Source organism: Mustela nivalis, assembly GCF_964662115.1.
Source record: "Mustela nivalis genome assembly, chromosome: 8".
Classification (NCBI taxonomy): Eukaryota; Metazoa; Chordata; class Mammalia; order Carnivora; family Mustelidae; genus Mustela; species Mustela nivalis.
Genome location: NC_139027.1, coordinates 136,187,676 through 136,764,391, shown reverse-complemented (window position 1 = coordinate 136,764,391; position 576,716 = coordinate 136,187,676). Strand labels below are relative to the sequence as shown.

At 43.0% G+C, this 576,716-nt stretch overlaps 4 protein-coding genes and 2 long non-coding RNA genes across 23 annotated transcripts in view; 3 read left to right on the top strand and 3 right to left on the bottom strand.

The window, feature by feature from the left end:
• The first annotated feature begins 10,044 nt into the window (after positions 1-10,044).
• On the top strand, positions 10,045-14,786 carry LOC309872350. Its single transcript, XR_014315803.1, has 5 exons — positions 10,045-10,510; positions 11,328-11,568; positions 12,612-12,772; positions 14,415-14,491; positions 14,618-14,786. It is a non-coding gene; the product is annotated as an uncharacterized lncRNA (long non-coding RNA).
• A 91,730-nt stretch (positions 14,787-106,516) lies between these two features.
• DOK5 (docking protein 5) lies at positions 106,517-455,721 on the bottom strand. 3 transcript variants are annotated; one of them, XM_082745606.1, is made up of 9 exons: positions 455,514-455,721; positions 361,795-361,871; positions 189,990-190,097; positions 159,467-159,581; positions 159,262-159,381; positions 156,093-156,282; positions 140,756-140,891; positions 114,775-114,895; positions 106,517-107,282 (listed from the first exon to the last, which is right to left on the bottom strand). In XM_082745606.1, exons 1-9 carry the CDS (start codon positions 455,584-455,586, stop codon positions 107,218-107,220), a joined length of 1,005 nt encoding a protein of 334 aa, XP_082601732.1. In that variant the 5' UTR covers positions 455,587-455,721; the 3' UTR covers positions 106,517-107,217. The 3 variants fall into 3 exon arrangements, with proteins under 3 accessions (XP_082601732.1, XP_082601733.1, XP_082601734.1); XM_082745607.1 differs by lacking the exons at positions 361,795-361,871; positions 455,514-455,721 and adding an exon at positions 258,378-258,597; XM_082745608.1 differs by lacking the exons at positions 361,795-361,871; positions 455,514-455,721 and adding an exon at positions 257,698-258,316.
• An 11,673-nt stretch (positions 455,722-467,394) lies between these two features.
• PFDN4 (prefoldin subunit 4) lies at positions 467,395-478,865 on the bottom strand. 5 transcript variants are annotated; one of them, XM_082745609.1, is made up of 5 exons: positions 478,571-478,865; positions 472,611-472,718; positions 471,257-471,397; positions 467,990-468,116; positions 467,395-467,626 (listed from the first exon to the last, which is right to left on the bottom strand). In XM_082745609.1, the coding sequence occupies exons 1-5, from the start codon at positions 478,592-478,594 to the stop codon at positions 467,556-467,558; spliced, it is 471 nt and encodes a 156-aa protein (XP_082601735.1). In that variant the 5' UTR covers positions 478,595-478,865; the 3' UTR covers positions 467,395-467,555. The 5 variants fall into 5 exon arrangements, with proteins under 5 accessions (XP_082601735.1, XP_082601736.1, XP_082601739.1 ...); XM_082745610.1 differs by lacking the exon at positions 478,571-478,865 and adding an exon at positions 477,871-478,512; XM_082745613.1 differs by lacking the exon at positions 467,395-467,626 and having other exon boundaries at positions 467,720-468,116; positions 478,752-478,859.
• A 23,815-nt stretch (positions 478,866-502,680) lies between these two features.
• CYP24A1 (cytochrome P450 family 24 subfamily A member 1) overlaps positions 502,681-576,716 on the top strand; it is a 344,657-nt gene continuing 270,621 nt past the window's right edge. The window contains exons 1-12 of one of the 2 annotated variants that reach the window (XM_082745604.1): positions 502,681-503,444; positions 503,643-503,833; positions 505,017-505,110; positions 507,163-507,259; positions 509,467-509,558; positions 510,193-510,304; positions 511,781-511,926; positions 515,166-515,332; positions 516,554-516,632; positions 517,120-517,320; positions 517,417-517,536; positions 518,631-520,084. In XM_082745604.1, coding sequence (XP_082601730.1) covers positions 503,187-503,444; positions 503,643-503,833; positions 505,017-505,110; positions 507,163-507,259; positions 509,467-509,558; positions 510,193-510,304; positions 511,781-511,926; positions 515,166-515,332; positions 516,554-516,632; positions 517,120-517,320; positions 517,417-517,527 — 1,548 coding nt within the window. In that variant the 5' untranslated portion in view covers positions 502,681-503,186 and the 3' untranslated portion in view covers positions 517,528-517,536; positions 518,631-520,084. Of the gene's footprint in view, positions 503,445-503,642; positions 503,834-505,016; positions 505,111-507,162; positions 507,260-509,466; positions 509,559-510,192; positions 510,305-511,780; positions 511,927-515,165; positions 515,333-516,553; positions 516,633-517,119; positions 517,321-517,416; positions 517,537-518,630; positions 520,085-576,716 lie in introns of those variants that run through there. The other variant, XM_082745605.1, reaches the window with a different exon arrangement.
• Positions 507,266-547,267, bottom strand: LOC309872028. Of its 3 annotated transcripts, none has more exons than XR_014315621.1 (3): positions 547,005-547,267; positions 546,407-546,538; positions 507,266-508,187 (listed from the first exon to the last, which is right to left on the bottom strand). It is a non-coding gene; the product is annotated as an uncharacterized lncRNA (long non-coding RNA). The 3 variants fall into 3 exon arrangements; XR_014315622.1 differs by lacking the exon at positions 507,266-508,187 and adding an exon at positions 531,842-533,173; XR_014315623.1 differs by lacking the exon at positions 507,266-508,187 and adding an exon at positions 544,948-545,856.
• Positions 575,112-576,716, top strand: part of BCAS1 (brain enriched myelin associated protein 1) — a 93,415-nt gene continuing 91,810 nt past the window's right edge. For 8 of the 9 annotated variants that reach the window (XM_082743084.1, XM_082743083.1, XM_082743079.1 and 5 more), the window contains exon 1: positions 575,113-575,304. The gene's annotated coding sequence lies outside the window, so the exon portion shown is untranslated. Of the gene's footprint in view, positions 575,305-576,716 lie in introns of all 9 variants that reach the window. The other variant, XM_082743082.1, reaches the window with a different exon arrangement.

Genomic DNA, 576,716 nt, shown 5'->3' with positions numbered 1-576,716 from the left:
TTGGTCTGAGGTGGGATCTAAGCATTTGTATGTTTTTAAAGTTCCCCTCCGTGATTATCACCTACACCCTCAGTTAATATTACAGACACCAAATGAAATAAAAGGAATAAGGATGAGATTGAAATAAGGGCTGAAACAGGAGAAAATAGCCTTGCTGCTATCTCTCTGGAGGTTAGGAGAATGTTTTTGATATATTAACCATATACCTTCCCCTAGTATTTCTCTTTTCTCCTTCGTCCTTAATCTCTGTGCCGATTCACAGAAGGAATGCAAAGGCAGAAAAGGAGAATCAAAGGCGCCTCCACTGGATTCTCTCTTATTCAAGAAACTGGGGAGCAAAACTCATCCAAGTCTCTCCAGTAGAAAAATGTCCCAGTACAGACAGAAGGGTGAATATTGGAGGCTGAATAATTTAAGTATATCCATCTGTAGACATTTGAGAATAAAATTGTTCAAAGAAAAGAGCCAGGGACTACATTTTGGAAGACTGAAGACTGACCAGCTCCCCAAAACATGTGAAATGTCAAGGTTAGAAGTAGCCTGGGCCTATTTCTTAGGTCACGTCCCAGGAAGGCAGGTTGACTCCAGAGAATGTCCAGAGGAACAATACCATGTATCTCTAGAAAGGGGATTGTTAAGCAGCTGCCTGCAAGTATTTTATACAAACAGTACAGAGTAGAACAATGGAGAGGTTCCATCACCCGTGAGGTACTGAGAAGGCAGAGGCTCCCTGGCTCTAGAAGGAGCAAGGACATCTCCATGGTTACCTGCAGAGAAGGCTAATGGATAACTAGATCACCTGGGCAAGGGGCAGGACTCAGCAGAGATTAAGAACAAGATGATATCTGCCCCTTCTCCCAAGGCCTCAGTTTTTTGTTTTTGTTTTTTTGGTAGACGCTACACCCAGCACAGAGCTCAACACGGGGTTTGAACTCACAACCCTGAGATTGAGACCTGAGCTGAGATCAGGAGTCAGACACTTAACTGACTGAGCCACCCAAGCATCCCTGCCCTGGCATTCTCTAATCCAAATATTAGACACAATCCCAGAAGGATGTTTAGGAGTCTACAAATTGCCCTATTAGATTTCTGCTACCCAGACAAAATGAGGAATTTAACTAAAAATTAAATTTTAGGGAAAAAAGGATTTAGCTCTGCACCTCTGGACTGATATTGGTACCCACTGTACCTTAACTCCAATGAGCTCGTTGTCCTGCACTCACATCCTCTGATTCATTCATCACACCTCTCCAGCTTCAGTGTGTGTCTGCGTACAAAGGCCACCCTTGTGTTTCCCTTCAGAAAACCGCCCTTGCCTTCTGGAGCCCCTGTGCCCACTGAAACAGCGAGCCAGGACTAGTTTGTCTTCCCAAGGGCAGCCTTGAGCCAACAACAGACCGATGCATGAACATACAAGCCCAGCACCCTTGCCTGAGGCTAGCATGACCCTCAGAGGTGACTCCAGAGTCCCAAGCAGGGTCAGACAGAGTCTGCCCTTCATGGGATTTATTTTCTCCTCCTTTGCTGTCCTGTTTCCTGTACTTCCTTACCCATCTCTCTTGGGAGCACATTCCCCTTCCGCATGCCAACCTCTTTCTTCGTACAAGGCTTTTATTAACCCGATGGGCACCCGCCACTCTGCTTTCTTTGTTCTTCAATCCCTGCCTCACTCTTTATATTCTAGTGACTCCAAACTAGAGTTCCTGAAGGGGCAGCCCTACATGTCCACATTTCCGCGGTGCTGAGTACTCCACACAGAGTACCTCTCCCTCCCTTGTCTTCCCGGAGAACGCCTACATCCACCATTATGCAAAACCTTCTAAAAAAAAAACCTGTCATGAGACTTAAAACCATCAACCTCAATCAAAAGAAGAAATCCCTCATTTTACAAAGGTTTAATCCCTGCATCTCTATGCTTTATCTCTACCTTGTTCATAGTACTACCTGGCAGCTAGCGCACCGGATTTTACTGTGTCCACTTGCTTTTGCTACTGGATAGGAAACTGTTGACAAAAACTGTACTTGCCCCGCCCTGTCCTCAGTACATACCAAATAGCCAGTAACACTGGGATGTTAAATTTCTCTCTTCAAGAATGTTCTCCATCACCTCCCAACATCACAAAATCCTAAGAATTATCCATAAGTCCAACCCCTCACTGTGAATATTGTTTCCTAAAACATTCAAATATATACAAATGTTTCTTTTCTGCATGAGTTTACAATTCTAGAATTCATGTAATTTATAACACTCATTTCGCCATTTCCCCTGTGCTTTTCCATTCTGCCACCTAACGGTTTTGTAAGATCTAGGTTTATCCCTTCTCGGATGAGGTCAAGGACTATATCATATTCATCTTTGTTCTCTCTAAAATGCATCTGATAAGTATGTGTCAAATGAGTGAATGACTAAGACAAACAATGTAACTCTTGCTTTTCTGATATTTCATAAACTTCCAATGCAGACTTATGACTTAAACTTTTTTATGTCCCCAATAGGGAATATTGCCTTGTAGATGCTCAATAAATAGTTGTTGAATTGAAATATTAAGTGTTTTAACAGTCCATTTCTACCTGAGTTAATTCCAAACTACTTTATTTTACAGGAAGTGGGAATGTAAGTTATGGGGGTCTGTCTAGAATTTCAAAAAGCTCCAGTGAAAAACTGAAGATTAGAGATCACGGCTTTTGATTCATGACCAAGAATTTACTCCAAAAAGTCACTTGGTCTCTTTAAATTATATATAGTCAGCGCCTCATTATACCTTACAATATTAACCTAATGAATTATTCATGAACCTTGATTTACTCTCCATCACCGATTCCCAGCTGGTTATCATCTTGCCAACATCAAGGCCACTTCTGAAGAGTCTGCATACATACGGAAAGGGTAGGAAGCGTCTGAGCTCATGTCCTTAAAAAGTACAATATATTTAACACCTACTGTATGCTAGCATTGTGTTGGGTGGTTTACTTACATTAGCTCGTTTCAACCCCAGCAAGCTCCTGGGAACATTCTAGTATAATAATTAAGGTCTTTAGCTAAGTAGACTGCATAGTAATAGAAGAACAATGTCCGTCTTGTCCCCTTAATCCTTAGTGCCTGGGACACTGTCTTGGAGATAGCAAGTGCCCAGTAAATGCGCAGTGAATGAATGAACTTGCCTGAGGCTCTGAAGTTAGTAACACGGAAGCTGAGATGTAAACTGAGGTTCCTTTCCTCTTCCCATTACGCCACGCTGGGTCTTCTGTAGCTCTGCACCTGGGGCATGGTGATGCCAATTCCCTGGGAGCTTACTAGAATCACAAAAATCTCATCCCTTGCACCTTAAAACTACTGAATTAGAATCTGCATTTCACAAGAATTCCAGGTGACCCTTGGATCGCATGCTTGGTAGCTTGAGAGGCACTGCTGGAGGACATGTTTTATGGGATACATCAAAGATCTGTGATGATTCTCATCATTTATTGACATCTCACTCTTTTCCAACAGAAGTGGAGGTTAAGAACCAATTGCTAATAATCAAACACTGAAATAACAAAAATAGCCTGTTATGGGACACCTCCCCTGTGCCAGACTCTGTATCAGGGACCAAAGGTACACATATCAATAAGGACAGCTCCTGCCTTTAAGGAGCCCAGAGGTCATGGCGTCCTTACCTGGGATCTATGCATTCGCTTGAACCCTCCCCCAGCAACCTGCCCTGTCACCACATACATTGCATTTCGCATCGTGCGTGTGTGAGGAAACAGCTGTATGTTTTTTATTTGTAAAGGTTGGAAACTTTCATCAGGCTTACAAGGGTAACTAAAATTCATTTCATATCAAAAATAAAAATAAACAGCAGACCACTCATGCTAGCATAGAGGATAATCATTTTAAGAATTTCACTGGAGGAGCTCCTGGGAGGGGTACAGTCGGTTGAGTGTCTGACTCTTGGTTTCGACTGAGGATGTGATCTCAGGGTCGTGAGATCGAGCCCCACGAGGGGCTCTGTGCTCAGCGTGGAGTCTACCTGACATTCTCTCTCCCTCTTCCTCTGGCCCTCCTGCTTGTGCAGTCCCTCTCTCTCTCTCCCCCTAAAATAAATAAATAAATCTTTAAAAAATATTTCACTAGAGCTTAATATAATTATACATATAATATACACATCTACATATACATACCCACACACATGTGGCTAACACATACATATATTAGACATACATCCATAATGTACACATATGCATTTTATACACCTACATAAGGACCTTTGTGTGTTCTATTCTTATCCAGCCATTAGTCCTTACAAATAACAACACAGCGGCTATGACAGCTAATACTGTTTTGAGACTCTACTATGTGCCAAGCATGATTGTAGGCACTGTGTTAAGGGCAATGAGGAAGGCCTAAGAAATCAGGATTACTCCCATTTTACAAATTAGTCAGCTGAGGCTGTGGAGCTAAGCGCACCGCCCAAGGTCACACAGCCCGGAAGTGAACGTGCCTGGGTTCCAGTGCAGACAGTCTGGCCCCAGAGACCAGACTCCCAGCCGCCACCCGGCCACGGGAAGCAGGCGGAGTATCCTCAGTGGGCTTACCAGTGATGCTGCCCATGAAACCAGAGAAAGAAGCAGCAGAACAATCTAGAAGTGGCACCAGTCCAGCTGTCGGCCCAGCTTAGGTTCTGCAAATCTGTCAGTTCACCATGTCAGGCTCGTGAGCATAAATCAAAAGAGACTGCGTGTCTGTGCATCTGCCTCAGATGACCCCAATTACAGACACACATAGAGACACAGGCACGTACGTGCGCAGACACACACATGCACACGTACACACATTAGTGGTCTTAACTCAGGAATGGGAATCATTTCAGGGCCTGCTTCTGTTTCTCTGGCTAAACTTTCCTGCATATTCCATGGGAACCGGATCATTTGTTCTACAGCGGTTCTCAACCACACACATCTGAATTACTGGAGGGACTTGTTAATAATTCAAATACCTGAAACCCTCCCTAACCTCCTAAAAAAAAATGATCTGCAGGGTTGGGTGCATGCAACTATCGTTTTTAACAAGCTTGGGGAATACGTACTTTTAAAGTGAGCTCTTTAGGCATTTGTAATTCTCAGCTAAGTTTGGGAACAAATGCTCTTTACTGACCCTTAAAAGTGCCTTCCCGTTACCTGGCAGTCTTTATAACAGGCAGCTTCTAGGTCAGCAAACCTGAGCTCAGCCCTGAATTTCTACATCTCAGACCAGCTGCCGCTGCTGGTTGATGCACCACACTTGGAGTACAAGGTGAGGTATCAGTTGTCTTAAAATTTTATTATTTTTTTAAAGATTTTATTTATTTATTTGAGAGAGAGAGCATGTGCGGGGTAAGAGGCAGAGGGACTTCCTGCTGAGCAAGGAGCCTGACACAGGGCTCTGACCCTGGGACTCCCAGGAGCACGATCTGAGCCAAAGGCAGACGCTTAACTGATGGAGCCACCCAGACACCCCTGACTATTTATTTTCAAAATCCATGGTAGCACTCTGCAAAACTAGAAACAATGCACTTCCCCAGTTTGAGGACCTAAGCCACCACGCAGGATAGGAGCAACCTGGACTTTCAAGGAGCAAGTGGAGAATCTTTTGTTTAGTGTTTTACAGGAACCAAGTAGAAACAGGTTCTTCACCGCATGCCACTCCGTGTCTTTAATACCAAAGGTCCCTCAGTAGCTTGCCAGCATGGTTACTTGCTAGAACACAGAATGATCATCTACATGTTAACAAGATGTCATTAAAGAGTGATGACCCCTTTCAAAGAACAAGTAATCCTTGGCATGCTGTAAGGAGGTGATGGAAAACACGATATTTTATTCATCCTAAGGCTTCCTTAACAAATCTTCTTTAAGGTAGCTGGGACTCTAGCACCTATCTGAAGAGCTTTGCCACTAACTGGTTAAACCTAAAAGTTGTGAGGAGGTATTGGCAAGAGGCAGATTTCATGGGAAGTAAAGAAGCACCTCCTGACGGAGGCATGCAAGATGTCTTTTGCCAGCTTCACACCAGAGGCCCGAAATCGCATTGCTGGGGAGGCATGCTGACATAAGACGCTGTCCGCGCATTGTGAGGGGGTTAGAGAAGCAAGATGGAGGAAGGCCACCTATTTCCCCACACCTGGCGGCCCACATTTCCGGGAGGACCTAGCAGCCATGGTAAGAGATTAGGAACAGCGTAATGTCAGACATAAGAGCCATCATCATCATCATCCTCATCACCGTGCCAAGGAATTTATAAGTGACAAAAACCCACTCCAAATGGCTAAAGAGAAACAAAGAAAAAAAAAAAAGAAAAAAAAAGAATTTATCAACTTATGTAATTTTAAAATGCATAAATGGATTGAGGAGCCTTAATTACTGACATGTTGTTTTGCTTCCTCTCCTTCTGTTGTTCTATTTCTTTGTCCTCCTCCTTAGTGTAGGTATCTCTTGTAGGCAGAGCCTCTCCACCACCCAGAGGCTCATGGGAACATCGGCTCTCACCGGGCCATCTTGGACCATATGTTCATGCCTCAAGCAATCAGCTGGGCTGGGCGGATGGAAAGTGCCCATGGGCTTGGGTCACTTGACCAAATCATGACTTAGGTGGGAGTTGGAGGGGGGTTGGTTCTAAATCAAATAAATGACGAAAAGCCAACAGAAAAGACTGTTATCAGAAGAGAAAACATTATCTAGAACAGGCCAGAATTCCATTTGAGCCTTACAACACTGGGGGAGAGAGATGCAGATACAATGTAGATATGTTACATATACAAAGAGGGACATATTCCGTTTTTATAATGTGAAAACTGAAGCGTGGAGAGATGCATTAGCAGGCTTCCTTTGGTTTCAAGGGATGACTCTTCATTCAAAACAAGAGAGGGGAAGAAAAACCCAAAGTCAATAGGAGAGAAACACATGTTGGTTCATAGAATTGAAAAACTGAAAGTTCTGTCTCCTATCACAGCTGAGTCCGTGAGGCTCTGTCTTCCCTTCATTCATCCCAGTACCGGCATGATGTGTAGGCACTTGCTCCCCTAACGGTGGTGAAGTCCATGACAACAGTCTTGTCCTTCTAGCGAGACCAGAGAAAATACCAGTGGTTTTTAAAAAAATGTTAGCAGTTTTTCCTAGAATGACTCACATTTGTATAGTTTACATTGTATAACCTGCTTTACACCAGACACTGTGGACATGGGTGATACGGACCAGCCTGAGTCACGTTATTTTGTGGCAAAAAAACACAGGGATGTGTGCTCAGGAGCTTTCCCGAAGCCGAGTGCCATCAGGCAAGCAAGAGGCAGTTATAGAAAAAACATAGCACAGAAGAGTGTTTCTAAAGCACCAGAGAGGAGCGCCTCGGTGGCTCAGTCAGTTAAGTGTCTGCCTTTGACTCAGGTCATGATCCCGTCCTGGGATTGAGCCCTGAGTCAGGCTCCCCATTCAGTGGGGAGTCTGCTTCTCCCTCTGCCCCTCCTTGTCCTACTCTCTTGCCCACTCACTCTCTCTCACTGAAATAAATACAAATCTTTTAAATGAATGAATGAATGAATGAATGAATGAAATGCCTGATGTCTACTTCAAGAGATTAAGTCATTTATCCGAAGTCAAACCATAAGAAAGGACTTACCATCTTGCTGAAATGGACTAACAGGGACTAGAATGACTGACCCACCTACAACCAAAACGACAAAAATAAAACTAATAACGTGTATGAACCAATGGTTTACAAAACACTGGCGAGTTTTGCTCCCTGCTTCCCTTCAACATTTCTTTAAGTGAGTCATCGTCTCGGGGTCTGAAGGTTCATCAACCCACAAGTGCTAAAACTGTTAACACCTAAACATGTTCTTGGTGACCATGCAATCAAGCTTCAAGCGCTCTCTTTTGGACAAGCGTTGGCAAAACATTCTGCCCAGAATCGGACTCATGCTGAGTACAGAATGAAGTGACTGATTGGCAAAATATTGAAGATGGGGAGGGAGCAGGAGGGACTGGTGGAGCTCTGCTTTCAGAGTTAAGGTTCGGGAAAGGATATGTTCCTGGGACATAAATACTTCTAATGAGCGTGATAACACATAAAGAACAACCTACTCAAACACACGTTGCTTGTCAAAGAAAATGACAGAGCGGGACTCCGAGGATGGACTCATTGCTTTTGATGCAGCAAATTTTTAGCCTCCTAGAGACCCCTTATAATAGAGGTCACTTAATTAGCATCCCACTAGGTCCACTCCATTACAGGTGAATTTGACCCTTCTCTCCTCCAAATTATGGAGTGGAACAGCAGAAAAAAGTGTTGCTCTCAGGAAATGGCTTGCAAAAGGGGAAGAGTCTGGTTGCCTATATAACATGAATCTTTCCAGGCTTCACTGGCATTTAGAAGTAATTATGATCTCATGTAATTTCTTTAAAAAATGAAATAAAATAAAGTACAGTGCTAGGGTGCCTGGGTGGCTTAGTCTGTTGCATCTGCCTTCAGCTCAGGTCAGGATCCCAGGGTCTGGGCTCCGGCCGTGCATCGGGCTCCCTGTGAGCAGGGAGCTTGCTTCTCCCTCTCCTCCCTGGTCGTGCTCTTGCTCTCTCTCTCACATGCTCTCAAATAAATAAAATCTTAAAAAAAAAAAATAAAGCATAGTGCTTTCTATGTGCTAAAATTCCCATAGGTTCTTTATAAATGCTTAATCCTATGAAATACGTACTCCTATTATCCACATTTTTCAGATGAGGATACTGAGCTGTGAAGGAAAAGAGAGTGATTTCCAGCTGAATGGGAGAGCTCTTTATTTTCTGGGTGTCTGGGTGTGACTCATGGCCAAAATAAGCGTAGTGGGCTTTGCAAAGCACTATGTAAAGCCAGAAAGCCCAGTGGACACCCCTAGGGCCAGTTCCCTCCTTGATGCTCACTGATTCAATCAGTTTGGCTAAAAACTGGGAACTTTGCCTTGAGCTTTCCCAAAGCCAAGATTCCTCATGCAAATCTTGGCGGTCTCACCTGGACAGAGAGCAACCAGCTGTCCCCATAGGAATGAGGACCTGGGGAGCCCATGCCAGCATGATGTCTCCGGGACCCTTGATGCTTGGCTGGACTTTCTTTCTCCTGTTCCACCATATCACGCGCCTTTCAGTAAAAGCTTTAGGTGAGGTGCTCTGTGGAATCGGGCAAGCTCTTTCAAGCATCCAAACTTAGGAACCTCTGGTAGGAGGCACAGAAATTAGTAACTGGCCCAAGTTCTCAGGGCTGGTTCATGACTGAACTAGAACTTGAAATTAATCAATCTGACCCCATAATTGTAATGCTATGCTACTTGTCACTAACATCAGTACCTAAAATATAACAGTATGAGGACCTCTAGGGATGTTCCCCCGTCCTCTCTCAAGCAGCTACCAGTGTTTTGGTGAGACCCTAGGGGTATCTCCTATGGGTTTAGAGCCTGTCCTCCAAGGCTTTTCTAGATAAGACTCCTGGTTGATGTCCGTGAGGCAGAACTGTACAACACCTGGGATTTCTCAACCCCCTGGTATCCACGTCTTACAGCATCCCTGGGCTGAATGTGGACGATGGATTTTACTCTGTGGTGAGGTCACATGATATCCATGATCGATGGCACAGGTGGCACAGGTGGCTTCAAGATGGGGAGATGATCCACATGGGCCTGACGAGATCAGGCAAGTCCTGTCAAAGCAGGGCGTCTCTCCAGCTTGGGGGCGGGAGAATGCTCAGAGATGAAAGGGGACCCGAGGAAGGAAGGAAGAAAGAAAGAAAAGTGAAGAAAAGAAAGGAAAAGAAAAGAAAAATGAGACCTCAGTCTTATAGCTGCAAGGACCTGAATTCTGACAAGAACCCCTGGGAAACCTGGGTTCCAGATCAAAGCCAGCCTGGCTAATACCTTGATTTCAGCCTCAAGAGATCCCAAGCAGAGAACCCCACTTAGCTGGATCTCTGACCTACAGAACTGTGAGATCATAAAGGGGTGTTGTGTTAAGCTGCTAAATTTGTGGCCATTTATTATGCACCACAGGAAGAGGATATGGTCCCTGAGCCACAGTCACTTGAGGGAGGGGCCCAGCATGGTTACTTCAGAAAGCATCCTCCTGGACAACATCTCTGTGCTCCTGACGCTGCCCTGCTGCCCGCAGAGCCTTTGAGGGGACAGTCGAGGACATTTTCCTGCAGTGCTCCCTGGGGAAGTCTCTGGGCATCTCACAGAACAGGGGAGAAACTTCTCACACAAACCTTGGAGCACTTCTGCCCCCAGGACCTGAGCAATACTTCCTATGCCCCCAAAGCAGCAGCCTCCTGAGGAAAACAGCTCTGGCCACCTTAACTTCCAGCTGTCTTTCCACAGACCTCAGTCCCAAGCCTGACAGAAAGCCTGAGAGAACATCACCTCCTACTTCTGTTTCTCTCCTCTCCTACCCTGGCCGCAGCCTCAGGGCATCCGAGCCAGACACCCAGCTCCCAGATTTGTCGGGAACCGTGTGAGTAAGAGAACGTTCTGGATGGCAGGTTTGTGTCCTCCCAAATGCATACAGGGAAGCCCTAACCCCCAGTGTGATTGTACTTGGAGGTGGGTCTTTGGAAGTGATCAGCTTTAGATGAGGTCATGAAAGCGGGACCCTCTGATGGGATCAGTGCCCTCCTAAGAGGAGGAAGACATCACAGGCCTCTCTCCCTTGTGAGCACACAGCAAGAAGGTGGCCACCATCTATACCACAAGAAATGGGTTCTTCCCAGACACCCAGTGTGCGGGTGCTGTGGGAAACAGAGGCAGAAGAAAAATTATTAAATTTCCTTACCCTTAAAACAGGCAGAGTGACACTCTTCTAGGGACTCACCTACCCCCACCTTAAGGCTTTGCTAAGGGCAAAGGGCAATCCTAGTCTGACTGACCTCTACCCCCAGCCAGGATCCTGTAAGTCTACTTTTTAACAATTCCTTTGGAAACTTTATCTCTAAACCTCCGAGATAGTGTTGGCACTCATTCCCAAGCATATGGCCCACTGATAGACATCTAAAGGGTTTCACCAAAAGGTTTTATTACTGGTAATGAATGACCTTTTCCCCAGACAATAGCTAGCTCCTCAAGGTCCTAGAAACCTTGCTTCCAAAATCCCTTAGAGACTTACGCCATCCCTAACCCCCTCCCCAACTTACAAGTATATAATAGACCACCCCTCACATCCCCAGGGCAGCAGCTCTTCCTGCCTATGGGTCCTGTCCCCATGCTTTAATAAACCACCATTTTGCACCAAAGATGTCTCAAGAATTCTTTCTTGTTTATCGGCTCCGGACCTCACCCCACCGAACCTCACCTATGTTCTAGAACTTCACCACTGGGGCCTTGATCGTAGACTTCCAGCCTCCAGAACTGAGAGACGTATATTGCTGAGGTCACCCGGTCTGTGGCAGATCTGTTACAGCAGCCTGAACTGAATAACACTGAGAATCTCTTGGGGTTCCCCCCACCCCAAGGGCTGCAGAGAGTCTCTTAGTCTGCCTGAACATCACTGTTACCACCTCCGGGAGACCCTGCCTGGGACGGAAGCCAGCTTGAGAAAAGAAGAGTGAGTATGGGGCACAGGATGGGGTGGGGGGTTGGGGGTGGGTCCAGGATCTTGAACCTGGATCCCATCTTTTAGACAAGACTCAATGCATGCACTTTTTCCCCCTGCTCAACTCTCTTTGGTTGGGTTTTTGGCATTTACACTGAAAAAATTCTGAGGAATTGTGTGGCTCATTCCTGTAGAATTCCTGCGTCCTCCTCACACCACCTCTGCCTCCGTTTGCTCATCCCCAGCCTCCCTCAACTACCCTTATCCCACCTGACTTGCCAGAAGTCTGGTTCATGAATGTGCCTGTTTTCAGTCCCCGTTGAATGTTTGCTTTTCAGGCTGATGGAGCCTCTGCATTTTTTTATTCATTTCTTTTAATGCCCAGTGACCTTTCCTATGTAATCTCTCCATTATCCTGGACAAACACCAACGGGTAAAAGTTTCCCGATGCCCTTAATGAAACTTCATGAACTCCTTCTTCTTAGAAAACTGGAGCCAGCTACCACGATCAAATAGTTTATGATCCTTCCAGGCAAGGAGCTCAGGAGAAAGCAAGATGTAGAGGTACCTTAAACAAACAGTCGCCCGGGGCACTTGGTTTGGAAGATGAGACTGTCAAGGGAGAAATAGTGCACATAAAAGTAAAAAATGACTTCGGTGCCCGTGCAAGGGTGTTTGTGTTGCACTTACATGGGAGAATTGGAAAAGCTCTCCAGAAGCTTTAAATGGAGGAGAAATGTCATCCTGTCCAAGATGTCATCTCTGCAGACGGACTCCTTGAAGTAAACGAGAGGTCCTACACACTGGATACCCCTGAGAAAGTTGCTACGGATCTTTTTTATTATTAAAGGTTTATTTATTTATTTGGGAGAGAGGGGTAGAGGGAGAAGGAAGAGAGAGAATCTCAAGTAGACATGGTGGGGGGAGGGCTCAATCTCACGACCTTGTGATCATGACCTGAGCTGAAATCAAGAGTCAGACACTTAACTGATGGACCCATCCAGGTGTCCCAAGCTGCTGTGAACTGTAACATCATTATTTTATTCCCTCCACAGGGGCCACGTCAAACCTAGTCCTCCGATGCATGTTGCCGTTAGAAAATTCAAGATCAAGCATCATGATGACAATTCGCATTGCCCCATCCTCGTTTGTCACCACTTACTGGCCACTTGATCGGTGGCAGGCACTGGGCTACACATCTTACAAGATCTGCAAAGTGAGCAATATTAGTATCTCTCTTTGACAAGTTTCAGGTAGATTAGGGTACTTAACATCAGTTAGCTAATCTGTGTGTGAGTCATGCTTTAACCTAAGTCTCTGATTCCAAAATTCTTTTGGGGGAGGGGACCCATCCACCTGAAATGCATCATACTGCATGACTGCTATGATCCTAACTCACACCATCACCTTCTACACAGACCCATATGCACCCAACATAGGCACCCACATATGCGCACACTCACCTCCCTGCTCCAAGGGCTTCAGTTGTGTTATCCTAACCCCAGATGTTGTGTTCTAAGAAGGAGACCCCAGACACAGCCTGAAGCATAAGCAGTGATCCATTAGAGCCAATCATGGCAATTCCAATCCCCTTCCTGAATTTGCTTACTGAGTGGTCTATGATCCAACTCCGTCAAAGGAGACACAGTGAGAGTACACTGCCAGAGCTTCATGAAAATGTTTCTTAGCTCTTCAAAAAAAAGAAGAGATGCAAGGAAGAGAAAAGGCTCTTTTTTCTGCTTCTGAACAGTGATGTAAGTTCAGGGGCCACTGCAGCCATTGTGTGCTCCTAAGTGAAGTGAGATGGCATGCCAAGGATGACAAAACAGAAAGTTAAAAAAAGAAAAAATCTGGCCTCTTAATAGTATTACTGAAACTGCTATGATGCTAGATCCAACTTGAGATTTACGATCTGAAAAATAAATCCCTTTATTTATTGAACTGCTGAAACTTAGATCCAGTGAGTCCTGAAGTCAGACACTTTTGAAGACACTCCTAATATTTCACTGCCCACGTGTGAGAATTCCAGTAAATGAGAGGCCCATGATTCACAGTCTATGCCTCTTCTCCTCACTTTTGACTCCTCCCATCCTTTAGGTGGCAATGGTCTGTTACTCATTAAAATATTCTCCTTCCTACAAAAAGGAAAGAATGCAAGCCCTCGACCTCACACGATTATTTGATTATGTTGCATTAAGATGTAGCCCACCCAACTTGCTGGATGCCTTTACTCCCATGACAGCCTTGAGTGAGCAAGCGACCACGTCGGGGAACCCAAGCAACAAAGAGCTTTTAAGAAACCTCTCAATGCTCAGGGTCCCAGCACTCACCAACAAGAAACTGAAGCACCTTAAAGTCAGTCTTACAAAGGACCCGGCTAAGTCGTACAGAGACTCCTGACCCATAGAAACTTTGAGGAAAGGAATAGGGGTTATTTTAAACCACTACACCTGCAGCCACTCGTCATGTAGCAGTGGAAGCGACCTTCGATGATGTCATTCGCATGATGCTAAGGGGTAGGCACTTCCAGAAGCTTCCTTGTCTCACCCTGGTTCCCTCCTTGATGTAACATATTTTGGCAGGTAACAGAGTTCGGGAGGAAGATTTGACAGAACTGAGTCAGATCTTGCTTTATTCTGTTCAAACTAGCATTCCTGTTTTTCCCCTTTATGAGGTATTAAACACAGAAGGATTAAGAATATTTAGTGTTTTGTAGTGTTGACCTAATTATATTTTATTAAAAAAAAGACACAGCTTAAAAAAAAAATACTAGTCATCCCTGGGTTTTGTCTGTATCCATTTTTACAACTGCTCATCTACCCGACCTGAGAAAATACCTATTCTTTATTTCTTGCTAGATCCTGGTGAAAACCAGCATTCAAGGAAAGAATTTAACAGTGATCAGGACGCAAGCCAGAAGAGGCAGAATTTCCAGGTTTTGTGTGTTTTTTTTTTTAATATAAAAATTTCAGAAGATCTGCAGTCAGAGAAACTTGGGTTTAATTCTGGCTGCTCTATAATTCACAAGGTGTATGACTTGAAAAAATTATTTTTCTCCTAGCCTCCTGTCCCTCATCTGAGAAATGCAGAGACCAATAATAACTACCACATGCAAAGGCTTTCATGACCGACCGTCAGGAGAGTTCTCAGCTCGGTACTTGGCACAGCACCCGCAGTCAGTAAGTAATAGAAAACATTTAATAAATACCAATTGCATGTCAGATACCGAACCAAAACTTTACTTTCATGGATCAATTACACGTTTATCACAAACATGTAGTTGCATCAAACCCATTTTACATATGGTAATACTAATCCCTAGATGGACCAGGGAACTCACCCAGAGATCCGTAGATCCTCAGTGAATCAAAAGAGAGCGGTTTAATTTCAGGGCTGGCATCACCACGCTTCCCCTCTCCTCCCCAATGCCCACTCTTAATTACTGCTCTTTAGCAAAAATTTGATTTCCCTGTACTTTTTTTTTTTTTTTTTTTAGAACAGGCCTATCTGCTAACATGACATGCCCTGTATTATCAGGTAATGATACAAGAAAATGTGTCTCAGGTTGTCCTTTGAGAATTGCTTTGCTGTAAGTAACACGTCAGTCTCCTTAGCTTTTAGAAAAAATTCTTTTTCTTTCTTAAGGGAGAGACTGGGGCTTCGTTGTCCCTTTAGTCCTTGTGTATCTCATCTGATGGATGCTTCAGATGGAAGTTACAAAGTAGCCACATATAAACCCGTGAAGTCACTGGGCGTGCCCGTGCCCACTGAACTGTCGCCTTTCTTTACACAAACGCCTAATGCTGGGAGGGAGACCCCTTCCTCCTCCGTCACCCACTCCCACCCAGCACAGAGCAAGAAGAAGCAGCTTGGGGACTTCACCCCATCCTCTTTGCATCTGGATCAACAAGATTACTCCTGAATGAATGTTGAGGGACAACAAAAAAAATGCAAAACGCTGACGTCAGAAACCATGATTATGAATAGGAGTAGAGAGAGAGTCTGGTCCAGATAAATATATATTAGTCATGAGTTTCATATAGATCAGAAATATTTCCTTCTGCTGTTGCCCACCCGGGAGGAAAATTGATTCCGCGGCTCTGCCAAAGCGCCCTGTGTCTGTTCATCAGCCGCTGGCGATCTTCGCTGACACGGCACTGACTGTCTCCATCAGACATGCAACCACAGCCTTAGTGCCAGCAAGCATTTCCTGCCGTAGGAGGATGAGGGAAACAATCTACAGGTGTTACACTGGAGAATTTCGTTAAATTCTCTCTCCAACCTGCCCTCAAACCAATCCCGTAGTTTGCTAATTTCGTAAATCTAGATGTCGCTCATTAAAGGTAGGGCACTTAAGTATTAAATTCCACTGATCATACAGGATGGACTAGTTTAAAAAGAAGCTGGATTACCTTTTCACGGAACTCATATTCAGAATTTGCAATGCATATTTGCGCCTTCACGCCTCAGCATCTATGTCCTCCCCTTTTTGCCAGCCATCTGCGGATATTTTTTTATTAAAATTTATTATTTTTTTAATTAAATTTATTTATTTTCAGCATAACAGTATTCATTATTTTTTCACCACACCCAGTGCTCCATGCAATCTGTGCCCTCTATGATACCCACCACCTGGTACCCCGACCTCCCACCCCACCGCCACTTCAGCCTCTTTGGAGAACAGTGTGGAGATTCCTCAAGAAATTAAAAATAGAGCTTCCCTATAACCCTGCAATTGCACTCCTGGGTATTTACCCCAAAGATACAGATGTAGTGAAAAGAAGGGCCATCTGTATCCCAATGTTTATTGCAGCAATGGCCACGGTCACCAAACTATGGAAAGACCCAAGAAGCCCTTCAATGGACGAATGGATAAGGAAGATGTGGTCCATATACACTATAAAGTATTAGGCCTCCATCAGAAAGGATGAATACCCAACTTTTGTAGCAACATGGATGGGACTGGAAGAGATTATGCTGAGTGAAATAAGTCAAGCGAGAGAGTCAACTATCATATGGTCTCACTTATTTGTGGAGCACAAGAAATAGCATGGAGGACATGGGGAGTTGCAGAGGAGAGGGGAGGTGAAACATCTGCAGATTTTTAAGGGCATCTTCCTACTTTCCCTTCCCAGGATACATGATCAATCCTAGGACTAAACCAAGAGTCAGGCAACTTGTCCCGAGAACACTCAGATCTGGGTGTGTTATCTAAGCCTGATCAAGGAAAGTTCATGGAGGGGCTTTCTCTAGAAATGTGAGGGAGAAAGGGCTCATGTTTCTTCACTGGGACTGACTTTGGAAGGACTTGTCCTTCCAAGTCCTTGACTTGTCCTAGCAATGATGCTGCAAATACAAAAGAAATATTGTCTGGGAATGGAATCAAGAAAAGATGTGGAGTTGAGTGATGAAGAGAGAGAAGCAAGTTACTTCTGTCAGTGCAGCCCAACCTGAACTAGATCTTGCCCTGTTCTGTTCAACCGTATGAGCCAGTAAATTTAAGTTTTCTACTTAGGACAAATTGGAATGGATATCTGACACTTACCACTAAAGGAGAGCAAAAAGATACCATCTCTGGTCATTGTTAAATGAATATAGATCATTTCCTTGTCCATTTTCATTAAAGCAAATCAACAAAAGAGGCCCCATTGCACATCTGATAGGCACGGCTGGAAGCACTTTCCATCAGAGGCTCTAAGTTCTGACTGTTCCATCCATCTGGTTCATACAACCACAGAGTGTGAGCTAAGAGCTCAGTCTACACAGCCAGAGCAGCAGATTCCAATCCTGTTTCCCCATCCACCATGAAACCAGCAAGCCCTTTCACCACCCTGGGCTCTAGTCTCCTCATCGATAATAAAAGTATTTTCCTTCCATGGGTATAATAAGGCAAGAATGGGATAATTTATGAGAACCACAGGACAGTATCTGGCATGCTCTTAATGTAAATGAATGAAATGTCAGTCTTAAAATCTCATTCACCTGGGAGCTGTCACATCTATAATAAATGCTCTATATCAACCGACATGAATATATAGCAACCATGGATACCAGTTTTTAAATTTTTAAACATTTGCTTCCTTGTCTAAAATCACCTTTTCCCTGCTGGGTACCCACTGCCATTTTGCTCCCCATGGTCCGCCATCCCCTAAATACATTGAAAAAAAAAGCTCATAGAAATGGTTTCCCTGCTTCTTCCCATTCCATCCCAAACAAATTGAACTTAGAAAGGCACTTAAAAACTGATTCACAGGCATGAGGAAACAGTTGGTTATAATTAATGCATTGACCTTACTCTATATGTATAATCGCTCTGTTTAAAAATGAAGAACATGTCCTAGTACAGAAAAATAGGTCAACAATATTAGAGTCTGAGGGACCTGAAATAGGTTCATGGAGCGGTTACTACATGACGGAGGAAAATTATCTGGGTAGAAGAAGTAATTCAGCTTAATGGTGACCTTTTTAGGGCCTATTTGGATCCACGATCCCCAAAGAGACATTTCTAGTTAAGGGACTTAATTAGCATAGTCCTTCATTAATTCTTCTATATCACAACATCTATTAGCATCTACTTGTGTGACAAACACTCTGAGATGGGGGAGAGTTACAACAGCTCATAGTATATAATCTTTGTCGTGAAACTCTTCCCACTCTAGTGGGGAAGACAAACCCGAAATAATAGAAAAGCGACGTGATCATATTATTTCGATAACTATGTTCCCATTCTTTCCTAGGAGCTATATTAAATGCTGGTGATACAAAGATGAATTTTTCCCAAAATCGTACCCTCAGAGAACTCAGAGCCACATGCCTGAGCCATATGTAATGTAGTAATCCAATGCAGGGCACTGCTGTGGCACATGGGAGAAGGAAGCAATTAATGATGTCTCTGAAGAGGAGGTTGGCTAGAAGCACTGAATAAATTCTGGAACAGATTTTTTAATGGGAGGCTCTCTGGGGACAGGTGGGTAAGGAAGGTTTTGAACGTTCTTGGACTAAAAAGAAACCTAACCATGACCAGATCCCCAGTGCTTCGCATGGTACTTCGTAACGGAATCTCAGCCTTACATGAAGAACACAACTGTATCTCTTCTTGCCCCTGTGACTATAAATTTATTGGCTGAGAAGCCATCTTCAGATACCGTGGTGAAAAGACCCACTCCTGTGAGTGGATGTCAGCTTTCTGCTGAAGAAGGCACCCGGAAGACTTCCTCCAGGGACAAAGTATTGCCATGGGCAGAAAGTTGGATACAACCTAAGACCTCTGTTCCGCCTATGTTCCACAAACAAAATCAACGGTTTACCGCAAGACAGCCTCATGTGTTTGCAGAAAGGAGCTTGGCATCCTTATAACTCAATGAGCCAAAAAGGAACATCCCCAGAACATAAGCTCCATGAGAACAGGACTGGGTCTAATGTGGGTGTCCTCAGAGCCAAACCAAGTGACCGGCACAGACAAGGTGTTCAATAAGTAATCTCTGCACTGACACCTGATTTGAAATTCAAATGATTGATGATTTACAACCTATAATTTCCAGAATGCAGGGAGGAAATGATCGCTCAAATGCTGTGGTGGAAAGACAATTTGCTGTGAACTTTACAGAGAGCGTATTTGGCAATCTGCATCAAAAGCTTTGAACATGTGTCTCATCATCGTCGCCATCATCATCATCATATAAGCTCAATACCTCTTAGCGGGTAATGCCAGGCACGGTGCCAAGCACTTAATATGCACGTGTTCATTTAATTCTCCTCACAGCTTATGTGCTAGACATTCCTAGTAACTCCAGGCTCACATGCAAGGACGCATTCTTGGAAAGAGACATGGCACCGAGCTACCCAGCCAGCAAGTGACTGAACCAAAATTCAAACAGAGCCACTTCTAATGGGAGACCCAAGCATCTCACAGCTCTAGGACATGATCCCCAAACAGATAATGTAATGCATTTTTTATTGTGCATACCATTTTCACTAATTGTAGAGAATAATTCTGGGCTTCAAAACCCAAAGGGTAAGTTTTGCTTAACGTTCCTGCCATGTCATTTTGTGTCATGCTAAAATTATATTTCTTCAGTCTCTTGTTCACATTTCTTTGCAGAAATGTCATTTCTATTCAATAGTTTGGAGAATTTGGGGGACAACAAAACAGCTCAAAATTAAGCATCAGGTGCCACATCCATTCAAATCTATTGGTGCTCCATACTGCAGATACCTGCTGGCTGTCTCTCTTTTTGGGTCACCTTACCATTACATTTCTAGAATGAGCTTCTTCTACACCAAGTCACCCCTTTCATTTGTTTTTATATTCACATCTACAGACTCCACTTTGGGTAAACGGGCCATTCAGTGAACTGGCTTTCAGTAAAGTAGGCCATACTTCGTACTCTAGGGCCACCAGGGGAAAACATGCTGAATCCTTTCGTTATGCAGAACAACTGACCCCCTTCAACTCCTTCACTCAATCACTCCGTTTTAGGTTAGACTCTGGAATTGGTTAAATAATTCACAGTACAGTAATACAACAGAACAGTAGAGAGTAAAGAAAAAATTATATTGTACAAGAACAGTTAATAATCTGGTAAGACATTTAGAATACATTGAGTGGATAAATATATTAAGGTTACAAAAAGGAGAAAACATATTACACCCTTTCTAAGGAAAAATTTAAGTTGCATTTGTGTATACCTACATCACAGTTTTTAATAAAAGGTTTTTTTTTTTTTTTGCATTGTAGGATTATAGGCTCTAAAAAACTATACAAATGCAGACATAAATATGTAAATTGCATACACTGATGAAATCTGGAAGAAAATTCAAAATACTTATCTATATTGCCTAATTACTCTAGAACAAATATTACAGGATGTGGCTCCACAAAGGCAGGAATTTTTGTCAGTATCCCATTCTCTAGAGTGGTCCCTGAAATGTCATAGGCACTTAATATGTAATGTTTGAAGGCATAAATGTATATTATATCACTATATAATTTAAAAGGCTATTTTTCAATTAAATGATGCTGAAAAAATTAATCATCTGTCAAGTAAAAGAACTGGGTATCTACAATATAGCAGGTACCAAAAATAAACTGCAAAGAGGTATGAGGCTTGGGTATAAAATTTAAGTGTGTCATCCTATCTCCAATCTATTCCTCAAACAGTCCGACTGATCTTTCTACAACACAGTTTTGGTCATACCGCACTTCTGTTTAAAAACTTGGAAGGCTTTCCCCCTGCATTGGTATTAAAGCTTAAAATGTAAAAAATACTCGGCTCAGCCTCGAGGCCCTGCATGGTACTGTACCCATCCTCCACTCCACTTTATTGTTTTCTCTCTGCTGATCCCAATTGCAATGGGATTTTTCTCTCCTTCTCGAAGAGCTCTAGACTCTTAGCCTTAGGGACTTCCCACATGCTATTTCCCCTCCTCCTGAAATGCCTCCCAACAGAATTCTCATAATTAAACAATCACACCTCATCTTTCAAATGGAACTTTCTGGATATTTGCATGGTTTCAAAGCATCACCCCACAACATACACATTTATTAGAAAAGAAAAAATAGTAACCCTATAGTACAGGAGTTGGCAGATACCTCCTTTTTAAAATTAATTTATTTTTATTTAAATTCAATGAACAAATAAGATATTATTGGTTTCAGAGGTAGAGCCAGTGATTCATCAGCTTTATACAATATCCAGGGCTCATTATATCACATGCTCTCCATAATCAAGTGGACAAATCTTCCTGAGGCTATGGACTGGGGAAAAAAAAAAATTACTTCTATAGTACTCCTGCCACAAATGAGGAAACACCATCAACCCCAAACAAGGATATTTTCTGTACAGACACCACTCTTCAAAAACAGTGAGGTCCTGAAAAACAAATACTGAAGAACTCTTTCAGATTAAAGGAGACCAAACAAACTCAACAAAGAAATGCAGGGAAGAATTCTAGACTGAATCCCAGACCAAGAAAGGACATTAGTGGGACAACAGGAAGAATATGAAAAGGTATGTTACAGTATAGTCATTGTTAATTTCCTGGTTTGTAATTTGTATTCTGATTATATAGGAGAATATCCTTGTTGGTTTTGGGGGGGGGGGTTGTTTGTTTTGTTTTAGGAAATACACACTGAGGGGCACGAGGGTGACTCAGCCAGTTAAGCAGCTGCCTTTGGCTCAGCTCATGATCCCAAGGTCCAGGGATCAAGACCCACAACGGGCTCCCAGCTCAGCAGGGAGCCCGAGTCTCCCTCTCTCTCTGCCTGTTGCTCCCCCTGCTTGTGCTCTCTCTCTCAAATAAATAAAATTTTTAAAAAATACACCACTGAAATATTTATAAGTGGCATCATTCCTACAACTTAACTCTCAAATATTTGAGAAAACAGAATATATAAATAAATATATGTACATACACACACCCAGGGGTGGGTCCAGATTATAAGGCAAAGTAATAAAATGTGAACATTCGGGGAATCTAGGTGAAGGAGATTTGAAAATTCTTTATTCTATGTTTGCAGGATTTTTAATTAATACTTTTATTGTGAGGTAATTACAGATTTGCCTTGTAAGAAATAATCTGGAGAGATGTCTCACCCACTTCCTCCAGTTTCCTCTAGTGGTGACTTCTTGTAAAACCATCGCCCAGTATCCTAGCCAGGCTGTCACACTGATGGGCTGGCACAGATACAGAACTTTATCCGCACAATGCTGCTCACTGACCTTACCTAGCCACACCCCTTCCCACTCACCGGCACTCTCTGGCCCCCAGTGACCCTAATCTCTCCCCCATCTCTATAATGTGATCCTTCTAAGAATCTTAAAAAAAAAAAAAAAAAATGGAATCATACAGGCTGTATGCACTGGGGATTGGCTTTTCACACTCAGCAAAACTGCCTAGAGATTCACCCAGATTGTGGTTGTTATGAGTAGTTTATGACTTTTTATTCGAGATAAATGTCCAGAAATCTAATTGCTGGGTCAGAAGAGTCACACATTTATTTTTTTTAAGAAACTGCCACACTGTTTTCCGGAGAGGCTGTACCATTTTAAATTTTCCTCAGCAATGTGTGAGTAATCCAGATTCTCCTCATCCTTACCATTACCTGGGATTGTCATGATTGTTTTTCTAATTGTAGCCATTCTAGGAGACAGTAAATATATAGTAGTATCTCACTGTAGTTCTAACTTGCATATTCCTGAGAGCTAATTTGCATATCTCTTCATATGCTTACTTTCCATCTACCTGTCTTCTTTTTCCCTTTGTGGCTATTATAAACAATGCTGCTAAAAATATCTGTGTTCAAGTCCCTGCATGGGCACATTTTTTTAATTCTCTTAGTTATATACCCAAGGGCAGACTTATGGGGTCATACGGTCATCTTATTTTTAACATTTCAAGCAACTATGAAACTGTTTTCAACAGTGAACGGTACCGTTTTATATTCTCCACTGACACTGTATTAGAGTTTCAATGTCTTCAAATCCTTACCAAATCTTTGTATTTCTATCTTTTGATTTTAACTATTCTAATGAGTGTAAAGCAACATTTCACTGTGTTTTAATCTACATTTTCCTAATGGCCAATGAAGTTGAGCACATGCTAACTGGTCAGCAGCCATCTTCTTTGGCAAAATAGTCAAATCATTTGACCACCTTTCAAATGGGTCGCCTGTCTTCTTATTACTCAGTTATAAGAGTTCTTTGTATACTCTGGATACAAATCCCTTATTTATTTGATTTGCAAATCTTTTCTTCTAGTCTGTGGTTTGTTCTACTGTACTTTCTTGGTTTTTGTCTTTTGAAGGACAAACATGATAAATTTTTATGAAATTCACAGGTATTGTTCATTGATATATATAATTTATATATATGAGAAAATAACTACTTGGAAAAGATTAACTGAACTATAAACATGTATTGGTCATAGAGTTGGCTTAGGATCACAGAGATGAAGTACACACAACATACAGTTACAAGGGAAGCAGTCGTAAGTAGTATCCATATCAAAGCACCATTCTAAGCCTCATTATGAAATATGTGGCTTTACTATTTACACACAGATCCCTAAGTCTGTCATAGTATCATTGTCTTCCTAGTTAACAGAGGTTTCTCCCAGTTTAAATGTCAGTCTTCTTAAGTGAACCATAAGGTACGTCATTAATGAGGACTACAGGGCAGTACGAAGCCAGTGTAGTGAGGCGCGGATATTTTTGTTATAATTGAAGTACCACTCAGACATTCTTTTTTTTTTTTTTTTAAAGATTTTATTTATTTATTTGACAGAGAGAAATCACAAGTAGTCAGAGAGGCAGGCAGAGAGAGAGAGAGGGAAGCAGGCTCCCTGCTGAGCAGAGAGCCCGATGCGGGACTCGATCCCAGGACCCTGAGATCATGACCTGAGCCGAAGGCAGCGGCTTAACCCACTGAGCCACCCAGGCGCCCCCACTCAGACATTCTTATTAAAACCTGAACTTTTTCACACTATGCATCTTTACCATTCATTAGATCTTCCTTTTAAAAAAGGTTTGTATGAAATGAAAACAAAACATTTCTCGCATAAAATACATATATATGTGTGTGTGTGTGTGTGTGTGTATATATATATATATATATATATATATATATATATATATATGTTTCTGTGGTAGGAAAAACACCTACCACAAATGAAACCTAACCAATAAAAAAATATGCATTTCAAGCCCAATTTATGAACGTCTCTAGAAAAACAATGTTCTTTAGGTTTTTTTAAATGAGTAACAAACAGATATTTCACATACCTCACTTATTTTCAAAGAATATATATTTAAGAATATGAACACTAAAAATAATGGAAAGTGGATGTTCGAAAAATACATTTAGAAAATTAGCCTTTAAAATTGTTTTTCCTCAGTAGAATCATCTTGTATCATCAATGAAGAAACACTGCAGCCCATTTCTTCTCACTACTTTGGAAATAGAGAATGATGTTAGTTCCATGTAAGAGACATAAAAAGCCAATAGTTAGAAGAGAAATTGACTACCTGTGGATGGTTTTCTCTAGAAGAAGGACACTGTGTCCTAAAAATGAAAACTAGACTAGAATTCCACTAGGAAACTGTTCAAATGATCCTATCAATAATTTATACACTATGATGTTGAATGATTTTATTTTAACAAAGAACATTTAGTGTTGCGTGTTTAATAAGGAACAAGCGTATTTGGATACGTTATAAAATGTTATCCTACATTGCCTTGCTTTTTTTCTCCTCAAACAGTTATTAATAAATTATTACACTCAGTTAAACTGAACATCACTTTATAAAGTCCCAATTATCAGAATAATTATTCAGGGATAATCCCTGGATATTTGCTGACCTGGAGATTCAATATTTGTTCAGTGAAGCGAAGTGCTATTATCCTAGGGTATGTCTTTTAAATGTCTACATTTTGAGATGAGGTTGTTCCCCTGTCAAATATTATTGGCTATTTGATGAGCAAATCCCATAATTAGCATTAATCCTGACTGCCCCCTTCTCATTCTTGTGTTCAACAGACTTATAAAACACTATATACTTGAAAGTGCGCATGTTGCCAATGCTTGCAGAAGACTTACTAATGTAACATGTTAAGCACTATGTGTACATTCATATAGCAACCATATGAATGAAAATTAGGTACTTCATTGTAAGAGGAGGAATTTGAAGCATAAAGAGAATCAGTAGGGGGCGCCTGGGTGGCTCAGTGGGTTGGGCCGCTGCTTTTGATCTCAGGGCCATGATCTCAGGGTCGTGATCTCAGGGTCCTGGGATTGAGCCCCGCATCGGGCTCTCTGCTCAGCGGAGAGCCTGCTTCCTCCTCTCTCTCTGCCTGCCTCTCTGCCTACTTGTGATCATTCTCTGTCAAATAAATAAATAAAATCTTAAAAAAAAAAAAAATCAGTAGTTTTCTCAAGGGGTCATACCAAGTAAATGGTAAAGTAGACTTTTTGTTTTTAGAGCTCAAGTCTTAACAGCCATGCCATACTGTCTCCTTATTAAAAATTTATGCATTTTCCAAGCAAACACAAGTCTACAATCCTTTATCTGAAACCCAAGGGGCAGAATTTGATTCTGTGTTGAGAACTTTTCAGTTCTAGAAGGGGACTACAGTTACTTGGTAACCAATCACCTTACAATTTCTGCAGTCTAATGTATGAATGAGGGTTACTCGTGCCTTGAGGGTTACTCAACCTGGTTTAGATTATGTTTTATCACCACATGACTTTTGGCATGGTTCTACCAAAACCAAAAAGTCTGATGTTCAGAACCCTTTGTACTCCAGAATTACAAATAAGGGGTATGTGAGTCTGTTTTCTAAGGCAGAGCTGTTGCCAACTTGGTGTTACACCGAGTTCATCTAGAAGCTCGTGACAGGTTATGTGATCCCTTCTGCCTGTCCAAGTTGACTCTTCTGCAAACCACAGCCTTCTTTAGAGACACTGCCACCAGACACACTCAGATTCTGAGCTTCCACAGCCCACGACACTAATAACCCCAACTTCAAAGGGAACGTGAATTCAGGGGGCAGGTAGGGGGTGGGGAGAAACTCTCATTATCAAATGATTTTTTTTTAAGTAATAACTTCAAAACCTACTTTTTAAAAAACTTCACTTGGAAGGAAACTGCTTGCACTTTTACATATAAAGAATTAATCTCACCTAAATTCTAAAAGTACACCCATTAAAAAAAAAAAAAAAAGACAGGAACGTACACGAAATTGTTAGCAGGCTGCTATTAACAATGATTTCTCATGTTACATTTCTATATATTTCTTTTCAGTTTTCTATACACTTTTCCACTTAGTCAGTAAACATACTATCTGTGTTACTTGCTGCTCAGTGAACAAACACTGGGAGCTTGGATTACAACAAAAAGTTTCTGAATTCCTACTGCCCACAGCCCGGTTGAAAACCAAAAATGAATTTCATTAAGAAAACATTTGGGGGAGGGGGCGCCTGAGTGGCTCAGTGGGTTAAGCCTCTGCCTTCGGCTCAGGTCATGATCTCAGGGTCGTGGGATCAAGTCCCACATTGGGCTCTCTGCTCAGCAGGGAGCCTGCTTCCTCCTCACTCTCTGCCTGCCTCTCTGCCTACTTGTAATTTCTCTGTCAAATAAATACATTAAAAAGAAGAAGAAGAAAACATACAAGGAAAAATGCAAATAGCACTTTCAAATAGATACACTAAAATCTCACTGAATTAGTTAAATTAGGAGGGAAACAAAGACAAATATGAATTAATCTAAATTTATGCTTCTTAGAACTTAGAAAAATGTTGACAGTTTTAAAACTTTCAACAGCCTCTACTAATATTAATAAGGAAGTGGAATAAAGAAAGCTAAAATTTCAGGTGAAACTGAAAAGTTTTAGTACATTCCGGGAATATAAAAACTGTTGCATTGGAAAGTTTATTAAAATTTACTTTTAGTTATTTATCTTATTTCATTACTAATTTCCTTTAAAAACCGCATTTTAAAAATTGTACAATGTTACATTTTGCCTCATAAGGCGTGAAATGTGGCAATTTTCAAAAGAATGAACTGCAGATTTAAATGGAATGCAGTAGAAATCTTGTGATTTGCCACGTCATGGATGGAATCAGCAAGTATTATGCTGAGTGAAATAAGTCAGTCAGAGAAAGACTCATACTATATGATTTCACTCATATATGGAATTTAAGAAATAAATCAGACGAACATGGGGGAAGGGAAGGAAAAATAAAATAAGATGAAAACGGAGACTTAGACAAACCGTAAGAGTCTCTTAACTCTAGGAAACAAACAGTGTTGCTGGAGGGGAGGTAGGTGGGAGAAGGGGTAACTGGGTGATGAGCATTAAGGAGGGCACTTGATGGAATGTGCACTAGGTGTCATATGTAACTGACGAATCTCTTAATTCTACCCTGAAACTAACAACATGCTATTTGTTAAGTCATTTGACTTTAAATAAAAAATTTTTAAAAATATATGGAATGCCGTATCATCTGCAAAATGCCTAGTAAGTGATCAATACCCACTAAATAAACCAAAGTACAGCTACTATATACCACACACAGTTGACCCTTGGACAAGTGGGTTAGAGGCACCAACCCTCTACGCAGTCAAGAATCTGCATTTAACTTTTGATTGTCCCAAAACTTAGCTACAAATAGTCTACTGTTGACCGGAAGCTTTACTGATAACATAAACAGTAGATCAACACATATTTTGTATATTATACATATTATATACAGCATTCTTAAAGTAAACTAGAGAAAAAAACGTTATTAAGATAATCATAAGGAAGAGGAAATGCATTTACTGCATCGTATTGTGTTTATTGGAAAAAACATCTGCACATACCCATACAGTTCAAACCATGTGGTTCGAGGGTCCGCTGTGTAGTACGTACAGTCAGTGCAGATGGTGGGGCTGTAGTATATGTCCTAGAGCACGTAGCAGTCCTATGTAGCTACAGAACACTAACAACGGTGCGGCCAAAATGACGTCCTGAACAAACTCAGTAATAGTCCCTTGGCCTAACCTAAAATGCAGTTTCTCTGTTTATGGTTTTACAATACCTGATAGAAAAATTCAGTCAAAACTCCATCTTTTGATCTTAAACAAAACAAAACAAAACCAAAAAACCCAAATACTTAGAGTGACAGATCATTTTTGTTACAGAACTGACGATTCGTTTATCCATCTGTGGTCAACCGAACAATAGAAAAAATTATTTCAAACGATGAATTAACTGGCAAATGTGGATATTATTTCTTTTTTCCTGAGCAATTATTACATGCCAGGAACCGTTCTAATAATACTACAGAGGACTATTCCATTTAACCTACATGTCCCTATTGGAGAGCAGACACTATTATGAAGCCAATTTTATAGTCAAGGAAACTGACCTACGGAGAGCTTAAATCATTTGCCCAAATGCTACAACTAAAACATTGTGGAGCTGGGATTAGATTCTAAACAGAATTAATCCAAGTAAATTACTTATTTAATGTGTAAATCAGCTGAGAAGAGATGAAAACAGAAAACTAAGATGAGTTCAATGGAATCATTTAAGAGGACAGTCCAGACATTCTCACCACAACCCTAGAGATCAGATTTTCTTGCTTCCAAAAATCATCAGGCCCTGAGACAAATGGAACAGCCTAAAATTCCACCCCCCCCAAAATAAAACAAGGTAGATATAACGCCAGTTGATTAATTTGAGAGAAAAGTACAACTGTCAAAGGAATAATGAAGGCTTGGGTTGGCAAGATAAGAATATGTTTCCTTCGTTGCCACATAAAAATCAAGCTTCATGTAAAATCAAGTCATCACCAGAAGACATCTAAAGAATATGCCATGAAAACCTGCTCTCATATAGAACGGAATTACGCAAAGTCTGTTTGCTGAGTCCTTCACGATATTACATAGAAATTACAATAGTGCTCATGAAACAGTAACAAACAAGTATGGATCAAAAATGCTTTGGCATCAGCTAAGCTTCACTTGTAAATTCTGTAAGAACTGACCGAACTCCCACAGTATGCCAGAGACTGGGACCACCACAGTGAATAGGACAGATCAGTTAGATCTGATAAAGAGCTAACGTGGTGCCCGACAAAGACGTAAGGAATTCCTTCCACACCACAGACTGTTTAACACTCCTTTAATAACCATTTATGTATGGGGCACCTGGGTGGCTCAGTGGGTTAAGCCACTGCCTTCGGCTCAGGTCATGATCTTAGGATTCTGGGATCAAGTCCCACATCAGGCTCTCTGCTCAGCAGGAAGCCTGCTTCCTCCTCTCTCTCTCTGCCTGCCTCTCTGCCTACTTGTGTTCTCTGTCTGTCAAATAAATAAATAAAATCTTTTAAAAAAAATAACCATTTATGTAAAAGACACTGCCATGAAATGTTTTGCAAATATCAATTTGTTTATCACAATCATCCCAGAAGGTAGTGTTAAAGAAAAAATTATTCATGACACTTATTAAAAGGAGGCGGTGGACTTCTTTTTTCGGGGGAACTAGTGCACTGTGGTTTTGCAGCAGAGGAGAAAGATTAGGTTCAGTTTTGAATACAACAAGGGAAAATGGGGATTTATAGCCAGGGACCAGAGTGGGGAGGTGTAGTTGGCAGACGGAAAATTACTAAGGGGTTAGGGTAATTCTTGCTAAGTAACCTAACAGATAAAGGCAAGCCAGGGTAATAAGATACTGAGATATTACCTGGGAGGTGAAGAGTTTGGTCAGATAGCAATGGAGATCATGTACCAAGGGAGGTAGAGCCTGGCTAAACCAAGGGAGGTAGAGTCTGGCTAAACTGACTTAGCAGGATTTGGGCCAAGGGTAGAGACGTAAGCTCAAGGTCAGGCAGTGGGCTCAAAGGAGCTCTACTAAAATTTAGTCAAGGACAGAATCTCCTTGGGATTATTATAATCCCTGTTCTACAAATGAGAAAACCAAGGTAAAATGTGGTTCAGTAACTAGGTTACTATCGTACATCCAGTAGACAATGGAGCCAGGAAATCACTATCAATGCTGCTTTAAGAACAGAATTGTTTATTTCTTGGTTCCCTTCCCCACAACACACACACACACACACACACACACACACACACACACACACATCATCATCATCTTCATATAAATGCATGAAGCTAATTTTAATTCAGATTTCCTCTGCTAGGCAGTACATAGGATGGGAACTGCCAACATTTCTCACAAACTTTTACTCTATTTCCTCTGCTTGCTGACATTTTCTTTATTAAATAAAATAAATCAGGGACCTAATCTGAAATGAGTTGTCATGTTTTCTACCCTGTCCAACAATATGCCGATTTTCTACGTTAAGAAGGCTCTACTAGCTGTATACAAGGATCTTTCCCCTGAGTTTTTTCTACGTAGCAATCTACTCAAATCAAAGATTTGCCTCCCTGAAATTCCTCGTAGCAGGGGTTCTCATCTATAGCTCTCATCTATAACATTTAGGTGGGAATCTACTGCATGGAAAGCTGTAACATTCCTAAAAATGAAGGTACACCTGCCTGGCCCTTGCCTTGTAGCTTCTACCCTTCCCCTCTTCCTGCCTGGAATGCACATGTCATAGGCTTCTGCGGCAACTCTGAGGTCATGAGTGGAGGCCATGTGGTTGAGAAAAACAAAGCAGAGCTACATACCATGCCAGCATCATGGAGCTACCATTTCATCTCAGATTTCTTCTTTAGCCCACTTAACTACGTGAGAAACATAAATGTTCACTTGGTTCACACATTACAGTAGAGTTTATGTCTCACGTACCAGAAAATGAGCAGAAGTAATACACACACCAACTCTGAAAAGGAACTTATTGATGTGATTTTCTCATTCTTGGTGACCATCTCACTGTAACTATCTAGTGCTTACAGTAAAAATTACCAATCGAGGAAATGTCACTCAATAAGGTGAGATGCATATTTTAAGCAATACCATGGAAAAAAGAAAAAAAGACGTTACTCAGCAATTGCTTTCCCTCTTGATTCTATCTGTTGTTTCTAACACTCTTCCTTCTCCTGGTTACTGTAGCCTATGAGTGCTAGAAAAATAAAAGCTGCATTTTGAATTGAGGCCTCTGGTATTGACCAGTTATTTGGAACAATGGTGACCCTAGGAACATAAAAATGGAGGGTAAAGAATTCTGATATATCCACAGAATACAACGCAAATCACACACCCTCAATCTCAGATATGATCTGATCTGAATTCAAAGAACTTGAGCAGGTCCTTAAATTGACTCATTATGAAAAGGACTGTGAAATTTTCTTTTCTTTTTTTTTTTTTAAGATTTTTATTTATTTATTTGACAGACAGAGACAGAGATCACAAGTAGGCAGAGAGGCAGGCAGAGAGAGAGGGGAAGCAGGCCCCCTGCTGAGCAGAGAGCCCGATGTGGGGCTCGATCCCAGGACCCTAATCATGACCTGAGTCAAAGGCAGAGGCTTAACCCACTGAGCCACCCAGGTGCCCCTGGACTGTGAGGTTTTCAAAAGAGAACATGTTCAAGTACATTCTCACTTTTCTGAAAGCCCACTCATAACTTTTCAAGCACCTTTGCCTCAAAACCCGCCACTTCCAAAAATGCAGTCTTCATCTGTAAGTGGTTTTGTCGCAATGATTAAGGAAAGAAGATCAGAGAATCCAATGGTCCAGATTATTTCAGGAGAGAGGTGGCATGAAAAATGATCCCTGGCATATAATTTCACTTTTGAGAAACAGAAAAGCTAGAGGGATTAAAAAAAAACAAAAAATACAGACGCTAAGGTCTCTGAACTGCCTTGGAAAGAGAAAAACAGTTTAGATCGCTCTGCTGCCATAACAAGTAGCAAGGTTTATTGTTTTGTTTGCAGACTGAGGTCTGCAGAAAATAAATATCTGTAGCAGAGGGAATCTACAGATAATGAACATCCAGAAGTTCGACTACACCCTGAGGTATTTGGGGAATCGTCTTACTGACAGAGAAAAAAGGAGATAAAGTAGCAGAGAAGAAAATCTTAGCGGTGGAGAAACAAAGAAGAGGTTACAAGAGAGAGAGCCTTGGATGGGGAAGGCACAGAACCCCAGCCCCAGGCAGGGGCCACATCTGCACCGGGCTGATTAAAGAACAGGGTTCACTTGAGTTCTGCCGGCTGGCCTCTAGCATCTGGAATGCTAATCAGCCAGAGAAAGGTTACAGTCCCAGGGTTACAGTCCCACAGAGTCCACCGGGCACCTTAGATCATTCTCTTCCATCAGCCGCATCCCCCTGCAGGGAGCACAGGAAGACCATCACCCCAGGGGAGGTTCCATTCACGGACATTTTCAGAAAATGCTTCTAAGTGAATGGTACAGAAGCATTGGTGGTACCAGAAAACTCAAGTCGAAAAGAAAAGAAACTCAAGTCAGTCAAGTTCGTTTCTCTTCCCTTTTTATGAAGTATGTTTGCTCTACCAAATGATTTCTTTAGAAAATGATGTGTTAGAGGGATTTTTTTGTTGTTGTTTTTAATTCAGGTCTCAGGCCCCAGATGACTTCTAATGCCTTGGCAATTAACACGGAACATCTGGGTTATTTGATGTTCTGGAAAGCAAAATTTTAATATTCCTAAGGTGAGGCTGAGTCACTGCAAAATGGCAAAGCGTCTGATGAATCAAGTACCTATTCAAATTGTCTTTATTCACTCACATATGAGTTTATTGATACCACGAATGTCAGTCTTGTCCCTACGTCCAAAGCATTCTTCTAGGCGCTGATGCATTCAGACAAGTGTACTAGACACAGATTTTGCCTTCAGCATGTATATGACAGAAGGAGAAAACAAGCATATTTATAAGGACATGTGAAAAGTAGGTGAGGACTTCAAGGATATAAAATAATCTGGGAAACCAGTATGGGAACATTTTCAGCTATGAGATGAGGAAAAACTTCATAGACACAGTGTGTGAACTTGACCTTATGACTGTTTAGAATTTAGTTATGATGACCTAGGAGGGAGAGAGGGAACAGTCAGCTAAGGCATTATAACTGGAAAATGTCAAAAATTGTTGTTCATGGAGAAAGGTAAGCATATGTCTGGAGAGCAGCACTCATCAGAAAGTGAAATCACGTCCTAGGATTGTCCTTCCTATTATTCAGTAATAGCTGTACTGCCGATTACGAAGTTTGCCTATCAACTCACTTTCACTGATGTAATCATCTTTTTGTTAAATTGATTCATTTTCTTCCTTAACAACACTTTACATTGTACTTAAAAACATTACAAACAAGCAAAAAAAAATATATATCAAAAAATATCATTTGACACATATAGAACATGGATATAAATAAAATTTAACTGAAAATAAAGCAAAATTTCTCCAGGCCTTGTTGGTTGCTTGAGGTCTGTTGTCAACATTAAAAATAGAGATTACCGAGAGTCAGGGAGGGGTCAGTACATACTAGAACCAAACCAAGACTTTCTTTCTTTCTTTCTTTCTTTCTTTCTTTCTTTCTTTCTCTTTCTTTCTTTCTTTCTTTTAAGATTTTATTCATTTATTTGACAGACAGAGAGAGAGAGCACAAGCAGGGGAGCAGCAGAGGGAGAGGGAGAAGCAGGCTCCCCGCAGAGCAGGAAGCCTGATATGGGGCTGGCTCCTAGGACACCGGGATCATGACCCAAAGGCAGATGCCTAACCAACTGAGCCAGCCAGGTGCCCCCAAACCAGGAGTTTCTGCTTGACACAATGTAGAAGGAACCAGAAGAAAAGAAAACCAATGTCTCATCATTGAATGCTACTTAGCGTTCCATCTGAGTTCCATAAAAACATAGCTTGCCCAAAGAAGTAAGTGGCATACTTTGGGAAAATCAACCTACAGGAAGCCTTGGATTCAAAATACAGCTCTACAACAAAATAACAAACAATTCTATGTGTTAAACTTTGTTGTAAAGGTGTCTGTTTGTCTCTCTCCCCCCTCTCTCCTTCTCTCTCTCTGTACATGTGTATAAAATATATAATATAAAGATAGAATAATACATAGTATTATAAATATACCAATTATATATTATGTATGTCATATGAAAGAATATATAAATATTTATATATATATATATATATATATATAGAGAGAGAGAGAGAGAGAGAGTTGACCCTTGAACAACACAGGTTGGAACTGTACAGTTCCACTAACATGTGATTTTTTAAAAAAATACAATATAGTACTGTAACGTGTTTTCTCTTATGATTATCTTAATTTTATTTTTCTAGCTTTATTATAAGAATACAATATACAATACATTTAACATACAAAACAGGTGTTAATTGACTGTTTATGTTATCAGTAAGGCTTCCAGTTAAGTTTTGGGAAAGTCAAGTTATATATGAATTTTTGACAATGCGGGGGGAGGCAAGGAAAGGGGAGACTTAGCACCTTTAATCTCTGTGCCCTTCAAGGATCAACTGTATATATAAAAAAAGAAAGTGACAGAGACAGAGAGCGATGTCTAAATCTACATTTACATTTATATCCTTTAATGTCAATAAATGCATATATACGGATATAGTAGAAATAGTAGGTAGATCAATATATACATATAAAAAGAGAGAGATAGAGAGAGAGAGAGAGACAGGTAGAAGAGATTTCTGCCTATTTATCTGTCACAGAGATATAGAGAAAGAGACTAGAATATTATATTATATTATATTATATTATATATATATTATATTATATATTAGACCTGCATATAGTATTACAATCCTAAAAATAGAGTTAAGTGAAAGTTTGGGACCAAATCATGGAACATCAGACCTGACAGCACTAAAAGTCCATATTTCAGAAAAACAAAGGCACATCAAAAAATGAGTATGTCAATAAACAGGATTGGACGCAAAATGTTAACTCCAAACTTACAAAATTCTATTTTAAGTGCTAATCAATATTCATGTCTATATACACAAGCATATATAAATTTGTTTCAATTTCAGAAATTTTTGAAATAGGTTTCATTTATTTGTGTTATCACACATCTTCGATAATGCTCTACATCTTCCAGGCAAGAAGAGAACAATTCAATTAACCAGCTGCCATCTATAAACCTCATCAAGCAATAATTTTGTCCTTTTTGTGGGGGATGGTATTCCCCCAGAGATGTGACTGATCCCTTTTTGTTTGGTAAAATGACTAACTATTTGAGTATTCCTGCAAAAGTACATAAATGACTGTTGCTTACAGTCAAGACTCAATTATCCATATGCAAATAATTTCCGATGTGTTTGTTATCCCAGTCTGCCATTACCCTTCTGCCAAGAAGAGTTTTCTAGGCCAATTTTCCCCACTGCTGATTGGGATATACTTAGAAAATTCACAGTGGTTTCAGCATGAGCCTCAGCAAACCATAATTAGGTGAGTCTGCTAAAACAAAACACAGCCAAACTAAATAATGCATTCCAAGACCAAGTATTGACAACAGTAGATGCTGCAAACCTCGGAGCTGCCATGCATTGGCACAGACAAGTGAAAACTACATTTTATCTTCATTTTATACTTGAGTCTATGTGAAAATGGAGGAATAAAGTGCTTGATTCTCCCATCTGCCCTCTCACCCGAGGTACGCATTTAAAAAAGAGAGTTGAGAAAGCATTTGTATATCCAGAGGAAATGTCTCCGTCAGTGATGTTGAGAAACCCAATTTGTCATTCTTTCTTTATCCTCTAACTTGAGAAATCATACCATTCTGACTTCCCTTTCTCCTCACCTCTTTCCCAGGGGACATAAAAGAGAAGAGGCATCCCACTTGATGGTATAGGGTTACAGCTCACAAGTTAATCAGTAGAGGACTTGTCCCACTAACAATTCTGACTAAAGACAAACTGATAATGCCCTTAACTGGAAGAACACATTGTAGGCAACTGATCGCAATTTTCACTCTCCTGAGTATTGTCTGAGCATTCACTATGTGCCAGGTACTTTGCTAAGCATCGGTAAAACGAATTGTTACATAACACAACCGTGTAAGGTAGGAACTGTAGATATCCTTACTTGACAAGTGAGGAAACATAATCAAAAATATTAAGTCCCTTGTCCAAAGACACAGTGAGAAAGTAGCAGAGGCATGGCATGAACCCTGGGACGCCTGACTCCAGAGCCTTGCTTCCCCTGCCTTCTTTTCCATTTCCAGATCAACGACACGATAGCACAAAAGGATCCCAAGCCAGAAACCTTTCACTATGATCAGTTCAAGTTAAACTTAATAGTTTAACATGCTCAACTGTGACTGAAGCCTAGAGTCCTCACAAAGGAGAGACAAAGAAGCTGGAAAATATCTGGTGGCTGGAGGACAGTGAAATGAAGGCCAGAAGCCTAAAGGTCATGTCATCCCCCCCCTGCTGATCTCTGTGTTGGCTGTCTCAAGGCTGCTGCTTAATTTTGTTGTCTTTTCTAATCTATTTATTCAAAAAAGGTCATTTCAAACTCAATGTCTTCTTGATGGTGACATACTGATCTTTGTCAGAATTTCCAACCGGATTTACTAAAGCCTGAGAAGGTCAATGGCACTGAGTCACGGGTTCTGACCACCCTGCAGTGGGGACTCCTTGGCTCCCCTGCTCTTCCGTCTTTGCTAAATCCCTCATGTTAGCCTGAAGGACTCAAAGATTCAACACTACTTCCCATCGGATGCCTGCTATAATCAAGTTTTGATTAAGTACAATGCATTGGGCAAGGAGGAAATTATATTTTATATAAGAGGAATCTCGGGGATTAAATTTATTTTCAAAGAGGGCCAAAGTGTGGGCGAGGTGCTGTGTAACGAAAGGCCAGAGAGAGAAGTGTTCTGTTCATGTGAAGATTCCAAGGTCCGGGGTATCTCTTGTGCATACATGTAGGCCTTTTACATCTTCTTCTCATCACTGAAAACTGACTGTCCTTTGAGGAAGCCGATGCTCTGCCTCTCTGAGTCCAAGTGTTTGGGTAAATCTGGCCCGGCCCTGGCTGCTGAAGAAGGGTGGTGTGTGAAAAAGGTGAAGCACATGACCCAGCCCCAGCCAATCAGCATTGTCCATTCCATCAGTGATACTGATGGGTTCCAAGAGGGAGGTATGACCTAAACGGGACAAGTGAGACTTATTTTAGGACTTTTTCTGGAATTTAAAAAAAAATGGCAGCCAAGGAGGATGGTAGAGTGTAATCCTGGAGCAGATGGGTCGCCATCTTGCCACCACAAAGAAAGAGAGTGCCTGAGAGAGAAGACTCCTAGACACACACACATACGCACACACACACGTAGAAAAATTCCTATGGTGCTATTTGAGCCTATCGATCTATCTGAAGTTGTGTCTACTCCAGGACTCCTTAAGTCATGAGATAATGAATTTTCCTTTTTTTTTTCTTCCTGGACTAGGTGAAGGACGAATTCGGTTCACTTATAAGCAGAAAAGTTCTGATTAATAACTCTAAGACTAATTTTAGCTTTTATCTTTGTTAAGGCTACTTTTAAAATGAAGAGTTCTACTTTCCTCGCATAATAAATATAGATACCATAAGCTTTCCTTGCTAAGGTAGGGTCTTATGCAGAACATCAAATCTCAATCTTACAGGAGGAGGAGATTAGCTATAATAATTTTTGGCTCTGAAGCTACCCTGGAAATGTGGGATTATAAAATAAGCAGCTGATACTCATTTATTTTCTTTTTTCCTCTAAAAAATCAAAGGAAGTATTAAAAAACATTTGAATATACATCTATATGTAATTGACAAATGAACTTTCTGATTGGTAGAGACAGAGACAGTTTTATTAGTAGGTCTCAAAAACCTATCTTCTACTTGGGCCGAGCTAGCTTACACGTAACCTGATTGGTCACCTATGCAGCATGCTTCCTTCCATGCCTCAACTTCCTAAAAGTCAGAGTGGCAAGTGTCATATCTAGTTTGGTGAAAAAGAAACTGGAAGAAGACATAGCACCAGCCAATGACCTGAGGTCCTAGAAAAGGCTCTGTCATTAGTTTTCTCTCGTCCACCAAAGCAACCCTTGAAAGCCAAATGATGGGGAAAACAAACAAACAAACAAACAAACAAAAACAAAAAAAAAGAAACCAGCTGTCTGGGGTAATCATACAGCTGTTTGGTCCTACAAAGGTTACAGAGTCACAGGCTGTCTAAGCCTCAGTGGCCACAGGGACCATCTAGCTCAAACTCATTCCACTTTGGCGCCCTACATCCCATTTTTCATTCATCAGCAGAGATATCGCAAATGAAATGAAAGAATGCAATAGAATAGAATAGAACAATACAGCAAAATCTTGAGATACCCTACTGAAACACCCCCAACACTTCCCCACTGTGCTTGGACTGGCCCACATTCTGACTCACGCCCACCTGTTCTCTTCATCTGTCTAGACTCCCCTTCCTGCCTCAGTCTCTGATTTCTCTTTTTCTCACACGAGTTCCTTCCAGATTCAGGCCTGTTTACTTTACTCTCGAATCGCTCTCACCCAGACAATTCCAATTCTTCCCACAATCTCAGTTTGCAGTTAATTTATTTAGAAATTTTCTTGGGCATTACTAAATCATTAAAACTTCTCATTCAAGTGTTAATCAAACACATTATATATATTCTTGACATCTCCCATAATCTTTCATTATATAGTTAATGTAAACCTCTTTCAATGTTTGTTTGTCCGCTGGTCTTTGATCTATGAGGTCAGGGAATTTGTTTGCTTTACAACAAGCTGATGGTCCCGGCACAGAGCAGGTATTCAACACGTGTCTTCGAAGAATTAGTAAAATAAATGGAAATGTCTGTAGAAGTGAAATAACTTGCCCTTGGAGCCAAAAACCTTTTAGATGCTTCCACTTTATTTTTTTAAAGATTTTATTGATTTATTTAGCAGAGAGAGATCACAAATAGGCAGAGAGGCAGGCAGAGAGAGAGAGGAGGAAGCAGGCTCTCCGCCCAGCAGAGTGCCCGATAAGGGACTCGATCCCAGGACTCCGAAATCATGACCCGAGCCAAAGGCAGAGGCCCAAACCACTGAGCCACCCAGGCGCCCCAATGTTTCCACATTTTTGATCCATAGATTGTAACGACTCTAGCTTTTGTTCTTAGTGATCATGAGAGATGGGCATATATGTATAAGGCATGGATATTTATATGTACTCTCAGTTCTTTTCAATTTCCTGCTAATTATATTAATGTGCAACTGCTAGCTGCACCAATATCATGTTATGAAATAAAATATAAAGAAAACATAACTGAAAGTATCAGAATGTACCATATGTCATAAGGTAGGTGTTATTTCATACACTATTGTTTTATATAGAACAGACAGGCGTCTATTCTACATATAACCATGCACATATACATATACACACATGCAGATATACACATACATATGTGCACATCTATACACATATGCCTGGGTACAGTAAGTCACAGTGCAAAATGTGTCTCCCATCATGAATTTTCTTGAAAATCCATAAATGAGTCTTTCAAATGATATGTCCTTTTAGCTTCTAATTCTTTTTTTTTTTTTTAAGATTATTTGTTTATTTATTTGACAGAGAGAGAGATCACAAGTAGGCAGAGAGAGAGGGGGAAGCAGGCTCCCCGCCGAGCAGAGAGCCCGATGCGGGGCTCGATCCCAGGACCCCGAGATCACGACCCGAGCCGAAGGCAGAAGCCCCAACCCACTGAGCCACCCAGGTGCCCCTTAGCTTCTAATTCTTCAAAGCATTATTTTCTCTAGTCCATCACCACACTTAGTAACACAGTATTGGTATCTTGGGGTGCCTTGGTGGCTCAGTCAGTTGGGCATCTGACTTTGGCTCAGGTCAGGATCTCAGAGTGCTTGGATCAAGCCCCGTTTTGGATTCCCACTCAGTGGGGTGTCGGCTTCTCATCATTCCCTCTGCCCGCCCCCCCCCCCGGGGGGTGCGCTCTCTCGCTCTCTCTCAAATGAATAATTATATCTTTTTAAAAAAATGGGGATAAAAATACATTATATGTTTATAAAAATTTTCTTAAAAAAAGTCACCGTTGGTATCCTATCTTGTATTTTTTTGTCTTTTGTTACCCAGAATGGTAGAACAAACTTGGGATTCACAGCCAACTCATATTCTTGGAGAAAAAGCATGCATTCTCACTGTCTGTAAGTACCTTTCAATATTACGAAACTTCAGCAAAATCTATATTTCAAAGCACATGTTCCCAAATCAATTCAAAGTCTTACAAGCTCCAAGTTTTCTAAAAGAAGGTATATAGACGCACAGGCATGCAGGAACACGCGCGTGCGCACGCACACACACACACACACACACATACATACCTCTACGTGAATATTTCTTTTCCCTCAGTCCCTCAGGGAGTGGCTGCCCACAGAGAAACTAGTTCATAGCTCAACTGAAAATAACATGGACCCGTAAATCCAGGAAGCAAGTATTTCTCAGGTGAGGTTTGCGGGAGCTCAACAAGGAATTATAAATGAAAGAAGAACAAAATCTTGTGCCTGAAAATGGGTTGGGAATCTGACTGCTATTTCCAATGAGTCTTATGTCTCCATGGGCTTTAAGAGACAGGTTCTAGAATCTGTTGGAGATTAGCTAATCAATTTTAACTGGACCTTTAGTAGAGGCCAACATATGTGGAAAGGAAAGAAAATGAGCAGTGGCAAGAAGACATTTTCTAAGATCAAACTGCCTGAAGTTAAATTCTAACTCTGACACTTCCCACAGGGGAGATCTTTAGCAAAGTACTTGAGCTCACCTGGTCTCAGATCCTGTAAGAGGGACACTCCAAGCACCTTGCCAAAAGGACAAACCAGGGCATCCAGGGAAAATTATGAGCTCAGCAGCTGGCATGCAGAAAACGCTAGTGTGGATTCGCTACAATTGTTATTTCTATTCTATTTATGATGACCGTTATTAAGCCCGGTGCCATCTTCCCCGACTAAAAGACAGCTCCTCTCATTTGCCATCGTATCTGCATATTTCAAATTTAGGTGTCCGTTTCTTCAGGATGCTGGGAGACCTAAGATCCAATTTTACTTAATTCACCACCAGACGTGTTTTCTGAGGCTCTACTATACACAAGTCAACAGGCGAGGGTATTAGTGATACAGACATGAGAAGACACGATTGCCTGTTTTCTTAAAGAGTCTCCTTAAGACTGTTCTCTTCAAAAACTCCCGGGATGATGGGTGATGGTACCGACCACGTCCACACTTTCTTCTCTTTCAGAAAGACTGACTTGCAGTAAATACCACTGCAATGTATTACCCACACAACAACAGTGTAATAATATTGATCAGTTCAAAAAGTAAACAGCTGCATTTTGAGCAAAGCTTTACTCACCGCAAAATGAAACACACTCTGTTATCAAAGCTTATCTCAAAATCAGTAAAGCCAAATGAACAAATGAACATTTCTAAGTGCTTTCATCAGATTAAAAAAAAAAAAAAAACTTGATCTTTGAATTAAATTTTAATAAGAAACAGGACATCCGAAGGTGATTTTGCCCATTATTTGATTTCACAGAAATAATTCAAGGTTCATTTCTACAACTAATTAAATTTTTTTTCGAGTACTTATTTAAAACTAAAACTTACACAGTTATTTTTCAGTGAGTCTGACTAAGGGTTTCAATACCATGGGGTCAGTCCACAATGTTGAAAGAATGAAAGTAACTGAGGATAGTAGAAAGCCTGTAATTGAATACATCCTTTGCTTCTAGAAGGATCAGAAATCAATCTGTCTTCAGTAATTCTTTTATCAAATTGGAAAAGTCGAACCAGGAGGAAACGTGGTACGGTCTGCTCTGATGCAGAACACGATGCTCACGTTTCAAATACTTCCCCTCACTGCCCCGCCTGCCTGGGGTCTAACTGGGCTGGGTGTTCTGGAAAGAGAGAATGGGAAGGCCAACATGTTGGAAACCCCAGCCCTATCCCAGACTCAAGAACTATCATCCCACCTTACCAGTGACGCTGCTTGATAGATCAAAAGTGTTGCAAATAAAATGCGCAACATTTGAACCCACATTTTCACTTAAGATGATCCACTGCTGGGGCACCTGGGCGGCTCAGTCAGTCTAGCGTCTGCCTTCAGCTCAGTTGATGTCCTGGGACAGAGCCCTGCATTGGGCTCCTTGCTCAGCAGGGAGCCTGCCTCTACCTCTCCTTCTGCTCCTCACGCATGCTCTCTCTCTCTCTCTCTTACTTACTCTCGATCTCAAATAAAGAAACAAAATCTTAAAAAAAAAAAAAAAAAAAAAGGTGATCCACTATTTTTGCCTTACGATAGTTAGATTTTCTATATTCCTTAGCAAGGCTTGACCATTCTTGGGAGCAGCTGCAGGGCAAGGGGCTCAGGCCGACTTGAAAAGCCACCAGGATGCAGAAGTGTACGATCGTCCACACCAGGATTTCCCCCACGTGCAAAAGCTCCCAGCCAGAAGAGATGAAGAACCCCCCCCCCCCCATTTACAGCTAACCCCTCTCCCTCTGGTTCTCATCCTGGGTTCTCCACCCAAGCTTCTCCCAAATTTTTCCCAACGCCACTGGAGCCAGAATGCCCATTGCTCTCCGCAGCTACAATTTCCTGAATTTGCATGTGGCTTTTCTCCGGACCATCCAGGCATGAAGGGATGGGGGAAGGGCATCCCACAGCAGAGACAACGAGGAATGGGCCACACAGGCTGAGCTTAACCGGACCTTCCACCTGGCCAAAGCACTCTCTCGTCATCATGAGACCATAACGATTTCGCAATTTCTCCTTTTCCATTTTGCTGATTTTCCTCTCAGTGTTTACATTCTCTTTAATCCCCTGACTTTTATTTCAGTCAATTAATGGGTAAAAATCCTTAAGCATATTTAATCTCATAATTACAAAATCTCAGAATTTACAAAATCTCTTGCCAAAGAAGGGCTCTATTGAGAACCCGATGTGACGAGACCTGTTGTGAGGGAACCCATGTATTCAAACAACTACTTCTCACAGAACTCTCATGGGAAGCCACTACTATTCCTCTCATTGTATAGAACTGAATAAAGAGGCACAGAGAGGTTCAGTCACTCTCTCACGGTCACACAGCTAGTAAGCTCTGGTGCTGGCTGCAAACGTAAGTGGGTTTGCATGTAAAACCCACACCCTTAAGTGCAACACTTACATTCCCTATATTAAATTCCTTAATTCAAACACAGAGGAAAATTTCAAACAGCATTGTCCATCAAACAGTAGGGAATCACATGGAAGGTAAGCCCTGGTAGGGCATCAGACGACCAAACATCCAAATTCATGCCAGGTAATGTCCAGACAGGTGGATCCGAGGCTGCCCTAATCGCCCGCACTAATCACTGCCCCCACGTCCTTACTCCTCGGTGCGGAGAACATTTCCCATCCTCTCAATGGCTTATTGCCCATGGGCCCTGACAAGCCGGCAGGACCCCCTCTGACCTCACTGCCCCAGGATCACCAAGGACCGCTGTTAGGTCCTTTACAATCTCCACCCCAGAGATTTTGGAATCGGATTTAAAAGACTCAAGTGGGCTCTGAACTTGAAAAGCTGTACACTGGTAGGTTGGGATGGCTGAGCTACAGAGACAGAGAACAAATCACACCTACAGCAGCATCAGAAATAGATTCCATTTGAGGCTGGAAAGATAAAGACAATAACTTCAGTTTTGAACTTTATAGTTTCTGGTTCCAGTCTCTCAATCTGTGTATATTTCCTCCCCTGAGTTCTTCAGACATCCCGGTCCTCCCAACATAGTTACACACACACACACACACACATACACACCCCAATGTGTGCAAATATATATATATATATATATTTTTTTTTTTTCCTAAAACTTAATCAAGTTGCATTAGGTTTCTGTTACCTGGAACCAAAAATTACTGAGAACAAGAATCAAAGTTATTATAACAGAAATAGCAAGGAAGCTCGTTGCTCAGTGGGATCTACTCATCATAAATAAAATGCTATTATTTCTACACTAGCAATTCAGTCAATGAAGATAACACATAAAAAATCAAACACCCTAGGGGCGCCTGGGTGGCTCAGTGGGTTAAGCATCTGCCTTCGGCTCAGGTCATGACCTCGGGGTCCTGGGATCAAGCCCTGCATCGGGATCTTTGCTCAGTGGGGAGCCTATTTCCCCCCTCTCTCTGCCTGCCTCTCTGCCTACTTGTGATCTCTGTCAAATAAATAAATAAGATCTTTTTTAAAAATATCAAACACCCTATAATTTATTTTGGTACCTAAATTGGCCACATCTCTTAATGACCCACATTTCATAAAACAGACAAATTTTATGTTTTGCTTGAGCTGGTCACCTGGGGCAGAGGTCTCTGTGTAGCTTCAGAGTCACAGATGAGGACTAGGAAGTGACACTGGATCTAACAGATCATGTAAAGAGTCATAAAAGTCATAGGGTCAAGACCCAAGAAGTCAGCTATCTGAAATCAAGGATCCTTGATGGCCACAAGAGTCCTATGGCCCAATGCCCCGTGAGCCCCTGTGTGTATCTGGTCTCCAAGATGTGGCTCATAGGTCACAAAGGGCTATCTCAGGAGAGACGTGGTTTCCCCAGTGGAAAATGCAAGGTTCTCTTGGGAGCCTGTGCTGCCCCTTCAGTTATTAATGGTTCAGATCTTTGACTGCATACTTACTTCCAGATCAGATAAGGTGCTCATAAAAATGTGAAGTCACCAACCACAATGTGAAGGTAAGGACATAGTTCTCCGGCACCAGATGGATGAAAGATGGATCATGCCACACTTTCGGAGCTACAGAAACTTCCCCAACCTGCCTACCGACTCAGAGCATCAGGCTGATGGCAGGTCAATGAACAGAACCATCCCCCTCTCATGAGACTGCTGTAAAGAGTTAATGTGGGGAAGCTTTGGAAGTTCCTGGAGAAGCCCCCAGCAGAGTAAGTGCTCATAAATGTGAGTCATTGTCACCACCTGCCTTGTTAGGAAGCCCCCGGCACACACAATTCTTCTTGGAGCTCTTAGATGCAGGTAGTAAAGAGGGTCCCCCTCTTGCTGTTCATCGACGTGTACCCGCTGACCTGTATTGCTTATGGTTGACTGAACAGTTATAATCATGATTTTCTGTGATATAAACATTTAAGACCAAAGGCTTTCCTTTTTGAGCTCCATCCTATTTCTTACCCCCTCAAGTCCTAGATTCCTAGCCATCTGAGTCTCGTACTACTAAGAAATTCTGGAAGATGTGAAACTAAATGGGCTTTCTTGTGTCTCCTTTTGAAAATGCCTCTGGCCATCAAAGTTACTGATGGACCATTGTTGACTTCTTAAGTAAGTGTTATCTGATTAGAAAAACATGCTGACTTTATGGAGTGTAATGTCTGAGACCTGAAAGCAGAAAGTCGAAAACCACTTAGCTGTCTAAGAGACAATATTAATGCTTGGTTCAGGTTGCCCTTGGGACCTACGAAACTGACCTTAGGGCAGGAACTCCCAGAGCAGAGAAAAATACATAATTTTAGAGACTGTATCCTCCAAATGCTGTTGACCATGTTTAAACTTTACATTACAAAATAGCTTTCCCATTTCCCTGGGTCATTCATTCATGTCTTGTGGTTAATATTTGCATAGTTTCCACTGTTATTCTGAAAACCAGGTGTGAGGTCGTGTGGCAGGTACACAGTGACATTTTGCTGCTTTAATCTCCAGCACATTCCCTAATTAATGTGAAATGTTTGGTCTGGGAGAGAACATTTTCCAAAGGAAACCAGTGATGATCATTTCAGAGATCTATTCTGAAGCTCATTTGTTTTTATCTCTTTTGAATTAACTATTTGCTTTCTCTTCCCATCCTGTTTCAAAACATAATTTCTTTCTTGGGTTTGGCACAGTAGAATATGCATTCTCAATGTGAAAACTCCACTGTTGAGAGGCTACATAACTATGATTACCATCTCTATTCCTATACTCCAGTGTTCCTCGGCCTGCAGCTGTTTGATCACAGATGACCTTCTGCAAGGTGGGAACCTCAGCGGGGGAAAAGACAGACCAGTGGAAGCATTGTAGAGCTCCAGTGGAAGAATTCCGTACCTGAAAAGCAAATGACCCAGTGACTTAACTTATCCCATCTCTCATCCCCATTTCTACGTGGACATCAACAGGAAACAACTAAGTTCTCCTTCCATTCAGAGCAGCTTAGGTTTATGCAGAAAATGAACAAATGGAGAGCTACATCCAGGAACCGGAATAAGTTATGACCCTTACTAAGGTACATCTTGAAAAAAAATTTAGTAGGTTTGATGTCTTGTGGGATTAAACAGAGTAAATCCAACATGCCACTCAGAGGACTCCCTGAAGGTCAGAATTTAGGGTTGGTGACTAGCTCTATGGGAAACGGGAGCTAGAAGCTAGAACTCAAGCTTGCCTGGAAATGTTAAAGAGGAATCAAAATTTTACCTCAAACATGGAGAAAATGAAAAACAGGTACCAAACATGATCACCACTAGCTTTACTGGTCTTGCTATGGGACCTATGGGCTGAGACTTTTGGCTTTACCCATGGACCACTGATTATTTCATGGTCATTGTCAAGTGTCTGCAGTAGCAAGCCTACAGTCTTTTCTCCCCTTCATTACGAATGTCTCAGAAAAGAAAGTAAAGTGTCTGATCAAATCTTGAAAATACACCAATGATGAATCAACTGGCAAATCTGTGAGTGACATTCACTAGTAGGAGAATCCTTATCTATGAAATGCTTTCAGTAGAGCATACCTGGTCTGCTTGGGGCTGTTAGTGGTAAACAGATCCAGACTCTATGGAACTATGGGGCATGGTTTCCTAAAAAATGCTGAATGAGCTGTGTAGCTATCAGAGTATAAAGTGGAGATGTTTATGAAAGTTATGTACCTGCATACATTTCTTAGACACCTTGCATGTTAAATGTAGCTGGCGCGTGCCCAAATACAGCAAGAAAGGACCTGGGGAGCAATGTTGACAGTCCTTGGCTTCTCCTTGCTTCACCTACACTTCACGACCACTTGAATCCTCAAAGTAACCAAGAAAGCCTAACCAAGGAAGGCCTTAGTTTCTGTGTTCACTTAATTCAATCAATGACTCTATATGCAAGACAATAATGCAGTATTTAATAGTATAAATATCATTACTGCACTTTAATTAGTTATTTTACATTAAAAACTCAGAGTGAAATACAGATTCAAATTGTTATTAGAATTGAATATATACTAAAATACCATTTATTAGAAACTACACACGCACATCCACACTCTTATAAATACTTAGGAAATATCAAGCTAGTATAAGTAGTGGCTATTACAGATTAAAATCAAGTGCAGGAGATTTAAGAGTCTTCCTCTTCCTTTTTATGTTTTTCAAGTATAATCATGTATTATCAAAATAAAAATCTAATATAGACACATCTAAAGTAAAAGTATTTTATATGCAAAACTATGGCTTTGAAGAGCACACCATATTCACATATTAGAAAATGTAGCTCTAGGGGTGCCTGGGTGGCTCAGTCAGTTAAGGGTTCAACTCTTGATTTCAAGTAGGGTCATGACCTTGGGATCACGAGATCAAGCCCCTAGTCTGGCTCTCTTCTCAGCATGGAGTCTACTTGAGATTCTCTCTCTTCTTCTCCCTCTGCCCCTCCCCCTGCTTACTCACTCTCTGAATAAATAAATTAGTTTAAAAAAGGAAGAAAGAAAGGGAGAGAGAGAGAAAGAAAGAAGTGGTAGCTCCAGTCTTCTATGATTCTCATCATCCAATTTATTTTTGTTTTTTGCCTTGCATACCCTACAGTAGCAAGTCAATCCTGGGTTATACAGATAAACAGATCCAAATGCCAAACATTTTTCAATTTCCCTTCAAACTTTAGTCTTCAGCTGACTCATTCAAAAGCATAAGAATGAAGTAGTAATCATATTTGTTTCAAAGTTGAAAATTAAGAATATCTAATAAATGCCTGCTGTTGTAAAAATAAATCTAAAAGTGAGACAAGGAATCACAGCCCAGCAATTCCATTTTTACAGGTGTGCCCTGCAGAAGCTCTCACGCATGTGCCCAAGGAGATGTGCACCACCATACACACTGCGCCCATCTTCGTGTGAAAGAAAGACTGTAAACAACATATATATACATCAATTGAGAGAAGGATAAATTCATCGGGATATATTCTTACAACAGTATTACTGCACAATGATTAAATAAATGAAATAGGGATGATTTATCAGCCCGAATAAATCTCCAAAAAAAAGTTGAGTGAACAGGGGAAAAGAGCAGAGAATGTTGTGGAAAGATAGATTTAGCAAAATATTATTTTCCTTGCTTAAAAACAAAAATATGATACATTTTAAATATTGGCCTGTGGGCCATACATCTATGTTAAAATACTGAAATCAGAGATGGAGAAAATACACAGCAGCTTCAGAACAGCATTAACTGGAGGTGGGAAAAAGACTCAGGGACGGGAGTGATAGGAGTGAGGCAATTGCACCTGTAGTGTTTTGCTTCTTTAAAAAATTAACTTTTAAAAAGTTAATATTTATTATATCTGGGTAACACACAGGTGTTGATTATACTATTATCTGCATCTTTCTCCACCTTTGAGCTATTTCACATCTCAAATGATATAAAAATGATACTTTATATAATATATATATGTAAAATGTATCTCTAAGGATATGCATATGTTTATATATTATAAAACATTACTATGTTGCAAATGTTCATATATTTGTACATATACAATATAGGGATATTTACGAAAGATATTTTACATATAAAATATATAAAAATATATAATGCATTCAATAAATATACATAATTCAAAATTGGAAAATTACAGTGCTCACTTCAATAGCGATCTACTACAATTAGAGAAATACAGAGAAGATTAGCATGGACTCCTGAACAAAAGATGACACACAAATTCGAGAAGCATTCCAAATCTGTGAGTATACTTATCGGGATGAGCACTGAACGGTACAGAGAACTGCTGAATCACTATGTTATACACCTGAAACTAATATAGCATTGTATGTTAATTATCCTGGAGTTAAAAAAAAAATTAAAGAGAGAGAGAAAATGACAGAATATAGTACGTAACATAGGTCACAATCGAGTGAGAAACAACAGGAAACACTCCCAAAATTGATAAAAGAGCCTTCTGATAGATGTCATACCTTTCCTTGTTATCGTCTGTCCTTACAGCCAGTAGCTAATGATACATAAATATGGCGAGGGCCGAGCTGCAGGTTTTCCAAACTAATGATGCATTTACAGAAAAGTTCACATAGGTGAATGAGATGAGAGGTTAATTCCGAGCTCTGCCCAGCAGCAGCTGCAGGAACAAGGAAGACCTGACATTGATCTTGTGCTCCCTATGCACTAGCCTGTTCGAAGTGTCCTACCTATTTAAGGTCATCCACTCCTTACAAAGCTGCAGGAGTTAGGTATTATTACTGTGCCCACTTCCCAGATGAGGGAGTGTATCATAAAGAACACAAGCAATCTGCTATATCACACACCTAGAGAGCACCAAGGCAGCATCGGAACCAGGCACTCTGGCTCTACAGTCCAGATTCCTAGCTAACGAGTTCATGGAGTAGTGTCACTCACTTCCATCAGTGTTTTCAAACTATCTTATGCAAGTTTTAAAAATAAAATACAGGGAGTGCCTAGCTGGTTCAGTCAGAAAAGCAAAGCGACTCTTACATAGGTTTTATGTCACAGTCCCACCACAGGTATAGAAATTGCTTAAAAATAAAATCTTAAAAAATAAAATACAGCACGTTTTCACAGTACCCCTTTAAGCAGCCCTGAAGAACAGAATACCATGACAACTCAAGGCAGGAATCTTTGATATCGGGGAGCTGTAATCCTTGAGACCTTCTTGAACCCTGTTTTCTAGAACAGCAATTAGCACGGAGCACACCCTGCCCCCACCTCCACCCCTCCAACAACGACTTGTAGAGCATCGGGATGTATCTGTGCTTGAACCCGGCCTAGCCATGTTCCAGAAAGAAAAAGCTGGGGCGCACCGGGTGGCTTTAAGCCAAGGCACCCGCAGCTGGCTGACCGAGGCCAGCACCGCCCGCTAACTCGCAGGTGCTCACCAGGTCCTGGGCTCGCTCCCTCCAACCGCAGGACTGGGTCCTCCAGGTTCGGTTCCAGCCTCCTGCAGCAGCCCAGCCGCCCGAGCAGGCCCAGGGCAGCGGTCCGCAGCCCCTCCCAGACCTGCAGACCTGCTCCCTGGCGGGGAGAGCTGCGTCTAGAGCGGCCTGGGAGGTCATGGACCGGCCGTGACCTCCGCCGACCACCGGCGCCGGGCATTGGAGGCTCCTGGCCCCGCCCCGATCGTGGGGCGCGCGCCTGCGGGATTCCGCCCTTGCAGCTAATTTCAAGGTCGCGGCCTGGAACGAGCAGCGTGGTGTTGAGGCCCTCTGGACAGTGGGCATGGCTGGGCCCGGTGCAGGCCTCTCTAACCTTTCAGATGCTGGAGGGCAGCAGCGTGCAGCTGAGATCTCCTGGTCTCCGGCCCGAGACAAGAACTCTCCTGCGCGTTTCCTGGCGGCGCATCTGGAGCGGCTGCCTCTGCGTCCCCCTCGCCCTGCGGTGACCGGGTGCGCGGCTGGCTTCGGACTTCACCCCACTCCCGCTGTTGGAACCCACATTAGGCTATGCCGGGTGGAGCAGATCCCCCCGGGGTGGGGGGTGGCATGGATGGCCGGTACTCTCTTAATGGGTAAGCAGAGCTCTGGTGGCTCATCTTCTGAACACTGGCCATTGCGATGCTCTTTCCTCTTTTCCCAAGCTTGATCGTGGCCTCCTTGCCACGTGCCTCAGCTGTGTAAAAGAGGAGTTATCACAGCACGTTTTTTTCAGTGACATGATACATGGGGAGGTGTTCGGGTAGTGTAGCCTGGGTCCTATGCCTCGGCCAGGCTGTCCAGGCCGGTCCCAGTCCCTCCTGATCGCCCCAGCACAGTATCATAATGACTCTTTCTCTTTCAATAGTTGCATAATTTTGACCATGCGTTATTAGGGCATCGTATGCATCCCATGTTGTATATCAACCTCCAGTCCAGGTTGAGAGGGCTGGGTGTTAGAGTCCCATGGCTCAAATTCTGGCCATGACCTAGGAACCTGCCAGGTATTTCGTGCATAAGGACAGACATGTAAGTATAACAGATTTTCAACATGTGGGGCTCCTCTCTGTGACACCCACGAGTACTACAAATCACTGATACCAGTCCTCAAAGAGCAAGCATTTTCTACAGAGCAGAACCCAAACTGCATCTGTCTCATAGAATATATACGTTAGGACGTTTTATTTTCTTTTAACACCCTTGAACATTATTTGTCACCACCAAAAGATTGGTGACCTCGGTTTCTCTTGGTTGATTGGAAAAATTAGAAGCCATGCCTAGATTCTCCTGCTCTTCTGATAGATTACTTCTGGCTCTTCCTAAGGCACGGCTGACCTTTCTCCTAGCCCTGGGCTTCCACAGACCATACTTGTAAGAAATCAAAAGCAGAGGAGAAAATGTAACTTGACAGTCTCTCCGTGCAGAATGTCGAGAGGTACTCGGAGCTGCTCTTCAACCATTAAAGGCTTCAGGATTCCAAATGGCCAGATCTGTACAAGGCACTCTCATGCAGTACTTAGCTTGCCATGGTCCTTTGGGTCAAAGGAAGTTTCCAGAGAAAGATCAACAAAGTCAGTGCCTTCATGCCAAGATTCAAGAGACCAGAGCGAACATAACCATCTGTACTTTTTTATTGAACTGGGGGAAGTGGCAGAAGGAGAGACTGGCAGCTACATCTGTTCTCTAGGATTTATGAAGCTCGTGTACACATAGAGAGTCGTGAAGTTAATTTTTTTCTTGTGACTGACACATGCTATAATGATATCCTACACTTACTAGAACACAGTGGCAATGTTCACATACACCAGGAGTGAATTTCAAAGACCAGACAAATTTCTAAAGAGGGGGCAGATTAGACAACTCCTGGAAACAAGTATTCAGCAGCTAAAAGAGCTGCTAAAATAATTGAAATAGGGTATTTTTATATGTCTTGAAAGAAGTATTGAAAAAACTCTGCATTATTTATTTTTTAAATGGTGTATTTTTTATTGTGTCAGCTAAAAAAAATTTCCTTCATACTGCTGATAAAACAACTAGCACTACAGCAGAAATGATCCTTCACAGAATCAAAGATAGAAGGAACAGAGAAATCTGATTATGGTGTCTAGCTTTCAAATTCTCCCCTAAAGATTGCACTCTGTGCTACATTTGCACGATCTAAGTTCAAGTGAATAGAAAGCAAATAAGAAGAATTGCAAAAACTGGCTTTCAAACATTTGTTTTGACTTTGAGATATAGCCCTCCTCGGTGTTCATTCTCTAGGCCTTGAAGAATTCACGTTAATAATATCCTTTAGAGGGAAACCGAAGAGGATGACAAAATCTTCATATGGAAGTCAAGATGCTTCAAGAGGTGATGATTGCTGCACTGTTTGAGATATTAAATTTTTGAAAAAAAAATCACAAAACACCCAAAAAAGCAGTGGCTTAACCACTTGCTTATTTATCTCTTTTTGTATGTCCAGATTTTCTCTTCTTAAAATAAGGGTACCAGTCAGATTGGATTAGGACCCACCTCATTATCTCATTTTAACTTAATCCCCATATCACAGTCACATTCTGAGGTACTGGGGGTTAGGACTACAGCATCTGAGTTTAGGGCTGCAGGAGAGAGACACAATTCAACCCATAATGGATGAGTACAATAAAAGCACCAAGCGCATGTTGTTGGTCTCCCATTCTTCAGCAAAAGAATGGATTCTTATCTGGAGTCCACTTTCTCCCCTCTGGGTCTACCTGGATTGAAGAAACATCCAACACGAGCATCAGCACACCGTGTTCTCCAGGCCACAGTAGTGGGTTTAGGCATAAATCCAATCAGAGTGGATCTCGGGAATTCTGTAAGAATGAGTGGGGGCTTGCTGTTTCTGGGTAGACTTTAATCTGTGAGGGTGTACAGCGGTCAACTTGCCATCACTGAGGGAGCGCCTGGAGTCAGGTGATGGGTGGAATGGTACACCACACAGATATTGACCATAATTTCAGTACTGCTGAATGAACGGATGAGAGATCAAGAGCAAGTTCTACGGACATCGTGTGAATCCTGACTCTGGTCCCAGGCCTGGAAGCAACATGACCCTCAGCTTTTGAGCTTTGTTTTCTAAAGTGAATTTGAGTTTTTCTCTTGGAGCTGAAAAAGTGCTAACCAATCTAATAGGTACCCTACATTGTGGAGATATTAAACGTTGATGCTTGCACTGACACGCCCTTTCTTAGAAACAAGAGGAAAAAATTAATGACATGTTCATGTCATAGAACAAATTTAGGCATTAGAAATGCTGCTAAAGTTTGTTGACAAATCACCTGGAGTTCTTTGAAGCCATGCCAGACCCAAATCCCCGCCTCTCTAGTAAGTAGCAAGCATCTCACTTACCAGACTTGAATACATCTGTGTCTCATGATATTGAGACATTCTGAGGACCGTTATTGCTCATGCTCCTCAAAGGGTCAATGATTCCCTGATTCTCCGCTGAGTGTTTATAATAGGCTACAATTCTCTACAAAGCATAGTGTCATGTTATTCTCTCATCCAAGGTCAACATGTTGGGCAAAAGGCTTCAAACACATTGAAGCTACTATTCCAGCAACTTCAGAATCAAGGATGCCTGCCTTAAAAATGAATATGCAATATTGTACAGACATGTCTAGCCTGTTGCTTTGGAAACTCAATGAAGATAAATGTCATTGTTAGCAACTCAGTGTTGCACTCAGCTGGCAAGACAAGCCATCCTTGTATAAGCCAAGCCCTGAGCGTACATCATGGGAGGATGTTTACTTACGATGCACTTCTACCCAGCCAGAATGCTACCTTGGCATCACCCATCTCTAGGAGAAGGGTGTCCCAAAGCATCTGGCCTCTACAGACTTAAAAAATAAAATAAAAATGAAATCCTGGAGTCTCTGCATAATATATGTGTGTGTGAGAGAAAACACACCCATTAAACTGCAGCCTTTCAGAGCATGATGTCACAAGTCAGATCCTATTAAAGGAAGCAGAAGATGAATGTTTGCTCCAGGCAGCTGGAAGGAGTCAAAGAGAAAATACATTGTAAATCTTTCCAGTGCGTGCCTAAATTGTAAAAGACGATTTTTCAGCATCCCACAGACTTCTTCCAATGAATAACTTCTTCCCAAGGAAGAAATTCCTAACAGTCTGTAAATATAATATATGGATAGTCTGATTAGCAGAGGGTAACTTGTGTATGATAGAGTTCATTGCCCCAAATCAAAGCCTGACTGAATTTTGAGGAAGAAGAAGAGGATATCTGGGGAGGAACCAGAGAAGTATTAGAATCCACACGAGGTGAAATGAGGGTAGAGGAGGCAGTGACTTGATTCATACAGACACCCCAGCTGAACACATCATTTTCTTTAAGGGTGGGGATACACTTGTTGTAATTCCCCCAATCAGACTATGTGAACAGTTACCCATCTCTCCATTTCACTGGTCACCACTGTGAACTCAGAGCATTGCTTTTACTATCTGTAAATGATGTTGTTGGCATTTCATTTGGGAAAGCTTTAAGCATTAAAATTGAGAATGATATTGGGCCTACCCTCCAGCACAATTTTGTAGGCACACATGGAGACAAGGTATGCACCCTACACCACTAGTGTGTTGCCAAGGAGAAAAGGAGGTCCTCCAGTAGCCCAGTATTTGGAGGAGGAAAGCACTTTTTGGAATAGAACCAAGAACCAAAAGTCAAAGCTACTGTAGAATTTCAAACCATTGCTAAATGTCTCTCAGATATCATACACACAGACATCTGCACGCATCTGGGCAGACAGCCACAGCATATGTCTTTACTTCCATGAGTGCACCACTATGATATATGCCACAGAGTGGCTTAGGTGAATGCAAAGGGAAGGGAACACAAAAAGAATGGGGAGAAAAAGAAAAAAAATAAAATAAAAGAACAAAATAAGAAGGAAATATGTGGTGAACAGAAGTACTGAAAAATAGATACGGACAGAAAATGATAGCGTTGTCAATTGCTTTATTAAGCATTGTTTGACTTGCCTCCAGATTAGAGTCCCATACTCTACTGAGTTGAAATTAACAAATGACTGCCATATTGAATTGCAAAGGTGTTGGATATTGGACAGAAAATTAGTTTGAATATAGAGTGGGAATTTAATGTCCCAATTTGTCATTCTAAGAAAACAGAATTATCCTCACCCCTAGATCTATTGATTGACCTTAACATCTTTGGGGAGGAGGAGCTCTGTACTATTGATTTCCATAAAACATTGATTATAAATTTCTAGATATCCACCTTTACATTTTAGAATGACTGTTTCAAGATAAGATTCAGAGGGACTATTTTGCAAAATTACCAAAGCTTAACCTAGAAAGTCTTTTTTTTTTTTTAAAGATTTTATTTATTTATTTGACAGAGAGAGATCACAAGTAGGCAGAGAGGCAGGCAGAGAGAAAGAGAGAGGAGGAAGCAGGCTCCCTGCTGAGCAGAGAGCCCGATGCGGGACTCGATCCCAGGACCCTGAGATCATGACCTGAGCCGAAGGCAGCGGCTCAACCCACTGAGCCACCCAGGCGCCCTAACCTAGAAAGTCTTGAAGTATCTTTTTTTTAAAAATAATAATGTTAAAATATTGACAAACTATAAAGATTTACTATATACTATTTGATAAAAGAGGGGCATTTGGACAGATGTCAAAAAAACAAAAGAGCAATGAGAACAGATTTGGGAAATCATCCACAGACTCACATGGGAAGGAACTCTACAAATCACCTCACCTGGCATGACAGATAATCTTCCATTTCTATGTCAAATCTAACTCCAAGTTTTAAGAGGGATTCTGAGGCTAAATGGGAAAACAGCTGGTTTTCCTTTATTACCCCACTTCTGACAACAAATGTGTGGATTTTCTTACCCTGACCAATTTTTCAGTACCAGCTGAGTGTCCTACAATTCAATTCAAGTCCAACACTATCTGTCTGGAGTTACCATCAGATCTCACCAGTTAAGGGCTTAACGGCAAAAGATTGGCTCTATTTCAGATGTTCATCACAAGCTGGAGCCTCCCATACTTCTGACAAACTAGCTGTGGATTGGAATTTCCCAATGGATCCAATGGATCCCCATCTCAGGTTACTATAATGGTATACTATACGTACCAGTCATCATATAATACAGGAAATCCTAAAGATCACAGATGATCAGACAAAGAGGTATATAGGGCAAGGTCCAGAGGCTGCCCAGTTTGAGAGCTTCAGTTCCTGTGGAGTTGGGGTGCATCACCTTCCCAACACAAGGATGTGTTTACCAACCTGGAGTCTCTCTGAACTCTACACTTCAGGGATGTTCATGGAGGCATGACTGATTACTAACTCAATCTCTAGCCCTTCTTCCCTCTCTAGAGGATGGAGGGGGAGAGAGGCTGAAAGTTCCAAGCTTCTAATCACACTTACTCTTTTTGATGAACAGCTCCATCCTGAAGCTATCCAGGAGTCACCTAATTAAAGCAAAAGACAATCCTGTCACCCAGGAGATTACAATGGTTTTAGGAGCTCTGTGTCAGAAACCTTGGTCACAGACCAAATAACAAAACAAAAGACGCTCCTAACACCTCTATCACTGAGATTATAAGGATTTTAGGAAACAGTGTCAGCAACTGGGGACAGGAACCAGGGGGGGGGGGGAAATATATATATATGTATCCTTTTTTCCTTAGGATATTTCCTTATCCTTATTATATATGTATATATGTATCCTTATTTCACAGAGGCTCAAGAAGAAAGAATACAGTCAGGAATATAGACAAGGGACAGCTCCACCTCATTCCCAATTACACAGGTGTTTCTGTTAAAGAATCCAAAGCCCTTAAATAATTCGCATAACACTTCGAAGTGAATTGCTAGAGACTTACAAGAGCCTAAGTTTCATTATATTCTTACCATCATCAGTATAGCATTTGTTGCCAAGCTGTGTCACCTCCTACATTGATGGTCTGGTACATTTAATATAGAGTTAGATCAAAAATGTAGTCAACTCCACACTTAGCCTGCAGATGGCCCATGATGAGCAACCAAGTTATGAAAATTTAACCCAGCCAAGCCATCCAAAACATGACCTCACTAAACAAAATGGCCACCAAGAATGTTTCCGAGCTGTCGTCTTGATGAGGAAAATTCCTAAACTACAAATGAACTCAATTCTTCCTTTACTTTGTAGCTTCCTAAATTATAGTTCAAGGGACTAGAAAGAGAAAAGGAGACGTACCACACATCTTCAAGCAGAAGTGTCAACCCGTTGGCTAATAATGACTTTGTGATTAACCAAAACGTCCTCACCATTTTTTGAAAAATAACACACACACACATACAGATACCAAAGAGATAACAAAGGCAGCTGTGCTAAGAACTTGGCCATCTATACATGTTAATAAAGGAATTTGTTTTAACCTAATTGAACTTTTGCTTTTATGCCTGATCCATGTTGTCTTTTTGGTTTACATCTATCATTTTATAATCTGAGGTATTTTTCAGTGTGATTCCATTGGAAACCTTGCTGAACTTAGGTCATTTAAAAATTTGAGAAGCATGGTTTTAGAATCCAAGTAGACATTCAGGTAAGAAGGCAATCCTGGAATGCTGATCTGGCCTTTAAGCATCTAATTTAGCATGTGGTATCATAAGAGGTTAGAAGTTATTTCATATCGTCAACCCAGCATGGACTCATCGATTAATACACATTGACCATTGTTAAGATAATCACACCCTATGTAATTGGGCTATTATTTAGCTGATTGCTTCCTTCGGTCCAGTAGTATATGTCGAAAAAATTTTGCCAAATATTTCCTGCCATCTCAATATATCTGTATCTATGCCACTCATCTCTTTTGATAATTTGATTTACCTTTTTTTTTTTTAAGTTTGACATTTATTTTTGTTAACTCACACTAGGGAGTAATCGATTCTTAGTGCACCTGCTTGTTTAATAATGCATTCCAATATATCCCAGTGATCATTCTCAAACATTCTGGTCTATGGTTGCCAGAAGTGACAATTTACCACCTTTTAGAAAATTACTACATGTCTGTCTCCAAATTTGATCCTTCACTCAGCCAATACCATCTTTTATGGATAGCAGAGTGATTTCTTAGCCACGTGTCTGAGTTTCTCAGTATGTTATTATACTTAATAGTAAAGAATGGCATCTCACGTTGAAAGTGACTAAGTAATCTCTTCTTTGGTGGTGGGGTTGGGTGGGGTGCAGTCAGGAAATCATGGCCCACAGGCCAACTCTGGCCCAATACATATTCTTACAGTGCTCAACAACTAAACATTTTTAATAAAATAGTTCCACAACATTGAAAAAAATCAAGAGTAGAATGACATTGCATGACATGTGAAAATCACATGAAGTTCAAATTTCATTTTCCCTAAATTAAGTGCTACTGGAACACAGCCACACTTACTCGTTTATATATCATCTCGGCAGCCTTTGTGCTGTAGCCACAGAGTTAAGTAGGTGCCGAGATAAGGTGCCCCAAAATAAACTATTTAAAGATTCTAGGCCTTTCCAGAAAAACTTTGTCAACCCGTGACTTATTTTAATACTGTACTATGTCTTTAATCCGCCCCCTAATGTTTGACACTTTTAGACTGAAGTTCAGATTTCTTGGTAAAGAAGATGGAGACAAAATGAATGAATGGCTGTGCCATCATCTCATTTCCCACTATGCCCCAAGCAGATGTGCGGATTCCGATTTGTCTTCTTGCTTGACACATCCCTATGAAGCATTTTCTCCTTTAGATAATATTTCCACAAGGTTTAATGCATCACGACCCTTAGTCTTCCTAAAACTCTTTCTATAGACCTGTGACTAGTTCCCCCCACTGCTCATGTCCCTGAACACTTCAGACATGAACCTCCCCACATGCATTGGTTTCTTCACATGACCGGATAATCACATATTAACTCTAAATAACTAGCTATCTTCTTTTAGCAACGATATGTTTTAGAATCTCTTTTTGAGTGATTTTACAATTTCTACTCTTTATAATTCTGATTTTGTACAGGCACGTATGAGGACTGAACTTGCTTAACACCAGCCCTCCACTCTGTAATTCTTTGTCCATTCCAGACAGTGCTAAATGTTGAATGTGTTACTCATTTAGCCCCCAGCCCCAATGCAACCTTCTTACACTTCTGATTGAATAGGAGATTAACAGACCAGTCAGAGTCTGGAAGCCCTGGGTTAATCTCACAGTCTGAGAAGCAGATATCCCTTATTCAAAACTAGAATTTAGTCTTTTCCTTCTGTAAAGGAACTGATAGTATTTGTTGAAAGTTGCAAAGTTTTTGAATTACACATCTGGTTCTCGAAAGTTCTATGTCCTCAAGATATTAAAAAAAAAAAAATACAGGGAAAATGCCTGCTCAGGATTTGCTAAAGTAGAAATTTTAAAAACCAAGATGTATTTGTTAGAAATATAATCTTTATCTCCCAGTGTAAGAACACGAGAAAATGTATTCTGATAAGAGACTTCTTCCAGATTGCATATATATATTTTTTTCTGGTGAAGAAGAAAGAAGACATTTGAAGAGAAATTGATCTAGATTCTCGAGTATTCACTGGGAAAAGGAGTCACCTAGCTGCCCATCTGAGGGAAGTATCATCTGTCTTGTACAACATTCTGGGAAAAGAGTGATGAAGTTTCCTTCTTCCTTTTTAAAAATTTAACTATTATAAGTAGATACATGATACATTCACTAACAAGTATACAGAGCAAAAATTCATCTATTAGTTGAACATATGAAATTACTGTCATTTGACAATTTTTGATCATCACAAACCATAATTTCATGCTTAAACCTAATGTTTTAGAATGATCCAAGTAAGAAAGACAAACCTAAAATCATAATGAATGGAGCTTGAAGTGAAAAATCCTGATGACAACATATATACATTTTTTAAACCAAAGAATAAAAGCTCTGCTTGCTACCAGTTTCTTCATTTATTAGTATTTAACAAACCCCTATCAGTTCAATTATTCCATATAATAGTTTTAAAAAATTAAAAAGATTTACGTTTACTTGAAATATATATATATATTTTTTAAAAAGTGATAACAGGCCCTCAGGTAAGGATGTATGCTAATGAGGAGCACCGATCACCCACCAAGATCTCCATAGAAACAGCCCATGAAACAAAAGGCAGTTTCAGAATTGGAAATGAGGGTTTGTCATCCAGATTCCAATACCCAGAATCTCCAGGAATTTCTGTGAGAAACATGGAGTTTCTGCAGTTTTACAGAAGCTTCAGAAAACCATTCTTCTGTAAAAGAATATATTGCCTGGGATACCCGAGGAGAAGATTCTGGAAAAAAAAACCCCACTAACAAGAAGTCACAGGATGTGCACACTGACCTTCACAACTTAAATACATTTGCTGGATGGAAGATGGGGAGGAGCTAGTGGTAGAGGAAGAAAGAGAGTAGGTAGGAAGGGAGAAGGAGAAGGCAAGGAGTCGAGTGTTGGGTGGATCATAACATCCGAAGGAACTGAAATCAAGGAAGGAAGTAAAATAAGGTAAGATGTCTACATTGAACACTACAAAAGAGAAATCAAAGAAGAACTAGGCAAATGGGTAAATATGCTGCTATTATGGGAAGAATCACTCAATAGTATTACGACAACTTCAATCAAAATTCTGTTGGCTTTTAGTTTTGTGGTTTGTTTTTGTTTTTTTGGTTTTGGTTTTGGTTTTTTTGGTTCTCTGGGTTTTTTTTGTAAAACTTGAGCTGTCTAAAATTTATATAGAAACTCAAAAAACAGAATATCCAAAGAAGTCTTGAAAATTAACAAAGTTAGATGGGGCACCTGGGTGGCTCAGTGGGTTAAAGCCTCTGCCTTCGGCTCAGGTCATGATCCCAGGGTCCTGGGATCGAGCCCCGCATCAGGCTCTCTGCTCTGCAGCCAGCCTGCTTCCCCCCCTCTCTCTGTCTGCTTCTCTACCTACTTGTGATCTCTGTCTGTCAAATAAATAAATCTTTAAAAAAAAAAAAAAGAAAATTAATAAAGTTAGAGAACTTCTGTTACTTGACTTCAAAGCTTCCTGCAAATCTGGAGTACCCAAGACAGTGCCACACTCTCAAACTTGACTATGATTCACTTGGTCAGTGAGCTATCTACCCTTCCATTCATCATTTATTATAATGCATGCCTTGAATGCAAAGAAGTATACATGATCTAATTGTCAAAGAGTTCTCAGTTTAGTTGGTGCTTTAAGCATGGACAACATAATTAAAATATAAATATATACACACATATAGATAAATTTAAATACGTAGTATTGTTGGAATATAGAGGAAATAGTAGAAACGCCTTAGATTGTGTCTAGGAAACTGACAAGGCATGTCAAATATGGATAATGGAGAAGATTCTGGAACCTCTGGAAGACGAATTAGCATGGGCAGAATGACAGACCCCTGAGACGGCATATAGACACAAAGGACACAAGGCTAGTAGTAGGATGGAGCCAAAACGCAGAAGGCTGTTTAGGTACCAATGAAGCTTTACACAACAGAGAATCGTATTTAAGGTTTTTTTTTGTTTGTTTGCTTGTTTCCGTCTTAGAAGTGGGTGATATAATGCAATTGTACAGAGATAACCTGGTAGGATGAATCAGCAAATTTGCACAGAAGAGTTAGAGGCAGGGAAACAGTTACTCCATTTAATACATAAAAATATCTCCCAGATATCTTTTCTCACTTGAATACTGGCAAGACAACTGATAACCCCTTAGAACTTGGGAAGAATTTTATTTCTTTCAAATGTATTAATGTACATTGCCATCAGTAAGTGGAATATTGATTGATTGATTGATTGATTGATTATAAATTATTCTGTCACTGTGCAGCCATCAGAAGGCATTGCTGAAGCATATTCCCATGTGGGGGCTCACAACAAATTGTCAGTGTGTCAGCCTGCCATGGCAGCCACTTGCCCCCCAAGCTCCAGTGAAATCCGTGTGATCAACATGTGCTTACTCTACCATTGATGCTCAGGAAAGAAATACAATATGACTGTATTACAAGTTAATTCAATTAACATTTTTCATTTGCCTTCTGGACCCAGATTCCTGTTTTGCCATATGAAAGCTTACATAAATCAACAATGAAAAAACATCAAATGTGACTTGGATCTTGGACTTACAGACACCAGGGCAAGGAATTGTATCTCAGGAGCCACGTCAGTCCTGCTGGACCCCACCTTCGCAGGCTGTGAGACGGAGACAGAATGCGTGCTATCTCATGCAGCCGGTCTCCAATTATCTGCTCTAGTGGAAAGGATAATCACCTTTCGTGTTATATTGTAATTTGTATTTTTACATTCTGTCCCAGCTTTCCTGTGGGGAGCTCATGCTAAGGAAGGAACATCCTCATGAAGTAAGAAGAGAAGGAATTTTGAAGGCAACATTAAGAGATTTCCTCTACCACCATAAAGAGTATGTACTGTTGTGTCTGTTCCTCCTCATCCTCCTCTTCTGGCCATGTCCCCTCAATTTTTATGTTACGAACCACCTCACTTTACTCTATGTCCCTGCAGATGACTCAGTGCCAAAGTCAGAGGACTTCTATTCTACGTGTTTCCAACCCCAGCTGTGCTCATGGAACTCAGATACGATCAAAGTTCCTGTTAACATGTTGCATAACAAATCTCCCCCAAATAGAGTCGCTTAAGATAAAGAAAAGCATCCCTCTTTGTCCACGAATATGCTATCTAGATGGGGCTCAATAAGGACAGTTCATCTCTGCTCCAGTCGGCGTCAGCGGCAAGGCAGGGACTGGCATTATCTGACGTCTTACCCGTAAAAGACTGGTGCTTGCTGTCAGCTGGGACCTTAACTCTGTTGCCCAGAATTCCTGCACATAGCCTCTGCATGTGGCTTGGGATTCTTGCAACAGAGCAGTATTGCAAAGGTGAATATCTTTAATAAGAGACAAAGATTCAGGTGAAAGCATGCTCACCTTTTTTTTTTTTTCATTTTATTTTATTTCTTTTCAGTGTTCCAGAATTCATTGTTTATGCACCACACCCAGTGCTCCAAGCCTGCTCACTTTTTATGATCTAGCCTTTGACATCCTACAGCATTACTTTCACCATTTTCTTCACTGAGGCAATCACAAAAACTCACCCAGTTTCTAGAAAATGGATAGGCTACCTTTCAATAGGTCATGGAAAGGTTCTTGCAAGAGCCTACCAGAACAGATTATTGCTGTGGCCATTTGGGGAAAAATACCATCTGCCACAGCAGCAAGCTGCTGACCTTGGTTCAGGAATTCCACTCCAATAAGACTCAGTCCTGAGGCTTTTCATGGGACTATTATAAAATAGATGACCTTCTCGTATCTGAGATATGCAGAGAAGCTTGGAGGGAGGAAATGTGCATGCTGAATCAAACAAATCCAAAAAAAAACCAAAAATAAATAAATAAAGAAAAAACCAAGAAATCTAGAAAGACAGAGATTTAATAGCATGGTCCCCGGGGTCTATTCCTAAGCCTTTCAGTTTCACAAAGTAACATTCTCCTTTTATTTTCTCAATCTAGAAGGGTTCCCCCCCCACCACCACCCATCTGCTTCTAAAGCTTCTTGATTAATAAAACCATTGCTAGGTGAATAACTTCAAACGAGATAGTTAGCTTCATATTTCATTACTTTCCTGAAGGTGGAAGATACAAATCTCTATCACACAGTGTTTTTGAGGATATAATGGGACAATAAACATACATAATTTACTCATAGATAAGGGCCCTCACTTGAAGGTACAGCCATAAGAAGCATCTTACCTCTGTTCTATTCAGGGCACTTGGTCTGAAATACATAGAAATTCAAAAGGATATTATGATTAAGATGGCAACTCTTCCACATACCCATAAAACCTCAATTAATCAAGATGCCTCAAATGGAACCTAGACGTAAGACACATAGTGACTGGGAAACCAAGTGTGTTTCCTTCACTTGCCAGACCATCAGTTCTGTGAGTAGATACTGAATTTCATGCCCATATCACCAGAAACCAGACGGTATTTATTTTGGTATCAGTACTCACATGTAACTAGAATGGGTTAAGAATGGGCTAAACTTTCATGAAGTTATTTTAAAAAAAGATTTTTGAGGAGTATGCTAACGCACAAAAATCAAGATGGGTTTGGTTGGCAATGGACTCAAAACACAACTTCTAATGTAGCTGCTGAACTCTGTCAGTAGCTCGGTCTATGTTTCCATCACTGTCTTCTGTCCTCTCTACTTGTGGTCCTTTTCAAGGAATATTTCTGTCGTTCCCTGGTTGGATAGGTGCCATGACCCAGGCTCTGAAAAGGACTCTGGCAGAGCAACCGTGAAAGAAACAGGTTGACTAAAGTTTTACAAACTCATGGGTTGGCTGAACAGACTAAATCTGTTACTGGGGTGTGTTATGAACTCAACTGCTACCCAGGCCACCCACCCAGAGCTTGCAGTAAGAACTACAGTGTTCCAGACGTTACAAACTGGCTGTGGTCATTTGTGTCCACATCCCTTGACTCGTAACCTCCTCCATCTCCCAAGCCAGCAAGAGTGGATCCATCCCACCTCTGGCTTCCAATCGCTCTGAATTGTTTCTGTTCTCAGTCAGGAGAAAGCTCTAGGTTAAAGATCCATGTGTTCACCTTGGGCCCACTCTGATCATCCAAGATAACCTCCCTATTTTAAGATCAGCCTATTAAGGTTGCTCCCTATTTTAGCAAGTTAATTGTATCAGCAAACTCCCTTTTACCAGATAACATAAAGTTCCAGGTGCAAAACTGGGGATATCACAAGGGCCAAAATTCTGCCTACTACACCCACCCAACACACAAACAGGTGTGAACATAGGTCTTCACATGTCATGATAATTTCCAGATCATGGAATTGATGATAAACGTGGAAATGCATATAAAACCAGAAGGGGGTGGATCATCCATCTTCTAGAATAACTTCTTCTTTTTCTTTATTTTTTTTTTTTTGTTTTATTTATTTGACAGAGAGAGAGAGAGAGAGAGAGAGAGAGCAGGAAGACAAGCAGAGGGAGTGGGAGAGGGGGAAGCAGGCTTCCTGATAAGCAGGGAGCCCGACATGGGGCTTGATCACAAGATGCTGGGATCATGATCTGAGCCAAAGGCAGATGCTTAATGACTGAGCCACCCAAGTGCCTCTAGAATTACCTTTAAAAAAAAAATATATATATATATATGGGATCCAATTCCTGGTATGAAGGGAATGCAGGGGGATTGTGTTAGGGTGGGAAAGGTTTCATGGACGTGTGTGCAGTAATCACTCACTCCGAGGCAGGTAGATGGGTCCTGCAGAGCTAAATCATCCACCTGAATCAAGGAGATATATATATATATATATATTTCTAGAGATTTCCAAAAAGTTTGTGGACACTAGGCCCTTTTGTCTAGAGATATCCTTAAGAATAGAGTTGGCTTCTTCTCCTAACCCTAATTGCTATAGGCCTGGTATTATGGGAAGCTGAATAATGCCCCCTACAGATGTCCACGTCCCAATCCCCAGAACCTGTGAATGTTACCTTATGTGACAAAAGGGACTTTGCAGACGTAATTAAGTTAAGGTAGGGAGACTCTCCGGGATTATCCAGTGGGTCCAGTGGAGCGTCAGGGACAGTGAAACGCAACAGAAGCAGAGGTCAGAGATAGATTTAAAGATTCTGGGACGCTGGCTCTAGAGACCGAGGAAGTGGGCTTTGAGCCCAGGAAAGCAGGTGGCCTCTAGAAACTGCAAAAGGCAAGGAAACAGATTCTCCCCTAGGGCCTCCAGAAGGAACACAACCCTGCTGATATACTGATTTTCGAACTTCTGACTTCCCAAACTTAAGATAGTAAATCTGTGTTCAGTCACCTCCTCGGCGGTGATTCACTACCACGGCAATAGGAAACGAATGCATCTGGCCAGATGTTTGAGCTGTGTAAGCGCCTCAGCCTCTCACCCTCCATGTTGTCCTGTCATAATGGGGAGATCTTCCCTCTCAGGATAATGGGGAAAAGGAAGTTATTTCAAGGGTAGACATCAGACAAAACTCCCTTCCCAGACCTGACAGAGAGTCCTCGGTCACAAAGAGGTCCCCCACACTCTCCAGACTACAGTTCTCTTTCTTTGCAACTGCATTTTTAGGGAAGATACAAGGAAAGAGGGGACACAACAGTCTCCAGAATGTTGATGGACTCGATCCCTTTATTTTGTTATTCGACAACCCTAAACCAGTACCGACATGAATAAGCGAAGATAGGTTTGTGCAAATAAAGTCATGGGAAATCAACAGTTTATTACATGTAAGAGCACACTAATGCCACATAAAACCCACCCCCTTTGCACTAAATATCTGTGCAAAGTACACAGTGGGACGTGGCAGGCGGACACCAGGCAGCTTACTTGGGATCGTAATCGCCAAGTTAGGAAGCTGAAGCCAGAAAAAGAAACCATTTTGATGGCATAGATGCTGAAACATCTTCCTGGACCCTCTGGTCTGAAAAGTCTTTGCTGAATCCAGAAGACTCATTGAGATTTCATCACTTTTTGTCCCTGCCTCCAATTTACGGCCCCCTCATAGCAGAAGCATAAGTGACAAGCTCAGCACTTGCTGTCCCACTTTCGCATCCAGTGACAGCTGACAACCAAGAGCGGCAACTTTCTCACCACGAGGTTTATGTGCTCCCGATGGCTCCATTGTGGTTTAATGCGCACCCAGCTGAAATTACAAATAGAAATGTAGCCCAGGTTCTGGGAAATGACATTTTATTCTTTGGCTCTTCTCTCTGATAACTGTTTTTGTTATCCTATTAGCCAGATGCAGACAGACTCCGAAGTCATCTACACAATGCTTATATTCTTGTACCGTCTTTGTATGAAAACAGTTTTTGCTCCCTTTCCTTGTGAGAGGGGAAAAAAAGATTATATTAACGGTTTCAGACACCTCTGTGGCAAAAATGCAGAGAGACCACAATTAAACTTCAGCCGAGGATAATCATCGGGAAGTTGCAAATAAAAAGCAGCCCACGCCATCGTGGGTGAAGAACTGAGGTTGCCAATAATCTTCAGAAAGTTGCATTCTCCGTAACTGGAGCTAGACGGAAGCTGTGACTCAATCTTCCTCATCCGGGAGTGTTTCTTTTTTGCTTTGATTCTGGCTGTCTGGTTCACAGTTGTAGTGATAACAAAAGCCTTGCAATTTAAAAGCAATGAAATTCTCAGTTGATAGGGCCTGGGAAGCTATAACCGGCGAATCTGATTGTGTTACAAACAAGTTCACTCTCAGAAAAGGCAGCAGATGCTGCAGCTGCCCACCCACCAACCCAATCCCCACTGAACCGCACAGCTACGAAGATAATTAAACTGTAATTAAATGCTCTGTCCCCTTTTAAGCAATGGATCATGCGATTTAAGCACTCTTCCACTGGGATTGGACAGTCACGTGTCCTGGGGAAAAAAAAGACAACTTTGCATTGATTTTGCTTCACTGTGTAAACAAGTAAATGAAATAATCCATCTGAGAGGCAAATGCCAAGAAGTAACAGGCTTGGTCCACCCCAAACCCGGTCCAAGTGAAAAAGGCATTGCATCTGGTTGCTTAAGATCGCTGGCAAAAATACAGGCTAGAGGAGAACAGAGGAAATCATCCCCAGCCAGCGAAGGGTTGAGGTGGTTGACCTTGTGAAAGGAATCTCAGTTTCTCAAGAAATTGCTAGTAAAGGAAAGAATGTTTCAAAAGTAGAGACTTAGGACTATAATAACTTTCCCTCTGCCAATGCGCACGCGCGTGCACACACACACACACACACACACACACACACACACACACTCTTTCCCTTTGGTCCAGCCAAGATGGGAAGATGCTGTGATTCACCCAGAATCACACGGCCCCGTTATGGAAATCTACCTTCCCATTCCTGATCGCTGCACTCTGGCTCACACATTCATATATCCATGCCCATGACCCTGCTTCTTCCAGCTCCAAAATGTGGGTGTTTATTGAAAGACTGTATGGACAGATTTGTGTCATTACTCATGAAAGGATACAAAAACTGGCAGAGATTATTGCAAGCATATCTGTCAGGTTCTATTCTCAAGACTTGATATGCTCAGCTAATCCTCATAACAACCTTAACAAAGCAGGTTCTGCCTCTGATATTTACCTCCTCAAAGGAGCCTCCTCCAAATCTCCTTTCTAACATACTCGCATTATACTTGCCCTTCCCCACTTCCCACTAACTTGTACCGTGTCACACAGATGCTTGTTATTTCTTTATTGTCTCTGTCAATGACAGCCAAGTTCCTTAGATGTGGACTTGTATTCACGGAGTATCTGTTGAGCCTTCTAATGAATTATGATCTTTTGCTGAAAAATGTATAGTTCCAAAGGTAATAGAGATAAAATGAATCTAGGATTCCAATTAGAGTTCATCTGAATCTCCAACCAATGTTTTAATTATAAACCAGTCTTGTCTCCTTACACGTGGCCTGCCACTGCTCTACGTAGATATACTTTCTACTAAAGAGGGTCAGAAAATCATCAAAAAGCAAGATTTCAAAAGGCCAGAGATCCAAGTTCTATATTTAACTCATGGTCTTCTTAATCTCTCAGAGAGATAGATAGATAGATAGAAAGATCCATATTTAAAGAAATATAACTTCTTCAACTACATTAGTCCTGCCATCCCTTAGTTTCAACCTAGGCCATTTATTCCAGATACTAACAAGCAAGATGGTTCCGTAAAACGAACCATAATGTTGGTCAAGGAGGGGTTCCCTGATGTTTGTAATGACGCTGAAGGTACTGCTGCTGGTGGTAGTGTTGGCCCCATCTCATACCCATTCAGTCCACCCAGAGCCATTTATTAGGCACAAGGTAAGGAACATACATTTATTATCCCATGAAATTGTCACAAGTGCTAAATAAGGTGGGTTTTATAGTTATCACATTTTATAGAGAAAAAACTGAGGTTGAGAGGGGTTGCAGAACTGCCCCAAAGTCTCAAAGCCAATCGGTTGTAGAGCTTCAATCAAACCAAGCCTGTCTGTCACCTGACCTATCAAGCACTAGTCTGTGCTATAATCCATTTACTTGGGGCTCTGAAGCAAACACATCATTCTATATAAAATAAGCAAAACCGAACAATTAAAACTCTTATCGCCAAATGAGTGAGATAGATAAATTAGAAAAAAACCACCAAGGGCATTGGGAAACAGATAGGCTCATACACTGTTGGTAGAAAGGGGATCTCTAGCCCTTGTATTGTGTGATTTGACCACATCTTGTAATATTGAATTATACTTATCATTTAACCTAGCAAGCCTATGGAGGGCACACCCTATGTAACCCCCAGTGAGTCAAGGCCTTGTGTAATTTCCTCCTCTTTTGGTGCAGGTAGATCATATGGCATGCTTCTAATCAAATAGATCATAGAAAAAGTGATGGGATATCACATTCATGATTAGGTTATCTTAACAGACCAGAGGGAGAGAAATGTACCTGTTCCCCTTGAAGGAGCAAGCAGCCATGTCGTGAATTCTGTGTAGACAGGGCCACATGATAGGAGCTGTAGGCACCTCTAAGAGCTAAGAGGGGCCCTAGACCAACAGCCAAAATGAAAAGGAGACCTTGGTTCCACAGCCAGAAGAAAATGAATTCTGTTAACGGTCTGAGTGAGCTTGGAGGTGGATCTTGCCCCAGTCGAGTCTCCAGATGAGACTACATCCCAGATGATACTTTCCTAGTAGTCTTATGCGAGCCTGAGCAAAGGACTCACTTGACCCATACCCACCTTATAGAAACTGTGAGATAATAAATGCATATTGCTTCCAGTAGCTATATTTGTGGTAATTTATTATGTGGTAATAGAAAACTAGTACAAACCCAATCTGGAGATTCTAACTTATAGGAATGAAGTAGAAACACATAAGGATATATGTTCAAGGGTATTTGCAGCAGCATTATTTATAATTGGAAAGGTGGAAATAATCTGAATATGTATCATTAGTGGAATGGTAGGATAATTTGTTAATTTGTGGTCTTTTCATATTATGGATTATTACATAGATTAAAAAATCAATAGGTTACCAATTTCTATTGGTTTGGAGTAATGTCCGTGATGAGTTAGTTTTATGATTATTATTTTTTAAGATTTTTTTTTTATTTATTTGAGAGAGAGAGAGGGAGAACACAAGAGGATTGAGGGACAGAGGGAGAAGCAGTCTCCCTGCTGAGCAGAGAGCCCACTGTGGGGCTCATCCTGGGACTCCCGGATCATGACCTGAGCTAAAGACAGACGCTGAAATGACTGAGCCCCCCAGGAATCCCTGTGATGAGTTAGTTTTAAAAGAAGATTTGGAATAACATTAATAATATAAAAATTAAGAAAAAGTGAATATTCTTGTTTGTTTATATTGAATGTAGAGAAATATTTGAAAGGATACACTCTATGCTGTTAATATTGGGTATCTAGGTGGGATAAAGGGAAGCTAGTGGACAGGTAGGGGAGGCAGAATATGGAGGTATATTTCCTCTGTGTCACTCATTCATTATTATAACTGATACTAATTAAGCATCCATTACGAGCCTTGTTCTAGGCATGAAGGTAGCTTTAATCATCTTGTTATAGGAGGAGCCAGACAACAGAATAACAGTTGTTACAGAGAAAATAAAACAATGAGATGAGAATCAGACTGGGTGGTCTCACTTGTCTTACTGAATCCCTAGTATTCTCTGACAGAACTCTTTCAAGGTGCCTTATGATGCTAAGCTTCCAACAGGGATGCCATTCAGTTTTACGGTTTTATTTGTCTTCAGCCTTTAGAACACAATTTAGGGCTGCCAGAGTTTTACATATATACCCCAGAATTGAAGGCAAAATTTCATTCTAGTCAAATGTTGCTTGTCCATTATCAATACATTACTGCATCTTTGATGCTGGGTGGCAACCATCTGAAGGTGTTATTTTATGTCACCATTTATGATAAATATGCTTTATTTGTATAATTTTTAAGAGTAGTGTTTTTAGGAGCGCCTGGGTGGCTTATTCAGTTAAGCATCTGAGTCTTGATCTCAGCTCAGGTCTTGATCTCAAAGTCATGAGTTCAAGTCCCATGTTGAGCTCCAAGTTGGTCTTGGAGACTACATACATACACATACATACATATGTATATATGTACATACATACATACATATATACATTCATTCATAAATAATATATACATACATACAATAATATATACATACATACAAATGTTCCCAAAAAAGAGTACTGTTTTTAAACTAAGAAAAAGAAACCTACGGGAATGACAAGAAATGACAACCTTGAGAATGTTGAGCTAGAACTCTCCCTCGTCCGGCACTTGCCTGCCCTCCATCCCACATGCATTAAGTTTGGAGACCGAATGCCATGATGTCCCAATTTGTCAGCTCAGTAGATGGTCAAGCTGTTTCTCTTTTACTTTCTACCCCTTTTCCTACACTGGGAAGGGGACTCAGACTGCTGGGAATGTTTCCTCACAATTACCTTTCCTTCTTCCCTAAATTTGTCTCTCCCCGATTCACCCCAAGCATATGGGCAGATCACTCAAGGACACGGGGCCGTGACATGGTTCTGAGCTAAAGGTTCAGAGCCACAGAGGACTTCAGAGACCATCACAGGCAAAGGCAAGACCTCAACAACCAAAATTAAAAGTTGCCTGCATGGGCTTTGGATCCAGACATTGAGTATTCATACCTGAGTTGATCTACTGCTCTCGCGACCTTGGGTAAAGAATTCAGTACCACTTGGTGTGTCGCGGATTCAATTTGAATCAGCAGATATTCAGGAAACATGGTGCCGCCCCAGGAGATGCACTGAGGAAAAGCAAACAGGCTCTTGCGTGTGGAGCTTCATGGAATTTACAATCTAATAGATATAGTAGTAACTGCCTCCTAGCGAGGCTGAGAAAATTAAGTGAGGAATATTAATAGAGCCCTTAGAGCAGTCTGTGGCATGTAATAATAATGATAATACAATGATTATAATTATACCGTCGTTATAATAATAATAAAAGTGTTGTAACAATAATTATGGCTATTATTGCTGTTACGTTATTATTTAATAGTAATAATGTATATAATCACCACGTCGTAGGGTCAGCGTGAAGATGCAAACAATTTATGTAAAATACTTGGGAAAATACATCTAGAAATCATTCAATGAATTTTTATCTGTTATGATTATGGTTCTGTCAAGCGGCTTTGCCAAAGGCACGGAGTACTGGCAGAGCCGAGTTGAGAATTTCTACCCCATGCTCAGGCCGTTTTGCATACCTAACAGGCTGTCCTACAGTTAATTGATTTCCTGCCTGTCTCCTCCAGTCAAGCCTGAACCCTACATTTTCTCCAACTCAAACTACTCGTGCCAAGCCCCCAGTGGGATTCCCCACTCACCACCGTCTCAGCGGGAAAACAAACATGACCATTTTAGAGACCTTCTGGTACCTCTGGGGACCTTTTAGCATTCTTCGTTTATTCAACATTCACTTAATATTTTGTCAACCCCTACCCAGCACAATGTCCTTCCGGCAGAAGTAACTCCCGAGAGCTGTTCTTCATTCCTCTCCTTGTTTTCGTTACGACCCTTACCAAAGTTTGCAATGATTTTAATGTTTGTCTGTTTATGTGTCTCTGTCTGTCTCCTCAACAGGAATAGAGGGCTCACAGAGGGACGGAGATCGCGTGTTCACAGACGTCTCTTCAGCACGTGGCCTGCAGGAGGCATGTCGCATGACCGATATTCATGAAGCGGACAAACATGCCAGGTCCCTACCCTTGACAAGATCAAAAGCTGGCGGAAGACAAGAAAGACAAACTTATTTATTTGATTCCAGCTGTGATACGTTCTGGGAAAGAGTCTGGGGTCCTGGTTGCCTACTGCAGTCTGGGGGCCGGAGGTCAGGAAGAACGTCTCTGGGAAAGGACGGTTTAAGCTGAGTTTGGGTGGGGCAGCAGAGGGATTGTTCAGGAGAGGCTAAGAGACACAGGTTCTGAGACGTTCAGGCATGAGAATGAGCATGGCCGGGGCGACTGTTGGAGGGGGCGGATATTCATGCGGCTGCAACACAGACTTGACATAAGAGAGGAGCTCCAGGTGAGGCTGGAGAGGGCCTGGGGTGACAGCCACGAGAGGCCTTTTAAGGACTTGGTCATGTAAGCCACTTTGGAACACCACCCATGGCTGCAGTGTGGACAATGGGATTAGGTCAGGCAGCTGGGCAGGAGTCACTGTAAAGACGCATGAGGGAGCTGTCCTTAACTTTTAGATAGCCTTGGTCTCCTCCCCTAGCAGAAAGGGATGGGCTTTTGTATACTAGCCCCATAGAGAGCTGTTTGGCCCATGTCCTGTTCATTGCTAGTTCAGATCACATTAGGAAGAAATCAGAAATACGTCCACTATGCAAGTCAGATTTAGAAAACATTTTTTAAAAGATTTTATTTCTTAGAGAGAGAGAGCATAAGTGGGGTGAAGGACAGAGGGAGTCGTAGCAGAATCCCTGCTGGACAGGGAGCCCGATGCGGGACTTGATCCCCGGACTGTCCCAGGATCATGACCTGAGCCAAAGGCAGATGCTTAACCAACAGAGCCACCCAGGCCCCCTATAAAACATTTTTAAAAGATATTTATCTCAGAGAAATAGAGCAGGAGCAGGAGGGGACAGAGGGAGAAGGAGAGGGAATCCCAAGCAGACTAGTCCCTAAGCATGGAGCCCAGCATGGGCTGGACCTCACCATCCTAAGATCAGGACCTGAGCCAGATACTAACCTCACTGCACCATTCAGGTCCCTCTAGAAAACATCTGAAACCAGATGAATTCGACTACAGAACACAGGTTCATCATCCACTGGAAAGGCTCCTAGAATTTCCCCCACAGCTCAGATAACCCCACCCTCATCAGTGAGAAAGTTGGCTGAAGCCAACTTTCTGGAGATGGTCTATGAAGAGCAGGACAATGGCAGAGAGCCCAGGTTTACAGCCAAGCCTTAGAACTGTGACCAAAGATACCGGGCAGATCCTTGATTTGGACAAAGTACCCTCCACAGATGCTCACCCCAATACCAGACCAGATTATACCTGTTGTAGGAGAACCAAAACATCCATTTTCAGAAAGAGCTATTTTTTTTAAGAACTCTCCATTTAAAAAACATCACACACACACACACACACACACATGCATCCTATCTGAAACATCCTGTGGTCTCATCATGAATTATTTCTTTTATTGTCCTGCATTCTTCTAAAAATATACATAGCACTTCATTAGCACCAGAAGGCTCTCTCTTGAGTCATTTTGCATCGGTGGAGAAACAAGCTTTCTGTGTAATGAGAACACCAGCTTCTCCCTGTGCATTCTTATAGAGCCGTGCAGTGATCAAGGAGATCTTATAAATCATGTTCCCTTGCCCGTGTTTCATGTTCCTTCCCTGGCCTTTCCTGCCCTTTCTCAGGCATCCCCACCTCTAGCTACTGCTTAAGAAAAAGGAAGGTGTGGGTCATCACTCTCTGCTAAGTTGTCCCTGGGAAGGATAAGCAGCGGGGTCAGAACCTCAAAGCAGCTTCCACAATAACTTTCTTACTGCGAGGGTAAATGAGTTGTACCACAAATTGTACATATTTACATGTAATTTTATATACATGCATAGTCTCCTTTAGAAAAACAAGGAAAATGGATGTGCCTCTTAAAATGTTGACGTCTGATTAGATAACACCTCTGCTTAAAACCCTCCAGAAGTGGGGCACCTGGGTGGCTCAGTGGGTTAAGACGCTGCCTTCAGTTCAGGTCATGATCTCAGGGTCCTGGGATCAAGTCCTGCATCAGGCTCTCTGCTCAGCAGGGAGCCTGCTTCCTCCTCTCTCTCTCTCTGCCTGCCTCTCTGCCTACTTGTGATCTCTGTCTGTCAAATAAATAAATAAAATCTTAAAAAAAAAAAAAAAAACCTCCAGAAGTATCACATTTCATCCTGTCAAAAGACAGGGTCTGCAAAGCTTTTCACATCCTTTGTGATCCCCACCCTCGTGGCACCAACCTCCTTTGCTACCACTTTCTTCCTACTTCATCAGAGCCACGCTGGATTCCTTGCTATTCTTCCAAAACATTCCTTCCATTTCTACCCCAGGGCCTTTGCATGTGCTGTTCTCACTGCCTGAAATGTTCTTTCCCCAAAGCACTGCCTTGCTCCTCTCTCAGCTCCCCACCAAATACCACTTCTATCACACAGCTTTCCTGTCTCACTGCCCTTCATTCCCCCCCCCTTATTGTCACCGTCACCTGACACATTGTGTCTGTGCCATGCATTGCCTGCCTCTACCCCACTCTAACAGATTCTCCAGGATAGCAGAAAATTTGCTAAGCTCATCTTAGAGTCTCCATGCCCATAATAGTGTTGAGAGGCTCTGTGATGTTTGCTGAATAAATGAGGCTGGTCTGATCCCCCTGGACTAGACTGTACAGTCACAAAACTTAGAGCTGGAAGGGATTTGGGAACAGCAAGTCATCTATGCTGCCTGCCAGGAAGGCCAGACCACACCCACCCATCACACCCAGGCGAAACTATGCACCGAAAATCAAAGATCTGAGCAATGTCCCAGCCTGGAATGGGCAGCTCTAAGAGCCATCTGCTGGCAAAAGCCCTTTTAACACAGATTCTAGGGAAGGTTCTAGAGGCCACGTCCTTACCAAGCAGGTCAGTGAGAGTCTCAGAGCTGTGGCTTAATTTGGTGGTGCCCAGTGAGGAGGGGCATCTTCCTTTGTAATAAGAAATTCCTCCCTGGTTTTCAGGGTTGCTGTCTCTCTGGGCAGGTGGCTGAAACCTCTGGAAGCTAGGCCCACTAATAAAAAACCCACGGCCGGGCTCCTGGGTGGCTCAGTTGGTTGGACAACTGCTTTCAGCTCAGGTCATGATCCTGGAGTCCCGGGATCGAGTCCCGCATCGGGCTCCCAGTCCCGGGATCGAGTCCCGCATCGGGCTCCCAGCTCCATGGGGAGTCTGCTTTTCCCTCTAACCTTCTCCTTGCTCATGCTCTCTCTCACTGTCTCTCTCTCAAATAAATAAATAAAATCTTTAAGGCAAAAAAAAAAAAAAAACCCACGGCCTAGTGGTGCCTGAGTGGCTCAGGGGGTTAAGCCTTTGCCTTTGGCTCAGGTCATGGTCTCAGGGTCCTGGGATCGAGCCCTGCAAAGGGCTCTCTGCTTGGCAGGGAGCCTGTTTCCTCCTTTCTCTGCCTACATGTGATCTCTCTGTCCAATAAATAAATAAATAATATTAAAAACAAACAAACAAACCCACAGCCTAAAAATCAACTTCAGCCAGCTTACCCACAGACCAGATGGAGTCTTACACAGAAATTCCACTGCAAAATACAGTCTGCTGGCCATAGCTGAAGCTTGCAGGACAGACTGTGGCCAAGCGGAGGATGTCCCAGGCCCCTGGGACCCACCGGTGATGCGCAGTGGGGCCCCTTCAGGAGGACAGTAGCAGGCCGGCCCTGTGTGCCGCCGCTGGTGAGCCCAATGCTCAAAGCAGCTCTAGCCTGCGTCTCCTGCACCCCTGCCCATTTTTCTACCCCACGTCGCCCAGGGTGGGGCATGGTCCACCCCAAAGAGATACTCTTTTACGGAGAAAAGACCAGTCTTTGCTCTATTTTTCATGATGGGAAATGCAGGAGATTTGTAGGCAATCCTGCCCATGTTCAGCTTCCCATAAATGAGAGGGGGAGGAGGGGAAGTGTGCAGAGAGCCTGGTCGGCTGGCAGAGAGCCGAGGGAGAGGGAGGAAATTTGCCAAGAAAAAGGGAAGAAATGGTTTATTCCCATTAGAGGAAGAGAGGCAGATTGTGAATGGACAGGTGTATGAATGGACAGAACTGGACAGCAGAGAGGAGGGACCAGAAATGGGGGAGGGGCGATCTCAGCAGAATAAATAGATTGAATCTATTAACACACCTTGACCTCCAAGGAGAATTAGGAACATTTGCTGAGCACTTCATACCTGGCGGCCACCGACAAGCCCTTCACAGCATTGTGCCCCTCCCGGGCTTGTGCACCTGCTCCTACTGTCCTCACCATGATATGGACCATTTTGGCTCTTGCAGTGAGAGCTGACCATGAACTCCTAAGGACGTGTCCTGATTCAACACTGTCACTTGGGGGTTGAGGACATCTACATGGGGCCACTATCCATGGGGTCAAAGAAACAAATGAACAGTTTAAAGCCAGCCTGCTGGGTGTTCTCTCTCTCTCTCTCTCTCTCTCTCTCTCTCTCTCATTCTCCACCTTGCCCCCTCAGCTCTGGCATTTGCCCCTTGCTGACCATCGTGCAGAAACATCCATGTACTTCTGACTGGGTGCTTTTGTGCTGAGTTTCTGCAAATGGACAGGCTGGAAAAAAAAAAAAAATCTTTTAGAAATGGTTCCATATCCTATCACTCTGTAAATGTAGGTCCTTTTGGCAGCAGACCGACCTTCTGTGGGAATCCACAGGTCTTAGAACGTGGAATGGAAGCTGCGGCTTATTTTTGCTACCCTCATCCCAACAGTTCCCCACCCATCTATGTGTGCGTAGATCCTGTTCTATTTTGTTCTATTCTATTCCCGACTCCTGCAGCCATGCTTCTAGAGAGGATGCCTAAAATAATGCAGATGTTCCCCCTTCGACATGGTTTGCACAGCGATTGCTACAGAATAAATACCGTGGTCTTGGTGTGGCAAGGATCTAAGGAAAGTACCCTAAGATAAATAAAAAAGGAAAAGTGTGTAAGCTATTTTTACTTTATGAGCGATAAACCCTGGCTTAGGCAGGAATCTGAGGACCCCGCAGACGTCCTTAAACAAAAAGTTGCTCATGGCTTCTGGGGGGCCTTTTCCTTTTCCTTTCTTTTTTCTGAATGAGAACAACGCCACCTGCTGGGAAATGTGTAAATCGCCACCTGCAAGTTTGGAACCGACCCCGAGAAAACATAAACCCAAACCCAAACCGAAGCCCAACCCCAGAGGTCAACAGCCGACAGAAAGGAGGAACTGTAGATAATAGAAGGAGCCCAGATTTCAAATTGCTTGCTGACCTTTTAGAGTCTCTTATATACGACTTATTCTCAGGAGACCAAACATCTTCCAAACCCTTCTTTGTTCTTCTCCGACGCTTCGCTTCCCCGCCCACAGCCGCCTGCGCCGGGCAGCTCTCCTTGCTCCCCTTAACTCAGATTTTACCCAGAATTTAATGCCTGGTGCTCTGCCCACCACCTCAAAGAGTGCACAGACCACCCCGATGGTCCACGCTGGAGTTCTCCCAGCTCAGGCTTCCCCTCCCCATGGAGCTCAACCACCATAAGACGTACAAATCCGGGAGAACAGTCTCTCTCTGGGAACGCACCCGCGGAGCAGCACGGCACAGCTGATACGGGGCGCCCACTGGCTCAGGGACCCAGGCTCCCCTCCACCTGTCGTCCCGTCCCCTAAGACAGGACACCCCAGGGTACTGTCAGGTGGCTGGGCCAACTCCCACCACCATGCTGGCGTGATGGAGAAGCCTAAATTCCTGAGCACGTTTCCCGAAACACCGGTGAATGTCAGAGAAAGCAGATGGAAGAGGAAAGATCACGAGACTCCGCGATAACCCTTCCTACGTTAGGTACTCATGGTCTATTAAGTAAATTCTCACAAGAATCATTGTTACAATTCAAAGCATGCCCCCAGTTTGGACTTCTGTACTGTTGCTGCCTGGAATGTTCTTCGAGATTTCCTAGGACTCTCCTCCCCCTCCCATTCTCCATCAGTTTGCTTTTTTTTTTTTTTTTTCCTACAGAACCTAACCTGATACTTGGATTTGCTGATTGGCTTACCCTCTGCTCACATACAAGAGTATAAGCTCCATGAGGACAGGGAGGGCCCGCTCCTGCGCAGGCCTCCAATAAATACTGATGGATACATGAATCACGGATGTCATCATTTCACAGGGAGGAAGAAGAGGCAAAGAAAATTCCCGGTCCCATACACTTTGCATGGAGAACGGAACAACCCAGGCTCAGGCTCGCCCTGACGGTCCCGGTTTGCTGGGAGTCCAGCAAGAAGAGAAATAGCCTTCCGGAAATCACTCACTCACTCACTGACTCACTTACTGCCACTCACCGCCGGCAGGCTGCTGCCCACGGACCCTGCACAGGCGCTTGGCTTCTCAGTATGGGGTCCTCTGCTACCTCCCGCGTGGCTGGAGTAAAGATCAGTGTGTTAATTGCCACAGGGGGCACTAGAGAACCATGAGCTCCGCGTGTAAAGAAGACAAATGTGTTTACTTATGTATAAGCTCTCTTTCCAAAAAAGGACATTAGTGCTGTGTTGATTGCCTAAAAGTGAAGAGTTCACAGAGATTAATTTCTTTGACTTAAATATATTCTCCCTTAATGAGAGCCACCTCCCTGTCATCCGTCTCCAACAGGGACTTCCAGCCTTGCCACAATTTTCTATTCCCCCAATGTAGCCTAGAAACAGTAGAACCCAGACCTCAGAGGACAAGGAGAAGTGAAGCCGAAGGTATCTCAGAGATAACCAGCAGCCGCTTCTTAGTGTTTCAACAAAAGACCCCAGGACCTTTGGACAACCCAGGGGAGGCACGAGCTGTGGTAGTAGCAGAGAGAGAGAGAGATCTGCGTATCAATCCATCTGGATGGGGACCAGAGAGAAATTTAATTGAATCGGAAGGAAACTTAGAAATGCCATATTATCTAGCCTTCTCAAGCTTGCAGACCTAGTCCATCCTACCGTCCAGTCTGGCCAGGGAAGGAGGTTTCCATGTATCCGGCACCCAATCTAGCACCAGCCTCATTCCTCTGCCACGCCAGCAGAAAGCAGAGTGCCAAGAGCAGGGGTATCTGTACCTCCCTTGGGGGAAAGTACATCTTTCTGTTTGAGAGGCAGAGCTGTGAGCTGGGCTGACTGAAGGACAAATGTGTCAAGCAAACCCTCCTCTGGGGGACCAGAGTCACCTCCTTACAGATCTCCACTCCCATCCTTCTGTCCTAGAGTCTCCTCGCCACAAAACAAGGATCCTTTTAAAATGGGACCACTCTGCTTCCCTTCCAACACCCCCAATGGCTTCCCATCAAACCTGGGGAAAAATTATGTCCTTAGAGTGATGTAGTAGCCACCCTGGCCTTCCTGCCACAGGTCCTTTGCTCTCCCTGTTCCTTCTAAATTCCTTTAAAATTTCTTATGGCTCACTCCCTCACTTTATTCAAGTCTCAGGAAAATCTTTCTTGCCTTGTCTATTTAAAATAGGCCTTCTTTCCCATCCCTGACATACTCTCTGGCTGTCCTGCTTTACTTCGCCCATAGCAATAATCATCCCTGACATGTTAATTATCTATTCGAATGTTGTCTGCCCTCTTTCTTAGAATATGGCTCTTGGAGAACAGGGGTTTCGTTTTGTCTACTCTTGTTTCCCTAGAAAATGGCCTGACACAGAGAAGGCGCCCAATAAATCTATGTGATGAGGGAATCCACCCATCCAACCCTCCACCCACCCACCTGCCTTCTAGTACTCTGTTTCATCCATGGAATGTTCAAAGAGGTAGTGAGCTCACCATCACTGGAGACATCCAAATGATGTCTGAACTATTCTCAGCAGATTTTTGTAGCAGAGATTATGGTATTTGATATGCCAGAGCACTGAGAGGAGGTTTTATATCCTAAGATGCATGGACATCTGCAGGAATCACCTCAGGGAGTCTGAGATGTTGTAGGTCATCTCAGACTTCAAGATTTTATTTATTTATTTGACAGATGGAGATCACAAGTAGGCAGAGAAGCAGGTAGAGAGACAGAGGGGAAGGCAGGCTCCCCGCTGAGCAGAGAGCCCAATGCAGGGCTCGATCCCAGGACCCCAGGATCAGGACCTGAGCTGAAGGCAGAGGCTTTAACCCACTGAGCTACCCAGGTGCCCCCATCTCAGACTTTAATGTGCATGGCTCGATTTTTCCAAAGACAGAATTCTAGCCATGTTTGCTGACTGTTCATCAGACACTGTTGGAAATGCAAAAGATTCAGGAATGAGCCAGGCAGGCACGGTGGCCGTCCTCATGAAGGTTCAGGTCTAATGGAGTCAACAGATGACAAAGAGTCCAAAAAGGCACCTGGGGTCCCTAACGGAGGAGTTCAGCCATCCATGGCCAGAGCCCTAAAATCAGTCTTGGGAGTCAAGGAGGTGACTTTTGCGTGAAAATACAAGAAATGATTGGACTAGGTCAGATGAAGTTGGAAACCAAAGAGGTCTAGAACCTGTGACTTTGGAAGACCCCTTCCCAAACATGGCAGAGAAGCAGCCCCTGAATGGCCCCCGAATGGCCCCATCAGGTGCATGATACACTCTTTAGAGCTGACTCTCCTCACTCTGAAAGGCAGGAATAATCATTTTCCTGCCAAAGTCTCATAACAGTCAAGGCACCAAATAAGGCCTCCAAGGGCAGTGCCCGCAGAGACGCATCATTAGAGCTTAGAGACACAGAAGATGAATCTGTCCTTGTGAAAGCTAGGAAGGACATGAGGCTATAACAGGGACACCCGGGCTCCCAGTGCCTGGAGCAGGTGCAATATGATGGACCTCCAGAGCTCCACAGAAACAAAGGGAGACCATTCTTTGCTGTTCCGTGGGAGCGCAGGGGCTGATGTGTATAAAGTCTCCAGAGCCTGGGACAAGGAGGGCTTCCCATGTGCGTAGTGGACTCTCCAGCCCCCTGGAGGCAGAGAGGACCCCCTAGGAAGAGTAAGTTTCACGCGGACCCATCAGAGCCCGTGGGCCTGGAGCACCTGACCTGAACCGCTCAGGCTCCAGAACAGTCCAAGGTGGCGCTCACCAGCCCAGTGACTGTGGGAAATGGAAATTCTACGTCCCTCAAGTTTCTAACCGATCAAATGGAGATGAGCGTCACCTCCACCATCCAGGTGCAGAGAAGAAACCCGAGGTTTTGTGGGCACGAGAGCTGCTGCCAGTCCTTCCTCCTCCTCTTGAGCTCCGGCCTGAGCTCCTGAGTGCTGCCTCTCTGGGCTCCGTAGAAAACGGGTTTAACTGACGAGGGCTTATCTTACGCTGGAGTCCTTTACCTGCTCCAGCGCTGGAGGTGCCCAGAACCGAGCCAAACAACAGAAGCACACCCTTGTTCAGGAATTACCAGGAATTTCAGGATAAAGACAGCAGAGCATTAATCCAAGCATGGGGTCGTTCTAAGGGATGGCCCTATATCCGCAAAGCCAGACCTCGCTAGAACAGCAGGTCAGAATATTCCTGTTATTTTTTGTGCAACAACCACAATTTCTGCTACCACGGTCTCTTAACTGCTTAATTTGGGGTCAGACTCTATTTGGGGGCCTATGTTCTCATCCAGCTAACACGGAGGGGATGCGGACTACTAACCTCCCTATTCTACAAACAAGAAAACCAGGTTTCAAGGGTGTGTGTGCAGCTGGGGGAGAGATCACAGGCTTGGGATCCAGGTCCTTCCGTCTGTAACAGCAGCGAGGGTCATCATTTTAGGCTTAACTAAAGATGCCGACCCAGAAGGTAGTCATCAAGCACATCGGGCGTTCAGGCAGAAGCAGTCCCGGAAAGCGAGTCGGCCAAGGGTGCGGCGTAAGCGTGGTCTTCAGTGGGAAGAGAGTTTCCATGGGAGGAAGACACCCAGTGACAGGAGTCATCACCCAAAGGGGAACAGAGTTCTGCCTCCCACTGTATGATTATAGCTCCCTTGTGTCTGCTCCCAGGCCCGTGAACTAGTCTACTCAGGGGTCCCTTATACCCGGACCAGTGTTTCCTGATAACACAGCGAGCATGCTATCTTTATCAGGTTCCCCAGGGAACAGAGCTGGAAAGTTAGACAGAGGTCAGGTATGTCCCCTACAGAAGAAAAGCTGTGGTACCCTTTGTCCACAGATGTTCTCTACCACCACAAAGCAATTCCTGAATAGGTTAGGAATTCTCCCTTCTCCCAAGGCCATGGGAGAAAATTCCAGAAGGGACATTGCCTGGTTATCCTCTGCCTACTGTTTCCGAGTGGGGTATCCCAGGATTAATCTCTTTAGCCAAAAAGTTTTGTTTTGCCTGATGGCAGTATTTGTTCACAGGGAGGAGAAAGTCACAGCGAACAACAACAACAAAGAAGAAGAAAGTGTAAATTTGTTTTAGCTTTTTGTGAAAATGACCAGGGTAATGTATACCCTTGACTCAGGGGTACCACTTTCAGGATTCATAGCTGAAGGCGAACGTGCATGGGTGCCCTTGCAACACCACCGACGGCAGGAAAGATTTTTGGAAACAATTTAAGTGTTCATGTGTAGGCCAATAACAAATTCATGGAAAAATTCATATATTGAAATATGAAACCAATAAAAAGCAGGTGTTTGAAATTTCTTTCATGATCCAAAAACTCTGAGGCTATCATTCTGAATGAAAAAAGCAATTATGATAAGGTATAATTACAATTTTTGCAATAAGAATGGACTCTACATATATGCACAGAAATGACAAAGGAAACCCCAAAATGTTGAGAGTGGTCAGACACAGTCGACTAGTACACAGCTTGTCTTATTTTCTTGTCTCTTACCTACTTCTGTGGTTTCCACAATGTACTTGACTGAATGTTTATTTTTTGGTTTTTATTAAAGACTTTTATTTGTTTATTTGACAGAGATCACACAAATAGGCAGAGAGGCAGGCAGAGGGGGAGGGGGCAGCAGGCTACTTGCTGAGCAGAGAGCCCGATGCCGGACTCAGTCCTAGGACCCTGGGATCATGACCTGAGCCGAAGGCAGTGGCTTTAACCCACTGAGCCACCTAGGCGCCCCTTGACTGAATGTTTAAATAAAAAAAAAACAAAAAAAGAAGCTTATGTAAAGAGCAGCACAAACGAAAGAGTTTAATCATCCCAGGGAAGTGGAGCGGTAGGGTTTCAGCTCATAGGGAGTTCAGAGCAAACTGATGACTACTTAGCCTGCTCTTCCCTGGGCTTTCCACTGCTGAGTTCACGAACGTCGCTGTTGAAAGAACTTCTACATCCTCACAGACAGGAAGCACCCTGAACTATAGGGTCTGTCCTGGGCCCCACACACCTGACCTACAACAAGCTTTCCTCATGGAGACATGCAACAAAAAAGCAAGTAGCTGTATCAAGAGAGCCAAATGCACTTTGTGTTAACCAACTCCTTTGATAAAATTAAAGTCAGAAAAAATACTCCAGAAAAACAAACAAACAAGAATCCATATTTTTAAATTTTATGGTTTCCCGATTATAAAAGCGTTATTTATTCCCTGCAAGAATCAGACAATATAAATGGACGTTCATTTAAAAAAAAAAAAAAAAAAACAGCTCAAATGTATGCTGAACCCCTCAACCTGAATGTGAATCCTTCATGTGCAGGCTCTGGGTGTCCCCTCTGAGCTGTGTGTGTACACACGGACTCATTACACACACATGTGTGCCTTCGCTACTCACACACGTAGCGGTGGAAATATTTAATGTGTATAAATCCGCAGCTTATCACAGAAATGGTGTTATTCACGTGCACTGTTCTTTCTCACTCAGGAACATGTCATCCGTTCATCAACTATTTCCTGAGCACCTACTGTGTGCCCGCTACTTTCACAGGCGGGCAAAGCAAACAAAGCTCAGCGAACAAAGCAAAAATCCTTGCCCTCATAGAACTTAACGTCCAGGACAGGGTAGGGAAGGGGAGACAGCAGTAATGACAACATCCAGAAAAGGGGATGAAAGTCCACGACATGTGAGAAAGGGATTCACGGGAAGGACAACAAAGACCTGCTGAGTAGAGCCCTGGGGATCTGAGGTTCGGGAGGAGGTGGGCTGCAGCCTTTTTTAAAGAAAGCTACTGGGCTAGGACTTGGAAAAGGATTCGTTTGAGCGAAGATCTTGACAAAAGTAAGCAGATGAGAGGTGGGCAGGGCTGGCAGAGAGGGGCAGCCAAGCAGAGGGGACAGGCAGGGCAAAGGCCTGGACTGAGACGCAGCCGGAGGGTTCAGGAAGGTGGGAGACAGGGGGACCCAGGGCGAGAGGGGGCGGGGACGTCGGAGTGGCAGACTGTGCGGACTTGTTTAAGGCTCTCGTGAAGGACCTTGGCCTCTCTTCTCAACAGGGCGGGAATAAATATTGTGATTGATTGGGGATGGCGGCCGTAGATACAGAGATGGAGGCAGTGGCCCATCACCGACAATGAAGGTGGCATCCTTGGGCCCCGCATCGGAGATCCCTGTCAGCCCGCTAATTTATGGACGGGAAAGTTTGGGGCATGAGTTATGCAACACGGGCTTTATATTTCAAATCTGGGATGGGTCCGGTGGACGTTCCGAGATAAAACTGAAACATACCAGTGAAAAGTAGACTTGGTTTTTTACGCAGTGATGGGAAAGGTGTGCACACACGCACACAAGGACAAGAGGGAGAAGGTGACTCTGGACAGGAGACAGGGGCTGGAGATCGGTGGACCGACACAGGTGTTGTCCTAGCGAGTACAGATCCCTCGCTCGCTCGCTCGGGACGACAGGTCCACACCTTCCACAGCTGTCTCCTGCTCCGAGGTCTGGATCGAGTCAAGGACAAACAGAATGCTCTCTGGGCTTTCTTCCCCTCCGTCCTTGCCGTGCTGTGGGGAGAGCTGGCTGGTCCCTGCACCGTGACGCGCTCTCCCATCCACAACCCCTGCCAACAACGAGCTCACTTCTCTCCAGCAGTCCCTGGTCCTCGACATGCCTGCCTCTGGCTTCCGCCCTCGCTGCAGCCTTCCGAGAAGGCTCTTGCTCTCGACGCTGAGGCTGACCCACTTCAGAGCTTTGCTCAAAATCACCTTCTCATGACGACCCTCCGGGACCCCCCCGACTTGAAATCACAGCTCCCCACCCAGAGCGCCCCACGCCATCCCTGCCTGGCTCTCTCAGCAGCGCCCGTCTGTAGCTGCCAGCCCGCAAGGATGGCCTATTCCAACTTCCCTCGACTGGAAGATAAGGACCCCGAGGGCAGAGAATTTGCTCTTTTATTCACTGTGCCATCTCCATTGTCTAACGCTTGTAAGAGGCCCTGGCAGACACGTGCTGAACGGGTGGATGGCTAGAAAGGGTCCAGGCCCTGTACGGGTTTGCCTCTTTTGAGCCATCACAGCACCTGCTCTTCAGCAAAACATCCCCGAGTCCTGTCCAGTCGTCCCTTGAAATGGGGGAGAAGGGCCTCTCCCCAAGGCAATGAGACGGGCAGGCTTCCTGCGTGCCACTCTGGAGAGGGGACACTCGGGCACCAGACACCCGTTGTCGCTACCCTGCTGGGCTCTCTACCCACCCCGGCCAGACGGCGAAGTCTACCAAACTGTCTTCATTACCTCCTTTTCTTCTCTGTGCGTTTTACAACATTGTCCTTTTCTTCCATGGTCTCACCCACCTCTGAGGCTCCAAAAATCCTCTAGGGTGTCCCCTCTCTCCCCCATGACATCTACCTGCCCAGGGCGGAATGCCTGTTGAGGCTTCCACACCAGTCTTCTTTCTTCAGGCGTCACCTCCTCCAGGAAGCCCTCTAAGGCCACTCCAGTTAGGATTAGGTCCTCCTCCTCCTCTGGACTTCCAGGATACTCAGGACGCACCTCCATCAGAGCCCGATGACCACGCTGAACTTCTACTTCTTCCCTCTCAAGCTCTGCCCCGTGGTATTAAGCAATCTGAGAAAAGTCCCTTCAATATGTAATTCTTCATGTTCCCTACAACCTCCCATGATGCCTGCTACGTATCAGGGGCATTTGTCCATTTAGGGAATTAATAGATAAATGAATGTATGCATGTATGCATAGTGTTACGTTGGGCTTTTCTGATGAAGACAGTATGATCATTCAATAAAATGATTACTCCCTGCTTCCCTGGGTATGTTCAGCTTTAACCAAAACAGTGTGTTTTGAGATGAAACAAAAGACACAACAAGGAACATATCTGGGGGACCCCAGTATTCCTAACATCCCCAAATTATTTATTCCCATAATTTAATAATGTGTCGGATATGTCTGGAACTTCTAACTATCAGATGTCTTAAAGCGAGTGCCCTTTGCGCTGCTAGGCACAGCACAGACATCACCCTCCTGGATCAAATACGGGAAAGGAACATGCAGCCACCAGGATGGCCCATGAGGGTCCATCCCAGACCTCCCCACACAGCAGGACGGTGGGGAGGAAATCCGGCAATGACTGAGTTAACTCACTCCGCATCAACCAGGCTTCGGTGGAATTGCTCCTGCCGCAGGGTGGGATCCAGGGGCAAACCCTTCTCTCTGGCACTTCTTTGGGATTCCTGAACCCCAGGGGACAGAAGGATCTGGCAAGGGGCACATTTAGATAGCAGAGGAAGGTGATTTTCAGTCTCTGTCTCCTGCAGAAAAGCAGCCTGGCTCTTTCTTACAGAGAATCTGAGTAAGTTGCTACAAGGGAAATTTCCTCTCCCCTGGCCAGGTTTTCCTATCACAAGCAGGATCCGTCCTGTGTTTGCTTCAAATTCGCTTGGTGTGTTTTTCTGCATGCAATTGAAAAAATAAAGAAAACTCGTCTTTTGCATCAGATATTTGCATACAAATGGTATCTGGCACATTCATAACATACTACAGAATCTTCAAGGCGCACCAATGTGGCACAGTATAATCTTATAAGGGGGAAATACACAGTTTTCTAATAACCAGTTGCTTTCTTCGAAGACAGGTCTGTATAGGAGTTATTATAAGGCAAAAAGAAAAGAAAAAACCACACACAATAACAAAAATAAACCAGGTCTGAAATTCTGACAGCTTCTTCCAATGAAAGGGAGTTAAATGGGTCTTTGAATTACCAGCTTCTACACGGCGGTCTGATGGTCTTGCTTAGAGAATGAGTTTTACAAATGCTTCTATAGAATGACATTATTCGAGAAGCAATTCTGAGGCATCTTGCTCACGATTGTGAGAAGGAGTCCTGGGCCTTCTCTAAATTCAAGGCAAAGGCACCCCTGTTTTTCCAAAAGATACCACTTTCGAATTCCGACGGGTCACACAGCAAAAGAGAAGGAACTGTGCAGCGGGCTGGGAGCTCACAGCCACGCGGAAGGAAATTCAAAGCAACACTGAGTACCAGGGACTCGGCGTATCAACTCCCACGAGTCTCCAAAGATCACCGCCCGCACACAGTGCCGGTGCCTGCGGGCCTTCAGATCGCTGTGGAGTAAACATATCAATCAGTCATTCCATTTTATAAAGCCGGTGCCAGAAGAAACTTGCCTAAGGCTGCACTGGGCTCAAACCCAGTTCTGCTGAACACAGAAAAGCCTTTCCCGATGTCCCTGGCTTCCTCTGTTGAACAGAGGTGTGGTCCTGCAGCCACAGAAGGCAGACTTGGGAATGGAAAATGAACAAGAAGGGAGACCAAATCCTTCTTGAAATGAAGAGATACCCCAGGTCACACGATGACTTTCATAGGCCTATAAATACTTCTGCCTTCATGGGCCCCTTCTTCCTTAAAATGATATTAAATATTATATTATACAACTGAGTTTGTAAAAAAAAAAAAGACCAGTGTAAGCCAAGTTGGATTTTTCTTCTGATTTTAAAAGAGCAGAAAAATGAAATTGGACCATTTCCTTACACCACACACAAAAATAGACTCAAAATGGATGAAGGACCTCAATGTGCGAAAGGAATCCATCAAAATCCTTGAGGAGAACACGGGCAGCAACCTCTTCGACCTCTGCCGCAGTAACATCTTCCTAGGAACAACGCAAAAGGCAAGGGAAGCAAGGGAAAAAATGAACTATTGGGATTTCATCAAGATCAAAAGCTTTTGCACAGCAAAGGAAACAGTTAACAAAATCAAAAGACAACTGACAGAATGGGAGAAGATATTTGCAAACGACATATCAGATAAAGGACTAGTGTCCAGAATCTATAAAGAACTTAGCAAACTCAACACCCAAAGAACAAATCATCCAATCAAGAAATGGGCAGAGGACATGAACAGACATTTCTGCAAAGAAGACATCCAGATGGCCAACAGACACATGAAAAAGTGCTCCATATCACTCGGCATCAGGGAAATACAAATCAAAACCACAATGAGATATCACCTCACACCAGTCAGAATGGCTAAAATCAACAAGTCAGGAAATGACAGATGCTGGCGAGGAACCCTCCTACACTGTTGGTGGGAATGCAAGCTGGTGCAGCCACTCTGGAAAACAGCATGGAGGTTCCTCAAACTGTTGAAAATAGAACTGCCCTATGACACAGCAATTGCACTATTGGGTATTTACCCTAAAGATACAAATGTAGTGATCCAAAGGGGCACATGCACCCGAATGTTTATAGCAGCAATGTCCACAATAGCCAAACTATGGAAAGAACCTAGATGTCCATCAACAGATGAATGGATCAAGAAGATGTGGTATATATACACAATGGAATACTATGCAGCCATCAAAAGAAATGAAATCTTGCCATTTGCAACAGCATGGATGGAACTAGAGCGTATCATGCTTAGCTAAATAAGTCAAGCAGAGAAAGACAACTATCATATGATCTCCCTGATATGAGGAAGTGGTGATGCAACATGGAGGCTTAAGTGGGTAGGAGAAGAATAAATGAAAGAATCTGGAATTGGGAAGGAGACAAACCATAAGTGACTCTTAATCTCACAAAACAAACTGAGGGTTGCTGGGGGGAGGGGGTTTGGGAGAAGGGGGTGGGATTATGGACATTGGGGAGGGCATGTGCTTTGGTGAGTGCTGTGAAGTGTGTAAACCTGGTGATTCACAGACCTGTACCCCTGGGGATAAAAATATATGTTTATAAAAAATAAAAAATTTAAAAAAAAAAAGAGCATAAGAGACTTTTATGGGCCTTTAAAGGTATCATGGGTCCCAGGCACCCCAGTGTCTAACAGACGAGGGGACCCCGGTGGCCTCAAGTAAAGATGCCATCAACTAGGGAGCCCACACACAAAAAGGATCTGCTCAGACTACAGGCTTACAACGTTGTGATGCTCAAAAATTCTTACCAAGCACCATGGAAATAAATACCGGACAGCTCAATTATGATTATGTTTGGTTCCAGATACTAAAGACCCATCTAAGTGGCTTGCCCACATAGGAATTTTTCACATGAAATAATTCCAGGCAAGGGCACTGGCACAGCTGTTCATGGGGTGAGTAGGGGGGGCGTGCACAGAGGACTCATGCCCCTTCTACTTTCCTCTCTGGCATCCTTCCCACGTGTATTTGCTCCTCATGGAAGGAAAAGGACGTCACCTCCAGGCAGCCTGCCAGTATTCCAGGCAAGATCAAGAGGAAAGTGCCAAGGCCAAAGGATAAAAGGTTTAGCCTCCCAGAGCTTTGTTTTACTGGGGAACAAAGCCTTCTGCAGGCCAGAACTGGGTTCTAGGATACTCCAGAGCATCTGGAAAAGGACTTTCAAGTGGAATGGATGGGGGAGCAGAAAACTGGCTGAAGGCAAAGCATAAGGCGGCACCCTGCTACTCCCCCAACCCCCCAGCCCTGGGTGGGACATGTGTGACTCTCTTCCAGGAATCTCCCAACTATCTCCCTGTCAATGCCTGGTTAGGGGGCAAAACCACCTTAACTGGACAATGGCACAGACTCTGGTATCTTGTAGGTTCTCTTTACCATGTGGAAGTTCTTTTGAAACCTCCCTTTTTCGTTACTTCCTCAAACCCATAGTACATAATCAGCCTCCTGTCACAACCCAGGGGGCAGCAGCTCTTTCTGTCCACGCACGAGTCCTGTCCCCGTGCTTGAATAAACCGCCATTTTGCACCAAAGACGTCTCAAGAATCTTGCCCATTGGCTTCAAACCCTAATGTTGTCTTTCCTACAACAGAATCGTTGCTTCCCCCCACACGAACTCAAGTTCCTAAGGAAAAGGGGTCAGTCAGTAAGAGAGAAAAATGGAGCCCGAGCAGGGAGGTAGGCAGGCGCGCATGGTGTGGACTTCAACAGCCATAATTCCTGGAAAACAAAACTCTCTAGTCCCGAGGAATGACCAAATCTCTGAAAAGAACACTCAAGTTCAGGAAAGTTTGAGTGTAGCAGAGAACAGGGAGGGGTTTTAAGTTGCCACTAGAAGGAGAGAATCTGGGCCACTCCACCCCGTGTCAGCCGCTGGGCAAAAGGAGAAGATGACGTGATGTCCTGCCAGGTATTTGCTAACATGGCGGCCGTAACCAGGTCCCCAGGCTGTATGCATTTTTATAAATCCCTTATTTGGCAGTACAAGATGCTGGCAGCGTCTTTCTAGGCCAGTAAGAATAGGTGTTTCATTCCCATCTACCTGTCCACTGGGCTAAATCTCACTGGCCTGCTAATTTTTACCTCAAGTGCCATCCCATCAACAGGAACGTGGCTGGACACAGCCCAGCGGGCAGAAAACACCTCAGGGTGCTCTCCTGACCCAAGCTCCCCAAAACTCAGCTCCGTGGGGGCTCTCCCCCTGGATAGCAAGACACATGGAAGCCAGTACTGTTCTCGGTCATCAAAGCTCACCATCAGGGTCTGTGATGGGAACTAGGAACAGGACTTGACAGAATATTCTGTAGTTCTGCTAGGGCAGGATTAGGGCAAATGACTATCAGGTTTGCTTCCTTTCAGTGTTTCTCAGTGTCCCCAGGGGACACGCGGCAACAACTGGAGATATTTTTGGTGGTGGGGTGACACCACCGCCATCTGGCAGGTAGCGGTCAGGGACACTGCTAACCATCAAACGGGCACAGAACTGTCCCCCCACGATGAAGAATGATCCAGCCCCAAATATCCAGAGCGCCCACGCAGAGAAAACCTACTTTACTTGAATCCACACAAAGTCTTGTGACATAGGAGCCTGAACCTTACTTAGCAAGGCTGAGGGGCCTGTGAAGGAGTCAAGGGACCCAGAAGTGACAGAGCAGGGACTGGAATCTGGGTGTGAGGCCAAACCCGTGCTCTCAACTACCCAGTTTGGACGCCTTCCTGTCTTATCTGTGGGCAGAGTACACATCTGCTCTGCCCGCCCGGCCCCCTGCCTCCTTCAAGGGCTTGGCAAGTCATAAGGAGGATTTGTCCATTAGCAGCTCCATAATCTAGGAGCAGCCAGAAATAGGGCTTTTTAAAGTTCTATTTTCACTCCTATTCTTTTCCTTCTTCCGTCCTATCGACCGTCTAACCACATGCCCCGTGGTTCGTCTTAATCTCCCACCGTTTGAATTTTCACTTTTCCTTCAGCGGGTTGTGAAGACTTGATCTTGGCTTCTTGAAGCCTCACTGCCCTCATCTGTAGAAGGCAGATAGGCCTCCGTCCAGGCTCGTGGGGAGGATTAAACCAGATAATGCGTGAGCTCTGCGCCTGGCGCCGTTGTGAAGGCAAAGAACTCATTAGCTCTGCTTGCTCCAACCTCTGGCCAAAATCTGGCTCAGATGACAGGTGAAATGGAAGCATTTCCATGTATCAGAGAGCAGTTTAAGACTATTAGAGTAGGATTGGCCTTTTTTTTATACGATTTTTAATTTTTTTCCTATTTATTTATTTATTTATTTTTGAGACAGAGAGAGAGAGAAAGAGAGAACGAGCAGTGGAGAGGGAGAAAGGGAGAGAGAATTCCAACCAGACTCCCCACTGAGCCCAGTGTGGAGCCCACTGTGGGGCTGGATCTCACAACCCTGAGATCATGACCTCAGCCAGAATCAAGGGTCAGACGCTTAACCGACTGAGTCACCCAGGCTCCCCTGGATTGTTTTTTCCCTTTTGATTTAAATCTGTTGATTCTGGCCCACTGGGAGAAATGCAGCTTGTGTTAGGATACAGGACACACACACATACACACACACACACACACACACACACCCCTAAAACAAAAACGCTATATCCTTATCGTTACTAAATTGGAGTCATTCTGATATTTTCTATTTCAGGTTTTTTTTTGTTTTTTGTTTTTTTATGCTGGTTGTAACACATTACATTAATTTTACCCACAGGTTAAGAATACTATATATTCTGTCCAAAATCTATAAAGAACTTAGCAAACTCAACACCCAAAGAACAAATAATCCAATCAAGACATGGGCAGAAGACATGAACAGACATTTCTGCAAGGAAGACATCCAGATGGCCAACAGACACATGAAAAAGTGCTCCATATCACTCGGCATCAGGGAAATACAAATCAAAACCACAATGAGGTATCACCTCACACCAGTCAGAACGGCTAAAATAAACAAGTCAGGAAATGACAGATGCTGGCGAGGATGCGGAGAAAGAGGAACCCTCCTACACTGTTGGTGGGAATGCAAGCTGGTGCAGCCACTCTGGAAAACAGCATGGAGGTTCCTCAAAATGTTGAAAAAAGAGCTACCCTATGACCCAGCAATTGCACTACTGGGTATTTACCCTAAAGATACAAGCGTAGTGATCCGAAGGGGCACGTGCCCCCAAATGTTTATAGCAGCAATGTCTACAATAGCCAAACTATGGAAAGAACCTAGATGTCCATCATCAGATGAATGGATCAAGAAGATGTGGTATATATACACAATGGAATACTATGCGGCCGTCAAAAGAAATGAAATCTTGCCATATGCGACGACGTGGATGGAACTAGAGCGTATCATGCTTAGCGAAATAAGTCAATCAAAGAAAGACAACTATCATATGATCTCCCTGATAGGAGGAAGTGGAGATGCAACATGGGGAGTTAAGGGGGTAGGAGAAGAATCAATGAAACAAGATGGGATTGGGAGGGAGACAAACCATAAGTGACTCTTAGTCTCACAAAACAAACCGAGGGTTGCTGGGGGGAGGGGGGGTTGGGAGAAGGGGGGTGGGGTTATGGACATTGGGGAGGGTATGTGCTATGGTGAGAGCTGTGAAGTGTGTAAACCTGGCGATTCACAGACCTGTACCCCTGGGGATAAAAATATATTATATGTTTATAAAAAATTTAAAAAATTAAAAAAAGAATGTAAACAGATAAATCATAAGAAAGAAAATTAAAATGGCAATAAATATTTTTAAAAAGGTCAAAAAAAAGAATACTATATGTTGTATAATTCATTTATATGAAAGTTACAACAGACAAAACTACAGAGTGAGAAAGTGGATCCGTCATTTCCCAGGGCCACAGGGGAAGCTGACAGCAACGGGGCTGGAGAGAAATTCTGGGGTGATAGAATGTTCTAGATCTCAATTATGGTGGTATTTATAGGACAGTGTAAATTTGTGAAAATTCACCAAACTTTCAAATAAAAAGGGTGGGTGTTCTATTAACTAGAGTGCTATAAACACTGATTGTTACAATGTATTATGATCGTTTAATGCCACTGTTCTATTCTGCCGGGTTTGGAATTCCCTCACATCCGTAAGACATGTCCCAGGAATACTCATACTACCTAAGAAGACAAAAATCATGCACCCTTGTTGGCCATCCATCAAAACAGATACTAGGGCTTTCTTAGCTCACACAGTGATCACAGTCATACTCTGAGTTGGAAGTCGCTTCAGTCATTTTAGAAAGGAGAAAACCGAGGCATATACAGGTAACGTTACCTGACACAGTGGAAACCATGCATAGAAGCTAAGATTCAATCCTAGGGTCATCTGTGACCCAACAGTTCCTGTTCCGTCTTTGCCCAACACTTGTTATCTCCGCGTGATAGCGTTTTAGGTGGGGATTGGTTGCCAGAAAGACCAAGACATAATTATAAGACTTTCAGCCCCGCCCCTAACCTCCGGGGAAGGGAGAGATGGGAAATGGAGTTCAGTCACCAATGGCCAATAATCTCATCAATCATGCCTATGCAATGAGACCTACGTAGAAACTCCTGAACAACAGTATTTGCACAGGGGTTTGTGACCATCCTGTGGTTCCGGTAGGATGATGTGCTCCATATCCTTCCCTCACGCCTTGCCCGGTCCATCTCTTCTGTTAGGCTGCCCCTGAGTTTCATCATTTATAATAAACTGGTAATTATAGATAATGTAGTAGATAATGTGTCTTCTGAGTGCTATGTGTTGATCTAGCAAATTCCTGCCCCTGGGGGGGTGTCTTGGGAATCCCCCATACAGAGTCAGTGGGTCAGAAATGCAGGCAGCAAGCTGTCATGGGGACATTCTTGGGGGACTGAGCCTTCCACCTATGGGGTCTGCGTGAGCTCTGGGGATGCAGCTTCAGAACTGAAATTTAAGACCACCTGCTGGTGCCAGAACTGGTTACTGGTATGAAAAAAAAAAAAAAAACCCCACACATTTGATATCAGAAGTGTTGAGAGTGAAAACAAAGCAGATGTCTGATCTCACAGTCCATGGTTTAACCCTCGGGGACATGACCTCCCATACGGATGTGAGTCTTTATTTTCTATTTCCCTCTAAGCACTCCCAGAGTCATTTGGCTTCAATGACTATTTGTCATTCTTAAATGTTGGATCCAATCTGCTGCTGCCACTCGAAGAAATGGATCTTACGTGTTTTGACAGAAGTTAGATGTTACATATCAAAAAACACTCCAGCACCAAAGCAGGGTTCTATCAGTTTGATTTTCCATAAGAAGGTTGATGAATAACAACAAATATAAGTTTTTTTTATCCATGAATTTGAGGGACCTTCAAGCAAAGACCAAGGTCCTAGCATTTGTGGTCTTTCCAGAAATCTGTGGTTTCATCACACCAGCTAGTCGATTAATAACTTCTGGATGGAGGTATTTACTGAACTGTCATGCCTGTGACAAAATTTCCGGAGCTGCTATTGCTAAAGAAGATGAATTAAGGGATCAGAGCTTTAAAGTCTCGAGAATGGCTGGGGATGGGCGGGGGGTGGGGGGTGGGGGCGGGAGCAGAGAAGGATCAAAAATATTAAATAATTAGAACAAAAAGATTAGAAGAAGAAAGGTCTCCTTTTCCTACCCTGGGAATCATGGTGCCATTTCCTCATCCCTTTCAACTCTTGGTCTCTGTCCCCACTTGCAAGGTCATTTTAGTAATAGCTAATAACCATTGTTGATTCCAGTGCAAACCCAATTTAATGCGGGGGTTTCAGTGGAAGGTCTACTAGAGATTTTAGCTCACAGACATTTATTTTTCCTTCTACCGTTGGACCTGGGAGGCATTAATAAGCACAGATTCTCTTTTTATTGGCTTATATTAGTTTCCAATATTTAAAAGCTGGGAAATTTCACAAATCCAGAGTTCCAGCTTTGAAATGACCAAAGACACAAAAACAGAAACGCTGACGATTTAGCAATTCTTGGCCTCATGTTTCTGCATACCAACCCCTGGCTGGCCCCCTGAACCGGGGCTTCACTACCCCCCAAACCTGCTCCAGCCTCCCTGATTGGTGTTACTTGTCTGGCTCCCACAGGCATTTGGATTTGGCCTTCAGTTTAAATATGACCATTACTAATTATCTTAGTCAAAACAAAACGAAACACTAATGCTGTCTCTTACTGCCGACAGATTGTTTCGATGAAATAGTGACAAGCCCACTCGTAATTCTCACCGGCATCCTCTGGAAAGGCAGCCAACATCGTCCCATGACTCAGCAAAGAACACCAAGGCCAAGCAGAGCAATATAATTGCTCAGTGTACTAGAAACAATGCCTGTTCTAGAATTCTGACCCACCTAATTCAAGGCAATTCCTACTTACTGGTTGTGAGAATTTAAGTAATTCTCTGACCCCCTCCCCGCCCCAACCCTAACGCTCTGCATCTCAACTTCCTCTTCCTAAAATAACACCACTCATGTGTAAGTGAGGGTCAAACAAGATAGTTGATTAAAAACCTCTGGAAAAGAGCAATTTCTCATTCACTATTATTCCCTTTGTCTGTCTTCTACAACATGGAGGTCACGGTTTTTCATAAATAAGGCTAGAAGCATCTTTCATTCTAAACATAGTCTCTCATTTCATGCCATCTTGGAGGAGAGGCACTTGATTTGGGAAGAACTCCACACTTGAAGTATTTTTACGATTTTCAAAGAATTTGCACGCCTACAACTTCAGGGGGTCTTAACCTAACAGACAGGAGACTTGGTATTGCTGTTTTGTAGTTGGGGGATATGGGGTCAAGCGTCTGCATTTCAGCTCTCTCTGGAACTTTTCCAGTTTATACTCTTTTGTAGAAGCCTGCATGGCATTCTTAAAAATAACTTTCATTATTATCCTTACATCAGGGAGGGAAGAATCCAAGAATCCAGAGAGGTTAAGTGCATGGAACGGAGTAACACCACCACTCAGGAGCTGATGGGCTTGAAATTCTTTCCTCCCACCCGTCAGTTCCTAAAATGGGCTCCTCACAACCCCAATCCTAAAAGATGCTCCAGGGAAAAAGGCTCTCCTAAACCTCAGAAACTACCGTAGTCTCTACAGCAACTTATGTCTTAGCAAAGACAACAAAGAGGATGATACAGGTACCCATGTGTTTTAAGCCCCATATTTAATCCGTGCAACACCCTCATTGGAAACCTACATTCCAGAATGCATGAGGTGGGATCTGCAAAAAGAAAACAAAACAAAACAAAAATACTCATCAGATCCCTCACTCCAAAAGCGGCTTCTGCTGTCTTTAGATCTGGTTTTGCGCATTAGCGTAATGGATGTCAGAAGTGGTTTTCCTTTATTTATTTTTTTTTTAAGATTTTATTTATTTATCCGACAAACAGAGATCACAAGTAGGCAGAGAGGCAGGCAGAGGTGGGAGGAAGCAGGCCCCCCGCCCAGCAGAGAGCCCGATACAGGACTCGACCCCAGGACCCTGGGATCATGACCTGAGCCAAAGGCAGAGGCTTTAACCCACGGAGCCACCCAGGCGCCCCAGAAGTAGTTTTTCTAGCTGAATAAAGGGGCGTCCATGAATCCAGGGACTCTGGAAAGCTAGAGACATTCCGATCTCTTTCAGGAGGAGGCAGTAAGACTCCTGCAAACCTAAGAACCTTCACCTGGCAAAAGGGTGCCCTTGCAGGCTTAGGATTTCCGACAGGTCCGCCCTTTGAGTGACAGTCAGCAGACTCTCCCACCTCCCACCGGAGTCTCAGCTCAGTCTTGCTGCTGGAATATGGTCCCATCTGCCTCAATGAAATCTTGACCACAGTCAGCACATCCGAAGGCACAGGGAGCTCAGCCCTCGGTCGGCATCACTGTTTCTGTACTGTTCCTGTTAGCAGGTGTTTGAAGATTTGGTGCAACTCCATCGTGAATGGTATCTGATGGCCGCGTGTGAGAGCGAGCAGACCTGCCTTCGCTTGCTTTTGTCACTGAGAGCTGCTGATTCAGTACCAACAACAACCCAACTGGTGTAAAGTCCAGTTGCAACGAATATTCTGCCTCGTGTGGCCGACACTAGATCATTACACTGCATTTACCCAACGTCCGCCTTCAAGAAGTCCGCAAAGGAAAAAAACAAAAAAACAAAAAAAACTGGTTTGACTCTTCATTTACCAAAAATTCATTGAAGGCCAAAACCACACCCCCTCCCCAAAATCCCCCTCCAGGAACCTGAACTGGCATCTCCTGGAATGCCCTTGGGGAAACCCCGGTCTTGCCCCGTCTGACCCCTTCCCGATCAACTGCCATTTCCCCCAGGCAACGCAAGGACCAGAAGGAGGTACTGGACTTTTAGGACTTCAGAGCCCAGTTCTCCATTGTTCTCTGCTCTTTTCTTCCTTCTCCAAGTGTATATCACAGGATCATCAGAAACCCTATTGAAGCCTCTCTCGGACTGCCCTGTGATCTTATCTTCAAAGCTTCCAGCTAGGCCTTGGGCTCCCGATTTACAGGACAGCTGAAGGAAAGTAAATTTGGGGGCTGGCTACCTTTGATAACCCAATGCTTCTCTTTCTCTCTTTGTTATGAAGGTACAACTTTAAAAGGAATTCAGTGATGAGGAAAATAATTCTACAGTATTTAGCGCGGGGGGGGGGGGGGCAGTCACTGTGACTGGCTTGGGGCATTTGATCAAAATAGGAACTGTGTCCCGTGGCTTCAGTAGAGGTCAATTATCAAACGACTGCCCTGGAAGGTTAAAAAGGCAAACACCAGGGTCTGCGTGGGAGCCTCGCATGGAAGCTGGAAGCTGGGCATGGAGATGCCCAGAAAGACACCAGAGCATACTCTGCTGTCCTGCTCACCTCGTCCTTCCTTCAAGGAGCTCCTTCTGCACAGCACGGGCCACAAAGTCCATGGGACCAGCTATAAAATGAAAACGCAGAGCTCCTCGTGCAGAAAGTAGGACGGAGAGAAGTGCGGGTTAAGGAACTGAAATGTCAGCGCTCCTCCTGTCTCCCAAGCTCCCCCTCACGCGTCCCTGTGTTTCTCACTTGCTATTAACGCCATCGTTAGAACAATTAAAAGTCTAAGTTATTAGCATGAGTTTTACTGGTCACCCTTCTGTGGTGCAGTGTCCAACTTCTTTCCTTGCTAAAGCACTTCTGCTTTTTATCAGAGCAAGTACCCAAAACCCAGCTTCACAAAAATGTTATCCCAGAAGTGAATTTAGTGGGATCTAACATGGGCACGGGACAGCCTCTCGCAGGCAGGCGCTCCCACAGGGCCAGGAGAGGCGGAGGAGCACTCTCTCCTGCAAACACTCAGCTATACCCCCCCCCGGCACCTGTGCGAGTGCATCGCGGCACCCCAGGGCACCTTAGCACACAGTTTGAGAAACACAAGTGCAGAAGTAAAACGTGTCGAAACTGGAGTTTGACTGTGCTAGGGGCAAGTTGCTTCACGGCTCAGTGCATCATAAAATAGGGGGCAGGGGGTGTTTGCCTCACAGCGATGATGTAAGGATTATGTTCAGCACACCCGAGTTCCAGAAATGTCGGAGCTCCCCGGCACCGACTTCTCTGTAAGAGCAAGACCACTCAGCCGAGGCAGAACCCAGATCACGTACCCCGTGATTTAATGACATATCTGTTGGGGACTCACCTTCCATTTATTTACAAAATGAGTATTTACTGAGCACCCACGAAATTCACCGGGTATTTTGTCTGGTGCCAGGGGTACGAAGCTAAGCCTCATGGACATAGAACACCTGCTCTCAGGAAGCTTGAGGGGCATGGAAAAGGCCGACAACCCGACAGCCACAGGAAAATGTCATTTTGAACCACAATGTGTGCTCTGCACGAATCCTTCGTAAAGGCTTAGGACGGGACACTTCGTCCAGTCTGGGGGGGTCTCAGGAAGGAACTCTGACAACCTGGTGTTGGAGTGGCAGTCTGAAGGGTCCGTTTTGTAAGAGTGGAAGAAGGTAAGATTCTTCTAGGCCAGTGGAACTGCAGAAACAATGACCTCTGCCACGGGAGGGAGCGGGTCCTCCTGGGGGAGGGCGGAGGATTCCCGACCACAGAGAACATTCGTTTCACAGGTAATGCTGAAGGTGGGAGACACGTGCAGTAGCAGGGATCCCAGCCATCAGCGGGGGGACAGCAGGGGGACAGCAGGGCTCATATGGAGCAGGACCCACCAAGCCTTTCCTGCAGGGGGCATATGGCCCTGTCATAGCCACTCAGGTCTACAGGTGTTCCACCAAAGCAGCCATAGATGATACATAAACCAATAGGCATGGCCCTGTGCCAATAAAACTTTATTTACAAAGCAGGAAATAGGGGCGCCTGGTGGCTCAGTCAGTTAAGCGTCTGCCTTTGGCTCAGGTCATGATCCCAGGGTGGTGGGATGGAGCCCCGTGCCGGGCTCTCTGCTCAGCGGGAGTCGGCTTCTCCCTCTCCTCACCTCTGCTCGTGCCCTCTCGCAAATAAATAAATCTTAAAAAAGAAAAAAGGAATAAAAAAAGGCAGGGAGTAGGTCAACTTTGGCCAGTTTGCAGACCCTTTCTAAAGAGGGCTTCGCCGCGCACCGCATCGGTCGGGCCCAGGAAGGGTAACTACCTACGGAAAAGACGAATGATTGAAACTGGTTCTTTGCCTCTTGGGGTTTCCAGGGCAAACGAGCAGATAAACACAACACGTTAATACAGAGACACAAAGCGGAGCGGTCCGTCTGCCAAAACCCAGACCGAAAATACCGCTCCTGACCCACCTTCGGTCTCTGCGGTCCGCCGAGCAGCTCCCGCTCGCCAGCCCAGGGCAATGCAACCGCGCCAAAGGCCAAACGGAGACCGTGGCTCTTGCAGCCAGGCTGGGAGAAGCCTGGGGCACGAGGAGGCCCGGAGGCCGCTGGGCGCGTGGCTCAGTGCGCGTGGAGACCTGGGTCGTTAGCAGTAGCCACCGGACTCTGGCTCCTTCCTCCCCCTGCTGGTCTCGTGCAGCCTGCGCTTTGCTTTTCGCGAGTAGCTCTTGGCTGCGGTTTCCCGTGAAAGAGAACAGTTCAGGAGGACCTCGCGCGGCAGGCATCGTGGAGAAGCCAAGAAGGCCAAACCGAGTTTCCTTATTAGTTGTTATAGCAACAAAGAAAATACTCCCGAGGCCCTGCAAAGGCCACGTGGGAGCCCACTTCCAGAGCCGCGGCCCCAACATGCCTCTCCTTCGGTGGGCAGCCCCCACGCACAATCACTGTGGTACCTGGCTGCCTCAGTTTCCCCATCACCTGGCCTCCCAGCTCCTCCTGCTGACTTCCTGGCGATGTCCTGGTTAGGAACACCTTGCTGATCTAAGGTGTTCAGGGATGAGAACTCTCTAGTTCTCAGTGGCCAGATCTCAGGGATGAGAACTCTCCATTTCTATCTTCTCAAGGTTTAAGACGGGATTTTACACCACCTGTCCCGGAATTGCCTAGAGACACGGATTGAAAATGCAGAATCATGGGCTCCCTCCACCCCCATCCCAGATCCACGGAAGGAGTATCTTCTGGCAACACTTGAGAACTACAGGCTCAGAGAGGAGAACGTGGGCGGCTCCCTCCTATTCAGCACAACTGTAGGTAAATGGTTCTCACAGGGTCCTCCTGCCTGGGCGGAGCCGAATCCTCCCAGATTCTGCCCATGGGCTAACTCTGCAATCAGCCGACCGCTGGCTTTCATCAGAAGAGGGGCAGACTTGCCGCCAATGTTTAACCCAAAGAACTCAAAACCTCTTAAGTTTTGGGGTCTTTTAAATGATCTCAGTGATCATTTAAACTATGATCTGGAAAATGAGCGCTGAGCGAAGAGAGAAGGAAAGTAACCGAGTTAGCTTTGTAGTAGGAGCTCGACCGAAGTAGCAGAAAGAAGTTGTCCTGCCGGTAACTGTTGAATGTCTGTCCGTAGGCAGGTCGCAGATCTTGTTTGAACTTGTTCCCTCGTCTGTAGAAGGGTGAGGGAGTTAGGCTAAATGACTTCCTCGGGGTTCCTTCTGATTCTCTTAACTTCGAAAGGCAGGCCATCTTGATCCAGTGGTTTGTTATGCACTCGTGGTATTGATTTGTGAGAAGAGCATAGAGATGTTTACTTATATTGAGTCCAACTGGTATGTCCTCTTCGGAATATATGGACTTTTTTGGCAACTGATAACTTAAAGTCTCAGAATGGTAGACTTTTATGCATATGGTACTGAATATATAACAACCCTTCTGTTACTGAGTTTTATGTGTGATAATTTATCTGAGGTAAGCACAGGACACATTTTTAGTTTGTGGTTACAAACAAGTTAAAAAATACTCTTTAATTGTATTAAAATATCATTTAACGCTCAAGGTATTGAGCTGGGAGTCTTAATGGGAATCGGAGAAGGGATGTGGGTTTTTTTTGCTGGGACTGGAGAGAAGAAGATTGTGTTAACACAGGTGACCCCCCCCAGCAACACAAGGGAAAGGCACACTGACTCCTGATCAGTTGAAAACCTGAGAACAACTTCTCAGGTCGTGATAGCTTCCCCTTAACTTATAGAACAACTGGAACTCTCTCCAACAGCACAGCTGACTCACACACGTTCTGCATGTTGCATGTATTATGCATTATGGTCTTATAATAAGAAAACGGTAAGAAACGAGAAAATACATTTACGATATTGTATTTATGAAAAAAAAAATCCACATATAAGTGGACCCAAACAGTTCCTGGGAACTCCCACACAGAGCTTGGCACATTCAGGTATGATACTGAATCAGTACTTGGTAAATGCATGAATGACTTTCAGAAACCCAGGCAGTCTTACCCTAACAAGCATTTTAATAAACTACTACATGAATCGGACTCAAACTGAGTAAAGATCTTTTTTTTTTTCCCCTAAGATTTTATTTATTTATTTATTAGAGAGAGAGGGAGAAAGAGCAAGCACGTGTGCACAGGCAGGCAGAGGCTGAGAGAGAAGCAGGCTCCCCGCTGAGGAAGGAGCCCCAGGTGGGACTCGATCCCAGGACCCCGGGATCATGACTTGAGCCGAAGGCAGCGGCTTAACCCACTGAGCCACCCAGGCGTCCCTTGAGTAAAGATCTTTATAGCTGGCCCTGCCTGGAACAGGGACGCACAATACACTTTACTCACCAAGCCGCCCACCTCACCTCCCACCAAATGTTGTCCCACCAACAAAAATAAACGTTGCTTTTCTAGCAGAAACAACAACTACATCTAAGAATTCTGCAGCGTAACCTCCAGATTTAGCTCATTCCCAATGCCGGCACGAGGGCTTTCCAATACGGTTTGAATCGTGTACAAATCCACACGGCTTTGGAAACCACCCCCTTTTCTTATATTGCTTGGTCACCACGTGGGCTAGAGATTAGAAAAAGACAACCAAGAATCATTTCCCTTTACTGAGGGAAATAATAATAAGTCAATTATAATAAATAAATTTCCCTTTATTTAAGGCCCAAGATTATGGTGTTTAAATTTCTCATGGTTTTGGGTCCAAACCTGAAACTACTCAAAGGGAGTATATGAGGTTCTTACGATTTAGAGGAGGGGCTGGCAACCACAGGGTGGGCAGATCTGGCCGGCCACTCGTTTTTGTAAATAAAGTTTTATTGGCACACGGCCAAGCCTATCGGCTTAAGTACCGTCTATGACTGCTTGTGCAATACAGCAGAAACAGGGACCACAGGCCTAAAATATTTATATTCTCACCCTTTGGAGAAAAGTATCCTGCCCCCTAAGGCAGCACGTGGTAGGGCTTGATGTAACAGAGGCTCAGGAATCCGATGGCCTGGGTTCCAACGTGAGTCCGCCATTTCGTAGCCATTACGGTAATTAAACAAGGATGCGGTTGGGGCTAATGAGCCAGCGGCTCGACCAAGCAAGCCAAAACGTAAGCCGGAGTCGAGGCGTGGGCATCCTAGGAAACGAAACTCAAGCACAACCAGACACAAGACTTTTTCAAATAAAACACGCATTTAAACTAGAGTCGACCAGCTAATTTCCTTCCTTTGCTTCCTCATCTGCTCCGTGAGGACCTCTCCCCGGCTCCTGTCCCGGGACCTCTCCCCGGCTCCTGTCCCCGGAGCACCCCTCGCCGTCTTTGGTTTGCCCCACTCAGACAGTTTTTGCTCAAAGAAACTTGAGAACGTTAACGTGCCTCTTTTGACCTTTCAACAAAGCTAAGAGATCTTGGGCATACATATTCTTTAAATTTTTCAGGCTCCTTAAACCTCAGTTTTCCCATTTATAAAATGGAACCACGAATTAGACTTAACCTGGTGGACCCGCTGTGGGGATTAAGTAAGATCACACAGGGAAACCACTTAGAATAGCACTTGACAATAAATTAAAAAACCACTAGGAAACCGAGTAAAACTCTCTTTTTTTGGTTGATCGGTTTCAGTTTTTAAAAATCCTAAAGGAGGTTCTGCTGCATAGTTTACTACATTCAGTGACATTTCTTTACACGCTCATTAGGTTTAGACTTGCTTCAGCAACTCTGACTTCATTAAAATTATAATTATTTCTTTAATTCCATTCCCTTTATCTCCCTCTTCACGGTGAGCCCCCACGTCGGCAGCCAAGGCACCGGGAACCAGGGAGAACCTCTTATGAGACAGTTTGGAAGAGACAGAAAATAAAACAAGAGCCAGCTAGAGTTAGGACAATGACTAGAAGGACTAGTCAAAGGGGTGTGGCAAACCAGATTTTTAGAAGACGAACCTGAAGACACCTGGGAAAAGAAGGAAGAACTAACATAATGTGGAAGGTAGCTACCCAGAAGCCAGAGAACATAAAGGCATTCACTGTGTCATTTAAGTGTCCCTAATCTGCTAATGCTTAGCTGAATTTAACCCTTCCTCCCCCGGATTTTTGTCCACCTCCGGGATAAACCCCAACTACCTCGGATCCAACCGGGATTTTCACTAGACAGACTTGGATTTTTAGCAGGTCCATTGGGGTCTCATTGGTCAGTCTCCATCTTGAGATATTCCGCACGTTTGAGAAGGAGCACAAATGAAAATGAACCTTTTTATGGCTCCTGCGTGGTGCTGAGTAAAATTCACTTTTTCTCTAAAAATTACAGGATAGATTTTTCTGGGGAAAATGATAATTTTAGAGGACTTAGCTCAGTGTCTGGCACTGAGAAAGTACACAATCAATATTAACTTGCCTCCCCTTATGGGAAGAATTCTATCCCCAGGATAAGAGTTGATTCATCTCTCCATTCAATTATCACGTATTTTTCAAGCACAGGTCTAGAGCCTGGGAAATAGGGCTGCCAGCTTTAGCAAAGAAAAATACAGACCATCCCATCAAATTTCAATCTGAGATATACGGTGAACAATTTTTTAGTGTATTTCTATCCCATGCAATATCTGGGATGCACTTACACTAAGCACTTCGTCATTTATGTATCAAATTTAACCCAATGCCCTATATTGTATCAGGGAACACCACAGACAATAGGGTAGTGACCGAGACACCCACCATCCCTGCTTCCCACAAAACCACAGCCATTCTAGCCTCGGGACCTCCCAAGATTGAATTCCCACCTGGCAGTTCCTAGTGGGAAAGCCCAGGGCACAAACCGACTGCCTCTTCAGAGGCCCATGGCCACCGGAGACCCATTTAGCTGATGTCACTCTCTATTATAATTGCAACTTTATTTCCCTGTCATACTCCTCTGCACCTGATGTAACAGGACCTGCGTCTCCTCATCGCTCTATCCCGGATTCTATCTAGCAATGTGTCTGGAATGAAAAAAGATGCTCAGAACAGATCAGCTGAATGAGGAAGCAGGCAGATGCGAAAACAGTCACACGGACATACAGGGCAATGCCAGACGGGCTCCCGGCTCGCAAGGAAGATATCCACATGCCCTTAGAAACACCGAAGATAGAAGAGAAAACCAGAGCACCAGAATCCGGAGAACATGGGGGTAAAGAATGTTCATTTATTTGAAAGTGTTTTACGGAGGGACTCCAAACAAAACAAAGGCTTTTAAAAAAGGAAGAAAGGGGTTAGGAGGAAGATGGTGTGAGAGCAAAACTGTAACCCTGGAAAGAAGACTAAAGGGTCCTTGGAGGCTATTTCTTAACCTAATAGGTAAGAGTCAGTCAAAGCACTGATTTAACGAATTGGTAACATCATAAAAAATAATTTCTAGTAGTTAATCAGAACCATAATATTAACAACAGAGGAATACGGTATCAATGGATAACAAATAATGAAGAGCCATTTTATTATCAGTACCGACTGTCATACAATTGAAACACTCAGAAGGAAAAATCACAAGAATCCACAAAAGGACAGATTCAGAGAAGTGCAGGGGACACGGTATCTACAATAGAAAATCATTCTGTGGCATTGACTCCTTTCTGTCCAGCTGTAAAAGAGGGAACAAAAGTCGATATCTACAGAGCATGTTTCAATCACGCTAAGATTTTTTTTTTTTTTTAAAGAAAAAGACAAATATTGCATTGCAGTTTCCCAGGACCACCCAATTCGCCAGGAGTCCCAGCCTCTTCCCTTCATGGCTCCCCTCGCCGTCATCCTGTGGCCTCCCGGCGGATCTGCAGCGGCCAACACATCACAGGTGTGTCACACAACGATTCTCCGTGCTCCGCAGCATCCGTCAGTGCTCGGATCGGTAGGCAGGGAAAGTCTCTGTCCGATGAAGCTTCAGAGGGCTGGAGACATCTTTTCCAAAAAGAATTTAAAACCGGCAGTTATCTTTCAAGAAAGCACGCCGTCAGATTAGCTAGCAACAGGCTTCTACAGCACAGACATAAGTAACATGCAACACAGGATCACAGTGAGATGCAGGTAAGAGTCAGGAGACACAACGCGATTAACATGTCATTTGCACAGGGCGGGGTCTTTGCACTGAACCATGATCCGCCCGCTAGCCGCTACTTTCCTCCTTAATTTTTTCTCTTCATCAGCTCCCATGTGCAGGATATTGAAGGGGAAGGAGAAGGAATCATGGGACTGTGACAACTTTTGTCTGGCTAGAAAGAAGGCAACATTGTATTCATACTTAAGAAATTTTGTTGCAAGGACTCCCTGGAGCCCACACAGGCATTATTATTTCTGGCTTAGGCTCCAAGCCAAGACAATTGAAGACATGGGGAAGGGAACAGGGAGGGCCCAGAAGCAGGGGCCAGGCATTCTTTGTTTATAAAGGGCCAGATACTAGATATTTTAAATTTTGCAGACCATTCAGTCTCACTGCAACTCAAGTCCACTGCCCGCCCCCTGAGAGCAACCACAGGGGATGCAGGACGAAGGGGCATGGACGCTCCAGCAAAACTTGGTTCATGAACACAGTGGACTGCACTGGGCGCCCAGGCCCTGGCTGGTCCATCCCCGTGGACGGGGCGCTGGATTTTATACGAGGGGTTTGACTGCCACCTGCTGGCCGGCGGTTGCCACAAGCCCGGGAATCCGCGGGGGCGGCTCTGGGAATTCTCAGAAGGGGGCAGAGCAAAACCAGCGCAACTGAACACAGCACTTTTTTTTCTTTCTTTTTAAAAAAAGATTTCTTTTTTTTAAGTAAGTAAGTAAGTTAGGTATGTATGTATGTGTTGATTGATTGATTGATTGATCTGACACAGAGAGTGAGCCCAAGGAGAGGGCAGCAGCAGCCAGAAGGAGAGAGGGAAGCAGGCTCCCCACAGAGCAGGGAGAGCAACCCAACCCCGGACCCGGGGATCATGACCTGAAACGAAGGCAGACGCTTCCCCGACTGAGCCAGCCAGGGACCCCGAGGGCAGCATGTCTGGTAACCACACGTGTGGGTCAAACCCGCGTACTGCACAGATAGGGCTGTGCCACGGGAACAAGTTCAAGACACTGATGTTTTTAAACCGGGAACCAAGCAAAAAGCTTCATGGGGGCATATGGCTTAGTTTAACCTCCATTACCTTCTCACAAACAGCCCTGAGCTCCGCGAGACCTGTCAAGACCCTTTCTGACATAAGAAATCATGGACTTGGATATTTGCAAGCCTCAACACGGAACCACTGGGAAATTCTGGACCTCGTCAGACAGTCACTGGTGCGCAAGAGCAGAGATTATTAGTAGAGAAGCGTGAATAGTAAGATGTCCGAAATCACAAGAAATCATTTCTTCCAACCTCCTCACCAGTCTGAACACAGATCCTCGCCTGTTTCCACTACACACGCGCACCCACATGCTGTAACACTGAGAAACTGTATTAATGAATCTGAACGCTACAAGGGGTGCCTGGCGGGCTCAGTCGGTAGAACATCTGACTCTTGATCCTGGGTTCGTAGGTTTGAGTGGGCTCATGGGTTCGAGCCCCGTGTTGGCTGCAGGGATGACTTAATGAATTGGGGGACTGCAGGTAAATATCTCATACACCTTGATTACAGTTGGATAAAAATTCCTATGCGAAGGACACTGTGTACAAACATTATTGATGCAAAACCCAAGTCTTCGGTCAAGAACAAAGCCCTTTCTGAACCTTCATCCGTTGCCTCTTAGATTGTAAAAGTTTGTGAGAAAAGGGAATGATCGTAATCACTTGGGGTCACATCAGAAGGGAAGCACCGGCAACCTCGATCATCACGCTGGCCAAGGGACTGTTTCTGGCTTGGCGTCAGTGCTATTGTTAGCTTAAAGCCAGGAAATGGATTGAATGACCGGTCCCACATTTTTGAAGCTCACTAAGGGTCATGAGCTGGGACCAGCCTGTAGACCCCATCTGGGCCCAGACCTCTTCTCTGGCCTGCACAGGTCATAAAATGTTTAGAACTGAAGGTCAATCATTAAATAACTCCAAACTTCCATAAAGGTGCGGGTCTCCCTGTTCTCTTGTTCTGTCTCCTGCCCCAGGGCCCCTGGGATTCACCAGGCACCCGCCACACCCAGCCGCACCCTGGTTCTCTGTTTGCACGTCCCCCCTGACCCTGACAGACGGGAGGGTTTGAGACTTTTGTTTATCTGTTACTCTTTCACGTTTGCTCACATCTTAACCTCTTCTCTCTCCACCGATGCACACATCACGTATGTGACCGCGTTAGAATTAATATTGAAAAGCCAGCATGGATGTCTCTGAAGTAGCCACTCGCTTCTGGGAATCTACCATCGTTAAAATGAATATGCAAATTGCCTGAGCAGGAACCAGTCCTCTGGAGGGGTTGTTTTCCTTCTATGACTCATGCCTTTGAAACAGCCATGGTGGCGGAACTTCTTCTCATAGCTAAGAATATATGCTAAAGAAAGAAAGGAGTTTTAACACCAGTCCCTCACCCACTAGCTCTGTGATCTTGAGCAAGAACTTGACCTCCAAATGTTTCAGGTTCTGCCTTCATGGAGACGGAGAACACAGTCCTGCTCTTTCTGACTCAAAGTCTTGCCAGAAGAACCAGATACGGCAGCACGAGGAATGCCGGGGAGATGGTGCCACAAACCTATGATGCCAATCTTTGATTTCTTAAAATTATCTGAAGTCAAATCTGATAAATGATGCCTATTTGCTTCTTGTTTTTAAACAAGGGACGCTGTCTTCCAAGGCAATTCCAATAAAAGGATTCTGGAAATATTAAGCAATGGAGAACCTTTGGAGTAAGAGAAAGATTCCTAAGAGGATAACTTTGAGAAGGAAGTGACAGAGTTTAAGAAGGGCCCCCGGTGAGGCTGGATACACCTGCTGGCTCCTTCCTCCCCTCAGCAGGTCTTTAAGAAAGGCTATCTTCAGAAAAGATACTCATTCAATATGTCTTGTGTGCCTTGTAAGGCACAAATCTAATACTTTTCTAGTGGTGTGTCCATGTTTACTTAGATTAAAACAAGGAGAGAAAAAGGTTTCATATGCAAATAAATTTGCAGAGCTCTAGTTTAAACAAGATAAAACAGATTCTTTACGGCAGGACATCTCAAAACCTTGAAAACAGTGACGGGCATTCTCAATCTCCAAAAGGAGAATTGAACTTAACTTGGAGCATTTCCCCCAAAATCAATGGACCACACTACTGTTGGGGAAAGGGCCATATCTACTGGAATTAGTGCTCCACAGAACACACTTGGGAACCCACCACTCTGGGGTTATTTTGTGCGATGTACTCCTGAAAGAATCCTGTGAATACAGTGTCCAACTTGATAAATGCTTCTCCTTCCTGAGTCTCTTCTAGGATTCACGATAAACCCTTTTCACATGTTGATTTTGTAGGTGCTCAACCCTAGAAGCATTTTGATATGAAAACTGGAAATGGGGCAGGAGAGGCAGTGATGGTGGATTAAATATGTCTTCATATACCAGGCTGTGTGTCAAAGCCAGCACCTCTTCCCACCACCACCAGAAATAATAAATCCCAAACCGGGGCGCCTGGGTGGCTCAGTGGGTTAAGCCTCTGCCTTCAGCTCAGGTCATGATCTCAGGGTCCTGGGATCGAGTCCCGCATCAGGCTCTCTGCTCGGCGGGGAGCCTGCTTCCCCCTCTCTCTTTGTCTGTCTCTCTGCCTACTTGTGATCTCTGTCAAATAAATAAATAAAATCTTTAAAAAAATAATAATAATTCCAAAACCAACCAGCAGGTGGCTCTGTAGGACTAAATTTGGAGAGGAAATGCCCTGTTCTCTAACCAGATGAACTAGTGCCTCTGTGAGCGTCTATGGGCTTTCCAAGGTTAGCTTCCAGACCTGTCATCTAGAAAAGTCCTCCTGAAATAGCCCCAGGTGTAACAAGCTGGCCAGAGGAGCCACAACTCAAAAACATCATCAAAACAAGGTATCATGTGCAGCGTAACCTCAGTGTATAGCCCACACAGGCCATGATGTCACTCATTCTCTTGCAATTTCAGCTTTATTCATGGAGTGGGGGAAGGGAAGGGGGGGGGGGAGATGGGACAGACACATCGGCAGATGAACTTATCCTATTTGTCATGGAACCGACCACCTCTGATAAGAAGATTTTAGGTAGTCTGAGAACTTTTTTTCCTCCTTAAGGTAACAAATTACTGGTAAATTGAGTCCCACACGACACAGACCACAGAGTGGCCCTGTATCTCAATGAATACTGGTGACTCAAAAGTGATCCACAAGATAACACAAATGCAGACAGATCTAGGCAGAACATGCCGTGAAGAAATCTCTCCGTAAACACTGGTACGAATTAAATACCAAACGAAAACACATGCACTGACACAGGTAATGAAATTCATGCAGAAGCAAATAATCGGATGGAATGACTGGTCCCCAAACAGAAAGAAAATCCTAATAATAATTCTGAAGCGATTATCATGCCATTTTCAGGCACACAGATATTCTAAGATATTTGGGTGTTCCCCAAGTATTATCAGTATGCCAAACAGGGAAACTCTAAGAACTCAAACGCAAATTCATGTTCAGGGAGGATCTTAATATTTGACAAAGAGCAACCAAGAGAAGCTTTAGCCATCATCTTCAAAACCTAGGACACAATCCTCTTCAAAACCCTATAGATTATCAATACAAAGCTTGAGAGTCCAAGAGCTCTGCGGAAAATCTGTGGTATTCATTCTCATGATAATGGCCATTAATCTCACTAGAACCTAGGAAATCACTATCCTCAGATTATTTTTCTGGGACTACTATGACTGGGATCGCTTGAAAAATCTATACCAAGAAACTCGACCTGATTTTACGGTAATCTCATTACTTTTGAGTGATGGGCTGTAGGGATAATTCAAAATAAAAACAGTAAAGGGAATAAACCCACGTTTAATTTTGATGAGTTGTTTGATGGGTGACATGCTAGTTTCGATAAAAAGAAATAATGGGAACTTCTCCAAGGATGCAAATTTCTTTCTTTACTGTGATGCCGTGTATAGCTCTACCTTACTTTCAGAGACACAGTTATTCCTACTATTACTTTGGGATCAGCGGATTGCTAATCTTTGACGACCATCCTGGACTTGTGAGCTGTGCAGGTCCTTCCACATGTAATATGGGCTTTAATGCGTGCAGGTAAATTTGCAAATTTTGTTGTTTTTCTTGGAAAAAAAAAAGTATCTGTATGCTGGAAATAGAGCTGTTTCCTTTCCAGTAACCACAGGATGGATGTCAGAAGAGTCATACATACCCTGGGAACATACAGTCTAACAGTATCCACGACATCCTCTTTAAACCTAAACAGATGTTTTTTGAAACCCCGAAAGAGTTTGTAGAGTATTAGTACACACTGGGGTCCTGATAAGACCCTTAGGCTTCATCATTTCTGATAAACGTCTCCTCATTTTGGTGAAGGATAGTTATTAGATTAGTTAGGGAGAGGAAGGTGAGTACGCCGTTTACATGGCGTCTTCTACCTCCTAAGGATTCTTAAGCTCTGGGGTATTCACTAATAAATTCTAAAACTGCTGCATATCCTGGGTGTTCAGGTTACCCCACTCTTTGGTGCTTTTTTGCAAACACGCTGTTCTAGGGAAATCCCACCATGCATCACCTTTGATGCAAACCGACTTCGCGAATTACCACTCAGTATGTCAGGAATTAAGGTCACTTATCAATTTCCTCCCTGGGAAGCCTACATCACTTCGGTTCTCAACTTCGTTTTGCAAGCCTGACACGCACAATCTAGAAAGACCCACTTTCTTTGTAAAGATCGTCTCGGAAAGTGTAGAAAGTCAAGTTACAAAGCAGTTCAACAGCTTTGTGTGAATTCATGTTATGCTTTAAACTTCCTTTAAACTTTCGATAATTACTATTTATCTTATTGTATATCAGAAAACATAGCCAGGTGCTCTAAGAGTATAAAGGCAGTGGCATACAGATTTCTTTACAAAAATGAATCTATTTAAGGAGAGGAGACTGCATAAAATTGAAGTATAGCATAGGAGGTACACCTATGAGAAAAATGCCGATAATGTAATTCAAATATTGCAAAACTTTCTGAACATGCTGGGGAACAAGCGATCACCCGCCCTGTGCTCCCCTCCCTGCTAAGGGGCAGAGCTTAGAGTCACAAAGACTAGACTGTGAGGATCCTCAGTGCACATCCACTCAACAAAGACGCAGGGCATGGCCACGGCATCAAGGCACTGGGGGATGAAATCCGGAAGACGAAAGACCCATTCTCCTTGGCTTCACTGCTTCCTGGAAGAGGAGGCCACTGGCCACACCAAACAAGACGACGTGAGCCCTGGCAGAAGGACTCTACAGAGGGCGGCCAGCACTCTCGTCTTGGGACCACACGTAGTCAAGATCCCAGGCCAGCTGTAAGGGAGTCTGGGAGGGTTACCTTGCAGTCAGAAGGTAAGACCCGGAGATGACAAAGAGTGACCCAGGATTGGGGGAAAGAAAGAACGGGAAAAGCTCTCTGGGGGAGAAATGGCCATCAGGTAGGGTTGAAAAGGCTGAGTGACCAGGGAACAGGCAGAGCTCTTGATGGCGGAGGCCTCTGTTTCCTGTGGCCCTTCACTTGCTCTCAGACTCATTCGTTCGGCAGGTTTCTGCACACGAACTAGGTGCCATCCTCCGCACACCCTTCTAAGTCCTGGCATCTTGCAAAGTTCTCCAGCAGGGGTCCCCCACAGAGGCCTATTTATTTTTTTTTTTATAAGTTACACACGGACGAGCTATGCGTACATACTATAAACCATAAAAGCTGCACTTCAAAAGATAAGAAAATGTTTAAATTTTTTTTCTCCGTATTCCTGCTGTCTCCACCATGGGCTCTTCTGCACCCTGTTTCTGAGCCCACGCTTCTGGAAAGCAGGCCTCCTAGGGTTTGCTTAGAGTCCCCGCAGAACCAGAACCCGGGACCCCGCCCAATGCTTCCCTTTCCAACAGCACAGGTTCCTAAGCGTGGGCGTTCCCGAGAATCCCCTGGAGGGCTTGATGAACACACAGATGGCTGGGCCCCCACCCCACAGCTCCTGAACCTGGAACTTTCAGGATCCTGGAAGGGGCCCGTGCATTTGCCTTCTAGCATGTTCCCCAAAGATGCTGATGCCGTTGGTGCCAAGGGCACTAGCCTGGTTTCTCGCAGGGCGGACCCCTGCCCCTCCTGCCCACACCCTCCGCGGGTGTCTGCTCAAGGTGGTTTGCTCGGCCACTTCCTAAGATCGAGAAACTCTATGGAGAGGAGGGCCCCGGGATCTGCACTGTAAACAGTTTTCCCAGGTCACGGTGACGGAAGGAGGACGTGCCCCCGAGTGTGGCCTCTCCGCCCCGCCCCGCCCGCTTACCTTGCAGGCGGCAGAGCTGCCCCGCGCTGCGCTGCCGCGTGATGTGCTGCCAGTAGGCGCTGCGGGGCAAGGGCACCATGGTGCTCAGGGAGGCGGCCCGCTCGCTCATCTTCATCTGGAGCTGCATCGAGGGGGAGAAAGGAACATGTCAGCGACCCCCGGGGCTGGAAAAGGCTCGGCAGAGAACCGGAGCGCTGGGAGTCAGAACCCCGGAGCAGCTGGGGGGCCCATCAGCGGGCATCTGCCTCCTGGGGGGCTCAGCTACTTGCTTTTGCTCACTCGGCGGCATCCATTCCTCCCCCGGCTGGCAACAGTTTGTCCACTTTCCTCCAAAGAACCTCCCTCCCACCAGTTCAGTCAATTGAGTTACAGGAGGCTGACCTCACTACTGATTCTAGGCATGGTTTGGTGACCTAAGTCAGGCCACTAGACACAATCCTTGGGAACTTTTGTGGAAGAAAGAACCCACAGAGGTAAGCCAAGGGTTTCTGTCTGTTCCCTCCATTGCGCTCTCTCCCCCAGGTCGAGAACATTTCCCGGCGCGTGGCAGGTGCACAGCAAACGCACACTGCGTTGAATGAACGGGCTTCCTTGTGGGGTTGCTGGGGACAGGAGACGGGCCGGAGCCTGCCTTGGAACAACAAAGGGACAGCATTCCAGCCAATGCACTGACTCAGAGGAAGACAGCCAAGAAAAGGGGGCGACCTTGGATCCCACCTAAACCTGGAAACTAGCCCCGGACTTCTCAATTATGAGCCAATTATTTCTTTTCAGTTCAAGCGGATTTGAATTGGGTGTTCTGTCACTAGGAGCAGAACAAAGCACTGTCTGCTCTTCCAAGCGTCTGATCCTGGGTCCAGATATTCAGGGAGGAAAGGGGACGCTGGGGCTGTTGTCCCCAGGTCCTGGGGAGTCGTCAGTGGCCTGTCTGACACATTGGCGGAACTGACCCTACAAGGGAAGTTTCAGAGAGAAGATGGCCTCCGAGAATGGGCGGGAGTTGAGCAGAAGGATAGGTACGTGGGGACAGTACAGCAGGAAGAGCCAAGTGTCTCCTCTCCGCCCGCTCAGCATGCCATCATAGTTCAGTTTTATTACGCGTTAACAGAAGTGACTATCTGCAATGTTCGATTTCTCGAAGTTGTCTGAATATCAAATAACCCACCTCAGTCTTAAAAATGTGCCCAGAATTATACAGATCTGCAGAAGCTTATGCAGTGAGACATAGTCTGCAAGGCTCTAGAACTGGAGGCAGCTTGGGTCTCTGCCCCCTGAGACCAGGTTAATTGCACTGAGACCCTAGGACATACTTGGCCATGGAAAACCGGAGGAAGGTAGATTCACATCAGTGAAAAATGAAACATGTATGTATTGTATTATTAGGGAAACAGTGAGTTGCAGACCATTGTATCCAGTGGAATGCCACTTTAATTGCTCATATGAGAAGCAGTGACAATAAATGCCTGCCCACTTGGGCTGTATTAGAGTTCAGTACCTGCTCAGCACCTATCTAGCACAAACTAGATACAGGAAAAAATGAAGGATATGTAATTATTATTATGAATTACAAGGCCCATTTAAATATTTTTTACTTTTGGGGATGCCTGTGTGGCTCAGTGGGTTAAAACCTCTACCTTCGGCTCGGGCCATGATTCCAGGGTTCTGGGATCGAGCCCCACATCGGGCTCTCCGGTTAGCGGGGAGCCTGCTTCCTCCTCTCTCTCTCTCTGCCTACTTGGGATCTGTATCTGTCAAATAATAAATAAAATCTTTTAAAAATATGTTTTACTTTTTATTTTTTAAAAAATTTTATTTGACAAAGATCCCAAGTAGGCAGAGAGGCAGGCAGAGAGAGGGGGAAGCAGGCTTCCTGCTGAGCAGAGAGCCTGATGCGGGGCTCGATCCCAGGACCCTGAGACCATGACCTGAGCTGAAGGCAGAGGCTTCACCCCCGGAGTCATCCAGGTGCCCCTCATTTAAATATTTTTTAAAAGAAAACTCTCCATTCTCCACACCTCATCTCTATGGTAGATCCAGGCCTAATATCCATCCATTCATTCAGTGTAGCCAAAATAATAGGAGGCTTCATACCCCCTAGTGACCAAAACTCATTCTAGGTGATGAGATTGAACGTGGAAAAAGATTAGAACACCAAGTATTCCAAAGATCATTTAATTTACATGGTTGCGTTTACATACAATGGATTGAATTCTCGGTCCTATCTCAATAGGACAATTACCAAAAAGTGTCCCCCGGAAGAATCAGATAGCACTAGGTTTCATGGGGACATTTTTCTCCCTAAATATGTCTTATCAAATCAAAAGGGCAAAGAGCCAAGAACAAAGCTAACAGAAAAGTTCTGTGGTTCTTTCTCTATTTCTGTGCACGTGAATGTCTCAAAGCTTCAGAACAAAAAATGAAAACAAAGAAGCCGAAATCTATTTACCAGTGACTTCTGGTGACGTTAAACCTCCTTTACACGAAACACAGAAATAAACAAACAAATAAATAAAAAGAACTGGATTTCCAAGGTACTGGTTATTGGATTTTCTTCATAAAAACCGATTCTATTTAACATAATAAAAAAATCTAACCTAAAGAAAACATTCGGGAAATAGCCATCCCGTCAAATTATTCACTACAATACCATGAATATATTTCCGCAGACCAGCGTGATTTGACTGTATTTTTAGAAAGCTTATTTAGGAACAAGAATGCAATGACACCAACATCATGTTTCATGGAGAACATGACACAGCCTGGCTCTTTCTTCCTCAACTCTTTGGAAGATTACCATAGTTTATGGAAAAAAGGGGGCATTTTAATTGTCTCCAGAGAAAAATAATGAAAGAAAATCTTATTTAGCAATGCAATTCTTCAAGGGTGAGAGGTTGTCCAGTGAGATATCTGTCAGGGAAGTTTCCACGTCATTTTTTTTTTTTCAATAAAGATCTTTATTTATTTGACACACAGAGAGAGAGGTCACAAGTAGGCAGAGAGGCAGGCAGAGAGAGGGGGAAGCAGGCTCCCTGCTGAGCAGAGAGCCCGATGCAGGGCTCGATCCCAGGACCCCGAGATCACGACCCGAGCCGAAGGCAGAGGCCCAACCCACTGAGCCGCCCAGGCGCCCCCCACGTCATTCTTTCTTGCTGCAAGGCACCCCGAGCCTTACTCTCAGCCTCCAGAGTGGGGGACCTGAATGGACACTCATTGGCGCTGCCGGTGGAGAGAGAAAGCAATGTGTTCAGAGGCTTTAAAATTAGGTCATCTCGAGTACACAGAAAGAGAGGCTGACTCTTCCTCCTTTTTCCTTTTTAACCTTCCATGCTTGTACATAGTTGGCTGTCTTGTTCTGTTTATAAAAATCATAGTAATTTCACATGAATAAATGAGAAGTAAAGATGTCCCCAAACCATAAAATCTGAAGTACAGCTCTCTCTGCTGTAACGAGGCACGGACCTTCCCATCTGCAATTCTTTTGGGAAAATCAGTTTATGGGACGACCCCTCAAGATGTCTGCTGCTCTCTAACCAAAGGCATCGCTCCACAGAGAGACAGCTCGGAGGCTGGAGGGTTTGCAAGGGTTGTTAAAACACATATGCACACACGGAAACACGTTTGGTTAGAAACACTGTCTTCCTAAGTCCAGACTATGCAGACGGAGCCCAGGCTCTTCCCAAAGGGTGTGCACCCCTGACTGCATAGCCACGTGAACAAAGTTTGGTCCAGAGCTCCACAAGGTGGCCAAGCCCCTCTCCGGGTAGAGCCTATGGTCCCACTGTTCACCTCTTTCTTTCTTCCTTTCTTCCTTCCTTTCTTTCTCTCTCTCTTTCTCTTTTTTTTTTTTTTTTTAAGATTTTTATTCATTTATTTGAGAGAGAGGGAATGAGGGGCGGGGGAGCATGACAAGGGGAGGGTGAGAGGGAGAAGCAGACTCCCTGCTGAGCGCAGAGCCTGATGCAGGACTCGATCCCGGGACTCCAGGATCATGACCTGAGCCCAAGGCAGTCGCTTAAACAACTGAGCCACCCAGGCGCCCTCTGCTCTGCTCATTTCTTGACTTCTTAAACGGTAGCTTGAAGACCCTCTGTCTATGCCGTAGTTTACTGAGGGCTTTTCCCTCTCCCGCTAAAGGTTTTAATTCTACTCCTGCTATGCTGGGCTTCCCTTGCCCAGGAAGGGAACCAACGCACTTTCTTACACCAATGCACTCTGATATTAGGGTGAATCATTCTCCAATTTATCAAATGCATCTGAACTCAGTGTGAACACAGAAAGGATGTTTTAAGTAGAACTGTCTACCACATCTGCCTGGCTTGTTCCCACCTTTCCATTACACAGGTATCCTTGAACTCTCTATATAAAAATGATCCAAATCATCATTTTTGCATCCTGCGACTACTAGGAAAGTTTAATATAATCATGGAACACCAGACTATGGGATTAGCCAGCCCAGTCTCCTGCACTAACAAGCCAAAAAATTAGTACCCGAGTTCACCCAGCATGGTGGCAGCTGGCACCTGGTTCCCAGGACCTGAACTCCATCTCTCAGAACCCACTAGCAGGCACCTACTTGCTCTCCACCTTGAATTTATTGAAGTTCAAGGTTAAATTCCAATCGCCTCCTAAAACCATGGCTCCCAAGTGGGGAGCAGCCTTCACAGGTGCTCATGAACATTCTAAGTTGGATTTTTCCAGAGATTGGCCACCTGAGCCAATAAATGGAAAGTACATTTATTCAGCTTATTACCAAATACTTGTTGATTTTGAGGCATAGTCTGTAACCGCCAAGAGCTTTTGTCTAAGACAATCCAAGAAGGATGAAGCAGGGGTGGCTCAGTGGGTGAAGCCTCTGCCTTCGGCTCGGGTCGTGATCTCAGGGTCCTGGGATCGAGCCCCGCATCGGGTACCTGCTCGGCGGGGAGCTTACTCCCCCCACCCCCCCCACCTGTCTCTCTGCCTGCTTGTGATCTCTCTCTGTCAAATAAATGAATAAAATCTTTAAAAAAAAAAAAAGAAGAAGAAGAAGGACAAAGCAGAGGACATCTGGGGGGCCTGGGACGACAGGAAAAGGGCATTAAAATCTGAGCAGGGGGAGTGACAAGAGGACATGGAATCAGAGAGGAATTGCTAGAGGAGTTACCGGGCACACAGCCGAATCCCCAGCTGCTTCCCCCGGGGTCACAGGGGTTCCAGGAGCTTCACATCTTAGTCCATCTCCCAGATCACCTCCAGCACGCAGGAGGCTGCAGGATGTCTGACGTCAGACTAGGCGTCCTTCATTGCTCCTTCTAAATGTTAGACTCTTAAGATGCCTGCATGTGTGTGCACTCGCAGCTCTGGGGACAATATGCCCAGGGAGCCAGAACGGTGGTTGGCGCGAAGTCAAGGCTTGGAGACGCCAAAGCCAACATGGAGGCCCAGGATCATTGGAATGATCAGTGACTAAAAACCAGAATTTTAGAACCAGAAGGGAATTTTGGTATTTGTTTTGCTCACTGGTGTGTTCTCAGCTCTCAGAACGGTGGCTGTTCCGCACACTCTTGCCAAGTGAAAGACTGAATCCAATCCACGATGCGGGAGAGCGGGCTGGAACCAGCTTGCGAACGCCAAGTATTACATTTTCGGAGAGTTTGTGAGCTGGTTGTTAAATGCAGCCATCAATAAAAATTAAATCATGCAAACTTACAGTTACATAAATTGTGTATATAAAATACACAATTGTGTACATGGTACTCAAGTCACAACAGATGTATTACTCAAAACTCATTGCTTCCTGTTATTATTTTACTATCGTCCAAGCTCTGAGATTATCTGAGTCGGTCACATCTACTTGGCAGAGATGGATGTAAAAGAGCACGCCTCTCTAGATCACTTCCCAACTCTGCGTTTGCACACAGGCGCTTTTCTTCAGAGGGCCATTTCTTAAACATTTGCGAGCACGTGAGTAAATCCAACCCATAGTGTAAAAGAAGGGCCTGCGAGCCAAACACGGAGCACCAGACAGGCTGTGTGTGGTCTGTGTGCACCCAGCCCCCCACTTCTCACCTGGCTGACGCCTACCTTCCTTTCAGGAGTCAGATCAGGAACCCCTCAACATTTTCCTGACATCTCGTCTCTGTTAATGACATCTAGTGCTCCTACCAGGTATCTCTAGTTCCATTTTTAAAAAAATTTTTAAAGATTTTATTTATTAGAGAGAGAGAGAGCACACAAGCCTGGAGGAAGGACGAGGCAGAGGGACAAGCGGACTGCCCATGGAGCAGGGAGCCCCACTCAGGGCTCCATCCCAGCAGTCTGAGATCATGACCTGACCTGAACCAACCAAGCCGCCCAAGTGTCCCTCATGTCCCATTCTTATCCCATCATTTCATTGTTTTGCTGACAGCAGCTGGACACCCCCCTCTCCACGGCAGACCACAAACTCCTGGAAAACGGTGAGTATATATGTTCTCTCCATATCCCCAGCGCCTCACTAGGGCCTCCAAAAGCCTCACAAATACAGAATGGATGGAGGAATAAATGAATGAATGAACAAATGAACCCCACATTCGCCCAGGCAGCAGGGGACAGTTTTTAGAAATCACTCCTCATCAGCTCAGCCAATGAGAAGCACCATTAGCCCAAGGCTGAATTCCCGCAGAAGCTCTAAGTCCAGGTTAAACAAATGTGGCTTTCACTGGCTGGGGGGGCGTGGTCACGAGACTCTGCTTCCTCCTACTTTGCTACCCAAGGGATGAGCAGACGTGCAATCGCAAGACATGCCCCAGCCCCAGCAGCTGCGGAGTTCAACTCTCCGCACTTACTCCTTCTGTTAGCAGCGTTAGCTCAAGATCCCACCGGGGGACAAAGACGGGCTTCGTGAAAGTCAAACAAATGCCTTCTTGTACTTGAATGCTCGAATCTTCTCCCTAGACAGCAGGGACGCACCCAGGTCTCCTCCTCACCCAGGCTAAGTGAGTTCTGCCGCTGCCGGGTGGCCAGAAATACTCAACCAATCACTGGTTGTAACCGATAGGGTTTCGAAGGCACAAAAACATTATGCTGCTGGGAAGAGAGACCGACCACGGAGTCAGAGACTGTGTTCCAGTTTATGGTGCGCCACAAGAACCGTGGCATAGGGGACACACCCTCGTCTTGTCTGAGCCTCCAGGGGCCTTTTCTCATAGAACTTCTCTTTTCATGAGACAAAAAAAGGAAACATATAAAAAGTCATCAGACTGCAGTACAAAAGAATGAGGCCTTGCTACCTGCTACCCCACAGATGAACTTGAACAGGCGATACCAGGTGAACGAAGCCATTTGCAAAAGACCATTATGTTGCCAGAGTCCACTTATAGGAAATGTGCAGAACAGGCAAATCCAGAGAGAAAGGGAAGGCAAATGAGCGGCTGCCTATGGCTGGGCGGGTGACGGCTACGGGAGACAGGTTTCTTTTGGGGGCGATGAAAATATCTGGAGTTGATGGGGGTGACTGAAACAACTCTGTGAATATACCGAGACCCTTAAACTGTCCAGGTTAAGGGGTGTATTGTATGGTGTGCGGATGGTACCTCAGCAAGCTCTCCTGAGAAAAGTAAGATCAGATAGTGTGTGTCGTACAGACTATTAAAAAAACTCATGGTATAATAAACTAGTGGCTGGCGACTTCCAGTCAGTCCGTCCCAGGGGAACTGACATGGAAACTCGAGTGACACCTGGCCCTCGCGTGGTCGCCCACCACCATCATCATCATCAACAGCACCGACGGGTCCTTTTAAAGACCTCCCGTGGCTCACAGTGAGGGAAATGCTGCTCGCCCAGGCCCTTCTCTCCTCATGATGGGCAAAACATATCAAGCCTCTCGGGAGAGGAGAAAGTTCTAATGATGCTATTTACAGCTTCTCAGTGAGAAACACAAACAAGCAAACAAACCAACAACTGTCCTCCACACCACCAGCCACTTTCTGGGTTTGTGCATTCTTCCTTGGGTCTGGCTGACACTTGTGGCTTAGACACTTCTCTGATGAGAGGGAGACCCAGAGTACAGAGCAGTGGCGACTCTTGGCCGGAACACGCCACCACAGCGTCCTTCTCAGCCGCTTGACAGCAGAGCCCTGTGTTTGTCGAAACTGACCAGCACGGCAGGAGGAGGCTTTCTGCCGCGGCGGTGGCACATGGGTACCGCATGCGGTGTGTGTGTGACATCAGCCTGGCCCCGTTCAGACGCGGGCTCGCACCACCACAATGGCGGGTCAGCCCTTCTAGAACTCACTCCAACCACCTCAGGCTCTTAAACTTGCGCCCGGAGGCTCCTGACAGTACCGGGAGCCTGGGGTTTACCAAGAGCGACTTGGCATTTGCAAATCAGATGGGAAGTCTCCGTCCGCTCCACCTAGATCCTGAAGGGACGGAACCAGGACACGGTCTGCCAGTGGGATTCAGCCGTGAGTCAGGGCCGCCTCTCAGCCGGGATGTCTGCTCAACCCGACAGACTTCCAGAGCTCAGGCGGTTCTGACAGTATCCACGGTTTCAAGTATATATAAACCAACTTATTTTCTGTGGATATTTTAAGCACAAAGTGTGGGCAAAGTTGAGTCACAGGGACAATTCCAGAGAGAAATAGTAAAACCGTGTTCCGAAAAAAGGCAGCATCTCCGTGTCTCCCTCTTTGCACTCACCGGTCAGCCTTGCTAACAGCACCCTCCTGGTTCACTGACGTTCTCCCCTGGGCATCCTGAACGACGCCTTCCTTTTCTGCCTACTACTTCTCCAATGAAAAGAACATCTGAAAACATGCCTTACGTTTGCTCTCCAGACCATGGGTCAACGGTTCTCCAACCCCAGCAAGCAGGAGAATCACCCGGATGGTCCCATCCTCCAGGAATGTGCCTTTCTACCAAGTCTCCAGAGGGCTCTGATCTCAGGGGTCCAGGGACCATACTTTGAGAATCACTGCCCTGTGTCCTTAGGACCAATCACGATGGAGGGAAAAAGAAGTTCTCCACTGTGGTAAGAGCCCAAATTTGGCCAACAATCGGGATAAAGTCTGAAGCTGCCACTAATAATTGCAGGACTCCAGGCTAGTTATTTAGCTTCCTTTTATTCCTTCTACCACCTCGTCAGTAAAAAAGAAAAAAAAAGTTGCTTCTACTTCGCAGCTAATTTTAAGAACATCCATGGCTTATTGTGGGGTTCCATCCATTTAGCAATATTGTCATTAAGCCCCATATCAACCAAAATACTGTCTTTAGCAAGAGTTTCTGAAAAGGGTCTTATTAGGAGCATTCACATCTTTTTAAACCTGAATATTTGATACTGGACTCTTCCTGGGTCATGACAGGAGCTTGAAAAAAATATTCAGGCAACAACAATAAAAAAGCCACCCAGTTAAATCCCGAAAAACATAAATATGTTTAGAGAATATATCTAACCACCAGGTCCCAGTTAGTACTCAAGGCATTCAGTGAATAAGGATGAACACAGCTCGGTGTGGGCACATGGATAACTGGAGGAAAAGGAGAAAATCCAAAAGTCCCCCTAAAACCAAAGTCTCCCTCTCCCCCACCCTGGGGAGCATACAATCTCCAAGGCATCTCTGCCCATACATCTGGTAGCATTTTGCTCAGCACCCAAAAGGGGGTGGGAGGGAGGTCCACATCTCGTTTATGGTCCATTTCTTTAAAAGTTGAAATAAACTGTGTTCTTTCTTCCCTAGTAGTGATATATTTCGGTTACGTTCAGGGAACACACAAAAGTACATAAGGTAGATTTGAAATCAGCCCTATACACATCACCTAGGAAAAACAAAAGCAAAGAAAAAAAGAGAACTTTTAACATGTTAATAATTACCTTCTAGTCTTTTTGTTTAAACTGTGCATGCATAATGTGTATTTTTTAAATATTTATTTATTTATGAGAGAGAGAGAGAGAGAGAGAGAGATCACAAGTAGGCAGAGAGGCAGGTAAAGAGAGAGGAGGAAGCAGGCTCCCTGCGGAGCAGAGAGCCCGATGCAGGGCTTGATCCCAGGACCCTGAGATTATGACCTGAGCGGAAGGCAGAGGCTTTAACCCACTGAGCCACCCAGGCACCCCCGTAAACTGTATTAAACACAAGCTACATGAGTGTGGACATGCTGTCGTGTCCTCTTTTTTACATTTAATATATTGTGTACAGACCTTAACATTCCTAAACACTACTATCTTCTGTATGACCATGTTAATGTCTGTGCCATAGCCCATCCTTTGTCTATGCCTTACTTTGTTTGCTCGTTTATAAGAAATAAATTATTTCTTATTTATCAGATGTGATCGTGGAATTAAATTCTGACCCAATCTCCTCCTTAACATTTTTTTTTTCCTGCTAACCACAGTTGTTATGCTGGGACCCACTCCATCAACAACTATTCCCATAGTCAGTTTTTAAATGAATTTTAAAATTTAATGTTAATTTACATGTCAACTGGATTTTAGAGTGACTCAAAAATTACCTTTAAATGCTACATCAGAAAAGTAGATGACTTGATAATTTTGTTTTTATTCTTAAAGCTGTCTTACCTTCACATTACTGTGGCATCTGTACAACAGACTAATCTGTAGCCATTAGAAAGAAAAAGGCAAATCGCTGTTAAAGAGGTGTTGAAACCACCCTAAAAATAAGGAGCCACAATTACTTATCTGTCCATGCTCCCAGGGAGGGTTCATCACCGGGGTGGGTTTAGGTATCAACCATCCACACTATGATGGTTCTCAAATGCACACCTGGAGCTCCCCTCTGTCCCCCAAACCTCGGACTTCTGTGTGCATCATCCCATGTCTGCCCACGTGCTTCGCAGGCCTCTCTCGTTGAGCATGTCCATTCCTGAATTACCATTTCTCGCTGTCAACTTCCTCCAGTCTCCTCCCCTTCCAGGTAAACGGCTCTTCCATTTTACCTATTGTTCTGCTTAAAGCAGAGAAAGCCCTGTGAGGCTACCTTGTTGACTCTCTAGTCTACAGGATTGCTTACCCACCAGCAAAGCTGACTTTCCAATCTTCAGAATGTGTCAAGAACGCCCCACCTTTCACCATGTCCAGCCCGCCATCTTGGTCCATGTCACGGCACTCACCTAGATCCCAAGATGGAGGAAAGAGCTCCCAAACGTTCTTCCTATTGATACTCTTATTGCACCTACCTGGGGTCTTTCCCAAATTTTAAAAGTGAAGTCAGCCTATCTCCCCTTCCTCGAAACCCTCAAATGACTTTCCAACCCACTCCAAGAAAAATCCAAGTCTTTATCACAGCTACAAGGTCATATAGCGCCTGGCTTCTCGTTATTTCTAGACCACACCCCCACTTCTTCCATCTCCCCACTTTATCTGCTTCAAAATCACAGCCTTCTTGACCTTGAACATGCAAAGCATAAAATGGCCTCAATACCCTGGCAGAGAGCTGAGGGCAGTTAAGGGTGAGCCGTGAAAATTTCTTAAGGCCCCCTCTGGCTGGAACAATGGGCGCTCAGAAATTTTCAAGGCTCACTCTGTACCCCAGCCCTCTGCCAGCGCATCACCCCATCAGAGCAATAAACCTCCATCGCTCTCTCTTGCTTTACGCTGTAATGTTCTTCGGAGCAAACGCCAAATCTTGATAGATAGATTTATATGTCTACTGTTGATCGTCTCATCCCCCACAACAATGCAGCAAATTCTTTGGACAAGGAGTGTTTCTTGTTCTCTGCTGTCCTCCTGCTTCCTACCACAAGACCTGCCACAAGGTAGATACTCCTATTTGCAGAATGAATGAATGTATTAATAAGCAGATTTGCATTTTACATCATGCACAGATCCAATTCTTAATCCAAAAGTCTCTTTTTGATACTAAATGCATCTCAAAATAAATCACAGCTTCCTCCCTCGACGGCACCACATCCATTCACCAGTTTAAAGAACCTGGTAGCTCTGAATCGGGCACTGTTGGTTATGTGCAAGCACAGCACCCCTCCAAGACCAGGCTCGGACAGAGCAGACATCTCTCTTCTTCCGACACTGCAGCTTTATAGACCCTCCCACCCCGCAAGCCTCTACCCCTTTGGGTCTTCTCAAATGAGACTTACGAGAAGACGAAATCCAGGAGAAGTTAAAAGGAGACGAGAAAAGAGTTCTCAAAGAAGCTAAAACATAATTTCAGATCTCTAGCCCGAGAGAAGCACTTCAAATATCTCATGAATAGTAAATATGTTTTGAACTGAATCTTAAAATGTTAGGCTTATTCTTACAAAATCCAGACCAAATGTCTCCCTTAAAAGAGAACAGTGGCTTTAGACAATACTTAAAAAAAGAAAAAAGACATAAAGATCAAGCATGTGTTTGTGGAGCATGCAATCTGTTTCCCCGAGTCTAACAAATCCCTATTTCTGAAGTTTATCAAACACACTGCAAAGTACCAGCAGATCTGTCTTGTATGGTTCAGTGCTGGGAGTCATTTATTGAGATAACTACGTTTGCTGCATTTTGTGGGGTTCCTTCTGCTTGATGAAGCAGATTCATTCAATCAATACAAACTGCTTAAAATGTTAATTGCTACGCTAAGTGGCAGTAACCAATCCCTCCTGAACAGAGATGCAAATATTGTTGAAAAAGTCCCGTCATCATTGCGGGGCAACCCCGTGGTGCATGAGAAGATGGAATTCGTTCTCACGGCAGTGTACACAGGTATGCAGAGAGGCTCCTGGGCCTGCCTTTCCTCCACCTGCTGGACAGGTATCCTCCCCTTTGTGTGGGAGGAGGAAAAGGATTTAAGGAGGATTTTAAGAGGATTTCTTAAAAGCGTCTAGTGTTCTTCAGTGAGAGAGCATCACATGATCCTACTTTCCCAAACCCTTAAATGCAGACCACTGATACAACACATGTAAAGAGTGGTTAGTGTCCAATAATTAGACAATGAAAGAACTCTGAGCATAATGACATTCCGTTCCCAGCAGAGGACTGTGTTCTCTGATTGATTGGCATATATCTTCCCGAGAATCTTTATAGGTATACAGGACATCAAGGTATGCAGTCCCCTGTTGTGCTATCTTCAGCACTTGTCCCATTTCTTCCAGGGACCAAGGAACCAGACCCCGCGTCAATTTAGAGCAGTGGTTCTCAAAGTGTGGTGCCTGGACCAGCAACATCAGCATCACTTGAGAACTTACTAGACATTCAAATTCCAATTCTCCACTACAGACCTGTGAAACACTGGCGCTTGAGCCCAGTGACCTGGGGCTCACTAAGCCTTCCAGGTGACCCTGATGCACTCTGAAGGTGCAGAAGCACTGTCCCAAGTCCCACCCCCCCCACTCTCTCGCCCTTTCCCCCGGTGCCCAGCCCACAAACATCTACGAGGGCTCTAGAAGTCTGTTTTCCAACTATGCAAAGTCCCCAGATTTTATCCTCTCTGCCAGTTCCGATCAAATCCACATCCTGGGCGGGGCGTGCCTGGGTGGTTCAGTGGGTTAAAGCCTCTGCCTTCGGCTCGGGTCATGATCTCAGTGTCCAGGGATCGAGCCCCATGTCGGGCTCTCTGCTCAGCGGGGAGCCTGCTTCTCCCCTCTCCCTCTGCCTGCCTCTCTGCCTATTTGTGATCTCTGTCAAATAAATAAGTAAAATCTTAAAAAAAAAAAAAATATCCACGTCCTGGGCTTTACATTCCTCTCCTGACTCTTCACATACTAATTATGAGCTACTGAGCCTCAGTTTCTCCCTCTATGAAACAGACCTAATAGTGCTTCCAATGAAATACAAAGTACTCCAGTATTTTGGAAAGCAATACAGCAACACCGATTTAAATTTAAAAATATTTACAACCTTTAATTCAGCAATCCTGCTCCCGGGTTGACAACATTCAGTTACATAAAGTAACATTCAGAAACTCAGTTAAAGTGGGGCGCCTGGGTGGCTCAGTGGGTTAAAGCCTCTGCCTTTGGCTCAGGTCATGATCTCAGGGACCTGGGATTGAGCCCCATGTCGGGCTCTCTTCTTAGCGGGAAGTCTGCTTCCCCTTTCTCCCTCTGCCTGCCTCTCTGCCTACTTGTGATCTCTGTTTGTCAAATAAATAAACAAGATCTTAAAAAAAAAAAAAACTCAGTTGAAGTTAACATATATAAGTAAGAGCACATATACGGAGATGTATGATGTAGAATTGTTTATCAGTGACCCCCCAAAATCTGATATTCCCATAGATAGGCTAATAAGTGAGTGTCACATCAAGACCCTGAAATACCAACCAATCCAGTAAAAGGAATGAATGAGACCAACGCCAGCCACCTGTCTGTCAAGGGCTAGAGAGCAAGCAGCTTTGCAGGCTGGACGGCCCTCATCAAGCCAATGAATCAACTCTTATGCTTCAGTATGAAAGCAGCCATAACATGATCTCACTGAATGAACATAGCTGTGTTCCAATAAAACTTTACTTACAAAAACAGGCATAAGCTAGATTTGACTCATGGGTCAGAGCTGGCTACCCCTTGAGTCAGACTTATGATAGATGTCTTTTAAGTACTGTATTTCCATGAGGTATTTACTGTTAAATGAGAAAGCCCGGGGGTAGCTTTAATATGTAATAGGATTACAATTTTATAATACAAACAATGACTTCCAAACACTGATATTACACATGTATCTACATGTGTGTCTATAGATATGGATTTTTGTATGGGATCACAAGGGTACAGAGAAAAACAAGGAAAGCACAATACAAACTCCTGCACAAGATTTAGGAGTTGCTAAGGAGGGAAGGAGGGAATGGTAGACGCATACAAATAAATGACGAAGACAGAAAATACTGTCGTAGCAACCATCCTCTCTATGAGCCTATCTCTGTAGTTAGTTAAATGTCACATACGTGTGTTTCTGTAAAAATAAACAGGATTCAAAAACCAACCCCATCTCTTAAGACAGCGGTGAAAATTAAATGAAATACAGCATTCAGACCCTCCGCGTAGAGCCAGATGGAGCGACGCATTCCAGCTGTAATCATCCCGCTATTAGACGAAGCCCCGTAACTTGGTTTGCTGCTTACACACTCCCCGGCGGTCCTTCCTCTCCCCTGACCCCGTGCGGTGAGTTCTGTACTGAAGGTTCTTTAGTTCCTCCACTCACTGCGCCCATTGATATGCTCTGGGCATCACTTTTAAGTCATGCGGTAATGCCAGGGGCTGGAAACTTGAAAATGAATGAAACGCAATTCCTCCGCTCCCCAGGATTTTAGAGTAAATGGCCGGAGAGCTAGAGGCGGGCTTTGGTCAAGGGGCCTGCCCTCTGCCTCCACAACAGCCCTCCCTCCTCTACAAAAAGAAAGCAGACTTCTGGAAGTAGAGCTCTCCTTCAGTGTGGGTGGGGCGAGGGGAGGAGATTCCTCGCACACGCGTGTGTCACACGCCTGGTACCCGGCATGACTTCCGGCACACAGGAGGTGTGCGGTGTGATGGGGATCAGCGACCGAATCACTAAGTGAGTAAGAAACCTCTGTGACATCCCACCCCCTCTGCCATGTTATCCTTTCTTACTGTAAGTCAACGCCAATAACAGCTCAAGGTTGATTTGTATTGGGTAAGTTCCAGACACTGTGTCAAGAAATCACTTGCCTTATCCCACCTGGCCAGGTAGGTATTAATAAAAACCCCCTTTACAGAGCGCGAGAAGCAAACACTAAGGGTGGTGAAGTCACCTGCCGAAGACACTGGGCCACCATTTAGGACTGGTCTCTTAATTACTCCGGAGATAAAGCTCATACCACCATCCGTGTGTTCTACAAAACACTGAGGTGGTTACAAAGGCCTTAAAGAATGGGCTCAAATCGGGGGCACCTGGGTGGCTCAGTGGGTTAAGCCTCTGCCTTCGGCTACGGTCATGATCCCAGGGTCCAGGGATCGAGCCCCACGTTGGGCTCTCTGCTCGGCGGGGAGCCTGCTTCTCCCCTCTCCCTCTGCCTGCCTCTCTGCCTACTTGTGATCTCTGTATGTCTTAAAAAATAACCTTAAAAAAAAGAATGGGCTCAAATCCTGTTCTGAATGATAAAAGACACCTGAATTTTACTTCCAAAGCTCAGAGAAATGGCAAGTGGCCAGAAGTCTAGGCTGCTCGGAGAGGGTTACGCCCCTGCCAACTTGGGCAACAGAAGCTACCAGTGATTCCGCCAGGCCCTCAGACCCCCACGGTCCCAGGGGCCTTCTCGCAAGTGGAAATTAGCAATCTGCCAAACACGTGGTCCTTCCTCGGCTTCCTCACGAAACCCATTCTCACGGCAGTCTGATCCTGATTCCGGCTCTGACAGATGTTTGGCTTAAACCACCCAGAGCGCTGTCTTGACTTCCTCTAACCCCCTCCCTCGCTCCGACATTTGCAGGAAAAGTGATGGGGATCCCCATCGCCGAGATGCTCCCGAGCTATCCCCGAGTATTACGGACGTGTCAAGCAAAGACAGCCGGGCGGAGGCTTACCCGTGGAATGTCAGAGAGCGAAGGAGAGACAGACAGAGCCAAGGAAAGGGAGGAGGAGAGCCAGTCCGCTCTCCTGGGAAGGGAAAGTGCAGCAGAGACACGACTGCGCCAACGGGACTCGCTCAGACTATGCCTCCCTTGTCCCCCACAGCTTTGAGAAAGCAGACGGTTGCTGAAACCAGCCGTTTGGGGCCAACTTTCCAAGGGAAGCATTTTGCTGAACACCAGATGCACTCAAACGGTTATTTTCATGGGGAATGAAAGTGATTTGCATCAATTTATTCAGAGCCATCTGAGTTCTCAGCCACATGCATAAAACAAAATCATTGCTCCCTTTGCTTCTGGTAACTTTTTATGCCTCTTTGCGAAGGATATCCTCTCCCCGTCCATGCACGGAAATTGATACCCTCGGGGACTATTTTCTACAACCTCTTCAAGCAGACCTGCTTGAAACCTGGGCCTTGGCGTGGCATGAAGAGGGAACTGGATTTGGTATTTGGGCTTCATTTCTCCTTTTCTCTATCCTCATAAAATGGTCCACTTGGCCCGGATTTTGTTCATTCGACAAACACGTAGTAAGTCCTGTGCCAGGCCCTGAGCGTATTACAGACACAGGGAGCCTAGCCTCTGCCCTCTGGAGGCTTCCAGCTTCTAGAAGACCGGCCAGTTACTCGGTTAGATTTTGAAGCTAATGCCCGGGGCAAAAATCCCATAGGGTCCAACTGAACTCACCAGAAGCAGATGCTTTTGTGACACGATGCAGTGCACATGCTGGAACTGAGACCAGGGAGCAAAGGGTGGTTTGTGTTTTCTGTCCTATGCTTACTCTGGGCACAAGTCTACTGAGAGGTGGCCCGGGGGCCCGGGTGGGCCATGCAGATACCGTATACTTTGTTCAGTTGCACTCCGGAGTGGGTATCACCACTCTGGGCATATTTATAGGGTCCTGCAGAGTGCCAGCCCCTGCGGGAGCCCCACACCTAAGGCAGGGGCCTGACCTTACAATCTGATGCCGCCGTGCCCGCACCAACACCACAGAAGATCTTAAGGAAACCACATACAACGGCATTCAGCCCCATCAGCCAAATTCCTGGTGTTGCCTTGGACATCGCCATTGCTACAGTGTGAGTCTCTTTCTCCCAGCTCATCCATGCCAGTTTCTGTGAGCAAAAAGGGAATCATTATGGTGGCTCACATCTGACTCTTCCCATGCTCCTCCAAAGTGCCTTACATGTACTAGCCCGTGTGAATCACACCACATTGTGAGGCAAACACACTCTTATCACCCCCAGATGACACGTCAAGTAAACAAGGCAAAGGGAGGCCAAGCTGCAGACGGCGGGACGGACATTCGATCCCAAACACAGTGACCCATCAATTTCTGGCCCAGCTTTCACGCAGAACCTGCCGATCGTTAGAACAGGGTTCCCAACCTCCCGCTGCTGACATCTGGGAGCAGGCTACTCTTTGTTGTGGGGGACTGTTTTGTGTATTATAGGATGTTCAGAGCATCCCTGGCCTCTGACCCTGAACCCTGTGTTAACAACCAAAATGATTCCAGATCCAAATGTCTCTTGGGAGGCAAAACTGCTAGCCACCGAGAATCACCGGTTTAGGGTGACTATACCTTTCAGTTTTCCTGGCTACGTCCTGTTTACATCTGTTATGCAGGCATTACTCTTCATCAGGGCCAACATCAAGGGCAGATGACCCCTGTAGTCACACAGAGCCCCACGCTTGGTTTGATGTTCTGCCGTCACCATCTTGAAAAATCATAACTTTTGAACAAAGGACCTTATGTATTCATTGTGAATCGGGCCTGCAAATTACAAGACCAGTCTTGCTCTTAAGAAGGCTGACCTTCCCTGGGGATAAAAATATATGTTTATAAAAAATTTAAAATTTAAAATTTAAAAAAAAAAAGAAGGCTGACCTTGACTCTCAAAAGTGTCCCAGCTGGGAAAAAACTCCTAGGGTAACCCTACTAATTATATGTAATAGAGCCTTTAAAGGCTCACCATGTGATTTTTTTTTTCCTTGTTGAGTGAAAAATACAAAAGTCTGGTTTGCTCTTCTGTCAGAGGCTACACAGCTGGTTTTAGCCACCAAGCAGCACATTCATACTTACACTTTTTGCATTTTGCATCATAGATTCCCTGGTGCATATACACTCTGACATTCTCCCCAGTAAGAGCGAGCCTCTGCTACCAAGCAAATAGCCCCAATCCTCCATAAAAAGAGGTCTCAGGGACATAGGTTTCCTGGAAAAAATCTAAAGGGCAAGAGGTATGTATTGTTCCCCTGAAGCAGGGGACTAAAACTTGAATGTCTACACGGGTATGCAGATAGCAGAAATCAGTGAAGTCTTCTGGTTATTGAGACACCAAGAAACGATAAGACTAGGCAGCCCTGAAGGCCATTCATCCTCTCAAAATGGTAGCTACCACTCAATTTTAATTCAGGTGGACACGCTGTTACCAGATAGTCTCAGTTCTTCAAAAGATACAACTATGTATTTTATGTGAAACCTTCCACTGTAAACACTGGGAACTAATTTAATTTAAAAGATATCATCTGTGCCAATCACTTGTAGACCAAACAAAAAGTGGTCTCCCCACATGAGCTCCCAACACCTGTGCCATCATCTTCAGTTGTCTTAACTCCTTTTCCCTGCTCTGGTCATTTGGGGACTCCACCAAAGTTTCCTTACTGCCTGAAGCTGAATCCATAGATAATTTTACTCCCCCCGCCCCCGACCCCGTCACATAGTGGAAGAGGAATTGTATTTTATGCTTGCATGGGTTGATAAATATTTGGGTAGGAACCTAGCATGTAATCGATTTCCAGTTCCACAAAAATAATTGACTGGATCTCCTTAAAATATTGAAACTTGCATAGTTGGCGACAATAGCCCATGCTGGCACTACCTCTGAATGCATTCTCTAGGCAACATTCTCTTTGGCAGATCCTGGTCATACCCAACACTTTAAGATCACGAATAAAAGAGCCATACAAGGCAGAGCACATACGCTGGGGCAACCAAAAGCTGAAACCCCTATTAAATGATTTCTTAAAATGACTGATTCTGGTTAAAATAAAAAATGGCCTCTGGTTTTGCTGACAGGCATTTGGGATTATTGCTTTGCTTTTAGTAAACTCCTAGGAGGAAAAGCAAATCCACATGGTGTGGAAGAGAGGGACTGATTAATAATCAAAGTACATTTGTGTCTAACAATGAAAGCCAAGATGCAGAGGGCCGTCAGTGAGCTACAGCTTGGAGGCCAAATCCTGGTGGCCCGTGTTTTATGGCCCAGAACCTAGAACGGTTTTTCCATTTTTAAAGTAAAAAAGAAGAGGGGGAGGGGGTCAAGGAGGAAGAAGAGGTAGAGGAGGAGGAGGAAGCAGCAGTACTCTATGTGGCTCCCAAAATATAAAATATTTACTATTGGGCCCTGTACAGAAAATGTCCACCAACCCTTGGAGATGGATACATCACTCATTTCCTAACTTCTCAACATTGATTAAAAATGTCACTGAAATGATCCTACTTCTCTCACCATCCCCAGCGCCAACACCATCTCTACCCTCTCTGTGATGACTCATTTTGGAAACCTGTATTACTCACCATTGCGCATCTGGTCAACCAGATGCACTCTCTGCTCTCATATGAACATCTTCGGTTCCGATCATGCACTGCTGCTGTCTTACCGCCATCAGGCTGTCCACGGGCTGCCTATTTACAGTGCCACCATCTTAAACATTAATATTAGTGTCAGAAGTTATACACAAAGCTGCAACCTGTTGGCATCATTCAGTTTGTTTCCTTTCCTTGTGGAGACAGCGCCACCAGCTGACAAGGACCCTGGCGAGGTCCCAGGAGAGCCTGGCTATGGGGAGGGGTTGCATGAGCTAGGACAGCGCTTCATAACCAAGTAAAGGGACTCCTGAAATCCGCCACTGCACGGCGCAGGTTATGAGGTTATTATGAGAGACTGGAAGGGCGCACTCCGAAAATGACATTTCCCCCGTAATATACCAGAACGAAAGTCATAGCAAATTTAAGAAAGAAACCTGAATTTCATCTGTTTCTGTCCTATCTTTAGAGTAAATTCCTGGCAGTATCATTGCTGATACAGAGATAAGTGAATTTAATTTTGATAAATAAGGATGAATTGCCCTCCAGGGAGACTACAGCAAACTGAACTCACAGGACTATACCGCTGAATGCACTGAGGGTGTCAATCTGAACTCTTTATCTAAATTTTAAGCTCTGGTAAAGATTCAAAACAGGTTTTTTGGTTTTTTTTAAATGTTTATGTTCTCCATATGACTTACCACAATGTTTTCTTTGCAAACAGTAGATAGGTGTTCCACAAAAGGTTTTTGAATCATAATTATTATGCCAGGATACAAAAAGGGTTCACTTGGGAGTGGGAAAAAGCTGATAAATTCTTTAAGCAGTACACAATAAACAAAGAAACAAACAAATCAATTAAATAATGCAAAAATCAATCTATAAGTGAACCCAATTAACCAGAGCCCACAAAGAGAAGAGATAAAACTTGATTTTTTTTTTTTTTTTGAGGGGGTGGTTTGGGAACAGAGGGGCAGGTTGAGCTGGGAGAAGAGTGTTTAGATACATTTAAAAAATAATAAAATAAAATAAAATAAAAACATCCGGGAAGAGCTTATTTCAGAGTCTGAATAGTAATGAAATGGATTCTATGACTTCTTTGATTCTCTCTCTATTAAAACCAGATAGTTTATGGCTTTTTGAATTAGGTTGAGTAAGAATTACTGTGGTTTCCAGAACTGCGGAAGAATGCCATTTGAATTCTACAAATTCGTTACCTTTTCTTTGCAAAACCAAGCTTGGAAGTAAACCTATCAATCAGGCAACCCCCCCAAAAAAGTGACAAAGATGGGTTCAGATGAACTCTCAATCCTGGTTTCACCGTCAGGGCACAGGGGAGCTGCCTTGGTGCACCCTGGATGGAGCCTCGCCTGCAGCCCCTAGGGCAAGCCTGCTGAATTAGTCTTCCTCTACTTTATCACTTGATTAGCCTTGAAGGAAATTCTAAAAATGACAGGCCCAGGGGTGGAATGAGGCACATCCCACACACCGCCACTCCTTGGTCCAAAATTAGACTTTGTCACAGACACTGATCTCCAAGGTGGCAAAAATAGCAAAAGCTGCTCGGGGGAGTCCCGAGCTGTCCCGGCAGAGTCCCCGTGGCTTCTCCGGCAGGCCAGGTGGCAGCTGGTGAGCAAACAAGGTCTCGCTGCTCGGTCTCATTCAACAGTCTGTCCTTCCCTCCCAGTACTCCAGCCGCCAACCCCCCCAGCACTCCCTAGAGTACGGAATAACCACACTTTGCTTTTAAAAAGTGAGAACGTGAGAGAGGGATTTTGAAATACAATATTGCTATTTGGTGCCAAAACTACCCAAAGAAACAGGATTTCTTGTAACGAGGATCTTCTAGGGCATACTCTAAGTTGACAGATTTTTCCAAAAGGCACTCTGATAGTCAAGGTTATTTGCAGACTCTAAGCCAGTTCTTAGTGGAGACATGGGGTGGGGGGGGACAGGAGAGCTTTTAGACTCTCCGATGGGGCAAGGCACTGTGACGAGGGGTAGAGGTTTAGGAATCAGACATAAGGATCTTGCATTTCTGGCTCCGGTAGTAAGGAGCTCTGTGGCTGCAGGCAGGTGACGGAACCACTCTGAGAGTGAGTTTACTCATGAACGGATCCATCCCCACTCTAACCTTGACATGTGCCTGAAGCATCGCAACCTTGTGAGGAACTGAAACCATGCCAACCCTCCTGGCCTCCTGCAACTGTGAGATGATGAATGTGTGTTGTGTTATGGTGTGTAGTCGCTGGCACTTCGTTATGAAAGAATAGAAAACAAACAGGCCAGACATGGACAGTCCACAGACGGGTAGGTGACCTGTGGAGAGTAACAACAGAAGGATGTAGGGACTGTGGGCAAGTGGCGTCCCCCAAAGAGGGCAGATAAGACCTGGCATATCTGATTGTAGTTGCCTTGGGGGGTATAAGGTCAGTGCTGTCAGACCTTTCCACTTTTCAAAGATAGCGTAGAAATCAGAGTTTATGTGAAACCTCTCAATTTTTAAACACTGGTCACTAATTTGGTATTTTTAGAACACTGGCAAGCTAATCTCATGGAGGACAAAGAAAACCAGTCGTGAGTGATATGGAGAAAAGCAGGGTTCTCCCAGGACACCTGCTCCAGATTTGAGTCCCATGATTTCCAAGCTGGTGGCCTGGGGCCTTCCATACAGCAGCAGTTGTCGGGTTAGAAAGTCCTGAAAATACTGCTTGTTCCAGAGCAGACACAAGATATGTATTTATTATTATGGATATAAATTACTGTATTAGCTTCCTAAGGCTGTGGTCACAACTCACATGACTCGGGGCTTAAACAACCTCACTGTATCCTCTTACCGCTCTGGGGACCACATGTCCAAAGCCAGTTTACCGAGCTGAGGTCAAGAGGTTGGCCAGGCTGGATCCTTCTGGAGGCTCCAGGGGAGAACACTACCTTCTCCAGCATTTCGGGGTACCCACATCCTTCGGGTCACATCTCTCTCCCCCACCTTCAAAGCCACCAGCAACAAACTTCATATCTCTCGCTCTCTGTCCCTGTTTTCACCGTCACTTCGCCTTCTCTTACTGCTCCTGTTTCCCTCTCATAAGGACGCTTGTGATAATACCGGCTCACTTGAACGGGCCAGGATAATCTCCCCATCTCAAGAGCCCTAACTTGATCATATCTGCAGACTCCCTTTAGCCGCATAAGGACACATTTATAGGTTCCAGGGAGTAGGACCCATCTTTGGAGTGTCCTAATGACTCAGCCTATCACTACTATCGTTCCTGTGATGAGACCGACACACCTCCTCTTTACAGCTGCTGGGTTCAGGTCACAAGTCTGATCCCAACCAATGCACTTTACAGCTGCAACTTCAAACAGGGGCAGGTCCCACGGGAAAGCACCTGTCTGTAGAGGTGGGTTTGGGAATTTTTATAACAGAGGCAGCCAACAGTGGGGTCAGGGATTCCTAACAATGAGGCTGAGCCCAGAGGTGGGCATCACCATCTTTTTCCATTTAAGACCTGGACTACCCGGAGAAGCAAGCCAGTAGTGGTAAACATGCAATTCCTAGCTGAGAAAATAGCCAGATCTGTGTAGATCTGTTCTTCGATACCAGAAAATGCAGAACTGTAGCCCCGGGAAGGGCGGGGGGGGGGGGCTGGAAGGGCTGTCTTCATTGGCTGCATTGTCCCGGGGTGGTTCTTTTCTCCCCAAATCAGGGAGTGATTCACGTACATTAATTCTGAGCATTTCATAATCCCCACTTAACATCCTTGAGATTCAGATCCCATTTTGAAGCTTACTCATTTCCATCTAAAACAGGAAGTTGTTACTTTAAAAATCATATTCATTTTATGGAACTCATTAAGCATACAGCAAATTAAGAGCAAACAACATTATTTTCCAGTTACATGTGCAAAGGGATGATCTAAACGAATTACTCATATTCCTGATTAATTTTTAGTGGAAGTAATGAGGAGGTTGTAAATGGAAAAACATGTGCATACCAAACCTGCTTTTCAAACACAAAACAATTTATGTTAATTGATGGCTTTACCAGTAAGGTAATCTTGGAAAAACTCCCTCAGATGCTTAAAAGCATCTAATGGAACAGGTAAACAATTTTAACACAAAAGAAGTGTTGCCCTGTAAAGTTCCAAGTGGACTTGAAGTCTACCTTACAGCCATCTGTCTGACTGTCTGTCTATCCATTCACCAGCCACCCGTCCATCCATCCATTCATTTATCTTATCTCCACTGCACTATCCAGAACTTGTAGGCATAGGGGAAATGGATACCAAGACCACATTAGTTCAAAAAAAATATTCTGAAATTGGTGGGGAGAAAATCAAGAGCAGAATATTTCATGATGTGTGAAAATGATATGAAATTTGAATTCAGTGTCCATGAATAAATTTGCTTTGCAGCGGAGTCATATCCACTAGATTACATTTTTATCTAGAATTGCTTCTGTAAGTAGTGAAGTAGTTGCAACAGAGACCATCTTACGCCACAAAGCCTACAGTATTTACCGGCTGGCCCTTCACAGAAAGTTTTGCTGATCTACGCTCTATAATCCCAGACCACTGCATACACAAGTCATCTGGGAATAATCTGAGGCCACGTTGGGACAGATCATTTTTCGAGCATGCTCTTCCTTTGCTTTAAATCCAACCACCCCACATGTTTAAATCATACGTTTTCAAACTACCCTAACCTTACAGTGCTGGCCCAGTTCCCTTTGGTTTTGCAGACTTCCTTCCAGATGTGAGGCTCTATGCATTTATTTGCGGCCACAATGCATGATTTGCATTACTTTTAACTGTTGTGCCTTAAGACTTCAATCCTAACTCTCTATGCAGTCCCTAGAACGATGCAATGAGCAGGGCAGGTAATCCCAGGGAGCTCTGTGCCCATGGGTATTTGAGTTTGTGTTGTCTTTATGAATCAACGTCCGTGAAGGCTGACCAACCAGAGATGGGAGACGCACGGCTCTGGGCAGGATGGAGTCTCTGCACAGGTTTCCCTTGGCCCACAAAGCGTTACTGTTTTGTCACTGGTCTTAGCTAGAATTCATCTCCAACAGTGGCAAACTACAAGATATTATATACAGACTCAAATCCTTGGCTTCCCTAGAAAAAAATCAAGAGATGTCCTACATGGAGCCCTTAGGCTCATCAACAGTCCTCTGGTCTTGGGCTTTTGATATTTTACCCCCATTCCCTTCAGCGCTCTTCTGTCTGGCTCCCATCACCATTTGAAATGATAATGTCTGGTACAGCTATGAATATATACCCATAGGAAGATAATCTACACAGTTGTGTCTACAGGTGTCCATATGCATCCAAATTAATTCTGATGAACATAGTCATGACGGTGGACTAATGATGATGTTCCCTCCCCGATTCATATATTGAAATCTTAACCTCCAAGGTGATGGGGTTAGGAGGTGGGGCCTTTGGGAGGAGATCAGGTCATGAGGGCAGAGCTCCCTTGCCCCATCCATCAGTGAGACACAGAAAAGAGAGTCATCTATGAACCAGGAAGTTGGTCCCACCAGACACTGAATAGACCAGCACCTTGATCTTGGGACAACAAGCCTCCCAGTGAGAAATACATAAATTTCTACTGTTGATAAGCCACCCAGTCCTCTGGTACTTGCTGGAGGAGCCTGAACTGATAAAGACATGCACAAGTAGGAACTGAAGTACAAAGCACATCAACAGGGATGTCCGGACACTGTGCCACCAGCTGGCTCTTGGGGCTTTGCAAAGATGGCATTTAATCCAAGTAATACACAGTTGAGTTCAGGAGAAAGCCATCTGCTCAAATACTGCAGGCCATATTTTTCAGCATAAAGATTCTATGATTGCATTCTACAAGGGTATGCACTGGGTCATAAGGAAGAAATTCCGCACATACCATTGAATTTTTCACGCTCTGGAGCAAGCGCTCATGCTGCTCCGCTATCGCCAAGGCAGCGGAGTGGACCTTCTGGTAGATGGCTTCCCCATCTCGCGTTTGAAAGATAAACAGCCCTTCCCCAGTTTCACACATCCTGTGAAAACAAAAACAAAAAGCTTGTGAAAATCCAGCTCCAAGAACTGCCACGCACGGGGAGCCTAGAACACTCCATGAAACGAGACCCATTGATTTCACACACGTTCAGGATTGTTGTCTACGTTGGTTAAATGACGTTAACTAGAATCAAAATTTCCAAAGGATTTGTTGTTAATCTGGGCAGGAACCATTCATACGAGGCTAACACGGTGCTGAATTTTTTTTTTTTTTTTTCAGTCAAGAAGCCAAGGTTAATAAACAGCTTTCTTTATTCTCTTTGCCTTCCCACTTTCCAAGAGGCACCTGTACACTGTGTTCTCAGGACTGTCCATGAATCAGAAGCTCAATAGAAACTACATCATTCAGTGCAGAGGTGGAAGAAGGACTCTATGACTCGTAGATTCTGTTCCTTCCTCAGGGACAATGGCTTTATGGATTCTTTCATTTCTAAAATCATTCTGGATTCCTTTTTTCTCACTTCACCTATTGACTTTTACCTTGGACGCTGCATCCAAAGTGGTCCCAAATGCCCTAACACTCTTCCCTTATGGCCTTAGCTAACAGAAACCGGCAGACGGAAACCCAGAGCCAAGAGAAGGTAAAATAATGAGTTTAAGTTGAGCCTTTCCTACGCCCTTTGGGAAGATAAGGATTCAGACATAAGAACATGATGGCCCTATAGACACACTGAACAGTTTTGAATTTCCCCAGAATTACTCTGCCTACAGGATAAGTCTGTCACTCCAAACCATGGATTTTGCAATTCAGTCAAGAATCTAGAAGACCATCAGGAGCTCAGAAAGCAGTGGGAAATTCGCTGACGCCTGCACGTAGCAAGGATGCATCAGGGCGGAGTGAAATAAGCAAACCCGGGCTCCAGACTGCCGGGCTGGGGTCGCGCCTCGCCAGCCTTGTGAGCCGGTATGTGCTACTTGGCCTCTCTGCGTCTGCAATTCCACTTGTAAAATAAACAGAATGATAGTAACCACCCCCTAAGTGTCCTGAAAGTGTTAGACAGGATACGTGAGTACACAAAGGAAATCTCCACGTCTATAATTCCACTGGAAGGTAAGCTCCGTGTAGACGAGAATTTTTCCTGATTCATTCACAGTTCCGCGACCAGTGCCTAGAGCACGGCTCACCCTCTATCTGGCCTTCAATAAAGATCTGTAGAATGGGAAATGACAGGCGGCGCTAGGCAAAGGTATAACAAAGAACTTGAGCCAGGCTTCCTTGTGGAAGTTTATTTATTTATTTATTTATTTTTAAAATTTTGGGGGGGAAGTTTTATTTAAACTGAAGTTCTCCAGACCCCCTGGGGAGGGCAGGGCTCTGGCCGAGAAGGGAGGAAGAACAGTCTGGCAAGGAACCGCACAGAGAACACCCTGAGATGGGGCAAAGGCGAGTGGCCCAGCACACCAGGGAGAGGGGCAGGAGGGACAGCCTATGTTCCTGGAGCATTGGGGACCAGCGTGAGCACCGCAAGATGAGGGGCTTCATTCTGCAGAATCGCCACCCGAGGGCAACAGCTCCCACAGGCTCGGATGCAGACTCTGGAAACCGTTACTCTCTCTTTGCCCGTGACGTTTCACACCAACATCGTGTCTGAGAAAAATACTAATGGGACTGCAATTATGAGAACTAAAATAAATGACCTCATGGCGGGCGGTATTAATAATCGAATTTAAGAGATTAGAATCCAAGTCAGTTCCACAGTGCCTCAGGGCCAAGGTGTATTTTCCGTGTGGGCACGTGCGTGTTTAGAGCTTCTGGACACTGTGGCAAGCAGGATGTATCTTACATTCAACATGTGTATTTATGGTCATCTTCTTCTCTCCACCCCGGCATAGCGGTTATTAAATCAATAATGCTACCGTAGGGAAGGAAAACATGAAACAAGATGGGATCGGGAGGGAGACAAACCACAAGAGACTATTAATCTCACAAAACAAACTGAGGATTGCTGGGTGTTGGCGGAATAGGGATTGGGTGGTGGGGTTACGGACACCGGGAAGGGTATGTGCTATGGGGAGTGCTGTGAAATATATAAGCCTGACAGTTCACAGACCTGTACCTCTTGGGCAAATAATAAATTATATGTTAATTTTTAAAAAGTTACCTTTCACATTTACAATTACATTAGATTTGAAAGAATTCAGTACAAACAAGGCAGATCATAAGAGCCTCAGCAACAGATGTAAAGGTAAAGACATGGGCGTTTTCTTCAAGGAGTTTACAATGCACTTGGTTAAAGGAGATCTATGTCAGTGAATAAGTTCAAGCTAACAACAGGGCACAATGAGCCATACAGGGTCAGAGTAGCCCCCTGATAAAGCAAAGCATGGACGAAAGGCGTGGGTGTGAATGTTACATAGTAACGAAGAATTTCAAGAAGCCAAAACACTGGAGAGAAACTGATCAGAAGCATCATACAGAAGAGACACAAAATCAGGAGCAAAACATTGTAGAATGCTGTCATTCTTTTGTCTGGGAGAGTGAAGTGAACAAATGGAGTGTAACCACTCCCCCACACCGGCTGCCGAGTGCCAGAGACACGATGGCAAGAAAAATAGACACACGGAAACACAACACGAAATAAACAAGAGGCTTAATCACATGGGGTCTGGTGGCTCCAGCTTGAAGAAAAATGTGGGGAAAGGTCTTTGGGGCTTGTAATTTAGGATCTCTACGCCGGCACAGTTGACATCGGCGATACTGCATGGCCAGATCATTCTTGGTGGTGGGAAGTCTCCTGTGTGTTGTAGGAGGTTGAACAGCATTTCTGGTCAGTCTACCCACCGGCAGCCAGTAGTATCCTCAAGTTGTGACAACCCAAAACCTCTCCAGACATTGATAAATGTCCCTGAGGGGGCAAAAGGTCCCCAGCCGAGAAGCAATGAAATAGACCCAAAACAAGGGACTGAAGAAGCACTGAACTTATGGTCAGAGGTGGAGACGCCGTACACAGAAGGAAGCTTCTGGGAACAGGGGAGCTGTTGCTTCGCCACAGACGGGATTCGGGTTGAAGCAGAGTATGCCCCAGCCCTGTAGTGGGCGTGGCCTTGCCCGTTCCAGTCACTGGGGCCACTGCCTGGATCTCAGCTCAGCTGGAGATGAGGCGGCAGCTGACTCTGCTGGTGTAGTGTGTGTGCCTGTGTGTGTGTGTGTGTGTGCGTGTGTGTGTGTGTGTTGCCTGGAGACCAGTAGCGTGGGAAAGAGAAACCAGCACATCAGGAAGCCACTCAGGACACCGAGCACGGGGCACCTCTTGGGAATGTCAGTCACCCTCGTACAACTTTTCTCCGTCAAATTGTTGTGCCGCCTGTTTAATACTTTTAAAATCGACTCAGGTTTCTTCTCTCTCAAACAAATGTATTGTCCATAAGCTACCAAATCCATAATCATAAGCCAGTATGACCCGCAATAAATTGAAGGCAGACGTGAAAACGAATGCAATGAAAACAAAATACGTTACTGAACCCTGTCTTCGGGTCAAAAGACCCAAACGGGATGTGTGCTCCCTCATTAGTAACGCAGGTAAATTAAAAAGTGTTAGGGGCACCTGGGTGGCCCAGTCAGTTAACCACTGCCTTTGGCTCAGGTCATGATCCCAAGGTCCAGGGATAGAGCCCTGCATCGGGCTTCTCTTTCTCTCTCTCTCTCCCTCTGCCCCTCCCCGCCACTCTCTCTCTCTCTCTCTCAAATAAATAAATAAAATCTTTATAAAAACAGAAGAAGACAGTTTTAGAAAATAGGGTTTAGACATGCCAGCACCCCTCCAAAATGGTTTTTACTGTAATTTAATCAAAAGGATCGAAAAGGTAGTTGGGAAGGTAGTTGATACTGCCACTGTGCGAGTCCCATTCATTTAATATTATGCCTCTATCACAAAAATCACCCCACATTTGGGGAAATGTGGGTGAGCTCCCCTCCTGGAGGTGGTATGGGAGAGAGGTAGGAAAGACCATCTCCTCCAGTTCCCACATATGTTGGAATCAGGGTCAAGTATACTGACGTCTCGAAGTTTCCACGGCCTCATATCCCAGATGTTAATAATAAGATCACCCAAACCTCTGAAGGTCCTGGGAGACTGTATTTTATCTTTATCAAGGATCCTGCATCAAGGTAAGCACTGAATTAGGATTTATTGTTCTTATTTTAACTTCTTAAGTCAAAGCCTCAGGGAAAACTTCAGGAGGGAGGCACAACCGCATTTTTGCTTGGAAGGAAACTCAGGTGACCACATCCCAGGACAGCAGGGGAGCAGATAAGATGCCTGGCTTGGAAGGTGTGTGGCTGGGGTTGAGTCTTTGAGGCTCACAAGCTATGAAAACAGAATAATACAAACCTCTTCTCTGAGAACAGAAATACGAATTCAGGAATAGGATTCTCCCTTTAGGAATAGCAGCAGCTTTCACTATATAAAAACTAAAACGCAAACAACCAGGGGGTTTTATTTCTCCAGCCCCAGTGAAGTAGTGTTCTGGAGAGTTAGAACAACTTCCACAAAGCTCATCAGTCCCGTGAGTGAGCAAAGACAAGGTCCCCAGATTGGGAGAGTGCTCTGACTGTCACAGGCTGAACTTTCTCCCCTGGTTCCACCATCGATGTCGCCAGGCTTCCCAGAGGTCCCCTTAAATGTGTACATTATTACCTTTTAGATTTAAATTCTAACTCCACATACAGGGACTTCAGAGTTTATGAAAACAAAACAACAAAACTAAGCATCCAAAGTCATAAAACATGGCTAGTGTAAGAGACAGTGGTAGTTTGTTAATTATATCTGTTCTTAATCACGTAACAGGTAAAGTCAAAGAAACATCCCTTTTCCCCTTTTGTTTCGCCAGGCCATGCCCTGACCTAGATCTAAGGGGGCAGCTGTCCCTCATTTTTCCTGCTATGGCGCTCTCCGAGCAGCGGGCCGAAGTGGAAGGGCTTTCACAGGTCTAAGCCCAAACGCGACGTGTGTTCTCATCCCCAGGAGAATGAAAAGTCGGGTTAGCACCAGAGGGAAACCGCGGGACAAGCCTTGAAGTGAACAAGCCCTTGGTTAACAGACCAAACTGAAGTCCGGTCATCCCTACACTGCCCTCCACCCGCCGGGGGTTCCTCTGTCGTCTGAGCTGCTCTAGGAGGATCCTGACCCCCAACCGCAACTCACGGCCAGTCAGTACACACTTTTGGCTTTAGCGGCAAAACATGTCCGTATCCAAACTTGAGCCCACGATCATTGTGACCAACGTTCCTGCAGCCACTCTTGTCCTCACCGTGAGCACTGTGACACCCTCCTAACTGGTTTTAGCTTCAGAGTCTAGTTTAAAAGAAAGAAAGTCAGACCGTGTCCCTTCTTCGCTCACCACTTCCTAGCTGGCAAAGAATTTAAACTTGTCCAAAACACCTGGTCTAGTCTTGGCGTGGGCAACTACCTGGGAGGTAATTTTTGTTTGCCTGGGGTTCTTGGGTTGGACAAATGGGAAGAATGGGATTTAGGGTGAGGCTTGGGGTCACGTGCCGTCAGTGGACCTGGAGGATGGGTCCGGCCACGTGCACAACCAATGTGTTGATCAAACACGCACGTAATGAAGCCCCAGTAAAACCTCTCCACTGTGGCTGGGGGCTTCCTCGCTGGGGATACTCTACGTGCACCGTCAGATGCTAATGGGAGGGCAGGATGCTGCTCTAACTCCACAGGGGGAGGACACAGGAGCGCTATGCCTGGCACTGCTCTGGATTCTGCCCCCCCCCCCGCCCCCGCCACTTCTTCCCTGGCTGATGTTAGTTACTCTGTATCCTTCGCTGTTAGAAGCTTTAACCATGAGTTTCATAGATGTCAGTAAGCTCTGAATCATTCCAGCAAATCACGAAACCTTTGGCGGCTGTGGGAATCCCTCAACTTGCAGCTGGTGTCAGAAATGGGATAGGTCTCGGGGACTGTTCCTGCAAACCTTGCAGTGACCCACCTCTACCCGCCACCCCCCGGGGCACCCCAACAAAGACTAAAGCCCAATTCTTTACAGGGGCCTTCAAGCCCCACATAGCCAGACCCTGTTGCATGTCTACCTTTACACACGGTGCTTCCCCCTCCCTTGTTCTGCCCGGGTCATGCCAGCCACTTGGCTCTTCTTTGCACGCTCTGCATCTACCCGCCTCGGCACCTTTTCCCAACCCCCTTCTTCTGGCTGGGATGCTCTCCCCGCGAGTCCTCCTCGAGTTTTTGTCAGGCGTCCCTGACTTGGCAAAGCCAGTCCCACTCCTTCTATTTAAAATCGCCCCCACTCCTTTGGCACTTTCTGTTGAATGACTTTATTTTTTGCTGTGGTCTTACACAAGCTAACATCTCTTTTACTTTTTAAAATGTCTATTATGGTCGATACTCCCCTTTCCTCTACGGAGTGAATTTCACAACAGCACAACACTTGTGTGTTCCATTCACGGCTCCACACCAGGCTCCTCGCGTGCACTCGGCGGACACAGAAAGTAGCCGCCTACACTAGTGGATTATTGCCTGCAGGAAGACGGCTGCAGCAGACACATGGCCAACAGGTACGTGAAAATACATCCAGCATCACTCACCTTCAGGGAAATCAAAACCACAAGAGGGTATCACCTCACCCCGTCAGAACGGCTACTATGAAAAGCAGAAGAGATAACAGGGGTCTGGGAGCAAGTGGAGAAAAGGAACTACTTGTGCACTGTTGGCGGGAATATGAACTGGTACAGGCCCGTGGAAAACGGTATGGAGGTTCTTCCAAAAACTAGAACTAGAACTGCCTTACGACCCAGCGATTCCACTGCTGGGTATATATTCAAAGAAAATGAAATCACCGTTCCAAAAAGATACACACACCCCAGGTTCACTGCAGCGTTATTTACAATAGCCGAGACACGGAAGCAGCCGAGAGTCCACCAATGTAAGTGCATAAAGAAAAACTATATACATATACACATATGCACACAATGTAATATTAGCCATAAAAAAGAAGAAAATCCTGTTATGTATAACACCATGGACGGACCTCAAGGGCATTAGGGTAAGTGAAATAAGTCAGACAGATAAAGACAAATACCGTATGATCTCACTTGTGTCTGGACTATAAAAAAGCCAAACGCACAAAAGCAGACAGTGGATGGTGGTGACCAAGGACGGGGTTGGGGGGGGGGAGTCGAGCGCAGGGCACAAACTTCAAGTGAGAAGGTGAGTAAGTCCCAGAGATCTGTGGCGCAGCGTTGTGAGTATCGTGAAAAATACGGTGTTGCAGACTTAGAAGTTGCTAAGAGAGGAGATCTTAAATGTTCTCAACCGCACACACACAAAAGGTAATGCCGTGAGGTGGGGACAGTGTTAAGGGAGCTCACCACGGTGGTCCTTCTGCTACACTCATTGTACACATCACACTTAATGCTGTAAGTCCATATCACGGTGGTCCTTCTGCTACACACATTGTACACATCACACTTAATGCTGTAAGTCCATACCACGGTGGTCCTTCTGCTACACACATTGTACACATCACACTTAATGCTGTAAGTCCATACCACGGTGGTCCTTCTGCTACACACATTGTACACATCACACTTAATGCTGTAAGTCCATACCACGGTGGTCCTTCTGCTACACACATTGTATACATCACACTTAATGCTGTAACCTCAAGAAAGCTAGGCAAATAAAATAAAAATACACCTACAATTTTTCTTAAAAATGATGACCACACAACAGGATGTCCTGATGAGAGGTTTTCCCCAAAGGCCATGGCAAATTCATCCTTTCCTTTAGGGAATAAACATGTTAAAATCACAACAAGGAGGCAGAAGGGACCTGGCTGGCTAAGCTTCTTATGTATGATGTGGCCTTGCCTGTCTGAGTTCACACCCCCACACCTAGCACAGATCTCCTGAACGTGACTACTAAAAAGCTGACTCTGTACAGGAGAAAGGAGACTCTCTCTTCTCTTTCACACCTGCCTCCATTAAAGGAATATTTATGATGCGTGTGCATTACCTTTGTAATTAAAATTACTTTTGAGATAAACGCTGATGGGGAATAAAAGTCCATATAAATGGCACAACTATTGTTTGTATTTTCATGCAAAAGGAAAGAACTGCACTTTATTTATTTATTTATTTATTTAATAATTTTTAAAATTATGTTATGTTAGTCAGCATACAGTGCATCATTAGTTTTGGGGGTTTTTTGTTTTATTTATTTATTTATTTATTTTTAAAGATTTTATTTATTTGACAGAGAGAGATCACAAGGAAGCAGAGAGGCAGGCAGAGAGAGCAGAGAGCCTGATGTAGGGCTCGATCCCAGGACCCCAAGATCATGACCTGAGCTGAAGGCAGAGGCTTAACCTACTGAGCCACCCAGGCGCCCCCACCTTTAGTTTTTGATGTAGTGTCCCATGATGCATTGTTTGCGTATAACACCCAGGGCTCCATGCAATCCGTGCCCTCCTGAATACCCACCACCAGGCTCACGCAGACCCCTACCCCCTCCCTTCTAAAACCCTCAGTATGACTCTCAGAGTCCATAGTTCCTCATGGTTCATCTCCTCCTCTGGTTCCCCCCGTGATGCTTCCCTTCCTTCTCCTAACGTCCTCCCTGCTATTCCTCATGTTCCATGTATAAGTGAAACCACAGGATAATTATCTTTCTCCGTTTGACGTATTTCACTTAGCACGATCTCTCTCCTCCAGTCCCATCCATGCTGACGCAAAAGCTGGGTATTCGTCCTTTCTGATGGCTGAGTAATACTCCATTGTATATATGGACCACATCTTCTTTATCCATTCGTCTGTTGAAGGGCATCTCGGCTCCTTCCGCAGTGAAGCTATTGTGGACACTGTTGCTATGAACTGGGGTGCATACGGCCCTTCTTTTCACTGCATCTGTATGTTTGGGGTAAATACCCAGTAGTGCAATTGCTGGGTCATAGGGTAGCTCTATTTTTAACTTTTTGAAGAACCTCCACGCTGTCTTCCAAAGTGGCTGCACCAACTTGCATTCCCATCAACAGTGTAAGAGGGTTCCCCTTTCTCCACATCCTTTTCAACATTTATTATTTCTTGTCTTATTAATTTTTGCCATTCTGACTGGGGTGAGGTGGTAACTCCGTGTGGTTTTGATCTGAATCTCCCTGATGGCTAATGATGATGAATATTGTTTCATGTGTCTGTTAGCCATTTGTGTGTCTTCTTTAAAGAATTGTCTGTTCATGTTTTCTGCCTATTTTTGACATGATTATTTGTTTTATGGGTGTTGAGTTTGAGAAGTTCTTTACAGATCTTGGATACCAGCCCTTTATCTGTAGTGTCATTTACAAATACCTTCCCCCATTCCTACCCAACATGGCAGGAAGAATGGGGTATAGTTTGTTTGTCAATTTGCTTTCGATCATTTAATAAGAATGGGTGTATGTTCCCTAAAATACACAGGAATGAGAGATTTATATTAGAAGAGCGATCCTGTAAACTCATCCATTACAGGGGGGAAACAATTTTCTTCCCCAATGAAAAGCTATTTCACCAATTACTTGTTTTCAGAGTGATATATACTAGACATGAATAATTTCTTTTCGGAGGCTATTCAGATGCCTTTAATAAAAAAAAAAAAAAAAACCCCAACCCAAAAAACTTTTCACAACTTTGTGCATTCCCTTTAAGAAAAGTAATTTGTACATGCAACGTCAATTTTTCACATATACTTGGCATACCTAAAAATTTCTCTTAAAATGATGTCAAAAGCACAATAGAGACTCTCTCTGGCTGGTAAAGAGAAGCACTCATGTGTGGTAATTATTCAGTACCTTCTGCCAAATGTCACCTGGGCTTCTTTCCCTCCTGCAGGTGCTAAACCCAGGGTATTAATTTAAATCACTCAGGAGGGAAGGCAGAGCCTGACACCGGAGCCTGCTAACTCAGCAGCCAGCTATGAAATTAACAGGGGTACTTACTGGACACCTGCCACCTTTCTTTAAACAATCACATTTCAAGAATGGTTCCAAAGGGACGTGTTGATGCAGTTAGAACCTTCTAACGTGGTTAAAAGTTAGATCTTCCCATCTTCACAGTTAGACCTTCCCATAAAAAAAAAAAAAAAGAATCAGAGCCCCTGCCAACCTGATGTGTTTCACTGAAGTTTCAGGGCTTCCAAGTGGAAAGAAACAAACAAAAGACCAGAAAAACCTCAAACAAAGTAAGCAGTAGATCTCCTGGCCACCAAATAACCTCACCACTCTTTGCCTCCAGGGGCAAGGAGTGGCAATTAATCAGGCAATTGCACCTTATTAAAAAGCTTATATTTCAACGCTGGATTTCTCAAGAAAAAAAACAGAGATATGATCTGATTTGCTTCTGTTGGGTGAAGAGGGGGAGAAACAACATCTAGAAGACTTTAAATGATCTATGATCACGATACTGCTGTCCACAAGCGACAAACAATCCTGACTCTGGAATGCTGAATGAGCAAACAGGAAGTTCCAGAAACTAAGAAAATAGCACATATCCAAATGGTTTTAGGGTGCTCTGGCGACGTGAGAACACTTTCCTTCTCTTCCCTAGCTCCGCAGAAGTTCATGAAGAACTGGACTCACCTAGTGGACTATGACATTCAGCCTTCCTAGATACTATCAGGGTTTGGAAGTAAGAAGACCAGAGTGTGAGTCCTCAATCCACCATTTACTTGTCTAATGCCTCTGGACTAGTCATCCAGGTCTCCAAGTTTCCTTTTTTTTTTTTTTTTTTTTTTTTAATATTACCTACTTTCTATGAGCAGCAAATGGCTTCAAGGAGACAGTGCATGCGAAATACTCAGTATAGTGACCTTCATGTAATAACGGCTGTGTAAATATCAGGGATTATTTTCAATGGCTGGTATGCTTGCCGGGACAGAGTTTTTCAACTGGATAATTGGACCAGATTCCCATCTGTTGTGGGGGATTGTTCCGGGCAGCATATGCTAGCAGCATCTCTGGACCCTCCAACCACTGGATGCCAATGGCATCCTTGTTCGATTGTAACAATACAAAAGGACTCCAGACATAGACAGATGTCCCCTGGGACAAACACATCCCAGGCTGAGAACCGCTGTTCTGTATTTCAGTGCCATTACGAGTGATATTGCTAATTACAGTCCAATAGCAGTTTTGCCCTCTTTGCTTTGGGGAGGTATTAAATGCTGTATTGGACACATTTTGTTAGATTTTCTTCCATTTTAAACCTTACATCCATCCTTCTTCTGATGGCATTGGTAACCTCTTCCTGCTTTGGGAGAACCACCCCACTGTATTTGTACCCTGCTTGCTTTGTATAAAGTCCTCAGTGTAGTCCTTGACACCCTCGGGAATGTGAGGGTCCATATACGGTAGGAATTTCCTTTCTATCGGCTCAGGGCGTGAGAAGATCCCAAAGTTCTTGGAAGCCTCCAAGTGGAGCCAAAGCAAAGCCATCCTAGAAGAAACAGGACTGAGAGATGAAACCTACGGTCATTTAGCCTCTGATCAAGCCAAGCCTGATGTCATCCCTACCACCTGGACCTTCAAGAATGTGAGCCAATGATCTTCTCTCCTGTTGTGTTGTGTTGGTTGACATAACTGTCTACTCCATGCCAGGCGTTCTGCTGGGTATTTGTGTAGCCCTTTTACAGGTGGCCAATGGAGCTCAGAGAGTGAAGTCATTCTCTCAAGGTCCACACCCAGTACGGGGTAGAGCTGCAATCTCTCTTCATTTCTTCCAGTTCCTGTCTAGTTTACTACACGTGTCCTGGTGTCAGTCTTGGTGGAGCAAAGTGGGGCCACTGAACAGGAGTAACATGGAGTCTCAACTCTAACAGAGGCTGACAGCTCGTCCAAAAAAGACCAGTTCAAACTTCTGGGGGAGATTCCTTGTGTTCTGGTGGGCAAAACTACAAAATCTTTGCAGATGCATGTTGGGCCCATGAAAACTATTTGTGTAGAGAGACTTAAATTCTCTTCATTTATTGATAGGAGACAAGGAGAAAATCGTATTAGTTAATATGAAACGGCTTTGTTTTGAACACATCCAAAAATAGCCAAGGAAAAAATTATCTTCACTAATAAAGCAAGGTGATGTGAAACCTTCATGCTTGGGGGAACACAAATGATCTTATTATCCTGAGCATCTTGATGGTAACTATAAAAATTCATCTTTATTTGAGTTTCAGGCAAAATATAAAATAGTCATATTACCTTGTGTTTAACACTGTCTGTACCCTGCAAACTCAAGTCCTACTCTCAAAGTAATCATAATAAAACATCGGAGACCCTACTGGGGAGAAGCCCAGCACCCTTCCAGATCACGTGCGCGCACCGCGGCTCTTACCCACAACAACCTCTCGAGGAAGTTATGACTTGGATAAACTTAAAAAGGAAGTTAAAACCTTTGTTCAAGGTCAATTTCTTTTTTTAATTTTTTAAATTTTCTTTAAAAAATATTTTATTTATTTATTTGACAGAGATCACAAGTAGGCAGAGAGGCAGGCAGAGAGAGAGAGGAGGAAGCAGGCTCCCTGCTGAGCAGAGAGCCCGATGTGGGGCTCGATCCCAGGACCCCAGGATCGTGACCCGAGCCAAAGGCAAAGGCTTTAACCCACTAAGGCACTCAGGCGCCCCCAAGGTCAATTCCTAATAAAGAACAGATGTCAGAAACTAGGGTCTCTCTGACTCCCGTCAGTGCTTCTTCCGCCCCACCGAGCTGTCAGAGAAATGAACAGGACCCTAAGAGCACATTCACGACACTTTCCCTTCTGAGAACTCGCCTTCTGGTTAGCACCAGCCCCACAAAGCATGACCACTGAATAAGAAAAGGTTTCAAAAGTACGAGTGTTCTAAGACTGTACAATATTTGAGAAACAACACTGTGGTGTGTGGGTGGTAGGTATTCTAGTCATCGAACAGCTGGAGAGCTTGGACAAAGTACCCTAAAGGTCAGACCATAAAGAGAACAAAGTCATAGAACAAAATGCTTTCATTTTCTGAGTCAGCACTTTATAGCTTTTGGTCAAAGGTCTTGGAATATTTTTGAAATTTATGTCTTCAACATATCCATAATTTCCATCCATTTCTTTTACCTGAGCTACCGCAGTATCTCCCCATATGTACCTCTGCCACTTCTGTCCCATGGTCCACAAAATATAAATATGGTGTAACACACACACACACACACACACACACACACACCACACACACACCTGCTTAGAAAATCTCTGTGGTTTCTTATCACACTTAGGAGAAAGATCAGTCTTTAAAATAATCTAGACCCTTAACAGGCTACTAGATTAATAAGAATAAACTAAACTTTTGCAAGAGATGAGTGGGGAGATGGAGAGGAGAAGGGAGTTGGGGGAAATTAGAAGGGGAGGTGAACCATTAGAGACTATAGACTGTGAAAAACAATCTGAGAGTTTTGAAGGGGCGGGGGGTGGGAGGTTGGGGGAACCAGGTGGTGGGTATTAGAGAGGGCACGGATTGCATGGAGCACTGGGTGTGGTGCAAAAACAATGAATACTGTTACGCTGAAAAGAAATAAAAAATTAAAAATATTAAAAAAAATTTTTTAAAAACCTGAAAGATAATGTCAGAAAAAGTTTAATATTAATCATGAGACACTATAAAAGTTTACTAAGGTTTTAGTTTCCAGAAATTGTGATAGAAAGACATACTCTTCCTATTACTATTCCTATAAATCCAAGTAATAATTGGAAAATTTTAATGTTTGAATAAGGGCTACCCCAAATAGGCCCCACACATCCTGATCAAGGCAGAATTCCACTCTGCATCAATATGAAACACAAGTGGGAGATGCTATGAAGCCTATAATCAACAGAAAAGTCTACTTCTATCATAAACCATTTTTCATACATAGATTTCACTGGTAGCGATTAATACATAAATAATTTCTGAGACCGAAACAGGGAAATATACCCGCTTTCCCAAACAAATTCTGATCTTTCTACAGAAATGTTCCCACAAGGATAATAAACAAGTAATTCTGACAGAACATTGCTCTGAAAATTGCAATTTTATTTTCTAATGTGAGGACCTTTGCCATCTCTGGGAGATTCACAGACTCATTTATAGCATTTCAATTTCCAGGTACTTAAAAATAAAACAATGGGAAAGAGCTGTTTGGGGAAAAAAAGAGCTTAAAAACTTTCAAGGAGAGTTGTAGGAGAATCAAAGGCATCATTATTTCTGAAAAGCAAAGCTTAGATAATTGGGCTTTGCTTATCACGGAATGAGCAGACTGAGTTGAGTAGAGCATGATTGTCCTATCGTCACACAAAGGGTTTGAGGTGTGTGGAACTTCTGTTTTTACCCTCCTTAAATCAAGTATTGTATTCTTGTTGGGAAGAACCATTCGCTTTTACCAACACACACAAGATTTTTCAAAATCACAAGCTGACTGCTTGCAGCTTGAATATGAATGTCAGGCCATGTTACAGAAGCACCTATATTTCTTAAAATTTAGTCATTTAAAATTCTAAAATATAAAATTAATCTGTGATGTGTATTAAAAAAAAAAAAAAAAGCCCAAATTCTGAGGGAGGAACTGTGCGTGAGGAGAAGAGTGAGATCCTGCTTAAATGAATCTCCTTCTAGCTAATGATCAACCCAAAGATTATCAGCACCCTCTTCTCTTTCCAAAATTGACTTCTGAAAGAAAAAAGGGAAAGTCCTAGAAGGGCTTACTGGGTCTTGATCACAATAAGCCAGTTCTAGAATCAACCTCTTAGTGTTAGGGTTCTTCATAACACCGCGGAAGGAAGTCAGTCAATGGCGCCTTCAGAAATGAACGGCCCCTCCCACTGATCATCTACCACAGTGAGCCAAGGAGAAAACATAAACAGAATAACAATATGGATGTTTTCCAAAACCCAAGTAGCTGGCGTGGGTCCAGTATGACCCGGTAAATGGTACCTTTTCAGCCTCTTTACCTAATGCAACTTCAGTTGGTGATATGGAATCAAACCATGCCATGAAAATTCATGAAGCATTCATGAAGCATTAGAACCCTCAGGGGAAATAAAGCCATCCTGCATAGAGGAAGGACTCCTTTAGAACATGCGGAGCCCTACAGGATCATAGCTCGACACGGCTGTAGAAACACACAGCAGGGTGGACGTGACACGTAGCCCCAGGGAGAGGGAAAAAGGCAGAAGAACAGTCATGAAACTCACCTCCCTGCCTCAAAAGTGAACCAAGCAGCATCTCGCCCGTACCGCCGCAGGGCACTTAGCGGCCAAGAGATGAGTTTGACTCTGGGATTCTGGACGTCCCAAAGACAGATGTGCTCATATGTAATCTGCAAGGCACATTCGCCATGTACATCTAAGTTAGGGGATGGCATCAAATACACATTGAATCTCTCTGGGAGAAAAACAGAAGGTTAGTTCTAAAATCCCGGGAATAAAACATCAAAGACATTGTAGGAACAAAGAGGCATTTCAAAATCATTCTAGCTTATACTCTAGGTTTAGGTTGAACATTCAGGAAGATAAGCTTTCTCATAAATTCACAGTCCCCGAAAATGGATTTTTAAATGGAGACCATGTTAAGTAACATAATAATGACATGGTCTGGCTGTCCACATATACTAAACACTATTTACATGAGCGAAGACCATTTTTAGAATTTTTGAATTTGCATAATAAAAAATATGTATGCCAATAAAAGACTAGAGCAATGAAACCATTAAAAACAATTTTTTTCCTGCCAAGTACATATTAATTACACCCACATTTTTGTGTTCACAAAAGATGCAGGTGCAAAATAATTGTCACATGATTTAATGATATTGAAGTTATATTGATCAACTCATAATTTTCATAACTAAATGAATAAAACTACACCCCAAGTTATTTAAATAGAACTCCATACTGATACCATGCATTTAACTGACCACCGGTTTGGGGAAAATCCAATGGATGTACTTAAAATAGTTTTAACAAGAACTCTCCTTAGCCAATTACAAATATCCATTTGCTCATGTGGACGACTGTTAAAATTTAACCAAGACCATTCTCAGTAAACGACTGGGCTTGTTACTACAACCAAATTTTCATCCCCACAGGTTCAGTCATGGTATTTCTGTTATATTTCTAGAAAATTCATTAATTAAGGAAATTATGAGTCAGAACCTGTAAGCGAAACATGAGCAAAAATATTACTACAGCCAACACATTTTCACCTATCCATCATTACGGTAGATTGCCTATTATCTGATAAAATAGTGTGGCACTGATCTTATTAGTGGTATTCTAAATTAATTGTTTTATAATAAGGAAGTCATTAGAATTCTTGTCGATTTTACTCAGTTGAGTAAATGGGAGTATCATGACTACATGATTTCATGGATCTCTTTTTCCAATTTTCTAAAGTTATTTCCGACTCCCGATAAATAATTGTTTGCTGCTTTCTGGCAACTATTATTTTAAAAGTATATTCTAACGGAGTAAAATCTCGCCCAGGGAAATTCCAGAACAAGTCAGAAAGACTGTTCATCTTTAAGTAAAAAGTAAGAGAGACCATGATCAACTCACTCACTCAGAAGTTCTTCTGAAACTCTACCTCACTCAAGAATAACAACAGTGACAGTCGTAAGAGCGCCTGTGATGGTTACGATTACTTGAAGTCACAAAAATTAATAACGTGAAGTGCCTTCAAGGACTTAGTTGAGTTTTGTAATGATCCCCCCTAGTTATGGGCCAGGGATATTCCTATTCCTGTTTGACGGAAGAGGAAACTGAGGCACAGTTGGTACAGTAAAGGGAATGCCTAGGCACAGCCTGTTCTTGGATTCCATTTGCCACACTATTGGGATACAGCTTCATATATATAAATCTGTAAAAAATGGGTGCCAATCTGAGCCCTGTAGATTTTTTTAAAAAATCAAAACCTATCAAATTTTCCTATGTCTGGCTTCATAGGCATCTGTCCGTGAGGCAACACAGGTGCGTCCTCTCAGCCAGGAGCCCCCTGATTCAGGGAGGTACACGACGGAGGGCCCAGGGCTTGGTTGTATGACCTTGGGAAATGGCTCGGCTTCCCTACAGCTCAGCTTCTTCCCAGTCTACAAAGAGACTTTTCTGAATTAGCCAAGCACTTGTAAGTCTCAGTCAATAACATTTCCGTGGAGAGGGATTACGGCACATACGGGGCATCCAAAATAGTCCCAGCGGTCAACGTGTCATGAAGACAGAGCTCCAAGTGACAGCAAGGGCGTTTTTTTACTGAGAGCTGGAGTGTGTGCCCACGGGAAGGGTCAGTACAATTCCACCTCTGCCACGTTCATCATCAACCCCGGGGGCTCATGGCCTTTTCTGGTGTGTTCCATCCTCACAGATCAAGTCACTAGGCTACCACAGAGCAGGACTCCAGGACCCAATCTACCCTACCGTAAGGTTTGGTTATTTGCAAACAAATACTCTCTCGCTTCCAGGTTAATACTGTAAACCAATACTGAGTTTTGGCAAAATGTTCATGGGTATTTTGATCATTATTACGTAAAATGACTTCGTCCCAGGTCGAGTGCTGAGCTCAAGGATTTGGGCTCATGTGTTTCAATTAAAAAAAAAAAGAAACGGAAACAAAAACACGGACTTAGGTGGATTTAAACCTGAGAAAATAGTCATGAAGTTTGGATTCTATTAAAAACATCTGGGGCGCCTGGGTGGCTCAGTGGCTTAAAGCCTCTGCCTTTGGCTCGGGTCATGATCCCAGGGTCCTGGGATAGAGCCCCACATCGGGCTCTCTGCTCAGCAGGGAGCCTACTTCTCTCTCTCTCTCTGCCTGCCTCTCTGCCTACTTGTGATCTCTGTCTATCAAATAAATAAATAAAAATCTTAAAAAAAAAATCAGAAAGCTTTCAGTGAGATATTTTCAGTGAAAAACTTAAGACCAAAAACAAAAACAAAACCCCTCATGATGTGGTAAAAATCAGTATTTTAGGACTAGAGGTGCAGGAGTGCTTCAGACACGAGCTGATGGGATCAGACAGGAGCGTCAGTCTCCTCATCTGCAAAATGAGGGGAGGAACAGCAGCTGCTTCACGGAGCTGCGGGAAAATCCGATGACCTGATTCATCGGCCACAGACACTGGCACGTGGCAGGTTCCCCCAGGCTCCTAGCCGGTGGCATTCATACAGTTACGTCCATATTTGTGCATTGAACACACATTAAGAAAAGAAAGACACTGAAATAGTAATACAGGATCTGGGTCAGCTAAAGGCTTCCTTTTACTCCTTCATACACTGCCTACATCTTCAAAAATGTCACTCAACGAAGACGTCTTGTGGTGAGACAAAAACAGCGTTCAAGAGAGCGAAGGAGAGAATTTTCTTTACATACCACTCTGTTCTCTCTCAACCCCAGTAGCCAGCAAGTCAGGCTCTCCGAGGCTGATGTCATTGATCCGCGTGCCCACACACTCCATCTGGAGGACTTTGCACCATTCATCGGCCTCCAGATCTGTGGAAACGTCCACAAGATTAACAAGCGTGCCCAGTGCCTGCTTAAAAGCGAAGAGCAAAAGCCCTCCCTGCCTCGGACGAACCTGATTCACAAGCGAAGGTCTTGGAGGTATCATCATTGAAATAAATCCCTATGGCGTGTTTCTTGGTGCTCTTGGGCAACCGAGCTACGTTCTTCACGTTGTTGAGCTCTGTAACCTGAAAAATGAACAAGTGCAGATCTGATCACACTCCCTGAAGGAACACGCCCAGTCACCACCCCCACACTACGGGGAGGCATAGTGAGCGGAAGGCACAGTTCGCATGAACACCACTTGACTGCAAAGTGCATTTCTGAGAGCTGTGAATTATGTTTGTTTTATCCTTCATACACAGCAAGGAAGGTTAGCGAATGACCTTCCTTTTTAAGTCTTCTAAAGCATATTAAATAGCATGGGCTCAAAACTTCATAGAGATAGAAAGCTCATTTTAGTGTTTTTATGTCCCCGAAGATTCTCCCTAATGAATAGTTCTCGGAACTATACCCCCATCTCCGTGGAAAGCCTTTCAAATACTCCAACCCTTTGGGGCACTCCCCGTGAAGGGAACTTATACCCGTCCACCCCAGGGGAGGAAGGGAATGGTGGCCCATTCATAACTGAGTCTTGTCACTCTTCGATAATCAGGAATGGAATGTCAGTAGTCCCCAAAATGCCCCTCTACTCGGGGTTCAAGTCCTATATTCCAAGACAGATGGTGGTTTTGTTCCATGCTTACTCCGAGCTCCTCAGCAGTTCACAAGGCCTCTGTTAGAGTCTGCATGCTACCCTGCAAAGTATCACCTTTTTCTTATCAATAGGGAGAGCCTTCCCCATCACACGTGCTCTCCTTCCTTCCTCTCTCCCACAGGCTCTTGGTCCCTGTTACAAACTTTCATGATGTTAACACTTTTATAAACCAACCCCCTCCCACCAAGGGTATTGGCTTATTGTGTTTCCAAAATCGCTGTCCCTCCTTCAGGTACATCCAGATTCCCGGCTGTGTTCAAGGGCTGTGATGACCGGCTGCCTGAGAGAAGGCGTGGGTGGCCTCAGGGTACTTACAAGATAAATAATGCACGTTAACAAGTTTGACCTCCCCTTATTTGTGTTACAGAAAAGAAGATATCACCCATCATCGGTCTTTGGCTTCAGTATTATCTCTCATCTTATTCTACATATAAGGAATGCTTGTCTCAAGAAGTTGGGGCGGGGAAAAGCCAATATTCTCCACACATGAAATAACTTGATTATTTCATTCCTCTACTTCCTAACCTCCACTGGCTCTCTTTAGAGTATAAATGCAAATCTCTTGGCATAAAATATCTTAACAGTTGCTACTGACCAAATGTTTGTGGCTCCCAAAACTCACATGTTGAAATCCTACCCCTCAAGGAGACAGTATTAAGAGATGGGACATTTGGACCATGAATGGCCTAGAGGGTGGAACCCTACTGAACAGGATTAGTGTCCTTATAAAAGAGACCCCAGAGAGATCCCTCTTGCCTTCACCATGTGAAGACACAGCAAAACGATAACTTCCATGAACCAGAAAGCAAGTTCTCACCAGACATCAAATCTGCCAGTGCCTTGAACTTGGACTTCCCAGACTCTAGAACTGTGAGAATTACATTGCTGTGGTTTAATGGTATATGGTATTTTTTATGGCAGCCCAAATGGAGTAAGACATCAGTGTTCCCCCAAAGCTAGCTACAGCACTACCTACTTCAGTAGGTAGCTTTAGCAGCTCAACACCACTGACTTTATTCTCCAGCTACTCCAAATCCCTCAGAGTTTACCAGATACAACTATTGATTTTTTGAAGATTTTATTTATGTATTTATTTATTTTAGAGACAGGGAGACTGTGAGCAGGGGAAGGGGCAGAGGGAGAGAAAGAATTTTGAGCAACTCTGCGCTAAGCGTGGAGCCTGACATGGGGCTCCATCTCACGATCCTGAGATCATGACCTGAACTGAAATCAAGAGCCAGAAACTTAACTGACTGAGCCACCCAGGTGTCCTGCAACTGTTTATTTGTTGTCTATGTATTTTTGTGCCAATACCCCAAAACAAGCACTAATAGTCTCAACTACTTACTGGTGTCTTCACTTCCACGTAACCTCATAATTCACTATAAACACAGCATCCAGATGATCTTTTCAAACATAAGTCCGATACCAATATTTCTGTGCATAAAACAAAGCTTGGTGACTTCTCATTGCCCTGGGACAAGAAGCCAAGCCCTAGGGTAACCATCAAGGCCCTCTGTGGTCTTCCCTGCAGCTACCTTACCAGCCTCCTCCCTTAAACCTTCTGGATGAGTCATAAGTTCCAGCCACACTGGCTTTTGTTCAGGCCTCAGCAGGCACCACGATTCTCCTGGCACAGAGTCTTCCTTACGCTCTCCTTCACTTGTGCCCACCTTAGCGGTCTTAGCTCAAATCTCACTTACCCACAGAGCCCTACTGGATGCCTCCTATCCCTCCATCTAATCAGAGTCTCCAAGCTCTATCTTCCAATGACTTCTTTGCCCTCAAGGTCCTCTGACAGCCACATGGGCTATGGTTTTGTGCCTGTCTTGCCTCTAGAATGAAAATTTCCTAAGTTTTTGCTGACCACTGTGTCCCTGAATCTAACACGGAGCTTGCCACATAGCGAGAACTCAATGAATATATGTGGATTGATGAACCAAAGACCAAACACACCCACAAACTTACTTGCATAGAGCCTCTCCAAGGTGAATGCCTCTTTCTCCAGGGAGATTTCACTTTTCTTTCAAGGCCCACGTCCTTGGGGGAAACTTGCCCTGACCTCAGTGGGAATTACTCACTGCCTTCTCTCCGCTCCCATGTATGCTGTACGAAGCTTTGTTCTATTATCTGTTATCGTAATTAATCCATCGATCTCTCCAACACCCACCTAGACGTGAGTCACCTATCAATGGCTTACTGATGGGCTGAATCAATGATAATCATCTGAGAGTCAACATTAATCGAGCCTGCACCATTTATCACACTGTGCTTCGACCAGTCTTACATGATGTGTCTCATTCGAACTTCATAAACATTGTGCAAGATAGATCATATTGTCAGTTATTTTCAGCTGAAGAAGCTATAGATGAGAAGGGTCAAGGTCATGAGCTCAAGATCACAGCCAAAAAAATGGCAGAACCAAGCTCTGAATGATGCAACCTCACCCTAATAGCTGTGTTCTTCACCATATGAAATACTAAAGACTGACCCTAAATACTTTCAGCCCAGAGAATCTTTAGCCAGGGAGGTCATCTCATATTTGAGGACTTCTTTCTTTTCGCTGGTGTGGGGTGGAGGGGAGGGGTGCGGGTGAAGCAGTGCGTGAGTGCCCCAGCCTTTATTCTGAACCCTCTACTGAGACATTATATAAAAGCAGTCCACCCTAACCTGAGGCACAGCGATGATTTTGAAATATGTCATTTCATTACACATCCATTAAAGGTAAAGAGGAAGGAATGTCACCCAAAAGGGTCAGAAAATGTAGGAAGAATTGCATGAGTCAGAACACAATTACCCATTTGGGAAATTGGTTTAGATTATAAGCAACCCAACACCCCCGGCTCGGGGGAGGTGAGTGTTCACAGAGCAGGCAGGATTATGTCTGTTGTGTCAAAGGACTAGGAGGGTCTAAGGCAACAGTTCAGAATCACATCTCAATGAGCGCGTGCTTCACACACCCCCCACCACCACCCACATACCCTCTTTACTTTCAAAAGAATTGCAGTCTGCACTAGTCCATTAACAGAGCCTTCCTCTAAATACATGCTAGAGTGAAAATTATAAGAACATGTACAGGTATATTTACAAGTCACTTTAAAAGCTATATAAGACGTCAAAGCAGAATGTATTTTTTTTAATATTCCTTTTTTTAAAAAAAGACTTTATTTATGTGTCAGAGAGAGAGAGCGCGCACAAGCAGGGGGAGCAGCAGGCAGTGGGAGCAGCAGGCAGGGGGAGAAGCAGGCTCCCGGCTGAGCAAGGAGCCTGGTGCGGGACTCAATCCCAGGACCCTGAGATCATAACCCGAGACGAAGGCAGATGCTTAACCAACTGAGCCACCCAGGCCCCCCTTTAATATTCTTTTTACAAAGACATAATTTGCCCCTAAAGAATCACTTTTGAAGCAAACATAGATTTTGATAAGGTCTCAGGTTTTTGTATAATATGAATGCTATTTTTATTTTTTTATTTTAAAAAATTTTATTTATTTCTTTGACAGAGAGAGATCACAAGTAGGCAGAGAGGCAGGCAGAGAGAGAGGGAAGCAGGCTCCCTGCTGAGCAGAGAGTCCGATGTGGGGCTTGATCCCAGGACTCTGGGATTATGACCTGAGCCAAAAGCAGAGGCTTATAACCCACTGAGCCACTCAGGCGCCCCCGAATGTTATTTTTAAATGGGGGCTAATGAGCATATCTGATTATCAAAAGTGACTGCATTGGACCCTCAATGTGACCTCAAAGAAGACGGGCATTCAGGACCAAGGAGAGGCAATACCTTCAGGTCACCTTCAGTTTGGATTTCTTGTCTTTTCCTTATGTCTCAGATCAGAAGTTATTTCTTACCAAGTTCAAAACATTTTAGGAAAAGTCCCTCCTGAGACTCTGTAGTCAGAAGTTTTATTTTTCTTTTTATTTTCTTTTCTCTTGTAAGAGAAAAGACACACCCTAAACTCTATATGAATTATGTCATTTTTGTGTAGAGTTTCACAAATAAGAGGCAAAAATTTCTTCAAGGTATAACAGCATCAAGGAGGGAGTGCTTTAGACACAGCTGGGGGAGAACCACATTGCCTCTTCAAGAATCTTCTTGGAACCCATTCATTCATCAAATTTTGAAAACTCATTGTATATTAATATTCATTTATTTATTGTTTATTCTTATTTAAAGGGAGGAAATAAGCAAAGAACCATTTCACCAGGCAGGGATAGGGAAGTGCTATAAGGACAAGCAAAGATTTGAAAAAAGATTTCGCGTGGGCTCCGATAGGAGAAGTCTCCTATTTTACGAAAGGGGATAAGAATGTCCTTTCAGAGAAGGGAGCATTTGAGCAGAGACCCAAAGGATCTGAAAAACTGAGTGACTGGGCTAGCCACTCCAGGCAGAAGTAACAGAAAGTGCAAAGATTCTGAGGAAGAATACTTCGTTTGGCAAGGACGAAGTATCTTATATGTTAGAACATTTGTCCTCCTACCCTTGACATGTGCACTCAAAGATAAGCCTTCTCTGCAGTACCTCCCCCACCCCCCGCATCTCCCCGCCCCCCTTCCCCATAAGGCTGTGCAGCTCATGCAAAGTCAGTGGACCTAAGGAGATCAATATTCCAAAGCTTTTCCATTCCTCCCCCTTTTAATCTGGCCAACATTTGCTTTCCTAAGCTCATTGGGGCATCTTTATGATGATGACCTCAAATTCTTTTTCAGGCAATTCATATACTTCCATTTCTTTAGGGTCATTTTCTAAAGATTGTTACTTTGCACTATGTTTCCTGTTTCTTCGTGTCCTTTGTAAGTTTAGATTGGGATCCACATGTTTGAAAAAAAACAGTCTCTCAGACTTTTTGGACTGGTTTTGTACACGGAAAGATCCAGTCTTGAGCTGGAGAATAGCTGAATTGAAAAGTCACTAGCAGGGTTCAGAACAGATCTGATCGAACGGAAGAAAGCACCAGAAAACTTGAAGACAAGTCCTTTGAAATTATCCAGTCAGAGGAAAACAATGTATGAATAAGAGAATTGCATGTTTGGGATGAGAATGTTATCTTAGTACTCGGCTACCTGGAATTAGGCCCTGTACATCTGAACAAAGCAAGGGCTTAATCCATTACTGGGATTTATGTATTCCTTTGAAGCCACACTCACTGTTAAAGCATCACAAGCTAAATCCTTACAGCACACTTTACTTCAACTGAAGCCAAACTGTAATTTAAAATATAAAATGTTAAAACATCATATTCAAAACAGAAATAGCTTCAAAAAAACCACCATGGTAGACATAGTTTATTCCAATTTCCTGTTTTTCTTTTTTTTTTAATTATTTATTTGTTCATGAGAGACAGGGAGAGAGAGAGGCAGAGGAAGAAGCAGGCCTCTCATGGAGCAGGGATCCTGACTCAGAACTTGATCCCAGGACCCTGGAAGCATGACCTGAGCTGAAGGCAGACGCTTAACCATCTGAGCCTCCCAGGCACACGTTTATTTTCATTTCTATTAAAAAATAATGTTTATACATGCATGCTTGCATACATACATATCCTTGTATGTATATTAGTGAGGAGGATGAAGGATCTGGGTTGATTTCTATTGTTTGTCTCTTTGTACTATTGTTTTTTTAATTATATGCATCCAGATTGGAAAGGAAGAAGTAAAATTATCTCTATTTGCAGATGACATAAGCTTACATGTAGAAAATCCTAAAGATTTGTCTCTCTCTCTTGCTCTCTCTCTCTCACGTACACACACACCTGTTAGAAATAACAAATGAATTCAGTAGAGTAGAAGGATATAAAATGAACACACAAGAATTAATCGTGTTTCTAGATACTGAACAATCTCAAAAGGAAATTAAGAAAATGATCCCATTTACAAGAATGTTAAAAAGAATAAACTACTTATGAATAAATGTAACTAAGGAAGAAAAAAATTATGCACTGAAAAATACGAAACAATGCTGAAAAAAGTTAAATAAGGTATAAATAAGTGAGAAGACATCCCAAGTTCATGCAGTGAAAGACTTAATATGGTTATATTTGGGGCGCCTGCCTGAGTGGCTCAGTCAGTTAAGCGTCTGACTCTTGATTTCAGCTCAGGTCATGCGATCAAGCCCAGGGTCAGGTTCCCCGCTTGGCAAGGAGTCTGCTTGAGACTTTTCTCTCTCCCTCTCCTTCTGCTCCTCCAAGCCCTGTGGTCATACACACATTCTCTCTCTAAAATAAATTTTAAAATCTTAAAAAAATAAGTAAATAAGATAAAATTTCCATACTACTTAATGTTACCTACAGATTCAATGCAATCTCTTTCAAAATCCTGCTGCATTATTTACAGGTATAAAAAGGACCCTGAATACGTGGTCAAATGATCTTGAGAAAGAATGAAACTGAAGGCTTCACACTTCCTGAACTTCAAAACATATTACAAAGCTAGAGTAACCAAAACAGGATGGAACCAGCACAAAGACAGACATACAGACTGACGGAAAAAAATAAGGAGCTCAGCTGCTGCATCTATGCCAGGAACCCACAACGGGGAAAGGAGATTTTCTTCAACAAACGGAGTTGGGAAACTGGGTATCCACAGGTGAATGCATGCGGCTGGGTCCTCATCTTATATAAAAATCAACTCAAAATTGATTAAATACTTAAATGGCTGTCTTCAGAGTATAAACTCCTAAAGAAAACATAGAAGAAAAAAAATGTAACACTGGCCTTGGCAATGATTTACCAGATATGGCACAAAAGCACAGGCAACAACATTGAAAATTTAACAAATGGGACAAAAGAACAACAACAAAAAAAACTTCTGTGCAGCAAAGGAAACAATCAACAGAATGAATAGCAACCTAAGGAATGGGTGAAAATATGTGCAAACCACATATCCAATAAGGGCTTAATACCCTTACAACTCAATAGCTAAAAAGCAACCCAATTTTAAAAAATGAGCAAAAGACCTGAACAGACATTTTCCCGAAGACCTAGAAATTACCAACAGGTATATAAAAAGTTGCTAAACATCACTAATCCTCAGGGCAATGCAAATCAAAACCACAATGAGATATCACCTCTCCCATGTGAGGATGGCCATAATTTTAAAGAAAAACAAAACGAAACAAAAACCAAAAAAACAGAAGGGAAATTGGAAGCTTTGTGAATTGTTGGCGGGAATGTAAATTGGTGTATCCACTATGGAGAACAGGATTGAGGTTCCTCGAAAAATTAAAAATAGAACTACCACGTGATCAAGTAATCTCACTTCTGAGTATACCATATATATAAATATATATAAAAACAGGATCTCAAAAAGATATGTGCATGCCCATGTCCATAGCAGCATTTCTCACAACAGCCAAGACATGGAGACAACCTAAATGGCCATGGATAAATAAATTAAGAAATATGGTATATGCATACTATAGAATATTACTCAGCCTTAAAAAAGAAGGAAATTTTATCATTTGTGACAACATGGATGAACCTGGAGGGCATCATGCTACATGAAATAAGCTGGTCAGAGAGGCACAAATACTACATGATTCCACTCATACAAGGTATTCACAGTAGGGAAAATCAGAAGCAGGAATTTGAATGGTGCTTGCCAGGGGATGGAGAGAGGGAAAAACCAGAAGTAGCTGTTCAATAGGCATAGGGTTTCAACCATATAAAGTGAAAAAGTTCTAGAGATCTGCTGTACAACAGTGGGCACATAGTTAACAATACCGTATTGTATACTTAGAAAGTTATTCAGAGGGTAGATTTTACGCTTTGTGTTTTTTACCACATCAAAAAAAAATTTCTGTAGCAAATAGTAGTTAGAACTTAGGAACATTATATTCTTTCCATGGCATTTCTTTTTAAATGCTAATTCCTGTTGATGGCCAGAGATCCTGGTCTTCTGCTCAGGGTAGTACGAAAATCTGCTCTTATGGTGAATCTATTCCAATAGAGAAGTGAGCTCATGGAAAGCAAAAGATTAAGTAAACATGAATAGAGGTGTTACGGTGACAACAAGAATTAATGAATAAATGACAAATGACTGAAAATTAGGAAAAATACCGTAAACCTACCACTATTGATCTAATCCTAGATGAAACTGAGTTTCATTTCATCTCATTTTCTATTGAGTCAACAGTGCAGGGGACTCAATGGACCTAAAGGTTCTAGAGGCACCCAGAAAGGCTCCCACTGGCTTGGCAGAAGCATGACAACAGACTGTGACAGAAACTTGGTAAAGGCTTGGTTCCCACTTGAAATCCCAAAGGTCACCCTTCTGAAAAGCATCACTTGTTTTCCTTTTTCCTTTTTTGCTCATATCATGGTTGCATTTCCTGCGTGAGAAAGACAATAAAGTATTTCGAGCCTCCTGACCAATATCTGAAATATCTCTGAGAAACAGGATTTAAAGGACAAAAGAACTATTCCAAAGAGAGGTCTAAAGGCAGGTCCAGACACTTTTTCATCTCTAAGAGAAGAGTCTGGAAAGCAGAAAAGAAGTTGAATTTTGTGGTTAAAAATGGTATATAAATAGACTTGAAATATTTTTTACCTATTCTTTTATATACTCTCCATGCTAAAACAATAGCAGATCCCAAGTTAGGCAATTAAAATAACCTCTGTTTATTTGGGGGGCTGTTACCAGTCTGCTTACCTTTTCAAATTAAACTGTGATCTCTCAGTTTCAGCCTCACTTTTCATTTACTAGAATATATTTAAGCTTACTGGCTCAAGAGATTTTTCTCTTGAAATGAAGCTAAAAAACAGGTAGCTATCAAAAAAGTCTGGAAATATATACATAGCTTACTGAAAATGTCAATATTAGGACGTTTGAAATGCTTGATTTTTCTCTAGAAACTGTATGTTTATTTTCAAGAGCCCCGCTTAGCGTCAGGCTTAATCTGATTTTGCACATCCTGGGGCCATTTCTTTCTGAGAGAAATTATCATGGAGCAATTAAAAATTCACAGAAGACAGTGGCTCCTTAAAAATTCTGCTGGTAAAAGATAACACTAAATAGGGAGTTCTCTGATGCGTAAAGTGTGCTTCTAAGTATGGAGGTTGGAACAGATCAGACAATGATAAGACTTGGCAAAATAATTCTGTCTGTAGGATCTGGAGGAATTTAAAATAAAACCAAAGGTAAAATCTGCCCCTTGTAGTAATCTCCATTTTCTACCATTTATGGAGTTATTTGTTCATAAGCACCCATTCTTCCCCAGTCCTTCTGACTCTTTGCTAATGAGTTTGGACTTGGCCACGCAACTGGCTTTGGCTAACAGAACATGACCTGATAGGCCATGTGAAGAAGATGTTCTAAATGCAGGCATAATTAGATCAGTTCTACCCTCCTTAAGCTTCAACCTTCCACTATGAGCCACCTTCCTGGAACTCTGAATGTCCAGACAGATGGGTCTCACCTGATGGATGGATCTCAACTGAGTGAAATTAATCCAGCTGTGCTCAGTCCACCCATAGCCAACCCAGACCCCTCCTGTAACGAGGGCAGGAGATAAAGACGCACAGCTATAGGCTACTAAAATTTTGGAATGGTTGCCACAGCAGAAGTTATTTAATAGACCCTCTGTTCGATTTTCTTTTGGCCAGGAATTTTCATAGAGATTTCCTCTCAATCTTGCTGTACAATAATGTTGGTTTTTGAAGAAAGAAGACCAGATTGCCTAGTCCAATACATAATGATCAATTGGTTATCAGTTTTACTTAGTAGTCAAATCAGTTGTTTTTTGTTTTTTTTTTAATTTTTCAGAAGAAGTCTTGCAGTGTCCCGAAGTAAAAATAAAGTCTTTGTTAAATTAAAAGAAGACAATCTGAACTACACTCATCTTTCCTACTTGGATCTTAAAGTATTGAAGAAAACTCAGCTTTTCAAAAACCACTTGCTTATTGTGGGTACATAGGGTACCACGCTTTATAACTTGGGCTACTGCTCACAGCAATTCTGCTCGAGACACCCAGAGTAGGAATTTACGTACCGGTCCTGTGGATTGGACACACACGGTAAAGGAACAAAATCTTGAGAAGACAGCCCAGCACATCTTTACGTGCCTACACACCTGTGTAACCACGACGCATCACCACTATTTTCTGTCACTATCACCACTTTGTCACTATTACCACTTCCTGGGTCAGAGCTGCTCACAAAAAAGAGCACGACTTTGACCTCTATCATGGGTGGTTAGTTCTTTTAAAAAGCGTGTTATAAATGGAATCACTGCATATGTATTTTTCCGGGTCTACATCCTTTCACCCAACCTCACCTCTGTGAGGTCCCTCCAGGTTGTCTCAGAGGTTTTGGTCTCTATGTGGCATTCCACTTTGTGAATGACCATTTGGTTTCCAAATTTTGGCTTGCCTTCATTTTAGATGTAGCCCTGGTAGAAATGTTTAAGTGATTTTAAGAAACATACCATTGGAATATTACATTTTTATCTAATCCATCGTCTCTTGGTCTAGCTGTTAAATTAATTTACATTAGTTCCTAAGATTAACATTTTGGGAATTCGTTCAGTCCTTTTTTATGCTGTTTTTAAAAGATTTTATTTATTTGTCTGTTTATTTATTTCAAGACTAATGGGGGAGGGGCAGGGGGAGAGGAAGACAGAGCATCTCAAGCAGACTCTGCGCTGAGTGCACAGCCCCACGTGGGGTTCCATCTCATGACCTGAGACCATGACTTGAGCTGAGATCAAGAGTCAGACACTTAGCTGACTGAGCCGCCCCGTAGCCCCAGACTTTTTTTTTTAATTCTTTCTCATCCATTTATTTGTTTTTTTTATTTAAGATTTCACTTATATCTGACAGAGAGAGGTAGTGAGACAGGGAACACAGGCATAGGGGAGTGGGAGAGGGAGAAGCAGGCTCCCAATATGGGGCTCAATCCCAGGACCCCGAGATCATGACCTGAGCGGAAAGCAGATACTTAATGACTGAGCTACCCAGGTGCCCCTTATGTTTAGTTTTTTAAAAACAAAAATTTTGACTTTTGCCCCTTGCTTTTTGCTGAGTGAATTTTAAGTTCATCATATTCTTTCCCAAAATTTCACTGTGAATATTTCCAACACTGAAAAGCTAAAAGAATACTACAATGGGCTCTATCACCTAGAATTCACAATTATCAACATTTTGCCACCTTTACTTAGTTTGCTTCATCTCTCTTTACATTTAAATATATGAAGGGGTGTGTGTGTGTGTGTGTGTGTGTGTGTGTGTGTGTATGCACACTTGCATACACACTGGTTTGGGTTGAAGTATTTGAAAGTATATTAGACAGAAACACACATCACCCCTACAACTTTGCAAATAGTTTTTATCAATACCAGGGATCACCTACATCACCTCAATGCAATTTTCACAACTAAGAAAATGGGCAATAACTCCTTGAATAATGTCATTACCAGCCCATCTTCAAAACTCCCTAAAAGTCCCCCAAATGTCTTTTAGAGCTGTGCCCACGTCCCTCCACCACCACCCAGTCCAGGATCCAACAAAGATGCATGCGCTGCATTTCTTATATCTGAGTTTCTTTCAATCTAGAAGAGTCCCTGCACTTTATAAATGACATTATCATTTTGAGAAGATCATGTCAGTTTTCAGGTAGAATATTCCATGTTCTAGACAGGTTTGTTTTTCCATGGTGACCTCAATTTTCCTACCTCTTGCATGTCTTCTGAATGGAAGCTGCATCTAAAGGTTTGATGAGATTCAGATAACATTTTTGTTGAGAATACTCTGGAAGGGATGTTGTGGGCTTCACATCACATCATATATCAGAAGATAAATAATGTCAGAATCCCCGTCTTTTAGTGAGGCGCAGTTTGATCACCTGTGGGTAGTCACCACTTCTCTCTATCATAAAACAGCAATTTCTGCATTTGTATTTAAGCTGGGTGACACTTTGGTATCATGTGAATGTCCTGTTCCCCAACCACCTGTCCAGGCATTATCTCAGCATCCACTGAAGACTGCCATCTGAAACAAAACGCTATTCTTTTTATCACGATGGTCACACGATGGATAGAATAATGTATAAAATTGCTGTATCATTATGTTGTACAACTGAAACTAACATAACACTGCATGTTAGTTAGATTTCAATGAAAGTCTTAAAAACACTATTCTTTTTAATAATTGATCTCGTACCCTAAGCCCACATTCTATGATTGCCAGATTCAAGATAAATACTGATTGAGGGAGCTATTACTGTTCCCACCCCCATTCTACTTTTTATTAAAATAATCTGGAAGCACAGATCACAGGTATTACTAGAGTCGCTATTCTTATTCAGCTATTATTTCAAAATTGTGTAACTCCTGCATTTAATCAGGGGAGCAAGCTCACCTATCGAGAATTTACTGCGTCTGTTGAGCCAATGTAAGTGCCTACCGTTCACTCCTTACACAGTTGAGCATCCTCATCCTTACTCTTTCACGGCGACTTGCCAAGAGCTGAGCTGCTGTACACAACTGGGTAGCTTCCATAAGAAGAGAACCAGACCATTTGTGACCTGACACCATCATCAGTCTCGTCCCAGGCATTTCTGCAGGGACAAACAGCCAACTGTTAGCCCAACCGCCAACTCCTCACTATAGTTAGTTTGGATCTAAGAAAACCATGCACAGGTGAATACGGGAGTCCACTCAGATTATATTTCCAGTGCCTGCTGAGAAGGGATATTGGTGATTCTTTGCTTCTCAAGCCTTCATTGGCACTTGCGTACCATTTTATCGGGATGTCAAATCTTCTGCCTGCAATGAGGCAACCTTCCTTCATCAGAGACTCAAGGCAGATGGTGAAGGCGGTCCAGCTCCTGGACCGACACAAGAAACGACAGAAGGCCACCTTGCTGGTGGTGTGCTTTTTGGCTCCAGTGGCTGATTATGTTGGATGGCGTGGCCTGAAAATCAGTCTGAACAAACTTTGATTCACTTTTCTCAAGATAAATTCCAACCTCGTGTTTTCCACCCCCAGATTCTGGGTTCCTCTAAGGGAAATGGATTTCTTTCCATGACTGGAAGAAATAGAGCTGCACACTGCACACGTATCCATCTACGTCCTGCTTATCTAATGGATAGTTCTTGGGAGATCTCAGAGTGCTCCTAAACATCTCTCTGCAAATACAGTCTATTGCAATGCCAGGCGTCATTATACGAAGGGATACAACTCAACGGAAATAAAGGCAGTGCACAATTTATTGCTTTCCTTATCCTAAAAGCTCAACTGAAAACCATTTCATTTATACAGGTTTTTCAAGTCCCTCAAGCAGGAACACTTTGCACTTGCTTTTCTTTTGCCTAGAAACACTCTTCCTTTAGATACCTCCATAGCTCCCTTCTACCCTACCTCCAGCTCCTCACATACTATCTTCTTAATAGCACCATTTCTGATTACTCTATTTGAAATTGTAAACTCTCATTCTATACTTCTTATCCTTTTCCCCTGCTTTAATTTCTTCCTTAGCATTTGTCAGTCATACCAACATACTGTATCTTTTACTTGTATATTTCCTTTATGTCTGTTTCTGCCCCATTAAAGTAGGGGCAGAGAGCCATTCATGTGGAATCGAGGACAAGGGCAACCCTTGGAGATGAGCTGTGAGCAGCTGGCTGGCCCATACATGGCGGGCACAGGAAGGATTGAGGCCTGGGGAGGCCAGCAGACCACCAGGCAGTAAGTGACAACAACATCAGACCAGGAGGTGTGAGAAGACAAGGAGAGATCTGAGAGCTTCTTGGCCGCTATGCAGTTCCTGGTTTCTAGTTTTCTGCATATCAAAAACACAAAGTACTATGACTCCATCAAAGGAAAGAAATATTCAACACTCCCCCAAATTTCGGATAAATCTTTAAGTATGCCATCCAATTAGGAATTTCCCCCCCCAAAAGGACTGCCAAATTAACTTGGCTCTTTAAAGCCATACTCCAGATGTTATTTATCATAAATGATAGCATGCATGGAAATACATGTTTAACAGCCAGCAATTAACAAAGTGGGCACACTTTAAAAGTTTAATTTGCTACCGATATAGTTTTGCATTAACAACTTGGAAAACAATCGCAAATTGCACAATTCAATTTTCCAAATGGATTATTTTGGAACCAGACGGAGAAATGGTTGAAATTTCTTCTGGTGTTTCAAGGGGAGATTAATACAATGGGGTTTTTAAAAGTGCATACATTCCCTTGAGGAATTGATATATTCCTGTCAGAATTATGCAATTAGTCAACATTATGTGGGAATATTAAGTATATTTCTTAATATACTGCAAAGTATATTGTGTGCAGCAAAGTCAAAAGCCATTTAGTAAAACAAGAATTTGATTTCCAATTTTTCTCCTTCTTTTGCTGAAGGTAATTTACAGATGATGATTTATTTATGTTTACAGAGTAAAAACAAGACCACTACCTAAAAGGCAATTTTCCGCTCTGCTTTTGTAGGCTATATCCTAATTATTTTTCCCCTTGTGGGACTGAATGAATTAAGTAAGCAATTCACTTTGTATATGCAAATGGCAAAGCTCTGCAGAAGCTTCAAATTGCTTTATTCTCAAAAAAAAAAAAAAAATTTAAGGCCATTATCTTACTGAAAATGAAGAGGCATAAGCCCCTTTAACTTTTGTGGATTGTCTTTGAAAATAAAAGCAACATGAAAACAATCCATTTCTGGGTCCATCATGTTTTCTTAAGTATTGATAAAATAACTACTATTATTATTGTGGTTATTACATTATTATTATCTGTTGAAAATGTTCAAAGTACTTGAGAACACCCTAATAAACATTTCTGTTACACATTTCCAAAAAATCTCTTATGGCGTATTCCAAACCTTTTATCTTTTTTAATATCATCTTTCCCAGAAAAGCACCAGTGGTTTGAAGTTACAGTGCCGAGAAGCAGGGACAGGCAAATAAGAAGAGATATGCTCCGTTCTAATCAAAAGTCCCCATCCAAAACATCCCCGCCCACTAGCTTCCCCTAAGGACCCTGAACATGGCAGTTTAAATAAATGTTTCATAAAAGATTTCTTGAGAAAGAACCAGTCTAGACAGTTATATCCCAGTCCCCATATAGATGGTTTCATTCTTTCCAAAAATACCTACATGCCCTTGGTCACTTAAAATAAATTGGACTAGCGCCTGTCTGAGTTATAAATTTGGACTGTCTCCCCGAGGAAGGGATCTTTATTTGTCCATGGAAATAACTGAAATGATCCATTTGTTGCGTCTTCCTTAAAAATAAAAACACACACACACCAAAAAAGGTGCTTAAACTGGAAAGTCTGACCGTGAAATTGATGGGATGGAATTTGGAGTGACGGGCACTTCCCTACACTGTCAGTGGATATGTATTTTTGGATAATCTATCTGGAGACAAGTTGGCAGAAGCTACAAACATTTTAAAGGTGTGAGATGTTATCCGAAAATATCACTTCTAGGACTTTTCTTCCAAAAAGATCAGAGTGTGAGCACATAAAGACAGATGCACATGTTTTCCACTGTGATAGAATCTGTATTAGCAAAATATTGGAAACCCTTTTGTCCACTGATTTGGGTATTTTTAAACAGATTAGGGTCTATCAATATTTAAGTGTACTGTTGAGCTATTAAATTAAAGAGGTGTGACCACTAATTACTGGCTTGAAATTACAGTCAAAACATTTATCTCATAAACCAAAATATTTTATAATAATAAATACATAGACATATATATTATATAAATATATAAGTATATAAATATAAATATATTATAAATAAATTATATTAGAAATATAGATATAAACAAATATATATTATATAAATATAATAAACCAAAACATTTATCTCAGAAACCAAAATATTTTGAATGGGAAAGGAATTCCTACTAAAAGTTATGTAAGGACTTGAGGCTCACAAGGAGTGAATATCCTGGGGAAATCTGTATTTACAATCTCCTTAAACACAATATGGGTAGCATATAATGAATTACTCCATTTTTGTTTTAAAAATATTATCTGTGTATGTGTGTGAATATGTTTCTCATTGTATATATAGAGAAAAGGGTCTGAAAAGTACACAATCTATTAGTATTTTTTTCTGAGGACTGGGACTAGGGTCCAGGATAGGGTTCTTTTCTTTGCTTTTACTTCATGCACTTCAGAATTGTTTAAATTTGTTACTTCATGATGTTTATAACTTAAAAAAAAGAAGAAGAGAAAACAAAAGGAAGAAATCTGCCAAAAAATTTTAGATGGAGGAAGTGGATCTCTGTCCTTTGTCAACAACAAATCTCCTTCGCTAGTGACTCACTTGGCAAACAGCATTCTGTGATTTCTTCCACATCCAAAACCATTTGGCTAATTTTTCACCAACTTCAGAAAATCCACTTTTTTCTTTTGATGCCATTTATTGAGAGCTTTTGTATGCACCTCCATTATAGTCAAGTGTTTCTATATAGATCAAGTCCTAAAGATACATGCTTTTAAGAAATCCATGTACTATATATGCATGAGTAGGGGGGAAGAATTTATAATCAATGAACTTTGTAGCTTAATGTTCTATTTGTCTTATCCTTATTTTGGTATGTGTATATATGTGTTTCTTAACAATATAACTAAGTCAAACAAACTAATAGTGTTAGAGTAAGCAGATTAAATTTTCATAAACTCTCAAAAGCTGGGGACTCTATCCAAAATGCAAGGACAATTAATCATTTCAAATGATAAGTCAAGTAATGGTGGGATAAGAAAAAAGTCATTTAAATGACATGATTGTTTTATCAGGTCCTAAGTCAAAAATGACTGGTTTACACAAGTTAGGTATTTAAACCAAAAGGGCTTTAAACCTCATGGAAATTAAATGAAATAATCAGGTATAAACTTAACAACATGCACAGGATATGGAGGTGGAACATTACAAAATGCTGATGAAAGAAATTTTAATAGAATCAACTAAGTGGGGTTACATACCATGTTCATGAAGTGAAAGATGGTACAGAAAAGATGTCAGTTCGCCCACAATTGGAGGTATACAGGTTTAATATAACTCTTCTCAAAATCTGAACATAGGTTCTCTATAGACACAGATCAGCTCTATTTAAAATTTTATGAAAAGACAAGAGAATAATTGTATCCAATATTAAAAATTATTACAGATCTACAATAATCAAGAGGGTGTGGTATTACTAGAGAGACAGATACATGGCTCAATGGAAAAGAATAGAGAATCCAGGAACAGATCCATGCTAATATGCCCAAATGATTTTTGACAAATGTGCAAAAGCAATTCAATGCCAAAAGAAAAACTTTTTTCTTTTTAACAAATGGCATTGGAGTAATTGGAAATCCATAGGTAAAAAGAATAAAACTCAACCTACCCCCGACACCTTATACAAAAACTAAACTCAAAGTGATTCATTGACTTAAATGTGTAATGTAAAACTATAAAATGTTTGGGGGGAAAAACAAACAAATGGAGAAAATGTTTAGCATATAAAGCTAGGCAGAATTCTGATATTTGATGTGAAAGCATATTCTATAAAGGTAAAAATTCAAATACTGGACCTCATCCAAATTAAAACTTTTATTCGACAAAAGACCCTGTTAAGAGTATGAAAAGAGGGGCGCCTGGGTGGCTCAGTGGGTTAAAGCTTCTGCTTTGGCTCGGGTCGTGATCCCAGGGTCCTCGGATTGAGCCCGACATCAGGCTCTCTGCTCAGCGGGGAGCCTGCTTCCCTTCCTCTCTCTGCCTGCCTCTCTGTTTACTTGTGATCTCTGTCTGTCAAATAAATAAATAAAATCTTTAAAAAAAAAGAGTATGAAAAAATAAGATGCAGAATGGGATAAATTATTTGCAACCACATATATGACAAAGGACTCATATCTAAACTATATTTTTAAAAAACTACAAAAAACCTCAAAATCAAAAACAAATAAAATAAAGTAAAAACTTCCAAAACTCGATAGTTAAAAATTGGCAAAACACATGAAGAGATATTTCATAGAAAAAAAAATATACAGATGGTAAGTTAGCTGTATAAAAATATGTTCAACATCATTAGCCATTCAGGAACACAAATGAAAACCAACATTGGACATCACTAACAGAATGACTTAAAAAAAAAAAAAGTGACAGCACCAAATGCTGGTGAAGATGCAGAAAAACTGGACCACTCATATGTTGCTGGTGAGAATGTAAAATGGCACAGCAACTCTGTAACAGTTTGGCAGTTTCTTATAAAAGTAAAGATACAACCCCATATGATCTAGCAATTGCACTCTTGGGAATTTATCCCAGAGAAATAAATGTTTTATTGGTAATAACCAAAAACTAGAAACAACCCAGATGTTCTTCTATCAGTGAATATAAACAACCTGTGGTAATCCATACTAAGCAATAGTGCTCATCAATAAAAAGGGTTATTGATACACACAACTTGGATCAATCTCAAGGAAATGATTGTAATTGAAGAAAGCCAATCCCAAAAGGTAATATACTGCATGATTCTTGAAAAGAAAAAAAATACAAAAAACATGGCAGTGCATGCTGGGGTAGGGACCTAGGAGATGTAATTACAAAAGGAAACACGAGGGATACTTCTGCTGATGGAATCCTTCTCTCTCTTAACTAAGCCCACAGGTGAGAAAACTGCACAGAAATAAACACACGCACACACATGAGTATGGGTAAACCCAGGCAAATCTGAATGAAATGAGTGGATCGTATCAACGTCAGGATCCGAGCTGGGATATTGTATTACAGATTTGCATAATGTTCCCACTGGGGAAAACCAGATAAAGGAGACACATTTTCTCTGTGTTATTTCTTACCACTGCATATAAATCTACAATTATCTCAAAATAAAATGTAACACTGAAAAATGTAAACAGAGGATTTTCAAATGTGTTCCCCGGAATATCTCTATGAGCCTCTGGGAACATGAGGACCAGTGGGGTTAGACTGAATGTGGGCATCTCTCTTCCCCACGCCAACTCCACTCCTGCTTCCGTGAGAACAGCTCTTCTACGCACTTAAATGCTGGGCTAGCGAAACAAAGTACTTGAACTAAAGACTCTACAGCAGGGAGGCAGTGTGCCATGGGTTTTAGGAATGTGGGCTTTGGAGGCAGAATGCCTAGGCTCCAGATCTCAATCTGCCACTGCCCAACTGTATAATCCTGAGCATGAGCCTTGACTTCACTCATCCTGAATTTCCTCATCTGTAAAATGGGAATGATAAGACTCTGCTTCATAAAACTGCTCTTGTATTGAACTCACATATCTGAAGAATTTTGTTCAGTGCCTACTGGGACAAAGTAAGGCCTTAATAAATATCAGCTATTATAATGATCAAAGGAAAACCTCTAGATAAAATGGTATTGTCCAAAAGCACACGCATTTATTTAAAGACGTTATTTATGATTTATTCCAAAGGGCTTACAGAGTATAAAGTGCCCACCTTACATTATTTAAAAAAAAAATCTTCACATAACCTTGGGAGGCTAGTCTTATTATCTTTTTCCCACATTGCAGATTAGGAACTTAAGACATAATTTAAGCGTAATGGACAGCCTTTCTGTCCCCAAACCCATGGCGTACTGTATTCTCCCTCCTACCACAAATTCAACCAACATTTAATGAATGCTTATTATATTCCCTATGTTGATAAAGATGCTGAGGACACAGAGCTGAACACACAAGACAGGATCTTGTCTGTGTGTTCCTGAGGCGTACTGTTAACTAGCAGCAAACAAGTATAGAAATAAATGAATGACACACTTTCAACAGTGTTAAGTGTTATGAATTTAATAAGAAATGTGATTCAGACTTGCATGGAAGGTTCACATAGGCCTTTTTGAGGTGATGATGTTTAAGTTAATATCTAAAGTAAGAGGGTTCCTGGGTCACTCAGATGCCAAGGCTCATGCTCAGGATTATACAGTTGAGCATCTGCCTTCAGCTGAGGTCATGATCCCAGGGTCCTGCACTGGGCTTCCTGTGCAGTGGGGAGACTCCTTCTCGCTCTCCTCTGCCTGCCGCTCCCCCAGCTTGTGCTCCCCCCCTCCCTCTGTCAAATAAATAAGTGAAATCTTAAAAAAAAAAATTAAAATAAAATAAGAGAAGAAACCATGGGAAAGTCTTTGTAGACCAAAGGAACAGCCGATGCAAATGTCCTGAGGTGGAACAAAAGTTCAGCAAGGTGATGAGTGTCGTGAGATAGTCTGAGATGTGTGCTGGGACAGAAGCACTCAAGACCTTTGTTTGTGGTAATGGCAATGGGTTTAATTATGATTCTAAGGGTGTTGGGAAACCTCAAAAAAAAAAAAAAAAATTCCTTCGGAGGCATCACTTTGAAACCAGCTTGTTTTACAACTCACAGATGATACAGGACCCAATGCCCAGGGCAGACATCATGCTGAGTATAACAATTTGGATTGACAGCACCTTCAGTCCTGAATCACGCATGGTTGTACTACCTGATGGACTTACTCCTTCTCTCTGATTTGGTTCTCTTTGCCTTCCTCTACTCTTGTAGGGGCCATATACGGAATAAGCCTCTCTTTGACAGTTTTAATGGGTGTTTGGACTAAAATAATATCTCATGACAAATGTGTGTGGCTCTGATGAAAATGCTATTGTAGCTGAAGTGTTGCAAAGTTCCTCATCACAATGCATATATACATGTGTGTGCATGTATATGTGTGTATGTGTGTGTATATACACACACGTAAGCCCAATATAAATATCTGAAAGTAAGTAAGATGCTATATTCATCACAAAGTATGACAGTATTTCGCAGTTTATGCATGCTAAAACAGTCAACCTACTAAGTACATGGTCTCATGCAGACTCCTGCAAGATGATCACATTCTCCTTCTACTATTATCCAAGAGGTAACTTAAAGACTAAAAAAATAAAAAAATAAAAAAATAAAAAATTGGGGTGGGAGAGCCTACAAGTCAGTGCAACCCAGAGAGACATTTGATTTTGGTCTATGCTGTATTTTACAAATACACTTACATGTTAGAAGTTCTCACCAAAAAAATCTGCATTTCCATTTCCTCTTGAAAGAGTGGACTGGGTGACAACCGTGGGCTCCCCTTTCTACAAGGCAGCAATAACCTGGAGTTGGATAATATGAAAGCGAAGAAAACCCAGCAAGTTGGAGCAGAGACAAGCAAAGGGTAGAGGCAATGGTACCTTCATTGTATGAGGTGGTGAGTCAAGAAGTTCTTCCCCGCATTAATGGGGAAAGGCACAGACGTTTAAGTATATTACTGAATGTTGCACATATAGTCGGAAGTTCTTTAAAATAATGTAATCACCACCCTTCGTAAGGAAAAGGAAAGAGCTGGCGTGGGACTGTATACATGAGCCACATCACTGACTTCCTAACGTGGGGAATCTGTTCATAATGTAGGAGGTTGACAAAATAAGAGAGAGATAAACATATCATTTAGAGTTACAGAAACAACTACCGAGAAAATGAAAGCAAGCTACGAAGGTGCTGATTAGGTCTGGGGAGGCGTATGAGCTTCCTAGGGCTGCCGTAACAAAGCATCACAAACTGGGGGTCCTGAACATCAGCAGTGTCTTCTCTCTGCAGGCCTAAGCCCAAAATCAAGACGTCAGTGGGGATGGTTCCTACTGAAGGCTCTAAGTGAGACTCTGTCCCAGGCTTCTCCCCTAGCTTCTGGCCGAGGCCCACAGTCCCTGGCATCCCCTAGTTTGCGGCTGTATCCTTCCAATCTCTGCCCCCATCTTCCCCAGTGTGTCTGCGTCTTTTCTTACCAGAACACCAAACCCAGGAACCTCATCCTAAACTGATGTCTACAAAGACCCTATTTCGAAATAAGGCCATATCCACAGGAATTACATACATAATTCAGCCCATAATCGGAGGGGCAAGATGAAGTAAACAAGATTTAATTTTTACCATAAGGCCTTCAGTATCATTTGATTTTTTTAATCCTGTGTGTTATTTTATATAGATTTTTAAAAATTTAAATATCTGTCTAACTGTGACAGGGCTGTCTTTATTATTAGACAGTCTTCTCTGTAGGGCAAAATCGTGCAGTAATTTCCAATGACGGAGACTTTGGTATGATTCACACAGCAGTTTTTATGTTCCAAAAACCAAAGGGTCTCCTAACATTTCCACTATGTGGTACTAGTATAAGTAGGTCACAGATCATTTCCCAGGTACCCTCAGTGTCCCTGGGATCAAAAGCAGTCACTGTGCCAGACACTGTGGTGGGCCCCAAGGACACGTAAAGCTGAATAAAGCACAGTTCCCACCTTCATGGAAATCACACTCAACAGAGAGGATCGCAGCAGGTCTTCTTGGTGGTAACAGAGTTCCCTACCCAGAATGCACTGGGCAATGAAGAAAATGTGTTCTATTGTCTCTACCAGCGAGGGTAAACTCTATCAGCTCTTCGCTGCACATGAGAGAAAATCCAAGATTATGAAGTCCGAATACGAGAGGAGTTACTCCTGTCACATGAGAGAAACAGATAGTCTAGGGCTCACCTGGTGTGCTGTGGTACTACAGACTGAGTATCTGTGTCCCCACAAAATTCACATGTTGAAACCCAATGCCCAATGTGACGGTATTAGAAGTGATTCCATCATGAAGGTGGACTGCTCATGAATGGAATCATTGCCTTTATAGAAGAGAATCCGGAGAGCACCCTCATGCCTTCCACCACATATGGACACACCAAGAAGTGAGCAATCTGAAACACAGGCGAGGGCCTTCACCAGAATCAGACCATGCCGGCACCCTGATCTTGGACTTACAACTGCCAGAACCACGAGACCTGACTGCCTGTTGTGTGAGTCACCTGTCTATGATATTTTGTTACTGTAGCCTGAACCAGATGAGGACACAGGGTGTCAGGGAGCACAGACCAGCCCTCAACATCTTCCTTTACACTTTTATGGGACATATCCTGGTGCTCTGCCATCCTCGACCCATGGTCTTTTCCATACTGTGGGCCATGATGGCTAATGTCCATTTCCTAACCAAAAGGAAAGAAAAAGAAATGAAGGAAATATCACCTTCCCTGATTACACTTGGGCCAGGATTTAGTCATTTGGTCATACCTCACTACATAGGGGTCTTTTCCTTGGGTTCAGCTAAAAATCAGCTACCCATCACCAAGGACGAAAGGGTATGATTAAGGGGTCAGCACCAACCAGAGAGAATCTGCCACCAGCATGAAAACAAATCACTGTTTTCAATATGACCAGTGCATCCAGGCAGAAGGTGCTCAGAAGACAGGCTACCTTGGGGTGGTCAGGAAGAGTCATGGGGACAAAAAGACATAGAAGAGACTGAAGGATCGATTAATGTCTGCCACATGGACCAGGGAAGGAAGGGTATCCAATCAACAGCAGGAGTGTGAGCAAATGTGGTGATGGACTAGACAGGAGAGGGAGTAAGGAAGAGGGTGAATCTAGGTGAATCTGGTGCCTTACACTGAGGCATGGAACTAGAGAAAGGAACCAAGCTCAGGTAGGAAATATAGTTCATTCAATTTTGAACATATTTCAGGAGCCTCTGGCACAATGGTGCAGACTTTTATGTCCTTGAGTACTTAAAACAGGAAGATGTAGTTTGGATACCATAGTTAACCCCTCCTATCCACTCTACGTTTACCGTAGAAATGTGAGTATGGAAGCATTTACCATCTGGGGAAAGCTTCCAAGTAATAACCTACAATTTAATCTGTGGGGATGTGAAGAGGCATGCCCTCACTGGCCCAAGTGAAGGCAGCTTCCAGAACAGGGTCTGATAGGTAGTTTCTTGCACAAAGAGGGAATGACTCCAAAGCTGTTGTGTGAATATTGAAAAAAGATGCTTTGATATATGGTAAGATTTTGAAAACATCTATTACAGACATCTCCATCACAAGAGTGAAAGTTTTAGAAGAGAGAGAAGCCGAGTAAACAAGAAGGAGTCATTAGTACAGAAAACATTAACCCTAACCCAGACAAACAGACACAAGTGATAAGCTGGTGGAAACTTCAGAGAAATAATTTTTAAGATGTTAGCTTACTGTGAAGAACCCGGAACCCTACTATTGCAGAAACCAAGAACAAGGTCTGACGATGGGTTGGGGAGCTAGAAAGTGACCTACTCACTTAGGAAGGACAGAATGACAGAACACATTACTCTGACAAAAATAATAACGGTGATTACTCTTCGCAGTGAGAGGGTCTCTCATCTCTCTGATACATTCACGGGCATGTATTCATTTGATACATAAGTTAACGTGATTTCGGTAGAGTAGGAATGACCATCCCCAGATGCTCACTGTTGAAATGACAACAGGCCGAGTGGACAGAAAATAAACAAGGTGACACACATATCCACAATTGTGTTCCTCAGAATTAAATGTCTTTGTTCCATGGAACACACAATATTAAAAAAGGGAGCTCCATGGCCCCGTTACTGTGGAAATGCTGACTCAAAGTTACTCAGGTGTCCATATTATAGGCTTTCTTAGATCCTCTGATAAGCTACGGTGGATTATGACTCTCAAGAATGGATGGAAATGTTGCAGTCCCCAAACATCTTTGACCACAGAACCCTCTTCCTCCTGGAACCCTCCTCTTTCATAGTCTCTGGCATACATTTTGGGAAACACTCTATTAGACAATCAATTAGAACTGTCCTTGTAGCCCAAAGTAACTGAATCCTGCAAGCTCGGCCGTGTGTGATGATGGAGAAGCCATGATGGAACTTGTCTTGGAGGTGTTAAATTAATTAAACAAGGAGACCATTAGACCATTGTGGCTCTCCTGCCCTGAGAGCCTATGAGAGAAAACCAAATCCTGAACCTATAAATGCCTCAAGGTTATGGTGTCCAAATGCTAAGGACAACCAACCAATCACAGACAACTCGGCTTTAAGCTACAGCCAATCAATCACTGCCTTACTTTGCTTCCTCCTTTTCACTATAAAACTCCTTCCTCAACTCCTCTAGGTAGGGGACTCCTACCACGTCCAGTTTGGTGCTGCACAATTTGAATCAATTTTTGCTCAAGTAAACTCTTAAAATGTTTAACAGAGATCACCCTTACACACAAGTGAAGCAACCTGTCATATGTGTCTGGAAAGCCAGGGTTAGAAAGCAGGTTTCCCAAATCTGGGTCTGGCATACGTCCTACCCCACCATTTGGCTTGGTCTCAAAAACAGTAGACAGTCTTCCTTCCACGTAGATGGCCTTCCAGTTGTCACTCGTCTTGAAAAAGTAAAATTATTCATAGAAACAATCAACCTTTTCTGGTTGGGGTGAGCAACTTTGATTTCCTGAATGAAAACAGTGAACTTGCCTTTAACAAGAAGGTCGGAAAGCATATTTAAAGTCACTGGAGTATTAATACTGTTGCAATTACAGTTAATCAATTTCACAGCCATCATTGACAGCTGTGGTGCTTGAGGGGAACGTCACAGAAGAGGTAAAGAAATGAAAAATGAATTGCTCTGTATGTGCATTATTTATGTATTTATTTTCCAATTTTTTTTCATGAGCTCCTCCTTAGCTACATTTTCAGTGAGGAAGGCACCAAGTTTTAAAATTCTGCAGTCAATTTCCTGTTTTATAACGTCTAATAGAAATCGGATATGCAAAAAGTATCATTTTTCTTAAAAACTTTTTTAAGATTTTATTTATTTGAGAGAGTGAGAGTGAGAGAGATAGAGAGAGAGAGAGTATAAGCAGGAGAAGGGGCAGAGGGAGAAGCAGGATCGCCGCCGCACAAGAAGCCCTGGGACTCGATCCCAGGACGCTGAGACCGTGACCTGAGCCGAAGGCAGACACTTAAACGACTGAGCCACCCAGGCATCGCAGCATTTTTTTTTTCTTAATAATATCTCGAAGAATGAAATGAAAGAGGCGCTATGGTCTCATAAATGCTACAGTTTTCCTCCAGGAGGATTGTGGCTTCCTATGCCACACCAGCTCTGTACGGATCAAATAGCATAATGGACAGCTCCTCATGTCTTTCAGAAATTGCTTTATTTATAGGCAAATAAATTCTGAAATCTGGTCACAGCATGCTACTTATAACCTCCGTATTTTATTATCAAGATTCATAAATTACACAGCATTTAGATAAAAAATGCATATTGCAGAGTTATTCTGGCTTTTTATATGCCCCTAAGAGATTTCTACTAAATGTATCAGATCTGAGAGAGTAAGGAGGATGAAGGGCTACAGGAACTCATCAAGGGTTTGGAGGCTTAATGTAGATAATTCTTCCATTCTAATGCTTTGAACTTTGGTTAATGATTATTATAGATGAAAGAGACTGTGGCTTACCACAGTCCCCAAAGATTTACATATTAAATTCCAAAACCAGCAGGTAGAAGTCTGAAGTAGGACAAGTTTGTCCTCAATCTTCCCTTACCTCGGTTCACATTCAGAGGGGATCGTTACAATCCACTTTGGTTTTACTTTTGAGTCTGTCCTCCCCAAACTCCCCAACCCTGGCTTTTTCTGCCCCCATCACCATCTACCCCATATCCCTCAAACCAAGATTCCTTTACCTGGCTTCAGGTGTCTCAAGTACAGACTTCTTTTGGTAAGCTAAACAAAAATAGGACACAAAGCCATTTGCATGTACTTTATCTCATCTATTGATAACATGCGTTGCTTTTCAACCAATTGTTTAAAATATGTCTATTATGTATTAGGCAATGATCACTAAATAGTGAACCATGCCTCTCCCCCCCGCCCCCTCCACCAAACAAACACCCCAAAAATCTACTCTTGTAGACTTTATTTTATGGTGGTCATGTAGGGAGGATAGTAAGAAACAGCCAAACAAATATACATGTAGGGATAAGAGATGAAGAGAAAAATAGAGATGGGAAGGTAGGCCAAAGGATTCTATTTTAAACAAGAGATCAAGGAACAGCCTCTCTTAGAGGAGAAATTTGAGCAATGACCTGAACACCCCAGGGAAATGAGCTACGTGGATATTTGTGGGGAGAGCATTCCAGAAAAGGAAAACACCACACACACAATGCTCTGAGGAAAGCCCAGGGTGCCTGCAGCAGAGTAAAGCAGGCTGGGAAGACTGAGCAGACCAAGTGAAACGGGGGACAAGGGGTCAAATCATGTGACCGTGTAGGCCGTTACAAGGACTTGGCTGAGGGTTTTGCATGGAGGACCATGATGTGATATAAGTGTTTTAAATACACTGTGGAGGGCCAGCCATCAGGCAGTCCAGTGGCCTGGACCACAGTGGTAGTGAAAGAGGTTGTGGGAATGTTCGGAGCCTCTTCATGTTGAACACAGAGCCAAGACCACTTGCTGACGGACTGCATTTGGGGGGTTCCTATAAACTATTCCTCACTTATCTTTTTTCCTCTCGTAAATATGGAAAGGTCTGTAAACAAAGCACAGCCTATTTCTTTATTTTTCTGTATTCAGTATAGAGGATTGTGAGGAATCAGGGATTTCTGTGCTCGACTTGGAACGCTACCAAAACGAGAAAGGACTGATCAACATTAGCGGTCACACACAATGACTAGACAGGACAAGAATATAATGGTTTCTTAGTCCATCGGAGCTGTTGTAATAAATTACCACAGACTGGGTGGCTTATAAACAACAGAAATTTGTTTCTCACAGTTCTGGAGCCTGGGAAGCCCAAGGCAGAGGCAATGGCAAATTCAGTGTCTGGTGAGGCCCCATTTCCTGGTTCACGGACGGCTGTGTCCTCGCGGGGAGGAAGGAAGGAGGGAGTTCCCTGGGCTCTCTCCTATAAGAGCACGAATTCCAGTCATGATGACTCCACCCTCACGCCCTGACCACCTCCCAAAGGCCCCATCTCCAAATGTCATCCCACTGGGGGGTTGGGTTTCAACACATGAATTTTGGGGTGACACAAACATGCCATCCTGTGGTGGCAGATGGTGAACTGTAAAGTTACAGCCTGCTGAGGTTCTCAAGAGAGAGCTGATGCGGAACCACAACTTCTGGCCACCTAGGAGATGAAGCCTTTAGATGACCTTGTTAATTATAATGAGAAGGAAACAAAGAACAATGAAGGAAACAGTCAGTTAGTAGGAAATCTGGTCCCCAGGATTGGATGGACCTGCGAGATAGAGGGAAAGAATGGAGATCAGTTAAGGAACAGAAACCTGGAGAAGGTTCTCCTTTTGTCCCAGAGATAATCCAAATAACCCTGGGGCATTCTGTGCTCCCTTATAAGGCAAGGACTCTCAAGTAAATATGAAGCAAGCCATTCCCATATCATTGTTCACCACCTTATTATTAACAAAGATACTGGGTATATGTGGGATAACTGGGACATAATACACGTGGTCCAAAATGTCTGGACACCAGGAGTTTCAGGTGTTACAGAAATACTGAGACTGGCTCAAGATTATTTGCAAGGGTTCAGTGGTATGCTCTCACTGGCTTCCTGGATCACAGCTCCTGTGTAATAGATTTGCAACCCAACAACTCTTGCCTGAGGACAAACACCCTTAATCTGAATAGTGGAAATGCGTGGCACAGGGAAGAGAAATGATGGAGGAAATTCTAGACTCCTGAAGAGGTTTCCTTTGGTTCCTTCTCCCTTACGTTAATGGTAGTCTCGGAAGGAAGCTGACCTTGGAATATGGAACTTCATTATGAGATAGGGGGGAAAGAGTTCACATGGAACATATAATTCTTACCTCCCTTCCCTACTTATCTCAGAAGTCTTGCTTACTGCTTTTTTTCCCCTTATGTATGTACAGATGTGCCTATAAAGCATGGCATATGCTTTATTTCTCTAAATTGCAAAGGAATACAGCTTGCCCTACTGCTTTTCATTATTAGATAAACCAAGGTGTCAACAACAGCCCCTTAATAAGAAGTCATAAAGTCACCACCTGTGGAGAATTTGCATAAAAAGGAAAGATTATTCGCTTTCCATCACCTAGCCAAATCTCTGTGCTAAGGAATCTACTGGTTTCACATAAAATGCCCCAGTCCTGACAAAAATCTCATCAAATAAGGATCAGAATCTCGAGACTGAAAACTGAAACAATTAAAATGTTCTGTCCTAAAAGTAAACATAATTCCTCCATAGACAAGAGTAGCGTTTTCCCAAAATGGAAATAACCAGCACCTTGGGGGGAAAAAGAAGTTAAACCATGCATTTTTATAAATTTTCGTGAAAAGAGAAAAGACACAGGCTGCCCATTAACAAGGGCCATGAAAAACATCGCCCTGTAGAGAGAAAGACATGGTTAATTTGTAAATCCAAGTATGCCGTGTATTTTCCCTCATTTTCTACTCCCAGAGAATGTATTTTAATACAGTTACTATTTTTAGTGAGGAAAGCTGACGACCATTGTTCAAACTGCAAGACTGAATGAAATTTAGTCATCAAGCTTAAAAAAAATAATGAGTGAAACTTCCTGCTCCTTCACCACTCATCCGTTTTCTAGGTTTTTCCCCTCATGCTCACCCCCCACATTTCAAGCACTAAATGAGGATCTCATCTGTTTCAGGCACTAGATGTGCTCGATACATGGAGACTTAATCTTTACTGTGAGGGGGATTCAATGGTGGAGTTGGGTTTACTACACAAATTGAAAATTCAAAAAGAACATGGTGAATTCTACACTACACATTGGAAAAACAACAACAAATAGTAGGAAATCAGAAGAGTAACTTTACAGTGGTCCATTATCTTAAACAATTAACAAATAGTAATTTAGAGATGTTTTGTCTTTGGACAAAGTATTATTTGTACTTCTGGTAAATGACCTAGACAAGTTTTCAGATTCAATGAACTCGGTTTACCTATTTTGAACAGATCTCTAGAAAGCCACAACAATCAAGTTTTACCTTATGATAACACCTAAAATATGCAGCACGTTCATCAGAAAATTTCTCCAGCCTTTTCGGACCTTTGCTTGAAGCTTTCTTGAATACTAGCCAGCATCGCTGATATATCTGGGAAGAAATACAAAGACAGAGTTCAGCATCACCGAGTCAGATATTACTGGCATTTGCATAGAAATGTTTTCTTTTTGAGGTTTTCACCTGTAAAGTATTCATAATCCATAAGCCTGAGGCTACCTTGGGAAAATAAAATTTTAAAACCCCAAACTGTTTCCACAACAGGCGTATTATGTCATTCAAGAACTGGAATCCAATCAAAATGAATATTTGAAGGCAAATTTCTTAACATTTCAATAACAGTACCAGTAGCAACATTTCAGAAAATGTCCCAGAGACAAAAAGCCCATTTTAGCACAAATAATATAGGCATTCATGGTATATGCTCTTATTTCAAATGCAATTAAATATGGAAACCATGGGCCCAATATATGCTGAAGACTTCATTGTCAGCCCCAGAAAGAGACGGCCTCTACGTGTCATATGACATCCCTCATAACTGAGGTTCGATAGTTGGACCAGACACTAGACTAGCTAAAGACTGATCAACACCAACCAGATTCTCCCTCAGAACACCCCACCCAGATACTCAGATTACCAAGGCACAGGCTGATTTGAGAGGTCAACCCTAGCAGGTTATAAACAAAGGTTGGCAACCATATTGAATCATGTGCCTAATAGTTAGGCAGTGGAACCTGGTACAAAGAACCAGACAACTTCTCCAGGCAGAAGAGACATTCTAGTCCTTTGTAATCTTTCTGTTGCTGACTTCTTCCTGTTTTCTTAGAAATCCTCTGTGTCCCTTGCAACCCATCACCATCAACATCACTCTTAATTGAGTGAGGCTGAATGGAGTTCTGATCCCAGCAACCAAAGCTACCTTGATTGGAATAACCAATACAGACAAAATTAGACACTAAAATATTAATCATACCAAAGAGAAAAAAGTGCAAAGAGCTAGTGAGTAAATGAAAAACAATATTCTCCATAAGCAAAATAAAATGAGATGGTTTAACCCAAAATTTAATAAGGATGTGCATTAATGATAATATTCACTGATAGCAGAGATCTGAGTGGCACTCTTATATTCTGCTTATGACCTCTAACGGCCACTTGACAACGAATATGAAGAGAAAAAGAATTTATCCTAAAGAAAAAGCCCAAATGCAGCCCAAAATTGACAGAGGAATTCTGAATTCAAGTGCAGACATGTGGGTAAGTATCCAATCACAATTATCTCCCTAATCCTTAAATCACCTTCTAAGTACCATCTTTATGTGGCTTTGTATAGTCACCCCATAAATAAATTTTATGCACTATAAAGCTTAAGAACCTCTGAGCTACTAAGAAGAAACAAAAAGTCCACATAAAACATTTGGCCATTCAAACCATACTCAATTTAAAATGCCTTCTACAACTTTATTAGTAACTGGCAGGTGGATGAGGAACTTGTCTGCAATGCTGAACAGATTCTGTTTTTCTCTTTTCACTCAGTAAACTAAACATTCATTAATCATTTTGTTTGGGGTGGTAAAATGAACACGAACTCCACTCCACGTTGAAGTTTTGCTCTGAATACAGGGGTAAGACATATGCCTCATCTTGTTGAATGTATAATTCTATTATTATTATTTAAATAATAATAAATAGAAACTACTAAGGCCTCAATAATGAGGAAGGACCAAGTTAATGACAGTACTTCTATTACACAAGTAAGTATGTGGTACATATATATATAATACAATATAGATGTACGCATCTGTAAGATAATACAGGTAGTCAGTGTATTTAAAATGTATTAGTACGAATAATATACACAATATACCGAAAAAATTATACTACACCAATAATATGTATGTTAACCTATCTATGGGATACCATAGGTATATCACTTGAAATAAATTTCAGAAGGAATTTCTAATGACATGAGAGAGGTTTTGGTGTTTATTTTTGTTTTGTTTAACAAAAATTGATGCTGCAAACTAAATGAAAGAGAATTATTATTTCTTAAATATCCAGAGGTACCAGTAAAATAGTATAATTAAAATCAATTTTATTGGCTTTCATCTCACATAGTCATTGAACTTACAAGATATATAAAAGCATGGAGATGGAAACAGAAAAATAATTAAACAGAGAAAGGGTAACCTTTCAAACAAATGGCACTAGAATAATTGAATATCTGTAGGTAAAAAACCAAATAAACAAAAAAGCATAACAAACAAACACCTTCCCCTAAACTATTCATTTTAAATTCAAAATAGACTTAAATATAAAACAAAACTGTAAGACTTTAGGGAAGAAAAAAAAAAGACCATGTTTGGGATCATGGTCTGGATAAAGAATTCTTAGACTTCCCGACAAAAGCATAATCCATAAAAGAAAAACTTGCCAAACTGTACCTTCTCAAAACTTAAACTTTTTCTTTTGTGAAAAACCCTATTAAGAGAATGAAAAAGACAAGTTACAGACTGGGGAGAAATGATTGCAAACCATGAATCTGACAAAGGATTAGTATCTGGATACATAAAGAACTCCTAATACTCAACATAAAGGGTCAAACAATCCAATGACAAAATGGAAGGAAGAAAAAACCAAACAAACAAACAAAAATGAACACACATTTCACCAAAGAAGATGCACAGAGGATGAAGAAGCACAGAAAAAATGTTCAATGTTATTAGCCACCAGGTAAACGTAAATTAAAACCGCAAGGAAATATTACTACATATCTATCAGATTGGCTGAAAAAAAAAATAATACCACCACCAAATGCTGAAAAGGTTGCAGAGAAACTGGGTCTCTTACACTTTGCTGGTCAGAATGTAGAATGGTACAGGAACTCTGAAACACAGCTGGGCAGTTTCTTTAAAAACTAAACAAGCAACATATGACCCACAGTTGCTTTCTTAGGTATCTATCCCAGAGAAATGTGAACATCACACACACACACACACACACACACAATCTGAACATAAACGTTCACAGCAGCTTGATCTGGATCAGCACAAAACTGGAAACCCTCACATGTTCTTCAGTGGACTAAGGTGGTACATCTGTATCATGGAACACTACTTAGCCACAAAAACAACTGAACCATCAATACTGCAACAGTTTGAGTTTTCAGATAATTATGCTGAGTAGGATAGAGGGGAAAGCCAAACCTAAAAGGATACATACTATATGACCCCATTTATAGCATTCGTGAAATGACAACATTACAGAAATGGAGAACAGATCTGTGATTGTTGGGGGTTAGGGATGGGAAGCGGATATATCAACAAAAGGGGACCAAGACGGATCCTTGCAGCAAGAGAACTATCCTGTGTCTTAACTGTATTAATGTCGATATCTTGATTATGATGTTGCATTATAGTTTTGAAGACGTTATCAGCACAAAAACTGGGTAAAGGGTACAGGATTTGCATAGTATTTCTTACAACTGAATAAAAATCTACAACTATTTCAAAATAAAATACTTAAAATGTTTACATGGAGAGTTGTAGAGATAATTAAGCAAAATCTTAGAATTACAGCCTAATTTATTAACTGTTAGATACCAGTCCTCCTTCTGTTGCTGTCAGACCACAGTCTAATTAAGCAGTAGACTAAGGAACTTTAAGAAGCCAAGTTGTGAGAGCCACTGATAAAAGTTCAAACATAAACTCATTCTCAGGATAGTGAACCCACCATGAAAATTAAAATTTCCAGTCCTGTGGCTGACACTAAGAAGTCTTACCAACATCTCACTCCATGTCTGAATAATGGAGGAGACAACTGTCTCCCTGAAAATTTGATCACCACCAGAGGACTGTAATTACAGCGGGAGTAATGGTCACTCTGTTCCCATAAGGAGTGCAGAAAATAGGCTGTCATTCTACTACTGGCCACACCTTTCTTTTGTGCGTGCTTCAGAAAATGTTTTAGAAATTGAGCATGCTAAAGGTAAGCAAAAATATATCCACTGTAGCAAAACATTATTTTCACTTTGGAAGATGATTTACATTTCGAATTATGCCTCAACTTTCAGACTCACTCTCGAAGGATACCATTTCTAACTTCCTTTTATACTTGTTCATTTTCTCCACAATCAAACCAGTCTCTTCCTGGCTTATGTCCAAAGGCTGCTGAATGCAAGCTAAAGGCTCCTCGAATTCAGCACGCCCAATAATGCCCACCTCTGATCCATCTGTACTGGGTTTAGGGTATCTTTTTCATTTTCCGTTTTTCTTCTGTTTTATTAAGTAGTAAGGGCAAAAGTGCAATGTTACAAACAACTACAAAAATACTATTATATAAATTCACACGCACCTACTGGCAGGGAAATCACAGTGGAATAGATTAGGTCATGTTGGTTCATCAGAAAAGAAGGAAAAACCAAAATCTGGCTTATGAAAAGGCAGCTCAGGATGTCTGTAACATACAAACACACGGTACAAAAATAATGCAAAAGTTGGGAGCCACCGTGCCATCAAGGCCATTCCTCATTCTGCCAGACATCACGCATCAGTGATTCTCAGCGCTGGTCCAGCATCACTCAAGATAATTGTTAATTATGTAGATTCCTAGAGATTAGCCAAGGTCTACTAACTCAGAACCTCCTGGGGTGGGGCCAAACAAATTTGCTCTTTAACACATTCCCCAGGTGTTTTATTTGTAATTTGCAAACCCGGGCCATAAATATTCATCAAGATGCACAAAACACAGTGCTTCCCACTTGGGACTGCCAACAAAGAGTTCACCAACAAATGCTCCACAAGGAAGGCCTCTGAGATGTGTGCCTTCCCTCAAGAGGACACAGAGGCCTTTGAAGTCAAGCAGCGTGAGATGCTGTCATGAGTTGAAGAGAGATAAAGAAGCAGAAATAAATCTGTTGAGCTCCGAGGGTCACAACTTCACCTTTGGACACTCTCTGTCCTAAGAATTCTCAGAGAGCCACTGAGTACCTGAGGATTAAAATCTTACCCTAAATATCTCAGTGCACTTCCATGGGAATGAAATGGGACTACCTGAACATGGTCACGTGGGACTCGCTGGAGTAACAGACGTTGTTAAAAAGATGACAATTTGAGAACAATCCCACTCAAGAGTTTACAGCAGTTTTTTTTTCATCTCCTTAAAATTAATTCATTCAACCATCTCCTTCGTGTTTTATATAATACATCGACTTACCACCTGCAGCACTTTTTAGTTCATGCTTTCCTGTCAATTGATTGAACTAAATTTTTTTTCTATTTAAAAGAGTAAATTTTCATCCCAAGGATAACAGCTAAGTGTAGTTCTCGCTAAACATAAAGAATAGATGATTCTAATGATAAAAATACTCTTAGAAAATCTGATGGTCGAATACATTTCATCTTGAAATAGCTCACCTCCTGCGCATCAAGGTTCTACGATCCCAGGACTAGTGATATTTCAGGCAAGTTATTCTTTTTGTAGAGTGATGGGGGTGGTGTGTCTTGCACGTTGCGGGATGTTTAGTAGCATCTTGGGCCTTCGCCAACTGAAGGCCAGCAGCGCACTCCTCCTACCCAGCTGACAACCAGAATTATCTCCAGACATTGCCAAGGGTCCCCGGGTGGAACAAGTCAGAACCACTCCTAGAGATGAGTGTACACTGATTGGAGATTGCACGTTTGAAAAATATGAGGCTTTGTGAATATCTTCAAAGTCCTGGATTTGGACAAGTTAATCTGCGTGAGCCACTGCTGAAGCTAAAAAGATAAGCACATCACACAGCTCTGACAACCTGGGTTGTCTGGTGGAGAGACACCAGATTTAGCAGTTACATGACAATTTCCTTCAGTGTGCACCTGCTAGTTATTGGTAGTGGCCTTATTACATCTATTTTCAGCCTTCAATTGTCACCAAACCCTTTATGATTTGTACTGTTTTTTTCCATGGTCTTTCTTGAAAATTGGATACCCTTAATAATTGCTTAGCTCTGGTTTCAAATCACTGACACTTTTACTAGCTGCTTCTCCTAACAAAGAACGGTCTGGTAAATTCACCGAGACTCTCAGGGCCAACAAAGCAACTGAAACAAGTAAGAATTTGTTTTGAGTTCCTAATTTTATTAGCAGATCATGACAATGGGTTGAACAACAGAGGCACAAATAAAGCTTCTGGAGAATGTATGGACAGTCATAAAGGTGACAGAAAGCAAATTTTGGTCACAAAATTTCTGTTAATTGGAAATGATATACACCTCCATGTATACTGAAGAAAAAATCAGAAAGCCTATGTAAGATGTGACCACTTAGGTCTCGATGGTCCATTACAAGTGTCAACAAACTTTCTGTAAAGGGCCAGAGGGTAAATGTTTCAGTCTTTGATGATCATAGGTCTTTGTGGGAGCTACTGAACTCCACAGTTGTAGCAAAATATAGCCAGAGAGTAAGTAAAAATGAATGGTGTGGTTATCTTCCAATAAAACTTTATTAAAAAAAAAAAAAAAGCAGGCCATGCTGCAGTTTGCCAGCCTCTGGTCTATGGCCGTATTTCTCAACTGTTGAAGCTCATGGGACCTTTTCATGAAGCTAAAAACCCATTTGTCCCTCAAGAGAATATGAGGAGGGAACCCAGCCCAGGTGAGAATCCCTAAATACTCTCCATCTCCCCACAAGCCCAAATTTTACTTACATAAAATTATATTATTTTTATAATAAGTTAAATATTTAATTTATTAAATCTTATAATAAATTAAATATTTAAATTTATATTAAATTATATTATTCATATGGACATGATGCTTTTTCTACGCCTTCCACCAACCTTCTGAGTCCTGTCCACTGTCTGGGATTTACCCCTTGGCAATCAATTCGGATGCTGTCCCGAAGAGAGCTCTGCCCTGCACCGACACAGCATCCCCTCTTAGCCTTCAGATATAGTTAGCTTTTGATCATTATCTTTTTTTGTGAAGTCAAGGTGCGCTTTGGGAGAAAAGGTAGATTTTCCATTTCGCCAACATCCCTTCTCTCTGATCAGGTGGGCTCTTCTGAAAGCCTTCTCCGCAACTCTCAAGATACACCCTCAGCCACACACTGCTAAATTAACCTCACTGCTCATGGGCTAGCGTTATTTTTACCTCCTCTCCAAAACAAACCAAATGCTCTTCTCATCCAGGATCTTAATATCAACACGTAGCACCCGCAGAACCTTCCCGCTGCAGGGTGCGGAGCCCTTTGTGTGCATTCTCTTCTTCCAGTTAACCCCCACCCCCAGCCCTGGGAAGCAGGTGCCCCACTGTGCCCACTGCATAAGGACAGGGCCTCAGGAAGGTTACTCGCTTAGTATGACTTCAGGGCATGAAGGTAGCAGAAAAAAGGCCAGGATTTCACCTTTGGTTTGCCCTGCTCAGGAGAACAAGCGAACCACTACCCCAGCAGTTTGCCAGAAAAGTTGGACTCCTAGAGAGGCACCCACTTACGCCAAGGGTCGAACCGTCTGTACGAAGTTTATTTTCAAGCTTATCCCAATCTAAAAAGAGACATTTCGTTGTAACCATATGCTCTTTCATCTGGACGACGACTTTATAGCTTAGCTATTTCAGAGTGACATTTGCATTGGTAATGTCTCTGGCACCAAGTGTTCCTCTCCAGTGATGGTTTTTATTTTATTTCTTTTTACTTTTTAAATTTTTTAAAAAAGATTTTATTTATCTGGCAGAGAGAGAGAGACAGCGAGAGAGGGAACACAAGCAAAAGAAGTGGGAGAGGGAGAAGCAGGCTTCCCGCTGAGCAGGGAGCCCGATGCGGGGCTCGATCCCAGGACTCCAGGATCATGATCTGAGCCGAAAGGCAGCTGCTTAACCAATGAGCCACCCAAGCATCCCTCCAGGGATGGTTTTTAATGGAGTATGTCTGCAACTGGGGTCTTAACATCCCAGGCTAGGACTCAAAGGTATCCTAGCAATTTGTATGAAGTGTTTGCTTTTAAAAAAAATTTCACAATTTAAAATTTTAAAAAATGTTCACAAATTTTAAAAATTTAAAAAAAAATTTTTTTTAATTTCTCTCTTTCAGTGACAAAGTATTCCGTATCCTTGACCAAAGTCCAGAAACCCAAACAGGCAAAAATATCTCGAACTACATTAGAAGTACCTCCTTTTTTCTTGGCCTTCCTTGCCTTGCTAAACTTCAACCTCTTATTCTCAATTAGTTACGGCTGCTACTGAGAAACACCCTGACTGGCGGGCTTCCCGAGGGCACATGCACTCACGGAGCTGGGGCTGACCCACCCCTTCACCAGGAGTGCCCGCCCCTCGGCTTGGGTGCAAGACACACAGTCAGGGACCAGCTGCCCACTACAGTCTCGGGCTCCTCCATCACTTCGAGACGGAGCAAATGCCAGTAGCTAAGGATGGCCCAACGGCCCCAGAGAATAGTGCCCAACGGCCCCAGAGAATAGTGCCCAACGATGCAATCCAAAGACGAGGCAGGAAGGAGCCTAGCAGATAACTCCCACTCTGTCCTGTCTGCCAGGGTCTGCAAAATTTTCTTTCCACACTGTGAGAGCTTTGGCTTGCATGATCTCTGAGACCAGGGTGGTTATAACTATCCGCTTCTACAAACGACTATCTTTGTGGGATTTCAGAACGTGATAGATGAAGCGTATACAAGGATTTCTTCTGCACCTTGGAATGAGAACTTGTAGGCTGTGACCAAGCCACTTCCTAAAATAATGAGCTGGTTCAGAATTACGTATTTCATGAAGGCGAAAAAAATGTTAATGAGTAAACAACACGATCCCATGCCAATCATTTACCTATACCTTTACTTGTAAGGGAAGGAATGCTAATTTGGAGGAGATTGCACAGTGGGTAGCAAGGTACATTTTAAATTCACTGCAAAGAAAAAGATAGCAAGAACAGGATAATTAATCATAAAATAAAACTTGTACAAAGAGGATTAAAAAGCCTTAATAAGCATCCACAGGCGATAAATTAGCTATGTCAGTCCTTGGCTGATGGTGAGGTAAATTAGCACAAACTTTCTAGAGGCAGAATTATGCCTACCCTTTGACCTGGAGATACCACTTCTAGGAACTTCCCCCCTCGGGGAATAATTAAGGAAATATGCAAACATATGGGAATAAGGTTCTTCCACATAAAACGTTCCACGGAAGCTGGTTTAATTAATTATGGCATGTCTGTAAACTGGAAATTGTTAATATTAAAAATGATATTGTCACATAATATTTATACTATAGAAAATGCCATTAGTAAATTATTAGGTTTAGTAAGTAGGCTATTCCTGCTTTTTAACCTATTTCTACTCCAGTATACTATAGGCATCCCTTTGTTTTTCCTTTTATTTTATTTCTTTTCAGTGTTCCAGAATTCATCGTTTATGCAGCACACCCAGTGCTCCATGCAACCCGTGCCCTCCTTAATACCCACCACCAGGCTCACCCAACCCCCACTCCCTCTCCTCCAAAACCCTCAGTGTGTTTCTCAAAGTCCACAGTCTCTCATGGTTTGTCTCCCTCTCCGATTTCCCCCAAAGTCCAATATACTTTTATTGCTTAATAAGACTGTGGGCTATATTTGACCCTTTCCCTCTAGCCCTCACTCAGACACACACACACAGACATACACAGACACACACACACACACACACACACACACAGAGAGACACACACAGACACACACACACACACACTCATACATGCAATTACCGGGGGAAAAAAATCCATGCTTTTACGGAAAACTGCATTCCTTAGCACATACACTTGTAGGATTACGTGTTTCGGACTCTGTGGCTGCTCTTCTGCATCTAAATTGTGGATACCTCACAGAAATGCGACGTAATTCTAGTCCATGAAGAGGCCAATTCTGTCCCATGAAGCAGAGGTTCAACTCACCTGCTTCCCCCGCTGGCAACAAGGCAAGGTTTTGCCTCCTTTCCAACATTCATTTTACTTTGCACCTAAATGTGTGGGCTTCCGGGTTACTCTTCGAACTGCCCATAATACTCTGCTTTGTTCTTTCATTTAACTAATGAGCTAAAGCGGGATGCGTTATGTGTTCATTCATTGTGATTTTACCAGCTTTGGATAATCATATTTTAGCACAATCCAGCAACCCCAAGTCCTGTGTACTTTCCTTCTAGCTAAGCCGGGAACGTCCTTAGGGCTTCGCTGGGGATGGCCACACTGACCCCCCTCACTGTCTCCTGAGGTTCAGAGATCCCCTGCTTCCCTCTGGCTGCATTTCAATCCATTTCCCACAGGGCATCTGGGGTGATCTTTTAAAAACTTAATCTGAGGGCATCAATCCGTAGCTTAAAGCACTTCTGTGGCTGCCTGTTGCCTCTGGGGTAAAAACCAAAGTCTTAAGACATTCCAGAACCTGCAAGAACTAGCCCCTCCCTACCATTCTAGCCTCATTTTGCGGCTTTCTTCCTTTTCTATGTTCTTCAGTTGTAAATATGCAGACACGCATAGTTTAGCAAAGATCAAACAAGTCATATGTAATTGTTAAAAACTCTCATGGAATCAGTTATCTGCCACAAACGGTTCTCATCACCAAGGGAAACCCTCTGGTTGTCCGTACAAAGCTGGCCAGTGTCATGAGATCCAACGCTGAGAGGGGAAAGTTACGCCCCCTTTCCTTCCGTCTCCGATTCCTCTCTGTTCTCCAGATCGACAGGGTGAGAGGGGCGGAGGGGTGAGGAAGATGGAGAGGAAGATGAGGAACAAAAGAACCGCCTCAAGAAGCCAATAGGCGGCAAGAGTCATTTATTTAGCTTCTATTTTTAACTCGCCTTTTAGGAAAAACAACAACAACAACAACAACAAAAACAAAACAAAAAACAAAAATCCACCTACCATCCTAAAAAAAAAAAATAGTAGAAAATCTTAGCTACTGTATGGGCGTGTCTGGGAGCTGATATCAATCATTAATTCATCAGACAAACATTTCCTGGGCGCCTACCTCACGCGGGGCACTGTCAGGCACTGACCAGGGCCACGGCTGATAAGAAAACAGGGAGAAGTCGCCGTCTTTGCTGGGCTTACAGGTCATCGAGAAGAAGGAAGATGTGTGTGCCTGCCTATGCGCATACATTGCCCCCCCGCCCCCGAATAAGAAGATTGGTGAGCTGAAGCGTTTTGAATGGAAGTAACATAATCTGAAGTATGGTCAGCAGACTGGAGGGAGACTTTAGCATCTACTGTAATAAGGCTTGAAGGAGAAGATGGGTGGGTCCCGGGGCCAGGAGGATAGCAAGGAAGGGGTGAGAAGCAGTCAGAATCTGCACCTGGTTGGAAGGCAGAACCAGCAAGATTCACCGATGGGACTGGGCTGAACATCGGGAGAGGAAGAACAGACTCAAGGGTGATTCCAAGGTTTTTAGCTCAGGCCAGTAGTATGCCATTCCCAGCAGCTGAGCAAGCCTGCAAGGAGACCAGGGTTTGTAAAGATGTTGTGGAATTTGGTGATGGATACAATGAGTTTGCCTATGAAAACAACTAAGTTTATATTAACATCACATTATCAAACATAATGAAGAGGCAGTTACATATACATTGTCTATGTGAGCCTGTAGATACAAGATTTTTTTCTATTTTAAAATGAATTAATAAAGGCACCTGGGTGGCTCAGTGGGTTAAAGCCTCTGCCTTTGGCTCAGGTTATAATCCCAGGGTCCTGGGATCGAGCCCTGCATCAGACTCTTTACTCAGTGGGGTGCCTACTTCCCTTCCTCTCTCTCTGCCTGCCTCTCTGCCTACTTGTGATCTCTGTCTGTCAAATAAATAAATAAAATCTTTGAAAGAAAAAAAAAATGAATTAATAATACCATCTTCACCACAAGGCTGCATTTAAAGTGCTTCTGTTACTTGGGGAGCCCTCCAGAGCAGTCAGTGACTCACCCCACCCAGTTAGGGGGTGATCGGCCTGCAAACAAGGACAACACGCATGTTGGTCCCTTCGTTTACTCATTAATTTTGTGAATATTTATTGAGCATCTACTACGCTCTAGGCCCTATTCTAACACCGAAGAAATGGCAGTGCACAAATCAAAGTCCACGAAGCACACTTTCTAGTGTACAGAGACAGATAATTAAGTCTCCCTGACCCTAGAACAATGCCTAGCACACAGTGATAATAACGAGAGACGACATTTGTGGAACGCTGTCATTTGGTTGTATGTATTCAACTAAGTATTTGGTGGAGTTAAAAAAAAAAATGATCTCACTGTGGCTTCCAAAGTGACTTCCAGAGCAGTCTTTGAGTGATCACCAAACCCACAGCACCAAAACTAAGGTCCAGTTTCATAGCCTGGCCCTACACAATCGGACCCCTGCCAACTTGCAGGACCTCATCTCCCACCGCTTCCTGTTTCACGCATGACACACCAGCCTCCAAAATGTTACATGCCATTCTGACAAAGGATGAGAGAACCTGCCAGAACGAGAGAACCAGCCAGAACGTTTTTCCCCGTACCATTCAGGTAGCTGCTTCCTTTTATCCTTTGGGTCTTTGGTGAAATTTCTCTGCCACTTAACTACTGTTGCGCAAAATTCACCGCAGACCTTAGTAGCTCAAAACAATAACCATGAATCATTCCTCATGAATATGACGGCTGATCTGACCTGGCTTCATCTTTTCATCATGGATGGGCTCACTCACACGTGAGCAGCCAAGTCACAGATTTTCTTGAGTGTGCGAGGCGTGACTCAGCTCTGTCTTACATTGTCTTGGGTTCTCCAACAGGTTAGCTAGGACTTATTCTCCTGGAGCAAGCAGCAGTCTCAGAGAACAAGCAGGAAAATGTAGATGCTTTTTATTTTTTAATCTATCCCTTCATTTGGAGATAATTGTAGAGTCATATGCAGTGGTAGCAAATACTACAGAGAAATCCTATGTATTTTTAATCGGTTTCCCGTGAAGGTAACATCTTGAGAAACATTAGTACAATATCCCAGCCAGGATGCTGACATTTCCTACAGGACTGGAATCTTCCATGTCACTCTTTTACGGCCATACTACTTACTTCCTGCATGACCCCCTCCTTAAGCCCTGGCGACATCTAATCTGTTCTCCATTTCTCTAATTTTAACACTGTAATAATGTTATATTTGGGGCACCTGGGTGGCTCAGTCAGTGAGGCATCTAACTTCAGCTCAGATCATAACCCCAGGGTCCTGGGATCGAGCCCTGCATTGGGCTCCTTGCTCAGCAGAGAGTTTGCTTCTCTCTCATTCTCTCTCTCTCTCACCCCCTCTGCCCCTTCCCCCACTCATTCTCTCTCACTCTCTCTCTGTCTCAAATAAATAAAATCTTGGGGAAAAAAATGTTGTATAAATTCTGTCATTCAGGTGCTTTTGGGTTTGGCTTCTCCCAGTCCGAAAACTTCTCTGAAGAGTCATCCAAGTTTTAATTCTCTCTGGTACTGACATACCATAGTTCTTTTAGCCATTTACTCTTTTGAAGACCAGCTGGGTCATTTTAAATTTCTGGCTCTTATGAACAAAGCTGCCATAAACATTCACACACAGACTTTTGAGTGAAGAGAAGTCTTCATTTCTCTAGGATAACTTCAACATCCTTTATGTACTTATACTTCTCTGGCTTATAATTATCTTTTTTAAAAAATTCCATCTACATACATTGAGAACTACACCAGAGCAGTGTTATAATATTTGCTTTAATCACAGAATATAATTTAGAACACTTATGAGGGGTGGGGAAGCCTATTGTATTTACCCATATTTTTGCTTATTGGCTTATTTCTTCCTCCCAGATGTTCCACTCTTCTTTCTCTTATCCTTTCCTTTCCATTTAGAAATATTCCTTTAATTATTTCAGAGTAGATCTGCTGGGGACAAATTCTCCTAGCACTCTTTCATCTGAGAATGTCTTGTTTCCCCTTCATTCCTGACGGACGCTTCGTAGGTGTAAGAATCCAGGTTGATGGTTGTCTACTTCAGCACCTGACAAAGTGCACTTCCTCACGTTACTTCCTGTCAGACATTCTTTCTTCAGGACTTTTCTAGTTCCATCTTCTTTCTAGGCTCGGATGGTATGAATGTTAGATCCTTTGTTACGGTCTCACAGGTCACTGAAACTCTGTGAAATTTTCCAGTCTCTTTTCTCTCTGTGTTCAAAATGGGGGTTTCCTATTGTTCTCTCTCTCCCCATCACCTCCATTCTGCTGTGTAGCCCATCTACTGAATTTTTTTAATTTAATTATCATATTTTCTGTTCTAAAACTTCTACTTGGTTCTCCTCTCAATCTTATTTCTTTTGGAAGAAACTCTTTCTTTACTGAGACAATCTAATTTATTCAAGTGTTTCAAGCATGTTGGTAATTACTCATGGGAGAATTTTTATCACGGTTCCTTAAACATCTTCGCCACATAAATCTAGCATGCCTGTCATCTCGGTGTTGACAACCACTGCCTGAAGTCTCCTGACTTCTCTTGGTACACCAAATACATTTTGTTATGCAAATGTGGACATATGGAGTGTTACAAGTTTCTGGATCTTTGTTAAACTGTCTATTTTAGCTGGCTTCCTCCAACCCCACTCCAACACAGGAAGAGGTAGGAGGCAGCATGTGCCTCCTTGTTACTATTAGACAAAAATCCAGGTTCCCAACTTGGAATCGTTGAAACTGGAGGGAGCCCTTCCTTACACCTGAGTTGGGATGAGAGTTCTGAGTCCTCATGTGATCTTCACGCACACTGCACTGGGAGTGGTCTCAGTGCCACTGGGGAGTAGTCAAAGTACAGACTCTCCCATAGGCCTCCTCTAACACCATCCCAGTGGGGAAAGAGATAGGACCTCACTGTAGAAGTCCAGGCTCCCCATGAGGTCTCTGCTGATACCACGATGGAGAGCACTAATTATCAACCAATGGGGAAGAAAGTCTTGGCCCCTGACTTGACCTTCATAGATGCCACTTCACAGAGCACCTTGTTACAGATGAAGGGATCACAATATACTACCCTAAAACATGCCACGTTGGCATAAGATTATTTTGAGCCAAAGGCAATGGAGAAACAGCAGACACAGGAAAAGCTGTCTGTACCACCCCTTTCTGCCTAAGAGAAAGGCATAAATATCCCCTTAAAGGTGACATAAGCCTATATTTTTAGGTGTTTCTGCATCTTGTGCCAGGAAGACCAGTGATGGCACTGAGATGAATCTTTATATCAAACCTTACTAACCCTAATATACTACACATTTCCTAATCACCCTCCCACAATTTACCATCCCTGACAACTCAAATCTTCTTTATCCTTTGTCTAGTCACCTCTCCCCAATTTATCACCCTCTGTTAAAATGGTGTATAAGATGTCAAACCTAACCATTTCTTTGGATTTTTACTTCTTTTCTGTGATGTCCCATGCATGTAAAAGCATAAATGATATCTGTATGTCTTTTCTCCCATACACCTGTTTTTGTCAGCTTAATTCACAGGGCCCAGGCACAGCAATTAAGAGGGTATAGGAGAAGTTTATACTCTTCTACACATTCTTTCTAGGATCCTTATTCCACTTTATTCCACTGGTGTGGGTTGGAAAGCAGCCACAGTCTATTCTATGGGGTTTGGCTAATGCAGGGTAGTTTCTTTCCAAAAGTTTTCTGTATTGCTGGGATGCCTCATTTCCTGGACTTTGGCTAGGGGAAAAAAGTTTTTTGGAGGGGGTGCTTTTTTTGTCTGTACCTATGGGCATTTCTGGCATACTCACTTCTTTAGCTCTAAGTCTAGCATATACGAGGCAAAAAGAAAACCCAGGAAAGTCAGCACTGTGCTGTTCCTCCGTCCTAAGTTCCCACCTTGCCCACCTTCTCCCCACCTTTCCGGTTATCAGGTTTGATCGACATATAATGGCCAGGGTCTTAGTGGTACTTCACAGGAGAACAGGAAAAGGTATGTCTATTCACCTGCCTCAGCACAGAAGGTCAATGTTTTCTATAGCTTCTAAATAAAATACTTTTATCAAGCCTCTGCCTGTATTAAGTTTGCTAATATTTCATCCCCCGTGGTCCAATAAGGCAGACAGGGATAACGAAGTTTCAGAGTGAAAGTCGTGGAAGGAATTGAGGCCATCAATGGACTCACAATTGACCATGATGTCACCTCTGCAGAGGCAATTTCCCACCTCCCAAATCTACAGTACTCTCCACCCCCACACACATAAACTTCAAATCAGTATCTGAATTTATCCCCTTCACTGATTTTTCCACTATTTACACGGAATATAGAAAAAATATATATTTTATCTTAATTACCTTGAATCCTCAGGGCCTAGGAAAGCATGAGGCTCTCAACTCTTTATTTTGAATGACTGAGTGAATAAATAAATGAGCAAATAAATGAGTGGAAAAAAAGCCACACTCAGAACTCAAAAGAGATTTCTAGAATTTCATAATGGATCTGACATTTCCAGACCAACCTTAACATCTTTAAGCATGAGACAAAAAAAAAAAAAAAAAAGTCCAGGTTGTTTAGTATACAAACATTAAAATGATATTGAGGGACAGTCTTTTCAAAGAATCATATAATCACACTTTTCCTTAAAAAGTACATTTCACAAAATGTTACTTTCTGTGCCATGGAGGAAGATGTCAGTGGCTCTTTGTCATGTCAGTGTTTTCAAAAATCAAGGGTTTTGTTCTAAAACCACAGAACCTCAAAATGACTATATTTCCCTATATACTAAAGCAAATATGATCCTATAATTAGAAACAGGCTCTAACCAAACTGGAAAGAGATCTACCCACTATGGCAAAAATAAATACATAATACATACGTATGTAAAAATAGGGGTTTTCATTAAAAAATGCTCCATTCTGGAGCACTTACTGTAATGATTTCAGAAGGAAACATTTCAACAAGGCTCGCTCCTCCACATTTTTGGGACAACACTGAGTAAAAGTCATTCTGTGAGAAGGCTCAGTAAAGAAAATTAGAATGTCACTCTCCAAGAAAGGAAGAGAAATGAATTCCACGGTTGAGGAGGCACTCTTCAAAAAAAAAAAAAAGAAAAGAAAAGCAACCAAAAAAGCCCCACAAGGAACAGACGTTGCCAGAAAAGGGCAGAAGGGTGAAGAATAACAGTCATGTTGTAAAAAATTCTGAGCCAAGAATTCATGAGCAGGAAACCCAGGTGGCCACTGAGAAATCCGTCACAGATTTTCACGGGCGATTTACAACAAAGAAACATATTTGGAAATATTATTCTTGATGGGAAGAGACATGAAATTGACAGCACTGGCAAGGTGGTTGGTTTGTTTGGGGTTTTTTTTTTTTTTGGTTTTGGTTTTGTTTTGTTTACAGATGAGTGGTATGGAACACTGCCAGCCCATCCAGTGTCTGGAACACATCCTCATCCTCATCAACCTTCGCTGAGCACCGGCTACATGAGGGACCAGAATTACCCAGGTGTCGCCCATGCTGTGTGAGCCAGGGCCTATTAATTTTCCCTTTCTACGGGTGAAAACACTACAGCTGAGACTGAAGCCATGTGCCCGTGGCCACAGGAACCTATTAGCTAATGTAATGTGGAGTCAACGCTTGCGGTCAGGTCTCTCTGCCTCCCAGACCAGGATCTGCACTGAGCTCAAATCCCCAACATCTGAACAAAAGCCACACTTCAGAACCGTCTTTATTTTATCGCTGCTTGTCCCGCCACACTGGCCATTTCCTTTTCTTTTCTTTTCTTTTTTTTTTTTTTTTTTAAAGATTTTATTTATTTGACAGACAGAGATCACAAGCAGGCAGATAGGCAGGCAGAGAGAGAGAGAGGAGGAAGCAGGCTCGCTGCCGAGCAGAGAGCCCGATGCGGGACTCGATCCCAGGACCCTGGGATCATGACCTGAGCTGAAGGCAGAGGCTTAACCCTCTGAGCCACCCAGGCGCCCCGCCATTTCCTTTTCGAATTCATTCTTCAGGGACTGAAGTTACTCTTTTGACAATAAAGTGACACGTAGCTAAGCCGTTATCAGAGCAGTCCAAAAAATGAGATGATTATTAAAGAAGTTATAATATAGGTGCTGTCCATAGACACTTGCTGAAAACAGCATCTGTGGACTTACTGTCTCTAAAATTATAGAAGTCAATCAAAATATAAGTTTCATCTTTTAATTTTGACATTTCTTTAGAAAAAATAATAATTTATATTGTGGACTCAATCTAATAATAAACAATGATCAAAAAATAAAAAAAAATACTGGTTGCTGTATCATAAATTCAATATTAAGAGAGATATAACTGAAGCTCTAAAAATAGGAAGTCTGGCATTAATCAAGGTTAATAAAAATACCATCAGTCTGACTCCAAGCAAATAACTTTCCCTTTTGAACTTATGGGTTAATGGTAACACTAGTACTCTATGCACAGGTTTGTGTATACTTCTAAGTGTTTAATTAATGTTATTATTATTTTGTTCTTTATATATTCATTTCTTAATTGTGTTTTATTATTTTATTATTACCATTCCTATGCATTTAATTATAACAAGTTAGAAAAAAGATGTTCAAAGCCATGATTATTAAAATTCCGTGAAATGGCTTTTTACTATGTATCTCCTAGATTATAAAAAAATATCTAGGGGGACCTGGGGGGCTCAGTGGGTTAAGCGTCTGTCATGGTCCCAGGGTTCTGGAATCAAGCCCCGAGTCAGGCTCCCTGCTCAGCAGGGAGTCTGCTGCTTCCTTTCCCACTGCCCCTTCCCTTGCTCATTTTCTCTCTCTCTCTCTTTCTCAGATAAATAAATAAACATGTTAAAAATATCTATAATCGAATGACAGAGGATGCAGATGATAAACAATTGTCCTGTATGCTTATATCTGTGGTTCTCAACCGGGGACAAGTTTGTCCACTAGGGCACCCTTGACAATGTCTGGAGACATTATTTACTTGTCACACCTGGGAAGATGTTACCAGCCTCTCGTGGGTAGAGGCCAGGGGTGCTGCTAAACATCCTACAGTGCCCAGGATAGGTCGCTACAACCAAGAATTATCTGGCCCCAAATGGCAATAGTGCGCAAGCTGAGAAAAAGATGATGTTCGATAAAGCAAAGTATTCTCAAAAGTAGAGCCCTTATCCCAGATTCAAGAGGACAAATGGATCAAAGTCAGCTGTTCATGTGCTGGAACTACTTCAGGGTCAGGTCGACACAGATCCCAACAAGCTGAGACATGCCCGTGGTCCCAGGACAAGATACTCAAAACTTCAAAGAATTTTCCACGTCAGCTGGCAGCAGTTAGTGTCGGACCAGGAGGTCTGGACCAAGCCTGAGGAAGTGCCACTCAGTCTGAAGTTCGCCAACCCCGCTGGCATCTTGCCCAAGTTGCAGCCTGGTGAGAAGCGTCACTGGCACCCAAGGACGGAAAACAAGAGGAAGAAGTGGCCTGGTCAGGATTCATCAGTAGGAAAAGAAACACAGCAGAGGCTGAGAACAGCCATGATCCTGGCACAGAAGGCTCAGGCGTGCACGTGATATGCAACTTTCCTGCCAAGCCAGACACCTACCCACCGACAGCCTCCCCCGCCATCAGTACCTTTCTTTGCCAAAACCACCCCCCTTTCTTTCCTGCACCCAGAGAAAAATCCTCCCAGATCACATCCTACCTTTCCTTTGTCCTGTTACGTCCTCTCGGAAACTGTTACTAAAGCCTCCCTTGTCACCCCCAGGCCAATATCCACACAGACCACACAGAGCAGCACATGCAACAGAAGTCGGGGCACAGCCTCAGAAACCAAACTCCTGGGCCCCAATGTTCACCCCACGATGCACACACACTGTGTGGCCTTGGGTGAGCTATTAACCTCTCTGGGCCTCAAGGGATAACTGTAACATGCCTACCTCACTGGGCTTTTGAGAGGATTCAATGAGTTAAGACATTTAAAGCACCTTGGAACAATGCCTGGAAAGTAACAGACCTTTAGTAAGTGACGGACACTCTTATGAGAGTGCAGCCTCCATGAGCAGGAGGTGTTCGTTCCTACTCGTCACTGTTTCATCCTCTGCTCCAGCACAAGGCTGGCCACATCGAAGGGACTCCATAATTGCTGAGTAAATCAATTGTCAGAGTCCTCCCCTAGATCCTCCCAGAGCACTGTGGCTTTCCATCATCATAAAAAAATGACACTGAATGGTAATTTTTCATTCTCTCTTCTAGACTATAAGTTCTGTGGAGGGCAGTGCCTGCTTTCTGCATCACTCTGACGGCTGGACCATGGTGAACACACAACAAAAAAGTTCCCAAATGGAATGAGGAAATACATGAATGCTTAAAAAATAAGTAAGATTGTTAGCATAGCCAGTAGCTTTCACACAAATTCCTTCTTTTCGCTTTCTTAGAAACCTGTCTCTACAAAGTTTTGCTAGAAATGCCTTTGTCTTTACAAAGAGTATGAAGAAAATGAGAGCTTTTCCACGAAAAATTGGAACCAATTTCCCCAAGACTCTGTCTCCACCAGTGCTATGTGGAGGCAAGGATTCAACTTTCATCTTCCTTGAATTCTAGACCAAAGGGAAGCCATGTAGGAAGCTGTGGAACATTCCAAGACCTTGGAAAGGCATTCCCATTCTGGTTCATTATGAAATGAAGCCAAGCTGGTAATTCCTTTCTCTTATAACATCAGTTCATCCCTAGATGTTCTATCTGCAGTGCATGGTGCTCAAACTCACCCCAAATGGAAAGCCTCCCTGGCCCAGAAGGCAGGCTCTATGGTACTTTCAGAGCTCTGAGGTCCAAAGTCAGACTTGAAGTTGACTCGTACTCATCTGAATGAGAATTTGAAGATCCAACATAATGCTTTTGCAATACCATGAGATAAGCAAAAATAAAACACCAACGTAGAAATCTAATACCATCCCATGTACTCAATAATGGTGGCAACACAATACAAACTTGACGAGTGATGAGTCCGTGCTCCACAAGATGAAAACAAGCCAATCACTAAGGAGATCGCAACCATTTTTTATACTAGATCCAGACAGAAATGTTTCCTCGGGGTCTTCATAACAGATGGAACTGCAGTTTGGCTCAACTTCCATGAAGGCAATTTGGTAAGATCTTCCCCTAAAATGTACATATCCTTTGACCCAGTAATTCCAGAAATTGAGCTTACCCTTGTAATCTCTTATGTGTGAAGTAACGGGTGTGTAAGAGTGTTCCCATAGCACTATTCGTACTAGAAAAGACGAGAAACAACTGGAATACCCACCAGGAGAGCACTGGTGAACAAAACAGAAATGCCAGAGATGATCATGCAGTCGTCAAGAAGTCAGAGGCTACTCTGAATCTGTCAAAATGGTCTCTTCCGGCAGGGATGCTAAGTAGAAAAGCAAAGTGAATGCCCAGAAGAAATTAAAACAGACATCTACACAAAACAATGATCCAGAGGTAGAAACAATGTAACTGTCCATCCACTGACGAATAAAGAAAACATGGTCTATCTGTAGGATGGAATAGGATTCAGCCACAAAAAGAAACAAAGGTTCTCAAACAGGAATGAAAGTTGAAAACATCAGCAGTGTGTGAGAAGAAGCCAGACTCAAAAGGTCGCATGTTGTAGGAGTGCACTTATACGCAACAGCCCAAAGAAGAAAAACCACACATACAGAAAGTAGATTCATGGCTGCCAGGGACTGAGGAGAAGGGAGAATCAGGGACGAGTGCTCATGAGGGCTCGGAGATTTCTTCATGGACCATACAAAGAGGCATGTGCAACAGAAGCTCTAAGTGCCTGGACAACCTATGGTTCCTGGGAGGAAGGAAGCGAGCACGTGCTTCTTAGGACAACTAGGTATTTGCAAATGGAAAGGAGCTTCATGGAATTCTAAGCACGGGAGTAGATACATCAATGTATCTTCACTTGGCAAGCCATACAACAGCTATCAAAAACAATAATAAAAACCTCTGAAAGCCATCATTCCCAGAGAGAAGGCAAATTCTTTTTTTTTTTTTAAGATTTTATTTATTTATTTGACAGAGATCACAAGCAGGCAGAGCGGCAGGCAGAGAGAAAGAGAGGAGGAAGCAGGCTCCCTGCCAAGCAGAGAGCCCGATGCGGGACTCGATCCCAGGACCCTGAGATCATGACCTGAGCCGAAGGCAGCGGCTTAACCCACTGAGCCACCCAGGCGCCCCAGAGAAGACAAATTCTTAAACACGGTCCCTAAAGTTTGCCATTGGACCTGACCTGTGGTTGCATGGCCAGCGTACATCTCCTGTGCGGTCAGAGGGCCAAATCCATGTTTTTAGGCAAGTTGCTCCGACTGTCCATTTTAGGGAGAAATACTAATGAGAGAATTCTCTGGATTGACCTTTAGGCTCCAAGCACAGCTACCGCAGCATCCTTATCAGACACGTACCGAAACCAGGACGATTTTGAATCACATTGCAGGACAACAGGAGACCAGGCAAACGGTGCCTTCATAAGCATTGTTCGTGATAAATAAAATCTCATTATTTCACAGACATTACCCACTGGTGGTAGGTAAGCAACTGATTTTAAAACACCGCTACCTCTGAATGCGAAACTGCGCTTGTCTTGGACACTGGTGCTCAGGAAGAAAGAAAGGCTCCTTTCTGAGCCAGGCGGCTGTCCCGCCTTCTCAGAGTTCAGACCCAGCCGTGTGTACGAGGAGATATCTATTATTGGAAGATGGAGCGGCTCCAGGTATTTCTGAAATAACACAGTTTAATTTAATTACATGGCTCGAGGAGGCATACTGTAGTTGGACATCTTTTCTTGTGTTTTCAAGGCTTTTTTTTTTTTTTTAAACCAACTGTGCTCAGTTTCTGCCAAATACTCACTTGGTTTATAACTACGAGTCGACAGCAAAAAAGTTCATTCCTAAGGAGACAATCATTATTTCTAACGTTCTTAATACCCAAGTTGTCAGGCCCCAAATTCCCTTCCACTTTCCAGCAGCAGCCCTGGCAGCTGGCTCTGGATCAAAGAGAACAAATTCATTTCTTTCCTGAATATTCACCAGTTAGAACTCCATGAATCCTGGCGCCAGACTGTCGAGGTCCCAGCTCTGGGGCCTCGTCCCTCACAATGCAGAGAGAAAGGACACCCCTCAGACTGAAAGCGATCTTGAAACAGCCTGGTTTTATCCAACACCATCGCCAGAAGGAGGAGAAAACTGTCATTTTGGCCCTTTGGAAACCTGACCTCTTTGAACCTAAGAGAGAGGAATGTGAGGAATTGTTAAAAGACTCTGGTTGGCTTTTAGGCAGACCTCTGGGCTAGAGATCAAGCAGAGAAGGGGCGGGGGATGGGGACTTGAATCAGGAGAGGCAACCAGGTTTCCAGGAAAACTTAGAGCAAGTGGTTAGAACAGAAAGGAAACAATGTAGCCCGTACAGGGAACTCGCCCAGAAAAATCACTGACTGGAGCACACACCCTTAAAATAAAATAGCAATTTGTTTCTCAGACTTTGGCCCCAAATTTGCTGGCAAATCTTAAAAATAAATCAAATCACCAAATGGGAAGCAAGAGAAGACCCAAACACAACACATAAGCTCCTCTGTGATCTCCCCAAAGGTGAAAGGACTGCCTCGATTATTATCGTAATACACTTGAAGTTGTAAAAGTAGGCGGCATGAGTTTTATGCGGTTTAATTTCAAATGTATAACAACGGTCAATATTTACAGAGCACCTTGGCTCTGGCTTTCTACATAAATGGAGCCTATTTTACTCTGTTCACAAAGGTATTATGATCACTGTCTCCAACCTGTCGATGATGAATCTCCCCAAAGGTTACATGATAGGCCCTGACATCTCGAACCTGATGTGCATCTACGACATTCTTTAATACCTCTCACTTCGCACTCAGAAAGGCGTCCCACCATTGTTAGAAGCCCTGAGAAATAAAATCATAAAAAACTAACCAAAGTATGTGTTACCTGTTCTTTGGGACATTTCAGTGAGATTCCCCCTCCCCCCCGCCCCCGCCGACAGGAACTGTTCCCCGCATAAATACACTCAAAGCGCACACAAAAATGAAGAAAGAATTTTAATGCTCAAGTCCAGAAAAATCAATTTGGGTCCATTCATTGAGATTTCTCCCGTCAAGGCAATATTCCCCAGGAAACCACCGTCACCTGGAAGACTCCTGTAAAGGTTTTTCCAAGCAGGAGAATAGGAATGTACCTTTTCCTGCTGGAACTCAAGACTCTCTGAGCCAGTCTCCCACCCTTGGGGAAAACGCTTCCTTCAGGGCAAGGACATTCATAATTAGACCCACTATAAATAACTCGGGCTTCAGAGCGGTGCCACTTGGAATATTTAACATGTGAGCAGGGCAGGAGCTTGGCCCTGCTCTCTCACCAGACAGTGACCATCACCCGCTCAGGAACCCCCTCAAATAATGTTCTTCTCCAAAGAGCTGAAAGCCCACAACACCCGGGAACCGCATATGAAAAGCTATAAAAACCCAACCTTTTTCATTTTTGTTAAGGTCTGATTTTTAACCTGATAGAGATCAATGTCAGCTACCAGCTCAAGAGCACGCTAATTATCTTAATGAAAATTTAGTTATGAAGAAAGATAAACACAGCAGAGGGGAAATATCAAAACCCTGAGAAAGGATGTGTGTTGTGAATTTGCTTTGAGAACAGCAGGGAGCAGAGGAGTTCAAACCCTCTGCCTCCCCTCCTTCTACTGTGTGATCCTGGGCAAATAAATTCCCTAACTGCTCAGCATCTCAGCCGCCCCCCCCCCATGAATAACAGAGCAAGTACCAACACCTTGCTTACTACTCCATTGCGCAGTTACTGGAGGGGGGGATGCAATGGTCTGTATTTCACTGTTCATCACTGTAATAGAGATTCCAAAAATCAGATTATTCAAGGAGAGTACACAGCCAGAAAAGCAGAATTTGGGGTTTCTGAGAGCTGCAGGGATTTAAAGGGCAAATCCTGTTAAGTTTCACTGCATCCTAATGAGGACACTTATCAGTAAATATTTGCTTAATAAGTGGAAAAGACCGATATATGAGGACAAGGGGACAAAACCCTAAGGAAAGCCGCCCCTTCACTTCTTCCTGCTTAAGCATTAATGTCATGGCTCCCTCTCTAGTCTCAGACTTCCTTACACAGCCTGTCCTCCCCTCTTGCAACACACAACGTTCCTTGTCTCATCCCTCCACCACCTCAAAATGGGAAGACATTGAACTTGGGTTTATCTAAGAGGTGCGGGGGAGGGGGCACAGCTGAGAGGTGAGGGGCCAAGGGTATTTTTGTTCATTAGGAAATATTTACTGAGCACCGATCATGTGCCAGGCACATTTCTTTTACTTTTCAAGGCTTACTAGGATTTCACTAGCCAAGGCACTTTGGCTCGCAACAAGTGAAAAGCCCAATCAACCTTGCCTAAGAGAAAGCGGATTTATTTCCAGGAGACACGCAAAGCTCATGGAACTTTCTAAGTTAAAGAAATAAGAGAGTTACAAAGGACTGAAACTCAAAGCAGAAATCTCTCCAGAAAACCTCTTTCTCTTTCATGGTTCTGACTCTCAAGAACCACGTGTTTACTCATCTCACCCTCTCTCTGTGGTCTTCCTCCACTAACTCCTGAATTAACTCACATTTCAATTTAATTCAATTAAGTATCTCATTCAATATATTCATTGACTATTGACTGAGTGTCTACAGGGCACCGGGCACTGTTCTGGGTGCTGAACGAGAGCAGTAACACAACTGGAAAACATCTTCTGCCGGGGCGGAGTTGACTTCCAGCAGGTGCAGACCATCAACACCTAAGTGCCAGATGAGCCAGGCTGGTGGGGGTGGTCTAAGAAATAGACATTTCATTTTTGTTCCCAGTTCTTGGTACAAAGCTCCAAAAAGCCTTGGAATTTGCTGAGTGACTAGAAGGAGAGGAGTTTTAGGGGCATCTGTTATTATCCAAAAGCAGGTCCTTTCACCCGTACCGAAATTTCTGCTCATGAGGTGACTATTGATGAGCCAGAGGAACCAAGCAGGTGATGAAAGTCTTGGAAGTCTCTGCTCCATCTCCCCACTCCCTCTACCTCTGGGGAGGGCAGTGGGGCTAGAGACTGAATTCAATCATCAATGGCCAACAACTTAACCAATCATGCCAACATAATGAAACCTCCATAGAAGCCCCTAAATGACAGGGCTTGGGAAGCTTCAGGATTGGTAATGGTGCCAGGAGGGTGGCAGGCCCAGAGAGGACATGGAAGTTCCACACCATTCCCTGTTCTAGGCCTCTCTTCAATTGGGCTGTTCCTGAGTTACATCTTTTACAATAAACTGCCAAAGGCAAGTAAAGTGTTTTCCTGAGTTCTGTAGTTCTTCTAGCAAATTACTGAACCTGAAGAGGGAGTCATGGGAGCCCCAAATTTGTAGTCAGCAGACAGTGGTGTGGCCAGCCTAGGCATCCCAACTGCAATAGGGGAAGTCTTGTGGGGCAGAGCCCTTAGCCTATAGGGGTCTGCACTAACTCTAGGAATCAGCATCAAAACTGCATGGGATTGTTGGACACCCTGTTGGTGTTGGAAAATTGGGAGAACCGGTGTGGGAAAAGGCATAAAGCCAGAAAATGGACAGTAAAGCCAATGGGAGAAGACATGTGCTACTTCAGAGGTTGCTCACAGTTCTTTCTGACAGGTGTCAATCCCCCAGAGGGCTAGATGATGTAAAGGAGCAAGTTGAGCCATTTACAGATAAAGAACATTCTAAGACACAGTGAGTGCAAAGGCCCTGAGGCCATGTGCCTGTCATAATTAAGCAAAAGCAATGCTGTTTGTAGAGCAGATGGACAAGTGGTCGAGGAGACCAGGGAAGGAGCAAATGGCACGATTATGTGAAACTTCAGAGGCCACGGATGGACTCTGAATTTTATTCTTAATAAAATTTGAGACTTGTGGAATTTTGAGAATAGTGGCGTGCTCTAATTCATAGTCTCAAATATCATCTCAACCAAAGAAGCAAGTAAAGCAAGCAAGGACAGAAGCAAGGGAGCAAGTTAGGAAGCTGCTGTCATTGTCCAGCCAATAAGATATGGAGTTTTGACTTACAGGGATAATAATACACACTAAGAACTAAATCCCAGATCTATTCTGAACAGAGAGCTAACAGAATTTGCTAAGCAAGGACTAATGAAATGTGGGAGAAAAAGAAGAGTCAGGGATGACTTCAAGTTCATGGTCAAAGCAATTAGACTGAGATGGGAAGAACATACAAGGGACATATTTGGGGAACAGGGCAAGGAGATCGACTGAGATACCTTTGGTCCAACTGACTAGAAGAGGAAGGACCCAGTGACATGAACACTGCAACAAGAGTCTGATGCTCGGGGGTGCTTGGGTGGCTCAGTTGGTTAGGCGTCTGCCTTTAGTTCAGGTCGTGATCGCAGGGTCCTGGGACTGAGGTTCCAATGCAGGCATTGGGTTCCTTGCTCAACAGGAAGCCTGCTTCTCCCTTTGCCCCCCACTTTCCCCAATTCAAAAAGAAAAAAAAGAGTCTGATGTTCAGCAGAAGCTTTAGGTCAATGAGCATCAGTAGGCAGGAATGTGCACTTTATGAAAGTTATAAAACACTTGATTTTCAAAGACAAAAATGCTAAAAAAAAAAAAAAAAGCCCCAGAATTCTCTTTTAAGAATTTGAAATAGGCTGTTACTAAAAGCCTATAAGTCAGATTTACCACAGGTAATATGCTATTTCTAATGTATCACATCTCCCTGAATCCAAAACAAGTATTAATTTGAAGATAAAATCAAACAAATTGATGATTACGCAGCAGAGCCAAATTCACAAATACTTACTAAAGGCATCGTTCACTCTCAAATGAACTGGTACAGTATCCTGGTTAAACAACCCATTGCTCTTTCTTAACCGAATCCCAAGAGAATGGTGTTACAGACTTCGTGTTTTGGTTTTTTTTAAATACAAACTAGTTATTTGAAAAAAGGAGTGCAAGTCATATTTTGACTTGAAACTGAGACCTCAATGAAGAATTTGTTTCTGCCTTTCAACAGATGTAATAGCAACATTGTCTCTCCCTCATCTTCACTGGTATGGGCACTGCTAATTTTTGGGTCTCTGCAGAGGAGAATAAATAACTTAATCATTTCTGGGTGGTTTTAATGTTAAAGGGAATAACAGTATTGGAATAAAGATTGTAACAGATAAGTAAAAACAATATAAACCCAATGTTAATTAAATACCTAGTATTTAAGGCGGCATTTAGTCTGGGACAAATACTCAACATTTAAAAAATCTACTACATCTTTTTTAATCGTCACACCTGAGAGTGCAGTTCAAACTGCCAGAGGGCAATGAAAACAGGAAGTGAGACATTAAAAGTCAGTCAAGTCTACACTGAAGTCCTACGTGTGCTAATTCCTACCTTGGTGAATCTGAACACGTTCATTAATGCCACTAAATCACATTTTCCTTCCTTTCCATTTAAAACAAATGGGTTTTAGGGTGGCCGGGCGACTCAGTCGGTTAAGCGTCTGCCTTCAGCTCAGATCATGACCCCAGGGTCCTGGGATGGAGTCCCACCTCGGGCTCCTGCTCAGCGGGGAGCCTGCTTCTCCCTCTCCCTCTGCCCCTCCCCCCTACTCATTCGTTCTCCCGTGCTCTCTCATATAAAATTAATAAAATCTTAAAAAAAAAACAAACAGAACAAATGAGATTATTACGGTACCTGCCATAGAGGGTCACAAAGGACACTATGAGGGGACGCACGCCGGTGCTCAGCACAGTGACAACCAAAAGCAAGGACCCTGAGGCATTATTACCCACAGCATCCCTTGGCCATCCCAACCAGCACCTTCACCATCATCAATCCTGTAAGGGAAAATCTGTTTTCATTCCTGTTTTACCAAGAGGGAAATGAAAGCTCAGAGATGCTCAATAAATAACCCAAAGCCACAGTTTGTGAATGTCAGAGCCAGGATTTACTTCAAAGACTCATTCAAAGTCAAGCTGGATGACTCCAGCGCACACAGAGGTGAGCCCGTTTTGGTATCACAGGTTGCGAAATCACGAAGCTTCCAGTTTATTTCAGAACTTAAACCTGCTATGGCATTACTGTGTTTCAGGGAACGCCTACAGAAGAGCATCTGATCCCCTTAAGAATCCATAGCTTTGCCCATTATTCACGTGAAGAAACAGAGGCCAAGTTAACCCCAGTGAGTTAACCAAATGCTAACAAAACCTTGACAAGAGACACAGAAGGGGTTAGAACTCAGATCCATTACACTCCGAGGTTTAATGTTGCACAGAGGGTGGAAGTCACATTTGAATCAAGTCAACCCTGCTAATTTTTCAGGGCTTTGGCAACTCCTATTTTTCAAATTCTCTAACAAACAGAAGAAATGGAAAGAATATTACAAAACAAAGAAACTATGAATCTGATATGCGTTATATTTAAAAGTGAGCGCATGGCTTTCAAGAAACTTGATAACAGGAGGAATTTCGAGCCCAGGAAACAGTTTGTAAAAACAGAACTTGCTTCTGTGAAAAACCTGCTTTAAATTCAGTGTTGCAGAATAAATGCAAAGATGTTAAAGACTTAATTGCTGGTTTCAAAGTGGGTTCCCCCTACCCTGTAGATTCTTGAAGGGCAGGAACTAAATCTAACTTCTACATTTCACAGCCCAGCAAAAACTTTGATCTTCCGTATTGTAATCTTGTGCTATCATAAGAAATACCTAGTTGGTCTTCATCCCTGTTTTCTTTTTTAAGATTTTATTTATTTATTTGACAGAGATCACAAGTAGACAGAGAGGCGGGGGGTGGGGTGAGCAAGCTCCCCGCTGAGCAGAGAGCGGGATGCGGGACTCGAGCCCAGGACGCTGGGATCATGACCTGAGCTGAAGACAGAGGTCTAACCCACCCCACTGAGCCACCCAGGTGCCCCCATGCTTGTTTTCTTAATACAGAGTTCCTAAACCCCTTCCTGAGTGAAAGAGGTCAGGAGCATCCTTTGTTACTTAAAATAAGTCCCATCAACCATACCTGAGGTTAGGCTAATGAGGTGACTCCTTAGATGAGGAGCTGGTTGTCAGAGAAACCAACACTGTGACTGAAGGGTTGGAATTTCAGCCCCATCCCCTGCTCCATCTCCAGGGAGGGGAGAGAGGCTGGAAATGGAGAAAACCACCAATGACCAGTGATTAGACCAATGATGCCAATGGAACGGAACCTCCACAAAACTCCTAAACAATGGGGTTCAAAGAGCATCCAGTTGGTGAATGCATCCCCCAGAAAATGGCACACCCCAAACCCACAGGGTCAGAAGCTTCTGGACTCAGAACCCTATGTACCTTTCATCTCATTGTTCATTTATATGCTTTATAATAAACCACTACCAGAATAAAAGGTATCCCTGAGTTCCACGAGCTCCCTTAGCAAATTATTAAACCCCAGGAGGGGGTCATGGAACCCCCAATTTGAAGCTAAGTCAGAGAGAATTGTGGGTAACATTGAGGACCCACTATTGCAATTGGCATCTGAACTGGTGGGCAGTCTTGTGGGTGAGCCTTTAACCTAGGGGTTCCGCCCAAGCTCTGGATAGTTAGTGTCAGAACGAAATTGAATTCCAGGAAAGCAACTGATGTCAAGAGGGTTGGAGAACTGGTTGGTGTGGGAAAACCACACACCCATTTGTTGTCAGACGTACTCTGTGAGTAGGAACCGATCATAGTCAGTAGTAAGTGCCTATTTAGTAACTGAATGAATGAATGCCTGTGTTAATTTTTTCCTCACTTACTGCTAGGCTTGATCTTGGGTCAGTGCGGAGCACAGACCTGGGGTCAAACCATCTGTGTTGGATTCCTGTCTCTATCACTCAAAAGGACCTGAGTTTTGTGAGAATAAAGGTCTTAGCACAGGACCTTAGAAGGAGAAGACGGAGTTCAGACACGAGACCCAAAGAAGACAACAGAATGTCCCTAAAGCTACAATATTTCCAAAGAGTTAAATGCAAATTACTTTCTTCCCTCACTTACAGCTCTCCATCTGCTGTAAAAGCCTCTTTAAATAAAGCAGGGTTATGGATACTCATACACACACTGTCTCTCCTAGGAGGCAATCATTTAAACAACACTGTTCAGTTCTTTTTAGACTGAATTAGAACCCTAATTTGAATAAAATCAACCTCTACATCATATTCAAATTTGTGGATTTTTTTTTACAGTAATTAAATATGTATCTGTAGCTGACAATGGGTTCTCCACATGCATACTTAAATATAGCTCCTCTTCCCACTACAACACGGTTATATAACCAGACACACTTCTGCCCACTTCAGGAATCACATACAGGGAAAGGAGCATCTGGGAGCCGGATTCCGAGACGCTGTCTATCTTTAGCCTCAGGGTGCATGACACACTGCAAATGAACATTTTACTATTATACACACCTTTCTCTTTGTTTCCCCTGTCCACTTGAAGAGTCAGAAGTAACAAGAGCTGGAAAGAGACGGGCTGAGTCAGGGACTGCTGTCGGCTATGGCACTGCCCACTCACCGATAGCATAAAAGCACACTCGCAATGTTGATGCCATCACCTGACAGAACTGGCTCGGGGCCAGCAATCTGACGTCTCTGTGTCACTAGCATACATTTCTCGGTAGCTAGCTTCTCCTCAGGAGGCTTGGGACCCATCAGGGTACGCTCTCCTTGGCTGAACCATGCCTCTCTTCATTGGCAACCAGTAGAGGGAATGATTGCTCTGCTGGGTACATAAATTAACTTTCCGAAATGGGTTAAGCAGACAGAACCCAAGCTCAAAACTCTACATATCTGCATCCGAAGGGACAAGGGTAGGATCTTCCCCCTTCTACGATCTCAAAGGAAGATTTTAGTTATCAATAACAACAAGATCAACTACAGTGGAGGAGAAAGTGTCCCTACAAAGATGGTCATGTCCTAATACCCAGATCCTTTGAAGAGGCTGTCCTCCATGGCAGAAGACAGGCGCAGATAGGCTTCAGAGAAGGATTTGAATATGGGGAAATTATCCTGGATGATCCGAGGGGGCACAATGTCATCACACGTTTCCTTACAAGAGACAGGCAAGAGGGTAAAGTCAGCAGAAGGACACGTGACACTGGAATCAAAGACTGGAGAGATGGACTCTGAAGATGAAGGAAGGGGCCATGAACCAAAGAGAACAAGGCAGCCTCTAGAATCTGAAAAACGCAGGGTAACAGTCTTCCTGAAAGTCCCCAGGAGAAATACAGCTTGCCGACCTCTGGATTTTTGCCCCCAAAGACCCAGGTCCAACTTCTGACCTCCAGAACTGTAGGCTAGTAAGTTTGTGTTCTTTTAAGCAACTAAGTTTCTGATCATTCATTACAGTAGCAAAAGGAACATAATGCATATAGGGTTTTTGTTTTTGTTTTTTTGTTAAACTTCAGACAAATCTTTTTAGGATTAATTTCCATGTCTGAGAACCAAATCCAAACATTGAACTATTCTGACCACTGAAAAGGATATACTGTAACTTAACAAAATTACTTCTGATTCTTAAAAAATGTATTTATTATCGTGGTTCCTCGCTTATTTGCCCAAGTATAACACATTCATTTATTCATCCATTTAATACTTTATTTCACTTCTTCAACAGCCCTTATCGAAAGCACACTTCTGAGAAAAAGCAGATTAGAGAAAGACACAAATGAAAATTTCAGCTCCTACCCTCTTGTCGCTCCTGGTCTAATACAGGAAAAACACAGGTCAAAAATGTCCGTATGTGTCATAAGCAATTTAAGGAAAAACACAGATATAACATATAGTCTATAGAGCTGATCTCTCCAATCCTATATATAAGTAAGATTTTAAATAAATAATATATAAATACACATGTAAATATTTCATTCCATAGCTCCTTCCTTCTTTTTAAGACTATACAGCATCCCACAGCATGCATAATCAATAGCCATTTGGCTGCTCTCTGTTAATGGACAGATACTGTTTTTAATTTACACCACCACATGAGCTGGATGTGGTCGTCATCCTACTGGATCTCTGGTTATGCACATGTATTTCTCTGTAGCTCAGTAAGTAAAACAACCTACAGAACACTCCCCACAAGGTGTCATTTACATAAAAGAACACATATACCAAATAACTATGTTTTGGGGGCTATATACATTTACGCCTATGCCTAGAGACTGTCAGTAATTATATTATGCAAATTAATAACAATGGTTACCCCTGGTAAGAAATTAAAGGCAGGATGATATTGCCAAGGGACACTAGCCTTGGCATTTATTTGTAGTGTTTCAACACCCTATAATGAGAACGTGCTTTGCATTATTCATGTAAAGTTAATAATAAAGCATTACAGTGGCATATGCTCCCGAAGCCTAGCAAGAAGGCATCAATGGGGAGAAACGGAGGAAGAGTCAGCCAGATACAGAAAAGAGAAGGACGGGTGATCATGGCATGGGGCTTCAAGGGGACACAAGAAAAATTCAAAAGACAGAACAGGCTGGCCAATGACTCATCCAAGGCTGAGACTCCAGAGAACATTCAGTGAAAGAATGAGGTCATTGTCTCTGAAAGGTTAGATGGTAGCGGACTTTCCTGGAACGAACTGTGCCTGCAGCATACCTAAAACCGTGGTGAATCAACCCAGCCCTTCAGTAAACTATTAATTTATTGTCCCTTCCCTAAAAAAAAAAAAAAAAAACACTTCTTTCAAGTTCAGTGCACTTCCACAGCTGGAAGACTGAGATTTAATCAACCGAGAAGGAATGTTCTAGGGGCATGGTCCTTGCTTGTCTTGGTTATCAGACTATCCTGAGGGCGTGCTCCTGGCTCAGAGACCGCAACTACTGAATACGTTTTTATTCAAGGTTCCCTGCATCACACAGTGCTAGGAACTCCCTTCCCTTAAATTAAATTTTCCCTCAGTCTTCTTCCTTACAGGTCAAAGCGTGTTAAAACAGAGGGAGAGAAAGAGAGAAGGGGGGTGGGAGAGAACACACACTGTCCCCGAATATGGGAAGGTGCACTGAGACCCCTAGACGTTCATGAAACTCTCTTCATCCCCATACAACTCGGCAAAATCCAATTATTTCAGCTCTTCGACAATTCAGTTGCAAATCTTGACGGGCTCCACAAAGGCAGGAGATAGCACCAACTCTACCGTGTCCTGATCGGTGATAAATGATCTCCCCCCCAGCCTAAAAGAAGCAGAATTAACACAAGGAGTAAAGTCCATTATAACTAACCCGTATCTCAGAGCGCAGAGTCGCGTCCACAAGACACTAACAGTATCCATGCTGTTCCTTATGGACTAAACTGTGTGTCCTACCCACCTGCTGGCCAAGTTCCCATGTTGAAGCCTCAAACCACAACGTAACTGTATTTGGAAATAAGGCCTTTAATAAAAGGTGGTGATTCGGGTTCAATGAGGTCATAAGTGTGGAGCCCTAATCCTACAGGACCGATGTCTTTGTAAGAGGAGGAAGAGACACCAGAGATCTCTCTCCCCTCACACGCACAGAAGAAAGGCCACGAGGCCATGTGAAGACAGCTGTCTGCAAGGACGCAGGAGATACCTTTCCAGATAACAACGTTTTGGGGACCACGATCTTGGACCTCCAGCCCCTAGAACGGTGAGGAAATAAATTTCTGTTGTTTAAGCACCACCGCCCACCCCCGCCCACCCCCGCCACTCCATCTGTGGCTTTCTGTTATGGCAGTGTGAGCGGACTAATACGCTGTTTTAAAAAAAAGGAAAGAATGACGGAAGGACGGATGGACAGAAGGAAGGAGGAAAGGACACCCCGAGGGAAAAAGGAAGAAACAGAATATTCACGTAATTCGACTCTCTACAATACACTTCACTCAAACTGTTCAGCATCAACGAAGATAAAGGGGTAGCTGATGTCCTTGAACTTGCTCCTAATGACCACTGACGGGAACCTACTGCTACATGTCCCCACTAACATCGGTTTTGTGTGACCTCAAATCCCAAAGAGACACCTTATTTTCATTAATTCCTCAACGAACCCTGTCTCCCGTCACTCTTCCCTGACCTGCCAAGTCTGTAGGAGCAAAAGGAAAAAAAAAAAAAAAAAAGCAAACTTGTCTTGCACAGCTAGTGAAGCTGCGGTTACTAGGCAACCCTCCATATATTTTAAAATAACTTGAGGTTCTTCAGCAAAAGGAAAGGGAATATTTAAGACCCTGTCAAGCTTCAAATTTTTAAAGTGCACCTGAACCAAAGTTAGTAAGAAAAAGAGATCTACTGCCATTTCTGGAACCCTTGGAATTCCTCTTTCGTCTGAAAACCGGAGAACGACTGTGGACTCTTAAAAACTCTTGACATCTTTTGACAAGTGGAAAAGGCAAATTCTCAGGCTCAATACAGTCCTGGAATGAGGAGGGCTTGGCAGAGTAATTCAGGGTAATGAAAGAGGACGAAAATGTCAAGTTGGCATCTGTCAAGCAGGAGACATGACTTCCCTGGGGGAAACCCCTTTTCTGTATCACCAAAAGGAACCCTGTATTCAAAGCACGTGTCCATTAGCTGGAGCGGTGCTGTCATATGGGAGGCAAAAAACCCTCTCGAGTAATCAGAATCCAAAATCACTCAGGACCTCGCAGTCCTTCCCTTCCCTTGCATCTTGCAATGAACAGCGGGTACAAAAATGTTGGGTGAAGCTATTGGACCCCTTCAGTAAAAGGAGGCACAGCCTCACAATTCCAGATTGGGGGGGGGCATCCAAGGTCATCCGAACCATACAAACAAATCCCTCTGATAACCTGTCTTATTTTTTTAAAAGACTTTACCACTTTACCAAATAAGAGTTTACAGTGTTTTCTCCTGTTTGTTTTTTTTGTTTGTTTGTTTGTTTTCCTAAAACTTAGTAACTCCCAGTATCCAGGAAATTCTTCTCCTATTCCTTCCTAATTATTTTCCTGGAAAAAATAAACCCATTTTCCTCTTGTACTATTCTCTAGAAAATAAAGGATAATTAGTCAACATCAGCTGCTTAAATTCCTTGGTATGAATTAGCCAACTCACGGCTCATTCCTCGAACTTGAATAATCTCAGCATCTTTTACTTTCCTTTGAAAGTCTTATTCTCTGGCTCTTTTGTGACTCACTTCTGAATTACCTTCAAACTGTCCACACTCTGTCGAAGGAATCAATGAAAGGAATCAATGATCGGAGTGACAAAATGGCAGCCCGCAAATGGGAATTGAGAATTTTTGCCCAAAGAGCATTAAAAAAAAATAATAATAATAATAACCAATATTTTACAATCAATTTCCCATAAAGCTGAAATTCTTATTTTGCTTAAAAATCCGGAAGAACTGACAAAGCTAGATCCCAGATGATGACCAGTTTAAAATCTGGGACAAAGGAATTGAACCAACTTCTCTGCTCCTTACCTGGTCACACAAAATCTATGATTTCCATATTCTTCTGAAATTAAGTGTAGCTGTGACCATTTTTTAGGAGGCAGAGTGTTTACTTGTTTATTTAGCTTATATTTCATTCAGTTTTACCGACCAATGTCACCACACGAACCCATTATAAAAAAGCCAGCTTCTATCTTGCTTAGGGGCAGAGGCTTTGCTGTGGAACAGATCCTTCGTCCCACATAACCACTCAAGGACAAGTTACTTACAATCTCTCAGCTTCGGTTCCCACATTTGTAAAACAGGGATACGACTGCAATTATCATTAAGTATGTGGCTGGAGGAAGGACTGAATGAAATAATGAAGTTCAAGCATTTGGCACTGTTCCTGGCAGACAGCACATCCTCAATTAAAACTCGATAAACCACCATAAGTATTAGTTTACTTCTTAGGAACTGAGTAACAGAAAACCAGTTACTGAGGCTGGTTAGCTTGTGCTCCCAAGATGGCTGCTCAACCTCTGACAACCCTTCCATGTTACGCTCTGAGAAAAGGGTAAGACATGAGTTGCCGGAGGACGCTGACCTTTATTGAAGGGTTTTACTAGCAGCCCTATGGACTGACCGAACCCTAACCAAGAAATGGAGTCATTTTAGCTCGGTATGCCATGAGCCCAAGCCAACCAGGGATCTGTTTGTTGGTAAATAAGAAGCAGAAGAGAGATCCAGGATGTGTCCAGTGGTGTCTACCAAGCACACTTACTGGGATGGTGGCCTTGTTGTGAAATAGTCGGGGGAAAACTTCTGAAACAAACTTCCCACTCCACAAAATCATGCTCCTGCCTAGGTTCTTTCTCCCTTTCCATCCATGTTCTTGTGCTGAAACAGCTGCTAGGTGTTCCCATGGCTGTCTTCCTCAGGATCATGTGACAGTAAATACACAGCGACTCAGGCCACCATCTAATCACCATCACTCAGAGCTGGCCTTTCACGGCAAATTTCTTTCGAAAGTGTATTTTGAAATAGGAAATAGGAAAGACTCCTATTAAAAATGCTGCACTTTCTGGGCACCTGCGTGGCTCAGTCGGTTAAGCATCTGTCTTCAACTCAGGTCATGATCCCAGGTTCCTGGGATCGAGTCCCACATGGGGCTCCTTGCTCAGGGGGGAGTCTGCTTCTCCCTCTGCCCCTGCTCATATGCACACATGCACGCTCGCTCTCTCTCTCTCTCTCTCACACTCTGTCTCTCAAATAGATAAATAAAATCTTTAAAAAAAAAAAAATGCCACACATTCCCACCAAACCAATTTTATACCCTCGCCATCCCCAAGACAAAGAGTTGGTGGGCCTATATTTAAGCCGTTGCCTACATTACCACGGTGAAGTAAACAGGGTATAAATGGCAGCATCAAATTCCCAAATCAACCCAAATAATGATGAGATTCACAATTCCTATGTCTTAGCAAGTATAACTGTGCAAGTGAGTCACTTCCTTAGCATTTCTGCTAATGACCATTAAATGTCATGACTGTCTGAGTGTAACTGATGGGCCACAATATTCACGGGACCCACAGAAAATATAAAAGGTTGCATTTCAGTTGGCGGTTTTCTCAGGAGGATGATAAATCTTTCTTTTTCCCTTCATTCTCTGAGTAAGCATAATTTGTGGAAAGAAAAGTTTAAGGGAAGAGAGAAAGAAAAGGTAAGGAAATAGGTTTCTCTGAAGCTTCTTGGAGGAATTTGCTCACTATTTATTCATTCATCTAGTGGATTTCTACTGTTTGTGTCACTTGGCATCTATCCACTCCCACTGGTGAATGGCACTCAGATTCTCCCTGGGAAACCCCCTTGGCTCTGCTGGGTTAGGTAAAGTCGACCATGCTCTGGTTCAAGACAGGAACCTGATTAACCTCACCTACCCCAACATCTGAGCCACAGGATTGGTTCAATCATAGATCTGTGATCTAATTCTGGCCAGGAAGGGTCAGGCTCAGAATTGTTTCTTCAACTGTTAGGAGAGAAAGATGATCTCTCTCTCCCACTGGCTAAGAATCTGAAACCATATGGGCTGTGGAACCGCCACGGCCACCTTGCTAGTAAGCAAAGCAAATTCAACAACTTTTACTGAGCATCTACTATGAACCAGACACTACAATATCCAGAACATCCAGTTCTGGATAGTCACTACCATTGTTACCCCTCTTTTAAAGATGGGGAGCCTCATCCCTCCGGGAGTTAGGCCATTTCTACAGGGTCACAGAACAAGGAAATGGTCAGACAGCATTCATACCGAGGACAAGCACACTCATCCTCTAGAGTCATGCTACATCCCTCATAAGGTGACAATAAGGCTTTATAAAGAAGTATTTGAAAATGTTTAGCCAAGCACGGGATACACAGAGAACACCCAAGAAATGGTCGCTATTACTGCCCCTGTGGTCCCTGTTGTGGGAGTCCGGTGGCTCTGAATGTCCTCAGAGCAGTGCAACAGGCAAGCACTACTGATCGGGCCAGTCTGGCTGAGCCCTCTGGCTCAGTCACACTCTGACGGGCGGCTCTTTCAGCTCCACAGGCCCGGAAGTGAAATCCAGTGGATATATTCATAGAAGGCATGTGCTCCCAATGGCCAAACGGGGACTGTCACTCTGGCCCAGCGAGGGCACAAAGCCATGCAGCCTTCCAATCCAGCTCAACCCAGGGCAATGTGAGCGAACTCACGCGAAGCAGGAAGGGGACGGCCTGCGGGATTCTGGCAGATCAGGACGGAGAAATGTTCCCGCTTAAACTAGGCCATGGGATCCCATGCGCACTCCATTGAGAAAGCTCACGTGACATCTCTCTTACTGTTCTCGCAATGTTGTCTGTTTGCCCAGTTGGTCATTAGTATAAAGTGAGTTTCTGAGTGCACATCTCTGGCTGTGGGGTAAAGAGAGATCAGCAACAAAACACCTCTCTTCACCAGGACCAGAAGTTGAACCTGAAAGGGTTTATTTATTGTCTCTTTAATTCTAGTAGAAGCTAAAAATCATACAAGTACAAAGTGTAGAAAGGCTGTTCTAAATACTGTGGTATTTCAAGTGCATATATCTTAGGATTAAGTATAAAGTGTGACTGTTAATTACTGAGTGTGGATAGAGAGCCAGCCTCTCCCACAGTCCCTCTGCCTAATCAAGGGAGAAAAAGAACCCATGGCCAAGAGAAAGGAACAGCTTTGTGTCTTCCAGCAGCATTGTTTCCAGGACACTGGGTGTGAAAGAACAAAGAATGCAAAGGAAAGGAAATATAGATCAGTATTTTCAAAAGTTTCCGTACTCTTGCCGAGAGCTCCGGTGGACATTTCTAAGTCTCCAGGGTAAGCGGATGGTTTTTACTGGATCAGCCCTTAGGCAGTGTTTTTCTTCCGGAGCTGTTGGAGGTAGAGGTCAGGGCGCGAGGGCATGCGGGCTGTCCAGGAATGAAATCCCTCTCTCTGATCAAAGCTCTAGTCTCACCCGCATGAGTTTCCCATTTAGAGAATTTAGTTAGAGGAATGGAGAAGAGAGGAAAGAGAATATTCTAGTCCGTAATAAATAAGCTTGCCTCAAACCCTTTCATTGGCTCTTGCTCTGTGTACTAACGTTAAAGACAAATAAGATGAGAATGTAAAGTGCTTATCAAAATGGTGGCTAACCTCTCTTATCTTAAAGCCCACCAGTGGCTTCCTGTCGTGTACAGAAATAGGCCGGCATCTTTCTGAGAGCGTATAGACACTCTTCATGATCTAGCTCCCTCACAGATCTGCAGAAACAGCCCCGAACACTCCCTCGCCCTCGCTCACCCACCTCCTCTCTAACGCGCTTCCCTCCAGATGTGCTGAGCGGCTGCGTCCCGCGGTCTCACTCCCCCTGTACCCTTCCCTCCGTCCACCACAGTCATTTCCAAACCGGGTTGCAGCCACATGAAGGGAAACACTATGAACACTTGTACTTGCTTGTGTGTCCGGAATAAGTCAGAAAAGAAGTTTGCTAAAATATAATACTGTAATTTGTGGATTGGGCATAGGGCAGCACAGGCATAATGAAGAATCAAGAATAAAGGTATTAGAGTTGCCTTAATGGAATGAATCATGTCATCAAAACAGTTTGAAGCGTATGAATCTAAAAACACCCTCTGTGTCTTATCATCACATCTCAACCCAACTATGCCTGGAGAAATCTACTTTCTGACATCCTTCCTCCAAGCCATCCCTGAAGTCCCCGAGCTGGCCTGGAGGTAGCTCCGATGCCTCGCTGCTCCCATTCTTGTGTCTCACCAATCCTCTCTCCTCCCGGCAGCTGGTGACAGCTTCGTCCTTTCACTTCCTACTTCGTTCCTTCCACCAGGTCTCAACACACTCAGAATTCATCCACACCCCTCACCGTGGACTCTAAACTCTACAAGATCTCGTCCCCATGTCGTTCCTCAACCTCATATAACCATTCCCTTCGCCCTCTGGGCTCTGGCCCCACTGGCCTTCTAGATCTGTTCCCAGGTACCACAGGAAGCCCATTTTTGTCCTAGGCTCTTTGCCTCCTTCTATCTTCTACACGGAGGGCTTCGGCCAAATCTTTATATGGCTGGATCCTTCCCGTCATAAGGACTCACCTTTCCTCAAGCACTCAATCCAAGGCAGGCACCCACTCACTCTAGATCTGCACTGTCCAATATGGTAGCCATGAGCCTTTTCCAATTCGCCATTAGCTACGTGTAGTTTCTAAGCACTTGAAATGTGCTGTCATAAATAAAAGGCTAGGTTTTGAAGACTTACTGGAAAAAAAGAATGTAAAATGTCTCATTAACAACTGCTATGCTTATTATATGTTAAAATGATAACATTTTGGATATATTGGATTAAAGTATATTATTAAACTTAATGCCACCTGTTTCATTTTACTTTTTTAATGTGTCACCCAGAAAATTTAAAATTACCTACATGCCGCTCACATTATATTTCTACTGAACAGTGTAACCCTAGAATATATTGAATTTTTCATGTAATTCTTAGCTTCACCTACCGTTTGACTTATTTAGCATGTGTTCTCCACCCCCGCCCTCTGGGATCTCCTGGAAGGCCGGGTCTTCATCTGTCTTGCTCACACTATGCCGTTAATGCTGTCCAAGTTCCTGGCACACGTTAGACCCTCAACAAATATTTTTGTAACAAACGATTTTATAGCACCTTTTATACCAACCTAATGTTTACTGAGCACTTAGATGCATTATAAAAATAAAGCTGATGTCTCTATTTTATAGATGAGGACAGGGATATGGAAAGACTAAGTAAGCTGTAAATAACTAATTGTATAAAAACCATGATTTGGATCTACATGGTGTCTGCGATTTTCCCCACACTGCCCCACACCAGGGATCTCACTTAAAATTTCTGACTATTTATCTGTCTCCCCACCAGCACCATGAAGACAGGGACAAGAATTCACCCAATGTTGTTTCTCTAGTGCTGATACATAGTAAGTATATATATTAATATATATTTTTTAATAAGAAGAGCTTTCAAGGTTTGTTTTTTTTTTAATTAATTTATTTATTTGACACAAAGAGAGAGAGACAGATCACAAGCAGAGCAGAGCAGCAGGCAGAGACAGCGAGAGGGGAAAGCAGACTCCCCGCTGAACAGAGCGCCTGATGGGGGGCTCGATCCCAGGACCCTGAGATCATGACCTAAGCCGAAAGCAGAGGCTTAACCCACTGAGTCATCCAGGTGTCCCTCAATTCTGAATTCTTAATCTTTGCTCCAAACCCTGCTCTAGCTCCCTTTTCCCCACATTTCAGTTCCTGGCAATAACTGAACTCCAATGAGTGGAGACGACCACCAACTCTCAGAGATCTGAGCCAGGCTCTGCTTGTTTCCCAGCCACCCCCTCAAAAGCCAACAAGTCTTTGATGCTGATGACCTATGCACTCAAGGGTGTCCATGACAGGTCTTCCATGAGCTGAGTCTACAGCTGATAAAATCACATCTGGAGCTGTGCTCTGTCCTTTCCTGTCTACCACACTGTCGTCCGCCTTATTTCCTTCACTTAAGAAGGTAAAATGCAGAGACAAGTGAACAGAGCATGGCACCATCTCTATTCACCACCACATACTCCTTGAACTGTGGGAGGACCAGAAAGAACTGTACTGGTAAAGGCACTAAATAACACGGACTCTCAGAGTGAGCAAGATACTCATTCTGTCGTTTCGATTCTTCCAAATGAGTCAAGGAGAATGTGCCAGTCAGTTGCTAGTAATGAGTTTAAAACCTCTCTCAAATTTGCTAATCTTCCTCTGCAACAAAGAGCAGGCTTCAGGATCAGTACCTCTAGTGAGCGATATGTCCAGTTAGAATTCGATAATATTGCTTAGTTTTCAAGGCATTTATTATGACAGTTACCTTCTGGGGTAGATTCATATTAGGTCAGCTCACTTAGGCTGGAAATACTTTTCAAAGAATCGCCTTCCTTGCGAAGATCAGAGTAGGGACCACAAGAGCTGGAAGGAAGAGCTGAAGCTTTGTGTTATTTCTATACCTTGGACGCTCAGCGCAGGGCGTCATATTGACCGTCAGGGATTGTCTGGGCTCTGTTGGTTCACATTGTGGACAAGGGGCAACAGCGGGGCTGCAGTTTCTTCGGTTCCTGCCACATCCTCCTTCAGCTCCTCAGAAACCTGGGCCAAGTGTCTGTTTAACTTCTTGACGATGGGCACACCGTCTTCCCATCTTTTCCTTGGAGGACACACCCATTGTTGAAGATGTTGAATTAGGGGCTTTATCGATCAGAGACTCCCAGCCCGTCCTCACAGGCACCAGTTTGTTTTTGCTTCCTACCACTTTGTTTCCATCTTTACTTCTGATGTCAGCCTCCAGCGTCGGACACACCCAAGCCCCATAAACTGGATCCTAAAATGCGTTAAGAATGAATCCTGAAAACAAACCCTCCTCCTGGTTCTGCCTCTCTGATGGAACGCAAACGAACACAGCTTCTATATACAAAAGGTGACACTGGTTTTCATATTGGCTACTTCTAGAAAATGTAATAAGCATAAAGAAAAGTAAACCAGTCAAGGCTGTCTGCAACTATGATAAAGACTGTGGAAGGGACACGTGAATCACCGAGGTCTGGGAAATACACCATTACCTTTCCATTGTTTTTAAAAGTCAGGGACAGAAGCAACAAACATCTGAGTTAGATCCTACCAATGAACAAGATTCATGGCCATGTGGACTTTGTGACTTCCCACATTTCACTTGATGGTAGTACTTTCCAATAGCCCAGTCTTAAAAAAAAAAAAAAAAAAACAGTTGCTCATATCCATATATTGAAAATGGCAGTATAATAGAGAATTACATTTCAATTCTTAACTTCATAGTTAAAATTGAAATTTTACGATTTTTGTAAGTAAGCCATTCACATGGTTCAAAATTTGAACTGTCAAGAGGTATATACCGATCAGCCTGGCTCCTATCTCTCCGTTTTCTATGCCCTGAATCAGTGCCTGTCAAATATTTCTAAGAACATTTATTAGTATCTCATGCAAACATAAGACATACAGACAATATTACTATATAACCTTACAGTGCTCACTTCTTATACAAAGTACAGTATTCTGTGCACACGGTGGATCTGTACTTCTGGGTTATAATTTTAAAAATATTTTTCAAGAGCCCTAAAAATTCACTCCACTTTAAATTCACAATTATACTTATTGAGAAAAAAAAAAGTCTAAAGGAATGAAACCTATGCACAATGATGTTCTTTGTAGTGCTATTTATAACAATAGATAAATGAATCGCCTCAAGAATTCAAACTTAATATAATATTTAACACAGTGGAATATCATACAGCCAGGCCAAAGAAGAAATGAGCCTGATCTTATATAAGTAATGATGAGGAGAGGTGTTCCAAATTTACTAAGCAACACAGGATAGATGCAGAATAGCTTACCAGCACACATGCCACCGATGTGGAAAAATGGAGTATACAACATAACACATATGTGAACTTACCTGTATGTGTGTATGTTGCTATGTGCCTCAAAAAACACATAAGAAACTGGAACACTGATTGCCCATTTATAATATCGTTGTGGCTATAAGAAGACTTTTCATTGTGTATCCGTTCTAACTTTTAATGCTTAAATTTTCAGACATGTGAATCCCGTAAAAATTTTAAATCAGCTAGTGCAAAACTGTTACAGTAACATTACCATTATGGATTAAACAAGTGCATTTATCATTAACCTATCTTTCCAGTTTATTCTGATTCACCACTTCTCTACTGACACTAAGAATAGAGCCTTGCACATAAAAGGTCCTCAAGAAAAAGGAGCTGGATAAATAAATGAATGTGTAAAATGCACGGACCCACACATGCAAATAAGTGTAGTAAATATTTTAAACTACAGGAGGAAACAGATCACTGGTATAATGATTATGAAATAGGTCTTGATTGCTAATGTGGTTTCTGGTAGTGCTGTGCACAGACGACTAAAAGCCAGAGGTGCACCCTTCATTCAGACACAACTTAACTAAGAAGAGCTCCCACTTTCCCAACTTCAGAGTCGATGTAGATCGCTTTCTTGATGGAGAATAACCAATAAAGGGCATAAGCCACAAAACAAAGTTTGATGCTCTCCACTGTTGGCAAGCATGACAAGAGAACCGCACTCCGAGTATTAACTGAGGAATGTGAAGTTTGCTCAAAATTCAGAAATAGATATGATGTGTCCTCTCTCCGGTTTTGGAACAAAGGAAACCAAAAAGTTCATTGAAATCATTTGCAGCAGTTATTATGTGCTAAACACAGCTCAGCTCACCACTTCAAAGAGCCTATTTCATTTTTCTCTGGCGATAATAAAACTCCTAAATGAGTTAGGGAATTTAGAGGGCCTGAATTATGGAACTCACAAAACACTGTATATTCCTTTTTAAAATTTTTATTCTAATTCCAGTTAGTTAACATGCGGTGTTATAGTAGTTTCAGGTGTATAATGTAGTGATTCAACAATTCTACACATTGCTCAGCGCTCATCGTGAGACGTGTACTCTTAATCCTCATCATTTGATTTCCCCATCCCCCAACCCCCTTCCCCTCTGGTAACCATCCGTGTGTTCTCTATAGTTAAGAGTCTGTTTCTTGGTTTATCTTCCCCCCCCTTTTGTTCATTTGTTTTGTTTCTTAAATACACAGATGAGTGAAATCATATGGTATCTATCTTTCTCTGACTTATTTCACTCAGCATCACCCTCTCTAGCTCCATCTGTGTCATTGAGAAAGGCCAGATTTCATTCTTTTTTATGGCTGCATCGTATTCCTGTGTGTGTGTGTGTGTGTGTGTGTGTGTGTGTGTGTGTGTACATCACTTCTCCTTCATCCATTCATCAATCAGTGGACACTTGGACTGCTTCCATAATTTGGCTCTTGTAAATAATGCTCCTATAAATAAAGGAGGGGGCATGTACCTATTTGAATTAGTGTTTTTTTTTATTCTTTGGGTAAACACCCAGTAGTGCAATCACTAGATTGTAGGGTAGTTCTGTTTTCGACTTTTTGAGGAACCTCCAAACTGTTTTCCAGAGTGGCCGCACCAGTTGGCATTCCTACCAGCAGGGCACGAGGGCTCCTTTTTCTCTGCATCCTCGCCAACACCTGTCGATTCCTGTGTTGTTGATTGTAGCCATTCCGACAGGTGTGAAGTGCTAACTCAGTGTCATTTTGATTGGCATTTCCCAGATGGTAACTGATGAGGAACAACTTTTCATCTATTAGCCCTCTGTGTATCTTCATTGCTGTTCATGTCTTCTGCCCATTTTTAATGGGGCTATTTGTTTTGGGGGTGTCTACAAGTTCTTCATATATTTTGGATACTAACACTTTGTTGATATGTCATTTGTAAATATCTTCTCACATTCAGTAGGTTGTCTTTTAGTTTTGTTGAATGTTTCCTTCACTGCGCAGAAGCTTTTTATTTTGCTGTAGTCCCAACAGTTTATTTTTGCTTTTGTTTCCCTAAAACATATATTCTTATGCTAAGAGCCAAAACATGTACCACCTGAAACCTGTACGAGATATGACTTTGTTGTAGAACTTGGGATCCTCAACCCAGTCCTATCACCAGTGAATGCGTGAGTGCAAAGCAAACAGAACGTCAGCTCATCTGTGGCCTGCTGCCAGAGTTCTAGTCTTAAAAACTGGTCTTCATTCCCTCAGATGTTGCTGACAGAGATGTAAATCAGTGTGGCCCATAAGGAAGCTAATTCACAATGTATATCAAGAGTCATAAAAACATTCACACTTTCTAGGTTCCTAATCACCTCCATTGAAACATGGTCCGAAACAATCTGAAACATGGTCGAAGTTATTATAAGCCTGAGTGTTATCTGAATTAGAAACAATTTAGCTGTTTTAACTAGGAAGTAAATCATGTACCTACTCAATGGAGTATTATAGACTTCAAAATTATGGTTTTAAAAATTATGTAACCCTTTGGGGGAATATTTGTAATAGAACATAATCCATTTTAGATATTATACACAGACTATGACATTGTAAATATATAATTGCAAGGATGTGAAGTTTTATCTTTTTTATTTTTTTATTAATATATAATGTATTATTTGTTTCAGGGGTACAGGTCTGTGATTCATCAGTCTTACACAATTTACAGCACTCACCATAGCACATGCCCATCAGCCCGCTATGTCATCCCTCGCACCCTCTTCCTCTCCAGCAACCCTCAGTTTGTTCTGTGAGATTAAGAGTCTCTTATGGTTTGTCTCCCTCTCTGCTTTCATCTTGTTTCATTTTTCCCTCCCTTCCCCTATGATCCTCCATCTTGTTTCTCAAACTCCTCATATCAGAGAGATTGTATAATTGTCTTTCTCTGATCGACTTACTTCACTTAGCATAATACCCTCTAGTTCCATCCATGTCGTTGCAAATGGCAAGATTTCATTCCTTGATGGCTACATGATATTCCATTATATACACATGCCACCCCTTCTTTCTCCATTCATCCATTGTTGGACATCTAGGCTCCTTTCTTTCAACTTTTTTGAGGAACCTCCACACTGTTTTCCAAAGTGGTTGCACCAGCTGGCATTCCCACCAACAGTGTAGGAGGGTTCCCCTTTCTCCACATCTTCGCCAGCATCTGTCCCTTCCTGACTTGTTAATTTTAGCCATTCTGACTGGTGTGAGGTGGTATCTCACTGAGGTTTTGATTTGTATTTCCCTGATGCCAAGTGATGTTGAGCACCTTTTCATGTGTCTGTTGGCCAACTGGATGTCGTCTTTGCAGAAATGTCTGTTCATGTCTTCTGCCCATTTCTTGACTGAATTATTTGTTCTTTGGGTGTTGAGTTTGGTAAGTTCTTTATAGATTTTGGCTACCAGCCCTTTATTTGATGTATCAATTGCAAATAACTTCTCCCATTCTGTCAGTTGTCTTTGGTTTTGTTGACTGTTCCCTTTGCTTTGCAAAATCTTTTGGTCTTGAAGTCCCAATAGTTCCTTTTTGCCCTTGTGTCCCTTGCTTTTGGCAAAGTGAAATTTTATATGGGTATGGGAAAAAAATGTAAAGTATATATACTAAAATAATAATTTCATGTTGGGGTTTTAGGTTTATATTATTACAAGGAAATCAGTGGAAAACCCAGCAAAACAGTAACAATAAAAAAAGACAGAAAACATTTTATTGACACTGATGTAGTCTTTCCTATTTTCATTGTGCCCAGTATTCAAACTTAATTTGAATGAAAAGATCTTGGTTACTAAAATTCTTCTAAAGATTCCACTTATAGAACCTAGCTTAGTCCAGGGGTCTATTTATTCAGAAATAAATTAACACACAAAGAATGCTCAGACACCCCAGCTGTACTGTCTTTCCACTGTCTTTTGGTCATAAAATTTTGTTTTTTACTCAAATGCAGTTCTTTTAGTTCTTTTGCTCATTAGCAAGTCTGAAGTTTCTTCTCATTTTCAGAGAATCTTGGATAAATAAAATAGGTCAAGAAAATATCTAAAAGAGGCAGTCCTATAGGAGCATTTCAAGGCATTCAGTTTATTTCTATTACTGATGCTAAAATTATAAGGACTGTGTATAGAAACCTGCATTAGTGTGACAGAGATTAAACAGAGACAGGCATGGACCTCAACTCTTTTGCTCCTTTGGTTCTTACTTAGGCTAAGCCATCTTGAGTAGATTATGATTCCCTGTAAGCCCAGCTCCTTCATCTATAAATTGAGGACAAGGACAGCACATTGTCAGGGGCTGAGACTGGATTGAAACCTCAGAGGGGCACGATCTTCTCCTTCCCTGCTTTATATTATAGTCTTAAACAATGTATGTCAGTTATGCAATTTAGACAGATCAGATCGTTGGGACCACAACTCAAAAACAGTTCATGTAATTTTGCTACATAAAAGCAAACACCAACATTTGCAAAATAACACAGGAAACTAGAAGTGAACAAATTATCAAGGTAACTTGCAATTCCAAATCAGCTTCATTTGCTCTAAAAATCTAAAATTTCCCATTTTCTTGGTCTGACCACTGTCTCTCACCACCAAATCAGCCATCTTGAAATATCTGAGCGTAAGAACCCAGTCCCGTCTTTCTCTCTTGACTGACTAGAGCTGCTATTGTTCCTCGGATAATACAGTACGTGAAAAGAACGTTTAATCCTCAAATTTACCACAGCGAGTGAGATATGGCTGAAACCCTGATTAAAACAACATTAATAATGATCACGAAGGGAAAGTATATTTCATTGTAATTGGGAAGATGTCTTATAATGTTTCTGACAAGCCATAATAATCATGCTAAGGTGCAGGAGGTCCCGCTGCCTAGCTAGCTCTCTTGCAAAGGAAAATATACAGTCGAAGTGACAAATGCATGGCTTTACGCATGAATGAACATGATCCATTGTTGTCCAAAGTCCCAACAGCTACATAAGAGAAAAGGTCAGTGCCATTACTGGATGATATCTTTTAGGACAACACAATATGTATGTATATGCCCTTGTATAAAGATGCATTTTCAATATATTTTTAAATAAAATGAATTCACAAAGAGTCTCACCTCCCAACCAATGTTCTTTGTTCTTTATTTCTAGCCAATTACGGTCATATTTGTTTTTGTTATACTACAAAAGATATGAATGTGCACCATAAAAATACATAAGCAAATAGGTAAATGAAGAAATTGAAAAGCATAAGAGTAAAAAGCAGATGACCACCCACCTCACCTTACCTGCCCCGGTCCCACTTCTTAGAGGAAAGCACGGTTACATTTCTAATAGTTCCTACCAGAAACCATTCCTTTCCTCATTCCTCTATGCCCACACGGTAATATCTCTGTGCATACACGTGCACAAAAATTCCTCTTTTTTTTTCCTGCCATTTGCTTTTTCTCCTACACCACAAGGTATCAGGACAATCTTCCAGAAGGTACAACAATGGAGTAAAGCAGAACAGAGCAAAACTTGAAGTCTTCCGATTTTCAGTGGGCAATTTCTCACCTTACAACAGATTACACCACCTTTCAACTGCCCACTCCTGCCTTTACCAACACCTCAATTACATGATTTCACAATTTACTTATAAGAGTTTGGAAATATGAATTCAAAGGGTAAAATATCAGTATGTCCTTCGAATACAAGACTATTTAAATTAACATTTTAATTGGATCACAAGGTTAGCCTTGGTAATTCCAAGTAGCAGCCTCTTCATATTTTGGTGTTTGGTGTTCACTCCTTGATTCACTAAGCACCCCCCGAGGCTCCTGACAGAGGGCATGGCTTACGAACCCATGGGAACAAAGCAGCCTAGGTCTCCAACTTCAAAATCTGCTTTTCAAAGTAGCCTACAAGCTATGAAATCCACTTCATCAATTATTTAATGTAATTCTCACACACCCCTATGACATAGGCATCATAATTATTGACACCAACTAACTGAGAGAACAAGTTAAGAGAGATTAAGAAACATAAACAAAATTACAGTAAGTCACCGAGGTTTATGCTCTTAGCCCCCAGGTTGTAGACTCACAGGTCAGTTCCTGAGGGACCAGAGCTCTGGAGAAGTCATGAAATTCTCAGGGCCTTAGTTTCCCCAACAGTAAAATACAGGGATCAGAAAAGTCAGTATCAAACTGGTTTTATTATGTATGTCTATTTATTCTGGCTCTTTTCTCTAGCCTCTAGTATCAAAACTTGAAAACATTATTCTTTTTATATATTATATTCAGTATAACCTTCACTTGCATGCCTCTCTAGGTCAGAGAATAGTAAGAAATACTTTTTTAATAACTCTTATAGTCTCCTTATTAGTCATTTTTCCAACCAATATGCCAATGCCTTTTTCAGCTTGAACCTTTGGAAGGTGAAATGAAAGTTGCTAATTTTTATCTCCATGTGCCTAAAGCCTATCTAAAATCACGATGAAAAGTTCCCTGGAATGCGTGACCTGAACTCGTGGAAAGCTGCCCCACTCTTTGAGTTAATATTAGAGCAATTAGTCTAACAAAAGGGTTTTTTCATCTTTGAAATATTCGACTTCATCTTTCTCTAGAAAATAAGCTTCAAAGTTAAATACCAGTAAAATGTCCAATCTTCTTCACACACACTTTACTCTGTATCCATCTCTCTCAAGTGGATTTAACTTTAGAAATTTATTTCTGTATGATAAAGAACTTTTTCAGCCCCATGTGTAACACTGTCAATCTCATTAAAAGGGAGCCCAGCAGCCTGGGGAAATGTACTTCTTTCTAAATCTTTAATCAATCTCGAAACATCTGCCAGTCAGCATATCTTCTGTAACTCCATCTATTTTACAAATGTTCCCCAGAAATTCACAGTTGCCCAATGAAATTGACAGCTATGAAGAAAAATCAAATTGTCTCCTCTCAGTGAGTGGGCTACGTGATGGCCAAGTGCCCTGTTCAGGAATAAAGTAGAATCAAACCCACAGACAAAAGCATTTATCTTCCCTCTGGCTGCAAAGCTATAACCAGCACTCCCCTTTTATGACAGTGTGAACAGGTATGCAGGAAAAAGGACTGAAATCAAGACTTTCAGGCAAGAAACGCTAAAGTAATATGCATATGAATCTTGCCTACTGTTTATTTGGAGCTTCCTCCTTCAAGAAACAAAACAAAACAAAAAAAATCAAGGCTGATACTAATAATTTATGGAGTCCAGATTCAATGTACTAAAGTGGCTAAGGTATTTTATTTTAATTCATTTATCAGATGATTCTACTGAATAGACTGGACCATTTTAACAACCTAATAAATGAAATAAGCCACCAAACTTTTTATGAAAATTAAATTAACGAATCATTTTAGTTTTGAGAATAGGTAAAAATCAGAATCATGGGCCAACAAATCAAGCAAAAACATATTACAAAAGATCACAGATCCTTCTTAGGAAGGCTGAGCTAAAGCTGCAGATTTTTAATTATAAATCAGATTGTTGCAAGTTGAGTTTCCTGAGAAGCAGATTCTAAGGAGATCTGAATTCTGGAAGTTCAATGAGAAGGGCTCTCAAGAGCAACACCTAGGAGGGAGTCAAGGGTGCATGTCAACTGTGACCCACTCTCCATAGTGCCCTCTGAAGATCCACCACCCACTCAGAGTCATCCCAAATGGGGCAGGTCTTTAGTGTGGGCTGTGTCCCATGGAAAGAGGTTTGGCTTTTGGCCATGCAGCTCTCTTTGGGAGAAGCAGGGGGCATAGCTGCAAGTTGTCAGTCTAAACCACTCTGAGCTGGAGAAAGAGAGGCTTCCGTTCCAAGTGGGGGTGGAGGGATGGGGAGGAAGATCCGGGAGGCCCACTAAGATGCCGACTGCACAGGTCTAACCCATCCTGGGCAGCCTTTTGATAATTAGGCAATGGATGCTGAAGTATCAAGCCCAATGGCAAAGTTCAAATCCTCCTGGATCATGATGGTATAAGAATTAGGGTTTCGCTAAGACTCCCAACTGGAAAGTGAAGGGGACTTGGGTAAAAGCATGGAGGATTCGGCCCCTTCCCAGGAGGTCTACTGATCAGTGAAGCACAATAAAGAGTCACTCACTCACTCATTCATTCATTCACCAATTATAGAACCTCTGTAATGGGAAAAAGCAAGGACCCAGACAAGGACAAGCTGTGCCCTTATGGAGCTCACAGACTAGTTGAGAGTACAATCATTAAAACAATATTCTCAAAACATGTATCTTGAAACAGCAATGAGTGTTATGAAGAAACATAAGGTAGCACTGTCCAACAGAATTTTCTAGGACAATGGAAATATTCTGATTCTGTACTGCCCAAGATGGTAACCGCTAAAGAAATCTGGCTATTGAACACTTAAAATGTGGCTAGTCTAACTAGGGGACTTAATTTTTAAAATTGTATTTGATTTCGATTAATTTAAATATAACAGGATACATGTGGCAAGCGGGACCTTCCACCCCTGAGATGGGGAATGGTGTCAGGGAGAGCATCTCCAAATCAAGGACATCCCAGCTGGGATTTTGGGGGTGAGAAAAAAATAAAGTAAAAGGAAGAGAAAGAACTTTTTAATCAATTAAACAGCAGGCATATGGATAGTAATGAAGAAAAAATCCTGGACAGTGAAGGAACTAGAAATGGCATAGTTGCCTTGGGCACCAACTTGGGGGTGCACTGATCTGAACACTGATATGGGTGGTATGAGATATGGCAGGCTCTAGACCACAGCGTGTCTTGAGTATAGAATTACATTACAGAATAATTATGTGTAAGGGGAAGGCATCTGAGAATATTTAGAAATAGAATTAGGGTAGGATTACGTTTGATATTTTTTTAGGTGATCAATTTCCAGTAAGCAGAATAGATTTGGGGAGTGGAGGACTGAGCCAAGGAATGGAGGCAGGAGAATACCCTTCAAGAGTTACACACACACGCACACACACACACACACACTCACCGATACACCCACACACGTTAGGACTGGCAGAAACACGTACTGAACTCCTGAGCACTCTCAGTGGGAACATACCTGGTACAATCCCTTTGAAGGAAAATTGGCTCTGTTTATCAAAATTGTGAGGTACACCACTTTGTAAGAGAAACTCCTTTTTTGATTTAACTTAGAAATACAGTATTGTGTATGCATACAGGTATGCACAAGGATGTGCCCTGCTTTACCATTTAATTAGCCAAAACGAGACATTACCTTCAAGTGTCCATTAATAGTGTTAATTAAAGAAATTGTGAAACAGCCAAATAAATGAACAGTGGGCATCCATAAAAGGTGCTGAAAAGTGCTCCAACATAAATTAGAAGAAAAGGGACAGGGTATACAACAATATTAAATATGAACCCATATGTACAAAATGAACTATACAAAAACACCTGCATTTTTATGTATGACTATGCACACATATTTCTACAAAAATAGACAAGTATATGACCAGAATGGTATGCCTAGGAAGTGGGACAAGCATGGGGAAGGAGAGAAACTGCCTCTTCACTCTATTCTTTTTTGCATTGTTCTATTTATTTGCCATGTACATGTAATGTAAAACACTAGTTAAAAAGAACTGATACACACACACACACAGAGATCATTATAAAAGCAATCTTTTGTTGTAGCTAAAGTGGACTCCCTTCCTTCCTTTTTTCTTTTCTTTTCTTTTTCTTTTTTACTAGAGAGTCAACTCTATCTTTTGAAATTCAAGGTAAATAATAGATTTACAAAGTTATCTGGTTTTGTCCTGGGTCTGACCCAAACAGCTCAATGGAATCCAAGTTTTCTCTTCTATTTTCCACTTAGCAGGCCCTGGGAAGACCTGCCTGGGATGAAACAGAACGTTTCATGTGCTTGGGCGTGTTCTTCCCACCCACAACTGCACTCTGGCTCAGAGGTGGACAGGTGGTGAGACAGAACGGTCAGACATTAATACTTCCGTCTTGCTGCAAAGGAAGCTGAGGTGTGAGAAGTTCAATGACAAGCTCTGGTCCCAGCAGATGGCCGGCAGCACTAGGACAGAGCAAAAGAAAGGCCCTTTTTTTTTAATGCCAGCCAGGTTTTTCTCCTCCACATGCTGGGCCTACACTAAGGACTACAAACTGGATCCTGAGAAACAGTTACAACCAAAAATCACGCAATGGAACGCCGCACAACTCTTGGAGCTCCTTGGTATTTATAAATACATACATACATTATCTGTGAGTGTTACTGTCTGCTTCATAATATAATATGCCAAATGTTGTTTCAGAGTTTCATTTTGTAGCTAAATGTTGGCTGAGCTCCTACTGTGTGCCCAGACACTACTTGAGCCATGGAGAATTCTGCCCTTAACAAAACTGATGATTTTATCTTCTTGATGTTTCGAGGTAAGTAGGGAAAAAAATGAGACGTAAAGAAATGAGTAATCTAACAGATCATTACAGTCGTGAGGAATGTGATTCTGGATGAAACAAAAAGGAGATGAGACCGAAAATACCCTGGGGGGAGGGGGGCACACACGCAACCGGTTGGTCAACCGTTCCCTGGGGAGGGGACTTCTAAGCTGATGACTGAAGTGAGGGCCAGCCACTCCGGGAAGGGCATTACAGATGGAAGGAAACAGTAAGAGCAGAAGACTTACATGACAAAGAGGAGGAAGAAAAGAGAAGATGGGGCACCTGGGTGGCTCAGTCAGGGAAGCGTCCAACTCTTGGTTTCAGCTCAGGTCCTGATCTCAGGATCCTGGGAATGGAGCCCTGCATCGGGCTCTGCGCTCAGTGGGAGAGAGCATGTCTCCCTCTCTCTCTGTCCCCTCCCCCTGCTCTAAAATAAAATAAATAAATCTTAAAAAAAAAAAAAAAAGATGAAGAGAAGTTCAAGGTACCACACTAAGCAAGGACTTGTGGTTCTTAATATCTAGGAGATTAATATTCCACATAAATGGATTATTCAGAAATTGCATCTAGCTATCTCATCCCGCCTCCCAGCCAGACCCACTTGAAGCATCTCACAGGTTAATATGACCAGGTTAATAAAGATACCAGCTGCATTAATCAATATATACAGGCTGTATTAGTCAATATTTATTTATTTGATTCAGTAAACATCTTTTTTTTTTAAAGATTTTATTTATTTATTTGACAGAGAGAAATTACAAGTACACTGAGAGGCAGGCAGAGAGAGAGAGAGAGAGAGAAGGAAGCAGGCTCCCTGCTGAGCAGAGAGCCCGACGCGGGACTCGATCCCAGGACCCTGAGATCATGACCTGAGCCGAAGGCAGCGGCTTAACCCACTGAGCCACCCAGGCGCCCCCATGATTCAGTAAACATCTTGTTACCCAATAGATACTGATCAAATTTTCAATTTTATAGTTCTATTTTTAGAATAAAAATTAAAAACACAGTGACAGTAAACATATGATTTACTGTATCTTCTACATGAAAGATTTCTGCATAGCCTTTCCCACGAAGGTGCTTTTCTAATAAAGCAAATCCTTGCTTCCTTACTAAATCCTAGTAATAACTAAAGTTGAATGTTACCCTAAAAGAAAAAAGACAACAAAATTGAAAAGATTCTAATTATAAAACTGCCAAGAACTCAATCTCAGACTGGAGAAATTCCATACACAAATGGCTCTGTCTTTCACCATCTGGATTAGCAAAACCTCAGAAAATCTCAAAGCATACTTTTGCAAGAAGAGAAGAACCAGGCATTCTCATAGATGGCAAGGCAACTTTGATAAAAGTTTATGTGTAAATACACTTTGGTCACTTCTAGGAATTCATCTACTAGTATGCTCACCACAGGGTGGGAGAAGGGGTCCCACTTCTAGGAATTCATCTACTAGTATGCTCACCACTGGGTGGGAGAAGGGGACATCTGTGGCACTGCTTGTCACAGGGAAGAGAAAGAATTACTCAACTTTTCCACAACAGACTGGCAGCTACGACTCAAACTTGGGCTCTCCTGTATACCAGCTATGTGACTTGGACAAAACCTTACCCTCTCAGGTACTCAGTCTTGTGATCTGTAAAATGGGCACAAAACACCTTCTTCACGCCCATCTTTAATAACAGATAAAAGGGAGAAAGAAGAATGAGTAATTAAATAAATGGACAGAATTTATTTATACACTGGAATCCTGTCTAATAATTGAAGAGCATGATATAGCACTGAATAAGAAACCCACAGCACAGAAGAGGATGTAATTATATATCGCACACATGCACATACAAAACTAGCTATACACAGACTATTCTGGAATATTCACAGTGGTTGCTTCTAGGAACTGGATTCCTGGGAACAAAGTTCAAAGGAAACCTTATTGTTCAATGTACAAACTTTGTACTTTCTAATCTGAATCCAATATACATATTGCCTACCACAAGAAGAAACCAAATAAGATTTAATTTTAAGGGGGCCAGTCTAAACCTCCAGCATTAATTGCTATATTCCCTGATACTGACTTTGCAGGTTACATACCAACTGCAATTATGAGAAATTCTAGAACATTCTGCCACTCCAGCACAAAACCTACAACAAAATTAAGTGGGATATAATGTGAATATCTCATTTTACTATTCTGATCTGTAGCAAAATCACTCATTCATTTGGTCAGCAAATATTGAACATTTACTATGGGCAGAGAGCTGAGGGATACAGAGTGAACTAGGTAGCTAAGGTCTTTGGCCTCCTAAAACTTAAACCCTAGTAGGAGAAGAAATAACCTACAAAAATATTATGAAGAAAAGTATCTGGCACAAAAGTTAAGAAAATTTTTAAAAACCTATTCATACTCTTCAATTAGAAGGATGCTCTAGAGGGATGTGAGAAAAAGACTTTTTAGATGCGGTGGTCCTGGTAGGTTGTTCTGAGGCAGGAATTATAAAGTTAAAATCTGGAGACCAAGAGAGAAATGTGCAGGAGAAATTCAGAGAAAAGAGGAGCCATTAATGGAGATCTGTTCAAACCCATGAAGACCTCTCAGGGCAAACTCCCCAGGAAATGTTCCTTTCAAACTTCACTTCATACCACATTTTCCATCTGAATTCATGGATGTTGAGAACTAGCCCTGTTTCATAACAATCTATCTGGGGTCAATGTTGGTATAATACATCTTGGGCTTAAAAAGTGGTTCTTTTGCAGCTTAGCCCACAAGATGGAAACCTGGAGCCCTAAAGAAATTGTTCATATGAAGAGTCAGTTTTGCTAGGGGATTCAGAGAGGTATGATTTCTTGAAGGTTTTTAAAATAAATTTCTTTTATTGAGTGGCTTTAAGATAATAAAATGCATTTTAAGGCTTTAATTGCTTTCCTAAATAGTGAAACTTGTATTAAGGAAAAGCTCTGAACTTAAACCAGTGCTTTAATTTGAGTTAGCCCATTCGTAAGACAGACTTATTTTTCTTTCTGTTAACCACTAAAGTATTCACTGTAAACATTAGTGAAGAAAAGACAAAATAAAGGTTTAGGCAAATTTGAGATAAATTTGTGGAGGTTTTTAGGGTGAGAAGGGACATATGGTGATATCAGATGGAATTTTTTTAAAGAGGATGTGTTGAGTACTTGGGATATTTTTTCTTAGGAACCAATTTTTTAAGTATTTGTATAGAATCAAGCAATATGGTCAGTATAAGCTTTACATATAAGGGTTGAGGAACCTACTTAAGAAGAGAAGTATAATCGTCATTGAGTCTCCCAAGCTCAGTCATGCATAGGCCAACATTTGGATTTGTGCCATACTGAGTTCCACCACCTACCTTCATACTTTTCTTTAAGATTGTCTTTATTTATTTGACAGGGAGGGAGAGAAGAGAGAGAGAGAGAGAGAGAGAACACAGGCAGGGGGAGCAGCAGGCAGAGGGAGAGGAAGAAGCAGACTCCCTGTTGAGCAGGGAGCCCGACGTGGGACTCGATCCCAGGACCCTGAGATCATGACCTGAGCCAAAGGCAGAAGTTTAACCAACTGAACCACCCAGGAGCCCTTACCTTCCTAATTTTTGCTACTCTGTGGTATGCTTGCACTATGAGTTAGTGATCCATTAAACAACTTTACTTTTTAAATTAAATAAGCTTATTTAAAGAGGAAGCTACACATTTTTATCTTAAATGGAAAACCAATATCCCTTGAAAGTAAATGTAAAATTTAATGCAATATAAAGTTAATGAATACAATAAAACATAGGACTGTTACCCAAAGCCTCTGCAACTAAGTACAGTGCTCTCTCTATTAAAAGGTCTTCAGGGAGTGCCTGGCTGTCTCAGTTGGTAGAGCATGCAACTCTTGATCTCAGGGTTGTAAGTTCGAGCCCCATGTTGGGGTATAGAGATGTGTAAAATAAAATCTTTTAAAAATAAAAACAAAAATAAAATAAATACAATTTTAAAAGCAAAAGGACTTCAAGGCATTTGTTCTTTGAGACAAGTTGATTAAGAAGTAACATTTTTCTTATCTTGTGATTCAATGTTATTGACTGCCCTAATAATTACTTTCTCTCAAGATATACAATTCCCAGGTTTGAGGGCCACTATTAGAGTTGGTAGGCAAAAAATACTGTGATCAGTCTTTGAATCAAAGGTATGGGCCAATTCTATATTTTCTAACACAGTGTTTCAGGAGTGACTCTTAAATGAGTCCAATATTACTAAAGTTAACAGCAAGAGGAAAGCTAAATGCTTTCTGTTTTTCATTACCAACACCGTGACTCTTCTGCTGAGATGAGTGAATTTATTTCTACCAGCTTATTGTTCTTATAGACAATGAACAACAAATATCACCTCAATCTTTCAATAATAAAAAAAAATAAAAATCAACATTATCACCATTCATTAAGTTCCTATGACTCAGGTGCAGGATTAAGAGTTTGATATACTTATCTTTTGTGAGAAGTATATTACTATCCTCATTTTTTTACATGACGAAGCAAAATTTCAGAAGGAATAAGCAATTTTCTCAAGGCCATAGAATCAGTAAGTGGCCAAGTTAAGGTCCAAGCAAAAGTGTCAGTTTCAAATGTACGCTATTTCCACCATGGAAAGAAATAATTCATCACTTCAGTTATGAAAGTCAGAAAGGAAGGAAGAAAAGAAGAAAAGGAGAAAGGGAGGGAGGGAGCGTGTCCCAGCAATCTCTGTGGTAGTTACAGTCAAAATTATTCTCAACTCCATATCAAAAGGCAAAGGAACTACAATATCTAAAACAATTTTGAAAAAGAGAAAGTAAAGTGGGAAGAATTAGTCTACCCTATTTCAAGATTACTGTATAGCTATACATATAGACATATACAGACATACTGCTACATATATATGGGCATACAAAGCAATGGAACAGAATAAATGACTTAAGAATAAAAACACATAAATATGCTCAATGGAGAAAAGACTTTTCCACAAAGCATGCTGCAACAATTGGCCATCCATAGGCAAAAAATGAATCCACACTTAAATGTGCACCTTACACAAAAATTAACTCAAAATGGATCATGGGTTTAAATATAAAAGGTAATACTCCAGAAAAAAAAATTTTTTTTTTTCTAGAAAAAAATCACTGGAGATCTTGAGCTGGGCAAAGTGTTAGTACCAAAAGCATGACCCACAAAAGCAAGAAAGGAATAAACTGGATTTCATCACAATTAAAAACCTTTGTTCTGTGAAAGACTTTGTTGAGAAGGTAGGAAAGACAAGCTACCTACTGAGTGGAAACATTTAAGAACCACATGTCTGAAAGGATTGATACCTAGAATATATAAAGAACATTCAAACTCAACAGTCAAAAAACAAACAACCCAATTAGAAAATGGGCAAAACACATGAACAGTCATTTTATCAAAATGTATATCCTGTTGGCCAATAAGACATGAAAAGCAGCTCAACGTCGCTACCCATTACAAAAATGTAAATCAAAACCACAATAAGCTATCACCACACATATATCAGAATGTCTAGAATAAAAAATATTTTTTTATTTCATGACAACATGAAATGGTGGCAGGAGCAGCTCAACGTCGCTACCCATTACAAAAATGTAAATCAAAACCACAATAAGCTATCACCACACATATATCAGAATGTCTAGAATAAAAAATATTTTTTTTATTTCATGACAACATGAAATGGTGGCAGGAACACAGAGAAACCAGATTCTATGTTGCTGGTGTGAACATAAAACAGTACAAATACTATGAAAAGCATTTGGACAGTTACTTTAAAAAATTAGCCATGCAAATATCAATACCACCCAAAGTGGCACTCCTGGGCATTTATCTAGAAGGTATGTAAACCTATATTCCTACAAAGATCTGTATATAACCATTTATATCAGCTTTTTCTGTAACAGCCCCCAAATGGAAACCACCCTAAATGTCCTTCGGTAGATGAATGGCTAAGCAAACTATGGTCCATCCATTCCTTGGGACATGAAGGAATGAACCACGATACCCAAAACAATCACAACAATTCCAGAGAATCCTGCTGAGTAAAAAAAAAAAAAAAAAAGAAGAAAAAAGGAAAAAAGAAAACCCAAATCTCAAAAGGTTACACGCCATATGGTTCCATTTGTATAATATTCTCAAAATGAGAAAATTATAGAAATGGAAAACAGATTAGTGGTTGTCAGGGCTTTAGGGCTGTGGGAGGGGGAACAGTAGGGAAAGCTATAAAAAAGCAAGAAGGACCTTGTGGTGAGGGAATGTTCCTTCTCTTGATTGTACCAATGTCAGTATCTTGGTTGTAATACTACAATATATACTTGAAGAATATTGCCATTGGGAGGAACTGGGTATGAGAGATCTTTCTGCATTATTTCTTACAATTGCATGTGACTCTACTATCATCTAAAAATAAAAATTAAAAAGAAATTAAAAAATGAGACAGTGGTTCTTAATCTTTTGAAGTTGTAGGGGGTGGAAAGTGAGAGGCCTGGGGGCAGGGTGGTCTGGACATCACCAGGAATCTAATAAAAGCTATAAAGCGTCACTGTAGAATGTTCACCTGCATTCTATCCCCAGAACCTACTTAAAGGACACCACACAAGAGCATAATACACACAAACTAACATTTATGTTCTCCGGGAACCAGGGCGTGAAGAAAGACACAGAGCACTAGTAAAATAAAGACAGCCCCCCTACTGCTTGGCAAAGATCAGCTTCCAGATACTTACTCAAAATTTAGCCATCTGCATCCTAGAAAGAAGCTATTTTAAAACTTCAACATTCACACATATCTGTGGCATTTCTAAACTCACAATTTCATTTTGAGTTTCAAAGGAACAGAGGTTGCAGGAAGGAGTCATCATAATCTCTTCCCAGCTTAGACTCTCCAAAGGCTTAATTTCCACCCAACTGGAATCAAATTCCTGGAGTTAAGAGGAAAATCAAATTTGACCTTCCTCATTTCACAAAAATGGAACCGGGCGGTTTCTGCAGAGATCTTTGCACTTCAATATTTTATCTGTTACTCAGACTAATTCATCCTTAAGTACAGTGAATATATTAATCTCATGTTAACAATACAAGCCCAATAACAGACCATCAGTCCCTTGAGGGCAGTGACTGGACCTGTCTTATTTAAGGTGGTTTACCCTGATCTTGTACTAGTATGCACTCCATAAATATCTGATGAACGATAAACCAAATGAAAGCAAATACAGCCCAAATGAAAACTAAATTCTTAAAATACCCAAGATTATGGTTTCTCATAAAAATTACAAAGCTTCTTAAGAAATAAATATTTCTAGTCAATAAATTTGGCTAAAAAAATATAGCAGATGTGGGGCAAAATACGGCAGATGTGGGGACAATCATGCCATCAGTAATCTGGCTTATGTCTACACATGAAGTCACTAAATCGGCCATTCTTTGCTTAAGTCAGTTTGGGTGAGGACGATGAAAGGCTGGACATTATGCACCATTAATCATAACATCCACACAGACCATCACGTAAAGATGATGAAAATACCAGCAGCAAAGCCCTTCTGACACAGGACCTGGAGAAGTCGATTCACATGGGGCCAAGACGCTGAGTGGTCTGGACATAGGCCAGTGTATTCAGTCTAGGTGATCATCAATTTCACCACTACAAAGTTATCCCCAAAGCCTCTTTTTCTCGAGAATGAAAAACAGTGCTCCATGTAGCTTCCTGAATGGCTGAATTTCGCTGTTATGAATATAACTTTGTCATTAAAACAGTGGGTCATCTGTGGATCACCTACAGATCCCAAACCCTAAAGGGAATATTGCAGCTGCTTTGTCATACTGGTTTGGGTCAAACAGGGAAGCAAAGGAGTGAGAAAATATTTCTGCCTAAACTCTGGCCATTAACTAATCCGTTTTTCAAATCCATTCTCTGGCACCCAAGAGAAAGGCCCCCAAATTAGCAGAACCCCCCCCCCCCAGTCTGATGAGCTCACTCAAACTGAAGTTTCATGGAGATGAGTTTCTTTGTCTCTGATGATTTTTTTCCATGTATCCAAGGATCATGAAAAATCTTACAAAGGCAAATACTCCTTCTATACCTAGCATCACTGTCAAGCAATATCTGTGCTTATCCTTTAGTTACTGCACATGAATTAAGTCTGTTTTCCCAACTAAACAGCAAGTTCTTTAAGGATGAGAGTTATGACAGAAGAAGCAGTAAATAAACATAATAACCACCTACGCTTCATCATCCCTAACAGCCGTGGTAGTAAGAAAGGGGAGTAATAAACATGAGTTAGGTTTCCATTGTGTCAAGCACTGTGTGGAGCCCTTTATGAGGACCAGCTATAAGGTGGGTACTATGAGCCTCCCTAATTTTACAGAAGACGGACGCTTACAAATGTTAGGGAACTCACCAAAAATCCATATAACCCATCGCTGACCTGGGTTTTTAACAGCCTCAGGTCAGAGTGTGTGCTCTTAAACCAGTTCACGGTGATTCATTAATTCATTAATTCATTCAAGAAATCTTCATCAAGAAGACTGTTGATGTAGTGCTGGACAGGATTTCAGCACTGGCATTCAGCTACAATTAAAAGATAGAGAAGTCACAGCCCCACAGGAGTCTCCTGTGCTCTTTGAGGGATACAGGCAATCAACATATAAAACAAAGTCCAGTATGTGAGGGGGTGATAAGTCTAGAGAGAAGAAATGGAAGGGATATGGGAAGAGAAACAGAAAAAGATATGGGGGAGGAGGAGGCAAGAAATAAAATTAAGTATCTGGAAGACCTCAGGGAGCAGGTGGCATTTGAGGCAAGACTGAAGGGGATGAGGGAGCCAGCTGGGAAGAGATATGTGGGGAAACAGCATTCCAGCCAGAGGGAACAGCAAGAGAAAAGGTTCTGAGTCAGCAAAGGGTCTCTGAGCCCATCTAAGTCTTTTCCCCTGAATTGCATGGAAAGGCATTGGTGGTTTGAACAGCCACAGGGACAAATGTGATTTTTATAACATTATAACATTACAGGAAGGAGATGATGGGGACTTGGACCAGGATGGTAGTGGCAGAAAGTATGAAAGACAGATTGTAGATGCATTTTCAAAAATACAGCCCACAGGATCTAGTGCTGGATTGGTTGTGGGAAGACTGGTAAGAGAAAACAGAAGTGCAATAAGAGGTTTGCTTGCTATTCGTTTGCTTGCCTGGTTAATTTTAACCAGGGCAACTAACATGTAGGGACCTCTAGTGGCGGAGATGCAGAGTCCAGGAGAAGGTGGTTTGGAGGAAACAACCAAGTGTTTGGATGCATTAAGTATGAAACCCTTAAATGTCCAGGTGGGAAAGGCAGGCTAGAGAGAAGAGGCCCTTGGTGTACAGACGCATCAACATGTGATTTAAAGGCGAGTAATCGAGAGACTGCATGTAGATGAGGTGAACAGGTCTGAGTTTAAACTCAGAAGCATGCAATTATTGATTGGAAATTCTCTCTGTTGCAAAGTAAGAAACCAAGTGAGGCCAGTTATAGGACACCATGTAAATTCAGTCAGGTTAATGACGTGCAAATCGCCTGATTCACCACACCTCCAAGAATGCATTCTTAGTGCCTTCTGTGGATTCACCAGATAATTGTAGACAATTGCTCCCCTCCCCCTTCCCAGAGCCCCCTAACTTGTGGCACAGACATCGTGAGCAAACCCTGCACCCAGGACACAGCTCGAGACCTCCATGAACCAACGGAGATTAGGCTGGAGAATGCAGATGTAAAGACACTGAGCCTTTTGAGTTAAAGGAGTTGAATTTCATTAAGCCTTTTGATGTTTACAGAAAAAAAGTCTGTATGTAAAATGATTGCTTAATCAACTTAAACTATATAGGATCCCAACTAAACATGACCATTTATCTTTCATTCATGTAAATGGAGACAGTCTTAAAATGTCTCGTGTCCCACTGTAAAATCACTGAAATGTACAGAATTTGTAAAAACCTCACTCAATGAAAACATCCAGATCTGAAAAACCATTTATACCAATGGACACTTCTGGACATAAAGAGATTAATAATCCCCGTATCTTTCCACCAATCCTAACTCATCTTTGATTTCATCAAACAAATAACACAATGAGAATCAATGGTACGCTTTCATTACATTCTCACAGATATGATCTTAGTACTTCCAACATCATGAAATAGTGTTCATTGTACAGATTAGGAGACTGAGGCCGAGAGAGGTCAAGGTCACGGAGCTCATAGAAGCAGAAATGGCTCTGCCCTCCTTTTCCAAGTCTGAGGGAACATTCCTTGGCACAACAGCTGCTTACCATGAAAGGCTGTTTTCTGGTTTAATTATAAACCCTCCCAAACATGGTTCTAATCCACAGATATTTGTCTGGATTCCATTAATAAAATGACTATGTCATAGTAGTTCCTGAAAAGGCTTATGAACAACAAAGTCACACATCACCCTGTAGTCCAACGAGCATGTATGAGTGCCCGCTTTGAACTAGAAGTGATGCCCCAGCGCTGGCTAAGATTTACACAAGACACATGCTGTTCCAGGCTCTACGCACCCTTCATTAACACCACTGACATTCCTCACTTTGGACAAAGGGTCCATACCGTTCCCTGAAGCCTTCTTCCTCATTACTTGGGACCTCTATGAAAACTTCAGTTTGTAGTGTTTTCTGACAACTGTGTAATCAGCCTCTTTCATTTTATAAACCAATTACATCATAAGAAGACTTTTAAAAAATAAACTGGTATTAATAAATTATTAATAAGTACAATCAGATTTTGTTGATTACATCTTTGACCTTTCTCTCCATGATCAGTTAGCATCATTCCGTAGATACTCAAACCTACTTGAGTAGTAACACAGACAAGAAGAAGAAATCCTGAGAAAGGAGACTGCTTGCTGGCATCCAATATACAGTATGTACAATATAAAATGAGTACAAACTAAATTGTATTTCCTTTCCTTCTGCTTCAAATATCTGTCTGTAAACATTGGCACAATATTTATAGGATCATATTATGTCAGCTGTAATAATATAGAAAAATAATCTCAATTACCATAAACTAGGAAGCTAGGATAACTAGTCTTTCAAATAAATCACCACGTGTCACAATTTGGCATACACCCTGATCCTTATGAATAATTCACATTTTGTGCATTAATAATGCATGTCTTCCTCCTATCGGAATGCTCCCTAACACAGAATGGAGGTCTCCTATCAATTTCCTCAACTGACCTGGTGGAGTAAATCTAAAATTAGAATGGTGTTTTTAGTGCTCCCTTTAAAACGGTAAAAACTCAGCTGGCCCTTAAGGTTATCATAAACATAAAACTCCTATTATTTCTTGCCCTTTGCATGAGTCACTAAGTTAAGTAAGTACCCTAACAGTAGTAGCTCCTGCTGATGAGAATATGTGCATGGCAGAAAAGATCAAAGAAACCTGCACAGGGCTGATAGGGACTGGTAAATTCTGTTACATTTCTTCCTAATTATATATGTATATATTCACAAGAGCTTGGGACATAATTGCTGAAACATGGTAACCAGCAGGGGAAAAAAGCAAGCAAGCTTGCAAAGGGTCAAAACAAATCAGGCAAGAGTTTCTAATAATTACAGATGTTTCCTCTCATCCTCCCTCGCTGGTTAGCACTTTGAAATTTCTTTTCAATTTTCAGTAAAATTATCTAACGCATAAGAAAGTACCAAAACCAAGGCACAGAAAGGTGCTAATGACATGTATTTGCGGGGAAAGAGATTCCGTTTATCACTGTAATATACTCCCAGTGTGGCCACTGAACATCATTGGGGATATGATTTCAGACGTTACTAAAGTAAACTTTCTGCCCCCGCAATGCCAGCATCCAAACACACCCAATAAACAAACAAACAAACAAAACCAGCAACAATATTTGACACAAGAACAAAGGGAAATGAGATAGGTTGGAATCTGGGGAGAAAAAATCATTCCAGTATCCTCTCCGTCCCTGGAGAATTCTTCCCTCATCACTCAATCTCAAAGAGAAGCAAAATGAGTTCTCTCTGAAGTCCTATCAAGGCGGAGCAAAGGGAATGGAGCACAAGAGGAGTTTGAAGAGAGGAGCCATCCCTGTGCCAACCTCGGTCCCCAACAAGTACCCCCAGACCCATTCATTCTTTCTCGTGGTCCACATTTAGGGAGAGCCCGCTCTGCGCCAGGTGTTAGGTTCCACCCCGAAGAATCTTCCAGTGGGCTTCCTGTGTGTATTAGGGCCACAGAAATCCACCAGCCCGGATAAGGACCAGAGGAAACTCCGATTCGGGCATCCACCCCGAGCTGGCCTGGCCCGAGGACCAGCCCACACCGCCGCGGCCCACACCTGGGACAGCGGCGGGTCATGGTCCAGGACCGGACGCCGGAAGAGCCCTTCGGCTGAGCAGCAAATCCTCCCTGCGGTCAGAGGGTCCCCGACCTTGCTGACGGCGAGAGCGCCTGCCCTCCTTCTCAGCCTCGCACGCATCCCCCGGAAAAGTGAAGTTGGCGGCGAGTGGGCAGAGGGGCCCCGGGGGCATCCGGCAGGCTCAGCACCCGCAGCCGGCTTTCGGGGCTCCGACTCCCTTGGCTACCGAGAAATATTTATTTCCAGGCGCTGGGCTCCAGCGGCTCCCGAAGCCGAACACGCGGCCACCGTCAGAAAGCCAAGTCATCCGAGAGATAAAGATAGACCCGTGACACACCGAGCCCCGGCCTGGCAGGGGCAGCCGCAGGCGACGTGGCCGTCGGCCGAGAAGCCGCCGCGCCCTCCGCCCGCCCGCGGCCGCGGACTCTGCCGCCGGCCTCCGGGGATGCGGGCGGAGGATGGAGACAATCGAACGCACCCGGAGAAGCGCAGGCGAGGGGAAAGGCTCGATACTTACCCCCAGGCGTCTGCTCCGGATCCGCACGTACCCTTGCTTCACTATGTCATTAAAATTGGAAGCCATCCTGGACGGCCGGGACCCCCGTCGCCCAGGCGCCCGCGGCCGAAGCGGCTCTGGGGCGGGTTCAGGGCCGGGTCCGGAGCGGACGTGGGGGGAGAAAGTTGACGCGGCGAAGCGGCTCCGGCGGCGGCTCGGCGCGGCTCTAGAAGGCGCGCATCACTTTGTCTGTCCCCCAAACCCCGAAAGTGGGCGGCCGGCTCGCAGCCACTTCGCGGGAGCGCGGGGCGCGCGGCGCGGCGGGGAGAGGCAGGGGCGCCGCCGTCAGCTGACTCATCCGCCGGCCTGCGGGGAGGAGGAGCGGCGGCTGCTCAGGGCTCCAGCCCTGCCTCTTCCAGGGGCCCGGGAGGAGGGGGGAGGGGTGGAGGAGGGGGGAGGGGAGGAGGAGGAGAAGGAGGCAGAGGGGCGCGACGGAGGACCGCGGAGGGGTGGGGTGGCCCCCCCCCCCCGGAGGAGGAGCCGCGCGGGTCCCAGCGCCCGGCCGCGGCCACCCGCGGGCAGACACCCCTTGAGCGCGCCGCACCCCGCCCCTCCTCGCCCGCCCACCTGGCCCGACCCGCTTCCCCTTCCGATCCGCCCCCTCCTCCCGGACCCCGAGCGCGCCCGGCCCGCCCCCGCACCTCGCGGACAGCCTGCCGGGAGCACGCGCCCTCTCCTTTCGCTCCGGTGTTTGGTTTTTGGAGGAGAGGAAATTCCACTTGATCACAGCCACCGCCCACCCCGCCTCTCGGCCCCATCGCTTTCCCGAGAAGGGCTGATTTTCTGTTGAGCGGGTGGCGGTGTTGCCATGGTTTGCCCTGACCTTGGCATAGGCGGGGAGGGATACTGCCCTACCTTGAGCTACAGAGCGAGCTTCCGCCGGTTTCCTTGGCATCCTGGTGATATCATTTGCTACATTTTCCTTGTTTGAGCCTGTCTTTCCCGCCCGAATGTAAGTTTCCCAGGGGCTAACCCTTGGCCTCATTAATATGTGTACCCCCAAAGCCTCGTCCGCGGCAAGTGCTTGATAAAGTCTGGTGCCCGGGAAGGCTCTAAGCCGCACGCACGGATCAACTCACTTAAAATTCCCCTGCACCCATGAGATACGTCCTCCCTTATGTAAATACCAGGCCCATATGTATGCCCCAGTAGCCTAGCAATGGAGCGCACCCTGAAAACCATTAAGCGGTGCTGCCTATAGAGTAAGATGAAGAGGGGGGACAGATTTTGGACTGACTGCCCCAACTGCACGACCCTCCTGAAGCATGCTTGGGTTGATACCCACTGACATGTAAGGGGCACCAGGCTGCTAGACGGGGTCCTAATCCTGTTAAAGGAATAATGAAATAAGTACTATCACGTACATGTCATAATGAGATCCCTACTGTCGCACACATGGAAACTGAAGCTCCAGCAAATTGAGACTTGCCCCAGGTACCGCAGGACAGGGACAGAGGAGGATGTGTGTGACACCAGCTTGGTCCTATAGCCCTTCTGAAAAGCAGAGGTCATGAGGGAGGTGGCTTGCTTCCTTCAAGGAAGATCTTTCTAATTTGCCCTATCTGCAAAGGCACAAAGACACCATCAGAAATAGATAGTTCTTGTTCACAGAAGGGACCAAGCTGAGGTTGGATGACCCTACTCAGAGCTAGGGAGAAGAAAGTTCCTTTACTGAGTGCTGACCACTTTGACCAGATGAGATTTGAAGACCTTTCAAGCTAAGCTTATGTAAATCTTTCCTTTCCGGCCAAGAACACTAGCTTTTAGTCACTTTGGTTTGGTAGGTGTCAGATAAGGAAGAGAATCACCCAAGAATGTGTCATAGGAGGCCTGAGAGTAAGTTGGGACAGTCAAAAGGCAAACATTCCGGGAGGAGAACTCTTTTTATTATCTAATAAATCATTTGCTCTGCCATGGTGCTGTCATTTGCTGTAAATGAAGTTTTAAGTTTCAATCTCTCACCAAAGAAGGACGAAATGATAAAATCATTCGGTGAGTTCTTTTTGAAGGCTTAGAGCTTAAAAAAAATACTGTCCATGGTTGCCACGCCATAGACGTGTTCATGGAAGGTATTTGTCCAACACATCTCTGTACACCAAATCAACCATATCACAGAAACCAAGAATGAAGGAATGGAGGCATAAGGGCCTAGAGGTGAATGGCTCAAGAAAAAAGTAATTACTGACAAAACCAGAAACTGAGAAATACATCTCATGATGATTAATGTTGAATATAATCCATATCCATAAATAATTAAGCCAGACATGAAGAAACTAGAATCAAACTAGAAAATATCAAACTGGTTGGGAAAAGACGGGTGATTTTTTTTTTTTAAACTGCAGGAAGGAACCCAATATATGGTTTTATTGGTATGTTTTTCATTAAATCAAACCCTTAAATGTCACACGATGGACAGTCACTTGTACTTGTCCAAATCGTGTAATACACAACCATGGCAGAAGAGGAAAAGAGGAATTCAGAGATATACAATGTAAGTTGTGCTGATAGACTTGCACAGTGCACAACTCACACCACTATATGCTGGCAAATGGACATACAGTCACACACAATTCAGTTTCACTGGGGAGAAGGGTGACACACACGCACAAATCATTATTTGGGGCACCTGGGTGGCTCAGTTGGTGAACCCTCCTACTCTTGATTTCGGCTCACGTCGTAACCTCGGAGTCCTGAGATCCAGCCACGCATAGGGCTTCGAGCTCAGTGCAGTGTGTTCTTCTCCCTTTGCCCCTCCCCCTGCTCTCTCTTTCTCAAAAACAAATAAATAAATTAGTCATTTTAAAGCTCATTATTTCAATCCCTGTTTTTAACTCATTTCCAACCCTTCAAGCTTATTTGTTTGTTTGCTCAGCATTGAGACTCCCTTCTGCCAACAGTGGTACTCATACTCATTTTGAGTATATTTAATCCCCTGCTCTCCGTCTAAGCCGGGGGACTAAGAGTTGATTGCATTAAAATGAAGTAAGTGTGAGATCAGAATGAATTACATGCAGTAGCACTTTGCTCCTCTTCGGACATCTTGTCGATAAGGAACAAAACCTTGTCACATTGCAGAGCCAGGAATGAACCCACAGTTCCCCCCACTGCACCATTTTCAAAGTGGGAACCCACTCAAGCCTGAAATATGAATGACTCATGCCATCCCCTCTGTATCCCATTCAGCCAATTATTATCATTATTGTTATTATTGTAGGACTCTCCAGGACAGAAAATTACATGCAGAAATCCAGAGGCTTCTGCACTTTTCCAGAATAGATGATGGGCTCCCACGCTTGGCCCAAGGAGGTGTTACTTTCACCAAGTGCCACAAAGTACCAAGGCAGAGGCTGAAATGGCACTCGTCCGATGTCTTTACCAAAAATAGCTTGAGCTTTGGCTCCGTCGCCTGCTGCGAGGCCAGAAACAGACAGCCTTTCCTCTGGCAAGGAGAGACCGTGCTAATGAAAATGATTTGGCTATCACCAAGGAGAGAGCTTGTTTGCTGGGCGGCCAGCTCCCTCTCCACCAGTCCTTACCCAGCCAAGGAAGGGTGACTTGGAAGATGACACAGTAATCAGCTGAGAGAAAACCTGGAAGCAGGTCTGCTTCTGTCTTTCATTGATTCATTGCTTCTGTCCTGCCTTCAAAAAATACTGACCGAGCACCTGCTCTGGGAGGGGTCCGTCCACAATAAGATTACACACACACACACACACACACACACACACACACACACACACACAAGCTTGTCCCCATGCAGCCTGTAGTCCCAGTTGGAGAGAGAAAAAAACAAGCAGATAAACAGTTTAGATAACTATCGGTGACAGTTTAAGGAACAGAAGTGGTATGTTATTGTGGGGGAAGATAATAAACAGCCCTACTTTCAGTAAGAAGGAGTCAGGGAAGGCTTCTCTGAGGAGGTGACATTTAAGCTAAGATGCGAAAGATGGGAAGAAGCTATGGACAACGTTGGGGAAGTGCATTCCAGCTAGAATGAAGAGCCCTTGAGAAAGCCAAAAATGCAGGAAATTTATATATAAAAGATTTATTTATTTACTTATTTGAGAGAGAGAGAGAGCGCGCGCACAGGGGGAGGGGCAGAGGCAGAGGAGAGAATCTCAAGCAGACTCCGTGCTGAACATGGAGCCTGACACAGGACTCGATCTCAGGAATGATCATGACCTGAGCCAAAACCAAGAGTCAGATGCTTGGCTGACTGAGCCACCCAGGTGCCCCAGGAAAGTTGTATTTTTTTTAAATATTATTCTCTCTGATGAATAAAAAATAGATTGGAAGTGGACTGGACACTGGACTGGAAGTGCTAAGACCAAATACAAAAATCTACTTCTAAAGACCTGTACCAAAAATCTTTAAGAAAAGAGAAATGAACCTTCCACTGAAAATATAAATTTATATCAGTTGATACAACTGTTTTGAAGCATAGTGATATCTATCAGAGATTTTAAAACACTTTCATAATTGCTTATCCAGTTCTGGAAATGCATCCAAAGGCACAAAGATTTAGTTACAAGATATCCACAGCAGGATTATTTATGATAATATGGAAAACTATCTTCATATTATCTACACGTATGTTAATATGTCTGCATCTAAACATATATTTTACATGGAAGCAGGTACACACATGTAAGCAAATTTCTGAAGGAACTGGGATCTACCTGGTATGATCTTTTCCCATTAAACTTTGCTTATTGAAAATTTGTTTCTCTAAACCTGAATGAAGTTTCCAGAAGGTCTCTGGCTTTTTTGGCAACTAGGAGGTCATAAAGAGTCATCTCAGTCTAATAGCCGTATAACACTGAATATCATTCGATTTAAGTTTTATCCCTTAACCCAGTTCAGGACTGGGAGGGTAGGGCTAGGAGATGGCTCCTTCACTGGTTTTCTGCTCTGCCCCCTCTTCTGTGTAATAACTATAGGCTTCCATGGAGCTCGGGGTAGGGGGGTGGTGTGGAAGGAAAGGAAAGTTTTGCTTGCTCCAAGTTTTGCCTTGGAGGTGATGCCCTCTGGGCAAAGACATAAAATGTTTGCTCTTTCTGTCAAGAAGCTTTTCTGAGTTCCTTAGAGATGCACCCGCTAAGAACTCTATCTCCAATGTCCTTCTCGGATGGGCTGTGAACACCCCAGAGTCTCAAGCTCCAGGTCCATGTTGGGTTTTTGCCCTTGCAGTTGGTTCTCCTGGTGGATTTATTCTACGATGAGCCCTACCTGGTCAAAGGAAAAACTCTACTCAGTATCATCCATGCCAGTGAATGGTCAGTTCACTCCCAGGGCGGCCACTGCTCTTAGCTCTGCCTCAAGACAAGTCAACCAGCTGACCCCAGGCCTCCACGTTTAGAATATTAAGGATTGGGTCTACCACCAGTCCTTGTGTCCTCTATGCTTCTAGAGACTTATGTCTAGTGATCAAGAGTGATCCACTTGAAAATCACTCCCCTGCTATAGAGTAAGGGGAGAGATCTTCCCTCCTTGTCTCATGGGGAGAAGAAAACCAACTCTCTGCCAAAGAGCCTTCCTTCTTTAAATTCTTGAATCGCAGTGGCTTATTTAGCTGGGGGTGCATGGTCAACGAATGCAGACAAAATGGTTTGCTGCTGTTCTTTTTGCAATTTCTACACAGAGGGTGTAATACTTGGCTTCAGAAACTTTTCTAATGTTCCCTCTACCTCCCCCCACTGGGCTTTTGAGGCTTCTGCTGAAACTGAGTCAACAGGAAGAGTCAACATTTACCATTCTCTTACAAAGCCATACCACAGCCATTAGAATGCACATAAAGGATATTCCCTCTCATTCATTCATCCAGCAACTATCATCTGAGCCAGGCTCCCTAGGCACTGAGGAGCCAGTGAAGCAGACAGGAAAGGACCAGACTGAGCTTGAGGGGGTGGCGAGCCATCAGGAGCACAGACATTTAAAAAAATACTCAAATATGTATCAAATTACGCACAGAGGCAAGTTACATGATGCTGTTTGAGGAAGGACAAAGAGACAGGACCTGACCCCTTTGGGAGATGGGGGGTGGAGAAATTAGAAGCTGGGATAGGAAGGAGAAGGTGCTCTGCTCTGAGGGATGGCAGACAGGGGTCATGTGTCCCAGACAGAAGACCATCTGGAACATCTAGCCCAGAAGGTCGGAGTGACTGGATTTGGAGAATGAAAAGTGGGTATTGGGGAATGAGTCCTGGAAGATAACAGGGTTTCTCGGTGTATTATAGATGATCTACGAAGGAGGGCCTGGTTTCTAAAAAATGGGTTAAAAAAAAAAAAAAAAAAAAAAACTAAGGTCGAATATATCTGCACTAAAATAGTAGTGGTAGTTATTTGTTGTGGGAGTATTGGAGATGTCAACTTTCTCTTGTGTGCCTTTTATTTTTTTTTTAAATAAATAAATCCTAAATACAACTTCTAAAAGTAGGATGACTATTCCTGCACGGGTGGACCTCATGTCTTGCGTTTTATAACCAAGGACACAAAAGCAAAACTAACCTTCTAGTGAACTTGATTTAGAATACCAAAAAAAAGGAGTCTTGTGATCGTTAGGCTCTCCCAGATATTCGAGTTTCTTTTCTGAGGAGAAGAGCCCTCCCCGCTGTAGGTCAGTGCAGAGCTAATCCAGGAAGATCTAGGCCAACGCAGGAAAGAAGACCAAGAGAAGGAAGTAGATGACAAAGACACTTGGCATTCACAGAGCCCCTTTTCAAAACGAAGCATGTATCCAGGGTTGTGGCAAGAAGATCAGAAGGTCAATAGTCCAGAGGTCTTCGCGGGGCTGTTTCCCTAGTTCCCCGAGAGACTCACAACATGATCTGGAGAACAGAGATAAATGGGACCGGCCTCGTTGACGCGGTCCGTTGAAGTCCCCGGATAAAACGTGTGCAGAGGGCAACGTCTTAGGTTCAAAACGCTTTGCCGGTGTTAATTAATCCTCACAGCACTCATGAGCCCTGTCATATTATCCGCATTTCGCAGCCGAGGGACCCGAAGCAGAAAGCCTGAATGACGCGTCCAAAGACACAGAAGCAGCCTGCGTCAGAATGGGGCTCGGCCAGTGACAGCGGTGGCGTCCAAGCAGGCAACATTTTCACCTCACTCATAAAATACAATTCAGTGAATTGTGTCTGGGATGGTTTTATTTTGAAAACATACTTCCTGGGTCGATGAATTGTAAGGCAAGGAAAAAAAAAAAAAGACAGCAACATGGACCAAAAAATATGACAGACAGCTCCACTGGTAAGTTTAAGGACGCCTTGCTTCAGCTGGTGACTGTATTAGCTGCATGCATCAATTCTACTTCTATCTCAATGGTCAGAGCTGAGTCACAGGCCCTTGGCTTTACAAGAAGATGGACAAGCGGGAAAATGGAGGTTGTACTCCGGGAAGCCATGAGTCAGGCTCAGTGCCGGAGTGTCCAGCAAGGGCAGAGGGCTGCTGGCTTGAAGACTGGATCAGAGAAAAAAGCCAGAGTGCACAGAGTGACCCACAAGGAAATGGCTGGGGGTCCCCAGTCATCCCAACATCCTAGCATCTTAACGTGGCTAACCACAGATGCACAGTCTCCCTGACATCTTCCCCCGCTAGTATTTCCTATTTTGTCCGTTAGCATGTTTTTAGCTGAAAATAGCCAAAAGTTCAGCCACCGGAATCTCAGACCAAAGGCATTGACTGCTGTAGTTGACAAAAAATCTCAGAGGCCCTTCGTTTCAAAGTGGACCACCACCTTGTATGTCCTAGTAAGGAAGAAAAGTTGCTGCCGGCCTAGCCGTTCAGATCAACGACCAACCACAACGGGTTCGTAATGGCTTGTTACAGACGTGTAATCGACAGACAGCAGACCACGGTATGTGAAATGTAGAATTTCCTGACATACATGTTCTGACATACGTGTACACTGGCAAAGTCATGCCCATAATTGAGGCAATAAATGTATCTTCCATCCCCCAAAGTATTTTCATGTCCCTTCTGTCTCATATCACCATGCTGTGGTATGAGACAGAAGACATGCTCTGGGGGTAATCATTCTGCCATATATAAATGTATCCAATCAACACTTGTACACCTTAAACTTACTCAACATAATGTGTCAATTATATCTCAATATAGATCGGGAGGGAAAAAATCACATTTTTCTACACCTTTCCCCTCCTCATTTCATGGAGACCTGCACAGTTGATCCATGCAGATCTAAGTCATTAACCTGCTGAATCACAAATGTGATCATTTGACCATAATACATTTTATTTCTCCTTTCTCTACTGATGGACGTCTAAATTATTTCCATTTTATCCCATTACCAGCAATAGGCATGAAATTGTTATGCCTAAAACATGAAAGGAGATGACCACCATAATAAAATCCTTCTTAAAAAAATCTACAATCACTGAAAGTCCTTGACAATATCAAAATTCTTAAACACTAGAGCTGCTTGTGGGCTCTTTATGAATTCAAACACTCAACAGACCTTCTAAGGAACAAGTGCAATAAAAAGTCTGTTTCGCAGAAGCTCTGCAGGGAGAACAACAAACTGAACTAATATATTTTAAATATTTCTTTGATTTCCCTTGTAAGCTTCAAACTCTAACTCTTACATCAGTCCATTTAAATCACTGCAAACATAAAACATAAAACTGATAGCGGCAGGGACACCCAGGACATTGCTTTCGCAGGTTAGCTCAAAGAAGGACTGCACCTGGCCTTCCTCTTGAAGCGACTTCAGGAAGATCACGTTCAGCACCCAGAGACTACAAGCCACACCCCTCCTTGTCCGGCAAGGTCAAACATGCCCGTGGGTCCTCCTGCACCTCCCTGATGTCAGCTACCTCTTGCCCTGCAGGTTCCCCTCTCATCCATAAAGACCTTTCCGTTCCCGAGATATAACATGCTCCCACCTCCACGTCTTAACCTTTCCTTGTTCCTCTCTTCACAAACTCTCCCTTCAGATTTTCACAGGACTGATTCCTTCTTGTTATTATGCCGCAGCTTATGTCACCTCCTCTGAGAAGCCTCTCGTGATCTCTGAATCCCAGTTCACACGCTCCTTCTAACCAAGTCACCCGCCCTCATAAAACCATTTTATTTTTTCAAAATGCGTATGACAAATTGACATTCCCTTGTTGAACGATATGTTACCATGTCTCCCGTCTGTTCCCCACCTTCTACGAAACTGACGAGGAACCTTTCTGACTTGTCCACGATGAGCCTCAGTGCCTCGGGCAAGGCAGGCATCGATGAATGAATGAATGAACGAGGGAATGAGTGAATGAAATTAAAGCAACACAAACAGTGTCTGCAGGCTGTTATTTATCATTTCATGGGATATCATTACCCGAGATACTGAACAAATGGTAGAAACCTCAGACAATGTCTGCCGTGCCTTCACCGCATCTCTTCCTCTGGTGGGAGCCATCTGGAGGTCAACACCATATTGCCTTCAATGAAGGCAGTTAAACATCAGTGGGTAGGACGCAAGATACTCCTGTTCGTAGAGACATTGTACACTTGATAAAGAAGTCTAAGCAAACAAACAGAAACAACCAGCAACTCTGGCCGTTAGAGTCAAAAAGAGTCAGTTTGAAGTCCCACCCCAGTGTTCCCCTAGCCGGACCCTTTCATCACCCAGGAGATAACTGGTCTGCAGACATCTGGGTTGTCGTAACCATGGGGAGAGAGGAGCTACTTGCTTCCAGTAGGCAGAGGCCAGGGAGGCCGTTGAACATCTTACAATGCACAGAACAGCCCCACGCCGGAGAATCACCCAGCCCCAAGTGCCAATACCACCGCTGTTGGGAAACCCTGCTCTAAACAAATGACTTACTCTCCCTTCTATTTCATTTCCTCATCTTCAAATTGGGCATAAATAATACCAACCATCTAGGATTAGGGATGGTTAAGCTTGTGTTGAAGGCTCTGTGTCTGGAGCGTGAGAAGGCAACAAATAAACATTATGTTCACTATGACGTCACATGTTACATTGTCTATCACTTCTCCTTATTAGTTACCGAGGCATGTGGCTCCTTCTAGGTCTGGGTTTTCCTTCTTCTCTTTGATTCTCACTCAGTCCCTAACAGAGGGCCTGGCCCTGAGCTGATGCTTACTTAATGTGGTCTTGATAAATTAAATATTGAATTACCTAAAACATCTTAAATTTTGCTCATATTATACTTTGTCCCTTTCTCTCAAAATCCATTTGGTCACTGTAACCAACCCCTATATGATTAAATATTTAATCAAAATTCAATGTAAATATTTATCAGATATTTATTTGATATACACATATCAAAATCAAAATCAAAATATTTAATCTCAAAATTCATTTGGTCACTCTAATCTGTCCTATATGATTAAATATTTTAGTTTTTTCTTATGAAGCATCTTGCTGGCTGGCTTCTTAAGTCAAAGATTAAATTACAAGACATGGAAATAATGATCTAGACTCTTACCTGTCTTTATTTGGCATATAAACAGAGTGGGTTGAGCGCACTGGCCTTCTTGCTATTTTTCGACAAGACACGCAGATATCTGTCTCAGAGTCTTTGCACTTCTTCTGGCTAGAATGCTCTTCTCTCTGGATATCAACATGAGATCTTAAACTTCCTTCTTTGGTGAAAGTGGGGTCGAACATTACTGTATTTTTGTTAGTGTATTCTAGCTAATGACTTTTTGTCAGTTATTAAGTGTTATAAAAACCTCCTGGCCTACATGCAGAAAAGTGAAATTGGACCATTTCCTTACACCACACATGAAAATAGACTCAAAATGGATGAAGGACCTCAATGTGAGAAAGGAATCCATCAAAATCCTTGAGGAGAACACAGACAGCAACCACTTCGACCTCAGCCACAGCAACGTCTTCTTAGAAACATTACCAAAGGCAAGGAAAGCAAGGGAAAAAATGAACTATTGGGATTGCATCAAGATCAAAAGCTTTTGCACAGCAAAGGAAACAGTTAACAAAGCCAAAAGACAACTGACAGAATGGGAGAAGATATTTGCAAACGACATATCAGATAAAAGGCTAGTGTCCAAAATCTATAAGGAACTTAGCAAACTCAACACCCAAAGAACAAATAATCCAATCAAGACTTAGCAGAAGACATGAACCAACATTTCTGCAAAGATGACATCCAGATGGCCAACAGACACATGAAAAAATGCTCCACATCACTTGGCATCAGGAAAATACAAATCAAAACCACAATGAGATACCACCTCACACCAGTCAGAATGGCTAAAATTAACAAGTCAGGAAATGACAAATGCTGGTGAGGATGCAGAGAAAGAGGAACCTTCCTACACTGTTGGTGGGAATGCAAGCTGGTGCAACCACTCTGGAAAATAGCAAAGAGGTTCCTCAAAAAGTTGAAAATAGAACAACCCTATGACCCAGGATTGCACTACTGGGTATTTACCCTAAAGATAAACGTAGTGATCCAAAGGGGCACGTGCACCTGAATGTTTATAGCAGCAATGTCTACAATAGCCAAACTATGGAAAGAACCTAGATGTCCATCAACAGATGAATGGATAAAGAAGAGGTGGTATATATACACAATGGAATACTATACAGCCATCAAAAGAAATGAAATCTTGCCATTTGCGATGACGTGGATGGAACTAGAGCGTATCATGCTTAGCAAAATAAATCAATCAGAGAAAGACAACTATCATATGATCTCCATGATATGAGAAAGTGGAGATGCAACATGGGGGGTTAGAGGGGTAGGAGAAGAATAAATGAAACAAGATGGGATCGGGAGGGAGACAAACCATAAGTGACTCTTAATCTCACAAAACAAACTGAGGGTTGCTGGGGGGGAGGGGGGAGGGAGAGAGGGGTAGGGTTATGGACATTGGGGAGGGTATGTGCTATGGTGAGTGCTGTGAAGTGTGTAAACCTGGCAATTCACAGACCTGTACCCCTGGGGATAAAAATACATTATATGTTTATAAAAATAAATAAATAAATAAATAAATAAATAAATAAACCTCCTGGCCTGACATCTTTTCTTTTTCTTTATGGTGCCTTTTAATGAATGGAAGTTTTAATTTAAAAAAAAAAAATTTAAGTTTATTGATTATAATTTATATTTACTTTTTAATACATTTTAGTATTTTAGATTAAGTCTTTAATTCATTGTGAATGACTGTGTCATGGAAGACTGGAATCCAATTCGTTTATTTCCACGTGAAACCACCGACGATGTTCCTCTTTCCACATCAATCTGTGGGGTCTCACCTGTCATAGATCCAGTTCCCGCATGTGGGTCAGCTTTTGGATCCTTGATTATATCCTTGTCCCAATGTCCACTCCCTTGTGATCATGGCTGCATATGAATGCTCTTTCCTCATCTAAGAGTGCTCCTTCTTTTGGGGGGCTTTTTGTTTAGTTGCTTTTTGTTTTTGTTTTTGTCCAGGATCCTCTCCTTTTGCTATGCCTTAAATGCTGGTGTTCTTGGGGCGCCTGGGTGGCTCAGTGGTTAAACCTCTGCGTTCAGCTCAGGTCATGATCTCAGCGTCCTGCGATCGAGCCCCTCATCCTCACATCCTCACATGGGGCTCTCTGCTCAGCGGGGAGCCTGCTTCCTCTTCTCTCTCGGCCTGCCTCTCTGCCTACTTATGATCTCTGTCAAATAAATAAAAATAAAATCTTAAAAAAAAAAAAAGATTAAATGCTGGTGCTCTTTGGGAGTCCATAGACTTCTCTCTTATTTCTCATTCTACACAAATTCTTTAGGCTCTTCTTGCCATATGCTTCCCAAATACATGTCCGAACTGCGACCTTGCTCCCAGGTTATACCCAGAGGTATAAAAACAGCGGCGTACAGGCTGAGTCAGAACAGAAGTGCATCAAGCACAAGCCTGGAGCTTTCAACGCCTCCGCTCACCAAACCCCCCGACAACCCAGTGTGGCAGTGACTGCTGTCACCATCCAGTCACCCGTGAGAGAGAGGTGGTGCACAGGTTAAGAGACAGGCTCAAGGTCTCAGTGCTGGTGAGTGGGGGAAGGCAGGCAGGGCACACCGGGGACAGAGCAGGACACACGCTCAGCCAGTCTGTCCCACAGTTTACTGGGGAGTTCTAGCTGGATGTCCCCAGCACTGGTCAAACTCAGAGTGTCCCAGTATGAGCTGTTGTTAGTGGGAATTCTTCAGTGTCCCGGGAGGAACTGAGTGCATGCATTCACTCACTCACACACAGGACACTTGTAGGAAAAAAAAAAATTATCTACGTGTTTTCTTTTAATTTAATTCTGTTAATACTCAATGTTTTGAAACTCACAAATTTAAAAAACCTACTTGCTAAAAAAAAAATGGGTGAAGGGTACAGGGGACCTCTCTGTACTATCTTTGCAACTTCCTGTGAGTCCTTTAAGTATTTCAAAATAACAGTGAAAGAAAAATCTAGTTTTTCCTTTTAACTTGAACTGAAAAGCTTAATATTGTGGGGGAAGCCTGGGTGGTTCAGTCAGTTAAGCGTCTGCCTTTGGCTCAAGTCATGATCCTGGCGTCCTGGGATCAAGTCCTGCATCAGGCTCCCTGCTCAGTGGGAAGCCTGCTTCTCCCTCTCCTTCTGCCGCTCCCCCTGCTTGTGCTCTCTTTCTCTTTCTCTTTGTCAAATAAACAAAATCTTTTGAAAATTAATATTGTGTTTCCTAGTTTCACAGAATTTGATTTTCACTTCTGAAGAGTCTTTGGATGATGTTTTATTTATTTATTTATTTATTTATTTTGAGAGAGAGAGTTTTTTCCTGTGGAGTTATAAAACTTCCAATTGTATAGACCAATGTCTTTCAAATTCTTTAAGTAAATTTTTAAAAACTAAATATGTGGCAAACTGTGGTTCTGCAAGCTAGTACAGCCAATCTGGAAAACAGTATGGAAGTTCCTCAAGAAGTTAAAAATAGAGCTACCCTATGACCCAGCAATTGCACTACTGAGTATTTACCCCAAAGATACAAATGTAGTGATCTGAAGGGTCACTTGCACCCCAATATTTACAGCAGCAATGTCCACAGTTGCCAAACTGTGGAAAGAGCCCAGATGTCCATTAACAGACGAATGGATAAAGATGATGTGGTTTATATGTCCAATGGACTATTACTCAGCCATCAGAAAGGATGAATACCCAACTTTTGCATCAACATGGATGGGACTGGAGGAGATTATGCTGAGTGAGATAAGTCAAATGGAGAAAGACAATTATACGGTCTCACTCCTGTATGGAATATACGTAAGAGAACAGAGGATTTGTAGGGAAGGGAGGGAAAAGAGAACAGGAAGTCATCAGAGAAGGAGAAAAAACCAGGAGAGACTCTTAACTGTAGGAAACAAACTTGGGGGTTGCTGAAGGGCAGGTGAGTGGGGAGAAGTAACGGAGGACGGGCATTAAGGAGCGCACATGATGTGATGCGCTCTGGCTGTTACACAAAACTGATATAATTATTAAACACTACATCTGAAACTAAAGAAGTCAGAAGTTGGCTAGTTGAATTTAAATAAAAATAAAATAAGTAATGTGGTTTTGATTCCGCTGAACCCCTCTATACGCACCTGTCCATCTTCCTGGCTCCCGGGGGGCACGGAACAGAGGAAGGTGTGTCTGCTCAGCGTACACAGGCTGGGATCCCTGTCCTGCTGAGAGTCCGGCTAAGCCCCAAGCCGCTATCCTTATGCTCAGGGTCAGTTTGGGGCTTGCCTATTCTGATGCTGGAGTTTCCTAAAGCCTGGGACACCGACTGATACGTCTCAGTAATACTTTCATTCATCATGAGCTCCACCTTAGAGGTGCTCTGTCGTGGACCACAGAAAATACGAAACGTTGGCCTGCCAGGTCACATGGGCTGCCACCTTACATTCCAGCGACAAAGATCCTAACTCGGTCTACTCCCAGAAATGTGGACCCCCACTCTGCTTGCACTCTTGAATGGAATCTGCATTTCTAGCTGGGTCTGAATACCGGTAGACTTATCAGGAATCATGAATTCTTTTTTTTTTTTTTAAACTATCCATTTATTTATTTAAGAGAGAGAGAGAACTCAAGCGGGAAGAAGGGCAGAGGGAGAGAGAGAGAAGCAGACTCCCCGCTGAGCAGGGAGCCCAAGGCAGTCTTGATCTCAGGACTCTGAACTCATACCTGAGCCAAAGGCAGATGCTTAACTGACTGAGCCACCCAGGCGCCGCAGGAATCCTGAATTCTTTGTACGTGAATTCTCTCCTTGGACCACACAACTCAGTGATACTCAAAATGGTTTCACTTTCCGATTTGCTTTCTCACACCTGACTACGGAGGCGGCTCTCCTGACCCCCTGGCGGTCTTTCATCTTCCCTCCACCACTGTGACCCCTTCCCACACCCCTCCCAACTCACTCTCTCAATACCTGTGCTAACCCCAAACTCCACACACTTCCTAATTCCTCTTTCTCCTATGTTCTATCCGCAAAAGTTCCTGATTTATATATTTCCATGCCCTTTCACTTGGCACGTAAAGATCCATGATTGCATTTTTTTTGTTGAGTTTTGTAACACCAACATGAAATGAGCTTCCTTCACATCAGTAAATTGTGCCTTGAAATCTAATATCTTAGATGAATATAATACACCCTCGCAATGTTCTTGTGATGGTCTGAGACATCACTGTCCATCCTTTATTTTTCATCTATAGGTGTGATGTTAAAATATGGCCATATTCAGTTAGTATATAACGGAATGCATTTTTTCACTAGATACTGTATTTCATTTTTATTTTTTAAAAATATTTTATTTATTTATTTGACAGACAGAGGTCACAAGTAGGCAGAGAGGCAGGCAGAGAGAGTGCGGGAAGCAGACTCCCTGCTGAGCACAGAGCCCGATGCCGGGGCTTGATGCCGGGGCTCGATTCCAGGACCTGAGCCGAAGGCAGAGGCTTTAACCCAGGCACCCCTCATTTTCATTTTTAACATTCACTGGTAAGTTGTCTCTTCCTCCTGCCTGCTTAATTTTTGTTTTCTGATTTTCTACTCCTTTTACATTTCATTTTCCCCCATTTATATACAAGCTGTATTTTCTTTTTAATTTTTAATAATGCTGATATTAAAAAATGCTGTCGACAACAGCTCTTCTGTACATCAACCCACTTTACTCTCTACATTACCATGACTTTATTATGCCAGGAAATTCTTGCCCAGAAAAATGCAGTTGCAAATAACTTTATTGTTTGTTTGAGGAATCTGCTGAAAATCCATTTATCGAAACAATAGACTATTCCCCTTGTTCCCTTCAGGACGAGGAACAATAGTTCCTTCTTCCTACTGAACAACAGATTGCTCAAGTGGCTTCCTCAAATTACGGTTTGTTCTGGAAAGACTCATTTCAAGATGTTCACCTTTCCGCATCCATCATTCCTCAACGACATCACAAACTTTGCCAAATCCCAGTGAGGTCCCTGCCCTGAAAGATCCGCTGAAATCAGACCACAACAACCTCACCGACGTCCGCTTTTGACTTTCCCCTCTAGAGATGCTGCACAGACTCTGCTGTCTCTTACTGCAATAAACAATAAACTTGGCTTTGCTTGATCTCTTTGGGGAGTCAGCAGTCAACACTATCCTCTTTTTAATCCCCTCTGGCTGTTAATTTTACAATTCTGCTTTTAATCTATTAATTGATTAACATTAATATCTATTAATATTAAAAATATTAATACTAATATCTATTAATCATTTAATCTATTATTGAAAGTCCAACTTCTTGTACAAGTTTAAAAATTAATCTATTTTTATTTCCCCTAGAGCCCCCACTTTCTGGCTTTTGTTATTATGATATACGATACAAGATTATAATGATAAAGATAGTGATGAGTTTACAACATCCTTGCTCTTTGAATAATCACTTTTGACCTTTGTATCAGCTTTTATAAGCATATAAACATCTATGGTGGAAAATTTAGCACATTGTTTTATACCATTCCATCCTACCTCTTCTAGTATCTATGAGTATGTATTTACATAACCTGAGATTTTCAATTCATAGATCTATTATTCATTTCTTCTGCACCTTGTCAATCAAGAGTTATTTTTCAGATGTACAAGATAGTGATTCGACAATTCTGTACATCACCCGGTGCTGTATGTTAACTAATTGGAATTTAAATAAAAACTTTTAAGAAATAATATCATAATAGGGGCAAGCAAAAAAAAAAAAAAAGAGTTATTTTTAAAATTTGTGTTGACGATTACTATCACATTTAATGAAATCTCACCTATTTTGTTCCATGGCAGTTTTTTGGACTGTCATTTTCCTTCTCTGAAATTCTTTGACACATTCTTACGAATAGCAGGAGGCTGGCTTTGATTTTATTTTTAGGAAAGGTACTGACATTTGCTGCAGTGGAACGACCTCAAATGCAAATCACACAAAGGCCATGTGAAATACACAAAATTCAACCGGATATCATTCTCACATTTCCATCGGTGGGACGAATTTGAGAATATGTATTTTAAAAAACGAGCTCATCCAACAGAGGAGTGTTTATCCTTCGGTAGAAATTCTATTTCTCTGTCTTTAAAATTTCATCAAATGCTTCAGTCTGAGTCGGCAAACAGCAATGCCATGTACTTTTAAGATGGGGAAGGAAAAAGCAAATACAAAATTATATCGAGTGACCAAGTTGAGTGAGAGTCACAGAGCCTGTGAATGGACATGAACTGGTAAATGTGAAACGTGAATTCAGGGCAATAGGGCTACTCAGTCACCTTCTGGAGTTCCGAAAACAGGAGGAAATTAAGGTGGAACTTGGTGAGCCCCAGCAGGGTGGTCACCCATAGTGGACAGAATCTCTGGGCAAAGCCTCCGATCACAGATCATTTGGTTCGTGGGAATGAGAACTATATTCCCTTCAATGGGAATAGATTTCTTAAACCTTAAAGCTAAGTCTTAAAAATTTAAGAGTAACAAAACCATAGTATTAACAGCTTTCTGTAAATAATAAATTTGCATGTACTTTATACATACGCGTTTGAAATACATTAACAAAATTAAAACTTAAAATTTTTGTGAACTTAAATATTCATAAATTAAAAAGACATGGTAACTATACAGAAAGATGGTTTTTATTAATACAGTCTCTTGGGAGACACTTAAAGAAAGTGAATATGTTAAATTTATAAAAGCCGTTTAAAATATTTGAGGCATTTAAGCTTGTAAGAGAAACCAAATATTTATCAGAGATCCCATGAAAGTCATTACTCTATTAGCTGGATTTAAAATATATTGAGCTCACAGATATATTTGCAAGCTAAGCTTAATACATTTCTGAGCTAAACTGAAGCCTGAGAGTTAGTTTTTCTTTTATGATTATAACTTTAATAAATTGAATATTATTTACTACTATTGAACTTCAATAAATTGAATACTATTTAAAAACAAAACAAGACAACCTCTTGAATAGTATTTTCTATATACACAAGCATCTCCTGAGGGCACCAACCCTGCCTCCATAAATATATCCTTCCTTTCATACTGGTCCTTAAGCATTTTTTTTTAAATCATTAAGCAGAGATTTATTGAGCGCCTATTATAATCCAGGTAATGGTCAAGACACTGGGGATATAGTGAGGAATGAGGGAGGGTTACTAGCAATATGTTCACACAAACATATATTCTTGTGTTTTTCCATATTTTGTGAGAGTGAGGTGTTTAGGCACAACTAAGTTAGAACCCTTCCTTCACCACCAACTTCCTGCTTATTACACATCCCAGTCCTCTGGTGTTATTAAAGTGATTGGATCTGGCTAAGGGGAAGGTGAATTTAAGACACACTTATTTTGGTTTTAGTGGGATATAGGTATAGGATTCATAATCATTGGTGCGATAACATTGTGCTCATTGTCCTGGTGTAGGAATTGCTTCTTGAGAGATTCTCTGGATCTACTGGGTTGGCTCTCCCTCACAAGGACACAAAGATGGGAAGACAGAAGTGGATCCAAGTGGAAACATGTTCCTGACCTCACAGGTATGTGGGACATGGATGGGAAACAAGATTTGAAATGTTCAGAGTCAGATGACTACCTATTCTGACATCCAAGGTCTCCATCATGGAGAATCCACTTGAAAATAGAGCATACATAACAATAAACATACTGTACACCTTCGTTCTTCTTGATGGGAATTCTGAGAAACAATACTTCAGAATTCCTGAATTCATAGTGTGTAAGACACAAAAATTGAGGAGAAGCGTATTAAATCACATCCCAGCTCATGTGATTCATCTTGTCTTAATGAGGTCTGATGGAGCTAGACGGAACAGCACAGAAAATGACTCTCAGAACAGAAATAACTGACCACAATAGAAAAAAGCCTGAATTACCTTTCCATTTTCCCTCTAGAAATCAAATCATGAAATCATCATTATATGATAGGCTGATCAGAAGCTACATGAATAAAAACTGTAGGGAAAAAGGAACTATGGAGGGGTGAATCTGTTAACAAGAAAATAAACTCTATGCTATTTCGCTGCACATTGGGCATATATGGCTTTTCAAAAATAAGCTTTTAAGTTGTGATTTATGATTTTTTAAATCATTTATTATTTTTCATATTTATTTTCTCATTCGAGGTAAGTATTTGCCCTTTATCTAATTCAAAATCTTATACACATTTTCTTTTTATTTTTTTAATTTAAAAAATTTTTTTTAAGATTTTATCCATTCACTTGCCAGAGAGAGGCAGCAAGAGGTACAAACAAGCAGGGGGCGTAAGAGAGGGAGAAGCAGGCTTCCCGCTGAGCCGGGAGCCCAATGTGGGGCTCAATCCCAGGATCCTGGATCATGACCTGAGCTGAAGGCAGATGCCCAATGACTGATCCCCCCAAGAGCCCCCATTTTCTTTTTAAAGAGGGCTCTAGTAATTATAAAATCTTCATGTCTCAAAAACCAGGGTCTATTATTAACAGTGGCTGCGTAGGAAAATGGAGTTTATATGCAGTGAGAAAGTGTCCATTGTCCTTAATCAGTAAGAGTGAGTGTTTGGGCCTAGATTCTTGGTTTTTATGTTTTTTGAGGTTTTGTTTTGTTGTTGTTTTTTTTTTTTAAATCCTTTTTTTCCCCCTCCTAAATCTGTAGACTTCATTTCTTTGGATCCTGGGTTTTAGTGTTGCAAAAGACTGGAGTAGTGGGCAACAGAAGACAAGAGGGCAGAGGGAGATGGGTTTCTGCGTCAGGGCATTAAAAACTGCTTCCGTGGAAGGCTGCACAGGTCTAGCACACTCTCTGAGTTATCAGATTCCAGCTCTGTTCTGACTCTGCAAGTTGTAGATCACTGAGACATGTGTGAAGTGTGTCTTCATGGGGGAGAGGTTCCAACTGTCTTCACTCCTACTCTTGGAAAAAACAGTCCTCGTCTTTGACTACAGCTTGTCTCAACATCTCTTTACTCTAGATAAATCTCGGCTCGTTGGACTTTCCCTTTGAACTAGCTATAACATCAGCCTGGGTATCCTTCATATGCATAAAATAAAATCTCTAATGTGTATTCGATTGGATGTCTGTAGGGAAGTAACAATTTTACCTCTTCCCGGAAATAACCTTTCAATAATGGTCAGTGCTTCTGCTTCCTAATCCTCTCTTTCCCAGAACGGGAGGTTGGAGTTGGCCTGACTTTTGTTTCCTTAGAGATAATGTGGGTTTTCCCTCTAGAGAACAATCAAGGCTGTTCCCCCCCCACCACCACCAGAGATGAATACTATCAGTTCACTGTGACATGGGGAATTTACAAATAGTCGACAGCCTCTAATTTAAGACAAAATAAAAAATCATTCTGATTCCCTTAACTGTGAACTCTCTGCTTTAGTGGAATTTGCGAATGTTATTAAATATTGTTGAAACAGCAACAAACTACTGATTTTCTACATTAAAAGCATCCAACGATCTTAGAATTAGACAAAGCCTAGAGGACACTGTACAAACCTACACTCCTGGGCAGAGTTTTTATTTCATGTCTACTGGACCTGTTTTGATCCAGCCTAATGGTATTATTATTATTTCAAGAATAAATTTTAAAAATCTGATATGTTATTTTGATCCAAGATTTGTTCTCCAGACAGATGATTTGAGATGGCTATTATATTGTCAACAAAGCTTGCGGGGCTTGTAATGATGCCGGTTATGGAAGTCTTCGGCTTAAAGCATCACAGAGTCAGCATGCTCCGACTGAGATTTAAATAAAGAGAACTGCTTATTTTTAGAAAATAAGTACTCTGTTTAAAACCTGCCATTTGGGGGCACCTGGGTGGCTCAGTCGCTAAGCATTGGCCTTCAGCTCAGGTCAAGATCCCAGGGTCCTGGAATCAAGCCCGGCATCGGGCTCCCTGCTGCCCCTCCCCCACTGCCCTTGCTTGTGTTCCCCACGCCCCCCGCCCCGACCCGGGGTCAAATAAATTAATTAAATAATTTTTTAAAACCTGCCATTTTTCCTCATTTACATGTTCATTATCAAGACACGTTCCTAAAATGCCCCTTTATTTAAAAAAAAAAAAAAAGGAGCCGTTTGTTTGATTTCTGTGAATCACATGATGCGTTGAAACATATCAACACTAATCATTGGGCAGCGAGGAAGGGCAGGAGTGATGAGCCATCTTGATGTTCTCCTGGACTGTAGAAACCTCTGCTTGCTACCAGAGTTCTTAAAAATGTAGATATATTACGCCACTATGTAGAAAAAATCTCTTCCAGATAAAGTCCCTGGTACAATTAAGTGAAAAAAGAGAGAGACAGACCGACAAAAGCATGTATACCTTATCATTATAATAAACTAAAATTAAATACATTAAAGATTTTATTTATTTATCTGACAGAGAGAGATCACAAGTAGGCAGAGAGGCAGGCAGAGAGAGAGAGAGGAGGAAGCAGGCTCCCCACTGAGCAGAGAACCGGATGTGGGGCTCGATCCCAGGACCCTGAGATCATGACCCAAGCTGAAGGCAGAGACTTTCACCCACTGAGCCACCCAGGCACCCCTAAGATTAAATACATTATATTGAATTCATTGGATACTTTTTGAAAAGACTGAAGGACATTCATAAAACACAAAAACATGTATTGCTGGATATAAAGATTAAAGGTGATTTTAACTTCCATACTGTACTTTCCGCTGCTTTAGGTTTTGTTTAAAAAGCTGAGGTTTTTTTGTTTGTTTGTTTGTTTTTAAGATTTGATTTATGTATTTGAGAGAGAGAGAGCATGCGTGAGAGGGAGGGGGAGAGGGAGATGGAGGGGGACAAGCAGATTGCCCACTTAGCAGGGAGCCCAAAACAGGGCCCCATCCCAGGACCCTGAGATCATGACCTGTGCCCAAGGCAGAGGCTTAACTGACTGAGCCCCCCATGGGTTCCCAAGGTGAGGTTAATTTAAATGAAGAAAGATTAATATTAAGAAAAAAAAGAAGATTATTACTTTTTGATGACTGAGCTCAAATTTTTATAATACGGTCCCTGAAGATACGCGACACTCTCCACTCCAGCCACAGAAGAGGTTATAAGGACTTACACCGCTTGGCCTTTGCACAATCACGTTCCCTGCTTGTGTTGTTTCTGCTTCAAGAATACCTTCCCTGATTTCCTTCAATGACATCAGTTATATCCACAGCATTTTGGAAATAACCTTCTCAATGGAACTTATCATATTATCCTATTTCTTGACATGCTTTCTCTACTTGCTTATGGGCTTATTTAAAAATAAGGTCATGTCAATGTAATTAGTGAAGATCAGTCAAGGTAAAGTAGAGTGGGTTCTTAAGCCAATATGGCCGGTGGCTTTACAAGAGGTAAAGCGACTCAGTGACAGAATCACAGGGAGTATATCTATGTGTCAGCATAGGCAGAGATGGCAGTAATGCATCTGTAAGCCCAGGAAAGCTAACAATTGCTGGTAAACACCAGAAGCTCAAAGAGGCAGGGAGGGGTTCTCCCCTAGAATCTTCAGAAGGAGTATCCTGAGGACAACCTCTATTTCAAACTTCTGGTCTCCAGAACCATAAGACAATAAATTTCTGTTTGAATCCACCCAATTTTCAGTACTTTCTCAGAGCAGCCTTAGGAAACACATAGGGACAGATTCAACCCATTTCTCAGGATTTTGCACCGAAGTTTTTGGTGAAACAGAATGAAGTCCACGTCTTCTGTCCTCTGCATCAGTCAGTGGTCCAGTAGGAGACCATTATAACTCTCTAGGTATAATTCTGCTCGTTCTGCTATACACATTGGCCATGAACTGTTGAGTCTTGTGAGCTGTAGAAGGTACAACATGAATTTGCAGAGAGACAGACCTGTCTTTCCCTTAATTTTCCATTTAACCTTTTGTAAGGCTTGTCTAAGAGTCAAGAACAAACCCGGTAGGGTTAAAGTAGGCTGTAATTTTGCATTATCTTTCACGTAGTCATTCATCTGTCCTGATGTACTGTGAAGTCAAGATTTCTGCTTATTAACCTTTTAGCAAAAGCAAGCCTGACTTTTCGGTTAGAAGCCGAAGTATTAGGAATGATTACCTTAAATGGCACTGCATTTCATATCAAGGAATGTGGCCTTGTGACTGTTCTTTTTTAAGTGGCCATTTGTTACCTAATAGAGGAAGCGGAGGTGGGAAGGAATGATGAGCTGAAATGAACAAAATGGATGGATGCCGACGAGGAGTTCCTTGACGTGCCCATGCGTGACCAACCTGCAATTCTCATGAAAGCAAACACACGACACGGGAGGCAGAAGAGGTCCACGTGGAAAGCAGAGAACACAGATCCAACCTTTCAGATTTAAAATCCTGGCTCCTCCATTCACCAGCCTTAAGATCCTGGGCAAGTCATGTCATCTCTATGTGCCCTGTTTCCTCCTACACCAAGTAGGGGGTAATTAGAGTGTCTCCCTCATAGGACTGCTGTAAACAGAAAAAGTTCTTAGGACCCAAACTCAAGAGATAAACATATTGATGATGCTTTGACCCTCGTCCATACCAGGACCAAGTAATCTCCGGAAGTGGTTTTAAATCCATCTACAACTATCCACGGCAACTCAGCCTCAGACAACTAGGCAGACCCAGAGGGCTAAAGGCGACCAACCCTTCAACTCTGCTTCTGAAAGCCCACCCATCCTTGAACTCCCCAGGTCCCCAAACCAGCCGTTAAAGGCTCAGCTCTCTCTGCTTGTTCAGAGGCATATGAAACCAGAGCAGTTGTGCCTTCCTAGCAAGCGAGAAATTCGGCTTTTTATTTCAGACACTGAGTCCCGGCTTCTTTCTTCAACACCATGGGGATCAAACCCCTGATTATATCCACAGATCCCTTCAATCGTGCCTGGTGTGTCGTAAGCGGTCCGTATGTTCATTCCAGTTATTAAAAAAATTGTGGTACCCCTGACCTACGGGATAGGCCAGCAGAAAGGAGAGGGCAGGAAGTATGGAAATGCAGTGTGTGAAACCCACCGTCTGGGAATCAGGACAACCTGCGTCCACACCGTAACTGTCACCTTCCTTCTGTAAGAAAGGTTGGCAAACTGTACGTGGCTAAGTCTGGCCCGCTCCTTGCTTTGTAAACAAAGTTTTATTGGCACACAGCTGCAGCCGTTTGTGTAGACGATGGCTCTGGCTGCCTCTCAGCCACGAAGTCAAAGCTGGAGAGTTGAGGTAGATCAGAGAGCCTACCAAGCCTAGAAGATGTACTATCAGACCCTTGACAGAGAAAGTCTGCCCCCCCTCTCGAAAGCTCAGGTACTGCATCTGAAAATGATGTCAATTCCAGTACCTTCCTCACACGGGGCTGTTCCGAACGTTGTCGGATGGAAGAAAATACAAGAGAACGCGTAGGAGAGCATTTGGCAGAGTGAACACAGCATCCAGGACTAGAAAGCAGCCAGCTGACTCCGTGGCAAAGACTAAAGTTTGGTTTTTATGTTTCAAACCGAATTTGGATTATTGAAGGCGGGGGGCATGACTCTTCAGGTGGGTCACATCTCTCCCTCTTTCTCCGGGTCTGAAAAGGAGTGTGAAGTGACTTCAGATGCGGTTTCCCTGCCGGCTTCCTGTGCCCACCTAAACAGGAGCCCACCACCTCGGATACCACCCATCCCTAATACTGCCTCTCTTCCAAGAGCTCAGCTATGATCTCATGAGGCCTCACTGGGTTTAATTATACACCTACATCGTTTCTTTAAAAGGGGATAATTTGCACACAGTAGAAGCATAATTCATGCGATCTGAGTTAATTAACTACTGGCACCTGTTAGGTGTTTGGCACCGTTGCAGGCACTGGGGGAGAGTTCTTTTGAGCGGGGTCCATAAGAAGAACCCCCGTGGGGTGGAAGTGCTGGAGCTGAGCCCCGCATGGAAACGGTAGACAAGAGCATGCTGGGAGTGGAAAGGCCTTAAAGCGTGGTAAGTCTGGCCCCTTGAATGGGACACAGTGAAACAGAAGGGGCTGAAGCAGAGAGACAGGGATTGTGATGCCACATGAGGGGTAAAAGGCCTGCCAGGATGTGGGGCTCATGCCTGCGGTGAGGGGACAAGGTTTCATCCGAAGCATGACAAAGTGCTGAAGCTTCCCAACATTGAAGGATGTCTGTGATCTGCTTCACTTTCTGCATCGACCTGTCTGGGTGCTCTTTGGAGAATGGAGGAGTGAGGGAATGACTGAGTGAATGAATGGTGGCAGCCGGTTTGCCCTGTTCGTTAATAAAAAGTCAACAGGGGAGGGCTTCTCAGCTCTGCCGAAACCAGAAGGCGCAGAAAGCCGATTGGAACCTTCCACGCAGTGAGTGCCGGTGCCCTTGGATGCTGCTATGGACTGCTGTGTGCCCGGCCCGGAGAGGAACATGCCGGCCGGGTGAGGAGCCGATCTGCGAGGGCAGCAGGGGGTCCAACTGCCCTCCCCAAACGATCCTGAAAAAGTCTGTTCTGCAAATATTTAATTAAACTCTTGAGGTTCTAGCTAGAAACGTGCAGATGGACCCACAAACATGTGGAGATCATTCAGGCTCCAGTTTTAAAGAATTTAGATAAGGGATCCCTTGCTGTTAATGTGTTTTGTGAATTCCGGTAAGGGAAGGATATAATTTAAAATCCTTCGCCCACAACACTTTGGCATTGCCTCTCGAAATAAATAACTAACATAGCGTGGAGTTCTTTGGCTGGGTCTAGATGCGTAATTGGTCTGCTCCCTTTTGACTGACCTGCCTAATTCATTTAGCCAATTAATGTGATTCTGGCGAATACATGTTTTAAAATATTTACAGCATATGAAGTCCTATATTAGGCACATGCTGCATTTTTATCCTTGCAAACACCCTTATAATTATTAGTATTAATAACAATAAATGACTGAACATGGAAGTGCTTACAACAGAACCTCGCCCTTAATTACTGTTAGCTGCTATCATCACCATCATTCTCATTACTGCTATTAATATGACTCTTGTATTTGCTATTAATCTATAAATCAGGGAACTGAGGCTCAGAGAAATTCAGTAACTTCCCCAAGGTCAAATGACAGCCTGAGAATTGAACCCCCAGAGTCTGCGTTTAGAGCCATACTGTGAGCCGCCAGCCTGCACCAGATCCACAATGATAATTATCGGGTGAAAATATATTATTATTTGAGCCAAAAAGATTTTTTTAAGATTTATTTATTTGACAGAGAGCTAGAGAGGGAACACAAACAGGGAGAGTGTGAGGGGGAGAAGCAGACCCCTTGTTGAGCCCTACGCTTCTAGGGAGCCGGACGCGGGGCTCGATCCCAGGACCCTGGGATCATGACCTGAGCTGAAGGCAGACACTTAATGACTGAGACATTCAGGTGCCCCTATTTGGGCCAAAATTTGAAACAGTTACCTATAGGATCCATCTGTTATGTCCATTTAGTTTTCCTACACACACACACACACACACACAGCTGTCCATATAAAAACACATTCATAGTTCTAGATACACTTAGGACAGCTAATCAATTTTAAAAACGACTCCTTGTGTGTAATAAATGTGCTATGTTCGTCAAGTCAAAAAAAAAGAACCTACAATAACTAAGGAGTAATTTGAGTTACTTAAAAAAAAAAAAAACAACCTTTAAACCATATATTACAGACCTCATAGTGTAACCTCATTCTCAGTGAAAAATATCCCATGATTATGATTCTAATTCCTAACAATTCCCTAATGTTGCCACTGTCATTTCAATGGGTACAGTGCTTTACGTGCAAGAGCCCGGAGAAATTTCCAGAGGGGTGTTCTGATTAATGCACAACAGAAGAACATTTTCATTTATGTGTTTGCTGTTTTGCTTAGCTCAGGTGTTTCTTAAACGAGGTCTCTGGGAGGCAAAAAGGAAGGATTATTTCAGTGGGAACATATGCAGAACTTAAAAACCTGCCAATGCCTGTCAATATGGTGAATATTATTAAAAGGAAGAAATGGGCCGCTGACTCAACCCGTGAGCAAGCAGGCCCGGCTGCGTCCCAGGCTGCCTCACCCGCTGAGAAACGTAGCATTCATTTTGCTTGTTTGGGATTTTCGTGACAGGTTCCAGGCATATGAACAGCTTCCTCTCCACGTCCTTCTGCTTTTAGCCCACTGACAACATATGCCGACAAGACCTTCTCCTCGTTCTATTCAGTGACTAGGAACATGCAAGGCTTTGAGTCAGATTACAAAATAATTCCCAATGTCCCCCTTTGTGCTCTTTATTTAAAGTTCACCGAAGTGGAGTTCTTTGCCAGGTTCATGGGGAGGCTCTGTGTCCATCCCCACACGGGGCTGGTGTGAATGACCAAATCCCTCTCCATGGTCACCCCTGGGAAACTACCTACAAAGCCACTCCTTGCTTTAGTGATTCTAGGATGGCAGGTCATCCTTCTTGCCTTGACTTCTAGCACCCTTGTCTCCATGCCAGAAAGTAAATGGGGGTGGAAGAGTGCCAACCCAATGGCCAGCACCTCCTTTTTTTCCCTCACAAAACCTTGACTGTATTCAAATATCCGGCAGAGGCCTCTCAGGAGAGAGAAAGGAAGAGACCACAACCTAGGGATGGTCATGGGACCCAGGTGGTCATGGGACCCAGGTGTGGCCATCGAGACATAAGCAGAAATCCCCTGGGGTCCCCAGGAGGATACGAGTTGTCACCCCTGACAAGAGGATGGACTGGTAAAGAAATGCTCTGTGTCACTGGCCCTTGCTTTGGAAATAACTGGGTGAAGGACCCATGCTCAGAAGAGCCAGGTCCATCTTGTAACTGTACATGGAAAGTTCAGAAGCCTGCAGAGATGGGCATCTCTGGATATCTGGGCTCTCCAACCTGGAGCCCAGATATCGTGGACCTGCCAAACCATCACCAACACATCACCTGTGGCTAGAATTTCATCTTATGTGAGAAAATGAAACCTTCCTCCAAGATTCTGACAAGGGAACGTTCCCTTCTTTGCAGCCAAAATCATTCAAAACCCTTACCCCAGGGCTCTGATTTCTTATGCATCTCTCTCCCTCTCTCCCTCTTTCTGGGACAACTTCCCGTGTCAGTCCTGAGGAAGATGACTTTGTTCCCTTTGGGATGTGCGGAAGGCCAGGAGGGCAAGAGGCAGTCACCATGGGCCGGGAGTATTCCGACACATTGCTGCTAAAATAATGACTGGAATTGTAAGGCCCTGACTGCCTGCTCTTTGCTGAGGTCACTTTTTAGGGTTCCATTAATAGCAGCAACTTTGAGTCACTTTTTAGGGTTCCATTAATAGCAGCAACTTTGAGGACTGTGGTACCCTTCCCCCCAGGTAGCAAGCAGGCTTGCGTACAGTTTACTGTAACCCCAGCACATTCCCTGAGCTCAACGTCCCTCACTTGCAGTGCAAATCCATCTGGACCCCGCTGCTTGAAAGCCTCCTTTTACCCTCTCCCGTGGAACTTGGAGGGCAAGGAGGGAGCCAAGAAAGAGTCAAAGCTCATGCTATTTGCTGTGCAGGAAAAAGTCCCTTGTCTCTGACCCAGGAGCCTCATGTCTTCTGGCAGCATCTATGAAACTGTTAACTTGCAAGTAGAATAAAAATCTCAAACCCTCCCTGTTCTCAACAGGCTTGTGGAGCAAAATATCCCCCTTGGTGACAGTCAGATAGTCTCACATCCTAAGACTATGGCCTTCGTTCCCACCATCCCTCCCATGGAAACCTACAACAATCACTTCCTTGAAGTCATGATAATACAGCACTTTAGAGCACATTCTGAAATGTGTCCGACTCAAGGCAGAGTCTGCTATTTGTAACTTTTTAAACCTGAGTTCCAATTTTCTCATCAGAAAATTAGAATAATAGTACCTTTGCCAAGTTTTTTGTTAGTGTTAGCATTCTTGAAGTGTGCATACAATGTCTAAGACACGAGCATACAATCCTCACGGCTCCCAGCGGTCCAAACCACAACAATCTCTTTCCTGGATAGTGGTGATAGTCCCCTAACCAGTTTCTTGGCTTGGTACTCTTGTCCTATTTCAATTCATTTCCCAAGCAGGGGCCAGAATAACATTTCAGAAGTCAAATCATGTCTTTCTGTCCTTAGCGTTGCCAATAAAATAGAATCATATGTCAGGTCCTAATTGTGGCTGATAAGACCCAACATGTTTCCATCTCTGTATACCTTTCTAACCGAATTCATCCATCTCTCCATTTTTCACTGTACTCCTTGAACAATTCAAGTTCATCCCAACCTTTGGACATTTTCATCTGCTATTACTGCCCCAAGGAGTGCTTTCTCTGTGGATCTTTGCAGAGCGCACCACTGCCCATCATTTAGATCTGCACACAAATGCACCCCTGTGGGAAGACTCTCTTATACCACTCTACCAAGATGCGCCCTACCAACTAGTCAATTCCTTCATTCCTTTTGCTTTCATAGAACTGCCCCCAATTATTATTTTTTTGCTTAGGTAGAAATTCCATTTTGCTTTTCTCCTATCATCAGGACGTGAGTTCTCTCTTGTTAATTGCCCTAACTTTGCACCAAGAAGAGTGCCTGGGATCTAATTATATTGTTGAATGAATGAGTGAATGAATGAGCGTTATGCTTATATCATCAGGATATGAAAGATGCGAAAGTTTATAGCCACTGAATGTCTTGACGTAAGACTCAATGACAAAACAACAACAACAACAAACATAATAATACTCCTTTCCCAAACCCGTGTTTGTTTCTGGAAATTCAGTGGTTTATGGTCAATGTTATATCTTAACTTTTTTTTTGCAATGTTCAAACTAAATAAATACAATTTTGAGGAAATTCTTTCATCTTTAAAGGTTATCCTTGTGACTTTTACAGAGAATTCCCTGGAGATGGATAGTTTTTAGTCACAAATATTCCCTTGATAACTCTGCCCACAAAGACTCGGGCTCCTTATGGGAGCTGAAATATTAGAGAGATTGAAAGGCATGGTGGTAGGCCCATAAAAGCCTACTAAAGTATGCAGAAAAACAAACTTTATGGGGTTGGCTTTTGGATATATGACTTCATTTTTGAGAATTTGGGCTTTTCTTAGACATTCATGGTTCAAAAGAACATTTCCTATGTGTAGTGATCTATTCCACAGGATGAGTAATCTGGGGACAATCATCTAAAATGTATTTTCCTTATCATTTGAAAATGGTATTTTGTGTGTGGGGGGGTGGTGAAGAACTTTTAAAAAGGATGATGTCCTGTAGCAGCATATTTTAGGCTTGGTGCTTACCAAATATGAAGCACGGATAATACATAGCCATGATCTCCTAGGGGAAGTCTGGCTAGGTCCTTTACAACTTCACAGCAATGCCCAGGCTTTGCCTACTGATATATATTAATGTGATGAAACCGCACACTGGATTGTAAATGTCTTGCCAGTTTACAAGCAATCTGAAAGACTGCATCTCTCACAATGTCTGTCATACTTCTTGGCAGGTAGTATGTGCTTCACACAAATTTATTAATTTATTGGTTGTAAGAATAAGGAAAATATTTTTATTATGAAGAGAAAATATGGTAGTGTAACCTATCACATCTAGGACTGGTATGATGATTCTGATGGTCTCAGTTTCCCTATAGTTCTTAGTGTGTGGCTTTCCTCTTAAGTTTCCTTCATGATAACCAGATGGCTGTCATGTTCCAGCCATTAAAGTCCAGATTCCAGCCAGAAAAAGGAGAAAGGGCAAATAGGAATACTGAGTTTTCTTATGTGCTTTCCAGGCAGCCCCACCAAGTAAATTCCATTTACATCTCAAGCCTTAACTGGTCATATAGTGAACCCTTTAGTCATGGGATTATGGGAAAGGTAATGGGAAATGGGAAAGGTAGACTTTTAGGTGAGCGCATGGCTTTCATCATTGAAATCATAGACTCTTTTAGTAAGAGAAGTTGAAGATGTATTGGGTGGGCAACTTCTGCCTGAATAATGTATTATGAGCATGCATTTCCTTTGGTTTTGGGGACAGATAGATAAGATTACAGGTTCAGAGATGAAAGATACAGCTTTTGATATGGACTAGTTTAAGATTCCCAATCTATCAATCCTGATGGATCTATTCTCAAATTCTCTGAAAAATTAAACACCCAAATTGAGGGGTTTTATCTAAAAATATGAAAATGCAAATGCAGCAGGTCGATAAAAATATTGTCATTTTAACTAGTGAGTAATGATGGTTCTTGAATGCTAAGAGTTGAATAATAAAGGCATTATAATATAGCAGATGCTACTAGATTATCAGAGATTGTGATCCACCTGCTAAGTTGAAATAGGATTTAAAAAAAAAAAACTATCCAACAATGAAATCATTTAGAAGAGTCCAGTTTGAAAGTTGGCATTATAAGTTCCATTATTGTTAGGATGCTGCTGCTGATTTGGGGGGGGTGTGATGATGGTGAGGATGAAGATGGTATTGGTGGGGGGTGTGGTGGAGATAGTAGCTAATACAGAACTAGAGCCTCATGTGTGCCTAGCCCTGTTCTAAATACCTGACACCTTCCATCTTGTTGAAGACTCACACCCATCCTCTGAAACAGCTAAGTACTTCTGAACCCATTTTACAGATGGGTGAAGAGAATAGCTACCAGTCCAAGTGCATTTGACTCCTAAGAATCTGTAGTTTGATCCAGAGTCTGGCTCTTCATTCTTCCATTATACTTTCCTGGGGATAAGAGAAGGGAGGTCCAGCAGGACTCTGAAGATGTGAATCCTCATTGCAATGCAAGTCTGTTACCACTGGCTTTATATCCATCTTCTTCTGCCCTCACCTAAAGACCCGTCTCCACTCCCTTGCATGTCTCCATATTGGAACAAGGGGCTGCCTACAGATGAGACAGGTCTAGGAGGAAGCTGTGTTAGTGTGCCTACACCATCATGAAGGACAGAATGTAGGGAGAATTCCATCTGGGACTGAAGCTGGTGACGAGTACCCTCTTTTATTGTTCACAATAACTGACAAATTTGGTCCCTTTTTTATCACATTTAGGTATTTATAACATCCAAAAATCAACTTTCTATCAATCAGGACACTAATGTAATGAATACCAGTGTTGAAGAGGGAGGGATATTTAAGCAAGGACTACTTTTTGAGGCAGCTTATTAATCAACCATTTTATATTACAGTAATTTTTTTGAGAGAGAGAAAGAGTACACGTGTCTGTGTTCGCAAGCACTGGGAGATAGGTAGAGGCAGAGGGAAAGGGAGAGAGAGAATGTTAGGCAGACTCCACACCCAGCATAGAGCCCCACAGTGGGCTCGATCCCACGACCCTGAGATCATGACCTGAGCCAAAATCAAAAGTGGGACACTTAACCGACTGAACCACCCAGACACCCCAACAATAACTTTTCATTTCTCTTGAACCACAGGGTTGAGATCAGAAAATTTCAGAAAATGGAGACCCCCCTCAGAATTAAGTGGGATAATATAATATAATATAATATAATATAATATAATATAATATTTGTTTTTAACTTGCTTTGCTCACTTAACAATGTATCATGAATAATTCCCACATTAGTAAATATATGTGCAATGTGCCTGTAAAGGTATACACAATATTTTATTAGAAAGACATACAATATCTACCAGTGTATATATACTACTGGATACCTCAACTCTTAAAAATTAATCTATTATTAATAATTCTGTATGATATATATTTCAGTTAAACATTTGCACATATCCTTTACTATTTGAGATCATCAATTTCTAGAAGTGGAATTGTCACATTGACTAATTTATATACAGTAGGAAAAATTATAAATAAGGAGCTTTTAACTCGCATTCACCAAGAGGTTGCCTTTGCCAACTTCCCTCCTTTCACATGGAAACCTGATGTGGCCACAGGGGAGCCTGACTCCGGCTTCCATCCACAGCTGCCCCACCCTAGCTCTATACTGTCCGTACTGAAATATGGAAGCTCCTCTGGCCAGCTGTCATTTCCCAAGTGTTCTTCATCCTCATGCTGTACTGTGTTTCTCTACCTCCTTCTACTACCCTCCCTTCCAAAACCTCCTGCTTCCTGGAAAACCAGTCATGTGGTTACCAGACTCCCCTCTAGTTCCTCAGTGCACATCCTTGTCATGGGCGCTATCTTGTGCTATCTTGTGGTACCAACTGAATGCTCACTCCCTGAGAGCACTGCTTTTCTGTAGGCTGGTGAAGAGCCATCGTGTTTCCTTCCATTCTGGTCTCTACAGGGCAAGGGATGGCTTGGCATTCTCCTGGCTTCTGACCACCTCTCCTTAGCTACTACATTACATCCTGAAGGAAAATACCTTCTGCTTTGGGAGTCATGGCATCTGCGTCCACCCAGCTTCTCACCTTCCCTCCCACCACCCCCTTGTCCCACACAAGCAAAGAGGGTAATACTTCCGAAATACAGAAGTCAGATCATGTCACTGCCTAAAACCACCTAGTGTCCCCGATACACAGAGATGAAGACCTGATATCCTTCCTAGGACTGTAAGGTCCTAAAATGTTTTTACAATGTCCTTTTAAAATGTCTCATCTCCTACCTCTCCCCAAGCACATTCCACCTCAAGATTTGTAGGTCACACTTCTGTCGGCCTGGCATGTGGTTCCCCTCTTACCTCCGTGTGGGTCTTGGCTCAAGAATCTTATTGCAGAGGCTTTCTCTAGTCAACACGTCTAAAGCAATGGTCTGATTCTCTATTTCCTGTGCCTTCTTTGTCCTTCCCCAGAGCCTTTGCCCATCTCATGAATGAAATGGCATGCATTGTTCCAGTCAATGGTGAACCTCCAGCCTCTTTAGTCTCTGGCACACAAGAAGTAGTCGATCAATTATTTGTTGAATGAATAACAAAATGATTATCCATTGATCTTTGGTCACTCCGTCATGCTTATTTTCACACACACTCCCTCTCTCTAGTATAATGTAATTATCCCTAATTTCCTGTCTTACAAACTCCCTGTGGGCTGGGTTTCATCCTATCTTTCTCTGTCACACCTACACTTAGGAAGGACCTGACATGGGACAAACTCAGGAAAATATTTATTGAACGGGGCCCTCGTCCCTTTCAGACCCGCTTCACGCCTTTCCTATTGTCCCCATTTCTCAGCCGGGAAACAGAGGCCCGGAACAGGTCAGAGAATTCCCCACACTAGGGAACGGCTGAGCCATGATTTTAATTCATGTATTTTTACCCCAAGCCTAGTCCTCTCTGTGTTTTTTTTAATTTTGTTTTTCCGACGAATGGCCTACCATCCTCTTGAACTGATGTATACAGAAGCTTCCAGCATTATGCACATGCTGTGAAAAGTTATGTTTGAGACCTTGGGATCCTTAATTTGTCAAATGTTTGGAAGAAAAATATACTGCTCTAATTATAGCATGCAGATGGCAATTTGAAAACTTACAAACTATGTCATTTAACAAAGCAGAACATGAGAGAATCATGCTTCATAAAGTGACCTTATTTTCTTAAAGGGACGATTTTTGAGAATCTTACTTTGAAAGACATAAACAGGCTGCTTCCTCATTCTTGATTATAAGGATACCTAAAGTAAGCCCATTAAGTACCAGTTACAATAATTTTAACTATCAATTATAAAAGTGGGCCTTTCTAATTATAGGCAACATTTAGCATTTGGGACCGAGTTTTTGCTGGTTATGTAAGTTGCAGATCTAACTAAAGCCAAATATACCCTAGCTGGATTTTACCCCACATTTCTAAATTTCTAATTATATTGTGATGGCATCAGCACTACCCTCTGCAAAAGTTTAAAACCTCATGACTCAAAAATAATCTGCAGGGAAACTTCCAGAAGCAAGGGGAAAACTGTGAATGAGGACATGGCCTAGTATCAAAAGCAAATAACATGAGAAACAAGCCCTTGAGAACAGAGGTAACTATGACCAGCCAAAGCAACTCTTTATTCTTCAGTATATTTTCTAGAAGCGGCACATTCTCCTCTACTCTGCCATTTCTTACATGTACCGCACACTAACCATAAACCAGAAGAGCACATAATATGACACAACATGACAGTTCCCATCGCACCCCCAGAGCATGGCATGACGGGATAGAGCAATTCATTAATTCCACAAATATTTATGGGGCACTGAATAAGACAAAAGATCACACCTTTACAGAGTCTGTATTCATGTTGTAATTAAGACCGATTATAAAACCTACTCACGAGGTCTTTAAAAATAAGCCTGTCAGCTATCTGAGACAGTAAAAAAAACTCCTGCCTAAAGTATAAACTCATTAATGTTTCCCCAAATGTTAGCTATGACATGAATTCAGGTGTTAAGTTTTATTTTAAGTAACAATGCCTTTATCTGAATATGCATCAGAAAACACTGTTTCTCCATTTAAACCAGTGACATATTTTATATATGTACCAATATATGTGTAATATGGAAATATATATAATTATATCATATTATTATGTAATATGCTACGTAAATATTTAAAAATTATATATACTATAAATACAAATATACACTATGTATAGAGATACATGAAAAGATATTATATATAATACATATTTATTTCTATGTTCTGTATATTTATATATATATATATTTAAAGAAAAAGATTTTTCCATTTAAAGAAAAATACTATCTAAATAAGAAGAGAAATGGTACAGTAGAGTACATGGCAAAAATTGTGAAGGTGACATGTGATCAAAGTTTCACAAACACAGGGGCACCTGGGTGGCTCAGTGGGTTAAAGCCTCTGCCTTTGGCTCAGGTCATGATCCCAGGGTCCTGGGATCGAGCCCTGCATTGGGTTCTCTGCTTAGCAGGGAGCCTGCTTCCCCCTCTCTCTCTGCCTGCCTCTCTGCCTACTTGTGATCTCTCTGTCAAATAAATAAACAAAATCTGAAAAAAAAAAGAATTTAAGACTTAAAAAAAAGGTTTCATAAACAGTAATCTCAGAAAGTGATTTTTTTTTTTAGCGAGGGGGGAGGGGCAGAGACAGAAGGAGAGCGAAAAATCTCAAGCAGACTCCCCACTGGGCACAGAGCACAATGCAGGGCTCAATCCCATGACCCAACCCTGAGATCATGAACTGAATTGAAATCAAGAGTCAGACACTTAACTGATTGAGCCACCCAGGCACCCCCAAAAGTGATTTTTTAACCCACATAATTCCAGTTGTAGATGTGAAAATGGTTGCTATTAAGAAGAACAGCTTAACTCTAGAATGTTTTATCAAAAACATGAATTAATATATATACAGACACATGTATAATAACTAATAACTAATTGTGCAATAATAATACTATTGATAATGGCTTTATTACATATCAAACACTGCTCTAAGCTTTTTCACATTTCATAGCCTTTCATATATACAACCCAATTATGAGATAGATAAATTTATTGTTTCATCTTACAGTTTTGGGAGTTATGGCTAATAAGAAAATGTAATTAGAGATCTAAGCATTAGAAAAAAAAAAGAGTTCCTATTTTCATATGACACATTTATATATCTGGGAAACTTAAACCAATCAGTGGAAAATTATACAAACAATAAAATAATCTAATAAAGTGGGAGGTGTAAAATAAACCAATTGTCTTTACACAGATCACAAAAAATGAGGTGTAGAAGACACAGTGGAAGGAAGGGAAATAAAAATGAACAAATGAGTAAAATATTTAGCTGTATACTTGAAAAGAATGGTTTAGGGATTATGAAGAAAACTATAAATTACTCCTGAGAGACCCCCAAATTAATAGAGATAAAAGCAAAGGCATGGCGTCACATGAAGATATGACATCATAAAAATGTCAGTTCTCCGTAACTTAACTTATAAATTTGACATTATCCTCGTAAAAGTACAAAAGGATTTTCTGAGCTAGACAAGTTTATTATGAAGTTTATTTGGCAGAACAAAAAAATCAAGAAAATCCTAGAAATGTAAGAATAAAGGTGGAGAACAGCTAGCCCTACCAGGTATTGATACATAAATAAAGCCTCAAAAATTAAAATGATGTAATGCTGGCACACAGATGGACATGGAGAAAAATGGATCAGAAGAGAAATCTAGAGAGAGACACAGTCGTAGATACAAATTTAGTATGCCGTAAATTCAGAATTACAACTCAAATGGGCAGAAATGGACATTTTAGTAAAGGATGTTTGAATCACTGGATTGCTCTATGGAAAAAGATAAAACTGAATATAATTCTCACACAGTACACAATAATTTCCAAATAATTAAAGATTAACATGTAAAGGAAAAAATAAAATAATACAAATAATTTTAAAAATTGATGAATCCCTCTGTAACTTGAGTTTGCTGAAAGCCTTCCTAATGGTAATTCAAAATCCAGATGCAATCTGGGAAAGGGCTGATGGATTTGACTACTTAAAAATAAACTTTTGCACCATGAGCAGAATAAAAATGTAAATGACAAGACAGGGAAGAGGCATTTGCAATGGATACGAAAGGATTAATATCCCGAAGACATAAAGAGCTTCTAAAAAAGAAAGAAAGAAAGAAAAAAGTTCAACACTTCTGTTTGAAAAATGAGTGATGAATCTGAACAGATGGCTCAGAGGAGAAAATGCAAATAGATCTTCAACAGAAGAAAAGGTGCTCAACCTTGGCACACCAGAAGTGAGTAAAATCCCAGACAGCATTGGAAAGAACACGTCCACAGTGGCCCCGCGACTCCCTCCTGCTCCTCTTGGGGTTAACTCCAGTCCCCCTCTTCTCAACATTCCAACATTTTTACCAGGATCCATTTGGTTTCTCTAGATTGCTCGTCATTAACAAACCCCTGGGATTTATTAATGTGTGGGGCAGGGTTAGGTGTAAAATGGAAGCCGAGTTTCTTAGAAGGGAAGTCAGTTTCTGCTTGACCAACTTGCCTGAGTCACCTCTGATAATCTAATATTTTGCAGTGAAGTAGTCACTACCGTTCACTTATGAAAAATAAGTGACAAAATAATCTGTTGGTGTACCCTGTGGGGAAAGAAGCATGTTTATACATTGTTGTTGGGAAAAGAAAATAATATGTAGAATTTAGCAACGTACAGAACCATCACAGAAGCATCTACTCTTTGATCTAGCTCTCCCCCTTCCAGGAATCAATCCTAAAGATATACCAGCAAAGGTCAAAACAAGTAAGACCGAAAGCAAGCAAACAAACAAACAAAAAACCCCACAAAACTCGTATACTCGTAAGGCCATTAATTGTAGCCCTGTTTGAAATAAGCAAAAGATCAGAAACAATGCAAGTGCCCATCTTTAGAGAAGTGGTTCACAAGCAATAGAACATGCACACAATAAAGTACTATGCAACTGTTAAAAAACAAATAAGGAATACCTTAATATTAATGTACTGTTGTGGAGTGGTTTCCAGAAAATACTGCTAAAGTGAAGAAAACAAGGTATAGAATAGTATATAAAGTCTCTGCATTTCATCTAAGAAATGAGCGATATACAAATGTATACATACATCTGCTTGGATTATAAATAAAAAATGGAAGGATAAACCAAAAATGTTAAAAATAAAATGTTAAACATAGGGCAAAGGAGAAAAAAGGCTGAAGAGAAGGGATAAAAGCCAACGTTCTCTGGGTATTTCTGGATTTATTGATTTAACCTTTACATAGTTCTAAAACAAAAATAAAACGAATTGTTTAAAAACAAAAGAAAGTCCTAAAATGAAAGCAAAACAAAACAAAGCAGTCTAATGGGTTTTGATTGGTAGTTTACCCACAGATGGGAATTCTTTTCTTTCTTTCTTTCTTTCTTTTTTCTTTTTTTTTTTTTTTTTTTTAAATTTAGTTGACAGAGAGAGAGGATGCACAAGTACAAGGGGCAAAGGGAGAAGGTGAGTGAGAATCCCAAGCCCACTGCCCTGAACGAGGAACTCAACACGGGGCTCGATCTCACCACCCTGAGATCACGACCTGAGCTGAAACCAAGAGTTGGATGCTCAACCAATTATGCCACCCAGGAGCCCCAGGCAGAAATTGTATGAAGTGACTACAGCACAGTAATCTGACTGCTTATCCTTGGTAGAATGTATTCAAAGGAGAAAGCTATTTTACTAATAAGAGTGGCATTATTTTTCTCATACACACAGATACACACATAAATATATACATGATTAATCACATATATGGAAATGATAATAGCAGCATTATTCTGATATACACATTCATAAATATGATTAAAAAGCAAATAGTTTTAAAAAAAAGCAAATAGGTAATTATGTTAATATCATTACTAGCCAAGATTTTTAAGCACCAAAGTAAAGAGAGTCAAATAAAAAAAAAAATCAAAGAAATGGAGTAGAAATCTTGTAAACATAGATTTAAATTGGTAATAGGAGAAACTCATAGGTTTTTTTGTTTTAAGATTTTATTTATCTGTCAGAGAGAGGGAGGGCCCGGGAGGGAAGGAGCACAAGCAGGAGGAGCGGCAGGCAGAGGGAGAAGCAGGCTCCCCACTGAGCAGGGAGGCCAATGTGGGGCTCCATCCTAGGACCCCAAGATCATGACCTGAGCCGAAGGCAGACACTTAACCAACTGAGCCACCCAGGCTGCCTGAGAAACTCATAGTTTACCTGTCCTTGAAAAAGAAACATATGTCTGAACACTGAAAAGAGACTTCATACAACAAAATTCATCTGCACCTAGACTATGCTTCTCACCTGCCATGTTCTTCTCACAAGAACCACAGCTCTTGGGAGAAATGGCAGACTCCATGTCTGAGGCAGGCAAAGGAGAGCAGGAGTTCTAGAAGCATCTCACAGAAAGCTGTGAGCGACCCCTGAAATTGTCAAGAGGTCTCGGAAGCAAACTGAAGAAGCACCCTTGATCAAAGATAAAAAGAATTAAGTCTCAAGGAAAGAAAAGGGGAAAAGAAAGAAAAAAACAACTGGGTAGAAAAACAAATGTGTTACAAAGACATTCATAACACTACCAAAAATTAATACCAAAACCAACCAAACAAAAGAAATCCTTCCTGGCGCCCTTGTAGAACTCTAGTAAATGTGGGGTTGGGGGGAAGCCAAGCATTGTTCCCGTCAGATCTGCATGAGCCACGCCTCGGGGTTACTGTATGTTAGGTCAGGGGAAGGTTCCAGCACAGAGGGTTTCAGGTAATACACGGAGAAGGACTGGTAGGACGAGGCAATTTACCATTTGCAACGCATATTGAAATAATCAGTCAAAGAAGGCTGAAGCTTTTAGATGGAAAGATGGTATGGAACTCTCTAATGGATGGGTTGAGGCCAGAGCACTGGACCCCTCCAGTCAGTCATGATATCACACAGACAGCACTAGACGTCTTTTACCTCTTCTCGAGATGTAAGAGGAAGCACACAGCAGCACCTCCACCCATGACGTATTCCTGGGGTAGCAGGGAAGGAACTGGACCCAACTTCTAAAATGATAAATGACAGAGTGACTTCTCACGTGATACCACAGGGTGCGACTAACAAAATGCACATGGCAACTTTATGGAAAAGTCTGGTTTGGTTTCTCCAACAAGTAGGTGGCAAGAGAAGGAAGAAATGGAAGGTGAACTTCTATCTATCAGTCAAGGTCACTATGTGGGCTTTGTTTGGGTCCTGATTTGAAAGAAGGAGAAATTATCTAAAAAAGAAAATGTGTGTGATATAATCAGGAAAATTTGAACACCGATGGAAAGTTTATAAAATTAAAAAGTTATGGTTCTTTTGTGTGTATGATGATGGTGTTATGGTTATATTAAAATATAGAGGCACCTACAGAATGCGGACTGTTGAAAAGAATATGATATCCAGGATTGGTCTCAAAACAATCCAGTAGCTGAAGAGTAAGCATGAAAAACATGCTTGGCCATGGATTGAAAATTGCTGAAACTGGTTGACAGGGGGTTGGGAGTTCATTACCTAATGCTCTGTATTTTGTTTGTGTTTGAAATGTTCCATTACATGTTCCTATATACACACACATATAGAAACAGGCACAAAGTGTTAACTTCCTTACCCATAGTCACAAAGCTAGTAAATGATAGAGCTATTAAACACTGCATAAATGAAAGTGTGTTAAAATTATGAAAAACTTGAGAGAGGAATTATGTTTCATCTTTTTAAAAATCTCCAGGTCTTAAGAGAGTACTTAGCATGCAGTTAACCAAAAAGCTTTATTGCATGAAATATTGTTAATATTTTAAATTTATGCCCCATTTTGCTTCAGAAATGATTTAGAATAAATGAGTGAGTAAAGTGAATATGCAAAGCAGTATTTTGAAATTTGGACCTTTATTTAGATGTAATAGCCAAAGTTTGGTTGGATATTCATGTATCCATCCTTGAAAACACAAACTGTATTATTCAATTTTTCCTAACATTGGCATTCAATAATATAATATGGATCCTACTATTTATTCAGCTTTTTAATATATTTGAATTTAATAATTTATTTAGGAAAGTGTTTTGCTGAATAAACGACAGAGTCCTGATGAAGAAAAGCTATAGTCGTCCAAAGCCATTATCTTTCATCATGCAGTCATTTATTCTACAAACTCTGTTGAGCACCTACTGTATACCAGGTGTTTTGTTATGTTTGTATTTAAAACCAGAGTCACAGTTAAGAAAAATCCAATATGTAAGTTAATCCATTCTTTGAGATTCTAACTCCCCTAAACTTGATAGGAAATCCTACGTATTCTGCACCCAAACTCCAACTTCCTCATCAAAGGTTCCCACCAAGACCTGCCTTCTGCAGGGGGCTTGGCTGGACTGTCTCAATCTAAGTTCTTCAAACTTAATGCAAGATGCCTTCTATATGTTAGCTTCCTGATTCCTCACCATGTGGATTCCTTGTCACTACACGTAAGTCCACGAAGACAGAGCCTGTCTTTCATGTTTCCACTTCCTACAGCACATAGGATAAAGCCTTGCATATGGAGGAACCTCTGAGAATAGGGATATATTCTTCAATCACTGATAAAATTAAGGCAGTAACATGAATCTTACAAAGGGTTTACTTCTGGACTCTCAGTTCTATTCCAATGACCTACATTACTATCTTAGAGCACCATCAAGCTACCTTAATGTTATAGCTTTATAGCTTTATAACATTATAACTTTATAAGTTTTAAACTTAACATTAAAACTTTATAAGTTTTAAAATCAGGATGTGTGAGTCTTCCAATGTGTTGTCATTGTTGTTGTTGTTTTAAGATTATTTTGGTCATTCCACATCCCTTCAATTTCCATAGGAATTTTTGGATCAGCTTTTCAATGTCTGCAAAGAAGCTAGCTGGGATTTTTATTGTGAAGGCACCAAATCGATAGATTAATTTGGGAAATACTGTCATCTTAATATTCTGTCTTCCAAATCATGAACAAAAAATATTTTTCCATTCATTTAGGTCTTCTTTAATTTCTGTCAACAATGTTTTGTAGTTTTCAAAGTATAAGTTTTACCCTTCTTTTCTCAAATTAGTTCTTAAATATTTTATTCTTTTTTATGCTGTTGTAAGTGGAATTACTTTCTTAATTTCCTCTTTGGATTTTTTTTATTTCTAGTATATAGAAATATAATGGGTTTTTGTGTATTGATCCTGTTCCCTGCAACCTTACTAAGCCTGTTTGCTAATTCTAATGGTTCACTAGTGGATTTTTTAGTCTCCGTATTTTTTGGTCTCTGTATAAGATCATGTCACCATGGCCTTTGAATAGGCTGTTTCCTTTGTCAAAAACATTTTCTTCCCCCTGATGGGGTCAACTCATTCTTTTCCTTCAGATCACACACCAAAAGTCACCTCCTGGAGATATCTTTTCCTGGTCACTCAGCATCAAGATGACCAACACTGCTACTTTATCACAGTCCCCTGATTCTGTCTTACATGGCATAATAATCTTTTAATTTTTTAAAATTTTGTTTTTAAGATTTTATTTATTCATTTGACAGACAGAGATCCCAAGTAGGCAGAGAAGCAGGCAGAGAGAGGAGGAAGCAGGCTCCCTGCTGAGCAGACAGCCTGATGTGAGGCTTGATCCCAGGACCCTGGGATCACGACCCGAGCCAAAGACAGAGGCCTTAACCCACTGAGCCACCCAGGTGTCCCTTACATGGCATAATAAACAGAACTTGTACATTTATTATGAAAGTGCAAAAGGAAACAGAAAAGTAGGGAGAATATTATGATGGAGCCCCATATACTTACCAACATGATTTAATATTTTGCCACATTTTCTTCACTTTTAAACTATTTTTACTTTTATACTTTTAAGCATATTTACAACTACTTTGACATTTTACGCTAGATACTTCAGTATGAATCTCGAAAAACTAAGAAAACTTCCCTATATAACCATAATATTGATGTAGAGACACACACAAAAGCATTTCCTTACTCTCATCTAATACCCAGGCCATATTCAAATTTCTCCAATTGTTTCAAAGTCATCTTTTTCTTTTAACTGGTATGTTACAACCTGAATCAAATTAAGGCCCCCAAATTTCATTTTATTACATCACTTGGAATCTAGAACAGAACCCCCTCTTCTCCTTTTTAAAATAACATTGAAGAGATTGGATCAGTTATTCCATAATTATTTTTTTGTATTTTCTTACTTGATTTTGGTTTCAGTCTTGAGCTATCGGCTCCAGGAGAGCACTGTCATTGTCTGTCTTGTTCCTTGATAAGTCCACAGTGCCCAGAACGTAGCTGATACTCAACAAATATTTCTTAGGCAAGTGAGTGAGTGAATGAATGAATTTCCGTGATAGGAGTGTGGAGAAAGTGCTAAGGGAACACTGAGGGTCATTCTTATATAGGTCCCCTTTTAAGACCCCAAAGAAACTTCAGAACACAGAATACAGAAACTATACATTTTAAAATCTATCCTGCTTCGAAAGAGAAGCATCTTTCTTTGAAATGTCCTCATCGACGATAGGCATACATCTGGATCCCTATTTAATTAGAAGATGAGCCATGGTATTAAATTTTAGGGTCACCTTCTTCTTTGATACTCAATTGGTCTTTTCATCTTTTTCAAACCTCTCCTACTTTTGTATTCATCTTCCAAGAGAGAGAATTAAAATTCCAGCTTTGTGATATGGACACAAATCTTCTGGCTTTAGAATAAACCCTTTGGTTTCCAAGGTTCGCAAGTATAATACTGAGTCAATATGGGGGGGAGGGGGAGAGGCATGACTTCTAGCTACAGTTTTCCTCCTGGAACCTCAATGATCTCTGTCTTTAGTTTAGACGTGACTAAGGTAAAATGGCTCCTATGGCATTTAGGAAGAATTTAAAATCTGAATGCACTCACATTACTTTACAAGCTCTACAGGCTCACACCTCCTGACAGAGCCCATTACCCCTAACATTAAAATTTAATACAGGCATTTCTTCTCTTTCCAATTTGATGTTTAAAAATGTAGGCACTCTTATATTCAAGCTCTCCTTAAACAATCCTTTCTACTTTGAAAATACTTTCTGTGAATCCTAGAATTTCTTTTTTTCCTTTAGCATACTGAGGTCAGTCACTGGTACCTTTCAATTTTGTCATCAAGAATAAAATGCAAGGACCCTGTAATAATTTTCAGTGTAAGGTGCACACAGAGTTGAGTTTTGGGAACCTCTTCTGAAGGAAGGCATTGAAGAGGAGAAGGGAAGAACATGGAAAGTGGCTTAATAATGGTCTTTCCCAAGGCTTGATACACTGGTTGTAGTTTGATTACTCTAGTAGTGACTCCAAAAAAGAAAACACTGGAAATGTGAATGATTTTTGATGTCAACGGTCTTCCCAACTCCATCCCCAAGAGACAAACATTTTTGACTATTGGTTGGTTGATTTTTTTTTTTAAGATTTTATTTATTTATTTGCCAGAGAGAGAGAGATCGAGCACAGTCAGGCCGAGTGGCAGCAGAGGCAGAGGGAGAAGCAGGCTCCCCGCCGAGCAAAGGAGCCTGATGTGGGACTCGATCCCAGGACGCTGGGATCATGACCTGAGCCAAAAGCAGCTGCTTAACCAACTGAGCCAGCCAGGCGTCCCTGGCTGGTTGATTTTTACTTCCCACCACCTATTCTGTTTTTTAGTAATATTATTTGCAACCTGTAATAGCCCCCCTTTTTTTTGTCCTGTGGAAAGAAGTCCTCCTTAATTTAGTCAATACAGTTTATGTAAGGTTGAATCTACATGCTTTGCTCCAGCAGTAACCATATGACTCAGGAACCTACACAAGCCAAACCACTAAGACACAATCTTAAGATTTTGATAGAACCATTAATTTAAGAAATGTATAGGGGCTGCTATTTTAATACGATATACATATATATCTAGAGCTACTGGAGGCCATTTTGCTACAGTGCCTCAGGAGTGTGACTAAAGCTAAAAGAGAAGAAAGCAAAGAGAAGAGATAACAATAGATGTCTAATGACAAAGTCTGAGCACCTGGATTCATCCATACCTGAATATTACTCTGAACTTTTCTGTTACACCGGCCAATAAATTATTATTGAGGGTAGTTTGAGTCATATTTTATCTTTTAGAACTTCTAGCAGAATCTATATATATATATATATATATATAACAGTTGTCTGATTCTCCCTGGCCCAGGTTTGGGCTCCCAGGAATAGGTCAGGCAATTCTCACATGAAGGGCTCTAAGCAAGTATCTTCATGGTGTTCATCCAGAGCCAAGGGATTTTTTAAGAAGATCCATCAACTGTCTAGTCTTTTTAGAAAGATGCACTCTTGGAAAGAGATCTAACAGGACACTGTCTATTTTCCTTTTGTGGTACATTCTTAGTGGACATTTGAAAGGAAATAGTCTAGAAGTAGTTTTCAATGAATCTGGTCCATAACCAATTCTTCAATGCTATTTACTTTCTTGGTCTTATTTTTTATTTTTATTTTTTTGCTGAATTTCTGCTGTAGGTTCAAGTCTACTTTCCCAGAACACAAAATTGGATATTGATTTAGCACACAGACAGGAGAGCCAGCTTTTTGCCAGCATGGCCAAAGGACCATCTGTGGCAAATGAAATCTGATTGCTTTGCACAAAGTCCTCTGGGCCCCAGTTAAGGACAAGGTACAGAGTCTGTGAGGGTGAAAATGAATCTAGAGGCTCATCTCTCCTTAAATCACCCACATTCTTCGGACAATGAGGAAAAGAGGAAAAGTCCACCTCCAGATGACAAATGATCAACACTGCTTGCTTGCTAAGTAAGGCTGACTAATCTATTACCTCTGAAATGATTTCAAGGTGTTACTGAATGAGCTTGCCTATATTTCACTTTTGCTGGGACATAAGGCAATAAATTCTAAGCATGCTTCATTGCCCCGTAATAAGTTACTCACATCATCTTCACTCTAGCTGATTACTGATCAAATCATCAGGAGCCAACGATCAAGACTGCAAGCACATTTCTGCCAAAGCACATGTACTGCAAAATGTTTTTGTAGTGGGAAGATTCAAGGTAATACACAGCTGGAAGTTTCTGAACTCTGATTTCAGTCGAATAACCACACTTGTCTTATTCAATCACAACACCTTATTTGCAACCTGAGTATTTTGCACATCCTTATTTATTTCTAAAGAACCCAAGAACATTCATGTTTTAGCCTCACTGATCTCTGTAATGATCCTAAGTGCAGAAAGGACAGGACTGACTGCAAACCTGACTCAAATCATGTTTTGCAAACTGAAGATGTCACAGCACAAAAAGTTGGATTCGTTTGCCCCAGGGCACTTACACACAAAATATAAATTATCAAGACGATATTGATTTTCTCCTTCAGCATTGAGTCTCGAAGACTCAAAGTAGAAAAAGAAGTTACCTTATTGGTCATGGGGGTAATTACCAAGCAACCCCTATCCCTTCACGCCACTTACTAACATTTTGCTCAGAGACTTATCAACAGTGTTGCTCAACACAACACACAGGATTTCTCCTTAGCCACGTGCCTCTATCCACGTTATACTGAAGGTGGAAAAATGAATGTCTAAGGACCCCTTGTCCCCCAGAACCTGCTCATCTAATGGGAGAGACAAACAGTCAAACATATCAAGGTTGGGGTACTACGGTCTTCTTATTTAGTTAATAAACCAAAAAAAATTTTAAAAGCCAAATGAATAAATAGCTTGCAATTCGCATGCACTCACTGAAGCTATTTTGTGAACAAAATTGGTATGGAACCTACATGGCCATTCTTTGTGCCCATGTAAATGTATACAAAACTGTGTAGGCTTTTCTGTTTATCTTCTAAATGGAATCCTATGACATAATGTACACAGTGACCTGGGTTTTTTGGGTTGATTTTGGATTAGTAAAATCATGGAGATCCCTTTAAGCATATATGGGGAAATCTAACTTTTAAAACAACTATACAGCCTATTTGGAGACAGACCACATTTTATCCAACTTTCCCGTCATTGGTAGACATCCAGGTTATTTTGCTTTTCCTCTGGCAATTTTTCTCCTCCTTTCTCTTCCACTCCTCCCCTACCTCTGATTCTTCTTTTTTCCTGTGGCTACCTCCAAAGTGATGTGCAAGAAACACATGTCAATTGTACTGTTACTTCCACTGAAGTTTCCTCATTTCTGTAGAAAAGATTCATAAAAGCAGGATTTCCAAAACAAGAGGTGCGCTTGAAATTTTAATGTCAATATATCTGTAGAAAAGATTCATAAAAGGATTTCCAGGACAAGAGGTGCGCTTGAAATTTTAATGCCCATATATCAGTCATTTCATCTGCAGTACTTGTGTAAAAATATTCACATTATAGTCTACTTGTTTATATTTATATCTCTTTTCTTGAGTTATTTTTATAATAATAGGGGCCTGTTGCAACAGTCCTGTGATTTTTAAAATTATGTTGATCATTCTGGCAAATACATCAGCACTTAACCTGAGCCCTGATGCTGCTCTAAAAGCTTTAGTTCTGTCAACTCATCTTAATAACAATCTATGTGCCATTCGTGACCAGTTAACGGAGAGGGAAACTGAGGCAGAGATAGGCTCGGTAATTTCCTGAAGTTTGCGCAGTTCCCAAGTGCAAGAGGTAGGATCTGAAAACAGCTGAAGCCTCCAGGACTGTCCCTGGGCTACGCTGGGCTTCAGTAAGCACGGGAAGGGCTATAAACCAGAAGGCAGACAGCCTGCGTTCGGCCATTGGCCCTTCCTGCTTACTAGTCTCTCTCTCTCTCTCTCTTTTTTTTTTTTTTTTGTTGTTTTTAAAGGTTGGGAGATATTTATTCTTTTTAAACAAGGTCATAAATAACAAAGAAACAAAGTTGGTCCCAGACTCTGGACTGTGCAGCAGGACAGGGATAGGAAGTTGTTGGGTGGAAAGGTGGAGGGGCTACGCATCACCTAAGACAGTCACAGAAAAGATGGGCTGCAGGAGACTGCCCCTTCCTGCCCTTGGAAATGGCGTGCCTGGGCAGCAGGGGGAGGCCGCACGGCTGTGATGAGGCAGCTGGAAGAGGGCACAGATTGAGGATGCTGGGCTGTACTGTTTCTCTGAAGAGTGACATGGAAACCACAAATGGTGAACATAAGCTGTGGGTCTAGAAGAGGCAAGTGGGCACTCTGCACACCTCCAGGGACCAATTATGGAAATGGTTAAATTGGATTCTTAAAAACAACTCCACAGGCTTTAGCCTATGGCTTTGTGCAAGGGCTGTATTAAACCTGGGTTGCTCTGTGGCAGGTGAGGGCTCAAGAGGCCCCTGGAGCAGCCTGGCCTCAGCCCAGGGCAGGTGCCCAGACATGTGGGAGAGGGACATGTGGGAGAGCCTTGAGAAATTACCTGTTATTTCTGGACACAGTCTTCTCATCTTTAAAATGGGTCCAATGTCAACCTCTTGGGAGGGCTGTCATGAGAACTGAATGAGGAAATGTTTGCCGTGGGGACAGCACACAGCTGGCTAAGCCTTTGTTTCTCTTGCTCCTTCTTCCCTCTTTCCTTTCCTTCACGAGCTCCTTTCATTCTTTCTCTGTCGCTCCAGTCCCTGGCACGCAATATTCCCCAAAACCTGTAATTTCTTTTCTTTTTCTTTCTGTACCCTGTTTGCATCTCCTGCTCTCAACCTACTGCTTTTGTCACATCAAAGGCGTTACTAATTGAAGGTTGAATTCAGCAAACTTTGGTTTTTCATTCAAAGCACTTGCCAAATGTTTAGCAGTCCGTATTTACATACATACATACATGAACAGAGAAGCCCACGCCCTAACAATTGAGAACTGATTTAGTTGATTCAGTCTGAACATTAGGAGCTTGAAAACTTCCTTCCCAGGGTGATTCTAATGTGTCACCAGCATTGCGAACCACTGGTCTGACAGGCAAGTCTGTACCTTCCGCCATGTTGATGTATTAATGGGTCTTAAACTTGAGGCACCTCAGAATTACTCACCTGGAGCAATTATTTTCTTATTAAGCTTTTAAATTTGATTCCTGTAGAGTTAACATATAGCATTGTATTAGTCTCGGGTGAACAATATAGTGATTCAACAATTCTATACATTACTCAGTACTCATGGTAAGTGCACTCTTGAATCCCCGTCACCGACTTCACCCATCCCCCCATCCAGCTCTCCTCTGGTAGCCATCAGTGTGTTCTCTAGAGTTCAGAGTCTCTTTCTTGGTCTGTCTCTCTTTCTTCTTTTCCTTTGTTCTTTTCTTTCATTTCTTAGGTCCACATACTGGTGAGAGCATATGGTGTTTGTCCTCCTCTGACTGGTTTATTTCACGTAGCATTGCACTCTCTAGATCCATCTGTGTTGTTGCAACTGGCAAGATTTCCTTCTTTTTATGGCTGAATAATATTACATTGTTTAATATACCACATCTTCTTTATCCACTTATCTATCAATGGACACTTGTGCTGCTTCCAGAATGTGGATATTGGAAATAAGGCTTCTATAAACAGAGGGGTGCCTGTATCCCTTTGAATTAGTGTTTTTGTATTTTTTTAGTAAATATCCAGTCATGGAATTACCAGATCATAAGGGGGTTCCATTTTTAACTTTTTGAGCAACCTCCACACTATCTTCCATTATGGCTGTACCAGTGTCCATTCCTACCAACAGTGCATGAGGGCTCCTCTTTTTCTACACGCTCATCAACACTCGTTGTTTCTTGTGTTTTTGATGTTACCCAGATTCCCGGCAGGAGTGGGATGATTATGTCAGTGTAGTTTTGATTTATATTTCCAGATGATGAGTGATGTTGAGCATCTTTTCATGTGTCTGTTGGCCATCTGTATATATTCTTTGGAGAAATGTCTGTTCCTGTTTTCTGCCCATTTTTAGTTGGAATATTTGTGGGGGTTTTGGCACTGAGTTGTAGAAGTTCTTTATATATTTTAGAAACTAACCCTTTATCAGATATGTCATTTGCAAATATCTTCTCCCATTCAGTAGGTTGTCTTTTAGGTTTGTTGATTGCTTCCTTTGCTGTGAAGAAGCTTTTATTTTGAAGTAGTCCCAACAGTTTAATTTTGCTTTTCTTTCTCTTGCCTCAGGAGACATACCTAGAAAGATATTGCTATGGCCAATATCAGATGAGTTACTGACTCTGCTCTCTATAGGATTTGTATGGTTTCATGTCTCATGTATAGTGCCTTCATCCATTTCGAATTTATTTTTGTGTGTGGTGTAAGAAAGCAGTCCAGTTTCATTCTTTTGCAGGTAGCTGCCTGGTTTTCTCAGCACCATTTGTTTGAAGACACTGTCTTCTTCCCATTGCGTATTCCTGCCTCAAGATGAACTGACCATTTAATTGTGAGTGTATTTCTCAGCTCTCTAGTCTGTTTCACTGATCAATGTGTCTGTTTTTGTGCCAGTACCATACTGTTTTGATTACTACAGGTTTGTAATATAACTTGAAGCCTGAAATTGGGATACATGCAGTTTTTTTCTTTTTTAAAGATTTTACTTATTTGACAGACAGAGATCACAAGTAGACAGAGAGGCACACAGAGGGAGAGGAGGAAGCAGGCTCCCCGAGGAACAGAGAGCCCCATGTGGGGTTCACTCCCAGGACCCTGGGATCATGACTGAGCTGAAGGCAGAGGCTTAACCCACTGAGCCACCAAGACGCCCCGATACACGCAGTTTTGTTTTTCTTTTTCAAGACTGCTTTTGCTCTTCGAGATCTCTTGCGGTTCCACACAAATTTAAGTACAGTTTGTCCTATTTCTGTGAAAAATGCTGTCAGTACTTTGACAGGGATTGCATGAAATCTGTAGATTGCTTGGATTAGTATAGACCTATAGACCTTTTAACAGTATTGTTCTTCCAATCCATGAGCATGGAATGTCTTTCCATTTCTTTGTGTTGTCTTCAATTTCTTTCATCAATGTTTTATAGTTTTCAGAGTATAGATCTTTCTCCCTCCTTGGTTAAGTTTATTCCTAGGTATTTTACTATTTTTGGTATAATTAGAAATGGGATTGTTCTTAATTTCTCTTTCTGCTGTCTCATGATTAGTGTATAGAAATGCTACAGATTTCTGTATATTGATTTTGTATGCTGCAAACTTACTGAATTCATTTATCAGTTCTAGTAGGTTTTTGGTGGAGTATTTAGGGTTTTCTAGATATAGTATCATGTCATCTGCAAATTCTTCCTTACCAATTTGGATGCTTTCGTTTCTTTTGTTGTCTTATTGCTGTGGCTAGGACTTCCAGGCCTATGATGAATAAAAGTGGTGAGTGTGGATATCCTTGTCTTGTTCCTGACCTTAATGGAATAGTTTTCAGTGTTTCCCCACTGAGTATGATGTTCGCTGTGGGTTTCTCATATGTGGCTTTATTATGTTGAGGGATATTCCCTCTAGACTTACTTTGTTGATATTTGTATCATGAACACAACATGGAGGTTGTCTTTTGTCAAATGCTTTTTCTGCATGAATTGAGATGATCATATGGTTTTTATCCTTTCTCCTACTGATGTGATGTATCATGTTGATTGATTTGCAAATATTGAACTACCCTTGTATCTTGGGAATAAATACCACTTGATCTTGGTGAATGCATTTTTTTAATGTGTTGTTGGATTTGGTCTGCTGGGTTTTGTTTGCTTGTTTGTTTTAGGATTTTCACATCTATGTTTATCAGATTTCAGCCTATAGTTCCCTTTCATGTGTGTATTTTCTGCTCTGGATATTAGGGTAATGCAGGCCACACAGAATGAATTTGGAAGTTTTCCTTTCCCTTCTATTTTTCTGAAATAATTTGAGAATAGGTATTAACTCTTCTTTAAATGTTTGATAGACTTTGCCTGCAAAGCCATCTGGTCCTGGACTTTTGTTTGTTGGGAGGTTTTTGATTGCTGATTCAATTTCATTGGTAGTAATAGATCTATTAACATTTTCTATTTCTTCCTGCTTCAGTTTTGGAAGGTTACTTGTTTCTAGGAATTTATCCATTTCTTCTAGGTTGTCCAATTTGTTAACGTACAATTTTTCATAATATTCTCTTATAATTGTTTATATTTCTGTGGTATTGGTTGTTATTTTTCTATTTTCATTTCTGATTTTGTTTGAGTCCTTTGTCTTATTTTTCTTGATGAGTCTAGCTAGAGGTTTACTAATTTTGTTGATGTTTTAAAGAACCAGCTCCTGGTTTTATTATTGTATTGTTTTTTTTTTTAGTTCCATATCACTTATTTCTGTTCTAGTCTTCATTATTTCCTTCCTTCTGCTGGTTTACAGTTTTGCTTGTCCTTCATTTTCCAGCTCTATTAGGAGAAATTTGGGGCTTTTTTTTTTTTTTTTGAGGTTTTTCTTGCTTCTTGAGAAAGTCCTGGATTACTATAAACTTCCTCCTTAGACCTACTTTTGTCGAATCCCAAACACTTTAGATCGTTGTATTTTCATTTTTATTTGTCTCCTTGTAATCTTTTATTTCTACTTTGATTTCCTGTTTGACCATTCATTGTTTAGTAACATGTTATTTAACCTCTATGTATTTGTGCTTTTTCCAGATTTTTGTCTTGTGTGTGTGTGTGTTTTTAATAACATTGTGTTCAAAAATGATGCATGGTATGACTTTGATCTTTTTTAATCTGTTGAGACTCATTTTATGTCCTAATATATGACCTATTCTAGAGAATGTTCTATGTGCATTTGAAAAGAATATGTATTCTGCTGTTTTAGAGTGGAATGTTCTGAATATATTTGTGAGATCCGTCTAGTCCAATATGTCATTAAAAGCCACTGTTTCTTTTATTGGTTTTCTATTTGGATGATCTGTCCACTGATGATAAGTGGAGTGTTAAAATCTACTCTTATTGGGTTACTATCAATTAGTTCCTTTATGTTTGTTATTAACTGTTTTATGCTCCCATGTTGGGTGCATAAATATTTATAATTGTTATATCTTCTTGTTGGATTATCCCCTTTTTATTATACAGTGTCTTTCTTTGTCTCTTGTTACAGTCTTTGTTTTAAAGTTTGTTTTGTCTGATATAAGTATTGCTATTCTGGCTTTCTTTTGACATCCATTTGCATGATACATGTTTCTTCATCTCCTCACTTTCAATGTGCAGGTGTCTCTGGGTCTGAAATGGATCTCTTATAGGTAGTATCTAAACGGGTCTTTTTTTAATCCACTCTGTCACCGTATCTTGTGATTAGTTCCTCCATATTCAAAGTAATTATTAATAGATATGTATTTATTGCCATTTTGTTACTTGTTTTGTGGTTGTTTTGTAGTTTTTCTGTAATCCTTTCTTCTCTTGCTTTCTTTCATGGTTTACTGGCTTTCCTTAGTGACATACTTGGATTTCCTTCTCTTTATTTTTTGCATATCTAATACTGCTTTTTGATTAATGGTTACCATTCTGTTGGTATATAATATCTTCTGGATTGACTATTTTAAGTTGATAGTCGCTTAAGCTTGAACCCATTCTTTACTCCCCCCACACCCAGTTTTTGGTATATGGTATCATATTTTACTTCCTTTTAGTTTGTGACTGATTTTTACAGATATACATTCTTTTATAGCTTTTGTATTTCCTACTTTTCATACTCTTAATTATGATCTTTTTTTTTCCGCTCAGAGTCCCCTTTAACATTTCTTGTAGATCCAGTTTAGTGTTCATGAATTCCTTGAACGTTTCTTTGTCTGGGAAACTCTCTCCTTCTGTTTTGAATGATAGCCTTGCTGGATAGAGTTTTCTTGGTTGCAGATTTTTCCCTTTCAGCACTTTGAATTTATCATTCTACTCTCTCTGGCCTGCAGAGTTTCTGCTGAAAAATCTGATAGCCTTATGGGCTTTCCCCTTGTATGCGACTGTCTTCTTCTTCTTCCTCTCCCCCTTCCCCCCCCCCCCTACTTCTTCTAAGATTTTATTTGAGAAAGAGAGTGCACATAAGTTGGGGGAGGGCAGAGGGACAAGGACATCCCCAATGACCACAGAGCCCATGCAGGCCTTGATCCTAGGACCCTAAGATCATGACCTGAACTGAAGTCAGACCCTTAACCGACTAAGCCTCCACCTCTGTAACTGTCTTCTTTTCTCTTGCTGCTTTTAAAATTCATTGTCACTATTTTTTTGCATTTGAATCACTACGTGTCTTGGTGTGGACTTCCTTGGGTTGATTTTGTTGGAGAATTTCTGTGCCTCTCAGATCTGAATGTCTGTTTCCTTCCCCAGTTTAAGTATGTTTTCAGCTACTACTTCAAATAAGCTTTTCCCTCCTTTTCTCTCACTTCTTCTTCTGGGAACCCTATAATGTGGATGTTATTATGCTTCACTGATTCACTGAAATCCCTAAATGTATTCTCATTTTGCCTATTTCTTTTCTTTCATATGTTAAGCTTGATTACTTTCCATTACTCTGTCTTCTAGATTGCTGATTCATTCTTCTGCTCCCCCAGCCTACTATTTATTCCGTCTAGTGTATTTTTAATTTCATTTATTGTGTTCAACTCTGGGTGGTTCTTTTTTATTTCTTTGTTAAGGGTCTCACTAATGTCTTCCACTCTTCTTAAGTCCAGTGAGGATCTTTATGATAATTACTTTTAAATTCTTTATCATATTATTTACATCCATTTCACTTAAGTCTCTTGCTGTCATTCTGTTTTGTTTTGATTTGAGATAGATTCCTCTGTTTCTTTATTTTTCCAACTCTCTGTTTGCTTCTCTGTGTTAGGAAAATCAGCGACATCTCCTGCTCTTAAAAGTAGCGGGCAGGGTGTGTCCTCTTCCACTAGGGATGCACAGCCACTGCAGAGACCAGAGCTGGCCAGTGCTACTAAGTGAAGCATGCACAGGTGGGAGGGTGCAGTTCTAACATGGTGCACACATCCTCCCTGGGAGGGACCAGCCACTGCCCGTGAGACTGAGGCCCCACAGAGTGTGCAATCAGGAGACACAGGGTTGGTAAAGTTTGCACAAGTCTTCTGGGGAAGTGACCCACAGTGCTGGCACTGAGGCAGGCCCACTGACGTGGACAGGGCACAGTGTAAGCACAGTAGGTAGTGAATGCTGGTGCCATGCTGGTTCCTGCAGGTGGTCGTGTGTTTACGTAGGGGGTCAGGGGTGGCAAAAGACACCTGCCTGCTCATTTGTCCCTGGAAAAGCCCCTCATGTGAATTCTGGGATGAGTACATAAGACTTCCCCCCATATGCTCCAGGAGTTTTTGAAACTCTTGCTTCTATGGATCTCCGTGGGCTATTTGCTGTGATGTCTCTTTAAGGGCAGGGACTCAGCTCCCTCTCCCAGAGCTAAGACACTGGTTTTAAAATTCCAGACATTAAGTCCCACTGGTTGTAAGAACTCACATAATTAGCCACCCCCACACTTGCTTTCAAAGTCAATGTTCTAGTGATTTGTCTGCCCTAGGCAGGCTCCCCAATGTAATAGTCTGTTTCTTGCTTTTTCCCTGCAGCCCTGGCTTCCCTCAGACTGTGGAAAGCCAGGGTCCTTTTAACTGCCCACTGCATCTCCACCTTCCCTACCCTCCAATGTAGCCTCTTCTGTTCCTTTAGTTGTAGAGTTTGTTCTGAGTCTTCAGGTCATTTTCTGGGTTATTTATGCTGGAGTGTTATCTAGTTGTATCTGTGGGGCCAGGTAAGCTTAGTTTCCTCCTACTCCACCCTCTTCCCAACATCCCCAAATCCTTGGAGGGCTTATTAGAACACAGGTTGCTGGACCTTTCCCCCAGGCCTTCTGTTATAACAAGTTATGCTGCCCATCAGGGAACCATATTTTGACAAGCACTGTGCTATGTTTTTGATAACAGAGGATGATGCTTCATCTTCCAGGAACTCTGTGTGAGAATCCAAGCTGGGCTGTAAGCCTATTCTGTTTCCCTACCACCTAATACACACCTGGCTTATGGCTCCATCATAACACGCAGCATATTTGTCTCCCCAAGTAGACTATACCCTTCTTTAGTATCGGAACCAATATTTTTTCATTCCTGTAACACCTGGAAGTTAGCTTGAACACAGTAGGACCTCACAGAATGTTGAATAAATGGAAGATTTCTCTCTAGAGGTAGGAGCAGTAACAGAAGTGCTTGGTTCGCCATCAAATAGTATCTCACTTGCAAGGCATTAAATTCAATGAACTTCCTGGGCTCAATTAGAAAGGCACATGTTGTGGACAGAATAAAAATACCTGATATGGAGCTCCTGGCTCAGTGGGTTAAGCCTCTGCCTTCGGCTCAGGTCATGATCTCAGGGTCCTGAGATCAAGCCCCGCATCAGGCTCTCTGCTCAGTGGGCAGTCTGCTTCCCCCTCTCTCTCTGCCTGCCTCTCTGCCTAACTGTGATTTCTCTGTCAAATAAATAAAAGTCTTAAAAAAAAAAACTTGATACTACATTACATCCATCCAATTGCTGATTTTTGCTGCAATAGAACCATAGTCCACACCTCTGGCTGGGGTTTTTATATAATGAAAATCAATTTTACGTCCCCACAACAACAATGTTCAACTACTCCATATTCCTTGTTTCCCCCACCTACCCTATTTTAATTTAGCAGGTGTTTAATAGTACATAATTATATCTCGCTACTGTTTGGAATGGGGAAATTAGGGATCCAATTTGCATTTTAGGAATAATTTGGAAACATGAAAGCTAATTATCTAAGATCAGATTTGGCCAAATGGACAAAGCAAATCATCATTTGACAATAAACTCTGGCATTTACCTGAATAAATCCAAAAATTGGGCATGAACTCATTTATAAATTGATTTTTTGAAGATAGTACTCATGGTAGTATTAGGCAGTATTAATAGTAAAGTAATCCTACTTTATTTTTTACCTGCTCGTTCTGATCCCACTTCTCTTTAGGGATCTTCTCTCTCCATTTTTATGTAGTCTTGACAATAGGATAACCTTAAGGACTGCCCCTTCCTAGGGAAGCTTGAAAGGGAAAAATATTTTCTTTCCTTAGTGTGGGATTGTTCCTTGCTTGTGAGTAACCCCCCTCCTTGGGTACTCTCTCCCAGGATTTCAACAACCAAGAAAAAGTTAACAGAAAAGGATGCTGGCATCTTGAACCAGGACGTTCCAGATAATATTGCTGCTAACGTCCCTGCATCCTTGATTCTGGGTCGTCCCCAAACCTGGTATATTTTAGTTTCCTCTTAATTCTGTGAGTCCTCCAACCCTAGAGCCCCCTCTCTGCTTTAATCAATTCTCTTGGTTTACATTGGTCATATTTGCTTTCTATTGCTTACAACAATAAAACTGCACAGATCGGCTCTGGCACAAGTAACTGTTACTGTTTCCTGTACATGAATTCTTCCTTTCAAGTCCATTTTTATCATTAGCTGGGACTTTGCTTCCACCTCTCACATTTAAATTAAATATCTCCGGTTCTTCCATAGTTTTTTCATTTTTTTTTTAAAGATTTTATTTATTTATTCCATTTATTTATTTATTTGACACAGAGAGAGCGTGCACAAGACGGGGAATACTAGGCCGAAAGGAAAGGGAGACGCAGGCTCCCCACAGAGCAGGGGCAGCCCGATGTGGGACTCGATCCCAGGACCCCAGGACCATGACCCGAGCCAAAGGCAGTCGCTTAACCAGCTGAGCCACCCAGGTCCCCTAGTTTTTTCATTTTAAATGAAATCTTACCCCAATTTTAATGGCGTATTCTCATTGACTACATTACTACATAGAAGAGTTAAGTGTCATATTCAAACCTTGTGGTCCATAGTATCTTTTAATAAAAATATCCTTGTCCTTACGGCAATTATTCTTTTCTTAACAGCAGTAAAACATACCCTGTGTTCTATATGATATAACAGTTTCTTATTTCTAGAAAGCAAATTCTATGGAAAAACAGAAATAAGTGGAGAAGGTCTTCGGGTTTCAGGTACTCCTCTAGCTGGAAGCGTTGGCCAAAATCATCGTACACATGGGGTACAAAATTCTGAACATGGTAGAAGTCAGGTCCCAGAAGAACCGGGCAAATTAGAAAAGCCAATCTGAAATGCACCTCACGTGGTGCTATTTCAAGGGACTGTGGTCATATCACAAGAGGTGAAGCCCAGACCACGCATGAAAGGAATTATGTGGCCGTGACCGTTGGAAAGAGCACCCTTCTGTGCTTCCATGTGCTGACAGCGGGGGTGGAACTGAATGACCTCTAAGCTTCCAACGTGCGAGAAGAGTTTGAACAGGACGGGAAGCAGAGGAAATGGTCTATGGCAGCCATGGCAAAGGGGAGGCTGTAGGCTGTAGGTGGAAAATCAATTCAGCCAACATTCCAGTCACTGAATGACTAGTCTGCCCTAAACTCGAGCTTTTGGAGATACACACACACACACACACACACACACACACACACATGTATGTATGTATATGTATGTATATGTGTGTATGTATACGTATATATACATATATGTGTATATGTACATGTATATGTGTGTATATATGTACATATATGTATATGTGTATATGTATATGTATATGTGTGTGTGTGTATATATATATATATATCTCTCTCGCAAAATAAGGTAAGTAGCATTCAGGACAGCTATTTGGACCCGGAGCCTAGGGTAGGGGACACAAGTCCCCAGCCTGCCCTGTGGAGTGTGCGAGTGTTCAGAAAGCGGGGACCACATTCTCAGGCAGAACCCTGCTGGTCTCTCAGTTTACCTGGGGGCCATGGCCAGGGTAAGCACATGGAAGGCAAGTCCTGGAGCTTGTCCGCTCATGGTTAGGAGGCCTGAACTGTGATCGAGAAGTAGGTACACCAAGCTAGGAGGTGCCCACCACAGACAGACGAGAGCCCACACTCGCTGTGCCGAAAAACCTACAGCAGCCCCCCTGTGAAACTGAAATCTTTGGGGAATTAAAAAACAAAACAAACAAACAAAAAACCTGAAAGGCTGCTAAAGCCATCCTGTAGGACGCAAATTGCCATGAACTTTAATTGCCAATAGGAACAAATTTTGGTCGAGATCTGCCTCCAAGAAAGGACAGCCAAGGCCACTCATGAGGAGCAGCGAGCCTCTGGGACCCTGCGTGAGCAATCTGCGGTAGGAATTCAGCAATTCTGCTGGTGGGGACTGACCTTAAGAGCTTGATTTTTTCTTTTTTCTTTTTTTTTTTTTTTTAAGATTTATTTATTTGAGACAGAGAGCACGTGAGCACACGAATGAGGGGAGGAGCAGAGGCAAAGGGAGAAAGAGACTCCCCAATGAAGCAGGAAGCCCGACATAGGGCTTGATCCTAGGACCCCACGATCATGACCTGAGCAGAAAACAAAAGCTAAACTGACTGAGCTACACAGGTGCCCCAGAGCTTGAGTTTCTAAAACTTAGACACTGGGCCTAACTGCTCTGCTTCTAACTCTATCATACACCTTCTTCCTTGACACACATTCTTTGGTGAATCACATTGGAGGGAGCTCCTAAAAGGTCCCAATCAGCACACGCCTCTTTGGCTAAAGGTGACAGTTTTATCCTGCTTTTGAGTTGAGTGCCTGTACGGCCATGCACACGTCAGGTTGTCGGGGTATATGTGCAGAATGAAACTCCCAAGCTTCATAGCTCCAAGCCAATGGCCAGCCTGGCTTCACGGATGTGAGTCCAGAGTCATGGGGCAACACCACCAGAGGAGAGTGAGAAGCCAGATGAGTCTGTAATATTCCGCAAAGTCCCTGAGCCCTCGCAGTCAGCAAGTGTGACCTTCCCCCAGCTCTCGCACATGCAGGGCCCAGAAAACGCTTGTCAACAGAACCAGACAAACAGAACGCACCCAGAAATGCAGGATCCTCTGGTTTTCAAGCCTTCCTCGAGTCAACTGTCCTCTAGCTAAAGTCATCATGCTACATGTGTGACAAGTGGATACAAGATGCACACCCAACTCTAATGAAACATGCGAACACAGCAAACGGCACCCATTAACCCTGGTGGACATCATAGTTCATTTTCACCCCCCAAGAGCTCCATCGCGCCTCCTTCCCACCCAAACTCCATTTCAACAAGTAGCCAGTGGCCTCTATGCAACGAGCATACATGGTATCATCATAAGGATCAACATATTCTCTATGAGCCAGGCACTGGGCTGTGTCCCACACGGTTTGTGCTTACTGAACCTTTACAATGGCCCTACAAGTGAGTACTATGAACATCACTTTGACAAGTGAGACTCACACAGGAGTTCAGCGTGAGTTTTGCATTTTAAATGGTTGGAGTGGAAATCTAAAGAGGAGCCTGACTCATGTGATTATATTAAATTGAAATTTCAGGGTGCCTGGGTGGCTCTGATGGTTAAGAATCTGCCTTCCCCTTCTACTCAGGTCATGATTTCAGGATTCCAAGTTGGGCTCCCTGCTTGTTGGGGACTTTGCTTCTCCCTCTCCCCCCATTCATGTGCATGTGCTCTCTCTCTCTCTCGCAAATGAATAAGTAAAAAGATCTAAAAAAATTTTGAGATCTCCATGTCCACAAATAAGGTTTTATTGATACTACGACGTGCTCATTCCTTTACTTACTCTCGGGGGCTGCTTCTGCGACACCACGGCAGACCTACGAGGTTGCAGTAGCGTCCGCCTGACGAGCCCTGAACACAATATGTACTATCTAGCTCTTGACTGAATGTGTGGTGACCCCTGCCCTCATCTGGACTGCGGATCCACAATCAGAACTTGGTGAAATGAAATGTCAATGATGGTTAAAAACAAGGACATCGCCTTCCATCTTTCTTAGACTAACAAAAATTACAGCCACGGTACGTGCCTATTTGAGTCTAGAGTTGCCATATTCTCACTTGGGTTTCAAATCCAGCGCTCGCTTCCATTCAAAGCCAAGACAGCACCACAAGTCTGCCACGCCCCTGCTCCACTCTGGGGGAGGATGGCACGTTCACACCACCGCTCCTGAAGCTTTTTCCTCCAACAGCGCAACTGGGAGAAAACCTTAATGAACACGGTAATGAGACTGACTCATCCTCTTAGCAACAGTGACGGCAACAACGCAGCGGCAGAGCACGACCCTGAGATTTCATCTTTGTGAGAATGAACAAGACAGCTTCCAAACTGTTACTCTACAACCCAGGGTTTGCCATGTTATATTTCCCCCCCCCCTGTGGGTTTCCAAGGAAAAACTGCTTCACACTTGAAGTCTAGATCCATGAAGAAGTTATGCTTTTAAGAGAGAGTTACAATAGGGGCGCCTGGGTGGCTCAGTGGGTTAAGCCTCTGCCTTTGGCTCAGGTCATGGTCCCAGAGTCCTGGGATCAAGCCCCACATAGGGCTCTCTGCTCAGCAGGGAGCCTGCTACCCCCCTTCTCTCTGCCTGCCTCTCTGCCTACTTGTGATCCCTCTCTCTGTCAAATAAATAAATTTTTTTTTTTTTTTAAAAGAGAGTTACAATAAAGGTCAATGTATCCTGTGAGTCGAATCCTTTCTGGTCCTCCCTAGATGTGATCTTTTCATCATGCCTATTAACAACCTTGCTTGTGGCAGGTCATCACCTGACCCATGACTCGGCTAAGTTCCCGGCTAAGGGAACTACCACCGAGCAGCCAAGCCCACTGGAGCTCAGGCTCCAGTGAGGAAGATGCGATGGGTTACCCCTCTCAGATAACTACACTCCCCGTTTGAGCTGTATAACATCCACAGCTGTGGCTCTTTGTTATTTCTGTTTTATTCTGTGTCCCCCTGAATAGTTATGCTTTTTCTTTAAATTTGGCCCGGAACGTTTAAAAGTCTATTCCCAGATATTAACCTTGTTGTTGTTGCTATAGTGAAGAGATCTTATTTCATATTTTCTGATGATTTTTAGCACATGAAATAGCTATTGATATTTTGCAAGTCTATTTTACTGGCCATCTTTTGGAACTTACTTATGGTAAGTTCCATTTTGGTCACTTGGATTTTTAGGAAGAGAAAGCGTGAATCAGAAAGCAATTATAATTTTGTCTTCTACAGTCTGGTATCTCTACCCTGTACTTCCTTTTGCAGTCCTATTAAGAATGTGGATCCTTAAAATGGATCTCTATTACGTGAAGCACTACTCTACGGACTCCAGTAGTAGTCCATGCTCTTTTTTTAAAAGGTGAAGCCATAGAAATAAAGCAGCAACTTTCAATCTGCAAAGTCATTTGCTGACGTCATTTCTGTGACTCAGATTCAATCTCTGTAAACTGGAAGTGAAAATTTCTAATGTTCTTTCACAGGATTATTGGGTAAGTAAAACAAAATAATGTATATAGTTTTGCTTAACACAATTACCAAAACGTCCATTCTATGGGAAAGATGTGACGTGTGAGGAATACTAAAATGACACTGTTGAATAGATGTCATTAACATGGCGACAGAGATCATTCCTGACTTCAGTCCCCTTCACAAGAGGACCAGCTAGCCACTCTCCATGGACGAGACATCACTGTGAAAATCCCAGATCCCGGGACGGTGCCAAAGCAGCCCCTGGGCCAGAGGGACCAAGAAGAACACCATATGAGGGTTAAGAGGAGCAGCTATGCTATGACCTTAAGTCCACTCCCCAAGGCAGGCACAGCACCGTCCCTAGAGGGCCCCCCGGGACCTAGGGCTTCCTCCTGTGGCAAAAGAGAGTCTGAGGTGGACATCCAGCTCCACCAGTGTTGCAGGGCACTTCCCGGGAGGCCCACTAGGTTCTCACTGCATGGGGATCACTGGAGGCATCTGCAAGGCTCAGCCACAGGGGATCAGATCACGACGGAGAAGGGGGCTAGACTTACACTGAGATCTGGTGGACCACATTCCTGCTAGCAGTGGTGCCAAAGCAGAGATCCCAGCCAACGCCTCTGTCCATCTGCGGGGCAAAACAGGGGGCTCTGTCTGGCTAGGGAGCTCAGTGGGCAGGTCTGCCTGATTTGACCCCAGGCAATGGCCTGTGCTGGCCAGGGAGCCTCTGGTACTGCCACACCTGGGGAAGGAAACAAATCCACAGCTTGGCTCAACTGTTAGACAACTACCTCTAGTCCAGCCAGGCCAAGAAGTCTGGTCTGAGAACCTGGGCAGCTGTGGAGCCCATCCGGCAGCCCCACATAGCAAAAGCCAAGCCATCAGCCTTGTTTAACAGTTGAGCATAGCCTCTGGCCCCTAAACAATGACCCTGAGCAGCCTTGGAGCTCAGGCTATGGCCCTGCCCAATGGCTGAACACAGCCCAAGGCTCTGCCCAGGCAATGACCCTGGCCCATCATGGAGCAGAGTCTATGACCCCACCCACAGTGGGGTTCTGGATGGCAACCCTGCCCTACTGTACAGAAAAGTCTCTAGCTCCACCTGACTGTGGGATAAAGCTGGAAACCTTCCTGACCAAGGAACTCAACCAACAAAGTTACCCAACAGTAGATCATAACCGTAGTTTACCTGATTGCAAGGCCCAGCCTGTGGCCCTGCTCAACTTTGGGGCTATAGCCTGTGAATGGGCCTAATCACACAGGCCCTGTCCAACTACGAAACCCTGCCCATCGCCCTGCCGGAACACACAGGTCAGCCAGCAGCACCGTCCAGGTGGTAAGGACAGCCCGAGACCCAACCAGATGAGGAGAGTTGGAAGACTTGATTGTTTCGGCTTTTCCAGGTTCATTGTATTTCCATATAAATTTCCTAATCAGATTGTCAATTCCTACAAAAAAAAAATCTACTGGAATTTTTATTGAGATTGCATTTAATTTGTAGGTAAATTTTAGAGAATGTTCATCCTATCTATATTCCCTCTTTCTATCCGTGAGCACAGCATACCCTTCCTCTATTTATTTGCCTTTTAATTTTTCTTGGTATTTTTTTTATGTACAGGTCTTATGTTTCTACCATTAAATTTATCCTTTGGTATTTTGTATTATTTGATGTTTTGTAAATGGTATTGTTATTCTGAATTTCATTTTCCAATTCTCCATTGCTAGCATTAGAAATATAAATTTGGAAAAGAAGACTCAAACTGGAAGATGGACACTATCTGATCTCAGGACTTATTAAGACTTAAGACTAATTAAATGCTGATTAAATGTGATATCTGCACGAGAACAGTCAAATCCATTACTGGGACAGAACAGAAATTCCAGAACTAGATCCACATACATATGGTCAGCTGAGTTTTGCAAAGGCTCCAAAGAAATTCATTAAGAAATAGAAAGTATTGGGGCACCTGGTGGCTCAGTGGGTTAAGCCTCTGCCTTCGGCTCAGGTCATTATCTCAGGGTCCTGGGATCGAGCCCCTGCATCGGGATCTCTGCTCAGTGGAGAGCCTGCTTCCCCTCTCTCTGCCTCTCTGCCTACTTGTGATCGCTGTCTGTCAAGTAAATAAATAAAATCTTAAAAAAAAAAAAAGGAAATAGAAAGTGTTTTCAATAGATCATGAATGGAACATGTAGATAACCTTAATCTTTACCTCATACCATAGATGAAAATTAAACCAGTCATGATGGGTCTTATGCCTATATATAATAAATAAAACTATAAAGGTTAAAGAAGAAAATACAGAATAGTATCTTTGCAACCTGGGGTAGGCATAAATTTCTATGATGGGATACAAAACTCACAGTTTAGGCTTCATCAAAATGAAAAACTTCCATTCATTAAAAAGTGCCATCAAAACAAGAATAGTCAAGCAGAGTGGAGGAGGATATTTGCAAAGGTTGTATCTAACAATGGACCTTATCTAGGATGCAGGGATATTCCTACAAGTCGTTAATAAAAAGATAATCAAACCAATGAAAAGATGAGAAAGAACGTCATCAGCCTTTTATGAAGAAATAAGTAAATGGGCAATAAGATGTGAAAATGTCTCATTGTCAACAGTCATCAGGGAAACAAACGGTAAGTCCAGGGAGAGGTTACCACACATCCTGTAGAATGGCTAAAATTAAAACAGCTGACATTATGAAATATTAGTAAGGATTTGGAGCACCCAGAAGTCTCCTGACTTAGGGATGGGAAGGGAAATTAGTTCATTATTTTGGCAAACTCGCGGCAAATCTCATATAAATTTATATATACATTTACCATATGACCCAGTAATTCTACTCCTATATAATTACCCAAGAGAAATGAAAATATAAACATGTGATAGATACAAAGAATATAATGTATATTATACATCATACATATATATATGTATGTATATATTGCTATGTACTAAGTTAATTTAATCACATTTTAACCCAAATTGTTACTTTGTATTACGGACACTGCCCAAGTACATCAGCATCCTGTATAACTTCGCTTAGATTTACACAGTGAAGAAAATAACTAAATATCACAAAAGACATAGTAATAGCATATTAACATGCAATCCACACAACAGTTTTCCATAAGATCAACAGAATCCTGTTTATCTAGCTCGTAACGGAATAGTCTTTGTACAAAAGCTTATCAGTTAACCGAATGACAAATAAGTATTATTCCATATTTTAGCATCATCGTTGCCCAGGTTTTAGTAAAGGCTTAGATGGTGAGGCTGGCCCGGAGTTCCGGAAGAAAGGTTTCCTTCATCAATTAAGGATGGCTGCTATGAGAACCTGTCCAGGCACAGGGCAGACAAGCATGCTTGAAGGTAGCATTTGCCCTCTTAGACTTAGATAGTTAGAATTTAGGAAGTAACTCAAGTTCAAGTGCAGAACAGTAGAAATACACTTAGCAGAGTCTGACCCTTTCTTTGATGATTCAAAACTTTATTAGTTCATTCATTTATTTCTTTTTACTTTTGAGAGAGAGAGACAAGAACAGGGGTGGGGTGGGTTGGGAGGGGCAGAAGGAGAGGAATGAGGAAAATTTTAAGCATGCTCCATGCCCAGTGTGGAGCCAGATGCAGGGCTCGATCTCACGACCCTGAGCTCATGCCCTGAGCTGAAATCAAGAGCTGGATGGTTAACTGACTGAAGAGAGAGGCACTCCTCAAAGAAACTTTAAAATATTATAAGACAACAGGCTCATCATCATGAACGTCAGTCGTGGACCCACTACATTTTTTTTGTTTTGCTGGGTTCTGGGTAAGCAAACATTTACTGGGGATCAAATGGCTGTGTGATTTAATAAAATCACCTTTAAAATGGAGAGTGTATATACAGAGGGAAACATCCCCACTATTTTTTTTTTTTAAGATTTTATTTATTTATTTGACAGAGAAAGAGAGAGACCTAGGGAGAACACAAATGGGGTGGGGGTGGGAGAGGGAGAAGTAGGCTTCCCACGGAGCAGGGAGCCCAGTCTGGGTTCCGAGCCCAGAACCCTGAGCTGAAGACAGACGCTTAACGAGTGAGCCACCCAGGCGTCCCCACCCCCACTATTTTAGACGGCACCTGGCCCTCACGACTTTTCAGCAACACGAGGCAAGACTTCTCTCGGAGATCGGTACCCTAACAGTCGAATTGAATCCCTGGCCTTAATGAGCCGTACTTTATCTTCCAGGAACAGCAGGAGAATAGCTTTCTTACTCCCCACATGTGCTGCTGTCTGTTCCAGATGTTAGGGGCCACTCAGCAGGATTATAGCAGCTCCACACATTTCTTAACAGATAGTTCTGTTTTCACTGCCTTAGGAAAAAAAAAAAATGACTTGGCCAGCATACAATGCCATCTTTTTCAAAGAAAATAGGAAGGAAAAACGACCTGCGTATTTACGAAGCTGGTGGTTACAATTTTCATCATCTTTGCTCCATTTTCAGGACCATGGATCGCCAGGGAGAAAAAAGAATAAAGGGGCCGAATCCACAAAGCCACAACAAAAATCCAGCATTTGGTGTTCTGACTTCAACCATCAGATGTAAAACCGTACTTCTGTAGTGCTCCTTGGGGAGAAATCAGAGCGAGCTTGTTTATCGAGAGGAACCACATGCCTCCCGTTATGATGCTTGCTTTCTCAGAATGTTATTTCACTTTTCTTTTCAGAAATGCATCCCAGTACAGACCCGGTTTTGACGCATTAATAAGATCTCACCTCCTTTCCCTCTCTCTTCTCCACCTGGCTCACTATTTTGGACGGAAATTACAGAAGGAAACTTTTCTCTCATACGTGCTTTGTGCCGTGCCACGAAGCTGCTGAAGAATGAGCAAACTTTGCTCTATTTAAAAGCCCTGACTGTGAAAGATCTTTAGGTAAACCTTCTCAGTAGGGTTGCTGTGGAGAAGACACACAAACTCGAAGGACAAGCCAGCTGCTTATGGACTTGCTTCTGACACTGAATGAACCCAAGATGAACCATGGATTCAATGTGGGGCTCTAGAATCCGGGACCCTGGGGTCAAAGCCCGGCTCTGGCACATCAGCCATGTGAGCTAATCTGAAGTTCCTTTGTCTGGGGGTTAGGAACTCTCTATGGCTGCCTTATAGGGTTGTCACAAGGACTCAAGAAGATCATGCCTGGGAAATGCGGGCACAGTGCCTGGCCCAGCATCAACATGGAGTAAATGTTAATTACTATTTGAGAAACAGAGCAAGTTATTTCTTTTTTTAAGGCTTCAGTGTGTGTGTATGTGTGTGTGTGTGTGTGTGTGTGTGTACATGTGCATGTGTAATGTTACTTTTCTTTCTTTTTTTATAATTTTATTTATTTATTTGACACAGAGAGAGAGATCAAAAGTAGGCAGAGAGGCAGGCAGAGAGAGAGAGGAGGAAGCAGGCTCCCTGCTGAGCAGAGAGCCTGATGCGGGGCTCGGTCCCAGGACCCTGAGATTATGACCTGAGCTGAAAGCAGAGGCTTAACCCACTGAGCCACCCAGACACCCCAGTAATGTTACTTTTCATATGAGCCCTGTTTACCTTAGTGACAGTGGCAACCCTCTTAATAGCTAGAAAGCTTGGGGGATATGAGGCTCCCAAGACCTTCAACTAAAATGAGGTCCTCTTTTGTGATTCTGCAAGTTAGGCTTCTCTTGGAAGATCCCTTCTGAGGAATACTCTGTTGTTTTAAAAGTGGGTGGCAGAGGGCAGGGCAGGAGGCGAGTGCTTGCAAATCCAAAGTCTGTGTTTTCTCCCTGCTTGGTCCTGCCACTCATGCCTTTCAGGGATGACTGCAGACCTACTGTGTGCTGCTCTCCACAGCAGGCACTGTCTCTGAAGTGGCTGGTCCCCAGCCTAGTTCTCACCCAGGTCACACCCAAGCGAGGAAACAAAGAAACAGAATTTCAACGTGAAGGTGTGGAATGGGCCATTAGAAGGCAGGGATACTTCGGATTAAGAAAATTCAGGATAAACTCATGGTCAAGGTGACATGATAATTGTCTGTTATTAATCATGATGAATAATGGCAATCGTTGAGGGCTAACCACGGGCCAGACATCGAGCTTGGTGCGTTACATGAATTAGCCTCTTTAATTCTCCCAACACCTCATCATCCACCCCATGTTAAGAATTAAGAGAGGGGAAGGGTACCGGGGTGGCTCAGTTGGTTAAGCATCCAAATCTTGACTTTGGCTCAGATCTTGGTCTTGGGGTCGTGAGATCAGGCTTTGCATCGGGCTCCACGCTGAGCATGGGGCCTGCTTAGGACTGTCTCTCTCCCTCTCCATCTTCCTATGCCCCTTCCTCCCTACCCCCAGCTAGTGTACTCTCTCTAAAATAAATAAATAAAAATAAAAGACGTAAGAAAGGGGTGGTTACCACTGCCGTCAGTGTGAGTTAGGTTGCTGGTGCTAAGTCTGGGTGTGTCTTTCCTTAGGTATATCAGCCCCTAACGCAGTCTGACTTGCAACAGTAAAAAACAGATTTCATCAACTCTAAATGCACATTTTCTTCCCATTTTATAGCTTCAAAATTGGGATGCAGCTTACATCCAATAGCATGCCACCGATTTCCTGGCAACATTCCTTCTTTCCTGGTGGCACAGAAATAATGGTGCATCACAGATGTCAAAGGCATCTCAGATTTGATGAAGTGTGATGACATGTTGGCAGGAAGTTCTGGAGGTAGAGCCCAGACAGACGAACCAGCGTGTGCAAGGAGTGCGGAGGCACGCACACAGGCACGCTGCTCTCGAGGAAGAGGAATCGGCTGCGGGGATTGGCGGCCGTGGCAAGAGCTGAAACGATAAATGCAGAATTGGTGCTTCCGGAAGGAAACAGAAAGTACAGTGGACATTTTTCGGTTGTCCCGGTAATGGGGTTCCTATTAGCACTTAGTGAAGACCCAGGTCGGGCAGCTTGAGAGGCCAGTGTCTTGCAGTGCGTGCTACGGTCCTGCCCATGGAAACACCATCTCACCTATGCCTCCTCTTCAGCCACGCTTCACAGTGAAACACCTGCTCACCACGAGCTGAGCCTAGAACCTGAATGCCAGTTACACAGGAACACAACGGTGTGGTGACTTTCACAAATGTGCAGCTACTACGTAAATTAGTGGAGGTCTCCACTTTGTCTGGTGAGATCTTGACCACCTTGTTCTCTTTTTCCAGACTCCATGCTGGATAGCTGTGTGGATCACAGGGTTTAAATAGCTGTCTGTATGCCTGGATCAGCCCGGACCAGAAGCTGCTGCCAAACCCAAGACGCTCCTATCTGTGGCACAAGCACTAAGAGATTTCACTGCGACGTCCAGTGTAGTTAAGTTCAACTATTTGTGTTGTAAAAAATACCTATTATTGTAATTTACTTCGCTTTTATGTTTTTTTTAATTTTTTATTTTTTATAAACATATATTTTTATCCCCAGGGGTACAGGTCTGTGAATCACCAGGTTTACACACTTCACAGCACTCACCAAAGCACATACCCTCCCCAATGTCCATAATCCCACCCCCTTCTCCCAAACCCCCTCCCCCCAGCAACCCTCAGTTTGTTTTGTGAGATTAAGAGTCACTTATGGTTTGTCTCCCTCCCAATCCCATCTTGTTTCATTTATTCTTCTCCTACCCACTTAAGCCTCCATGTTGCATCACCACTTCCTCATATCAGGGAGATCATATGATAGTTGTCTTTCTCTGCTTGACTTATTTCGCTAAGCATGATACGCTCTAGTTCCATCCATGTTGTTGCAAATGGCAAGATTTCATTTCTTTTGATGGCTGCATAGTATTCCATTGTGTATATATACCACATCTTCTTGATCCATTCATCTGTTGATGGACATCCAGGTTCTTTCCATAGTTTGGCTATTGTGGACATTGCTGCTATAAACATTCGGGTGCATGTGCCCCTTTGGATCACTACATTTGTATCTTTAGGGTAAATACCCAATAGTGCAATTGCTGGGTCATAGGGCAGTTCTATTTTCAACATTTTGAGGAACCTCCATGCTGTTTTCCAGAGTGGCTGCACCAGCTTGCATTCCCACCAACAGTGTAGGAGGGTTCCCCTTTCTCCGCATCCTCGCCAGCATCTGTCATTTCCTGACTTGTTGATTTTAGCCATTCTGACTGGTGTGAGGTGATATCTCATTGTGGTTTTGATTTGTATTTCCCTGATGCCGAGTGATATGGAGCACTTTTTCATGTGTCTGTTGGCCATCTGGATGTCTTCTTTGCAGAAATGTCTGTTCATGTCCTCTGCCCATTTCTTGATTGGATTATTTGTTCTTTGGGTGTTGAGTTTGCTAAGTTCTTTATAGATTCTGGACACTAGTCCTTTATCTGATATGTCGTTTGCAAATATCTTCTCCCATTCTGTCAGTTGTCTTTTGATTTTGTTAACTGTTTCCTTTGCTGTGCAAAAGCTTTTGATCTTGATGAAATCCCAATAGTTCATTTTTTCCCTTGCTTCCCTTGCCTTTTGCGTTGTTCCTAGGAAGATGTTGCTGCGGCAGAGGTCGAAGAGGTTGCTGCCTGTGTTCTCCTCAAGGATTTTGATGGATTCCTTTCGCACATTGAGGTCCTTCATCCATTTTGAGTCTATTTTTGTGTGTGGTGTAAGGAAATGGTCCAATTTCATTTTTCTGCATGTGGCTGTCCAATTTTCCCAGTACCATTTATTGAAGAGGCTGTCTTTTTTCCATTGGACATTCTTTCCTGCTTTGTCGAAGATTAGTTGACCATAGATTTGAGGGTCTATTTCTGGGCTCTCTATTCTGTTCCATTGATCTATGTGTCTGTTTTTGTGCCAGTACCATGCTGTCTTGATGATGACAGCTTTGTAATAGAGTTTGAAGTCCGGAATTGTGATGCCACCAACGTTGGCTTTCTTTTTCAATATCCCTTTGGCTATTCGAGGTCTTTTCTGGTTCCATATAAATTTTAGCATTATTTGTTCCATTTCTTTGAAAAAGATGGATGGTACTTTGATAGGAATTGCACTATATGTGTAGATTGCTTTAGGTAGCATAGACATTTTCACAATATTTATTCTTCCAATCCAGGAGCATGGAACATTTTTCCATTTCTTTGTGTCTTCCTCAATTTCTTTCATGAGTACTTTATAGTTTTCTGAGTTTAGATTCTGTGTCTCGCTTTTATGTTTTTTTAAATGATAGTTACCGCACTATATCTTACGCGTATTATTGCGTTATATTACTTATGAATTTAATTTCATAATTTAAAATAGTTTACAAATATTTGTGTTTTGTTTTTTTTTTTTACAAATATTTGTTATAAACAGGTGGAGAGGGGACTCGGATCCGCATGGCTGCAAACCACCAGTGAGATCGAGGCGTGGCTGCTTGACACAGTTTCAGATCTGAGGGGCAATGAGAAAGAATCAGAGAAATTTGGGCAGATTTTGGAAATCATGAAAAACACAGGAAAAATGTTAGGAATAAAATATGAATCATCCATAAACTTATCGCTCAGAAATAAGCACCGTTATCCCTCTTTACCTACTCATGTATGGTTTTTTTTGGTTTAAGTTGGGATTATATTGTTTTTAGAATTCTTCCCTACATGATGATCAATTATTAACTAATTATTCATTATGATCCTGCATGCTATTAATCATTCTTTAAACACCTCTTTCCGGGTCTGTATAATATTTCATCAAAATAATTCTACCTATTTCCTTCAGGACACACTAGCAGAGCTGGTTGATCTCCCACTATGTTGTAAATAATATATAACAACAGGGGGTGCTTGGGTGGCTCAGTCAGTTAAGCGTCTGCCTTTGGCTTCCAGTCATGATGCCAGCGTCCCTGGATCACGTCCCACATCCGGCTCCCTGCTCAGCGGGAAGTCTGCTTCTCTCCCTTCTCCCAGCTTCTTCTCTCTCATGCACGCACTCAGTCTCTCCCAAATAAATAAATAAAATCTTTTGAAAAAATGGCATATAATAGCAGGATTGTAGTGATGAAAGGAACTTTATAATTTGCCAGATTGGGGGCACCTGACTCTTGACTTTGGCTCAGGTCATGATCTCAGGGTCTGGAGACTGAGCCCCAAGTTGGGCTCTCCATTCAGCTGGGAGTCCACCGGAGATTCTCTCCCTCTCCTTCCTCACCTCACCCCCCTCTCATGGGCACTCTCTCTCACTCTCTCTTTCTTGCTCTCTCTAAAAATAATAAGTGAATAAATCTTAGAATTTACCAGATTAATCTCCATACAATACAGGAGAGAAAATGGAGGAGCAGAGAGAGTAAGTCACAGAGGCACACGGCAAGAACCAGAAGCCTGGTCTTTATTCTCCGACTAATGTTTTCTCTGTATTATTCTGAAGCTGCCTTCTCCAGTGCTCCCTCCTTAATGAATGGACCCATGACTAGCATCTCTGTGCTGTATTTAATCACTTGTTGTAACGATCGATTTGGCCCTCAACACAAACAAAAGCTGGACGTTCAATGGGCTGTGCCGCTGAGAGGCGATGCTTTCTGCGTTGGAAGCGGAACATACACAGATAAGTAAGCAATATCTCTCATTCTCAGTGCCCAGCAGCCACAGCAGGAATTCTTCATGGGCGAGACCAAAATACTGCATGGTTCCAAGAAAGTTTTATTACCAGAAACATATGGGAGGATCGACTTAATGCCAGATCATTTTGTGCTATAATAAAGATGATAACAGCTTGACTTTAGACATGATATGTAAGCACATGGCTCTTCAAATTACAGTCGGCATACGTGTTCAGTGTAACGTAACCCATTATGCATACATAGAATGCAGATTTGGAGCAAAGAGCCTCTATGCCACTGAATTTACATGTGGGATATGGACTTGCTGTCCATTCTGCAGATACAAAATAAGACTTGTTCTGGAAATGGTCAAGGGAGGGTCTCAGTAAGGGATAAAACTACATAGTCCAGGTTACATGTGGGGAGCTGGGTAAGGGGAAGAGGTAGGGAATGAGGCCAGAGGAGGATAGCGGTTAGCATTGGTCTTAGGAAAAAATGAGAATGGTGTTCCCGGCAAGAGAAATCAATCAACCATAAAAAGTCTGGGGCATTGATTACAGATGAAACCTTCTATCACCATCATCTTACCTTAACAATTAACAAGTACAGTAGCTTCCTAGCTAGTTATCTGCTTGCATCCCTGTCCCCCATAGCAGTATACATGATCCTGTTAAAACCAAAGGCATGATCCTGGGAGTTGGGGTGGGCTAAGAGTAGAAGGAATGTCGACAGTTGCCAGACCAATGTCCTTCAGAGCCAGAGGGACCCCTCCACCTCCTTCTTTCTCTGCCTCAGCAAACTTGGGGATCCCATGGTCCAGAAGGAGGAAGGCTGCGTGACTGGCATTTCACTGTGACATGAGTAACACATATGCTTGTGTTGTGTTAGGTCACTGAGACTTGGGAGTCTCAGTTGGAAGAGTATTTGTTACTATAGCAGAACACTGCTTGTCTTGACTAATATAGCTATTATTTTAGGCCACAGAAAGCCTTGGTGAAAAAATATTCACCTTGTAACAATGTCTCATGTTCTACAAGGAAAGCTGAATTTATTTTTCAACGTTTATTTCATTCTGTAAGAAGTTAAGTACATTACGTACAATCTGGGGATATGAATCCAATCACCATACCTCCCCAAATACATGATTCGTCAGTCTTGTAGATGCTCATTCTAAGTCCCTTTGAAATTCAGCTTTGAAGGATAAGTGACTTTTATTCGACTGTTCCTCTAAATGTCTCCCCCTCTAGGAATTAAAAAGAAAATCCAAAGATTTTCCATCTATGAGATACTTTACTTAATTATTGATGGGTGCAGTTGAGGCCATGGTTAAACAAATTAGCTCAGTTCTGCTGAGGGAGAAATGCTCTTACTGAAAAACAAAACAGAAATTCTCTACAAATCTTTCATGGTTTGGATATGAACATCCGTGGGTGCCCTTAACTACAGTGAAAGGTGTGTGTGTAGATGTTCAGATGGTTAAGGCAGCGCTGATACCATTGAACGACCAATGGCCAAGAAGTGGGTCCCAGGCTGGACATCGGCCAGGATGGCAAGGTGACAGTGAGGAAAAAGACAATATGCTGAGCACAGCTTGCTGTTTAGGAAGAATAGATATGATAATCATCGAACCATGTTATTGAAAGCTTGGCATCCAAATGAGAGAAATATCTTGAAGATAAGAAGATTCTGGTAATCTGTGAAAATGGAACCTGACCCAGAATAGAAGTGGTGGGCACAGAGGTGTCTGGAAAGATTTCCTTGAGGGAGTGGTGCGGGAGGTAGGACTGACGGGTGGGGAAAGGAAAGAGTATTTCAGAGGGATGGGTGTGTGGAAAGGCCCTGTGGCAGGGGGAGGTGCACGGCACTGATGAAGGAATAGAAAAGCTCCCAGAAGTCATGCAGATTGTGGCAAGAGGGGTATTTGGAGACTTGGGGTGGGATGGGGAGAGGACAGGCAGGGCTACAAGAAACAACACAAGGGCTCCAAGGGGGAACAGGGAGGGGCAGGGCTATGTGCACCACTTCCCCACAAATGTCTTCAACCCCAAAGCCCGTGCTTTCAGTCCAAGCCCCGTCTGGCCTAAGGTCCAGGCAAAGGGGTGCAGACAGGAGGGTCCTGCGTTTAAAGAGGATGTTCTGAAGACATTAGTAAGAAGGAAGTATCTCTATAAAGACCTGGAGCAAATGAAGAGAGCCGCTTAGGAATCAGACAGGATCACCTTTGAGTCATGGCTCCACCGTATTTCCCCAGCCTCAGTTTGTTTGTCTCTAAAATGGGAGCAACAGGCAGATCTCATATAGCCACTGGGAAGATGAAAAGAATGATGGAAAGTGTCGAAGCGAATGCTATCCTTGCCCTAGCCAAGTCACGTGAGCTACTCCATGGGCCACTGGAGGCTTTTGGAATAGGCACCTACCACTGATTTTCTTCTCTTGGCCAATGAGGTCTCTGGCCAGGAGATGTGCTTAGTCTGCCCATGAGACACAGAAACATCAGAAGGACCAGGGGAAACACCCCAGGAACCACTCTTGAAAGATACCCTGGCTTCCTTGCCTCTCCAGGGCAGCCCTGGGGGGGTCTCCTGAGAGGGTGCAGGAGGGACCCCCAGTCGCCCACAGCAGTGAGCACACTGTCTATCTGCTCTTACCTTCCAGCTCTCCTGACTTCACTGTCCTGTGTACCCGGGGAGCAATCCCAAAGACACTGTTTGCACTGACCCACTTCCCCCAGGGGTAAATAAGTCTGTGACTGTGGAGAGAGCCTAACACAAAAAAGCACTCAGTCCAGGTGGGTTTTTATGCGTATCGTTATGGGGGGACAGAGTTTAAGGAAACACGCTCAGGATTAAGAGCCAGAAGGGAGAGCCGAGTTCAGGGCCAGTTCAGTGGACAGAATCTAGAGACTTCTAGATGCTTTTTCCAGAAACCTCTACCAGCATCATGGCTGATCAAACCTCAGATGGAAAGGATCTTGCCAAGAGAGTTGGAACTAGTTCTCAGCTTGGAAGAAGGGGAAGAGGAAATTCTGGAAAGGCAGAATTTGTAAGAATCATGGTAAAGACAAATTTAACACCAAAAACATCCTCCTCATCATCACTGAAGTCCTCTGTAACAGAAGCACCTACCAACAGTCTCTCCGGATACAGTATAGATCAAGGACACATTGCAACATGGGCATGTGTGTTTAATGTATGCTCAGGCATGAATGCAACAAGACAACGAATACATCCATATTCCAAGCATCTGCTAATGGCCAGGAATCCACAGAAATGTTCTGCCCTCCTAGAACTGGCCTTCTAGAGTGTGAGGACAAATAATCAAAGAACTAAGTGAGAATCTGAGCTTGTCAGAGGGAGACGCATCCTGGAAGCAAATTCAGCACGAGAGGAGAAAGCAATGCCACCCGTTTACAGGATGACACTGTAGGCCTCAGGGAGAGGACAGCCTCTGCGTAGACAGACCAGAAGCAAATGAGGCCCAAAGCCACAAAGATGTTTGCAGGGAAAAATCATGTTAAGCCAAAGGAGTAAAGCAAAGGCCCTGAGTGGTTATAAGGCAGAGGCAGAACATTCTTTCTGCGAAGGACCACATGGTAAATAATTCTGGAATTGTGGGTCCCTGTTGAGACAGAGATATGCCGTCTCTGCTACAAGCACTCACTTCCGCTATAGCCACAGATAATATTTAAGTGGATCGCTATGGTTGTGTTCAAATAAATCTTTACCTATGGACCCTGAAATGTAAATTTCACATAATTTCCACATGACACAAAATATTCTTCCTTTTTGATCTTTTTCAATCATTTAAAATACTATTTAAAAAAATGCATTTTTTAGCTCATTGGCTATACACAAATTAGAATGGGCTAGTTCTGGCCAAACCCTATCACTGGAGCTTTGTTGGTGTGAAGAAAGCTTTAGCCTTCACTCTAAGATGGGAAGGAACAGGGGCATTGAACAGATGAGCAGCACCATCTGACTTTGGAGCAGAGGGGCTCTATCTTGCCTTGAGAGCAGGTGGCAAGGGAAGGAGGCTTTTAGAACAAAGGGATGCACAGAAAGGTGTCGTGAGGCTTCTCACAAAAAGATATTAACTATCCTTTTAATTAAGGGTGTTGTAGTTAGAATGACCATTTGTTATTCCAAACATGTCTTCGCAATTTCCACTGATGGACAATGAGCCCTCATGATGTCAACCTGTTATTACAGTGTTTGGAATAAACACACACCATCAAGAAATGTATCCCTGATCAAACGAGCCACGGGGCAAAAATCCCATTTATATTTCAATTTCATAGCATTGAGATGGCGTTATCATTGAGAAAGGGAGCTTATCTCTTATTTTGCATGTGCTTTTTATCTCTGACTTCAAAGGCAATGCTCTTTGGGTGTGTTTTTAATATCATCGTGTTCGCATTTAACTCAAAATTAAAGCTGACACGAGAGTTCTCGACTCATTGGAAAGACATCACCTGGACACCTCCTCCCTCCCAAACACCTCCTTGGTTCTGAATTTTGAGCCAAAAAGTAGGAGAACTGTTACAAATGTGGATGATCTATAACTGAATGGTTTCCGTCTGAAAACAGAATTTACTACTGAGCTATAAAAATGGTGCCATTAGGGCAGGTTGTCAAGAAATGACGAATACTTAAAACTGGCTATCATTCCTTTATGTGTTCACGTGTGAGTAGGCCATTAATCTGAAATTGCTACCACACCAAAAGTTGTCACTTCCCAAGGCCCAAGATGTCTTCTTCAGAAAGGAGAAATAGGACCAGATTAAGGGTTGGGCTTCGATTTCTGCCTTAGTGCACAGGCAGTGTGTGTGTGTGTGTGTGTGTGCATACTGTTCCACGAGGGAGCACAGGGGCTCCTTCTGGGCAATTTAGTGACGTAACATTTTGTTAGTGCACTGATGTGGTCAATGATTTTTATTTCTGTTCCACTGGACCAAGAATTGAAAAATGCTCATAAAAATTGAGCCTGGGGTCATGAACATTATTGTAAAATCCACCCTGAGTTATGGGGGGAAAAATCAGAGTTTATCTAAATATTTACACTGACTTCCTCTGAGAACTTTATTAATAAAGACTTCTATTAAAGATTTAACACAAATACGAAGTCTGCTGTTTTACCCTCCCTGTGTCTTACAGTTTTAAGTGTGTGTGGTGCTCTTCTAGGAGTTACAAGCACATGAACTATCATCCCTGTAGCAGGCACCCTGACGAGGAGGAAATTGGCAAGGACATATAGGCGCCAAAAGATATTCAAACTTACAACATTTCTAATCCAAATGCAAGAAAATTCATAAGGAAAAAAAAAGGGTCTAAGGTAAACCCCTTTCCTAATTGAAATATAATAAAAATAATAATAGTACCCTAATAAAATGAAATTACATATTTGCTGCTACCATGGTGAACTCAGACTTTTAAAAAGGCAGTGCATTTGGAAGACTTCTTGATGATGCAAAAAAAGAATGATGCTGTGAGTCTGATCCAGGATATTTACTGAAAAGAATCACATCTCGATCATCTCTGCCAATAGAGCAGTAAGAATAATCCAATTCAAAAGGTAATAGAATGAAATGATTTTTGTAGAGGTTGGACCTTATTCAGGTTTCTTTTTGTACTAATGTTTTAGATATTTAAGATGCTTAATAAAATATTAAAATGAACATGCTTTTCTACCACAATCTGGCTAGTTGCTTAGGAAAGATGCTAAGGAGGAGTCTGGTTAAAAATATCCCAGAGCAGACGCTAATTGTAGACAGTACACTAGACGAGGATTCCAGCTCAAAATGGCATATAACTTTGGTCATAGTGGAGTACCCAGCACTGGAATTACCCATAAACTAGAAAACGGGGGAAAACCTATGAAATCACCGTCTCAGATGCCGTCAACGGTCAGTAAGGATTGATTCCTAAATACCAAATAGTGAGCCCTGTTGTTGTCACAGCTCTGTGGCTTACAAGGCACACTCTAGACTGAAGTCCAAGAAGGAAAATAAAAAGAAAGGTCTGGTGATCTCACAGGGTTGAGAAGAGAGAAAGGAGGCCGCTGGCAGATACTGGATAGGGCTCCAGAAAAGAGGCAGCTATGGAGACAAAGAACTCCAGATGTGTGCAGGGAAGTCCCATTAGTCTCTTCTGAATAAGAGGCTGGGCATAGGGAGAGCACAACTCTACAAGGTTGAGCAAAGAATAGCTAGGAGCAGTACGATGAATAAAGCTAAAAGCTAACAGCAGAGGCCCTAGACACCTCTGCTCTTTCTAGAAGCCCTGCCTCTGTCAGGTGAATAAGCCTGGACCAGACTCCTGATACACAAGAGATTACATGGGCAAGACCCCAACTGTTCTGGCCAATGCTGTTTGGGACCAACGTTTAGGTAACAAACCCTGAACATCTGAAGGAGCCCACATCATCAGCAGAGCCACTCACTTGGTCTATAGGTGACATAGCAATAAGCTCAGCTGAGATCAGCCAAATCCCGCGGAGATCAGCAGAACCCCAAGCCAACCCACAGACTCACAATCAATCAATAATGAATGCTCATCAAGTCAGTGAATTTGGGGGAGGGGAGTTGTTACACAGCAGTAGCTAACTGATACACACACACACACACACACACACACACATTATATAACTGGTAATATTTAAAGCATTCTAATGAAGAGATTTAATGTAACATATCTACTTAAATCAGAAGTTTTCTTAACTACTCAAAAGAAATGAGAAAAGATAGGACTGTTGGAATTAATCTCTCTCATTATTTTCTTTTTCAATGACATTTAAAAACATTAACAAATGATGCTTGCAGATTACCTTGTGTTTTTCTCCCCTGGCTATTATTGGCATAACATTATAAACAATCTTCCCTCTATCTGGGGATTATTGTGACTGATGTGGGAGAAAAGCTTCAAAATCTTCCAAGTTTAGGCCTGAAATTTGGCATCTTACATCACAAGCCACACTTTCCACAACAAGAGGGGTTTTTTGTTTCATTTTGTTTTATTTTTTCTGGAACAGCAACTCACAGAAATGCTTTCTGACTCGGATCATGTTACTACGACAACAGTCCCACATGGCTCTTTAGCTCAAGTTCATTCTATTAATTAGCAGACGGAGATTCCTCCTCCTCCCCAACCTTTTCCCCTAGGAAAATTTTCCAAACATCTCTGGCTCTTCTCTTTCCTTTGGGTGTTTGCATGATGCCAGAAGGAATTTGCTAATTAGAATAAGTGTTGGGTGATAGTTTTTGTGATTTTTGAGAGAGTCTTTGTAGAGTAGATTATTTCCTAAGAGGTATTTTTTTTTTTTCCTGAAAGAGATAATCCCACGATATATATCTGTACAAAAACTCTCACTTTGACAAAAAGGGAATGAAGAGTGGGCTTCTGATAGGGAGCCTGGCATTCATGTTGGCACAATGGGGTTAAGAGCGTGGGAGTACCCTGGACTGAAATTCTTCCTTAACTCTGTATGACTTTATTAGTTCATTTAACAGATTTTTGGGCATATTCCAGGTATATCATCAGATATAATGGTGATGAATTTTTGTGAACTACGACAAGACAGTGATGAACCAGCCTTCCTCTTCATGGAGCTTAAACTTAAACTATAGAAAGTCATACCTGCTAGGAAGACAGTATACAGGAAAATTAATTTACCTATCCAGACTTTCTTTTTCTGACCTCTAGAATGGGTATGATCTTACTATTGCCATTTCTGCATTCTGTGAGGTTTCAGTAAGGAAATTCATGTACATATCAGTTGGGTTGCATTCCACCATGAGTAACAGAAAGCCTAATAGGAAGTTTATCAGTTGTAGGTAACAAGAGTCTGGAAGTAGACAGTTGCTGGTGTTATTCCAATGGGTTCACATGGGAAGGTCTTTTGGATTTTCCGTCAGACTCCCAACATGGCCGCTGTGGTTCCAGCTGCATTAACAACAAGATGAAATGGAACAACCAAACTAAGCTATCACTTTTAAGACTAAAGTGACAGCTGTTGGAGAACCCACCCAAACTTTAGATTAGACCTTAATGGACCAGACTGCATCACAGGGTCACAGGAAGCTGTGAATATGAGTTCTTATCTTTCCCAGCCTCTATAGAGGAGGGCGTTGAAACTGGATTCACCAAACTAGATGCTGGCTGTAAACATTTAACTCAAGTATGGCATAGTATAAGCACTCTGTGCCTGGTAGCTATCTGCTTCTTCATGTTCTTAAGTTCTAGACACAAAAGGATTTTCTAGGGGAAGTAGGCTGATGCAGCCAGCCAGGAAATTGGATTTTCTTTGACCCAATCAATTTAGGACCAGCAAGCAATTTCCAGGGACTGAGCATAACTGCTCAGAGAATTTTAAATAAAACGGCAACTATATCCAGGTGATATCAGAAAATGCCATTTAAGCAATGCTCTGTAGAGATCAATGGTTTACAAACTGCAGACTGAGGACACCGTGGAAGCCTTAGCAACATCCTGGGATGTAGCAAATGTCCCCAAGTAACCTTTTCAATTTCATGTTTTCATGACTTTAAATAATGTAAATAATAACATCCTTTCTTAATTAAGATAGTCTGTTCTGGATTATGTGGATGATTTCTGCATTAGTCAGGTTCAATTAAGTTATGCTGATATAACAGACAGCTCCAAAAATCACAGTGATTAATCCAATCAGTGTTTCTTTCTCTGTGCAGGACCATGACTCAGCTCAGTGATAGAAGCTGCTTCAGTCAACGGAAGCGTCACAATGCGTCCCCCAGTGACTGCAGCTGGGAGAGAGGACATGGAGTGCTGTGTGCTGGCTGCCACTGCTTCTGCTCATATTTCACTGCCCAAAGCAAGCCCATTGCTACACCTCGTTTTGTGCACTAAGGAACATGTCATCTTCCTCTCTGTTTCAGGAAGTGAGCAGGAACTGCAAATGTGGTGGTCCCATGAGTACCAGTTACTGAGCCTCTGAGTACTACTGCTTCAACTCAGTGCCCAGGTATGAATATATGACTGGGTTGAGGTCAAGTCATGCTACTGTGATTTAATCTCTCCTTTACAAAGAGAATATATGTGCACGTAACATGTGAATGGTTCATTCATACCAATGGATGGTGTAAAATTGTTTAAGGTCATAGGTTCTGGGCCATTGGAAGCTCAAGTTCTGGCACTACCACTTGCTAGCTATGGGAACCCAAGCAAGTTTTCCATTTCTCTGTGTCTCAAGGTCCTCTTTCCTAAAATGGGGGGATCAGTGTAGCAGGACATCAGGAAGAGGCAGAGATTAAATGAGATGACATAGATCATTCCTGGCACACAGTAAACACCATACAAATGGTAGAAGCCATTATTATGGTTGCTGCTGCCATTGTTATAAGTCTCAGCAAGACAGAGAGCCTCTCAATGAGCTTTTTCCTGCATGAATTGGAACAACAGCTTTCCAAAAGGCCAATCCCATACACTCACCCCCAGAAACACATCACCTAGATTTGCATGAAGAGTGCAAATGACTGGTCCTTGGTAGTGGGTTTTTTGTTTGTTTGGTTTTTTGTTTTTTTTTTTTTTGTTTTGGTGGTGGGTGGATTTTTTGTTGTTGTTCTGTTTTCTGAAAACATTCTCGTTTTCTATATATCTACTTTATGGAGACTCTAAGAGACATAATCCCACCTAGGTATATAAATATTTATAACCCCATATGCAGAACACGGCAATAATAAAATGTAAGAACATTTTTTAAAATATCGATGACTTTAATTTGGTGTTGGCAATTAGGATTTTCAAAACACAGAGGCTTGAATATATGAGTACCTAAATTGATCTCCAATGAACCATCTTTCATGAAACATATGCATCTTTTACGCTTTGTAAACACCAAAGGCCTTGAAAAGCAATTGCTCAACAAATAATTTTTTAATGCCACTTTTTCATTACAACAGCCCAAAGTCATCAGGTAATAGACAACTAATGAATTTCTTCCTCAGGTTAAAATTTTAAATGAAACTTTCCACGTCAGGAATTTTCCTCATGACATTAAAATTCAAATAGTTTTATGCATAAGTACAGCCTTCAAAAAGTAATTGGTAATAAATGCAGCCAATGCCTTGCATTATTCCCAACCTAATCTTCAAATTTGATTTTCCAGTGTAAAACTCAAGGCAAAACAATAACCAATCATGCAGCTAATTGCTATGAAATACGAAGGCATCTTTCCACCAATTTATTTTGTAATATGGTTTGGTTTTATTTACCTCTGATGCACTTGAAACATTACAACTTGTTTATTCTTATGAGAACTAATGGTAAAACAGAGACTTAATTTGAGGACTAGAGAATTGGGCTTCTTTTGGCTTGTGTACTGAATGATCTGTCTTCCTTTCCTGAGCAGCAAATAAAAGGCTTCTTTATAGGCTAAAATAAGGTAGGTAATCGCTCACATAATGAGGAGATCTGTCCAACCCCGTGGAGACAGGGAGTCAAGCTTCAAGCGTAACTGATCTTTAAGGGAAAGAGCAATATGGATTTGACTCGGAATTCATATATCTCCCTTGAAATTGATGAAACTTATAAACTTATAAGTTTGTAAACTTATAAACAACTAGATATCTAACTTTAGTGTGTCTAAAAATCTCTGTTTTCCTTGGCCACATGGTTTAGATTCCTAACCCCATTTTTTTGTTCTTTCTTTTCTTTTTTTTTTTTTTGCTTCAACCAGGTTTTGGGATTTTTTTTTTTTTGAATAATTAACTTAGATCTATTGCTGACAATGAAACACTCACAAGCCCATTTCTGCTGGGCTTCATAAATGCAAGCAAGAGAAAATTTTCCCCTATTTTTTTTCATCCAAAGTCATTTCAAAACAGCAAAGTCTTAACAAGCTCTGTCGAGAGACTGCCAATCAGGTAACTCTTTAGCATTTCCCAGTTATGAAGGCCATGTTCATATCCAGAGGCACACACAATTTTTAAAGGTTATGAAACCCCCAATCTAGTTTCCATAAACTCATTCACTTCCATCCAAATGCCAGAAAACCCGCTAACTACAGTCGTCTGTGTTGTCAGGTACTAATGGGTTCATTATGGCAATTATCACATTCTGGGAAAGACTGTGCTCACTGGGGGTGGTAGTCCTCAACAGCTCATGAGTCTTCAGAGAGAGGACCATGCTTACTAATCGCGGTACCCCTGGCCCCTCGCCCAGATACAAAATGGGGATGCAAAATTGTTGGTTGAATGAATAAGTCAACAAACATTTATTGCGTGTCCACTACATGGTAGTTCCTGAAGAGAGAGTAATGAATGCAGATCCTATATTTGAGTACAGATGACAAACTGTAGACAAATATTTACATGAACAAGAACAAAATATCAGATAGGGAGAGGTGTAATGAAGAGAATTAAAATCAGGTAACAGGGTTGAGCAGTAGTTCTCCAAGAATGATCTCCAGATCAGAAGCAGCTAGTGTTACGTCAGCGGCCCTGGGAATGCAGGGGGAACAATAAAACAGCCGCCAGACCGCCATCTTCCCCCTACCCAGGACTTTCCTGCCGGAAGGACATCTGTCAAGGACATGTCATCTTGAGTGAACCAAAACTTACGTGAGAAACAGAAACCAGCCACTTTGGGACCTTCCAACCCCCAACCTCTAACCTTACCAAATATGGTTATGAGCCCCCTCCCTGCCTTGGCCCAATAAAAGCCCACTCAACCCCTTCCTGGGCGCAACTTCCCTGACTCTCCTCTCCTGAGTCTCGGAACCTCACCCCAGGACGCCTTTAAGAAACCTTGCCTTGTGCCTATCTCGCCTGGTATCCCGTGTATCTCGCCTGTAAAACCTTACAGTTAGGAACTTCTTAGAAATGCTAATTCTTGTGCCTCATCCCAGACTCCCCTGAATCAGAAACCCTGGGTAGAGGGTAATCTCTACCAAGCATGGCAGATGACATGTGATCAGGGTTGAGGACCACTAAGACAGAGCTCCACAGTAGCTTCTTTAGAGAGACAAGCAAAGATTTTGCTAGGACCACATCTCTCTCTAAGAAGTGATATTTCAGGTAAGAGCTGGATTTTAAAAAAGAGGCAGCCATAGAAAGATCAGGAGGGAGAGCATCGCTCCAGGCAGAAAAACCAAAGATCACAAATTCTAAAACAAGGACAAGCTTGTTGCGTTTAAAGGCCAGAAAAAAAAAAAGACCGCTGTGGCTGGCATCGAGCACAGGAAAATCTTGCATGGAACACCAGAGGTGAAAGACAAGGAGGAAACCCTCTTATCTGTGTTGAAGGTCATGATGGGGACTTTGGGTTTGATTCTCAAAGGATTATGATGTCAGGAAGGGTTCTGAGTAAGAGCATAGCATGAGCTGAAGATACCAGAACAAAGGACCTACTTGATAATGCACACAGGATGTATCACGGGCCTGATACATAACATTTCTCAAGCTTATTTTGTCGAAACAAGTATTGTGCTCTTCCAAGAATAAGAATGAATTGATTCTCTGGTTTGAGATAATCAGGTTGGGAACCCCTCTGTGGGCTACCCTTTCCCATGCCATGACAGGTGAACTTGCTTTGCAGCAAGAGATTTTCAGGGAAAATTATTCCCAGGTCGGGTCGCCGTCCCTTAGCTGCTACAGGCTTTCATAAATACTGCTTTGCCAATGGGCTTCTTCCTAAACTGAGAGCAAAATCTAAAGCTGTCAATGGATAAAGCAGGGTGATGCCAAAGTGAGGAAGAAAAGAGATGAGAAATTTTTTGATCTCATTCATCTGGTTTCCATAATGAATGCTGGATCTTGAGCTTCTGGGGGAAAGAGGGCTAGCAGAGTCCACTTTATGAAAGGAAAAAACATTGCTAATTAACAAGTATCAAAACCACCAGCTAATTACCACTACACGAGGGAAACTTTTTAAAAAGCACAAATAAATAACCAATGAGCCTAGTCCTCTATTAATGCCAAAATAACTGAACATAGTTGTTTGCTAAGAGCAGGTTTATAATAACACTCTGTGCTCTTATTTTTCCACCATCTGTAATTATATTTCATTAAAGTAGTTGCTGTTCTTCCAAAATGCAGCATCTCTCATACTAGAGAAGACAGAAGCATGGACAATTTATGAACCTGGAAATTCTAATTTTATTCTGATAGTTGCAGTAATGAATAATTTACATACTAATGTTAATTAGATGAATTAATAATTTTTCTCAAGTGGCAAGATTATTATTAAAATAGTTCATCCTTAAGGACACTGCCCCATTTCTTTGCAGTTCTAACCAGCAGTGGGTTTGTGAGGCCATCAATTTTTACCTCTTGTCTCTTATCTAGATCTGGTATCTATTAAAAATAAATTCCAGCAAACCTTTATTTCCTCCACACATTTGCATGTAAATTAGAGCTCTCTTTCAGTAGTAGAAAATTTCTTTCTTTTCATTCTAAATTACTGGCCTGTTAATAGGTTTCTGCATATTTGTTTTCTGATTCACAGCTCCCCTCATTAAAAAGAAAATACTTTGAATGTTATTTGGTTAGAGATAACTGGAGAGAAATTTGTAGAAATGGTTTTTAAGTTTTTAAAAGATCATTTACTTTGGAAGAAACACACCGAGGTATGGCAGAAACACCTTTTTTTTAATAAAAATTTGAGAATGAAAACTATAACCGACCTATTGGCATACAAGTGGTTCAATTATTGCTGTCACCACTTTTTCCATAGGATTCCATTAATTCCCTCAATATTTTGCAAGGTTTCACAGAGTCATTCTAAAGAGTGTAGTGCACTCAGATCCATCTATCAATCCTTACTATATAATAAATAAATGATGTCTGACTTACTCACTAGGGTAAAACAGTAACAATAATAATCTCTGATTCTGAATTATTTACAAGCTAATTAGAAAGACGAGCTAATTTCTAAAAAGGTAGCAGATACCACAAAGGGGTATGTGCTATGTATCCAATAAACAATCTCTTGAATATTGATTTCTGAGCATCGCTGACCACTCGAACCGGCTGGAGACTTTCCAGAAACACAGATTCCCAAGCAACGCCCTTTCCTGAATTCCCTTGAATCAGGCTCTTTGAGGGAAAGGCAGAGGAAACCAAGTTTTCAAATAGCTACCATGATCATCACGAGACATCAGACCGACCCAGTCCATGAATCCCTGCTCTGGGATTTCAGAAGAAGCAGAATCTTATTTCCACCAGAAAAGGTCAAGGAGGACTTTGTAGGTTAGTTTAGATCAGGGGAGGGTGACAGTCCAAGCGGTGTGACCTGTCTGAGCAAAAGCAATGATGGCCGTGGGCACAAAGGGGAGGACCAGGGCAATAGGGCGCCCCTCCCTCGGTCCAGGCTCTGGAATGCGCAAGCTGGTAGGGGACTAAGTGTTGCCTTAAATTTGCAAATCCTTTAAGGGCAGGTGTGTATGAGAAGCTGAGAAATATTAAGTGCTCTCTTCTCTACCTTATCAGAACGTTTGCTTACTACCTTGACCCTTCTTCAAATGTAATTACTATGTCATTGGTTTCCAAGCCCAACGCCCATTAAAAAGTAAATATCCATGCATTCCTCCCAGTTAAAAATTGTGATTACGTTTCAGTACGTGTATAATAATTTATTCTATATTTTTAATACATACTACACTATATTATGTATGGTGTACCACCTGAATTAAAAATAGACTTTTATAAATAGAACTTTTTAAAGAACTGAACATCTTAATAGTTGTAAATTTAATTTCATATATTCGTGGTAAAACACCTCTTTTGTTCCCTAAAAATTAGTATAAATATACGTTTTATTATTTTTTTTTTAAATGCATACAGAGGGGCACCTGGGTGGCTCAGTGGGTTAAAGCCTCTGCCTTCGGCTCAGGTCAGGATCCCAGAGTCCTGAGATCGAGCCCCGCATCGGGCTCTCTGCTCAGCCAGAAGCCTGCTTCCTCCTCTCTCTTTATCTGCCTCTCTGCCTACTTGTGATCTCTCCCTGTCAAATAAATAAATAAAATCTTTTTTAAAATAAATAAATAAATAAAATGCATACAGAACAATGATTTAAAAGTATGATTCCAAGCTAAATGCTGGTTTTCCATGTCAGTCAAGCATTACAAAGACATCTCAGAAACATACACGGAGAGGCTCCTGGGTGGCTCAGTCAGTTAAGTGTCTGCCTTTGGCTCAGCTCATGATCCCAGAGTCCCACGATCAAGACCTGCTTCGGGCTCCTGCTCAGTGGGGAGTCTGCTTCTCCCTCTCCTATTCCCCCTGCTCATGCTCTCTCTCTCACACTCTCTCTCTCTCAAATAAATAAATTAAATTAAAAAGAAAAAAAGATGCGTGGATCCAAACAGAAGGACACTAGTAGCCATTTATCCTAGATGTTGGTGCTCGTTTTCAAGTCCAACTGCCAATTCAAATAAATTTTTTTAAAAATCCTGATTTCTTGAAAATCAGTTCACCAGTTCCATAAATTAAGTAGCAGATATCTTTTCATTTTTAAAATGAATAACAGATTTTAAATGAATAGCAGATTTTATCTTTTCATTTTTTAAATTTTGTTAGGTTCACAAACCGAACAAATATCTTCCTCAGAAATATTTTTTCACGTGTTAGAAATTCTGTCTCCATGTTTTTGTTTTTATTTTTAAAATCTTAACCGCCCACCCCCAGATTCATTTTTAAAAGGCCTTTCCTACAAGTTTCTCTTAAAAAGCACATGGCTTTTCACGGTTAAAACATCACCATTATCCTGAATGGACAGTCTAAACTCCCCTCACACCCAACATCCTGGGGAGAGAGGGTGGGACAGTTTCCAACAGATTTCACTTAACCTTGAAATATGGTGGGGAATTATAGATCCTAGAGGTAGGAGAGGAAGAGCGCTGGCATTTTCTTGGTACGGGTTTATGCTTACACAATCATTTGCTATTGTCAGTCTATATTTTCTTTGCAAGACTCTTATTCGGTCATTCGCAATTTTGTGAGGGTGAAAACCGCGTCGCGTTGTCTAGAAATCACTTCACAGTGTGCATGAAATCTGCATTCACTGCTACCCACACTCTGAGGACTTCCGCTCTTCCCTACCTCGGCCTCCCTTTGCCACGCGTGGAGGGCTAGAGGGCTGACTGCCATGCATAAGAACTGGGTGAAGATGCCGAAGTTGATTTCTGTCATAATTATTGGTAAAGATCCATTCCTACATGCGTAAACCTAAGTATAAGTAAAAGCCGGACTTTTTTTTTTTTTTAAGATTTTTTCCTTATTTATCTGACAGAGATCACAAGTAGGCAGAGAGGCAGGCAGAGAGAGAGGAGGAAGCAGGCTCCCTGCAGAGCAGAAAGCCCGATGTGGGGCTCCATCCCAGGACCCTGGGATCATGACCTGAGCCCAAGGCAGAGGCTTAACCCACTGAGCCACCCAGGTGCCCCAAGCCGGACGGATTTCCTCGGCCACCTGCCCAGCCCTCCTGGGCCCCCACTGTGGCGATCATTGAGCCGGGTGGTTTGCTATCACTGCTCAGGGAAGGTATGTGGCAGCAGAGAGCAGAGAAAATGATCTCTTCCCTGTTTGGGAATTTCCAGAGGGAAGCCCTTGGGAGAACAGTAAAGACTCCGAGCAGGGCCAACAAATTTGGGGAAATAAATGATAAGTAAAAGGTCTGCCTCTCTACCCAGCAGAGCAGAAAATACCCACCCCCCCAGAGAGAGAGAGGTGGGGAGAGGCTGAGAGAGAAGGAGAGAGAATCTTAACCAGGCTCCACCATCGGTGTGGAGCTGGATGTGGGGCCCAATCCCACAAAACCGAAAGTTGGACACTCCATGGACGGAGCCACCCAGGTACTCCTAGAAAATACTTCTTTCGGCTGGAGGAAGGGAGAAATTAAAGTGGAACGAACAAGAAGTCTCTAGGATGTTAGGAGTCATGGAAGGAAAGCCCCAAGCCTGTCCACAGGTAGATTTGCAGAATCCTAGAGAAGAGAGAAACTGTGCTTTGAGAAATGTGATTTCCCCCTGAGCACGGACCCGAGAACAGGACTCCCAGCGAAGACGTGAATCCACTGTATTGCAATACCCACACATTTGCAAGATGGCCTGAAACTTCCTTTAGAGATGAACTGAGATTTAACTCTTAATCCTTTCATCTATGTTACACTGAATTTCAGGATTTAGGAAGCATGCCCTGAACTTGAATGCCTAGAACCATTTTACGAGGTAGGTGTTTGAAACATACCTGTTGAACAGTTGCCCATCAAAAACCATGTCAAGGGGCGCCTGGGTGGCTGAGTGGGTTAGGGCCTCTGCCTTCGGCTCGGGTCAAGATCCCAGGGTCCTGGGATTGAGCCCCGCATCGAACTCTCTGCTCAGCGGGGAGCCTGCTTCCTCCTCTCTCTCTCTGCCTGCCTCTCTGCCTACTTGTGATCTCTGTCAAATAAGTAAATAAATGAATCTTTTTAAAAAAAATTAAAGAAACATGTTGAGTGTTAGCTGCTTAGCATCTCCAGGTCTCCAATATTCAGAACATGTGTGGCAGAGACAATCTCCAACACGAATAATGCAGGGAAGATGAAACATTGAGGAAAGACTACTAGTCTACATTGGCTTGGGTATTGTTTTTAGCTTTACAATAAAAATGCAAGGTCATACATATTGGAGTAAGGTCTTTGCTATGGACTTTTCCATTTGGCTCTAAAAATAAAAATAAGTATTCACGTTTGGCCAATTAAAAGTCTGAACGTGTGGTGCCCCTTCAGTACACCTGTTTCTTAGGAAACTTTGGAAATGCTATTTGCCTTGCAATGCAACTTTCGTTACTCATCTATCCTAATTGTGCCATCGACCATGAAGCTAAACTGTCTGTGGACATATGTAATCACAAGATTCGCCTGTGCAAACTGCAGGCTCATAATCAGGCTCTACTGCCCGCACGATCAGCCACTCAAATGAGGAAGGACGTGGTTGCATAATTCAATGCATCCTATTTAAGAAAAATTCAAGACATAAACAAGACCTCCTTTGGACAAATGCATTCTGTATGTCAAAGACAAACTGTGGGATAGTGAGAAATTTTTAAAATATCTTGCACCTTTGCTAGAAGGTAATTGGAATGACCTAGCTGCAAAGATGTTCTGTAATTGCTGCTCTAAGAAGGCCAATAATACCCCCTCCAAGCACACCAGAGAGGGACAATGAGCACCATCTGGCCTGTTTTCTAAAACAGTTGGTCACCACAGCTGATGTTAATTCTAATGTTCATTTCTTCCGAAATGAGGTGGGGGCTGGATTCAGTGGTCTCCAGAGATGTCCCGAGGCTCTAGTTCTTAATCATGAAAAGATCTTTTTCTGTTGGCTGTTAACGTTTGTCTTGCTTAAACATGGTGATAACTTTAGTGTTTTTTTCCAATCACAAAGTCCTTCATGGTCGGAGCAAAAAATGTGGGATAACAAAGGAAAACATAATGAAATGAGTAAAAATTACCCATAATCCCAACACTCAGGAAAAATGACTTTTAATATTGTTTTTTTTATGTATATCTATAGGATATGTTTATTTCTCTCATTAATTGATTGATTGATTTTAAGATTTTATTTATTTAGTTGATAGAAACACAGTGAGAGAGGGAACACAAGCAGGGGGAGTGGGAGAGGGAGAAACAGGCTTCCTGGCGAGCAGGAAGCCCAGTGGGGGGCTCTATCCCAGGACCCTGAGATCATGACCTGAGCCAAAGGCAGACACCAAGCTACCCAGACACCATATCTTTATAATATAAATTAAAATAAAATTATATTTACTGTGTTTGACTCATTTTTATCTACTACTAAATATCGTAGATATTTTGCATGTCAGTAAAGTAACTACCAGCAATAGTTACGATTGTATAATTGGAGTGTGTGGATGGATCAGAACATATTAGCCATTCTCATATTGATGAACATGACATTATTTTTAATATTTTGTCATATCATTCTTTTTTTAAAAAAAATCAGCTCTCATGAGGTATAAATTGCACGTCATAAAATCTATTGGCTTTCAGCGCAGAATTCAAGGAATTGCAGAGATACAAGCAAATTTTCTTCTAGACAAAAAGGCATGCATATGGAAAGTTACTTCCTTAACATAAATTCCTAGAAATGGAATTACTAAAGTATGCATGTGTCTTAAGATTTTTTTAAATATAAATTACTAAGATGCTGTCTAGAAATACTGTGCTGGGAAACAGTTCTGTCTGATCACAGAACGCTTTTTCAAAGACATAGTCAGGAAGGCAACTTTGGAAAGATCTTCGGTGTAAGTCCATAAATCCCTGCATATTCTAGCCCTTGCATACTTGTCCAGCCCCACCATATGCCTGCCCCCTGTGCGCTCTGCTTCCCACAATATGGTAGCTCTCACGCACTCAAGGTATTTGCAGACTCTTGGCCCTGCTGGGCTGGGCCTTTTGCAAAGCTATGCTCCATCGGCCAGCGTGGTGGATCTTTGCATCATTCGTGTTTCCACCTAAAATGTCACCTCCTCAGATGGCCCTTCTGTAAACCAACCCAACCAAAATGGCCCCACCCAATGTTCACGATGCAGGCACCATGTTTGCTTCCTCCAAGGAGCTTGTTCAACTTAAACAGCTATTTGTTGGTTGATTTTTTTTTTCTTTTGTCTTATCTAAGACAATGACCAAAAGGGTAGGGAAGTTATATGTCTCATCTACCTCTGGAACCCTAAGCACCCACCATGAAACCTGTGCAACAGATGTCATACATATTTGTTGAGAAAAAAAAAAAAAAGGATAAATGAACAACTGAAAGGTATTTACCAGGATGTGTCCTACACATACAAAATCAGCTGAACAAATTTAAATTTGATTATTAGTGTTGCAAGTCCGTAAGTCTCAAATATCACTGATACAAGAAAGTCTAGGATGCTGATGGATAACAGAAGACAAGTGTTAACTTTGAAGCAAATTTTCCTCACATCTCATTTCATCTTCAAATAATGCTGACCTGGGCTCCTGCTCTAAGACACCACAGAAATTGTGTGATCAAGTTCACTGAAGATGCCCATGTTGCTAAGATTCTGGACGCTTCTCTGTCCTTCAGTAGCAGTTGACAGAGGTGCCCATTCTATCCTTCCAAGACATTCTCCATTCTTCACATCTGTTTTCTTGCTACCTCTCTCGGGCTTCTTTCTCAACTTCTTTCTCTACCTGACCTCCAAACAGGGCAGTGCCTTAGGAATTCGCCATCAGCCCTCTTCTTTAGCTTTCTAACTAGGAAGGTCTTATCCAAGCCATATTCCTAAATATTGTGTACGTGCTACAATGCTCAAATACTAGTCTCCTACCTACAGCCCTCCTCTGACCTCCAGACACATCTGTACACCTGACGACTACTTGACATTCAACTACTATCTTCCACTTAGTGTATCGAATGCAGAGTTTCTGATTCGAGCCCTTACCCTGCCCTTCATCACAGGTACACTCAAGGTCGTTTCCTCCCCCAGACTTTGCCATCTTGTTGAATGAAACTTCTATCCACCTGCCAGTCATGGAGTTCTTGATTCCTTTCTATTATCAGTCATGTTGATCTGTAAATGTATCTCGGAAATCCCTGCCTCTCTCCATCTCTACGGTGGCCCCTGTCATCATTTCTGATCTGGACTGTGGCAAGAGTCTTTGGACTTCTCAGCACGTTCACTCTTGATTACACAAGAGTGAATCTTTCCCCACAGAGAAATCAGAAAGACCTTTACAAACTGCAACCCAGAGCACATCATTCCTCTACTGAGGAGTAAAACTGTCCTCTGTTCTTTGGAAAATAGCACACTTTTTATCGGTGGGAACAAGATAACTACAGCACATGTTCTCTACTAAAAAAAAAAAAAAAAAAAAAAAAAAAAAAAAAAAGCAGGAATGAAGAGTACAGTTGAATTAGTAATCTGTAATTTCTCCAAAATCCAGATGATCACATTGTGCAGGCTTCTTACTCAGGAGATAGGGGATGCCCTTGATTAGAACCCATTTATGCTCCCTGGGTAGGGCTAAGGAGCACTGTGGGGTCTCTTTTATAAGGAGAACAATCCCACTCATGAGGGCTCGACCCTTATGACCTAGTCAATTCCCTAAGGTACCACTTAATAATATCATCACCTTTATGGGTTAGGATTTCACAGGGGAATGGGGGGGGGGCGGGAGAGACACAAACAATTCAGACCATAGCAGAGCCCTAATCCTCAATGTGAAGATATTTGTAGATGGGGCCTTTAAGGGGTTAATTAGAGGTGGATGAAGCCATGAGGATGGGGTCCTCATGATGGAATTAGTGCCCTGATAAGAAGAGATACCAGAGGGTTGCCATCTCTGTCTCCCTTTCTGAGTGCACACACCTTGGAAAGTCTGAGTGACCACCCAGCAAGAAGGCAGCCATCAACCAGCCAGCAGGAGAGCTCGCACCAGTATCCAGCCATACTGGGATTCTGGTGTCAGGCTTCCAGCCTCCAGAACTATAAGGAATAAATTTCTGCTAGTTCAGCTACTCGGTCTATGATATTTTATTGTGGAAGCCCAAGTCCATCAACACAGTACTTTATTATTCGGCCTTAAGTTAGCTACGTGAATGGGCATGCCTACACATCTCTGGTATCTATGATAAATTCAGGATCAAAAGGACACACGGGGAAGGACACCTCTGTGTTACAGGTGGGCCATCATATGCATTGGGAGATGGTTAGCACTATCCCTTACCTAGATTCCAATGGACCACCTTGCCCAAGTTGTGATAAGCAAAAATGTCTCCAGACATTGCCATGTCTTCCCTGAGTGGGAAAAACCGTACTGGGTTGAGAACCATGCATCTAAACTCTTCTCTGGCATCAACCCCTTTGGGGAATACCAGTGTGGTTAATGTCCTCTTGCAGCTAATTCATGCTCTTTGATGTTTCAATCTGTAAAAATGGCAAGTGCCTTAAAAAAAAAAAAAAGTAGAAGGACTTCAACAATGACAAATTCTAAGCAGTCACCATTTCAATGGAAGTTACAACCTGTGAACAATGTTCTTTATAATTCAATTTTTCCCCCAATCTGATACAGCAGCAGCAAATCCATGGGTGGCCCTATCCTTGCTGATGGCAGACTTCCAAACTCAAAGAAATCCATATGTGGCACCATGCCTTGTCACTAGTGCCCTTAAGCGAAAGAAAATTTAGAGTGGTGGCATTTTTTGACAGTCTCTGAAATGTCTGATTTCACACATTTTAAAAAACGAGTCAGTCACAGTGGACTCCGAGTTGGCAAATAATTATATGGTAACTGTTGCTAGTCCTGATAAATATGACAACTTCCATTATACAGATCATCCTTGACTGAGAGCTGTGTGTAGTAAGATTGCAGCTATTTTTGTTAATTTCATATTTAGAAAAAGTCAAATATAAGGCCCAGATGTGCCTTTGGATATTATAGATTTCCCTGAAATTGTAAAACTCTCTTCTTCCTCAAATGCCTATCTTCTCCGGATGGGCAGGATATTACAGGAGATCTGATCAGAGTTGAAAGATTAGGTCTTTGACACAACCATCTCTTCTTATTGTTGCTGTTAAGATTTTATTTATTTATTTATTTATTTGAGGGAGGGAGAGAGCATGAGCAGAGGGAGAGGCACTGAGCAGGAAGCCCGACATGGGGCTGCATCCCAAGACCCCAAGATCATGACCTGAGCTAAAGGCAGACGCTTACCCGACTGAGCCACCCAAGGGCCCCCCAACGATCTCTTCTTAGTCACACTGCATTAATCCACTGATGGGCTGTCACTGCGAGCTCCGTGAATCCTTGGAGGATGGAACATGTAAACCGGAAGATGTAAATACACCCGAGAAAGAGCAATTTCATTTCACATGACCCTCAACATACTAGAAGGGCAATTTCTGAGTGCCTGAAAGTATTTCATCTTCCACCCCAATTCTGACTCTATTGGGTGAAGAGTTATTAGAATTTGCTCCCCTCAAGGAGGAGACTCTAACTGCAAGTCAACAGCACCCAATTTTGTTCTCAGTGGCCACAGAAGAGGGGAAAAGATCGTGTTTCCCCAAACATCCTAAATTTGGCAGCAGGAAACCAAATTCTGAAACAAACCTTGACAATGACCTTTCTGAACACAAATGCCTGATGGGTGGGGTGTGGGACTAGTTAAGGTCTTTTTTTTTTTTTTTTAAGATTTTATTTATTTATTTGACAGAGATCACAACTAGGCAGAGAGGCAGGCAGAGAGAGAGGAGGAAGCAGGCTCCCTGCTGAGCAGAGAGCCCGATGTGGGGCTTGATCCCAGGACTCCGGGATCATGACCTGAGCCGAAGGCAGAGGCTTTAACCCATTGAGCCACCCAGGCGCCCCTAGTTAAGGTCTTTATTGAAAGGTCTTTAAAAGCTCGAGAATATGAATTATTTTCCTCTTCTGAATATTTCCCCTTCTCCTTTAATAAAAGAATAATGAAAAGCAATGAATGGAATGCCCCCTGGGAAACAACAACAACAACAATCCTGCAGAAACTAACCAAAACTTCACTCCTATGCCCAACTGCAACCTCCATTCTCAGAGGAAATGACTGTTCTAATTTGATACATTTAAATTTTCTTAAAAAATGAAAATAGTATTTGTGTGTGTGTGTGCATTTTTATAACTGGGGAATTTTACTATCCTACTGCTATTCATCTTGATGCTTTCAGGCAACTATGTAACAGATGTATTCTTAAAGCTCACTGTTGTGAACTGGTATGCTGTAATTGTTTTAAAACTAATACCTTCCTGAAAGATATTAGGTACTTTGTAAACCTTGCAGCTTCCACCTGCAGACATACCCAGTTCTGACCGTAGGCCACACTTCCAGCGCCCCTCCCCGGGTCCAACCTGCTATCCTGCCTCTGTGAGGGTTCACAGTGGCCTCCTCACTGGTCTCCCAGCTCTGACCCTCCCCTCCACGCAGTCCGATCCCCACTCAGCAGCCTGAGTGATCTGATTAAAACACCAGGCACACCGTGTCACTTCTCGGCTCAGAACCCTCCTCTTGTTCTCACCTCACCCCAAATTTTCTATTTTTTTTCTCTTTTCTTTTTTGAGGAACCTCCACACCTTTTTCCAAAGTGGCTGCACCAATGTGCCTTCCCACCAACAGTGTAAGAGGGTTCCCCTTTCTCCACAACTTTTCCTACACTTGCTGTTTCTTGCCTCATCGATTTTTGCCATTCGAATTGGTGGAAGGTGGTATCTCAGTGTGGTTTTGATTTGAATCTCCCTGATGGCTCATGAGGATGAACACTTTTCCATGTGTGTCTATTAGCAATTTGTATGTCCTCTTTGGAGAAGGGTCTGCTCATGTCTTCTGCCCATTTTTTGACTTAATTATCTGTGTTTCGGGTGTTGAGTTGAGAAGTTCTTTATAGATCGCGGATATTACCCCTTCATCTGTAAGTGTTATTTGCAAATATCTTCTCCCATTCCATGCGCTGCCTCTTTGTTTGGAACAAATAATCTTGAATTTTGTTTGGAACCAGAAAAGACCTCTGAATCGCAAAGGAAATGTTGAAAAAGACAAACAAAGCTGGGAGGCAACACGTTGCCTGATTTCAAGCTCTATTACAAAGCTGTCCTCATCAAGACAGCATGGTACTGGCACAAAAACAGACACATACACCAGTGGAACCGAATAGAGAGCCCAGATATGGACCCACAACTTTATGGTCAACTAATCCTCAACAAAGCAGGAAAAAAATATCCAATGGAAAAAAGACAATCTCTTCAATAAATGGTGCTGGGAGAACTACAGAGCCACGTGTCGAAGAATAAAACCCGACCACTCTCTTACACCATAGATAAACTCTAAATGGATGGAAGACATCAACGTGGGATAGGAATCCATCCAAATCCTGGAGAAGAACATAAGCCGTAACCTCTTCAACATGGGCCAGAGCAACTTCTTTCAAAACACGTCTCCAAAGGCAGGGGAAACAAAAACGAAAAGGGACTTCTGGGACTTCATCAAGAGAAGAAGCTTCTGTACAGCAAGGGGAACAGTCAACAAAATATTTTAAAACCAGGGTGAGCCTGAGAAAAATTTCTGGTATCAGAGCATGTAAAGAATGGTTGCTGGTGAGGGACCCCAGCTGTGCTGAGTGTAGACAATTACACCAAATGATGCAGTTGGAGTCCTGGCCTGGGGAGGACGCTGACAAATGTCACAACTGGAGTCGTTTCTGGTATCTATTTCCTCAATTCACCCATCACCAGATGACTGGGCCAAAAAATAAGCCAGAAAAAAAAATCAAGTGGTAAATAAGCATAAGCAGGGGCGCCGGGGTGGCTCAGTGGGTTAAAGCCTCTGCCTTCGGCTCAGGTCATGATCTCAGGGTCCTGGGATGGAGCCCCTGCATTGGGCTCTCTGCTCAGCAGGGAGCCTGCTTCCTCCTCTCTCTCTGCCTGCCTCTCTGCCTACTTGTGATCTCTGTCTGTCAAATAAATAAATAAAAATCTTTAAAAAACAACAAAAAAGCATAAGCAATGAAGGCAAGAGGGGTCGGCAGAGGCCTGAGTGCGTGGCTGCCACAGCTCAGCGCCACTGTGACTTTGAACCCTGGGGCATTCACGGAGGTTCCCCCAGCCGGCCATGAGGGCTGTTGGTGGGGCCACGCTCATCAGCTACTGCTTCCACCCCAGTCCTGTCAAGCTGGGAAGACACTGTCAAGCCTTCACATCACCCATTTCAAACCAAACTCACTGTCAAATCCAGGCTGTGCAATTAAATATAATTAGGAGCAGCCCAGCCCCAAGCTATTCCCATGACTCCAATGTCAGCCTCGACAAATGCCATTGCATTCGTCAGGGTGACTGTGTGGTGAAGGCAGCTTCAGCTCTGCGACCAGAGCACACACCCACAGGCACACACACACACACACACACACTCACATACCCATATACACACCTTCATATATGCCGACACATAAACACAACCACACACAGGTATACTCACACACAGGGGCACAGGCACACATATACACACGAGGGCACACACAGGAAGACACACACAGTGGTACAAACACACACAGTCACACACAGGCACATACACATACCCACAGAAGCACAAGCCCATACACACTCATACACACACATACACAAAGAGGCACACACGGGTGCGTACACACTCACACACAGGCACACACAGGTACACACAGACACACATTCACACAGGCACACCCATGCCACATACACACACATACAGGCACACACAGAAGTACATACACACATGGACACTCAAACATGTACACATACACACTCAACACTGGCACACCTCTCACTATTTCTCCAAGGGCATCTTTCCAAGTGTGAAACCCACCATTTACGTTATTTGAATGATCTAATGCTCCCGCCGGGGACCTGAGAACCCATTCTTGGGACGGCACAGCGGCGGCAGGGGGACGGAGGGCAAAATCAGCTTAAAATGTCCTTCACTGGAGAGACCGCGGAGGACAGCTTTCCTCGACAGGCAAGTGCTGTGTCCTGAGGCGCGCCGGACGGCCCTCCCCGTCGAGGGATCCCCGGTGGGCTCCGGAATTTCACCCAGCTTGGCGACTCACTGCTGGCGGGAATTCAGACACCTCTCTTCATCTCTTTCTGACAGTTTTCCCGCTTCTCAATGTTCTCGTCTTGACAGATCTCCACAGTTTTTGGAAGGATTATTCCAAAGAGAATTACTTCACCTTTCCTAGAAGCCTATGTGTCAGTCACTGTGCTGGGTGTCCCGGAGACTTTATTCTTTCGAATTCTCACCGCAATCCCATGAGGCACATATTGCTCCAGTTCCCATTTTACAGACAAAACCATAAGCAACAGAAAGGAAGAAATAAGTGTCCCAGACTCCCGCAGCTGGTAGGTGATAGGGCTGAGGTAGGACTCCAGACCCAAAGTTTCTCCTCATCCCACTCTTCACCACAGCATGCAACACGGTGCCCAAGCTTGACAAAGGAGAGTTGTTGTTGTTGTTAGTATTGTTATTCCCTAGAATTTATTTTCTCTGCCTGCCTCACCCACTAATGAAATAACTCTGCCTAAATGCAATGGGCTCTTCCTATTTTTAGTGGAATCTGGGTTAATCAGGATCTTTGTTGCTAGTCAGTGCATTCGAGTATTTTTAAATGACTTATTATAAATATTCCCAAGCAGAATATTTGCTCAAGGCATATTTTCATAAAGCCGCACCTCTCCGCATTGGCCCTGCTGCCCAGCCAGTGGGCCCCAGAAGTGTAACAGATCTGGGCTCCCCAGAACCATCTCGCTTCCCAGTTCTCACAGCCAACCTGAACCACTCGACTGAACCCTTTTCCATACTCTGAAAATAATTTTATAAATCATTTATCCTTGAGAAGTGTTGACTCTGATGGAGTCTTTAAAAGGTCACATGGTTTTAAAACCCAAGCTCTCAAGTTTGGACGCTACTGATCGTTCTCATTCCTGGCCCCCCTCCCCATCAGAAGCCCAGAGCGCACTCTGTCGTCCCCATCCCCACAGCTGGGACAACCAAAAAGGACTCCAGATACTGCTGAGTGTTCTTGGGGTCGGGGTGAGGGGCAAACCTCTCCCTGGTTGAAAATCACTGACCCATAGCAACCTTTTGAAGTGATTATTTATATGACCCTCTATGGGATGCCTGATCAACTGTGGTCCTGGTGTTTCCCACGGTGCTGGGTAGGGCTGAGGATGAGGGACAGTGCCATGTAGCACCACATCTGATTTTGGACCCAGTGCCTGCATTTATAAGTTAGTATATATAGTATATAGTACATAAAATTTATACTGCCTAGCGTCTAGTTCTATACTACTCTACCTGAAGACCTACTCTTTTTGAACTGATATGATACCAAGTTTATCTTCAACATATTAATATTTAGTGAAGGCTTCCAATAAGCCAGGTGCAGTCAAAGGTTTGACATACCTTGTCTTAACCCATCTTTGCTCTGAAGGTGTCTCAGGGACCACCGTCTCCACCGCAGAGATGAGGAGGGTGAGGTTTAGACTCGGTAACTTGCACAAAGCCACACAGATGGGACAGGGCTGACCCTGCCCTTAACCCTCAAGGCCCTCTGTCTCCAAGGCCAGTGTTAAGTATAATGCCATGCCTCTTAGTCATGATGTAACTTAGCCATGAGTTCAACTCCATAGATAGAGGGGACCATAGATAGATGGTGGAAGTCACCACTTTGAAGATTTTTTTTTTCCTTAAATAAGCAGTTATTGGGCCCTTACTGTGTGCCCACAAGCCTCCAGGTCCTAGAAGTACACGAGTGGGAGCACAAACAGATACTCACATTATGGTGCAGAATCTACTTTACATCATCAATCCTGACGACAGTGTTCCCCAATTCTGCCTCAATTTTGCAAAGCTCTAATTGCTGCCCCCACAAGTATGAAGTCATGACTATATCTCACCTTTGTGCCTATTGCCATTAGGATCCTGAAAGTGTGCATAGTATCATTTAATTTAAAGATTGTACAAGAGGCTAAAGAAAATCTTGCCCAAGCAGCATCACGTAAACCTTAGAAAATGGTCCTCCTCAACCTTGAGTGCCAGCTTCATGCAATTCCTTATTTGCCACAAGATTTTTTTTCCCTTTCATGTTCAATCTCCAGCTTCAGCTCTAGATAGGGACGTCACGGCCTTCTCAATGTTGATGGATGTGCAGAACTTTCTTTTTTTGCCTGAGATTCACTCGGGCACAGAAGTCTGGGGAAAACCAGAACATTTTGTGCATAGAGAATAGGACCTCATTCTTTTGCAGGTAAAACTCCTCTGGTATCAATGGTAGGTGGAGAACAGAGTTAAACCGCGGTAACAAATTCCAAGTAATTACTTAGCCAACGGCATAGAGTGGGAGTGACTAAATTCTGGTGCTTGAGTGCCAGTAAAAGAAGGAGTTACCATTTGTCTATCCAGGGGCAAGTCTGCCAAGAAATAAGAAAGGGGGAGAAAGGGAGAGCCAGGAAAGGAAGGAGGCAGAGGGAGAGAGAGAGAGGAGGAAAGAGAGAGAGCTCCATCTGAGGTCCCTGGGAATGGAGTGAACAGATTGCTAGCATATGAAAGAGAAAGTCAGCTAGATGGCTTTAAAAAGCTTTGTCAACAGATTCAAACCTGTTTAGGGACTCTGAGGTGGTAAAAGGGGGGGCGGGGGGTGATGCCCTAGCCACATTTGGAGAAAATCTGTATTTGTGTATTTATTGCCGCAGGAACTCAAATGTCGTTTTACGGTAGTTCCTAACATTTACAGACAGAGCAGAAGTGTGAACAGTGGGGTGGCAATTTGTTTCTCCCTCATAGGCTACAACTCAATTTGGGGGGGGGGAATTTCTGCTTTCAAGAGGAACTAGATTACATTCCCAATGGCCGCTCTAGGCAAGTTGGATCGTCTGCAGTGAACACCTCGTATGCCACTTGGCAAGTGGCTGGGAACACGGCTATGGCATCCCTTCTTCTCAGTGTTTTCTGAATCTACTAACTTCATGTTAATGTGTTTTTATTTTATTTTATTTTTGGTCAAGTAAGTTAGGAAATTTGTCTGTACTATTTGCCTCTGGAAAGTCACAATGCATGATAGTATATTAAAGGCTCTGAAAAGTCCTGCAATAAACAGCAGTTTGACTTTTATTAAGGTTTACCCAAATCTGTTTGAACAGAAAATATATTCCTGATGACCCATTTTGTTACACTGTATGGCTGGCTAGTGTTCTAGAAGCATCTTAGGAAATTGTGAGCTATAGGATTTGTTCTGCTTTCTGGTCGCAACTAGTTGTATTCATACAAACCAAACAGACCTACATACATTAACCAGTAATCATTAAGCTGCTTTAAATGGGTTATAGTAGGGAAATGAGTTAGTCACGTAAAATGTTAGTTGCCAAATCATAGTGGTTACAACTTATTGAGTACTCATGATGCACTGGAAATGGACACCTCAAGTGTTTCATCTGACCCTAAAGATCACAGTAAGAAATAGATAGCTTAGCCCCATTTTACAGATGAAGAAATGAAGGCTCTGTGAATTTAAGAAACTTACCTGCAGTCGTGTGGCTAGAATAGGGTAGATTTCAGATTTGAATTCAGATCCCAATTCAGATCATTAGCCTGCAACTAACTGCCTTGCCCCTTTCTCTTCTAGTATAGCCACATCTAGTACAGCTACTCAAATAAGTAAGTCACAGACATGAAAATACAGCAGGGACATGAAAATACACTGCATGGGACAGATGGGGACTACACTGACCGTGGTGAGCAGTGAGTAATGTATAATGCTGTCAAATCGCTATGTTGTACACCTGAACCTAATGTAACATCGTATATTAATTACACTTAAATTAAAAAAGAATAAAAAAAAATTTTTTTAAAGAAGCACGAATGAAAAAGCACTTACTTTTGTTGAGTTTTGCTCACGTGTTCTCTTCCAGAAGGCCCGCACCCTGCAATTCCCCTTTTGTATGGATTCCGCACCTGGAAGGAGAAGTGGCTTTACATGGAGTGTTCGCTGGTCCGCCCAAGGTCAGGAGCTCACGTTGTTTCCACTGCATCACAAAATCTCAACCAAAGTTACTCTGGGGAGTAGGATTAAAATCTAGACCTAAACTTCAATATTTAATTAGGAAAAAATAAAACCGTGATTTCATAATCATAGCCCAAATCCATGTAATATGCTACTGGAGTTAATGAAATCGATTGTTTAGGCCATAATTATACATACCTTTGAATAACTTAATTCTAAACTTTAAGAAATGTTTCTAAAATTTGTTTCCTAAAGAGATTAACTCAAACCGTCCCTGGGTCTGTAAATACACGGATGAAAGCAAGGATTTTAAGGGTCTACTTCCCATCCCCCTCACCTCCCACCCCCGCCAACTGATGAGGGTGTTGGATAGATTTTTTCAATTACCTAAAAAAATGAGGTAAGGTCTGGTCAACACAGTGATCACTACCTTGAAAGGGGAGACCAACTTTCTAGTAAGAGGCAAAACCTAGAGAAGGAACCCTTACAACAACCATAAATAAAGCTATCTAGGCACAATGTAATAGAATTTACTTCACATTATAACACTAGACACCTATCAATCACTCATCATCTTGGATGTTGTATAAGAAAATTGTAAATCCAACTCTGCCCTTTGGGAGATGATGCTATAGGAAAGATCTTCCTGCAGAACATGGCCCCTGGTGTGGAATAAACAAATAAATCAATTATCATCCAAGAAATATGTTATTTTCGCTACTTAGAATCCCTTTTTTCTGGCAAAAGCACATTGGATCTGCCTTACAAGTGAGCACTTTCCCTGCTGGGGAGAGTGCCTTGCCTTTCCTGATTAAGGGATGGGCCTATGAGGCAACTTAAGCTCATTAAACTTTTTTTCCTTTGAGTATAGAATCCTAAAGAAAAGGATTCAGAAACAAAACAAAACAAAACAAACAAGCATAGCTGATTAACTTCACTGGTGGCATCCTCAAGTAAGAGCCCATCAGTTCTGGCTATGACTCCCCTCCCCCCATGAAGTTTATTCCTTCTTGTTTTTTGTTTTTTTGTTTTTCCCAAACCTGTTTCTAGAGCTTCTCCTTGGAACCTGTTAGGTCCCTTCTTGCCTTCAATGAATTGGTTTTTTTATGCTTAAGACTATAAGGTATACATTCTGTTACCTACAAGCAAGGACCTGTAACTTGCATAGTTCCAGATGAGGAACGTCATAAAGGTATGATAACGAACTTGACAAGAGAACAGAGAGTGAAACCAAACAAAGATGTCTCCATAATCATTCCAAAGGACATCATGGTGTGCCCACAGTTAAAAAGACAGGCAGGTACATTAACTGAACAAGGAAGAGTTAAGTCATAAGTTCTACCTTCCTTTGGAGATGTAAGGGTCCTAGGAGTTTGCTTTATGTGTGGTGAAATTTCAAGAAGGGAATGTTTACAGAGAAGGAAGCAGAGACACACAGGAAGGTAAGGGAGGACCCTGAGTCTTCTTTTTGTAATATTTCCATTTTTTATATTTATGTTGAAGTACATGTAAAAATATTAGAACAGAAACTGTTAAAGTAAGTAGAAGTCCACCTCTCTTTTAACTACTTCCTGGTATGAGTTTTCCGGGGCTGCCACAGCAGAGGGTCACAGACGAGATGGTTTCCACAAGAGAAATTTATTTTCTTACAGTTACAGAGAAACTAGAAGTCCAAGATTCAGGTGCTGGCAGGGCTGGGCTCTTCTAGGGCCATGAGAGAAGAGTCTGCTCTGGGCCTGTCTTCTTGGCTTGGAGATGGCCATCTCCTTCCTGTGTCTTTACAATGCCTTCTCTCTCTTTTATCGTGTGTAGTACATCCAAATCTCAGACTCTTGCAAGGAGAGCAGTCATGTTGGATAACGGGTCACTCAAGCGATGTCATTTTAACTTAATTACCTCCTCAAAGACCCCTTTCCAAACATGGTCACTTTCTGAGGTACTGGGGGTTAGGACTTCAACACACGATAATGGGGGCATAATTCTGCCCATAACCTACATGTCCCCCACTGCCCACCCATGTTCTCTAAAGGTCACCCTGTTCTGCAAGTTTGTTCCTTTCCATGTAATAATTTTATGTGTGTATATACACACATGCATGGTTTTTGAAGAAATTATACAAAGAGAACCAGGCAATACACATTTTCTGCATCTTTGCCTTTTCACCCAAAGCTCTATTTTGGAGATTTTTTTTTTCCATCCAAACCCATGCAGACTGACATTATCCTTCTTGAAGGTGTGATCCTCTTGACTCCACCCTTGTGAAAAGTCTGGATCCAGCACACATCCTTCTTTGTTTTCCAACAAAGGGATAGAGCAGTGAGGTTTCTTTGAGTGTAAGTAAGAAGAAATTACTCTAGCAACCTAAGCAAAGAAACTGCATTCCAGGCTGCTGGAAACGTACTGACTTGCTCCTCTCGGGACGGAGGACACGGCGGAGCGGACTTCCCAAAGACTGAGGAAGCTCTGAAGGGTCAGGAAGCAAGCCCTGCTGCTGAGAGCCTGCAGAAGGTTCCGTCTGCTTAGTGAGCTGCTGCCAAAATGAATGAACTCGGATCCCACCCTCTGCAACACAGTGACACCCCACATGTGGCAATCGAGTGCTGAAATATTGCGGGTCCGAAAAGAGTTGCACCGTAAATGTACAGCACGTATCCAATTCCAAAGACTCCGTACAAGGAAAATAATGTAAAATTTTGCAAATAATTTTTATAATATTTACACGATGATATTTTGGAGATATGAAGTCAAATACGATATAGACTTAAAATTAGCTAGACCTGTTTCTTCTTACCTTGTTTTGGTAGCTATTAGAAAATTCAAAGTTATATGTGTGGCTTGCGATGATGACTTGAATTCGACTCTCTTGGGTCACTAGTCATTTCTTCTTTCATTGTTGAAAGGCCAAAATGCTGGTATCGAGTCTAGTTAGCCCAGCCTAGGTCACACGCCTGGCCTCTTGGCAGTACCCGTGTCATACAGATTTGTGGGCTCACTGCCTCTGTAGGGCGGCCCACATCTGGGAACAGTAATGCCTAGAAGGAAATTGAGATGGCCAGAAAGAAGAAATTGATGGTGGGTGGCAAAACTCTGCAAGTGCCCAACATTAGCGATTAATGCCCGACACATACTAGGCCCTTAAATTGTTTATGCTGGGGGGGAGGCATACGTAATGAGTGAACAAATATGGCGCACCTGTGGTTACTCTCGCCTCTCCCGGTGCTCTTCTTCACCAGGTCCCCACTTCCACCCTGGACCTAGAAGAAGCCACATTTCAAGTTCTAAACAACTCTACGGTGTTGCTTGCATGAACTACATATCTAGGGCTATTTCTCTGAGTTGCCATTTTTTGGAGAGATGCGCTCGTTTCTGTTATGACTCATCCACGTTGGCTTATGCATCCCACTTCCACTGAGCTCGTCACAAAGTCACTTCTGAGACCTCCTGCTTCTCTCTGCACACGCACGCCTGTAGGGATCGCATCCAGTCTCATAGCTTAAATATCAGACATCAGATGATATTTAGATTTAAATATCAGACGTGCTGATCACTTCCAAATTCATATCCCTAGGCCAGACCTCGCAAATTCGTGATGCTGCCAGATACCCAACTACCTACTTGGCATCTCCGCTGGGATAACGAATAGTCCCCTCCAACTCAACTGGTCCAAAATGGAAATGGAACCACTTCCTCCTGCAGCCTTCCATCTTTAGGGAAAGGACAGCTCTTGCCTTCAGTGGGTCAGGCCAAGAACTGGAGCTCTCCCTGGTTCCTCCTTCCTGAAGCAGTACACACAGAATCCAAAGGAACTCTTGTCAGCTCTGGGGTCAGACATAGTGAGTCCGATCACCTCTCGCCATCTCCGATGCCGCGCTTGGTCTGGGCACCCTCATTTCTCCAGAACTGCTGACACAGTTTCCTCGCTGGTCTTTCTCTTCACCTCCTGCCTGCTAACAGTGTCTTTCTGACCCAGTCTCCAGACTGGTTCTTTTTCTTTCTAGTTTACAGATACATGATTGCCAAATAACATCGCATTTGTTTTAGCTGTAGAACATGACTTGATACAAGAATGTATCACAAAATGGTCACCACAGTAAGTTTCATTGCACATCTACCCCCCCCCCACATAGTTACAATTTTTTCTTACAATAAGAACTTTTAAGATCTGCTCTCTTAGGGCGCCTGGGTGGCTCAGTCAGTTCAGTGTCCTCCTTCAGCTCATGATCCCAGGGTCCTGGGATCGAGTCTCACACTGGGCTCCCTGCTTAGCAAGGAGTCTGCTTCTCCCTCTATGTGTCCCCCCGGCCTATGATCTCTCTCTCATGCTCTCTGTCTCTCAATTAAATAAAATCTTTTTTTAAAAAATCTACTCTCTTAGGAACTTTCAAATGTACAATACAGTTATTTAACTATAGCCACCATGCTGTACATTAAATCTTCAGAACTTAATCACCTTAGAACTTTAACTTAGAACCTTTGAACTCTCTCAACCATTTCCCTACTCCCCACCTCCCATCCCTACCAACTACCGATCTGTCCTGCTTCTATGAGTTTGGTTTCTTAGATTCCATCACTAAGTGAGATCATACGGAATTTGACTTTCTCTGACTTATTTCATTGATTATAATGTCCGCAAGATCCGTCTGTATTGTCACAATTGGCAAGGTTTCTTTCTTTCTGTAGTTTAATAACATGTGAGATACATATCACACCTACTTTATCCATTATCTGTTGATGGACACTTACTTTGTTGTTCATGAAGTCCAAGTCTTAGTTATTGTAAGTAATGCTGCAATGATGTCAGAGCACAGATGCCTTTTTAAGAGAGTTTCCTTTTAGGTGATAAGTTATGCCATGTCACTTTTCTATTTATGCAAGGCACCCCATTTCACTCAAAGTAAAAGCCAAAGTGCTGACAATGGCCTTCAGTACCATAAACTGTCCAGTACCAGCTACGTCTTCCCCTCTGCCTTCCTTCCCTTCCCCCCCACTGGCTGTCGCCTCTACAGCCATACTGGCCTCCTTGTTACCTCTCAGACATGCCAGGTGCACGCCTTTCGCCATGTCTCTGGCTTAATTCCCTTCAAGTCACTGCTCATGTAGCCCCCTTTTCAAGAGGACCTCCCTAGCGACCATGTTTATTTATTTACATTTTAGAAAGATAGTCATTGACAAGGAGAATTTTTATGACGTCAGGTTGATTGAATAAAAGGAAGCAACAATGCTGTGTATTCATCAGAATCAATCGTTGTTCAAAATACACTCATGTGGGGCGCCTGGGTGGCTCAGTGGGTTAAGTCTCTGCTTCCGGCTCGGGTCATGATCCTGGGGTCCTGGGATCAAGTCCCGTGTCCGGCTCTCTGCGCAGCAGGGAGACTGTTTCTTTCTCTCTCTCTCTGCCTGCCTCTCTGCCTACTTGGGATCTCTGTCTGTCAAATAAATAAATAAAATCTTTAAAAAAAAATACACTCATGTGTAGGCATTGTAAAATAAAAAGTCTGCAGGATGAATATTTTTTAAAAAGGAATTAATTCCTAGGGGTTCTCATGCCAGCCGTCTTGGTCATATCAAATCTGCTTTACTCTTCTTTTTTCTTTTGCACTTCCCACTTCTGAACATACTACTTTGCTTACAATGACATACTAATTTATTTACCTATCTTACATATTGTTTTTTGCCTCACCTATCCTGTTCAAATGTAAACTCCATAAAGGGACTTTTTTCCCATTTTGTTCATTGATACATCCTACGTGTCTAGAGCAATGCCTCCCACGGAGTAAAGGTTCACTAATTATTTGCTGAATGAATGAGTGAATGACCCTAAAATCAAGGCCAGGAACTGACCCTCAAGGAGTCTACAATCTAGTATATTTGCCTTCCTGGAAACCAATCCCCTTATTAAAAAATTACCTTTTGGGAAAAATGAATTTCCATTCTCATCTAGAATGATCTGTTCTTTACTCATCACAAGAAAGGAACTGGTCAAGGTCGTTTGAAGGAGAAAATGGGAAATATATATTTATTTTGCCAAAAGGGGCTCGGTTTGCTGTTCTCAGCAACTTTCCCGCCAGCAGAAGCCTCAGCCCCTTCTCTATTTATGTTGCCATGTTAGAGCACCTGATCTTCGTAGGAACTAGATAATGACCTATAACGTTAGCGGGACTCCACTGCTGCATCTCTAACGTGGAGAAAATGTATTTGCATTTTGTGATGCTGAATGCTCACCCACTTCATGACCTTACCATCTGTTTCCATCTGTGGAATATTCCAAACGACCAAATAACATTAAAATCACCTAAAAGAGTTTCTTTATTAGTTATAAACTTTTACAATTCAATTTAAAAAGTTTATAGTCCTGAACGCTGTGAGAACTACCATTTTCTGGAGCACCGACCTGCTCTTTATCACTGGGGTCTGACAGCAGCTCTGACCTTTTCTAATATCTTTTACTGAAAGGAGAAGATTTGAGGAGTAGATAATAAATGACCAAGGCTTTATTGATATTATGATGTGTAATATTTAAAACTGGTTATGGTTATTAGACCACGGGAGACGATGCCTTCGTACATAATCATCTGTTCCCTGTAGGCCAGCTTCTTTCACTGATAAAACATCTTTTATGAGTTTTAAAACTTGCAGAGCCAATAAAACCCTGCAGGAACAAGCAAGGGTGCGTGCTGCTCAACATTTCATCAGAACTGTCAGCCCAGTTCAAAGGCTGGACAGGTTGGAGCTGCTGCTGATCTCAGAGAAGGGGAGTACAGCTGGGTGGGCAAGCTTCTGCAGCATTTTTCCCCTTGGAGGGGCAAAACTAATAACTCTGTGATCCCATGGAAGATTCAATTTCTCTTGGTTGCAATGAAGGGAGCACTAGTCCAAGGGTCTGTCCCTGGGCATCCTTGTTCATAGTCAAGAATCTTAACTAATGGAGGAAAAAGGGCATTTTTCCCTCCCTCTCCCAACAAACCACCCATCCGGTTGGTATCATCACCACTTCCAGCACTGATAAGCTTAAGTTCCTCTTAGACCTCTGAGAGCTAATGCCTTGGGTAAGGGGAGAGCTATCGGAAACCTCAACTGTCCACTGCCTCTACGTACTTCCTGCTCTACCCATGCCCTCACACCCTCATCCGGCTCTTCCTTTTCCATATAGCACCCGAGGCATAAATCAGATGCCAGAACCACTTTGGAAAATCTGACCACTAAGCTATTAGTTTTAACCATTTAACTACCACACCTTGTTAACACGGATTGATTTCAAGTAAGGGAAACGCTTCCCTTCTTATTGTTTGTCTAACTGTTTTGGACCTTTTTTATTCTTCCAAATGAATTTAATAACATGTTCAATGTGAAAAACCCTGTACAGTGTGATTCCAATGAACACGTCAATTCGTGGATTCACTTGGGAGAATTTGCCTCCTTACAATATTGAGTTTTCTCATTGACAAACATGATCCCTCTCCATTAAATTCACGCCGACAGAGCTATCAACTATCTCACTATACCCAACAATTTAAATCCTGTTATCACATCTTATAACAGACATTATTCAGACATATGCACTATGCGACGTGATAATAAAGTCAATACAGGAATTGTCAAAGAAATTTTTGCTACGCATATCCCTCACTACGCTGATAAGTTTCTGAGTGAGACAGGGGATCTGAATTGTTATAATCTATCTCCCTTTAAGCAACAGGAAAGGTGATTAGACAAGACATCTAGACCTCTTCAGCAGTAAAAAGCGGAATCGACATAAATAAATACAGCGTTTGGCAATCACTACTTTAAAATACAAGAAAATGTGTGACTAAGGAATGGTGGTTTTATCATATTATTTGACTATGATTCTAGATTCTACAAATGGCAAGGTTCTTGCAAAGTCATCCTGGTTGTTTTTCTAACATCACTGTAAATTCGTTTGTTACTCTTATTGGCTATTGGAATCACATCTGTTTATTTCCTGGAGCAGTAAATGTTTTGAATCTGTGCTGAAGAGAAATTTACATACAGCATCTCCAGAAAAGGTTTATTGGAGCAAATAATCTCTGAACTAGATCTCCAATTTCAGAATCTCATAGGAGTTGAGATTTATATCTGTAGTTCAATAAACAACGGCATTTTCATTTTGTTTGTTTATGAGCCTTGTTCACCCAAAATAAGAAAATATAAAATTTAATACCTGGATGATCCAAAATTTTTAGTAAATAAAAAAATAATCCATAAGTTCACCATTACGGAAAAAAAAGCAAGATGAAACAATATATGAATATAGACATAGTCATGCATTCACATTTAAAAATTTTATTATACTACATTATAAAAATCTGTATCACAAACACTGGTTTAAAGACTTGCTTTCCTTTTGCTTTTCTGAACTTTACACAAACAATGTCAGCTGTTCTAGTGCAAATGATGAGCGACAAATTACAGATAGGAAGACGAACAAATACACATACACAGAGGAAGAGAGAGAAGAGTATAGATTTGGGAAATATCTTACTAAAAACTGGGTTCAGTAGAAACATATCCTGTTGGTTCTGCTTCTCCGGAGAATGCTGACTGGTACAGGTACTGAAAAAAAAACAGGGCCTTCTGGGAACTTTAGTAGAAAAAAAGAGTCAAATGCAGATGTGAATGTGGAACACAAGACCCCACCCCCATTTATAGAAATACTGAAGCAAGCACAAACTTCTCCCAAAACACAGAATGACCATGTGGCATATAGGAGCTAATCTCATCTGTAACTTTATTTTTTAAGGTTTTATTTATTTATTTGACAGAGATCACAAGTAGGCAGAGAGGAAGGCAGAGAGAAAGAGAGAGAGAAGGGGAAGCAGGCTCCCCACAGAGCAGAGAGCCCGATGAGGGGCTCGATCCCAGGACCCTGAGACCATGACCTGAGCCGAAGGCAAAGGCTTAACCCACTGAGCCACACAGGTGTCCCTCACATAGGTGTACCTTAAGCAACACAGGGACTCCCAGTGACGTTGGGGTTACACGTATTCACATTTGCATTTTCAGAATGCATTAATCTTTCATCTCCTTCCGCCCACTCTGAAGTTACCCAAGATGGTGTCAGAAGGCAGCATTTTTAGAGGGTTTTTCTCTCTCCGATTTGTTGACCCCAAACCCTTGAGGAAGTGATCTCATCAACCTCGTCCAGGAAAGGACTTTAAAGTAGCTCTTCCACACTGTGAAAATATTTGCATTTGAACTGTTGACATTAATAAGCACTTTATGTCACCCTCCCCAGACCATTTGTTTATTCACGGGAATTATTCATCTACATTGGTCTCCTCAGTGATATTGCTGCTCCTTTGAACATGACTACTGGGCATCTGTTTCCAGAGCTCTTCCCTCAGCCTAGTTCACTGCCCCACCCAAGCAACACGTATTAAATCAACCCATTCTACCCAGGAGCGTATTTGGCTGCAAATATTCTGGCCACGGTTGTGAAGGAGAGATGCCCACATTTCCCAAACTCATTTCCACATTAACACCTCTGCCCTGGTTCCCTGTGCTTACAAGAATCTTCCCTCCGTGTGATTCACTGGGTCTTTCTATCACATCCGAGCTCTCTGCTCCAAGTCATGTGCTTACGGAGGTCTTCACATGCCCTGCGTCTGGAAGAGCTCCCCCAGCCCTGCCCTATCCCTGCAAGCTGTTTTATTTTCCTCCCTCTCATTCATGACTTCCTGAAATCATGTTGTTTATTTATTTGCATACATGTTTTATTGTCTTCTCCTACACTGCAAGGAAAACACTGTGAGGTCAGGGATTTAATATGGTTATTCAGCTGGGACACAGGGGGCAAGCAGTGAATGCTTACTGAATAAAGGCCAGATACCCGTATCACTGAAAGTTTGTTTGTCTGGCCTCTCTGGACAGATTGTGAATCTGAGAGCCACGCCCATGTACTGAACACCTACTATGTTGGGCACAGAACCAGGGGCTTTACACACATAGGTGCATATTTTTAATCTTCACAGGAACCGCAAGAGGTAGAAATATGAGTCACATTTCCCAGGTGAGAAAACTCAGACGGAAAGGAGAGGCAGCTAGAAGTAGCAGTGCCAGGATGTGAAGTCGAATCTACTGGCTCTGCCTCTGCATTCTTCGTATCAACACTCCTGCCCCCAACGACAAAACCCATCCTCTCCCCCAAAAAGCAGTTCCCTGTGAAAAATACCAAAATAATTTTGAACAAACCTCACATTGTTAAAAACCAGCATAACTGACGACATAATCTGTGAGCCCCACATGCAGAATGAGAACGGGGTCCCTTGCTAAAACATGAGGAAACATTTGAAGATGGTGACAACGGGGCAGTAATCATTTGGTAATGTTCCAGGCCCTTCTAAGAATGAGACCCATGTGACCATCCACATCGCACTCCCATGAAGACAGCCCCGGAAACACAAACGTATCCTTTCACGGTGATCAATTTGGGAGGGCTGATACTCTTATTAGTTGGGAATGTTCTTTAGAAATCCAGCAAGCATCCAGCTAGCAACGCTCTGCCCTGTGTTTTCTCCTTAGCACCATGGCCGTGTTGGCAAACACTCAGGAGGGATTTCAGGCACAGCCTTCTCATGGCAACTGGGCTCCTGCAAATTCCATTTGGTTTCCAGTTTGTAAGAGGCAGCAGGAACATTTGATTAGGATTCCTCAGGCCGGAGCAGGTGTCAAAATAATTTTCCAAACCAGGAAGTAAAGCTTCCTGACAAGCTGGCTCTCTTGGCTTCTGTGCTTATAGCTCTTGGCTGGTGAGGTGATCCCGGCCTGGGAATACGGAGGCTGTGGGCTCTTGGCATTGAAAGAAGGAATGTGAGCACATGGATTTACCTCGGCCCGTGGGTGCTCTTGCTCTCTTTACTGCCATTTTCAGCGCCCCCACTTCTAGAACTTTTTGCAGCTTCCCCACATGCAGGCTCAGATATCTCGACCACCATCTATGTGCTGCGGACACCTGCGGTGTAACTCGAAACTTGATTTCTCAGCGTTTGAAGACCCCCACCTGAATGTCCCCCGGGAACCGTGAAGCAAAAATGTATACCGAGCTCCCTTCTAACCTCGGTCCACAAAAGGTTCTGCATACACGTTTGTGGACTAGAACTGAAACCCAAAATGCCCACCTCTGCAGATTTTCCCATTTGTCTGTTCACAGGTACTTGTCCACCTCCAGTGAGCTACTGGAGCGGGCCGATTCTGACCCCCTCAAACATGTGTCAACCCCAAACCTGGAAACACGACCCCATTTGGAAAAAGGATCTTTGTGTATGTAATCACATTAAAGATCTCAAGATAAGATCATCCTGGATTAGGGTGGGCCCCGAGTCCAGTGACAGGTATCCTTCTAAGAGACAGAAAAGAAAAAGAGGACACACAGATACAGGGAAGGAGGCCTGGTGATGACACAGGCAGACCTTGGAAGGATGTGATCACAAACCAGGAAATGTCAGGAACCACCAAAAGCTGTAACAGACAAGGAAAGTTTCTGCCCTAGAGTCCTCGGATGGAGCGCTGCTCTGCTGATGTCTTTAGCTCAGATTTCTGGCCCCCACCACTGTGAGACAGTACATTGCTGTCGTGTCAAACCACCAAGTTTGCAGTAATCTGTCCTAGCAGCCCTAGGAAATCAAGATGGCCATGCTCTCTCAGGATGAGACCAACAGTAAAATCAGGAAGCAGATGCTGTACTGTCACAAGATTGCCAGAGCAAACTGAGCTCACCAAGTTAAATGTGAGAATCAGATAAACAACAAATAAACCACATGGAACATTCGTTTACTAAAAAACTATCTGTTCTTTGACATTCGGCGTTAACTGTATTTTTATTTGCTAAATCTATCGATCTGCGTTAGGAAGAAATGTGGTCAGAGGTCAAGTTCTGGAGTGGGGCACATGCTTAAATGAGAGTGGTCATGGAAGGCTTCTCTGATGAGGGGTCCTTGAACAGAGCACCGCATGAAATACAAGAGTGATTCCTGCCACCTTTAGGGCCATGGTCTCCCAGGCCCAGGAAACAGGAAGGCCAAAGCCATAAGGCAGGAATCTGCTGGCTAAATTTAGCTTTATTCAGTAATATGGACCACAAGATAGCAAATCTCATTCTCTTCTGAAATCCAGAATGTTCCTAAACTAAAAACAGGAAATCTGTGCTAAAGGATTCACCAAGCTATTGATCTCAGCTTTTAATGAGCTGGACTTAGATTATTTACATGTCAAGAAGGTCTGGTGTCCAAGTTTTATGATCCTCTTAAATAAACACAGGCAACCCAGCAAGTAATAAAACAACACAAGACAGGCTAGAGTTGCCATAAGAGGAAACGGTGGCGTATAATTAAAGCAGAGGCCAATATTTATGTGCTTTTTTTCCTCTGCAACAGATTCATTAGCAATATCTTAAGCTATTGTATGGACTTAAATTTCTTGTGCTCTTGGCATCCATTCAGAAAAGGAGGTTTTATTTAATTTTTAAAGGTTTTTCAAAATTACAGAACGCATGCACACCCACTCCAAACGCTTGCATAGAAATGTTCACAGCAGCATTATAATAATTATTATAATAGCCTACAAGTGGAAACTCCAAATGTAAAGTTGCTAAATTTAGTAAATAAAAACCTAAAATGTGTCGTTCCATTTGAATTTCAGATAAACAATAGATAATTTTTTTTTTTTTTTTTTAGTATATCCTAAATTATTTGGGACAAATTAAATTGGGCGTTCTGCATTAAACCTGGCAACCTTACCCAAATGTCCATTACCTGGTGAATGGATAAACAAGATGTATTCTAACCATACAACAGGATACTCTTTGGCCTTAGAAAGGAATCAAGTACTGATACATGCTACAGTGAATCAGGAACTGGCAGGAACAACCAAACGCTATAACAGACAAGGAAAGTTTCTGCCCTAGAGTCCTCAGACAGAGCTCTGCTCTGCTGACATCTTTAACTCAGACTTCTGGCCCCCACCACGTGAAAGGATACATTCCTGCTGTGTCAAACCACCAAGTTTGCAGTAATCTGTCCTGGCAGCCCTAGGAAATCAATATGGCCATGCTCTCTCAGGATGAGACCAACAGTAAAATCAGGAAGCAGATGAATCCTAAAAGCATTCTGCTAAGTGAGAGACACCAGACAAAGAAGACCATGGACGCATGAGATTCTGCTTACATGAAATGTCCAGAAAATAGACATTATGTAGAGACAGAAAGTAGATTAGTGTTTCCTTGGGAGTTGAGGGTAGGACTAGGAATACACTGTAATCAGACACAAGGCCTTATACTAGGATGATAACATGTCTTTGAACTGGATTAGGGTGATCATAACATAGATTTGTGAATTTACTAATAAATTAACGGTACACTTCAATGTTTGGGTTTTATGGTAAATCGTATCTCAATAATGTTAAAAAATATGTGCTCATTGCCACAAGTCAAATAATACAGACATATGTAAGAACACTGAACTTCTTTGTCCCCCTGGCTCTTTGAAGTAGACTTGGTGTCTCTCCTTCCACTCATTTAAGGCCCATACAAATAGCAAATATACTGGCATACCTTATACGTACTACTCTGCAACATCCATGCGTCATTTAAAAAATAACAGGCATACCTTCAGGTGAATCTACAGAATCTTCTAAATACTTGCATGATATTCCAAACAAAGACACCTTATAATGTCCTCATTGTTTAGTTTTTTGATGAAGATTTAGATTCATTCATTCTTTCTTCCTTTCCTTTCCTTTCTTTCTCTTTCTTCCTCTCTTTTTCTCTCTTACCTTCTTTCCTGCCTCCCTGCCTCCCTCTCTCCCTTTTCCTTCCTTCCTTCCTCTTTCTTTTTCTTCTTGCCCTTTCAAAGCATGCTTCAATAAGCCCTCTTGATCATACATTAGAGAGAGCCACTTAAAATTAGCAAAAGGTTTCAAAATGACTAAAGAATGTCAAGATACTGAAGCATCATAAAAGGTCAAACATTTTACCTCATGTTGATATTGTGCTCTTAGATTAATTTAGACTTCATATCAAATGATGAAAAGGTTAAATTATGCATCCACCATCCCAAACGTTTGTTCTTTATTTTAAACCCACAAATATGCATTTGTGGCCTACACACCAGACGAGGCATATTTCTCGAGTATAAGAGCCATGTACTGAGCAGGTTACAACTGAAGTTGTAGAATATGATGTTAGTGGGATTCTAGTCCTTTCCACAAGAGCTGGATACAGAGAAAAATCAAAGATTTTTTTGAAGTATGCAAATGTTTATCATCTCTCCGGACATACAAACAGAAAATCGCAGCCAATCTGGTAAGACCATGGTGAGAACTGAGTATCCTAATGGGGATCATCAAAGGCTTCTATGATGACTTCTGAGGTTGTTTTTTAAAGATTTTATTTATTTGAGGGAGAGAGAGAGAGAGAGAGTGCACAAGCAGAGGGAGGGGCAGAGGAGAGGGAGAAGCAGGCTCCCCACTGAGCAGGGAGCCTCATGTGGGGCTTGATCCCAGGACCCTGGGATCCTGACCTGAGCCCAAGTCAGATGCTTAACCCACTGAGCCACCCAGGTGCTCCCTGAGCTGAGCTTTTAAAGGCTTTAGCGTATGCAGTGGGAAGAAGGAGGAAGTACTCCAGGCAGAGGAAGCCAAATGGAAAAAAGGCTCAGAAGCCAGAAACACGCTAAAGGGCATGAGGCATGATAAGCAGATGAGCCTCTGGAGTCCGAACCATGAGGCAAAGAGGAGACAGGAGATGAACTAATCATTTGGGATGCATTCAGCTGCAAGTAAGAGAAAAATCTAACGAAGGAAGAACATGGGAATTTATTATTTCATTGAACAAGAAGTCTGAAGATAGGGTAGTTCCATGAAAGGGTAACTTGAAGTTCCAAAACTGTCTTCAAAGAGTCTGTTTCTCACTATCTTTCTGCATTGTCACACTCAGAATACTGGTCCTCAGACCTGAGACTTCTGGGTTCTTAAGCTGCCACAGTTTCAGGTATTTCTTCTTTCATATCTATACCCAGGGGAAAACAGGAAAACTTCTCTAAGCTGGTAAGCACCACCCAAGCAGGCTAACCCTGGGTCCGTGCGGTGGAATGGGTTATGCGCCGCTGCTTAAACCTAGTCACCCAGCAAAAGGAGCAAGATCATCCAATCACCGCTGGTTTGGGAGAGACGAGCTTTGCTTAGCTTCCCCTAATGGGCCTGGTTAACTGATGGAAGGAAGACGGTGTTCTGCTACTGAGGAACAAGGTGGCGAGTGGCTTTGCCACAGTGAAGTTAGAGATACAGCCAAGGGCTAAAAATAAAAGAGCTTGGATGTTGCCATACAGTTGTTTTCCTTATTGTCAGTATATGAATACTGTCTTTGCGGCATGTTGCTGTATTCATACAGACTAAACTATAGTGTGTCTCCTTGATAACTTTTGCCATCTCTCTAAACTGTATCGGTAACATTATTACACACCTAAACTCTATCTGTAACATTGCTTACTTGAGACTTTATTTTTTTTTTAAGACTTTATTTATTTCTTTTAGAGAGAGAGCACAAGTGGGAGGGGCAGAGGGAGAGGGAGAGACAATTCCAAGCAGTCTCTGCTGAGGGCAAGGCTTGATCTCACAACCCTGAGATCATGACCTGAGCTGAAATCAAGAGTCGGATGCTCAACCGACTGCGCCACCCAGGGGCCCCAAGACTTCTTTTTAAATTATCATGTGTGTGTTTTTTAAAGATTTTATTTATTTATTTGACAGTCAGAGATCACAAGTAGGCAAAGAGAGAGAAAGGGAAGCCGACTCCCTGCTGAGCAGAGAGCCCGATGTGGGGCTTGATCCCAGGACCCTGGGATCATGACCTGAGCCGAAGGCAGAGGCTTTAACCCACTGAGCCGCCCAGGCACCCCTAAATTATCATGTTTTACACATAAATAGGTTTGAAAAGAACATTTTACACTAGTCTCCAAATGGAAATCCATATATAACTTCCCATAAATCAAAGGTATATATATTTATATTATGAATAATTCATACTTGTTTATATTAACATTTATATAAACATACTTCTATTTATTAATATATTGATATAAATGTATAGTGTAATAACTATATTTTCATATATAATATAAAACATGAGAGAGATATATAGGTAGATAGATTATATAAATAAATAAATTTTGGTAATCTCAAAGAAAACTTAGTAGAGACTGACCATAAACATACATAGCCCATCTACTATAGCTTTGGGTGCATTCATCTTCTGTGCAAATGCCTATAAAACAAGGGTTCCTGCTGATATGACTTCTCATTCCATAACAATTATACAACCAGATGATATGTAATAATAATACATAATTACCTATTCTGTGCAAGAGTCTGTAATAAATGTGTGACGGTCCTCATCTCAATTAATCATAACAGACTTATTGTGACCCTTACCCTCTAATAGAACAGTGATGCTTAGAAAAATCTGTAAGAAAGACACTCATTCAATGAAGACCACAAACATTGTAAGTGGTAGGCTATCTGACACAAAGCTTGAATCTAATGAAATGTGTCATATTTTTTGTACCTTTGGTTCCTCTGTTCAAGGAATATTCCCTATCTTATGAGCCAGAGCTTTCTTTTCATTATAGACACTGAAACTGCCAAATACTTTCTTGGATTCTGTTGCAGCTAAGACATGCTAGAACTCGTGCTCTAAGCTCTGTCATTCAAGCCCATCCACTCCAGATTTTGAATCAAGATAGTGTTAAAAGAGAGAGTTAACACAAGGAAGGCAAGGGAGCTAAAGAGCAGTAGTAACACCCATCCTCCAGGGGGCGGCAAATAGCAGCATCAGCCGCAGCATCCTGGGGGCATTGGTGGTACCAACTCCCGCCCAAGCAGCTATGACAGCTGTGTCTCCAAAACACTAGTTTGGAGGCCTTATTTCTGGCTGCATAGTTTCCAGCCCTGTTTCTCTGACGCTCCCAGGGACTCTGCGAACCACCCAGTTTCTCCTACTAAATGTCTTTCTGTTAAAACAAGTAAGTGATGATTTCTATTGTTTGCAACTAAAAATCCAGAGTGAACAGTTCTTAATACTTGCTCAGCACCGTCATCTCTTTAACTCCTCCCAATTTAGTATCTATCGAAGGTGCACTTTTATGGAAAGAGGAACAGAAATGGTAAATACTTAAGCAAATATAACTATTCTTTTCCTCTAACGCTCTTTAAAGTGTGTCTGAATGATGAGAGGAAAAATTATAACACTGTCTGATGAAGCTTTCACTGTCTGTAAACGTTATACATCAGGCGCCTGAAACATAAAATGCAGAGGCTCCAGGAACCTGTCTCTACAGGTGTCAGCATCCCAGGCACCTGGGTGGCTCAGTTGGTTAAACACGTGGCTTGGGCTCAAGTCATGATCTCTGGCCCTGGGATGGAGCCTTGCGTCAAGATCCCTGCTCTGTGGGGAGCCTGCTTCTCCCCCCACTCTTGAGGCTCCCCCTGCTTGTGCTTGTTCTCTTTGTCAAACAAATAAATAAAATCTTTTTAAAATTATCTACATTCCATGTGCCATGGTAAAAAAATGAGTTTAAGGAGATCGCTAAGATTTATATATGTATACTGCAATTCCTAGAACAACCACTAAGACATTATACAAAGAATTTTGCCCACATTTGGGCTTTGCTGGTTAGGTTTCATTTTCTTTTATCTGATAATTTAGCAAAAAAGAAATGTAAGCACTGTTATGATTTTTCTTGTTGTATGTGTTACAAGGGTGAACTTCATTTTATGCTCCTTATCATTCAAATGTCTTTCTTTCCTCAACAGCTGGCTGAAGGAATTAAGCCATCTGCTATTGGGGAGGGAGGAAATAAGAATCATTGGAAATAGTTTTCAGTAGTTGGTGATGAATTCACCCTTATTACTATACAACTTCTTGCCTCTTTTACTAATATTTCTGATAACACACAGAAATATTTATTGAATCATGATTCATAATAATTCCTTTAAAAATATAAATATGACTCAAATCAAAACAAGTGCCAAGTTGTGGCATATTCTCACCCCCAAGCTAATTGAATGGTATGAGGTATGACTTGTACCAGAGGAGAAGATACCAAAAAAGAAAAAAAAATTGATGACATCATGGCTAGTCTCAAATAAATACATCAGGAAGCTTGGGTACCAAACTACTTCTGGATTCATGAAGTAATGGTTATGGGTGAGAGGACTTTAGAAGAAAACACATCCGATCACTGCGGTTAGACTGCATGAGCTCTCCTAGGGGAAACAGAGTCCCTGCACTTGACCCTTGAAAATTGTCTGATATACAGTTTGGCAATATATTCCCAAAGCTATAGAAATGGACATGCCCTTTCAATGTTACTTTACTCAGCAAATCTAAGTGAATGGACAATGCTCCTAGTCGGTGCCCAGCGCTATTTGATGGAGGGGGCGGGAAACAAAGCCAGTCTCCTGCGTAACTTGTTCTTACTGGAATCTAACATCTAAGATTTCATCCCAAAGAAAACTTGTGACTAGTAGGCTCAGATATCTAGCTATGAGAACATATATCATGACAGTATATGTAACAATGAGAAACTGGGGAAAACCTGAAAGCCCAAAACCATATTCAGAGACCAATAAGTAAAATAATGTACACCCATGAAAGGAAGTATTATGAAATTTTAAATTGCATTATAGAAGACTATTAAGTGACAGTGAAAGGATTTAAATGTCTTAACTAAAAGAAACAAGTTATATAACAATATACCCTCTACAATATAATCTCTTTTTTAAAAATCTGTATGTATAGAAAATTTCCTACGACTGCCACTACAAACTGAGTGGCTTAAGACTATAGAAATTCATTTTCTCTCAGTTCAGGAGGCTGGAAGTAGAAAGTCAAGGTCAGCAAGGCTGATTCCTTCTGGAAGCTCTGAGGGGAAATCTGGTCGTTGCCTCTGTCTGGGTTCTCCAGAGAAAGAGAACCAGTAGGAGATCGAGCAATCTCTCAGTCATAAGGAAATATATAATAGATACTGGGATATATTGGAATTGGCTCACACAACTGTGGAGGCTTAGAAGCCCCAAGATCTACAGTCAGCAAACTGGAGACGCCAGACACCCAATGGTCCAATTCCAGTCCAAGTTCAAAGCCTGAGAACCGGGAGAAGTGATGGTGTACCTTCCAGTCTGAGCCTGAGTCCAAAGACTGGAAAAGATGGATGTCTCGGCTTGAAAATAGGCAAAGAAAGGATAATTCAGGAGAATCCTGAACTTTTGTTCTAGTCAGATTTTTAACAGATTGGCGAGGTCCGTCCACATCATACAGGGCCTTCTGCTCTACTCAGCCTACAGATTTGAATGTTACGCTCACCCTGAAACACACTCACAGGCTCACTCGGGATAATGTCTGACCAAGCACCTGCTACCCTGTGCCCAGTCAGGTTGACACGTATATTTCACCCTCACAGAAGGTCGGAGTCATTTTTTAAAAATTTCTTTTTACTTACATTCAATAAATTAATATATAGTGTCTTACTTGTTTCATATGTAGAGTTAAATGATTCATCAGTCAGAGTCATTTTAAATGACTCTTATTTTACTTGTGAGGGAAATTTTGAATTACTGCCATAAAGGGGGAAAAAAACAACAATAAGGGCCTTTGGTCATAAATAGAAGTTTAAAAAAAAAAACATTAAAACCAGACAATCCACCTAAAAATTCATTTTGTAAACCATCCATGATGCACTGACTAACCTATTACAGAGAAAGTGTTATTATTCCAATTACAGGTGGAAAGTCCTAGAAAGGCATAATTAAATCCCCAAGGTCACACATCTGAAATGCAGATAGTATTGACTCATGCCCCGCATCGCTGCAAAACCAGAGCAGTGTTTGGGGAAAATAAACTCAACAGCAAGAAACGAACTGGACGGAAACAGAAGAATAAGGAGCAGAGAACAGAGGGGGTAAGATGGAATTGTAGGATCAAAACAGAGGGGAAAATCTAGAAACCTAGATGTTGTGGGCTGAATTGTGTCCCCCTGCCCATGGCCAAATCCACATACTGACGCCCTATCTCCCAGCTCCTTAGGCTATATCTGAAGACACGGTCTTTGGAGAGGTAATTATGTAAGAACAAGGTCCTTCAGGTGGGCTCTCATCCGATAGGACTGATGTCCTCATAGGAAGAGGAGAGTAGGACACAGACAGACACAGAGAGGAGAGCACTGAGGACACAGGGAGAGATGTCTCGGGAGAAACCAACCGCTAACACCTACATTTCAGACATCAGCCTCCATAATGATGAGAAAACAGTTCTGTTGTCTGAGCCCCCCTCATGACCCAGCAAACTAATTCCGAGGAACCACCAGACGTGGATCTTCATTTCCCACGCAGGACAGTGAAGCAGAGGTGAGAAGAGAGGGGGTCTACCAGCGCTCTGAGGTGTACAGACTCCCACCCCCACCCAGGGCTTGTAGAGAAGCAGGGGAGGGATGAGGTATCGGAGAGCTGCCCGCTGCTTTTCTTTATGATTCCTCCTAATTTCTAATCCCTGCTGGGCCAGAAATTATTTTTATGGTGGATAGAAAATTCAATAGTTTACAGAACATTCTTTCATGTTATGACTACAATTATTAGTAAGTTTGGGGGTAAACTGTCTACTTTCCAGAAGTTCTGAAATGATAATGTGCAGTAGGCTTCCAGCCTTCACAAAATTCTCTCACAAATTGCTGGGTTTTTCAAAAAGTCTTAATTATAAAAAATGGTGAGGGTTCAGAAAATACTTTTAGAACCATAGACACACAACCGAGATTGAATAGCAGTTAATATATTCTATTTTCTTTACATTTTTAATCTTTCTCTTTTAAAGAAAATAAATGAAAAAATACAGAAAATAAGTGATAGATTCATCCTGTCCTATCTTTTATGTATTTTCCCTCCTTCCTTCCCCAGAGATAATAACCATAATATTATTAGACCTTGATATATATATACATGCACACACACTCACATACACCTTCACATACCTTATACATCTCCATATCTATATGTAGATATATAGATATGTGTGTATATATATATACATATATATATATACATGCTTAGAAACATATAATATGGTTTCCTATACTTTAAAAATATAGATATGGAAAAATAAATAAATAGATAAATTGTAAACTTTTTTTTTCCTCAATATTACATTGCTGAGATTTACCCTTGTTGCAAACGCTGAACTCACGGATATCTGCCGGTGCATAATCCACTGCACAATTCCACTGTGGTTTACCCATCAGTTCCCGCTGATGGAAAATGAGGATGTTCCACTTCTTTCGCAAGGCCAGACAGCGGCAGTGAACATCTCTGCATTCGTCTGTTGGTGCGCAAGCAACTTTTTCCTTCTAACTCTCGTACCCTCTGTTCATGAACTTCCCCTCTGATCTTTCCCAGGAGTACCTCCGCCCTCCCTTGGCGGCAGTGTCAGCCCTATGATGAATCTGCTGATTGGAGCTCGACGGAGACAACCAAATCCACTTTTATTTGTAATTCCAGCTTGGATTGGAATCCGAGTCTCCAGATGTTGGGCAGCATGCATCATTTAATAGGAAATCATATTAAAATGGTACTGAGTCCTTGGGTAAATGGGTTGATAATTTGAGAAGGCCATTAAACATTCCATTAATCATTACATTGCTGGACGGAGAAAATATTAAACTTTTCTTCCTTACCTAGTCTCAGAAAGAGTCATAGATCCTGACTCCATCGGCAAAGGAAAATGGACTCTAAGAATGTGAATTGCAAAATACAGTGAGATTTCCTATCAAATCACCGAAGTTGCAAGCGTCTCCTCTTAAAGGAGGGGCTTTATCTTCTGAGGGTAAGAGTTAATGTCTTTAAATTATAGTATTATGGGGCGCCTGGGTGGCTCAGTGGGTTAAGCCGCTGCCTTCGGCTCAGGTCATGATCTCAGGGTCCTGGGATTGAGTCCCGCATCGGGCTCTCTGCTCAGCAGGGAGCCTGCTTCCTTCTCTCTCTCTCTCTGCCTGCCTCTCAGTGTACTTGTAATTTCTCTCTGTCAAATAAATAAATAAAATCTTTAAAAATAAATAAATAAATTATAGTGTTATTATAGCAATTCATGTTTTTTTTTTTAATTTGGGGGTTAAAATGCAGGGCTTTCATTTTGAAAGGTGGCAACATCATGGAAGCTGTCTCCTTCCCACCTCAAGAGAAGTGGTGCCATGACGGTTACGTGGTTCACTTACTGGGGTTCTTGGAAGCAACAGGTTAAGAGTTATTACTATGACAGCTGCTTATTGTTTTATCGAGTGCTTATGACAGATACCATGATGCTCACTTCACATACCCTAACTTGCTGAATACTCAAAGCCAGCTAATAAGACAGGAATTATTATCCCCACGGTAGAGATGAGGACACTGAAGAACAGAGAAGTCTAACAACTTACCCAGCACACAGCAGAACTGACATGGAATCCAGCTCTGCCTCAATCGGGACCCTATACTCCTACCCCTTCGTTGGGGCTACACTGTATAGTCTTAGCGATATGAAGATGAACCAGACACAGACCGTACCTCTAATAAGCTCATGTTCAATGGCATGAAAGAGGATGAGCTTCACGAGAGAAGAGGCCTGTCCCATCTGTTTTTCCACCCCATCCTCGACACTTCACAGTGTACGGAATACAACAGGTGCTCACGAATGAACGAAGGAAGGACTGAATCAGTCAGGGAAGGCGGGGGCCATGGAGGCTTCACTCTAGAGGTGAAAGGTTGGTCAGTATCTGCAAAAATGAAGATGGTGTGATTGGGGAAAAGCATTCCTGGCAGGGGCATATGCGAGGACTCCAGAAGGCACAGCGTAATGGGGACCAAGGAGAAGGAAGTCACGTTGACCGGAGCAAACTCATAGATGGGTGGGCAACGATGCGGCGGATGGAATTGGGTTCAGACGGAGAAGGATCTCTTGAGAATTGCTCAAAAATATGAACATATAAAAGTAAGACATTTTTAATCTGTAGTGGCAAAAATTTAATCTGCAGTACAGATGTAGAGGAACATCTGTTTTTCTCGCTGGCCCAGCACTATTTCCTCTTCTGATTTTGATGCCCTGATTTTTCTTGAGAAATAAGCTTTTTCCACACACATTCTACCACTGCTCAGCTCAGAGGGAGACCGGGGACTGGGGCCAGTCCATCAGCACTCTCCAGTTCCCTCCGCTTGAGGATCCATTAAGGGATTAGCACACGACACAAGCAAGTAGCGTTTTACAGTCAACTCAGGACCTCTGTCTGAATGACTGAGAAAGGGAGGTTCCCTTCTCTAAACTCCCACTGGAATTCCTGAGCTCAGGCAATACCAACCTGGAGGGTTACTTCCTTAAAGAGGATCTTCCTTAGAATAAAACCAAAGCAGACAGAGAAAGAGATGAAGTTCCAATCACATCCTCCTAACCCTGGGATCCAGCCATGCCTAAAGCTAGAGCTACCCTCTGACCATCCAAATACATGACTCACTAAATTCTTTTTCAAAATATTTGCAGTTCGAAATCTAGCCTCTGGAGTAAGAGCAGTGGATTTCAGGTCCCCCTCTGCCATTTCAAGCTGTGGGGTCCTGGAAAGCAATGACACTTATAAAGGGTCAGAAAAGTGCCTGCCCTATAATTAACCCTCAGTACCTGTCACCATTATGAGGAAGCTAGTTTTATCCATTGTCTTGTAACTTCCAAGAGAAAGATCCTGTGCTGGTTAGTTTTATGCATTGGTGTGGCCATGCTTTCATTCCCAGTTACCCAACAATACATTAATCTGAGTGTTTCCATAAAGATATTCTGTAGATGTGCTTAGCATTTCCAATCAGTTGACTTAAAGACCACTATCATTGATAATCTGGGTGAACCTCGTCCAATCAGCTGAAAGGTCCTAAGAGAAAAACTGAGGTTTTCCTGCAAAAGAGGAAATTCTGCCTCAAAATTCAAGCATGAGCCCCAGAGTTTCCAGTCTGCTGGCCTTCTGTACAAATCTCAGGCTTGCCAGCCCACATAATCATGTAAATCAATTCCTTGAAATAAGTATCCATCCATCCATCCATCCATCCATCCACCCACCCAACCGTCCTTCATCTATCTGTAATCTCCTCCCCACTGGTTCTGTTTCTCTGGTTCACCCTGCCTGCTACAGATCCCAACTAATACCAATATTTTAAAGATAGAAAAGAAAAAAAAATCAATTAATTTTGAGCCCAAACAGTCTCCACTGATAAGCTAGGGTATTCCAAACAGACTGTTCGCAAACTATCTTGATTAAGACTATCACTTTCCAACCACCCCTGCCCCCATTTCTTATAGGAAAAAATGATGCAGAAAGTGAGAAGCCTGGGAAGCAAATATGATCTGAAATAAAATTATTGTTAGGGTTTAAGTTGACATATTGTATGTTAACAGGATTGGAAGGCACACTGTGTTTTTCCGGGCCCTTGATAATTTTCTTAGCCCCAGAGAAGTGTTCATGTTTTTTAAACACTGTAAAGTGCCTCCCTTCTCCCTTCAGCACATGGGGGATGTCATCACATAAATGATCTAAGTACATATAACTACCCCAGAGAGATCGGGATTTATATTCACGGGGAATGCAGAGACACATAATTCACCAACGATGCTGACATAAGTGAGTAATCAAAGGGCCTCGGTGGACTATAGATCAATTCTAAATCTTCGATCTATTTAGTACCTCGTTGAATTATACAGCTCTTCGTCTTGAAAACTGTCACTGAGTAGGTAACACTCTGGGCTTGTCACGGCTGTACTATAGGGGCTCCATTTTTAGGGACATGCATGTGGCTTGTGTTTTGTTACATTCAAATGCAAAATTTTACCAATAATTCTGTCGGGACCTCAGTGCTTGGGGCCTTGCGATGATTTAGGGGGCATTCCAGATTCCAGAAGGAAACTTCCCAATTCCAGAAGGATCTGACTGAAGAGACACAGTATTTTGCTGCACGTAAATGGACATAAATCTCTTCCTTCTTGTATGGGAGCTTTTCAGGGTACCATTAAACTAGTTACTGACTCCATGGATTCAACGTTGCTAAGTGTTCTGAGAAGAGGTAACCAGATAAGTAATTTATGTTGATTACCCCCGAGAAGACAGGGCCTTCCATGGTCCTAGGTGTGGGACCATTGAATGAGCGAGGATGAAAGCCACATCCAGGCAGACTTCTTTATTAATAAATCATTAAACAGATCTTCCCAAACCTAAATTGAGACTTTCAAGGATTATCTCTCACTCACTCTCCCTTCATTCCACCTTACCTACTCTATCCTCTGTCCCTGGGGCCCTAATAAGACACCTATAATAATAATTTAATATGGATTCTCTGCAGTTTTCTTAATTAAAAATCAATCAGTGAAAAATGTGATAAGCCTCAAGAAGCACACAGGAGGAGACTGCTGCTCCTTGTGACTAATTATCTAACCATTAGGCAATAAATGAGAATTGCTTTCTGATTAGTCAATAAATTTAGTAAGAGGTGCTTTTTTGTTACTGGAGCAGATAACCGGTTAGACAGTTCCAAATTAGTTTTTGAAAATAAGATCGATATTTAATATGTACATTGATCGATGTCAGGCATTTTACAGGCATCTACCATTTTTTCCTGCAACAACGTCCAAACAAGACTTTACACTAAGGCCTTGCTTGTCTAGGGGGCATGTGGTTGGACAGACTGGGGTGGAGGGTTTGATTTTTTTTTTTTTTATGATTTATTTACTTGTATGAGAAAGAGAGAGAGAGAGAGAGAGAGAACATGTGTGAGGAGGGCAGAGAGAGAGGGAGAGAAAGAATCTCAAGCAAACCACAGTTGAGTCTGAAGCCTGACATGGGGCCCGATCTCAGACCCTGAGATCAGGACCTGAGTAGCGATCAGGAGTCGGTCGCTCAACTGACTGAGCCACCCAGGTGCCCCGAAGGCTTGATTTTTAAATCGCCTTTAGGAGTATCTGGATGGTACACGCCACATTCTTCCGGTCTGGAAAGAGCCATTTCACCCAGAGGCAAATCACTGTGCTCCTGGTCATACTAAAGGACCCTGACCTCCTGGCAGTAACAGATTGGTCCGGCGGGGGCCGTCTCAGCGATGCTGGGCTGATCTGATTCTGCTTCCTGAGCAGCTGGAATGGGGCATTGGAATGTCGCTCAGTCTGGGCACAAACGCTGGGAGATGATTGCCCTTCACCACAGGAGAGAGAGAAAAATGAGAACGAGCATCCTCCCTCTCTTAATCGTTTTCTGATTCCTTATTCTTCCTGCTCAGGAGACACAGCTTTTCCAATTCCTTGAAGTCCGAGACAGCGAGATGTACTAGGACAAATTCACTTTTTTCTTCCCCAAAAACAAATTTGAAAGGATTTCTGTTCCTTTCAAACAAACAAGACCAAATCAAAAACAGAGCAGGCTAGGGACGACTTTTATGTCACTCAAAAAGAAACCACTGGAGACATAAAGAAAAAAAGCCACGCTTTTACGTAAAGCCGTCAAATAGATGCGGATACAAAGAAATCTAGAAGCAAAACTCCAGAGGGCTAAACTCCTCGGAGATGCGCAAGGTCAGCAGGTGTTTTCATTCCAGGGACCAGCTGCTGAGACTGAGGGCCGCCGAGAGAAGGAGCAATCATACTGGAGATGGGCTCGTCTTGCTTGAACGAATAGAAAACAGCCAAGCTTTGATGAACCTGTGACCTGACACTTAAATTTGAATCAGGAGGAGCCACACATGCAAAGACAATTCCCTCACCCAAGTAAGGCTCTTGGAAATTTTGATGAGTAAACACAGGTGAAGGGTAGAGTCCTGCTCAAAGAGAAACCCCACGCTCTTGCACTGGAGCCTGCTGCCATCTTGAACTGTGACTATTTCTAGCGTCATGAGCTTGCAGTCAGTCTCCTGCCCCCATGGTCTCATGTTCCCTCAACCTCAGCATCTAGCAGACTGGTGGCTCCACTGTCCTACTGTCCACAGTCTTATGGTCGCCCTGTGTGGCCACCTGCCAGTGTTGCTGTCTAGGATTTTCAAGGCCCCCCAAATGGGAAGTCTAGAATTTCTGTAGTGTTCGGTCTATGCTCTTCTTAAAGGACGACCTAAACTCAGCCTCAAACTATTTGAACCCTGAGGTAAACGGAGTCTTACCAAACTTCTTTTTTTTTTTAACCAAACTTCTGATAAGATTGAAGATATCACCACCCTCTACCCAATAAGTGAAGTGCTAGGCTCAAAAATAAAGGGGCCACCTCACACCCATTAGGTTGGCCACTCTACAAACAGCAACAACAGCAAAGGGAAAATCGAAACAGCAAATTTTGGGGTGCCTGGGTGGCTCCATCGGTGAGGCATCTGCCTGTGGCTCAGGTCATGATCCCGGAGACCTGGGATCGAGTCCAGCACAGGCAGCCCGCTTCTCCCTCACCCTCGGCTCCTTCACCTGCCTGTGCTCTCTCCTTCATTCTCTCTCTCTCAAATAAATGAACAAAATCTTAAAAAACAAAAGAAAAAGAAATAGCAAATGTTGGCGAGGATGGGAAGAAATCAGAACCCTTGTGCACAGGAAGTGGGAATGTGAAATGGTGCAGCTGCTGTGGAAAAGTAGGATTATTCCTCAAAAAATTAAAAGCAGAATTGCCATAGAATGGCCACCCTCAAAAAGAAAAGAAATAACAAGTGTTGGCGGAGATGTGGAGAAAAGGGAACACTTGGGCGCTCTTAATGGGAAACGTAAATGAGTGCAGCCACCATGGCAAACAGTAGGAGGGTTCCTCGAGAAATTAAAACTAGAACTCCCTCATGATCCAGCAACTCCACTTCCGGGTGTTATCTGAAGAAAACAAAACACCCACTCAAATTTCCAATAGCCATGATATGGAAGCCACCTCGGTGTCTATCGGCAGTGAATGGATAAGGCCAATGGGGCATGTTTACATGGCGGAATAGCCTTAGAGAAGGAGGAAATGTTGCCACTTGTGACAGCATAAATGGACCCTGAGGGCATTACACTAAATGAAGTAAGTCAGAGAAAAACAAATACAGTGTGATCTCACTTTCAGCTGGAATGTAAAAACAGACAACCAACAAAAACCAAGCTCACACATACAGAGCCCAGGCTGGTCATTGCCAGAGGCAGTGACCGGATATCATGGCGCACACGGAGGGAGCAGTGGGGGGGGGGGGTGAGTGACTGAAGCATATTAAAAAGTATGAACTTCAAGCTATAAAATAAATCATCTCGGGGATGTGATGTACAGCATGGGGACGATGGTTACTAAGACTCTAACGGATATTTGAAAGTTGCTGAGAGAGTAGATCTTGAAAGTTCTTATCCCAAGAAAAAGATGTTGTAACTGGGTGTGGGGATGGCTGTTGGCTGGACTCCTGGTTGGTGGCTAGACTCACGGCGGTGATCGCCGTGCAGCGGCTTCAAATACCAAGTCGCCAGTTGTAGAACTGAAACTGACAACATGCGAGATGTCCATGATGTCTCAATTTTGAAAAAGTAGAATTACCTGTCCAGCAATTCCCTTCTGGGCCAGTTATCCCAAAGAACAGAAAGCAGGCCTTGCAGAGAAACGCGTGGACCCATGTACACAGAAGCGTTATTCAGAGACGCCTGAGGGAGAAAGTAACCCAAGCGGCCACTGACAGACGAACCGATAAACAAAATGCTTTTTACATCCTGCGGAATAGTACTCAGTCTGACACATGCTGCCATTCAGAGAACCCCTGAGGGCACAGGACGGATTGAGTCATCCAGTCAGTAACAGATAAACGCTGCAGATCACCCTTACGGGAGGTACCCGGGGGGGAGTCAGAGAGACAGGAAGCAGAGCTGCGGGTACCAGGAGCTGGGGAGGGCGAGGAGGGAGCTGGTGCTCCGTGGGTATGAAATGGCAGTCTTACGAGATGATAAGATTCCAGAGATGTGCCAACAATTTGAATGTTCTGAACACTGCTTGGCTGAACACTTAAAATAGTTATGATGGTAAATGTTAGGTCTATTTCACCGCCTTTTTTTTTTTTTTAAAGCAAAGGGACTTTGACTCCAGGTGCTTTTAACCCAAAGATGCTGCTAGATGATTAAAGTTGCCAACGCTCCCTAAATCTACTGAGCCCTTGATCTGATCCCGTTACTGAACACCTTACCCCAGCCGGCGGAGAAAGGAAAAGGCATTTCAGCCTCTGTTGTTCGTCTAGGTCAGATATCCTTACACAGTTTTAAAAATTACAGTATACAGTGACACAGAGTTAAGACAAAATTCAGCCAGGAGGAAGAGAACCACACCCCTCAGCCAGAAGTAGACATCTCAGGGGTCCTACGACCCTCCCCTCTTAGAAATGACAGGAGCGCTGTCTTTTGTATCTATAACCAACTCTGGTCTGACAGTTGTGATTTTAGCTGTCTGTGTTTATTTTTTTTTTGTCAGAATTACCCATATTTGCAACCACATCAGTGTAATTATGTGTGGGAGCATATCATACTTTGTCAATGGTATACCGCTGTACAGCTGAATCAATATTTATGACATTTTTTAAGGGTGTGTTTATTTGAGATAGAGAGAGAGAGCAAGCATGAGCAGAGGGCGGTGGGCAGAGAGAGAATCCTTAAGCAGACCCTCCGCTGAGCAGGGAGATACGGGGCTTGATTCCAGGATCCTGGGATCATGACCTGAGCTGAAGGCAGACACTCAACCCTGAGCCCCCCAGGTGCCCCTATGACAAGTTATTTCTAATCCTTATCACTCCAAATTGTTCTGGAGTCATAGGAACTACAAACGAGCATACCTAAAGCAAAGGGTGGGCAGTGTTAGTGAGGTCTGGTACCTGCCCTTGGGAAGCTTGCGTGGGTTTCTCACGGACTGCACAATTACAAATGACACCATGTCGGAGCGCCTCAGTGGCTCAGTGGGTTAAGCCGCTGCCTTCGGCTCAGGTCATGATCTCAGGGTCCTGGGATTGAGTCCCGCATCGGGCTCTCTGCTCGGCAGGGAGCCTGCTTCCTCCTCTCTCTCTCTCTCTGCCTGCCTCTCTGCCTGCTTGTGATCTCTCTCTGTCAAATAAATAAATAAAACATTAAAAAAAAAAATCAAATGACACCATGTCTTCCACTCGTCCTGATAATTACGAGCATGATGAGGGAAGGCGCCCATGTTCGGTACTTACTACCCGTCAGTTCACAGTACCATATTCCATCCCTGCCTCATGAAGGCGGCTCCTCTTATCCCCATTCCACAGATAAAGAAACTGAGGCTGAAGGAGGATAAACCCCTTGGTGAAGAGCATTTAAGCAGGAAATGAAAGAACCTCCAAGTAGGAAACCCCTATCCAAACTCTGGTTGGCAAACAAACGAACACATCCTCTTCGATTGCTTTTTGTTCCCTAACATTCTAAAAACTATTTGAAAATCTCTGTATACCTTGACATATGAAGCTGACACCTACACTTTTTCACTGTAAGTTGAAAAGGAAGTAATTTCTGCAATATTGAACATTCTGACTCTAAAAAAAGCTGCTTCGTTCTTTTCTACGTATTTGAAGGGATATAAATACCATTCCGAGTTGACAGCCACCATCATCCACTTCAAATACAGGAGAACGAGAACGCTCCGCGGAGGCGGAAAGTGTAAACAGCCGATTGTCTTTTTCCTTCAGATTGGCCTTGACTTCACCTCCACCACAGAATTTCCCTCTAAAAGAAGATATTCTGATGCTTCAAAATAGACCATTAGTCTGCCTACTTCTCTGCAGCACAGGCTTGGAAGGCAAACTAAAGCGTTAATGCTTTGCTTAAATGTTTTGGGACTGTAAGCCCCTTGGCATTAAAATGCTTCACCCAGTTGACTTGTACTAACAATTATTATTAACACGTGACAAAGCAAAGCAATGTACATGTGTGGCAAATATTAATAGAAATTTATTTCCCATGCACCTCTTTAACGGGACCGATGGCTGAGCCCATGGTGAAGACAGTTGGCCCTGGCTTGATTAAAGGCTGCTTTCCCTTATACCAACTTTCCATTTATTTTCTTTGTTCCATTTGGGGTTTTTTGTTTGTTTAAGAATTCTGGAATTCTATTCTTCAGGACAATACACCAGAGGAAGATTCTGGATGAGGTAGGACTTTCTTCGGGAAGAGGCCAATTTATAAGAGACCCAGGAAGGAGAACAAGCGTGATGCTTTAATCAAGGTACTTCCTCCATTGTGGGAAAGAGAACAAATCGAAGTGGTTGTCCTTGAAAAAGAGTCCCCTAAAAGTAGCCACGCATACAGACTCCTTGTGGAGCCCCTTCTGGTGACTTTTTCTTTAAATGACCTCCTTCTTTTGCCAGTCGTCTCCATGTAGTCTGCCCAATTAGAACCACTGGGAGAAATTTAAGTTCTCTTGTCGGCCTCCACCAGCAACAAGGGCTATAATGAATGGATCAGGAGTGAGGCCCAAGCTCTGGTACCATCAAAAATCTCCCAGACAAATCTAATGTGAACCCAAAGAACCACTGCATCAGACCTTTCTTCCTCTGAACGTGAGGTTAGAGTCTAAAGTCTTTAGATGCACGATCCAAAATGGCAGCCATTAGCCACACGTGGCTGTCAGATGTGGCTGTTGAGCAGTGGAAACGTGGCTAATCTAATTTGAGACGTCCTATAAATGTAAAATATATACAGACTGAACTCTAAACTGAACTATGAAAAAAAAGAATATACTATAAACCATCTCATTAATATTTTTGTCTTCATTACTTTTTGAAACTATTTTCAAAGCAGATGTTGGTAGTGCTAGGAAGAAAGATCACCAGCATTTAATTTAAAGATGTAGATTTAAAAATCACATAGATGGCTTGGATTACTTTTCTTTTAAATAGTACTGATCCAGAGCCCAGAAAAAATAACCCTATATTACCCTTTAAATCACCCTTAAGATATAGCATTTTTCCTTATAGAGTAATTCTTAGGATCAAAGAACATGGAGACATGTTGCAGATGTCTGGGTATTTACCCCATTCTGCCTTTAAGGTAACTATACAATCCCTTGGCTAAATAGGAAAGGGTGAAAAATTTTGAAGTGTCTGCTTGTCGACCAGGTTTATACATTTGGTTCAATCTTAAGCTGAATATATATTAATAGTTAGTAAAAGTATGTTTGTAGAGACCAAACGTGATTTCTGAGGGGGTTGAGGCCCCACCAGATAAACAGGCATAGAAGATGGCTCTTCTGACAGCCCAGAGCCCAAGGTACATTCTCATGTGCCTGATCTCATTTGATGGTTCTTGACAAATCTGGGAGACCACTGAGCTCTACCTTGAAAAGGCAGACAGACTGCAAACATTTTTCTCCACAAGCATCTCCCACACATTTTCACCATCATCCTTCTTCCAGGCAAAGGCAAGAATATGGCTCCACCGACCGCTGGGCTGAACTCACCCCTGCTTGATTTCCTCGTACCCACTTTCACCCGGCATCCTCAGTGATCCCTAAGTCAGAGGAGGTCATTGCTCTGCCCCACGTCCTCCAGGGGCTTCTCATATCACTCCTAATAACATTCAAAGTCCACGGTGAGACACAAAGTGCTCCCAGGATCTCGTCCCCAGTTCCCTTTTCTATTTTCGCTCCCATCGCTCACCCAATTCAAGTCACGCTGTGGTCCAGCTCAGACACATCAAGGACATTCCTGCCTCGGGATTGTGCACCAGCCGTCTGTTTGCCTTCAACATTCTTCCTCTGGTTTTCCACATGGCCCCGTGCCTTCCTTCCCTCAGATCTCTGCTCTCAACAGGGCATCTTTCTTTAACTTCCGAACTCAAATTGTACTTCCTGCGACCCTGGTGATCTCACTTCCAAGCATTGCCATCATCTGCTACGTACCGTTTCGTCTTTATTTTCTGTGTCCCCCACTAACATGTAAAAGCCCTAAGAGAGGTGACCTTGTCCCCATAGGACATCCCTGCATCCCCAGTTTCTAGAACAGTAGGGGAGGCCCAGAGGCACCGGTAAATATTTGTGGAATGCTTACAAGGGAATGGACAACACATATGAGAACACAGATTTGGAGAGGTTGAATGACTTGCCCAAGACCATCTCATTTGGAACAAAGTCTATGATTCTGAGTTTAATTAATCTAATATAAGGTAAACTAGAGAATTTATTACAGCAGCAAATGGAAAGATTAACAGTCCATGAAACACAGCATCTTTTGATCATATCCACACCTAGGGGTTCCACGTACAGACTGCACAAATTGCCTGCAGATAATTCAACAAAGCTCATGCTAAATTCTTCTGAAAATGTATTTCCAAATGTTAAATGTAGGGAAGGTTTTAGATAGTTCTGTAAAAAACAATGATGTTGAGAACTAGATGGTTGCAGTAACCTGCCATCTCTCTAGAAAATTAAATGGCTCCTTGGAAGCTCACCAGTTGAGAATACAGAAAAGTACCCATTTGCCAATGCATCCCAGAGAAAACCAGAGTGATTTTTTTCTGTTTCTATTCTCTCTACCAGAATTAGGCACTTGTTTTTCTGAAGCCAGCACACTGATTATATAGAACTAATAATTGCTTCTATACGTCTGGCATTGGTGCATTTCAAGGTCAGTTAAAATCTTGTCTGACAATAACCAGTTCACTCTTAAACCTTCTTCTAGGATTGATTGATTGTTTGGTTACCAGTTTAAGGATCCTCAGAATTGGGATATGTCTTATAACCTATTTCACAAGACACGTAGAAGCTAGCTAGCTTCCAAGATGGTCCTCAGTGCTCACTGCCTTCTAGCATGTCATACTCTGTCACACTGAATAAGGCTGACTGAGATACTGTAGAAAAGATAGAGCGCCATCTCCCAGGCTAGGTCATAAGAAGCATGGTGGGTACCATTTTACTTTCTTGGATCACCACCTCTGCGGAAAGCCAACTCAAATACCATGAGAATACCTATGCAGCCTCTGGAGAGATCTGAGTGTTGTGCAACTGAGGCCTCACATCAACAACCAGCAATCCCTGACTCTGTCGTCTGGGATGTGGATCCTCCAACCCTACTGAAGCCCCAGCGGACATCTTGAGCACAACCTCAAGAGAGACTCCTACTAGAACTATCCAGCCCATCCGCCCCTGCATTCCTGACTCGAGAAACCATGTGAGATAAGAAATGCATGTTGCTGTTTCCAGACACTGTTTTGCAGTAATTTGTTAAGAACAATAGATAAATAATAACCTGTCAGCATCTTAGAACAGAGAGGCACCTACCATGACGCCCTATTTGACAGGGACCAAAGTCTTGTTACTAACTAAAAAGTAGCTAGAAGCCCTACAATCCTTAAGAATACTGTTTTTCAAACATTTCAAGATAATCGAACAAAAAACTACAGACTCAACTGATACTGAGAAGTTTGGCTTGGTTTGGTTGCTGTGTTGCTTCCCAAGCATAGTTTGAGCATAAAAAATCATTCTTCAGGCTGATTTAATAATCTATAAAAACCCAGAAACCAGAAGTCAATATTTCACTAAGCCTAAGTATTAACCCACAGCCCACTTTTCATTTACACACATGAATTAGCTCTCTCTTTCCTAGATAATTTTGACCTTCATGGCAAGTTCTATTACTGGATTTTGAAAGGAATGATTTGCTTTGGTGCGATTTCTTTTTTAAAGTCTTCAAATTGCAAGACATTAAAATTATACTCTATTGGAAGAACAAGTGTGGTTAATACCTGATTGCATTTTTCCTCTGTGAGCTGTGAACAAAGGATAAAGGCTAATTTGTCATAGTAGAACCATATTGAGTGGATATACCCATGTTCTCTTGGAGACAAAAATGTCCTACAGAACTAGAAATTAACTGGGTGGATGTGTTCTTATTGACAAAAGTTTTTAAATTGAAGAATAAGTGACATACAATACTGTAGTCATTTGAGGTACATAATAGACTGATTCAGGATTTAAATGCATCAGGAAATGGTCACCATAATAAGTCTAGTTACCACCTACCACTATACAAAGTTCTTGCAATATTACTGACTCTATTCCCTGTGCTATATGTTACATCTCTATGACCTATTTATTTTATAACTGAGTATTATACCTCTTAATCCCTTTCATCTGTTTCATTGATTGTCCCTTCCCTCTGGTAACCACCAGTTTGTTGTCTTTATCTATGAGTCTGTTTCTGTTTTTTTCTCTTTATTCATTTGTTTTGTTCTGTTTTGTGTTAGTTTCCACATATAAGTAAAATCGAACTGTATTTATCTTCCTCTATCTGACTTATTTCACTTAGAATGATACCCTGTAGGTCCATTCATGTTGTCCCAAATGGCAAGACTTCATCTTTCTTTAAGGTTGAAAAATTATTCCATACTCTTTATCCATTTATCTGTCCATGGACATTTGGGCTGCTTCCGTATCTCAGCTGTTGTAAATAACGTTGCCATTGAACACACGGGTACCTATGTCTTTTTGATTAGTGTTTTCTTTTTCTTCAAGCAAGTACCTGGAGGTGGAATTACTGGATTCTATGGGAACTATTCGTAAATTTTGGGGAAACCTTCTTACTGTTTTCCATAGCTCCTGTACCAATTTTCATCCCTACCTACGGGACACGACGGTTTCCTTTTCTCCACATCCTCGCCAACACGTACTGTTTCTTATCTATCTGATATTTGCCATCCTGATGGGTGTTAGGTAATATCTTATGGGATGACAAAATTCTTTACTTACGTCTGTCTAAACAGATGCTAGGAAAAGAAATCAATAGAAGCAATTGAATTATGTCATCATAGTCATAGGGAAATCTAGTAAGACTTGTATCTATAAAATGGACTTTATATAAAGTAAAATGAGTTTCTGCACCCTCTCAGATCCAACGATCATTATGGAGTTAAGAGTGTCTACAAACAGGAAATAAAATAATTCAGAGATTTCAATTCTCAAAGTTCATGTTTACCTGTAAAACTGCTTTAAAAACATTATCTTTGATTTCAGCTTTTAGAGCCAAGAGCTGCTTTAATCCAACAGATTTCTGCTCTCAAATTCCCTCTGCTGTACTTTCCTTTCAAATCTTTTGTTTAAGCTTGGCCTAAAAATATTATTCTCAAGTACTAAATTGCAAAATTTTGTTCCATATCCCTCTTCAACTTTTCAACAAAGTGCAGCCCCTCTTAAAAATCTTTTAATAAGTATTATTGTCCAAAACAACTTATCCTTATACTCACAAAAGCTGTATTCTGAAAAAAAAAAAATATATATATATATATAATATATAATATATATATTATATATATATAATTTGTTCACAGCAGTGTCCCTGCCCCGAGCACATGCCCAATTAGGCAAGGGGAAAAAAAAAAAAGTATCCCAGAGAAAGGGAAACCCTCCTGCACTTTTGTGGGAATGCAAGCTGGTGCAGCCACTCTGGAAAACAGCATGGAGGTTCCTCAAAAAGGTGAAAATAGAGCTACCCTATGACCCAGCAACCCCACTACCAGGTATTTACCCTAAAGATACAAACGTAGTGATCCGAAGGGCGACGTGCACCCGAATGTTTACAGCAGCAATGTCTACAATAGCCAAACCATGGAAGGAGCCTAGATGTCCAAGAACAGATGAATGGAGAAAGGAGTGGCATATATATACAATGGATATTATGTAACCATCAAAGGTGAAATCTTGCCATTTGCAACAACATGGATGGAACTAGAGGGTATTATGCTAAGCGAAATAAGTCAATTGGAGAAAGACAATTATCATATGATCTCACTGATCTGAGGAATCTGAGAAACAAGACAGGATCATAGGGAAAGGAAGGAGAAAATGAAACAAGATGAAACCAGAGAGGGAGACTAACCATAAGAGACTCTTAATGTCAGGAAATAAACTAAGTGTTGCTGGACTGGAAGGGGGAGTGAGAGATGGGATAGCTGGATATGGACATTGGAGAGGGTAGGTGCTATGGTGAGTGCTGTGAAGTGTGTAAGACTAATGAATACAGACCTGTACCCCTGAAACAATATATTATATTTTAATAAAAATAATTAAAATATTAAAAAAATAAAATTTCTTGTCATTCGCAATGATGTGCATGGAACTAGAGGGTATTAAGCTAAGTGAAAGAAGTCAATCAGAGAAAGATAATTATCCTATGATCTCTCTCATATGAGGAATTTGAGAGGCAGGGCTGGGGGTTGTGAGGGTTAGGGAGGGAAAAAAATGAACCAAGATGGGATCGTGAGGGAGACAAAGCATGAGAGACTCAATCTCACGAAAGGGGTTGCTGGGGGGTGGAAGGGAGGGAGAGGGTGACTGCGTGATGGACTTTGGGGAGGGTATGTGCTATGGGGAGTGCTGTGAAGTGTGTAAGCCTGATGATTCACAGACCTGTACCCCTGGGGCAAATAATACATTATATGTTAATAATAAAAAAAAATAGAAATTTTTAAATAAGGATCCAGGTTGGACAGGAAGAAATAAAACTGTCTGTTTGCGAATGATGTGATCTGATATATAGAATATCCTAAAAACTCCACCAAAAATGTTAGAATTAACAAACTCAGTAAGTTGCAAAATACAAAATCAACACACAGAAATCAGTTGTATTTCTATACACTAACAACAAAATATCTTAAAAATAAAGGGAAAAAAAAACCAATTCCATGTACAGTAGCATCAGAAACAATAAGATATTCAGGAATAAATTAAATCAAGGAGGTGAAAGCTCTGTATACTGAAATCGAAGGAAATGCAAATAAATGGGAAAGACCTCTTGTGTTCATGGATAGGAAGAATTAAAAGGTTCCCACTACCCACAGTGGTCTATAAATTTAAAGCGATTCTTATCGATAGTTGACAGTTTTTACAGAAATAGAAAAAACAATCTTAAAATTCCTACGAAACCACAAAAGACGCTGAATAGTCAAAGCGATCCATAGAAAGAAGAGCAAAACTAGAAGTATCACAATTCCTAATTTCAAACTATATCACAAGGCTCTGGTAATCAATACAGTATGATATTCACAAAAATGAATACACGGGCCGCTGGAAGAGAATCAAGAGGTTGGAAACAAACGGATGCATATACACCCAAAAGGGTGTTGGATTATAATGCATAATATTCTGCATAAGCACATGCAGAAGAATGAAACCGGACCCCATCTGGCACCATTCACAAAAATTTACACAAAATGAATTAAAGACTTAGAGCATAAAACTTAAAACCATAAAATTCCCAGAAGAAAACACAGGCAAAAAGCTCTTTGACATTGGTCTTGGCCACAATTTTCTGGATGTGACATCAAAACCACAAGCAACAAAAGCAGAAATAAACAAGGGGCAAAATGCCAAACTGAAGAACTTCTGCACAGCAGAGAAAACGATTAAGAAGAGGAAAAGGCAACCTTGGAATGTGAAAAAATGTTTCCATCTATGGGTTAAGAGGTTAATATCCAAACTATATAAGGAACTTATATAACTGAGTAGCAAAATACATGCATATACACATACATATATAATCCAATTAAAATCCAATTAAAAAATAGGCAGAGGACCTGAACAGAAATTCTCCCAGGGGCCCCTGGGTGGCTCAGTCAATTAAGTGTCTGCCTTGGGTTCAAGTCATGATCCCAAGTTCCTGGGATCCAGCCCCATATTAGGCTCCTTGTTCAGTGGGGAGCCTGCTTCTCCCTCTCCTGCTCCCCCTGCTTGTGCGCTCTCTCTATGTGTGTCAAATAAATAAATAAAATTTAAAAAAGAAGTTCTTCCAAAGAATACATGCAAATTGGCAACAAGTACATGAAAAGATGCTCAACATCACTAACCACCAGAGCTATTAAAACCACAATGAGCTATCACTTCACACCTGCCAAAATGGCCACGGCAAAAAGACAAGAGCTAACCAGCTGGGGAAGGCGTGGAGAGAAGGAAACTTGTACAGTGCCAGAGGGAATGCCAGTCCGTACAGCTGCTACGGGAGACAGTATGTATCTGTTGTATATACCCCCAAAATGCGATCAGGATCTCAAAGAGATATGTGCACGCCCATGTTCATTGCAGCATTATTCACAACAGACAACATACGGAAACAACCTAAGTGTCCTTTGACAGGTAAATGAACAGGGAAGATGATACACACACACACACACACACACAGAGTAATGGAATAATATTATTCCAGGAAATAATAATAACAATATATATAATGGAGTATTATAATAGGATGGCTTGATAATGGAATATTATGTTATTTAGCCTTGAGAAAGAAGGAAATCCTGACATCTGTGACAACATGGGTGGACCTTGAGGGCATTAGGCTAAGTGAAATAAGTCAAACCCAGAAAGACAAGCACTGTAGGATACCATTCATCCATGGGCTCTAAAAAGCCAAACTCATAGAAACAGAGTAGAATGGTGGCTGCCAGGGGCTTAGAGGCGTGGGGAAGATGGGGAGATGTTGGTCGACGTGTACAAACCTCCGGTTATAAAATGAATGAGGTCTGGGAATACAAGGTACAGCATGGTGACGATACTTAACACTATTTAATTATTTACCTCAAATTTGCTAAAGAACGGATGTCATCGTTCTCTCCACACACACACACACACGCAGGGAGAGAGAGACAGTTACATGAGGTGACGGAAGGGATAATTAATTATTGTGGTGAATATTAGCAAAATATATATGTTTCAAATCACCACACCACTGACCCTACACTTTCAGAATATTATATGTCAATTATATCTCAGTGAAGCTGGGAAAACAAATGCTCTACTTTGTGAGATTTCAGACGTGTTTAAGACAAAGAAAGAAAAGAGGGTGGGCGGGTGACAGAGTACGAAGCTTGCGGGGACGGGAAATAAAATCAGGGCGACAGGAAGGGCACACATCGTAAGGGTTTCGTAGCCAAGCTAAGGAGCGAGGATTTTACGCGGAATATGCTAGTAAGCCAACTTTCCCCATAAAAGATGTCTTTGATGCTGAGGCATCATCAAGAAAAGTGACAGATTTTTAAGCAGGAACAAAAACAGATTCGTGGGTGGCCAGTCTAGGTCACGCATGTGGGTCATCTCCACCTTTCATTGTCTTTGAGCTCAAAACGGAAAGTAACGTAAATGATTCTCGCCCGTACAAATGTCTGTTGGGTCCGGCGACACGAGAGCAATAATCGCTCTACGGATGCCGGCCGGTTTTGCATCGAGGAGGCAAGTCTGTGTCAGCGTTTCTGATGGACTCTGTATTTGTCTGTTCTTCAGACTCTCCTTTGAACCGGGTGTGCATGATTTGTTCTGCCATGAGTTACTAAGCAAAAAAGAAGGAGCGCCTGAGTGTCTCAGTCAGTTAAGTGTCTGTCGTGACTTCAGCTCAGGTCATGAGCTCAAGGTCATGAGCTCAGGCCCTGCATCCACTGGGGGTGGAGCCTGCTTGAGATGCTCTCTCTCCACCTCCCTCTGCCCCTTCCCCTCAGCACTGCATGCTTGCTCACTCGCTGTCTCTCAAAAAAATAACCTGCAACCCCTAAAGCATCCTATAAACCGATTTTTGTTAAGCGTATGAACTGCGGAGCAAAGACACAATAATTCCACAACACTCCCTTTTACAGAAGATGCTTTGTGCCTACAGACCCCTACTCAATCTTTTCTCGCTGTCCACACCTGCGATCACACACCCCGCACCTCCCCTCCCTCCCTCTCCTGAGGGACTTAGCAGCGTACATGAAAAACACGAGAACAAATGCGTGCAAACTACCAGAAGGCACTGTCTATGGCAGAAGGACATGCAGAAGGCTGTTGACAAACACGCGAGCTTCCTTCTCAGTTTTCAGAGGAAAACAAAAAATAACGTGATGCATAAAAGATGCTTGTATGTTTAGATAACCAGAAACCACCCCCGCTGCCTTTGCTCTCACCTGACTTTGTGTCTCTTGGCTCAGGGGTCTTTCCTGACCAGCCTCTGCAACATGTCAATGACCCCGCTGAGATCGGATGATTTTCCAGTTCTGTCTTTCCAGAGGTGACTTCACAAGCACCTTGACGTGCCGCAGATGTTGGGTTGAGCCCACGGGGACATTAAAACTCCCATGACAACATTTTAGTGTTTTCCAGATGGGATGTCTTTGCTAGAATTTCTGAAAACAGCTATCTATGGAGTGTAGGTATATTCAGGCTTCTAAGGAAATGCAGACCATAATTTATTCAAACTATGATAAGAATCATGATATGTAGCAAAGATACGGTAGAATCATTGTCTTTGGGTTTTTTCAAGACTTTCTCCCGAATCAGGTCAGCATCAGCTGGTGCTGTGAGATCTTAGCACCTTTGATTTTTACCTTTCTTGCACTCTGCTCCCAACCCAAGCTGTAATGCTGAATTGGATTTATGATAATATTCTCTTTTTTTTATGAGAACATGGGTATTTACATGAAAATTTCTGTATTCTCTTCCATCAAAAGACATGCAACAATTCCTGGGTATTGGATAATTTCTGTATTAAGGTAATTTGTTACAATTTTTTTATTACCTGCTGGAAGCTCAGAGCCAAATTTGTACCTCGGCTCCAAATTTGTGTAAGTGTATCAGTCAATAATAATAATTGAGTAAGTGTATATAAATCAATATGTTCTAGGGCTTTTTTCTTTTTTTTCTTTCTGGCTGAGACGTTCTGGTTTTGCTACCTTGTATTTTTCTCCACCCCACAACCTTATAACTTTTCTGCAATGTGGCAGTGTCTAAGGAAAAGAAGCAGGGAGGCATAATTAAAATATTAGATAAACTAACAAACCACTAGTCTTATTAAGTAATGACCCCATTTCTGCTTGCATTACACAATCCTGCAAAACACGATATAATCTAAAATATCAACTAATATTATTTTAAATATTAAATAGTATTTAAATAAAAACTTCAGGTGGATTTTTTAATGATGGAAGTACACATGCTAGCAGCACATATGCAACACTTTTTTCCCTAAATATTTGACTTTTCAGACTAAATTAGATAGCTTATGTGTGTAAAATAATGAGTAAGTTATATGCTGGGAAATGTATTAAGAAGGACTCTTGATGGCAAGTAACAGAAATCCAGCTTAAAGTGACCAAAGCAATATGACTGGAATGCATGGGCTCATGTATAAGAATTAGTCAGCTTCAGGCATGGTTGTATCCAGGGACTTAAATTTTGTCATCAGGTATCATCTATCACAAGGTTCTGCTTTTCTTATATTGGCTTCATTCACAAGAATGCTCTTTCTGTCTGGAATTAATCAGTTTGCCAGCAATTCCAGGTTTATGTCCCACCCAGTAGTTTAACAACCCCACTCTCAAACACCGACAACTAGTGTTAGAATATATTTGTGGAATTCTCATAAATTAATGTAACTCTATCTGAGAAGGCAATGACTGTATTGTCATTAAGTATTGTCTTATGGTTGCTGAATGAATATAATTCACCAGATCAACAGACCAGAAGAAATGCATCCATAATGCACTTTCCAAACTAGAAGTCTTGATAGACGAGAGGCTGCTTTTGGAAAGTTTACAGTTTCTGCTGAAGTCCTGCACAGATGAGATAGGACTTCTTTTTTCTTTAATTCCGTTTCACTTAACCTCCAGACACTTGGCTGCTTCTCCAACATCAATGCTTTTGTTGTCCCTACACTTTCGGTTTCAAGTCACTGAGCCAAAGCCCATGATAAATGACTGTTCCATGACTTCCTGACTTCAATTTTTCGCTGATAAACGATACTAGGATTTATGGTTAATATACCTAAAATATTACAGGAAAGCACAACAACACAAGTAGGGCCAACGAGTTCTGACAAGAAAAGGTGAAACAATTGGGCCAGCTCATTGGGTCTTGGCTGGGAGGTATTTGGCTCTGCGTGGAAACTGGAATGGCCAGGCTAAATCAGGGCAATCGTAGGGATGCATTTATAACAGCAAGATCGGTTTCAACTCACAGAAGGAAATCTGCAAATGCACACTGCCCGGGACAACTATGTATACTTTACATTCTTACTAGGTACCTATGGAAGGGGGAAAAAAACCAAGATTTCTCTCTATGTATTATAACTATCTATATGGATTCTACTTTTTTCTTGGCACTGATGTTAAAATGGCAGGTTAGAGGGAGTGAGGAAAAGGCTCTGTAACCATTTATTCGCTAAATGTGGACCACATCTCCCAAAGCTGATCAGGCCTGCATGTTATTAAGACCCCCGCCCCCAGTGAAAAATATTCGTACTCTGGAAAATGTGAAGAGAGAGGAAGAGAAAGGAGAGAGGATGCAAAGATGAGACAGAGTTGGCAGAACTGCTGGGTGTTTCTCAAAAACAGGGGAGTGGAGGTGAAGCCAGCACGGCGGCATGGAGCTGGCACGGCGCTGGCATTTGGGGGACACTTGCTCCGTCCTCAGCTTTGTAAGCTTGACCTCACTGGATCCTCATGGCAACCGGGGACAGATGTTGCTGGCATCTCGTGTCACATCCCCTTGGCTTCTGATTTCACAGGCAGCTGCAATGGCCCGTTCTGCTCAGGCCCAGGTTCACCTTGCTCCAAGAGACCAACCTTCAGCACACCGCAGTTTTTCCTTCTGCCCCTTGGGAGCATGCTCATCTCAGTGCAAGCCACTGCAAAAGACTGGACACTACTCGACACATCCTTCGACCCATGGGGACCCTGCCTCCTGTCCTTCCAGTGGACAGTTCTGGGAGCTGTTGCCTAGACTTCCCAGGAGGTCCTGGATCAAAGACCCTTGTAATGACTCTTCTTACTCTTCTGCCTATTTTCCCACCACCTCATTTCCAATACCAAGGGTCCACTCCCACATAAACCACCTTCACCCAAGTCCTTGTCTCAGGCTCTGCTTTCAAGGCAATCTAAGCAATGTCATAATTTTATTTCAGTCCCCACTTTAGAGCTAGAAACACTGAGGCTCAGAGAAATCCAGTCCAATTGTTACAAAGCTGGTAGGGAACCCACCCAAGTTTTAAGCTTCGATCCAGGAGAAATCAAACACTCTGTGTTCCCCTCTGCCTAAGGCTGCCCTCCTGAAACACAGTGGCGCTGTGCTTCCACATCTTCCACTTCCTCTAGTGAGTCATCAAAAAAGATGGTAATTCGTCAGGTCCCCGTGCTACAACATGCCTTGTCTATATCTTTGAGGAGCTTTGTGAGAATCTGCTATGTTGTTGGAAAATCCAGTTTCATGTTGTGTTCTAGAGAGCTAATGATGCCAGGAAATTCAGACCCATTGAGTCAACCAATATTTGTCCAGAACTCACAATATGTGCCACAGAGCAAACTGCTCAGAGGAATCATCAATGAATCATCAATGGAAAGTGTCCCCCACCTCAAGGTGATTGCAACAAGGGAAGAGACATATGTATATCAACACCACCAAGTGCTGCATGGATACGACAGGTACCACCAGCAACTAACCCAGCTCAAGACAGCTGGAGGTGAGGGGGGCGAGGTCATCAGGAAAGGTTTCTAAAGCAGCATTTCTCGAACTCTGCCATATATTCAAAGCACCTGGTGATCCCATGAAAATGCAGATTCTGATACACTAAGTCTGGGCCAGGCCCTGAGCTTCTGCTTTTCTAACAAGCTCCCTGGCGATGCTAGGGCTGTTGCTTTTGAAACTGAACCGCACGTAGAGTAGTGAGGTTTCGAGACTGCGTCTCTAACAGTTGATTCTGTTCTCCCAAGAAAACACAGCTCATCTTGGTTTTTAGGAAGAGCCACCCTATGATCAAAAACACTGGGCAGAATGAGATGAAGATCTATGAGAACGTAATTCAAACAGGTCATGATTGAGTACTGGCTTGGAAATAAATGTACAGGGAAGAGAGAAGAAACCTAAATACAATTCTCATGCTAAACACTTCTTTACAATAAAGAAACACTAAGGGGCTCCTGGGTAGTTCAGTGGGTTAAAGCCTCTGCCTTCGGCTCAGGTCATGATCTCAGGGTCCTGGGATCGAGCCCCGCATCGGGCTCTCTGCTCAGCAGGGAGCCTGCTTCCTCCTCTCTCTGCCTGCCTCTCTGCTTATTTGTGATCTCTGTCTGTCAAATAAATAAATAAATCTTTATAAAAAGAAAGAAAGAAAGAAAGAAAGAAAGACTAATTCAGAGGGGCATGAATTGCATTGCTACTTTGTTTACAGTGGTATCTCAAATGGATTTGCAAGTGGAAAGCTTCCCAGAGTAGTTACCAAACTGTAAGTTCCGATAAGTCCCAAGACCATGTATGTTTTGTTCCCTGCCTGATGTCAAACACAGGGTTCTAGCTCCATGAATACTGATAATTAAAAGAATAATAGTACTTATTTATTTTTAGAGCTGACTATGTATTAGCTCTCTATATAGTATATCATTTAATCCACACAATAACCCTATTGGTTAGATACTATAATTATCCTCATTCTACAAATGAAGAAATGGAAGCTCACATAGAGGCAGATTGCAGCTCAGTAACTAGCCTGTCTAAATAAATGGTAGACCCAGGCAACCAGCTTTTAATCCAGGCAATTAGACTCAAGAGTATATGCTAGTGTTCAAAGACCTTTAAAAGGGATGTCATTGTGACACACAATGAATAAATGAACACGTGTCAAAGATTTTATTTAACTTGTTAAGGAGTCAGTAGTTCTCACAATGGTTCAGAAACAAAGTACTACATATTTACAGTCAGATAAGGACAGAAGAAATGAACTTATAAATGGTTGCAAAGCTAGCAAAACCAGTCAATATCTATAGAGCAATAATCAACGGTATTCTACCAAACACAACTTGTACTTCTATGGACAGAAACCATTTCCATTGCCATCAGCTTTCTTGCAGAGTTGAGGAGTTGACTACACATGGCAGACAAAGGCAGGGAACCTGAACAGATGAGCTTGTTGGGACACCCACTAAATTTCAGGCTTTTACAGTTTTCCTTACACTAGCGATCGGATTGCTAAAGAAGAGAATATAAAACAAAGTGGCCAATATTAAGAAGACGGAGCTCAGAATTCCGGAACCTTCTCAATCTCTAAGACTGTTTCCAGCACGTGCTGAAGCAGGACTCTGCCTCCTGAGATCTCCATAGACACCAACTAATGGTGTTCTGTTAATTCAGAAAGTGAATGGCCAAATGCCCTGAGCTATAAGCTCTCTACTCCAGGGATGGGGTCTAAGGAAACGGTAAATGCGGTGACGGAAAAACTGTGTGTAATTGGCAACTTACGAATATTTTTGTCCCCAATATTAATTAGTGGCAAATTTCTAATTGTTTTTGGTGGCACACTTTGCTCACGATGAAACTCCCAAATTGACTTACATCTTTCAGTTTCATTTACTTTTTATTATTTATTTATTTATTTATTTTAAAAGATTTTATCTATTTATTTGACAGAGAGAGAGACAGTGAGAGAGGGATCCCAAGCAGGGGGAGTGGGAGTAGGAGAAGCAGGCTGTCCGATGAGCAGGAGCCCAATGCAGGGTTGAATCTCAAGACCCTGGGATCATGACCTAAGCCAAAAGCAGGTGCTTAACGACTGAGCCACCCAGGGGCTCCTCCATTTACTTTTTAAATCTCGTTAGAATACAAACAACCTGGTACGATATGCCTCTGAAGGTCAGGGTTTGATGCTGTCCAAATGGACTTACCTGCGTTATGGTTTTGGCAAGAGGTCTTCCGAATTAAAGGCCATAATACAACACTATCCCTTGGAATGCCTCTGTTTCCCTGACCCACTTAAAGATACAAGCAAACTGAGCTATTAGAAGCAGCACCTTCATTCCTCTAAGGCCCCACAGAGAACAGCTTTCTTTCCATGAAGGTGTTACTTTACACACACACACCCCAAAATCATAGTTCATATCCGTCAGGTACTTGCAGACCACTGGCCTCTCAAGATTAGAACAAAACAATGTGGGTGGCTTTCAACCTTCCCAGACATGGCTTCGTAGTGTTTCCCATTAAGCATCCTGTCACTGGACACAGTTGTTAGATTTTGTAATTAGTATGTTAAAATGCCTAACTAGGTGACAAATTACCCAGCTCGAACCCTCTTCATTTACAACCCATATTAACTACTTAACCACAAACAGATGCAGCAGGATTCGGTGGGGACAGCTAAATACTGTCCCCATACAAGCTTTCAGATGATATTTGCACGGCCCAATTGAAAGGAATTATCTTCAATATTAACACTGAAACTATGAGATATTTGTCAACACAAATGCTAGTCTATACTGTCTTGGAATTTACAAACGGTAACAATTGAGTCACTAAGATGTATGACAAAAATTAATACCTTAAAGGGTAGAAACTAAGGAGAAAATATTTCAAAATTCTAGATCAGGCTAAGGAAACGATCATAGACTAACAGAGATCTTCTAGTCTAGGCATTGTTTCGTAGAAGACTGTATTTATTTATTTATTTATTTGAGAGAGCGCGAGAGAGAGCATGAGTGGAGGGGAAGAGACTGGGAGAGACACGAGCAGACTCCATGCTAAGCACAGAGGCTGACACAGGGCTCAATCCATGACCCTGAGATCATGACCTGAGCCGGAATCCAGAGTCGGATGCCCAACTGCTTCAGCCACCCAGGCGCTCCTACTCTAGTCATTATTTTGATGCATAATTTCCTTTATAGCGGCTTCCCAGTTCAGTTAGGAGATTGGGAATAGGAAGTATTACATGTCCGGCTGTGCATAATAGGAATTGGGAAGGAGAGTTAACTTGTACGTAAGTTGGGAAAGTTTAATATGTCCTGTGACACACAGTGGTATGGATCCGTCTCCTACGTAGCTCCCAGAACCTTTAAGATGCTAACGGGTCATACAAATCTCAAAAAAAGGACCAAGATATCAAGTATGGCCCAGTCTAGTTTGGTCTGTGAAACTTTTGTTGGGGTCACTCATTAACTTCCTTCCACTGGAATCTGTGTTCTTTGAAACACATCTGAGGCAATGATCTCTCAGTGTGCCCAGGAAGAGGAAACAAGTAAGGGGGCAGCGGGGTGGCTCAGCTGATTAACCATTCGCTTCTTGGTTTTTGCTCAGGTCATGATCTCAGGGTTGTGAGATCAAGCCCTGAATCGGGCTTCGTGCTGGCATGGGGCCTGCTTAAGATTCTCTCTCTCCCTCTATCTCTACCTCTTCCCTGCCTCCCGATAGCTTCCTTTCTAAAAAAAAAAAAAAAAAAGTGGGGAGGTGGGTAGGCAGGGGGAACAGACAGAAAAGGATTGTTAAGGTCTGATACATGGTTAAATGTCACAGAATATCTCCAAAGTGCTCTCCGAAAAGAGACTGTAATTTTATGTTCCCACCACGAAGGTGTTAGGGTACCACTGCCCAAACCCTCACCGTCACAACACTTGTGAGTCTCCCAAGAAAATAAACTGAGCAGCCCCACATTTCAACCTACCATGTTCACATTCCTTTTATTTTTCTCAGCTCATCAGGCAAATCTACCTTTCACTGGAATAAACATGACAATTAAAAACTAACCTAGCTACCTGATGAACTGCTGCTCAGGCGTCTTTCTGACAAGAACAGACTAACAGAACTCATCTGGGAAGAAAGAGAAGGTAGGTTCTTAGCACTGATAAGTTGGGCTCTACTGGCTTGAAGAAATGGAGAATTTATTCCCTGCTCCATGATGGTGTTGTCTAAGCAGGCAAACTCTAATTTGGCTTTCAGGCAAAGGTAACCATACCAAATTGGGATCATATTTAGGTGCTGTTTTATATTTAGTTCCTACCAGCCTATTATTTAAAAACATAATAAAATATAATATATGTAAAATAGCCACACATTCTTTGCTGCAACTCCCCTCTAGATAAGGGCTCTATGTCTCCACCCTCTTGAATATGGCCAGCCTCGGGATTTGCTTTAACTCGCAAGATACAGCTGGCCTGCAATTGTCTGACTTGCCAGCCTGAGCTCCAAGAAGACTCACAGTTTCTGCTCTCATTTTCTTGGAATACCGTTGCCATTTGAAGAAGTCCACAAAAGCCTGTAGGAGAGGCAAAAAAGATGGGACTGGAGGAGCCCTGGCTAAGTGCCAGGATGTGAATGAGACCACACGAAGCAGATAGCCCCCAGCTGACCCGCCAGCTAAATGCAAAAGCCTCAGTGAGCCAAGTCAACACTGAGTCAAACAGAGAAGAACCATTCCAGCTGAGTCCAGCCTTAATTGCTGGCCCACAGAATAGAGAGGGGGAAAATTGCTATTTTAAGTGTTGGGGTGGTTTATCATATAGCAAATATATATCTCATATAGCAAAAGCTAACTGTTAAAATTTTAATTAAATTTCAATATAATCCTACTACAAGTTTTCCTACCCGAAGTTTCAAATATCAGTCTATTACTATAGAAATGTTTCTAAATTTCCAACTGATAATTGTGAATTTTGATTCTGCAACTGATTTTTCTCATTTATTTGTAAAACAATTCTCATTCCAATAAAAATGTAAGCCACTGAGTTGAGTCCAGACTGGTGTAAAACATTAATTTTTCCCTCTAAGTTTCAGTGAGGACAATTCACGTGGAATTTTCATTTAATTCCTAGGTCACTGGAATGCAATTTCTTTCAGGATAGGGACTTTCGCCCATTCTCTCTATTGCCATAACCCAAGGACCTAGAACAACAGTGCTTGGTGCAAAATAAGAACTTAATACTTCTTAAATAAATGTGACAATTGTATTAATACTTAAATAAATGCCAGGAAATTATCATTTCACAACATATCCAGTCAATTTTTTTGTCTGGATAGTGATAAAATGATATTCGACTTATAAAAGCAAACTTATTAGCTTCATATGAGAGAGCGATTATAAGTTCTTCTACAGATAGTTACACAGCTAATAACCTGAGGAGTGGGGTGTAATTAAGGCCTATCACTCTGAGGAGAAAAGCAAGTATCTCTTTCTACCTCTGCATCTATCTTGGCATCTCTGTATCAGTCGTAGTCATTAAAACCTTACCGTCCATTAGCTCACTAAAAATCACAGGGTACAAGAACAGTGATGTACAGGTGATTCAGGATTCCATATTGCTTTTTTTGTGAAAGCATTTACTTGTCAAAGTGACAAAATACTCAGCAATTACAACAGCGGAATACTTGTTTAAAAAGAAAGCTAAAAGGGTTGGCTTATCATTATTTGCATACTATCACACTCAGAAAACTATTAATATATAAGGAAAAGATGCGATCAACAACGAATGCAGTCATATTCCATTTTCTTACGTGGTGTCATGGCAGCTGTTGTTACAGTAAGCACGAAGCCAAAACCAATTATTTTAGGTTACATATATGTTTGCATTGTTTTAGGGATATCTGGTAGGATTATTTCTTGAGAAACGAAAGTTTGGAATTTTCCATTTTAATTGCTAATGTCAATTACCATCCCTGAAGGATGTATTAACTAGAGAGTATCACACAGCCATGAAAGAGATTGAGCAAGAGCCACACTCAATGTGGACAAAGACACACTTCCATGTGCAAAAGGAAGCCATAAAACATGATGAGGAGCATATTACAATTATTGTAAAAAATTTAAAAGCTAATAATTATAAGGGGAAAAAAGAAAGTGCATACACCAAATTACTGGTGATGATTTCCTTTGGAAGTTATTTATAGTGGACAGACATATTCCACATTATGAAGCTTAGCAATATTTGAATTTCTTCTTACACACATGCATTTTTATTCCAATAGCTGTGTTTACCTTTTCAATATTTTTCATCTCTAAAATATCTGCCTCTTATTTTTTTAAAGATTGATTTATTTTTGAGAGATTGAGCACAAGCCCATGCAAGTGGGCCTACGGGGAGAGGGAGAGAGAGAATCTCAAGCAGACTCCCTGCTGTGCAGATCCTGATGCAGGGCTCGATCTCACAACCAAGAAATCACAACCGGAGCTGAAATCAAGAGTCAGGAGGCTTAAATGACTGAGCTGTCCAGGCGCCCCTTATTTAGTAATCTACTTGTTTCTGCTATGATGCTTTCAACAAATTGCAAAGACCCTACCAACAATTTCTTAAATAAGAGAAAACATCCGACCAATTTTCCATTCGTCCTCTCCATCTGTCATTTATTTCAGTAAGAACAAATTTGTGGCCAGGTGGTTTGAGGGTTTGTTTGTAGTAGAAGGTGAACCAAACATGTTTTCAGGCACCCATGATCTCTCCCTCCTTCCCCTCTGAGTTTTGGATTTTTAGCTTCATTCATACAAGGTGGCGGCCATAACTCAAAGTTTTAAGAACTCATATGAGTAGGTTCAAAGTGGAGTGTACAAGTGGACAATAATTGAACTACCCTCATGTTTATTTTTCCTCGTGTCAAGGAAGAAAATATTTTTCAGAAGCCCTTTACATGCCGAGCCTGTGACTGACATCTGAACCCACCACCCACAAAGGGGACAAATTTCCACACCTTGATTCATTCCCCAATGCTAGAGGAATCAGCACTGAAAAAGGAAACTGCCTGCATTCTTCTCATTTCAAGAAGGTAATTCCCTCCTTTGTTTATTGGATGGTTTTAAACACATTCACATTCACTAAGCCCTTCTGAGTTATTTCTATTTCCTCACTTGTGAGTTCTGCCACTGTGTGGAATGGCTAAGTGTCTCTAATGCGGGTATATTTTCTCAGGTTCCCTGTGATGTTTATTTGAGAATTTCTCTCCCTGACCTAATAATTCTTTCCAGAAGCTTCATATCTCCTTAATCCTTTTGATTGTTCTGGTTGCTGTCCTCACCACCGTCTCTATAGTAATTCATTTCCTTTCCTTAGTTAGAAAGTACAAAATCCTTGGCTTAACCCCGCATGGGTCTAATGCCAAGGTGCTTTCTACTATGTGTGGCTCGTTCCTGTAAGAACAGTTTCAGAAATGAGGTAAAGGTGAGGGTTAAGTTGCCCTGGGTAGGAAGGAATAAAAGGCAGGAACATGGACAAATGAGTATGGTTGTCAGCACTACACTCAGTGAGTGACACACAGTTATGCCTTCAGAAATGGTGGCTTCAGCTATGATGATGTGGCAAGAGGGAGTACCTGTGGTCTGTATACCCTTCCCTGGGCTGGCACACACCAAAGCTCTATTTAAGTATTTAAATCCGCAAACGATGAATCATAGAATATTACATCAAAAACTAATGATGTACTGTATGGAGACTTACATAATAAAAAAAAAAGTGAAGAAAATACAACTGAAATATAAATAAATAAATAAATAAATAAATAAATAAATAAATAAATCCTAGCACTTGGAAAATTCTTTTTTTTTTTTTAATGACATTTTTTGACATTAGAAAAATAAAACAGAGGGTGTCTGAATAGTTCAGTTGGTTAGGTACCTGACTCTTGGTTTAAGCTCAGGTCATGATCTCAGGGTCCTGGGATCAAGCCCCGTTTTGGGCTCTGCACTCGGCACAGAATCTACCTGAGGGTCTCTCTTCTCTCTCCCTGTGCCCCTCCCCCTGCTCACATGTGCTCTCTCCATCTCTCCTCCTCCTCTCTCTCTCTCACATAAATAAATAAGTCCATAAAAAATAAAGTGAAAAGGATGCAATCTTACCAAGGTAAAGTAGTGCTTTCCAAATATCTGCACATTATGGTACACACAGAAGGCGATAATTTGGGGTAAAATGTAGGGGATTCTGCGTCCTGCATGGGGCTTCTGTGGCTGGTATTGAGCACCCCAAGGACCCCAGCCACCCTAGATCTTTCCCAGTCCCCACAAGAGCGATTTGTCTTCCATAGGACACTAGCTGGAAAGTTCTAGTATGTATTTGAGTTTCGAATCCTGGCTCCTCTGTTCCCTTTTGTATCTCATTTCTCTTGACAGAGAAAAACAGCCTTCATCCACCAGAGGTCATCATTCTGGTACGACTTCAGACCCTTATGGCAACACAAATTAGATCTTCCTTTTAGATTTTAAAAAACACTTAACTGTTTAATTTGCCTGTGTCATTTTTCAGCTCTGGCCTCCTTCTGTAAGCTGCCCCTTGACTTTCTAAAGCTAGTTTTCCTTAAAACCAGCTGTATGACTGTAATAGGAACATCAGCACTAGAGTAACCCATCTCCTGGTCCATGGGTCCAGGGTTAGGCTTTTGATCCAGAATCCACCAACCAGAGACCTTCTTGGGAAAGCAAGAACTAGAACTAAGAAAAAGAAACCGGGCACATGTTCTAGACCAGAAGCTCTAAAGCCAGAGAAGTTCCCAGAGGCCAACGTGGAAAATGTCAAAGTGTTAACAAAGGGCAAAGGGCGGGGGGGGGGGGCGGGACATCAAGAGAAGACTAAAGCTGATGCGCCAGATGTACAAAGAGATGGAGGACAGAAGAACAAGACAATGGCGCCCAGGGCATCTGTATCTCTGAGTCCACTGACCCCTAATCCAAAGCCACATCCCTATCCTAAGATCAGGGGAGATAAGTCAGAATCCTTAATGATAAACTCCTCTTTTCACTCAAACTTACATGTGATACTTTCTGTCACTTACAACCAAAAGAGATACCAAAGCTTCTGCAAATCTCAGAACCATTATCCTCTATTAAATACATCTGTACGTCAGAGACTCCGTTTCTCGTTATAGAGAAACAGCAGCCACCATCTACTTGAGTCGATATATTTTAAGCAGGACTTGAGAACTCCATAGCAATACAAATTAATTCTTCTTGGGAGATATATTCAGTGTGAGAGAGAGACTCACAGCCATCTTGGGGCCTTCATAAAAATCAACCGCCACATAGCCTGTTACTTTCCGAAATTCAGGCCACATTAGAATGTCTCAATTTAACAAATGAAAAATCGGGGGATGGATGATAAGTTATTTCATGAGTGTGTGTGTGTGTGTGTGTGTGTGTGTGAGAGAGAGAGAGACAGAGACAGAGACAGAGACAAAGAGACAGAGACAGAGTGGGGAGGTAAGGGATGGGGGAAAGATGGGAAGTTCAATGCAACGTTCAGCTCATTGATTCCATGGATGATGGTGCCAAGGCCAGAGATGAAACAGTTTTAAGGAAGGTCAAGAGAAAACAGGGGTAGAAAAGGCTGATTTTATTCACTTACTCAGGATATGTTCACTGAGGGCCTTCCTCATCTCGGAGACTATACTATACCCTTTGTATATACATATCCTCTTTTTCAACAAATATCGTGGACCGCTTTTCACATGTAGGATGACCATATGAGTTTCCTTGCAAAATAAAAGTCTTGGAAGATGGAACCCCAAAGGTATGATAAGGAGGAGGAAGAAGAGGAGGAGAAGAATTTGTAAGAGTTATAAGAGTTACTGTATATTCAGGGCATATCATAAGAGCTCTCCAAACCTTCATGAACACCTGAAGCTTGAAAAGAAAGGTTTCCATGTTTAGAGGCCCTACCCGAATTTCTCTGCTGCCCTCATAAAAGATGGGTGGCATAACGAGTTAAGAACATGGGGTGTTGGTTATAGTTATTTACAGTTTACAGTTATTTATAATCATTTATTGGCTAGGTGCACTTGGGATAGTTCCTTGACTCCTCTGTGCCTCAGTTTCCTCATCTGCAAAACAGAGATAGAGAGAAATACAGCTGACCACAAAGAATGGAATGAGGTCCTTCATACAAAGCCATTAAAATGCTGCCAATATTATCACTGGCATTTGTGTAATACATACTAATTATTCAGCGTTGTTGATGTTACTATGACAAATACTCAGTGCTAGGTATGGTGCCAATTATTTCACATATACCATTTCATTTAATCTCAACAGTCTGAGAGCGGAGAGGGTACCATCCTTACCTGAGACACTGACTTGCCTGGCAACACACAGCTGCCAACTGCAGAGCAGAGATACAAACCCAGATCGTTTTAAACCCAAAGAAAATAAACTTCTCCCACACAAACACATTAATCACAGAAACGGCCAATGCTGAGGAAAAAAAAAAAAAAAAAACAAGAAGCAAAAGATTGCTCTAGAACCTGTGTGGATATCCAAATCACCCAGGATATTTAATTTATGAATTCCTAACCCTCATGCAGATACCTGATTGGGACATAATGAATTAGGTGCAGAAATGTACAATTTGCACAAGCATCCTGAGTTTTATTGAAGGCTGGTTTGCAATTTGCTTGATCCAGATTCAGATCTGAGGTTGGCCTGGTCCCTCAGGCTTCTTGGAGGTAGCAGGGCCAACCTCCCGTCTGAAAGGTGGAAGGACCTAGAGAATGGATGGGTGGAATATTTCAGGCGGGACCAATCATCTGAATAAAGAAAGGTGAGGGATAGAAATGCATGCCGTAGACCAGGGAGAAGGGAGGGGGTCTTCCCTGGCTGCAGTTGTAAGAAGCAAACAGAAATCAAGCTGGAAGGCGAGGCAGAGGTCAAACTGGAAGAGTCTGTGCTATATTAAGGTGCATCCAGTATGATAATCACACTCAGCTTTTGGGCAGGCATTTCCATACTGGGACTTGAATCATGGACCTCTTGTGATAATACCTTCTTAAGTGGTCCTCTCACTTGGCCTCTTGATTCTCTGTGTCCCTTCCCCCAATAGTAGCAGTAAAGTCAATTTAAATAAAATAAGCCAAATTCTGGGACACCTGGGGGGCTCAGTGGGTTAAGCCTCTGCCTTCGGCTCAGGTCATGACCCCAGGGTCCTAGGATCGAGTCCTACATCAGGCTCCTTCCTCGGCGGGTTGCCTGCTTCTCCTCTGCTTATGTGTATGCCTGCGCGTGCTGGCTCTCTCTCTTTCTCTCTCTCTCTCTCTCTCTCTGACAAACAAGTAAATAAAATCTTTAAAAGATAATAATAACATAAATAGATAAATAAATAAATACATGAGCCAAATCCTATCACTGCCCTGTAATGGCTTCCCATTGCCTTAGGAACAAAATCCAAACTCTCCACTGCAGTCTCTACACCCAGATTCCTCCTCTCCCACTAGTCATCATCTCTCAACACCCTCCCCCATCAAGAGGCTCCAATCTTTGGCCTGATCTTTCTCTTCCTTCAACTCCAGTCCTGCCCATGGTGCAAAGCCTTTCCCCAACCATTCCCTTCTCTTGCAGAGCTCTTCAGTTACTCCATCAGTCGACACTGAGCGGAAATGCCGCGTCCTCAGAGAGTGGATTACCCACCCACCTAATTTATTATGATTATTAATAATCAATTATCTGTTTATTCAATTAATAAATCTAATAATAGTGATTGATTTAATTATTGATTTATTAATTTGTAAATAATGACTTACTGATAAAATTTATTAATAAAGTTTAATTTATAATTTATAGTCAACTTATTATGATTATTAATAATCAATTATCTGTTTATTCAATTAATAAATCTAATAATAGTGATTGATTTAATTATTGATTTATTAATTTATAAATAATGACTTACTGATAAAATTTATTAATAAAGCTTTTTATTTCCAAAGCTTTTATTTTGCAGGGAAACTCATAGCTCACACACCTCCCATACCTTCTTCTTTTTTTTTTTAATTTAAATTTTTTTATTTTTTATAAGCATATATTTTTATCCCCAGGGTTACAGGTCTGTGAATCGCCAGGTTTACACACTTCACACCTCCCATACCTTCTTAATCACACACCTGCTTTCTCCCTTCAGAGCATGTGCCACTACCTGCCATTATCTTGTTTCTCTGTTTTGTACTCACCCCACACTAACATGAAAGAGCCATGCAGGGAGGAGCCTTGAATAGCTCACTCAGGGCTCTATCCCCAACACCTAGAACAACACGTAAACCCAGCGTATTCAAAGTATCTGTTGTTTGAACACCCAACAGTGGGGACAGCAAGTCCACTGGAGGAATGATGGAGTCTGGGCTTTCAACAATAGGAATTTTCTTATCTCCCAACTGCTACTGTCACTACAATTCTTCCCATGTAGGATCCTTTCTAAAACTGAAGACTCTAATAATTCTGTTTTTGTTATGTTAATGGAACTTAATTAAACAAATGATGTCTAGCTTCCAACGGTCTCTGGCCAGTCTAGTAACCTTTCCCCCACACCCCCGTCCCCGGCAGTTTAAATAGCTCTAAAATATGAGAACGCATTTACCATTATTCTGGCAAAAAGAGTTAATTAACGGCATACTTAATCACACTTTTTGAGTGCTAATACATCAGCGTTGGATGTCATTTTCATTAATATGCTGCAATATTTATGTTTCTTAAGACTGAACGGATGCTGCTAATGGGGTAGACAGGAAGAGATCATTTTCTGGCTGAACAATGTCCATATGATTAACTACTCAGACTGCGGTAAGAAAAAAAAAAAAAAAATGAATGCAGCAACCCTGAAATCCTTTCCGTACAGACAAATGAATGTGTTTTTCACAAAAATGTTGTTACAAATCGAGGCAGCCTCGTGGATGGCAGAGATTTCACCTGTGAATGTCAGATTTACAATGCATCGTGCCGATGCTCTGACACGTTGATAAACAAGCTCAAGTCATGTCATTTGCACTGCATCATCTGTTCATCGGCAGCCCACAGATCATTCTAAAAATTATCCCAACTAGATCCATTATCAGCCTGAAAAGCAGGGCTATCAGTACACCGAGTTCTGACTCCATCTGATTCTGGTTAGTAACCGGTGGGTTTTCCAGACTAGCACGGAGGGGAGGAAGATCTCATTCAGATTCTGATTGGAGGTGCTGACATTTAAATCTGTCCCGAGCTTCACCCTAATTGCAATATTTCTTGGGCTTTATTATGTTTACGTCTCAACTGCATATTTAATCATAGGGATGCAAACAGCACAAGGCCAAGCAGAGAAAAGAACTGGAGTACACTGAGTGTGTCCAAGAGGGACGAACAAAATGCAGAGAAGATAAAAACTTGGAGCCAATAAAGAAAAAAGAGGAAGAAAGAAAGAGACAGAAGGCCAAAGCTGTTTGCTCCCCCTCCCTGTTGTGACTGCTACCATTTCTTCTGCATCGCTTTTTATCAAGAGGATCCTAAAGTAACTTTATACTGAAGCTATGCCTGAATGAAATTAAATTCAGGTAAAAGCCATTTAAGCAAAAGGCCATTTGTTTCATCCATCTTTCCCCAGCAGGCAAATTTACTAAAGTTTATAACCACTTAGAAAAAGAATCTAATTTTTAATGATATTTTTTAAAAAAAAATCCCTTAAACTGCAGGAATCTTATTTCTCAGAACTGAACCTAATCTTCTAAATAGTCCCAAGTCTAGAGTAGACATGAGCTGGGACCATAACAAAACAACAACACCAAAAAAACTGAACATGAATGTTTCCTTTAACCCATAATTAAGCCAGACAATTGTGGTTTTCTTCACTTCTGTTTCTTTATTATTTTAACCATTTATTAAGTCCCTACTTTTCTTAGCTTACATTTATTTATTTATTATTTCAGCAGACATTTATGAGGCACTGAATATGGAACAGTGAACAACACAAATTAAAACCTCTACCTTGGAGAGGGAGGACAAGATGGCAAGGTAAGAGGACCCTAAGCTCACCTCCTCCCACAGATATAACTATATAACCCTCGTGTCAGTGTAAATAACCCAGAAAGTGACGCAAAGACTGGCAGAATGAACTCAACTGTTAAAGGTAGAGGAGAGGCCACACACAAGATGGTAGGAAGGGTTGGAGCTGCAGTTTGAGAGCAAAACAGACTGTTGTCTTCTTAGATCAGGAGGGACCCAGGGTCATTGAGAAGGGTGAGAAAGAGCCTATCACACTGGGGATCCCACATGGGGAAGACAGATGACTGTAACATTTGGTTTTGAAACTAGAGGGATCAAATTTCATGAGATCTTACAAACAGGGAGCCTTAAAACCTGAAATTTTAAAAATCAGAGAGCCAGGAAGGCCAGAGGAAGCCAAGTCTCCCCCTTAAAGACACAGCGCAACAAAGAGCCTGCCAAGGTACAGCAGAGGCAGCAGTCTAAAAAATGCTCAAGACATACAGGAGGGGGAGCTATTTATGCATCTCAGAGGTTTCCAGAGGAGCAGGGATCCGAGGAAAACCCCTCCAGGAACAAAAGAGCTGGCAGGCACCATTTCCCTGCCCTGCTCCCCAGGATAAATACAGGACCACCAGTGGGAACAAGTACAGCACTGGCATTCACTATCTAACTAGATGACACCATGTCCCACCCCCTCCAGCAGGTCTGCCTCAGTCCCAGGGCTGCTGCTCTACTCCCCCAGAGGATAAGCGCAAAGCCTGCCCACAGCAGGTCTCCCAACCCACTCATTTTGCAGGGCTTCAGTTCCTGCAGTAGTGGTAGTGGTGGGCCCTGCAGTAGCCCAATGTCCAGCTTCTCAGGACTGTATCTTATCTCTCAGCACTGAACCTAATTGGTTCAGCATTAGGTGAACATTATGGTGCATAGCACTGTCCACCCTAGCTGGACACCAAACACAGCTCACAACAGGCAAAGAGAGCCTGTGCAGTGACTAGACTGAATGAAAAGGTGGCCAGGGCACAACAGCTGGATACACACAACACATATAGGAGACACCCCTGAATTACCAGGTTCTAGTGAAGAGGGAATTGTGCTGCAGAGCAATAAAGACCTCTTCTTCATAAGGCCCTACTTTCAGTAGCAGGAGATGTAGTAGCTGATCTCCCTAACACACAGAAACAGACACAGAGAGTTAGACAAAATGAGGAAACAGAGGAATATGTCCCAATTGAAAAACACAGGGAAAAAACCACAGCAAGATAAAACCAATATAAGTAATAAGTAATATAAAAATATATATAAAATATATAAAAAATAAGTAATATAAAAAATATAAGTAATAAGCTTGATAATTTAAAGTAACAATCATAAGATTTTCACTGAACTTGAACAAAGAGTGGAGGACATTACTGAGATCCTTAACTAAGAGGTATAAAACATTAAAAATAACCAATTAGAGAAGAAGAACACAGTACATGAAATTAAAAATACACTTGGGGGGAAAAAACAACAGGCTAGATGAAGCAGAGGAATGAATTAGTAACTTGGAGGACAGAGTACTGGAAAGCAATCAAGCCAAACAGGTAAGAGAAAAAAAATTATACAAAATGAGATTACACTTAGGGAACTCAGCAACTCCATCAGGTGTAATAACATTCACATTACAGGGATCCTAGAAGGAGGAGGAGGAAGAAGAGGAAGACGAGGAGGAGGAGAGGAGAAAATCTATGGAAAGAAATAATAGCTGAAAACTTTCCTAATCTGTGGAAGGAAACAGACATTCAGATCCAGGAGGCACAGAGAGTCCAGTATTAGACATACAAAAAAAATAAAGAGAAAGGAAATCCAAGTTTATCACTAAAGAAAGCCAGCAAGCTGTAAGAGAGCAAGAGAAGAAATGAAAAGAGAAGAACTACAAAAACAACCACAAAACAAGTAACAAAATGGCAACAAATACATACTAACCATTAACCAGTAAATGGACTAAAAGCTCCAATCAAAAGACAAAGGATGACAGAAGGCATAAAAAAGTAAGAACCATCTATGTGCTTCCTACAGAGCCTCAATTCAGACCTAAAGACATCATTGAAAATGAGGGAATGGGGAATCATTTATCATGCAAATAGATGTCAAAATAAAGTGAGAGTAGCAATACTTATATCAAACAAAATTGACTTTAAAACAAAGACTGTAACAAGAGACAAAGAAAGACACTATATAATTAAAAGAATGGATGATCCAATAAGAAGATATAACACACGTAAATATTTATGCACCCAACATGGGAGCACTCAAATACATAAAACAGTTAATAACAAACATAAAGGAACTAATTGATAATAATACAATAATATCAGGGGACTTTAACACCCTACTTAGATCAGAGGACAGATTATCCAAGAGAATCAACAAGGAAACAGTGGCTTTGAATGACACATTGGACCAGATGGATCTCACAGATAAATTTAGAACATTCCACCCTAAAACAGAATACCCATTATTTTCAAGTGCACATGCAACAGTCTCCAGAAGAGATCACATATTAGGCCATAAAACAAGTCTCAACAATTCAAAAAGATCACAGTCGCACCAGGCAGCTTTTCTGACTACAACGCTATGAAACTAGAAGTCAACCAGAAGAAAACATCTGGAAAGACCATAAATACATGGAGGTTAAATAACATGCTACTGAACAATGAATGGTCAACTAAGAAATCAAAGTAGACATCAAAAATGACATAGAGACAAATAAAAATGAAAACACAATGGTCCAAAACCTTTGGGAGCCAGAAAAAGCTGTTCTAAGAGGGAAGTTTATAGCAATACAGGCTTACCTCAAGAAGAAAAAAAAAAACTCAAACAACTGAATCTTACATCTAAAGGAACGAGAAAAAGAAGAACAAATGAAACCCTGATCAGGTGAGGGAAGGACATAATGAAGCCTAGAGCAAAAATAAATGAAATGGAAACTAAAACAAACAAAAAACTTCACAATAGAACAGACCAAGGAAACCAGGAGCTGGTTTTTTGAAAAGATCAACAAAACAGACGAACTTCTAGCCACACTCATCACTCACTCACTCACTCACTCACTCAATAAGAGGGTGTGGGAGAGAGGAAGGACTCAAATATACAAAATCGCAAATGAAAGAGGAGAAATAACAACCAACACCACAGAAATAAAACTGTAAGAGAATATTATGAAAAATTATATGCCATCAAACTGGATAGCCTAGAAGAAATAGATAGATTCCTACAAACATATCACCTCCCAAAACTGAGCAGGAAGAAATAGAAAGTTTGAACAGATCAATTACAAGCAATGAAACTGAATCAGTAATCAAGAACTCCCAACAAACAAAAGTCTAAGACAAGATGGCTTTGCAGGCAAATTCTAACATTTAAAGAAGAGTAAATACCTAGTCTTGCACTATTCTAAAAGATATAAGGGAAGGAGGACCCAAATTAAGTCTATGTGAGCACCCTGATACTCAGACCAGATAAAGACGTCACAAAAAGGGAGACACAGAGAGAGAGAGAGAGAGAGAAATGCAGGCCAATATCTGATGAGCGTAGATGTAAAAAATCTCAAAAAAAAAAAAAAATTACCAGAAGACCAAACCCAACACATTAAAAGAACCATTCAACAAACCAGGATGCAAGGGTGGTTCAATATTTGCAAATCAATCAACATGATACATCACATCCAAACAGAAAGGATAAAAATCATATGATTGTTTCAATTGATGTGGAAAAAGCATTTGACAAAATATAACATGCATTCATGATAAACCAAGCAGGGTTAGAGGGAACATCCTTGAACATAATAAAAGCCACATCTGAGAAACCCACAGAGAACATCATACTCAGTGGGGGAACACTGAGAGCTTTTCCCCTAAAGTCAGAAACAAGGGTGTCCACTCTTGCTAATTTTATCCAACATAGTACTAGAAGTACTAGCCACAGCAATCAGACAACAAGAAGAAATAAAAGGCATTCAGTTGGTATGAAAGAAGTAAAACTTTTGCTATTTGCACATGACACGATACTATGTACAGAAAACCCTACGGACTTGACCAAAAAACTACTAGAACTGGTAAATGAATTCAGTAAAGTTGCAGGATACAAAATCAGTATATAGAAATCTGTAGCTTTTCTATACACTAATCATGAAGCAGCAGAAAGAGAAATTAAGAAAACAATCCCATTTCCAATTGTACCAAAAATAATAAAATACCTAGGAATAAATTTAACCAAAGAGGTGAAAGACCTCTATTCTGAAAACTATAAAACACTGATGAAAGAAATTGAAGACAACACAAAGAAACAGAAAGACATTCCATGCTCATGGATTGGAAGAACAAATACTGTTAAAATGTCTCTACTATCCCAAGCAATCTATAGATTTAATGCAATCCCTATCAAAATACCAGCAGCATTTTTCATAGAACTAGAACAAACAATTCTAAAAATTGTGTGGAACCAAAGAAGAGCCCGAACAGTCCAAGCAGTCTTACAAAAGAAAAAAACAAGATTGAAAGTATCACAAAACCACACAGTAATCAAAGCAGTTTGATACTGGCACAAGGAACAGATACAAAGATCAATAGAACGGAATAGATAACCCAGACACAATCCCACAATTATATGGTCAATTAATCTTTGGAGAGAGCTGGACAGTAAACATAATGATAAATAATGTTAGATAACATAAATAATAATGTTATTATTTTTATTTATTAAAATTTTTAATTTATTAAAAAGTTATTAAATTTTACTAAATTTAATAAATCAAAATTTATTAAAATTTATTTGTTAAAATAAATAATATTTATATTATATATATAAATAATAAATAAATTAAAATAAATAATAAATATTATTTATTTATTAAAAATAAATAATGTAAAATAACATAATGTTAGAAGGTGCCAAATGCTGCAGAACAAGAAATGAGAGAAAGAGCATAAGAAAGCATGTAGTGGAAGGTTGCTGGGAAGGCCAAGGGCAAACGCAGTCTATAATAGGTAGTGAGGTATATCGATTGTTGCATAACAGATCACCCCCAAAATCAGCAACTTAAAAAAACAAGCACATATGATTTGTCGGTGCCCAAATGTCGGAAACCCACAAGCAGCTCTGCTGGGTGGTCCCGACTGAAGATCTCCCGCATGGTGGTTGGCGAGCTGCAGGGGGGCTATGGTCATCTCAAGGCTCAAAAGGGACCAGAAAAGTTGCCATCAAGTTCCCTCACATTTTTGGTGGTAGGTCTCAGTTATTGGCTGGCTCATGGCCAGAGACTTTGTGCCATAGGATTATTTTTTGTTCTCTTACCTAGTACCCTTCCCAGGTACTGATTCACAAGGTAAAGGGGAACTTTCCCAGAGAACTGGAGCACGTATTTTCAAGAAGGCTGACTGATCCGTGGGATGTAGCCTGTGATCACAGTCCACACCGCAAACCGTAGTACCTATCATTTGTTGAAACTCATGTTGGCCAAACGCTGTGCCAAGCCACGTGTTAACTCTGGTGAATTTAATCACAGAAACCTCTGGAAAAGAACAATTATTTCATTTTATGGTTGAGTAAACCGAGATCTATAGGTGTGAACTTTTGCCCCATGCCACATGGCACTGGAACTCCAAAACCATTCTAAAATATCTCCTTGGAAGAAATCTATCTAGTTTCCACGGAATGAGCCTGCTTTTTCCGTTAGCAATTCAGCCCAATGGAGCCATTTAACCGACCAATAATTGTAATAAAAATAACAAGTAGAGCAAATAAAATTCCTGCATTTAATGCATGTATATATACAGATATAAATTTAAAAATCACACTTATAAATATATAAACTATCAGCAGAGATTCAAGGAGATGAAGCAAGAGACTAGACCAGCCAATGTTAAAAGTCCGGCAACAAGAATTTCGCAATTAAAAAGGCTCAAGCTCAAAAGAAATTGAGCTCATAATTCATTGTGGAAGAAGAGATATGGAATCCCGTAGCATTTTTAAAAAACACTTTTCGGGTGACAACTACAATTTAAAGGATCTTATCGATGATGATTCTTGTTCATGATTAAGCCTGTCTTTCTAAACAGTTGGCTGGGGCACAGTAGCACATCAGGTAATTGATTCAATTGGGAAATGGATCTGAGTTCAAAGTAGCAAAGGGACAGATAAAAGGGGCCCCGCTCCGGAGACATCTTATTTCTATCTTTATTGAGATCTCTCCATAAATCATTCATGGCTCTGCTCATTCCTGACGCATGCGGGAATCAATAACTTGTAGAGAACAATCATTTTCTTCGTGTTTACTCCCACTGCACTTCCGATGTTTATGCAACGAAGCCTGCAGATAAATAACCAGTTTCAAGCTCCTGAAGGAACTTCACCTTTAAATCGTTTTTTGTTTTTTTTTTTTTAGGAGTCACCCATTAAAGATACAATTTACCTCAATGCAAAGATATCACTAGAAAGCCTTCAATTCCCGGGGAAGGTAGTACCGGGACATACTGGCCACACCTGTGTCAATCAGCGAGCCACTTGGAAGTCTCTAGATCTTAGACAACAAGCTCTCGACCTGATTCTATGAGAGATCATGTTAAGTTAGCATAGTAAGAGTAGAGAGGTGCTGTCACCTTCAAGAGCTGGCTTCAGTTCTGGGCCAGCCTCTTCCTAGCTGGGTGTAGTTTTAGTAAATAACTATGCTTCTCTTCAATTGGGCTTCTTCATATGTAAAACCATATTAATATAAGCCATTTTACGAGATATCAGTGAGGGTTAGAAATGGACAGACAGACAGAGCCTGGCCTACAGAACGTGTTCCACAAAGGCAGTCATAGTCACTGTCACTGTCTCCATCATAACCATCAACATCCCGCGTATGGATATTCACCAAATATTTTTGTGGCAACAAGCTACCTGGTGGGGAGAGTGAACAAGGCAGAGACCGTCTGAGACTCCGGGTGGGATGCGGTCTACTTTCCAGTAAGAAAGCCTTGACAGCCACAGACGGAAACGTCAACTGGAGTCCTGTGACCTCAGCAATCCTTGAATAGTAAAATCACATTTTTTTTTAAATTATGGGAAGAATCAGCAAAACATTCACAATGGTAAGTAAATTGGGCAAAAGTGGGGCCTGCCATATTTCTTCGGTCGTGTGGTAAGGTCAAAGCTGTTCATTTTAGTATTGCGTTTCACAATTCATGCCTATTTTTCATATATGTTATCCTGTGTATTGTATCGAAGAGACATCTGGCAGACCACCTGACACATACGGACAGCTAGTAAATATTAACACCGTAACTGAGAGGTAAGGAGTCTCTACAGGTAAACGACACTTTATAGTTTAGCCCCGGGGGCAGCTCTAAGATGGGTACGACAGGGTACTATTGTCCTTGCAGTCACTCCTTTCTTCTGACTGATTGAAGCCATCATCCTAACTCCCTTAACCACTTTACATAGACTCAAAAATTCTTGGTCATTTTGGCTACTAAAACTTAGTGCTGTGCAACTTAACACCTCAACCTCATGTTCACCTCCAAGTTCACCTCTCTGAGTGCATGCTAGAAATGTGAACAAAGGCAAAAAGGCAAGGAGAGCTCCTTATACACTTCCTCACCAGCCCCTCCTTGACTGTAACACTTGTGGGGTTGGGGGCTAGAACAAGCACTGAAAAGAAAGGAAATGCCTCCTTCCTGAACAGGCAGAGCCCCCTTCTCTCCTGTGTTGTTGTGGCCTCCTGATATCCTTTACTGGCCATTAGTGCCTTCTGTGGGGCAGCATCCAAATGCTGCCTTTTGTGGGTCATAGGTCTGGGTGTTTTGTAGGGTCTACGGGGTCTTCCCATGACATCCATTCTACCCACCACTTCCCATGGCTTCTTTGTCCAGGTGGCAAATCTCAGAGGCATATAACAGTAAGATAGTGTCAGTGGGGCTCCCTTACTCTTAAGGACTTATGAACAATTCTTCCGTCTTTACTGCATTACACACCAGAAGTACAAGACCACCCCCGGGCTTAGCCCATGAGTTTTCCCAAACCCTTCACTACCCTCTTTAGCTAAGTAGAGACACAAAACCAAAAATTTACTGTCTGAGCAGTATCCCATCAGGAATTAAAACAATGGACCCTTCTTAATAGGTATAACTGTACTATTAGTAATTCCCTTGAAGAATTCAGTTGTTTGGATCAGGGAAAGAATATGATGGCTAGGTGGCCTCTCTTGTTTTCACTTTGGATCTTAAGGCCATGTAGTAGGAAGACAGGAAAAGTCAGTTTCCCCACCTGTAAAATGGAAGACAATAAAGTCACGCTCCTTGTGGAAAGGATGTACGTAACCAAAGAAAATGATTAGCAAATTTCTCAGACGTAGAAACTGGGGATGATGATGATGAGGGCGATTGGTCCAAAGCCCAAATCCAGCTTTTCCCCCGTTTTCTTCAAATAGTTGCAGGTCAAGTGGAGGTGAAGGAAATCCTGTATTTGCGTTCTGTGCAATCATACAGGATTACAGAACGATAATCTTAACATACTTCCTCCACACTGCCTCCCTCACTGGTGCAATCCCATTTGCTCCGCATCAGTGTTGACACTGAACCTGGGCACCGGAAGGAGAGTACCAGGCACAGGATAGGAGGAGAACAAAAAGGGAAGATAAATAAAAGGCAAGGGGAAAATACAAGAGGCGGAGAAAGAGCTTTGTTGGGGATGATCCTGTATCTGTAAGCATTATAGTCACACTGCGATGCAACGGACTGAAAACAAGGAGAGAAAACCCATCTCCGTGCGAGACACCCGTGTGCAGGGATCCCTCAGCGGCTGGCTGCTTCTCGTGATTCAAGAAATGAACTGAAGTGAAAATAAAAGCACGTGTGTCACTTTTTATCCTAAAAGCCATCTTTCCCTTTTAGCAAAAGAGCATATTCAATTATCTCTTTCAATGGATAAAAATGATCTCCACCTTAAAAATAAATATTTGCTTCTGACGATCACATTACTGAAAATCAAATTACATGCTTGTTTTTATTATTAACAAGAATAAGTTCCAAAGCCCTTTATGCATTGCACCTGTCACTCTCCATATCCTACAATCAAATTTCCCTTTAAATCTCATCAAACAACTCCCAAAGTCATTGAAGAGGCAATAAAATGAGGTTATGACACAGTGCTCACAGAGAGCTAAATGTCTTTCATATATCTTTAAGTGGTTATTAATCTCTGAATTAGTTTAGAATACATTAACCTTCAAGGTAAATTAGATCAATCAGGAAAATGACTCATAGGAGCGGGACTGTCTTTTTTGATGTTGTTGTTTTCGCATCCAGTTTATGGGCCAAGATGTAGCCACGGCTCTGGGTCCATCCGCCACCATTAACTCTGGGGCTCCAGGTTATGGCGGAGGGGTGGGGGTAGAAAAGGATTGTCTCGGGCGTCTTTCCTCGTGGATGGGTGATCATCTAGATAGGGACACAGGATGAGCAGACATGAAGGAAACATCATCACTGTAGACCAGGCAAGATAATTTGACGGCTGCCATGGGGGAATAGCGTATGTAGTCCCCTATTTCCCTAGCTAGTGGCATTTTAGAGCTCTCTGCCCATTAATGGCAGGGTGGGAGAAAGCACAAGAAGTGACACCTTTAAAAAAAAAAAAAAAGTCTACGTAATTGTTCTTAAAAGCCCTGAAGCAGATGAATCTGCAATCTTCAACCTTTTTTTTCAATTAAAAAAGAGAGACAACCAACTCAAGAAAGTAATTAGAACTGTAGAAAAATAGTGGAAATATATGCCTATTACTTTTCTATACAATAGAAGCCTAATGATGGTGATAATCATTTTAATAATTGTTCTATCTTGAGTTGATATGGTTGGTGCTTTGGCTCATCATAACTCAGAATTCTCAATTACATTCCTCAGTGAATTAAAAAAAAAAAAAAAAAAGATACGGGAAGCCAAACTGGGGCAAGGTGGGTGGGGGAGGCACACTCCCAGTTCTTAACGACGTGAATGATGCATTTTGGAGAGGCCAGGAGCCCCAGTGTTAGGGATTCTGCCTGATGGCTTGTTGGTGGGTCACTCCCCTTAGAGTCCTAGAATTACATATTATTGGGACTCACGGTAGGCTTAGCCCTAACAAATATTGTCAGGTGTTGTTTTAAGCTGTTGTGTTGCCACCAAATAACTCAACTTAATTTTATATTGCAAAGAAAATCACAACATACCTTTCCCAGGATTTTTTTTATCCTCTCTTTTCTCAAAACTCATAGCCAATAAATCACAGTAAGGAGAGGGAAAACTGTTAGAAGAATATTCATGGATAATTTTTCAGGGCAGGGGGGAAAAAAAGGCCAACCTCTTTGGTCAGTGTTTCAGAGGATCACATGGAGTCACCCATGAATCCTTCAAAAAGGTAGAAAATACTGGCAAAATAAGCTCATAGCTAATTAAGTTACATAAATTTTGGAAATTTAAATTTTTGGAAAGAGGACTATACATGTGATACACCCCTCTCCATGTAAGAATTATTACTGAGGTTAATTTATGGCTGTTAGAAAAAATGTAAAACAGAAAAGGGGAGAATCAGAGTTAAATGAATCAAGTTCAAGAGACATTTGAGAGCTGGTGCTCCTTGCACGCTACCGTGCTCAGTCTGAAAGGATCATAGAATTACAATATCAATACAGAAAAAGGCGTGGAGATAAATCTTAAGTGGAAAGATCGTGAAGTAGGGCCTTTTATTAATCTCTTCATGAAATGTTTCTTTTTCTTTTGTAAAAATGAAGGAGCAGTTCAAGTGAGAGCAATTCAAATGGCCATCCTTAGATGAACCTCCACTTTCTAGAAGAGAAAATGTCCCATTATTTTCTTTTCTCCCAGCTCCTCGAAAATTAGAGAAAACTGTGAGCTGCCTTCTTTAACAACATATAAGACAATCCCTTAATGATTTCATTTCCGATATAAATACAGTGACTGACAGAGCATACTGCAATTAAAGATAAATAAAATGCTTACTTGAAATAAATCATATTTTAATTGGCACTTTAATTGAAGGGATGTTAAATATAATGACAGGATATTATCCCAGATTGTACTCTTTGGGCAAAATTTTACGCTGGTGTTCATTGTTTGTCTTAATATTTGAGCCAATGACAAGGTTTTTAAATTTGCTTTTCTCCAAAAATAACTGTTGGTGTTTCACATTGGAAGTAGAGGTATGAGTTGTAATCTGAGTAAATGAGTCTTACTGACTTCTTTCTTGAAACTGATGGGTTTCTTGCGTTTCTGCACATCTTGTGGAAGCTTTTGTTCCAGACCATCTTTTTAAGAATGTTTATGTGGCAAAGGGCTTAGAAACAGGCATAATAGCCTGAGGGTAGATTTGTTTCCTGGCTGGTATAGTAAGATAATTTCTTCTTCCAAGCAAAATTTGGATAGATTTGCTAGCAACCCCGTCATGAAAGACTGGGGTTCCCTAAGCTGGGGGTTCCTCGACTATGTTGCAGCATCCACCTGGCCTGCTTCCCAGCCATGGAATCTAGGGAAAGGGAGGTGATGTGAGCATGAGGCTCAAACTGCCTGTCACGCTGTGAGTAACAGCAGTCCTTTGTCTCTGACCCAGCAGTCTTGTGTTTTCCAGCAGCATCTAAGAAACTGTGGCAGACTCAGTTGTTAGCTCATAAGTAGAATTAAATCTCAAACTTTTCAGGGTTCTTGACATAAATGGGAGACTTTGGCAGAAAATTAAAAAAAAAAATCGTTGGCAAGGCTGAAAATGTTACTATATCAAATATCCAATCTTGGGAGTAAGCAGTTAAATTTCTTCAAGGCCGGCCAAAGTTAGAGGATGGAATATAATTGTGTTTCTTTTTCTGTTTCTTTCTCTGGTATCTGCAGAGCACACACTCTAATTCAGCATTCTCAAGCTGTCAGCAGAGCTAGGCACCCTGGCATAAAGGCTGTTCTTGAGAGATGAAACTCTGGACACCCCAAATGGATGGACACTACTTCTTATTTAGAAGCACGCTGGCCAAGACCAAGACCATGCTCATTCATTACATACCAATTCTTTCGATCCTGCTCTGAGAATTAGCTCATGACATCAGCAGCTGAGATTACAAGACTAGTGAGGAAGCTGGAGAGAAGGCAGGGGGTGGGGGTGTAAATGAATTAATGAACTGATAACCTTGTTCCCGCAGCTCTGGAGACTATAAGGGAGATGTATAGCCTAGTCTCCCACACAGGGAAGGAGATTCCTAGGTTACAAATCTTGGCTCACAGGATTGTGTGTATTTATCAGCGCACTGGATACTCACTGGGGCCATTTTCCAGATTTATGTGCCTCAAATTCATGGAGTTCTAAACCATGAGAGTGATAGCCCTAATGAGTTTCCTCCTACTGCAAGACTGCCCGTCCTCCAAAAACCATAAATCCTACAGATGGTCAATGGAAATTCATGAAGGAAAAGAACCTCGACCAAGTTACAGAAACAAGTTTTACCTTTAGCCTTGATTTTACAAGAAACAAATCATCTCAAGGATTCCCTCTTTTCTGTCCAACAAAAAGTCTTAGCTATAGTCTTCGTTAGTCTTAGCTATAGCTACCCTGTACCCCGAAACAAGCCAATCCCCAAACTTTAGAGACCCCCATCCTGAAACAGCATAAGTAGGATCCAGCAGACTCAGGTAATTTACATTTCTGTCCCAACTCCAGTTAGGAGCATAGCTCAAGATTTAAACACACATCTCCGCAAAGGGAAACAACTCACAGGGGTTTAATGAGAGATGTGTATTTTAATGAAGGTGTCACAGGGACACGAGGAAGAGGAGTTACTTCACCCAGTACTTACTGGACTTCTAATAGGACCTCTCTTTTCTCCCCACTACCACCTTCCCCTCAACCCCAGGGCCAGCCACCTCACATCTCCTTCCCCTCTTCCTCGCCACAACCTCTCAAAAGGGCCCAGTCTAGTCTTGAAAAATAGCTCTGTCCCTAATCTTGCATACAGATAACCAAAGCAATATAGTGACAACACAGCCCCCACTAAACACAAAGGCTCTAGAGTTCACATTTGGCTTTGCCCTGATGTCGTCACTCACAACCAACAAAATCTCTCTGAATTTTACATTCCTCACCTAGCAAGGGCAGACCAGAGAAGAGCCTCCCTCATAAGAAGAAAGGTACTGACATGGAAAGCGTTCAGCATGGCTTTGGCTCCTAGGAAACACTTGACAGATGGTATCCTTTGAGCTCCAACAGATATGGGGGTGGTGGGGGAATGAACTCAGCTCTCCCACCAAACAAAGCAAAACCTTACTTTGCCAACACACCTGATTTTTAACACCAGAGAGATCACCATGTGTAAGAATATATGAAGTCCTCTTTTTTTTTTTTTCCTAGCTAAGAATTAGTAGGGGTACCTTCCAACGAACCTCCTCTTGGTCAGCAAGTGTCTGTGCTGCCTTCAGAGCGAGCCTGCCATTCTCAATGACTTGAGATCATCTGCTCCCCCAGTGTCCTCAATGGCAGGAGCATTTTCACCGCCCCTCCCCCAGCATGAAATGCTACATGCTCTCTGCAATTAAGAAATCTGCTAATTATAGCATAGGTCTGAGAGGCAAGTTGCTGCATTTCACTGAGGGAATTTAAACTCCGTTGGCATTTGGAATGATTTAGAACCTGCAGGTGCTGACGAGTACCTTGGCGGGTTCTCCTGAATTCCCAACACCCATGGACAGGCTGTGTCCTCCCAGTATTCTAGTACAGGCACTGGATGACTTATAAATGTAAGAACTCAAAGGGACAGGAAATAGATCTGGTTTATTTTAGAATGTAAACACTCGGGAAAGTGGCCTCACATTGACGTAGCAACGGGGCTTCAAATTAGTCATCTAGAAGCATTTTTATTGTATATCCACCAATAAGAAAATTTTTGACACACACCCAATATGAGGCTACTTTTCATCTATAAATTATATACATGCTTTAGGACACTAATGTTTTACATACTTGATAAAACACACACACAAATTATAAAGAGATGAGATGAAGTGTAAATATTTTTTGGTTAAAAAGGAAAAAAACAAGTGTGAATGAATCTCCTGTCATCTTTTTGAAACTCTTGGTTTCATGCTTTGTCATAGAGAAATCCCAAGGTCTCATTCTAAGTTTGATTTATTTTACTATTTGTTTGAATGCCTGTCATGTGTGAAACAGTTCCAAAGATAAGAAGGGTACTACTGACTATACTTAGTAAGTCATGAAACTTAATTCTCAGCCCCATCCATCAATGATGCATACCTATTTTTACTCTTTAAATACTTTTATGTTTTGTGTTAATATTCTCCTTGATCCATGGTTTCTTGGCCAGAATATTTTTAAAGCCAGTTGTTGTTGTTGTTGTTTAGCTATAGTCTTCAGATCAGAGTTTACTTAGTTCGGTTAATTCAGAGACACACTTAAACAGGCCCATGTAAAGACTTTGCTCTGTTTTGGTCCCTGACAGATCTCCAGGTTCTAAATCAGCCAGGCAAGTGGTGGGTAGTCAATAAATACTTGTTAAGTAAAGATTGCAAAATAATTACTTCAACTTCCATAGAGAGAACGGATTTCAGTGGGGGTGGTGGGGGGGTAGGAATAAAATGCAGAGAAAATGTAGCAGGCTACTGCAGTTGCTGTGGCAAGCCATGATGGAATTTGGACCAGGTAGTTACAATGGATAAGAATGACGAATTCTGGAAGGTGCATTTTGGAAGAGCCAACAGAATTCAGTGATGGATTACACAACGGAGACAGATGACGAGGATGGCGTCAAAGATACCAACCAGGTCTAGCCAGAGTAAGTGGGTCTGTAGAGGTGGCATTAGCTGAGATTTGGAAGAGTGGAGATATATAAGCCCTCCAAGGGGAAGATTTATATATCATTATAAAATCTCAAAAGCTCCATTTAAAACTTTTCTATGAAGCCAACTGTTTCTCGACCAAGTCTCTGCTACCGACCCAGTTCAAACCAATACTGGATTTCACCTGAATTTTTATATCAAACTCCTGATTAGTCCTTCTGTCTCCACTCTGACCCCTCTGTAGTCGACACAGCACTTATAGGGAGTATTTTTAAAGTCAGGCATCCTGAGATAGAATTTACACCATGGATCATAGAGTCATGTAACTACCATGCCAATCAAGGTACAGAATACTACCATCACTTCAAAAAGTACCAGAAGGGGTACTTTAAAAACATAAATCAGATCAAGTGACTAAAACCACAAAATTCTCTATTGGCTTCCCAACCCTCAAAGACCAAAATCCATTGCCTAAAGGCCCTGAGTTTATGGTGTTGCCACAAGATCTCTCTCTGATCTTAACTCCTATGGCTTTCCTTCTTGAAAACTCTGCTTTAGTCAAATTGTGCTCCTTGATATTCCTGGACCTCTCAAACCCACTTGTACCTCAGTGCCTTTGCACCATTTCCCAACTCCCACCCAGGTAACCTCAAGTTCTTCTTCCTAACTTCATTCTGGTTTCTGTTGAGAAAGCATACACACACACGCACATGCACACGCATGCACACACTCTTCCGTAAGGCTTTATTGCTTTAGCAGGTTTTATGTTCCTTCTTATGATTTATTCTTACATGATATATCATGTATTTACTTATGTTTGCTCATTATCTCTCTCCATCCCAACCTCCACTAATATGTTAGCACTATGTGAACAGGACCTTGTAAATTTTATTCCCTGCTTTTTTGTCCAGCACCTAAAATAGCACCAGAGACATAGCAGACATTCAATAGACATTTGAATGCAAACATGGAGAGGTGAGTGGATGGATGGATAGATGGACAGACAGACAGAAGGATGAACTGACTGACTGACTGACTGACTGGAAGCAACAGAGCCATCATCTACTTTGTTCATTAACATGGCTCAGAAGTACCTCCACATTCCCCAACCCAGGAACAAGGTCACATACCCAGGCTGAAACTCTCGGGCTACTAAATAGCGAGGCTTCAATATTACTGAGACTCACATCAAGGATATTAGATGGATAACGTGGATCTAAACATAATGTCTTCATTGTGGAAAAAAAAAAAGATTCAATTTCACGTGTGTCTGCAGTACTAGATATTGTCGCTGTGGGAAAAAATGATCTTTAACACTAAATATGCTTCTACTTCATTTATCGGCTCTTCCCGGTAACCTCTTTTGCTTTTAAATCTATCTTCTTTTAATATTGTACTCTCTGGAATTGGCACCTCCAAAACAAACAGGCTCCCTTTCCCCAAACTGCTATAATGAGGTTCATTTTATTGAATATTTTGGAAATAGCCTTCATAGCCATCCGCTTAATTAGGTCATGTGGTATAGTTTGCATTCAGCATTTCACAGATTATGCTTTTTTTATTTTCCCCCAGAATTTTCTGCTGGGCTTTTAAGAAAGACATTCTGTTGGCAAAGGGCTGTTTTCTGACTATAATTATCAGATATCCCTGCCGAGTGCCCCTCTGAGCCAATGTGTTCAATTCCACAGTTGTTATTATTATTGGCCAGGTTTACTATTTTCTATTCAGGAATGTCTAAAGTTAGGTAGCTTTATGATTTACATGAATGGCCCTATGCTCAACTCTTTTAAGGAAGGGAAAATGAGTTTTTGCAATACAATCTAAACAATATGCCTAATGACGCCTTAGATAAGAAGAGAAACAAAGAGGAGTATCTCCATCTGCTAAGTGTGAGTAGGAGAGAGGCATGCTGTTTACTCCTCATCTACTAAGCACAGAAGATGGCCAGAGGAAAAGGTCAGAAGAGAACAAAGCTGGGACTCAGGGCTTTGAGACAAGACTTCCTTATTGCCATTCCAAACATCTGATCTTGAGGCCTGAGCTCTGATCAGTCTTGGTTTCTTTGGGATGTATATCAGATGCTCTAGAAATGGAAAGTTGTCACTTTTCTGGGACTCTTAAAACCCCTGTACTCTAGAAAGAAACTAGAAATGTTCTTAGTTTCCTCCATTATTGAACATTTCTGGAGAAGCTAATAGCCTGAATCAGGTTCCCAGTTGATATAATGACTACATCCAGATAATTAAGAGAATGTCTCTAAAAAGAAAAATCTAGTCATTTATTTGGCATTTTTCAACTGAAGTAGAATTGTTAGATTTTTTTTTTTTTTTCATACGGAAATGTGAGGGTGAAGAGAAGGCGGCGGGGAGGCGAAGAAAAACAATGATCTGTCCTTTGGAAATCACATGTGAATCATGTCCACAGCATCTTTTAACACATCCTTTAGAAATCATACTCCAGCTATCACATTGTTAGTAAAAGTTTACATTTATAGATTAATTCCATTTTTATAGGTAGAGGTGGAGGTGGACCATCTGTCAAAGATGTACAGGCACACACTCTTGAATGAATAAATTCTACCACTAAGAATGTATCTTTGGGTACACTTCTGCAAGTTCCCAAAGATCACTAACATGCATATATTCAAAGATGTCCACTGCAAAATTGTTTGTAACAGAAGATCGCTGACACAACCTCAGTGTCTGTCACTAGAAGACTAGAGAAATGAATGTGGGTACATCAGACAATAGAGCTGAAATATAGAATGAGATCATCTCCAAGTCCTAATGTAAAAATAGATCTGAGATACATCATCAAGCAAAATCCAGCAAGTTGCAGTTCACGCTGCGAAGTGTTAAGTGCTACAGCTTCAAGATCTGCAGATAGACTGGCTTCAAAACCCAGCTCTTGGGGAGCTTGGGTGGCTTAGTCCTTAAGCATCTGCCTTCCGCTCAGGTCATGATCTGAGAGTCCTGGGATCGAGCCCCACATCGGGCTCCCTGCTCGACGGGAAGCCTGCTTCTCCCACTCCCACTCCCCCTGGTTGTATTCCCTCTCTTGCTCTTTCTCTCTCGGTCAAATAAATAAATAAAATATTAAAAAAAAAAACCAGCTCTCCCATTTATGGGCTGTGTGACCTTGGACAACTACTTTCATTGCCCTCTGACATAGTTTCCTTTCTGTAAAACAGGGATGATATTATTTCCCTCAAAAAGTACTGGGTGAGGGGTGCCTGAGTAGCTCAGTTGGTTAAGTGCCCAAGTGCATCTCAGCTCAGGCCTTGATCTCAGGGTTGTCAGTTCAAGCCCTGCATTGGGTGTGGAACTTCCTTAAAAAAAATTACTGGCTGAGAGTAAATTAATTAATATACGTTAAGCACTTGAAATGAGCTCAAAAAATGCTGAACACATTGAAGATATCTTTCAAAAATGAAGATGAAATAAAGACATACCAGAGCAGAAAGAATTCATCACCAGCATACCCCAACTACAAGGCAAATTAAAGGACATCTTTTCAGGAAGAAGGAAAATGATGCCAGGTGGAAATTTCTATCTATACAAAGGAAGTAAAATCACTGGCAATGATAACTACATAGGTAAATATCTGAGATTTTTGTCTTTCACTTAAGCATTTTAAAAAGATAATTGTTTAAGCAAAAAGGAAAACAATATAGTATTTATTGTATATATAGGACTCATAACATACCTGTATCTTAAATATATGACAATACCATACTGTTGGCAGGAGGGGAGCTGGAAGTAGACAGTTGTAAACGTCTCATCCTATGTATAAAGTGGTCTTACGCCACTTGAAAGCGAGTTGTGACAAAGTTAAAGCTGTTTGCTCTAATCCAAAAAGCAACCACTAAGTAACAAAATAACTATGGTAGCTAAAAAAATGACAAAAAAGGAGCTATATGAATATTCAGTTCATCCAAAAGAAGGTGGATAATGAGAGAAAAAACAACAAAGAAAAGATGAGAGGAATGGAAAACAAATCTCAAGATGATAGATTTAAATCAGAGTGATACTCACGGATCTGCTGTCTACAAGGAATGAGCTCTAAATATAATGATATGGAAATATAAATATAAAAGAGTGGAAAGATGCACTATGCTAACACTAGCCAGAAGAAAGCTTAAATGATACCGTTATTACAAGAAAAAGGGGCTTCCACAGTAAAGAATATTTCCAGGTATGAAGGAGTCCATCTCTAACGAAAAAGGGGTCATTTCATCAATAGGACAGAACAATCCAAAATAGGTATGCACCTTGTCATAGAGTTTCTAAAAACCTAAAGCAATGATCAATAGAATTGCAAGAAGAAATAAAAATCCAGAATTATATTCAAAGACCTCAATACTCCTCTCTTAATAATTGATAGAACAAGTAGATAGGAAACCAGTAAGGCTATAAAAGATCTGAACACCATCAACCAACTTGACCCATTTGATGTTGATGCAACAACAGAGTACACGTTGAACATTTACTAAGATAAATTGTATTCCCAGCTACAAAATAAGTATCTACAAATTTGAAAGATTTAATTCACATAAAATATTTTTTGGCCATAAGGGAATTAAATTAGAAATCAATTAACAGAGGGGTGCCTGGGTGGCTGAGTCATTAAGCATCTGCCTTCGGCTGGGTCATGGTCCCAGTGTCCTGGGATCGATCCCCGCATCGGGCTCCCTGCCCAGCGGGGAGCCTGCTTCTCCCTCTTCCACTCCCCCTGCTTGTGTTCCCTCTCTTGCTGTGTCTCTGTCAAATAAATAAATAAAATCTCTTTTAAAAATCAATTAAGAGAAAGATTTCTGGAAAATCCACAAATATTTTGAAATTTAATACCTTCAAATACACCCCCAATATAACCCAAGGGTTAAACAAACAAACAAAAAAAAAAACCAAAAGGAAAATTAGAAAGTATTTTGAGCTAAGTGTAAATGAAACAAAAAATAACACATCAAAAAATATTTGTGAGATGTTGCTAGAGGAAGCTGTATAGCACCAAATGTCTATATTTGAAAAGAAAGAAAATCTCAAATAACAATCATAATATGGATGGATCTCAAAACAATTGTGCTAAGTAAAAGCAGACAGACCAAAATGGTTATACACTGTATGAGCTGACTTGTGTAACATTCTTAAGAATACAAACTGCTCTATAGTGACAGAAAATAGATCAGTGGTGGCTGGTTATGAGCCAGGGGTGTATGGAGGGTCAGTAAGGACTGGTCACAAAGAAGTATGAGGAAATTTGGGGGAATGATGGTTAATTCATTATCTTAATTGTAGTGATGGGTTCCTAAGTATGTATATGCCAAAATTTATCAAACTTTATACTTTATGTGTGTCCAAGTTTATTGTATGTGAATTATACTTCAATAAGCTGTTTTATTTTAAACCATACAAATTTGATTATTGACCTGTGTTAACTAGGAGTGGGGTAGTGCTGATATGTGAGTCTGGAGGACTTGAGCAACAAAGGGAAAGAAAAAACTGAACTAACATAAATATGTACGGATGACATGTTCACGTGTATGAATTTATGTATAATTATAATTGCGTATCTGTTCATGAAGAAAAACAATTTTAGTCCATTTTGCTCTAAGAGTGTCCAACTGTGCATCCAAATCCCATCTCCTAAATGATTGACAATAATGACAGTAACAAAACTCCAGTGCCTTTTACGGAGACGCTGTGCTGTATGTGGAGCACAGACATGTCCGCATTTTATTCTTCCTGACAATCTTACGAGGAAGGTATTAGCATTATCCCCATTCTTCAGCCCAGACTCTCTCAACCGCTGACTTCCGACATCTTTCTGCTGTGTGTTCGCTGCTTACTGAGAATCATCTATGTTCACAGACGATGAACATAGATGTGAACTATAGTATAGGGACTGAGGATCCCTATACTATGTGCCAGAAGATAACAAGACCAGACCTCAACTAAAGCCAAACTCCATTCGTAGTGAAAAGAGTTTAAAAGTAAATAAATAGAAGCGCCTGGGTGGCTCTGTCGGTTAAGCGACTGACTCGGGCTCAGGTCATGATCTCAGGGTCCTGGGATGGAGTCCTGCATTGGGCTCCCTGCTCAGCAGGGAGTCGGCTTCTCCCTTTCCCTCTAACCCTTCCCGCATTTGTGCGAGCTCTCTCTCTCTCTCAAATAAATAAATAAAATCTAAAAAACAAAAAAGAAAGAAAGAAAGAGAAGTAAATAAATAAAAGGGCACTCTGCTATTGGAATATATCAACTTAAGTATATAGTCAAATGGTCCAATGTCTAGCCATTTATTATGTTAGCTACATAAACATTTTAAATCACAGGTGCAAAATAATAAAGATTATTTGCATATTTCCACTCCATTGTCGCATAAAATAACGATCTTCAAGCTCTTCTCATATTAGAGCCACATTTTGAGTGATCTGACACCTCCCTACAAAATACATCATCCTAGGACCAAGTTCAGAATCCCCCGGGGGAGCTTCTTAGAAATGCAGATTCTCAGGCCCCACCCCAGAACAACCGGATCAGAAATTTCATTTTTTAAAATCTCCAGATGAGGGTGCGTGGGTGGGTCAGGCATTTATCAGCTCTGCTATCAGCTCGGGTTATGATCCCAGGCTTCTGGAATCAAGTCCTGCATGGGGTTCCCTGCTCAGCAGGGAGTGAACTTCTCCCTCTACTTCTACCCCCAGCTTGTGCGCTCTCTCATACTCTCTCTCAAATAAATAAATAACTTTTTAAAAAAAATCCCTACATGCTTTCAGTGCACATTCACGTGTCAGAAGCACTGATCTCCCACAACCTTTCAGAATAGATGAAGTTCACTTTTATCTAAGTGAGTGAGGCTCTCCCTCAAGGTGAGTTCTTGAGTCACAAGTAACCAATCATAGAACATTAGCGAAATTACTTTTTTCCTTTCTCCTGCAAGTAGAGATTCAGAGTCACTGCTCTGCCTTTTAAAGTAACAACTAATGATGTATTGTATGGTGACTAACAGAACACAATAAATCAATAGATACTTTAAAAATTAAAAAAAATAAAGTGAACTTTAAATGGCTCATGTACAGCACCCATGAATTACAATGGAGAACTCATACTGAGAATGAGAACTAAACGGGGTTCAATATCTCCTTTTGGGGTGATTATGTCAAGTGCCCAGTATACACATGAGCCACTAGCATGAGTGCCCAAGTTTCAATGAGCAGCGAATCTCAAACCTGGCGGTATCCGGGAACGCCAACGAGACTGCCACCTCCCAGATCCATCCCAAAATAATCCACGGATGCAGCTCGGACAGCCAGGAATGAAGGAAATGCAGCCAGCCTCGTATGTCCTAGTTATCCCTAGTTCAACTGGGATGGAAAGGCAGGCATACTTTGGCTGCACAGTCGTGTCCTGTGGGGACACCCCAATGTCCAGGCCACACGTCAGGCTGAATTCACCAGATTATCTGGGGGGTGGGCCTGAACCTCCATCGTTTACAAACAGAAAAAAACTCCCCCTGGGATTCTACCCTGTAGCTGAGTTGAGCAAAGAGCCATTTGTTATTCAAAATAAAATAGGGGCATGAGCTCTCTGGAACATGAGACATTCAGGGAGGCCTTGAAAATGACTCCTTCGGGTGAGCGGAACAACCATAAACATCGTCTGATCTTTGGACCAAAATGATATACAGCCAGATGTGTCTAGAAAAATCTCCAGCACCAAGTCAAACAACAACAACAAAATTGTATCCAGTCTCCTTGGAACATCAGGAAAGTCTGGATAACTTTAGCTTTAATTTCTACCCTCCTTTTCTGTTGACAGTTTTAACCACAAGCATGTGCTCTTAGGTTTTCATCATAAAAAGAAAAGAAAAGTTGCTTTGAGCCTATCGGATTTTTTGGGTTTCCTTGACACCACCTTGTCACCTACAGCTTAATCTTCCTCACCAGCTCTCAAGCCTTGGTTCTTCCCCAGATGAAAACCAACTTGATCCAACAAGTCCAGCCCCACCTCCTGCTCCTGCCTTGATATTTCTGACCATTTGGAGCTAACTTCATGCCTCCATCCCTTAATTCCCACTCAATTGTCACCTGGCTGTTTGAGCCCTCCGGTGTGGCCCCTAAGGTTGGGACATTCTATAAAAGGACGCATGGCAGACTATAAAAGTCTCGAACACTGTGTGCCAACAAAGAATATTGGTAGGCAACACGTTTACCTCCCAGCTGGGGCTAGTGTACATCCTTCTCTTAATAGAAGGAGCCATTGTGGAGACAGAATTGTATGAGTTAGGACATGGTAACAAATGAGTCTCCAAATTTCCACTGCTGATGACAACAAAAGTTTATTTCTTGCTCTGTTTTTCATGGTAACAACCTACACATTCTGTGTGACCTAGTTTGCTGACGCGGTCGGTGGTTGATGATCTTCTACTTGGGGTTTGATGGTGGTGATGGTTCCAAAGAGCATAATCTTCAAAAGGCACCAATGGATGCACACATTATGCATTTGTTCACTCATTCATTCATTATATGCCTTCATGGAACATGTTCTCTGGATGTGGCATCTGCTAGGGGCCCCAGCCACAAAGCTAAGAGACACATTCTATATCCTCAAAGGCTTGCCACCTAGTAAGGACTTCAGACAACCAAACCAACAATTATCCTAAGGGGTTGACTCACAATGAGAGAAGAGAATACAAGCTAAGCTCCATCAGTTCTTGGCTGTGTGACCTTGGGATATCTACTTAACCTCTCTGTGCCTTAGATTCCTGGTCAACAAAATAAAATTCATAAAAGCACCTGCCATGAGGGTTGCAATGTGTACTGAAAGAGTTATTCTTTGTAAAATGTATTAAACCGTGTTTGGTATATGTAAGTGTTTGCTTAAGAAAATGGATAAATTTTTATTACAACGCTGTTATTACCAGACTAGAGAAGACCGAAATAAATCCACATACATATTGGTCAGTCAATTTCTAACAGTGATGCAAAGGTAATTCAGTAAAGGAAAAACGGTCTTTTCAGTATATGCTGTTGGAATAGTGGTTGCTCTGTACCAAAACTAGGGGACCTTGACTTACACTTCCTTCCACAGACAAAACTCAAAGTGCACTGTGGGTCCAAATGTAAAACCCAAAATTATAAAACTTCTAGAGGAGAACTCAGGAGAAAAACCTCTGTGACCCTGTTGGATGCAATAATTTCCTATACAAGACACAAACGAATACAAACCCTAGCACACTGAAAATTTGGACGTCATTAAAAGGAAAAACCTGAGCCCTGGAAAGACTATTAAGAGAAGGATGTGCACTAGCCCCAGCTAGGAGGACGGAGGTCGGGGAGGGAGGGAAGGCAGAGACAGGCCACTCCGAAAGGGCAGGGGGCAGCTGCGACCAGCAAGGGAACTTACAGACACGGAGGTCCAGGGCCGGGAGCGAGGTCTCCGCAGCGCCCGCGAGAATCTTCGAGTTTACAGAAAGGCCTCAGGTGGCCCATCCCTGGCCACTCCCCAGAGGAGCTCAAGGCCACCTAGCTCTCTCAGGGTCCTGACCTTGAAAATGCCTCCGGAGGTGGGAACTGGGCGGGGCGCAGAGTCCACGGACAGGGACGGGGCCAGGAGCCTCCAACGTCCACGCGGCTGTCGGCTCAGCGGAGCTCAGGACCCTTCCGTGACCTCCCCCAGCAGGAAGAGCTATGGGTGCCAAACGAGCACGACAAAAAGGCTCAGCATCATTAGTCATGGGGAAATGCAAATTAAAACACTGTTGCCACCTCCGTCAACACTACACACTGTTGCCACTGTGTGTAGACCTCTACATACCTATGAAAGTGGCTTCAAAAAGACCACTGACAATTACGCATCTAGGAGGCCAAGCAGGTGCCAAGCATGGTGCACCGCTAGTGGGAAGGCAAAACGGCACCAGCGCTGCGGGGAAGAGTTTGAAAGCATCTTATCAACAAGCGCTTGCCATAGGACCCAGCAATCCATCTTCTAGGATTTCCTCGGGAAAAATGAAAGTTTAGGCCCACACGAAACCCTCTATGCAAATGTTTAGAGCAGCTTTCCACTTTACTCCCAAGTAACTCAAATATCCAACCACTCAAATATCCATCAGCTGGAAAATGCCTAAGGAAGCTGTGGGCCTGCCCAGCATGGGATGAAAAACAACAAAATGAATGCCTTACTGATGCATTCCTCGATGGATGCATTTCAAAAGCATCTGAAATGAAAGAAGTCAGCTACAAGATACCACAGACTACTCTATGAGTCCATCGGTCTAGCATTCTGGAAACCGCTGAAGTACAGGGACAGATACCACATTGGGAGCTGCTGGTGCTGGTGGCCTGGGGGGGGGGACGGTGGGCTGCCTGACTGCAGACGGGCTTCCGCGCAGCGTCGGGAATGGTAGAACGTTCTCCCTCATGATTGCGGCAGTGATTACATGACTGTGTACATTTGTAGAAACTCGGAGAACTGCAAAGGGTACATTTGCCTGTCTGTAAATTATGCCTCAACAGATCAGACAGAAAATGCTGATCAGAGCAATATGTGCTTCTTGTAAAAAATTAAAATACAGAGTAAAGGGCGCCTGGGTGGCTCAGTGGGTTGGGCCGCTGCCTTCGGCTCAGGTCATGATCTCAGGGTCCTGGGATCGAGTCCCGCATCGGGCTCTCTGCTCAGCAGGGAGCCTGCTTCCCTCTCTCTCTCTCTCTGCCTGCCTCTCCATCTACTTGTGATTTCTCTCTGTCAAATAAATAAATAAAATCTTTAAAAAAAAAAAAAATACAGAGTAAAAAGTAAAAGGTTCACTGTTAACCAATTGTGTGTGTGGTTTTGCCCTGGTACACCACTGTAGGCTTTTGTTGAAATAAGTAGACTCATTTTAGATGCGTGAATTTTGCTGTAGGTAAGTAAAACCGACTTAAAAAAATTATAAGAATGCCCTACTGAGAAGGAAAAAAAATAGAACACCTTCCCCCGCCCCGAGAGATTCAGCAACTGGACAGATGGTTTGCGTTTTATTAAAAGACAGATAACTTTTTATGGTTGGAAATTTACCATTTAAATCCTACCCCCACCCCCTACGGAGCCACAGAAAATCCGTAGGCTTTTTTTTTTTTTTAACTTCAAAATATACCCTAAAACTTTTTTTTTTAAGATTTTATTTATTTATTTGACAGAAATCACAAGTAGGCAGAGAGGCAGGCAGAGAGAAAGAAGGAAGCAGGCTCCCTGCTGAGCAGAGAGCCCAACTCAGGGCAGGACCCTGGGATTATGACCTGAGCCCAAGGCAGAGGCTTTAACCCACTGAGCCACCCAGCTGCCCCTATTCCCTAGAACTTTTTAAGAAACATATTTTGGCCTAATTGTGTCATCCTTAAGTTACTGTCAGCATTCTCTGATCGGGGCTAAAGAGCCAAAGGGTAGAAGAAAAAGTTACTAAGATAAGCCAATTTTTTACTAGAATCAAAAAACTAAAACCAAACCAAACAAAACTGCCCAAGGATTATCAGAGGGCCTTCCAGGAAGAGATGATGCTTTGACTAGGTTTTGAAAGGTAAGCGGAAATTTATCTCTGGAGAATTGTTATTTGGTGGAGGTTCTTGGTCTAGGATTTGGAATTCATTCCACAATCCATATGGCACCCTCTCTCTGTGTTAACCATTATAATAGGGCAGGGTTCCTCGGCCTCACCACTCCTGACAGTCGGGGCTGTGTAACTCTCTGTTGTGAGGTGTGAGGGGCTGTCTTATATGTTAGCAGCATCTCTGACCTCTACCCAGTAAATGCCGGCAGTACCCACCCTACCTCCCCTCCAGCTGCAAAAACCAAAAATGTCTCCAGACATTGCAAATGTTTCTCGAGGAGCAAAGTCAACACCACCATGCCCTGAATCACTGCAGGAGGGCCCTGGGGACAAAATGTAAGCGAGACTTCTTCCCTAAAGAAGCTGACCATCTCATTGCAGAGAGAAAAAAGTGAATAGTATTTATTCTGAGCTGGTCCATGTTACAGATTGTGTGTGTGTACATGTGTGTGTGCACATACACATAGACATTTTAAGTAAGATAGGTCTGCCTAGGATGGTGGTTCGATATGCAGGATTTAGAGAACTGAAGACAGGCTCCCAGAGTCTAAGTTTGAGCCCTACCACTTGGAAAATATGTGATCTGTGGGGACATTTCACTTAAGCGCTGTATGCCCCCAGCTTCTCTGTTTGCAGAATATGGGGCAGAAACAGAACCGCCATCAGGACTGCAGAAACATTAAATAACTACAGATTGAAAATACAGTGTCCCAGACATGGTAAGGACTCAATAAATGAACTCAATAAATGTGAGTTGTTGTCACTTTCTCCCATTTCAGGCTAAAAGGGTCTTGAAAGGTGGTAACAAGTCGTCATGATATGCCTTCAGGATAATAGATACTTCATAAATATTTGAGGGAAAGGGGAGGGAATACATAAATAAAAACATTAGCTGGTTATAAGTTTCTCTTATCTCTAAAACAAGCCTAGGCGTATCTACTGATCAGAGTGGCAGTGCGCATGAAATCTTTGGAAAGTATTCAGCACGGTGCCTTCAGTGGTGGCTGTTACTAGTTGTAGTGTTATCTTGCAGGGGTTAATCCAAAGATCTTAACTGGGCGAGGTTCTTCTGGAAAAGATCCTTTGATTCTGAACTCCTCTTCACAGACCTTAATCTTTCAAAAACATCCCAGAAAGATACCCTTGTGCTTACCAGCCAGGGAGCGAGGTCACTCCGATGCCACTAAATGAAGCTGAGAGCGAGGAGAAGAGTTGGGACTGGTGGCAAGTGTTTGGGCATTACGCTGAAATACTCGCCCACTCAGGCCATCTGTCTGCTTATGTTTTGGTTTCACTGAGCATTATGGAGATGAAGAATCAAGAAGATGTAGAAAAATAAAAACATGCGGAACTTCTGACGATGTGCAGGGCTGTCACTCTACCCAAGCCCACTCTCTACATGTCGGAAGGTCGTGCGTTTCCTCCTCTGAGGTCGGTGGCGGAGGCAGGAGCGCAGGTGGAAAGAGAAGGTGGAACGGAGAGGGAGGCTGCCGTCTTGGCATGGTGTGGCTGCCGGGTGTGCGGCGCCGATGTGCAAGTGTCTGGTCAGGAAGAGTCAGAGAATAGGGATGAGAGGGAGCAAGAGAAGCACAGAAAACCGCCGCTTCCCTCCTCCAGTTCATTTTCACTAACACTTTCCACTGTGGACTGGACGTCTGCGTCTTCCCAAAGTTCTTGTGTGTAGAAGCCCTTGACCTCCAGTGCGATGGTATTAGGAGGCGAGACTTTAGGGGAGGTGACTGAGGTTAGGTGACGTCATGGGGATGGGGCCCTCAGGATAAGACTAATGTCCTTATCAGAAGAGACACCAGAGGGCTTGCTCTTTTTCTCTCCCGACCATGGGAAGACACAACAAGAAGGTGGCCATCCACAAGTCAGGGAGAGCGCTCTCATCAGAAACCAACCACACTGGCACCCTGACCTTGGACTGCCAGCCTCTGGAATTGTGAGAAAATAAATTTCTGTTGTTAGGTCAGCCAGACTGGGGTATTTCACTAAGGTAGCCTGAGTTGACAGAGAGAGCTCCTCCTCTAGATCGCAACTTGAAGAGCTCATTCTTAAGTATTCTTTTGTAAACTGGCAGATGAGAGAAGGACCTTCAGCTACATGTTCTTGTTGAACAGTGGCTTTTTCCAAAGTTGTCCTATATGATGGGTGGGAATGTTCCAATGACATCTATTCCTCCCCCACCCCCCATCTCTACTGACCTGGAATCTCCCTGAGGACAGCAGACCAGATTAATATACATTTGTTCGGGGAACTTGGAGAACAAAAAGACTAAGATATATTATCCCACAAAGATGTCCAGCCTTGGGGCACCTGGGTGGCTCAGCGGGTTGGGGCCTCTGCCTTCGGCTCAGGTCATGATCCTGGGGTCCTGGGATCGAGCCCTGCATCGGGCTCTCTGCTCAATGCGGAGCCTGCTTCCTCCTCCCTCTCTGCCTGCTTCTCTGCCTACTTGTGATCTCTGTCTGTCAAATAAATAAATAAAATCTTAAAAAAAATAAAAGATGTCCAGCCTTGCTCACCATCTTTCAACTGCTGAATCAGATGCTATTTCCACAATAAACAGGGCATTCTGGGTCATATTTGCAGTCCCCAGACTGCTACCTCCCTCGCCACCACCTGCTCCACACCACTTTGCACTTTTGATGCCACCAATGGCATGAGGATTCAAGCCCTTATTTCTTTCCTCATATCACTCTTTGTATATGATTCGTGTGGTTATCTTCCCAATCAATACCTGGAATTTGGCTCTGTACGGGGAGCTGTCCTTCAACACAAGCATTCTAAATATTTATGCATCTAGCAACAGAGTTTCCAAATATATGCAGCCAAACTGATAGAACTCACAGGAGAAACAGACGAACCCATAATTGTAGTGAGAGATTTCAATATCCCTCTCCCCAAAATTGATGGGTTAAGTAGACAGAAGATCAATATGGATATACACAACTTGAGTTAATTATCAACCAACTTGCTCTCATCAACATTATTGACACTCCACCCAAGACCAGAAGAACACACATCGTTTTCAAGGGCACACGGAGCATGTCAAGGGCACATGGAAGTTCTCGAGGAAGTCAAGGGCAAAAGGAAAAACTCAAGAGATCCGAGCCTGGGCCACTACCTGCATTTGTTTTCAGAGTCCATATAAGCTCATTTCAAATCCTGCTATGGTTAATCAAGCAGTGATTAATAAAGCAGCGATCACCTTTAGTAAAATAAATAGCAGACAATGAAGGAGACTTAAAAGGCAGACGAAGATGAAGACAATGTGGAACCAAGCCCACAAGCTCATTATCAAATCCAAAAAGAGACAGAGAAATCTACTCATTATAATTACAAATAACAGTTTTCTCTGAATTAAGGTTTTCTTCAAGAAGTCATTGCATTCCTAAGTATCCAATTAGATAAGTAATAACTCTGAAGCATCTTAAAACCCTTTCAAGGTTTGGAGCGCTAAAGAAAATTCCATGTAAATATCTGGAAAGAGGATGGTACCTGTGTGTCTAGAATTCCTGACTCATCTTAGCTGTCAATAACTCTCTGTTTCTTGTTTATTTTGCAGATGGGTTCGGCCAAACAGCAGACGTACAGATTCTTTGGTGCGTGTGTGTGTATGTGTGTGCGTGTGTGTGTGTGTTTGTGTGTGTGTGTGTGTGTGAATGTGAATGAATTCCATTCCTTGAAGAAAACCATTTGGGGAAAATACACCTTTGAAATAATAAATTAAACATCAGAAATAGATGTTTATGTGTAGATCGTTTTTCATCTATTTTTTCTTCTCTCTCTTTTCCAGTTTCCTCTCTCATCAGCTCACCTTTGCCCTCCAAAGATGCGATCAGTTACTGCTTTTTGTCTTAAATCAATATGTCTCACAGAAGAGGAAAATTGTTTTTTCTTACGGACTGTAAATCAATCACCTTATGCTATGTAATACAAGGTGTTCACATTCTGTTTAAATGTGTTGTTTAAAAGATTCTGTTAGAGCTAAGTCTTGGATAACCAGAAAATATAATAAAATATGACCGCATTTTGTGAGTTTGAGCCAATGATTTCTTGATGAACAATGAAAAACACAAGATTCCTTCTGCCTCATGATCTTCTCTCCTTCTTAGGGAACATTCTTCCTAGTGTCAGAGATATTCTAAAGAAGGTACAGGTTTCAATGCTTTGGAGAAGCATGGCGATTACTGTCACCTTCCTGGTCTTTCTGTCCTTTTCTGGGATTGTTTTTGAATGTACTTTGTGAACACTGATCACATGGAAACCGTAAACACTCAGTTGAAGACTCTTCCTTCCTCTCTCTACTTCCCTACATGTCTCACCCTATCTTTTTGTTTTTAGTTCACATTTTAACTGGGAATGACTTTTCATTTCCTAAGCCCTTTTTGGCATTTTAAGCTCTGCTAAGGGTTTTCCTTAAACTTTAATGCATTTCATTAGAAGGATAAAATAAAGCAATCTTACCACCCTTTATGAATAATTAGTGACTTAGAAACAAGCCTTGGAGCCACGAAGATTTCACTGGAAGGTTGTGAAATGATAAAAATACACCAAAGCATATACTTTGATGCACTTTAAAGAAATCATCATAGACTAATAATATGGTATCTCAAAGGAACAGATCAGACTGACAGGAAAATTACTTTTCAGGAAACAAAGTAGCTATGACATTTATAGCAACCTTTATAAAGGTTTGTAGCAAAAGAAAAAGAAGAAATTTAATTCCATTATTTCCATGAGCCTTATAAGCAACCCCAGTCAAAAGGAAAGTTCCCACATGCACGTGCACACACACACACACACACACATACACACATCTTTAGAACAAATACATTTCCTTTGATTCCTAAGCATAAAGAAGAATGAATAACTTTCTAGCTGATGTTACTCCTTCCTTTCCTAGAAAAGGCAAACTTCGAATAGAATCAAAACCATGTTAACATGCCAAAGTGAAAACTGGTAGAGTTGCCATGTGCCAACCCATTTATACAGCATTTTTCATCTCTATAACCCCACTTTCTATAAAACTTAACACAACAGTGTTTTCTTATGTTGTGTAGCCTTTGTTAATTCATTCAGACACTGCCAACTTGCCTCCTTTCAATTTCTCTTCAAGATGATTTATTTGTACAAAGTCATAAAGTGGATCCTGTGAAATTGAAAGTCATTTCTTCAGTAGGTGATTCCACAGTTCTGTGGGGTTTTTTTTTCTATTTTTCTACTCCCAAAGTAAAATCAGAAATCACCAAATATTAAGGTCTTTTCAGATGAATCAATAATTAAGCTAGTATTTCTTTTTTTTTACTCAAACAGGGTCAATCTGGGTGGCTAGACAGGAAAAAAAAAAAGCCAATCTGATTTTGAAAAATAAAGGCTCATATGGTCAACACAGGAATTTGGTAGAAACGCTTACCTTGCAGGCCAGTGTCTTTGGTTGCCTTAGAGATCCAGTTGTCCTATAACACAACCCTCTTAGAGAGGTGAATGGGCAGCATCCTCAGAGGGACTCCCAATGAGCCTGTCTCTTGGTTTTCCAATATTGCTTCCCATGGGTAATCCCCACCCCTTGAGTATGAACTGGATTTACTGACCTGCTTCTAATGAAAAGAACATGACAAAAGTGATAGAATGTCATTTCTGAAACTAGATTACAAAAAACCTATGGCTTCTGTATTGGAGGCTCTCTCTCCCTCTTTCCTGCATTCCTCTTTCTCTGGAGGAAGCCGGGTGCCATGTTGGGAGGCACACGCATGGAGGGGTCCATGTGAGTAAAACATGGGTGCATATCTTCTGAGGCCTGACAATGGCCACCTAAGTGATCTTGGAAGCAGGTCCTCCCCCAGCTGAGCCCTGTGATGGCCATATTCCTGGCTGATGACCCTTATAGTCTTGGGAGACCCTGGTCCAGAGGCCTCCCAGCCCAGATTTTGGACTTACAGAAAGTGTGAGATAATATATGTCTGTAGTTTCCAGTGGCTAACTTTGGGGATAAGCTGTTACACAGCCATAGATATCAGTACAAGATATAACTGATAACTGAATCCCTTATACGATGTCCAAGATATGTCAATCTTATAAAGGACTCAACTATGAATTGTGTCGTGCAAAGGGACAGTGTGTTTGTTCATTGAACTGGTTTCCACGCTGATGTAATTTTGTTAGGTATTCACTTCCTCTGTAAGCCAAGAATTCATCTCATTTTCCTCTTGTTTCAAATGACATATAAATATAGGAGGAGAGAGAGATGTAAGATACTTTAAATGGTTAAACAAGAAAACTAAGGGATAATTATAAAGTCTCTATCTGTCTGCAGTAGGCACACCCCCAATCAATTCTTACCTTGCAGGTATACAAAAAAGGACTTGCTAAAATAACTTACTGCAAAAATAAATACATATATGTACGTACATAAAGCAACTTATTATACATGAAGAGTCCTATGAGAAAGCCGACTGCTAAGAGGAATGATCAAAAAGGAAATACCCAGAACAAAAGCAAGGATCAAAATGATGCAAAGCTCCTACATTCACTCTACCTAAAAGGCACTAGCTATCAAGTATGTAGATATTTGGAGGCTTTCTCACTTTCTAGTGAGCATTCACCATGTGCCTCCCTGATACCAATTCCCACTCCTTTGTATCCCCCTCCCTGCTCTCAGCTTGTGAGTCTGCGTGTGACTCTACCCGCACCTGAGGTCAGAGCGCAGGACCCAAGCTAGTGAATGAAACCACCGTACAGCCCTGCTATTGGTCAGTGCTGAGCACATGACCTAAGCCAGTCCAATCAAAAGGAACCTCCGTTTCCTTTGAGCGCTTCCAAGGAGGCAGTCATCTCCGCAGGTGGCTTCAACCTAGAGATGGAGGAAGGCAGACCACCAAAGCCATCCGTCTGGGGACATGTGAGGGGCTGGATGCTATTGCCTGTATTCTCAGAATAAAGGGCATCAGGAATAAATCCTGAGGACCCTGTATGAACCCTGAATCCACCCCGCCTGAAGCCCATCCTCCCTCTGAGCGTTATTATGCACCAATAAATCTCTTTTTTTTTTTTTTTTTAGCTTAAATCAGTGAGAGACAAAATTTTTGGCTGCTGTTTGTTTTTGTTTTGTTTGTATTTGTTTCAGATCACTTGTGATAGAAAATTTCCTAATAATTTTCTTAATTATTGATTAAGGTATTAACATAATTAATAATTATTTATTACGGTATTAATTAAATACATCCAGGCCCAGGCATTTAAAAAATATTAGCCTTTTCAAGCCTGATGGATAGGGTTTGAGTGCTTTGGGTCAGCTCTCCTCAAAGCATCACAGGATTTTTGTTTTATAAAGGATCCACCACTACCAGCCAATTCAACAATGGAGGTATAATGGAGGATATTATAAAATATCCTAAGATATTTTATAATTATTTTAATAATAATCGTTACCTTTTATAATAATCATTTCTACCACCATTACCATCACTATCATCTTATGAACCACAGACTGAGCACTTAACACACATCAGGTACTGTGCTAAGCACTTAACATATATTATCCCATTATTCGTTTTCCTACAAACAGGAGACTAGTTAAAATAGAGATTCCAGAATCCAAACACCCCAGATGTAAATCTTTTATTTCTGCCAATTTCTGCCAGTGTGACCCTGTTAAAATCTCTACCTCAGATTGCTTGTATATAAAATAGATGCTACAGTTTTCATCAGGAAGTTGCGAGGATTAAAGGAATTAATATCTACAAAGTGCTTAGCATAGTGCTTGGCACGCACAAAGCACTACTTCTGTAACATGTCTGTTAACATGTCTGTAGACGTGTCTCCTCTCTTAAAATAGTCCAATAACGTAATCATTCTGATGTTCTTTTTTCCCAACAAAGAATTTGGTCTTTACTGGTCTTTACAGAAATCTTTTCATCTTCTACCCAAGATGGCCACTTAAAAATTCAGTGCCTTTACTGAAGCAAAATTCTGTGAGAATAAGGATTCTGCCACTCTCATCTTTGCATCCTGGACATGACCTAGTACAGTGTCCTGGTAGTGATTGTTAATAGGATGTGGACAGGGGCGCCTGGGTGGCTCAGCCAGTTAAGTGTCTGGCTCTAGATTTTGGCTCAGATTATGATCTCAGGGTCATGCGATTGAGCTCTGACTCAGGCTCCACACTCAGCAAGGAGTCTGCTTGAGTTCCTCTCTCTCCCTCTCCCTCTACCACTCCCTGCCATGCTCTCTCTCTCAAAATGGATAAATAAATCTTTTTTATTTTTATTTCTTTAAAATATTTCATTTATTTATTTGAGAGGGTGAGAGAGAGATCATGAAGAGAGGGGAGGAGTACAGGGAGAAGCAGGCTCCCCGCCGAGCAGGGAACCCAATGTGGGGCTTGATCCCAGAATCCTGGGATCATGACCTGAGCCAAATGCAAACGCTTAACAGGCTGAGCCATGCAGCTGCCCTAAATAAATCTTTTTTTTTTTTTTAAAGGAGGGGGACAAAGTCATTGGAAAAATATATACAAAGAATGTAAAGACAGACAACTGGACAAAGAACAGAGGCGTAAGCCTCAACAGTCCTGGGATGCTGTGTTAGTTATCTATTGCTACATAACAAATTTCCCCCCAAAACTTGGCAACTGAAAATAACATGCAGACATCACCTCTAGTTTCTGTTGGTTAGATATTCCTCACTTACTTAGCTGGGCATCTCTGGCTTGGGATCTCTCAGGAGGCTGCAACCAAGGTGTGGGCTGGTGATGCAACTTCATCCAGTTCTAAGCCACCTCAGGTGAGCTGGATTGAGTCTCCCCAGGGCTATGGGATGAGGGCCTCAGTTCTGGACTCAGTTCCAGGATGTTGGCAGGTGTCCTCCCTCTCAGCTCTTTGTCACAAGAGCCTCTCCAGCTGGCTTTATTAGAGAAAGCATGTAAGAAGCCCCAGAAGGGGAAAGAGAGAGAGAGAGAGAAGGGACCAGTGAGAAAGAGAGCAAGCAAGATGGCGGCTGCGGTCTTATATAACCCACACAGAAGTGATATCCCATCCCTACTGTCATATTCTACTCATTAGCACCATGTCACCGGAGTCAGCCCAGGTTCAAAGGAAGTGGATTACTCTAGAGAAGGAGGCAGAGGTCACTGGGGTCCATTTAGGAGGCTGCCTACCACAGACATAGAACTGAAGTTGATTTTGTTTTGCTCCTTGTCCCTGATCAAGTCAGACATTCCATGCCTCAATTCTTTTTTTTTTTTAAGATTTTTATTTATTTATTTGACAGACAGAGATCACAAGTAGGCAGAGAGGCAGGCAGAGAGAGGAGGAAGCAGACTCCCCACTGAGCAGAGAGCCCAATGTGGGGCTCGATCCCAGGACCCTGGGATCATGACCTGAGCCAAAGGCAGAGGCTTTAACCACTGAGCCACCCAAGCACCCCAATGTGCCTCAATTTTTTTATCCATAAAATCACCTTTGAGGGATGCCTGGGTGGCTTGGTTGGTTAAGTGTACAACTCGTAATCTCAGCTCAGGTCTTGATCCCGATTGGAGTCATGAGTTGAAGCCCCACATTGGACTCCATACCAGGCATGGAGTCCATTTTTTTAAAAAAAGAAAAAGCTACATTTGATTTTAAAATGGCTCCAGAAGCTTGCTTGCAAAAATGAAAAGGGCTTTAACTTTCCGCCTTTAGTTAACATCACGTCTTGTGAACTTCTGTGTCAAAGACTATAGTGAGGAAAATACTAGAATGTGTCATTGGCCCAGCCTCCCACGCCAAGAGGAGACCTGAGAAAAAAGGGGCTATTGCAGTTATATGCCTGTTTGTAGCATTTGAGAAAGAGGGAACATGAGTTTCCAAAATTTAATTGAAATGGAGAGTTTTATTAGTTTACCCTCAAGTGTCAATAAAAAAATGGCGCATGGCAGATGGTTTTCCTGTGATCCCAACAGCAAGTCCATCTTGAGGTTAATAAACCTTTTACTTTATTGACTTATTGGCAAACTCTCTCTGGTGATATTTTAGTTTGTTTAGATGTTTTCTTGACCGCTATTAAAAAAAAAAAAAAAATCTCTGCCCTCTACTGTTTTTTCATCTACTGAAGAAAAGTCATACTGCTTTCCTTTTGAGTGATGTATTGAAATCTCTTTTAATCCATCATAGTAACTAAGACATCAACCAAAACCACCTTTAGCCCTTTATTGATGGTGGAAAAAAATAAACCCAGGGATTTAAAAACTTTTCCCTTGAGTTGAAGATAGGGAACACATTAGTGAATCATGTCCTTTGGTTAAAACTCCAAAGGAAAGATGGGATTTTCCTTTTTTATTATTAAATAAAAGGTGTTTTTCCACCTTTATGGGTATTATGATGTTCACATTCCTACATGAACTGCCTGTGAACTGGGCTGTGCAGACATTTGGTTTTTTTGTCCCTTATGTTCTGTTCTTCTCAATGTCTTTTACATCTTTGAATGATTTGACAACACTAAAAAATTGAGAGATTCCACCCTGAAAGAAATTCAAATTTCTGGCTTCCTTTAAACAACCAGAAGGTTCAGCAAGTCTTGCCCACATTCCAACACAACAGCTGGGCAAAGCCAAAGGGTCATTTGGCTTTGGGTGGGGCACGCCTGTCTTTGCCATCTCCTCACTCCCCAGTGTCCTAAGAAACAAAACTACTAGCTTGAAACAAGAGACAACTAGAAATCCCTCTTCCATAAAAGTGACTTTATGGTTTAAAGGACAGTGAAGTCAGGTGTGTGAACTGTGGCGAACGAGAAAATTCTGCCACAGCTATCACTCACCCAGCCTGCCTTGTTCACCGATACGAGCTCCACGGTCACAGGAGGGGGACATCCAGGTTACCCAGGCATAGCATTTCTGGACCGAACGTCTCTTAGTTTGGGGTAAGATGATCTCATTCATCATAATGAAGGCCAAAGGCTTCAGAAGACTGCGTGGGGCCTTACCCCATTTTCTTTGCATTGACAATGGCTTTTCCTATAGGTTCCACGTTCATCTGTTCTCCCATTACTTGGTCCTTGCAGGAATTACACCCGCCACTCTTGACAGAATGGGAAGGTACATTATCGTCTTTGTGCTGTCTTGGTTTTGTGTTCATAGCAGCAGTGATGCTGAAATCAACCCATACTTTACACTGACCCATTGTCGTGCATGGCACACAGCTGTCGTTAAGCGCACAAGGAAGAAGTGCAAGCATCTGTCGTGTCCTCCAGAAAATGTAGAACTGGCTCAGTGCATTATTTCTGTTCCGCCGTTCCTCTGTGTTTGTTTCCTTTGAAAGACCTCCATAAAAGGTTATAAACACCAGTCACTCGCTAAAAGCTATCCAAATCCCAGGAACAAACACCGTCTAAGTTGTGTGAGGGATTTTTTTTCTTTTGTGCTTTGTCAAAGGCCTTCGAGGATGGTGCAGGATCACGGCGAGCAGGTAATTTAGAACTTTCAGGGAAACATGTGTTCTATGTGGTGCTTGGTGTTACCAGTCTCTACGTATTTAGATCGGCTCCGGCAGACTACTGTTTAACGTGAGACTAAAATTGTGTATTTTGAAAGCCCAAAAGCATGATTCATTATTGACATCGAGGTCTATTTCAATTCTAGCATTTTATAGCATTTCATCAATTCCTTCTTCCCACCCCATTCCAAATCAGGCAAAATGACACAAAACACCATTTCCATGAATTGCAGTCTCCTTTTCTGGATTGTTTTCTGCGTTTTCATTAAATCAAGAAGTCTTCACTATCATTTGAACTCAAATGTCATTTCATGCTGATGGCTGAATCTTTTATGGTAACTATGGCGATTTTAAAAAGGATACGAGGAGGAGAATGTCTTCCCATTAAAAGAGAATTTTGTCTTCAAATTTCATCAAAGAGGAATTCTGTGTTTAGTTGCATTTTTCAACCACAGGTTCTCCCCAGACTCCCTCGGAGAAATCTACCATCTTCATCTCTGGCACCCGGCCAGCCCACCTGCATTCGACAGAGTCTACTTCTCCCTTGGGCCCAGGGAGCATGGCGCCCACAGCCCTTTCTACCGTAGGAGCCCATCAGAGTGTTTTCTTTTCTTTTAAAATTAGAAAAAATAATGACCATAATAAATATAAAATATACTTTTAATATAAAATATATATACTTATAATATGTAATATATAATATATACATAAATATAATATAAATATATATCTATTTATATCTATTTATATAAATATCTACTTATATATTTTTATATATATGTAAAAAATATATATACTTATAATATAAAATATACTTTGTTATATTTGCCTTATGGAGGAAGGTGCTCAGGAAGGCAAAAGTGCTCAGGGCCCAGGAAAGCCGTAACAGAATGCGGCATTCAAGCTAACTATGAAAGTCACTCAGAATCAAGCCACGCAATAGAATTTGCAGTCAAACTGTGCAAATGTGATGCTGCTTAGTTATATGGCCTCGAGCAACATCTTTGGGCCTCCACTTTCTTCTAGGACTAATCCCCATAGACAATAGTTACCGAGATCTTACCATGTCCCAGGCCTGGTGGGGAATGTTTTGCGTGGCTTATCTCCTGCCATCTCTTGGCACGGCAGCCCTGGGCAGTGGTTCTTGTGATCTGGGCAGTGTGATCAACCTGTCCAGACACAAGGAGGTCATGAGAAGCAGGAGAGGACCTTGCTCTGCCCTTACCAGCAGTATGGCCTTGGACAAGGAAGGATCAAACTGACTTTGTCATCTGACCAATGGGGATCACAACAGAATCAGGCATTGGGTTTGAGGACGGTGGGTTAGGGCATGTCAAGCACCTTCCATAGTGTCTGTGCTCGAGTACAAGCTCCATGCGTGGTAACTCTTACTATCTTTCCCTAGAAGGTGAACTTCCCTTAGCCTCCACTATTTCTGAACTTCTTACCTGTGGAATCATACAGAATATCCTCTTTTGGGTCTAGCCTCTTGCACTTCACATTATATCTCTGAGATTCATAAAACTTTTTTTTGGGCATTTCCTAGTAATTTGTTCTTTTTTACTGCTGTATGCTATTCCATTGCATCTGTTCCCTTGTTGATGGAAATCAGGTTGTTTTCAGGTTTTGGCTATTAAGAATGCAGTTACTGTGAGTATTCTTGAATATGACTTTTGATTGACACAAATTTCATGTCTGTTGGATACCTCCCTAGGATCGGAGTTGCTGGCTTATAAACATCATCCTACCATCCTGGTAGGCAGGGGCTGGCAATATAAGAGAGAACAATCCATCCATATGGCCCCTGACTTCAGCCTAATAAGGAAGATACGACAAGAACTATAAATGGGAGAGCTGAACATGCCAGAAGGACCAGTTGTGAGAGCGAAGGGGAGGGAAGCTGATCTAGGAAGGGCACAGGTAGGTCCTACGACCAAAGGGATCATGATGAACTTGGGGAATGGGAATAAAGGCAGTCTGGTTAGTGCAAAGAGGAAAGTGGAAATGGAGAGCTTGACAGAATTCAAACCAAACGGGCCACATGCTGTGTTTTCCACTAATCTCACAAAGGAGGGGACTTTAATCCTTAGAAGGGAAGGAAGAGTCCTGGGAAGAGACTGGTCTAATCAGATTTGTAGTCTGAAAACATTTGCCTGGATTAAAGGAAGTGTGTGTAAGCAAGAGAAGAGGCAGGAGACTCATTAGGAGACATGAGCCCTAGTCCTAATGACAATCGTGTGGGCCAATGCTCAGAGAGAAGGAACTGGAGAGATGTGGACCGTGGCAAGAGCCATCTTGTGTACCAGCTTCACCGTGTTCGGTGTTGGTTTACTTACAGCACATTTGCCACTGGCCAGCACCTGCCATCCGGACTTCATCCGTTTGAGCTGGATGACTTAAAACAATAATTAGTAGATTCTTAATGAGATCCAAGTCCTCTTCAGGCCAGTTATTTTCCACCGCAACCACATTCAGAGGAGGATTCAGTTCAGTTTCACAGCACGTTTGCTCGTCCACTTCTGCATTATCCTGGGTTTTATGGACATCTATCTGACCAACTCTAGCAATGATCCTAACATTACTCCCAACTGAAGCATGATTAGGAATGTCAGAGATATTATTACAAGACGAATTGGGGTATGACTAGTGTTCATTGTCTCTTTCCAACAGAAACGACCCTTCCCAGGTCCCCAGCATTATTGTACACAGCAGTATAGAAAGCCAAATTCAAGATTCCAGATGTTCTGTGGGCACAACCAGAGGCCTCCCCTCGTCTCACGGGATCAAACTGAGATGTGCTCCCAGTAGGAGGGGCCTTTTAAGGGGGCTCCTGGATCAAGGCCATCATTGCTCTGCTCTTTAACTCCCACCGGTTTCTAATGGATCTGAAGTTACTATGGCCTCTCCTTAGATCCAGGGAAATTGCTAGAAGATTCCACACTTGCCCATTAGTATAGCAGTGGGGTGGTTGGGTGCACAGATGCGAAGCCCCAGTGCTCGAATTTGAGTCTCGGCTCCTCTCCATAAGGACTGTGGAAGCTTGAGCAGAACCCTTAATTTCTCTGGGCCCCATTTCCTCATCTGTAAAATAGAGATGGTGATAATGATAGCATGGTTCCTTCCAGGGTTATAAAGACTAGATTAATTCATGGAGATACAGTGCTCTGGCCGTGCCTGGCTGTCTGAACGTTGGCGGGTTATTACCAGCCTCTCTGATTTACTTCCCTTGGATGGAGCTAGTTAACCGTTGAGCTGCTGCAGGAACTGGCCACATGAATTCTGCTCTTCATGTGCTCTGAAGCAGGCATTGAAGTTAACATCTACCACATTGCTCAAAGCTAGTGCCCACTGGGGGACATTTTTGCAGTGTTAATCCTCTGAAAACATTGTTTTTCTCCTGAGAAACTGACATATACCACTCATTCTAATGTGGTATTACTAATTTTTTCTGTCTTTGTTTTTGCTACCCATAAACTCAGAACATGATAATGTAACATGTGGATTCTGTGGCCAATTTATTTCCTTTCCCCTTTTTCAACCAACATCCCATCTTTGTCTTTTTCTATCCTGGGAATGTCATATTTCTGTTCCATCCATACACACTATACATTTGTGTGCGTATTTGAGCTTTCTGAAATTGTGTTCAGTAGCTGAAAAGACACAGATGAACTCACAAAACAAAATACGTCTCAGAAGTACACCGAGTGCGTTCATTAACAGCCCGTTTGCAAAGGAAGCTGTGAGGCGGGAGCGAGTTTAATCTCCACATCAGTACGATGCGGGGTGATGACAAAACCTACTTTAAAGGGTTCTTAGAGGACAGGAAAGGATGAATCCATAAAAAGCATTTAGAACCATGGCAGCAAATCGTAAGCACTCGGTGGTAGTCCTTGGTGTCACAGTCCCTGGAATGATGCGTAGACATCATGATGGACGCTCTCCCAGACAACGGGTTCCTGGGAAGCACCTAACACAAACAAGCCCTAGACGGTTCCCCAGAATTTTTACACCAAACCTTCCAGCCAGCTTCTACATTTTGTCCAGTGTGTGTGTGTGTGTGTGTGTGTGTGCGCGCGCGCAATCTCTATTAAGGCTCGTGGTTTGGATTGTTGCGGTTCTCCTGCTTTCCGAGTGGAGACTCATGCTCTATGTCAAATGACACAGAACAATGTTGAAAGTGATGCAGTGAAATACTAGCATCGACCTCACAACAGGCATGCGTCTCCAGGTCGGATCTGTGCCATAACTCACAGGACTTCCTAGGCGCATGCTGCCACCCAAGGAGCTCACGCGTGGACAAGGATCCACGCTGAATGTGACGCCGTGGGCCCACAGACCAGCTTCCTGCTTTGCCTCCCCCCTTTCATCTTCTTCCCCCTTCCCAGTCAGTCACTGTTCTGAATCTGCATGTTTTCTATCACTTCTCAAGGGAGGCTGTTGTAAATGGTACATCTCGTGTTGAGTCTTCCTGGTGTGCTGCTTGTCAGAGCACGGCGGCATCAGCGACCCTTCCCACGCTGTGTTCCACCATCACATATGTTTTTTTAGATTTTTACCTATTTATTTGACAGAGAGACACAGCAAGAGAAGGAACACAAGCAGGAGGAGTAGGAGAGGGAGAAGTAGGCTTCCCACCGAGCAGGCAGCCCAATGTGGGGCTTGATCCCAAAACCCTGGGATCATGACCTGAGCCGAAGGCAGATGCTTAACAACTGGGCCACCCAGGCGCCCCTGTGCTCCGCCGTCTTGTTCCTGCCTTTTTCTCATCACTTTCTCTCTCCGATTCCTCCCTATCCACTCCTACGGGCACTCATACATCCCCTGATCTCAAAAACAGAAAACAAACCCCAAAAAGGCCCTCCCATCTACACTGCAAAGGCATTCCCTCCACTCTTAACTTTTTTTTTTTATAAGATTTTTTCTTTATTTATCTGACAGAGATCACAAGTAGGCAGAGAGGCAGGCAGAGAGAGAGGAGGAAGCAGGCTCCCTGCAGAGCAGAGAGCCCGATGTGGGGCTCGATCCCAGGACCCTGGGATCACGACCTGAGCCGAAGGCAGAGGCTTAACCCACTGAGCCACCCAGGTGCCCCCACTCTTAACTTTCTTGTGAAAATATTCTTCACTTCTGTCTCCAAATCTCACATCGCCCACTGCGTAATTTTTTATACTCTGTATAATTTTTTATAATCTGTTCGCCACCAGCAACACGACCCCGTAGCCACCCTCCAGCCCTCAGCTGCATGGGGCAATCTCCTGGAATGCTTCCAGATCGTGTTGCTCTCCCATCCTTAGGAGTGTGCTCCTGAGCCTTCTCGGGCGGTGCTCAGTCTCCTTCTCCGACCCCCAGATGGACTGAATTGCTTGGGCCAGGCTCGGTCTTTAGCTGAGTCAGAATCACCGGGAGAGCTTGTTAAAACACTGAGCTCCACAAAAAAAAAAACATCAATTTTTATCCCACACCGTCACACCTGATTGGGAAAATCTTGTTTTCAGGGTTGAGTTCCGTGAAAAATGTTGCATCCTAACATTTCCAGGATCCTGCCCTCCTCCCAGGGGTCTCTCATCACAACTGAAGCCCCTGCCCCTTTGGCCTGTCCTTTTCCTCACACCTGCGTTCTTTCCTAAGTCTCCTGTCACGGTGGAGCGACCTGAGCTGTCACATGCGCAGCCCGTGCCGCGGCAGGAAGCCTACTGGAAATGCAGATTCTCAGCCCCCAACCCCAACCCATTGGCCCAAAACCTGCATCTTAATAACCCCCCAGGGGTATGTATGTGCCTGAAATGTTAAGAAGCACGGGTCTCTGGGATGAGAATGATCCCCTCCAGTTCTGCTTGGAGCGGAGACCGTCCCAGGCTCACAAGGGAGCTGGGAAGCGGGGACACCAATGCAGATTCCTGCCCCCGAGCCCCCCATTCCCTTCGGAGCCCCCAGGGGGCAGGGTGGGTGCCGCCCTGGGGCCAGCGGCGAGTTGGGGGCCGGGGCTGGCCACAAACATTCTCCAGGGGACTCAGGGCTGATCTCACTGCCTGGAGATTGCAGAGCCCACTCTGACTCCCTAGGCTTGGACCTCGGCTTTTCTGTCTTCTCAGCGCCAATGGTTTGCCACCAAATGGGGGCAGCTCTCCTGGGGACAACCGCGCCGCCAGTTTCCCACTCCTCTTGTCGGGAAGGGAGAGGAGCCTTTCCACCCACCTGTCCCGGAGCCGCCGGCCCACCTCCGCGCGGACGCCGTCCTAGCAAAAGCCGGTTCCTGCCCCTCTCTCGGCCTCCCCTTCCCGTCCTTCCACCGCGCCAACCAGACGCCTCCGGCCGCCCTGGCTGTAACCACACCGGCGGCGGCCAGAGCTCACGGGGCCCAGCGACAGGTGCCGCCGGGTCCGGGAAAGGAGGGGAGAGAGAGCCTGCTGGGCCTGCTGGGGGAGCAGCTGAAGCCTGCTCTTTGGAAATGCCGTTGGGACGTTGCCAGACTCATTTTTTTTTTTTTTTTATGAGAGCTCCTACTTTCCGTGTGGCAAGAAATTTTTCACAACTTTTTTGAACTATGAGAGCCGATGTAAACCTGTCACCAGCTGTACCTGGCCTGTGCTCAGGAGCTGATTCTTTGACCTTGCCCTCCAGCTGTGCCCTGGTCTCTCCCCACCAGCCTGCCCCCACCTCCTGCTCCCTGCTCCCTGTGCACCAGAGCGAGTGTAGCTTCTGGAATCCCTCCTTCCCTCACTTTGTGACGAAACCCACCTGCTAACCGCCAAATTACTCTAAAATTCCGCTCTAATCATGTAGCTCACTTTCTATTCAAAGCCCTTTAGAGACTCCCCGTGGCCCCCGCTGTCAAATCATCTCCATCAGCATCACCTTCCCCTCCGACCTCCCCGTGAGCCTGCTTTTGACTAGAGCTCCTAAGACTTGGACAAGCCTGGTGGTGATTGTGGAGATCGGAAGAAATGGCCAGGCTCGAGATGTATTTAAAAATTAAAAGTCATGGGGCACCTGGGTGGCTCAATGGGTTAAAGTGATTGCTGATTGTATATAAAAATCAGAATTCTAGGGGCACCTGGATGGCTCAGTCTGTGAGGTGCCTGACTTTTGTTTCTGGCTCAGGTCATGATCTCAGGGGGGTGAGATCAAGTCCCATATCCAGCTCAATGCCCAGCACAGAGACTGCTAGAGATATCCCTCTCTCCCTCTCCCTCTGCCCCCTATTCCCACTCACACACTTGTACTCCACCTCTCTTTAAATAAATAAAATCTTAAAAAAAAAAAAAATTCCTGTCAAATTCCTGTCAAAAAGTTAGCAGTGACAAATCCAGACCAAACTTCTATGTGGCAACTACTGGCTCGAGTTGAGTGTCAGCTGCCTCTTCAGACGCTGGGCATGCCCTTCACACATCTTCATCCAGACCTACTAACAAACACAAGGCTTATGGATACTTGAGAAGTGAATTTAAAATGGGAATGAAATATTCCTGTTGTCCTAGAACTCCACAGGTAACTACAGAAAACAAGGTATAAAGTTAGCAGCAATATATAAGCATCTCGTCTGTCCCTCACCCATACCCTTGGATGTTTCCTTGTATTATTAGGCTCACTGGCTCACGCGTTCACAAAATGTGAAGTACCCATCAGTCACCTAATTCAGTTTCTGGCACGTGAACAGGACAAGACTTCACTGTGACAATTTCCGATGACTCCGCTCCAGCCGTCCTCCTGTGCTGGATCTTCCATTGGCCTTCCAGATGCATCCGCATAGCACCCCTCTCCAGCTCGGAAACAGACCGACTTTAATTAACTGCATCTGGATTCCAGTTGGGCTTGGCCAATGGTGGGCACCAGCTGGGTTTTGGAGGGACAATGAGGCTGGCGGCCTCGTCTCCCAGACCTGTCCCCGCAGGGTTGTGGTCGGGGCTGGCTGGGTCCTGCTTCAAACAAAGGCAGCCCTTTCCTGAGTTCCAGAGGGAAGGCGGTGGCTGCTCCCTCCTCAGCCTCCAAAGGTACACAGCCCTCCTCGTGGTTGCCTGCACCTCTGGAGTCTTGGTGAGAGTTCCCTCCAACTCTAATCAGAGGGTCTACCTATCTCCTGCCGTAACCTGACGGTATATGCCTCGAGTCTCTCCTCTCTGAGCAGTAACCAAATGTACACAGGAAAAAATATCCTCGTAAGAATCATTTTCTACAATCTGAGTATCAGTATTTGGGAACATTCAGAAGCAGCAATTTAGAAGTTTGCTTTTATGTCTTTAAGAATTTTAGAGTTACATATTTTCTCTTTAAGCCGGAATCGCTTCTAAGTATTTAACCAAAATATGACATGCAATGTTTAACCTTGAAGGTTAAAAAGTGACCTAAAATTATGTATACCTAGTATCTAAAATTATGTATACCTAATCCTAGAAATAGCCCACTTTTTATTACGAGCCTTCCATTTGGTCTTTTGGTGTATTAGTGCCATCTGCTGGAACATTAAGAAAATTAGGTTGTTCCAAATCCCAAAACAGGTAGGGGTACAGGGCAGAGAGGGGAAAATAGTAGGAGGGTAAATGTACTCTTTAAATATGTAGTTGCTTAGGGCACCTGGGTGTCTCAGTGGGTTAAAGCCTCTGCCTTCGGCTCAGGTCATGATCCCAGAGTCCTGGGATCGAGCCCCGCATCGGCTCTCTGCTCTGAGGGGTGCCTGCTTCCTTCTCTCTCTCTCTCTGCCTACTTGTGATCTCTGTCTAATAAATAGATAAAATCCTTAAAAAAAAAAAATGTAGTTACTTAACTTCCACATCATTATCAGTATAAACCCCAGTTAACTACAAAGCTCTACAATGAAGTTTAAAAATTAGAATAAAGAAAACCCTACATGTTTCTTGCTCTTGATATTTCTTGGTTTCTAAAATATTCCGCCATTCTGCTCTATGTATGAAACTCAGCACGCCCCAACATGTCTCAACACTGCCTGGTTCTTTTACCACGACCCAGCACACTGATGTATATGCAAGAGGCACATGCAATATGTCTAGATATAACATGCATTACGTATATACAAATGCAACGTGTACTTATTTTTACCATCTCACAGTTTTGGTGGTAGAGTGAGGAGACAGATACAGGATGGGGTCTTTCGTTTCTTTTTCATTTATTTGACAGACAGATCACAAGTAGGCAGAGAGGCAGGCAGAGAGAGACAGGAGGAGGAGACAGCTCCCTGCTGAGCAGAGAGCCCGATGCAGGACTCGATCCCAGGACCCTGAGATCATGACCTGAGCCGAAGGCAGAGGCTTTAACCACTGAGCCACCCAGGAGCCCCGGATGGGGTCTTTCTAAAGTGCTTTCGCCACCTCCAAACAGCAACTGGAAGAGACATATATGGACAGTATGACCCAACCGTTCAGAGTTCTCATAAAAACTGCCACATGTATTCTAAATAATATAGAAACGTAAAAGGTTGCTTAACCGATTTTAATAACATGACATAAAGCCCCTACACTTGATAGAATCGTTATGCAAAATACATAGATGAATACTGTCTTCTCTTAAAAATATAAAATAAATAAGCAAGACATGTGAAAATAGGCAAGTTTCCATTAAATAAATGAAAATTTTAAAAAAAGAAACTTTTGCTTTCCATATCATTTGAAGAAGGGAAATTATCATTTTAAACAATATTCAAGTTTATTAAACAAATTAAAAAAAAAGTATTATAAAATGTTTAACTGTCATCAGCTTCGAGGTTTATGTTGCTCCCAAATTTTGCATATAACTGAACTTTCAGATCCGCTAACACTCGCTGAATTGATTCCACTCTGGCTTCTAAGGCGTCGATTTCTTCTTGCAAATTTTTCTGGGGGAAAAAAATTGTTTAAATTAATTCTATTCAGTGCATGGTTTCTGAGCATCTGGGGATAAAATAATATTTGGGAAGAATTTTAGGTCAAACTTTCTAAACTTGGGACAGGCGGCTAAATAACAGCGATCATTAAATCTAAACCACGGCCATTTTTAATTCATGATTTATACTTGCTTATTATAGAATACATCAAGCCCATCGGTTTTTGCTGATTTATAAAACAAAATGGATAAGAGAAAATTAATTCCTAAATCATTACACCCTAATGAAGAAAGAACTTCTATACAAACTCTCCCGGTAAACAGTTTTATCACAGGCCTGGCTTCTAACAACTTCTTCCAACTTCCCACAAAAATAACTACAAAGCTAGAAGAAACAATAAAAACTCACACGGCCACCAATAATTAAGAATAACAACTTACAGTGAGAATCTGGGAGAAATGTTCACAACCGGGAGGTCCCTGGAACTACTCTGAGAGGGAATGCTAACAAGAGCCCCGTCTGGGACTCAGAGCAGCGCTGCCCACGTGAAATGCAGGGAATGTCAGAAGTTCCTTCCTGGCCAGGATCAAAAAAAGGATTTCTTGGGATGCCCAGCTGGGTCAGTTGGCTAAGCATCTGCTTTCTGCACAGGTCATGATCTCAGGGTCCTGGGATGGAGTCCCACATTGGGCTCCCTGCTCAATGGGCGCCTGCTTCCCCCTCTGCCTGCTGTTTCCCCTCTCACACACAAATAAGTAAATAAAATCTTAGAAAAAAAAAAAAAGAAAGAAAGAAAAGAAGAAGGATTTCTCCTAAACATGACCAAAAAAACCCGAAGTTGCACAAACGGCATATCCATCACTATCAGGAAGAAGGCAAGAATGCCTAGCACTGACAGTGTTACTCTTAGAAATCTGGCTGACGAATCTCAAAAGTATGGCCCCCAGATTACTTGGAAACTCGTTAGAAACACAAATTCTGGGGCTGCACTCCAGGTCTCCTGATTTGGAAATTCCTGGGATGTCAGTGACTGGAATTTTCAACAAGCCCTCCGGGGAACTGTGATGCATGCTAAAGGCTTGAGAACCACAGCCATAAGAAACAGAAATAAGACGTACGACTATTAGAAAGGAGATAAAACTTCTTCAGTTCATGAGTGAAATTACAGCATGCCAAGAAAATGATCTTAAAAGCACAAGTCCTATCAGGTATCACTCATTTCGTCAAAGCTCCTGAAAGGCTCCTCTTCACCTTAGGGCTGGGTGAGCAAATACTGCGGCCCACGGGCCAGCCCTAGCCTGATGCTTGTCCGTGCAGCCTTCCCGGAACACAGCCACGGACATGTGTTCACACGTCCTGCTTTCATGGCGATTGTGACCGAGACCGGGATGGGGGGGGGGGGGTGTCCCAAAGCCAGAGACCCCTGCTGCCTGGTCTGACTCAGAGCGCTTGCTGACCCCTGCAAAAGTCATCCATGTATCAACTCAACTGAGTTCTTCAAGATGGGGCCATACTTTCAGATGCTCCCAAATCTGCAGCAAATTAGACCTTCACTTAGTTGTGTTTGTGTGCCATGATCTTTTTACGACCATTTACACACGACCATCCCGCATCAGCCTGGAACACCCTGCCCCCCAGCCCTGCACCGGTGCCGGCAAGCACCCACTTGCTGTAGCGTCGTCTCCTTCCTGGGGAGCCCCTCCTGCCCACGCGTACTCCTCCGCTCTATGTCCTGCCGCACCTCTAGGCCCAACCACCTTCCGCCCATTCCTAGTCATGCCTGCTGAAGTTCCTCTTGGCAATTACACCATCTACTCCCTGAAAGCTGGCACCAGGCCGTGCCCTGGCTCATGGCAGACCCTGACAGAGTAAGCACTCAACAAATACTTCTGGAATGAAGGAGCGAATGAATAAAGGTTCACTAGCTGTGGCGGGGGGGCCCGGAGGGCGGCATGTCCACAGTTGAGACAAAAACCATAAGCCAGCTTGAAATACTTCCCACAAGATAAAAACAACAAAAATTTTAAAAAATTTAACACAGGTTAAAAAAAGAACAAAATTATAAAATTTTACTGTGGAAGAAAAGATTTAAACACAAGGGGAAGCACCAATGTTTCTGCATAAAGACTTAGGAGTAAAATTGTTAGTTCTTCCCACAGTTTATTAAAGATAGGTTTAATTCAGATGAATTTTTGCTTTCTACGACATTTGAAGAAGGAAGACTAACACTTTAATTAATATCCAGATTAATTAAGCAAACTGCAAAAGAATCAGAAAATGTTTGATTGCCATCAGCTTCTCATGCACAATGTGACTGCTCCTTTCATAGACAGTTGAGGGCATGTGAATTGGAAACTAATTTCACAGCATCCCTCAAATGCCTCAGATGTCATCAATAAACCCATACTCTGACCCAATAATGACACCTGTCTGATTATTTCCTTAAAAGAATGTCCTAAATGTGAAAAAGACTCGGGTGTAAGAATGCTCACTGCAACGTTCCTGTAGGAAGATACTGGAAACAAATTCATGTTAACAGGAGGGCAGTGAACAGAATTGGTGTCCACCAGCATGACCTTTAACGATTGTCAAAAATGATGTTTTTAAAGCATGTGTTCTTGGCCCAGAGCAGGCCCCCGATACGGATTTGCTGGGCAAATGAACATTAAATAGAACGAGAAAGTACTTCTGGTGGGAGGCTAACTGACCAAAATGTGAAGCAAATCCACAGAGAAAAGAGAAGGTGAAAACATAAAAGAGCCAATGAGAATGTTCATTATGGATGATTACCTTGGGCAATAGGATTAAGGTGATTTTCCTTTTCTACCTTATAATATTCTGTAGTTTCCACATAGTTAGAGCACGGGGTCTGCAATCAAAAGGCCTCTCCCTCTGTGTCACCTTGGTAAGTCCCCGGACCTTTCTCAGCTTCTACCCCTCAATTCTAAACTGGGACCAACGGTCCATGTCTCACAGAGCCCTTGTCAGGATTAAATAAGATCATGCCTGCAAGGCTTCCCACACCACACGTGGGATGTCGTAAAAACCCACGGAGTAGTAGTACGTCGCACACATTGCTACACTTGGAATTAGCCGGTTCTGTATAAAATGCACACCCTAATGGGAGTGTGAGCCTCCCTCACCCAGCATACCTTTGCTTCTTCTAACATTTCCTGTGTTTCTTCTTGAGAATGGCTAATGAAAACATCACCAATTTGATAAGGTATCATTAAGCAATCATCATCTGCAAGCATGATGTCCTCACAAGCATCTTCCAAATTCTGGAGTTGTTTCTAGAAACACAAAACAAACGGCAAAGAAAAGCACACTCAAAACTCCCTGTTAGGGGCAAGAAGCCAATTTTTTAAATTATTTTTATTAACCTAAGGTACTGTTTGCCCCAGGGGTACAGGTCTATGAACCATCAGGCCTACGCATCTCGCCGCACTCACCACAGCACATGCCCTCCCCGAAGTCCATCCCCAGCCACCCTCTCCCTACTCCCCAAGCCCCCAGCAACCCTGTTTGTTCTGTGAGAATAAGAGTCTCTTATGGTTTGTCTCCCTCCCGATCCCACCTTGTTTCATTTTTTTCCAAGAAGCCAATTTAATCTGGGGACACTACTTCTGAAAGACCCTTTTGCAAGTACCATCACACTAGCGTTAAGACTTTTTTACATTTCTAGATGGTGTTTCCTAAGGAAGCGCTCAAGAGCTAACTCATTGTCCTCAAGCTACTTCCAGACTGCTACGAGCACCTGTGGGGGACAGCAGGCCACTCAAAATGTCCTTCTCCCCTAACGGTTGCCACTTGGTGCATTCTGCCTTCCTAGGGTAGAACAGAAACAGAGCAAACCGCCATTTCTCAGCCTTGTCAGATGAGAGGCAGAAAGCAGCTACGAACATAAATCCCACCCACCAACCGCACTTGAACTGGACCTCAGCTCAGGGAGTCACACGAGGCGAGGCTGGGCACACAGGCCTGACGTGCGGGGCGGCCTCTGCTGGAGGTGGCAGCAGACTCTGAGATCCCTAGAAATGGCAGCAGGTCCATCGCCAGCCCCTTTCTTGGAGATGCGGTTCTGGGGCCTGCTCCCGGAGCCCCAGCCCAGGCCCACCCCCTCAACAAGCTCTAAGTTCTCACACAGCCCTTCAACAAGGTCTTCTTTCTTTAACTAACTGGATTGGATAACATCATCTGCAACAAAGAGCCCAGACAAACACAATCACATACTACTGAATTCAGTTTTAAAAAGCTCTAGTATGGGCCAAATGGGTGGCCCAGTCCATTAAGCCACTGACTCTTGATTTCAGCTCAGGTCGTGATCGTGGGTTTGTGGGATCGAAACCCACATCGGGCTCCATGCTGGGCATAGAGCCTGCTTAGGATTCTCGCTCTCCCGCTCCCTCTGCCCCCCAACATCCCATTTCCATGCTCTCTCTGTCAAAAAAAGCTATAGTATAAAGACCTTTCCTTTTTCTTAAATAAGATGCACTTCTTTAGTACCTTTTTAACTTCTATTTCCTCCTTCAGCTCTGTGATTCTACTCGTGTTCCGTGCAAATTTGTTTATCTTTTGTTGATCTTCAAAAGTAACGTTGACATCTTCTGCAGCCTGAAAAAACATTTTAATTTTTTAGCAGAATTAATTTTACTGGAGAAGTTATAGGTTAGCTTTTTCTCTGAAATAACTCAATAAACTATTTGCCCTTATAGAGTCAAGAATCACAACAGGCACAGAAAATCACAAACAGAGGCTTTGTAAGTTTTTGCCCCACAAGCTCAAGATTTGTTCATACATCTGCCACCTCTTCTGATAGTCTATGGAATAATGCCTAAGCTACAAAAACATTTCAAATATAAACAATTAAGTCTTGAACCCTGTCAGCCAACTTTAGCCTAGAGCAGAAATTTCTTGAGTTAGAACATTCTTTCATCAAGATAACCCAGGGAGCAAAAATGACGTGGTAGTGATTTCTAGTAAAGGTTTCATACCAGTTTCTGCTTAGAGTTAAAACCTGCATGAGCTTATTGAAGCCATCAGAAATCCGACAGTTTCTAATGTTTAACACAAATGATATACTGGCTAGAGGGTTGTTAACGCATTTCAGGGGCTATATTCCATACATGATAAAAATTATATTTCTTTAATGTAGAACTTGTTACATGTCTTCATAGAAGAATAAGGATAGTATACCTAAGAATATATATAGTATACACAATATACAATAAAAGGATTAAAATCAAATGTTTAAAAATTTTAGTGCTTAAGTGTGTAAATTAGAGTACTTAGATGACATACGGTATCTATAAAATCATAAAATTTATTGAGCTCTTATTATATATCAAGAACTTTCGAAGCACTTATCATCACTGTTACTCCTCCAATAAATCTTGGTAAGTAGGAACATTAGGAAGTAGCACCATTTTACAGATGGAGAAAGTACAGCACAGAGACAGTAAAGAATTTCCCCAAAGTCACACAGCCAGTAAGTGGTGGAATTCGATGTCCACCCAGGTAACCTGACACAGGAGCCCAGACAGGTCCCCTAGCTCTGAGACACTGAAGGTGAGAACGCGTGCGGGCACGCAATCACACATATGTGTAAGAGTCAGCAGGAAATCCTTGGGTTTCATCAGTCTCAAAGGGGGACCGTATACTTAAAAAAAAAAAAAAAAAATTAAATACCAGATTCTCCTTAGAGTTTCCCCTCGTTTCTAAAATAAGAACAAGAACACTTGATTATAATGTAAAGGAGAAAAGAGAAGCTTCAACAATGACTATTTTTGCTCTTTGCAATGTTTTACAACAACCACACCTCACCCCTTCACCTGGTCGCCCATGACCAGTCCCGTAAGAGGTGTACACTTCCATTTCTCCGGAGGTGGAAAGGCAACCTGTTGTGTCAAGCAAGACTAGCGCTCGGACAGAACACCCAGCCAGACACCCAGCTCTCAGCCCTCCCCTGACCCGGGCTCTCAACACACAACAAACACTTAGACATGCATCAGGCTCAGCATCGGAGACCCAGAGGACATCCTGAAAAAAATCCTTCACATCACGATACATATAGTTTTCAAAGTCCAACCTTGTGCGTGACCTTTGTGAATCTGGAGGTCGGGAAACGCTGCACTGCACCAGAGAAACCAAAGGCAAGTCCATATTCAGATATCCTGGCATTCCGGTGATTTTGCCTATGTAAGAACTAGCAATTTCTGAAGCAAACAGGGAATGGAGAACTCTAAAGAGTTCCTGCTTGCCTGCAGAGTTTAAATACTGAGGCTCTGAAAACCTAAATATAGATTTATAGAAGCATTTGTCATCCTGAGGCAGAACGGGGTAACTCCCGTGAAAGCAAGTACCAGGAGGCCGGCCCGACACACAACGGAGGCTAATATATTCTTCCTGAATTTGAATTAAATCCTGCTTGATCAGACTAACATACACACGTTTCTGAAAAGGGATGGAGGAATGTGGCCACCTGTTCCTAACTTTCCAAAGCAGGCGTTTCCTGTCCTAGCCTCACTGCACAGCAGCCCCAGCATGTACTTGGGACCCGGAGCCTGTTTCCTTAACGGTGGTTTTTTCGCTGGGGATTACGGGCTACGGTCGGCGTGTGGAGTCCGTGGCTAACTGCGTGCCACCCAGGGCGGCTCTGTTTAGAGCAGAAAGTGAGAAGTCAGCACCTTCCATGACTAACGCCAGTGGCTTGTTTTCCGCTCACTGTTCTGGAACACTCCTACACGGCGTGAAGCTTCATTTTGGCGGGGAGGGGCTAGTTCTTTTTGTTTTTTTTTTCCCCCCAAAGATTTTATTTATTTATTTGACAGACAGAGATCACAAGTAGGCAGAGAAGCAGGCAGAGGGGGAGGAGGAAGCAGGTTCCCCGCCAAGCAGAGAACCCTGGGATCCTCAGAGCCTGGGATCATGCCCTGAGCCAAAGGCAGAGGCTTAACCCACTGGGCCACCCAGGCGCCCCGGGGCTAGTTCTTAACTGCGGATGCGCAGACACGAAGAAGTCCCTTTACCCCCTGAACATGTGTGCAGCCTGGCATGTCTTGTGTGTAGGTTACTCTGGCACAGTCTTCACAGTTTTTCTCAGATCCTCAAGGGGATCTACACCCAAAGGTTAGGGACTCCTGTGTTAAGAGAAGCCAGATGTACTCACAGCTGCTCACAAAGTCACGAGAACTCAAAGAGGAAGGAGGGTTTTGTGTGTGTGTGTGTGTGTGTTTTTCTTTCTTGACGCAGCAGAGTGGTTGAAAGAGTACTGGATTCACATCCATGCAAGCAGGAACTTGGACAAATTATTCAATTTTTTGTAGCCAACTCAGGCTTATTACTTGTAAAATGGGGGCGATAGTTCGTCCCACATTGCAGGGGAGATGAAATGAGCACTTGAGGATGGAGTCACCTTTCAGTCAATGAGCGCTGGCTGCTTTCTTTCCTGAGCAATGTTTACCAAAAAGTCATTAGAGATGAAGAGCAAAGATCTACGAGAAAATTCTGCTAGGCCAGGGAGAAATATAACTGCTCAAGATTCAAAGTGGAAATTAAAATTCCCTGGACCCCGACTGTACCCTTTTCTTCAGACTCAGCATCTTACGGGATTCTAAGAGGAAAGCGAACCACACTCAGTCTTGCCCCACTGGGTCTTGGCTATTACCAGCAGAATGCGGACTGACAGCGGAGTCTATCGGTGAATTAAAAGCCTAGAAGGAAATTCAGGCCACTTTCAGTCTGCCTTTATTTTTGTTTTTTGAAGATGTCTGCCAAGTCTCCATGGTATGAAATTCCGCTTTGTATTTTTATTCACTTTTCACGCCCACAGTGCAGTCATTCATTTAACAACTACTTGGTAAACGCCCCCCATATTCCAGAGAGCTGCTGCCACAGGCCAACCTTCACGAAGGCCTGGCAGTGTACATTCTAGAGAAGGCGGCGGGCAGAAGACAAGGTGAAAAAGATGATACACGTGATGAGGAAAGCGAAATAGTACGAGGGCCGCAAGTGCTGGCAGATAAGGCGTGAAGACGGCTTCCTAGATGGGGTGTCAGCGACGGCCTCTCCGGGGAGGGACCTTTGTACTCAGGATCAGGGACGGAATCAGACACAGTCCTCTGCTGGCCAGCAACCAATCCTTGGAAAGCAAGCCTTTGGCGAGGAGAAGACTGAACATTCTCACTAGAAAAGCCATGACCCACTGGGACGTAAACGTGTTACAAACGCGAAGTATCCAAATTGCAAACGGTTTTTATTAAACTCACAAGGCTATCCCCATAATTCAGGCTCACTCACTGACATGCCTGTTTGCTCCCAGGGCAGGCAGAGGGCCGGCGTGTACGTGCAGTTAACCCATCAGAAATTGTGCACAGCACTGGAAAACACCTGCAGGAGGCTGGTGCCTCTCTCATGGCAATGTCTTACTAAGATAAGGAAGAAAATTCTCAGGCTCTGGCTGCCACCCACCCCTCAATATGTTCATTTACTATCTTGGCTCAACCTCCCCGGATTCTCCGCCGGTCTGGCCACCCTTTCTTTAAACACCCGGGGTCCCCGTGGGTGATCCTCCCCCTCTCAAATGCCTCCTCCCTTTCCACGTTCCCTTCCCCTCCTTAGGTCACCATATAGATCACACCTTCTCGTGAAAGCGCTCTCTGGTCACCAAACAGACCTTACTCCAGCCCTCACGTCAAGAGTCCTTTTTTCATAGTTCTTAGCAGAGCTGGAAATTCCAGTTTTCTGTGTGACTATCGAGTAATGCTTGCCTCTTCCCCAGAACTTTAAGTTCCGCAGCGCTATGAGGATAAGGGGTAGAAGCATTATTATTGCTCACCAGGGCTCATCACCTAAATCTGAAATTGTGCCACGGTACCTGCTCAAGAAGTTTGCCTAGTGAATGAAAATACGTTGGTAATGAAAAGTTTTGCCAAGTCCAAGGTTCAAATCGTATCTCTACCATTTCCTCAACCTTTCCTTCATCTCTCTGCACTTCTGTTCGTATACCTGTCATATGGGGTGCGGGGGTTGGGGAGCCAACTAGTCCCATCTACTGAAACACTGTCACTCACAAAGGGCCCAATTTAAATACAAAAGAGAGGTGGGGTGAATCTCACCAAGTTTCATACTCATCTGAATCCCCTTAACCCTGAGCCCTACCCCAGGACTCAATAGGAATTTGTAGATGACAGACCAATAATAGCTTGAGCAAATCACCCCGGTTTGCCTGGGGCCAGGAACCCTACAACAGCAGTAAGGGGCTCAAACTATGCAAAGTGCTGAGTAGGAGAGCCACAGAACTGGAAGCTGAAAGCAAGCAAGTCCCTCTGGGCAGGGGGCTCTTTGTCAGACCTGCTGCAAATTAAAAACACAGGCTCTAGAGTCAGAAAGGATGTGCTCCCTTTAAACCTCACTTTGCCTGTGTACTTCAGTCGTCTCATCTGTAAAGTAAGGATGCAAGCAGTTTCGGGGGGTAAGACTAAAACAGGCACACAACTCTGGTAGACCCCTGCCTACCCCGGCACACAGGGAAAAGAAAAGCCTCGGTTACTCCCAGATGCTGTTAGTCCCTTGCCCCTCCCCCATTTTGCTTTTCTTCTCTCCAGGCATTTTTAAGCACTTGTGTGCACACCCGGTGGGTTACAAGCTGTCCGCAGGAGTTCGACCTGCTTGGTAGGATAAAAGGTGGGCTTTGGGAAAAACAAAATTAAAACCTGAGTTTGAACTCCAGCTCTGCTATTAGCTGAGTCATTTTGAGGCCACCAACCGCTCTGTTAAGTTTCTCCATCTGTAAAGTGGGAGGAAACCGCGTCTCTGCGAAGTCGCTGGGAGCCTCAGAGGGGACAAGCAGGCGGCTTCTCGGCCCCGACCCGTCGTCTACCCTCAGTAGAGAGAGTTTCCGTCTCGAAGCAGGGGGACATCGAGTGTGGATGTGGGCGGCTCAGCGCTGGACACCAGGGCTCCGGGGCCAAATAACCTGGGGGTGCTGTGCTCCTCACAGCTGTGTGACCTTGGGCAGGTGACTCCACCTCTCTGGGCCTCCGCTTCCTCTTCTGCAAAGCCCGGAGCCAGCAGCACCCCCGCCTGTCGACTTGCGAGGCTAAATGACAAGCCAGGTAAAATGCAGCCCGGGGGACCTTCGGCCTCTCCCACCGCCACGACAGGGCCTGGGCCGCGGGGTCCTCAGGCTCTCCACGGCCGTCTTCAGCACCGCGAGAGGCGACCCAGAGGTCCCCGACGGTCCCGGCCCGCACGCCCCGCCTCGGCGGGCCGGGGGCCTGAGAAGACGTCCAGGGAGCGGGGCGCGGGGAGGCCTCGCCGCGGGGCCGCCCTGAGGGCCGGCGGCCTCGACCCCCGGCCCCACGCCGGGCTGCAGAGCCGCACACCCCAGGCAGCCCGCGCCCGGCCCCCGACTGCCGACCCCCGTCCGCTAGCCGAGCATCCCGCTCCCGGAGCGCCCCACTCACCGCCTTCTTCATGGTGGCCGCCATCTTGGGACTGGACTACGGCGCGCGGCGGGGAGGGCCGCGAGGGCGCGCTCGGGCCCCGGGCCGTCCGTCCGTCGCTCCCTGCGGGCCCAGGCCGCCCCCCGCGTGCGACCCTGTCTCCATAACCCCCCCTACTGCACCTTCGACCCGTGACTCTCACCGGTCGGGACTCACGGAGGAAATGTGTCCTGGAAGGACTTGGTACATGCCAATTAAAGGCACAGGCAACGCCCTGTGGGCCGACGGAAAGTGGGGGGTGTGGCGAACCGCCCCAGGGTCCCGCGGCGGACAGCAGGGGGCGCCCCGCGCGGGGAGGCGGGGGCCCGAGTGCACGGAAGGGAAGTTCTCTTATCAGTTCCACGAACTTTGTGAGAAATCGGCATAAAAACAAATGCCTTGGCTCTAGGATGTGAGATGTATGTGCCCTGTTAATTCTCCGATAATATAAAGGAGGACGTACTCCTGTTCATTTATTCACCAATGTTATCTGAGTAATTGACCCTATACCCCGACACTTGTGCCTCCCCAATTTTTTCCTTTTCCTCTGTGTGTGTGTGTGTATGTGTGTGTGTCTATCTGGATTCCTTTACACTCTTAACAAGTATTGAAGACTTCAAAGATCTTCTGTTTGCATAGGTTATAATCCTCGATATTTCCCATTTTAAAGAAATTAAAACAGAATTTTTAAAAATATTAATTCACTTAATAAATAAACCCACTCCATGTTAATATAAGTAACATCTTAAATTATCTGAAATCTTGGGGCACCTGGGTGGCTCAGTGGGTTAAATTATATGAAATCTTTGGAAACTGGCATGGGCTTCTGAAAACAAGGAAGAGGAAGAAGGATGTAAGTGCTGGGCCAGCATCCAACAGCGGGGTTTTTTTTGGTACAAGGGGCTCTGGGTGGTGGGGCTGTTCACAGAGACAGTCTCATAGCCTGGGAGAGCGTCGATTGATCTGGACAGATGCACAGACAGTGGGCTGACTCCTGGCCACCGTGCTTCGGGCTCTTCTCCTGACTCTGCATCTCACCCTCTCTGTCCTCTCCCCGAACCCTCCCCAGCCCTGGTGTCCTTTGCGGCAGGAGAACCAGTTCTATAAGTACAAATGGAGCCTTTCATGACTTCCATTAAGCATCCTCTCCTTTCCTTACATTTGAGCATTCCCAACCTCGCTTCTGGTTTTTTCCCTACCTGTCTGGACCAATAAAAGAAAGAAGCTTGTGGTGCCAATGGAAACCATTGGAGACTGCAGGTCAGGAAGGAAAATCAGCAGTCACCCCTTAAGAATACGATCTCCGCTCAGGGTGACTGAACACATCCCCTAACACCAAGCTGAAAACTGGCCATCCATTGGCTGGATCCGTGATATGGTGTTTTGGGCTTTTTTGTCTGTTTGGGGTTTTTTGGACCCACACTGTATTTTTCTTGAGATTAGGAGATTGTACTCAACAATATCAGATTTTTCCTCCTGCTTAAGTTTGTAAAATCAACGTCCTGGTGTCCGTGAGTCTACGTACATTCCTGAATGACAGCTGTTGCTGGCGATGATTAGGGAAGAACTATCGAGTTCACGGGCCTTCTCTGGGGCCCCTACAGACTCCCACCTGCCTCATCCTTGTGCTTACCTGTCAGGCTCTCTAGGTATATGCACTTGTCTCCAGCCAGGCTTCTGTTCTAGCAGATCTAAATGGGTTTTTTGTGTGTACATGTATTTGTTAGAACTCTGTACCATGCTAGATGCCTTTGCAAAAAGAAAGAGGAATCAGGCAAGTGGCAAGTGCTTCCCATCCAGAAGCTTACAGTTGGCACACGCACATATCACCACAGATTACATGCCCTGGAGCTGCAGCCCTAGAACCAGGGCTGAGGGGTTCTAGGTAGCAAGAGCTCGTGTCTGGCTGGAGTAGCCAGTGAAGACGCTGGAACTGGTGGCAGGCTGAATGGATCAGGAAGGGCAGCTGCTGGGATGCCTGGGTGGTACAGTTGCTTAAGTGTCCAACTCTCGGTTCTGACTCAGGTCCTAATCTCGAGGATGTGAGACTGAGCCCTGTGTTGGGCTCTGTGCTCAGTGTGGAGTCTGCTTGGAATCCCTCTGTCCCTGCCCCTCTGCTTTCTCTCTCTCTCTCTCTCCCTCCCTCTCTCTCTTTCCCTCTATGCCTAAAATAAGTCAATAAACCTTTAAAAAGGGGGGGAGCAGGTGCTGAAAAAAAAAATAGACAAAAGTCCTTATCGTCATGCAGGATTCATTCTAGTGATGGGAGACAGACCATAATCAAAACATAGAAATGATTTATATAGTATGTCAGAAAGTGTTCTTACTGTGTTATTAATAGCTATATGAAAGAACACTTAAGATAACATGAACACAAGACTGTGTAACTACCCGTAGGAAAACTTCATGAGGAAGAGACAAGGAAAGAAACGGTAAGTGTGTTGACTGGAAAATTGAGGGGAAAAACCCCTGTCACCCATCTGGTTGACTGACATGTAAGCTAAAAAATTCTACAGACGTGAACTGGTTTAAGATTCTGTCAGAAAAATAAAAAATAAAAATAATAAAAAAGTAAAAAAGAAAAAAGGGATTCTGTCACAGAGCAATGATGGGTCCATTTCATAGCAGTACCCTTCGGGCCGAGCTCCTGGTTCTGAGACGGAAACAGGAAGCCTTGATGGGATTAGCCTCCCACGTAGGTAGACCAGAAGGAGTAAAGGGCAACAAGGAGCCAACCCTATTATCACGTGGTAATTTGTTCCGGGCCTGCAGGGGGCGCCCAAGGGTCGTGTTAGCGCCGCCGTTCAAGGCAATGTGCGTACTACTTTGCCAAAATAGGTACAGGACTATTATTTTCTTAATTTTTAAAATGTAATCTACTTTTAAAATTTAGAATAAATATATTTTAAAGGACATTTAAAAAAATCTCTGTCTTAAGGGAAAACCAGTCTCACTCGCTGTAGGAGCAGATCTTCAGTAAATTAAACCTCACCTCTGGGATGGGCCTTGAGAAATTATTTCAGCTGAGATTCGATCCAGCTGAGATTACCTTCCAAGGGGGAAGGTAACAGGCAAAAAGGGAGCAGGACCAGGTGCCGCACCTGAAAGCCTTCCTTACACGTCTGTCTCTGGCCACTCGTCTGCTTGACCCTCCTCCCAGAGCAGTGGGGGGGGGGGGGGGGGGAGGGTGAAAAGAAAGTTCAATGTGGAATAAAGGTCGTTAATCATAGTTTACTTAACGAAACAGAAGAAAAGTTTGGGACAGAAAAGAGGAGGAGGAGAAGGGCAGAGATGAAGTTGGGGCCAGCTGACACAGCTCCTCACTTCTAACCAACTGTGGACAGGAGGGAATAGAGACCCAAGGCTCACTTCCCCTTTTTACAAAAAGCCAGAAATCTGAATTTTTTTTTTAAAAAAAAGTCTGAAGTCTCTTGTTGTTGAAATCGTCCCTGAAAACTTCACATATGCCAGACAGATGGAGAGCACAGGCCACCCACTCATTTGTGACCTCCAGTAAACCTCCCCGGATGTACCTATTATAGGACGTTCTTACTACCGAAGTTTTCTCCTAAATGAAAGCATTAAAAAAAAAAAGTCCCTAGGTTTGCTGAAATCAAAACGTGATACAAATTAGGAACTCTATCTCTGACTGAAAAATTTCACCCCCAAGCTGACTGATTACTTTCTCCTCTTGTCGTCTCCTTCTCACACGTGCGCCATGGTCCTCAGAATTTCCTCTGTGTCCCTTCACAAATAACTCTTTTATTTTTATTTCTATTGATTTGACAGAGATCACAAGTAGGCAGAGAGGCAGGTGGTGTTTGGGAGGGGGAAGCAGGATCCCTGCTGAGCAGAGAGCCCAATGCGGGGCTCAATCCCAGGACCCTGAGATCATGACCTGAGCCGAAGGCAGAGGCTCAACCCACTGAGCCACCCAGGTCCCACCCCCCCATGAATAACTCTTGACATCCAGTGGTGCCTTTAAATCTAACCCGAGATTTAACCCATACTCTAAAGACTTTTTTGGTTCTCATTAACTTGTTCCATCTTTAAATTCTGCACTTGCCCTGTAATTTGATACTTTTTAAAGCCACAACTGTATATGTCTTACCGTCTCTTACTTGAACTTCTTGGGAATAGTCTTCCTGTGCTGGGTAATGTAAAGTAGTTTATATATAAGTTTACATATGGCTCACTGATTTTATAAATGGTTTGTCATGCCCCCCTTTGAAATTCTTCAGTGTCTTCCTGTTACACTTAAGGTGTAATTTAGATTTCTTACCAAGGCCTAGCCTCTATCTCTCACATCATTTCATACCATCCTTCCCCTCAATATTCTCCATCTTCTTAGGTGTCCATTTGTGAATATGTGCCCCCTTTCTGCCTCAGGGCCTTTGCACCTGCCTATCTTGCTATTCAAGATGCCCTTCTCCTGTTATTCACCTGGCTAAATTCTGCCCTTCCTCAACACTCAGCCTCTGTGTCCCTCCATCAAGAAATCTTTCTTCAACACATCCACCACCCAGAAAAAGCAGAACCCCCCCCATTATAAACCCCTCTAGCACATTCTATTTTGAAATATGTTTCTTCATCTCTGTAATCACAGCAGCAAGAGGGGGAGTAGGAGATTGACAAATACTAATGAATAAAAGTGTGAACGAATGAGTGTGTAATTAGAGACTAATACTGTAATATGTAAAACAATATAGCTGTTGATAAATTCACTCAGCAACAGTACAAGAGTCTGTGGTGTATTTCCGTTCACTGTGTGTGTGTGCGTGTGCGTTGCATACACGCTAGATCTAGCACTGTCTCACACCGCGATCATGTGGATTTATGGCCGGAGCAAGCCTTCCCTTCTCTACCAGGTGGCGCCATGACTCCAGGATCCAACGTCTTCTCTTACCTCTTTGCAACCCTTCAGGAACTGTCCACACTCTTGTCTACACTGCAAAGAAAGATTAAACAAAATCAAGGAAACCTCTCTTTGGGACAAAATATAATCATCTCTCACTAGTAGGAATTCTTACCTTAATTTGTACCTGGCAAAAAGCAAAGCATTTCCCAGAGCCCTTGATCGTATGTATTGGGTTTAGGCCTTTATAAAACAGACCATTAACTAGCCTGTTGATTTCAAGGGTGTGTGCTTACAGCAATTCTGACATTGAGAAACGAGTCAGAACTTGCTATAAGTAACAGTCACAACATATCTTCAAATTAAAATATAAGTTCCCTGGTGTGATTCATTCAACAAGAACCTCATTTACACCCAGCACTGAGCCCGGCAGCCTCGTCACATAGATGCTGCTCTTGAAAGGATCTGTTTCGTGGTGGAATGGGCATCTACTATCTTTCGGATACTTTTCTCTCTATTTAGGGATGTTTCCAGGTCCTGAGTGTCAACCCTCCATCCTGGAAGTCAGAACTTAATTTCCTAGCATCCTTGAGGCTCAGATGCAGGCCTGTGGAGGGAGGTGCTGGGAGCTTGGGGATGGGGGGGGCGCTGGGGGACTGGGCACTCCATCCTGAAGGTGAGAGCAGCCTGGCATAGGAGGCTCCCTTGTCCTAAAGCAGCAGGAAGAGAGCCCTGGGCCTCAGTGACTCAGACCTGGTGGTGCTGAGATTGTAGCAGCGAGCAGTCCGACAAGGTCATCTCAATGTCATCCCTAGCTTTTTGCCTCCACTGTGGGTCCCTGGGCACCTCACAAAGGGTCTGTGCACATTTCAACTTCCTTTTTCAAATTCTGCTGTATCTAGCTACAGAGACCTGCTCCTCGACACGAAGAACCCCAAAGAGATGTTTCTTCTAAAGGAAAGTTATTCCTTTGTCCCTGGAAATTCAGCCAAGCTGATCAGGAGATGGAAATGCAAAATGGCGCCGCATCCCTTAGGCTGCCGTGAGGAAGAAAATCCCCTTGCTACTTTGCCAGCACACATGCCAATGCCAATGGTGGACGCTGAGCTGATTTTCAGTGCTCTTTTTGTTTTATAAATCACATACTCAAGAAACCCATAGGTTGCATTTGTGTCAGATTGACACAGGCCTTCATGAAGAGATGTCATCGGAAACCAACACATCCCCGAACCAGTTTAACCACGGCCACGGGCCACAGAATCCTCATGAGCTGGGAGGGCTCCCACGTGCAAATGGGAAACTGGGTCCAGGGAGAGAGAAGGGGCCACGGCCTGGTTCTTGGAGAGCCAAGTAACCTGGCTTGTTTTTTGATGACGAACAAAGGACAAGATTAAAGAGGTCATGGGACTCAGTGTTGTCAATCATTAATGCTTTGGTGGTCCCCAAGCAAAATCCTTGGCAGGGCAAGAAGCAGTCACTGGCCGCACCCCGTCACTACCACCGGAAGATAAAGGGGTGCTAAGAACTGTGGAGAGGCAGTTCCATGAAACAAATAAACATTTTTACTGTTTAAGAATGATTCTACTTCTGGCCACCCATTCTGAGAAAATAGGTCTAAAAACTGTAAACAGATTATTTATACAAGAGTACTTAGGAAACCTCTGTTTATAAAAATGAAGCATCCTAACTACTCTGAACAGTTTGGCAAAAGAGACCAGTTTAAGTGGCCCATAGTGTCCTCCCCTTCATAAGCACTTGTTCCAAAGCCCTTTCTGAAAAGTACCAGCAGAGGGAAACGTGGCAAAACAGATCAGATGCAAAATTACAATTCCAGTTTTGTTTCTAAAAATCATATGTATATAGATATAGATAGATACACTTAGAAACATATCAGAATGAAATATATAAAGATGTCAACATGTAACAGTGATTTTGTAGATATCACGAATTGAATGTAACATTTACCATCTTTATAACTTTCTGTATTGCTTAAAAATTGTGAAATGAATATGGATTAATTTGTATTCAGGAATAAATTAATATTAAGGTAATTGATATGTAATAATGCAAGATATACTGAAACCTGATGCAGGCTGTAAAGTAAACACATTGTGATTCCAGCTAGAATCTAAAAATCTAGAGGTAGATAGAATATATAGGAGGTAATTTACAGAACTATTCTTAGCAGTTGTCACATGAAATCCAATTATTTTATCATATTTACACTTTCTTAAATTTCTTTTAATGACTAAATGCCACTTTAATAATGGTTGGGACAGAGCATCTGGGTGGCTCAGTTGGTTAAGCGACTGCCTTTGACTCAGGTCATGATCCTGGAGTCCCAGGATCGAGTCCCACATCAGGTTCCCTGCTCAGCAGGGAGTCTGCTTCTCCCTCTGACCCTCCACTTCTCACGCTCCCTCTCTCTCTCTTTCAAATAAATAAAATCTTTAAAAAAATAATGGTTGGGACACTTTTTCAAGACATGACTACGTTATTAACTTTCTCAATAAAGAAGGCAAGATAATTTTCACATTCCACTAATCACAGGAGCTCAATCATCAGAAGAAAGGATTTAAATCTAAATAGGTCCTCTACATCATTGTCCTAAGTTTCTGAGAAGGAACAGGAGGCTCCTGAGATATTAAACTGTTAACAACAATTTTTTAAAATTCCTGGAAATTCAATATTTAACGTAATGTGCACAAATCTTAACAAGCATGTTTACTCTAAGAAATAGCATTCACAGGTACCTGGGTGGCTCAGTCAGGGCCTGAGACAGGGTCCCACTTCAGGCTCCTTGCTCAGTAGGTTCCCTGAGTAAGAAGCCCACTTCTCCCTCTGCCTGCTGCTCTCCTGGTTGTTCTCACTCTCTCTCTTTGACAAATAAATAAATAAAATAAAATAAAAAAGGTAGCATTCATTTATGATCTATAAATATATTTGTTTTAAGAAATTATTTTGCTGATTTGAGCTTACTTAAATATACGTTTTTATAATGAACCCAGTATTAAATCTGTATATGTATAAAGATGACCTTTGATTGTCTGCCCAAGAGGAATGAGCCCTTCTACATATACGGCATTTGCTTCTTAATATCCAATGGCAGTAATCCTGATTTTAGTTTGGAGATCTTTCTCTTACTCCCTCTGATGCTCAATATTACGTGAAACTTGCAGAGACATTTGGCCAAACGGGTTGTTTTGCATGTGTCAGTGAAAGTGTTTCTGGATGAGATTAATATTTGAATCGTAGACTGTGTAAAGCCCTTCCTAATGGGGGTGAGCGTCGTTCAGTCAATCAAAGATGTGAAAAGAACAAAAAAGGAGACTCAGAGCGAACTCTTCCTGCCTGCCCGCTGAGCTGAGACACTGATCCTTTCCAGGTTCCAGACTTGAACCGACACATTAGTTCTGCATTTCCGGCTTGCCAACCGCAGATCTTGGGATTTTACCCCTGTAATCCTGGAGGCCACGTTTTTATGATATTTGTCTATCAATCATCTATCCAGTGATCTATTCATCCACATTCTATTGGTTCTGTTTCTCTGGAGAACACAGCCTAATACACTCCCAACTCGTCCGTGTGGTCCAGATGGGCTCGAACACTCTCCAGGAAGGGGAGCAGAAGAACAGGCTTCAGCCAATCAGCACACTGTAGCCACACGACTGTTCAGGAATCAGCCCATGATCAGAGCCAGGGTTTCTGATGAGCATGGGCACCACAGATCTCTTTTCCAGCTAGCTGTAAAACTGTAGGGATGAAAGTTCTAGAACAGAGGCCAGCATTTTGCACGTAGAAGAGTGAGCTCATTTGAAAATGGAGCCAACACAGAAGTGAAACTGAAGAGTGGAGAGAAATGAGGGCCTGAATTTTAAAATGTGGCCCTGGACCCACCGAGCTAAGCAAGCTCCTGTTCTGAACTTTGCAATGACTTGGGTCAATTCTGTATTTGCTGATGGGGTTTTGGCTTCATTTCCTGTGATTTTTCATCAGAAGAGTGTGCCCTGCTATGTTCCCGCCACAGCAATGTCATGGCAGAGCCTGATACAAAGCCTTAGTACAGGGAGTTGATATCAGGAGGTGACCCTGGGGAACCAGAGCAGGGAGCCAGGGAGGGGGGGTGGTGCCGGGAAAAGTGAAAAAGGGGAGGCAGGAAGCTGTTCCCAGGGCCCTTTACTGAGCTACATACCCTGTGGGCAACTGGACTGATCCTTCCTGGGGACTCTTTGGGACACTGTGTACCCCGTATCACAGGACTGTTCTCACCACAAAGACTGCCCCTATCCGCCCATCCAAGGTTGGTCAAGGGTTGCCCTGGGCTGTTAACTTCTTTGTACTTCCAGGTTTATTCTTGTCCAAGAATGGCTGCGGAAGCTACTACTGGAGGCCGGCAGCAAAACCCCAAGAGGTGAGGCAGAGTTGACTAAGGTGCACCTTTGCACAGCTATTTGTCAGGCCAGTGGCCAGGGTAGATAGATAGGTCCAGGGAGGGTAGATGACAAGGCACTTAAGGTACCCAACACCATTAAGTATCAGTTATCAGCACAACAGATACGCCCAGGGCTGAATCCTTTGTAGCCCAAGCAGGACTCAAACGCTGACATCTCCTGTCACTCTTACTTAAGACTAAATAATCCCCCTTGGGAATTCCCTGATGCAAAGTCTTAGGAAATCATTCTGCTGCAGAACAGAGACCAATTGTGTGTAGGCAGAGGAGGGCTTTCCCCTACCGCGAAGGAAGGGCCCTGCTCTCATTCATCCCTGGAAGCGATCCGTCTGGATCTGAAAGATGAGAACTGGGGAGGTGAACTTCAGATCAGGTGAAGAAAAAAATTCTTTTTTCACCTCGATCCAGAATTTAAGGAGGTAAGGGGGAGAGGGACCTGCCTCGTTCACTCACACATTCACGCAGCATGTTACACACGGAATGTGACCAGGACCAACCGCGTAATTTTCAGGGCCTAGTGCAAAAGAAAATGGTTGTGGGGGAGGAGGATTGTTCTAACATTATCAACAATTTCATTTTGGCAACAGCAGAGCATTATACCAAGCGTGGGGAATCTTCAGACCAAGGGGCCCTACCCGTCATCGGCTCTTAGCTCCATTTCAGGCATACAACAGCAAGCAAGACCCACCCAGAGTCTGTCCTCATGAAGAGTCTAGGCTGGGATTCATGCTGTTCCCTCTAGCAGTCTTCTTTTCCAGGTATCTTTCATAGCATGAGCACTTGCTAGAGTGAGGTTGATTCTATATTAAATAATTTTTCATGCCACTTCTTCCTTAAACTTCTGGAACTTAACCAAAGAATCAAGGGTACATTCCAGTGCAGAGTGGGGGCATCTAGCTATGTGGGAGGACATCGGGTGTGTCTCCAGAAAGCACATGTGTCCCAAAGGACAGCTTCCTAAAAAATTGCCAAGTATAATTTTAATTATTGGCCACAGTTGGTTTATAATCTGAACTAAACCCTAAATGCTGAATAATCTAGGATACTCCCTTCCCCGCTCCACCAGAATTCCCACTCTGCCACACGGGAAGCTCCTACACTCCCTACCCTCTTATATCTGATGCCTTCACATAGCTACCGGGTTTGCATGACGTTTGAAGATTTTTTGAGCCCAAGACTGCTGAAATGCACGGTACTCACTTGGGAATATTTACCGTCTTCCTCACTAGGTTTTCAGAGAACCTCTCTGCAGCCTCCGAAGCTTTTGCCAAACACCCACATCTGCAGAGCCAGCACCAACCCCCACTAGTCCTTCTAAGTTGGGGAGTGAGAGCAGGTGCCACACATGAGAAGAGTGAAGGGAGCACAGGTGAAATCAGGGCACACTCAGATGTTCATGCCCCAGGTGTTCCTCGTAGGGGACTTCCTGTACTTATCGCGCTGTGGGATAACGCTGTTTACCTTACAGGAACGTGTATTTCTTATCACTGTGTTATATGAATTACTCGTATCGTATTCTTTCCTGTAGGCACTTTCACTTTAGCCTGTGCTGGAACGGGTTCCGTAAATTAATGACTAAAATTGTAGGAATCCTGTAAAGATCTTTATTCTGAAGGAGGTATCCCCATCGGCAGGAAATGCTGCGGGGCAGTTTTGTTTCAAATATAAGAAGAGAAAATAAAATGGAATCCTCGGGTACATTTCATTTTAAAAAATCCCTAATTCATGCTTTATGATGCTTTGTGTTCAATTTGACCATAGTGAAGACAGTCCCTGGTAAGTAAGAGTTATCATTTTAATTTCAAAAGTGATCCCTTTTTTTGTATGTACATTAAACTTCCATAAATGTTTTCTTTTTAAAACAATTCTATTGTTTTCCCCCCCTGGGTTTTATGATTGCATGTGATTTTTCTCTGCTTATTTTAAAATTTGTTACATTTCCCAAGTGCCAGGGATGAGCTGCTAAAGCCTTAATTCTTTCTCTCAATCCAACTTTTGTCCAAAATCGGAAATCACCTAATCAACGTTGGAGAACACAAACGTCATCCACTTGGGGCTCCTGGCCAACTGCTTTTCAGACCGGGAAGGAGATGCGTACCTGGCCCTACACACCGAGATAACATTGTCCTCCTGAGCAAAACAAATCAGTTTCAAAAGTTTCCAAGTTACCTAGGACAAAACAAGGAAGTTTAGCTGAGATCATTTAAAAAAACAAAAAATGCTTACTCATTATAAACTCACCTCCGCTTAATTATTTCCTCTGTCTTGGCTCCCTAATAAATTTGGAGTTTTTTCAGAGGAGTTGAAATCTGAGGCATCATGGGGTCCCATCTGCCAAATGCAATATTCTGACCGAGCGCCAGGGTTAGGGTGACTTCTGTTAACAATCTTGGGTCTCAAATTCAGGTGCCTGAGAAAGACACCAAAACGTGTGATTCACCCAGCCATTTGAGAAATAAAAATGTCAAAGCATTTGGAGTCTTAAGAATTTGAAACAGGAGGACCTGGGTGGCACCGTCGGTTAAGCATCTGACTCTTGGTTTCTGCTCAGGTCCTGACATCTGGCTCTGTGCTCAGCGTGGACTCAGCCCAAGAGTCTCTCTCTTCCCCTCCCTCTGCACTGCCCCCCACCCAAAGATAAGTAAATATATATATATATATATATATATATATATATATATATATATTTTTTTTTTTTTTTTTTTTAAATATGAAATGCTTCATGAGTTTGCGTGTCAACCTTGTGCAGGGGCCACGGTAATCTTCTCTGTATTGTTCCAATTTTAGTATATGTGCTGCTGAAGTGAGCACAAGTAAATAAATCTTAAAAAAAAAAAAAAAGAATTTGAAAGCAAGAATGCTAATCAGATATTTTGCTGGTACTCAGGTGATAGCTGCTGCACATCCACTCTGGGTCTCAGGTCCCAAAGTGCTGGTGCTGATCATTCCTTAGTGGTGGGTTTCTATTTTGGAATCCCACATCCGAACCTTGGTCATCCAGCCACACTTTTGCAAGCCTCTGTCCTATGCCAGAAAAATCCCTTTACCAATTAGGCTGGCCAGCACCAGTTTCTGTTGCTTACAACCAAAAGAATCTAAGCCCCTACCAAACCCAGAAGTTCTATATCCCCCAGGCCCCAAGAAAGGGCTGCATATGGGAGGACCATCAGGTCCTGAACCATTAGGACCCTCACTCCACTGCTCCTCTAGGCTCAGCAGCTCCAGTCTTCTTTATCTCTGAGAATTATCTTCTTGCGCTTCTTCGGTTACGGGGGTGTGAGGAGTAGGAGTTGAGCTCTCCATGACTCCTGATCGGGAGACCACACTAGCAAGTGGGCTATTTCCCAAATCCCAAATCAATGCCTTGGAGGGAGATCCAATTGGCTCATTTGAATCAATTCATCCACCCGTCTTGGCTAATGTAGGGCCAGAATCCAATGTCACATGCCGTCGTGACTGTCAAGGGCTCAGGCCAGTGGCGTAGGGAGAGGGGCCATGTCTCACTGAGTCACATGGGCTTCCTCGAGGTGTGGTTCTGGGCAGCTCTGCATAGGAGTCTGTGATCACGGCCTGGTACCCAGCACGAACCTCTCTGTGTATTTCGTGAGATTATTTGTCAGCAGAGACCGTGATGTTCCAAGTGTTGTGGAAGATAGTTCCTTGAAACTTCCTTAGTGATAAACTAGTAGGGGATAGTCCCTTTAAGAAACTGAACTTGGTCGTTCGTGCCTTCATTCATCGTCCATTGAAAGATCCTAGTTGATTCTACCTGACAAAAAAATTAATTAATTAATTAATTAATTAAGAAATTTAAAAATTGGTCTATTTATGTCTCCTGGGCAATAGGCATCAAGGTAGCCGAGGGACATAGAACAACACTATACTTGGCGATAGCAGGGAGAATTGCTTGATTGTGATATGAATAGTTCTCAATCATTTGAATTTCACATCTCAATACATTTTTTTAAAAAAATATGGACAGGGGAGCAGTATCGTCAGAGAGGTGCCGACCTTTTATTTTGCTGAGGAAAGACATTAAACCAAGGAAGCTTAAATCTAAAACCAACAACATAAAAACAAAGACTTTACCGTCGAGTAAAAGGCTGGAATAGAATTCAAAAAACCTTTCTCCATATAAAGTTGCTCCTCTAAACTTGTTCTAACTTTATAAAATCCCTAGCCACTGAAGCAGCGGACCAACCAGCAACCCTTCCTAGTGAACTTGAATTTGGAATCCACTCCATGACACAGTCTGCCTTACCAGAGAGTGAAGTTTAAAATTGGGGGGGAGGGGGTGAAAGACAATACCACTTCCATTAGAATTCTTCCCTCCTACAACCATGGTTTTCAACAGAAGTGAGGGCATGTTCCCCCATCTGACTGTGGTGTCCTTCTGTGACATGAAGTGCCAGCTGCAAGCAAAACAGAGCCTTATACTACCTGCTGGCTATGGGCCAGGCACTCTGCTAAGTATACACACACATTTGATACTATTTGATACATTTAATACATTTGACACATGCATACAATCACACACACATTTGGTAATATTCTCCTTTTCACTGATGAAGAAGCCAGAGCTGGGAAACATAATATCACTTGCCCATAGACACACAGTCTGATCAGTTCTGGAGCTCGGATTTGAAGAAAACAGCATCTGCTTCCCAAGGCCACTTTTCAACATGACTTTTCTCCTTAAAGATTCAAACGAGGATTTTTGACAACCAAGAGACACACACACATGTTTTCATTTTAGAAAAAAGATATTTATGAAGTAACTCATTTTATTTTGGACTCCAGACTTGAGACTGTAGAAAATGTTAATAGCTCGGTTGCCTGAGTCATGGTGGTCATCTTGTTGAATAACAAAATATCTGAGTCACTTAGACTTTAGAAAAGAAAAAACATGAGGAGCTTTATTTGTGACTGAATGGTTTTGAAATCAAGCCACAAGCTCAGGCATGAGGATCAAATACTTCTTTATGTTGGTGAGATGAACTGATTGTAAGTGATATGTAAGCAAAAGTGTATAGGTTGACACCCCCCAGGACATTGTTAATGGTGAAACCCTATGGACTCATTGATCACCTGTCTTCAGAGCAGGGCAAGGGAGCCTTCTCATTGCATTCTATTAAATGGTTGTTTATCTCAAGGATAAAAAATAATTTCCCTCCATCCCTCTGTCTCTAGGTACATTTCAACGGCTGCATTTAATTCCTGTATATTCACTTGCAGCCTTGACCTTGTGTAGGTGGAATTGTCATCGAGTTCTGTGAGTATGGACTCTTCTATCCCTGAAAATACACGTTGAACTTCTACAAAGATCTCCAATTCCTTGATCAGGATTTTCACAGTTAGAGAAAGGCCTTCACTTGAGGATATCTCAGTGAAAGAAACAAATTTAGACCTAGAGCCATGCCCAATATCAGATTCTTTTCTGAAAGCCGGTTTTGATAAAACAAAGGGAACAAGAGCAAGTGCGCATTGGATGTGATGGGAACACATAAGGAGCTAACCTGGCATTTACTACCCATCACACATTATTCTAAGCGCTTGACCTGAATTAACTTGTTAGATCAAGTTAATATCATTAGGAGGCAGGTAGTATCATAATCCATATTTTATAGATTAGCTGCTCAGTGATTTGTCCAAGGCTGCATAGCCAGGAAGTAGGAGAGCTGGATTTAAACTCCGTTGGTCTGACTTAAATTAGTCTCTTTTAACCACTGCGCCAACGAGACCATTGAGATGGGATGGGGGAAGGACTGGGTGGCCCCAAGAACACCACAGAGAGTACTGGGTCCCAGAAAGGACTCCAGACTTCCAGCCATACTGAGGACATCCCACTAGCGCTGTTCATATTTATTAAGATGTGAAAAGAAAATGGACAGTTCCCATATTGATTCAAAACGAAAAATGTCAACATTCAGAGAGTCTTCATGAAAAGTCTGTTGTCCTGGGTTGCAAGTCCCAGGATCCTTGCAAGGTTGAAGAGGACACCCTGAAATGCTGGAGGGGAATATGGACTCTTTTCTCTATGGTCGGGTCACCGCGGTCCAGATTTCTTGTTTTGGAATCAAAGATGCACCCCCTCCTCCTTTGGTTAAACTAAGCAGAAAAGGAACTTGTTGACAGATATCGTGGAGTCCAGGAAACTGATAGCAAAACTAGACGACCAGACCTGAAAAAGCAGGCAGACCTCAAGGGGGATGAAGCCATCAAACTGTGGCCAGAAGTATACCAAAAGGAAAGTCTGGTTAGTTAATAGTCACTGATGTCCTATAAGGACTGCTGGCACCGCACGCGGAAGTCCCTCCCAGTCACCACCCATGCAAATCTCCAATCCACAGGCTCCTCGAGGAAACCCCCACTTGAAGCATCTGATTGGCTCAGGTTAGTGTCACATGCTCTCTAGTTAGGGTCCGCTGGGAAAGTTTTTTTTTTTTTTTAAACTCGGGTATAATTAATGTACAGTGTTATATTAGTTCCAGGAGCACAATATAGTAATTCAGTAACGCTAGACATTACTCAGTGCTCATCATGATAAGCGTATTCTTAATCCCCCTCAACTGTCTCCCCCCTCCCCTCACCCACCTCCCCGCCAGCAGGCATTGGTTTCCTCTCTATCATCTGTTCTTCTGTTGGTCTCTTTTTCCCTCTCTGTTCCTTTATTTTGTTTCTTAAATTCCACATGTGAGTGAAATCATATGGTGTTTGTCTTTCTCTGACTGACTTATTTCATTCAGCACAATACCCTCTAGTTCCATCCCTGTTGCTGCAAATGCCCTGGTCCGGCTGAATCATATTCCGCGCACTGTATAGGCCAGCTCGTCTCTTGCCCTTCATCTACGGTGGACACTTGGGTTGTTTCCGTATCTTGGCTACTGTAAATAGTGCTACAATAAACATAAGGGGTGTGTGTCTCTTTCCGAATTAGTGTTTTCACTTTCTTTGGGTAAATACTCAGGAGTGGAATTACTAAGTCGTATGGTATTTCTTATCTTTTATTTTTTGGGGAACCTCCATACCATTTTCCACAGTGGCTGCACCAGTTTGCAAGCAAGGGGAATTTTCTGAGCCTCCTCAGCTTCTGTAGGGGTGCCAATGTCCCTATTTTAGGGTTCCTTAAAATATCCTAAGTTCAAATATTCAGAATGGTGTATTTGCCATCTATATTTAAGGACAATGCCATAATCATCCAAAGTATAGAAGGATATCATCCTCAAGACGGAACACTGGAGAGTATGAACGAAGGTGGATGAAGACATGCTTTGATTCTCAGCTTTCCCACAAACTTACTGTGTGGCCACGGGAAGGTCTCTCACAATTTCTGAGCCTACATTTCCTTGTTTGCAAAATGATAGTCAACCCGGTATTTACCTTCTGGATTTGTGGTGATCCCCAGAAATGGTGAAAGCTGGGAAAAGCATGACATTCATAAGCTACACCTGAACATGTTACCTCTGCTGTGTAGATTCATTCTGCACTTCCACTTGAGGCAGAACTAGCAGGAAGAGAGTCCTATAGTAAGAAAGGAGGGGGCATACATTGGGGTGAACCATGTGGGATTCGGGGGTGAATGATGGAGGAAACGCCCCAAATTATCTTCCCGGTTAACATTTAGAGAAAAATCTATTCGCACCTTCTTCCGACATCCTTGAGAATGTAAGCCCTTCAGTATTTTTTCCCCTACAACTCACTGGATGGCCACGACCACTGGATGTTTTTTCTTGGTGTGTACTTTTCAAGATATCTTGCAGAAGTTTCCCTTTAGGAACCTTCTCTTTGTTCTCATGTGATAGAGGCTTCTGAAGATAGGATTATACATATAAAAAAATGCCACTTGGTCCCCCAAATTCCACCACAGATAAACCCACCCAAAACACCCACCAAAAAAGCACTCCTTCGGGAATTAAGACATTCCCCTGTCGTTGCCTTCAGTTAATAGGACTTTAGCTAGGATTTCCTTGCCAGTGTTGACTGCTTGTTACAGGCTTCAAATGCGTCGTCTTATTTAATCCTTGAACTGATTCTATGAAGTAAGTTCCGCCATTTACAGAAGCAGAAATCGAGTCTCAGGGAGAGGATGTCACTTGTTCAAGGTCATGCTTTAAACCCAAGTTTCTCTTCCTCTAACCTTTAACCCACTACCTTACGGACAATGTATTTGACAGGATGAGTGAACAGCTGAAATGTGTATGGCTGAGTGTGTTGTCGGGGCAGGTTGGTGTGTTGGGGGGTGTGCGGGTACTGGAGGGTGTGACCAAAGGGCCGCTTGTGCGTAGGCAGGTGTATGTGCGTGACGGGGGTGGGCATGCTCCGTGGCTGAGCCGGATTTCCTGCCTACGGAGCCCACACTGGCTTCCTCCCGTCATCCTGGAACTCTGAGATTCTGAGCTTTGAGGTGCAGGTTGGAATTTAAACTTGCCCTATGAGACTTTGAAGGCCCCGGTTATTTTACTCATTCCCCTGGGAGGGTCCCTTCCACACAGTCACCGTGAGATGCTCGCTATTGAAATAATCCACTTCCTCTCAAGTCTCTAGCTAGTGGGAAGAGCTTTTATGATGCTAACTTCTTTCCTACTGGGTCATGACTATCAGAACCCAGAGACCTCAGGAGGTTTCCTGGCGTAGCTCTCTCAGTGGACTTCAATGAAGGGTGGTTGTCGGACATTTTTCATGTTGGCTCCACTTCTGAGGGAGCCCCTGACTTGAGCTCCTCGGTGTCCATCAGCTCATTAAGCGTTTCCACTGCCTGGGCAGAAACGTAATTTCTGGAATAAGAAGAGTGGGCTTTTTGTCTTTTTCCTTAATACCTTAAGATAAGAAATTGTGACATACCTACCACTGACTTTTAAGAGAACATAAGGACTCATTCATTAACAACGACAGAAGAAGAGGGACACCTGGGTGACTCAGTTGGGTAAGCATCTGCCTTCAGCTCAAGTCACGATCCCAAGGTCCTGGGATGGAGCCCCTCGTTGCGCCCCTGCTCAGTGGGGAGTCTGCTTCTCCCTCCACCCCTGCCCCTGCTCATGCGCTCTCTCTCAAATAAAGAAATAAAATCTTTAAAAAAATTACAGAAGAACATAAAGAAAGGAAAAAGGGAAAAAGAGAAAGAAAAGAGAAAGTGTTAGTATGGGAGCATTTGTACCCATGGAGAAACCCTTATTTTTAGAGACAATAAACTTGGTTTTGGTCAATAATGCAGAGTAACTTTGGAGTTAGACAGACTTGGGTTTTGAACCAACCACTTTCTAACTTGGACAAAAGACTTACCCTGAGTTTCCTTTCTCTTTCCTGTACAATAGAATAATAATATGCACGCTTCTCAAATTTTAATGTGCATACAAATCACCCAGAGGCGTGGGTAAAATACAGATTCCAGGGGAATCTGTGAGTATTCACACAAACACACAAGATCCCAAAGTGTTTTCTCCAAATTGCAATAGGATCCGACTCTGAATGGCTTCCCCCTCGTTGCTACCACCATCACCATTAGGCGCTGCACAAAAACCAGACACCGGGAGGTCTGCGTAGCTGTTCTCTGGCAGGGGAAGGTCAGGTTGTGGGATCTAGATCATGAGGCTTAGCTGACGTTTGCTACTGAACTTTATTTTTCCTAAGGACAAAAGAGCTCTCCTAGTGTTTTCTTGTTTCAGAATAGTTCCCTTGGTGCACTTCAAGAATATTGAAAAGCAATCAGATATGCAGTCCCATTCATCCTGGAGTTGACTCATAGGAGACTGCACACGTACTTTCCTCCAGTCCCCTGTGGTGCTTATTGCCTATGGAAGTATGCACTGGTGGTGCTCTGGCAAAACACAATCAGAGATCGACAATGCTCCATGCAAATCAGCAGCCATAAGAAGATATGTTGAGGCAGGCTCTTGAAACATGGGAGTGAAGCAAAATATATTTCACGTCCAAAATAATGAGCAATAATAATTCTACCATAGAGTTTCTCCGATTTTCACCCTGACGGAATTAGCCAAGTTATATCATGCAAGAAAAGTGTAGAGTAGGTATGTGATGATGTAATGATGACATCATGTTAAAGTCAGTTATGAAACATAGATAGTACCAATGGAATTTTCCAAAATCGATGGATTGTTTCATTAGGCAGCTTAACTTGACTCTAGAGCCAATAGTTATACTTATATCTTCCAAAACTATTGTTGATAATAATAGCTAATACTGTTTACCATGTAACAAATACTGTTTACAACATTAACTCATTTAACCAATTATGTCCACTTTCATGTGGATATGTGTTATTAAAGAGTACACGTCTTCTTTGTACAGATTTCTGTTTTCTCCGACATTTCAAAAAAGAAAAAAATGAAATAAAATGTTCCTTTATATATAAAATTTGTCATTAAACCCATTATTTACTAGGAACTGTGTTTCACTAGAACCACAGCATCAATCAACTCAAAAAGTACAGCTATAACAAATAAGACATTTAATCTCTGTTATCTTACAGTATATTATTTGACAAATATTTATGGAAGCTCTAAACCAATCCAAGCATAGGTACAGGTACTAAGAAAATAGCAGAGAGCAAGACAGACTGTCTTCCTGTCCTCAGGGAGCTGACATCCTAAAGCAAACTAGAATTCAAGTCATAGGATTGTGGCTATGTAAAACTATTATAGCTATAATTTGTAAAAGTATAGAAGAGTCACTATGATTTCCATGTTGACAGATGAGGACAAGGTGAACTAACTCGGTCATATGTGGTGGGGTAAATTCAAACTCAGGTCTGGCTTAAGTGTTCTAAGAAATACATTTTCTCCTATAAAAAGGAAAATAATACTTATTTTACAGTATGACTGGGTTGGAAGCGATAGTAAAATATCTGGCACACGCACGGGAGCTCCTCAATAAATTATAATTTGTAGTAAGAGGAAAATGATTCATAAACTTGAGTGTCTACCTTGTGTTTTTCACCTCCTTCAAAATGGAACAGCTCCTTTAATGAGGAAACTTCTCAAAAGTTCTCCCTATGTAACTATGTTTTGGAAGATTTAAGATACATTTTTCTATAATATAACTCTAACTTACCAACAGGACTGAATTCTACTCAGAAATCATGAACATATATGGGACCCAATGAATATTTGTGAAGATAGTGTTTGTGTTCTACCCATTTCAAGTATCCATCTCAGCCTTCCTGAGATGCAGGTATGGTAACCCCCAATTTTATGAATGAGGAAACTAGGTTCACAGAGGTTAAATAACCTGCCCTGGGCCACACAGCTTGTGAGTGGTGGATTCATGACTTCAACCCAATACGTGGAGACTAACACTATTATTTATACAGAATTGCTTTCTATATGACACACAAATAAAGCCTTCCAGGATTTACCAACAACTCCCTCCTCACAACACAGAGAATGCATTGATACTGGTCTTTCTCTTTTCACTGAAGAATGAGGAAATCTTCAATAATTAAAGGTCTATTATTTGCTTATTGGGTGTTGGCCAAGGTAAACACCTCTATGTCCTATGCTCCAGAAAAGGCAAAACCAAGGAGACAATGTCTGTAATTTCAAGGAGGCTTTTGTCTACTTAGGCAGAGAACTCTGAGACAAATGTCATAGAGATTATGACATTAATTTTTCGAGAGCCCAATTCCTGTACTTAGTAACTGTATTGATAAACATTTGAGAGGTTTATTATACCTTAGGGATTTTCAATGCTTTGTCATCCTCAGGAAAACATCACTGGCTGGGTGCTCCCATTATCACCACTTTGAGATGAGAAACTTGAAGCTTACAGAGATATCTTCCCTGCTTTATCTGCCTACCAAGTTCCTGAGCTGGGATTTGAACTCATCAGCATTTCTTAGCTAATATTCCTTTGGCTTCATTCAATTATACAGTTTCCCTTGTCAAAAGTGCAATACTAAGTTGGACACAAGGGATAATAATTGAGACATTACAAATTGTCTCTCTTGCACGCAGTTTGCAAAAACCGAGCCAGGCAATATAGTAAGGCTATGAGGTAGTATTCACTGAACGCTTTCCTGTGCTAAGAACTCTGTCTGCATTGTATTCACAGCAAATCTCATGAGGTTGGCTATTATTATCCCTGCTGTTTCCATGAAGTGTGGGGGCTTTACTCAGGTTGTGATGTTGGTTCTAACACCATCCATGCTCAGATGTGGGAGGTAAGTCCTCCACAGATCCACAGTCAGAAAGCAGATCTAGGACTTACACCAAGTTCAGTCAAAGCTTTGAAGCACGAAAATATACTACCATTTAATGCATTTGGAAGAATTTTGTTTTTTTTTCAGTAGTGGAAACCAGCTATTGACCTTCCAAGGACTTTTCCACTCTACCCTCATCATACAAGCTCACACACATGCACACACACATATAACCACACTTTGTCATCCTTAGTGGCTCGGTGTGACGGCTGGAGTATAATTATCCATTCAAGACTTGGTAAGATTTCCCAGAACCAAACAGAGGGCCTGGGCCTGTCTCGGTAATGATGGTGGGCATTTATAATTTGCTTCCACATCTCTCATTAGTAATTCCCAGCAGAATCCCAGGCAGGATGACTCACAGAGACGAAGTAATGAGCTAGGTATGAGGCCCGGTTAGGAAGAGTGTTTCTGGGACCGGGCTCAAAGCAGTCATTTTGAATTGAGCTGCACCTTGTCAAGGATGGATATGTCTTGATGTCAACAAAGTTTACAAGAACCAATCTTCTTCCCTCTGCAATCCAGTATAAAAATGACCAGAAACTTTCTCCACTGGCCATGAGAAACCAATCTCCTGGAAATCAGAAAGTCCTCGCTGGCTGTTATGACACTAAAGACTGCCTGTGCTGCCAAGGGTCTACTGGGAGTTTATAAGGCAACACAGCACTAAACTCATATGAAAATCTAGAAAATATGAAATTATTTCCCTTTCTTCTTGGGTGCACCTACAGAGAGAGAGAAAGAAAAGAAAGCAAAGGAAGGGGAATAACTCAGTGTCCGACTCAACAGTACAGCTATTTTTTGACCATTCACTATGTGTCAAGCACCTGCCAGAAGCAAGATACACAATAGTCCGCTAAATGCATCTTCTGTTTGGGGCTGTTCTTTTTTTAACCACCTTTAGCACAGAATGCAAAGTTGTATCACACAGCCCTACTCAAACTGATCCCATAACCCCCCCCCACCTTGGTGATACTCCCACTTAAGAAATGTTCCCAATATTCTGAGATGTTCTTGGTTTAACAAAAGATGATGTAAAATGCATGATGTATATAATAAGGGCTAGAATCAGAAAATCTGGGGTCTGAATCCCACATGAACCACATGTGACATCGGACTTAACTCTCTAAGCTTCAGTCTTATTGATTCCTTTATTTTCATCATTGGGCTGAACTCCATGGGAAAACTTTTGTACAATGTCCAGCTTAAGTGCCTGGTTTATCATAAGCTCTAGAAAGCTCTCATATGTATACTATATAAGATGTATATAGTACATATAGTATATAATCTACCATATGTGATATATATTATGTACTATAGAATGTATGTATGTATGTAAATAGATGTCAATGTAAGTAGATATAATGCATTTACCAATACACTGTAACAGTAGACAAAATACATTGTATTAACATAAGTAACATTATAATTAATATGATACATTATATTAACAGAGTTCTTTTTATTAACATTAGCAGTCATTAACATCTCAGGACAAATCTGAAATGACAGAGTTCAAGCGCAATGTGGACTGCTGAAGATTCTCAAGAAACAAACCAGAGGTTTACAATAAACTCGCCGGGGAAGAGTGGCCAAAAGTAGGGTCAAAAAAAGGCTCGGTCACGTGACTCGGGCCTTAGTTCCTGCGCGGGTCAGAATGACAGACCACGAGTTACTTTAAAACGATCAACAAAAATCTCCAACTTCTCTTCCTGAATTAGTAGAGCAAGTTCTACTCTGGCCAGCCACGAAGGCTCTAGAAGTTGAGTGCTTGTGTGCGTGCGTGTGGCCCCGCGCCTGGCTAGGAGACTTTGTGGGGGTTGGTGGGGCTGCACGGGCGCATCTTTGCACGGGGCAGTTGGTGTCCCAAGCAGAGGCGGCCGGTAGACGTGGAAGAGGCAAGCCAGCCCACAGCAAACCTCGCTTTCACCGCGTTTCCGAACTCCCCAGAGGGGTAACAAAACTATATGGGTGCTGACTACCGGCCAGGCTCTGCGGGTGGTGCTTTACCTACGGTAATCCATTAAATCTTCCTAACAACCAAAAAATGAAGCCCCCAGGGAGGAAACCACAAACCCAGCGGGCTCGCCTGGCCCAAGTGAACACCCGAAGGTGAAATGCCCTCTCTGGATGCCTTTCACTTAAGTCTCCAGCACCTCCACCTTGGGAGGCCCAGAAAGCCAACCTTCCTCCAAAAAGAGTTCCGTCCCGGCTGGCAAGCACTGGCTCCCCGGAGGGCTGCGGGCTCCGGGGGCTCCCCAGCAGGCGCCGGCAGCCTTCCCCCGGCCGCACTCGGAGACCTCGCCCGCCCGGCAGCGCGATTGTGCAAGCGCAGGGCTGCCGCGCGGCCGCCACTGTCGGCTCCTGCCCGCCGGGGCAGGGCGGGGAGGCGCGCTGGGCGCACACCCGGTGAACTCCGGGTGGAGTCCGCCGCGCTCCCGCCCGGGGAGCAGCGCACCCGTCATCCGAAGCCCAGGCGCCCTCGCTCACCTCGCTGACTCCATCCTATTTCCACCCCCAGCCCGGCCCCCCCGCCCCGGGTCCCGCGTCCCTGCGAGCCAGGCCAGCCGGGCCCTCTCCGCCCTACTCGGCGTGCTCATTGGCCACCCAGGGCCTACCCTGTCTCCATAAATACATGGTCCCTGGGCATGGAGCGTGGAGAGGGATCGGAGGAAACCGCCGCGCCGAGCAGCATCTCTCCACGCTCCCTGACACCTCCTCTTCGCCGCCCCGGACCTGGACGTCGGCCTCGCAGATCCACAGGCGGACCCACGTCCCCCTTCCCATCCTCTTCTGGAGGGGGAACGGGTCCAACCCCCAGAGGCACCCCTCCAGCCCTTGGGGCCAACGCTCGGCCGCACCCGCGCCCTGAGGCTGCCGCACGCGGCAGCACCAAGCATCCTTGCCGAAGGTCCTTTCTTCTCCCTGCTCCTCTGCCGCGCCCTCCATCGCACCTGCGGGCCCTCTTTGCCCCTGTCACCCAGAATCGCCAAAGCCCCAGATCCCGCCGGCCCCTCTTTAGCCAAGTCGCGTTTCCCGGTCCCCGCGCACTTCCAAGAGCCCGGTGTCCCCCGTTGCCATGAGCTCCCCCATCGGCAAGAGCCGCTCCCTTGTCGCCTTCCTCCAGCAGCTGCGCCACCTGGGGCAGCCACCCAGACCCGTGACGTCCGCGGCGTGCGCACCCCCTGGGCCGCGGGAGGTGCCCCTCTGCCCGCTGATGGAACCCGGCGAGGCGCAGGACGCGGCCGCCCTGCCGGGCCCCACCAACTGGCCGCTGCTGGGCAGCCTGCCGGAGATTCTCTGGAAGGGGGGCCTCAAGAAACAGCACGACACGCTGGTAAATGCCTCGTCGCGCCCCAATTCCCTCTCCCCTCCCTGCCCTGCGCTCCAAACCCTCGGCGGGGCGGGCGGCCCGGGCGCACAGTGCGCTCGAGTGTGGCGGTAGCGGCGGCCCCGGGAGGCGGGAGGCGGGAGGCGGGAGGAGCGCTCCCGGGACTGCGAGGGATGCGCGCTGACTCGGTGCGGCCGGCTGCAGGCGGAGTACCATAGGAAGTACGGCAAGATCTTCCGCATGAAGTTGGGTTCCTTCGACTCGGTGCACCTGGGCTCGCCGTGCCTGCTGGAAGCGCTGTACCGCACGGAGAGCGCGCACCCGCAGCGGCTGGAGATCAAGCCCTGGAAGGCCTATCGCGACTATCGCAAGGAGGGCTACGGGCTGCTGATCCTGTGAGTCCAAGAGGCAGGATGGGGGCTGGAGCTGACGCTTTGGAAAACTGGGAGAGGGTTTTCAGCGGTTGTTCCCCCGTACGCCGGGGGAACACGAAAGCCTGCACCCGGGGCAGCCTCGAACGCTTGCTAGATCAGAGTGGGCTGAGAAGAGCCGCACTGTGCGCCCAACACCTGCCTTCTTTCTGGCAACCGGGCAGGGCCGTGCCTGTTCAATGAAAAAGCGTTACCCACATCGTGGTGGTCGGACTTTTGGGCGGGTTGAGGTTTGGAAGTCAGCCTGCCAGGCCAACGTATTATATACAAAGTTATCCCTTACGATCGCCTGTAATCCCCTCTTGGGAGGTCACAAGCCAGAAATTAACTTCTTTTGCTTTTGACAGCTACCTTCCTATCTGGAGGGCACCCGTTCCCCCTCCAGAAAGACCCCAGTCTAGTCAGAAAGGTAGGACATCACAGTGGCATTCTTTTAGATACATAAATGCCATTATGTGAGCGGACTCCTCTGCTTTCTAATTGTTAGCATTTAACAAGTTATCGCTTTTAAAAAAAATTCAAATTGTAATGCCAAATAGTTATATTTTTCAGGTATGATTACTGGAATTAAAAGCCATAGTAATGCGTGGTGCATCACAGGCTGTGTGGTCTGGTATGGGGTCAGGAAGAAAGTGGATAATTAGAACAGACTTTTACAGCTCCAGTGAACCTCTGACTGTGTATTATTTGGAGGCAATGACAGAATTCTAGGATTGAGGTGTTTTGTGACTGTGACTTTCAACCCAAGTCAATGGATTAAGAGAGGAAAAATTTTCCTCAAACAGCTCTCAGTTGCTGATGAAGGGGAGGTTCTGGTGCCCACTCTTCCTGCTGAGAATGGAGGCATCGGGCCTCCCAGATCAACCCTGGCCAGGGCACCTCAAAAGCCCTGAGCCCAAATTACCTGGACTTCACCTTTCTGGCGTCATCTCTGGTGGGGAGGGAAGGTGGTTTTTCATTCTGTTGTCAAACGAGCCCCAAATATTCCAATGCTCACATCCTCTGGAGAGCTCTTGCCATGATTCTGTGTTCATTTGATTATATGGTTCACATAGTTGCAGAACTGGGGGTGGTGGTGGTGTGTGTCTTTGCTTCTCCTTTCTTTTCCTTTCAATTTGCCCTAAATATAATTCTGCTTCTCTCCTAGGGAAGGAGAAGACTGGCAGAGGGTCCGGAGTGCTTTTCAGAAAAAACTCATGAAGCCAGTAGAAATTATGAAGCTGGACAACAAAATCAATGAGGTTTGCAGACTGGGAGCAGCTTTCTAGGGGTCTCCTGGGGAGGGAGAGATGTTTATGGAACTTCAAGTCATAGCTACAAAGTGCAAGCAATTTGATGGTTCAGGGATTTTCCTTTTCTTCCTACTCTTCTCCACATCCTCCTCCCCAAACCCTCATTCGTCCTTCCTTCACTCTTTTGTAAAGTAACCTCTCAATAAGGGAATGATTATAAGCAGAGACTGCGATAGACAGCAGCCTTGAGTTTGGATCTCAGCCCTCCACCCCCTAACTCTGTAACTTGACTTGATTATTCCCTTAGCTTCCCTAAGTTTCACTTTCCCAATCTATGCACTGGGCATGACAGCTCCCATTCCACAAATTTGCTGGGGGAATTAAATGAGATAATGCTTGTAAAATTCCTAGGCCATGCCATTTGAGCTGGGTTTTGCTGGATAAATAGGAGCCTTCAAGACCGAAGTTGGAGAAAGGCATTCAGTCAGAGAGAGTAGCTTGCTGAAAATAGGGAGGCATGAGATAGCACGGTGCGTTCAGAGAATAGTATATTCAGTGCAGCCAAGTGGCAAGGCTTTCTCTGAAATGATGCTGGACAGAGGGCAGCTCTTAATGTTTCTGTACCACGGTAAGGCATTTAGACATTATCCTTTAGTCAACAGAAGGCATAAGAGGGAGGGATTTAAGCATACAATATTCTCTTTACTTCTAATCACTCTGGGTGTTTATTTGGAACTGAACTTGAATCCAGATAGGATCAGATAGGTGTAAGATTACAAACCCAGAAGGTTTCAGCGGCCAGTTAATTCATATACAGGTGGAAGGAAGGCCCAGCAGGGATTTTAACAAACAGAACAGTGCGTGCCCTTTCTAGAAGGGACAGCAGCCCCAGCTCCAGCAATGACTGCCACATGGGAATGCAGACCCAGGGTCTCCAGATTTAATCATTTTTTTTTTTTTGATAAGTAGTGAAAATTGCATAGGTTAATGTGAAATTTCTGGAGTTTTTTTCAATAGTCTTATTTTATTTTTTTTTAAAGGTTTTATTTATTTATTTGACAGAGAGACATCACAAGTAGGCAGAGAGGCAGGCAGAGAGAGAGAGAGGAGGAAGCAGGCTCCCTGCTGAGCAGAGAGCCCGATGCGGGACTCGATCCCAGGACCCTGAGATCATGACCTGAGCCGAAGGCAGTGGCTTAACCCACTGAGCCACCCAGGTGCCCTCAATAGTCTTTTTTTAATAAGCTATGTGGACAAACTCAAAACAGCCATTGGTCCCAGATGGGCTTTGTAGTCACACTTACCCTGTTCCAGACCCCAGCGTGGCCACTTTCCAGCTACCTGTCCAAGGGCGAGCACCTCAGCCCCTCGAAGCCCGTTCTTGCCTCTGTTAGGCAGGAAATGAGAGTAATGACAGTACTTTCTACCTCACAGGGCCGTGGTGAGGATCAGCTAAGATAACACACTTCGCGCGGTCCTTGGTATGATACAAGCCTTGTTAAATGTGATATGTTAGTCATCAAAAACCCTGATTTTGGCAGCTGGCATCGAGAGCCCTTATGTAACTTGTCCCAGGTCACAGAGCTATTTGGTGCAGGAGCTGTGTCCTGAATTTGTGGATTTTTCTGCTTCCAAGTTCAACACGCTTGAACACAATACCAACCAGTAAAGAGACGTTTGCTGGCCCAGATATATGGAAGTGGCAGACCTCACGGGGCTTGATGGGTTGTGCCAACAAACACTTGGCTGATTCCTCCTTCATGGCTTCGTCCCCATTCTGATTAGAAGAAATGTTTTCCTTTTCTTAAATTTAGATCCGAAGCGGAAACCTAAGCTTTAGGATGGTTTCAGGAAAAGCTGAGAAAATAACCTGGGACAAGGTTGTTAGGACAGAAGGTGAGCCCCCAGGGAGAATATATAATTAGTGTTGCTTCAGAAGGAATAACATCACAGGCAGTGAGTATACAAAGTAGCAAGGCCTGAAATTAGCTTACTGAGCCTTTATACTTGTGTTTTCCTTCAATGACTGAAATGTATCTTCCGTGGTTTCTTTCTTTTAAGGTGTTGGCTGATTTTATGGGTAGAATAGATGAGCTCTGTGATGAGAGGGGCCACATTGAAGACTTATACAGCGAATTGAACAAATGGTCATTTGAAAGTAAGTTGTTTACTGTCTTGTTTGTTTGATTTCCTAGTGACTCTGTCAATAACTCTTCTATAATCATACACTGTTGCTGGCAAGGAAGGGCCATTTGTGCAGTCTTCTCATGCTTTCAGGCACTCGAGTTATGCTTTGCACTATGGGTTGTTTATGTAGTCATTCAACAAACATTTATTGAACACTTGCTATGTGCCCAGCACTGTGTTTAGATTTAGAGACACAGCAGTGAACAAAACAGGCAATGTCTGTGTTCCCGTGGAGCTTCGAGTCTAGTAGGTTGACGATCAATAAGTAAACACACTTTAAGATATATTTTTCCAAGGGGTAAGGGATTCAAGAAAGAACCTAGGTGCCTAGAGGAGGCAGGTCTGCTTTGGGAAGGAGACAGTTAACGGGAGACCTAACAGAGCAAGCCATGGGGCATCCGTGGGAAGATGGTTCCAGACTGTGGAGACAGGAAGGCCAAATATCCCCAAGGTGGAAACATGAGTGATGTCTCCCAGGCTTCCAGTTTGCTGGTGTGCGTGGATGGTAAGGGAAGGGAAAGAGGGGTGAGGAAGACCAAGCCAAGGGCTGTAGGTTCTGGCCAGAACTTGAGCTTTTAGTCTGAGTCAGATGGGGAGCCATGGAGGGTTCCAAACAGAAAAGAGGATGATCCCTTTCTTTGAGGAGCACTGCAGGAACAAAAAGCAGAGCTCTGCCTGGGCCAGGAGGCTGCCCCGTGCGGATGCAGGCAAGGAAGCTGTTTCCATGGAATAGGTAGGCACCTGACTGAGGAGGTCTGAGGCTGTGGAAGAATCTGAGAGAGCTGCCTCAGCTAAGCTCGGCCAGGGACTGCTTCGTGGCGGTGGTGCCATATCGGCTGGGGCCTGGTAGATGAGTAGGAGTTCGCCAGGTGGAGGTCAAGGAAGGAGCAGAGAAGATTCTGTTGAAGGAACAGGAAGATGTTCAGAATGAGCAGAGCATGACCAACAAGGGAGAGGCAAGGCGAGGGAGCGGATGGGAGGAGCACGGGGGCCAAATCTTGTAAACCAGGGATGGGAACTTGGCTTTGAGCTTGGAAGTACCTGGGAGAGATATAGAGGGCTTTTAACCAGAAGGTGGCTGGGACTGATTTGCTGGGAGGCTCACTCTGGCTGCAGATGGGAGGGTTGGAGAGGGTCTCCAGGGTGAAGCCTTTTGCTGTGACCTGTCTCCACCATCAACTCAGCCTCACTTTAAAGAGAGACCATTTGACTATCTCAGCACATTAGAAAGCTCCGTGCAAAGAAGAAAACCACTGAAGGTGTTAAGGGAAAGGGGAGGAGAATAAAGTAAGGGAATGATTAGAGAGGAGAAAGGAAGTGTATGTTTTGGAAATTGTCCACTGGAAATACCCGAATGAAGGAGTATCGAATGCATGTCTTTGCAAGTCAAAGAAGATCGGCGGTTTAAAAATTATTGTTCAGCGTTATGAGACGTCTCGAGGAGGGCAGTCCACAGCTGGCACTCAGCGATGTCCCTGAGTACTCTCCATCTTTTTGCTCATTCATCCTTAACTGGTTGGCTTGTTGCAAAATGGCTGCTACCCTTCCCGGCCTCACCTCTGCGTTCCAGGCAAAAACAAGAAGAAAAGAGGGAGGAGCAAAGCCACCTGTACTTGCCCCTTTTATTAAGAAAGCAAAGGAGTATTTTCCTTAAGCCTCATTGGCCAGACCTGGGTCATGCCGCGTCTCAGGCTGTGACAGGAAAGCCTGGGGAAATCAGGGAACAGGAATGTCACCAGAGTCTTGGATCAATCCAGTCTCATTGCCTGAAGATTGATACATTATCGCTCTAAATAAAATCGGAGATCTCTTAAGGAAGAAATGGGGGAAAATGAGTATCAGGGAGGCCATTAACAGTGTCTGCTACACATAATATCGATGACAAGCTCTGACAAAAGCAAGCATTAGGAGACATTCATTCGTGTATAAACATGGCTGTATTTTCACCATGGCATTTCTGACTAGGAGGTTCTGCAGAGAATAGGTAGGGTCAGTGGACATGGAGACAACTTCTAGAAGGTGAGAAGAGTGTCATGCCCCTTTCTCACAGCCTTTTTCCCTTTCCTCTTAGAAAAGACCTCGCTCTGACAAAAGATGGATTCAAACTTTTAATAGCCCGCTACTCACAGACCTCAGTGCTGCTGCGATTGTGTAACTCTTGATTATTTTAAATGACAGGCATCTGCCTTGTGCTTTATGAGAAGAGGTTTGGACTCCTCCAGAAGGATGCAGGGGATGAAGCTTTGAACTTCATCATGGCCATCAAAACAGTAAGCATCCCCCCAGGAGAGCAGTTTTCCCGATTTACAGAACTTCACGCACGTGCATCCCGTTTCCCCACACCTATTTTATTACACTAGTTAAGTGTTCATTTCAACGCATCGTATGTTTTCACGTGTGTATGTGCACGTGTGCTCGTAAACCAGGAATCACGCTACATCATCGTCGAGGCACGTCTAAATAGGTATTTCAGTTAAAAGACAGTCAATTAAAATACTGTTTGAAAAAGAGTCTGAAAATGTTCAGAGGTAATATTTTTGAATCGTTTGGATCCCACATGGATGTGACAGATTCCGTGAAACTGGTGTCAAAATGTTGGACATGGGGAAATTAATGGAAAGGGAAGTCAATATGGAAGAGATGGTTTTCCTTCTTTATCCTTCTTTTTAAATGTGTAGGTCCCAAGATCACATTTTTTTACTAAGCACATCCAGTGGAAAATCATCCCAAAGATTATTTTCATTGTGCCATCAAGGCGGGGGAGGGCTCTGCGCCCAGCACGGGATGGGGAGAGTTCTGATATGTGGAAGCACGGGGTGTGGGTCATGTAGGGCGCTCTTCTCCCATGTGACAGTGGTCTCTGAGAGGTAGTTACCGGAATGAAAAGCACTGTGTTCCTCACAGATGATGAGCACGTTTGGAAGGATGATGGTGACCCCAGTCGAGCTGCACAAGAGCCTCAATACCAAGGTGTGGCAGGCCCACACGCTGGCCTGGGACACCATTTTCAAATCAGGTAATGTCCAACACACACACACACACACACACACACACACACACACACACACACCCCTCCCAGCCCCATCTCTGGAGCTGCTACCAGAAGGCTGGAATGATCTTCTTGACTTCATGACCTTGATCCTTTGATGGAGTTGCCTCTCCTGATTGTTTCCAGCTTTGGAAACATGAGTTTAGAATCCCCCTGGTATAGGAAATTCTAAGGAAAAGATGGCTTTGTGTAGTCTTTGGGAGCTAGAGGTGGTTAAAAGCAAGAGCTCTGGAGTCAGAGATACCTGGATTCAAATCCCAGCTCTGTCATTGAGGTTGCAGGTTGACCAAATGTGCTGTATCGCTTTCGTCCTCAGAAGTCTTGTCTCTCAAATAGGCTAATAACGACAATAATAATACTTACCTCAATGCAGCTGTTTCTAGGTCTAATGCAGATAATGTAAAAACCTGACTTATCTCAATACCTAATGATTCTGAGCTATTTCTGCCACATCACAAGGAGAATATTGGTCCTATGAGTTACCAATATGTACTAGTAAGAGGATCTATATCATATCATACCATGTCATATCTTTTATACACACAGAACCATATACTCATTTAATTCTCACCAACAACCCTATCAAGTAGGTCGTCTATTAGCCCTGAGGGACAGAACTGGGGCACAAAGAAGTGCCTTTGTCAGGATGACATGCTGGCTGATGGCAAAAGCCAGGGTTTGAAGCCAGACCGAAGGGCTCCCAAAGCTCTAGCTTTAGCTGCTCTACCGCTTACGGTCGTCGTTATTACTGTCAACCTCGCTGTTAGTATTATTCTGGTGGCGGCTTGCCTAGGGGATTGATATGAGGGAGACATGGGTCTAGAACATTCTCTACGAATGTTAGAAATTTTTGCTACCATCGTCAGCATGCAGGGCACTGCCCTTGAGTGTGTATGTGTTCGCGTGTGTTTACGTTTGGTGACACTGGGGGAGCTTCTCTCCTCCCCTGCCGTCCAGATTTGGGAGCCAAGTCCCACCCTGCCTGTATTCGTGCGTGACCACATCAGCCAGACACCTGGATCTGGGTGCAAGTTCGGATCCTGACAACAGACCCAAATCCCATCTCTGTCTCGTGACGATTTCTTCCAAACTCTAAGCTCTTACTATTTGAAACCATGACCTGAGAGCAGTGGCAGCAGCACCTGGGAGCCCATTAGAAATGCAGACTTCCAGGCCTGCCCCAGACCCCTGATTCAGAATCTGCACTTTAGCAAGATGCCCCGGTGACTCTTCAGCATGTTAAAGTTTGAGGAGCGCTGCTCCCCTGGGCCCCGATCCATCCTTGGTTTCTTAACGACAAGGCAACATGAGCTCCTTGAAGAAATGGTCAGTGTCCCTGAAAAGGCCTTTTAGTGTCACGGGGAGGATTTTTATCTGCGGTTCTCTGGCATTCTTTCTCGTTACTGTCACCTGACTTCCATTCCCTCTTCTCTTCTCCAATAGTCAAATCTTGTGTCGACAATCGCTTAGAGAAACATTCTGAGCAGCCCAGCGCAGATTTCCTCTGTGATATTTATCACCATAATGAGCTGTCCAAGAAAGAATTGTACGCAGCCGTCACAGAGCTCCAGCTGGCCGCCGTAGAAACGGTAAGGGGCTTGATGTCAGCTCGCTAAATGAATGAGCTGGAAAATCTTTTTCAGGATGAATTTTAAATACTCCTTCAACTCACTCAGTCCACAAGGATTAACTGAGCAGTGGCTTAGCAGAAATCAACAGTCTCCTACGAGATGCTGTGGGAGACCCAGGCACAGCCTTGGTCCTTCAACAGGTGATAGCAGGTGAATTCATGAGCTCCGGAGGGGAAAGCCAAGTGCCACGATAAAGACACAGGCTGTTACGGGAATTCAGAGGCAGTAAAATGCCACATCATAGAAGGACTTCTAAAAATTGAGTATGTTCTAAAAGGTGGTGGACTTTGCCCCCCGAAGTGCCTGACTATGGTTGTTACTCAAAAAATATTGGCATGCTCTCTGCTAGTCCATTTATTTTTTTTCTGATTAAAAGCATAAATATAGTGAGTCCAGGAAAACTTGCTTTTGACTTATATGAAATAACCGATTTGAAATACTAAGATTCTGTCCCCAGTGTGCTGGGTTCTCCTGGCAGGTACACAATCCAATCAGACTCCGCAAATTCTGACAGGGGTTCCGGTGGGTTTGACGGTCTTCCATCTGTTCTTTGCACCATCACTGGAAAGACGTGTACTAATATTCCTCGTGACCCAACAGTTCATACACCTATAACTGCTAAGAAAAATATGTCCCGGTTCATTTCTTTCCATGTTTCCCCTTTCTTTCATGTTTTGCACCCAAAGAAGGAGTAGGGTTTTCTATATCAGGTGGGGGCATTAAGGTCTTAATTTCTCCTCATGCTCCAGAAGGCTGTTAAAAGGAGGAATTCATTTTTTTCACTGTCATACTAAGTCACTTAACCTAAGAGGCTCCTTAGAGTGATAAAAGTAAAGGTTCGCTGAGTATCTTTTGTTTTCAGCGAGAAGGTGATCTCCATGGGAGATGACTTGGTTTTGTCGGCTTCTGTATTTCTAGGATTAGAATAGTACTTAGCGTAAAGGAGGTGCTCAACAAATACTTGATGAATAAAAGAAAGGATTCAGAAACAACTGAGTGCCTACTGTGTGCTTGGCACTGTTCCAGGTGCTTGAGGGACCACCGTGAACGAGAGGCCAAGGTCATGGCCTTCATGGAACGGAACTGTGGGGAGGGAAGTCCAACTAGAAACGTGTAGATATACCAGTAAATAGGATTATTTCAATTGATGATAGGAGACATGGAGGAAACCTTCTGAGTGATGGGTTAGAAGGAAATGGAGAGGGGACAGGGTTCCTCTCTGAGGAAGTGATCCTGAAGCCAACTGAAATGATGAGAGAGAGGCAGCCAGGGGCAGATTTGGTGGAAGAGCTCTCCAGGCAGAGGAAACAGCATGTGCAAGGGTCCTGGAGCAGAAAGACAGTGGGAGCTGAAGACCTAGCAAGTGTGGTCAGGTAGACGCTGGAGAAGTCAAGGGGCCATATTAACCAGAAGCCTTAGTAAGCCATTAGGATTTTATTACACCTGTGATGGAAAGCCCTTGGGGTATCATAAGCAGATTTATGTTTTGAAAGGAGGGCTCTGACTTGTATTGTGAAAGAAGGCTCTGAAGGAGGCAGAGCAGAAGCCCGGAGGCCGGTTGCGAGACGGATCTCCTCCACGGAGGTCAAGGCGGGATAGTTAGTGCCTGCGAGGTTTCCCAGGACATTTTCAGTCCCTGCAGTTACCCTAAGAGGCCCAGGCGGTCTTACAAGGCTTTGGAGAAAACTACTGTTATCTGCCTCTTGGAAACTCTATTTGGTACTTGTAAAGGCTCCGCTGATACGGTTAAATGTTTCTTTTTTAGTCCTGGCAATTCTGGAAGTCACTTTTGGAAAAATCAGAGAAATTTGAAAGTGTATCTAATTTGGTGGCTACACCCTCTTCCTGTTTTGTAAATTGGACTCTTGTAATAATGCCGCCCTCAGTTCATTCGCAGCTGAGGCTACCGCTCCTCTGACATGAAGAAGCCTGCCTTGAAGGCATCTTCTTCCCAAAATAGTAAATGCCATTGGCTCCGAATCATCTCAAACTTTGCTCCTGTATGTCAGGGGTACATGGCACTTAGCAAAACCGTCTTCGTGTCTGCGATGACCATTTTTACAGGAATATTCGGCTTACATTAGCTAAAAAAAAAGCCTAAAAACAAATACATATGACTACCCTCGGTGACTATTATGAAGCTAAAAGCTACACTGGCTATTTCAGCCAGTATTTTCTATTCTCTTGTTGCCTTTGGAAAGGAAGTAAAGCATGACACTTAAAAGACCATGAGCCTCTGTCAGAAGCTGTGGCTGGTTCCTTCAAATACTCGACTCAGTGCCAGAATTTCTTATTTTGGTGTGGGCACCCTCCTGCCAGCGCTCTTTGCCTATGGCTGAAACTCAGGGTTTCATAGATAAGGCTTTTTCGTTTTTGTTGTAACTTTTTAGGGTGTGACAAAAGAAAAACCCCTCCCTTTTAAATTCCAGAAATGCAGCTTCTTGTGCATTTGCACTCTAAAATTAAAAAGAAAAACTTCAGGGGCGCCTCGGTGGCTCAGTGGGTTAAGTCTCTGCCTTCGGCTCGGGTCATGATGGCAGGGTCCTGGGATCAAACCCCGTATCGGGCTCTCTGCTCAGCGGCGAGCCTGCTTCCTCCTCTCTCTGCCTGCCTCTCTGCCTACTTGTGATCTCTCTCCGTGTGTCAAGTAAATAAATAAAATCTTTAAATAAAAAGAAAAAGACAAAAACTCATTAGCAACACTGCCATGATCTCCTTCCCTCTCTTCCCACCGAGGTATACTATTCATTTTCTGTATTAAGCAACTTTTGATTAAACGCTTTTTTATTTTGAGATAATTATAGAGTCACTGCAGGTCTAAGGAACAATAGAGGGGGGCCCCTTGGATCCTTTCGGCAGCTTCCCCCAGTGGTAACATCTTGCAACAATAAAGCCTTATCACACCTGGAAACTGACACAGATACACTCCTAACCAGCTCGCTCTCCTGTCACCAGTTCCACATGCTTCTTTTGTGTTCGGACAATTTTTGTATCAAACTGAATTGTAAGTGTCCTAATGCAGCTGATTATTTCAAAGAGTCTATGTTGATTAAACTATCCTTAATTGGCATTATTTTCTAAAATAAAGCTGACTTTTCAAATACCGTACGGTGTAGGCATCAGCTTTCGTTCAGCTCATAATGGTTTTGAGGCAGTTTATTTGCAGAAACTCAAGTTTATGTCCATTTGCCTTTCAGACAGCAAACAGCTTAATGTGGATTCTCTACAATTTATCCCGTAACCCCCATGTGCAGCAAAAGCTTCTTAAGGAAATTCGGAGTGTACTGCCTGAAAATCAGATGCCACGGGCAGAGGATTTGAGGAATATGCCGTATTTAAAAGCCTGTTTGAAAGAATCTATGAGGTGAGAACACATGCTTAAGCCAACACAGATACGTTGGAAAGCCATTCTCTTAAATATACAATGAGGGGTCTCCACACCCAAGACACCCATCATCGACTCAGAAACATTTAACCAACTGCAAAATAAATAAATACATAAGCATTAGGACCATATTCTTTCACTATTATTCATTTCCTAAATCATTTGGGCAAATTCTAATAAATCTCTAGAAAGTCAGTGTCCTCCCCTTTCCATCAGGAATAATAATAGTCTAATGAATGCTATAAGCTCTAATTAAGGTTAGGGGCATAACTGAAGGATATAAGAAGAAATTTAGCAAGAAAATCATATTATTATTTGATAAGACAAAGAGGCATCTTTGTCTTTGAGCCCCTGGGATAAAATGCTCTTTGGAACTTCTTTTTACACCCTTTCTGGAAAACAAAACTCACAACATTTTAGGATCGGGAAAAAGACAGCTTTCACTTCAGGAAGGGCAGATAGGAGAAACTTAGAACAAAAGTCAGGCTTAAGGGTGATGCAGGCAACACACACATTTGCAGTCCAGCATGAAACAGGAGAAAATCAGCGCCTAAGCAGTTACTGGGGAGTTAACCAATACAATAAGGAATAAAAACAGGAGGTATAAATTTGGGGAAGAAAGAGACAGAACCTCTCGGGATGTCTGGGGGTTCAATCGATTAGGTGTCCTACCCTTGATTTCAGTTCAGCTCATGATCTTGGAGTTGTGAGATCAAGTCCAGTGTCAGGCTCAGCATTGGGCTTGGAGCCTGCTTAAGATTCTTTCTCTGCCCCCCCCATTTATAAATGAATTAAATAAAATAAAACTTTCTTTCTAAAAAAAAGAAAGAGACAGAACTACTATGTGAGAGTTGTGATCATGCTCCCTTTTTGAGTTTGAACTTATGCAGGAATTACTTATTTTTTTTTTAAAGATTTTATTTATTTATCAGAGAGAGAGGGCGAGAGAGCAAGCACAGGCAGACAGAATGGCAGGCAGAGGCAGAGGGAGAAGCAGGCTCCCTGCTGAGCAAGGAGCCCGATGTGGGACTCGATCCCAGGACGCTGGGATCATGACCTGAGCCGAAGGCAGCTGCTTAACCAACTGAGCCACCCAGGCGTCCCAGGAATTACTTATTTAACCAGTATCTCCATCCCCACTGCTATTTGATCTAGAGATTGGTCTGTGCTCACCTTTACATTTTAATTTTGTTTTTTCAGACTCACCCCCAGTGTGCCGTTCACAACTCGGACGCTTGACAAGGCAACGGTTCTGGGTGAATACACTTTACCCAAAGGAGTAAGTAGGATTCGTGCAATCTGTACCTTATTGAGCTTTGAACGATACACTTTCCAAAATATCCGTCAGATCTCCATAAGAGAGATCTGAGAACATTCATTTTGGAAATATGTATATCTTAGTATATAGCTGACATGTTGCATTGTATGGTGTTAGGACTAATGGTTTGGGAAAAAAGAGATCTAGCTTCAAGCAGAGCCTTGAATGAGTTACCTAACCTTTGTGAGCCTCAGCTTTCTCGTCTGTAAAATGGGGATAATAATGGAACCCACCACGTAGGGTGGCACGAGAATGTGATGCTAAATTTTAAACTTCTTTACGTCTTTATCACCCGGTCTAGTTCTAGCACTAAATACATATGGGCAATCACCATATCATAAACTCGTGGGTTGCGTTTAAACTTGCAAGGAGGTCCCTTTTATCAGTTTTGCTGTTCAAATGTTTCCATCTAGTTGTTTTACACCATTTGTGTTTCTGTGTGTTTTAGACAGTGTTGATGCTAAATACCCAGGTGTTGGGATCCAACGAAGAAAATTTTAAAGATTCAAGCCAGTTTAGGCCGGAACGTTGGCTTCTTCAGGAGAAGAAAAAGATTCATCCTTTTGCGCATCTCCCATTTGGTATTGGGAAAAGAATGTGCATCGGTCGGCGACTAGCTGAGCTCCAGCTCCATTTGGCTCTTTGCTGGGTAAAGCTCTCATTTCTGCACTTGAGCTCTTTCGTATTCCACAAGGCAGGAGGAGAGAGGGTGTAATTCTGCCTTTTTGGTGCATGTTTGTTCCAGATCGTCCGCAAATATGACATCGTGGCCACGGACAACGAGCCAGTGCAGATGCTACATCTTGGCATCCTGGTGCCCAGCCGGGAGCTCCCCATCGCCTTCCACCAGCGCTAAGAGCCTCAGGTGAGCATCTGGCCAGCTGTGAGCTCCGAAGTCAGCGAGACTTGGGTTTGAATCCTTTTTCGCCACTGACTGGCTGGGGACCTGGAACAGTTCCTTAACCTTTCTGCTGCCATTTAAAAAAATTTTTTTAATTTGTAAAATGGGGACCAAAATCTATCTCTCTAGAAAGTTGATATGTTACCAAATACTTACCCTGGATCCTGGCATCCACTAAGTGCTGAGTAAAGGCAAGATGCTCTTATGGGTATTGTGTGTGAGTATCAGGGGTGGACAAACCCTTTCTGTAAAGGACCAGCTAGCAAATAGTGTAGGCTTTGCAGGCCTTGAGATCTGCCCCAGGACCGCTGAACTCTGCCTTCTGGCTGGAAAGCAGCCCCCCACAATTTCTCGACAAACAGGTGTACCTGTTTTGTTTGTTTTCTATTGCTGCTACAACAAATTACTAAAATGAATTACATACAAATTGCTTAAAACTTGTATTAAATAATAAATGTATTACCTTGACAGTTTTGTAGATCAGAAGTCTGGCCCAGCTCTTACCAGACTAAAATTGAGCTTCTGGCAAGGCTACATTCCTTTCTGGGGGCTCCAGGGGAGAATCTATTCTCTTGCTAATCTGGGTTGTTGGCAGAATTTAGTTTCTTAAGGTTGTAGGACTGAGGTCCCTATTTTCTTGCTGGCAGCTGAGAGCTAATCCCAGTTTTCCTTAGTTCATGACCTCTTCCTCCATATTCAAAGCTAGCCAGAGCAACCTGAGTCCCTTTCCTGGCTTGGAATCTCTCTTCCTTCTGCCATTCAGGATAATCTTTCCATCTCAAGGTCCATAAGCATAATCGCATCTGCAAAATTCCTTTTGCCATGACTTCGCAGGCTCTGGAGATTAGAGCATACACATTTCCTCAGAGCCATTATTCTGCCTACTAAGACCATTCCAATAAAACTTTATTTATAAATACAGGTAGCCAGCCTTATCTGACCACAGGGCTTTGGCATACCAAACCCTGAAATGTAAGTGTATATATTTGCTAGCCTGTGTTAAATATCATTTACTTATACTTCTTTAATATGTAATTGGGTTTTACTTTATTTTCCAGATTTTTTTTTTTTTAACCATGACCAAGAACAGCAATGTTTACCCTCCCACAAGAATGGTGCTTATGACTTCTACATTCCTGAAAAGCTAACTTCAATCACCAGAGCATCAAACAGCACAAAAAGAACAGTTAGGCCCTGGTGTTTATACTCTTTCTTCAGTACAATTGTTCTAGAAGCTGCACCATCTGACTGTCTGTAAAGATGATGGTATTTAATAAGATTGTATCTGACTCAGGAAACCAGATTGTTGGGACACAAGGCACTCCGAGGAGTATACTGCCGGCTTCCTTGAACCTATGTCAGCACCATCTTGGCTTACGTAAAATTACTCCTAATACCGCTTTCTCTTGCACCTTCCGTGACGTGACAAGGAAGCCAGGCATTTTCCAGTTAGTCTGGCAAAGTCACTAAATGTTTCTGTTCCTTCCCTACCAAATTCACTGCTTGGTTCTTTACTTCTCAAAAGTGAATTTATATTTCACAATGAAAGACCTAACGTAGGCTAGCTAAACTGTCTGAGGCTTGCGGTAATACTGGCAATCCGTTGATTGTAACTCTGCTTAATGTAATATTTGGGGAAACACTTATAAACAAGTAAGCACTTAGAAACAACGTAAGCAAAGCTATATGTTAAAGTAATCTGGTCTCTGTGAAACCGTATTTTTCCCATTTTGAAATTGCAGCATTATTGGGAAATCAGAGAATAACTCTATTTTAAGAAATACTTTGACGAAGTCAGAACCTCTAAGAAGACCTTAATGATTCACCATGGCATCATTTTGTCAAAGGATTCTGAAATTCTTTATTTAGCTAATGGATTTCCCTCTAGTGTTAAGAAGTAGATCCACAGTTTTTAAATTGTGTATCTGTGTGTGTGTATGCTGTAATGACAATTTGCTTAAAAGTCATTTTTAAAAATATATATGGTATTTGATTTAGGAACTATGGTTTAGGACAATGTTCTAATGTCCAGTTATAGTTTAAAAATATTCAGTGACTTCTTATGCTTTGGTTTCCCCTCTATAGAAAAGTAGTAAAGTGTACATATATTAGAGATTAACTATATAAACCATTTTATGTGATTTGACTTCCTTGAGAAAATACAGTTTCATAATGGAAAATGCATAGAGATTTACACCGTACTTAAAACTTTGTAAAAATGTGTTTACATACAGTTTATTTTTGTATACATTTATTACTACTTTTCTTAAAGACATACTATATATTTCTGTATATTTGAGAAAGATTTCTCTTTCTAGGTTATATTTTGGGGATATTTCAGAAGCATACATTTATATCTTTTTATTTGAATCTGTACCTATCACCGAGATAAGTGCATGATATCTCCCTAATGTAAAATTATTTTTAGAATTGCAAATCTACATGTGTTGTCAGATCTCATTTATATGCCTTCTTAGAATTATCTGAAAATAAAAGTTTTGAAACATTCTAAGACGGTTTTCTCTTTGTTGCATTTGTTATATCAAAATTTACAGTTTTAAACTTCGTCTTACTAGAAGACTTTCCCAGGAAGGCCCTTTGACAAGCCCCATAGCACAAAATCTGGTCTGACACAAAGGCGGACTTCCCTAACAGTTTTACAGAAAGATGATCGTTTGAGTGGAGAAATAATTTTCCCTTTTTTTTTTTTTCAATATTTTTCAAGCCCATTTAGTTCTGTCTGAACCACACCTGCCACCAGATGATCGCAAACACTCCCCGGTGTCTCGTCTGTTCTTTGTACACTGGCCATTTTGGCCTTCTCAAAACCCAAAACTTGTTGTCTTGTCCTTGCTTCTGTGGTGTCCCATTGCTTTCATGTAAAGATGCAATTTTTTTTAAGATTTTATTTATTTATTTGACAGACAGAGATCACTAGTAGGCAGAAAGGCAGGCAGAGAGAGAAAAAGGGAAGCAGGCTCCCCACCGAGCAGAGAGCCCGATTTGGGGCTCGATCCCAGGACCCTGGGGTCACGACCTGAGCCGAAGGCAGAGGATTTAACCCACTGAGCCACCCAGGTGCCTCAAGATGCAATTTCTTAAGCCAGACATCAGTGTCCTGGAAAATATGGCTGCACCGAACCACGGGCCCCAACACACGTCCCCCACACCCAGATGCCTCCAGACCCTACCACACTGGCTTCTGCCAGTTTCTCCGATTCCTTCAACACTATTGACCCACGAGGGTTTGCACCCATGGCCCCTCCTCCTGTCACCTTCCCTCCTGGCACATTCTTCCTTTACCTGCTCTTCTCCTACGCGCCACTCAGAGCTCTGCTCCAGCTTCCTGCGGGAAGCCATCCTGGATGACTGAGATGCCCCAGAGGCGGGGCCTGGCACTAGGATTCATTAAGGAAGTGATTCCGGAGGAACTGAGGGACTGAGGGACAGAGCACAGCAGGGTAGGAGGAGGAACCAAAGCAGGTACAATCTCGGGGGTGGGGGGGGTGCAGGGGGAAGCGCTCCAGCCCAGCCGGATCCCGTGGGGAGCCCGGGGCACGGAGCTTACCCAGCACGTGGGTTTGTTCTCCCTGGGGCCAACCCTCTTCAGGCAGCCCCTGGAGGCTGCACCCCCCCGGGTACCTCTGGCTCCGAGAGATGTCCGCCCAGAGTGGCTCACGGAAGCCCAGATTCATCCTGTTGGCAGGACTCATGGCGAGTCATAAAACCTCGTCGCTGAGGCCTAGGAGACCGGGTGGAGTACGGTGCTGGTCACAGGGTAAAGGTGACTCGGATCGATTATGATCGTCACCAGTGACACAGGCCATTCAGCGGCCCTTATCCTACGTCTTCTCCAGTCCCTGTTCTGCCTCCCTTGAGGCCAACTCAATGTTTCAACTCGAGCAAATTCTAACGGATGCGACTAGGAAACCGGTTCCTAATGATAGACGGAGCAGGCAGTCCCCTCCCTCGGTGGCATCCTGATACTTTGCAGAGAGTGGGAGGGAAGAAAAGCCAGAAGGCAAAGATGGGGAGAATAGAGAGGTCAGGAGACTTGCTGGACGCTTGTGGCGAAGATCCTACACATGGCTCCGCTCCTCGGAAGAAGAGAAAACCACTTGTGGAGTAACTGCTTATAGGCACGTGGCGCAGGGGAAACCTGCTCCGGCACCGGAGGGAAGGCGAGCTATGGGGACGGGTGAGGGATGACACTTGTCTTCACGATGTAGCTCGCAGATGGGCTGTGACGATAACTGTAGGCAATTTTTTTATTGCTCGCTTGCTCTGAGGACCCAAGTCTCCAGCGAAATGCCTTTGAGTTTCACGTCCTGTAACTCCATGTTGGTGTCGTCGGAAAAACACGGACAGAAGGTTACTCACCTCACTGGGGTTTCTGTCCCAGAGGACCCATGTCCTAGGTGTGTGACTTGGTCGTTCATTCACCCTCCCTGAGCCTTAGCCATTCCATGCGGGTTGACAAACCTCACGCAGGAGTGTTCTTGTAGGGGTGGAAAATTTGACGTGCGCCTGGCTCAGAGCTCGGTACAGAGCAGGAGCGGTGTCCGAAGTCATATTTCTGAATCCAAGGGGCAAACATGAAGCAGCTTCCCTTGGAAGTTTACTTTACAGGGTATGTCCGGTGAAATGTTCTGGACCCAGATGGGAAAAATGGGACATACTAACAACATTTAGAAATTTAATTGTTTTTACCTCCTTATGGAGCAGAACTTAGAACACGGAGAGTCGAAGGAATTGGTATGGTTTTTATTTCTGCTCAGGGTTTTCAGGACAGTGATGGAGAATTATCAGGGCAATTAAAAAAAAAAACATTTATTCCATCAGACCCATGGTCTAAATGTGAGAGCTTTTGTGCTAAATCCTGGAAAGTAGGAGCTCCTGGGTGGCTCAGTGGGTTAAAGCCTCTGCCTTCGGCTCAGGTCATGATCTCAGGGTCCTGGGATCGAGCCCCACATCGGGCTCTCTGCTCAGCGGTCAATTCTGTCTGGAAGAATTGTTATTGGTTTGTTTCAAGTTTTTATTTAAATTCCAGTTAGTTAACATGAAGATTTTTTTCTTCTTAATTTGTTTATGTATATAAGAGTGAGCTTGCGAATTTTTTAAATAAGTCATCATTTTTCACTATCATTATTTATTTTGATGGCCAAATGGTCCCAGATTTGGCTGGTGGGAGCCTTTTCAGATACGTTCCTCTGTGTGTGGGACTGTGTGTGTGTGTGTGTGTAGGAAAAGAGACAGAGAAAGAAAAAAACAAAGCAGAAATAGTGAAACAATAATGCTTGAGGGATCTGGGTGAAAGGTACATGGAAATTACTTGTACTGCCCGAGCACGGGGAGTAGGTTGATTTGGTTCAAATCCCGGCCTCTCCACTTGCCAGGTATGTAATATTTAGGCAAGTTATTTTGATCTCTTTGTGCTTTAATTTTCTCATCTATGAAACAAGGATAATGGTCACAGTGTACTTCGAAGAGCTGCTGAGAGAATAAATTGAAACCGTGTATTAAAACTCTTAGGTATCTGGCCCCTTCTGAGTCCTCAATAAATGCACCAGCAGGGGCACCTGGGTGGCTCAGTCGGTTAGGAGTCCCGACTCGTGATTTCTGCTTAGGTCTCCAACTCAGGGTCATAAGCGGGCTCTGTGAGCAGTGCTGAGTGTGCTTGGGATTCCCTCTCCCTCTCCCTCTGCCCCACCCCTGCCCCCAGCTCATTCTTGAGCTCTCTGTCTCCCGCAAGTAAATAAATCTATAAACAAACAAATAAATAAATAAATCTCTCCTGCAAATAAATAAATAAATAATACATATATAACAACATGGACCATGCTGAGATCTGGCACAGGATTTCGGATGACTAGCTTCTATGGACGCGCAGGAGCACTGGCCCGGGGGACCTACAGGCACAGAAGGCAATGGGCAGAATGGCTCGTGGCCCAGAGGCAGGGCGCGGGCCCGGCACCGCTCTCCCTACCCACCCAGCTGCCTGATCCTACTCTCTGCCGCACCTCATTTCCAAACTCCATTCTGCACATCCTAGGAATTGCCTGCATTTCCCCCCTGGGTCTTTAGGGAATCTCACTGGATTTCACTGAAACCATAAAGCCCAAACTCCTGGCTAAAACAACCAACATTTACTGATGTTGGGCCCTTTCCCTGCACCTTATTCTTCCCGTACAGCTTGCTGAGAAGCCAGAAGTCTTCCTATTTTTTTAAACGGCCTTGCAGAAGTCAAATAGCTTGCTCAGGAAAACACAGCAAAGCAGGAAACAGACTCAGACCCTGATCCCTCTGACTCCATGGGCCTTGGTCATTCCCCCATACTTTGTGACGCTTGGAGAACCTGTAAATGGGTCAATTAATCTATCAGCGAGCATTTAGTATAAACCTGTTGAACAACATTGGTTGAGAGCCAAGGCTCCATTTATGGTTCAATCTAATTTGTTCCCTTAATCTCGTGGATTGGACGTTGATCCAAATGACATAATCACTTATTGCCGTCCACGATTGTTCTGTCCTGCAGAACCTCCCTTTATCAGCAGCAAAATATTTGTGGAACTCTTAATCATCAGGACACCTTGCACAGGGGGGTCTTCCAAGTCGCCTCAACTCCCAAGCACTGATGCCTCAGAATTAATGCGAAGATTTGTGCGGCAGACACATTTCCTCCAAATTTGTTTTTGCTTTAGCGAAAAGGGGTGAAGTACTTCCTGCACATATTGAACAGAGAAAGGGGGACAAGGAGTAGAAAAAAAAGTCTGGCAGCCACAATTAATAGTGATCTAAGACTTGATGACACCAACTTGAATGATGAATGCCTTGTAATAATTTCACAGTAGGGAGACATTATGCACTTATCTCAGGGATAGGTACAGACTCAAATAAAAGGATATAAATGTATACTTCTGAAATATTCCAAAAATATAATCTAGAAAAAGAAATCTTTCTCAAATATACAGAAAAATATAGTATATTCTTAAAAATAAAGGCATTTGCTCCCTTAGTCTATTTTCCTTCGGTTATGTCCTCGCTTCGGCAGCCTGTATACGAATTCTTCTTCTGCTATATTTGCCCAGACCTCTTGAGACCAGAGGACATTCCCTGGAGGCTGGTAGATGTCCCCCGGGGGGACACCAACACCAACACCAATTCTCAAGTTGAGTTCAGAGACAGCAGAAAGGGAATCATGATTAGCTCACAGAGACTCATAATCTATGCTATATATTTATGCATGTCATATATAATATATTCTGGACCCAAACCTACAGATATGTAATAAGGACGCTAACCTTTATGAAGCACTCTCTCTGTGGTTGGCACTATATTAATGGCATTACATCGACTTTTCCCCCCCAGTGCTTTTCGTAAGGGTGCATTTAGGGGCACCTGGGTGTCTCAGTGGGTTGGGCGTCTGCCTTTGGCTCAGGTCGTGACCTTGAGGTCCTGGGATCGAGCCCCGCATCAGGTTCCCTGCACAGTGGGAAGTCTGCTTCTCCTTCTGCCCCTCCTCCCAGTTGAGCTCTCTCTGTGTCTGTCTCAAATAAATAAAGTCTTTTTTAAAAAATGCTTATGTCTCACGAAAAATTAACTAAAAGAAAAATGATACCTATATATCCCTGACAAGTTATGCAGCATGAATTTTGGAGGTAGGCAGATAGATAATTCTCATGACCGATAATGTGTATGTTTATAATTATCTTCTGGTAATACTAGTTCTTTTTAAAGTTCTAGTCATATTTTAAATTTGCTTTTTAAATGAGTTCATTTAAATTTTAAAGAGGAGATGATAATAGTAAATGTTATTTCATGAGGCATATGAATCAGGCAACAATTATGAAAATGGCATAAGAGTAGCTGGAAATTAGGAATTTCTGGAAGTTGATAAGCCTATGATGAAGAGATGAGTAGACTTTTCATTTTACGGTTGAGGAAGCTGAGGCCTGGGGATTACTGATGCTCAAGGTCCATGGAACTAGTGTGTGATAGGACAAGGATTTCAACCCAAGAAATCTGACTGTGGAGGTCAGACACTCAGATGGCCCATGGCTTCCCCACTTTCTGGTAATTACATCTTTGTGACATAAGGGCAAGTCCTGTAACTTGCTTCTAACTAATGGGATGTGTCAATGGTGATAAGATGTCACTCCCCTGATTGTGTTACAGAAGACAATAACAAAATCTATCATCCCAGGAGACTCTCTCCTTTGTTGGCTTTCAAGAGTAAGCAGGTATGTTGGGGGGCCCTCATGACCAGGAACTGAGGGTAACCTTCTATGAAAAAGAAACATCCAAAAGGAACATTAATAAGTCCTAAATTAATCATCAGAACCAGCATCATGCATTAATTCATCCAACAAATATCTGTTAAACCCTTATCTACTAAATTGCATACTCGTTAAGGATAGTGGCTTTCTGTTCTCATATTACAAGAGCTATTCCTATTCCCACCTTGAAATTCTGTTTCTACGGTGTAGTTCACATAGGGACAAGCTCAACCCACCTTTCAAACTTGACTTTATTAGTTCTGTGTAAATAGTAGCATTGCAGGAAATGGTCGGAGATCATCGCTCTCAAATAATTTCCAGATAGGAAAGCCCCACATAGGAGTTAGCAACCTCTCCATTGGAAATAAATAAATCAAAGCAAGGAAGAAAAAACAAGAAAGTGAGAGGAGAAGCACTGATGTTTTTGAGACGTCCCCGAAGTACATTCTAGTTTCCGTTAAATCATAGAAGCAGATTGTTAATTCAAACAAGCCACGAACATCATAAGGCCACAAAGATTACCCCATGGCTGCCTTGTGGGGTTAGGGTGTTGGCTAAATCAAACTATAGAAACAGCAGAAAAAGAAATATGTTGCCATTGTTTTGTAATGAGATTTCTGAGACTAGTTTCATTTTTTCACTCTAGAGTTTCCGGAGCAAGGTGCTTAGTCAGACTTTGGGTGACCATTAAATAAACTTGCCAAATCTTTCCAAAGTTCGTGAGCAAGTGACCTGGAAAAAAAGTCAAATTAAGGCTTTAAAAGTGGACAAGAGCCGGAAGAACTTAAAATGGTTAACTCATCAACTTGCCCAGAATGAACTTGGGATGAGCTTGTCTTGCATGTTCCTTGTAGGGACCAGAAAAAAAAAGTCAGAAAACAACTTCATGTCAGGGAAGGACGATTCCATTGTATAGGTCAATATCAATATCAAACTTCTTAGGTAATGAATGACTATGGTAGTTATTCATGTTCAAGCCAATCTGATGAAATCACATTTTATCCCACAATTTCTAAGTGACTGACCAGGAGATCTCGGAAGTTCACTACGTTACGCTACCCTTCTAAAATGAGCTGCCTAACCTTCTTTCTTCTGCCTTTCTTTCAGAAAATCTTTGTATTATCAGTACCTTAAAAGTTTCTTGTAGGGCGCCTGGGTGGCTCAGTGGGTTAAGCCGCTGCCTTCGGCTCAGGTCATGATCTCAGGGTCCTGGGATCGAGTCCCGCATCGGGCTCTCTGCTCAGCAGGGAGCCTGCTTCCTCCTCTCTCTCTCTCTGCCTGCCTCTCTACCTACTTGTGATCTCTCTCTGTCAAATAAATAAAATCTTTAAAAAAAAAAAAGTTTCTTGTAAAACTCACCTATAAAACTATACAGGTGTGAACAGGACTGGCTACATAATTCGCAGGGTCCAATATACAATGAACATGAGGATCTCCTTGTTTAAAAAAAAAGACAACCACAACAATTAAGAATTTCAAGATAGTGCCTCACAGAGGATTAAACCAAACACAGGGCCATTGTAGGCCATTTCGCTTGCCCCATGCACCTGCCTAGCTAAGGTCCCACCCATGCTGGGCCAGTCCTGATGTGGGCACAGAGATGTTTGGCCGCATTTGGCCATGACTTTAATTCTTGTCATTGGAATGGTTATTGCTTTATTCAGATTTTCTTTTTTTGGGGGGGGGGGGTCAGTTAAAGGAATTCAGACCTCAGTTCTGGTGAGTGACCTAAGCTTCACAGGAAAAGGAAGCTGGGAAATCACCAAATGACTCCCATGAGTCTGCCTTGTAAATTACATGATTCTAATTACATCTTGGAGACTGCTACCACTGTTGTCTATGTAGAGAAGCTAGTAACAGTAACATCTTTTATTAAAGTGTTTCTTATATGCCAAGAAGGTACTCTATACTCTGCGTACGTTATTTCATGTTAAACATACTGTCACTGACCTTAGGATACAAATGAATACTATGCTTGATCTTAGCTAAAAGGATGAGAAGCAATAGGTTACAAATAATAAACAGGTTTGGGTAGATGAAGAAATTTGTCTGTAGTCATCTGCCTGGAGAGGGAGAGCCTAGATGTGGATCTCAGATTTGACTGGAAAGGCCAAAGTCTTAAGAACTATATTTTACCACTTCATTTTATATGATTTTTTTTTAAACAGAATTATCCTGACCAACCACAGGGGATCAGGGTTTCTCCACCTCATCATTGGTGACATTTACAGCTCAACAGCTTGGTGGTGGGGGTGCTGCCCTGTGCATTATGGGATACTTAGAAGCATCCCTGGTCCATACCTACTGGATGCCAATAATACCTTCTCTCAGGTGTGACAAAAAGCTGTAACTAGACATTGTCAAATGTCCCCCAGCGGTAGGGGGTAGTGAAATCACCCTGGCTGAGAACTACTATTCTAGATCTCCCTCTCACTAAGTTAAAAAAAAAAAAAAAAAAGATTTTATTTATTGAGAGAGAGAGAGAGAAAACAGGGGGAGAAGGAGAGGGAGAAAGAATCTCAAGCAGGCTCCCTGCTGAGCAAGGAGGTTGATGCCAGGCTCAATCTCACAACCCTGAGATCGTGACCTGAGCTGAAATCAAGAGTGGGATGGTCAACTGACTGAGCCACCCCAGCGCCCGTCTCACTAAAATTTTTCTCAAGAGACTATTTTAGTGCCAAATTTCAAGAGTTAGATGCAAATTCTATTCATCAGAATGAGAATTTAAAAAGGAGCATACATTCATTGCACAAACATTTACTGTTTCCCTAGGGACCTGTACACACAACTTTAAAAATACCTACATTGGCAGCGTGAACTTTCCAAGATATGTAGGAATGAAGTATTAATTGTTGGAGATTACAATCTGTACTATGGATTAGCCATGGAACAAAAAATTGGCTTCTCGGGCCAGATTAGGCTGACCAATATATGACCCACAGGACCAACTCAGTTAATTGTAACAAGAGGCACAGTTGACAGCATGCATTCCATTTACCTAATGCAGAAGGAATCTCACTTGTCTTTGAAGAAAGTTTAGGGAATGTATACTTTTCCATGCCTGTGTTGAAATTGCTTCGGGAATTTATTCCTTACTAACATATTTATCTTGCAATACAAACAGTTCCATGGATCTTGTATCAGCCCTCAGAAAGTCAACTGAGAAAAATGACTTGTCATCATGATACTGTTGCCCAAACCATGTTGTTGGTAATTCAGTTTTAGGCAGTGGCTTTGGGAAACACGGTTGTCTCAACAAGTTAATGCATTTTTATCGATTATGGAATAATTAGGTTGTTAATTAACTGGGTACAAATGTTTCATGGGGAAAAAATGGGGCTCCCCTCTCCCCACACCTATCACGAATGCTACTTATTTGAATATACAGATGGTAATCCCTCAAGATTCTAGCAATTTCTGGCAACTTGTAAAAACCTAAGCCATCAAACAAAATAATAGGAGCTATGTCTTCAGTCTGGCTGTTGACTTCATCTTTGAACACTATGGAAGTTGGGGTGCAGGTGGTTTGTTCTTATCTGCTTTGCCAGAAACTTGCCTAGTATCTGGTATACAGTAAGTGCTCAAAACCTTAGTCGAAAAAAATGAATGCTCTTTAAAATTCCATTAGCTTCAATCCCTAGAAGACTCACCAAAAAATGTAGTTCGGGAATGAATATGAAACCTAGTTTCTTATCCCCTGCCATGTTCCAAATAATCTTTTAACACCTTTTGATATAAATACCTGAATCATCAGCTCATTCTTCGACCTTGAGAGTTGATTAGATTTTTGCATCGGGGTTGAACTTAGATGCTCCTGCAGCACTTACCCAATGCTTGAGTCACAGGACAGCTGAGGATGAATGGAGACGCTACCAAATTCAACCATGTGGAGGGGGAGTTTTTTAGTACACGTCTGAGCTTCTGGCATCCTGAATATGCATTTCCAGGGCTCAGCAGGAACACCAAACTTACTATCCTTCCAATCTAAACTGAGAACATGCTTGGCTTCCCAGATGTATTACCAAACTTTATGAAAGCCTTCAAAAAGTAACTGCATTCTGGAGTAATCAAAAAGGGAATATGAGCTAGGGCAGTGGTAGAGAACATACATGGAGAATGTGTGTGGCAGCCATTTGTAATAAGCGTTGTCTCACGTCTATCTTCCTATCAATGATGAGTTTGAGGTAGGATTATCTCCACGAATGAGAGGACAGAAGCTTGGAGAGGTTAAGAGATGTGCCAGGGGGCCACACAGCTAATAAGTGGCAGACTTGATTTCTGAACCTAGTATTCTTTTGACCCCAGAGCATAAGTTCCCAACCACCATGATTTATGTCCCCAAATGAGTATCTGAGAAGAAAAATCAAGATGGTCGCTACCACATAAGTTCAATTTTGTATTTAAAAGGGATGGGTAGCCGTCCATGTTGTGCTCTCTTGGGTCACTCTCCATGAGGACATCAGCCATCATGTCATGAGGACACTCAAGCAATCCCATGCAGATGCCCATGTGACAAGAAATGAAGTCCTCTTGCCAACATCCAGGACTAACTTACCAGGCATACGAGTGGGTCAACTTGGAAGTAGATCCCACCGCCCCAGTCAAGCCCTCAGATAACTACAGTGCCAGCTGACATCTTGCAATCTCATGAGAGATTCTCAGATGGAACAGCCCAAATGAACCACTCTAGATCCTTGATTTACAAACACTGTGGGATTAAAAAAAAAAAAAAACCCTCTCTTTTTACTCTACTAAGTTGTGTGTGTTTGTGTGTGAAATTTGTTACATGGCATTAGATAACTAAAAAAAAGTGGGAGAATATTTTCAAGGGAGTGATCTTAACAATGAACCATGGAATGTAGCATGGATAAGGAATGAAATAAAGAAATGCAGGGCGTGCAAGAAAGCGGATGGCTGTACTTGCAGTAAAATCCCAGCTCCTCGGAACAATCAAGATGACCCTTGAGGCACTCCGATGTACTCTCTCACCCCTCACCCTCCAGCTCACTAGGAGAGCCACACACTGACCTGCTGGTGCTCTTGTTATCATTCCTTCAGTGAAGCAACCTCATTCCTGCCTGACAGCTTTTTGCGATGACAATTCCTTTACCCAGGACACTCTTCCCCCAGATCATTATCCGGCTGCCTCCTTCTCAATCTTTGTCTCCACATAAAAATCACTTATTCAGAGAGAACCACTTCCTCTAACGCTGCCATCCCACTACTCGTCCTGAGCTGCCCTCTACCATCACCTCATTTTAGTTCCTTCAGATTTCTTGGCCCTTAAAATTCATCTTTGTTTGCTTGCTTGTTTACTTATTTATTTCTTCAGCAAGAATATAAGAAAAGAGGGACTTTGTCTCATTCACTGCTGTGTTCCCACCATCTTGAATAGTATGTTGGCCATAGTGGGATCATCATAAACAGTCTACAGAATGGTTGGATGGATAAAACGAAGCCAAGAGAGAGAATAGGTTGAATGCTGGCTCGGACACACAGTACAAAGTACAGACGACCGGGAAGTGCAATTATACAATAACTGAGAATGCTGAGAGGAGCCGGGCAGAAGCTGGACAAAGACCACCTTTGGCCTTGGATGATTCTCTACCACTCTTCATGACTCAACCCCGGGAAGGAAGCCAAGCACAATGAAATCAGATCCTGGCTTCTGAGTGGAAATGGCACATTAGCCACATTAGCAAGGGTGCAGCCCCATCACGGAAGAGAAAGGAAGGAATCTTACATGGGTGGTTGACCCTCCATCCCTACGCTGTAGCTCATCTTATCTTGGGAAGATTCTGAAACCCGCAAGGCCACCGTGACTTCTTTAGTCCTCTGAACATGGCCACACAGTGACGTTACTGTTATCCGGAAAGCCATTCCCCCAGTTTCTTAGAACACATCGCAGTTTCAAAGAAAATTCCACCAAAACATGAGTGATCTTGTATTCATTTACTGCCACACACTGTTTGACGTTCCACCCTAATTGACATTAACACATTATTGGCAACTAGAGCCCCGGTAGCCTCACCCCAATTATGAAATTATAAGCCGTTGACACATCATATGTGGGCATTTTTAATCATTAAAGACAAACCTGGGAATAGTTGAGATTTTAATGCCCAACTGCAGTGTTGCTCAATGTCTCCAGTTGGGCAACTCAAGACTTCAAAGGGCGTGAAATCCAATTCCTTGTCTTCATGAATCACCACCCCCTCAGAGTAGACCTCAGCACATTGTAGGACCGTTAAACACAGGCTTCATATCCAAACCCGGAAAATAAATTCCTGTTTTGAAAGAAAAACAGTTCTCTCTTTTTCTGATGAGAGTCATGAGTTTATGTTTGGAAAACTGTTACCAGAACAATAATGAAATCATACTCCTATTTGGGAACTGGGATGATTAGTAACCCATAATTCTGAATAGGAGCCTGATTTGTGTGGCACCTTTATCAGCCCACAGACATTGTGTGGAGCAACCGAAGTGGCTTCATTTCATTGAAGCCTGAAACACAGTTTTGGCATGTGTCCCAAGAGTCACTTGAGGGACAGAGCCAATGCTCAGCATAGAAACGGAAAACAGCAAACACAAAAATGTTGTGTAAGGCAATGAGGAAATAGCAACGATCTTCTTCTGGGAAAAGATATACAATATTTATGATTTTTTCCCCTTCCTTTCTTTTGGGGATTTTCTATTCTCTTGCTACAGGATGTAAGCAGTCCTTATGTATCTGAAAGAACTCTACTGAAAGTCATGGTTCCTTCTGATAATCAAGACCAATGCTCATACCTTGAAGGAGAATTCCTGAGCAATTTCTTCAGCTTCAGAATTGGAACTGTCCTACTGAATCCTCCAGATTCCCTGGAGAAAGGAGTTTACAAAAGAGATTTTGGTGGTTTTCAATGGAAGTTTATGACCTTCCTTAGGCTGAAAAAGTCTCCAAGAATAGGAGAGATGCTGAGCAGAAGAAGAGAGAGCAGGAGAGAAGATGATGAGTAAAAAAACATGAAGAAAATGAAGCGTAGGAGATGGTAAGCAGGCAGGAGACTCACTGCGTAGAAGCAAAACAGTCAAAGAAGTTCATGTGCTGATTGGCCTGAGTCCTTTGTTGATGAGAAGCCGTGTAGCTCTGGCTGGGACAAAGGCTTCTGAGACAGGACGCCGGAGGTGGAGGAGTTTCTCTGGGGTCACATCCCCCTTATCCATGTGTCTGTCTCCCCACCCGGATCCATCTTTGCCCTCCTCTATTCCTGAGAGTCTGACCTCCATCGTAGGTACCACTTGGACTCCAGATCCTTCGCCATGGCTGCATTTGGGTTTAGCCACTGGGAGAAAGCCAAGAGCAGTATATCAGAGAATGGGAAGTGAGAGAGGCCAGACTATGACTTCTATCACTGCTCTGACCTCATATCAGGCACTGGCTTCTTCCCACTAGATGACAGCTCCTTCCAGATGGTCTCTCCCCTCCCTGATTCAACTCTTGCTGGGCACCTGCAAGAAATAGTTCTTCCACTTGCCCTTTAGGCTATAACCCTATACCTCAGCCCTGGTAGGGTTTCAAAACAGTATCTCAACTGAATGAAAGAAATGAAAGAAACATGTTTGTTTCCAATAACCAACGGGGAGTCCATTCCATCAGCTACTCTTAATGTGAACACCTTCCCCACTGGAAAAAAAACAAGCAAAAAAGAGAAAAAGAGAATTAATGCCCTTTTCCTACAGTGGCTAGTAAATGACCTCATCAGTATAGACTAGGGCCATGGTAGCAAGCTAATTCTTTTGTTTTTAAAGTAGAGATAAAGCATTCTTCCAGACAAAATTCCTAATACAATTCCTAATACAATTTCTAGACATGACCTCTAAGAAAAAGGAAATGATTTGTGATGAGGGAAAAAAAAACACAGTGGAGTGAACTAGAACCCCAACTTCAAAGGGGTCAACTAGATGCACAATTCTGTGAAACATATATGGAATCCTAGGGCCTGCCTCTGAGCCACATTTACAGCCCCACATGCTAACCCATTGCTCAAGCCAAGAAAAGAAGCAATCTAGAAAAAGAAACCAAAAAGACTTGAAGTCCCTTGCTGAGAATTTTGTTGCCAATTTTGTTTACCTAATCCAAGGGTCTTCAGGGTTCCCTGTGAGATACTTCCTCCCTCACAGCATGGCCCATGGCTAGTTACAAACCCCCTGAGTGCAATTATGGCCCAAGAAGAATCACTATCCCCACCAGGGATGTGATAAAATTATTGGGTGAACTCATCAGGAATTCTGCATACAGGAAAAAAGAAAAGACAAAATAAGGAAAACACTGTCTTCTTGGGGATGGGGCCAAAATCCTTTCTTAGGGACACTTTATCTCAAAATAGATGTATTACCTGCTTTCCCATCAGCCTCAACTAATACTGGATTTGAATGCCGAGGTCACAGCATCCAGATTGAGGAACAGTTTATGACCCCATGCTTGTAATTCTGAGGAAGATCAATAAAAATAACCCAGTAAAAAAATGGCCAGTGGGCCAAAAATAAGTGGTAGAGAGAAAGCCAGAGAATTGTGAAGGGAAATGGAGTAACTACTTTGTTAAGACCAAACACTCCTCTCTGGGTTGAAGACTTCTCTGTGTCCCACAGAATAAGCATTCCAAAATTCTGATTTGACAGCAATAATATTTCTCTTGAAGAAAGGACTATGCTGCTGCACACAGGAATCTTCGAGGCTGACTTGCCAAAGCCAGTCATGAACTGCAGTATACTGAGGCCATGGGGGTAAGGTCATGGTGTCTTTTTTAAACACAGATTGGGATCATGACGGAATATTATGCGAATGCCCCAGAACACCCCCAGTAAGGAATGCATTGCATCTAACACCAGCTCCTCCAAGGAAATCCATATAAGTTCATCATGTCCGGGGCCCAGATCGTCAAGATTCCTTTGCCTCTTTCTTTCTCTCTCTCTCCTTCAGCACACCTGGGCCAAGTCTGTAATATTCGTGTGGGGAGAGGAATTCATTCTTGACCCAAAGATGATCTCGGTCCACAGGATGAGAACTATGAGATGCACATCTCTGCAATGCTTCATTCCCCTTAGCTACCAGCTTTGTAAACAACCACGGATGATGTAGCCCTTTCCCAAAAGCACTCCAGAGCACTCACCTCCATGACCTTCTGCTAAATTCCTTTCAGCTGGGCACCATTTTGAAGCCTTTTCCCTTTCTTTTCTCCCTTGACTATTCTTTGACTTTCTGGCAGATGTCAGCAATAATTAAAACCCATGCATCTGGTTTTGGTGGCCTATGACCTAGAACATGCTGGTTGGAATGCCTGCTGCTCTCTCTACCCCCTTCTCCAAATCCCATGCTGCTGAAGACGTGACCAAGATACATTCTTCACGTGCTAAAATAAAACGCGAACCTGTTTCCACAAACTGAAGATGTGCGAGCCACAAATGGTTTAAAGCTGAGTTCGACAGAGCAGCAAATGTGCAAAATCCGCAATCACAAGTATTCTCTTGTTCCCTGATGCAACTTACCAGACTGATTATTTACGAAGAAGATAATAACCAAAATCACCCATAATACACTTTGACACTAAGAGTGCAGAGCATAACCCATCAAAACATAATTAAAAGCATGAAGTCAGCAAGACTCTAGGGAGCATTCTATTTCTAAAAATTGGCACCTGAAAAAAAAAGGATGTAAAACCTGTCCAAAGGAGCTTTTTTTTCATGATGTCCATTTTACAGATGAGGAAACCAAGACACAGGCAGGAGTAACTGCCCCAAAGTAAGCAACAGAGCCGGGCTTAAACGCTGGCAGGTCGTTAAGACAAACCCTGGCCACGCACACACACATAATGACTACACTATGGTGCCTTAGCCCAGGAAAAGGGTAAATAAGAAAATATATTTAGCGGGACACCTGGGTGGCTCAGTGGGTTAGGCCGCTGCCTTCGGCTCGGGTCATGATCCCGGGGTCCTGGGATCGAATCCCACATCGGGCTCCTTGCTTGGCGGGGATCCTGCTTCTCTCACTGCCTCTGCCTGCCTCTCTGCCTGCTTGTGTGTACTCGCTTGCGCGCGCGCGCGCTCTCTCTCTCTCTGGCAAATAAATTTTAAAAAACTCTAAAAAAAAAAAAAAGAAAGAAAGAAAAGAAAATTTATTTAGAACTTACTAAATGCCTGGCAATGGGTATCACACAGGAAGCAAAAAGCAGGCCCAGGTGCTGCTGTCAGGAAGCTCCCAGTCTGGCTGGGGATGGAGCCGAAATGGGGAAGAGAAGGACATTCCATCCGACATCACCTAACTGGGGGTGGCGCACGGAGCTTCGAGGGTGGTTCCAATCCCAGGCGGCGGTCTTTGATCATTGAGAATTGCTCCTACAGAGACCCTCTGATATGTTGCCTTCCTTTGAGGATGACATGTCTAAGAGCATGTGACTTGCTCAAATGCAAATTATTTAAAACACAGATTCCTCTCCGTTCAAAATGTCTTTCATGAGGGACCTCCTTTCCGTGTCTCCTGGCCCTTTGGGAGCGGGAAGTTATTTGGTTTTCCCTCCCTTCATGAGTCAAAGACCCATGGTGTCCAATCAGCCGGCCCCAGGATGGCACCACTTTCATTGGTCAAGTCTATAAACTGAAAACCTTGGACATTGTCTAGCCCTAGAGGAGCTTCAGGAACAAGTTTATTTAACGGTGAGACCATAAACCTATATTCCCCTAAAGGTCATTCATCTCAGCTACGTTAGAAACTGAAGGAGGGTCTGGTTTCCACAGGGTCTAGGATGGGACTTGAGAAAGAAAAAAAACTGTGTGAAGAAGAAACATCAAAATCTCATGCAATTGATATTTAGCTAAATACGTACAAAACATCAAGCTGTGTCGATAATCAACTATTTCTCTGACTCGTGTCTGAGTGTACATATGTGCCCATGTATGCATATATCAACACGGGACTTAGTGTGGGATACGGGTAAGGTTAAATCTGTCATTGGGTGTGGGAGAACACTCCAGATTTATGAGAAAAGGAATCTGTGAAAAATCAGGGGGTCAAAGCCCAAACTGCATTTTGGGTTAGGCTTCTGAAGAGCAACCCAAACAATTATTTTCTGTTTGCTGCTGGTCCGATTTTGAAAATATCTCTTTTAATTAATTGTGTGAAACCAGTGGCCCATATTTGTGGCAAGGGTTCCCTTGAATTCATGCCCCAGGTGTTCATGATGCGTCTACACTGCTGAACGACTGTCCCGCTCCTCTTCAAGACTTAACCTAATCTGTACCTTCAAAGCCCTCTTGGGTTCTGCTCTGGTACCAAGACATGGAGACAGAATCAACAGTGTCTTTTTGCCTGACTCTGGCAAGAGACAACTTGACTTTCCTTCCCGGTGAGGGTGAGGAATGTTGCCCGATGAACCTGTTCACCTCCACTCCCTCCATCTGGTGAGTGATTCAGAGGGAGACCTGCCCTCCTATGTCTCCTCACTGGATTTGGTGAGCCCGATAAACAGGCAGTTTGCCTTTTGATGTGTCTAGACACAGAAATGATTCAGAAAGTCCCTCTCAGGAGCTCCAACAAGGTTGCTGAGGAACTCAGGAGAGGGAAGGCGGCCTTCCTGCCTCTCTGCCCCCCCGAGCAGGCCCCGGCAGGGCCACACACTCTCAGTTACTCCTTCCTCCCTTGAAGGAACCAGAGGATGAATCAGCAGCTTGAAAGAGCCTGTTCTTTTCCTTCCTAAAACACAATGATAAAACCTGCAGGTGCCCATGAAATGTTCCCCCAACAGTCCCCGTTTTCCTATTTATGCTGCCGTGGTTCAAGGAAGACAGGGCTCGCCGGACGTTTGCATAAGCACGTGCGCTTTTCCAGGGGCCTTTCTGGTGTTTTCTGGACACAGGGTCTGAACCCAGGAGTTATGTGGGTGCAGAGATCTGTGAACCCTTGAAAGACCATCAAAACTTGGGGGAGGGTGTGCATGAGCCTTTTTGGGGATGGAGTCCCTCCCTGGGGCCTGGGAAGTCCAGAATCTGTCAGCGCTCTGAACTGGCTGAGCTGGTCGGGCTCCTATTTCCGGAATCTGTACGCGAGGCGGGCATTGTCCTAAGCATTCATTTAGTCCTCCCAACCAGGTGAGGAGTTGGCACCATTATTTTCATCAAACAAACCCCAAATTAACAAACCAATAACAGCGGCACAACCAGAAGTCGGACGCAGGCACCTGGTTCTAGCATTCCTGCCCCTCACCGCCATCCCAGGCTGCCCACAAAAGTAAAATGAGGCAAAAGGACCCATTTATTCCCATTTTTAGTGGTGCCCAGTCTGTGCGGGAGACTGGGAAGAGAAAGTGGGTCCAACAAAGAAATGCTGGATTAGGGGCGCCTGGGGGGCTCAGTGTATTAAAGCCTCTGCCTTCAGCTCAGGTCATGATCCCAGAGTCCTGGGATTGAGCCCCACATCAGACTCTCTGCTCAGCAGGGAGCCTGCTTCCTCCTCTCTCTCTGCCTGCCTCTCTGCCTCCTTATGATCTCTCTCTCTCTCTCTCTGTCAAATAAATAAATAAAATATTTTAATAAATAAATAAAATCTTTAAGAAAAAAGAAAAGAAATGCTGGATTATCTGGGTGATTTTTTAATTATTATTATTAAAATACCACACTCTGGGGGCACCTGGGTAGCCGTTGGGTGAGCGTCTGCCTTCAGCTCAGGCCCTGGGATCAGAGTCCCACATCAGGCTCCCTGCTCAGGGGGAGTCTGGCCCTTCCCCCTGCTTGTGCTCTCCCTCCCTTTCCCTCTCAATAAGTAAATAAAATCTTAAAAAATAATAATAATAAAACAAAATAGCACACTATTTAGCAAACCTCCCTGCGCGTTCCAGGCACGCCCTATATGAGACCTCACGAGCCGCGGTCACCTGCAAAACTCATCTGACGCATCCAGAACGATGTCTCTTCCCCGAGGACTTCAGTGTCCCCACACAGATACTGGCTCCCCCCATCATGTCATTTACAGGGACATTTACATGTCGTCACAGTGAGCTGGATGGGCCATTCCCAGGCACAAACACTCTCACGTTTGATGAGACAAACACCACCCAATGTTCTCGACTTTCTTCTCCTGCCTCTCCTGGGATTTGGTCAGCGGCTCAGGGTGGGAATTCTGTGGTGTTTATCCTGCTCTGGGGCCTCGAAAGGTGTGCGTGCTCTGGAATCCGATAGCTCGGTCTGCATCCTTTAGTGGCTGGAGGCAGGGGACATGTGGGACATCGGGGTGGCTGTCAGCAGCACAGCTGTCCTCACATTTATTAATGTTTGGTTCGGGCTTCAGCTCCTGTATGACGAGCGCTGTTTTATGTCATTTTATCCTCACGGCTCTCTGATGGGAGCCTCAATTACTGCTCACCTTTTACAGATGGAACAGGGTGAGACGACCACAACCAGCCTCACGGAGAGTGAAGCTCAGAGCCACGAAATGAGCCCACGCGACGGGTCACGCTGAGTATCTGCTCAATGCCTTGCGTCTTGGAAGTGGTGTGTGTGTAGGCTGCGAGCCACATTTTAATAGGGGAAAACTCGGATTTCTATCCCCAATTATTTTATTATAATGTCTTTTTTTCTGACCTCAAGTGTTTGAAGCATGGTAACGATTCTAGCATTTCTTTGAAAGGTGATGTCTGTTCAGTGACTTCATTGATAAGCATTTTAAAGTAAACACATTTGTTCACTAAATAGGAAAAATTATAACCTGGGGAAACTGCCTGGTCTCAAATGAAGGGAGTCACCGGAAACTGAAGGTCATGGGTTTATAACTCGCCTCGGACTCATTTTCCAGGGTTTCATGGAAATCCAGGAAAAAGATTTATGATTAAGTCAGGTGTTAAGGGGCTGGTTTTCTTATTGTTGTCTTACAGATTCTCATGTGGAATCAAGAAATAGAATCAAGGGGTGCCTGGGGAAGCCAGTCAGTGAAGTGTCTGACATTGGCTCAGGTCATGATGTCAGCGTCCTGGAATCGAGTCACGTGTAGGTTTAGGACTGAGTCTGCTTGTCCCCTCCCTCTGCCTCTGCCCCTCTCCCCGCTCATGCTCTCTCTCTCTCAAATAATAAAATAAAAATAAAATAAAATAAAACAAAACAAAACAAAACAGAATAGAGAGTCAGGAGTACACGAAAAGTGGAAGTCACCTGTCGGTCACTGCCTTGTTCCAAGTGCAGAGGTGGGAACCGTTCCAGTGGCCGCCTTCATGCGGGGAAGGAGTAGTATTTGAACATTAAAGATTGACCAGATTGTATTTTTGCCACTCTATTTTTGGGCTCTGCTGATCCAACAACCCTGCCCCTTATGAGCCCGGACTCTGAACATCCTCTCTCTAGTTTACTATAAAAAGAAGATTCTTTAATAAAAAACAGAGCTCAGATGGCAGTTTGAAAGGTTCGTCAGTTCTTAGTTTTCCTTGCAGGTCCCGAATTTCTGGCTGAACAAGCACAGCCCCGTGGGAGGTAGGAAGGAAACAAAAGTAAAATATTGTCTTTCTTTGAGGTCCTTACTCAGAATGGAGAGTTAAGGAAATGATCAAAACAAGGCCTCCTGACTTCCTTTGGAGAAAACAAACAAACAAACAAACAAAACACTGACACAAAGTGAGAAGAGAGGTACGTAATCAGGAAAACAAGTGGGGTGCTGGAAAATTCTCTAATATAGGTCACAAACTGCCAGGTTTTGAGCCAAATGTGGACCTCAGAAATGCTTCGTTTGGCTTCCATGGTGTGCTTTAAACTTTGAACTAGTTGACAGCTTTTAAAAGTCAGATTTCCTCCTCAGAATCGGGATTTGCACTCCTCTCCAAAAGCGAGCACCATGTGGTGTGGGGCCAACCCCTCGCTTGGCCCAGCGGGTCACAAGAACCCCTGTGGGCAGGCCAGGCCCTCTCGGGTGCGCCCCAGGCCCCTCGAGTCCCCAATGCCTCCCCCTGGGTCTGGCTCACTCATTTGAATCTCTTGCCTTTCCCTCACGCATTGGAGTTTCCAGCAAGCACTGTGGGCCATGGGGAAGTCCCCTAGCCACTCCAGCCTCCATTTTATTTACCTCCAGAATGAAAAAAAAAAAAAAAAAAAGAAAGTTTAAAAAGTAAAGTTTTGGGGAAACGCCTGGGTGGCTCAGTCATTTAGGTGTCCAACTCTTGACTTTTGCTCAGGTCATGCTCTCAGGGTGCTGATACCGAGCCCCCCGTCAGGCCCTGGGCTCAGTGAAGAGTCTGCAGGAGTTTCTCTCTCTCTCCCTCTCCCTCTGCTCCTCCTCAGGTTTTCTCTCTTTCTGACATAAATAATTGATCTTTAGGGAAAAAAAAGGTAAAGTTTTTAGTTCTGTTCTGCGGTAGAATTCTGTAAGAGAAGTGTTCCCCACACTCCTGAAATATCTCACTGAGGAAGGTAGGAAGAGAGACTCGACATCATTCTGCTGGTGGTTTCTGGGTTTGGGACTTCCTCCAGAGAGCATGGATTTGCATGTCCAATTTTTCTTTATTCCTTCATTTCATCCTCTCTTATTCCTCCCCCTAAAGAAAATCAGTCTGTTCTCTGGATCCTGCTTGACCCCTCCCCCAGCCCTGCCTTCTCTTCCTGGTAACGTCTGCGGGCTCCCAGACGGACGGTCTCGGCAAGGATGTCAGACCAACTGACTGAAAACTCCGTTTTTGACTGACATGAGCTACTTCCCCCAATGAAGCTCTCGACCTCCACCCTAAAAGCACAGGGATCCTTGGACACAGGCTACTGGGGTGCCTACAAGCCAGGTAGACACCAACTAGATGTGTACTTTCCATTTAAAGTTGATCATAAACTAGTATCACATGTACACACGTGTACACACACAGAGCAGCCTGCGCCCAGCTCTGGCCATGCGTTTCACTAATGCCATTTTGTGTTCTTTTAAAAATGTAATCCATTGCTAATGCACATATCAAGAGACATTTCACATAAAATCCGGGTACCTGGCCACTCTTTAAACAGAAGGTAGTGGGATGTGGGCCGTGGCCCCGGATGGCAAGAATGGGCCAGGCTGCTCGGCAGCTTCCCCCAGAGAAGGCTCTGTGCTCTCCGGGCTGCCGGAGGCCCGTGTCACCTACCCGCTTCTGCAGTCCCAGAAAGCAGTGGAATCTGATGTGCTAGCTTCGTTTGGATCCCAGCTGCCTTTGTACTTCAAGGATAGGATGCAAATCTGTGTATTACACACCCGCTCCGTGGAGGCACGATCCACTCACCTAACCCATTTCATGCCCTGCGATAACTGACTTCAGTTAGCAACACAGGCCATTGCTCCAGAACCTTCTTGCCTCTCCCTTACCAGGAGGGCACAGAGAGAAATCATGCCCCTCGTGAGATCGTGGTTCATTATCCCGCCTATTAACAACCAGCACCCTCGCTGATGTCATCAAAACCTCTGTGAAGAAGCTCCCCGTCTTCTGTTATGTTGTCCCCTATTAGTAAGAAGCAGTAATTCATTAAGTTCTTGCCTCGGGACTACCAGAGGGTCAGGTTTTGTGTCCCCTACCAGCCCCGAGAAGCCCCTCAGCATTCCTACGTTCAGTGCCAAGGGACAGAACCCGAGGCAGACTGAAAGCTCAGCCAGTCGCACCCCCAACACAGAGAGACCTTCCCGGCTTTTAGGGCTTTCCAATGCGTTCTAGAAATAACACCTGAAGCCTCATGGGGCAGGTACTCAACCGGCTACATTCATCATACACTCAGCAAGAGAAACAACGGTCCTGGGCGCTTTGGCTGCTCAGTTCACTTACTCCTCCAGATACGTTCTTTAAAAAATAACTAGAGGTGGTAGAGTAGAGCAGTTATGGCCTCAGCTCCCCCAAGGAAAAGATGAACAAACAGGCTGGTCGCTTTGACCCCTGCTCTCACCCTTCTAATGGCTTCTCAAAGGGGAACAGCCCTAGGAGCTGAAAACAAAGAAGGGGCAGGGGGTGGGAAGTTGGGGGAGCCAGGTGGTGAGTATTAAGGAAGGCACGGATTGCATGGAGCACTGCATGTGGTGCAAAAACAATGAATACTGTTACGCTGAAAAGAAATTTTTTTAAAAATAATAATAACAACAGCAAAAAAAAACCACCCCACAATTAGGCGTGCAATGCACTTCGCTCAGACCTTTGCCCTTGGCTAATCATCATGATAAGGGCAGCGACAATAACAACCAGTACTTACTGAGCACCTACTATGTGCCGGGCTGCTAACGGCTCTGCATACACGTTGGTATGCAGCCCCCACACACAGTTCAGTGCTGTGGCTGCTTATTCCCAGGCTTGGCTAATGAGGTCCAGAAACAAGAGTGAGAGACATTAGGCAATTTTCCCAAGGTCACACAGTGATGAAGTGTTGGTACCAGAATCCATATCTAACGTTTGCTGTCCTCCTCACACTGCTATTTACTCTTTAATGTTTGTGGAAACTTCACTGAGCGGACACTATCAATAGCTCCATTTTACGGATGAGGAAGTTGAGACACCAGAACGTTCATGAACTCGTCCCTGGTCACCTAAGTCAGACATTCTCTTATTTGCTGCCCTGGGTGCCGGGCACCCTACAGAGTCCTTACTGAGTACATACAGTCCCACTTGACCTTTGCAAACACTATGAGAAAGGGATTATCACCCCACCTTATAAAACAAGATACCGAGCCTCCAAGACACGCTGTAAATTGCTTTTGGCTACTCAGCAATCATACGGGGTCATTGAGATCCAACTCTGGTTCTGGCTGACTGCAGAGCTTGAGCTCTCAACTGTCACAAAACCCAGTGACCTCTTCCCTGTGTCCCAATGGCCCAGATCTCATATAGACACTTTTCTTCCTCTTCTGTGTCTCCTTCCCCCATAAAGCCCCCAAATTCAGATCCCGTAGATCCGGCCTGAAATTGGGACTGAACTTTGGTCTCAGGAACTCAACTTAAAGGTCACAGCTCCCAAACAGAGAAGCCAGGGGTCTGCCAATGATTGCCAGCTGAACTTGATCACCTCCACGACTCACCGCGGAGTCATTCCATTCACGTATTGCAAAACTGAATCAGAGACAAGTTCTTCCATTCCTCTTGGACAAACAATTAAAAAACAACTCTCTTACCAAATATCTATAAAACCCGAGAAGAACCACATTCATCCATCTGAAAGCTTTTTTTTTTTTTTTTGGTGTATTTAGATAAGCATTGTTGATTCCAGAATAAATAAGAGGTTGACCAGTTATATTTATAAACTGACCTTAAAAAAGTTAATAGTATTTCTCTAAAATTCATTAAAGTTCAAGAAGCTCTAAGGTTGGTAAACACTCAGAATCAGCCTGGATCATTGAGGGTTGGTTTGTAGGAGTAAAGCCACGATGCATGGCCCAGAAAAGGGACTTATTATGGGATGAGACTTTATGCAATTGTGGGAGCTGAGAGATCCTAGTTCTGGTTCTTGTGCAAGACCTGAAGTCAGCAGAACTGGTAGGTGGGAAGATGGATAGAAAGTAGGGGACACCAAAGACAATCCAGAACCTCCAAGATACACCAGAACCGTGTCTTTTCCCTTTGCCTCTTATCTCCATGAGGGGAAGGGGCTGGCCAGGGGCCTGGTGGAGACTCCATCCGAGGATAGGATAGATCAGTGGCAGCTTGAGAGAGCTGCAGAGGTGACAAAAATGGCTACTCCTTCATTTCCCTCTTCTGATTCATAGTGGAATTTCTCCTGCAGGCAGCCCCCTTCTGGAAATCTACAGGAAAGCAAATTCTGCAGGCATGTCCTACCTTGGATAATCAACATAATGCAAATGTACCAACCATCTGATGAGTTTCTATGCCTGAAAATTAATAATAATAGGAGCAAATGTATTGTTCCTTCCATCCATCCATCCATCCATCCATCCATCCATCTAGCAAACACTGAGCGTCCCTCGTTAAGCACAGGGAGACACAGGCAAGCAAAATGAGCTCACGGTTCTCCTGAAGGCCACTTCTTTCATCTGGATACTGGTCTCCCTGCCTCCTTGGGCACAGCCCCGCCCACCACCCTTCATCGGGTTCTCTACAAAATCGTCAAAGTGACACTTTAAAAATATGGATTCCACTGTTCCTGGCTCTCAGCCTCACAATGGCTTCCCATTGCACGAAAGATAAAAATCTTAAGTCCTCGCCATGGCCTAGAAGCCCTCCGCAGTCTCAGTCCGGCCATGCCTCAGTTCCCATTTCCTGGGGCTTCTATGCACGCCGTACCCGGGGGGTGGGGGAAGCTCCGGCTTTCCCTCCAGCTCACGCAGCAGGGCCCCGCCTCCGTGTCTGTGCACACACCATTCCCTCAGCCTGGACCATCCCCACCAGCGCCTCCTGCCTTTGTCTTCCCCTCATTTCAGTGCCCATCCAATGGCACCTCCTGAACAAGGTCATCCAGGTTCCACACAGAGACCCTTCCAGGACGCCCTGTGCTTTACCAGCTTCCCAGTTCCTCGTGACTCACCATGAATCTGTTCATTTCCTGGGCTTCCCACCGCCAAGGATACTCCTGGAAAGCGAGGGCTCGTTTAACTGGAGTGACTTTGTCCCTGGCTTACTCTCTGTCCCGCTGCCTAGTTTTATCTCCTTCACAACACTTGGCACAACTTAAATGGACTTACTCTTCACAGAGATTGCTTGCTGCCTGTCCCTCTCCATTAGAAGGTGGGCTCTGGGGGCGCTGGGAGGACAGGAGGGGGTCTTTTAAGTTCTGGGCAACTGGCAGACGCTCAGCTCTCTTCTGGAGGATTTAAGAAGGGCCCTCCTGAAGCCAGACACCCTCTCCAGCCACCTGGATGCTCCAGGGAGCAAATCGTGGTAACAAACTCTTTCCAGTGAGTGACATCTGAAAAGTGTCGAAGCCCCCACCTCACCAAGAGATCCCAATTCCCGTCGCTAATCGAGGCACAAACTGATCACAGCCTTCCTGGTCAGACGCCCTGATGTGCCGACAACACCACGCGTGGAGGAGGCCGGTCAAGATGCTTCACCTGAATCCAGTCAGGAGGAAGGAATCAGAAAAACAAACCCAAACTGAGAGTCGTTTGGCCCAACAGCTGGCCTGTTCTCTCCAAAAGACAAGAACTGTTCTAGCATAAAGGGAATGAAAGGAACATGACGAGGCCATATGGGACCCTGGATCTGGGATCAGAAAACTGATTGCTTGAAATAGCATTTGGGGGTGGGGCACAATTAAGAGATTTGCGTGTGGACGAGACTGGTAATAGCGTTGTGCCAACATTAAACGCTTAGAATTTCGGGGCGCCTGGGTGGCTCAGTGGGTTAAAGCCTCTGCCTTTGACTCAGCTCATGATCTCAGGGTCCTGGCATCAAACCCCGCATCGGGCTCTCTACTTAGTGGGGAGCCTACTTCCCTTCCTCTCTCTCTCTGCCTGCCTCTCTGCCTACTTGTGATCTCTCTCTCTGTCAAATAAATAAATAAAATCTTTTTAAAAAAATAAATAAAGAGAGGGAGAAACTAATTGTGACAAAATGCTAACAGTTTGAAGGATCTGGGTGAAAGGTAAAAAATGCACTTACGGTGTTATTCTTCTAGTGTTTCCATCCCTTGAGATTTTCAAAGCGGAAAGTTGAAACACTTTTGAGAGCGCCCAATGGATGAATGGATGGAGACCATGTGGTCTATACACGAAATGGCGCGCAAACCTGGGCCTACAGAGAACAATCCAGCAGAGCACACTTAGAAATCTGTCAAGGGGACAGAGGTCATTTCTCAGCATTCTGACCTCCATAAAAACAATTTTTTTTTCCTTCGTCCAACCTACCACCAACCAGCCCACAGAGAATTCTCCTGTGTTCCCACCTGGCTTCCTGGGAATACAAGCTCTTCAAGGGAGACAAAAGCCCTCTTGTATCAGATGAGTCATCTCAGTGTCTGTCAGCGCAAGGTTAGACACTCCACGGTTCCCAGCGGGCTGAGCTGGAAGTGCATGCGCTCTTTTACACCAAGTTATTTATGTTACATTTAATGCATGTATTTTAATGTCCTGCTTCGCTTGTTCACACACACACACACACATGCACACACACACATGCACACACACACACACACGCACAGAGTCGTCCCATTGGACTCGTCCGGGTGACGCTGATCTCATCTGTGAACCCGATGCCTCACCTGCTCTGCTGGTCCACCTCGCCTTTCAGTGGCCAAGTCACACCTTGGCCGGAAGGTCCGACCTTCCTGACCTCTCTGAACCCTCCCTTCGGAGGTCAGTCGTAACTGCACAAACACGCAGCTCCCTCAGTAGGTCCGATCCACCCCACTGACAAGCCGCTGAGCCTGCCAGGTGACCCGCAGGGACGCGGCGGACCCGGCCTTTGGTCTCCGGTCTGCGGCCACCGTGGCTGGAGGCAGCAGCTGCCAGCACAGCTCACCCGGCTCACACCCACCCAGCGCGAGCTGCTCTAAATAATTAACTCAACCCCGACCCCGCGTGTGCTTACGACTTCTCATCAGAACACTGCGGAAAACAAGTCCTAACCCTTGGTACCGGAAACCCCTAAACCCAAAGCCTTTGTAGAGAAGGCTCGGAGCGGGAAGAAAATGCTGTTCCGAAAAAATGGACATCGAAGCGTAAGGTGCTAAAGACATTGCAACTACAAAACAGACCCGGAGAAGAAGGTCCGGTTGGACTGCCCTGATTTCCTTCCAGCAACTCCAGCCGTATCTTCTCTCTCCCAGAAATAACTGCTACCTTGAATTCCTGAATTTGGCGTTCATCATTTCCAAGCACATTTCATATGGTTGTTACTTAGGAACATATTCATAATAAATAGATGGCATTCTCTGCAGGTCTCATGAGGCATGTGCCTTTCTGTAATTTTCTTCTTATCCAACATTATGGTTTTAAGAGCATACCTTGCTGATACTTCCATTTCCAATTCATTGATTTTAACTTCACTGTAATATTCCATGGCCCGTCACCTTGTCGCCGGACCTTCTGTGTGTTTCCATATTTTATTATTTCACATTATTGTCGACGTTCCCATCCGTGACTCCTTGTGCACGGTGGGAGGAGGCGGGGAGGGGGACTCCTCCAGGCTCCTCTGGGATTTCTGGGTCATGCGGATATACAGCCTTATCTTTATTAGATCTGGCCACATTGACTTTCTAAAGTGGCTGCTGCACGTTGTGGTCCCCGCCGGTTCCCACATTTGTATATTTCCATGTGCTTTTGTTCCAAGTTGTTAGCCCCCATAAGACTCTTTACGAACAACTTTAATACACTGGGGAAGAAACTGCATAAACTTACGACTTTAAAGAGCAGAGCTTTTATCCCTTATGCCACGTACACCTTTTATGTTGGCATTTTATATAAAAAGCACTTACCCCGAGACAGAATTAGGGCATTGTAACACATATGTCAATATAGTAATAATGACGATGATTTAAAAATAAATGCTAACATCTATTGAGTATTGAGCGTGTGTCAGAAACTTTCTGCAATCACCCTGATATTTAGATACTATTATGATTCCAGTGTTGCAAAGGTGCCAACAGATCTTAAAGCAGATGGGCAATTTGCCCAAGGCCACTTGGCTAAGAATTGGTGAGCTCAGAATTTGGACCCATGCTTTTGGAATTTTGGCTTACTTAGTCTGTCTCCATTTCCTCGCCGGCAGAAAGGGGGAAAGTAAAAGGACCTGTCTCAAAAGGATGGAACTCTTGCTGAGATAGGAACAGACAGACTCATCCTAAGCACACGGTAGACACTTAGCAACTAGTGATGATCACGATTTTTCTGCGTAGCAGTTCTATCATTTAAGAATATGATAAATCAGGACACTATTTTTAAAAAAAGCTAAAATGAGAGATATTTGTTGTCATAGCCGTCCTGTTCTGGTTCAGATACCTCTGACAGCTCGAAGTCTTGATACCTCTTCATCTGCGTGCGCGAACTCATGTTGGGGCTGGCTCGCCATCCTCTTCCTCGCTACTCAGAATACCAGTATCACTTTGCCCTTGACTCTAACTCCAGGTTCAGTCCTTTAACATCTGTAGGAGCCAGCGATGCAATTGAAGGGTCTCTCCAATTTAAATGAGGGGAAACGTATCAAATGATCACGTCTGTCTCCTGAGGTAAAAGAGAAAGAGGCTTTGCCTTATCAATAACCTTAAGTCCTAAGAAGAAACGTTTTGTTGCTGTCCTCTGAAGAACCAGCCATTCGGGACATCTGGGTGGTTCTGTTGATTGGGCGATTTCAGCTCAGGTCGTGATCTCAGGGTTGTGGGACGGAGCCCGGCCACTTTGCCCTGAGCGTGGAACCTGCCAGAGATTCTCTCCCCCCCTCCATTCACTCTTGCTCTCTTTATCAAAGAAACAAAAAACCCACAAAAAAAAAAAAAAAAAAAAAAAACCAAGCAAACAAACAAAACCCCAGCCATTCTACATGGCCCAAATATTCAAATCTCAGAATTTCAGGTCTAGAAGAGTTTCATAGATGATCAAGTGAAGTGATTCCAAAGTGTCTTTCAAGTTAGTTTGGGAAATAGCATCTATCACACACCGTTTGGAGATCTGCCACATCCCAGGCACCTTAAAGGCTCTGATAAGTCTCATAGTCATAACTTAGACATCTGCTTAATTTGCTTAGCACCTTATTTCCCTGAATAATTGGATCACGGCCTGTGTAATTATTAAGACCCCTGTGCCCATCCCTGGGAACCAATACCCCAGATTTCATTCCCCTTAGAGGTCCCCGATCTAAAGAAACCGACTTTATGCCATGAGTGCAGCGAGGCCCTGAGGCAAGGGGGCAGGTGTACCAGGTCTCTGATACAAGTTTAGTGCCTTCTCCATCATCCCACACATTCCCCTTTCTGGAAAAGAAGATCTACCTCCGTACCCCGCCTCATCCCACTGCTCAGAGAAAACAGGTCACATTTTCTTACAGAACTCAGCATCCGTGACAGGAGACAATTGCTTTGTGCCTCCTCTTCCCCATTCATGAGGACACTATAGTCACCTACTAAGTACCTAGAAGCCCTGAACTAAATGACTTAAATCATTTCATTCTCACAACCTAGACATTACTGTCCCCATTCTATAGATGGGTTCATTGAGGTTTCATGAGAAAACTAGTGGAGCTGGCATCTGCCTCGTTGAAAGCCCGGCTGCTTCTGCGGATGGTGGGAAGCCGACGGAGCCTGCTTATTAGTGAGGACAGGAAGGCTGGCTATGTACTCTAGGAAAGGCAAAGCACTTTACAGTTGGCTGTTAGCTGCTCTGTCAAGCAAAGAGAACATCATCTAAATTCATATGTGAGCTAAAGGCCCAGAGAGAGTAAGTCAGTTGCATGGTTTCAGAAAAAGAAAAGGTGCCACCTGGTTCCAGCTCGAGATTCTACTTTTCCGGTGTGACAGGGGCTCTCTGAGCTGCGTTCCTGTCATCCTCTCTGCCACGCCTTTGCCTCACGTCATGGAAGCACCTTGAGTGTGGTGTTAGGTCTAGACCCACATGCTGGGATGGTCCTGACCCACATCTATGGCCCAGGGCCGTGCCCTTGGGTAACTTCAGGAGCCTCTTTGAGACTCAGTTTCCACATCTGTAAGAGGAGTGCCTCGCGGAACACTTGGCGCGTACTCCTTATTGTGTCTTCCGCAGGCCCCGTAGATGCCCCCAGTCCCCCCGTGTGCGTGTGTGCTGACAAGAGGGAAGCTTCCCCATCTCTGTCAGGAGAGACCAGCTTTGGGCCGGGACGTTCCACCACCTCTGCCCTCGGTGACTCCACGGACCTGGGAAACATCACTGCTCAAAAACTCCCAGGGAATGTGCCGCGCTCCAGTGGGAGGACATGTGTTATCGGGAAACCCTAGCTGGACGAGGAGTTCTGCGCCTGCGGAAGGAAAACGGGCCCTCAAGTACCATCCAAAGGAAGACTGGAGGAGAGCTCAGCGGGTGTCAGGGGCTGCTCCTGTTTCTCTGTGAGTCACCTGCCCGGAATTTTGAAAAACTCTGCTCGCTCTCATCTTTTAAGTTTATCCAAGTGACGAAGGTCACGATGTCAGACTAGCCTCGTTTGCCCTCAGTTCGCTCAGCTGGAAGCTTGGCACAAACCCAACCTCATACATCACTTCTGCGTCCTCGGGAGAGGCCCGCCTCACTTTGGGTCTTTTAATTTCATCAGTTGGCTCCTCCCCAAGGTCTGCCTTGGGGCTTTGCTGTATCTTCCGTGAGAAAGGAATGACAGAGGAAAAGGGAAATATGTATTGGGGGACCTCAGTGGGGTTTGGGGTGAGGCTGTATTATAGCTCTGGGGTGCATAATAGTATCCTAATTTTGCTCAGAGAAGTCAAATAAGATACCTAAGCTCACAGCCAGTGAGCGAGGATTTGAGCCCAGAACCCATGACACAAAGCACAAACTCTTTGACCGCGTGGCACGGTCGGTATCAGAGAAAGTCAACTATGGATCAAGTTCCTACAATCTATGATGATGAAGGGGAGCAGGAAGCAATACAGCAGAACCCCATTAACTCGTGACCCATGTGGTACAGGCCCAGAAAGGAGGCACCATAAAAAAAAACACGATCTGCTACCAAACCAAACCAAACCAAACAAAAATTATTATAAATCAATGTTTTTACATAGATCTCTCCATAGTTGTGAGAAAATTCACAATCGAGAGAGGAAGACAGGTGTGTATTGGATTCGGCATCCTAAGTGCTAACCCAACCTGAGGGGCAGACAGGGACAGGGAAACAGAGTTGGGAGAGATTGGTCCCTTGTGGATGAAAGCAAGAGCTGCCTCATCTACTGCATCTGCTCCCTACCGTGCTGACCTCACCTGCTGCAGTCTCTCTCCTGGTATCGCCTCAGAGTCTCAAAATGGCTGCAGAAGTCCAAGGAGTACAACATCCCCAGCTGGAAGGAAGGGGAGGAGCCTTCTTCCATAGCAGTGGGGGGTGGGGAGGTCTTTCCCAGAAGCGCCCAGCGGATTTCCCCATATACCTCATTGGCCAGACTGGGTTATCTGCCCATCCCTGGACCGGTGAGCTGGATGGCCTCCATTCAGCCCCCGGATCAACACTGTGCTCTAAACATCCCCCGCAGACCAAGAAAGGACTACCAGGAAGGTCTTCAAGGTTCCCACGTTCCCGGACTAATTTCAGCCACTGGGGGATCCCAGCAGCAGGTTGGAGGCAGAGGGACGGTGATGGGGCCAGTGGGGGCAACTCCCCTGACGCCTTCTTTGAGTGGAACCTCAGGCCGGAGGCGGACTTCCCTCCTCTCAAGAGGGCTCCCCCTACCTGACTCTCCTCAAGTCTCCTCAAGCCTTCCTGATCCCTTTGGCCACGGGAAGGTAATGGCTCTGCGGCTTCGCGGCTGTGGTTCTTTCTCACCCCCTCGAATTACCATGGATGCCCTGAAATCGGAAGACCCCTTTGGGCAGAAGCACCCCCGTGCGGAAGCGCCAGAGAGAGGGTGGCATCTGGGCACCGGCTACAAACCCATCCAGAGGTCTCCATCCTCCCCTCTTTCCTTCCTTCGTCCGCCTTCACTCACCGGCAGTTCGCGGCCACCACCCAGCATTGCCGGGACGATCTAGAATTTCAAGTTCTGTGTCAGCGGCTCACGCCCTGCGGAGCCCTCCTCGCCGGGCGAATCGTCTCGTGTTGGTTCAGGTGAGCAGCGCCGTTCTCAGGCCAGGGATTTCCGAGCAGGAGATGGGGAGGCCTGTCCTCCCTCCGTCCTTCGGTCCGGTCCGTGCGCAGCCTGCCCTCCCGGGCTCACAGGCAGGACTGCTGCTGCTGGAAAAGTGAGAACCGGGGAGAGCAGAAGCAAGGGCGGCGGGAGTAGGAAAAGACAAAGAAAGAGCTTGTACAGAATCTCTGGGACCTGGTTAACAGGCCAATTCTGGTCCCGCAGGTCTGGGAGCGTCCTGCGACGGCATTTCTAACGCCCCCCACATTGTCATCAAAATTGCGGATCCCCAGACTCACCCAAAGCCCCTTCTTTACCTACTTACTTTTGGAGTCAAAACCGAGGGCTGGCTGCTGCGGAGCACTGCTCTAGCGCCGAGGTTCTCTGACCCAGGGGCCTCGGCCTCCCACCGGGCTTAGGCAAAGGGGACAGCTGGGTCCAGCCCCAGAGTCGCTCCTTCAGCCCCGGGAGAAGGGAGGTTGGAGAATTTGCATCTCCGAGTTCCCCAGGTGATGCCAGTGAGGCTGGCCGTTTGAGAACCGGTGCTGCCACTGAACTTTGTCTTTGCTCTTTTATAGCATTAAGGGATCAAGAGCGCCTTTATTTATTCTAGCTGTAGGTAATTTCGGGTGTTGGACATTTAAAAAGACCAGGCCCGCGACGGTCTAAAATGCAATCCGACCGCACCGCCTGCTGGTCGTCCTAGGAAGTGCATGAGGGGTCTGGCTGTCCCGGCGAAAATCGCTCTCTGTAAATTCATCTTGGCGAGCACAATAAGACACTAGACACGAATCCCGCCTTCCTCGTCTTTCTTTCTTTAGGAAATAAATATGATTCATGTATTTAAAAAACAGCCCTCCGATTCTCACCTAAGCTGTGCCTGGCACATGGTAGTAAAACTGTCGGCTAACACTGGCTGACGTTCGCAATAGGCCCAGCTTTGGCACTTGGGCAATTGGTGTGTTTGACCTCCACTGCCCTCATGAGTCCTGTGGAAAACCCAGGTGCAGGGCATTTAAGGAACTCAGTAAAAGCCATACAGCAAAGATTGATGGAGACGGAATTCAGACCAGGTCAACTGCCCCCAGAGTTCCCAGCTCTGAATCTCCATCCTATGCTCCCTCACAAAAACTAGTTGGAAGAAGTGCCCAGTAAACGTGCTTCAGACTAGCTAACTCGCCTCCCCCAGAAGCTTAGCACTAGAACGTGCTTTAGATGCAAACTTTTCCATCCCCTTAGTTTTATAAAGAAAATAAAAACGTGGCACAGAGTGGTGAAGTGACTTGCCTAAGGTCACACAGCAACTTGGTGACCGGTCAGCCTGGTCACTGGGCTCCTTCAGCCACACCACACATTCAACACCATTTACGGAGGGTGGATTGCCAGGTGTCCAGCACCGGGTTGTGCCCCATGGGAAAAGCATTGTGAATATGTCCCCCACCCCCGAACAATTAGGGGTTCTGATTATATAATACTATGATCCTAGAGATAATGACTTTAACTCATTCAAAGTATAGAGTCAAGGGCCCACTACATTTTCTATTCCACCATTTGAAAAATTATTCTCTAGGAGCACATGGGTGGCTCAGTTGGTTAAGCATCTGACTTTTGATTTTGGCTCAGGTCATGATTTCAGTCGTGAGTTCAAGCCCCACATTGGGCTCCAAGCTCAGCATGGGGCCTATTCGAGATTTTCTCTCCCTCTGCCCCTGGCCCTGCTCAAGTTCTCTCCCTCTCTCTCTCTTTCTCAAAATAAATAAATAAAATCTTTAAAAATTATTCTCTAGTCATTCTAAGAAGCTATGAACATTTTTGACATGTAATATCTACATGATTATTTACTCAATATTTTCCCTGTAAACCATTCATTTTGTGTTTGTGTGTCCTTGTCCTAAGTAATAATATTTCTCAATTATGTGTATGACATTCCTTGATACGTTTCTTTTATTTATTCATTTCAAACACACAGGATTCATGTGTGTAATGCCTAAACCCATCTTGCTCTCCACCACTGACGACCTACCGTGTTTCGGGGAGAAGCAGCTGGGTCCTTGGTAGTCCTCACACCTGCATTGCTGTCTTGGCAATGACGTCGGTAGGTCGTGTGATGTGGGACCTTACACTCACTAAGACTTATCACACTCGGTGGGGCATTAACCTCCCTGAGCACCTTTTAGCACCTTTAGCACCTGAGAAGTGGAGTTAATATCATTTCCTATCTGCTATGGCTATTATTGGGATCAGGTGAGATCACTGAAGCCAGAATTCCACAAGATGCCCCACACTTAGCAATGATCCCATCAATGTCAGCTATTGCAATGAACTGTAACAACAGCTCTTACAAAGGGTTACACTGTATTTTTTTTTTAAACGAAGATCCCTGAATCTCCTGGCTAGCTGTACATCTGAACTTCATCATTGTCCGTGATAATGTAGGTCTCTCTTTGGAAGAAGGAACCGTGATACCCCATTTAACAGCTGGACACACAGAGGTAGGAAAAGGTCATTATTGTGAATTCCCCGGAGTTTTTGCACAACTCAGTGGGATATGGGCATTTTCAAGTCTTGAGATTGGTAGGAGATTTTCATTCTTATTTATTTTTGAAATCTGTGGGTTGGGAGTTTATGCTATTAAAGAGACGCCTACTTTTTCCATGTCGGGGAACAAAGCATGAAATTTTTATTTATTTATTTATTTATTTATTTATTTATTTGACAGATCACAAGTAGGCAGAGAGGCAGACAGAGAGAGGAGGAAGGAGGCTCCCTACTGAGCAGAGAGCCCGATGCGGGGCTTGATCCCTGAGATCATGATCTGAGCTGAAGGCAGAGGCTTTAACCCACTGAGCCACCCAGGCACCCCCAAAGCACGAATTCTTAATGTCAGAGGAGCTGGACTCTGCTTCAGTGAGGACGGTCTCCTCCATGATTCAGGAAAAACATTTCTCCTGCTCCAAGAATAAATTGTTCACATGGAAAACCTCTTAGAATTCAGAAAGTCTTCCATCTATCCAGGAGGAGAAAATTCAACGTGACTGTATTCTTTGGGCTTTTGATGCCACAGATATGAAAATAAGGCAGGCTTCCAACCCAGAGGAGGACCTTATGACCCGGGGCGTTTAAGTAATTATATGCAAACAGAAAAAGCCAGAATTATTAAAGCAGATTCCGATTCAAGCTACAAATCCTATTCAATGGGAGGTACTGTTCTTCTCTGCTCAAGGGAAGGTTGAGAGAAAGTGAATGGTTGCAGACAAAATCCAAAAAGCTCCCTCCCTTTTGTCCCCCCCACAGCTGGTTAAGCGGCGGGACCGCGTACTTGAGAGCCAGCTGGGGCAGGAGGGAAACAGCGCTGCGATTGAGCGAACACTGTGTTTGGCACACGTGCTTGCTTGAATAGTACGCTTGGTGTTTCTGCTTGTACGTATTATTTGATCTCTGGTTATAAATGCCCCAGCGCGTGAGCAAGGCGGCCGTCTCTGCCCCCACCGATGCGGGAAGAGGTGAGAACCTGACACAGCTCCCTCCTCCAGGGCTTCTCCTCCTGGATGGACACGGAATGAGCGGAGTCGTGTTAAAACAATCCAATGTACCTCTCCACGTGTGCACCTGGGACCTTTGGAAACTTCATCCCATGTGGGGCAGCCCCAGTGACCTTGGTGTGCAGGAACCCTGGCGTCAGCCGACAGGTGGGAGCGACAGGACAGCTCCCCCTCAGGAAGCGACTGAGCTCCCGCTGTCCTCATGTCCAGCTCTGTGCCAGGCTGCAGGCCTGCTTGGTGGCCATCAGCTTTCTGAGCCGGACTTGGTCCAACGCCAGCCCGACTCCGATTGGCTGCCTGTCTTGAGGCCTCTTCTGGAAACTGCCTACCCTTCTCCCGAATTTCTGTTCTGGGAACTGAGCACAAGAACTCAAACTACTCACAACATCAACATTGTGGCTCACAAGAAATTTTATTTTTTTTAAAGAATTGGTTACAATTGGGGCGCCTGGGTGGCTCAGTGGGTTAAGCCGCTGCCTTCGGCTCAGGTCATGATCTCGGGGTCCTGGGATCGAGTCCCGCATCGGGCTCTCTGCTCAGCAGGGAGCCTGCTTCCTCCTCTCTCTCTCTCTCTGCCTCTCTGCCTACTTGTGATCTCTCTCTGTCAAATAAATAAATAAAGTCTTAAAAAAAAAAAGAATCGGTTACAGTAGAATATAATTGAAATAAAATGTATCACTTAGAGTAACCAGTAGCATTTTTTTTTCAGGTGTGTGTGTATGCACCTGCACACGTTTCTAGGAACAGGGTACTAATCAAACATGTATGTCTTTTTAAAAAATATCTATTTATCTTAGGGAGAAATAGAGAGAGTGCAGCTGGGAGGGGTAGAGAGAGAGAGAGTCTGAGGCCGACTCCACATTGGGCACGGAGCCTGATGGTGACAAGGCTAGCTCAATCTCACGACCTTGAGATCGTGACCTGAGCTGAACCAAGAATCCATCACTCAATGAACTGTGCCACCCAGGCGCCCCGCAAAATGTATGTTTTAATTGTAAGTGGCCATCAGGAATGTCTGAAAACCCCTGTTCTCACCTCTAGGGTTTTGGGGAGGGTTAAATGAGATACTGCTGTATGGAGCGCTATATGAATTAAGTAGGACGATGGGTGGGCAGATGCATGGATTGACAGAGGCTCTCTAAAGTACAACATGCCTGGGCTGCCTCGGCGGCTCAGTGGGTTAAAGCCTCTGCCTTCAGCTCAGGTCATGATCCCAGGGTCCTGGGATCGAGCCCCGCATCGGGCTCTCTGCTCAGCGGGGAGCCTGCTTCCTCCTCTCTCTGCCTGCCTCTCTGCCTACTTGTGATCTGTCTGTCAAATAAATAAATAAAATCTTTTAAAAAGAGAGAAAGTACAACATGCCTCATTCAGGACAGAGATGACAGAAACAGTGGGATGGAGGTGGGACCGCTTCGGCTGTGGCACCACGAGTGGTAGAACTGGAAGGTCAGCGTTCCTAAAAGAGCCTGATTTCCAAAGCGACTTGAACCCTTGGTTAATCCCTAATGTAAGGAATGGGAATTTGGCCCCTCCACCCTCCTTTAGATTCCAGAAATGTTGCATCCCTTCTTTTTTTCTTTTTCAAATGAATCCAGCGGCAAATCTTCACCAACTTGACGACCGAGAAATTCGGTCTCAGTCCTGGTTATAGGATCTCTGCTTTAAAAAAAAAAAAAAAAAAAAATCATACAATATTAGAAAATGATAATACTAATATAATAGCTACTATTTATGAACTTCATTATGTTCCAGGCACTGTGCTAAACACTCAAACATACGGTGTTGTTTACTCTTACTTGTGCTGTAGATACACTTATAACCCTACTTTGTGGGCGGGAAACTGGGGCTTCAGTGTCTCCAGATGTTCACTCTGAGGTCACAATCACTGTTTTCTGTTTCTGACCTGCTCTTCCTCATCCGCGGAACCCAGATGCTTCAAGTGGTCTCAAAGATGCTCCTTCTGAAGTCTTCCCCCTGACCACAAGCTCAGGGTCTAGACTCTCATTGCCATTTTTAGAACCTCCGCTCCAGAAGCTGGATTGCACTGGTATCCCAAAGTTGCCCCCAGACAGGAACAGGAGAGCAAGGCTGGTGCTGGACCCTGGCACCCACAGAAACAGCAATCCCATCAAAGAAGGGCTGTCCCTTTCTTGGTATCGGACAGCAGGGTAGAAACACCTGCACTTTCTCAACCACCAGCCCCCGCTTCCCTTCTCTGGCCTTCTATGATCTTCTCTGCATCTCCATGACCCCAGACAAACCTAAATGCTGTCCTTTGAATGTGTAGAAATCTTTCTCTTTGATCTTGAGACACAAATGCACAGATAGTTGGGCTAATTTCTTGGGGGACCTCTCATGATTTCAAAACTCCTAGCTTAAAAGTAAACCCCTCAATATTTGAGATATACCATGGGAACAAAAACTGGCAGTGGCCATGGTTCATTCCTCACCTCTTTGCAAAGAGAACCAGGTTCATTACTGCAGATGGTGGTGCATCTGGCCCTGGGGATGAGGCATACTTGCTTCAAGGTAATGGCAGCTCATGGCAACGTGTTACATTTTGCCAGTGATTTGTGTGCGGGTGGACCGCTGGCCCATTTGGCTCAGGTCTGATCAAGGAGGAGAGAGAAACTCCTTTGGGTGTTCTTGGAAAGATTTTCGTCCCATCAGAAAAAGCCACACAAAGAAGAGAAGACACCCCTTCTTGCTTTGGATGCTGCTGTATTAAATATCAGAATATGATATTTAGGTCAGTACAACCATGAGCTAATGAACCAAGGACAAAAGTCAGTGTTCTGAGGAGAGTTCAATGGCATGCCTGTAAGTTTTACTCTCCTTATTAAGGACATTATTGAGCCACATCATCATCCTTGGAGTGGCAATTCCGTGGACTTGTTAAGTTATAAATAAGTGTACTTGTGGTTCAAACCACTGCTTTGGGGGCATTCTACTACTCATGACCAAGTCTACTCCCTACAGATACATGACTCTTTCAGGCAAAGAGAAGAAACAAGTCATTGGAAAGAAAAATCTGAACAAACTTGGGGACAAAATTCCTTGACCTAACAGTGTCTTGATCATTTCTGCCTTTACTTATTTACTTATACAGATTCATTGTTAACAACCTGAAGCCCCAAAGCTCCCTCACGTTTCAATGGTTTGCATAGTGTTATATTACCTATAAATATAAAGTATTTGGGTCCCTTTGTGTCTCTAACAATATTCTTCAAAAACCTTTCAGATAATCAACAAGACTTTATTGAGCACTTAGAATGTTCCAGAAGGTGCAGGGCAGTGAGGAAACCAAGACACCTGAGACACATGTCAAGTCCGTGTGGGCTCATCATCTAGTGGAGAGACAGGGAAGAAGATGCTATGAGAGCAGAGAGGAGGGAAGCTCTTACACGAAACATTCTCTGCTCCCTTGGGGAATTTTGCTATAAAGCAGAAACATGTCCCATCCTTGGTAAAGTTAAAAAAGCAAGAAGGAAATCTTTCCAGATACCTCTGAAGTACAAGAGAGGAAGGGGCATGACAAAAGTTGGGGGATGAGGAAAATGATGTCGGAGATTCTAGGAAATTACCAAGGCTTTAGTTGAAGTGATTTCAGCAGAAGGTTCTTTCTGTCCTTCTTGAATCCTTCAAGGCAAGAACTCTAACATCAGGCTATTGGCTTGAATTGGGGATGAGGGGGAAATACGTGCCTAACAGCCATAACTTATAAATAGGTTTTTCTAGGTTCTTAGTGTTTCCCCCATCATCCACTGTTGCCTTGTTCATAGCTGGTTTGACAGAAATTGTCCTTTTTTTTTTTTTTTTAAGATGGCCTTTGCTGAGTTCCCCCCACACACCCATCAGGAACTTAACTGATTTTTTTACTGAATCAATGATTCCCTTTATTTTGATCCTTACAGTTTCCTGAATTCTTTTTATTCATTTCAATGACCGCTAACAGGTACGACCGGCATAAGCGGGTATGAACGCAAACAGAACTGGCTCTCAGGGAGTCCACAATCCAACAGGTGGGAACAAAGGCTACCCAGAGCACAGCAAAGCCAGCCCCCGTGTGCCATCAGCTGCTGGAGGCATCCTCAAAGCATCTTACCAGCCGTGTGTGCTCAAACAAGAGAATCACATGTTGGCAGAGGATGTGGAGGGAAAGCAAATCCACAGGTGAATAATAAGATCCATTTTCCTTCAAACATTCTGTTATCTGGGCTTTGCAATATGCTCCCCCAAGAAAGACAGGGAAGTTCTTGGGATGGAAGGCAGCGTGATGCTCTTGTTTTCAAAGATCTGCCCAACTTTCTTCAGTACCTTGAGTTATGATCTCAATGGTGAGTCAACAACGCCATTGGTCCTACAGGACCAGCTCCTCCAGTGCCTTCAAATCCACATGACCACTTAGCCAGGCCTCTCCAAGGGCAATTCTTCTGCTTGGCCTTCTGACCCCTCTCAATCTGCTCTCTGCCTCCCAAGGCCAGGCTGATGGACTACCATCACTACTGTGATCAACACACGGTTGGTGTGGTGCTGTGCCCTTGGGCTTCCTGTTGGGTTTGGCCAATGAGGATACCAGACAGGAAATTAGAGGAAGAAAGGAGAGTGAGGTGACCCCTGTGTCCTCCCATGGAAGGTCTCTGCTCTTAAAGTAACCAGCGTTATCCCATTCTCTTTCTTGCTGGGCCCATCAATGTTACCTTTCGGGTTTTTATGTTGTCTTTGTCCTCTGCCAAGCCATACTCACAACTCAGTAATCGGTCTCTCAGGAGAAAAATCTTCCTTGAGTTGTTCTCATTTGAGTGTGCCATCTGTTTCCTTTTGACTCTCACTGAGACCCTGGTGGATAGTTCTCTTGGGTTCTGGCCATTGCCATGATTCCATGGTCACAGGAGGAGAAAACCAATGGGGGAAGATCCAGTCACTGAAATTCTTTCCTTTTAGAGAAGATGTCATCAAGAATGCAGAACTGCCCTTAGAAAACAAACATGGTGGCAAGGGTGTGGGATTGTTTGAGAAGCTCCTTATAGCACATTATCTGTGAACAGCTGTAGTTGGCTTTCAAACAAGGCAGTATACTTTTGTGAAAGTTTACACACTGTAACTTAGACAAGAGAAAGTATGATTCCTGGGACATTGGTAGCAATAAATGTGTCATCGTGATAGCATGATAAGGAGAGGAGGCTGTGGCCCCAGGTCTTCAAAATCCTCTTCTCTCTGGGGAGTTTAGAATAGTGTTAAAAGTGGAATGGATCATTAGAGAAGTAAAAGTTGCTATAAATTACTCATTACAGACATGGAGCTTACCGTGTGCAAGGCACAACCATCACAGGCTTCTTCTGGCCCGTCTCACTTGGTCTTCACCCAGGCTTTCAGAGTAGCTACTTTTTTCTTCATAGTTTAAAGATAAAGAATTTGAAGCAGAAGAAGAAGGTACAATGACTCATACTTGGTCACCAAGACTCAGAATCCACATTTCTAAAAGAAGGCTAATATAACATGTGTACCAGGACTGTGGTCAAGATGAATCAAAGTCCTCTCTATCTCCTATAGAGGTCCTTCCATGGTGGACACTCAAGGACATGAAGAAGGGCAGGGGGTCAAAGTTACAAGGGCATGGAGTTTGCTTTGCTGGTGCCCTTCTGATCTAATAACCATTTGGCCAACTTATCTGGAACTTCAGCTGAGGAGTAAAAATAACACTGAACAAAACAACCACCATTTATTTTATGTCAAGATTCTACCAAGAGCTTTGTGCAGACTATCTCCCGTCAATCCCACATAGCCTAAGAGGAAGAAAGTGTTCTTATGCTTATTCTGGGTAGTGAATAAACTGAGTCCCAAAGAAATTCAGTGACTTGCCCAGCTAATAGGTGGAAGAGCTCACATTAGAACCCAAATCCGCCCAGCTTCTGTACCTTTGCTCTTAACCTCTACTTCATGCCCTGTGCCTATTTTTATTGCATTTAACAAACATTTCAGTGTTTACTCTATGCTAGGAACTGTTCTGAACACTACAAATACTTTTTTAGTTCTCATAAAAAACTAGTGGTAGGCACTAGTGTCATCTCATTATTATGAGTGGAGAAAACGGAAGCCGAGAGAAGTTCAGTAACTTGCCCAAGATCACACAGCCTTTGCAATCCCAAGCTCCCTTTTTCTCAATTTTCAGATGAAGTTATTTTCAGGTACTACCGTATTTTGGGAGCAACAGATCTGAGTTGTCTGCAGACTTATTGATGTGAACCTCTAAGCTATAGAGTTGAGTCCTTTGCAAAAGAGTGAAGGACATGTATTGGTTTTCACCTCTCAGCCTTACCATGAAACAAGTGTGGGTAGATCACGGATATCATTGGGGACACCAAGAAGATGCGAAGAGCAGATCCTCTACTGGTTTAACTTCCGTTGTCTGGGAGAACTGTCACACATTTGTCCGCGGGCAAAAGAATTCGGCACCAAATGTCTACCAACAGGCAGCCTTAGGCTGGGAGAAATGAGCTGGAGAAAAGCCCAGTCTCTTGTTGGATAGGGACTCAGTGGATATGCTAGGCTGAACACTAAAGGTTAATTGCTCTGAGTAATACTGTGGCATTTAGCCCTGGTGCCAAATGAACTGAGACAATATTGACCAAGATTCAGCCAACATCAGAATGCAAACACAAATGAAAATCCAAGTCCTTAGGCAGAGGGAGTCCAGGCAAAAATCTGAATATTCAGGAAGATCAACCAAGGCAGAGGCAAATCTCCTCAAAACCTCAAGGAACTTATACGCCCTCGTAAACCAGCATTATGCTACGAGAAGTGCCACATGGGCAGGGTCTTTGCATATGAAACTCTGTGTGCTAGAAACCACTTTCTCTACCCTGCCAGCCCCCTGGATTTCACCTGATCGATGTCACTTCTTATGTAGCTCTCACGTATAAGATATTTCCTTCAGAATGAGACATAGGTTGAGCTAGGACATCCCATCCTCAGCTTCGTATCCCCCCCCTTTGCTGACTGCTGTTTGAACATTTTTTTCCAGATCATACACGTATGTTTCTCCCTATTATCCTGTGGCCCAGATAGTGACTATATTCTTTTATTCTTTTTGTCTTTGTGTCCTTTTATAATCTCAACATGTAGTACAGACACTGGCGCATATATACTTGCTAAATGTTGAAAGCAGAAAGAATGGGTGGGTGGGTGGGTGGATGGATGGATGGACAGATAGACAGACGGAAGAGAGCAATGGATGTCCTTGAATGTCCACCATGCAAGGACCTCTATAGGAAATAGAGAGGACTTTGATTCATCTTGACCACAGTCCTGGTACACATGTTATATTAGCCTTCTTTTAGAAATGTGGATTCTGAGTCTTGGTGACCAAGTATGAGTCATTGCACCTTCTTCTGCTTCAAATTCTTTATCTGTAAACTATGAAGAAAAAAGTAGCTACTCTGAAAGCCTGGGTGAAGACCAAGTGAGATGGGCCAGAAGAAGCCTGTGATGGTTGTGCCTTGCACACGGTAAGCGCTCCATGTCTGTAATGAGTAATTTATAGCAACTTTTACTTCTCTAATGATCCATCCCATTTTTAACACTATTCGAAACTCCTGAGAGAGAAGAGGATTTTGAGGACCAGGGGCCACAGCTGGGGAGATGATGACTGGACCGGCAGGTGGAGGGAGATGATGAATTAACGGTTGGGTCCTTGGATGGATGGGTGCACAGGTGGGAGAATGGATGACTGAGCGGATGATGGAAGGGAAGCATGAATGGACAAACACATAGGGGCCTCTTAAAGGCAGTTGAGGATGGAATGACAGGATCTTCCATCTCCTGGGATTCAAAGAAACAAAGTCTTCTCAACTATAATTGGTCCATAAAATTCTGTAAACCCATTCCTGTGGAAGAAGACACCGGCCAAACTTCCCTTTTCTCATAAGGTACACGGTGTCATTTTTGGATTTCTATTCTCCTTTGAGATGGTCTAGTTTTGTTTTTTTCTTTTAAAGCAGATTTCACTTGGGTAAAAATAGGTCAATGTGGGTCATATCTGTGATTGGTCCCAAGAGTCAAAACCACACGTGTACCTGGGCCTAAGGAAGAATAACACTCAGTGGGAGTTTCCTATCCTAGCTCTCTGGCAGGGGAAAGCTACTGGGACACCACTGGTTTCTTAAGGCGGGGTGTGGGAGCTTGAGGAGCAAAACCATAGTGAAGTTGGTCGCTGGTCTATAGGGTTAATAACATCAACCTATGATAAGTAAAATCAGGTCTGCATTTGAATTTCAACTCTATTCTCTTACTAGTAGAGAATTTATCTACGTTTCTTAACCTCCCTAAGCCTGACTTTGGTTATCTGTAAAATGGGAAGTTGTAATGATAGAAAAGGAGTATGAAAGAAAAGCTCGGAGACTTGTGTCCAGATTAAAAAAAAAAAAAGAAAGAAAAGAAAGAAATAACACAATATGCTGATTGTTCAACCAACAATAGGTTGACCTAGTCTTTGGGAGGCAAAAGTAACTGAAGTAGTAACACAAATATTCTCACTTCAATGAAATGATTAATAGTTCACTAGGAGAGCATTTTACAAATTACAGACTCCATGCCGTGATGACAGAGAAGACAAACTTACATGGTCTGTAAAGTGAGCCTTAAATAACGTGAAATCACAAAGAAGGGGAGAACGTCATTCCCTGGACAACTTGATTTCAGGGATGATTGAGTGCTTCTCATTGTGTCAAGGAGAAAGTCTTGGTTTGATGCTAGAATTTCTTTAACATCTTTTAGCAACACGATCAGGACTTGGGTGCAGATGTTGGACAGGCAAGGAAATCTAGCTAGACTGTCAGATTTTTCTTTACGATTTTTGCATTATTTTTTAATGGTACCTCTTATTTGTGGAAAATAGCACTGGTTTTCCTTTACGTGGTGGCCACATCCATGTTCCTTTGTAAATAAGTAAGATCGGAGTCAGTTTAAAGAAAATATATATGGGGGCGCCTGGGTGACTCAGTGGGTTAAACCTCTGCCTTCGGCTCAGGTCATGATCTCAGGGTCCTGGGACCCTCTGGGACTCTCTGCTCAGTAGGGAATCTTCTTGCCTTCCTCTCTCTCTGCCTGCCTCTCTGCCTACTTGTGATCTCTGTCAAATAAATAGATAAAACCTTAAATATATATATATATATATATATATATGAGTTCAGGTGGCGTGGAGTCGTGGTAGAACCAGTGGTGAGTAACGTGCGTGTGGGAAACCTTGAATAAGGAGGAAGAAGGTGCAAATATCTGGTTATACTGAGTAATATACATGCCCACCCACAAAGAACTCGCCGTCTTTTTTTCTAGGTTTCTGTTTCGATCCGACGGAGCGAGTGGTGCGGCTCCACAGAAATGGTCTCTCATCTTCTCAACTTCAGTTCTCTAGGGAGGCTATGACGACCCAGATGTCCCCCCCCCACCCCAAGGTTGGGGGGGGTTGGGAAATCTCCTTCCCCCAACGGAAGGAAACACACTCACAAAACTCCCCGCAGGCCACTTCTCCACAAGTGTAACAGGAAGATGTGTGGACGTCGCTTGACAGCTTGGTCAGGACTCACAGACTCAAGTGTCTACAGGGGTCAAAAAGACCCAGGGCACAAGATATATACTTCAGTATAAATGTTCCACCTAAAAAAGAACTTGATGCTGGGGCATTTTTTCATTTTGTGTGTTTTAAAAAAATACAATAATGATAAAAATTTAATCATTATATATATATGTGTGTGTGTGTGTGTGTGTACAAACACACACACACATAAAATAGTGATGTGTCAAATGAAAAAAATCATCCTTGCAGTTTGAAAGACAGACACACTTTGCATGTGAAGTATATACAATTCTATTTCTATACATAGAGAAACAAAGTATTATGGATTAGATTATATAACTTGTGGCAGCTCAAGGATGTCCTCATAGGAAATAAATAGGGAAGGATTTGGGGACTCAGGGCGGGACACAGAGGGAGAGAGAATCATAGGGACCCAGATGAACAGGAGAGCACGTGTTGCTTTAGAAAGTGCATCAAACATTTAGCCCCGATCAACTGAGGTAAAAGATATTGCCAAACCCTCGTATTTTTTAATAAGAATTTAACACTGTGAATTTTTATATGCAGCTCCCTGCTTATTAAATGTTGGCAATTAATTTCTTTTTAAAAACATTCTTTCCTGGGGCGCGTGGGTGGCGAAGCTGGTTAAATCTCTCACTCTTGGTTCCAGTTTGGGTCATGATCTCAGGGTCCTGAGATCGAGCCTCGTGTCGAGCTCCATGCTCAGTGCAGAGTCTGGTTAAGACCCTCCGTCCTTCGGCCCTTCCCCACTCTCTTTCCTTAAAATAAATAAATGTTTAAAAAATATATTTTAATTAAAAAATTAAAAAACCAAAAAGCACTCTTTCCTCCGCAACATCATGGAGAATTAGTCACTGAGATTGTGACCCTCATCTGATTTATTCGTACTCTACCTTGGATGAGTTATGAAACCCGATCAGTGTGGAGCTTGAGTGCTGGCCGGAGAAAGAGGTTGGGTGTCAGGATTCAGTTGTTTTGGCAGCTGACAAAGAATAAAAAAAAATGTCCAGTAAGCACACGACGACATTTTCAACCTCGTGTTACCAAGGGGAAAACATCCAAGACAGAATACTGATGGGAGACCATTGTTTTTTTACTAAGCAGATGCAACATATTTTTTTACTGCTAATGCCCGATTTCAACCCGTACACAAATAAACAGTCCTTCTCACACATTGATGTATTCATTCATCCATCCGTCTGTGGAAATACAGATTTGAGTGATACGCAGTCCCTGACTTCAGGAGGTCCTTTAATTGGAGAGGAATTTGGCTACACACACACACACACACACACACACACACACACACGTATACTATATTATATGTATATGTATGTATATCAGATGCCTTTAGAACATGACTACCCTTTTTTTTTTTTTAAGATTCCACCTATTTATTTATAGACAGAGATCACAAGTAGGCAGAGAGGCAGACAGAGAGAGAGAGGGAGGAAGCAGGCTCCCCCCTGAGCGGAGAGCCTGATGCAGGGCTCGATCCCAGGACCCTGAGATCATGACCTGAGCCAAAGGCAGAGGCTTTAACCCACTGAGCCACCCAGGCGCCCCAGAACATGACTACCCTTTGATCCAACACTGTAACATCTTGGAAATGCTTCCAAGAGAAAATTCCAGAACAAGTCTGCATTAATGTTGCTACGAAGATGTTCATCCCTCTGCTGTGTTTATAACGGCAGAACATGTCATGTGTCAAACACTTAAATATCCAACATGGCCAGGTGGTTGATTCGTCTATGGCACAGCCACTCAATGGGACCCCTGGCCCTATTTTGGATGATGTATTTGGTGTGGTATAGAACGGTAAACAAGCAAACAAGATGTTGACTTCAAAACAGTCCGTCAGAATCTCTAACATATGTGTGATGTTGATATGAAAGAAGAGAAATACTAAAAGAGAATATTTCTCAGTGATAGGATTATAGACTTATGTCTTTCATAGGTTGCTCCCTGTATCTTTGATAAGAACATCTATTCCTTCCGCAATAAGGGGGAGAAAAGGACCAGTATTTTAAGTTTTGATCTTTAGAACTCCTCACACTGTTAGAAATTCTTGGGGACCCCAATATGCTTTTATTCATTTCAGTTAGAGTCACCAATGTTAACCATATTAGAAATTAAAACTAAAAATTTTAGGGGCGCCTGGATGGCTCAGTGGGTTAAATAAAGCCTCTGCCTTCAGCTCAGGTCATGATCTCAGGGTCCTGGGATCAAGCCCCTTAGTAGGCTCTCTGCTCAGCAGGGAGCCTGCTTCCTCCTCTCTCTCTCTGCCTGCCTCTCTGCCTACTTGTGATCTCTGTCTGTCAAATAAGTAAATAAAATATTTAAAAAACTAAAACTAAAACTAAAACCTTTAAAATATTATTTCATTTTAAAATAATAACAATAATAAACTCATTCTGCATTAACAAGAATAACATTTTGATGAAAAATAACTATTTTTTCCCAATAATTTCCAATTAATCTATTTTGTTTGTTCCAGAGCGGGGGGGGGGGAGCAAAAATATGGTATTGACATATTTAAAAATATGAAATATTTGAAATACCATATTGAAAATATGGTATTGACATGTTAAACATATTTGCAAAAATAGAGAACATTCTCCATTTCGGCAAATCTCTTTAATTTCCGCCCTAATGGAAGACAGCTGGATTCTCATATCCGATCCTGTGTTCAGTATGTTTCCGTAAGTTTTTTGGGTTCAAGTACATGAAGAAAATCCAGCCCCATACAGGTCTACACTTAGAAGAGGAAGAAGCATTTTAATAGTCTTTTCAAGTTATAAAGTGCACCGTGATCCTACACTTGACAAGGGATAGCTCCTGAAAATCAGTTGCAGGGTGAAATCTAAAACCTTATCAATGAACTTCTTGTTCTCTCTGCACCTGTGAGGGGACGAGAGTGGACAAGACAAATAGGCTGTCAGTATTATAATGAAGACTGTGTGACTTCTCGGGCTCCTTGAGAGGGTCAAGGATATCCATGAATTCCTGGACCACACTTCGGGAATCACCGTCTAAATCATACACAAGCAAGTAGGTCATTCTAGGGAGGTAGCCTAGGACAGCTAACTCCATTTTTGTTATTGTTTTTTGTTTTGATTTTTTAGATGACATTTTGAATTATTCTCTTTTTCTCATGGGCATCTCAATGTAAAAAAAAAATTAAAACTTTCTCAAGGCCGTCATCATAAACTGGTCCCACGGGCAGCAGATTCTGAGATGGGAATTCATGCAGGAATGCTGCTCTGAATCACCTGAGAGGGACAGAAGGAAGCAGGGCTGGGCAGCCGGAGGCAGACCGTGCTGTCTGGTCTCACCGTGCTCTCGGTCAGCTGGAGTCAACCTTTGACAGCTGCCCCCCAACTGAAGCGTGTGGACCAGGTCTTTATCTCTATACCCACAAGTCCTTGGAGGCTGACTGCCACAGGAAGGAACAAGGTGTGGGGGGAGAGTGAGTCCCAAAAGGAGCAAGAGCTGTCTACAGCCAACCCTTCCAGAAGCTGGGGAATGCACTGTTGGTGCTGGAGGGGTGGTCTGGGCAGGGCACCTCAGCCACACGGTTGTCCATGCCCAAGTTGGGATGAGAACCCATCTCTCTGTTTGCCTCTTGAGCCTCCGTAAAGAGACCCTCTGAACACTGCTTCATCTCATGTCGGCTCTGCACATCCACACATTGTCGATGACCATGACCCCGGGCTGATCTGACGCGAACGGGCACAGGAAGAAAGGATGAAGGCTGCGCAGCTGGCATTCAGCTCTCCGCTCCCCTTGCTGGGAGAATGTTCTCCACCTGTCCTAGGCAAATCCGCAAATCAGGCTCCTGTGCCGTTCGCTCGGGTGATGAGAATAAGCTTATGAATCAAGAAAAGGAGAGGAAAACATGGAAATGATGCCTTGAGAAGACCGTCTTGCATCTCAAGTGTTAATACTGATCAAGTGAAATATTTGACATGGAAATCCACACCCATCATTTAAGACCAGGGTGAAGGGTCACAGGTCCTGGGGTCGCAAAGGCGCATGACAGCCCCAGAGCCTTAGCGAGCGCAGCCGCCGCCTGGGTCTCTCCGGCACAATGACCTTCTCTCCATTCTGGAAGCCCCATAAAAGAAATCTCCAGTCGGCTTCCGTCTTGTAGCTCACGTTTGCTCTCATGCAGCGAGGAAAAATCAAGGATGTTCCCTATCAGGGCTTCTCAGGAATTCCCACCCCCTTTCCTGTAAGCAGGAAGAGAAAACAAGACAGACCTTGCCGGTCCTCGGGTCGGTGTTTACCACCTCTTACTTCATTCGCTGGGAGAAGGAAAACCTCCTGAGAGTCCACGCGCTAGGGGAAGATGATTCGCATCTCATCATCCCATATTTCCAACTCTCCCTGCAGGAGTATTTACAGATGCTTCTGATTTAAAACCGCTTTCTGACCGACATCCCCCTGCCACAGAGCCGATCATCAGCCACCTCCCAGGGTCTGCAGTTTTGTTTCATCCTGCGGTCACCATAAGGAAGACTCGGAACATGCCAGAAAAGCAGCAGAAGAGAGATTCCTCTCCTCTTGCCACCTCCAAGAACACGAGTTAGCACGGAAGCCATTCATTGTCATGACGAAAGGAAAGAACCCAATGCCTGAAATTGGGGGGGTCTCACAGGGTTTGATTTCCTTGCTACTTCGTGAAGACTCAGGGGCTTTCTCAGTGGCCTCTCCGGGCTGTGCTCTCCCTCCCATGGCTTTGACCTCCGCGCAGACTCTGAGACATGCTTCTTCTCCGAGCCTCCGTTTCCTCCTTACCCAAATAGAAACTCATTGGGTGAAGATTATAAAGAGCACACTGGCTAACGTATAAGAAAAAGGTCTGAAAAATACCCAGTGATGGGGGCGGGGTGCAAAAAGACAAAAGTGCAGATTAGCTTTATCTGGCTCAGCCGAAGCAGGGTGGGCAGGCAGGCCCCTTGGCTCAGTGATCAAAAACACGTGTGACACGGGGGCCTGCCCATAGGAGGACGGAGTGTTGGCAAGGCTGGCTCGGGAGGGGTCCCCGTGGGGTGCTGAAGAGGATTCAGATTTCCAGGGGACCCTTTGTGACACAGCGACCGACTGCAAACCAGATTCTGGGAAAGCAATTGGATCTCTGACAACTTGGTGAGTCTGTCAATATTTGCAGAGGGGTGGAGACTGTAAAGTTAAGAAGATGAAGCAGCAAACCGAGTCAGGAGTATTGATGGCGAACACCACCTAATGTCTGTAGGGCCGAGAGAAACTCTTTTCTTCGTGAGTTCCTGCAGTGTGGACACTAGGAAGTGAATTCTTCCACCAGAACGTTCGTGTTTCCCAGCACCGGCGGCTACCTCCCTCCAGACAGGGCCCTGAGCTTGGGTGAATGCTCTGTGGTCCCCATTTTGAAATTCTTGAATAATTTTGTCTTTGAACTTGTGTTGGGGAAGCAGGAAGAGCCAGACCCGGCTCCCCGACGGTAGCCCGCGCCGGCCAGGATGGGCAGCAACTGGCACTGGGGAAGCAAAATGGCCTGGATGTTCAGCGAGGCAATGCGCTTTACATTCACAATGCATTTACAATGTTCTCGTAAAACAAAACACGCCCTGGCCAGAGGGCCCAGCGTTTGTGCTCCTTGGCGTTTGCCCAGAGGAGCTGAAAATGTAGGTCCACTGGAACGCCTGCCCATCGATGTTTATAGCAGCTCTGTTCACAATGGCCAAAACTTGAGAATAATCGAGAGGTCCTTAGCAGGTGAATACCATTATTATTATGTTATTCAGCATAAGAAGATACAAACTATCAAGCTGTGAAAAGGCAGGGAGGAAACTTAAGCTTAGATTACTGAGAGATGTCAGTCTGAAAAGGCTCCATCTTGTATGAACCCAATATACGACACTGAAACGGGAGAAAGGACGGGATGTTAAAAAAAAATTACTGGTTTCCCAGGGCTGGGGGAGAGGAGGAATGCATACGGAGAGCACAGAGGACCTTTCGGGCAGTGGTGTTACTCTGTGTGGTACAAGAGCCGCCCCGTGTTATTATACATTTGTCCAATCCCATAGAATGGATAACCCCAGAGGGAACTCTAACGTGAACTACGGACTTGGTGTGATTATGATGTGTCCCTGTAGGTTCATCAAGTTGTAAAAGATGTCCCAGTCTGGTGGGGGGTGCGATCACGGCAGAGGCTGTGCGCTGGAGGGATGTGAGTTCTCTGAAAAAAAGGAAAGTCTTTTTAAAAAGCTGATGGTCGGGGCGCCTGGGTGGCTCGGTGGGTTAAAGCCTCTGCCTTCGGGTCCTGAGATCAAGCCTGGCATCAGGCTCTCTGCTTGGCAGGGAGCCTGCTTCCTCCTCTCTCTCTGCCTGCCTCTCTGCCTACTTGTGATCTCTGTCTGCCAAATAAATAAATAAAATTAAAAAAAAAAAAAAAAAAGAAAGAAAGCTGATGGTCCCTGAGGCATATCTGTGAGCAGAGAAGTCCTGCACGGCGCACACCCCCCCAGTCCATTGTGTCCCGCTCACACATAGCACTCGTGACGCCCCACGGGCAAAGAACCCCAGAGGGACCCGTGGTGGGTGGGGGACCAGCCAACCTCAGCGTGAGTTCCAGGTAAGTGTGTTATACCTACAGCTGAGTGTGTAGGGACGCTGACAGCCCTGAGAAGTCATGCTTTCTTCAAATCGGAAATCGTTTCAAGTGCACAAAGAAGGCAACACATTCTTGAAAACAGGAATAACCAAAGAACTCTGTCCTATCCTTTCTTCCTCATGTCACCTCCCTACAACAGCCAAGGGCTGAAAAAGATGTCACGGAAAGGGAGAGATGGGGCGGTCCGCAGCTTTTCCTTTTAACCCTTCCTTACTCACGGCGAACTGAAGGTGGAGAGTGCTGGCCGAGCGTGTGAGTATCTAAAAGTGACGTTGACTCCACTATGTTTGTGTGACATTTACTCGAAGTAAGAATGAGATACAGACGCTCGCACAAGCTACAAATACGTTGTGGGATTCTCGGGATTCTGCCTGTGAATGCATTGCATGTGAACCCACGTTGCACAGTATTCGGATGAATGGTAAAATTCACATGAATAATTTAACATTTTAATTCTTCCTTACTTAGAAGAACTTTGAATAGCAAAGGAAATATGTAAGAAGCCAAGAGAGAGAGACTATGGAAAAAAGGAAAATGCTTTATATATAAAGCATTATATATATATATATATATATATATATATATTTTAAGATTTTATTTATTTATCTGACAGAGAGAGGGGGAGAGAGCACAAGCAGAGGGAGCAGCAGGCAGAGGGAGAGGGAGAAGCAGACTCCCCACTGAGCAAGGAGCCCGATTTGGGACTCGATCCCTGGACCTTGAGACCAGGACCTGAGCCAAAGGCAGATGCAACCGACTGAGCCACCCAGGTGCCCCTGAAAGTGCTTTATACTTTAGCACCTCAAATAGTACTTTCCCTGCTTCGAGAACAAGGGGCTCTGCATTTTCCTTTCTCACTGGCTCCTGTAAATCCCAGAGCCAGCCCCGCCCCCCCCCCCCCCCCCCCCCGCCACGGCTATGAAGTTAACATCGACCAGGGCCACAATATGCCAGACATGCCGTTAAGCGTCCCACACAGATAATGACCCTTAATGGCCTGGCTCGCTCCTATCCCCAAAGAGTAAGACGTCGTCCACACGGCAGTTACTGTCACAACACCTGTGAGTGAGCCGGTCCAAACGAGAAAGGCTTGTCGAGCACCTGCTCTGTGGCCGGAAGGCGCCCATCTCGTTTTGCAGAGCGCTAGGATCGGGGGTACAAAGATAAGCGCAAAACCAACACAGAGGAGGGGGGCCAACGGAGACAGGGGGCAAAGTGGCTGCTTGCCATCACACAGCCCATCGATCAGAGGCATGATCTGATCCCAGGCCCGGAGCCCAAGCTCATGAGCCCCTGGAGCAGGCTGCCTCGATGATGATGCTGGCCCCGTGTGCGTGCGTGGCAGATGCTTAATAATTGCGTTTATTACATCCCAGATTTAAAGATCCAGCGCTGAGCTCGAACTGAGTTTACTGCCTTCGTTGTGGGGTGTCCGATTGTGAATTCACTATCTGTTTAAATAGTTTGCCTGTCCCTGAAATGTTGCTCTCTGAAAGGGGCTTTCTCTGGCTCTCCCTGTTTCTCTCTCTCTCTCTGCAGCCTTGGCTTTGTTTCATGATGAGGATCACACTCTGTAATTCTATGTTTGTTTGTAGGACTCTGTGTTCAATTGCAGTGAGCTTAGAGTGGGGCGGGGACACGGTTCCTCCCCAATTTAAGCCCAGGGCTATATATAGCCTGGTGCTCAGCAAGTAGTTGATCGACATGGGCGCTTGGGTGAGCACATTAATGAATAAAGCCACAATAATTATTAGTTCGCTTTTCTCCTGCGTGTTTTCCCAAGAACACTGAATAGTATTTGCCATGTTTCTCTTTTTGCATTGGCTGTTAGGAAGCTCAAAGCCACATCTGTGAGCCATCACAGCAAGCCTGTAAATCCACCTGAATATTTATTTCTGACCTTGAATGTACACATTGAAGTACTCCCTCTTACTGCCCCTCTTCTTTTGTTATTTTATTTTTTAAAATTTCCAATATGTCACTGCAATTTTTTATTTTTTAATTTTTTATATTTTTAAAGATTTTATTTATTTATTTGACATAGAGAAAGATCACAAGTAGGCAGAGAGGCAGGCAGAGAGAGAGGGAGAAGCAGGCTCCCTGCTGAGCAGAGAGCCCAATGAGGGGCTCGATCCTAGGACCCTGGGATCATGACCTAGGCTGAAGACAGTGGTTTAACCCACTGAATCACCCAGGTGCCCCTCTTTTGCTATTTTTAACTGATGCTCCCGTCTTGTATTACATATGCCCTTGTGAGACACTTTAATAAATATCCCTGCTGAAATTCAGTAAATCCAGCAGGCTGTCTTGAATTTCTAGCCTGCAGAGAGAAAGAATGTCCTTTTCCATGCCATCCTCGGTCTTCAGAACATTAAGCCACCCTTAGATTGCCTGCTTTCCCGTGTCCAAAGCCCGCTGGGAGGGATGTTTCTGGGCCTGGGGCCAGGGCAGTGGGTGAGATGCTTGTTCCTTCCAACGAGGTGGCGGGGCGGTGGAGGTGGTGTTCTAGAAGAAATGAAGGCAAAAGGCAGACAGAACTGCAAAACCTTACAGAACGTGTTTTCCCAGCTCTGGCCATGGCCCGTGGTTACCGGGGAAGGGAATCAGCAACCCAGGTCAACCAGAGCAGGTACAGGGGGTGGGGGTGGGGGGCCTGGCCAGGATGCTTGGAGTGCCAGGCAGGCCTTAGTGCGGGAGAAGTCAGGTGCTGGGTTCTGATTGGAGAGGTGAGAACAGCGCCTGCAGCCAGGAAGAGAACCTGCTTCTGTGGGAGGATCTCTGGGGAGGAGGGCCTCACCCAGACGACTGTTTGCCCTGCTCTGTGTGTTCAGGCTCCGGAGGAGGAAGCAAAGGGCAGGGAGCCGGGCCCAGCTGCCTGCCTAGCTCGGGGCTGCACCAGCTGGAGACAAGGCACCCTGAGCCGGAGCAGCTCCGGGGGACTCCAGGGCACTGCAGACACTCCCGCCAGGGGCTCGACAGGTAACAGCTTCCAGATTAGGCTTGTTTGTGGTCAGTGGCGAAATCTAGACGCCAGGCATCCGAGGATTGAGTTCAATCCCAGCTCTGCCACTGATTGACTGTGTGGCCTTGGATGTGTGTGAGCCTCCGTTTTGCCGTCTGTGAAATGGATCCAAAGATAGCCGTACCAAATGGGTCACAGAAAGATTGTTATGGCCACGTAGGTGGTGTCAGGTGTGAAGCAACAGAAAAAGCTCCAGTTTGCTTGGAACGATGGAGAGCCATTTCCAGTGTAAGACGTGGGGTAAGAAATCAGCAGACAAAGGGGTGTGCTATGGGATTTGGAGACATTGTCAGGACAAGAGTCCCCCTAGGAAAGCTGACTCTGAGTCTCTGCCAAGGGGCATGGTCTAAGGATGTGGAGGAGAAGGGAAGAAGGACTCCTTGTGTGAATCTGGTTCTTTACATCAATTGTCTTATTTAACATTCAAAGCCGTCCTTTGAGGCGGGTGCTGGGTTTGAATCCCAGCGGCAGGACTCCAGAAGTTGGCATTGCCCTCTGAAACTCCCTCCTGCCTTGAAGCACCGAGGTGATGAGAGGGTGGGTGTCTGGGGCCAGATGTCTCGGGCTGGTGGGCGTCCTGGGGCAGGTTACTCCTCCTCCCTGGGCTTCCTGTCCTCTAGTGTTGAGATCCAAGCAGACACTGTGCACTGATCAATGCTGGCTTTGGTTTCTATTGTCATCATCACCTCTGCCTGACAATTCGGGAGAGGAGGCAGGGCCAGTGGGGAGAACTTCCAGGTCTCCCTGGTTTCCCAGAATGGAGCTGAGACCCGGTCCATTTGGGATTCGAGTGAAGGGAGTGAGGCACGCACGGGTGTGCAGAATTTAAGAGACACCAAGTAACTCAGTCATCCAGATAAACCATATATATATATATATATATATATGGGGAGTAGGGGCAGAAAGAGAGGGAGAAAGAATCTTGAGCAGGAACCTGACACAGGGCTCCATCTTACCACCCTGAGATCATGACCGGAGATGAAATCAATAATGGGATGCTTAACCAACTGAGCCACCCGGGTGCCCCAAGATAAATTATATTTTAAAGCAATATTTAAAAAATAAAATTAATGCCAAAACATCCACAAGGAACAAAATAACGGGTTAAGTAAAGACAGGTTCCGTAACAGCATTACAGTGTTTTTTTGTGTGCTGTGTTAGATGCTGTGTTAGATGCTGTGTTAGATGCTGTGTTAGAAATATAATCTTTGTCTCGATGGCTTGAGTTTTCCAGCTCCCCCTTAAATTTTGCACAGGGGGTAAGTGCCTGATGCACCCACCATCCACGGCGGTGGGGGTGGGGGGGGCTGCTGAGACACCGCTGGCTTCAGGCCTGGGGTGTATTTGTCCTGCTTTGCCCCCAAAGTAG

Excerpts from the sequence above, each read along its gene's own strand:
- PFDN4 (XM_082745609.1), bottom strand. The coding sequence starts at position 478,594 with ATGGCGGCCACCATGAAGAAGGCG. Across the intron at positions 471,398-472,610 it reads AGGAAATAGAAGTTAAAAAG|AAACAACTCCAGAATTTGGA; the intron begins GTACTAAAGAAG and ends TTGTGTTTCTAG. Across the intron at positions 467,627-467,989 it reads AAACCTCGAAGCTGATGACA|TTGCTGTTTGGAGGTGGCGA; the intron begins GTTAAACATTTT and ends TGTCTCTTCCAG.
- DOK5 (XM_082745606.1), bottom strand. The coding sequence starts at position 455,586 with ATGAAGTTGCATCACCAGCCCACACCTTGGTTGCAGCCTCCTGAGAGA. Across the intron at positions 190,098-361,794 it reads GTGAGCAAAACTCAACAAAA|ATATATCAGCGATGCTGGCT; the intron begins GTAAGTGCTTTT and ends ATTTCTTCCCAG. Across the intron at positions 159,382-159,466 it reads GACCTTCGCTTGTGAATCAG|ATCTGGAGGCCGATGAATGG; the intron begins GTTCGTCCGAGG and ends ACGTTTCCACAG.